General features: G+C 39.0%; 18 protein-coding genes, 1 long non-coding RNA gene and 6 pseudogenes across 36 annotated transcripts; 12 read left to right on the top strand and 13 right to left on the bottom strand.

Annotated features, from left to right (window-relative positions):
* The first annotated feature begins 13594 nt into the window (after nucleotides 1-13594).
* Nucleotides 13595-18247, top strand: LOC145656916 (uncharacterized). 4 transcript variants are annotated; one of them, XM_081709893.1, is made up of 8 exons: nucleotides 13596-13721; nucleotides 13898-14254; nucleotides 14381-14419; nucleotides 14534-14572; nucleotides 14781-14894; nucleotides 15053-15084; nucleotides 15402-15488; nucleotides 15653-18247. In XM_081709893.1, the coding sequence occupies exons 1-8, from the start codon at nucleotides 13679-13681 to the stop codon at nucleotides 15656-15658; spliced, it is 717 nt and encodes a 238-aa protein (XP_081566019.1). In that variant the 5' UTR covers nucleotides 13596-13678; the 3' UTR covers nucleotides 15659-18247. The 4 variants fall into 4 exon arrangements, 2 of the variants coding, with proteins under 2 accessions (XP_081566019.1, XP_081566016.1); XM_081709890.1 differs by having other exon boundaries at nucleotides 15402-18247; XR_014122505.1 differs by having other exon boundaries at nucleotides 13595-14254; nucleotides 14367-14419; nucleotides 15402-18247.
* Nucleotides 18248-35830: 17583 nt separating this feature from the next.
* Nucleotides 35831-269973, top strand: LOC145656918 (uncharacterized). 3 transcript variants are annotated; one of them, XR_014122515.1, is made up of 7 exons: nucleotides 35831-35927; nucleotides 36037-36182; nucleotides 36316-36354; nucleotides 36538-36569; nucleotides 36755-36868; nucleotides 37009-37040; nucleotides 37364-37810. XR_014122515.1 is itself a non-coding variant. In XM_081709958.1 (7 exons), exons 2-7 carry the CDS (start codon nucleotides 36050-36052, stop codon nucleotides 269355-269357), a joined length of 471 nt encoding a protein of 156 aa, XP_081566084.1. In that variant the 5' UTR covers nucleotides 35831-35927; nucleotides 36037-36049; the 3' UTR covers nucleotides 269358-269973. The 3 variants fall into 3 exon arrangements, 2 of the variants coding, with proteins under 2 accessions (XP_081566084.1, XP_081566081.1); XM_081709958.1 differs by lacking the exons at nucleotides 37009-37040; nucleotides 37364-37810 and adding exons at nucleotides 268896-268927; nucleotides 269241-269973 and having other exon boundaries at nucleotides 36538-36573; XM_081709955.1 differs by having other exon boundaries at nucleotides 36538-36573.
* LOC145656920 (uncharacterized) lies at nucleotides 44486-47268 on the top strand. The gene is made up of 5 exons (XM_081709964.1): nucleotides 44486-44999; nucleotides 45130-45165; nucleotides 45402-45512; nucleotides 45700-45731; nucleotides 46249-47268. Exons 1-5 carry the CDS (start codon nucleotides 44867-44869, stop codon nucleotides 46357-46359), a joined length of 423 nt encoding a protein of 140 aa, XP_081566090.1. The 5' UTR covers nucleotides 44486-44866; the 3' UTR covers nucleotides 46360-47268.
* LOC118241294 (toll-like receptor 13) lies at nucleotides 49629-54607 on the top strand (annotated as a pseudogene).
* On the bottom strand, nucleotides 73300-75877 carry LOC113569474 (uncharacterized). The gene is made up of 8 exons (XM_081709917.1): nucleotides 75822-75877; nucleotides 75308-75670; nucleotides 75136-75174; nucleotides 74917-74952; nucleotides 74622-74735; nucleotides 74450-74481; nucleotides 74037-74123; nucleotides 73300-73872 (listed from the first exon to the last, which is right to left on the bottom strand). The coding sequence occupies exons 1-8, from the start codon at nucleotides 75862-75864 to the stop codon at nucleotides 73867-73869; spliced, it is 720 nt and encodes a 239-aa protein (XP_081566043.1). The 5' UTR covers nucleotides 75865-75877; the 3' UTR covers nucleotides 73300-73866.
* Nucleotides 82047-84445, top strand: LOC113569387 (uncharacterized; annotated as a pseudogene).
* On the top strand, nucleotides 87754-88877 carry LOC113591079 (toll-like receptor 13; annotated as a pseudogene).
* On the bottom strand, nucleotides 98677-100695 carry LOC118241380 (uncharacterized). The gene is made up of 6 exons (XM_035526264.2): nucleotides 100645-100695; nucleotides 100107-100463; nucleotides 99944-99979; nucleotides 99642-99740; nucleotides 99456-99487; nucleotides 98677-99120 (listed from the first exon to the last, which is right to left on the bottom strand). Exons 1-6 carry the CDS (start codon nucleotides 100685-100687, stop codon nucleotides 99007-99009), a joined length of 681 nt encoding a protein of 226 aa, XP_035382157.2. The 5' UTR covers nucleotides 100688-100695; the 3' UTR covers nucleotides 98677-99006.
* On the bottom strand, nucleotides 106354-108328 carry LOC118241379 (uncharacterized). The gene is made up of 4 exons (XM_081696502.1): nucleotides 108286-108328; nucleotides 107275-107385; nucleotides 107160-107191; nucleotides 106354-106932 (listed from the first exon to the last, which is right to left on the bottom strand). The coding sequence occupies exons 1-4, from the start codon at nucleotides 108326-108328 to the stop codon at nucleotides 106807-106809; spliced, it is 312 nt and encodes a 103-aa protein (XP_081552628.1). The 3' UTR covers nucleotides 106354-106806.
* LOC145651154 (uncharacterized) lies at nucleotides 125714-264978 on the top strand (annotated as a pseudogene).
* LOC118241409 (uncharacterized) lies at nucleotides 134799-136923 on the bottom strand. Its single transcript, XM_081722929.1, has 6 exons — nucleotides 136881-136923; nucleotides 136351-136707; nucleotides 136165-136203; nucleotides 135868-135981; nucleotides 135553-135584; nucleotides 134799-135168 (listed from the first exon to the last, which is right to left on the bottom strand). Exons 1-6 carry the CDS (start codon nucleotides 136921-136923, stop codon nucleotides 135085-135087), a joined length of 669 nt encoding a protein of 222 aa, XP_081579055.1. The 3' UTR covers nucleotides 134799-135084.
* Nucleotides 137808-140955, top strand: LOC145651161 (uncharacterized; annotated as a pseudogene).
* On the top strand, nucleotides 155221-157591 carry LOC113569285 (uncharacterized). The gene is made up of 6 exons (XM_081709932.1): nucleotides 155221-155268; nucleotides 155442-155798; nucleotides 155948-155986; nucleotides 156175-156288; nucleotides 156573-156607; nucleotides 156823-157591. Exons 1-6 carry the CDS (start codon nucleotides 155226-155228, stop codon nucleotides 156931-156933), a joined length of 699 nt encoding a protein of 232 aa, XP_081566058.1. The 5' UTR covers nucleotides 155221-155225; the 3' UTR covers nucleotides 156934-157591.
* LOC145643330 (uncharacterized) lies at nucleotides 200140-231258 on the bottom strand. 4 transcript variants are annotated; one of them, XR_014122527.1, is made up of 6 exons: nucleotides 230941-231237; nucleotides 224739-224875; nucleotides 210449-210828; nucleotides 204007-204775; nucleotides 201228-201278; nucleotides 200140-201148 (listed from the first exon to the last, which is right to left on the bottom strand). It is a non-coding gene; the product is annotated as an uncharacterized LOC145643330 (long non-coding RNA). The 4 variants fall into 4 exon arrangements; XR_014122525.1 differs by lacking the exons at nucleotides 200140-201148; nucleotides 201228-201278 and having other exon boundaries at nucleotides 204132-204775; nucleotides 224739-224910; nucleotides 230941-231258; XR_014122524.1 differs by lacking the exons at nucleotides 200140-201148; nucleotides 201228-201278 and having other exon boundaries at nucleotides 204132-204775; nucleotides 230941-231256.
* Nucleotides 221849-230572, top strand: LOC113569108 (BOLA class I histocompatibility antigen, alpha chain BL3-7-like). Its single transcript, XM_035526276.2, has 11 exons — nucleotides 221849-222307; nucleotides 223433-223708; nucleotides 224345-224641; nucleotides 224800-224913; nucleotides 226631-226705; nucleotides 226965-228603; nucleotides 228733-228768; nucleotides 229065-229081; nucleotides 229387-229418; nucleotides 230002-230109; nucleotides 230348-230572. The coding sequence occupies exons 1-5, from the start codon at nucleotides 222016-222018 to the stop codon at nucleotides 226654-226656; spliced, it is 1005 nt and encodes a 334-aa protein (XP_035382169.2). The 5' UTR covers nucleotides 221849-222015; the 3' UTR covers nucleotides 226657-226705; nucleotides 226965-228603; nucleotides 228733-228768; nucleotides 229065-229081; nucleotides 229387-229418; nucleotides 230002-230109; nucleotides 230348-230572.
* LOC113568703 (uncharacterized) lies at nucleotides 245052-248413 on the top strand. Of its 3 annotated transcripts, XM_081709882.1 has the most exons (8): nucleotides 245052-245177; nucleotides 245354-245710; nucleotides 245837-245875; nucleotides 245990-246028; nucleotides 246237-246350; nucleotides 246508-246539; nucleotides 246857-246943; nucleotides 247108-248413. In XM_081709882.1, the coding sequence occupies exons 1-8, from the start codon at nucleotides 245135-245137 to the stop codon at nucleotides 247111-247113; spliced, it is 717 nt and encodes a 238-aa protein (XP_081566008.1). In that variant the 5' UTR covers nucleotides 245052-245134; the 3' UTR covers nucleotides 247114-248413. The 3 variants fall into 3 exon arrangements, 2 of the variants coding, with proteins under 2 accessions (XP_081566008.1, XP_035382150.2); XR_014122502.1 differs by having other exon boundaries at nucleotides 245823-245875; nucleotides 246857-248410; XM_035526257.2 differs by having other exon boundaries at nucleotides 246857-248409.
* Nucleotides 269974-286539: 16566 nt separating the features above from the next.
* LOC113568648 (toll-like receptor 13) lies at nucleotides 286540-287287 on the top strand (annotated as a pseudogene).
* Nucleotides 287288-303897: 16610 nt separating this feature from the next.
* On the bottom strand, nucleotides 303898-306093 carry LOC118241403 (uncharacterized). 4 transcript variants are annotated; one of them, XR_004776057.2, is made up of 7 exons: nucleotides 306037-306093; nucleotides 305526-305882; nucleotides 305354-305392; nucleotides 305127-305162; nucleotides 304834-304927; nucleotides 304656-304687; nucleotides 303898-304320 (listed from the first exon to the last, which is right to left on the bottom strand). XR_004776057.2 is itself a non-coding variant. In XM_081722780.1 (6 exons), exons 1-6 carry the CDS (start codon nucleotides 306077-306079, stop codon nucleotides 304824-304826), a joined length of 444 nt encoding a protein of 147 aa, XP_081578906.1. In that variant the 5' UTR covers nucleotides 306080-306087; the 3' UTR covers nucleotides 303898-304823. The 4 variants fall into 4 exon arrangements, 1 of the variants encoding a protein (XP_081578906.1); XR_014125875.1 differs by having other exon boundaries at nucleotides 305131-305162; XM_081722780.1 differs by having other exon boundaries at nucleotides 303898-304927; nucleotides 305526-305671; nucleotides 305807-305882; nucleotides 306037-306087.
* A 33652-nt stretch (nucleotides 306094-339745) lies between these two features.
* LOC118241381 (uncharacterized) lies at nucleotides 339746-342369 on the bottom strand. Of its 2 annotated transcripts, none has more exons than XM_081722726.1 (6): nucleotides 342140-342369; nucleotides 341652-342002; nucleotides 341509-341544; nucleotides 341255-341281; nucleotides 340964-340986; nucleotides 339746-340553 (listed from the first exon to the last, which is right to left on the bottom strand). In XM_081722726.1, exons 1-6 carry the CDS (start codon nucleotides 342225-342227, stop codon nucleotides 340440-340442), a joined length of 639 nt encoding a protein of 212 aa, XP_081578852.1. In that variant the 5' UTR covers nucleotides 342228-342369; the 3' UTR covers nucleotides 339746-340439. The 2 variants fall into 2 exon arrangements, with proteins under 2 accessions (XP_081578852.1, XP_035382158.2); XM_035526265.2 differs by having other exon boundaries at nucleotides 341255-341347; nucleotides 342140-342366.
* A 29311-nt stretch (nucleotides 342370-371680) lies between these two features.
* LOC145656913 (uncharacterized) lies at nucleotides 371681-374193 on the bottom strand. 3 transcript variants are annotated; one of them, XR_014122494.1, is made up of 5 exons: nucleotides 372804-372859; nucleotides 372633-372734; nucleotides 372344-372361; nucleotides 372220-372253; nucleotides 371681-372057 (listed from the first exon to the last, which is right to left on the bottom strand). XR_014122494.1 is itself a non-coding variant. In XM_081709839.1 (5 exons), exons 1-5 carry the CDS (start codon nucleotides 373188-373190, stop codon nucleotides 372024-372026), a joined length of 414 nt encoding a protein of 137 aa, XP_081565965.1. In that variant the 5' UTR covers nucleotides 373191-373392; the 3' UTR covers nucleotides 371681-372023. The 3 variants fall into 3 exon arrangements, 2 of the variants coding, with proteins under 2 accessions (XP_081565965.1, XP_081565972.1); XM_081709839.1 differs by lacking the exon at nucleotides 372804-372859 and adding an exon at nucleotides 372965-373392; XM_081709846.1 differs by lacking the exons at nucleotides 372220-372253; nucleotides 372804-372859 and adding an exon at nucleotides 372965-374193.
* Nucleotides 374194-387961: 13768 nt separating this feature from the next.
* On the bottom strand, nucleotides 387962-404371 carry LOC113592079 (class I histocompatibility antigen, F10 alpha chain-like). 2 transcript variants are annotated; one of them, XM_035526210.2, is made up of 11 exons: nucleotides 402610-404371; nucleotides 401387-401659; nucleotides 400218-400493; nucleotides 398418-398480; nucleotides 394718-394996; nucleotides 389750-390025; nucleotides 389181-389459; nucleotides 388960-389070; nucleotides 388701-388718; nucleotides 388537-388602; nucleotides 387962-388400 (listed from the first exon to the last, which is right to left on the bottom strand). In XM_035526210.2, exons 1-10 carry the CDS (start codon nucleotides 402683-402685, stop codon nucleotides 388544-388546), a joined length of 1710 nt encoding a protein of 569 aa, XP_035382103.2. In that variant the 5' UTR covers nucleotides 402686-404371; the 3' UTR covers nucleotides 387962-388400; nucleotides 388537-388543. The 2 variants fall into 2 exon arrangements, with proteins under 2 accessions (XP_035382103.2, XP_035382104.2); XM_035526211.2 differs by having other exon boundaries at nucleotides 388960-389061.
* Nucleotides 404372-406125: 1754 nt separating this feature from the next.
* On the bottom strand, nucleotides 406126-411056 carry LOC145656912 (uncharacterized). The gene is made up of 6 exons (XM_081709831.1): nucleotides 409391-411056; nucleotides 408698-409036; nucleotides 408430-408471; nucleotides 407656-407778; nucleotides 407382-407413; nucleotides 406126-406995 (listed from the first exon to the last, which is right to left on the bottom strand). The coding sequence occupies exons 1-6, from the start codon at nucleotides 409431-409433 to the stop codon at nucleotides 406885-406887; spliced, it is 690 nt and encodes a 229-aa protein (XP_081565957.1). The 5' UTR covers nucleotides 409434-411056; the 3' UTR covers nucleotides 406126-406884.
* A 2631-nt stretch (nucleotides 411057-413687) lies between these two features.
* Nucleotides 413688-427511, bottom strand: LOC113591578 (major histocompatibility complex class I-related protein 1-like). Its single transcript, XM_035526245.2, is given in 7 exon segments — nucleotides 413688-414925; nucleotides 415147-415245; nucleotides 415332-415376; nucleotides 415379-415621; nucleotides 423939-424214; nucleotides 425496-425756; nucleotides 426211-427511. Coding segments are annotated over 6 exon segments (987 nt in total). The 5' UTR covers nucleotides 426278-427511; the 3' UTR covers nucleotides 413688-414925; nucleotides 415147-415150.
* A 4346-nt stretch (nucleotides 427512-431857) lies between these two features.
* On the bottom strand, nucleotides 431858-445677 carry LOC118241373 (BOLA class I histocompatibility antigen, alpha chain BL3-7-like). Its single transcript, XM_081698923.1, has 8 exons — nucleotides 445040-445677; nucleotides 442014-442076; nucleotides 436369-436629; nucleotides 432759-433034; nucleotides 432326-432604; nucleotides 432138-432233; nucleotides 432005-432022; nucleotides 431858-431916 (listed from the first exon to the last, which is right to left on the bottom strand). The coding sequence occupies exons 1-8, from the start codon at nucleotides 445107-445109 to the stop codon at nucleotides 431858-431860; spliced, it is 1122 nt and encodes a 373-aa protein (XP_081555049.1). The 5' UTR covers nucleotides 445110-445677.
* A 20359-nt stretch (nucleotides 445678-466036) lies between these two features.
* Nucleotides 466037-482187, bottom strand: LOC145656825 (class I histocompatibility antigen, Non-RT1.A alpha-1 chain-like). Its single transcript, XM_081709807.1, has 8 exons — nucleotides 482007-482187; nucleotides 480755-481015; nucleotides 467382-467654; nucleotides 466864-467136; nucleotides 466657-466755; nucleotides 466426-466443; nucleotides 466262-466327; nucleotides 466037-466123 (listed from the first exon to the last, which is right to left on the bottom strand). Exons 1-7 carry the CDS (start codon nucleotides 482077-482079, stop codon nucleotides 466269-466271), a joined length of 1056 nt encoding a protein of 351 aa, XP_081565933.1. The 5' UTR covers nucleotides 482080-482187; the 3' UTR covers nucleotides 466037-466123; nucleotides 466262-466268.
* Nucleotides 482188-495000: the final 12813 nt, after the last annotated feature.

Genomic DNA, 495000 nt, shown 5'->3' with positions numbered 1-495000 from the left:
GCTCATATTTTGTAACATTCAGTGACACCAGGGTGTTGAGTTAATTAAATTTAGATTGTTTAAATTGATAATTAGTAACGTCATAAATTTGGACCTCTGTCTGAACATCCTGTTTCCCTGGAAACCTTGTGTACTTCACTACAATTGTGAATATTTGTACACCTTTTACTGCAGTACACTGCAGTTACTCACCTGCACTGTTGCTCACCTGGAGTATGTTTATATATAAACATACTGTCACTGTATGGTCCACTTCCCACTGATCACGTAGTATGGCCCGCCACGTGCAGTGCGAGTTCACTGTTAGTTGTGACTTGTGTCTTGTTTGTAACCTTGCCCGCCTTTTAGCACACACCTGCACCCCATTCTTCGTTTGTTCGTGTGTGTGTGTGTGTGTGTGTGTGTGTGTGTGTGTGTGTGTGTGTGTGTGGTTCACGGTCATGTTAGTATGCATTTACTGGTTGGAATCATTCATGTTTCTGCCTGTGTCTATGTTCACTGGACTGTAAAATGTGAGTGCATTAATGTTTATTACTTCTCGTTCATGTTTGTGTCTGTCTGCGTTGAGAGAGGTCTATCCATCCTGCTCCTTGTCCTGTGGTACTCGGGCCATCAAACATACATTGAAACATTTTTACTGAAAACTTATCAAGTTATCCTGACATTACATAAAAAAAACAAAATAAGGCAATATTTACACCAACTTTGTACTGTGAACACCTGCCCACATACCTGTTTGAGGCAGTTTTACTCCAAGTGTCAATCCCAGATCACTTCTGTTGTAATAGATTCAGTTCTATATCTCTTATAGTAATAATAGGACAGAATATGAAAGCTAACTCTAACCCTAAAGTTGTTGAACAAAATTATAATATTTTACTTAATTATATCATCTTCATATTTTCAAATATGATTAACAACGAGTTTTGGCGACATGCATTGGTGTGGCTTTAGTACATCATGGTCTTTGTGGTCTCCAAAAAAAAGATTGTGACCCATTTTCACTCATTCCTTGCTGCATGATAAACACACACCATTTTCACCACACACACTAACCACACCTCTTTCTATAGCCAGTCACAGAAATAAACTGTGCAGGTTTACTGTTCAAGCTTTATTTCAGACACTGCAGTACACTTGTTGTATATAATCTGCACCATTTGCTTTGTTTCATGCATTAATTTATCTGGACCCATATATTTGTAAAGCTGCTTTGTAATCATTTGTATTGTAAAAGGTGCTACATGAATCATTTTGCTACATGAATCAATACAGCTAGATAAACTACATTAGCATACCTACAGCATTTTGTTACAACTTGAGTGCTAGAAAATAATTATAGAATAGCTATTAAACTGTGTTACTTTCCAGCAGTACTAAAATTTTACAGAACATATGTAATTTTACTAAGTCTCATTCTAACTTCCACTCTTACCCCGGTGACTGATCTCTTTATAAACCAGGTTGGTGGTTGATATTCAGTTGTGACCTATGACAAAGGTTCCTTAGCTTGTGACTAAACTAAGAACAGAACAGGTGTTCTCACATCTCTGTGGTAAAAAACCTCAGAGTTCATCTCACACTACTGAAAAAAGACAAATACAATTGTTATAAATGACAGTGTGTTTATCTGAAAGGTTTACAGATATTTCAGGTTTTTGCTGATGTAAAGGCTGAAAACTGACAAGTGTACCCAGGTATAGAGCTTGGAAAAACAAAAACATTTTTTAAATATCTTAGTTGCGTAAGTATGGACACATATTATAATCTGTATGGCTGTTTCATATACCATTCTGGACCATGTACAAAGTAAATTAGTCTTCATTTACCATCAACTAGAGTAATTCAGCTGTTCATGTATAATGTACTGAAGGGTTCTGCAAAGTGTAAGTTTAACTGTCACCCATAAGTACTTAATGATAGATCTATGTGGTCTTAGTACTGAAATGTACAGACAATAAGTGGAATAGTAAATAATTTTAAGATCATTTGTGTTATTTGCAGTATGTGATGGGTGCAGTAATTACTAACAAGAGTGGTCACAAATCCAAGGAGCTGTAGAGAATCATGTTTATTCAGGAACATGATGATGATCTAAAAATGATGACAGACTGATAAGGAAGCAGCAGAAACAAACTTAAATGAACTGTAATAATTAATAGGAGTTCCTATTAGCTAAAACATTTCATGCTGTCTACTCAACATTAATCTGATTACATCTTTTAAATTGACTTTACTGAGAAAATTCAATTCAGTACAAACACGTCATCAAAAAATCCTCACAAACAATATCCACCGGAGGACCCAGACTACCTTCACTCTATACATTAACAATTAACGATACAATTTACATCTGTAAATTAGGTATACATCATCCATTTATATATCCAAAAGAGTCCAGAGAAATTTATTTTTTCCTCTCATATCAATCGTCTTCAACCTTAATAGCTCATACACAATCTGTTTAAACACTGTTTCTGCAGGTATTATACATTAATCTGATTACCATTCACCACCATACTCCCTTTTCTCCATCCAACATTTCCTTTTCCTTCAGGTTTGGCTCTGTAAGATGACTGTCAACTTGACCCTTGCCAGTCACCGTTAGAGCTGTTAATACTACCACAGTCTGATCCTCTGCAGGTGAAATAGTTAAGGTCTTGTATATAGTAAACAAAAACGTAATGCAGAAATATTCAAATCCAGTCTTGGCACTCCATCTAGTGGTGACTATGTGCTACAACATCTGATTCAGCACCTCGGCTATGTATGCATTCCTTCATGAGCAGAATGAGGTGTGTTAGAAAGTACTGGATAAAGGAGGGACTCTCTCTGTTTCTGTGTGTGTGTGTATGTGTGTGTGTGTGTGTGTGTGTGTGTGTGTGTGTGTGTGTGTGTGTGTGTGTGTGTGTGTGTTTGTGTGTGTGTGTTTGTGTGTATGTGTGTGTGTGTGTGTGTGTGTGTGTGTGTGTGTGTTTGTGTGTGTGTGTGTGTGTGTGTGTATATATGGCAGCAACACTGCTCTCATCCTGGGATCATGAGCTTCAGGGCAGAGATTTGGAAAGCCGAAAATGCATGACTGCTCCCCGGTAAGCCAACCCCACAGGTGACCTTGTTAATACGGTGGATGATGGTGTATGGACCCACGTACCCGTACAGCAGACCTGTGTGCCTGGCTGTCTTTAATCACCACACACATGGTCTCCTGCCTCGTGTGGTGGGAGTCGCTCCTTAGCACTGGTCCACTTTGCGCTTGTAGGCGATACATTTGAAGAAACTACATTAATGATTAATGTTAATGATAAGTATTGCCCTCTGGTCTGGGTAAGCTCAAGGCATCTCATGAACACATTTGACTGAGTTAAAGCCAGTATAGTGATTTTATCATCCAGCAGATGTCTTAGGAGAGATGTAAAGTATTTTTGCATCAGATGTATTACTTATCTAAATCTCATTATGGACTGCAACGTGTTCAGCACTGGGATGTGATCCAAACTCCATCATGCACTGAGGCGTGTTCAGCCTGGTTATGCCAATCCTGAGGGTCCACAGAAGAGATGAGGCACTGGCCTTCATCAACAGCAAGGGGATCAGAACACACACATGGATGACACTCACACACTACTCACGTGTTTGTTGAAATGTTTATCGTTATGTTTCAGTAACAGAGAACTTGTAAACCAAGCATTATTTTCATACACACAAAAAAAAAACACATGAAAAGTGTCTATTGTTTGTACTGGGAGAGACCAGATTCACTTGCAATGCTTCAGAATCCCTGTCAATATTTTAGCAATTTTTTAAACATCCAGTCATGCTATATTTTTATAGCAAACCATGTGATGGAAACAGGTGTGAGGGTATATGGGCGTGTCTGTCTGTGTGCAAGTAGTTCGCCTGCACATAAACAGCAAACAGTGGGTTTGTTATATCATAGCATCATCCTAGCCTGAGGTAAAACCACCTTCCTGTCTGCTGTTACACTAGCAGCCGTTCTCTCTGCTCTTATTGCACTGCACTAGGAATAGTTTCCAACCTCTGCATGGATCCTCTGTTTTATTTCACATATCCTACATCAACAACTACTGCGTGCTGTTCTCTCTAGATACCCCCTGCTTTTTTCCAACCCATTTTCTGTTGACTGATCACAGACATTCATTTGAGGAGCTCTGTTAAAACAAGCCTTCACATGACCTGAGAGTGTCTTCTGGTGAAATAGGGCCTGTCTTTGGCATAAACCTTTTAAAAAAAATCTCTTCTCTTATTGTTTTGGGTTTCATAAGGAACTCTTTAGAATGTGAAAGTATTTAGTTCTCACAAAACTTGTTTATTTGCATATGTTCATTGATTCATTGTGTGCATTTATTTATTTGCAATTAATTACCACAGTGTTAGTTAGAAACAATAACCATCAACTATCAGCCCCTATTACATGATAACTCCCACTGTCATAGGGAGAAAGCTACCATGTTTTCTCTGCGACTCACAATGCAGCTATAAAAACATATGAATAATGCTAGCACCTCTTACACTCTAACCACATTATGCTTATACCACCAGCACTTAATAATGTTGGTGGTACTAACTGTACAACTGTTCTGTTCCTGGATAAAGAAGAACTTTTTACATAAAAAAGGTAAAATGTTCCTGCATGAGGATGAACTTAAATTCCACTTTTTGAATTTTTTGGATTAGTTTTAGTTTTACTTATATTCTCCCTTTTTCAATACATCACCTTATGCTGTCATGTTCTGTGCTTACAGTAGCAGTTTACTGTGGAATTCAAAGTGGTGCAATTCTGTGCGCAGTAAGGCAGTTGAAGCGATGTGCATCTTGTTAATGCAAATTTGTGGACTGTAGTGAGAGTGCATGGATTCATCTGCAAGATTTTTCTAATGAATCAAAATCACAAATATTCCATTAATTAATTACCATATTAAGATTAAACACATAACTGTAATTTAGCTGTGGTCTTGTATACGTTTTTGTCCAAAGCACTGTGTGATGGAACCAGATCTGTAGGCATGTGTGCATGTGCAGTTTGTCTTTGCACAAAGTAGTGATGTGGCTTATTCTGCTAGTGGCAGAATTCTCTACACAATAAGTGAATTTAAGTGATGTGTGTCCTGTGAATGCAAGTTTGTGGACTATAGTGAGAATGTACAGATTCATCTGCAATGTTTTTGTAATTAATCAGAATCACAAATATTCCATTAACTAAATACCATTTTAATATCATAGAACTATACTTTTAGCTCTGCACTTTTAGGCATTTTCATCCACAGCATGGTGTGATGGAAACATCTGTAGCTGTGTGTGCATGTTGGTGTCTGATCTGTGACTGATCTGTGTTACTGATCTCATTCAACTGTGACCTCTGGCAACATTGTCTCAGCTTGCAGCTGAACTAAGAACAGAATTGAACAGAAGTTCCCACATCTCTGTGGTTAAAATATCCCTGAGTGCATCTCGCACTACTGAAAAAAATGTCATATACCAGTATATAAATAACACAGTGTATAGATCTGAAAGGCAGAAAATAGAGACCAAATATGTCAGGCCTTTGTAACTGAATATATATTGGACAAAGACAAGTGTACAATTTTTGAACAAATGTAATACCAAAGCTGCTTAAATATAGAGACATTTCATAATAATCTCTATGACTGTGTTTCATATAAAATTCCAGATCATGTACAAAGTGAAGTTGCCTTCATCTTACATCAACTACAGTAATTCAGCTGTTCATGTATGATGTGCTGAAGGGTTCTGCAAAGTGCAGGTACAACCATGATCAACAATGACTTAATGATGCATCTATGCATTCTAGTACTGAAATGGACAGACCAGAAGTGGAATAGCACATCATTTTTGCAGGAATTACTTATGTAATGGATTTCATGCATAAAATAATAAAACTATTTAGATATTCACTGACATCTTCATCTTTAAGAACTGGGAAATATATGGAATCACTGGAACACTGCAAAGATAATGAAATACTGAACAACTCACACAACAAACAGTAGACCAAGAAGATATGAATAGGTAACAGTGCTCAGAATTACAGACAGGAACATGATGTGTGCGTGTCGTGCAACGAAGGATGGGTTTTCCTTGCAAAGTTGGACTCTTCCCAAGGTTTCTTCTTTATACGATCCTACATAATTTTTATGGCAGTCACTTTTTAAACATCTAGACCTAAACGACTTTGGCCCTTTAGAGCTTCAACTGGGTTGGGTCTAAAGCTGCTTTAAGACAACGTCTGTTGTAAAAGCACTGCAGAAACCTAAGTGAACTAAAGTTGATTGAACATTACACTGATCTTTGGGGTAGTGTGATATATACTGTATGTGATGAGTGTGGTCCCAAATCCAAAAAGCTGGAGATTCATATTCATAAGCAAAGGATGATCTTCTAAAAATGAGTACTGGCTGAAGCAGCAACAGTAAACATAAAGGAACTGTAAGAATTAATATGAATTTCTGGCTAAAACATTTCATGTAAACTTCTCACCATTAACCATGGATTACCATTCATCACAACAATCAATTGTCAGAGTTCAACCTATCCTTTTCCTTCAGATTTGTCTCATTGATCTGACTACCAACCTGACCCTCTCCAGCTGGGGTTAGAGCTGTGAGTATTACTACAGCCTGACCCTCTGCAGATGGAATAGTTAAGGTTTTGTAAACAAAGACTTAATGCAGAAATATTCAAATACAGCCTTGGCACGCCATCTAGTGGTGACCCTGAATGTGATATTTACCATATGTGTATGTTACTACAGCCTGACCATCTGCAGGTTTTGTAAACAAAGATGTTATGCAGAAATATACAAATTCAGCCTTGGTGAAATATACACTCTCAAATGTATTTAAAAAACACATTTTGTATGTATATGTGAATTTTATTTTCTTGCTCAGGAATCTGAATGTTTTTAGACTCATAAGTGTCTTATATTATTAGCAGAAAATGTTATGGTCTTGTGCACAGTAAGCAGTAATGCAGAAATAAACAAATGCTGCTTTGGTGTGCCATCTAGAGGTGAACATGTGCTACAACATCTGATTCATCACCTCAGCTATGTATGCAGTCCTTCATAAGCAGAATGAGGTGTTAGAAAGCACTGTGAGGGGCACTTCAGGCTCCGCCACCAAAATTTAACCCTAACAATGCTGGAGTTGACCGGAATGCAGTCTCCTAGTTTATGGCTACTAACCTGTAGTGCTTCACTATCTAATTCATGTGTAATGGCGCTTATATTTCTACAGAAATATTGTGTTATACTTAGAGAGAGAGAGAGAGAGAGAGAGAGAGAGAGAGAGAGAGAGAGAGAAATAGATGTATTGTGATTTATTGTGATGACACACATATATACAATCACACCCAGGAAATATAAGGCTTCTTTCTAAATGCACAGTACAGCATCAACTTCATTGCTTCTCTATCAGGCAATTACATAATAAAAACTGGCTGATGGTCCTTTGGTAGTTGGTAAGTCCTTAGAACTGAGAAATATCCTCAGAACTGAGAAAGTTCAGTAATGTTAGTGTTAATGCTGGAGTTAACCAGCATGTATCCTCCTAGTTTATGGCCCTAACCTGTAGTGCTTCACTGCTTAACTGATTGGATAATAGCACACATGATAAATATGTTTCAGGAAAACAAGAGACTGTATAAAACCTTTCTATTTTGAGAGAGAAATTGCTAATCATTGTATTTCGTATCCTGGTGCTTCTGTGGAGAATGGGAGATGCAGTGTGGTGATGAACTCACATCACCCTTGAACTCACTGGGGGATTGGACTTGGACAGACATTTGTAAAGCTGCTTTGTGAAAACATATGTTGTAAAAAGCACTATTGTGAACAGGAGGTCAGATTAATGTTAGTGTTACTGTGCTGGATTGGTAACATGGAGAGTGGTGGTTCTTGGGCTATGTTTTGTTTTTTGTTTTTTTTTTGTAGTTGGGGAAGTTCCCCAAATAGTTCTCCAGGTCTTGTTAGTGTTAAGTCCTAATTGAGCCTGCTGTTTGGCTTTTGTTCCATTGTTTTTTCCAGCTTCCCACCCAGACAGCAAATGAGTGATGGCCCAGTTATGACCCACATTTACTACTTTAATCTGGCTTACATGCTGATGTGGAATGATGGCAATGATTTTGTCTGGTTGTGGGAATCTAGTCACAACTTAATCCAAATCATATTGTAAATCAAGTTAAACGTCATTTCATCTCACTATGGACTGTACAGTGACTTTGACTGCAATAACAAACTATCTACTGGATATTTCAAAAAACAGCTCTGCAACAGCACACAGAACCTTGCTAGAAGCACTCATTAATTGCGTAGTCTTTTTGAGTCTTTATGTTTTTGCTAGTAAATATTATAGATGCTTTAGAACAATGCACAAGTTTTTAGCAGGTTTAAAGGTTAAATACCATTTTAATATCATAGAACTGTAATTTTACCTATGCATATTTATAAGTATGCTTAGAAATTCATATAAATTGACGGAAAACCCTGATGTCGCTCCAGAAATTCCACAAAGTTGCAAAGTGACGTCACTGGTGGACAATAGTGAACAACCGTGAACAACGTCTGCATCAAACACCATTATGACTGACGTGGACTGAAGAACCAGCACTGCAAAATTCACAGATTGCGAAGATATTTTTGAATTTGATGAAGATGATGAATCTGCAGTGACAATATGTCATAACAGCGAAATTCAACCATTTAGATTTGAGACAGACAGAAAAAGCTGCACCAGAGAGCAACAAACAACCTGAACCAGCAATCAGAATTGGGAATTCCGACTGGTAAGTGTTTGGAAAGTGTGCTGGATCATTATGGGAAATAACATTAGAAACGTCTCACTGAGCTATTAATGACAATAGCTAGCTAGCTAAACACAAATGTTATCGTTATTGTAAAAGCGATCTACATCGAATTCACAATCATAAGATTTTTTTTTATTAAATTCAATAAATCATTACAGTTTAAAATACATTATCAATAATAAAATACAACATACATAAAATTCAACAATTAAGAAGTTAGGACATTAAAATACCACGACCCCCCGTGTACCAATTACACGGGGGGCATATACATAAAAGTCCGTATAAAAAGTCCGTGGTAAAATGTCCATAAAAGATCGCTCCTCGGCCCGGCTGCGCCTGGGCAACCGAGTAAAACAACTAAAACTGTTAAAACGGCCGCTCAATAAAAGACAGAAATAAGAACAGACCTAAGAACTAAACCACCATGGTAGAAATAAAACAATGTCCAAGTTAAAACGTATGCCTAATGTTAGTTAAAACAGGGTAAAAACACACAACAATAAGAACCCAAACTAAAACAATAAGTGCTAAAACAATGTTAATTTTGTTAGTAAAGTGCTTTTTTTAAGAAAAACCAAACAAAAACACACACTTATTAGTTAAAACAGACATACAATTCTATCCAAAACAAAGTTTTAGTCTATCTAATCTACCATGGTGGTTAAGACAATAAAACATGGTGGTCCGTTGGGACCACCGGATGGAGCAGAGTCTCAGCTAAATCTAAAAACCCCTTGGAAACTAAAACCCTATGTAGACGCCGGGGGGCCTACAGCTCGAAGAGACCCTTCCACCTCTCCTTCGCCGCGTGGTAGCCCCACCGGATGACGTCATGCTCCATCCTAAATCTCAAATCACCACGTACTTTTCGTATCAACCCCCAGGTATCCAGGCGCGTCCCTTTTCGGATGAGGCTGGTCCTCGCATTCCAAAGATGTTTTTTGGTAATGCTTACCAGCTCCCACATCCGGGGCGCGAAGGATGGCCTGGTATCCTGGGGCCACCCCCATGTGACCTTATTATAGGTCAGTTGAAACTGCGGGTCTAATGTCCTGCACAGGTCGGCTACTTTAGATACTCTATAAATCTCTAATTCAACTACATGGAGTAGTTTTAGTCTAGTATAGCACCAAGCTTAGCAAGTCACTCATGTAGATACTAACCTAGCTAACGCTAACTAGCTAGCAAAGCTGGATAATGTTAGCTAAAGTCAACCAAAATGGGTGAAGTAATTGCACTTATCCAGTTTACTTCCATGCACACAAAGGCTCCTCACCACCTGTTTAGTTTCTTTACATGCACATTTTGTTGGAAAAGCATCAGTCTTAAGATCAAGTCGTCGTGTGACGTGTCAAATGTAACATTTGTCTGCAATTTCGTCCTTTTTCTTTGATTACTTCAAACACCATTTATCCAAAGACATGGATATTTGTATATGAATAAACTTTAGCCTTCTAAAAGCTTTTTAAAATCCTGCCCTCCAGAAAGAAAGGCACAGTTGGGTTGGTGAAAATAATTTTTGCTGTCCCTTCACCAAGGCTACATGTCTTTGGTGGTTCTGCTCCGTCTGAGTGCAGCACCAGGAACAACTGAAAAAACATGTAAATCTCACTCACTACCTGAATGAACTTGTATCCTGTTCTGAACTTTCATACCCTTGTAGATCACACGGTGCTGGTTATTGGTTCATTCTGGACAAGTTTCAAGATGGCATCTATGTACCACTAGGGGACAGTCATACGCTACCTATCAGGAATATGTCTTCATTTTCCGGTGACATCACTCAGACATATTTTGTTCTACAGGCAAAACTACAAACACCTGAAACTGCTGTGCATCTTTTTCAGTAGATACATGTGCTTCACTTGGGTTGTAACATTTTTACAGTTTCATTTTAAACTTTTTGAAAAACATTTTACATTAGAAACTTAAATGAAGATCACATTTTAAGCATAAGAAATATCATGAGTATGATGTTTAACACTTTACAGATGGAAGATTCACATTCTGCATGTACAAAACATACACATATCTGATAATCAGGCACTATAGGACTACTCTCATCCATTTATGTATGTCACGGAGTTGTTCACTGTCCATTGACAAATTTGTTTCCCTCTGTATTTTTAACCACAATGTTTGACATTTTAGATTTCTGTTTTTCATTTGGTACTGTCCCAAAGCCACATCATCCCCACAACTGGTGCTTTTTTGTTTAGATTATTTTCTCACACCTGTTATTGGGCTGATCAGGTGTCAAATACACATCCGCTTGTCTTATTTTCTTTCCAATCTTGCTGACTGTATTGCCTGTACTGTGCATTTTTTAAGCTGTGGTCAGACTTTTTGATCCACACATTTTATGAAGATGTCTTCCAAACTGGAGTGTGCACTGTAGCTAACCTGAGCACTACCAGATTAATTGAATTGATTTCCATGTCAGAGATGTTCACTGCCTTTTTCTTCCCTCTGCATTTTTTACCATAATATTTAATGATATTTGAAGGTTGTATTTTTATTTATGTTAATGTCACAAACTCACACTGCTCCCTCTACCCACTGCTGGCCCTTCTCTTGTTGAAACTATTTTGTCCCACCTGTTATTCTTTATAGGGCTCACGGTTACACATCAGCTTGTCTTGTTTTGTCTTGGCTTTGTGAGCACTCTTACTGGTTGTACTGGTAGTACTATGTACTTTTTTATATACAGACAGATCTATGCATTCTTTGAAGCTGCATTACATTTTTGTTTCTTTCTGTTTGCTGATAGTTACAACCCTGGAGTGTAAACCTGCTCGCACAGTCGGCCACTGAACTGAGCTGCCTAATGCAGGATGTTATAGGACAGCTGAGTGAACATTTCAAATGTTGCCTAACAGACACTCTGACTGGGCTAGCTTCACCCTAAACCATCCTTCAATCCAAATAGAGCACAGCTAGCTACACTGTCAGAGACCCCTGACCACATACAGATGTGGCATTGAAATTCTCATATTCTACTAACAAACCAGCTTTTCAATTGTTAAACAAATTATTGAAGATGTGTATATTCTGTTTTTTTATAATGTAAAATTTAAAGTTTTGTTATAGCACTCAGGTTTAATTTAGCACTTGTCTTTTAGGTATCTTTTGTCCAGAGCACTGTGTGATGGAAACAGATGTGTGTAAATGTGTGTGCATTTCTGTGCACTGACAGTTTGCTTTTGCATGAACACAAAGGTGGTTAACCACATCAAAGGTTTTGGACTGCTCACTTAAGAGCTATTTTCTATGCTCATACTGCACACCAGGGTCTGGGTGCTTTCCTTCCTCATTGTGGACCCTCGATTCTTCTGTCAACGCTTTGCATTAAAACTTTGATCACTGTTCTCATTAGATACCCTTGTCACTCCAATGACCAGTTTATTGTTGACTAATTACAGAAGTTCACCTGAGGAAACAGAGAGAAGGTGGAGGGTCAAAGTTGTCCCAGTAGTGATTGGACTACTTGGAGCTGTGACCCTTAAGCTGAAAAAATGGCTCCAGTAAATCCCATGAATTTCAATGCTACCTCAGTCCAAAGAGAGTAATCCTAGCAATACCAAAAAAACCCCCAAACCCCCAAAAACACTATATAGCAGCACTTATGACTAAGGTACCAGGCCCAAGAACTGGTCAGGACCTGAGCCTAACATGATATATGTCTACTAGCTTCTGGCTAAAAAAACAGCAAAATTATCCAGCTGTTAGCTGTAGGCTCCATGGTTGGCTAACATACTAGGACACTGGTGGACATGAATGAATGAATGAATGAATGAATGAAACAAGGATCGAACACTGGTCAGCTATACAGAAATTACCTGCCTATACACAGAAGCCAGGATCAGTAATACATTTACAGCATTTAACAGATGCTCTTATCCAAAATGACTTGCAGAAGTGCTTTGTCATCTACTCTAGCCAGTACAGTAGGTTAGAGTCCAAGATACTACTGAACTAGGATACTGTTGAAATAAAGGGATCAATACAAATGCCTAGAAGTGCAAAATACATAAGCTCCATCTCAGACAACAAGCAGTACAATAAACAGTAAGTAATTGTTAGTCAACATAGGAGCAGTCAACATCAATGCAATAAACCATACCCTACAATAAGTTCTAGAGTTTTAGTTAGTCAACATAGGAGCAGAGTCAGTGGTCATTTAAATATTAATATGGATTAATGTGGATCCTCTCCATGTTACCTGATAGGACCGTCCCTTCAGATAGGACTGAAAACATTTCCATGCTGAGCCAGTCACACCAAGGCAGGAGAGAACAGAGATCTTCTTGGTGGCTAATACTAGCCACCAAGAAGATCAAAGCACACAATACTGACAGATATAGCCATTATGGTAACTTTCAGCCATATTTGACTATTTTCCTTGTGTTAGAGTTAAACTGACACCTTTGGTTTGTTTTCTATTGTTTTGTATTTGGTCTGATTTACACTGCATACATTTAAGCATAGCTGACGGGGTTTGCCGAAGAGTGAGAGGGGACAGAGCTGGAAGCACAGGCCTACTAGCAAAAATCTGATATTCATTGGTAAGAAACATGGTGTCTGTCAATGATTCAGGCAGACATCTGTACGAGTATAAACCAACACAAACAGTGAAGTTGTAATAAAAAAAATACAAAGAATGACAATTATTTAATTTCTTCTTTATTATCTACTATTACTATTATCTGCTTATTTATATATGAACTACATTTTATATACACACAATTATTTTCATGTATAAGCCACACCTCCAACAATAAAAAGCATAGTGTCATTCAAGAGACACATTTCCTCTTCAGGTCTGATAACAGGGATGGTTTGTATATTGTTCCTGATTCTCCGGTTCCATGGCATTTGTAAGTAATACTAATCTAATTTACATTATTAGATAGAGCAAATAAACTGTTGTTTTAGAGAAGTCATGAAGATGAAGATGGATAGGTGTCCAGGATTAAAGATGAATATACTTTTATACTGTCCTCCTCAGACAGTTTGTGTTTATTTATATTTTTTGTTGTTTTCTGGACTACAGATTTGCTTCCAGTAACTCTGGGCTCTCCAGACACTTTAATATTGGTGGCAGAACCTGGTGATGATGTCACCATTTGGTACCAGTATAACCGGACAGAACCAGCTCGCATATATTGGTTCATGCACACAGATCATTCTGTTCCACATCATGTTGCATGCCAGTTGTATTTAAAATATTCTGCATCAAGCCCTTGTTCTTTTTTTAATCAAAGTAAGCAAATGGTGATGTCCGTAAAATCCCAGTACTCCTCTCTTACAATATCTGCAGTGAAACACACTGATTCAGGACTGTATTACTGTGGCATTTGGCAGAGTACTGATATTTACTTCAGTAACGCAACATATTTACAAGTAACAGGTAACATTTTTGCAAAACAGTCACATTACATCACTCATTAACATTTATATGGTATGTTTGATAATTTTTAATCACGTTTTATTAAATTCCTGTGACTGTATTCATCAATAAGATTTTTTTTTTAAGAGAGAAACCAAACACTTTTCAAGACCACCTCTGATCAAGGTTTGTTATCTCAAATTCTTCAGCTAAGAAGATTAAGATTAATATTAAGATTTATATTAAATTCATGCAACTGAATTAATAATTGAACAAATGTTTTTGTTGTTGTTTTTCCAGAGCGAAATGAAACACCTTCCAAAGGCAGTTCAGAAATAGGTTTATCTCATATTCTTCTGCTGATCAGTTCCTGTTTTGCTTATTATACTGTTCTAATTAGATTTGAACCATCCTCTCTTCATTTCAGTGTTTATGTTCTGTTTAAAATATGATTGGGAATAGTCAACTGCAAGACATAGATGAATTTCAGTGCAAAGTTGCATGCACACATTTAAAAATAACTCCTTTCTTTTAATCTCTTCTCCAGCTCACTGCTCTTCAGATGTCTTCTTCATGCTGACAGTGGTGTTCGGTGGTGTGATTGTGATTCTCATCAGTGTTCTTCTAATCATGCTGAAGAGGATAAAACAACACAATGATGGTATTGCTGATACTGCTGTTTAAAACTGATCCATTAAGATTTTAGACATGTTCAAAAATACAACTTTTCAGAAAAAAAAAACAAAACTTCATCAGTATGTTATATTGTTAATGTTATATTAATAATAGAGCTAATTTATTTTTGACTGATTCTTACAGAAACTGACTATAAAGTACAACAAGAGAAAGAGGTAATTATGAAAATACATGATGTTTGAAACCCACATATATATGGAAAGAAATAAAAAGAAAGAACATTTTTATTTATTTGAAGATTTACTTATTAACTGAAAGCAGTTTAACTAATTGTGATCAAATTAGAAAGGTTTTGGAACAGCAGCAATTTCACAAATACAGAATCATAAAATATAAAAAGAATCAGATCTTAAAATAAATTTCAGGATTACAGTAATACAATTTGGATATGAGTATTGATTAAAGAAATCCACCACTGACAAAGTAAAAAAAAAAAAAAAATCATCTAGTGTAATATTTTCTGTCATTGCAGGTGCAGGATTCTAAATATGCTGCTGTACAATTTTCTGATAAGAAAATCAAGAAAGCGGGAAGACACACTGAAGTGGTGGACACTAAGGTTGTATATTCTTCAGTAAGACACTAGCAGTGTACTATGATAGAACAAAGTTATACATGATTCCTTCATTGTTTGGAACAGCTTTACATAGTTAATTATTTTAACCAACAACAGCCATAAGAGGCTGTGACCTCTGCCATATTTGTCATACCTGTACTCTTTAGTTTTGACAGACACAGAGAAAAGTGTCCGTGTCATCCAACACAAAAGCAACAGAGACTATTTGAAGATCTGTAACTGCATTTGAGCAGTTAATGTGATGTATCAGAAACTGGATTAATTTGGGAGGTTGTGACCAGTGCAAGAATGGAGAGTATGTTGCTTATATTCATGGGAATTCGCTGTTCATAGTGTAGAATAGATTTTTTGTTTTTTGCATGTATTGTAGGACAGCATGTGTTCACTCTATAACTAAATATAACCCTTAAAGCAGAGGGGTATTGAAATGATACATACTAAAAATGTGTGTGTGTGTTCCTGTAAATTTTTATGTGAGCTAAATTACTAACACATGATGTTGTGATGGTGACTGTTACGCATATAATTGTGTTCCAAACAGAGAAGGCCCAGTTTGCTTTGCTGTGATGTAAATTTAATGAAATAAGTGTTTGGAATCATCAGTTCTTTTAAATTAAAGTGTATTCTCTCCAGACTGGTCTTTTGGATTAATCTTCTTTTTAAAAAAGTCATATGGAAAGGCTTTATATTATGTGAAAACACCATGAGTTACTTTGTTCATATCTATTGACTCATCACACTTGCTGAAGTGTTAGATGTTAGAACAAATTTCTGTGTTCACATTAACAGAAAGTTTTGAAACTAAGCTACCATAATTTCCATTCACAATGTAAAAATTCTGGAATTTTATAATAAATTTATAATTATTCAAAAAAATTAATGAGTCACCTTTGTTAAAAAAAGTTTTTTTGTTTTGGTTTTCACTATTCATGATTTGCGCCTGCGCCTTGTTTAGTGTTCATTAGTTCAAGTATTTAAACCCTGTCTGGTTCCCTTGGAGTTGGCTGTTCATTATTTGAATGGTTGTATTTGTGTTTGGATGTTTAATGTTTGGATGTGTTAGAAAGCCCGTCTGTTTTTCAAAGCCTGCATTTGTTTGACAATGTTTTATCTTAACGCTTTGTTTTTCATTACCTCCATGTGTTATTTCCTACTTTCTGTTGTAGCCTGCTTCCCGTTTGCCTTCGTGTACTTGTGTTTTTGGTTCATCATGTATCCCCATAATCTATGTATTGGCTCTATGACCCTGGACTACTCTAACGGCTATGACTTTGGATTTGCCCTTAATAAATCTCGCTCTTATCCGCACATGCATCTGCCTCCTTACCTCTCAATGTTACAGTAGTGACTTAATAACTTCTAAACATATCCTTACATTAATAAAACTGTTTAAAAACTTGCATTGCTTAGTGTATCTGGTGGAGGAGACAGTAGTGGTTGTTCTAAGAGTGATTGTTCTAAAGCCATTTTGAGGCTGTTTGAGGCAGAATAAATACAGACTGAATCAAACAGACAAACGAAGGCTTGGTCTTCCACAAAAAAGATGAACAACAAGAATGATCAGGTGATTTTTTTTTACTCAGTCATCTTCATATTTGATTTTTCATATATTTTCATATCAACATATTTCAGTTACTTTTAATGCAAAATCATATTCGAAACAAAGAGTGTTGGCAACCTGTGTGTGTGGCTTCAGTACATCATGGTGTTTGTGGTATCCTATGAGACTATGAACTCCAGCCATTTTCACACACTGCTGCATGACAAACACCCAAACACCAATTTCACTACTTACACTCTTCACTTCTCTTTCCATAATCACATAAATAAATTTTGCAGGTTTACTGTTTAATACAGATTTTCTGAGAGCCATTTTTGCAGATATTGTAATAAATTTGTTGTAACTAATATTTACTGATTTCTTTGTTTTGTATATTAATTGATTGCATTAGATTCTGCTATTAATGAAACGAGAACACCACAGAAACCGTTAATCAGCCTTACATATACAGGAATGACATTTGCTATCATTCTCTCTCATGAATATGTAGGTATAGAGTCACTGTTTGTTTTAGTTCCATGAACAATTGAGAATTTATTCAGATAAAAAGTGAAACAATAAATGTATTAAATGTACTTGAAAGTACATAAAAAATAAAAATGAAAGAATGGATGTGCAAGTAATTGTGACTTTCCACTACTATTAATTTTCAAAACATTTATGTAAATTATGTACGCTACAAACTCTCATTATAACTTTCATTCTTAGCCCTGCACTGAACTGTGTATTAACCAGGTTGGTGGTTGATATTCAAATCTCACCTCTGGCAACATTTTTTTCAGCTTGTGGCTAAACTAAGAACAGAATGGAAGCTCTCACATCTCTGAATGCATTTCCACAGCTACAAGGAACACAGTACGATAAAACAAACATAAAAGATAATGTCTCACAGTGAACTAGTAACTACTTTCACTTTCACTTTTCTGCTGTGTGTGCTCATCTAATTGTTTGCTGCTGCAGTGTTCACTTGCTAGTAGAGACAGACAAGGATAGTAGCAAAAAATCCTTACATATGAAAATCATTTACTGGCTTTAACATCAGCCTTAGAATCTCAAAGTTCAAAGTCAGCTTTATTGTCATTCAGACTATACAACAAGTAGTTGTTAAGCAAGTAGCAGTAATGCACAGCTGAACAAGATTGCGTTTCTCCAAACTCCAATGCGCAAATATACACTATATATAAAGGTAAGTGCACGAGACAAGACACAGTATAAATACACAAATATATTTAAAAAAATAAATAAATAAATAAATATATATATATATATATATATAAATAAATAAAATAAATGTGGTGTGTATTGTTAAAGGGAGTTCAGTAGTCTAATGGCCTGTGGGAAGAAGCTCTGGCAGTCTTGCACCGCATGCAGCGGTAATGTTTACCAGCAGGCAGAAGGCGGAGCTGATGTCAATGAAAAGCATCTGCACATAACTGTCCTTATTCTCCAAATGGGTCCGGTTTCGGTGAAGCGCTGCTGATATGGCATCATCAGTGGTGCAGTTAGGGCGGTATGCAAACTGGAGCGGGTCAAGCGTTGCAGAAAGTCTTGACATTATGTGGTCTTTCACCAGTCTTTCGAAGGAGTCTTTCGAAGCACTTCATCATGATGGGAGCGAGTGCTACAGGGCGGTAGTCATTGAGCATTAATGCTGGTGGCACAATAGTAGTTGCCTTGAAGTACTGAGGAACAATGGCTTGGCTCAGGGAGGTGTTATAGATGTCTGTGAGGATGTTCACCAGTTGGTCAGCACACTCCTTGAACACATACCCTAGTATGTCGTCAGGACCTGAATGAGGTGTGTTAGAAAGCAGTGGATAGAGTATGAGTAGAGGGCCACCAGAGGGAGATACCGGGTTGTTCTGGGATAATCGAGGCAATTTTCCATTCTTGTCCTCCTGCCTACTCAGACATTCCTGGTTGCTCAGTCATTTTCCAGCTGACAGACCAGGATTTCAGATATAGATGTTATTTTTCAGGCCGAAAGTGTGGACTAGATCCAGTATAGCCATAATATTGCAACGACATAATGCCCAAGGGTGAGGATGGATAAAAGTGTGGAGCTGAACAGTGTAAACTCCTTTCATTCACATGAAGAGGTTACTGAAGATACCAATATGAAAATAAAAACACTACCACCTTGCGAGTTTTTTTATCCATCTGAGGGGCTCTACAGTACCATTTATGACTAATACAATTTTAGATTTTCAAGACAAAAGAGTGGAGTAAATCCAATATATCCATAACAATAAAATGGCACAATGCCTCTGAGATAGAGGATGGATGGAGTCTGAGACCAGGATGAATGCTTTTCTTGATGATGCTTATAAATGATGCATTACTCCTGTATGACTAGGAAGAGGTACTTACAATAATGTGACACTCACACATTACCTATGAAACCCAATTCTGAAAAAAATTGTCAGTTTGTATCAGAAGTCAGTAAATCCATTTATGTTACAGTTTGTCTTTCATTTTCAATTTTTCATTTTGAGAGTTTTTTCATTTGCATACATTATTGAAGTATACACTTTCACAGGAGACTCCAGTAAATAATGATTAACCAGAGCAGCAAGGGGGACTGGGGCTTCAGAGCCATTTGTAAAGAGCTGGTAGCTAATGCAACCCAAGTTACTTTTACAACAGTAATGTCTCTGGAGAATGTGGCTGGTCTTCCCAGAGCTGGAGATGGAAGTGAAACACCTCATAGGGCCTTAAGGCTCCTGGGACTTTGATGATCCACACAGAAACTTGGGACCAGCTCAGTGGCTCAGTGTCAGAGTTCCATGACTGATGGAGTTTAAGAGGTCCAGAGCCACAAAGGAAGGCTGTGGTCTCTTCCACCAATGTACTATGATGCTGGACATGACTTCTGTAGGGGAAGTTTCTTGATCTCACTTTAAAGACTGTCCTCACTTACTCATAGATAGACATCAAACTGGGAAGGCCTGGTAGAGCCCAGGAAAACACAACAGTCAGTGTGGAATAAACTTCATTTACTGAATGTTGGCAGAGCATCCAGATAGAATGCAATACTTCTCCTGGTGCAGTCTGACATTTATTAAATTGTAATGCTCACAACTGAGTATAAAGCAGTGTAGTTTAATATGTTTGTATGCAGCTAGATTAAGATTTAGGCCATCTTGAATGCCTTTATTTGGTCATACATTCATATACACATGTGTACTGTACAATGTTATGTTTCACTTGGCATATCCCAGTTTCTTTGAGCTGGTGTCAGAGCACGTGCCTGCCATTGTACAGCACACCTGGAGCTGAAAGTGTTAAAAGATTTGCTCAAGAGCCCAACAATGGTGGCATGGCAGAGCTGAGATTCAAACCCACAACCTTTCTATTGGTGGACCAAAATACTATCCACCACACTATCACTGACCTAACATCATACTATGATGATATAATGTGATGTGCACTGATATGGTCTGTAAACAAACAAGAGAAATAATAGTAAACTACTACATTCTAAATATACTCTTAATAAACTACTGCATTTAGTACAAACTAACTAGCTCAGTGGATTACAGCAGCATGAGCATGTAAAGTAATCTGAAACTTTGAGGTGTCACGATCGGCCTGTCCCCTACCAGGAGGGACATGCCCCCTCCAGACCAGGACCGTACCTCTGGCCTCCCCCGCTCATCTGACAGTAGACACCTGCTGCTTATTAACACCTCACACCATTTATACTTCTACAGGATCAGCGGGACAGCACTGCAGATTAGTGGACAGGCCCACAAGCGTCTGTTGTTGCAACCTAGGAGATTACCAAGACTCGTCATTGCTTTATATCAAGAACATGGAAAATAAAGAACATATTTGTTCGACTTTGCCTCTCGCTTCCTCTGTGCCCTCAACATCACAAGAGCGTTTACAGAGTTATCAATTAGATGCTAGTAGCATAGTAGCATCTAACAAACACATAATTACCAAAGGATCACTTCAGTCTGTATAAAAATCTGGATTATCACTCACATCATAGCACTTAAGACATAAAAAACCCAATTAATTCACATGAGGTCAGACCACTGAATGTGACCTAAAAGACACTCTCATATTGAGCTGACAGAGAGAGAGTGACTAACCCATCCTTCCCACCCAATGAAAGCACAGTCAGTCATGATCTTGGGGACTCCTGGCTATGTTCCAGTGATAGAACCCAGATCACCACGTGTTAAAATAGCTGGTTGAAGGATGCTGTAGCATGGATGTTCATGTTTATTTTAAGTTTTCTGGCTTAGTGTTTGTAGAGGCATACTGTACTTTGGGGGTTACTATGGTAATCAAAGTGGCAGAATTCTGTGCACAGTAAGGCATTTGAAACAATGTGAAACTTTTAAATCCATGTTCATGGACTGAAGTGAGAGAATATGGATTCATCTGTAATGCTTTTGTAATGAATCAGAAGCCCAAATATTCCACATATTAATTACCATAGTCATATCAAACAGAACTGAAATTTAGCTGTGGTCTTTTATGCATTTTTGTCCAAGGCACTGTGTGATGGAAACAGATCAGTAGGCATGTGTGCATGTCTGTCTGTGCACCAACAGTTTGTTTTTGCATGAACAGCAAACAAACACTTTTAACCACATAAAAGGCTGTGGCTGTGTACCTAGCAGTCATTCTAGCCATTCTGCTCTTATACGCACTGTGTTCTGAATATTTTCCAACCTCAGTGTGGACCTGTTTATTCCTCACACTTTGCATCAAAAACTCTCTATTTCTGTTCTCACTAGATACTCCTTTTACTTCCACAAGCAAGTGTTTACTGATCACGAAAGTTCACTTGAGGAGATCTGTTAAAACAGGCCTTCACAATACCTACAGTGTCTGCTGACAAAATGGGGCCCGTTTTTGGCTGTAGAAACCTGTTTTATATCAAGTGTGAATGGTCCTTTGTTGGAGCACTAAAGCCACATTAAAATTACAAGGAGGCACATTTGTGTTTCCTTAATTGTGCATACATACATATGATTACTGTCAGGGCATGTAGAGGAAAAACTCTTTCCTGATCACTTTTCCTCTTTTAATTATCAGCCAACCACACTTCTCTAGTCCAAGTGACTTTCCAGTGTCCTTTCTGTAAATCAGGAGGAATTCAGTATATGTCCCTTTCCATAGTGAAGTGAACCTTGGTGTTATTCATGTACTGGAGATGGCTGATTGTAGCTCTGCTCCTGAATCTGTATCCATATCCATTCTTACTGGTGATCTTGTTAAGTGATATTCAGGCCTATGCAGAACAGCAGTGGGGACAGTGCATATATCACACTTTATGATGTATCTCCTTGGTATACACCACACTTTTTGGTGCATCTCCTTGGTATATACACCACATTATGGTCACCTGGGCACTTGTCTTTGAGTTTGTTTCTGATGTTTTCCCCCAGTGTTCAGCTAATTTCTGGATTTGGTCTCTATGGTCTTATTGACTCTGGAATGACAGGGATTCGAGTGTCCGTGCATGTGGCATTGAAACTGACAGTGGTGAAGGGGTCACTTGGTGCTCTAACATTAAAACAAGATGTGAGAGGCTGAAAATAACTTACTTCAATCCTAAATATGGGTACTGTAGGCATATTGTAGTCAATAAAGAGTTATTGTATTACCCAATCAATCAGAATCAAGCTGCTTGTTCTTATATTGATGCACAGCACAGTAGTATTAGAGACTCATTACAGGCTGCAGCACTGAACCGATTAGGGTAGTTGGGGTGCTGGAACTAAATGGTCTGAAACCTTCACTAAAGAGCTCTAATGGAAACCCTTTTGTCTTGTGAACGTCCCACCCACTCCAACATCACACACCGCTGAGCTGTGATGGGAGAGTTGTGAGAAAGCTACTAACCGCAGCAAAAACCTGAGCTTGGTTAGAGAACTAAATTTAGCATGACCACCATGGCAACATGGAAACAAACAAACAAAGACAGACCAGGACATCATCAACATATGTGCTATGTGGAACATGCCATTGGTGGACAAACCTGGGAGATGCTGGTGGCTCAGCTTCTAACAGCAAATGTCCATTTAACATCACAAAACAACTGCAGGCTGTTTTATCAAACAGCGCCACACAATCCTGCCAGTACAGGGGTATAAAACATCTCACACTGATGCACACAACACCCCACACTCCTGCCTGTATGGGGGTATAACAGCTCACAGTGACACAGACAAGACCCACACACCTGCCTTTACGGGGGTATAACAGCTCACACTGATACACACAACACCCACACTCCTGTGGGTTCTACATGTAACTGTATGAATCAATAAACAATGTTTCAAACCCAGCCTTGCCACACCATCTAGTGGTGATCATGTGCTAAAACATCTGATTCAGCCCATCAGCTATGTATGCTGTCCTTCATGAGCAGAATGAGGTGTGATAGAAAGCACGGTGTAGAGAAGGGGCACTCCAGGCTCCACCCCAAAGGTTTAACCCTAAAAATGCTGGAGTTGACCAGCATGCAGTCTCCTAGTTTATGTCTACCTACTATTAACCTGTAGTGCTTCACTGCCTAACTGATCTGTAATGTCACTTTGGATTATATTAATAATATATTCATACAGAAATTATAAACAATATCATATTATATTTAGAGAGATATATATTTTGATTTATTGTGGTGACACCATATATACAGTCACACCCAGGAAATATAAGGCTTCTGTCTAAATGCACAATACAGCAGCAAGTTCAAAGCTTCTCTGTCAGGCACGTACATAATAAAGGTTGGCTGATGGTCCTCTGATGGTTGGCAAGTCCTGAGAACCGAGAAACGTCCTCAGAACTCAGATATTTCAGTAATACAAGTGTTAACAGTGCTGGCATTAACCAGCATGCAGCCTCTTGGTTTATGGCTACTAATGCTTCACTGCCTAACTGATTGGTTAATGGCACACATGATAAAAATGTGTCAGAAAAACAAGAGACTGTATAAAACCTTGCTATTTTCTGAGAGAAATTGCTAACTGAATAATTGTGTCATATCCTGATGATTCTGTGGAGGATGGGAGATGCACAGTGCTGATGAATTCATGACATCATTCAGGTCTCCTGTAGATCTTCTTATTGTATTATTTTATAGATGCATTTCTGGCAACTGTGAATAGGTGGTGAGCTCAGATTTAGTGTTACTGTGCTGGCTTGGTAAACCCAAGAGTGGTGGTTCAAAGCCCACCTTGGGTTACATAGTATTATAGTTGGGTAAGTTCACCAAATAGTTCCCCAGGCCCTGTTAATTTTAACTCTTAGTTGGGCCTTTTTTCCATTGTTTTTTTTCTAGCCTCCTACCCAGATAGCAAATGAGTGACGGCCTGTATTTGACCCACATTTACTACTTTCATCTGGCCTACATGCCAATGTGGACTGATGGCACCAAGTCACAACTTAATCCAAACTAAACTGTAAGGATAAATGGCATTTGACTATAAAAACAGCTCTACAACAGCACACAGAACCTTGCTAGAAGCACTCATTAGCTTGTTAGTCCTTTTGAGTCTTTATGTTATGCTAGTAAATATTATAGATGCTTTAAAATAATGCATAGGTTTTTAGCGGGTGTAAAGGTTCAGTATACATACTGCACACATCTTTGCATATTTATAAATATGTTTAGAAAGTGGAAGGTTTTTTTTTAATTTTACAACTTACATAAGATGGTGCCTGCTCCATCTGTCGTTAACCCCGTGATTCCCGTTTATTGACGTAGTCATGTGTTCTCTGTTGTCCCTCCCCCTGCTACGCCCACCAACCCTGCCATTCCTCAGCCTCAGTCCATCCACCTGTGTCCAGGTAGTCTCTCCCTCATCTCTCTTGTGCCCAGGTAGTCTCTCCCTCGCTCCTGTTCATGTTCAACATTTTTATTTTTGGTTTCATTAAATGTCTTTTTGTTTCTGGACTCACACCTGCATCCTGCCCATTTATTGTCCCCACATGCCACGCACTGATACAGATGATAAGCATTTGTATAATGATCTATAAACATGGGCCACATAGACTTTACCTAGTTTGTATGTAAATAAATACATTTATACTGTGTTCCATTATCTATTGACTATATTAGCTGAAAGTTGTTTCTGCAAGAATGTTTTTACTATGCTAATCAATAAACAATGACAACTTTGAAAATTATTTTAAGACCTTTAAGTCCTCCTTAAATGCTTTTCTCTAGAAACTTTACTCCACTTACTGAGGGGAAGAACATCTCCAAAACCTAAAAATACAAGATTGAGGAAGCATATTTTGCAAACATTTCTGCACATTTCTTAGCCTTGGTTTCAGTCTGAGTTGACCCAGAAACTTTGGATATATTTACATTTACGGCATTTAGCAGACACTCTTATCCAGAGCGACTTACAAAAGTGCTTTGTCATTTACTCATAGAATATGCTAGTACAGTACAGTAGGTTAAAGTCCAACTGTCAGGAATGGCTGCCGTCCTGGCATCCCTGTTTCCGTGGTTTCCCGGTTGTGTCTTTTAGTACTTATTGTAGGGAAAACAAAGTACTAAATTAGTCAGTCAATATGGGAGCAGTGTCAGTTGTCCTTTAAATATTCTGCAAATAGATGGGTCTTCAGTCTACGTTTGAAGACTGCAAGGGACTCAGCTGTACGGACAGCAAGTGGGAGTTTGTTCCACCATCTTGGAGTCAGGACAGAAAACAGTCTCGATGCTTGTCGTCCATGAGTCCAGAAGCAAGGTATTTCAAGCCGAGCCGTACCTGAGGTTCGAAGTACTCAAGGTACAGATCGGGCTTTGACCATTGACCGCATGTATGAAGGGGCTGGATATACTTGCATGAATAGAATAAAGAATTTGGGCTGTGTTATTTTTGCAATGGTAAGGTCTTAATAAGGAAGTGAATCTGGAGTGATGTTGATAATAAAAAAGTGGAGTGATGTTTCCAGTAGACACAAACCATTACACAATGTCTGTTTTTGTTTGTCAAAAAGAGGCATTCAGGTTGTGCAGTAAAGGCTTTGAAGCAGATGTTGTAAAACATTCCATTCAAGCTTACCACATAAGCACAGATATCACGATCTGTGTGGTATACAGTATTATGATCTGTATGGTATATAGTGGGGCGGGGGGGGGGGGGTATACAGTATTATGATCTGTATGGTATACAGCATTATAGATAAATCAGTGCCATTACCAGGCTGGTGTCTCTTTCACAGTAACCCAAGATGAGGAGAGGCCAAAAAACAGATTAATGTTCAGGACATAATTTTGACAGCTCCAAATTCAAAATAAGTATAAACTATGTAAATATTAGAAAAAAAGAAAAAAAAAAGTTAAATAAGCTTTAAAAAAAAAAAAAGATTGGAATACTCCCTAAGAACTAATGATTTTCATACACTGGCTACATGGAGGGGTTCACACTTTGTCCAAAAGAACATGCATAACTATAGTGAGATTTCAAAAATGACAATTAAAGGCTAATGGTGGACAACAGTGAACAATGCCTACATCAAACACCATTATGACTGACGTGGACTGTGAATTTTCCAGTGCTGGTTCTTCAGATTCCAAAGATATTTTTGAATTTGTTGAAGATGACAGTCGGGGTTGACTGTATGTCATAACAACGAAATTCAACCATTTAGATTTGAGACAGATAGAAAAAGCTGCACCAGAGAGCAACAAACAACCTGAACCAGTAGTCAGAATTAGGAATTCCCACTGGTAAAAACAGGTAAAAAAAACTTTGATGTTACACTTAAAACTTATCCTAAAAGTAAAACGTATTACAAAAAGTAATCTTGTTTATTAACAATCATTTATAGCATGGGCATTTGATCTATCTACTGGTTATATTTCTCATTTTACTAGCTTGGTATGTATCTAGCTAACTAACTATGTAATAGTGCTCTCTTTTTTTCTAATAACCAATGTCTTAGCTAAGCTAGAGAATACATTTGCAATATTAGTCTAATGTGTGTTTTTGGTACATTAGTCATGTGCCTTGGTTATATGAATCTAGCCTTAAAATGTATGCATTATTACCTTATTTTCCACATGGCTGACTTGAATTTGTAGTGCTAATTTGTACACTGAAAAAATAAAACTGAATTAAACTGACAATGTGTTAAACCATACAAGTGTTTGGAAAGATGCTGGATCATTATGGGAAATGTAGCTAGTTAGTTAGCTAAATAACATTAGAAACGTCGCACTGAGCTATAAATGACAATAACTAGCTAGCTAAACACCAATGTTCCGTTATCGTTATTGTTGTAAAAGCGATCTAGGTTGAATTCGTAATCATAAGATACTCTATAAATCTCTAATTCAACTACGTGGAGTAGTTTTAGTGTACTATAGCACCAATCTTAGCAAGTCACTCATGTAGCTACAAACCTAGCTAACGCTAACTAGCCAGCAAGGCTACCTAATGTTAGCTAATGTCAACCAAAATGGGTGAAGTAATTGCACTTACCCTGTTTACTTCCATACACACAAAGGCTCCTGAACATCTGTTCAGTTTCTTTACATGCACATTTTGTTGGAAAAGCAGCAGTCTTAAGATCAAGTCGTCGTGTGACGTGTCAAATGTGACATTTGTCTGTAATTTCATCCTTTTTCTTTGATTACTTCAAACACCATTTATCCAAAGACACGGATATTTGTATATGAATAAACTTTAGCTTTCTAAAATCTTTTTAAAATACTGCGCTCCAGAAAGGTTGGTGAAAATTATTTTTGCTGTCCTCTCATCAAGGATACATGTCTTTAATGGTTTTGCTTGATCCGAGTGCAGCCTCAGGAACAACTGACATAACATGTACACGTCACGGGACGCCCCCCAAATCACGTGGTACGGCCTGCCGTGTGCAGGGGGTTTACTCTTGTTTTTGGCACCTGTACGGGGTTAATTGTTAGTGTTTGTTAGTCTATTTAAAGCCCTGTCGGTGCGCCCCTCACTGTTGGTCATTGTATGTTTGTCTACCAAAGCTTATGTTAGTATCCATGTTTGTCTAGCCTGTGTACATGTTACAGTCGTTGTTTGTCAGGGTTTAGTGTGTTTATGTTTTCTGTTAATGTCATGTGTGAATGCCACCATTACTGTCTGTGTTGTATATAAATAAATGTCACCGTCACCGTCGAGGGAGTCTGAGCGTCCTGTTCCACGCCCAATGGCACTCGGGCTAGTGCTACAGTACATCTCACTCAGTGCCTGAGTGAACTTTCATACCCATGTAGATCACATGTTGCTGGTTATTGGTTAGTACTTTGAATGCTGAAAGTTAAAGCAGGGGAAGAACATTTTCATACAACTCTCTGCGCTTTGGAATAAGCTTCCAGACATCAGGACTCCGACACAGTCTTTGTTCATAAGTCCAGGTTGAAAACCTATTTGTTTACTCAAGCTTTTGGAAATTTGTTTTCAGGTTAGATTATTGGTGCAGCTCTTGGTATCTTGGTTAGTCATTTCATTAATCTTATAAGCTACTATTGTTCATTTAAAAAATCAGCTTTATTTGTAATGTGTTTGCTATCCTGTGTTGGCCAAAGGAAGATGGGTTCACATTCTGAGCCTTGTAAAAGCACCACACAAATCAACTTTAATTTGAAATTTGACATGAGGCTCAAGTTTACCCAAGGTGTTGCGAGAACCTTAGTTGTCTTCACAGAATTGAGTCCTGCTTTCCACATTGGATTGGAGAGCTGCTCTCAGTTTCCGCTAGAAGGACTGGATGCAATGCTGTGATTTGGGCCAGCTGAGATAGGTGTGTTTCTTGATTAGACCTCTCATCCTGTAGTATGGAGACAACGGATGTGTGGGAATATCCTCCAGGAACACCAGGATGAGGACATCATTTTTCTCATCAAAGAGTCAAAACTTGCCACCTGGATCTCTCTAGAGCACCACTCACTCTCCAGGTGGTGATGACTGATCACACAGATGGTCTTTTGGCTGCTGTAGATACCATCCACAATGTTATCTATGATGGGTTTTCTTGGCTGGAAGTCCCTGTGGTACAGACACAACCTCCAGCCCTGCTCTCCCTTTAGCTGGGGTAACCGCTCTCTCATAACCGCACGAGTTTATATCAAGATCAGTCGCTCGACTTCCTTTGAGATTTGATGGGTAGCTGCACGTGAACTGATCAGCATTTAAAACTTGTGTTTCATTTTTGGTGTTTGCCCAGTCAACCAGGTGTTGTCACATTCACATGAAAAATCATTTACTTGTAAATCCAAATTGGATACATTTGAGAGTGACGTAATTATAGTCTTATTAATCACACTTAATCTCCTAATCACCAAAGTTTGTAATTTGCTTTTGTGTAACGTGTCGCCTGAATGAGAAAATCCAGTGTTTGTATCCTTACTTGAATCATCATGAGACTGCTGAGTTTCTTAACTGGCATAAATACAGTGATTTTAAATGATTTTTGCTGAGGTCCAGTCACCACAATTATTGTTATATAAGGTGTCAGGATGTATACAGTTAATACTGAGATTTCCAGTAAAGAGTATCTTTAAGCATCTCCTCTGGGTCACCTCTGTATGTCTCAGGGGTAGCAATGAGGCATTTCAATCCTTCCGGAACAGTTGAGGTAGCGGGAAGGGTGGCTCGTTGTTCCGGTCTCGTGGCCAGGCGATTAATGTGCTGGCCGAGGTTCAGAACCAGCGAACGTATTTCCCCAATCTCCTGCTGCTGCTGTTGCTGCTCCATAGCCACCATCTGGACAGAAAACAGGTGAGTCCAATCAGGGCTACTTGCCTCGCTTCTCAGTGGCTGCACATTCTGTGATGTCGGCGGTTCGGTGGAAGTGAGAGGCATGGTTGTGAGAAAGTGCTCTTTATTTTCCATTGGGTTCTCAATGATGGAAGCACTTAACAAAATACAGAAGTTATAGTCTTCTCAAAGTAACGCAGTCACTTGCCTTGACATGTCGATGAACCACTAATGTACAACCCCGTCTCCTGGGATCTGTGGGTTTAAATATGGCAGAAAGTAAGTAAGGAACAGGTGAAGGTAATCAGTAATCAGGACACTGTGAACGGGGCAGGTAAGAGGTGTGATCCTTAGCAGGAGTGGGTGTGTCCTTCCTGCTATCCGGCTGACCAAGCATGACAGTCTAGGTTATATGCATTTAGGTTTATGTGCATTTAGGTTTAAATGTATGTATTATTATTACGTTATTTTCTGCATGGCTAACTTCAGTGAATTGTTGTGCTAACTTCGTTAATTGAAATAAACTGACAGTGTTAACCACTGAAATCTTAGGAAAGATGCTGAATCATTATGGGAAATATAGCTAGTTAGCTAAATAATGAACATTAGAAACTTTACACTGAGCTGTTAATGACCTAGGTAAACACAAATGTTCAGTTATCATTATTGTTGTACAAGCAATCTATAAGATATAAGATACTCTATAAATCTCTGTAATTCAACTATGTGGAGTAGTTTTAGTCTAATATGGCACCAAGCTTAGCAAGTCACTCAGTTAGCTACTAACCTAGCTAACGTTAACTGTTAAATGTTAAATGTTAAACTGTTAAATGTTAACTGTTAAATGTTAAATGTTAGCTAATGTCAATTAAAATGGATGAAGTAATTTAACTTATCCAGGTTACTTCCATGCACACAGAGGCTCTTGAACACCTGTTTAGTTCTTTACATGATCATATTGTTGGAAAAGCAGCAGTCTTAAGATCAAGTTGTTGTGTGACATCCCAGAGGTGTGGTAAAGCAGTACAGATAACGGAGTAAGCAAATGGTAGTTTCCAACGGGCCCTTTTAAAGCTGACAAATGTCCTTTTTAAAAATATTTTGAGATCTCTGTGCCACCTGTGCACAGGGATCCTGCTGTACATTTAATTATTTCGGCCAAAGACAACACATCTTTATGCATCACCTACAGTTCAACTTCTGGAGTTGTTGTCCACCATCTACCTCACACGTATGAAGCTTATGACAGATTCCGACGACAGTGGGCGAGGCAAAACAAATATTAAGCCGTTTTCCTTGAGTGTGTAAAACAAATGTTCTAACTAACAGTAATCACAAGTTAAAAAATCAGCTTTAACGTCATTTATATGTTTGACACTTTCATATTAGCCGGTCCTTAGCCTTTAAAGGAATACTTCAGTGAATATAATACACTTTTCATCCTATCCTAAATGTGGCGTGTAACATTTGTTTGTAATTTTGTCCTTTTTCTTTGATTTGTTCAAACACCATTTGTCCAAAGACATATTTTTATATGAAAAAAACTTTAACCTTCTAAAAGCTTTTAAAAATAAAGGCACAGTTGGTGAAAATTATCTTTTGCTATCCACTCATTGTAACGCGAGGTGGACAGGATGCCGCAGGGCGAGGGGCATGATGCACAGACTCCAACGTCTGGGACGTACATTTATTAACATTTAACATAGAACACGAACGGCACCCACAAGAATCAAACAAAATTAATACAAACAAGAAACGGTTAACACTAAGTACAGAAGATAAACACGTATATATCTAACAACAACAAATATAACGTTTAACATCACCATTGACAATAACACCACTCTAACGCGTTATCTCAACAATGACCAACGACGCTTCATACCCTGACATGGGTTTAAATACACATAGACATAACAAGGTGCAGGTGTCTGCAGGCGTGGCCACAAACGAAGGCCCTCCCACTGCACGTAGCTGGCCAAACCACGTGCCTCGCGGGAGGCGAGCGTTCTGTGACACTCATCAAGGCTACATGCTTTGTTCTGAGTGCAGCACCAGGAACAAGTGAGAAAACATGTAAAGCTGACTCAGTACCTGCCTGAACTTATATCCTGTTCTGAACTTTCATACCCACGTAGATCACATGGTGCTGGTTATTGGTTAGTACCTTGAATGCTGAAAGTTAAAGCAGGGGAAGAACATTTTCAGACAAATCTCTGCAGCTTTGGAAAAAGCTTCCAGACATTGTTCAGGACTTAGACACAGTCTTTGTTCATAAGTCCAGGTTGAAAACATATATTGTTTACACAAGCGTTTGGAAATTTGTTTTTAAGGTTAGATTGGTGTAGATCTTGGGGTTCATGGGAACAGAGGTAAGGTGCACGTCTGCCAAATGCTAAAAATGTCAAATATAGAAACTGGAGGTTCTGGTTATTGTATTTCACAGGTGTGGGCACTACACATTATCTACTGACAAGATAACAAGTTAGAGAGCTGGTCAATTATGGTCAAGTTTCAAGAAGGCATCTCTTTACCACTAGGGGGCAGACATACGTCACTAATCAGGAATATGTCTTCATTCTCCAGTGACATCACTGAGACATATTTGTTTTACAGACACAAAACTAAAAACACCTACAACTGCTGTGCATCTTGTTCAGTAGTTACATGTACTTCACTTAGGTTATAACATTTTTATTTTTAAAGTTTCATTTTTACCTTTAAAAAAAAAACCGATATTGTTATTTATTTATTTTGTTTCACATATTTTAACATTTATTGAACTCATTTCCATGTCAGAGTTGTTCACTGCATAATATTTTATTATGTTTGAAGTTTTTTATTTTTTATTTATGTTCATGTTACAAACTTTTTTATTTACAAACACACTGCTCCCTCTACCCACTGCTGGCACTGTTCTCCCACCTGTTATTCTTTATAGGGCTCATGGTTACATGTCGGCTTGTCTTGTTTTGTCTTGTCTTTGTGAGCACTCTCACTGGTTGTACTGGTTGTACTCTCTACCTTTTTATATACAGTCAGACTTTTTGATCTTTGCATTCTTTGAAGCTGCATTACATTTTTTGTTTCTTTCTGTTTGCTGATAGTTACCAACCTGGAGTGTAAACCAGCTCATGCAGTCGGTCACAGCACTGACCTGCCTCATGCAGGATGTTGTAGGACAGTTGAGTGAATGTGTTAAATGTGGCTTAACAGACACTCTCACTTGGCTAGCTTCACCCTAAACCTTCCTTCATCGCAAAGAGAGCACAGCGCTACAACGTCAGAGACCCCTGGACACATAGAGATGTGGCATTGAAATTCAAACTCATATTCTACTAACATAACCCAGCTCTCCACTTGTTCAAACATGGTTGAAGATTTCTGTGTTCTATTTTTGTAAAGGCTGTAAATTTTCTATGCTTATGTTTAGTTATAGTTCTCTGGTTTAATTTTTAGAGGGTGTAGTGGTGTAGTGCTTTACTGTAGTAGACGAATTCTCAGCACAATAAGAGACTTTGGGAATGGCAATTTATAGACTGCAGCAACGGTATGGGTTCACTTGTAGTGGATCATAAACCCAAATATTACATTAATTTCCAGTTTTTTAAATGTCTGTTTAACATCGCTTACTTTAGCTTAATTTAGCTGATCTTTTGTGTATCTTATGTCTAGAGCACTGTGTGATGGAAACAGTTCTGTGTGGATGTGTGTGCACATCTGTGCACTGACAGTTTGCTTTTGCATGAACACAAAGGCCTTTAACCACATCAAAGATTTTGGACTGCTCACTTAAGAGCTATTTTTTTCTATTCATACTGCACACCAAGGTCTGGGTGCTTTCCATCCTCAGTGTGGACCCTGTCTTTGCGCTTTGCATTAGAACCTTGAGCACTGTTCTCAGTAGATACCCTTGTCACTCCAATGACTGGTTTATTGTTGACTGATTACAGAAGTTCACCTGAGGAACCAGAGAGAAGGTGGAGGGTTAATGTTGTTCCAGTGGTGATTGGACTACTTGGGGCTGTGACCCTTAAGCTGGAGAAGTGGCTCTAACAAACCCTAGGAATTACAAAACTGATCTCAGTCCAAAGAGAGCACTCCTAGGAACATCTAAGGCTCCAAAAAATTAGTGTCAGGGTGGGGACATGAAACATGAAAATCTATGAATACATCCAAGTCATTTACCCCAAGGATGAATAAATGTTTCAGACAGATGGAGGACACGGTCACCATGGAAGCAGAGAAGGTGTCATGACAGGATAAAGTCCTCCATGGAATGTATCAGTGATAGAAGGTTGAGATGGCTGACATAAGATAATCCTACCAATGGCTGGAGAAGGCAGGACTGAACACAGGGGCACTAATTATGGCAGCACAAGTACAAGCACTCAATATCATCGGTGGAATCAGTGGAAACTGGGGTGCATCACACTGGACAAGCAAACTGTACCACGGAGCCACTTAGACGGTCCAGTACCATATACACTCAGAGACACAACCAAGCAGTGGGGATAATACAGGAGAACATCTTACAAGGAGCCACAGAGAATTGTGAAAAAAACTAAACCAATCTTTTGTGAGACCTACAGAGTCAGACAAATTGTAGTGAACTAAGCAGATATTGTGCCAACAGATGAATACTAAAATGTTTATTTATTTATATACATATTGAGGTCAGGACTCTGTGCAGGCCAATCAAGTTCTTCCACACCAATTTCACTCATCCATGTCTTTGTAGACCTTGCTTTGGGCACTGGTACGCAGTCATGTTGGAACAGGAAGAGGCCATCCCCAAACTGTTCCCACAAAGTTGGAAGCATGAAATTGTCCAAAATCTCTTGGTATGCTGAACCATTAGCAGTTCCTTTCACTGGAACTAAGGGGCTGAGCCCAACTCCTGAAAAACAACCCCACACCATAATCCCCCCTCCACCAAACCTTCCACTTGGCACAGTACAGTCAGACAAGTACCATTCTCCTGGCAACCGTCAAACCCAGATTCATCCATGAGATTGGCAGACAGAGATTGGCAGGAGATTGTCACTCCAGAGAACACGTCTTCACTGCTCTAGAATCCAGTGGCGGAGTGCTCTACACCACTGCATCCGATGCTTTGCATTGCGCTTGGTGATGTGGTAGACCCTGCTGTTCTTTTTCGTGGCCTACTACTTCATGGCTGAGTTGCTGTCATTTCCAATCACTTCCACTTTGTTATAATACCACTGACAGTTGACTGTGAAATATTTAGTAGAGAGGAAATATCACGACAGGACTTATTCCAGAGCTGGCATTCTATCACGGTACCACACTGAAATTCACTGAGTTCCTGAGAGTCACCCATTCCTTCACAAATGTTTGTAGAAGCAATAATTCCAAAACTAAGCTTTGGTGAGACTTAAGAGACAGACTTAAGACAAAGTCATAGTGAACTAAACACATAAACAATAGATAACTACCAGAAAAACAGCAGTGGTGGTAAGTATGACAGTCCAAAATGGTAGTAATATTATAAATGATGAAAGATGATACATTGGATAAATACTAGAGTCAGAAAGAGAAAAAAAAATATAGAATGTGGAAAGTTAAAACCAAGGTTGTCCAAGTCTTGACAGGAGCACTTGGGGACATTGATTAATGATGACATTTATTTATTTTTGTCTTTATTATCTATTGTCAATGTCTATTATGATCTGTTTATTTATTTGTTATTAATTACATTTTTTTATATTTACGCTATAATGATGATTCATTTTCATGTATTGTATAAGCCACACCTCCTACAATATAAAGCACAGTTTTATTCACGTCACATTTCCTCTTCGTGTCTACTCTGATAACAGTGATGGCTTGTATTTCGGTTCTGATTCTCTTTTTTCATTTTTCACGGGTAAGTAATATTAATTTCATTTACATTAAATAGACAGAGCAAACTTTATTGTTTTGAAGAAGTCATAAAGATTATACTTTTTCAGATGAATGTTTTTATACTGCCTGCCTCAGACAGTTCATGTTTTTTTTCTATTTTTGTTGATTTATGAGTTACAGATTTGATTGCAGTGACTCTGGGCTCTCCAGACACTTTAATATTGGTGGCAGAACCTGGTGATGATGTCACCATTTGGAACCAGTATAACCAGATAGAACCAGGTCACATATATTGGTTCAAGCACACAAATCATTCTGTTCCACATCGTGTTGCGTGCCAGTTGTATTTAAAATATTCTCCATCTCGCCCCTGTTCTCTTGTTAATCAAAGTAAACACAATGTGATGACTGTAAACTCCCAGAACACCTCTCTGACAATAACTGGAGTGAATTACACTGATTCAGGACTGTATTACTGTGGCATTCCACGAAGCACTCAAATTTCCTTCAGCAATGCTACATATTTACAAGTGATAGGTAACATTTTGTGATGAATCTCATTATATTACTCATTCACAAATATTTATGTTGTTTTAAAGATGTTTCTGTATTATGATGTTCTTTATTGAATCATGTGACTGTCATAGTCACTTAAAACATTTTGTTTCAGAGCGAAATGAAACACATTTCAAAAGAACATTTGAAGAAGGTATGTTATATCTTGTTATATTCTTTAGCTGATCAGGTAACTTTCTGTGCAAAAGAATCACATTACATTACATATTTGATATTCAATAGTTATGCAGTATAGACAAGTAAAATTATGGTTAATATTAAATTCATGAAATTTAATAAATCATTAAACTGTTTTTTTGTTGTTGTTGCTTTCTAGAGAAAAGTGAAACACCATCCAAAACCAGTTCTGTAGGTTTGTGATCTCATATTCATTCATATTCATATATTGAACCATCCTCTCTTAATTTCGTGGTTTATATTCTGCTGTTTAAAATTTGATTGTAAATAATTAACTGAAAGACATAGATGAAATTCAGTGCAAAGTCACATGTACAGATTTAAGAATAACTCCTTTCTTTACATCTCTTCTCCAGCTCACTGCTTTTCCAAAGTCTACTTCATGCTGACAGTAGTGTTCGGTGGTGTGATTGTGATTCTCATCAGTGTTCTTCTAGTCATGTTGAAGAAGAGAAAACAACACCAAGACGGTACAGCTGATACTGCTGTTTAAAACTGATCCATTAAGATTTTACGCATGTTCAAAAATACAACTCAGAACAAAAACTAAAAAACTATGTTATATTGTTAATGTTATATTAATAATAGAGCTTTTGACTGATTCTTACAGAAACTGACGATAAAGTACAACAAAAGAAAGAGGTAAATATGAAAATACATGATATTTGAAACCCACATATATATGGAAAGAAAGAAAAAGAAAGAACACCTTTATTTAGGAGAAGATTTACTTAACATGTTATTAAATTTCTCCCAAAACAGTCTAACTAATTGTGATCAAATTAGAAAGGTTTTGGAACAGTAGAACTTTTACAAATGAGGAATCATAAAATATATAAAGAATCAGATCTTAAAATAAATTTCATGACTATAATAATACAGTGAATTTGGATATTAGTATTGATTAAAGGAATACACCATTGATAAAAGAATTTATCATCTAGTTGTAATTTTTTGTACTATAGCAGGAGCAAGATTCTAAATATACTGATCTACAGTTTTCTGATAAGAAAATCAAGAAATCAGGGAGACACACTGAAGTGATGGACACTAAGGATGTATATTCTTCAGTAAGAAACTAGCAGTGTACTGTGATAGAACAAAGTTATACATCATTCCTTCATTGTTTGGAACATCTTTACATAGTTAATTATTTTAACCAACAACAGCCATAAGAGGCTGTGATCTCTGCCATATTTTTCATATCTGTACTCTCTAGTTTTCACAAACACAACCAGAGAAAAGTGTCCGTGTGATCGAACACAAAAGCATCAGATACTATTTGAAGATCTGTAATTGCATTTGAGCAGTTAACGTGATGTACTACAAACTGGATTAATTTGGGAGGTTGATGTGACCAATGCAAGAATGGAGAGTATGTTACTTATATTCATGGTAATTTGCTGTTCATAGTGTAGAAAAATAAAAATTAAATAAAAAAATTATATATATATATATATATATATATATATATATATATATATATATATATATATATATATATATATATATTGCATGTATTGTAGGACAACATGTGTTCACTGTATAACTAAATAAAATGCTTAAAGCATAGGGGTAAATGATACATATTAAAATGTGTGTGTGTGTGTGTGTGTGTGTGTGTGTGTGTGTGTGTGCGTTTGCACGCATGTTTTTACGTGAGCTAAATTACTAACACATGACAAATGACAACAGACAAATGGAAGGCTTGGTCTTCTACAAAAAAGAGGAACAAGATTGTTTTACTCAGTCATCTTCATATTTCATTTTTCATATCAACATATTTCAGTCCATGACTTTTGATGTAACATCATATTTGAAACAAAGAGTGTTGGCAACGTGTGTGTGTGTGTGTGTGTGTGGCTTCAGTACATCATGGTCTTTGTGGTCTCCTATGAGACTATGACCTCCAGCCATTTTCACACACTGCTTGCTGCATGACAAACACCCAAACACCAGGTTCACTTCTTACACTCTTCACTTCTCTTTCCACATAAATAAATCTCGTAAATAAACTTTACAGGTTTACTGTTTAATACAGATTTTCTGAGAGAGCCATTTTTGCAGATATTGTAATACATTTGTTGTAAATTATATTTACTGTTTTCTTTGTTTTGCACATTAATTTATTGCATTAGATTCTGCTATTAATGAAATGAGAATGCCACAGAAATCGTTATTCAGCGTTACATCTACAGGAATGACATTTGCTATCATTCTCTCATGCATATGTAGGTCTAGAGTCACTGGTTTAGTTCCATTATGAACATTATGAGAATTTATTCAGATAAAAAGTGAAACAATAAATGTATTAAATTTATCTAAATAAAAATGAAAGAATGGATGTGCAAGTAATTGTCACTTTCATTTTCAAAACATTTATGTGTAACGTGTGTGGCCCAAATGGAACAACGAGTGGGAGGCAAGCGATCCATGACATTATGTAAATTATGTACACTACTAACTCTCATTATAACTTCCTTTCTTACCCCTGCACTGATCTGTGTATAAACCAGGTTGGTGGTTAATATTCAAATGTGACCTCTGGCAACATTTTTTCAGCTTGCGACTGAACTAAGAACAGAATGGAAGCTTTCACATCTCTGTGGTTAAAATACACCAGAGCTCATTTTGCACAACTGAAGAAAAGACAAAAACAAATGTGTAAATGACACAGTGTGACCACTGGCAACATTTTCTCAGCATGCAGCTGAAGAACAGAAGGGAAGCTTTCATATCTCTGTGGTCAACAAACTTCAGCATGCATCTCATACTGCTGAAAAAAAAATGTCATATACAAGTATATAAATAACACAGTGTATAGATCTGAAAGATTTGACAGGCATTTCAGGTTTTAGCAGATGTAAAGGCAGAAAACAGAGACCAAATATGTCAGGCCTTTTATAAGGTTTTGTAACTGACAATATATATTAGACAAACAGAAGTGTACAATGTTTGAAGAAAAATTGTGTTTACATGATAATGTGTTTATAACTGAAAGGTTGGACAGACATGTCAGGTTTGACATGTTAGACAGACATGTCAGCTTATGTAAAGGCGGACAACAGATGAACCATCACAGGCCTTTTCCCCTTTAAAAACAGGCGAACTGGCACTATATTTGTTAACAAATCACAGTTTACTGTCTACCACAGAAACTGAATTTTAGCTAATGCTCTCTGAATGCATTTGCACAGCTACAAGGCACACAGTACAATAAAACAGACATAAAAGATAATGTCTCATAATGAACTGGTAACTACTTTCACTTCCCTGATGTGTGTACAAGCTCATCAAATTGTTTGTTGCTGCATTGTTTACTTGCTAGTGGTGACAGACAAGTTTAGTAGCAAAAAATCATTATATCTGAAAATATTTTACAGGTTTTAACATCAGCCTTAAAATCTCACATTTGTTGGTGAAATATAACAATATATGTGTTACAAAAACATATTTTGTATGTATATGTGGATTTTGTTTTCTTGCTCAGGATCTGAATGTTTTTAGACTCATAAGTGTCTTGTTTTATTAGCAGGACATGTTACCTTCAACAGAAGTAATGCAGAAATAAACAAATGCTGCTTTGGCCCGCCATCTGTGCAACAACACCTGATTCAGCACTTCATTTTTGTATTAAGTCCTTCTGAGCTGAATGAGGTGTGTTAGTAAGCACTGGGTAGAGGACCAGCAGAGGGCCACCGGAGGGATAATCGAAGAATTTCCATTCTTGTCCTCCTGCCTACTTAAGAGCAGTTCAAACACTCCTGGTTGCTTGTTCTTTTTCCAGCTGACTAGCAGGTATTTCAGGTATAGATGTTATTTTTCAGGCCGAAAGTGTGGACTATATCCAGTATAGCTATAACATTGCAGCAACATAATGCCTAAGGGTGAGGATGGATAGAGTCCAGGAGCTGAACAGTTCAACTCCTTTCATTCACATGAAGAGAATACTGAAGCTATCAATATGAAAATAAATACACAACCACCTTGCGAGGTTTTTTTTATCCATCTGAGGGGCACTTCAGTACCTTGTATAACCAGTCAGATTTTAAAATTCCAGGACAAAACAGTGAAGTAAATCCCAAATATCCAGAACTGTAAAATGACACGATGCGTCTGACAGTGAGGATGGATGGAGTCTGAGACCAGGGTGAATGTTTTTCTTGATGATGCATTACTACTGCATGACTAGGAAGAGGTACTTACAAAAATGTGACACTCACACTTTACCCATGAAACCAATTAATGAAAGAAAACTGTCAGTTTGAATCAGTAAATCAATTTATGTTAGTGTGTCTTGTATTTTTCATTCATTTTTAATTTGCATATATCATTTTAGTATGAACCTCCACAGAAGACTCCAGCAAATAATGATTATTCATAGCAGTGAGGAGGACTGGGGCTTCAGAGCCATTAGTAAAGAGCCGGTAGCTATAGCAACCGAAGTTACTTCTGCAACAGTAACATCTCTGACACTAACAGAACTCTTCAAATAAATCACCCCTGGAAGTGATCCATGTTGCTTCCTGTTTGGAGAATGTGGCTGGTCTTCCCAGAGCTGGAGATGGAAGTGAAACACCTCATAGGGCCATAAGGCTCCTGGGACTTCGATGATCCACACAGAAACCTGGGACCAGCTCAGTGGCTCAGTGGCTCAGTGTCAGAGTTCCATGACTGATGGAGTTTAAGACTTCCAGAGCCACAGAGGAAGGCCGAGGTCTCGTCCACCAATGTACTGACGCTGGCCATGACTTCTGTAAGGGAAGTTTCTTGATCTCACTTTAAAGACTGTTCCCACTTAATCATAGATAGACATCAAACTGGGAAGGCCTGCCCAGGAAAACACAACAGTCAGTGTGTAATAAACTTCATTTACTGAATGATTACAGAGCATCAAGACAGAATGCAATACTTCTCCTGGTGCAGTCTGACATTTGTTAAATTGCAATGCTCACAACTGAGTAAAATGCAGTGTAGTTTAATATGCTTGTATGCTGCTAGATTAAGATTTAGGCCAGATTGAATGCTTTTATTTGGTTATAAATATACTGTATTTGTACATGTGTACTGTACAGTGTTATGTTTCTCTTTGCATATCTTAGCTTCTTTGAGCTCATGTCAGAGAACATGCCTGCCATTGTACAGCATACCTGGAGCTGAGAGGGTTAAAATATTTGCTCAAGAGCCCAACAGTGGCAGCATAGCAGAGCTGAGATTCAAAGCCACAACTTCGCTAACAAACACTCAATGTTAAACCCTGTGCAGGTGCGTGCCATCACGGGGGTGTGGCTACAAACAAGAGTGAAGCACACGGCAGGCCGTACCACATGACTCATGGGTGGGGGGTGCGTCCTGTTACAATATGCATTCATCTGTAATGCTTTTGTATTGGATCAGAATCCCAAATATTCCATTTATTAATTACCATGTTAATATCAAACAGAACTGCAATTTAGCTGTGGTCTTTTATGTATTTTTGTCCACGGCACTGTGTGATGGAAACAGATCTGTAGGCATGTGTGCATGTCTGTCTGTGCATGTCTTTGCATGAACAGCAAACAAACAAACACTTTTAAGCACATCAAAGGCTGTGGCTGTGTACATAGCAGTCATTCTAGCCATTCTGCTCTTTTACACACTGTGGTCTAAATATTTTCCAACCTCAACATGGACCCCCAGTTTATTCCTCACACTTTGCATCAAAACCACTCAATTTTTGTTCTCACTAGATACTCCTTTTACTTCCACAAGCAAATGTTTACTGATCACAAAGTTCACTTGAGGAGATCTGTTAAAACAGGCCTACACAACACCTTCAGAGTGTATGCTGGTAAAATAAGGCCTGTTTATACATATAGAAACCTGTTTTATATCAGGTGACAGAATGGTCCTTTGTTGGAACACTAAAGCCACATTAAAATTACAAGGAGGCACAAATCTGATTTGTGTTTCCTTAATTGTGCATATATACATATGATTACTGTCAGGGCATGTAGAGGAAAAACTCTTTCCTGATCACTTTTCCTCTTTTAATTATCAGCCAACCACACTTCTCTAGTCCAAGTGACTTTCCAGTGTCCTTTCTGTAAATCAGGAGGAATTCAGTATATGTCCCTTTTCATAGTGAAGTGAACCTTGGTGTTATTCATGTACTGGAGATGGCTGATTGTAGCTCTACTCCTGAATCTGTATCCATATCCATTCTTATTGGCATTGAAACTGACAGTGGTGAAAGGTGCACTTGGTGCTCTAACATAAAAAAAAAAAAAAGTTATGAGAGGCTGCAAATAACTTACTTTAATCCTAAATATGGGTACTGTAGGCATATTGTAGTCGACAAAGAGTTATTGTATTAACCAATCAGAATCAAGCTGCTTGGTCTTATATTGATGCACAGCACAGTAGTATTGGAGACTCATTACAGGCTGCAGCACTGAACCGATTAGGGTAGTTGGGGTGCTGGAACTAAATGGTCTGAAACCTTCACTAAAAAGCTCTAATGGAAACCCTTTTGTCTTGTGAACATCCCACCCACTCCAGCATCACACACCCCTGAGCTGTGATGAGAGTGAGGTGAGAAAGCTACTAACCACAGCAAAAACTTGAGCTTGGTTAGAGAACTAAATTTAGCAAGACCACCATGGCAACATAGAAAAAAACAAACAGACAGACCAGGACATCATCATCAACATATGTGTTATGTGGAATACGCCTTTGTTGGACAAACCTGGGAGATGCTGGTGGCGTTAAATGTCCATTTAACATCACAAAACAACTGCAGGCAGTTTCAGCGCACAACACCTCATAATCCTGCCTGTGGGGGTATAACAGCTCAAATTGATAGACACAACACCCCACAGACCTGCCTGTATGGGGGTATAACAGCTAACACTGATACGCATGACACTTCACAACCCTGCCTGTGGGGTATAACAGCTCACACTGATACACACAGCACCCCACACTCCTGCCTGTATGGGGTATAACAGCTCACACTGATACACACAACACCCACACTCCAGCTCCCTGAAACATCTTATTCCTGTAATACAAGAAACCTCATAAAACTGAGTACAAGGACTCCACTGCTAGCAGCACACAGTATCAAATAATGCTACAGCAAATGTTAGCTAGACAATGTCTACAGACCACCCTATTTCAGTGAAAATAACAAGTCAGTCACTTACAGTGAGAGACTTTGGCACATTTGTAATGTGCAGAGCCCAAATACCAAGCCCCGTGAATTAAGTTAATATTGTGTATTTATCTTTATCTAAACTGAAGGACACATGTTAACATGAACTCACACTTAAATTTAAACATTCCACTACATTTCAACTCATTCACTGGTCCATGTTAGAAATGTGTTTCCTGTTTGGTGACTGGATCAAAGCAGTTTATTATCTATATTTTTAATTTCCCTCTGGGATTAATAAAGTTCCTATCTATCTATCTATCTATCTATCTATCTATCTATCTATCTATCTATCTATCTATCTATCTATCTATCTATCTATCTATCTATCTATCTATCTATCTATCTTGATATGAGTATTGGTATGATATCAGTAAATACTAAAAGATTTTGTACTCGTACTCACACCTGGACTGAGAAGAATGGCATTCATGCACCACTAGACATGACCATACACACTAACTGTGAACATGCTTCACTGGCTCATCAACTCCTTTTCATTCCTCTGACTGATCCCCTCATCCCATTAATACCATTCTGACTGCTCTAGTAGTGTTTGTCTTTACTACATCTATAATGATGCTGGCTGACAGCAGTGACACTGAAGACCTGTGACCACATGACACAATATGGCAAGAGACTTTATTTACAGGAACGTACGTAATACTGTATGAATGTATGACGTTATCCCTTTTTTGTGTATTATCTATTTATTTATGTGTTGCAAAATACATATATTATTTTCCACTGAAATTATTGCAGTTTATGAATTTTTATTTAATGCATAAGCCACACCTCCAACTATATAACGCAGAGTTTGATATGACAAGTCACATTTCCTCTTCATGTCTGATAGCAGGAATGGTTTGTATATTACTTCTGTTTCTCCTGTTCCATGGCATTGGTAAGTAATACTAATCTCATTTACATTATAAAACAGAGAGAGTAAAACATTGTTTTGAAGAAGTCATCAAGATAAAGATGATTTTTCAGGTGTTCATGGTTATCCTCAAACAGGTTGTGTTTATTTTTCATTTTTTGAATTGCAGATTTGCTCCCAGTGACTCTGGGCTCTCCAGTCACTCTAGTATTGGTGGCAGAACCTGGTGATGATGTCACCATTTGGTACCAGAGTGAACAAACAACATCAACTTATGTATACGGGTTTAAGCACACAGATAGTTCTGTGCCAGTTTACATTTCTTGCCAATATTACAAAATATTTTCTCCAAGCAGCCTCTGCTATTTTGTCAATCAAAGTAAACGAATTGTGATGACTGTAAACTCCCAGAACATCTCTCTGACAATAAAAGCAGTTAATCACACTGATTCAGGACTTTATTACTGTGGCACTCAGCCAACAGACTTAATTTCCTTCAGCAATGCAACATATTTACAAGTGACAGGTAACTTTCTGTGCAGTCACATTACATTACTCATTAACAAACATTTATATAGCATGATTGATTAAAAATGGGTATGCTTCATGACCTGTTCTATATGTAACTGTATTAATCAATAAACAATGTTTTTCAGAGCGAAATGAAACACTTTTCAACAGCAGTTCTGAAGGTTTGTATTCTCATTTTCTTCTGCTGATCATTTTCTGTTTTTTGTTTAAGTAATTGGATATGGACTATGCTCTCTTCATTTTGCTGTTTGCATTCTGGTTTTTAAAACATAAATGTGAATCAGCTGCAAGAATGAGATCAACCACATTGGGCTGTCAAATGTACAGATTTCAAAAGAACTCTTTACTCTTAACATTCTAAATGAATAATTCTTAACATTCTTTTAATCTTCTTCAGCTCACTGCTCTTCAGATGTAGTCATGCTGACGGTGGTGTTCAGTGCTGTGATTGTGATTCTCATCGGTGTTCTTCTAGTCTTGCTGAAGAGGATAAAACAGCACAGAGACGGTACTGCTGATACTGCTGTTTAAAGATCATCCATTAACCTCTTCTGTATATATATGACACCCACACACACACACACTTCGTATTTATGCTCATATTTCTATCATATATGATATCATGTATATAATATTTACACTCAGTTCTACATCCACAGCTAAATTCCTTTGACTATTTTGTCTGTTTTCTACAGTAATTGGCTCTAAAGTTAAACAACACAAAGAGGTAATTCTGAACATACATGGAAAATCAATGAAATCCACACAAATTTACAATAGAGTTGATGAAATATGGCTTTGTGTTAACTCGGTAAGATGTGTAAACTCTAGGGAAATTCCAGTGTGCTTTAGTTTACAATTATCATGAAGGAATTATATAGGATTACATAGATCAAATAGACAAACAAGATTAAATTCTACTCAAGTAAATATTCAAAACAAATAAATACACAACAAGAAGCATTGTAGCATATTGTGGGTCAGAATAGAAAGTGTCTCCACTGTTTGTAAACTAAAAGATCTTCAGCCACTGGATTATTTTGCATTTGAAAGGAAAAGATTTTGGTGTGATATTCTTAAATTTACAGAACTAGCTACACAATTAAACAGTTAAGGAAATAATATAATATAACATAATATATAATTATTTTCAATTTTAAAAACATTACACAGTGTTAATTAATTCCTCTGTTACTTGTTTTAATGTGACTAATATTTTTTTATTACATCTTGACTTTTAATAGGAGCAGGATCCTAACTCAGTGAACTACGCAACTGTACAGTTCTCTGACAGGGTAGTGGGATATGGCGAAATGGTGGATCCTCAGGTTGTGTATTCTACAGTAAGACCTTAACAGTGTATTGGAGCAGAACAAGGTTATACACTGTTCCTACACTGTTTGCAGCAGCTTTATATACATTATTAACACAGTAGTTCATGAATAGTAATCACACATCATGTTACTTTGTACATATAGTAAACAGTGTAGTTTTGCATGTAGTAAACAGTGTCAGTGTCATCAAATGCAAAAACATTAGAGGCTGTTTTGAAGATCTTTAAACACTGTTGTAACTGAGCACTGAGTGTGATGTGTCACAAACTGGATTAACCCAGGGGGATTTGATGTGACCAATACAAGGGTGGAAGGTGAGCTATTATATTCACACTGATTCACATTTTATACCTGTAGTTTACTGATCTAGAATTTAATTTTTTGCATGTATTTTGGGCCAGCTTGTGTTCAGTCTGTAAACAAAACCCTTTAAACAGAGAGGTGTTCAGATTATCCACAGACCCAGTTGTCATACCAAAAGGTTAATTTATTGTTATGGTTAAACACTTCAGCAATGGAGCTAAAGACTTAAAATCTGCACATCCTTTTGTATTTTTAAAATGGACTATTTAGTCCTTTAAATATGAGTAGTTGCTTATTTGTTTACTTTTATGTTTTGGTTTTATTTGTATTTGTCTGTGTTTGTGTAGAAAAGCATTTTGTTACAAAAAAAGGAAGTACAACAAAAGTGCAAATGTATATGGTATCTCACAAATGTGGGTACACCAACAGTACAATTATAAATACACTTTCTTTTATGTGTATCTGTTTTAGCTATATTATTGGCTTGATTTGTGTGTTGGCTCATATGTATAAAATGTGTTCCAAAGAGAAAATGCTTTGTCTTGTTTTGATTTGATGTTTGAAAAGATGAAATATGTGACTGGATTCTTTACTCCATTTTTATTAAAGTGTATTCTCTGTGCTCTGTTTTTGCTGCAATGTTCTGTTGTAATAAATCACATGAAAGGTCTTTACATCATGTGAAAATATCAAGTTTTGTATGACTTAAGTATGATCATACATGTAGATGAATTTATTGATAATTTCGATTAAAAGAAAGTGAACAAACTAAGCTCTGATAACCTGTAATCACACTGCAATGACAATGGGATTTTGCTTTTATTAAGATCAGATTTTGTAACATGATAAATTAGTTGCCTCTGTTAAAATTATATTTTTAGTTTAATTGAAATTGCACCTTGACTTATTCAGTTCATTATTTGATCCTCATATTAATACAATTAATTGTTTAAAAAATGCAAAGAATGGAGAAGTGAATCTGTCTCTGGCATAACTACCACATAGAACAAATAGATGAAAGCTTTGTCCTTTAACAAGAAGATCGATTTGTGCAAACGGTGAGATAACTGAAGATAACGGGCCTAGGGCCTGGAATATTTTTGTAGTGTGAAATATTTTGCTAGTTATACCATCTTCATATTGCATTAGATGTGAGAACTAGTGTAAATGTCAATTTTACAAGAAAGTTCAGGAACCAAACTCTCATTGGTGAACTTCCATTCACAGTTCAGTGACACCGGGATGGTGACTTTGTAACGGGGGTGGGATGATGTGCGAACACACTTGCGAGGTGCTTGCGCCTTGGATCGTATGCGGAACGGAACTAACGAGAGATCCCATATTGAGAGTGACAAATAGAATTAAATAAATAAACAAATAAAGAAATAAATAGATAAATAAGAGGTTTAATAACAAACAGACAATCACAGAAAAAAAAAACAGAACAGACAGGTTAACATAAGAAAACAGACTAACAATGTGAGTACGGGAACAGGAAAAAGGGGGGTGTACACTTAAGGAAGACTAAACGATGAGCATAAAGACTCAGAGAAGCGGGAATAGCGTAGAATTGGGCTACGTAAGATAAACAAACAATATTCACGACGAAGATACACGTAACAGAACTAAACAAAAAAAGCAACAGGTAGCAAGGGAAACTAAACAAAGAGTGCAAGGAGAAAACATGAGAACGCGGGGCGAGGAATGAGTAGCGAGATAAAACAGGAGATAACGAAACACAAATGAGCGAAGACAAATGAGAGCTAACAACACATAGGAGCGAGGACAAACGGGATCTTTCAGATCACTTTCAGATCTGCAGTCACTTGTAGATGTAGTTTTACTTGGACCCCCATGGGTCATTATTCAGATAAAATGAAAACAATAGATGTATTTAATTAGATAAAAGTGAAAGTATAGATGTATGTATCACAAAGTCATAATAACAGTTATTTATTTTCTTTTAATATCAATTGACAGCATGTGTTATGTCTAATTTGCTCCACATTGGTAAATTAATTGCTAAACTCACAATGAGATTAAACCCAGAGATTAAACCCAGATTAACTTAATTTAAAAATTAAAGCAACCCTACCCCTTTTAACTAAAATTATAATGTAAGCATTAGTACAGCTAGATAATCTAGATTATTATACCTTCATTTTGCTACAACATGAAGTGCTGCAAAACAATTACAGAACATGACAATGCTATTAAACTGTTATTTTCCATCATTAATATAATTTTCAAAACATTTATGCAATTTCGCAATTGTACTAACTCTCTAACTTCCATTGTTAGCCCTAGACTGATCTGTATATAAAATAGGTTATTGGTGTCATGACACGTCCACCTCCTCTTGACTCCTCCCCATGTCAATGTGATGTCCTGTTTGTGTTTGCCTGTGTGTGCGCGTGTGTGGCTATGCCTCTCCTTGTTATTCTAGTATGTGTTATACCTGCCTCTCTTCATTAGCATGTATATTTAAGCGCATGAATGCAAGTCAGTCTACCAATGTGTTTGACCCCATGTATGCTGTGTATCAGCTGCTTCATTGTGTGTTAAGACTGCCTGTTACATTATAAATAGTGTTAGTGCTTAATGTTCTTCATGTCTGGTTTCGTTTTGTTCTGTGTGATAATAAACGTCTGTGGTGTGTGAACCATGGCTCTTCTTCACATCCTGCCTTGCCTCCCATTTCACAGAAACACCGCCGATGAAGGATGCCTCGAGCCAAGGGGAAGAAGATGGGGAAGAAGCAGTGTAGCTGCCCCAACCCAACCCATATAGGGGAATCCTCCATATCTGTGGGAACACACTGCCATCACAGTCGGGGAGAGTGTCCTTGGAGGATTTTGGGGGGCCCTGATAGTGGTCCAGGGTAAGTCTCTGCAGAGTCCTACCTGCCTTCGCTGGACTACCAAGACCTGTATGACCATGAATACCGGTATCCAGGGTCAGACTCTGTGGGGACCTACTTGCCCCCCATGGACCACCAGGATGGTTATGAGGATTACAGCAAGGAGTATGACGACGTCAGCCTCAAGTCAGACACGGAATCTGACTGCTCCGGGGATCTGTTGATGGAGGTGGAAGTGGCCCTCCATGAGGATTCCAATGCGGGTTCACAGGAGGATTCAGCAGAGTCCTAAAAGCACACCGCTCTAGAGCCTGCAAGCCTCCCTGTATCACCTTTAAAGAGGCACCATCATCAAAGGACACTCCCTCACCTGAGGCACACAGCTCTCGAGCCTGTATGCCTCCTTATGTGCCTAGAAAAGGAGAAAAACAAGCACCTCCAATGCCCGCTCCACAGACAGGCAGTTTACCTGTCCTCCGGCTCATCAACGCAAAAGGAGACACCATCATTGCCTAAGCCAGCAGCAAGTTCCACCCCTTGGACTTGCCAGAACTCGCCACAACTGGCAAAAGGGTGACTGGTCGGCTCTCCGGTCAACCTACCTGGACTCTTTTCTAATCCTTTTTTTGTGGTTCTGTTGCACATTACTGTGCAGCTCCCTTTGTCTCCCTTACTGTCTGTTCCTGTTCACATCAGTGTGCCTATCGCTGTGTCTGGTGTTGTCTTGGTCGCTGTTGTCCTCCCCTTTGTTCTGTCCTCTCTGGCCCCTGTCAGGTCACTCAGTCCTCTGGCCTCGCCATTTGAAGTTGGCCTGGGGGCTGTGGCCCAATAGGCTGGCACGCTGGGAGTTGCACTATGTGGGGGGTCCTGTCACAGCACGGCCCCCTCCTCCTGACTCCTCCCCATGTCAATGTGATGTCCTGTTGGTGTTTGCCGATGTGTGTGTGTGTGTGTGTGTGTGTGTGTGTGTGTGTGTGTGTGTGTGTGTATCTACCTGGCTATGCCTCTCCTTATTAGTCTATTATGTCTTACACCTGTCTCTCATCATTAGCGTGTATATGTAAGTGCGTGTATGTAAATCAGTCTTCAGCGGTGTTTGAGTCCATGCATGCTGTGTATCAGCTGCTTCATTGTGTTAAAACTGCAGCTTATGTTGTAAGTAGCTCAGTGGTTAATGTTCTTGACTTGTAAGGGCAAAGCTACTGGTTCAAGCCACCACACTGTTGCCGCTGTTGGGGCCCTGAACAAGGTCCTTAACCTTTAATTGCTCAAGTTGTACTCAGTCATAATTGTAAGTTACTTTGGATAAAAGTGTCAAGTAAGTAGTGTTAGTGCTTAATTTTCGTGTTTGGTTTCGATTTGTTCTGTGGGTTAATAAACGTCTGTGTCGTGTGAACCACGGCTCTTCTTTGCATCTTGCCTCACCTCCCACATCACAGGTGGTTGATATTCAACTGCGACCTCTGGTGAATTTCTCTCAGCTTGCAGCTGAACTAAGAACAGAATAGAAGCTCTCATCTTTGTGGTTAAAATACATCTCACACTACTGAAAGAAATGTCCAGTATAAATGACAGTGTATTTAACTGAAAGGTTTTAAAAATGTTTCAGGTTTTAGCTGATGTAAAGGCATAAAACACAGATCAAATATGTCAGGTCTTTACCACTTAATAATATAGTGTACTGACAATATATGTTAAAGACAGGTGTACAGGTTTTGGAAAAATAATAAAAACTTCATTTTTAATACCGTTGCTTATGTATAGACACATTTCATAATGATTGTATGACTGTGTTTCATATGTAAAATGTAAATTTTCCTTCATCTTACATTAAGTAATTAATCTGTTCCTGTATAATGTACTGAAGTGATCTGCAAAGCGTAAGTATCCACCAGCAATTGCAATAGATCTACGCAGTCTTTAGGAATGAAATGTACAGACCAGGAGTGGAACAGTAAATCATTTTACAACATATATACAGTCACACCCAGGAAATATAAGGCTTCTTTCTAAATGCACAATATAGTACTTTAATGCTTCTCTGTCAGGCATTTACAACATAAAATATGGCTGATGGTCCACTGATGGTTGGTAGGTGCTGAGAACCAAGAAATATCCTCTGACGAAAAAATGTCCTCAGAACTGAGAAATTTCAGGAATGCTAGTGTTGTCAATGCTGGAGTTAACCAGCATGCAGCCTCTTGGTTTATGGCTACTAACCTGTAGTGCTTACAGCCTAACTGAATGGTTAATGGCACACATTAACCAATACAAGATACTGTATAAAACCTTTCTATTTTGTGAAAGGAATTGCTAACTAAATCATTGTGTTTCATATCCTGGTGCTTATTTAGAGGATGGGAGATCTCTTTTTTTTATAGATACATTTCTGGCTATTGTGAACAGGTGGTCAAATCAGTTTTAGTGTTACTGTGCTGGCTTGGTATCCCTGAGAGTGGTGGTTTAAAGCCCACCTTGAGCTACATAGTTTTCTAGTTGGGGAAGTTCACAAAATAGTTCCCCAGGTCCTGCTAGTGTTAACTCCTAGTTGGGCTTGTTAGTGTTAACTCCTATTTAGTTAAACCTGCTTTTTGGCATTTGTTTCATTGTTTTTTCCAGCTTCCTACCCAGATGGCAAAAATCCAGCCACAACTTAACCCAAATTAAACTATAACTCAGGATAAATGTCATTTCATCTCACTATGGACTGCACATTGTATTCGACTGTAATAACAAACTATCTATTTGACATGAAAAAGAAAAAAAACAGCTCTGCGACAATACACAGAATTTACTAGAAGCACTCTAGGTTCAATATGCATACAGCATACATCTATGCATATTTATAAATATGCTTAGAAATTCATAGAAATTGACAGAAAACCCTGATGTTGCTCTGTGAGGGAAAATGCTTAATGCTTGCTTAAAGGAGGACTAAGGAATATGTGACCTTTATGTTACCTTTGCCCTCATCTTGACCAGTCCGCAAGAAATGCGAATAGAGAAGTGATGGAGTATGACAGTTATCGCTTAACTGTTGCTGGGCAGGGGAGCAGCAATAGGGAGTAACAATTTGTTTTTAGCAGGAAAGAATGTTCAAGGACGGTTGAGAGGCCTGGCACCTGGTGTCATGAGATTAGCTCATGAGAGAACAATGGGGAATGATGCAAACACACAAAATCACTTAGATGGATAATATTTAGTTTGTTGTGTGGTAACTCCAAATCTTCTAGATTAGGGAGAGCCTTCATGAAATAGCCTTTTAAAGTAAACAGTCTACCTGAGCCAAGAAGGAGTCTCTTCAAATTATATAAACTGAAAAGTGTATCGTTCCAGGGTGGTCAAAGGATTTCTGTAAATCTGAAGTTTCTTTAATTGTGTTAAACTGGTGAAGTCTGAGCATGTTAATGTAGTTATGGAATTGTAGGTAAGGTCTAGAACCTCCAAGGTGGACAGATTTCTGATGTCAGCAGGAACGTTATTCAGTTTGTTATAGGACACATCCAAGCTTTGGAGGTTACTCATTGATTTAAATGTCAGTTTTGTTATGTTTGTTATGTTAGAGATATTGTTTCTAGACACATCCAGTACAGTAGTTAACCCCATAACACGCCACGCCCCCTAGCGGGCCCTCGGCGGGCCCAAACTTGCATACTCAAATAGATTACTTGATTAAATCGATCATTCTTAAAGTACAGTACATTTATCAACATAACATTTCTTAGGACTAATACAAGTACCTGCTTACCGATTTTCAGCCGTCTACATGTATCCTTTCGCCAGAAATTGTACGCTGAAGTCATCGTGTTTTTCGGGTAAAATTTCCACAAAAACGTGCCTGTCCTTTTAAGTTGCCTTTTAAAACATTCTTCCGGTATAAGATAAGTTCAGATTTTGTCATAGAAAATTCAATTACCATCAAAACAACTGCATGACATATTTAAATAGTATAGGGAGTGTTAGCAAAGTTCTCTAACTGCGTGCCACTTCTGTGCGTAAAAGCGACGTTCTTGTTCCGATTCCGTGCCTTCGTAAAATACCCAAACTACGCAAGCCTTTGGTTAACTGAAAAAGCAAGCTACTGACGTAAAACTGTTGCTGAATAGAGCATTAGACCCCCTTTTCTTCTTTATATTGATTTTTATTGGCTGTTGCAGCGCCATTGTTTTGGAGTGGACAACAATTCACACCTATGTGTGAAAGGAGAAGGGGAGGGAGGGTGACTAACATTTACTTCCAGGTGTTTCCAAGAGTGTCCAGGGCAAGATGCTTGATTGGCAGTAGTTTCATCAAATAGAGGAGGCTTAGATGAAAACTTAGCCCACTTGCCTTGTTTCGTCATCCCTTTAATGTTTAATAAGACTATAAATGTGGATTTACAAGTAAATGATTTTTCATGTGAATGTGACAACACCTGGTTTATTAACTGGGCAAACACCAAAAATGAAACACAAGTTTTAAATGCTGATCAGTTCACGTGCAGCTACCCATCAAATCTCAAAGGAAGTCGAGCGATTGATCTTGATATAAACTCATGCACTGTTTATGTGGGATTTATATGTTTTGTCTCCACCACATTTTTACTCCTTCTGACCCTACTCAGTTCATTCATCTATCACTTCTTGAAATGGCAGGTTGTTATGCTTACTATCATTTGCTTTCATTTGTGTATGAAAAAAAGGCAACAGAGAAAGCAAACGCTCCAGGGCTTACAGTATGATGCTTTTATTTCCTACAACACCCATGATGAACTGTGGGTTATGAGAGAGCAGTTACCCCAGCTAGAGGGAGAGCAGGGCTGGAGGTTGTGTCTGTACCATAGGGACTTCCAGCCAAGAAAACCCATCATAGATAACATTGTGGATGGTATCTACAGCAGCCACAAGACCATCTGGGTGATCACCACCTGGAGAGTGAGTGGTGCTCTAGAGAGATCCAGGTGGCAAGTTTTGACTCTTTGATGAGAAAAATGACATCCTAATCTTGATGTTCCTGGAGGATATTCCAACACATCCGTTGTCTCCATTCCACAGGATGAGAGATCTAATCAAGAAACACACCTATCTCAGCTGGCCCAAATCACAGCATTGCATCCAGTCCTTCTAGCAGAAATTGAGAACCGCTCTCCAATCCAATGTGGAAAGCAGGACTCAATTCTGTGAAGACAACTAAGGTTCTCGCAACATCTTGGGTAAACTGGAGCCTCATGTCAAATGTCAAATTAAAATTGATTTGTGTGGTGCTTTTACAAGTTTCAGAATGTGAACCCATCTTCCTCTGGCCAGCACTGGATAGCAAACACATTACAAATAAAGCTGATTTTTCAAGTTAACTATTTACTTTAAATGAACAATAGTAGCTTATAAGATTAACGAAATGACTAACCAAGATACCAAGATCTGCTCCAATAATCTAACTTGAAAACAAATTTCCGAAAGCTTGAGTAAACAAATAAGTTTATAACAAATAACAAATGAGTCCTGATGTCTGTAAGCTTATTCCAAAGCTGCAGAGTTGTATGAAAATGTTCTTCCCCTGCTTTAACTTTCAGCATTCAAAGTACTAACCAATAACCAGCAACATGTGATCTACATGGGTATGAAAGTTCACAACAATATACAGGTTTAGTCAGGTACTGAGTGAGATGTACTGTAGCACTAGCCCGAGTGCCATTGGGCGTGGAACAGGACGCTCAGACTCCCTCGACGGTGACGGTGACATTTATTTATATACAACACAGACAGTAATGGTGGCATTCACACATGACATTAACAGAAAACATAAACACACTAAACCCTGACAAACAACGACTGTAACATGTACACAGGCTAGACAAACATGGATACTAACATAAGCTTTGGTAGACAAACATACAATGACCAACAGTGAGGGGCGCACCGACAGGGCTTTAAATAGACTAACAAACACTAACAATTAACCCCGTACAGGTGCCAAAAACAAGAGTAAACCCCCTGCACACGGCAGGCCGTACCACGTGATTTGGGGGGCGTCTCGTGACGTGTACATGTTATGTCAGTTGTGCCTGGGGCTGCACTCGGATCAAGCAAAACCATTAAAGACATGTATCCTTGATGAGAGGACAGCAAAAATAATTTTCACCAACCTTTCTGGAGCGCGGTATTTTAAAAAGCTTTTAGAAGGCTAAAGTTTATTCATATACAAACATCCATGTCTTTGGATAAATGGTGTTTGAAGTAATCAAAGAAAATGATTTCCAAACACTTGTGTGGTTTAACACATTGTCAGTTTAATTCAGTTTTATTTTTTCAGTGTACAAATTAGCACTACAAATTCACTGAAGTCAGCAATGTGGAAAATAAGGTAATAATGCATACATTTTAAGGCTAGATTCATATAACCAAGGCACATGACTAATGTACCAAAAACACACATTAGACTAATATTGCAAATGTGTTCTCTAGCTTAGCTAAGACATTGGTTATTAGAAAAAAGAGAGCACTATTACATAGTTAGTTAGCTAGATACATACCAAGCTAGTAAAATGAGAAATATAACCAGTAGATAGATCAAATGCCCATGCTATAAATGATTGTTAATAAACAAGATTACGTTTCGTAATAGGTTTTACTTTTAGGATAAGTTTTAAGTGTAACATCAAAGGTTTTTTTTACCTGTTTTTACCAGTGGGAATTCCTAATTCTGACTACTGGTTCAGGTTGTTTGTTGCTCTCTGGTGCAGCCTTTTCTATCTGTCTCAAATCTAAATGGTTGAATTTCGTTGTTATGACATACAGTCACCCCAACTGTCATCTTCAACAAATTCAAAAATATCTTTGGAATCTGAAGAACCAGCACTGGAAAATTCACAGTCCACGTCAGTCATAATGGTGTTTGATGTAGGCATTGTTCACTGTTGTCCACCATTAGCCTTTAATTGTCATTTTTGAAATCTCACTATAGTTATGCATGTTCTTTTGGACAAAGTGTGAACCCCTCCATGTAGCCAGCGTATGAAAATCATTAGTTCTTAGGGAGTATTCCAATCTTTTTTTTTTTTTTAAAGCTTATTTAACTTTTTTTTTTTCTTCTAATATTTACATAGTTTATATTTATTTTGAATTTGGAGCTGTCAAAATTATGTCCTGAACATTAATCTGTTTTTTGGCCTCTCCTCATCTTGGGTTACTGTGAAGGAGTAACAGACACCAGCCTGGTAATGGCACCAATTTATCTATAATGCTGTATCATAATACTGTAAACCCCCCATCCCCCACCCCCACCCCCACCCACTATATACGATACAGATCATAATACTGTATACCACACAGCTCGTGATATCTGTGTGGTAAGCTTGAATGGAATGTTTTACAACATCTGCTTCAAAGCCTTTACTGCACAACCTGATTACCTCTTTTTGACAAACAAAAACAGACATTGTGTAATGGTTTGTGTCTACTGGAAACATCATTCCACTTTTTTATTATCAACATCACTCCAGATTCACTTCCTTATTAAGACCTTACCATTGCAAAAATAACACAGCCCAACTTCTTTATTCTATTCATGCAAGTATATCCAGCCCCTTCATACATGAGGTCAACGGTCAAAGCCCGATCTGTACCTTGAGTACTTCGAACCTCAGGTACGGCTCGGCTTGAAATACCTTGCTTCTGGACTCATGGACGACAAGCATCGAGACTGTTTTCTGTCCTGACTCCAAGATGGTGGAACAAACTCCCACTTGCTGTCCGTACAGCAGAGTCCCTTGCAGTCTTCAAACACAGACTGAAGACCCATCTATTTGCAGAATATTTAAAGGACAACTGACACTGCTCCCATATTGACTGACTAATTTAGTACTTTGTTTTCCCTACAATAAGCACTAAAAGACACAACCGGGAAACCACGGAAACAGGGATGCCAGGACGGCAGCCATTCCTGACAGTTGGACTTTAACCTACTGTACTGTACTAGGATATTCTATGAGTAAATGACAAAGCACTTTTGTAAGTCGCTCTGGATAAGAGCGTCTGCTAAATGCCGTAAATGTAAATATATCCAAAGTTTCTGGGTCAACTCAGACTGAAACCAAGGCTAAGAAATGTGCAGAAATATTTGCAAAATATGCTTCCTCAAGCTTGTATTTTTAGGTTTTGGAGATGTTCTTCCCCTCAGTAAGTGGAGTAAAGTTTCTAGAGAAAAGCATTTAAGGAGGACTTAAAGGTCTTAAAATAATTTTCAAAGTTGTCATTGTTTTTACTATGCTAATCGATAAACATTCTTGCAGAAACAACTTTCAGCTAATATAGTCAATAGGTAATGGAACACATTATAAATGTATTTATTTACATACAAACTAGGTAAAGTCTATGTGGCCCATGTTTATAGATCATTATACAAATGCTTATCATCTGTATCAGTGCGTGGCATGTGGGGGCAATAAATGGGCAGGATGCAGGTGTGAGTCCAGAAACAAAAAGACATTTAATGAAACCAAAAATAAAACTGTTGAACATGAACAGGAGCGAGGGAGAGACTACCTGGGCACAAGAGAGATGAGGGAGAGACTACCTGGACACAGGTGGATGGACTGAGGCTGAGGAATGGCAGGGGGAGGGACAACAGGGAACACATGACTACATCAACAAACGGGAATCACGGGGTTAACGACAGATGGAGCAGGCACCATCTTATGTAAGTTGTAAAATAAAATAAAAAATCCCACTTTCTAAACATATTTATAAATATGCAAAGATGTGTGCAGTACGTATACTGAACCTTTACACCCGCTAAAAACCTATGCATTATTCTAAAGCATCTATAATATTTACTAGCAAAACATAAAGACTCAAAAAGACTAACAAGCTAATGAGTGCTTCTAGCAAGGTTATGTGTGCTGTTGTAGAGCTGTTTTTACAGTCAAATGCCATTTATCCTGACATTTATCCTTACAGTTTAGTTTGGATTCATTTGTGACTTGGTGCCATCAGTCCACATTGGCATGTAGGCCAGATGAAAGTAGTAAATTTGGGTCAAATCTAGGCCGTCACTCATTTGCTATCTGGGTAGGAGGCTGGAAAAAAAACAATGGAAAAAAGGCCCAACTAAGAGTTAAAATTAACAGGACCTGGGGAACTATTTGGTGAATTTCCCCAACTAGAATACTATGTAACGCAAGGTGGGCTTTGAACCACCACTCTTGGGTTTACCAAGCCAGCACAGTAACACTAAATCTGAGCTCACCACCTATTCACAGTTGCCAGAAATGCATCTATAAAATAATACAATAAGAAGATCTACAGGAGACCTGAATGATATCATGAGTTCATCAGCACACTGCATCTCCCATCCTCCACAGAATCACCAGGATATGACACAATTATTCAGTTAGCAATTTCTCTCAGAAAATAGCAAGGTTTTATACAGTCTCTTGTTTTTCTGACATTTTTATCATGTGTGCCATTAACCAATCAGTTAGGCAGTGAAGCATTAGTAACCATAAACCGGGAGGCTGCATGCTGGTTAATGCCAGCACTGTTAACACTTGTATTACTGAAATATCTGAGTTCTGAGGACGTTTCTCGGTTCTCAGGACTTGCCAACCATCAGAGGACCATCAGCCAACCTTTACTATGCACATGCCTGACAGAGAAGCTTTGAACTTGCTGCTGTATTGTGCATTTAGACAGAAGCCTTATATTTCCTGGGTGTGACTGTATATATGGTGTCACCACAATAAATCAAAATATATCTCTCTCTAAATATAATATGATATTGTTTATAATTTCTGTATGAATATATTATTAATATAATCCAAAGTGACATTATAGATCAGTTAAGCAGTGAAGCACTACAGGTTAATAGTAGGTAGACATAAACTAGGAGACTGCATGCTGGTCAACTCCAGCATTTTTAGGGTTAAACCTTGGGGGTGGAGCCTGGAGTGCCCCTTCTCTACCCCTTGCTTTCTATCACACCTCATTCTGCTCATGAAGAACAGCATACATAGCTGATGGGCTGAATTAGATGTTGTAGCACATGATCACCACTAGATGGTGTGGCAAGGCTAGGTTTGAATATTTCTGCATTACATGAGACGGAGCCTCTTTAAAGGTGATACAGGGAGGCTTGCAGGCACTAGAGAGGTGTGTTTTGGGTGGCGCCTTAAGTGCAGGAGCATGTTGCTTTCAGAGTCCACCGACCCCTCCTCTGAACCCGAATTGGGGTCCTAATCTTTGGGGCGTCCTCCATTGATGTATCCCTGAAATGGACAAGTTTCGTGAGGCTGACGTCGTTATACTCTTCAACCTTGCCGTAATCCTCATATCCATCCTGGTAGTCCATGGGGGGCAAGTAGGACCCCGCAGAGTCCGACCCTGCATACTGGTAGTCATAGTCATACCGGTTCCAGGAGTCCAGTGAAGGCAGGTAGGACTCTGCAGAGAATGACCCTGGACCACTATCAGGGCCCCTCAAAATCCTCCAGGGACACTCTCCCCCGTTGTGATGGCAGGGAGTGTTCCCACGAGGATGGAGGATTCTTCTGCATGGATTGGGTTTGGGTGGCTATGCTGCTTCTTCCTCTTGGCTCGAGGCATCCTTCAGCGGTCGATGTTTCTGTTATGTGGGCAGTGAGGCAGGATGCAAAGACAAGCCATGGTTCACACGACACATACGTTTATTAACACACGGAACAAAACAAAACCAAACATGAAGAACATTAAGCACTAACACTATTTACAAAGTAACAGGCAGTCTTAACACACAATGAAGCAGTTGATACAGAGCATAAATGAAGACTGACTTGCATACAAGCACTTAAATATACATGCTAATGATGAGAGATAGGTGTAACACATAATAGAATAAACAAGGTGAGGCCTGACCAGGTAGATACATACGCGCACACACCAATGGGACGTCACATTGACATGGGGAAGAGTCAGGAGGAAGGGGCCATGCTGTAACACCACCAACCTACTTTATGCATAGATCAGTCCATGGCTAAGAATGGAAGTTCGAGAGAGTGTTAATAAAATTGTAAAATTACATAAATGTTTTTAAAATTATAGTAGTGATGGAAAGTAACACAATTTAATAGCTTTGTCATGTTCTGTAATTGTTTTGTTTTGCAGCATTTCAGGTTGTAGCAAAATCCTTTAGGTATGCTAATGTAGATTATCTAGCTGTGACAAGTGTGAAGAGTCATTTTTATTAAAATAAATATATTTGTTTGTTTTTTATATTCATAAGGTAAATTATCAAGTGAAATGATATGGTCTTATTTAAGTCACCATCCTGGTCTGACTGAACTGTGAACTGAAGTTCACTAATGACAGTTTGGTTCCTGAACTTTCTTGTAAGATGGACATTTAAACTAGTTCTCACACCTAATGCAATATGAAGATGGTATAACTAGGAAATATTTCACACTACAAACATATTCCAGACTCTAGGCACAGCATCTTCAGTTATCTCAGTGTTGGCACTAATCCCTCTTGTTAAAGGACAAAGCTTCCATCTGTCTGTTCTTTCCAGTATTTATTATGCTACATATTGATTCAGTATTACCTTCTCCACTCTGTGCATTTTTTTAAACAATTAATTGTATTAATATGAGCACAACTAATGAACTGAATAAATCAAGGTACATGTTTAAGTAATTTCAAGTAACAGAAAAATATAATTTTAACACAGGCAACTAACTTGTCATGTTACTAAATTTTAGTTTAATAAACACAAAATCCCAGTATTATTGCAGTGTGAATACAGGTTACAGGTTTGTTGACTTTCTTTTAATGTGGATGATGAAATTATCTGTAATTTTTCCACATGTATGACCATACTTAAGTCATACATCACTTGGTAGTTTCACATTATATAAAGACTTTTCATGTGATTTATTACAACAGAACATTGCAGCAAAAAAGTACAGAGAACACACTTTAATAAAAATGGAGTAAAGAATCCAGTCACATATTTCATCTTTTCAAACATCAAATCAATTCAAAACAAATCAAACCAGGCCTTTTCTCTTTGGAACACATATGTCAGCCAACACACAAAATCAAGTCAATAAAACAGCAAAACATACACATACAAAAGAAAGTGTATGTACCCATATTTGAGAGACACATTTTTGTACTTTTCTTGGACTTCCCTTGTACTTCCTTTTTTTGTAAAAGAATGCTTTGACTGACTGACTGACTAACAGTCTGACTGTCTGTCAGAGAGAGAGAGAGAAAGAAAGAAAGAAAGAAAGAAAGAAAGAAAGAGAGAGAAATACACATAAAAGTACCCAAAAAAGCAAGTGCTCATATTTAAAGGACTAAATGGTCCATGTCAAAAATACAAAAGGATGTGCATCTAGTTGGATTTTACGTCTTTACATCTAGTGCTGAAATGCTTAACAGTAACAATAAATTAACCTGTTGCTATGACAACTGGGACTATAGATAATGTGAACACTTCTTTGTTTAAATGGTTTTATTTACAGACTGAAATACATGGGGGGGGGGGGGGGAGATAGATCAGTAAACTGCAGGTTTGAAAAATGAATTAGTGTTAATAAAATGACTCCCCTTCCACTCTTGCACTGGTCACATGAAACTCCCCTGGGTTAATCCAGTTTGTGACGCATAACACTCACTGATCAGTTACAACAGTGTTTACAGACCTTCAGAACAGCCTCTAATACTTTTGCATTTGATGACATTGACACTGTTTACTATGTACAAAATAAACTACATGATTTGTGATTAATATTCATGTAATTCATGCAACCACAACTAATGTGGGAGTCATGAACTACTGTGTTACGAATTTAGAATAATAATGAATATAAAGCTGCTCCAAACAGCCTTATATACATTATTATTCTAAAGGAACTGTGCGTAACCTTGTTCTGTTACAATAAACTGTTAGGATCTTACTGTAGAAAATACAACATGTGTATTCACCACTTCACCATGTCCTGCAACACTCTTAGATTTGTGATCAGAAAACTGTAGAGCAGCATAGTTCACTGCATTAGGATCCTGCTCCTGTATAAAGTCAAGATGTAATAAGAAATATTAGTCACACTAAAACAAGTAACAGAGGAATTAATTAACACAGAAACTGATCAAGAAAATGAGAATACAAACCTTCAGAACTGCTGAAGAGTTGAAGAGTGTTTCATTTCGCTCTGAAAAACATTATTTATTGATTAATACAGTTACATGCAGAACATGTCATGAAGCATACCCATTTTTAATCAATCATGCTATATAAATGTTTGTTAATGAGTAATGTAATGTGACTGCACAGAAAGTTACCTGTCACTTGTAAATATGTTGCATTGCTGAAGGAAATTAAGTCTCTTGGCTGAGTGCCACAGTAATAAAGTCCTGAATCAGTGTGATTAACTGCTTTTATTGTCAGAGAGATGTTCTGGGAGTTTACAGTCATCACAATTTGTTTACTTTGACAAAATAGCAGAGGCTGGGTGGAGAAAATATTTTGTAATATTGGCATGAAATGTAAACTGGCACAGAACTGTCTGTGTGCTTAAACCAGTATACGTAAGTTAATGTTGTTTGTTCACTCTGGTACCAAATGGTAACATCATCACCAGGTTCTGCCACCAATATTACAGTGTCTGAAGAGCCCAGAGTCACTGGGAGCAAATCTGCAATACAGAAAACAACAAAAAACATAAATCAACCCAAACTATCTTGAGTGGGACAATACTCTGAACATCAAGTTATTTCTTATCATTTAAAATTTTGTCTTTGTCATCTTCTCTATTTAATAATGTAAATGAGATTAGTATTACTTACCAACGCCATGGAACAGGAGAAACAGAAGCAATATACAAACCATCCCTGCTGTCAGACATGAAGAGGAAATGTGACTGGTCATATCAAACTCTGCTTTATATAGTTGGATGTGTGGCTTATGCATTAAATAAAAATTCATAAACTACAATAATTTCAGTGGAAAATAATATATGTATTTTGCAACACATGAATAAATAGATAATACACAAAAAAAGGGATCACGTCATACATTCATACAGTATTACATACGTTCCTGTAAATAAAGTCCCTTGCCATATTGTGTCATGTGGTCACAGGTCTTCAGTGTCACTGCTGTCAGCCAGCATCATTATAGATGTGGTAAAGACAAACACTACTAGAGCTTGTCTTCATGACCTTTAATACAAGTACAGGTTGAATCTAAAAGTCCCATGGGATTGGTACACCGCTCAAATGCAACAAAACATACAAAACATTTGTAACATGAATGCAAAACATTCTTTGATGTGTAGAACTGACTTACAGCCTAGAACCCTGCATAAGATTATTGTATTTGTATTGTCAGTGATGATTTCAGAGTCAGAGGATCAGTCACAGTGATAGTAATGGGATGAGGGGATCAGTCACAGTGATAGTAATGGGATGAGGGGATCAGTCACAGTGATAGTAATGGGATGAGGGGATCACTCACAATGGTAATAATGAGATGAGGGGATCAGTCAGAGGAATGAAAAGGAGTTGATGAGCCAGTGAAGCATCTTCACAGTTAGTCTGTATGGTCATGTCTAGTGGTACATGAATTTCATTCTTCTCAGTCCAGGTGTGAATATGAGTACAAAATCTTTTAGTATTTACTGATATCATACCAATACTCATATCAATAAATATAGATAGATAGATAGATAGATAGATAGATAGATAGATAGATAGATAGATAGATAGATAGATAGATAGATAGATAGATAGATAGATAGATAGATAGATAACTTTATTAATCCCAGAGGGAAATTAAAAATATAGATAAAAAATCTGCTTTGGTCCTGTCACCAAACAGGAAACACATTTCTAACATGGACCAGTGAATGAGTTGAAATGTAGTGGAATGTTTAAATTTAAGTGTGAGTTCATGTTAACATGTGTCCTTCAGTTTAGATAAAGATAAATACACAATATTAACTTAATTCACGGGGCTTGGTATTTGGGCTCTGCACATTACAAATGTGCCAAAGTCTCTCACTGTAAGTGACTGACTTGTTATTTTCACTGAAATAGGGTGGTCTGTAGACATTGTTTAGCTAACATTTGCTGTAGCATTATTTGCTGCTGTATGCTGCTATCAGTGGAGTCCTTGTGCTCAGTATAAGGACAGTATAAGGTTTCTTGTATTCCAGGAAGAAGGTTTCTCATGGTGCTGTTGCCTCTGATCACATTACCAACATCTTCTCCTGTGTACTATAGATGGCCTAGGTACCCTGTACTGGTGTGAGCTGTTAAACATACACACAGGAGTGTGGGTGTTGTGTGTATCAGTGTGAGCTGTTATACCCCTGTAAAGGCAGGTGTGTGGGGTCTTGTATGTGTCACTGTGAGCTGTTATACCCCCATACAGGTAGGAGTGTGGGGTGTTGTGTGTATCAGTGTGAAATGTTATACCCCTGTACAGGCAGGATTGTGTGGCGCTGTTTGATGAAACAGCCTGCAGTTGTTTTGTGATGTTAAATGGACATTTGCTGTTAGAAGCTGAGCCACCAGCATCTCCCAGGTTTGTCCACCAATGGCATGTTCCACATAACACATATGTTGATGATGTCCTGGTCTGTCTGTTTGTTTGTTTGTTTCTATGTTGCCATGGTGGTCATGCTAAATTTAGTTGTTTAACCAAGCTCAGGTTTTTGCTGTGGTTAGTAGCTTTCTCACCACACTCCCATCACAGCTCAGGGGTGTGTTATGTTGGAGTGGGTGGGACGTTCACAAGACAAAAGGTTTTCCATTAGAGCTCTTTAGTGAAGGTTTCAGGCCATTTAGTTCCAGCACCCCAACTACCCTAATCGGTTCAGTGCTGCAGCCTGTAATGATTCTCTAATACTACTGTGCTGTGCATCAATATAAGAACAAGCAGCTTGATTCTGATTGGGTAATACAATAACTCTTTATCGACTACAATATGCCTACAGTACCCATATTTAGGATTGAAGTAAGTTATTTTCAGCCTCTCACATCTTGTTTTAATGTTAGAGCACCAAGTGCCCCTTGCACCACTGTCAGTTTCAATGCCACATGCATGGAAACTCGAATCCCTGTCATTCTAGAGACAATAAGACCATAGAGACCAACTCCAGAAATCAGCTGAACACTGGGGCAAAACATCAGAAACAAACAAGTGCCCAGGTGACCATAAAGTGTGGTATATACCAAGGAGATGCATCAAAAAGTGTGGTGAATATACCAAGGAGATGCTTCATAAAGTGTGGTGTATATACCAAGGAGATGCACCAAAACGTGTGGTGTATATACCAAAGAGATGCATCATAAAGTGTGGTGTATATACCAAGGAGATACATGATATAGTGTGATATATGCACTGTCCCCACTGCTGTTCTGCATAGGCCTGAATTCCACTTAACAAGATCACCAGTAAGACTGGATATGGACACAGATTCAGGAGTAGAGCTACAATCAGCCACCTCCAGTACATGAATAACACCAAGGTTCACTTCACTATGGAAAGGGACATATGCTGAATCGTTATTCCTCCTGATGTACAGAAAGGACACTGGAAAGTCATTTGGACTAGAGAAAGTGTGGTTGGCTGATAATTAAAAGAGGAAAAGTGATCAGGAAAGAGTTTTTCCTCTACATGCCATGACAGTAATCATATGTATATATGCACAATTAAGGAAACACAAATCAGATTTGTGCCTTCTTGTAATTTTAATGTGGCTTTAGTGTTCCAACAAAGGACCATTCTGTCACCTGATATAAAACAGGTTTCTATATGTATAAACAGGCCTTATTTTACCAGCATACACTCTGAAGGTGTTGTGTAGGCCTGTTTTAACAGATCTCCTCAAGTGAACTTTGTGATCAGTAAACATTTGCTTGTGGAAGTGAAAGGAGTATCTAGTGAGAACAGAAATCGAGTGGTTTTGATGCAAAGTGTGAGGAATAAACTGGGGGTCCATGTTGAGGTTGGAAAATATTTAGACCACAGTGTGTAAAAGAGCAGAATGGCTAGAATGACTGCTATGTACACAGCCACAGCCTTTGATGTGCTTAAAAGTGTTTGTTTGTTTGCTGTTCATGCAAAGACATGCACAGACAGACATGCACACATGCCTACAGATCTGTTTCCATCACACAGTGCCGTGAACAAAAATACATAAAAGACCACAGCTAAATTGCAGTTCTGTTTGATATTAACATGGTAATTAATAAATGGAATATTTGGGATTCTGATCCAATACAAAAGCATTACAGATGAATGCATATTGTAATGGGATGCACCCCCCACCCACAAGTCACGTGGTACGGCCTGCCGTGTGCGGCAGAGTACAAACTCTTGTTTGTAGCCACACCCCCGTGATGGCACGCACCTGCACAGGGTTTAACATTGAGTGTTTGTTAGTCTATTTAAACCACTGTCAGTGCGTGCCTTAGTGTTGGTCATTGTTTGTTAGAGTCTGAGTAGTATGTTAGTATTCATGTTTGTGTAGCCATTATTATTATTTGTATAATCTATGTCAATGTTACAGTCTTTATCATTAGTGTTGGTGTTTATGTTTACTGTTAATGTCATGTGTGAGTGCCACTATTGTCCTATACGTTTAATGTCATTAAATGTTGCACATAGTCAAGGGAGTCTGCGCGTCCTGTTCCGCGCCCTGCGGCACTCGGGCCATCACACATATTCTCTCAATACAGTCCATAAACATGGATTCACAAGTTGTACATCATTTAATCAGCCTTACTTTACACAGAATTCTGCCACTTTGATTACCATAGTAACCCCCAAACTACTGTAAGCATCTCCAAACACTAAGCCAGACAGCAATACACAAACATGTACGTCCATGCTACAGCATCCATCCACCAGCTATTTAACATGTGGTGATCTGGGTTCTATCACTGGAACATAGCCAGGAGTCCCCAAGATCATGACTGACTGTGCTTTCATTGGGTGGGAAGGATGGGTTAGTCATGCTCTCTCTAAGTTTCAGTTTACTTTACATGTTCATGCTGCTGTAATCCACTGAGCTAGTTAATTTGTAGTAAATGCAGTATCTTATTAAGAGTATATTTAGAATGTAGTAGTTTACTATTATTCTTCTTGTGTGTTTATAGACCATATCAGCACACATCACATTATATCATCATAGTATTTTGTTAGGTCAGTGATACTGTGGTGCATATGATTTTGGACCGCCAATCGCAAGGTTGTGGGTTTGAATCTCAGCTCTGCCATGCTGCCACTGTTGGGCTTTTGAGCAAATATTTTAACCCTCTCAGCTCCAGGTGTGCTGTACAATGCCAGGCATATTCTCTGACACCAGCTCAAAGAAGCTAAGATATGCAAAGAGAAACATAACATTGTACAGTACACATGTACAAATACAGTATATATATTTATAACCAAATAAAGGCATTCAATCTGGCCTAAATCCTAATCTAGCAGCATACAAGCATATTAAACTACACTGCATTATACTCAGTTGTGAGCATTACAATTTAACAAATGTCAGACTGCACCAGGAGAAGTATTGCATTCTGTCTGGATGCTCTGTAATCATTCAGTAAATGAAGTTTATTCCACACTGACTGTTGTGTTTTCCTGGGCAGGCCTTCCCAGTTTGATGTCTATCTATGATTAAGTGGGAACAGTCTTTAAAGTGAGATCAAGAAACTTCCCCTACAGAAGTCATGTCCAGCATCATAGTACTTTGGTGGAAGGGACCTTGGCCTTCCTCTGTGGCTCTGGCGGTCTTAAACTCCATCAGTCATGGAACTCTGACACTGAGCCACTGAGCTGGTCCCAGGTTTCTGTGTGGATCATCGAAGTCCCAGGAGCCTTATGGCCCTTTGAGGTGTTTCATTTCCATCTCCAGCTCTGGGAAGACCAGCCACATTCTCCAAACAGGAAGCAACATGGATCACTTCCAGGGGTGATTTATTTGAAGAGTTCTGTTAGTGTCAGACATGTTACTGTTGCAGAAGTAATTTCGGTTGCTATAGCTACCGGCTCTTTACTAATGGCTCTGAAGCCCCAGGCCTCCTCACTGCTATGAATAATCATTATTTGCTGGAGTCTTCTGTGAAAGTTCATACTAAAATGATATATGCAAATTAAAAATAAATGAAAAATGAAAGGCACACTAACATAAATGGATTTACTGATTCAAACTGACAATTTTCTTTCATTAATTGGTTTCATGGGTAAAGTGTGAGTGTCATTTTTTAAGTACCTCTTCCTAGTCATGCAGTGGTAATGCATCATCAAGAAAAACATTCACCCTGGTCTCAGACTCCATCCATCCTCACTGTCAGATGCATTGTGTCATTTTACAGTTCTGGATATTTTGGATTTACTTCACTGTTTTGTCCTGAAAATTTTAAATCTGACTGGTTATACAAGGTACTGAAGTGCCCCTCAGGTGGATAAAAAAAATCTCACAAGGTGGTTGTGTATTTATTTTCATATTGGTAGCTCCATTATTCTTTCCATGTGAATGAAAGGAGTTGAACTGTTCAGCTCCAGGACTCTATCTATCCTCACCCTTAGGCATTATGTTGCTGCAGTGTTATAGCTATACGGGGTATAGTCCACACTTTTGGCCTGAAAAATAACCTGAAAAACCTGTCAGTCAGCTGGAAAAAGAACGAGCAACCAGGAGTGTTTGAACTGCTCTTAAGTAGGCAGGAGGACAAGAATGGAAATTCACATCATTTATCCCTCTGGTGGCCCTCTGCTGGTCCTCTACCCAGTGCTTACTAATACACCTCATTCAGCGCAGAAGGACTTAATACAAAGCTGAGGCGCTGAATCAGGTGTTGTGGCACAGGGTCTTCACTAGATGGCGGGCCAAAGCAGCATTTGTTTATTTCTGCAATACTTCTGTTGAAGGTAACATGTCCTGCTAATAAAACAAGACACTTATGAGTCTAAAAACATTCAGATCCTGAGCAAGAAAACAAAATCCACATATACATACAAAATATGTTTTTGTAACACATATGTTGTTATATTTCACCAACAAATGTGAGATTTTAAGGCTGATGTTAAAACCTGTAAAATATTTTTAGATATAATGATTTTTTGCTACTAAATGTGTTTGTGTTTGTACACACAGCAGGGAGGTGAAAGTAATTACTAGTTCATTATGAGACATTATATTTTATGTCTGTTTTATTGTACTGTGTGCCTTGTAGCTGTGTAAATGCATTCAGAGAGCATTAGCTAAAATTCAGTTTCTGTGGTAGACAGTAAACTGTGATTTGTTAACAAATATAGTGCCAGTTCGCCTGTTTTTAAAGGGGAAAAGGCCTGTGATGGTTCATCTGTTGTCTACCTATTCATAAGCTGACATGTCTGTCCAGCTTCAAGCGGTCCACCATCGTCCCTGTCCCGAAGAAACCTCGACCCTCCGACCTCAATGACTACCGCCCTGTCGCCCTCACATCAGTCGTGATGAAGTGCTTTGAAAAGCTAGTCAGAGACTTCATCACATCTTCACTGCCAGCCTCCACGGACCCACTGCAGTTTGCATACCGCCACAACCGCTCCACTGACGATGCGATTGCACATCTGCTCCACACTACACTGACTCACCTGGACGAAGGGAGGGGAAATTATGTTAAAATGCTATTTGTCGACTACAGTTCAGCATTTAACACTATCATTCCCTCCCTACTCACTACTAAGTTGGGAGATCTAGGACTGCATACATCCCTGTGCGACTGGATCTCCAACTTCCTAACAGACAGACCACAATCAGTACGGGTGGGCAACTGCGCCTCATCCACCCTCACCCTCAGCACTGGAGCTCCTCAGGGTTGTGTCCTAAGCCCCCTGCTCTACTCACTGTACACCTACGACTGCACAGCCACTTCCAGCTCTAACATCATTGTCAAGTTTGCTGACGACACCGTTGTCGTGGGTCTAATCTCGGACAACGACGAGAGGGCCTACCTGGAGGAGATTAAACACCTGGAAAACTGGTGCCAGGAAAATAATTTCCTTCTAAACGTCAGTAAGACAAAGGAGCTGATCGTGGATTGCAGCAAGAAGCAGGAGCGGCACTACCAACCTGTGAGGATCAGTGGAACCACGGTGGAGAGAGTAGATAGTTTCAGGTACCTTGGTGTTCACATCTCGCAGGACCTGTCCTGGTCCTGCCATACCAGCTCCCTGGCAAAGAAGGCTCGTCAGCGTCTTTACCACCTCAGACGCCTAAGGGACTTCAGACTGCCCTCCAAGGTACTGCGGAACTTCTACACCTGCACTATCGAGAGCATCCTCACGGGGAACATCACAGTCTGGTTTGGAAATAGCACCAAGCAGGACAGACAAGCACTCCAAAGGGTAGTGCGTTCAGCAGAGCGCATCACTCACTCAGAACTTCCTGACCTGCAGACCACCTACTACAAGCGGTGCCAAACCAAGGCCAGGAAAATTGTGAAGGACCCCACCCATCCCAACAATAGACTCTTCTCTCTGTTGAGGTCAGGGAGGCGCTTCCGCTCCCTGAAGGCCAAGACAGAGAGGCTGAAGAGGAGCTTCTTCCCACAGGCCATTCGGGCCCTGAATCAGGGAAACTGATAAACTGTGGGGACCACCACCACCACCACGTAACATGACTGTATATCTGTACATCTGTATATATAGATTTAGATTTATACTCAATTAACCTGTTACAACAACTGTAGATATGGTATTATACAAAATGGATCTGTACATTCTGTAGATTGTGTACATATATACTCAACCATATACATTGTACATTGTGTATATAATCATAATATACATATATTGTACATACATTGTTAATATATTTTTGTACATACATAGAATATATATATTTATCTGTATATATATATATTTTTTTCTCTATGCACCCCTGGTTCTCTTCCTCAGTTTGGACAGAGCACTCTCCACCATTTCACTGCGTGTTGTACTGTGTATGACTATGTATGTGACGAATAAACCGAACTTGAAAAAGCATGTTAAACCTGACATGTCTGTCCAACCTTTCAGTTATAAACACACTATCATTTAAACACAATTTTACTTTCAAAAATTGTACACTTCTGTTTGTCTAATATATATTGTCAGTTACAAAAGCTTATAAAAGGCCTGACATAGTTGGTCTCTGTTTTCTGCCTTTACATCTGCTAAAACCTGAAATGCCTGTCAAATCTTTCAGATCTATACACTGTGTTATTTATATACTTGTATATGACATTTTCTTTCAGTAGTGTGAGATGCATGCTGAAGTTTGTTGACCACAGAGATATGAAAGCTTCCCTTCTGTTCTTCAGCTGCATGCTGAGAAAATGTTGCCAGAGGTCACACTGTGTCATTTACACACTTGTTTTTGTCTTTTCTTCAGTTGTGCAAAATGAGCTCTGGCGTATTTTAACCACAGAGATGTGAGAGCTTCCATTCTGTTCTTAGTTCAGTCGCAAGCTGAAAAAATGTTGCCAGAGGCCACATTTGAATATTAACCACCAACATGGTTTATACACAGATCAGTGCAGGGGTAAGAAAGGAAGTTATAATGAGAGTTAGTAGTGTACATAATTTACATAATGTCATGGATCGCTTGCCTCCCACTCGTTGTTCCACTTGGGCCACACACGTTACACATAAATGTTTTGAAAATGAAAGTGACAATTACTTGCACATCCATTCTTTCATTTTTATTTAGATAAATTTAATACATTTATTGTTTCACTTTTTATCTGAATAAATTCTCATAATGTTCATAATGGAACTAAACCAGTGACTCTAGACCTACATATGCATGAGAGAATGATAGCAAATGTCATTCCTGTAGATGTAACGCTGAATAACGATTTCTGTGGCATTCTCATTTCATTAATAGCAGAATCTAATGCAATAAATTAATGTGCAAAACAAAGAAATCAGTAAATATAATTTACAACAAATGTATTACAATATCTGCAAAAATGGCTCTCTCAGAAAATCTGTATTAAACAGTAAACCTGTAAAGTTTATTTACGAGATTTATTTATGTGGAAAGACAAGTGAAGAGTGTAAGTAGTGAAACTGGTGTTTGGGTGTTTGTCATGCAGCAAGCAGTGTGTGAAAATGGCTGGAGGTCATAGTCTCATAGGAGACCACAAAGACCATGATGTACTGAAGCCACACACACACACACACACACACACACACACGTTGCCAACACTCTTTGTTTCAAATATGATGTTACATCAAAAGTAATGGACTGAAATATGTTGATATGAAAAATGAAATATGAAGATGACTGAGTAAAAAAATCTTGTTCCTCTTTTTTGTAGAAGACCAAGCCTTCCATTTGTCTGTTTGATTACGTCTGTATTTATTCTGCCTCAAACATCAACAAAAGGGCTTTAGAACAATCACTACTGTCTCCTCCACCAGATACACTGAGCATTGCACGTTTTTAAACAGTTAATTTTATTAATGTAAGGACATGTTTAGAAGTTAAGTCACTACATGTTGCAAGTAACATTCAATTTTGAATTTTTTTTTTTTTTTTACAAAGGTGAATAATTAATTTTTTTGAATAATCACAGATTTATGATAAAATTCCAGATTATTTACATTGTGAATAGAAATTAACTTACGGTAGCTTGGTTTCAAAATGTTCTGTTAATGTGAACACAGAAATCAGATCTAACCTCTTAACACTTCAGCAAGTGTGATGAGTCAGTAGATATGAAGTAACTCATGGTGGTTTCACATAATATAAATCCTTTTCATATGATTTACTTAAAAAGAAGATTGAACCAAAAGACCAGTCTGAAGAATATACTTTAATTAAAACAATTGATGATTCCAAATACTTATTTCATTAAATTTACATCACAACAAATCGAACTGAGCATTTTCTGTTTGGAACACATTTATATGCGTATCAGTCACCATCACAACATCATGTGTTAGTAATTTAGCTTACATAAAAACATGCGTGCAAACACACACACACACACACACACACACACACACACACACACACACACAAACATTTTTAGTATGTATCATTTACCCCTATGCTTTAAGCATTTTATTTAGTTATAGAGTGAACACATGTTGTCCTACAATACATGCAATATATATATATATATATATATATATATATATATATAATTTTTTTTATTAAATTTTTATTTTTCTACACTATGAACAGCAAATTACCATGAATATAAGTAACATACTCTCCATTCTTGCACTGGTCACATCAACCTCCCAAATTAATCCAGTTTGTGGTACATCACGTTAACTGCTCAAATGCAATTACAGATCTTCAAATAGTATCTGATGCTTTTGTGTTCGATGACACGGACACTTTTCTCTGGTCGTGTTTGTCAAAACTAGAGAGTACAGATATGAAAAATATGGCAGAGATCACAGCCTCTTATGGCTGTTGTTGGTTAAAATAATTAACTATGTAAAGCTGTTCCAAACAATGAAGGAATGATGTATAACTTTGTTCTATAACAGTACACTGCTAGTTTCTTACTGAAGAATATACAACCTTAGTGTCCACCACTTCAGTGTGTCTCCCTGATTTCTTGGTTTTCTTATCAGAAAACTGTAGATCAGCATATTTAGAATCTTGCTCCTGTAATAGTACAAAAAATTACAACTAGATGATAAATTATTTTATCAATGGTGTATTCCTTTAGTCAATACTAATATCCAAATTCCCTGTATTATTATAGTCATGAAATTTATTTTAAGATCTGATTCTTTATATATTTTATGATTCCTCATTTGTAAAAGTTCTACTGTTCCAAAACCTTTCTAATTTGATCACAATTAGTTAGACTGCTTTTGGAGAAATTTAATAACATGTTAAGTAAATATTCTCCTAAATAAAGGTGTTCTTTCTTTTTCTTTCTTTCCATATATATGTGGGTTTCAAATATCATGTATTTTCATATTTACCTCTTTCTTTTGTTGTACTTTATCGTCAGTTTCTGTAAGAATCAGTCAAAAGCTCTATTATTAATATAACATTAACAATATAACATAGTTTTTTAGTTTTTGTTCTGAGTTGTATTTTTGAACATGCGTAAAATCTTAATGGATCAGTTTTAAACAGCAGTATCAGCTGTACCGTCTTGGTGTTGTTTTCTCTTCTTCAACATGACTAGAAGAACACTGATGAGAATCACAATCACACCACCGAACACTACTATCAGCATGAAGTAGACTTCGGAAAAGCAGTGAGCTGGAGAAGAGATGTAAAGAAAGGAGTTATTTTTAAATCTGTACATGTGACTTTGCACTGAATTTCATCTATGTCTTTCAGTTAATTATTTACAATCAAATTTTAAACAGCAGAATATAAACCACGAAATTAAGAGAGGATGGTTCAATATATGAATATGAATGAATATGAGATCACAAACCTACAGAACTGGTTTTGGATGGTGTTTCACTTTTCTCTAGAAAGCAACAACAACAAAAAAACAGTTTAATGATTTATTAAATTTCATGAATTTAATATTAACCATAATTTTACTTCTCTATAGTGCATAACTATTGAATATCAAATATGTAATGTAATGTGATTCTTTTGCACAGAAAGTTACCTGATCAGCTAAAGAATATAACAAGATATAACATACCTTCTTCAAATGTTCTTTTGAAATGTGTTTCATTTCGCTCTGAAACAAAATGTTTTAAGTGACTATGACAGTCACATGATTCAATAAAGAACATCATAATACAGAAACATCTTTAAAACAACATAAATATTTGTGAATGAGTAATATAATGAGATTCATCACAAAATGTTACCTATCACTTGTAAATATGTAGCATTGCTGAAGGAAATTTGAGTGCTTCGTGGAATGCCACAGTAATACAGTCCTGAATCAGTGTAATTCACTCCAGTTATTGTCAGAGAGGTGTTCTGGGAGTTTACAGTCATCACAATATGTTTACTTTGATTAACAAGAGAACAGGGGTGAGATGGAGAATATTTTAAATACAACTGGCACGCAACACGATGTGGAACAGAATGATTTGTGTGCTTGAACCAATATATGTGACCTGGTTCTATCTGGTCATACTGGTTCCAAATGGTGACATCATCACCAGGTTCTGCCACCAATATTAAAGTGTCTGGAGAGCCCAGAGTCACTGCAATCAAATCTGTAACTCATAAATCAACAAAAATAGAAAAAAACATGAACTGTCTGAGGCGGGCAGTATAAAAACATTCATCTGAAAAAGTATAATCTTTATGACTTCTTCAAAACAATAAAGTTTGTTCTGTCTATTTAATGTAAATGAAATTAATATTACTTACCCATGCCATGAAAAAAGAGAATCAGAACCGAAATACAAGCCATCACTGTTATCAGAGTAGACACGAAGAGGAAATGTGACGTGAATAAAACTGTGCTTTATATTGTAGGAGGTGTGGCTTATACAATACATGAAAATGAATCATCATTATAGTGTAAATATAAAAAATGTAATTAATAACAAATAAATAAACAGATCATAATAGACATTGACAATAGATAATAAAGACAAAAATAAATAAATGTCATCATTAATCAATGTCCCCAAGTGCTCCTGTCAATACTTGGACAACCTTGGTTTTAACTTTCCACATTCTATATATATTTTTTCTCTTTCTGACTCTAGTATTTATCGAATGTATCATCTTTCGTCATTTATAATATTACTACCATTTTGGACTGTCATACTTACCACTACTGCTGTTTTTCTGGTAGTTATCTATTGTTTATGTGTTTAGTTCACTATGACTTTGTCTTAAGTCTGTCTCTTAAGTCTCACCAAAGCTTACTTTTGGAATTATTGCTTCTACAAACATTTGTGAAGGAATGGGTGACTCTCAGGAACTCAGTGAATTTCAGTGTGGTACCGTGATAGAATGCCAGCTCTGGAATAAGTCCAGTCGTGATATTTCCTCTCTACTAAATATTTCACAGTCAACTGTCAGTGGTATTATAACAAAGTGGAAGTGATTGGAAATGACAGCAACTCAGCCATGAAGTAGTAGGCCACGAAAAAGAACAGCAGGGTCTACCACATCACCAAGCGCAATGCAAAGCATCGGATGCAGTGGTGTAGAGCACTCCGCCACTGGATTCTAGAGCAGTGAAGACGTGTTCTCTGGAGTGACAATCTCCTGCCAATCTCTGTCTGCCATTCTCATGGATGAATCTGGGTTTGACGGTTGCCAGGAGAATGGTACTTGTCTGACTGTACTGTGCCAAGTGGAAGGTTTGGTGGAGGGGGGATTATGGTGTGGGGTTGTTTTTCAGGAGTTGGGCTCAGCCCCTTAGTTCCAGTGAAAGGAACTGCTAATGGTTCAGCATACCAAGAGATTTTGGACAATTTCATGCTTCCAACTTTGTGGGAACAGTTTGGGGATGGCCTCTTCCTGTTCCAACATGACTGCGTACCAGTGCCCAAAGCAAGGTCTACAAAGACATGGATGAGTGAAATTGGTGTGGAAGAACTTGATTGGCCTGCACAGAGTCCTGACCTCAATATATATATAAATAAATAAACATTTTAGCATTCATCTGTTGGCACAATATCTGCTTAGTTCACTACAATTTGTCTGACTCTGTAGGTCTCACAAAAGATTGGTTTAGTTTTTTTCACAATTCTCTGTGGCTCCTTGTAAGATGTTCTCCTGTATTATCCCCACTGCTTGGTTGTGTCTCTGAGTGTATATGGTACTGGACCGTCTAAGTAGCTCCGTGGTACAGTTTGCTTGTCCAGTGTGATGCACCCCAGTTTCCACCGATTCCACCGATGATACTGAGTGCTTGTACTTGTGCTGCCATAATTAGTGCCCCTGTGTTCAGTCCTGGCTTCTCCAGCCATTGGTAGGATTATCTTATGTCAGCCATCTCAACCTTCTATCACTGATACATTCCATGGAGGACTTTATCCTGCCATGACACCTTCTCTGCTTCCATGGTGACCGTGTCCTCCATCTGTCTGAAACATTTATTCATCCTTGGGGTAAATGGCTTGGATGTATTCATAGATTTTCATGTGTCATGTCCCCACCCTGACACTAATTTTTTGGAGCCTTAGATGTTCCTGGGAGTGCTCTCTTTGGACTGAGATCAGTTTTGTAATTCCTAGGGTTTGTTAGAGCCACTTCTCCAGCTTAAGGGTCACAGCCCCAAGTACTCCAATCACCACTGGAACAACATTAACCCTCCACCTTCTCTCTGGTTCCTCAGGTGAACTTCTGTAATCAGTCAACAATAAACCAGTCATTGGAGTGACAAGGGTATCTACTGAGAACAGTGCTCAAGGTTCTAATGCAAAGCGCAAAGACAGGGTCCACACTGAGGATGGAAAGCACCCAGACCTTGGTGTGCAGTATGAATAGAAAAAAATAGCTCTTAAGTGAGCAGTCCAAAACCTTTGATGTGGTTAAAGGCCTTTGTGTTCATGCAAAAGCAAACTGTCAGTGCACACATGTGCACACACATCCACACAGAACAGTTTCCATCACACAGTGCTCTAGACATAAGATACACAAAAGATGAGCTAAATTAAGCTAAAGTAAACGATGTTAAACAGACATTTAAAAAACTGGAAATTAATGTAATATTTGGGTTTATGATCCACTACAAGTGAACCCATACCATTGCGGCAGTCTATAAATTGCCATTCCCAAAGTCTCTTATTGTGCTGAGAATTCGTCTACTACAGTAAAGCACTACACCACTACACCCTCTAAAAATTAAACCAGAGAACTATAACTAAACATAAGCATAGAAAATTTACAGCCTTTACAAAAATAGAACACATAAATCTTCAACCATGTTTGAACAAGTGGAGAGCTGGGTTATGTTAGTAGAATATGAGTTTGAATTTCAATGCCACATCTCTATGTGTTCAGGGGTCTCTGACGTTGTAGTGCTGTGCTCTCTTTGCGATGAAGGAAGGTTTAGGGTGAAGCTAGCCAAGTGAGAGTGTCTGTTAGGCCACATTTAACACATTCACTCAGCTGTCCTACAACATCCTGCATGAGGCAGGTCAGTGCTGTGGCCGACTGCATGAGCTAATTTACACTCCAGGGTGGTAGCTATCAGCAAAGAAAGAAACAAAAAATGTAATGCAGCTTCAAAGAATGCAAAGATCAAAAAGTCTGACTGTATATAAAAAGGTAGAGAGTACAACCAGTACAACCAGTGAGAGTGCTCACAAAGACAAGACAAAACAAGACAAGCCGACATGTAACCATGAGCCCTATAAAGAATAACAGGTGGGAGAACAGTGCCAGCAGAGGGTAGAGGGAGCAGTGTGAGTTTGTAATATGAACATAAATAAAAACTTCAAACATAATAAAATATTATGCAGTGAACATCTCTGACATGGAAATGAATTCAATAAATGTTAAAATATGTAAAAAAAAAAAAAATATATATATATATATTTTTTTTAAGGTAAAAATGAAAATTTAAAAATAAAAATGTTATAACCTAAGTGAAGTACATGTAACTACTGAACAAGATGCACAGCAGTTTTAGGTGTTTGTAGTTTTGTGTCTGTAAAACAAAATATGTCTCAGTGATGTCACTGGAGAATGAAGACATATTCCTGATTAGTGACATATGTCTGCCCCCTAGTGGTAAAGAGATGCCTTCTTGAAACTTGACCATAATTGATTAGATTTCTTAATTAACGTGTTATCTTGTCCAAAGATAAAATGTCATGCCCACACCTGTAAACTACCATACCCCAGTTTTTAAAGTTTACATTTTTAGCATTTGGCAGATGCTTATTGGTGGAAAGCATAGAGAGAGTCCTTCAGGAGGCTTCTTTAACTATTTTCCCTTCTCTTGTGGGAGGGTAAGAACCCCTGTCCACTGCCTACACATGTATTTTTGAAATGGTCATCTGAAATGGTATTTTTGATTGTGGTCATCACCATATGGGAATACATGATGAAAATGTGAATGAAAGAAACCAGGAGAAAAAAATACCCTACATCCATTTGTTCATGTTCTGTAGTTGAATGGCAAGAATATGTTCTTGAGATTTAGGAGCATTGAGACGTCTCTGACATCTGGGTGTTTGTGATGTGGTTAATTTGTGTCTATGTGGTGTGACTTTGAGATAGCAGAGGAGTTTGAAGTGGAATAATTGAAAATAAGTAGTTTTCTTTTGGTAATATTTAAATTTTGACAGTAGATATTCTAACAATGAGGCAGAGTGGAGGATTAAACCAGCCTTGAAGGTTGGAATTAATAGTTGTGAGTAATGAATTGAAATTGAATTTGGGCAGCTCTGATGGCTAGGTGGTGACCTTGATGTCCAATATGTGATGTACAGAGAGCTTAGGGGTATGTGGAAGGATTGGGCAGTAGTGTCAGATAAGTTCAGCAATGTCTGATCAGTTCAGCGGTATTCAGATTTTGTAGAAATGTAGAAATGACAAGAACATTATACAGGAACAGTAATACATCATCTGCATGGCTGGGGTCTTGATAATGTAACGGTGAGCGGTAAGGAGGTCAACGCATGTGCGGAGAAGAACGAGATTTATTATAGGCAAATCCAAAATCAGAGTCATTGTAGCACTCTAGGGTCATAGAACCAACATGGAGAGCATGTTGATACATGAGCAAAACAACAACACACGAAGGCAAACAGGGGAATCAGGCTATAACAAAGACTAGGGAAAACCTGGGGCTAAGAAACACCAAGGTTAGGATCCACAGAGTACAAACTTACAGGCATACGGAGACATTTTTTCAAAAACATTCATTAAACACATAAAGGCACATATTCAAATAAACACAACCATTAAAAAAAACATGAAATGTACAGCAAATACACAGGGTTCAAGACAGGCTTTAAATACATAAACTTAACAAGACTAGAAATGAGGGACAGGTGTGGAAAACCAAACAAAGGTGGAGAAAATACACAAGACAGGGAAAACTTGGAATACAGAAGCTGGGAGGGACTAATCGTGATAAGTGATAAGTGATAATAAGTGATAGTGGACAGTTACTTGAGGGTAGGGTAGGATCAGCTGTGAAATCAAAGTCCTTCTGAATGTTTAGGAGTGATATATACATTATATATAGGTCAAAAAGATTCAGAGTATATATTTCATCTTCTTGACATACCGTTTGTCACAGTGCACCCTCCACTCAGCCTCCACTGCCGCCCCCTGCCACACACACTGTGCCCTCCTTGTTCCCAATCACCTGTTTATTGATTACCTCTACCTGTCCCTAATTTCATTATTTGTCTCTCTTTCTTATTTAAGTCCACAGGAACACTCTTCCAGTGCTGCACATTATTCCTCACTACTGTGTTCAGAAGACGCCCCGAGTATTACTGCTGCTCTGCTGGGTCTTAACTACCCCCAGTTTTACTCTTTGTTACCTTTTTCATCTGGTTGTTTTGTTCACTGTGCTCCTTTGTTTTCTGACCAGCGGAGAATAAATGTATACTCCTCTCTCACTCCCTCTGTTCACCCCTTCACACCTTTCAGGGTAACTTCATTTGCTGTGCAAAAATATACTACACAGCTTCACTTCTGAAAGATGCTCCGCTGTCTACAATCTGCAAGCATGAGCAAAGTTCCTCAGAATAACTGTCAGAATAAAGAATGTACAAATGTCAAGTTAAGTCAAATATATTTATATCGTGCTGTGACTTTTACAACAGCTGATGTCACCAAACAAATTTATAGATGTCCATGTCCAAGCCTCCAGTGGGCAAACCAAAAGGTGAGAGCTTGAAAGAAAAACTCCCAGAGAGCATGAGAAAGCAACCTTGAGAAGAACCAAGACTCAAAAGAGGAACCCGTCCTCTAAGGTTAACACTGGACATCACAAGAGCAAAATAAACAATAAAATCAAAAGATGCTTCCCTGAACCAAAGTCATCGGGAGTAGACGTACCTCAGCAGGAAGAGAGGACGCATAATTAGGCAAACGTGTTTTTAACACATTTTTTCAGACAATTCAAATTTTAAAATAATCACTCTTAGGTCTTAAGTGGGTAAGTAGATTGTAAAATTTTAAACTTGAAGACCATTTTATTTATTAGAAGGTAAATATTAATCAACTGGGCTGTTTTTTTTTTTGTTTTGTTTTTTTTTGCAAATGGAAAAGGGAATTTGCTTGTAGAAATGATTTGTTATATAATGAAATGTACAAATAGTTGTATGCCTTCAGTATTTGAAGAGTTTTGAAATATGAACACAGTAGTGAAATAGGCTTTTTCATGCTTATTTCTTAGGACTGCTAAGAATCACTGATGAGCTCTGCTGAACAGTATTGCTTGTGACACAACAGTCTTTGATAACAAAAAGGAGTTTCAAGGAGTATCAAGCAGTATCAAGATTTTCATTAAATTTATGGACATGATGAATTTAAAAAAATACTAGACATATTTTATTGGAATCTACAGTCTTCTTTTGTGTGTTGTCCAGCTGTGCATTTGTCAGTCTGATAAATGGATATTTCCTGAAAGACTGCACTATCAAAGGCTCTTTAAGATCTCAAACTATGAGGGTGCTCTGTTACAAAAGAGGGCTGTGCGCTGTTCCTGAATGCATACCACATGTAGCAAGTGCTGGACATTTCTTACAATCAATCATAAAGAAGAATGACTTTGTACACCTTTTTTACCTTCAAAACTTAAACGTTTCTAACAATTGAATCAAGGAAGTGGAAGACGGAGCTTTCAGAGATTCCACTGCCTTGCAAGAGTTAAATCTCACGCATAACAAACTCACGTTGATCACAGGAGGATTCTTCCAGAATCGGTTTAATCTCACTGTGCTTCGAATGGATGGAAACCTCATTACAAATATTAATCCATTTGCTTTCTCCCTCTTATCAGTCTGGTAATGTTGAATGTGTCAGGAAAATATCTTTGTGACATATACAAAATACAGCCTGTTTTCCAAATGCCCCACATCCAGAAACTGCACACTGGAAAAAATAGATTTTCTTCTTTTCAAACAATACATGTATCAAATACATCCACACAACTGAAAGTCCTGGATCTGTCCCATAATCCATTGCAGTTGTTCAAGATCACAGCTGATATTTTTCCTCACCTTGAAACATTAGACCTAGCTTTCACAAATTACTTAAGAAACATCAACAGACTTAATTTAAGTGGATCACCAATAGCAGCAGAGGAGTTGAAAATGTTGCTGCAAACCTAAGTCTACTCTGGTTAAACTTAATATTTACTACCTAGGGGATCAGACAGTGAAAACCCTGATTAAAACTATCTGCCTGATCAGCTCACTTAGAATGCTTCATTTGCAGTTAAACAATATCAGTTCAACATCAGAGAATGAACTAAATGACTACACAAGTCTGACAGTACTGGATGAAACAATATATCTAACATAACAAAACTGACATTTAAATCAATGAGTAACCTCCAAAGCTTGGATATGTCCCATAACAAACTGAATAACGTTCCTGCTGACATCAGAAATCTGTCCACCTTGGAGGTTCTAGACCTTACCAACAATTTCATAACTACTTTAACATGCTCAGACTTCACCAATTTAACACAATTAAAGAAACTTCAGATTTACAGAAATCCTTTGATCACCCTGGAACGATACACTTTTCAGAGTTTATATAATTTGAAGAGGCTCCTTCTTGGCTCAGGTAGACTGTTTACTTTAAAAGGCTATTTCATGAAGGCTCTCCCTAATCTAGAAGATTTGGAGTTACCACCCAACAAACTAAATATTATCCAGCCAAGTGACTTTGTGTGTTTGCATTTGTGGAGGAAAAATCAGTTGGATTTGAGTCAGCTGTGCAGATGAGTGAGTTTTATTGGTTCTGCCCCTTATGCATCGACGGAGAGAAGCCTCCAACTTCTCTCTCACATGAGTTCATATACCCCCACCATTCCCCGTTGTTCTCTCATGAGCTAATCTCGTGACTCCAGGTGCCAGGCTTCTCAACCATCCTTGAACATTCTTTTCTGCTAAAAACAAGTTGTTACTCCCTGCTGCTGCACCCCTGCCCAGCAACAGTTAAGCGATAACTGTCATACTCCATCACTTCTCTATTCGCATTTCTTGCAGACTGGTCAAGATGAGGGCAAAGGTCACATAAAGGTCACATATTCCTTACTTCCTCCTTTCAGCAAGCACTAAGCATTTTCCCTCACATTTCCCCCTTTGATAATATCATACATTATCACTATCTAACATGTTTTTGCAAATACACTTATTCAACTCATTTGAGGCTAGTCCTCAAACGGGTAACGTGCATAATAATAAAGTTCATGAATGCATTTCTAAACATCAGGATCCATCATCCAGTCGGGAAGAGGGTTTAAGTCTGGTTCCTCATCAGGGTCGAAGTCATCCTGAAGCTGCAGGGCATCTACCTTCCCAATATTGTAGGGAAATGATCACAGTTGTGGAGCGACTAATCGAGCTACAATCCTGGAACAACAGTACAACACACATGGAGCAAAACACAAAAGCAATAACATCACACAGATAATGGGGATGAAAATTTGAAGTAACAGCTGGTCTCATGGGCCCCACTGCTGCTGAGGTTGAGATAACCAAGATTCTACTTCTGGAGGAGGAGGTAGACCATCTCTCATGGCCATAGTTAAATCGGTTAAGTTATGATGACCATCTGGAATGTAAAAACAACAGTCAGTGCCCAACACTTTGCACACTTCCCCTTCCTTTGCTAAAATCGTATCGAGAACAAGCCTGTGTTGAAGGACAGCGGTGCGAATGGGGGACAACTCCTTGTCTTTTGTTCCTAAAGCCACTTCAATTGCGTTTGATAAAGGTCGTGTCTGCCATGCCAGCCCATTTAATTTTTGCAAGGTAGCAGCAGTGCTGCTGCCAGGTAGTAGGGCCCAACCCATTGTTGCCCCCGGGGTCATCCAGGGGTCCCACAGATGATACCCATGCCACCAGTGAGGCATGGTCACTTCTCGTTTTCTCCTGCTTGAGCTTTTGTCCTGAATTGTCTCTGATGGAATAAGGACTCTGATGGAGGGGGGGGGGGGGTGGGGGGTGCAGTACTAGAGTAAAGAAGCAACACCCATCTGGTGGGATGATATGATAGGCATGCCGTTCGCATGCCCAAGAGCAGCCCCGGGCAGAGTTGAAATGTTATCTGAAGTGCGTTGTGTGTCATTGTATGTTATCCTGGTGAGGTAGTTGCTAACCCCCACCCTCGTCCCACCTACTCTACAGAAGCAGGTTTCACCCCTTTTCTGTGGTATTTCAACCCTGATTGTGGGGGGTTTGTACAGCCCTGTTCTTGCTTTGATAGGTGTACCTGCTTGGAGTGGTGCCATTTCGTACTAATGCTCTGGCATGAAGTCGTCTCATGCCTTGTGGAAGGGAACTCTTTCCCAGAGCACCATTTACCATGGGATCCCATTTCAATGGTTTACTTGCTCATTTGAATGCCATGTGGTGACATATCCAGCAGGGACCACTGGTATTCAACTGACTATGATGCAGGAGTGCCAATGCACAGGCTACGTTTCCGTCACATGTGGCTAGCACGTGCTGGGCTAGTCCTGGAGTTTGGGGATGTTCGCCATTGAGGTCAGACTCCTCTGCCCCTAGGTTATCCCCATAAATCCGGTTCTATTTCCTCAGTCATAGACAGTCGCAGACTCTCCTGTGGTGGAGGAAAACTGATCAGTATGGTGAACCTTTTAACCCATCTGTCTGCCCCTGCCGTTTCTACACCACACCAGTACATGTCCGCATCCGAGGGGAGGACCGGTTCAAAGGTGTAGGTCGTGGGTCTGTATCCCCCTGGTCTCCACGGTGCCTTGGTTGCCTTGCACCGAGGTTCCCAACAGGTGGTGGTTACTGCCTCTTTAGCATAACCGTTACCGGTGCTACCATCACAACATCTTTTCAATCACATGGGTCTCTGCACAAATAATTTGGCTCCACGTTTTCTAAGGGAGTGGCACAAGTGATGACCCCTTTGGTGACATTAATGAGGATATATTGGGAGGTGGATATTCCCAATATCTCTGTGTCCAAATTTGCCAGTTTCAATAACAAGAGGAGCAGCATCCTGTTGAGGGGTGAGGGTTAACCACTCTTGATTCCCTCAGGACGAGAGGGCAGCACGTGGCCTTTTCCTCCCTGCTCCCCCCTTAGGTTGGTTACCTTATCACACCTCAGGATCAGGAGCTCTTTTGCAATGCGATGTGTGCATCCAAGTCTTCCTTCCTTGGACCTTGACAGAGGTGAGAGTAGTCAGGAGAACCTGTGCTGGTCCCAGCCACCGTGGTTTGTTTCACTGGCTTCTTCTAAGGTCCTTAATCACCACCCAGTCCCCGGGCTTCAGGTCATGGAGTGGTCTGTCTGCTTCTGTGGGAAGATTCGCCTTCAGCTGGAGCCGACCTGAGAAAGAGATGCATGCAGTCTAATAAAGTAAGAAAGCATGATGTCAGATATGGGGCCTTCCAGCTGGTTAATTGGTCCCATTCCTCTGAATCCTGCATTTGCTGGGCGTCCAAACAGCATCTCATACGGGCTAAGATCGTGTTTTGCCTTTGATACCATCCTCATGCTCATGAGCACCAGTGGGAGGGCCTTAGTCCATGCCAGGCCCATCTCCTGACATGTTTTTGCCAATTTGGATTTGAGTGTGCCATTTTCCCTTTCCACTGCTCCACCACTAGCGGGGTGGTAGGCACAGTGCTGGCGCATGTCTATGCCTTGGTATTTTCTTACCATGTCTAATGCCTGATTTAAGAATGGGGTACCGTTATCACTGGATATTCTTTTGGGAATTCCCCACCTGGGAATAATTTCAGTCAACAAAGCTTTTGCCACCACCTCAGCACCCTGCTCCCCCATAGGAAACACTTCCACCCATTTAGAAATGATAAACACAATAACAAGGCAGTATTTTTTTCCCTTCCCTCAGTGTTAATTCTATGAAGTCCATTTGTAGGTGTTGGAATGGTTCTTGTAGTGGAGGGGGTGCTGCCTGAGGCACTGATTTTCTTCGTCCTGCATTGTTCTGTGCACATATAATGCAGCGGCTACAAAAATGTTTAGAGTAAGCTGTAAACCCCTTTGTATACCAATGTTTCATGATTTGTTGTGTCATCCCCCCTTTGCTTATGTGCAAACGCCCGTGAACAATGGTAGCCATATAAGGAAACATGTAGCGTGGTAGGCAAGGTTTGCCTTCGGGTCCACACCATATTTTATCACTGAGAGTGCATCCAGCCCTTTTCCAAGTGGCCTTTTCTTCTGATGAGGCACTCTGCTGCATTTGGGATATTTGGAGAGTGGGAGTAATGGGAACTGACACAGCTTGCAGTGTCACTGGAAGCCTGGCAGCTCTTTTTGCTGCCAAGTCAGCATGGTGATTCCCTTTTGACACTTCGTCTGTGCCTTTAATATGGGCTGTGCACTTACACACAGCTATAGCAGTTGGTAAGGTGATCGCATCTAGCAGGGCCGCAACAAGGCAATGGTGCTGAATATGTTGCCCTGAACTAGTGAGCATTGGAATACTGAATACTAATTGGAATACTATGCATTGGAATACTGAAAAAGGAGTTAGCTAGGTCCACGACGGTGAACCATTTACTATCGTCTGGCATAGATGAGATGATTTTGTGTGGGTTTGGGACACTTGGGGCTCTTTATCTAACTGCTGTATTGGAGGTCCTATACAAACCTCCATTCGTTACGACCTGGTTTTTTAACACGGAAAATTGGTGTTCATACAGGTGAATCCGGGCATGGCACTATCACTCCTGCATCCAGGAGGTCTTTGAACACTGGTTTAATGCCTTCTATGGCTTCTGGTTTCAGGGCATACTGACGTTGCTTGGGCCTTGGGTGTGATTTTTACTGGTGCTACCCCTTTAATCAACCCAACATCATTCCTCCCTCATGCCCACAACACATTGGGAACCTACTGCTGCTCTACACATTCACTCCAATGTTTGCTTTTGCAAGATAACCAAATAGAAAATATAAAGTCAGGAGCATTTAAAAGTTTACAGAATCTGATTCACCTGGACCTGCAATCAAACAAGATCACTCATACTTCAATAAGATCATCAGTCTTCTCAGGTCTCAAAAATCTGAAGACACTGATCTTAAACAACAATTACATAGCATATGCAAAACAGAACAGACTCAGGCAACCACCATTTAAATATATGGAGTCCTTATATGCTTTAAAGATTTTTAGCCAGGGTAATGGAGGAATGAGAAATCTTCCTTTAAACTTTCTGGAAGGACTGAAATCATTAAAGATAATTTTTGCTGGAAATCTAAGCATTAACACTATATATCCTGACACTTTTATTTATACACCATACTTGTGGCGACTGGACCTCAGCAAAAAATGACTTAAAATCACTGTCTCCAGAAATATTTATACCAGTTAAGAAACTCAGCAGTCTCATGATGATTCAAGTAAAGATACAAACACTGGATTTTCTCATTTAAGCAAGACTTAGCAAATTACAAAGCTTGATGGTTAGAAGAAATTCAATAAATTTGATTAATGAGACTATAATTAAATCACTCTCAAATTTATCCATTTTGCATTTGCAAGTAAATGATTTTTCATGTGAATGTGACAATGCCTGGTTTATTAATTGGGCAATCACCAACAATGAAACACAAGTTTTAAATGCTGATCAAATGGATCTTGATATAAACTTGTGCACTGTTGATGTGGGATTTTTATGTTTTGGTTCCACTGCATTTGCAGTGCTTCTGACCCTGCTCAGTTCATTCCTCTATCACTTCTTGAAATGGCAGGTTGTTTATGGCTACTATCTTTAACTTTCATTTGTTTATGACAAAAGGCAACAGAGAACGCAAAAGCTCCAGGGCTTACAGTATGATGCTTTTATTTCCTACAACACCCATGATGAATTGTGGGTTATGAGAGAGCTGTTACCTCAGCTAGAAGGAGAGCAGGGCTGGAGGTTGTCTCTGCACCACGGGGACTTCCAACCAGGAAAACCCATCATAGATAACATTGTGGATGGCATCTATGGCAGCCACAAGACCATCTGTGTGATCACAGCCACAAGACCATCTGTGTGACTACCTGGAGAGTGAGTGATGTTCCAGAGAGATCCAGGTGGCAAGTTTCAGACTCTTTGATGAGAAAAATAATGTCCTCACCCTGGTGTTCCTGGGGAATATTCCAACATATCAGTTGTCTCCATACAACAGGATGAGAAGACTAATCAAGAAACACACCTATCTCAGCTGGCCCAAATCACAGCAGGGCACCCAGGCCTTCTGGCAGAAACTGAGAGCAGCTCTCCAATCCAATGTGGAAAGCAGGACTCAATTCTGTGAAGACAGCTAAGGTTTTGACAACATCTTGGGTAAACTGGAGCCTCATGTCAAATTTCAAAATCTTAATTAAAACTGGCTCAGAATGTGAAACGTCTTCCTCTGGTCAACACTGGACAGTAAATACATTACAAATAAAGCTGATTTTTCATTTTAACAATTTGCTTTAAATGAACAATAGTACCTTATAAGATTAATGAAATAACTAACCAAGATATCAAGATCTCCAACTTACCCATGAACCCCAAGATCTGCACCATTATTCTAACCTGAGAACAAATTTCCAACAGCTTGAGTAAACAAATAGATTTTCAACCTGGACATATGAACAAAGACTGTGTCTGAGTTCTGAACAATGTCTGGAATCTTATTGCAAAGCTGCAGAGATTTGTGTGAAAATGTTCTTCCCCTGCTTTAACTTTCAGCATTCAAGGTACTAACCAATAACCAGCACCATATGATCTACAAGGGTGTGATGGTTCAGAACAGGAAATAAGTTCACTCAGGTACTGATTGAGTTTTACATGTTTTCTCAGTTGTTCCTGGTGCTGCACTCAGATCAAGCAGAACCACTAAAGACATGTAGGCTTGATGAGAGGATAGCAAAAGATAATTTTTACCAACAGTGTCTTTCATTATGGGATCCTCATCTTGGGATACTGTGAAGGAGTAACAAAAACATCAACCTGGTTAATGGCAGAAATTTATCAATATACCACACACACCCTAATACTGTATATCACACACCTCTTACTGTATACCATACACCTCTTAATACTGTATACCAGACAGCTCATAATACAGATCATAACACTGTATAATATACATCTCATAATACTGTATACCACACAGTTCATAATACTGTATACCACAGAGCTCATAATACTGAATACCCTACACCTCATAATAATGTATACCACACAGCTCATATTACTATATACCCTACACCTCATAATAATGTATACCACACAGCTCATAATACTGTATATCCTACACCTCATAATAATGTATACCACACAGTTCATAATACTGTATACCACACAGTTCATAATACTGTATACCCTACACCTCATAATAATGTATACCACACAGTTCATAATACTGTATACCACACAGTTCATAATAATGTATACCACACAGCTCATAATACTATATACCCTACACCTCATAATAATGTATACCACACAGTTCATAATACTGTATACCCTACACCTCATAATAATGTATACCACACAGTTCATAATACTGTATACCACACAGTTCATAATACTGCATACCACACAGTTCATAATACTGTATACCCTACACCTCATAATAATGTATACCACACAGTTCATAATACTGTATACCATACAGTTCATAATACTGTATACCATGCACCTCATAATACTGTATACCATAATACTCTATAACACACAGCTCATGATATCTATGCTCATGTGATAAGCTTGAATGGAATATTTTACAGCATTTGCTTCAAGGCCTTTACTGCATAACCTGAGTGCCTCTTTTTGACATAAACAAAAAATATATAACTTGTACTTTTTAAACAGACATTGTTTAATGGTCTGTGTCTACTGTAAACATCACCCCGCATTTTTATTATTGACATCACTCCAGACTCACTTCCTTTTTAAGACCTTTCCAGTGCACAGCCCAACTTCTTTATTCTGTTTCTGCAAATATATGCAAAGTTTCTGGGTCAACTCAGAGTGAAACCAAGGCTAAAAGATGTGCAGACATGTTTGTAAAATTTACCTCCACAATGTTGTATTTTTAGATGTTGGACATTTTCTTTCCCTCAATAAGTGGAGTAAAGCATTTAACATCCTAAAACTAACAATGTTATCATTGTTTATTGATTAGCATAGTAAGAAAATTCTTGAAGAAACAACTTTCAGGTAATATATTCAAATAATATATAACGGACCACCATTATAAATTGCTCAGTGATGTTTATTTAGACAGCAAGTGGCATGTGGGAGCAATAAAGGGGCAGGGTGCAGGCGTGAGTCCAGAAACAAAAATACGTTTAATGAAACTGAAAATAATAACGATGAACATGAACAGCTGCTTGAAGACAACAATCAATATGGAAGACAGGCAACGGGAGGAACATATATATGGAGGAATCATGGAAGGGATCGAGGCACAGGAGAAATGAAGGAGAGACTACCTGGTCACAGGTGTGATGAGGAAGAGACTACCTGGACACAGGAAGATAGACGGAGGCTGAGGAGTGACGGGAGTGTTCAGCGGAGCAGGGGGAGTGACAACAGAAGACATGACAAATACAAAAAACTTAAATAATGGGGTTAGCAATACAGATGGCAGAGGCACCGGTACACATCATATGTAAGTGGTAAAATAAAAGAATTAAAAAACCCACTTTCTAAGCATATTTATAAATGTGCATAGATGTATGCTGTATGTATACTGAAACTTTCCGTCTGCTAAAAACTTGTGCATTATTCTAAAACATCTATAATATGTATTGGCAAAAGTATAAAGACTCAAAAAGACTAAAACATTTATGAATACATCTAACAAGCTACCGTGTGATGTCACGAACAATTTGTCAAATGGTTTGTCATCACAGACAAATACATTGTGGAGTCCATAGTGAGATGAAATAACATGTATCCTGTGTTATAGTTTAATTTGGATTAAGTTGTGGCTGAATTTCAGCACCCGGATTCAGACAAAATTGTTGCCATCATTCCACATTGGCATGTTGACTAGATGAAAGTAGTACGTGTGGGTCAAAAAACGGGCCATCACTCATTTGTTATCTGGGTAGGAAACTGGAAAAAACAGCTGAACAAAAGTCAAAACTCACAAGGCCAAATTGGACTTAACACTAACAGGCCCAGGAGAGCTATTTGGTAAACTTGCACAACTAGAAAACCATGTAGAGCAAGGCAGGCTTTGAACCACCACTCTCAGGGTTACTAAGCCAAGTGCTTTCTATCACACCTCATTCTGCCTATGAGGTACTGCATATATAGTTGAGGTGCTGAATCAGATGTTGCAGCAAAGGTCACTACTAGATGGTGTGCCAAGTCTGTATTTGAATATTTCTGCATTAAATCTTTGTTTACTATATACAAAACCTTAACTATCTCACCTGTAGAGAGTATACACACAGGTCTAACCCCAGCTGCAGAGGGTCAGACTGTGGTAATTCTAACAGCTCTAACTCCAGCTGGAGAGGGTCAGGCTGCCAGTTAACTTACAGAGACAAACTTCAAAAGAAATGTGAAGCACTGAAAATGTAGTGTGGTGGTGAATGGTAATCATATTAATGGTGGAAATATGTTTCAGTGCGGTACTTCTTTTAATTCTTACAGTTCCTTTAAGTTTGTTTCTGCTGTTTCAGTCAGTTATCAGTTATTGAGGAGGCTAGTTTGTACTAAATGCAGTGGTTTATTCAGAGTATATTTAGAATGTAGTAGTTAACCATTATTTATCTTGTTTGTTTATGGACCATATCAGCGTACGTCACTGTGATGTCGATGGCACAGAAGGAGCGAGAGGCGAGGTTTCAGTGAAGTAGTCTTTATTGTGGATGTCAATAAAAAAGCAAGAAGGAAAAAAGGAAAAATAGATGCAAACAGAAGTCAGCATTTCTGTGGCACTCGGTAGTCGCTCTATAGTCCGCTAATGCGCAGCACCGACTTCAGGTATCTGTGGGCTTAAATAAAAGTGGAAAACAAGGAACAGCGCAATGGGTTAATAATCAGGTGGTTGTGAGCGGATCAGGTGTGTAGTGAGGTCCTGAGCAGGAGTGGGCGTGTCCCTCTTGCTGCATACGACCGGCCTACCGTGACAGTGACATAATGTCATCTTAGGGGTGCATTAGGACCTTGAGGGGTGTGGTGGATAGGATTTTAGACCACCATCAGAATGTTGTGGGTTTGAATCCTGGCTCTGCCATGCAGCCCCTTTTGGGATCCTGAGCAAGGCCCTTAACCCTCTCAGCTCCAGGTGTGCTGTACAATGGCAGGTACGTCCTCTGACACAAGCTAAAAGAAGCTAAGATATGCAAAGAGAAAAATAACACTGAACAGTACACATGTGTATATGTATTTATGATAACAAATGCATTCAATCTGGCCTAAATCTCAATCTAGCAGTGTACAAACATATTAAACTACACTACTATATACTCAGTTGTGAGCATTACAATTTAAGAAATGTCAGACCGCACCAGGAGAAGCGTTGCATTCTGTCTGGATGCTCTGCCATCAATCAGTAAATGAAGTTTAATTCCACACTGACTGCTGCGTTTTCCTGGGCTCTAAGAGGCCTTCCCAGTTTGATGCCTATCTAAGAGTAAGTTAGGACAGTATTTAAAGGGATATCAAGAAACTTCTCCTATAGAGGTTATGTCCAGCATCATAGTACATTGGTGGAAGAGACATCGGCCTTCCACTGTGGCTCTGGAGGACTTAAAATCCATCAGTCATGGAACTCCTACATGAGCTGGTCCCAGGTTTCTGGGTAGAGCATTAAAGTCCCAGTGGCTTCGCTGCCCTTTGAGTTGTTTTGCTTCCATCTCCAGCTCTGGGAAGACCAGCCACATTCTCCAAACAGGAAGCAACATGGATCACTTCCAGAGGTGATTTATTTGAAGAGTTCTGTTAGTGTCTCGCAAGGTGGTTGTGTATTTATTTTCATATTGGTAGCTTCAGGATTCTCTTCATGTGAATGAAAGGAGTTGAACTGTTCAGCTCCAGGACTCTATCCATCCTCACCCTTAGGCATTATGTTGCTGCAATGTTATAGATATACTGGATATAGTCCACACTTTCGGCCTGAAAAATAACATCTATACCTGAAATACCTGCCAGTCAGCTGGAAAAAGAACAAGCAACCAGGAGTGTTTGAACTGCTCTTAAATAGGCAGGAGGACAAAAATGGAAATTCACATCATTTATCCCTCTGGTGGCCCTCTGCTGGTCCTCTCCCTAGTGCTTACTAACACACCTCATTCAGCTCAGAAGGACTTAATATAAAACTGAGGTGCTGAATCAGGTGTTGTGTCACAGGCTTTCCACTAGATGGCGGGCCAATGCAGCATTTGTTTATTTCTGCATTACTTCTGTTGAAGGTAACATTTCCTGCTAATAAAACAAAACACTTATGAGTCTAAAAACATTCAGATCCTGTCAAAGAAAACAAAATCCACATATACATACAAAATGTGTTTTTGTAACACATATATTGTTATATTTCACCAACAAATGTGACATTTTAAGGCTGATGTTAAAACCTGTAAAATATTTTCAAATATAATGATTTTTTGCTACTAAACTTGTTTGTACACACAGCAGGGAAGTGAAAGTAGTTACTAGTTCATTGTGAGACATTATCTTTTATGTTTGTTTGTCTTTTATGTTTGTTTCATTGTACTGTGCATTCAGAGAGCATTAGCACACTATCATTAACATCATTGTCAAGTTTGCTGACGACACCGTTGTCGTGGGTCTGATCTCGGACAACGACGAGAGGGCCTACCTGGAGGAGATTAAACACCTGGAAAACTGGTGCCAGGAAAATAATTTCCTTCTAAACGTCAGTAAGACAAAGGAGCTGATCGTGGATTGCAGCAAGAAGCAGGAGCGGCACTAGTAGATAGTTTCAGGTACCTTGGTGTTCACATCTCGCAGGACCTGTCCTGGTCCTGCCATACCAGCTCCCTGGCAAAGAAGGCTCGTCAGCGTCTTTACCACCTCAGACGCCTAAGGGACTTCAGACTGCCCTCCAAGGTACTGCGGAACTTCTACACCTGCACTATCGAGAGCATCCTCACGGGGAATATCACAGTCTGGTTTGGAAATAGCACCAAGCAGGACAGACAAGCACTCCAAAGGGTAGTGCGTTCAGCAGAGCGCATCACTCACTCGGAACTTCCTGACCTGCAGACCACCTACTACAAGCGGTGCCAAACCAAGGCCAGGAAAATTGTGAAGGACCCCACCCATCCCAACAATAGACTCTTCTCTCTGTTGAGGTCAGGGAGGCGCTTCCGCTCCCTGAAGGCCAAGACAGAGAGGCTGAAGAGGAGCTTCTTCCCACAGGCCATTCGGGCCCTGAATCAGGGAAACTGATAAACTGTGGGGACCACCACCACCACCACGTAACATGACTGTATATCTGTACATCTGTATATATAGATTTAGATTTATACTCAATTAACCTGTTACAACAACTGTAGATATGGTATTATACAAAATGGATCTGTACATTCTGTAGATTGTGTACATATATACTCAACCATATACATTGTACATTGTGTATATAATCATAATATACATATATTGTACATACATTGTTAATATATTTTTGTACATACATAGAATATATATATTTATCTGTATATATATATATTTTTTTCTCTATGCACCCCTGGTTCTCTTCCTCAGTTTGGACAGAGCACTCTCCACCATTTCACTGCGTGTTGTACTGTGTATGACTATGTATGTGACGAATAAACCGAACTTGAAAAAGCATGTTAAACCTGACATGTCCGTCCAACCTTTCAGTTATAAACACACTATCATTTAAACACAATTTTACTTTCAAAAATTGTACACTTCTGTTTGTCTAATATATATTGTCAGTTACAAAATCTTATAAAAGGCCTGACATAGTTGGTCTCTGTTTTCTGCCTTTACATCTGCTAAAACCTGAAATGCCTGTCAAATCTTTCAGATCTATACACTGTGTTATTTATATACTTGTATATGACATTTTCTTTCAGTAGTGTGAGATGCATGCTGAAGTTTGTTGACCACAGAGATATGAAAGCTTCCCTTCTGTTCTTCAGCTGCATGCTGAGAAGGTCACACTGTGTCATTTACACACTTATTTTTGTCTTTTCTTCAGTTGTGCAAAATGAGCTCTGGTGTATTTTAACCACAGAGTTCAGTCGCAAGCTGAAAAAATGTTGCCAGAGGCCACATTTGAATATTAACCACCAACCTGGTTTATACACAGATCAGTGCAGGGGTAAGAAAGGAAGTTATAATGAGAGTTAGTAGTGTACATAATTTACATAATGTCATGGATTGCTCGCCTCCCACTCATTGTTCCACTTGGGCCACACACGTTACACATAAATGTTTTGAACATGAAAGTGACAATTACTTGTACATCCATTCTTTCATTTTTATTTAGATACATTTAATACATTTATTGTTTCACTTTTTATCTGAATAAATTCTCATAATGTTCATAATGGAACTAAACTAGTGACTCTAGACCCACATATTCATGAGAGAAAATGATAGCAAATGTCATTCCTGTAGATGTAACACTGATAAACGATTTCTGTGGCATTATCGTTTCATTAATAGCAGAATGTAATGCAATAAATTAATGTACAAAACAAATCAGGGTTGTGTCCTAAGCCCCCTGCTCTACTCACTGTACACCTACGACTGCACAGCCACTTCCAGCTCCACCATCATTTTCACGACACCGTTGTCATGGGCCTGATCTCGGACAACGATGAGAGGGCCTACCTGGAGGAGATTAAACACCTGGAAAACTGGTGCCAGGAAAATAATCTCCTCCTAATCTTCAGCAAGACAAAGGAGCTGATCGTGGATTGCAGCAAGAAGAAGAAGAAGCGGCACTACCAACCTGTGAGGATCAGTGGAACCACGGTGGAGAGAGTAGATAGTTTCAAGTACCTTGGTGTTCATATCTCGCAGGGCCTGTCCTGGTCCCGCCATACCAACTCCCTGGCAAAGAAGGCTCGTCAGTGTCTTTACCACCTCAGACGCATAAGGGACTTCAGACTGCCCTCCAAGGTACTGCGGAACTTCTACACCTGCACTATCGAGAGCATCCTCACGGGGAATATCACAGTCTGGTTTGGAAATAGCACCAAGCAGGACAGACAAGCACTCCAAAGGGTAGTGCGTTCAGCAGAGCGCATCACTCACTCGGAACTTCCTGACCTGCAGACCACCTACTACAAGCGGTGCCAAACCAAGGCCAGAAGGATTGTAAAGGACCCCACCCTTCCCAACAATAGGCTCTTCTCTCTGTTGAGGTCAGGGAAGCGCTTTCGCTCCCTGAAGACCAAGACAGAGAGACTGAAGAGGAGCTTCTTCCCACAGGCCATTCGGGCCCTGAATCAGGGAAACTGATAAACTGTGGGGACCACCACCACCATGTAACATAACTGTGATATGTTCAATTACCAGCATGTAACATATAACTGTAAATATGTCAATTGCAAGATGGGACTGTACATTCTGTATATTGTGTACATATATAAATATCCATATATACATTGTACATTGTGTATATAAACACAATATACATATATTGTACATACACTTAATATATTTTTGTATATACATATAGAATATATATTTCACTATACACATCTGTTTTTCTTTTTCCTCAGTTTGGACAGAGCACTCAACCATTTCACTGCGAGTTATACTGTGTATGACTATGTATGTGACAAATAAACCAAATTTGAGCTTGAACTCGAACTTGAAATCAGTAAATATCATTTACAACAAATGTATTAAAATAACTGCAGAAAATGGCTCTCTCAGTAAATGTGCATTAAACAGTAAACCTGTAAAGTTGACATATGTGATTATGGAAAGGGAAGTGAAGAGTGTAAGTAGGAAAATTGGTGTTTGGGTGTTTGTCATGCAGCAAGCAGTGTGTGAAAATAGCTGGAGGTCATAGTCTCATAGGAGACCACAAAGACCATGATGTACTGAAGTCACCCACACATGTTGCCAACACTCTTTGTTTCAAATATGATGTTATATCAAAAGTAATGGACTGAAATATGTTGATATGAAAAATGAAATATGAAGATGACTGAGTAAAAAAATCACCTGATAATTCTTGTTGTTCCTCTTTTTTGTAGAAGACCAAGCTTTCCATTTGTCTGTTTGATTACGTCTGTATTTATTCTGCCTCAAACAGCAACAAAAGGGCTTTAGAACAATCACTTTTAGAACAATCACTACTGTCTCCTCCACCAGATATACTGAGCAATGCAATTTTTTAAAGTTAATTTTATTAATGTAAGGACATGTTTAGAAGTTAAGTCACTACATGTTTCAAGTAACATTCAATTTTGAATTTTTTTTTTTTACAAAGGTGAATAAATACTTTTTTTGAATAATCACAGATTTATGATTAAATTCCAGATTATTTACATTGTGAAGAGAAATTAACTTACGGTATCTTGGCTTCAAAATTTTCTGTTAATATGAACACAGAAATCAGATCTAACTTCTTAACACTTCAGCAAGTGTGATGAGTCAGTAGATATGAAGTAACTCATGTTGTTTTCACATAATATAAAGCCTTTTCATATGATTTACTTAAAAAGAAGATTGAACCAAAAGATCAGTCTGAAGAATACACTTTAATTAAAAAGAATTGATGATTCCAAATACTTATTTCATTAAATTTACATCACAACAAATCCAACTGGGCCTTTTCTGTTTGGAACACATTTATATGCGTATGAGTCACCATAACAACATCATATGTCAGTAATTTAGCTCACATAAAAACATGCATGTAGACACACACGCACATTTTTAGTATGTATAATTTACCCCCCTGCTTTAAGGGTTTTATTTAGTTATAGAGTGAACACATGCTGTCCTATAATACATGCAAAAAAATAAATTAATTAAAAATAAATAAATAAATAAAAAAAGTATATATATATATATATATATATATATATATATATATATATATATATATATATATATATATATATATATATATATATACACACACACACTATTATTCTACACTATGAACAGCAAATTACCATGAATATAAGTAACAAACTCTCCATTCTTGCACTGGTCACATTAACCTTCCGAATGAATCCAGTTTGTGATACATCACATTAACTGCTCAAATGCAGACCTTCAAATAGTCTCTGATGCTTTTGTGTTTGATGACACGAACGCTTTTCTCTGGTTGTGTTTGTCAAAACTAGAGATTACAGATATTAAAAATATGGCAGAGATCATTGCCACTTATGGCTATTGTTGGTTTAAATAATTAACTATGTAAAGCTGTTCTAAACAATGAAGGAATGATGTATAACTTTGTTCTATCACAGTACACTGCTAGTGTCTTACTGAAGAATATACAACCTTAGTGTCCACCACTTCAGTGTGTCTCCCTGATTTCTTGATTTTCTTATCAGAAAACTGTAGAGCAGCATATTTAGAATCTTGCTCCTGCAATAGTACAAAAAACTACAACTAGATGATCAATTCTTTTATCAATGGTGTATTCCTTTAGTCAATACTAATATCCAAATTCACTGTATTATTATAGTCATGAAATTTATTTTAAGATCCGATTCTTTATATATTTTATGATTCCTTATTTGTAAAAGAGCTACTGTTCCAAAGAGCTACTGTTCCATCTAATTTGATCACAATTAGTTGGACTGCTCTTGGAGAAATTTAATAACATGTTAAGTAAATCTTGTCCTAAATAAAGGTGTTCTTTATTTTTCTTTCTTTCCATATATATGTGGGTTTCAAACATCATGTATTTTCATAATTACCTCTTTCTCTTGTTGTACTTTGCAGTCAGTTTCTGTAAGAATCAATCAAAAGAACTTTACTCTATTATTAATATAACATTAACAATATAACATACTGATGAAGTTTTTAGTTTTTGTTCTGAGCTGTATTTTTGAACATGCCTAAAATCATAATGGATCAGTTTTAAACAGCAGTATCAGCAATACCGTCTTGGTATCGTTCTCTCCTCTTCAACATGACTAGAAGAACACTGATGAGAATCACAATCACACCACCAAACACCACCGTCAGCATGAAGTAGACATCTGAAAGGCAGTGAATTGGAGAAGAGATTTAAAGAAAGAAGTTATTTTTAAATCTGTATATGTGACACACAATGCAGTTGAGCTCATTCTTACAGGTCATCCACAGCAGAATAAAACCAAAATGAGAGGATGGTCTGATGCCAATTATTGCTGCATAATAAGCAAAAATAGAATCTTATCAGCAGTAGAATAAGATAGCATACCTTCTTCAGTGCTCTTGAATAGTCTTTCATTTTGCTCTGAAAAAAAATTGTTTACTGATTAAATTTAATAAAGAACATCATAATACAATCGTTTTAATCAATCATGCCATATAAGTGTTCGTTAATGAATAATGTAATGTGATTCTTTTACACTGAAAATCACCTGTCACATGTAAATATGTTGCGTTGCTGAAGGAAATGAGGTTGCTCCACTGAATGCCACAGTAATACAGTCCTGAATCAGTGTAATTAACTGCAGTTATTGTAAGAGACGTGTTCTGGGAGTTTACAGACATCCCCATTTGGTTACTTTGTTTAAAAAAAGAACAAGGCATTGATGTGGAAGATTTTGTATACAACTGGCATGCAACACGATGTGGCACAGAACTGTCTGTGTGCTTAAACCAATATACGTAAGTTGCTCTGGTTTGTTCACACTGGTACCAAATTGTGACATCATCACCAGGTTCTGCCACCAATATTAAAGTGTTTGAAGAGCCGACAGTCACTGGGAGCAAAACTGTAATCCAAAAAATACAAAATGAAAATAAGCACAAAAGATCTTATGGGAACAGTATATAAAACACTCAGTTTTAACTTTAAACACTCTATTGTAATTTAAATTGTTTGCTTTGTCATCTTCAAAACAACAAATATTAATCTCTCTTTTTAATAATTTAAATTAGATTAGTTTTGCTTACCAATGCCATTGAACAGGAGAATCAGACCTGATATACAAATCATTCCTGCTATCAGACATGAAGAGGAAATGTAACTCTTGTATCAAACTGTGCTTTATATAGTTGGAGGTGTGGCTTATGCATTAAATGAAAATTCATAAACTGAAATAATTTCAGTGCAAAATCTGTGTATGTATTCTGCAACACATAAATAAATAGATAATACAGGAAAAATGGAAGTCAGCATACATTCATACAGTATTACATAAGTTCCTGTATATAAACTCCCTTGCCATCTTGCATCATGTGGTCACAGGTCTTCAGTGTCACTGCTGTCAGCCAGCATCATTAAACGTGGTAAAGACAAACACTACTAAAGCTTCTCTTTCTGACCTTTTCTACTAGTCGTTGACAAACAAATACAGGTTGAATCTGAAGGTCACATGGGATTAGCATATGGCTCACACTCCGATAAAAACATTTGTAACATGAATGCACAACATTCTTTGATGTGTAGAACTGACTAGCAACCTAGACCCTAAATAAGACAATACCAATGGTGACCTCAGTCCAGAAGGACACCAGCCTATTGTTTAGGATAGAGGTCCTTCATAAACTGTGTAAGCAAAGTTCTTCTGAAGCCCCACATGCGCAGTTTTTGCCTCCACAAGCCCTACCAGAAATCAGATGCATGTCACATTTAGGCGGAAAATCTGACTTGAGTCTCTTCAATCTTGTAATATTAATGTAACCTTAGTGTTTCAACAAAGGAGCTTTCTGTTAAAAACTGATGGCTAAAAACTGACCCTATTTTACCAACAGACACTCTGCATGTAATCTGAAGGCTTGTTTTAACAGATCTCCTAAAGTGAACTTTTGTGATCAGTAAATACTTGCTTGTGGAAGTGAAAGCCATATCTAGTGAGAACAGTGATCGAGAGGGTTTGATGCAAAGTGTGTGCAAAAAAACAGGGGGGTCCATGCTGAGGTTGGAAAATATTCAGACCACAGTGTGTAAAAGAGCCGAATGGCTAGAATGGCTAAGGACACAGTCACAGCCTTTGATGAGGTTTAAAGTGTTTGTGTGCTGTTCATCTAAAGATAAACTGTCTGTGCACAGATAAACAGATATGCTCACATGCACACAGATCTGTTTTAATAACACAGTTCTCTGGGTACAAATGCATAAAACACTACAGCTAAAATTACATTTTTGTGTTTGATCTTAAAATGGTAATTATTTAATGGAATTTTTGGCATTCTGATTCATCAAAATAACATATACAGATGAATCCATACAATCTCACTACAGACCATAAACTAATGTTCACAAGATGAACATAATTTCAACTGATTTAAGTTTGAAGACAATAGTAAACCACTGCATCACTACTACAAGCACAGCAGAAGTCACCATTTCCAAACACTAAGCCAGAGAGCAATAATCAAATAACATTCATGCTATGGAGTAATTTTAAGTGAACTATAAAATGTCTTGTACTGGTTAAATGAGTGTTCATAGATCAGTAAATGGAATCATATCACTAGAAAATCAGTAGAGCAACTGATAAAGCTAAGGAATGCTAAGGAATGAGACTTTCAAGCTGTTCGTGTTGTTTGGTGGTCACTTAAGTAACATCACAGAAGTAGATGAAGCCTTTGACAGGAAAAAGCTGAAGTATACAGACTTGGTGGCTGAGGTGACAGAACACATGTTGCAGGTGCTTATAAGATCAGTAGAGAGAGGTGTCAAAGTATTTGTAGGAATGTCTGTCACATCAATGATTGTGCAGTTCAGCCTTAGAGGCTGTAAATTAAGAGAAGCTGTGAAGGAGTTATCATAAGTAGCTGAAAGGGCTAGTCAGTGGTGGTGGATAAGAAAAGGCCAGACTTGTTGGGATAATGCACCACAAAGGTGGAGTGGTTAAGGTTGTTGTGTCATTGGGTAAAGTGGTAGATCCAAATGGAACCAGTGGCATGGAACAGGCACTGATGGTGCCAGCTTTAGTCACTACGGAGGCCAGGATGGATTTGTGTTGGAGAATGTTTGCTGATTTAATAGACAAAATACATATGGAACTGGCAGCACTGAGCATGCATTTACAATGCCAGTGGGGTTGGGTATGGCCTTAGTCACTGGGAAGGCCATCATGGATTTTATGTTTTTGTTTTCTAGTGGAAGGGTGTTCAAGAGGCATGGCTTGAATTAAAGTGAGCTTGAAGGGGAGTGGGGCTGGGACACGAGACCTCACTGTTGAGCCTTCTGGGGGTGTTGTGGGCTTAATTCAATGAAACAGAGATGAAGGGAGGTGCCTACATGATGAGCCCTGAGAAAAGCTCACGATGTTGTGGTTGCTGGAGTGAAAAGAATAAGCACATTCCTACACGAAGCTCTAATGGACCTCTAATGGCATGAGATATTTACGTCTTATGCTGTGTATATATACAAGTTTCTGTGTTAGACAGTAAACTGTCACTTTTCTTTGAAATAATGAAAATATTAATGTTTTGTAAATGTCAAATTTGGAGATCTGCTCTTTATAAGCCTCGTACTACACCAAATATTAAACAGCCTAATATTATGCATGTGAGTTTACAGTATGGAGGAAATAAAGGTAAAACCCAATATCTGAAAATGGCATATGGGGATGAATGGTAATCAGATTAATGGTTGGAGGACAACATGAAATGTTCTGAAAATGGCATATAGTGATGAATGGTAATCAGATTAATGGTCTGAGGACAACATGAAATGTTCTGAAAATTGCATATAGTGATGAATGGTAATCAGATTAATGGTGGGAGGACAACATGAAATGTTCTGAAAATGGCATATAGTGATGAATGGTAATCAGATTAATAGTGGGAGGACAAAATGAAATGTTCTGAAAATGCAGAGCATATCCAGATACTTCATTCTTACAGTTCCTTTAATTTTAGTGTTGGTGATTCTGTTGCTTCCTTATCACAGAGTCGTCATTTTTAGAAGATAATCCTGATTTGTTTATGAATAAAGAAGACCCTCCCAAGATCTTGCAGATTTCTCCTTTATAACATACAAATGAATTCAGCCCTTTATCTTCCAGGAAACTACCCAGGTGCTTATGCTGTCTATTGTCATCTAAAAAGCTAAGACTACTGCAATTCTTGCAGGTCTTCCTCTAAGAGAAATCAGACCTCTACAACATGTCCAGAATGCAGCAGCACAACTGGTCTTCAATCTTCTGATCTTCAGTCATGTCACTCCACTGCTGTGCTCCATTGATTGGCTTCCAGTAGCTGCACGCATCAGATTTAAAACCTTGATGCTTGCCTACAAAGCCAAGAATGGACCAGCCTCTCCATACATAATGTCAATAGTCAAAGCCTGATCCGTACCTCCAGTACTTTGAACCTCAAGTACAGCTCAGCTTGAAATACCATGCTTCAAGTCTCATGACTGTTCTCTGTCCTGGCTCCTAAATAGTGGAACAAACTTCCTCTTGGTGTCTGGACAGCAGAATCCCTTGCAGTCTTCAAATACAGACCCATCTATGTGTAGAATATTTAAATGACCACTGACCCGACGTTGACTAACTGAAAATAATACTTATTGTAGGGTATTGTTTATGTTGACCGCTCCTTTGTTGACTAACAAACTAGTGCTTGTTTATTGCACATATTGTTATCTGAGATAGAGCTTATGTATTTTGCACTTCTAGGCATCAGCATTGATCCCTGTATTTCAACAGAATTCTAGTTCAATGGTATCTTGAACTCTAACCTACTGTACTGGCTAGGATTCATTCTATGAGTAAATGACAAAGCAATTTGTAAGTCACTTTGGATAAGAGTGTTTGCCAAATGCCATATATATAAATGTAAATGTAAATTTCTGACCACACCTGTTTATAATTTTTGTAATCAAATACTGTAAATACCAAACTCCAACCAAAAGATCAGTTTAATTTTCAAATTATTCAATTGAGTTTATACAGTACTTTTACACCAGATATTATCTTCAAGCAGCTTTACATAAATCCAGGTTTAAACCTCTAAAGAGATAAAAGCATATGGTGTAAGGAAAAAACCTTGGGAACATTTACTCCTTAAAACAGAAACCCATCCTTCTTTGATTGACACTGAATATCAACCTTTTGTGTAGACTTGCTATAATGTTCCTGTCTGTAATTCTTATCAGTGTTATCTGTTTTTTCTCTTCCTGGTTTTTTGTTTGCTGTGTGAGTTCTTCAGTGTTACATTATCTTTGCAGTTTTCCAGTGATTACATGTTTTCAGATGTCAGTAAAGATCTAAACATTTTATATATGAGGATATATGTAATGACATAAAATTATTTACTATTCTGCTCCTGGTCTGTATATTTCAGTACTAAGAATGCATAGATCTCTCATCACTTACTTGTGGATCACAGGTACTCCCAAATCCTTCATCACATCTTGCAGGAACAGCTAAATTACTGTAGTTGATGTTAAATGAAGGCAAATTCACTTTGTACATTATCTGGAATGTTGTAAGATACAGTAATACAGATAATTATGAAATGATTCCTTAACCAACTGATGTATTAAAATTGTTTTTAATTATTTTTCCAAAAATTGCACACTTGTTTTTGACTAACATATACTGTATTGTCACTTACAAGATTGTAAAAAGGTCTGACATAGTTGGACTTTGTTTCCAACCTTTACATTAGCTGAAAACTGAATCGTCTGTCCAACCTTTCAGTTCAATACACTGCATGATTTACAGACTTGTATTGGGCATGTTTTTTCAGTAGTATGAAATGTGCACTGAAGCATGTTGACCACAAAAATGTGAGAACTTCTGTTCTATTTTTAGTTCACCCGCAAGTGGAAAAAATATTGCCAGAGGTCACATTTCAATATCACACACCAACCAGATAGAGAGAGAGAGAGAGAGAGAGAGAGAGAGAGAGAGAGAGAGAGAGAGAGAGATCAGACCATGGGTAAGAATTGAAGTTATAATAAGTAATTGTATCGTTTCGAAATTTAATTACTTAACATTCAAAACATTGCTTGTGTTTTGAAAATTATAGTATTTGTGGAAAGTAATACAGTTTATTAGCATTTTTAAAATATTTTGTAATTGTTTTATTGCACTTTTTGTTGCAGCATAGTACTTCAGGTATGGCAATCTAGTTTATCTAGCTGTATTAATGCCTATAGTGTAAGTTTAGTTAACAGGGACTTGGTTAGAAGGTAACTAACAGTAGCTTGGTTGGTTTATGAACCTTGTGAAGTGGACATTTAAAGTAGTTCTCACATCTAATGATTCAGCAATATGAAGATGATGTAACCAAGCATAATATTTCATGTAAGACTCTAGTCACACTATCTTCAGTTATCTCAGTGTTTACATTAATCCCTCTTGTTGTTAAAGGACAAAGCTTTCATCTTTCTCTTCTATTAACTATTTAGTCTGCCATAAATAGATGAGGATTTATTTGCTGTTGCTTATTTCACCTGCATTTCAAGTCAAGATAGAAGTTTTCAAGTACTTTCAGTTAAAATAAAAATATTTTAAGAGAGGCGAATAACTTATACTGTTACATTGTCCGAGCTTAATAAACAAAAAACCCTGGTGCCATTGCAGTGTGAATAGAGGTAGTCAATGGTAGTCAATAATTATGACTATATTTAAGTCATACATATCGCTTGGTATGTACAAGGGATATAAAGGGTTTTCATATCATTTATTACAACAGAAGATTGCCTCAAAAGACCAGAGTATACTTCAATAAAAAAAGAATCAAATCACACATTTAATCTTTTCAAATATCAAATCAAAACAAGTGAAGCCTTGTGTTTGGAACACATTTATATACACATCAGTCAACACTATAAATTATATCATCTCAATAATAAACATAACACGCATATACAGTACACACACACACACACACACACACACACACACACACAAGAAAGTATGTTTTTATACTTGCACACACAAATAAAAACAAAAATAAAAAAGAGCAACTATGTATATTTAATATGTACAAAGTATAACTACATGATGTTTGATTACTATTAAATATAAAACTGAGGTTGAAGGTGAGGTCAATTAATGTGTTACCTCTTATGGATTTAATCTCCTAGAATCATGAAGTAAATCTAAACAGTGAAGGCATGATGTACAACTTTGTTCTGTGTACAATACTTTACTGGTGTCGTACTGAAGAATATACAACCCGAGGATCCACCACTTCACCATGTCCTGCTACACTCTGGGTTTTGTGATCAGAGAACTGTAGAGCAGCGTAGTTCACTGATTTAGGATCCTGCTCCTGTATGAAGTCAAGATGTAATAAAAATATTAGTTACACTAAAACCTGTAAAAGAATTAATTAGCACTGTGTACTTAATATGAAAATACATTTAGTTATTTAATAATATAAATAACTATAGGAACTGTGTTATTTTAATATTAAAACACTAGAGCTAAAATCATATATTTGCTTAATTATTTGATTGTGTGTAGCTGTTTCTATAAATTTAAGAATAATAGAATTACCTCTTTGTCTTGTTTTACTTTAGAGCCAGCCACTGTAGGAAACAGACAAAATAACTCAGTTAGCTGTATTATATATACAGTTCAGTCATCTATATATATGAATGAATGAATGAACCTCTGATTTGTTTTTTCTTCTTCAGCATGATTAGAACAACACTGATAAGAACCACAATCACAGCAGCAAACACCACCATCAGCATGAAGAAGACATCTGAAACGTAGGGAGCTGAAGAAGAGATTTAAAGAATCTGTACATGTGACAATACAATGCAGTTGATCTAAATCTTGCAGTTGAGTCACATTTCCATTTTAAACAGTAGAATGAAAACAGCAAACTGAAGAGAGGATGATCTACATGGTCTGCAGTATAATAAGAAAAACAGGATCTGATCAGCAGAAGAATAAGAGATATCTTCAGGACTACTCATGGAAGGCATTTCATTTTGCTTTGAAAAAAAATATAGTCACTTGAATATAATAAAGAACATGTCATAATACCATCAAATAAAATAAAAGAAATAAAATAAAATAATCAAATCATCTAGTTTTTGTAACGTGAGTAATGTAACATGATTCTTTTGCACTGAAAATCACCTGTCACTTGTAAATACGTTGCGCTGCTGAACGAAATGTCAATGTTCTGCTGAATGCCACAGTAATATAGTCCTGAATCAATGTGATTCACTGCAGTTATTGTCAGAGAGATGTTCTGGGAGTTTACAGTCATCACGATTCGTTTACTTTGATTAACAAAGGTGCTTGATTCAGAACAGGGTCTTAATTCAGAATATTTAATATACAAATGGCATGCAACACAACCTGGCACAGAATGATTTGTGTGCTTGAACCAGTATATGTAAGTTAGTTCCATCAGGTTATGCTGGCACCATAGTGTGACATCATCACCAGATTCTGCCACCAATTTTAAAGTGTCTACATAGCCCAGAGTCACTGGGAGCAAACCTGTAATCAAGAAAGCAGCACAAAATGAAAAACACAAACTGTCTGAGGATGACATTCAGTTTTTACCCTGGACACCTGAAAAATCATCTTCATCTAGATGACTTCTTCAAAACAATTTTTACTCCCTATATTTAGTAATGTAAATGAGATTAATATTACATACCAGCGCCATGGCAAAGGAGAATCAGAACCAATATACACACCATGCCTGTTATCAGGCATGAAGAGGAAATGTGACTTTCTTTATATTGTTGGAGGTGTGGCTTATACAATATATAAAAACTGTCATAACTTTTGTGTATTTATAAAATATTTAATTCATAGCAAATATATAAATAATAAAGAGGAAATAAAAATAATTGTTGTCATTGTTCCTATGTTTTTCTTTATTACAACTTCACTACTTGTGTTGGTTTGTACTGGTACTGGTGTCTGCCTGAGTCATTGACATTGGTTTCTAACCAATGAATATCAGATTTTTGCTAGTAGGCCTGTGCTTTCAGCTCTATTTCCTTTTCACTCTTCAACAAACAGCCTTCCTTTCAGCTATGCTTAAATGTGTGCAACATGAATCAGACCAAACTGAAAACAAACCAAAGGTGTCAGTTTAATGCTAACACAAGGCAAATAGTCAAATATGGACGAAAGCTACCATAATGTACGCATCTGTCAGTATCTGGAGCTTTGATCTTCTTGGTCGCTAGTATTACTGATCCTGGCTTCTGTGTTGTGTATAGGCAGTTAATTTGTCTATAACTGACTGGTGAATGGTTCATTCATTCAAGTCCAAAACTGTCATATGCTCTGTTAGCCAAACATAGAGTCTGTAGCTTTTTTTGTGTGGATATGTTTTAGTCAGAGGCCAGTAGACATGGATCATGTTAGGACTAAGTCCTGACCAGTTCTTGGGCCTAGTAACTTAAGTATCATTGTTGCTATATATTGTGTTGGGAGTTTGTGATGTTTTTGCTGTTGCTAGGATTGATCTCTTTGGACTGAGGTCATTGCTGTAGTTCCTGGTTTTAGCCATTTTTTATCTTGAGGGTCACAGCTCCAAGTAGTCCTATCACCACTGGGACAACCTTAACCCTCCACCTTCTTTCTGTTTCCTTAACTGTCCACATTTTCTCTGAACTTCTGTGATCAGTCAGTAATAAACAGGTCATTGGGTTGACGAGGGTATCTAGTAAGAACAGTGATCAAGGTTTTAATGCAGTGCATGGACAGAAAAACCAAGGGTCCACACTGAGGATGGAAAACACCTAGACCCTGTTGTGCAATATGAGCAGAGAAAATAGCTCATAAGTGAGCAGTACAAAACCTTTGATGTGGTTAAAGACCTTTGTGTGCTATTCATGCAAAAGCAAACTGTCAGTGCACAGACCTGCACACACATTCACACACATGCACACATATGCCTACAAAACCTTTTCCATCACACTGTGCTCTGGACAAATGATACTTAAAAGACAAGAGCTAAAATTACAGTTCTGTAAGTGATGTTAAACTGCCATTCCAAAAAGTAGAAATGAATGTAATTTCCAGGGCATTGTGAAAAAGTCATAATTTGGGATTATGATCCACAACAAATGAACCAATACTCTCACTGCAGTCTATAAACTGCCATTCCCAACATCACATATCATATCAGGTCCTTTATTGTGCTGAGAATTCAGCTACCACAGTAAAGCACTACACCACTATACCCTCTAAAAATTAAACCAGAGTACTATAACAAAATACAGTTTACAAATTTTACAGGCATTACAAAAAAAAGCACACACACATTTTCAATGATTTGTTTAACCAGCGACTGCGTGAGCTGGATTACACTCCAGGGTGGTAGCTATCAGTAAACAGAAAGAAACAAAAAACGTATTGCAGCTTCAAAGAATGTACACATCAAAAGGTCTGACTGTATATAAAAAAGTAGACAGTACAACCAGTGAGAGTGCTCACAAAGACAAGACAAAACAAGACAAGTTGATGTGTAACCGTGAGCCCTATAATGAATAACAGTTGGGAGAAAATAGTTTCAACAAGAGGAGGGCCAGCTGTGGGTTGAGGGAGCAGTGTGAGTTTGTGACATTAACATAAATAAAAAAATAAAAACTTCAAACATCATTAAATATTATGGTAAAAAATGCAGAGGGAAAAAATACAGTGAAGATCTCTGACATGGAAATGAATGCAACTAATCCTGTAGTGCTCAGGTTAGCTACAGTGCACACTCCAGGCTACAGTGCACACTCTGTGTTGGTAGCCATCTTACAATAGAAATTAAAAATGTAATAAAATGTAAAACATCTTCATAAAATGTGTGGATCAAAAATCCTGACCGTAGGTTCAAAAAATGCACAGTACAGCCAGTATAACCGGCAAGACTGGAAAGAAAACAAGACAAACGAATGTATATGTTACACACCTGATCAGCCCAATAGCAGGTGTGAGAAAATAATCTAAACAAAACAACAACAGTTGGGGGGATTATGTGGCTTTGGGACAGTTACATAAATGAAAAATAGAAACATAAAATGTCAAAAATTGTGGTCCACAATACAGAGGGGAAAAAAAATCTGGGCAGTGAACAGAAATGGACTAGACTAGTCCTACAGTGCCTGATTATCAGGTTTATACATGCAGGAGGAGTATCTTCTATGTAAAAATGTTAACACTTCTCTGTACATTGTTAAACATCCTACTCATGAGATTTCTTACACTTAATATTTAATCTGCATTTAAGTTTCTAATGTTAAATTATGTTAAAAAAGTGTTAATTAAATTTTAAAAATAAAAATGTCACAACCTAAATGAAGTACATGTAACTACTGAAAAAGATGCACAGCAGTTTCAGGTGTTTGTAGTTTTGCCTGTAAAACAAAATATGTGTCAGTGATGTCACTGGAGAATGAAGACATATTCCTAATAGGTGATGCATGTCTGCTCCATAGTGGTAAAGAGATAGCATCTTGAAACTCGACCAGAATTGACCAGATTTCTTACTGTGAAGTACAATAACCAGAACCTCCAGTTTCTATATTTTACATTTTTAGCATTTGGCAGACCTTACATCTGTGCCCATGAACTCCAAGATCTGCACCATTAATCCAACCTTAAAAACAAATTTCCAAAAGCGTGAGTGTGGAGGAAAAATCAATAGGACTCGAGCCAGATGTGCAGATGAGTGAGCTTTATTGGTTCTGTCCCTTATGCATTGCGGGAGAGAAACCTCAAACTTCTCTCTCACATGAGTTCATATACCCCCACCATTCCCCGTTGTTCTCTCATGAGCTCATAATCTCATGACTCCAGGTGCCAGGCCTCTCAACAGTCCTTGAACATTCTTTCCTGGTAAAATCAAGTTGTTACTCCCTGCTGCTGCACCCCTGCCCAGCAACAGTTAAGCGATAACTGTAATACTCCATCACTTCTCTATTCGCCTTTCTTGCAGACTGGTCAAGATGAGGGCAAAGGTCACATAAAGGTCACATATTCCTTACTTCCTCCTTTAAGCAAGCATTAAGCATTTTCCCCTCACATTTCCCCCCTTTGATAATATCACACATTATCACTACCTAACATGATTTCGCAAATAAGCTTATTCAACTCATTTGAGGTTAGTCCTCAAAGGGGTAATGTGCATAATAAAGTTCATGAATGCCTTTCTAAACATCAGGATCCATCATCCAGTCGGGAAGAGGGTTTAAGTCTGGTTCCTCGTCAGGGTCTAAGTCTTCCTGCAGCTCCAGGGCATCTACCTTCCCGTTATTGTAGGTGTTGTGGAAATTTACTTTGCTTCATTTTGTGGAAATTTACTTTGCTTTATTTTACTTTGCATAATGTTTCTATAGTCACAGCATAACAGTCTGCAGATAGGCGTGTGAGTCAGAGACACCAGCTGCTCACATACTTTTCTAACCATAGAGATAGAAGAAGCCTTCAGTGCTCAGGCTAGCCAAAACATGAATTAGCAGATACTCTGTAGGAGTCATTTTTCTTTTTTTCTCTTTCTTCTGTTCTGTGTATAAGGGGAGGGGGACTGTACTGCAGGTCAGTTCTCTTACTCTGTTATACAGGGGACAGAACTCAATAAACTTTTACTTTTTACTACTCAATGCATAAAGCTGTCTGTGTCTGATGTGCTCTCATTTTTCCACCACAATTTGGTGTAGTTGGCACGATGAGCAGCTCCACCGCTGAAGGGGGAAAATCAACACATCATTGAGGACGCTCCTTGGCAAGGCTGAGCTGGGAGGGAACACCCATTCGGGGAAATTTACCGCCAGAGTGGAGGTATCTTCCCTCATCTTGCGGTGCCTGCCTCATCTTTAAAAAGAACCATGAGTGGGAGAGAGCAACTAATTGTGTAAGTACACAGACATTTATTTCCCTCTGTGCGGCTGTTTTGGAGTTCTCCTCTAGCATAAGAATATTTCAGAAGTACTTGAAATAGATTTGTTACGACGGTGCAAAGTAAAGTGAAACAGTAGCCTGCTGACAGTGAGGCACCTATTGCTCAGACATGAGATAGGGTACCCAAATCGGTCCAGCCCTGGGAGGAGAATCAGTCCAAGCACAAACGGCGCATAAGATACATTAACGGGACTACAGCAGCGCATGCATTAAGAGAGTAATAAAATGGGATCCCAAAATGCTAAATTAATGCAATGTGACCCATCCCAGTGGAACAAGCCCTTACATAATGACATGCGAAGGGACTATGCCGAGAGTGCCCTAAAGTGATTCCAAGAACCACCATCAAGAAGTTTCCCAACCAGAAGCCCTGGGTGGACAAAACCATCCGCGAGGCTCTGAACTCTCTCACTGCTGCCTACAACGCGGGGATCATCAGCGGGAACATGGATGAGTACAAGTCTGCAGCAAACGGAGTGCGCAGAGTGGTGAGGGAGGCAAAGCAGCGCTATGGGAGGAAACTAGAGACACAGTTCCAGCAGAGCGACTCTAGATCCCTGTGGCAGGGACTACGGACGATCACGGACTACAGGAGCCCACCCTCCGGACTGATGAGTGCGGATGAGTCTCTGGCAAACGAGCTGAATACATTCTTCGCTCGCTTCGAGGCTACATCTAGCAGCGCTAATGCTAACAGCGCTAATGCTAGCAGCGCCAATGCTAACAGTGCTAGTGCTAATGGTAATGGTACTATCAGTGCAGCCAAAGGTGCATGCGCAGAGCCCACCATAGAACAGTGCCCTCTCATCATCACAGAGGGTGACGTGAGGAGAGTGTTTAAAAGGATGAATACCAGGAAGGCGGTGGGACCAGACCGTATCTGCGGGAGAGTCCTCAAAGCCTGTGCAGATCAGCTAGCCACGGTATTCACTGACATCTTCAATCTCTCCCTGACGCTTGGTATCGTCCCGTCCAGCTTCAAGCGATCCACCATCGTCCCCGTCGAAGAAACCTCGACCCTCTGGCCTCAATGACTACCGCCCTGTTGCCCTCACATCAGTCATGATGAAGTGCTTTGAAAAGCTAGTCAGAGACTTCATCACATCTTCACTGCCAGCCTCCATGGATCCACTGCAGTTTGCATACCGCCACAACCGCTCCACTGATGATGCAATTACACATCTGCTCCACACCACAATGACCCACCTGGACAAAGGGAGGGGTAATTATGTTAAAATGCTGTTTGTCGACTACACTTCAGCATTTAACACTATCATCCCCTCCCTACTCACTACTAAGTTGGAGGATGTAGGACTGCATACATCCCTGTTTGACTGGATCTCCAACTTCCTAACAGACCTACCACAACCAGTACGGGTGGGCAACTGTGCCTCATCCACCCTCACCCTCAGCACTGGAGCTCCTCAGGGTTGTGTCCTAAGCACCCTGCTCTACTCACTGTACACCTACAACTGCACAGCCACTTCCAGCTCCACCATCATTGTCAAGTTTGCTGACGACACCGTCGTCATGGGCTTGATCTCGGACAATGATGAGAGGGCCTACCTGGAGGAGATTAAACACCTGGAAAACTGGTGCCAGGAAAATAATCTCCTCCTAAATGTCAGTAAGACAAAGGAGCTGATCGTGGATTGCAGCAAGAAGCAGGAGCAGCACTACCAACCTTTGAGGATCAGTGGAACCACGGTGGAGAGAGTAGATAGTTTCAAGTACCTTGGTGTTCATATCTCGCAGGGCCTGTCCTGGTCCCGCCATACCAACTCCCTGGCAAAGAAGGCTCGTCAGTGTCTTTACCACCTCAGACGCATAAGGGACTTCAGACTGCCCTCCAAGGTACTGCGGAACTTCTACACCTGCACTATTGAGAGCATCCTCATGGGGAACATCACAGTCTGGTTTAGGAATAGCTCCAAGCAGGACAGACAAGCACTCCAAAGGGTAGTGCGTTCAGCTGAGCACATCACTCACACGGAACTTCCTGACCTGCAGACCATCTACTACAAGCGGTGCCAGACCAAGGCCAGGAGAATTGTGAAGGACCCCACCCTTCCCAACAATAGACTCTTCTCTCTGTTGAGGTCAGGGAAGCACTTTCGCTCCCTGAAGACCAAGACAGAGAGACTGAAGAGGAGCTTCTTCCCACAGGCCATTCGGGCCCTGAATCAGGGAAACTGATAAACTGTGGGGACCACCACCACCATGTAACATAACTGTAATATGTTCAATTACCAGCATGTAACATATAACTGTAAATATGTCAATTGCAAGATGGGACTGTACATTCTGTACATTGTGTACATATATAAATATCAATATATACATTGTACATTGTGTATATAAACATAATATACATATATTGTACATACACTTAATATATTTTTGTATATATATATAGAATATATATTTCACTATGCGCCTCTGTTTTTCTTTTTCCTCAGTTTGGACAGAGCACTCAACCATTTCACTGCGAGTTATATTGTGTATGACTATGTATGTGACAAATAAACCAGACTTGAACTTGAACTTGAACTTGAAATCAGTAAATATCATTTACAACAAATGTATTAAAATAACTGCAGAAAATGGCTCTCTCAATAAATCTGCATTAAACAGTAACCTGTAAAATTTACATATGTGATTATGGAAAGAGAAGTGAAGAGTGTAAGTAGGAAAATTGGTGTTTGGGTGTTTGTCATGCAGCAAGCAGTGTGTGAAAATGGCTGGAGGTCATAGTCTCATAGGAGATCACAAAGACCATGACGTATTGAAGCCACCCACACACGTTGCCAACACTCTTTGTTTCAAATATTCAAATATGATAATTCTTGTTCCTCTTTTTTGTAGAAGACCAAGCCTTCCATTTGTCTGATGATTACGTCTGTATTTATTCTGCCTCAAACAGCAACAAAAGGGCTTTAGAGCAATCACTTTTAGAACAATCACTACTGTCTCCTCCATCAGATATACTGAGCAATGCAAGTTTTTAAACAGTTAATTTTATTAATGTAAGGACATGTTTAGAGGTTAAGTCACTACATGTTTCAAGTAGCATTCAATTTTGAATTTTTTTTTTTTTTACAAAGATGAATAATTTTTTTTCCCCAGATTATTTACATTATGAAATTAACCTACGGTAGCTTGCTTTCAAAATTTTCTGTAAATGTGAACACAGAAATCAGATCTAACCTCTTAACACTTCAGCAAGTGTGATGAGTCAGTAGATATGATGTAACTCATGGTGTTTTCACATAATATAAACCCTTTTCATATGATTTACTTAAAACGATTGACCCAAAAGACCAGTCTGAAGAATACACTTTAATTAAAACAATTGATGATTCCAAATGCTGATTTCATTAAATTTACATCACAACAAATCAAACTGGGCCTTTTCTGTTTGGAACACATTTATATGCGTATCAGTCACCATCACAACATCATATGTTAGTAATTTAGCTCACGTAAAAACATACGTGTAGACACACACACACACACACACACACACACACACACACACACACACACACACACACACACACACACACACACACACACATTTTTAGTATGTATCATTAACCCGGCTAAAAAAAATGGTTTTATTTAGTTATAGAGTGAAAACATGCTGTACATGCAAAAAATAAAAAATAAAAAATAAATAAAAAAATAAATAAATAAATATATATATATATATATATATATATATATATATATATATATATATATATATATATATATATATATATACACACACTATTATTTTACCATGAATATAAGTAACAAACTCCATTCTTGCACTGGTCACATCAACCTTCCAAATTAATCCAGTTTGTGATACATCACATTAACTGCTCAAATGCAATTACAGATCTTCAAATAGTCTCTGATGCTTTTCTGTTCGATGACACAGACACTTGTGTTTGTCAAAACTAGAGAGTACAGATATGAAAAATATGGCAGGGATCACAGCCTCTTATGGCTGTTGTTGGTTTAAATAATTAACTATGTAAAGCTGTTCAAAACAGTGAAGGAATGATGTATAACTTTGTTCTATCACAGTGCACTGCTAGTGTCTTACTGAAGAATACACAACCTTAGTGTCCACCACTTCAGTGTGTCTCCCTAATTTCTTGATTTTCTTATCAGAAAACTGTAGAGCAGCATATTTGAAATCTTGCTCCTGCAATAGTACAAAAAACTACAACTAGATGATAAATTCTTTTATCAATGGTGTATTCCTTTAATCAATACTAATATCCAAATTCACTGTATTATTATAGTCATGAAATTTATTTTAAGATCTGATTCTTTATATATTTTATGATTCCTTATTTGTAAAAGAGCTACTGTTCCAAAACCTTTCTAATTTGATTACAATTAGTTAGACTGCTTTTGGAGAAATTTATGAACATATTAAATAAATCTTCTCCTAAATAAAGGTGTTCTTTCTTTCCAGATATATGTGGGTTTCAAACATCATGTATTTTCATAATTACCTCTTTCTCTTGTTGTACTTTAAAGTCAGTTTCTGTAAGAATCAGTCAAAATAAATTATCTCTATTATTAATATAACATTAACAATATAACATAGTTTTTTAGTTTTTGTTCTGATTTGTATTTTTGAACATGCCTAAAATCTTAATGGTTCAGTTTTAAACAGTATCAGCAATACCGTTTTGGTGTTGTTTTCTCCTCTTCAACATGACTAGAAGAACACTGATGAGAATCACAATCACACCACCGAACACCACTCTCAGCATGAAGTAGACTTCAAAAAAGCAGTGAGCTGGAGAAGAGATGTAAAGAAAGGAGTTATTTTTAAATCTGTACATGTGACTTTGCACTGAATTTCATCTACGTCTTTCAGTTAATTATTTACAATCAAATTTTAAACAGCAGAATATAAACACTGAAATTAAGAGAGGATCATTCAATATATGATTATGAATGTATATGAGATCACAAACCTACAGAACTGGCCTTGGATGGTGTTTCACTTTTCTCTAGAAAGCAACAACAACAAAAAACAGTTTAATGATTTATTAAATTTCATGAATTTAATATTAACCATAATTTTACTTCTCTATAGTGCATAACTATTGATTATCAAATATGTCATATAAATATTGTAATGTAATATGATTCTTTTGCACAGAAAGTTACCTGATCAGCTAAAGAATATAACAAGATATAACAAACCTTCTTTAAATTTTCTTTTGAAATGTGTTTCATTTTGCTCTGAAACAAAATTGTTTTATTGACTAAGACAGTCACATGATTCAATAAAGGACATCATAATACAGAAACATCTTTAAAACAACATAAATATTTGTTAATGAGTAATGTAATGAGAGTCATCACAAAATGTTACCTATCACTTGTAAATATGTAGCATTGCTGAAGGAAATGTGAGTGCTTCGCGGAATGCCACAGTAATACAGTCCTGAATCAGTGTAATTCACTCCAGTTATTGTCAGAGAGGTGTTCTGGGAGTTTACAGTCATCACAATATGTTTACTTTGATTAACAAGAGAACAGGGGCGAGATGAAGAATATTGTAAATACAACTGGCACGCAACATGATGTGGAACAGAATGATTTGTTTGCTTAAACCAGTATATGAAAGCTGCTTCCATCAGGTTATGCTGGTACCAAATGGTGACATCATCACCAGGTTCTGCCACCAATATTAAAGTGTCTGGAGAGTCCAGAGTCAATGCAATCAAATCTGTAACACATAAATCAACAAAAATAGAAAAAAAACATGAACTGTATGAGGGGGGCAGTATAAAAACATTCATCTGAATAAGTATAATCTTTATGACTTCTTCAAAACAATAAAGTTGGTTCTCTCTATTTAATGTAAATGAAATTAATATTACTTACCTGTGCCATGAAAAAAGAGAATCAGAACTGAAATACAAGCCATCACTGTTATCAGAGTAGACACGAAGAGGAAATGTGACGTGAATAAAACTTTATGCTTTTATAGTTTTATTTATATTATAATAAAACTTGTGCTTTATATTGTAGGAGGTGTGGCTTATACAATACATGAAAATGAATCATCATTTTTGTGTAAATATAAAATATGTAATTAATAACAAATAAATAAACAGATCATAATAGACATTGACAATAGATAATAAAGACGAAAATAAATACATTTCATCATTAATTAATGTCCCCAAGTGCTCCTGTCAAGACTTGGACAACCTTGGTTTTAACTTTCCACATTCTATATATTTTTTTTCTTTCTGACTCTAGTATTTCTCCAATGTATCATCTTCCTTCATTTATAATATTACTACCATTTTGGACTGTCATACTTACCACCACTGCTGTTTTTCTGGTAGTTATCTATTGTTTATGTGTTTAATTCACTATGACTTTGTCTTAAGTCTGTCTCTTAAGTCTCACCAAAGCTTAGTTTTGGAATTATTGCTTCTACAAACATTTGTGAAGGAACGGGTGACTCTCAGGAACTCAGTGAATTTCAGTGTGGTACCGTGATAGAATGCCAGCTCTGCAATAAGTCCAGTCGTGATATTTCCTCTCTACTAAATATTTCACAGTCAACTGTCAGTGGTATTATAACAAAGTGGAAGTGATTGGAAGTGACAGCAACTCAGCCATGAAGTAGTAGGCCACGAAAAAGGACAGCAGGGTCTATCACATCACCAAACGCAATGCAAAGCATCGGATGCGGTGGTGTAGAGCACGCCGCCACTGGATTCTAGAGCAGTGAAGACGTGTTCTCTGGAGTGACAATCTCCTGCCAATCTCTGTCTGCCATTCTCATGGATGAATCTGGGTTTGACGGTTGCCAGGAGAATGGTACTTGTCTGACTGTACTGTGCCAAGTGGAAGGTTTGGTGGAGGGGGGATTATGGTGTGGGGTTGTTTTTCAGGAGTTGGGCTCAGCCCCTTAGTTCCAGTGAAAGGAACTGCTAATGGTTCAGCATACCAAGAGATTTTGGACAATTTTATGCTTCCAACTTTGTGGGAACAGTTTGGGGATGGCCTCTTCCTGTTCCAACATGACTGCGTACCAGTGCCCAAAGCAAGGTCTACAAAGACATGGATGAGCAAAATTGGTGTGGAAGAACTTGATGGGCCTGCACAGAGTGCTGACCTCAATATATATATAAATAAATAAACATTTTAGTATTCATCTTTTGGCACAATATCTGCTTAGTTCACTACAATTTGTCTGACTCTGTAGGTCTCACAAAAGATTGGTTTAGTTTTTTTCACAATTCTCTGTGGCTCCTTGTAAGATGTTCTCCTGTATTATCCCCGCTGCTTGGTTGTGTCTCTGTGTTCAGTCCTGCCTTCTCCAGCCATTGGTAGGATTATCTTATGTCAGCCATCTCAACCTTCTATCACTGATACATTCTATGGAGGAATTTATCCTGTCATGACACCTTCTCTGCTTCTATGGTGACCGTGTCCTCCATCTGTCTAAAACAATTATTCATCCTTGGGGTAAATGGCTTGCATGTATTCTTAGATTTGCATGTGTCATGTCCCCACCCTGACACTAATTTTGGGAGCCTTAGATGTTCCTAGGAGTGCTCTCTTTGGACTGAGATCAGTTTTGTAATTCCTAGGGTTTGTTAGAGCCACTTCTCCAGCTTAAGGGTCACCGCCCCAAGTAGTCCAATCACCACTGGAACAACATTAACCCTCCACCTTCTCTCTGGTTCTTCAGGTGAACTTCTGTAATCAGTCAACAATAAACCAGTGACAAGGGTATCTACTGAGAACAGTGCTCAAGGTTCTAATGCAAAGTGCAAAGACAGGGTCCACATTGAGGATGGAAAGCACCCAGACCTTGGTGTGCAGTATGAATAGAAAAAAATAGCTCTTAAGTGAGCAGTCCAAAACCTTTGATGTGGTTAAAGGGCTTTGTGTTCATGCAAAAGCAAACTGTCAGTGCACAAATGTGCACACACATGCACACAGAACTGTTTCCATCACACAGTGCTCTAGACATAAGATACACAAAAGATGAGCTAAATTGAGCTAAATTAAGCTAAAGTAAGCGATGTTAAACAGACATTTAAAAAATTGGAAATTAATGTAATATTTGGGTTTATGATCCACTACAAGTGAACCCATACCGTTGCTGCAGTCTATAAATTGCCATTCCTAAAGTCTCTTATTGTGTTGAGAATTCGGCTACCACATTAAAGCACTACACCACTACACCCTCTAAAAATTAAACCAGAGAACTATAATTAAACATAACACAGAAAATTTACAGCCTTTACAAAAATAGAACACACACAAATCTTCAAGCATATATTTGAACAAGTGGAGAACTGGGTTATGTTAGTAGAATATGAATTTGAATTTCAATGTCACATCTGTATGTGTTCAGGGGTCTCTGACGTTGTAGCTGGCTGTGCTCTCTTTGCCTTGAAGGTGAAGGGTGAAGCTAGCCAAGTGAGAGTGTCTGTTAGGCCACATTTGACACATTTACTCAGTTGTCCTACAACATCCTGCATGAGGCAGGTCAGTGCTGTGGCCGACTGCGTGAGCTAATTTACACTCCAGGGTGGTAGCTATCAGCAAACAGAAAGAAACAAAAAATGTAATGCAGCTTCAAAGAATGCAAAGGTCAAAAAGTCTGACTGTATATAAAAAGGTAGAAAGTATAACCAGTGAGAGTGCTCACAAAGCCAAGACAAAACAAGACAAGCCGACATGTAACCATGAGCCCTATAAAGAAGAACAGGTGGGAGAACAGTGCCAGCAGTGGGTAGAGGGAGCAGTGTGTTTGTAACATGAACATAAATAAAAACTTCAAACATAAAATATTATGCAGTGAACATCTCTGACATGGAAATGAATTCAATTAATGTTAAAATATGTAAAAAAAATTTTGAAAAATATTTGTCTGACAATGTTCTTCCCCTGCTTTAACTTTCAGCATTCAAGGTACTAACCAATAACCAACACCATGTGATCTACGTGGGTATGAAAGTTCAGAACAGGATATAAGTTCAGGCAGGTATTGAGTCAGCTTTACATGTTTTCTCACTTGTTCCTGGTGCTGCACTCAGAACAAAGCATGTAGCCTTGATGAGTGTCACAGAACGCTCGCCTCCCACGAGGCACGTGGTTTGGTTAGCTACGTGCAGTGGTAAGGACCTTCGTTTGTGGCCACGCCTGGAGACACCTGCACCTTGTTATGTCTATGTGTATTTAAACGCATGTCAGGGTGTGCAGCGTCGTTGCTCATTGTTGACGTAACGTGTTAATGTGGTGTTATTGTCAATGGTGATGTTAAACATTATATTTGTTATTGTTATATATATATACGTGTATATACGTGTTTATCGATATGTACGTGTTTATCTTTTGTACTTAGCGTTAACCGTTTCCCATTTCTTTTTTGTATTAATTTTGTGTGATTCTTGTGGGTGCCATTCGTGTTCTATGTTAAATGTTAATAAATGTACGTCCCAGAAGTTGGAGTTTGTGTGTCCTGCCCCTCGCCCTGCGGCACTCGGTCCACCCCGCATTACAATGAGAGGATAGCAAAAGATCATTTTCACCAACTGTACCTTTATTTTTAAAAGCTTTTAGAAGGTTAAAGTTTTTTCATATAAAAATATCCATGTCTCATCTGTGCCCAGCGCAACGGGCCCTTGAGGTTTTTTGACGTCACGCTCTCCTCTACAGGAGTGTATCGGCAAGTGCTGGAGCGGAGGGTGGAATTACAGCGCCACCCTGTGGGCCAACATTTTGCGGTTGAACCTCTGTGGGATGGTGACAGGAGACTGATCACCACCCACATGTTCAACCCGCATGTGCCCACAGATCAGATCCGCAGGTTCCTCCTGCAGTACGGCGAGGTGCATCCGGGGGAGCGTTTTGTCCGGGATGAGCTGGGAGTATAGAATGGGCGCCGCCAGTTTATGGTGACTTTGAAAGAGGACGGTGAGGGGGGGACGGTGTACCCCCCGGCCCTATTCGTCCTTGCCAATAACCGGGGGTACTTATTTTACAGAGACCAGCCGACCTTCTGCCGGAGCTGCCGGGGCCACGGCCATAGGATGGAGGACTGCCCGGAGCCGCAGTGTTTGAACTGTTTGGACCCTGGGCATATGGCCCGAGACTGCAGGGGCCCCCGGCGATGTAGGGCCTGCAGGGGAGAAGGGCATCTGGTCCGTTCCTGCCCCAACAAGTTCAGGACTTATGCTGCGGCTGTGGTGGGGAGCAGGAGGGGCGAGCTTGTGGCCTGTCCCAAGGGCGCTGGAGAAAGGGGGAGAGTTGCGAGGGGTCACGGTGAAAGAGGGCCAAGGTGCGGGGCTTGTAGGGGCGACGGCCTCCGTGCACCATACGCCTCCCCCCCAGAGAAGTGAAGCTCCTAGTTCCGGGCAGTCCCAGCATGTAGAGGTGGCCCCGGCTGGAGCATCCACGAACTTTAGGAAGCGGGCGAGGGCCGGCTTAAGTACCCCTGGAAGTGTTGGACCAGCGGCCAAGGAGAGGAGGGCCAGTCCAACCAAGGAGGCGGAACCCAGTGCCCCCCTGGCCTCGAGTACCCCCAGGAAGGAGGTTACGCCCAGCATTTTGTGCATGGGCACGATAAGCGAGACTACTGAGTCCGAAATTGAGAGGTCCACTGAGGAGGAAGAGGACGACACAGAGGACGAAGTGAACATTGGACTACGGGGTCTTGTAAACCTGGGGGATGAATTGGCTGGGGGGCTATTATCTTAGAATTTTAGTGGTTTTTAGTTTAATGTTTTTTAAATAAACGTTTTAAACCCGTGAAGCAGGAAAGGCCGAGAAGTGATTTTTATTTTCTTGATTGATGATGATGATTTGCTATTTTAACGGTTTTAGATTGTATGGTATGATGTGTTTATTCATTGATGGTGTTTTATTGTAAATGTTGATTGTGAATAAACAGAAAAAAAAATCTTATAAATGTGAATTCGACGTAGATTTCTTGTACAACAATAATGATAACTGAACATTTGTGTTTACCTAGGTCATTAACAGCTCAGTGTAAAGTTTCTAATGTTCATTATTTAGCTAACTAGCTATATTTCCCATAATGATTCAGCATCTTTCCAAAGACTTCAGTGGTTAATACTGTCAGTTTATTTCAATTAACGAACTTAGCACTATAATTCACTGAAGTTAGCCAAGCAGAAAATAAGGTAATAATAATACATACATTTAAACCTAAATGCACATAAACCTAAATGCATATAACCTAGACTGTCACGCTTGGTCAGCCGGATAGCAGGAAAGACACGTCCACTCCTGCTAAGGATCACACCTCTTACCTGCCCCGTTCACAGTGTCCTGATTACTGATTACCTTCACGTGTTCCTTACTTATTTTCTGCCATATTTAAACCCACAGATCCCAGGAGATGGGGCTGTACATCAGTGGTCCATTGACATGTCAAGGCAAGTGACTGCGTTACTTTGAGAAGACTATAACTTCTGTATTTTGTTAAGTGCTTCCATCATTGAGAACCCAATGGAAAATAAAGAGCACTTTCTCACAACCATGCCTCTCACTTCCACCGAACCGCCGACGTCACAGAATGTGCAGCCACTGGGAAGCATGGCGAGTAGCCCTGATTGGACTCACCTGTTTTCTGTCCAGATGGTGGCTATGGAGCAGCAGCAGCAGCAACAGCAGCAGCAGGAGATTGGGGAAATACCTTCGCTGGTTCTGAACCTCGGCCAGCATGTTAATCGCCTGGCCATGAGACCGGAACAACGAGCCACCCTTCCCGCTACCTCAACTGTTCCGGAAGGGATGAAATGCCTCATTGCTACCCCTGAGATGTACAGAAGAGACCCAGAGGAGATGCAGCTAGGTGTGTCAGGGATGCAAGGCAAGCCAAAGAACCAAAGGAGAAGCTATAATTCGGTGAATCCTCCCCTGACTCTTTCTATGTGTAAAATGCCAGTTAGGGTCATACATGAGGATCACTGGCTCTCTGTATCAGCACTAGTTGTTTCAGGGGCAGTGGGCAACATAATGGACTGGCGCTTCACAAGGAGGTTAAGGAGGTTAAGAGCCATCTCCCTCCCCATTCCGTTAAGTGTGTGGGCGCTCGACGGAGGACCCGTGGGGTCGGGTTTCATAACTCATGTTACTCCCTCTCCCTCATGTTACTCCCTCCCTCGAGATTTAAATACCAGTTGAGAAAAACATGAGGGTTGACACACTCTCCTAACATCATGCAGAAGCCCAATCCACCCACCTGTTTCCTGGCCACACTGAGATGGGACCTACTCTGGGAAATCGAGGCAGCGAATCCACACCAGCACTGCCGACCTAACCATCTCTTTGTACCACTCTTTCGCCGGCGAGCCCTGATCATGTGGGCGCACACCTCTGTGGGGACAGGCCACCCAGGTGCAACCCGTATGGCACAGCTACTAAGTACTCGCTATTGCTGGCCTGCCCTGAACAAAGAGATTGTCAGGTATTTGGTATCTGGTGTGGAGTATGCCCGCAGAAAAACTCGCACACTGCCTGCAGGTAAGCTGCTTCCACTATTCATACCTCTCCGACCCTGGTCTCACTTGGCTATAGATTTCGTCACTGATCTAACTGTTTCTGGGGGCAACAAAGTGATCTTAGTCATTGTGGACCAGTTTTTGAAAATGGTGTGAGTCCATCCACTTAAAGGTCTACTTACCACTTGGGAGATGGTGAAGCTTCTCTTCCACCTGGTCTTCGGACAATTTGAGCTGCCAGAGGACATAGTCTCAAATAGGGGGCCACAATTTACATCCAGAGTGTGGAAGGAATTGCTTGGAAAACTGAACATTATGGTCAGTCTGACATCTGGCTAACATCCTCAAGCCAACGGTCAGGTAGAGAGGGCTAAGCAAGAACTGGGCAAATGTCTGCAGTTATACAGTCAAAAACATGCCGAGACCTGGAGTGCCTACCTCCCCTGGGAAGAGTATGCCCAGAACTCTCTGCATCATGAAGCGACTGGGTTAACGCCCTTTGAATGTGTACTAGGTTTTCAACCCCCACTGTATCCGTGGAATCCAATCACGTCAGCGGTGAAGACGTGGTGTTGGCGCAGTGAGCAGGTGTAGAGGAGGCATACCAGAAATTGCTCAAAGCCATCACAAACTACAAGAGGAAGGAAAATAGGAGCCATGGGGAGTTTGCCCACTACGAACCTGGATAGAAAGACGCAGTTGCAGTGCCTCGTGGACTGGGAGTGGTACGGGCCAGAGGAGCAGTGCTGGATACCGGCCTCCCAAGTGTTGGACCTAGACCTTACTGCCTCCTACCACAGGTTGCATGCTCAGAGACCTGCTCCGCGTCAGCCGGACTGGCCACACGCCAGGAGGCTGGCGGGGTCTCCGGGGGTGGGGGGTTCTGTCACAGTTGGTCGGCCGGCTAGCAGGACACGCCCACTCCTGCTAAGGATCATACCTCTTGCCTGCCCCTTTCACAGTCTCCTGATTACTGATTACCTTCACCTGTTCCTTACTTACATCCTGCCATATTTAAACCCACAGATCCCAGGAGATGGGGCAGTTGTTAAGTGCTTCCATCATCGAGAACCTGATGGAAAATAAATAGCAATTTCTCACAACCCTGCCTCTCGCTTCCACTCAATTGCATACATCACATAGAGACATCACATCACCCACCCACCTGTCCTTTAGCAACACACACACACACACCTACCTGTCCTTTAGCAACACACACACACCCCTGTCCTAGATGAAGATAGATGAAGATTCCTCAAGATGAGGAGACATGTACGCTTTGGGTAGGTATAACATTCGGTGTCTCTTACTTAGATGATATTTACTGTGTTGGTCATCAACTTATTGGTTCGCAGCTTCACTCTGTGTGCACGCACGTACACACAAAGTCCAGCTCGTTGTTTTCAGTACAGCTGCCTTACTCACTCCTGGGCTAAAGGTGAGGAGGATGTAACTGAGATTAGCACTTATCCTAATAACATCTTAATCAACATAGACATAACATCTCAAAATACAGACACACCATATACCAAATTACATACTAGCACCTCACCCTCCTCTGTTGTGCACTGCAGAGTGCAGGTTACACAACCCCAACTGAGTATTTAATAAAACCTTACCTTCGCCTAGTGTGTACTGTAGAGTGCTGGTTACACTGCATCAACAGCACCGTGTCACCTGGGGTCAGTCAGTCTGGTAGCATTGTCTGCAGCATTGTCTCACCTAGGGTCAGGCAGAGTCTGGTAGCACTACATCTATAGCACTGTCTCACCTGGGGTCAGGCAGAGTCTAAGTGTATCAGTGTGCGATATACACTGAGTGGTACACACTGCAAAGTAACACACAGGAGCTAGAGGGGGTGGGGTTAGATATGGGCAGGGCTAAAGGTGAGCAGGATATAACTAGGACACAGACATAACAGCTCAAAATACAGAAACACCATATACCCAATTATATACTAGCACCTGACTCTCCTCTGGTGTCTACTGTAGCGTGCAGGTTACACAACCCCAGCTGAGTGTTTAATAAAACCTCTCTGTCCTCTGGTGTTTACTGTACAGTTGTGGCCAAAAGTTGAGACTAGCACAAAGGTCTGTCAATCTTGCTCAAAGCCAAATGACATGAAGCAGGCCTGTTTCCATAATACATGTCTGATTTAGTTAATATTGGAGAATGCTTTACATGAGCAGGCAAAGCGTAGCTACTTATCGAGCAAAACACTTTGAAATGAATGCAGCATTACAGCATTGGGAAAAGCAACCACAACAACTGACCATAATCAAGACCACAAGGGGAACTCTTGAAAATATAACCTGGACAATAAGGGTTCATTCATATCACGTCCTCTGTTGTCTGCTGTACTTCCTGTCTGGAGCTGCTGATTTTTTCCCCTCAGAGGAACAATCACCAGCCCTGCTGCCACAAGCCCCGCCCACATCAGAGCCAGGAGCACCGTCAACACCGTCACAGTGGAGCTCTGATCTGGGCACGGCTGGACTTCTGCAACAAACACACTTGTCAGTAAATATAAACCATGATTTAAACATGCAGAATTATAATCATATGTGTATGTACCAGAGTTAACACTGAACTATCATAATATGAACCACTAAACATACACATTTGATTATAACCATGTAACAGAGTGACAAAGATCACAACAGCATCACTCTGCAAGATCTCAACATTATGCATACCTACTTGTTTCAGCAGTTACCATAGTATCCACTTCTACAGATTTGTGTCTGTATGCTCTGGTGAGCTCAGCATCTCCAACCTCCATATTATGAAGCAACTATTAGTAACTATGGAGAACAGTTTAGAAGTCAAACTAAAACAAATCTGGATCTTGTAGAGAGATATTGTTGTGACTGTAGAATAGAAATATACTCAGAGTTCAAAGTGAATGAACCAGTGGAGAGAATGAGCTACACAAGGGCTAGGGGGTGTACATAACAAGCACCACCACCCTGACCACCACATTCCCCTGATGACCCACCTGTGCTCAGTCATAACTATGATCACTGCTGAAGCAGTCTGTCATAATAACACCCAGCATAATTACTGCACCATAACTGACTACATTTACATATTAACACAGCACTATCACTACACTCTCACTGACTACAGGAACATATTAACACACAGTATAATTAGGTAATAACATTTGCATGCACACAACAGCAGGACTAAGGCCTCAGTATGAGAACCAGGACACTTACAACAGCTGTTGTAAAGACCAGTCTGTTCATATTTACATATTACAGTCTGACAAACAGCCCATTCATGATGCAAGAAAGCACAGTCTGACTTTGCAACGACAGACATCCCCTTCGTAACACAAACTTTGAAAAGTTGATGCTGTACTGTGCATTTAGAAAGAAGTCTTATATTTCCTGGATGTGATTGTATATATGTGTGTCATCACAATAAATCACAATACATCTCACTCTCTCTCTAAATATAACACAATATTGTTGTTAGTATAATTTCTGTATAAATATATTGTTAATATAATCCTAAGTGCCATTACACATGAATTAGATAGTGAAGCACTACAGGTTAGTAGAAACCTCATTCTGCTTATAAAGGACTGCATACATAGCTGAGGTGCTGAATCAGATGTTGTAGCACATGGTCACCACGAGATGGCAAACCAAAGCAACATTTGTTTATTTCTGCATTACTTCTGTTTACTATGTACAAGACCCTCACATTTCCTGCTAATAATATAAGACACTTATGAGTCTAAAAACATTCAGAGATTTCCTGAGCAAGAAAATAAAATCCACATATACATACAAAATGTGTTTTTTAAATAAATTTGAAAGTGTATATTTCACCAAGGTTGGATTTGTATATTCCTGCATAACATCTTTGCAGTAGTATTAATATACACATACAGTAAATATCACACTCAGGGTCACCACTAGATGGCGGGCCACGGCTGTATATGAATATTTCTGCATTAAGCCCGACAAACTATTCCATTTGCAGAGGGTCAGGCTGTAGTAATACTCACAGCTCTAACCCCAGCTGGAGAGGGCCAGGTTGTAGTGACACTCACAGCTCTAACCCCAGCTGGAGAGGGTCAGGCTGCAGTAACACTCGCAGCTCTAACCCCAGCTGGAGAGTGTCAGGTTGGTAGTCAGATCAGTGAGACAAACCTGAAGGAAAAGGAAATGTTGAACTCTGAAAATTGATTGTTGTGATGAATGGTAATCTGTGGTTAATGGTGAGAAGTTTAACATGAAATGTTTTAGCCAGGAACTCCTATTAATTCTTACAGTTCCTTTATGTTTATTGTTGCTGCTTCAGCCATTACTCATTTTTAGAAGATCATCCTGATCTGCTTATAAATAAAGAAGATTCTCTACAGCTCCTTGGATTTGTGACCATACCTTTTAGTAAATACTGCTCTCATCACATCCTGTAAACACCACAAATAATTATAAAATGATTACTGTTCCACTCTTTTTCTGTACATTTCAGTACTAGGCCATATAGATCTAACGTTTATTGTGGATCATGGCTCTACCTGCTCCTCAAAGAACCCCTCAGCATATCACACAGGAACAGCTGTAGTCTTTAGAAGATCATTCTGATTTGTTTATGAATATGAGTCTCAGTACTAGAATGCACAGATGCATCATTAAGTGATTGTTGATCATGGTTGTACCTGCACTTTGCAGAACTCTTCAGCACATCATACAGGAGCAGCTGAATTACTGTAGTTGATGTTAGATGAAGGCAACTTCACTTTGTACATGATCTGTAATTTTATATGAAACACAGTCATAGAGATTATGAAATGTCTCTATATTTAAGCAGTTTTAGTATTACATTTTTTTTTTTACTATTTTTCTTTCAAAAATTGTACACTTGTCTTTGTCTAATATATATTGTCACTTGCAAAACCATATAAAAGGCCTGACATATTTGGTCTCTGTTTTCTCCCTTTCCAATAGCTAAAACCTGAAACGTCTTTCAAATCTTTCCGATCAATACACTGTGTTATTTATATACGTGTATATGACATTTTTTTTCAGCAGTGTGAGCTGTGATCTGGTGTATTTTAACCACAGAGATGTGAGAACTTTGTTCTGTTTTTAGTTCAGCCGCAAGCTGAGAAAATGTTGCCAGAGGTCACAGTTGAATATTACCCAGCAATCTGGTTTTTACACAGCTCACTCCCGTGCTAAGAATGGAAGTTAGAGTGAAAGTTAGTAAAATTGCCAAATTACATAAATGTTTGAAAATTATAGTGGTGGTGGAAAGTAAAAGTTTAATTGCTTTGTTATTTTACAATGTATTTTACAATTGCGAAATCTTTCTTTATTGTCTTCAAGTGTATTCTCTATTTAATAATGTAAATGAAATTAGTATTACTTACCAATGCCATGAAATAGGAGAATCAGAACTGACATACAAACCATCACTGGTCTCAAAAAAGAAGAGGAAAGGCTTTGCAGAGAAACAGGATGGTCAGGACAGAGGTCCTTAATCAGCTGTGCAAGCAAGTGATTGAGATCAAGAGATTGTGACGCACAGTGTGTTGAAAAGAACTGGGGGTCCACAAAGAGGTTGGAAAATATTCAGACTACAGTGTGTAATACAGCAGAATGGCTAGAATGACTGCTAAGGACAGACGCAGCCTTCAATGTGGTTGACACATTTTGTTCGCTGTGTGTGCAAATGCAAACTGACATGCACACACATCTACAGATCTGTTTCCATCACACAATGCTATGGATAAAAATGCCTAAAAGTGCAGAGCTAAAATTACAGTTCTGTGATATTAAAATGATATTCATGGAATATTTGGGATTCTGATTCATTACAAAAACATTGCAGATGAATCTGTACACTCTCACTATTGTCCATAAACTTGCATTCAAGGACAAACATAATTTCAACTCACTTATTGTGTGCAGAATTATACCTCTTTAAATAGCACAAAAAGCCACATAACTACTATAAGCATAGATCATGCCAGCTGCCCTAAACACTATCCAGACAGTAATAACATGAACATTCGTGCTACATCATACTTCCACCAACTATTTAACATATGGTGAGCTGTGCTTTCATTGGGTGAAAAGGAATGCTTAGACGGTCTTCCTTTGTCAACATGTAGATGTCTACATTTTAGCACTAATATAAATAAAGCAGCAATGCTACAGTTATTTTCTCTTTTCTTCTTTCATGGTTCATTCCCTGCTCAGGTGATATATTTTGTTCCACAGGTTGAGTGACTACCAGTTCACAGTGGCCAGATATGCAGCTATGAATGAACACAATACACCTCCCTCTACAACTTGGTTTACTATAGACTAAAACATCTTTAGAGAAATCCAGGACTTAACCTGGCGCCAAAGACATTTTCACCAGGATGTTACAAATGCAACTGCAACAAGGAAATAATCTCTGGAATGGAAGAAACCTTCTTCCTTTGGCTGATACTGGATAGCAGTGTAAGCCTGTTGTGAAGACCTGCCATAAATCTTCTGACTAATTCTGAGCACTGCTACCTGCACATTGTCTTTAGAGTCTATCGTTTGCTGAGTTGTTTGGGTTTGTATTATCTTTGCATTGAGCTCCTGTTTTCATATTCCCCCAATTTGCTGAAGATGTTCAGAAACAATTAAAATATTTGTAGGTCTTTACTTCTGAATTCTATATGTAATCACTGTAAATTGATGTTCTATTCTATTGATGTTTTTTGCCTTTACATCAGCTAAATCCTGACACGTCTGTCCAACCTTTCAGTTAAATACACTGTGTATTTGTCATTTACCCACTTGTATCTGTCTTTTTTTCACAGTAGAGTGAGATGCACGCTGAAGCTTGTTGACCACAGAGAGGTGAGAACGTCTGTTCTGTCCTCAGCTGCAAGCTGAGAAAATTGTCAGCAGTCACATTTGAATCTCAACCACTAATTATACACAGATCAGTCTAGGGGTAAGAAGGGAAATTAAAATGAGAGTTAATAGCATGCATAATCACATAAATGCTTTGAAAATTATAGTAATAGTGGAAAGCAACAAAATTCAGTAATTTGTTTAACATTCTGAATTTCTTTTGCTATTTAGGTTTTAAAAAATGCTTTAGTTACAATAATCTAGTTTATCTAAAAGTATTAATGCATACATTGTATTCATATTAGTGTAACGAGCCAGACGCTTGTGGATTGTGAAGATGAACTTTATTAAGGTTCCACTAGATGATCAAAGGTAAACTCAGAGTAATAATAGACAGAGAAACAAAAGGGGTAATCCAAATCTTAGAGAGGTCCGAGTCCATGTCAAAAGCCAGAGGAGTAATCCAAAAAACGAGAAGATATCTTTAAAAAGGGGTCAGGCAAAAATCAGAAATGATAAAGACAAAGCACAGGTATGGTACACAGGAAAACGAATCAAACAAACACTCGCTTGGGAAATCCTAGAGGCAATACTTTGCAGTGATTGTGCATTAGGTCTTATATACCTAAACTCTCTGAACACACAGGTGAGTTTAATATTCTGGTGATGATGATCTGAATGAATGTCTCTGATTGGCTGAGTTGTTGGCTGGGTGCTGAACAGGCTGCTGGATAGTGTAATCTGGTTGGGAGTCAGGCGGTATGACAATTAGAAAAGGGATTCCATTGGATTATCTGCGTTTAGTTTGTGATTGTGAGCCTGGTTGCTCAAGTAAACAAATTTGGAATGAAAAGGCCAATATATTGTAAATTAAACACTGGCTGCATATTGTTAATAGATAGTATAAAAAATTATTATTATTCTATCGTAATTGTACACCCATTCTTACATTTTTATTTAAGTGCATTTAATACATCCATTGTTGCACTTTTATTTGAATAAATCTTCACAAAGTTCATGATGGAACTGTCATGCTGACCTCCAACTATAAACTCAGAACTCTATTTTTCATCAGCCCTGGTCCTGACAAGTGCAGAACACTCCATCTGACTCCACCAATAGTCTGCTTCAATCATCATCCTTAGACTGCTGATTACCATTAGCTGTTATCAAGTCTTATTTATGTATTTATGCACCTTCTCAACCAAACGTTCTTTACAAAGTGTTGCCATGGTTCATCCCTCTGTATGTGGAGCGCTTTTCCTATGTCTGTCTTGTATATTGCTTTTGACCCCTTTCTGTTTATCCTGCAGTTTTTGTATTTACGGCATTGCACTTCCGCTGCTGGTGTTTTTCCGGTTGTGACTTATGTCTGTTTTTTGACCATGTTTTTGGATTGTCCTATAGTCAGTAAAGCCACATCTATTCGCATACACAAGAGTCTGGTTGATTCTGACTCATTATATTAATTCATTCAAACCATGACTCTAGACCAGGGGTGTCCAAGTCTGGGGCTCCAGGACGGATTGGACACACCTGCTCTAGACCTAGTTGTTTATGAGAATGATGGAAAATATAATTCCTGTAGATGTAACATTGGATAACAATTTTGTAATTTTCTGTAAACCTGCATTAATCAGTAAACCTGTAAAGTTTAAAGTTGTGTGATTATGGAAGGAGACCTGAAGAGTGTATTTCATGAAATTTGGATTTGTGTGTGTATCATGCAAGACAAAAATGTGTAAAAATAGCCGAAGGTCCTGTTGGCGGAGACCACAAAGACCATGATGTACTGAAGCCACACCCATGCATGTAGGCAACACTCTTTGTTTGAGCTATAATTTTATATCAAATCTAACCCAGACTGATGTATGTTGATGATATTTAAAAGTTTATGAAAAATGAAATATAAAGATATATCAGTAAAATCTTAGATTGACACTCTAGATTATCTCTAAACTTTCTTCTTTTGTCTCTTGTGGAAGGATGAAGCTTTTATTTGTCTGTTCAATTAAGTCTGTAATTATTCTGACTATTTATTATTTATATTATTTTAGAACAAAATGTTTTTGGCTCCTCCTCCATCTTTATTATGGTTATATTAAAAGTTAATTATTTTAATGTCAGGACAGCATGCTTAGAACATTAATTACTTTCTGTTTAAATGAAATTATTATTTTAACAAAGGTGACTAACATTGTTAAATAATATCAGATTTATTATAAAATTCCAGAATATTTACATTGTGAATAGAAAGTAATTTACTGAATCTTGGTTTCACAGCGTTCTTTAAATATGGACACAGAATTTAATGCTTCATCAAGTGTGATAAGTCAGTAGATATAAGCAGAGTAATGCAGGATATTTTCACATAATATAAAGCCGTATCAAATGATTTATTAAAAAAAAGATTGAACCAAAAGACGAGTCTGAAGACAATGCACTTTAATAAAAAAGAACTGAAGATTGAAACAGCAAGTCACAACAATTCAAACTGCATTTGAACACATTTATTCGCATATCAGTCACCACCACCAACAAACTATATCATGTCAATAATATAATAATATACGTCAATAATATAAAATGAGTCAAATGGTAAAAAAAGGAAATTCACATAGCTGGATTTTAAGGTGCCAAGTATTTAATAGTAGCAATAAAAATATTTTGGTATGATTACACTGAGGTCATTAAGATGCCACAGTATGGTGTCATACTGTGGTACCCAAACTATTTAAGAAACATTAATATTACTGTTATAATTTTCTGTAATCAGTCAAGACTAACTGAACATTAAGTCTTAAAAGGGATAGTCCAAATACACTTCTGCTAAAGGGTTTTAATTGTTTACAGATTGAACACATGCTAGCCCACAATACTTGCAAAATACATATGCTATTCTTCACTGTGTGTAGGGAATCACCTTGAATAATAGTAAATTACTTTCTATTCTTGCAAAGGTCACATCAAACTCCCTGATTACGCTGGGTTAATCCAGGTTGCGATACATCACCTTAACTGCTTAGTCACAATTTCTGACAGTACTTACAGACCTACTGTCCACTGTTTGTGTATGTCAAAACTAGAAAGTGCATATATAAAATACATGGTGGTGATAAGAAGCACTTTGTTCTGTCACTACTAGTGTCTAACTGAAGAATACACAACCTAAGGATCCACTTCAGAGTGTCTTCCTGCTTTCTTGATTTTCTTATCCGAAAACTTTAGAGCAGCGTAGCTAGAATTCTTTTCCTGCAATGGTACAAAACAAAACTATACTGGATGACATCATCTGTTGGATTTTTTACTTTAATGTCAGATTTCTTTAAATAACACTAATAACAAAATTAACTTTATTATTTTAATCCTGAAATTAATTTTAAGATGCGATTCTTTTTATGTTTAATATGATTCCTTTTTCTTTGTGTGGCTGTTCTGTAAATTTGCTGGAACATCTTTTTGCTTACACAATGGACACCAAACCCTTCTAAAGGTGTTCTTTTTTTTTTCTTTCTTATTTTGCAAAAAATATTATACAAAGATATTAAATTAATTGATAAGAATTTGTTGTATACAAAGATTTTAAATATATTCTATATGTGGTTCAAGCATTTATCATGTTTTTTTCATAATTACCTTATTCTTTTGTTCAACTTTACAGTCAGTTTCTGTAGGACTCAATAAAAAAAAATCAGCTGTGCATTAAGGAGTAAACATACATCTCAGACTCTTTTTACATTGCAATATAATCTAGTATATTGTGAGATATTAAGTATATTACTGCAATATATAGAATACTTGATTTTAATACTTGATTTGCCTTTATTTAAAAGAATACTTTCTATATATTTTATGTAATGGTAACTTTTGTACTTTTCTTCTAAGCTGTATTTTTCTTAAAATTACCTAAAATGTTAATAAATTAGTTTTAAACAGCAGTATTAGCAGTACCATCACTGTGTTGTTTTTTCTTCTTCAGCATGAAAAGAAGAACACTGATGAGAACAAGAATCACTCCAGTAAACACTGCCGTCAGCATGAAGAAGACATCTGAAGACCAGAGAGCTGAAGAAGAGATTCAAAGAAAGATTTATTTTTTAATCTGTACATGTGACTTTGCAATGCAATTCTTCTACTGCTTCACAGTTCTTCAAATTCTTAAAAGCGATATTTTTAAACAGCAGAATATAAACTGCAAAATGCCATATACAAAGCAAAACAAGAACTGAAGAACATGAGATAAAAAACCTTCTTCTGAACTGCCCTTGGAAGGTGTTTCAATTCGCGCTGGAAAAAAGAACAACAAAAAAGATTTACATCAGTTTAACATTAACCTTAATGTTATTAATATCTGGTACTTAACCATTGTTAAACATACCATATAAATATTTGTCAGTAATTACTGTAATGTAATTCATTTGCACAGATTGTTACCTCTGACTTGTAAATATGTTGCATTACTGAAGGAAATCTGACTACCCCGCCGAATGCCGCAATAATACAATCCTGAATCAGTGGGATTCACTGCAGTTATTGTCAGAGAGGTGTACTGGGAGTTTACGGACATCACAGTACGTTTACTTTGATTGACAAAAGAACAGTGGCTTGATGCAGAATTGTTTCTGAAATATTGACATGAAATGTAAACTGGCACAGAACTGTCTGTGTGTTTGAACCAAGATATGTAAGTTGGTGTTGTCTGTTCATGCTGGTACCAAAGAGTGACATCATCACCAGGTTCTGCCACCAATATTAAAGTAGCTGGAGAGCCCAGAGCCACTGGGAGCAAACCTGCAATCCAGAAAACACCACAAAATTAACACAAATTGTAAGAGAGGGACAGTATTAAAAACTTTCATCTTTAACCCTGGACACCTGTTAAAACCCATTTAATCTTTATGACTTCCTCAAAACAGTAAAGTTTATTCTCTCCATTTAATATAAATGAGATTAATATGACTTACCAATGCCATGGAACAGCGAAATCAGAACTGATATACAAACCATCCCTGCAATGACATGAAGAGGAAATGTGACTTTCATATCAAACTGCACTTTATATAGTTGTAGGTGTGGCTTATGCAATACATGAAATTTAGTAAACTGTCATCATTTTAGAGCCAATATAAAATATGTAATTCACAACACATAAACAAATAATAAAGAGGAAACAAGGAAAATCAAAATGCATGCAGTGTTGCTTGTTTCTGTAAATAAACTCAAGTAATCTTGTATCATGAAGGCACAGGCCTTCCATGTCACTGCACAAGCATTAACAGATAACTTGTAGAACAGATAAACACAAATAGAGCTTCTCTTACTAAACTTTAGTAACAGGGGGATTTACTCTAAAAAGTCATATGGACATAGGAATGTCACCATATTGCTAAGTTGGAAAAATTATCTTAGGGCCTCAAGTACCCAGTATTCCTCCATCTTCCCATCTTCCTTCATTCATAATATAACTACCATTTTGGATTGTCATACTTACTACCTCTGTTGTTTTCTGGTAGTTATCTACTGTCACTATATTCATTGTCTGAATGGGAAAGTTAGTTTTTTAGTTAGTATTTTCTACTATTCTCCATGGCTCCTCCACATGAAATATTTTTAAAAAATGTTATCCCTACCACTTGGTTGTGTCACTGAGTGTATGCTGCTCCCACCAGCATCTTGCATACTGCTCCTAGATGCCGGATTGTCATGTCCAGATACACCCCATCTTCCATTGACTTGGTATTGTGTGCTTGGTCTTGTGTTGCCATGATTAGTGCCTTTGTGCTCAGGCCTGTCTTTTCCACTGATATGTTTTATCCCTCTTTACACTTGTATTAGCTAGCCACCGAGCCCATAGCTAAACACTCATTTGTTTGTACTGGTTTTTAGCCAGTATGGATCGTATCTGGTCCAGGTGCCTGGGAATTGGAGAGTGTGAAGTATTTTTACCCTTACTAGGATTGCTCTCTTCTGGACTGAGGTCAGCATTGTCATTCCTGGAATTTTCTGGAACCAGCTTCAGTGTCCCAGCGCCAAGTAACAGCACCGGGGGAACCTGGGTGGTCACCTTCCACACTCTATTTTCTATTGGTGCATTACTCTGTTCAGTCAACAATAAACAGGTTGTTGGAAAGGGGGAGTAAATGAGTATCTTGTAAGACTGGTGTTCAGCAATTCGTGGACAGAAAAAGCGAGAGTCCACACTGAGGATGGAAAACACCCAGACCCTGGTGTGCAGTATGAGCAGAGAAAATAGCTCATAAGTGAGCAGTACAAAACCTTTGATGTGGTTAAATACCTCTGTGCAAACTGTAAGTACACAGACATGCATACATGCCTACAAAACTGTTTCCAGCACACAGTGGACAAGAGATGCCTGAGAGACTGAAGTTAAAAGTTCTCTATTCAATGCTAAACTTGCATTCTGAAAACTTTATATAAACGTAATATTTGGGATTGTGGTCCATAAGAAGTGCAAATTAATCCATACTCTTGCACTACAGTCCAGAACCTGCCATTCACCACATCACACATCATTTTAACTCTCTTATTGTGCTCTGCTTCACAGTAGCTTTGACAGTAAAGCACTACACCACCCCAGTAAGCACAGAACATGCTGACATTGTGTTTAAATATTGAATCGGACTTATTGGTTATTTAAAACATAAATAAAAAATGCAACCATAAAATGTCTAATATTGTGGTAAATAAAGAGGAAAACAAATGTCAGTGGACAGTGAACAACTCTGTGACATAAATGGATGAGACAAGTCCTACAGTGCCTGATTATCAGATATGAGTGTTTATACATGCAGGATGTGTATCTTCTATCTGTAAAGTGTTAAACATCCTACTCATGAGATTACTTATGCTTAAAAGTTAATTTTCATTTATGTTTCTAGCATTAAATTTTTTTTTTTTTTTTTTAAGGTAAAAATAAAAAATGTAAAGTAAAATGTTACAACCTAAGTGAAGTGCTTGTAAATACTAATTAAGTTGCTCAACAGTTTTAGGTCTTTGTAGTTTTGTGTCTGTAGAACAAAATATGTCTCATTGATGTCACTGGAGAATGAAAACATTCCTGATAGGTGGCATATGTCTGCCCCCTAGTGGTAAAGAGATGCCATCTTGAAACTTCTTCAGAATTGAGCAGATTTCTTACTTAAAGTGTTGTCTTGTCAGTAGATAAAGTGTTGTGCCCACACCTGTAAACTACTGTATTCCTGTATTTTTAAAGTTTACATTTTCAGCATTTGGCAGATGCTCTTATCTGTGGCAAGCAGAAAGAAAGTCCTTCAGGAGGCTTCTTGAACCATTATCCCCCCTCTTGTGGGAGGGTGAGAACCCCTGTGCACTGCCTGCACTTGTTTTCTCCTCTTTCACCAGATGTATTTTTGAAGTGGTCATCTGAAGTTGTATTTTTGATTGTGGTCATTACCGTATGGGAATACATGATGAAAATGTGAATGAAAAAAAGCCAGGAGAAAACAATACCCTACATCCATTTGATCATGTTCTGTAGTTGAATGGCAAGAATATGTTCTTGAGAGTTAGGAGCTTTGAGACCTCTGCGTTCTGGGTGTTTGAGATGTGGTTAATTTGTGTCTATATGGTGTATCTTTTGCCTTAAGTAGTTGAAGAGTTTTGAAATATGATCACAGTATTGAAATAGACTTTTTCATGCTTATTTCTTAGGACTGCTAAGAAACACTGATGAGCTCTGCTGAACAGTATTGTTTGTGACACAATAGTCTTTGATCACAAAAAGGACTTTCAAGGAATATCAAAAGTAACATCAAAAGTGTATCAAGGATTTTTTAATTATATTTATGGGCATGCAGAAATTTTAAAATACTAGATGTGTTTTATCTACAGTCTTCTTTTTTGTGTTGTCCAGCTGTGCATTTGCCATTCTGATAAATGGATATTTCCTGAAAAACTGCACTATCAAAGGTTCTTTAAGATCTCAAACAATGAAGGTGCTCAAACAAAGAGTGTACTATACCTGAATACATACAACATATAGCACAAGTGCTGGACATGTCTTACAATCAAATATCAGTCATAAAAAAGAATGACTTTGTACACCTTTTTAACCTTCAAAACTTAAACGTTTCTAACAATCAGATCAAAGAAGTGGATGATGGAGCTTTCAGAGATTTGACTACCTTGCAGGAGTTAAATCTCGCGTGTAACAAACTCAATTCGGTCACAAAAGGATTCTTCTGGAATCTTTTTAATCTCACTGTGCTTTGAATGGATGGAAACCTCATTACAAATATTAATCCATCTGCTTTTCTCCCTCTTGTCAGTCTGGTAATGTTGAATGTGTCAGGAAATTATCTTTATGACATATACAAAATACAGCCTGTGTTTCAAATGTCCCACCTCCAGAAACTGCACACTGGAAAAAAAGGATTTTCATCTTTTCAAACAACACATGTATCAAATACATCCACACAATGGAAAGCCCTGGATCTGTCCCATAATCCATTGCAGTTGTTCAAGATCACAGCTGATATTTTTCCTCACCTTGAAACAGTAGACCTAGCTTTCATTAATGTCAGCATAAAGTGGGATGTGCTGGAGAGAAATTACTTAAGACACGTCAACAGACTCAACTTATGTGGATCACCAATGGCATCAGAGGATGTTGCTGCAAACCTTTAACTCTACTCTGGTTAAACTTAATATTTACTACCTAGGAGAGCAGACAGTGAAAACCCTGTTTAAACCTGTCTGCCTCCTCAGCTCACTTAGAACTGATAAATAATATCAGTTCAATATCAGAGAATGAACTAAATGACTGCACAGGTCCGACAGTACTGGATGTGTCTAGAAGCAATATCTCTAATATAACAAAACTGACATTTAAATCAATGTGTAACCTCCAAAGGTTGGATATGTCCCAAAACAAACTGAATAACGTTCCTAGACCTTACCTACAATTCCATAACTACATTAACATGCTCAGATGTCACCAATTTAACACAATTAAAGAAACTTCAGATTTACAGAAGTTCTTTGACCACCCTGGAATGATGCACTTTATATAATTTGAAGAGGCTCCTTCTTGGCTTGGGTATACTGTTTACTTTAAAAGGCTATTTCATGAAGGGTTGTCATTGCTAGATCTTCCTAAATTCAAGACTGTTTACTCAAAACACACTAAATAGAAATAAAGATACAGACTCTGGAATTAATTGACGAGACTAGCCGGTCCCGTCTTTATTCTGTGCTCAATGTTACAAACGAGTCTTAGGTGGACACACCTTTTATACATTTTCTTCAAACACCCTTACATAACCATTTTTATTTTTTCATAAAAACTTGTCCAGGTTCCACTATTGTTCTCCAAACCATACATTATTCAATGTATGCAAATTGATATTCAATACTTATACCAACCAGTTCCTGGTACCATTAGGTTCATCCTGAACTACTATATTTTCTTAAAAAGTGATACTATTCTATATCACTGGTTGCCCATATTGATTTCTTCAAAGTTCAAAGGTTCAAAGTTCAAAGAGGCTTTATTATCATTTTAGGTATATACAAGTACACAGCAAAAACGAGACAATGTTCCTCCATGACAATGGTGCAACACAAAACAATAAGTGCAACAGACAACACGCCACACGAGTGCAAACAATCCAATACAGTGCAAAATGTCATAAACAATAAATAAATACAGGACAGGACCAATACAAAGATATAAAATGATGAGACAGTGTAATTTTTTAGCCCAGTACACAGTACTGGGAATATGTAAAGTAAGTTGTGCATAGGAGTCAGTGACATGCTATACTGAACATAGCAGTCACTGGTAGCAGCCAGAACAGTTCAGAGTACAGTGCTGGTTTAGTACAGTACTCTAGCAGCAAGTAGGATAATGTGCAAGACTGCAACAGGAGTGCATATTTTATTTGTGTGAAGTTTGACTTCAGCACTAGTCTGAAACAAAAACAATGTGTGAGTGTGTGTATGGATATGTATATATGTATGTGTGTGTGTGTGTGTGTGTGTGTGTGTGTGTGTGTATGACTGTGTATAAGAATGTGTGTATGTGTGTGTGTGTAAAAGTGTCCATTTTTGGAATCTGAATTGGGATTGGAGTTAGCCAGAGTTCAGTTCTTCCGGTGATGTCCATATTGTTGCTAGCCCGGGATGTCCCATCCTTGAACCCAGGCACCCTCCTCGACTGTGGCCCCTAGAGGCCTGTCAAATAAGCCTCCTGAGGATTGACGCTTAAGCCTATAGAGGACTTTCCTGCATGAAACCATTTTATTGTGGACCATCCCTATTTTTCTGCGTGCAATATCATTTTATTATGTCAGGGTGTCCCTAATCTAGAAGATTTTGAGTTATCACACAGCAAGCTAAATGTTATCCATCCAAGTGATTTTGTGTGTTTGCATTCACTCCAACATTTGCTTTTACAAGGCAACCAAATACAAAGTATAAAGCCAGGAGCATTTAAAGGTTTCAGAATCTGATTCACCTGGACCTTCAAACAAACAAGATCACTTATACTTCAATAAGATCATTAGTCTTCTCAGGTCTCCCCAGTCTGAAGACGCTGATCTTAAACAACAATTACATATCATATTCAAATCAAAACAGACTCAGGCAACCACAAATTAAATATATGGAGTCTTTATATGCTTTAGTCATTTTTTGTCAGGGTAATGAAGGACAGACATTTTCCTTCAAATGTTCTGGAAGGACTGAAATTGTTAAAGATACTCTTCACTGAAAATCTCAGTATTAACTCTATACATCCTCACACCTTTACTTATACAACAAACTTGTGGTGACTGGACCTCAGCAAAAATCATTTAAAGCCACTGTCTCCAGAAGTATTTATACTAGTTAAGAAACTCAGCAGTCTCATGATGATTCAAGTAAGGCTACAAACACTGGATTTTCTCATTCAGGCAAAACTTTATACAAAAGCAAATTACAAAGTTTGGTGATTAGAAGATTAAGTGTGATTAATAAGACTATAATTAATAACATTTGTCACATTGATAAGGTTTAGCTTTTAAAACTGTATGTAAAATATGTTTGCTGTAAACCGCTGTCAGCTGTGTGAGCTCTTTAGTCCTTTGCCCAGACCAAATCTGACAAATCCAGATACACAGTGTGGTACTGGATCATCATGCCAAGTGACATGTACTTTGACCAGAAGGGGGCATAAGTATGACAATAACTGTTTCAGGCTCATCTACACTGCCGAGTCCTCTCTAAGAAAACAGTGGTGTTAAGTACATTGGTCTCAGTCAGCACATGAAGTTTGCTGGATATAACGCAGACATAATGCAGTACACAACAGCAAACATTCATAGACTCCTAGGCTGGCCTTCAAATGCAAACTGAACACTTATCTATTTTTGTAATATTTAGAATGATCATTGGTCCTACACCTGTTGGGAAACTGAAATTCTAACATGTCTAGCTTGATATTGTTTGTTATTGCACATATCATTGTCTGTTATAGAGCTAATATGTGTTTTGCACTTCATGGTATCAACACTGATCCCTGTATTTCAACAGTATTCTAGTTCATTGGTATCTTGAATGCTAACCTACTGGCTTGGATATATTCTATGAATAAATGACAAAGCACTTTTGTAAGTCATTAAGAGCACCTGCCAAATGTTGTAAATGTAAATCTTCACCACACTTGATATACATACCTCACCTGGTCATCTGTCTAATTCTGTGTTAAACAGATTCACATATTCACATCATACAGAGTTGTTGTCATCACAGCTCCAAATGCAAATGTGCAAAAGACCTGTCTAAAAGTTATTAATATAAAAGACAAGTCTTGGCGTTGCAGATGTAAAAGACCCATCTATGAGTTACTAATGTAAAAGACCTGTCTAAGAGTTTCTAACATACACATACTTAATGATGCTAAAGCTCATGTACTCCTAGTCCACTTTTCCTTTTTCATAGATCAGCAAATCCATCAGGTAGTAGTTTATATTCTACAGTTCTTAAAACAATTCTCTATCTATCATTTTTAGCCTTTAAACCTATTTCAGCATCCTTCAGTACATGTAAGTGATGATACAATAAACTAATGGACTATTTTGTTGTATTGTTCATTTTCCTTTATCATCAATCTCTGCATTTTTAACTGTGTTAAATGTTTTACAGCATCTGCTGAAGGATCATTGTTCACCATCAGAATCTCTGTGCTGATTTCAAAAGGTTTTTTTCATTTCTTCTTCTTTTGTAATGTGTTATGTATATAGTTATTTCTAAACTGACATACCTGTCAAGCTCTGTCTACAAAAGCCTGATCCAATAAAAAAAACTTTAGGTCACATAGAAATAATTTCTTTGTATTTTTCTTTTTTATACACAGCAAGAGAGTTAATGATGGAAGAATTCAGAGGAGACATCTGCTGATATTATAACAGTCTTCATCGAACTTGAGACATTAAGTCTGTCAGGTGCCCCCCTCATCTGTATCGCTACTTAGCCATGCGTTCTAGATGTCCCTACCTACCATGTGTGTTTGTTGTTGTACTTCCTTGCTCTGTCCCCTATTCATGTCACACCCCTTTCTGAGTAACTCCACCTTGTTAGTCTCACCTTGCATCACCTGTGCCTACTTCTTCTGATTCCCTTACATATTTAGTCCTCTGAAAGAGAGGTTGAAAACATATGTCATTGTGCCCAGAGACCAAACTCTTAAATGTGAAGGGTTATGTGTTTATACATGCTCTGACTTATATAGACTCATGATACAATTAAAGCTGTTTAGTTAGATATTTTGTTACCAAAATTTAAGCCGGTCTTAATTGGAACATGCTGTGGAAAATGCTATAAGCCTACAGAGTAATTTTCATGATATACTAGAAGAAATGTGTATAAAGTGTGAAGGTTATGTTAAAACAGAAGTGATTCAGATGGCTGCTAGGTTTGAGCGACGTTGTCGCTGACCTATCCATGATTAGGAAGCGGGACTAGACCGGGGCGTTTGGGAAAGTTTTTGGCTGGAATGCATGAGAGAGAGCAGCCATTTTCCCCTGAAGTTTCGGTTGTTGGAGACTTACTATACGTTGTATATAGGCTCAAACTGTAACTTTTCCCTATTTTTTTCTTTCAAGTCTAACGGTGTTTTTTAATGTGAAAGTATTCTCCATGCTGTAGGTATTGTTTGTTTGTTTCGGTTCTGTGACGAGAGTTGTTTTTTTTGCGCCACTAGTGGTGACGTTAATAGGTAACTATGGTTCAATCAATCCTACTTGTTGACTCGGTTTTCGTTGTTTATTTGCTTCTGTTTTGCGATTGCTTTCCTTTGTGCAGGTATATATGCATTTTTTTTAAAAATGTGTCGTTTGGGGTATTTACTAACCTGTCAATCATTCGGGTCATTAATCACAAGGCGGTTTAAATGGATTTATTACTATCAACGTAGTAGTAGACACATTTTTGGAGGCACTGTGCTAACTTGCATTGGTCTAACATGAAATTTCTGAGGTGCTCCCCTAAATTATTTCATTAGGGAGCATTTAGGGAGGGGTTACATAAGTATGTAAAGAATACACATTAAACAGCAGTAAGCAGTAAAGTAAATATCAATATTTATTGGTGTTTCTAAGCAGATTAATCAAAGCCTTCAACCAGAGGGATGGGAGTTTGAGGGTGCAGCATGGTATTTCTCACTTTGTTTGCCCAGCTGATGAAGGACCTTGTGAGCATTAAAACCACTGACAGTCAATTCTATTCAGTTCACCTATCTCATGACAATGGCACATGTCAAAGGGTGGGATGTATTTTCATTAAGGGAATTTGATGTACTGAAAGCATGAAAAACTAGGCAAGCGGAAGATCTGCAAAACAGATCTGACCCGTTCATGCATGGGCTCCACAAGACCTCAGAAGGTGATGTGTGGTATCTGGCACCAAGATGGTAGCAGCAAATCCTTTAGATCCTGTGAGGTGGGGCCTCCATGAATCAGACTTCTTTTTTTCCCAGCATATCCCACAAATGCTCAAACAGATTGAGATCTGAGGAATTTGGAGACCAAGTCAACACTTTACAACTCTTGTTCGTCAAACATGTTTCCTTCTTAAAATTGGCCACTTTTGGTAGGTACTAACCATGTCATACTGGGTAAAACCCACAAGACCTGCCATTTGAGATGTTTTCACCCATACATCTAGTCAACAATTTGGCCATATGAGTTACTCTGACTTGCTTGCTGTACCAAGCTTTAATTGAAAATGTGAAGATGGACCCGGGGATGGCTGAATAGATCAGAACGAGAAGTTGATACTTGATGTATTTTTTAAGCTGCCTAAGTCATTATTGAGCTTTTGCAATGTGTTCAGTGTTAATTTTTCCACTTCAGTTTATTGCTAATGAATGATTAGAGAAAGTTAAAGGTGATGGTGTTGGGGTTCCTGTTTATCTTATGGGTATTTTGAGATTTGGTATTCATTGGAATTCAAAAATGTCTTTCTGAGTTTTAGCTCTATTAAACATTCTTTGATATGTTCATAGGAACAGTTTTAGATGGCTAGTGTGGTGTCATTTATACATTATGGCTACAGCATGATCAGTCATACTTTAAATCATGCATTTCCTGATTGAGGAACACACATTAGCCTCCACCACACATCGCATCACCTAGAATCCCTGAACACTTATACATGTATTCAGTTCAGGCTTTAGTTCTCCATCAACCCACTCAGACCCTTCTCCATTCTCTTGGACGTGAAGATTAACCCAGCCATATGCCATTGAATTTGAGCTTCCTGTGAACCAGGCCACAGAGGGGGAAGGTAAATAACCTAATCTCATATCCTGGTACTCCCAGTACAAGCGTTTCTCAGGGCTGTGTTATACACCAAGTGACAACTTGGTCTACCTGAATGCAATATTGGTTTTCATCATTGTTGAAAATGAGGCAAATGGTGTAGGTGTAAGCTGAGAAGAGCTGGGGGAGGAACACAGATCTGAGGATCTGCTGTACTGGCAAGGGAGATACAAGATGTAACAGTCAGCAGTAAGAAGGCAGACGCATGTGCGGAGTAGAGAGAGATTTATTAGGGGCAAATCCAGATTCAGAGTCATTATGAAGGTCCAGGGTCATTGAGCCAATATGGAGAGTCTGAGGATACATGATAAACAAGCAAATACAAGCACACGAAGGCAAAATGGGGAAAGCAAGCTATAACAGAGGCTAAGAAACATAAAAGCTAGGATAAACATGCAGATTAGGAGGCATGGAGTACAAACTTGCAGGCATACAGATACGAATGTACATTTTCTTTCTCCCTGTTTTGCTCTTTACTTTTGTATAAGATAAAAAATTCACATTTTATTTTGTAATGAAATTATGGCAGTTTTACAAATTTTCATTTAATGCATAAGCCACACCTCCAACTATAAAGAACAGTTTGATTCAAGAGTCACACTTCCTCTTCATGTCTGAGCAGGGATGGTTTGTATATCGGTTCTGATTCTTCTGTTCCATGGCATTGATATTAATACTAATCTAACTTACATTATTAGAGAGTAAACTTTCTTGCTTTAAAGATGAAGATAACATTTAAAATTACAAGATGACTTTGTGTTCAGAGTAAAAACTGTTTTTTACTGTCCCCCTCAGAAAGGTGTTTGTTTTCATTGTGTGTTGTATTTTGGATTGCAGATTTGATCCCAGTGACTCTGGGCTCTCCAGTCACTTTAATATTGGTGCAAGAACCTGGTGATGTCACACAGAACCAGCTTGCATACATTGTGTTCATGCAGACAGCTCTGTGCCAGACCAACTTCAATGCCAGCTTAGCAAAAATATTTAACAAGTCCCTGTAATTTCGTTAAACAGAGTAACAGATGACGCAATGCAACACGTTTACAAGTGAGAGGTGAGTTTTCTAATCATATATTATACATAAGCAAGCATATAGCATGTTTGATTAAAAATGTTATGATATTTTATTTTAAATTCATGTAACATTATTTTTTCCAGAGCGTTTTAAAGAGCAGTTCTGAAGGTTTGTTATATTCTTCAGCTGATCATTTAGTTTGATTTTATTCTGCTGCTTAAAACATAAATGTTATTTAACTACAATAATTAGATCAACTGCATTGTTTTGTCACATGTACAGATTTTAAAAACTCCTTTCTTTAATGTCTTCTTCAGTTCACTGCTCTTAAGAGTTTTCTTCATGCTGATGGTGGTGTGATTGTATCAGTTTTGATGGGGGATGTATCCTAGCCTCTGAGAGGTGAGGTATGATGAGGAAGGGGCTGGTGGAGTTGGGGTGGGGTACCTCACATCTGTTTATCAGAACGTGTATTCCAGCGTGGGTAGGGGGAAGGACTTGGGTGGAGGTGTGACTTCCTTAGAGAATCAGCCAATGGGAGGGGAGTGTGAGAGTCAGTGATTGAAAGACACACAGCTGAGACCCTTACGCATGTTTGAGTATCAGTACGTGACCGGCAGTGTAGCAGAGCAGACGTTGAAGACTGGGTGGTACGTATTCAATTGAGGCTCAAAACCTTTATTTACTTTAATCACTTGATTATTTCTCAATTAAAGGAATTTTAAAAGTCAATAAAACTATTTTGAGGACCCTCATTGTGTTTTATTTAAATTTCATATGTAAGTGTTGTCATCATATATCATGTAATAAATATTAATATATAATAAATGTGTGGGGTTATGTCGAGGCGGGGTTCACCTTTCACCTCTGACAGCTGTCAATCACTTTTGATGGGTACTGTATACTATCTCTCTCTGCCCTTTCATTGCTAACCTGGGTCACAAGTGAGATTGAACCAAGATGAACCCAATTTCACAATTAAATCACCCCTTTTAACTAAAATTACAATTAATACAGCTAGATTAGCATATCTAAACCATCTTGTTACAACAAGTGCTACAAAACAATTACAAAATATTTAAAAAGCTACTAAACTTACTTTCCACCAATACTGTAATTTTCAAAACATGTAACTTAGCAATTTTACTAATACTCATTCATAATTTCTATTCTTACCTGTGGACTGGTACGTGTATAAACCAGGTTAGTGGTTAATGTGACATCTGGCAACATTCTAATCTTGTGGCTGAATGAAGAATACAACAGAAGTTTTCACATCTCAAGCTTCAGTGTACATCTCGCACCTATGAAAATAAATTCAAGTGTGTGAATGACTGTATTCAGTTTAAAGGTTGCACAGATGTTTCATGTTTTAGCTGATGTAAAGACTGAAAACGGAGACCAATTACGTCAGGTCTTTTTCATCCTTATTAGGATCTTATAAATGATCATATATATCAGTCAAAGACAAGTGTACAGTTTTTGGAAAAAAATCAAAAGCATTTTCTAATACCTTAGTTGCTTATGTATAGAAATGTTTCATAATAATCTGCATGAGTGTTTTATATCATGTATAATGTAAATTTGCCTTTATCTAACAACTACAGTAATTCAGTGTTCCCGTATAATGTGCTGAAGAGTTTAGAAAAGTGCAAGTATAACCATGATCCACAAGCACTTAATGATAATTCTATGTGGTCTTAGTAGCTGAGTAACATGGTTTACTTTCCTTTAAAGAACGGAATGCTTTCTTATGTCTCCTGCTTTTTCTAATACTACAGGTTAGTTCACTGTAAACCCTCAGTTCAAGTGAGTGGATAGTATGTCTAGGAATATAAGGAATACTCACTGGTAGCATGAAGCAGAATGAATTATCGAGTTCATTAAAAAAACAAAAAAACAAAATAAAACGGAATTGTCGAACGGCAGAATATTTCATTATATAGTCTAACTTGCTGTGAAGAGTTTTCTCGCAGTATAAATTGTTTGGTAAGGGTCTGTGCAGATTTTGGAGTGACTGGGTGGGCTGTGTTCCGCCAGGGAGAGTTCGCGGATGCAACAGTCGCATAAGTAGTTCGTTTTCACGCGAAATCTAATGTTTCCCTCCATGTTAATGGTAGGTTCCATGTTTGTCATCACAGATAGACGGACAGAAGAGAATTATTCTGTGAAACGAAAATAAAACGGGTATTACATAATAGTAGGCTAATGGTTATGTACCTAACGTTGCATAGTTATACATTTGAGAATATTAGTATATCGATGTCGTACATGTAAATTTAAACACAGGAAATGCGTGTGGAAATATAGTTTTCCTAGGACATGATAGGAGTTAATAAAGCAGTGAATGTATTATGTAAATGCCACTAATGTGTCTGCTGAAATATGTTGAAGTTATAAGTTGTTTTGAATGAAAAGAGCATAAAGGAAGGAGAAAAAAATACATCAGTGAGATGTTTAATAAAGACAAAGAACAGCCTGCTCTGAGGAAACCCATTTATGTCTCTTGTCTGTTTATCCTAATTCTACAGCTACAGGTCCATAATAGACTTGGTGACAAGGTATTAGCCCTTTTGCCTATGTTGGGATCTTCCTTAAGTACACACTTTGCAGGTCCCTATGTGATAGAAAAGATTGTCCCCTACCAGTTATGTTTTGGCTACCCCGATTGTAGACGAAAGATATGTGTCATATCAATTTGCTAAAACCCTATGTGGATCAAGGTGGTTTCCTTGTCATCATCAATCCCTCGTACCCTGGCTATGGTTACGATTGCTGCTGAGTATTCCCCTGAGCAAGACGGGTTACACCTGGCTCGCAACTGTCTACTGTGTGCACGTCTACCCAACTCAAAAGCCATACGATATCTCCCAGAGAAGCTGTCAGACTTGTCACCTCAGCTAGGGATGACTTCCCTGCTCTGATTGAGAAATACACATCACTATTTTCTGAAACTCCTTCGTGTACTCCTGTTGTTCAGCATGATATAGATGTAGGCTCACACCCTCCGATTAAACAACATCCCTATCGAGTAAACCCCCGTAAATGTGCTTTGTTGGAACAGAAAACAACATCTGCTTGATAATGGTTTAGCCATCCATAGTAACCCCCTATCCTCTGGTTCCGAAATCTGATGGAACCTTTCACTTTTGCACAGATTATCGTAAAGTAAATGATATTACAGTGCAGGATTCATTCCCCTTGCCTCGTATGGAGGACTGTGTTGATAGAATAGGATCTGCTAATTTCGTGCGTAAGCTTGACCTCCTAAAGGGTTATCGGCAGGTGCCACTTACTCCTCGTGCCTCAGACATTTCAGCTTTTGCCACCTCTGATAAATTCCTGCAGTACATGGTTATGTCTTTTGGTCTCAAAAATGCACCTTCAACCTTTCAGCCACTTATGAATATTGTGTTAGGTGATGTCCCGAATTGTGAAGCCTACCTGGATGATGTAGTTGTTTATACTCGTACATGGGAACAACACCTGCCAACATTAGAAATGATTTTTGGAAAGTTGCAGGATGCTTCGCTTGTTTTGAATCTAAACAAATGTGATTTTGGTAAGGGCAAGATAGCATACTTGGGCAAACTAGTTGGCCATGGGATGCTTTGTCCTTTGGATGCCAAAGTCCAGGCCATTCTGTCCTTTCCTGTCCCAGGCAATAAACAGAGTCTCAGACGTTTTCTGGGTATGGCTGGTTTTTACAGATGTTTCTGTAGACATTTTTTCTTTAATTGTGATCCCCTTAACAAACTTACTCCGTGAGAAAGTTCCCTTTGAATGGTCTCCCATGTGCCAGGATGCTTTTGATGCTATTAAAGCATTGTTATGCCATGCACCTGTTCTGGCTCTGCCTGACTTCTCATGGAGGTTGATGCTAGTGGTGTAGGCACTGGTGCTGTCCTCATACAGCAGGATACCCAAGGCTTAGAACACCCTGTTTGTTATTTCTCAAATAAATGTGTAAAACATCAATTAGCATACAGCACCATAGAAAAAGAGGCACTTGCTCTTTTGTTAGCGCTGCAGCATTTTGAAGTTTATATTGGAGGCCAGTTATGGTATATACTGACCATAATCCCTTAAACTTTCTTAGCCGTATGGCAAACACCAACCAGCATCTTATGCGCTGGTCTCTCATTGTTGAGGGGTTCAACTTGAATATCCTACACAAAAAGGCAAGTGAGAATGTTTTGGCAGATGCCCTGTCCCGGGCTTAGAGTTAATTGATAGTTGATGGTATTGATAACCTAGACCTCCTGGGGAGAAGTCCACGCTTAAGGTGGGTGGGTGGGTGGGGGGGGGGGTTATGTCTGCCTGTATGTCGGTATTCTGTGTTCCAGGTTTTGCCTCTGCCTCTCCGGTATCCCCCATCCTGATCCAGGTTTTCCGGTGAGCAGAGGACAGTATAAATTGAAAACGAAGAGACAAAGGGCTTGGCTTAGGGCTCATTGGAAACGAGTTTGGTGTTGTTGGTTTGGACTTGTTAATATATTTTGAGCTTGTGTTTGCTAGACTTTAAGTGTATGACTTTGGATTTGCCCCTTGATTTACGATTTGTTTTGTCCCTTGTTGGATTGCTGGATAATATGTTTCTTGTATGTATATTGTCCTGTATATAGTTACACACTGATGGTAGGGAGTGGCTGCCATTTTGTTTGGGTTTATCTTTGTTTCTAACAGTGTAGTCAGTGTAGTCATTGTAAGTTTCTTTTTGTTAGCTTAGTCAGTCATCGTTTTGTTTCTAGTGTGGTTTTGTTTGTTGTGTTGGCCTTGGTCACTCCTGACAGGATTGCACCAGTTTCTTGTAAATACACTACATCTTTGCTGTCAACTTTTGTCTGGTTAGTCATTCCATTACTAATTTCTACTGTTGTAATACTCAAAACCCTATGTTACGACTCCCAGCCAAGACAGGGTCATAACATAGATTTTGAGTATTGTTTTTTCCTGGTTTCTTTCATTCACGTTTTCATCGTGCGTTCCCATATGGTGATGACCACAATCAAAAATACAACTTCAGATGACCACTTCAAAAATACATCTGGTGAAAGAGGAGAAAACAAGTGCAGGCAGTGCACAGGGGTTCTCACCCTCCCACAAGAGGGGGGATAATGGTTCAAGAAGCCTCCTGAAGGACTTTCTTTCTGCTTGCCACAGATAAGAGCATCTGCCAAATGCTGAAAATGTAAACTTTAAAAATACAGGAATACAGTAGTTTACAGGTGTGGGCACAACACTTTATCTACTGACAAGACAACACTTTAAGTAAGAAATCTGCTCAATTCTGAAGAAGTTTCAAGGTGGCATCTCTTTACCACTAGGGGGCAGACATATGTCACCTATCAGAAATGTTTTCATTCTCCAGAGACATCAATGAGACATATTTTGTTCTACAGACACAAAACTACAAAGACCTAAAACTGTTGAGCATCTTAATTAATATTTACAAGCACTTCACTTAGGTTGTAACATTTTTACTTTACATTTTTTATTTTTACCTTAAAAAAAAAACAAATTTAATGCTAGAAACATAAATGAAGATTAACTTTTAAGCATAAGTAATCTCATGAGTAGGATGTTTAACGCTTTACAGATAGAAGATACACATCCTGCATGTATAAACACTCATATCTGATAATCAGGCACTGTAGGACTTGTCTCATCCATATATGTCACAGAGTTGTTCACTGTCCATTGACATTTGTTTCCCTCTTTATTTACCACAATGTTAGACATTTTATGGTTGCATTTTCTATTTATGTTTTAAATAACCAATAAGTCCAATTTAATATTTAAACACAATGTCAGCATGTTCTGTGCTTACTGGGGTGGTGTAGTGCTTTACTGTCAAAACTACTGTGAAGCAGAGCACAATAAGAGAGTTAAAATGATGTGTGATGTGGTGAATGGCAGGTTCTGGACTGTAGTGCAAGGTTATGGATTAATTTGCACTTCTTATGGACCACAATCCTAAATATTACATTTATATAAACTTATCAGAATGCAAGTTTAGCATTGAATAGAGAACTTTTAACTTCAGTCTTTCAGGCATCTCTTGTCCACTGTGTGCTGGAAACAGTTTTGTAGGCATGTATGCATGTCTGTGCACTGACAGTTTGCACAGAGGTATTTAACCACATCAAAGGTTTTGTACTGCTCACTTATGAGCTATTTTCTCTGCTCATACTGCGCACCAGGGTCTGGGTGTTTTCCATCCTCAGTGTGGACTCTCAGTTTTTCTGTCCACGCATTGCTGAACACCATTCTTACAAGATACTCATTTACTCCCCCTTTCCAACCACCTGTTTATTGTTGACTGAACAGAGTAATGCACCAATAGAAAATAGAGTGTGGAAGGTGACTACCCAGGTTCCCCCGGTGCTGTTACTTGGGGCTGAGACACTGAAGCTGGTTCCAGAAAATTCCAGGAATGACAATGCTGACCTCAGTCCAGAAGAGAGCAATCCTAGGAAGGGTAAAAATACTTCACACTCTCCAATTCCCAGGCACCTGGACCAGATACGATCCATACTGGCTAAAAACCTGTACAAACAAATGAGTGTTTAGCTATGGGCTCAGTGGCTAGCTAATACAAGTGTAAAGAGGGATAAAACATGTCAGTGGAAAAGACAGGCCTGAGCACAAAGGCACTAATCATGGCAACACAAGACCAAGCACACAATACCAAGTCAATGGAAGATGGGGTGTATCTGGACATGACAATCCGGCATCTAGGAGCAGTATGCAAGATGATGGTGGGAGCAGCATACACTCAAAGACACAACAAAGATGATGGTGGGAACAGCATATACTCAGTGACACAACCAAGTGGTAGGGATAACATTTTAAAAAAAGATTACATGTGGAGGAGCCATGGAGAATAGTAGAAAATACCAAAAACTAACTTTCACATTCAAACAATGAATATAGTGACAGTAGATAACTACCAGAAAACAACAGAGATAGTAAGTATGACAATCCAAAATGGTAGTTATATTATGAATGAAGGAAGATGGGAAGATGGAGGAATACTGGGTACTTGAGGCCCTAAGCTCATTTTTCCAACTTAGCAATATGGTGACATTCCTATGTCCATATGGCTTTTTAGAGTAAATCCCCCTGTTAGTAAAGTTTAGTAAGAGAAGCTCTATTTGTGTTTATCTGTTCTACAAGTTATCTGTTAATGCGTGTGCAGTGACATGGAAGGCCTGTACCTTCATGATACAAGATTACTCGAGTTTATTTACAGAAACAAGCAATACGGCATGCATTTTGATTTTCCTTGTTTCCTCTTTATTATTTATTTATGTGTTGTGAATTACATATTTTATATTGGCTCTAAAATGATGACAGTTCACTAAGTTTCATGTATTGCATAAGCCACACCTACAACTATATAAAGTGCAGTTTGATTTGAAAGTCACATTTCCTTTTCATGTCATTGCAGGATGGTTTGTATATCGGTTCTGATTTCCCTGTTCCATGGCATTGGTAAGTCATATAATCTCATTTACATTAAATGGAGAGAATAAACTTTACTGTTTTGAAGAAGACATAAAGATTAAGATGGGTTTTAACAGGTGTCCAGGGTTAAAGCTGAAAGTTTTTAATACTGTCCTTCTCTTACAATTTGTGTTCATTTTGTGGTATTTTCTGGATTGCAGGTTTGCTCCCAGTGGCTCTGGGCTCTCCAGATACTTTAATATTGGTGGCAGAACCTGGTGATGATGTCACTCTTTGGTACCAGCATGAACAGACAACACCATTTTACATATCTTGGTTCAAACACACAGACAGTTCTGTGCCAGTTTACATTTCATACCAATATTACAAAATACTTTCTCCACCCAGCCTCTGCTATTTTGTCAATCAAAGTAAAATAATTGTGATGACTGTAAACTCCCAGAACATCTCTCTGACAATAAAAGCAGTTAATCACACTGATTCAGGATTGTATTATTGCGGCATACAGTGGGATAGTCAGATTTCCTTCAGCAATGCAACATATTTACAAGTCAGAGGTAACATTCTGTGCAAAAACATTGCATTACATTAATTATTGACAAATATTTATATCTTATGCTTAACAATGGTTAAGCACCATATATATTAGTAAAATTTTGGTTAATGTTAAACACATGTAAATTGTTTTTGTTGTTCTTTTTTGAAGAGCGAAATGAAACACCTTCCAAGGGCAGTTCAGAAGAAGGTTTGTTATCTCATGTTCTTCTCCTTATCAGTTTTTGCTTTGCTTTATATATTGCATTTTGCTGTTTATATTCTGCTGTTTAAAATATCACTATTATGAACGTAAAGAACTCTGAAGAAGTAGAAGAATTGCACTGCAAAGTCACATGTACAGATTTAAAAATAAATCTTTTTTGATGCCTTCTTCAGCTCTTTGCTATCTTCTTCATGTCTTCTTCATGCTGATGGTGGTGTTTGCTGGTGTGATTCTGGTTCTCATCAGTGTTCTAGTCATACTGAAGAAGAAAAAACAACACAGTGATGGTACTGCTAATACTGCTGTTTAAAGCTAATTTATTAACATTTTAGGTAATTTTAGGAAAAATACACCTTAGAATAAAAGTACAAGAGTTACCATTACATAAAATATATAGAAAGTATTCTATTAAATCAAGGCAAATCAAGTATTAAAATCAAGTATTCTATATATTGCAGTAATATACTTACTATCTAGCAATATACTAGATTATATTGCAATTTAAAAAGAGTCTGAGATGTATGTTTACTCCTTAATGCACATCTGATTTGTTTTTAATTGATTCCTACAGAAACTGACTGTAAAGTTGAACAAATGAGGAACGAGGTAATTATGAAAAAAACATGATAAATGCTTGAACCACATATAATTTAACTATAGAATATATTTAAAATCTGTGTATACGATAAATTATTATCAATCAATTGAATATCTTTGTATACCTTTTTTTTTTTTTGCAAAAAAAGAGAAAAAAGAGGGTTTGGTGTCCATTTTGTAAGCAAAAAGATGCTCCAGTATAGTTTTGTTTTGTACCATTGCAGGAAGAGAAATCTAACTACACTGCTCTAAAGTTTTCGGATAAGAAAATCAAGAAAGCAGGAAGACACACTGAAGTGAATCCTCAGGTTGTGTATTCTTCAGTTAGACACTAGCAGTGACAGAACAAAGTGCTTGTTATCACCACCATGTATTTTATATATGCACTTTCTAGTTTTGACATACACAAACAGTGGACAGTAGGTCTGTAAGCACTGTCAGAAATTGTGACTGAGCAGTTAAGGTGATGTATCGCAATCTGGATTAACCCAGCGTAATCAGGGAGTTTGATGTGACCTTTGCAAGAATAGAAAGTAATTTACTGTTATTCAAGGTGGTTCCCCACACATAGTCTAGAATAGAATATATATTTTGCATGTATTGTGGGCCAGCATTTGTTCAATCTGTAAACAAATAAAACCATTTAGCAGAAGGGTATTCAGACTATCCCTTTTAAGACTTAATGTTCAGTTAGTCTTGACTGATTACAGAAAATTCTAACAATAATATTAATGTTTCTTAAATAGTTTGGGTACCACAGTATAACATCATACTGTGGCACCTTAATGACCTCAGTGTAATCATACCAAAAGATCATTTTATTGCTACTGTTAAACATTCAGCACCTTAAAATCCAGCTATGTGAATTTCCTTTTTTTACCATTTGACTCATTTTATATTATTGACGTGTTCAAATGCAGCTTGAATTGTTGTGACTTGCTGTTTGAGAGATGAAGCAAGTGTTCTTTTTTATTAAAGTGCATTGTCTTCAGACTGGTCTTTTGGTTCATTCTGCTTTTTAATAAATCATATGAAACAGCTTTATATTATGTGAACACACCATGCATTACCCTGCTTATATCTACTGACTTATCACACTTGATGAAGCATTAAATTCTGTGTCCATATTTAAAGAACGCTGTGAAACCAAGATACAGTAAATCAATTTCTATTCACAATGTAAATAATCTGGAATTTTATAATAAATCTGAGAATATTTAACAATGTTAGTCACCTTTGTTAAAATAATAATTTCATTTAAACCGAAAGTATTTAATGTTCTAAGCATGTTGTCCTGACATTAAAATAATTAACTTTTAATTTAACCATAATAAAGATGGAGGAGGAGCCAAAAACGTTTTGTTCTAAAATAATAGAAAGAATAAATAGGCAGAATAAATACAGACTTAATTGAACAGACAAATGAAAGCTTCATCCTTCCCCAACAAGAGACAAAAGAAGAAAGTTTAGAGATAATCTAGAGTGTCAATTTAAGATTTTACTAATATATCTTTATATTTCAGATTTGATATAAAAGATTTGATATAAAATTATAGCTCAAACAAAGAGTGTTGCCTACATGCATGGACGTGGCTTCAGTACATCATGGTCTTTGTGGTCTCCACCAAGACCTTCAGCCATTTTTACATTTTATAATTTGTCACCTTTGTTAAAATCATCTAGTTATTTAAGATGAAAGTAATTAATATTACTTAAAAGATGAAATAAATAATCTAATCAGTTTTAAATATGTTGTGCTGACTTTTGAAAAATTAGCTCTTTTAAACAAATTGTATTGCTCATTGTAGCTGGTGGAGTAGGCAGGAGTGATTGTTCCAAAACTATAAAGTCCCATGTGTTTGAGGCAGAATAAATACATACTTAATCAAACAGACAAATGAAAATGCTTTGTCTGAAGAAAGGTTAGAGATAAGGTTAGAGATAACCAGAGATATTGTGTCTAGGGTGTTTCAGGTGATTATTTTACTCATATATCATAAACATATTTCAGCCTATGTTACTTTTCACATAGAATCATACTTAAAACAAAGACTACTGCCCACATGTGTGTGTGTGTGTGTGTGTGTGTGTGTGTGTGTGTGTGTGTGTGTGTGTGTGTGTGTGTGTGTGTGCCAGTATGTTATGGTCTTTGTGGTCTTCACCAACAAGACTGTGACCCATTTTTACACATGCCCTGATGCATGATAAACACCCAAACAACAATTTAACTACACTCGTAGCTTCTCATATTCACATAAATAAACTTTACAGGTTTACTGTTTAATGCAGATTTACTGATAAAGCTTTTTTTCAGATACTGCCATACATGTTGTTGTATATGATATCCAGCAATTTCTTTGTTCGAAACATTAATTAATTACATGAGATTTTGGTATTCATGTAAATAAGAACTTGATGGAAATTGTTAATCAGTGTTACATATCCAGGAAGGACATTTGCTATCAGTCACTGTAAGGAACAAGTAGGTCTAGAGTCACTGTTTGGTTTAGTTCCATTATGAACATTATGACAATTTCTTCAGATAAAATTGAAACAATAAATGTATGAAATGTACTTAAATGAAAATGAAAGAATGGATGTATAAGTAAAGCTTAATAACAGTTATTTTCTGTTACATCTAGACAACATGTGGCATGTGTCTAACTAACTCTCATTCACACTTCTATTGTTAGCCCTGCATTGATCTGTGTATAAACCACGTTGGTGGTTAATATTTATCTGTGACCTCTGGCAACATTTTTTTTTAGCTTGTGGCTGAACTAAGAACAGAATGGAAGCTCTCACATCTCTGTGGTTAAAATACACCAAAGCTCATTTTGCACAACTGAAAAAAAGACAAAAATAAGTGTGTAAATGACACAGTGTGACCTCTGGCAACATTTTGTCAGCATGCAGCTGAAGAACAAAATGGAAGCTTTCATATCTCTGTGGTCAACAATCTTCAGCATGCATCTCACACTACTGAAAAAATGTCATATACAAGTACATAAATAACACAGTGTATAGATCTAAAAGATTTGACAGGAATTTCAGTTTTTAGCAGATGTAAAGGCAGAAAACAGAGACCAAATATGTCAGGCCTTTTATAAGGTTTTGTAACTGAGAATATATATTAGACAAAGACAAGTGTATAATTTCTGAAAGAAAAATTTAATACCATAGCTGCTTAAATATAGAGACATTTCATAATAATCTCTATGACTGTATTTCATACAAAATTCCAGAGCATGTACAAAGTGAAGCTGCCTTCATCTAACATCTAACTACAGTAATTCAGCTGTGCCTGTATGAGGTACTGAAGGGTATAAGAAAGTGCAGGTATAACCATGATCCACAAGCACTTAATAAGAGATCGACGCATTCTAGTCCTGAAACACTCAGACCAGGAGTGGAATAGTACATCATTTTGCAGGGACAACATCTAGAATTCATATGTGAAGACCTAAAATTATTTTAACTGTCCCTGAACATCTTCAGTAAACTGGGGGAATATGGAAACAGGAGCACCATGCAAAGATAATATAACCCTGAACAACTTACATAGCAAACAACAAACCAGGACAACAATGATCAGGTAACAATGCTCAGAATTGCTGGCAGTGACGTGATTGCAGGTCTTCACAACAGACTGTACTGTTATGCGGTATCAGTAAAAGTTGGTAAGTTTCTTCTTTAGGCCTTCCCAGAAATTATTTCCTTGCTGCACCTTTGTAACATCCAGGTGAAAACTCCTTTGGTTCATTAAAGTTTTTAGTTTTGGATTTCTGTAAAATTTGTTTTGAGTCTATTGAGACTGAAGAGCTGTAGAGACATCTCCTGATGTCTGTGGGATCTCCTGGAAATATTTCCTGCTGCAGGATTTACTTGTTTGTGGTGACAGACCAGTTTAGTAACAAACAATCATTACATATGAAAAACCTTTTATAGGTTTTTATATTCAACCTTAAAATCTCAAATTTACTGATGAAATGTAAACTCTTAAACTCTTATCAGAAAACCACATTCTTTATATGAACTGTGTGCTACTGTTTTTTTTCTCTTGCTCATGAATCTAAAAGATTTGAGGGTTTTAGACGCAGCAGTGTGGCACGCCATCTAGTGTCGACCCTGTGCTACAACATCTGATTCAGCACCTCAGCTATTTATGCAGTCCATCATGAGCAGAATAAGGTGTGTTAGAAAGCACTGGGTAGACAAGGGGCACTCCAGGCTCTGCCCCCCAGGTTTAACCCTATCAATGCTGCAGTTGACCAGCATGCAGTCTGATGGTTTATGACTACTAACCTGTAGTGCTTCACTGCTTAATAGATCTGTTAATGGCACTTAGGATGAAAACAATTAAGAAAGTCTTCAACGTGTATAAAACCATTTCTTTCTTTGTTATTGAATCACTGTTTCCTGCACTGGTCCTTCAGTGGAGGATGGGAGGTGCAGTGTGGTGATTAACACACCTTCTCATTCAAAAAACCCTGTTTTTCTTTTTCCTCAGTTTAGACAGAGCACTCTCAACCATTTCACTGTGAGTTATACTGTGTATGACTATGTATGTGACAAATAAACCAAACTTGAAACTTGAAACTTGAGGTCTCCTGTAGATCTTCACCACCTTGTGTTCTTTCATAGCTGCAGGTGGTCAGCCTATAGAACAAAGAATACCATCTGAACAAAACATTAACCAGGAAAGAAGAAAAGCATTTCTGTTCCAGCATTCTGGTGAAAGGCAGTGCTAGTGTTTCAGGTGGAGAAACCTCTAAAACACCTTTCTCATTAGACACCCTCTTTACTTCCAGAACAACCTGTTTACTGTTCATAAACGTTAATTTGAGATCTGTAAAACAAGCCTGCAGAGTGTCTGCTAGTAAATTGTGTCATGATATTATCTGTAGAAACGTGTTTTAGGTAAAGTGTGAATGCTTCCTTTTTGCGACACTAAGGCAATGTTCACATTTTAAGGTTGAAGAGGCACACATATGGTTTATTACCTAAATGTGACATGCCTTTTTTCAGGGCTTATGAGGTCTAGAAAAATCTAGAGCAACAAAAATACATTGCTTGCCCAGCTGATGAAAGACTTCTGCACATGGCCTGCTTCTCTGGAAAACCTCACCACAATTTGGAATATCTCTACATATCTTATTACAGTACACTGCAGTTACTCACCAGAAATCTTCTTCACATATGTATGTCTCAGTGCATCGCTGGCCACCAGCAGTATACTGTTAGTAGCCGGGAGGTCTGCAGATCCAGGGAGGTGTGTACCATGCGCCGTGCGGTATCACAGAGGTACATATAGCCGATCCGGAGGACGCTGAGGGTGAGGGTTCGCCATGGCAACGTCACAATCGAGCTCCTATGAAGAAAAAGGGTGAGAGGGTGCTGTGCTCCCTTGAGTTGGTGCATCCATTCCTCCAGGCCCATCTTCATGGCTAGCAGCTCCCAGTTGCCATGGTTGCACTGCGTGGGGGAGAAGGCGTCCACCAGCATCAGTTTAGGCTTCTCCCTTCTGTCCGCTGGGACAATACGGCCCCCGCCCCCACATCCCTACGGTGAAGGGCTCAGTGGGCTCGGGCTGCAGCAGGGATTCCCAGCTTCCTGGCAAAGCTCCAGTCCACGCAATTTCTCACCACTCTTGACAAGCACGGTAAGCACAGTAGCTGAGCAATGCACAGCAGTGTGTGTGTGTGTGTACCCGTGGGCCTTAAATAAGAAGAGAAGGGAAAGAGGAAAACAAAGCTCAAGTGCGAGTAGTAAATATTGGCCAGTGATTGGCCAGGTGTGTGTGTGTGTGTGTGTGTGTGTGTGTGTGTGTGTGTGTGTGTGTGTGTGTGTGTGTGTGTGAGAGAGACAGTGGTTGTGTCCATTGAGAAGGGTGCCTGATGCACCGTGACAGAAAACACCCTTTTTAAACACTAAAAGCAAGTGGTTAGACAGGCAACATCAGTAAATTTCAAGAAGCATTTGAAGATAGACATTCACCAACTTTGATTTCCTGATTACAATTTTTGTATTTATTTCCTATACAGCCTATACGTTATATAACATCAAAATGCTTATTGTGATGTCCTGGTATTTTGGGCTGATGCTTATAAGAAGGTTCTATGTGTATATGAAACATTTGTAAGGATGCTTACACTTAGGTATTTTAACTTAATGTATTGGTAAATACTTATAACTTAATGCATAGGGATGTATAGTTACTACGACGTCTGGGTACACATGCGTAGAGAACTAAACTTTGATTTTGATTTTGCTACCATGCAAACAGTGATATATGATCAGTGACTGCTGTAAGAGTAGGCAGACTGGATTCTCTGTGTTCTATCACATACCTCATCACTGATTGCAGCTCTACATGTGACTTACTTGTCATCACAGCGAGACATCACTACGCCTGATCATCAGTATTAGTTACTAGTGAAGTTTCAATTTACATCTTACATTTGCAAAATAAACAAACACAATATTTTGCATTAAACATGAATGTTCAAGCATTCATCCCATAATTTCTCAATGAAAAGCCCTTTCAAAGAAATGGAGTATGATTGTTGAACATCTTTTAAAATCAAAGTATAGTTATAACAACAACCTCTATTCCAAATGTAAAGCGATGTTCTTCTTCAGAAACACTCTTAAAGTAAACTCAGGGTTGATCATCATTCATGTCTGGGTGAAGTGCAGAAATGAAAAGGCTGTTATACACTACAATTTGTGGAGTAATTATTCTATAATGTAAACACCATTAACTGTAAATATTCAGTTATTATTAGTGACAAACTGCAAAGAATTATCTCCCAAACATTTTTCACAGTACAGTTCAGTATTCTTTAAAATAAAGTCATTTATGTACTGTAATCAGGAATGATCAGTGTGGAAGACACTTCAAACACACACACACACACACACACACACACACACACACACACACACACACACGCACACAGACACACACACACACACACACACACACACACACACTCACACACACACATAGGAAGAAAAACTATTTACATCTTTATTTACTTTTGAGCATTTCACTATTGAAGTAGAAGAAATATAAAAGTTCCTGTACAAGCCATTCCATTTCTGTGAAGGTCTGATCTGGTGTTAAAGGACACAATACAAAAAGGGATTTAATCACTTAAATTCATTTTCTCTCATCATTACTGCCTGTTTGTCTGTGTGGCTTTAGCTTCTACAGTGGAATCAGGTTCACTGTGGTGACTTAGTACACTTTTAGATTAATCTCCATTTAAACCTCATTAAACCAAACTTGAGATGCTGAAATCACAACTTTATAAAAATGAAATTACAGGTTATGAATCTAAGGATTTATGATGTTAATTGTTAATATTAAAAAATTCATGATCCTTGCATAAAATTACTACTCCGTGTGTGTGCGTGCGTGCATGCGTGTGTGTGTGTGTAGGTGTATCCATTTTTATGGGCACTTCCTGGTTTGAATATTTTCCAACCACACATCTGACCCCCTTGTTTGGTCAAAACCACATGGACAGTGTTTTACCACCTCTGTTCAGGTCCCACTCCATCCACCCCGAGGAGTAATAAAAGGAAGAAGCTAGAGAGAGGAAGGCAGTGATGTTTGTTTGAGATGTTTGATATAGTGTATGGCCTTTTACTTCCCATGATGACTTTGCTCTCTAACAGTTAGTTTTGCCGTTGCGTATTTGTATATATTCCACTTTGTTCCTTTTGTTGTGTATTACTGGTAAATAGGGAGTGACTGCCATTTTGTTTTGTGTAGGTTTGATCTGTGTTTTCCACTTTGGGAGTAAGTGTAGTTGTGTGTGTATTTTCTATAGTCTGTGTAGGTTTAGTGAGTGTCTTTTGTTTCTAGTGTGGATTTGTTTGTTATTTTGGCCTGGGTCACTCCTGACATTATAGTCCAGACCCACACTGTCTCTTCTATATACTGATGTGTATTTTTGTGAGATTTGGATATCTGAATGAAGTTTTTACAGACAAAGGTAAACAATTTGTGGAACAATCTTTTGAGTCATTCCTGGAACTGCATGGGATCAAGTACATGCTTCACCTTACTATCCAAAGAGTAATGGTAAAATAGAGAGATTTCACAGATATCTCAAGAAGGCCTTCAGAGCAGCTGAATGTGAAGGAAAGCAGTAGAGAGAGGAACTACTGAAGATCCTCATGGCATATCACTCTACACCACTTTGAGCATCAGGCGAGATGCCGGCTTACCTTATCTTTGGAGGTGATAGTTGTATAAAAGTACCAAACGTGCAGGAGGAGAACAGACCACCAGACATGAGGGAGAACAGCATATTAAGACATCGAGTCATCACAGAAAGTACAAAGAAAAAGAAACAGTATGTAAACAAAAGAACATGCATAACTGTGCAAAAGAACAGGTTTTAAAACTGGACACATTATATATGTTGCAAACATGGTCAGTGGAAAGTTGGAACCTATCTACAAGGACAGACATTATCTAGCGCTTAGACCAACCTCAGAGACCTCTTTTGAAGTTGTGAACACAGAAGATGGAACACTGGCTGTTCGTAATGTTAAACACCTTAGACACACTCCACTAACAACAGAATTGCAGGTACCAAAATATGATGCTGTAGAGGAGTCACTACCAGAAGCAATTCATAAGTCTGGAATGTTCTTTGATGAAGATGATTCGGCACCCTCTCCAACATCTGAACAGACTCAGGTTATAACCAGAAGTGGTAGAGTGATAAAGAAACCAGTTTGTTTCATAGACATGTCACTGAAATAATAAGTACTTATGGAGTAAGGACTAATGAAGTAGATGCTATGTTGTTTCAGTTTAGTTAATAATTGGGGATATAGATGCAAAGACAGAAGATGGGTTCCCAGATTAAAGTTTATGTGGAGAATGATTTTTATGTGATTAAAATTACCCAGCTCATGTTTATGAGTTGTATTGCTAAACAAGGAAGGGACGTCGTATAGTTATGTTATAGCGAGACAGGAATGAGAGCGGTATTAGGAGAGAATAAATCAAGAATAAATCAAGTAAATGAAACTGGATGAACCGTAAATTAATCTGGATGATCTAACACAACATGCACTTTATGTGGAAAAACAAATTTGTGTCACTTTTAAGTGCATTATTGATGTTACTCTTAAGCTTTTGTGATTATTATTTGTCTTGTTTTTCACTGTAGGCTTTAAATATTTAAAAGTAAAAACTGCATTTCTTCTGAGAACCTCAAGGATCTTTTCACATAGGAAGAAGTTTATGATTATATTTGCTAGATTATGTAAACCACTAATACAGGCTTGGAATTCAAGACATGAAAAAATAATCTCAATTTAAATTACAATCAGAATATTTTGCAGAAAGATCACAATTAAATAATTTCCCCAAATTGTGCAGCACTACTCCACAAACGCATCTGCCAAAGTACCCACCTTCTTTCCATTTAAATATACTACAGCCTCCTGAAGGTCACAGTTCTTAAAGTTCTCTGTAATATCAGCTCCTTCAAAAGAAAATTGCTGGCTGTACACCATTTCTCAACGTTTTCTCCCTAGCGAACTCTGTAAATGTCTGTTTTAGTTTTTATTTCTAAGCGTCTTTAGTTCTGCTTGTATGCTTCTAGCACAAACTCATAAGCAAGGAGAACCATGGCCTTCACAACATCATATTTTCTAAAGTAAGAGATGAACACGCTTCTTGGGCTTTCCCCGACTATTTGTGTGTGTGTAAAACAATGACCAAAGATCCTTGCACACTTTAATGTGATACGCTCAAAAACGGAAGTAGGCTATGCTTCATCGTCGTTCTACCTGAATGCAGGCACAAGTGCAATCTGCCACATAGCATCAAAACTGCTACTCGTGGGAGCGGGTTGAGATCGAGGATGACCAGCGAGAGCGTGGCACAGGCACCGGGACACCTTCCTGTGCTAGGCTAGCAGGCGTCGGCGAGGTGAGCTTCTCCCCTACACGCAACAACTCCACAGCATGTCCCTGTCTCTTAATATACAGCTCCAGTTCTTTCATTATAACCGCCAGCATGGGATTGGCCACATGGGACTGAGCCACTATGGGATCCATGCGCAACACAACTGCAGAGTCCTCGGCATGAGCAGAGGCGGGCTCATCGAACACCCCCTGAGGACTGCCGGCGAATTTCGCAAGTCGTGATTGAATACCCCTGATCCATACAACACGGAAGCTAACGGGCAATGAAACGGAACCCATGTGCACACAACAACACTGAACGTTCATGGAACAGTACAGTTGTGGTAGAGCTTGGCTAATGTGCCCACTTCGTCACTCAAGTTTCAAGTTCAAGTCATACATAGTCATACACAGTATAACTAGCAGTGAAATGGTTGAGAGTGCTCTGTCCAAACTGAGGAAAAAGAAAAACAGGGGTGCATAGAGAAATATATATTCTATCTATATACAAAAACATGTTAATGTATGCACAATATGTATATTATGTTTATATACACAATGGACAATGTATATATGGATATGTATATATGTATGTACACAATGTACAGAATGTACAGTTCCATCTTGTAATTGACATATTTACAGTTATATGTTACATGGTGGTAATTGAACATATTTACAGTTATGTTACATGGTGGTGGTAGTCCCCACAGTTTATCAGTTTCCCTGATTCAGGGCCCGAATGGCCTGTGGCAAGAAGCTACACTTCAGTCTCTCTGTCTTGGTCTTCAGGAAGCGAAAGTGCTTCCCTGACCTCAACAGAGAGAAGAGCCTATTGTTGGGATGGGTGGAGTCCTTCACAATCCTCCTGGCCTTGGTCTGGCACCGCTTGTAGTAGATGGTCTGCAGGTCAGGAAGTTCCGAGTGAGTGATGCGCTCTGCTGAACGCACTACCCTTTGGAGTGCTTGTCTGTCCTGCTTGGTGCTATTTCCAAACCAGACTGTGATGTTCCCCGTGAGGATGCTCTCGATAGTGCAGGTGTAGAAGTTCCGCAGTACCTTGGAGGGCAGTCTGAAGTCCCTTAGGCGTCTGAGGTGGTAAAGACGCTGACGAGCCTTCTTTGCCAGGGAGCTGGTATGGCGGGACCAGGACAGGTCCTGCGAGATGTGAACACCAAGGTACCTGAAACTATCTACTCTCTCCACCGTGGTTCCACTGATCGTCACAGGTTGGTAGTGCCGCTCCTGCTTCTTGCTGCAATCCACGATCAGCTCCTTTGTCTTACTGACGTTTAGGAGGAGATTATTTTCCTGGCACCAGTTTTCCAGGTGTTTAATCTCCTCCAGGTAGGCCCTCTCGTCGTTGTCCGAGATCAGACCCACGACAACGGTGTCATCAGCAAACTTGACAATGGTGTTAGAGCTGGAAGTGGCTGTGCAGTCGTAGGTGTACAGTGAGTAGAGCAGGGGGCTTAGGACACAACCCTGAGGAGCTCCAGTGCTGAGGGTGAGGGTGGATGAGGCGCAGTTGCCCACCCGTACTGATTGTGGTCTGTCTGTTAGGAAGTTGGAGATCCAGTCGCACAGGGATGTATGCAGTCCTAGATCTCCCAACTTAGTAGTGAGTAGGGAGGGAATGATAGTGTTAAATGCTGAACTGTAGTCGACAAATAGCATTTTAACATAATTTCCCCTCCCTTCGTCCAGGTGAGTCAGTGTAGTGTGGAGCAGATGTGCAATCGCATCGTCAGTGGAGCGGTTGTGGCGGTATGCAAACTGCAGTGGGTCCGTGGAGGCTGGCAGTGAAGATGTGATGAAGTCTCTAACTAGCTTTTCAAAGTACTTCATCACGACTGATGTGAGGGCGACAGGGCGGTAGTCATTGAGGTCGGAGGGTCGAGGTTTCTTCGGGACGGGGACGATGGTGGACCGCTTGAAGCTGGACGGGACAATACCGAGCGTCAGGGAGAGATTGAAGATGTCGGTGAATACCGGGGCTAGCTGATCTGCGCAGGCTTTGAGGACCCTCCCGCAGATACCGTCTGGTCCCATCGCCTTCCTGGTATTCACCCTTTTAAACACTCTCCTCACGTCACTCTCCGTGATGATGAGAGGGCGCTGTTCTATGGTGGGCCCCGCGCATGTGCCATTGGCTGCGCCAATATCACATATAAGAAGAATCACATATAAGAAGGTGTTGGCGGTGGGCTCAGAGATAACAGTACCATACAGTACCATAACAGTACCATAACAGTATCACTTCTTCCTGTATCACTTCTTCCTGTATCACTTCTTCCAGTATCACTTCTTCCTGCAATACAACCTTAAGTAGCAGCTCCCTGCCTGTGTGTATCCTTTCTTTCATTGTTTTCTCCTTTTTCTACTTTTTACTTTGTGTATATTTTGGATTTATGGATATGGATCACATTGTGAGTGAAAATGGAAGGTTTTTCTCCTCTACTTGTGACCAGAAAGGCACTGAATTATTTTTAATTGTTTTGGTGAACTTTGTTTTTATATTTACAGAAGCAGCAACATATAATCCAAAACATAAGGAATGACAAAAATCATATAAATCAGATCAAAATTAATATCAAGATTAAAATAATCCAGTTCCTGTAGTTATTCATATTATTAAATAATACAATTATTTTCATATTTCACAGTATTAATTGATTCCTCTCATTTGTTTGACTAATATTTCTTATTATATTTATACAGGAGCAGGATCCTAACTCAGTGAACTACGCTGCTCTACATTCTGAACAGAAAACCCAGATGGTAGCAGGACATGGGGAAGCTGTGAATACACATGTTATATTTTCTTCAGTAAACTAGCAAAGTAACAGAACAATGTTATACAAAATTCATACATAATTCCTTCATTGTTTGGACGAGCTTTACATACTTTATTATTGTAGATGATTAGAGTCATAGGCAGTAACACAGTAGTTCATGACTCCACCTTTGACCTCAGTCAGATATTTAATAGTCATACAGCATTAGCTCACCTACTGATCTACTGACTTATCACACAGTGTCATCAATTACAAAAACATTAGAGGCTGTTTTGAAGATCTGTATACACTGTTATGACTGATAATTGAGTGTGGTGCATTACAAACTGAACTAATCCAGGGGAGTTTGATGTGACTAGTGCAAGTTTTAAAGTAGTTTGGGTAAAATGGTATGACCCCAGTGTTGTCATACCAACAGATCAATTTAGAGTTACTGTTCAACACCAGCTCTGTGGCTAAATAATTAAAATCCAGCTATGTACACATACATTTCTATTCTTAAAAAAGATATGAGTAGATCCTCTTTTTTAACATTTTTATCTTTGTTTATTCATTTATTTGTGTGTGTGTGTGTGTGTGTGTGTGTGTGTGTGTGTGTGTGTGTGTTTGCGTGCGTGTGTGTGTGGGTGTGCGCGCGCGTGCACGTGTGTGTGTCTGTTTGTTTTAGCTGTTGGTATGAAATAAATTTATGTTGGCTGATTTGTATATAAATGTGTTCTAAGCAGAAAAAGAATGATTTGATGTTTGTTTGTTTTTTGCAGTCTTATTGCAAGTGTCACTCCCATATAACTTTTGTGGTAATGGATTCAATTATAGTATATATATATTCTATAAATCCTAGTAGAACAGAATATGAAGGGTAACCCTAGAGTTGTTTATCAAAATTAATATATTTTCATATATGATTAATGTATATGACTGTCTGTATTTAGTTTTATCGTACTATTCATAAAAAAATCATAGTTGAAACAAAGACTGCTGCCTACATGTGTGTGTGAGGCTTCAGTACATCATGTTTTTTGTGGTCTCCACCAACAAGACTGACCCATTTTTCACACATGCCTTGTGGCTTGATAAACACACACCATTTTCAGCACACACATTTGTCGCTTCTCTTTCTATGACCAGTTGCAGAAATAAACTGTGCAGGTTTACGGTTGAATGCAGGCTTCTGTTTGAGCTTTATTTTAGATACTGCAGTACATTTGTTGCACATAATCTCCACCAACCGCTTTGTTTTTTTTTTTTTTAACGCATTAATTTACTACCTGAGGTGTTGTGTATAAATAAGAAAAGCACAGAAACTTATCATCCAGTCACTCTCAGGCACACTTAAACACAGAGGTCTAGACTCGCTGGTAGATGTAGTTCTACTATGACCCTTAAACTTTATTAAGATAAATGTGAAAGAATGGCTATATATACACCACAAAGTCAAAATAACAGTTATTTGTCTTCTAATACCTATTGACAGCAAGCATTATGTGTAATTTACACTATATTGGGTATTGGGCCTTTTGTTGCTAATGTGGTTACTTTGAACTCTGATAAGAGTGAGGAGCTACTGCTTGGACACAAGACTGCAAATTATATGATATTCGAATACAGTTTCATGGCTTTTCAGTAGCACCTAAAATGGATGTAAAAAGCCCCAGTGTTGTTATTAATTCTGATCTCTTATTTGACATTCACATATTTAATGTTACCAAAACTGTCATTTCCATTTATGTAACATTGCTAAACTGAGATATACACTTTCCTTATCAGATTGTATACTCATTGTGTAATATAACCTGCCTCACCTACTTTGTTCCCTAAATGCAGGTTTTCTCTTAGTTCCTAGAATTAGTGTAACTGTTTCTGGCCCGAGTGCCACGGGGCAGGACGCACAGACCTCTTCGTGCAGAACATTTATTGACATCAAACATTTATTAACATCACGTGAGACAGAGGTGGCACTCAACACTTACAATAAACATGACTATACATTTAACATTAAAAGATGTATACACATTTAACGAAAACAGCACAAACCAATGGTACGGCTACATCTAGTAGATCTAGTTAAACACACACGTAGCGACAATGACAAACAATGGGAGCACACACGGACATGGGGTTTAAATAGACACAAGACATTAACATTAAATCCACGGCATGTGTGTGCAATCCCGGGGGAGGGGGTGGGGTGTTAACACAGTACACGTGGATCCCCCTGCACGTGACGGGCTGTACCATGTGACTTATGGGGGAGGAGCAGTCCGTGACACAAGGCTTTGATGACTAGTTTTTTTAATTAGTTCTCATAATACTATAACTATTATGAGAACTAATAGTTATAGCCTGCAGTTTAAGTGGTTAAAGGACTCTCTCAACTGAAGATCATCATGTGGGAACAATGAATGGATGCTGGAAACATTAACTTAGCATGAAGTCATTTGTCCAATTCTTACCAGTGGCCATTTGTAACATAAGCTGTTTTATGCTGTTCATGCTTATCCACAGATGACCAAGTACTTTCTTAAGGGTTATGGTCAGTGAGTCAATCACAGGCAATATTTAGGAATATTGTTTATGTGCCTGTATTTGTTTTTCTCCTACTGATGCAAATACATCTGGATCCCATTTGCTTGTGAGTTTAAATGAAATCAGTTCACAATAAACGGTGCTACGCTGACAGTAGGGGACAGTAACAGCTCTTACATTTCTGTTCTGTGTCTTCTCTACTAAATGCGATAGAACACTACTGTATTACATTAACAATTTATGTCACTGAGGAGGAGCACGTGTGCATGTGCACTGGATGGTGTTGATGCCTGTTTAGATTTGTTCTCCTTTCACTACTGTAGGTGTTTATACATCATCACAGAAATGTCCTGGGATATAAATAATGATTTTAAATAAAGTTGTTACACTGAGGTTATTTTTGGGTCTTCCTCATACTGACAAACCTTCACACTGAAGGACAGTTATATACCCATCACATCATTCATAATGCCTAATCTCACAGAAAGTTTTAGTATTGCCTGAACTTAATGCTCCTCTGAGCAGTAATTCAGTTAAACTTGAAATGATTTCTACATATACATTTATTTGTAAAGACTCAAATAAAATAATTTAGAGACTTACTTGACACCTCTAAAGCTAATTATTTTTATTTTTTTATCTGTCATGACATTACAAAAATGCTTTTGTGTCTGACCATGTCAGGGTAAGGTTTGACTAACACACTGACTTGAATATTATTTTCTGAAGAGGAGGCGGAGGAGATTAACAAAAAAACGCAAACATTTTATAACTAAATTATCTCTAATTAAATGTATATCTTTGGGAACATCGATGTATTAGTATAAAGGGCCAGTGGCCAAAATGTTAACTAATATGTATAATGTGTACAGGCAATGACCTGTACATGATTAGTCTGGAGTGTAGATACCAGTGATTACTACCGTTTTTTCTGTTTCCATAGCACACAGCTCAATGACGTTTGAAAGGACTGATGTGTGGACCTGTTTATGTCATAAACCTATTTAACGCAGTTACTATTTATGTTCACATATGGCATAAATAAAATATAGTTAAATCAACATACAAAGGCACAAAATGATGCATATCTTTATCTCAGTGATGTCTGAAGATGAGAGATCAAAATATAGATTAATAAATGTCCCAATAGCTCAAATTTAAGATCTCATCAAATTATTTTCTTGTCTGGAAAGTTTCCTGGTTAATGCAAGACAGGAGGTCTATGTATTAATTACAAATATTTCAAATTATTTTCTTCTTCGTTTGTATTTGTGAACACCAGAACTACATCCCCCGCCATAACTGAAGTGTACCTCACACATTCAAGACTGTTTCTGTGTACCTCACCCATTCAGGACTGTATCAGTGTACCCCACACATTCAAGACTGTATCAATGTACCTCACACATTCAGGACTGTATTAGTGCCACTTTATGCAACCCAACCACGCAACCTTTAGCAGTGCAACATGTTCACCAGTCCATGTTCCATGACCTGCAGCTATTTTCAGATCCCCTACCACATCAAATCCACAGTTATTGTTTGTAGCCAGTGGCAAACACTCAAGGACATCCACTAAACAAAGTTTACACTCAAACTTCACAAATGTATTTAGATTTATTTTTATTTATTTCTATTGTTATTAGTTTTGCAGTTTTGACACTCTAATCATGAAATTCAAGGTTCAAGATTTTATTAATCAAACACACAGTTGTACAGTGTAAAACATGCAGTGAAACACTGAGTGGTTAACAACAGACTGTGCAGTAAGCAAGAATACTAACGAGAAAATACTAACTGGAAAAGTGTATTTCCTGAGGAAAATGCAGAGTGATTTTGCTGCCTAAGCGATTCCCAGGTAGTGGCTATGGTATCCCAAATGCTATCCCTAACCAGTAGTTATGTTGCCTCTTACTGTTGCAAAGGGGTTACTAGGGAATCCCAGGTAGTTGCTAGAGTGTTCCAGATGGTTGCTATGGTCATGCTGGTAATATGTTTGTGGAGAGACCAGAGATTTCTTGGGTGATATGCATAGTGAGGGTATCTGAAGCTGGTCACCCTCTCCTCTATCCACTCATTTGCAGCACTTACAAAACAAGATGAGAAAATAGATTTTTTTTAATGCTAAAATATAAATATCATATGTGCTTTAATGGGAATAAGTCAACTGGGCTTGAGTACAGAGTCTTAGACAGAATAGAGAGTAGATGTTCTTCTGGAGATGGAAAAATAGGACAAACCTGTTGAATTTTGGATTAATTCCATCCACATTCAGGTTTAGTGCTGCATGTCTGCATTCATGCAGAAATTCTGTAATTAAATAATATTTAATGTGTAAGGTGCAAGAGTGTGTGTACACGCATGCCTGAATATATTCATATGTGGGCATGTGTATACCTGTATGTGTTCATATGAGTGTGTGCATGTGTATACCTGTATGTGTTCATATGAGTGTGTGTATGTGTATATTTGAATGTATTTGTATAAGTGTGTGCATGTGAGTGCCTGCATGTATTCATATGAGTGTTTGCATGTGTATACCTGCATGTACTCATATGAGTGTTTGCATGTGAGTGCCTGTATGTGTTCATATGAGTGTTTGCATGTGTATACCTGCATGTATTCATGTGAGTGTTTGCATGTGTATACCTGTATGTATTCATATGAGTGTGTGCATGTGTATACCTGTATGTATTCATATGAGTGTGTACATGTGTATATCTGAATGTATTTGTATAAGGGTGTGCATGTGAGTGCCTGTATGTATTCATATGAGTGTTTGCATGTGTATATCTGAATGTATTTATATGAGGGTGAGTGTGTTTGCAACTATCTATGCATGCCTTTGCCGACTCAGGTTTTTTTTTCTGACCACAAGACTACCAACACTCCTCGCTGCAGTAAAACCACACAAACCCTGTTTTCAACAGTCCAAATTGTTTTTCTACCTTTGCTTAAGGTGATCTTTGTAGTTCTGATATGACTAAATGATATGGCTGGTTTTTGGTTTCTGTGTTCATTCACCAGTAAATGCTTTATTTTGAAGTAGTCTACACATTTTGTATGATAGATGTGGTCTGAGTTTTGTCTGTTTTCTCTTCCACTATGGAGCCCCCATATGAAAAACTAAAGTATCTGGGGAGTAATTCTTTAACAAAAAAACTTTTGCCTGACAGCCATCAGCAACATGACAGATCTCATATGTAAGTAGCATTTCAAGACCAGGAAGGCAGTCATTCATATATGGTCTAAAAGAAGTATCCTTCATAATAAAAGTCACTGAATCATAGTTTAGTTTCTAGTATAAACTGTGGCATCTTTATGTTTCATGCATCATTTCATGTGATCCTGCCTAATAAAGAACACAAAGCTTTTCCTTAGATACTGAAAAAGGTAGATCTTAGATTTAAATGCACATATGAATCATGCATTTTAGTTATTTATTTCCACATGTGGCTTCCATTATATGAAATGCAAATAAATAGAAATAGATAAAAACAGGGTAGACCAAATAAGAACATAAAATTAATTCAAGGAATCATAAACATGTAGTTATCAAAGTCACTGGCAATGTTAGTTTGGTAGGTCAGTGAACTTTTAAGCACTCAAAAGGTTTTGGATGTGTTCATAATCAATGCAAAGAAAACTATATATTTGCAGTCCTAGCTTGTTTTTTGTACAGTTGCAATAAAAAGTTATAGTAGCCCTCCGACCAGGGCATCTTTCTTTCCAACATCTCCCATATTCTATGCTCAGTCCTTCATCAAGCGTATCTATATATTCAAATCCTCCCATTCATCTAGAATTCCCTACTTTTGGAGAAATTAGGAATTCAGTTGGGGTTTTGCATTTTATAGATTATGAAGAATTTTATTTGAGACCCATGATAGACCATGATCTTAGGGCTTCCCTAAATGCTTTTTAAACAGGACCCGTAAGAGCGTCCCATTGGATAATTACTGGATGTGTGATTATGTTTCAACTGGTAACCCTAACTGATGCAGTGAGTACCTTCTCACTTGTTAAACAACCATGTCGAAAGACACATCCTGTGGGCATGGAAAAGATGTTAATCTGTTTCAGAAGGGTCAAATTATTGGCATGCATCAAGCAGAGAAAACATATAAGGAGATTGCTGAAACTACTAAAATCAGGTTAAGAACTGTCCAATGCATTATTAAAAACTGGAAGGACAGTGGGGAAACATCATCTTCGAGGAAGGAATGTGGTTGGAAAAAAATCTTGAATGATCATGATCACTGATCACTTAAACATGTAGTGAAATCAAATTGTAGAAAAACAACAGTAGAACTCAGGGATATGTTTAATAATGAAAGTAAGAGCATTTCCACATGCACAATGCAAAGGGAACTCAAGAGATTGGGACTAAACAGCTGTGTAGCCTAAAGAAAACCACTTGTCAGTGAGTTCAACTGGCAAAAATGGCTTCAATTTGCTAGGAAGCATAAAGATTGGACTCTGGAGCAATGGAAGAAGGTCATGTGGTCTGATGAGTCCAGATTTACCTTGTTCCAGAGTAATGGGTGCATCAGGGTAAGAAGCGAGGTGGCTGAAGTGATGCACCCATCATGCCTAGTGCCTACCGTACAAGCCTGTGGGGGGGCAGTGCTATGATCTGGGGTTGCTGCAGTTGGTCAGATCTAGGTTCAGCAATGTTACGTGCCCAAAGAATGAGGTTAGCTGACAACCTGAATATACTGAAACAACCAGGTTATTCCATCAATGGATTTTTTATTCCCTGTTAGCACTGGCATATTCCAAGATGACAACGCTAGGATTCATCGGGCTCAAATTGTGAAAGAGTGGTTCAGGGAGCATCCGACATCTTTTTCAGACATGGATTGGCCACCACAGAGTCCAGACCTGAACCCCATTGAGAATCTTTGGGATGTGCTGGAGAAGACTTTGTGCAGTGGTCCAAATCTCCTATCATCAGTACAAGATCTTTGGGAAAAATTATGCAACGCTGGACAGAAATAAATGTGACATTGCAGAAGCTTGTGGAAATTATGCTACAGCAAATGCGTGCTGTAATCCAAGCTAAAGGTAGTCCGAAGAAATATTAGAGTGTGTGACCTTTTCTTTTTGGCCAGGCAGTGTATATATATATATATATATATATATATATATATATATATATATATATATATATATATATATATATATATATATATATATATATATTTTACACCAACTTTTTACTGCAAACTACATGCCTGTTTGAGGCAGTCTTACTGCAAGTGTCACTCCCATATCACTTCTGCTGTAATGGATTCAATTATATTATATATGTTCTATAAATCTGTTAGTATAACAGAATAATGATAGAACAGGATATGAAAGGTAACCCTATTTTCATATATGACCACATTCAGTTTTACCATACTATACATAAATCATACCTCAAACAAAGACTGCTGCCCACGTGTCTGTGTGTGTGTGTGTGTGTGTGTGTGTGTGTGTGTGTGTGTGTGTGTGTGTGTGTGTGCCTTCAGTACATCATGGACTTTGTGGTCTCCACCAACAAGACTGTGAGCCATTTTTACACATGACTTGCTGCATGATAAACACACACCATTTTCACCACACACACACACACACACACACACACCACACACTTCTCTATAACAAGTCACAGAAATAAACTGTGCAGGTTTACTGTTGAATGCAGGTTTCCTGTTTAAGCTTTATTTTAGGTACTGCAGTACATTTGTTGCACATAATCTCCACCAACTGCTTTGTTTTTATGCATTAATTTAGTACTTGAGATGTTACATGTGTAAATAAGAAAAGCACAGAAACTTGTAATCCAGTCACTTTTAGGCACACTCATAACCACAAAGGTCTAGAGTTACTGGTATATGTAGTTGTACTAGGACCCTTGAGGAACTTTATTAAGATAAAACTGAAAGAATCGATGTATTTAATTAGATAAATGTGAAAAAAATGTATATATGTACCACAAAGTCACAATAACAGCTGTTTGTCTTTTAATATCTATTGACAGCATGCATTATGTTTAATTTACACTGTATTGGGTCTTTTGTTGCTAATGTGTTTACTTTGAACTTGTCACACAAGCCCTCACAAGTCACATGGTACGGCCTGCCGCATGCAGGTGGTTTCACCTTATTTGCCACCGTGCCCTATGTGATTGTACGCACCTGCACAGGGTTTAATGTGTTGTGTCTTTTGTCTATTTAAATCTCCGATAGTGTGTGTATTGTGTTGGTCATTGTTAGTCTGTGGTTGTACGTTAATACCTGTATGTAGTCCTTTTTAAAACATTATTGTAGTCTGTGTTTAGTTAAATGTATACGTTATGTCTGTCATTAATGTTGTGTGTGAGTGCCACCATTATTCGTATGTGATGTCAATAAATGTATCACTTTATAGAGGGAGTCTGTGTGGCCTGCTCCATGCCTTTCGGCACTCGGGCCAGCAGATTCATTACAAAACTCTGATAAGAGCGAGGTGTTACTGCTTGAACACAAACTGCAAATTATGTGATATTATAATACATTTTGATGGCTTTTCAGTAGCACCTAAACTGAATGTAAAAAGCCTCGGTGTTGTTATTGGCTCTGATCTCTTATTTGAAATTCACATATTTAATGTTACCAAAACTGTCATTTCCATGTATATAATATTGCTAAACTGAGATACATACTTTCCTCTTCAGATTGTATACTCATTGTATACAGTAACCTGCCTCACCTACTTTGTTCTCTAAATGCAGGGTTTCTCTTAGTTCCTAGAATTAATAAGATTACACCTGTAAGTAGAACCTGCCCATATAAAACTCTTATGGTTCAGCTTTTCAATGTTATGTTCAGTTATGAATCAGCATTTCATCTTTACTTTGGCACTCAGACACGTTTTCAATTTATAAATCCATTCTAAAGACTTACTTACTTACTCAAGCTTTGGGGTGATTTCTGTGGTTTAGCTGATGTAAAGGCAGAAAACAGAGACCAACTATGTCAGGTATTTCCCCTTAATGAAATCTTGTTACTGACAATATATATTAGTCAAAGAAAAGTGTGCAATTTTTAGATTTTTAATGCCTTAGTTGCTTAAGTAAGGTTGCTTAAGTAAGTATTACCACAGATTGACCCTCTGCAGCTGGGGTTACAGCTGTTAGTCTTACCACAGTCTGAGTCTGACCCTCTGCAGCTGACAAAAATGTAATGCAGAAATCCTCACATTTCTGCCTTGGCATGCCATCTAGTGGTGATCATGTGCTACAACATCTGATTAAGCCCCTCAGCTATGAACACAGTCCTTCGTGAGCAGAATGAGGTGTGTTAGGAAGCAGTGGGTAGAGGATATATATATATATATATATATATATATATATATATATATATATATATATATATATATATATATATATATAAAATCAATCTCTACATATTTGACTCATTATATATGAATTTCTTCCACATCCCCCCCCCCTTTTATCATTTTAAGATAAAAAAACATCTAACAGAAAAAAAAGACAGGACGTTCACATCAATGATAAGAATTCAGTCTGATTCAACTTCATGTCATAAACAGTACATTGAAGAAGGCTAAGTCTATTTATGTGAGGGACAGGGCCTCTGTGTAATGGCAAGCTATCAAGACTGAAATACACTACATTCTCGCATTTGCAAATAGAATTTGTCTGTTTTACAGAGTAATTGGAAGTTTTTTCATCAGGGATGTCAGCAAGGGGTGGATTGTAGTCTTCCGTTGGAAGGGGTGGCCAGTCTGGAATGTCCTCTGGATCGATCTTGATTAGCTAGTAGCCATCTCCCACCATACCCTTTATTGATTTGGTGATACCCTGCCTAATCAGCAAAAAGATGCAGGGTAAACATAATAGGAGCAATGTGACAACCAACACTACAGGCAATAGCATGGTGACTGACCAAGATCCCAATTCCTCAAAGATGCTGTGAAGCCAGGCAAAGCCTGTTTCTCCAGTGTCTCTGGGTGTTTGAATCTTCTGTTTCATATGATCCATAATGGAAGTAACACAAAGTCTCAAGAAGTCTGCAAACACCGCCCTTCTCAGCAAGGAGAATGTCTAATGCATTCCCTGCCCTCTAAATTAATTCCCTGCCCAAACATCACAATAAAACTGGGCCTTCTGCCACTCCTGAAATACAATGTGTTTGGCAGCATGGGGCTTAGGGTCAGGAGTTAGAATGACTGAGTTATTAGAAGCTGCCAGGGAGCCACAGATGTTTGTACCAGTGTATCAGTGGAAATGTATCTCCACCTGGATAACACACCTGACAACAATGCCTGTGACCAAACATTTGGTACAATGGTTTTGCAGGAGGCCAAGATCTAGGCATAACCTGTTTAGGGTAAAACCTTGCCCTTCTTGACATTTATTGGTGCTCAGAGTGTGGGTATACCCAATATACCCACTCTTTCCACCTTACTGGGGCTTAGTGGTACCCGAGGCTAATTGTTAACAGGTACACCTTATCTATTGGTCTGACTGACACAGTTCTTCTGATTTTGGTTGTTCGGTTGGTTCAGGGACTCTCCTACAGTGATTGCCGTGGACCCACGTGGTTCTTTCCACTGTCTTCACTGCTGTGTGTGTAGTAAGTAGAACTTAGAGGGGTCTGGTCCACCTATGTTTGTTTTGTCTCATTTTTCAGAAGTCCTTGATCACCGCCCAGTCTCTGGGTTTCATTTGATGTAAGGGTCCTGCTGCTGGCATTGGTAAAGCTGCTTTCACCTGCTTGTGAACAGATTCCAGAGCACAGGACAGGGTTGCACAATAATTCAACATTGCATCATCACATATTGATATGTCAGACATGGAGGGTTTCACAGGGCCTATGCCGGTGTTAGGTGGCCATCCGAACAAAATTTCAAATGGGCTTAGCCGTGTTTTGGTCTGATCTGTAATCTCATTTGCATGAGCACAACGGGGAGGACCTTAGTCCATCCTAACCCCGTTTCTGCGCATGCCTTGCTCAGTTTATTCTTCAAGGTGGCATTTTCCCTCTCTAGTCCTCCTGCACTAACTGGGTGGTAAGCGCAGTGTTGTTTCAGATCTATTCCCAGGAGGTTTCACACCGTTTTCAATGCTTTGCGTAAAAGGGTGTACCACTGTCGCTAGATATCTTATGAGGTATACCCCATCTGTCACGATCAGTCCCTCCTAGCTTCTGTGTTCCGTGTTTTCCCTGTCTTGTGTTTTTTAGTTCCGTTCCATAGTTTCATTTTCTCCTCCCCTCATTTGATTTTCAACACCTGTCCCTTGTTTAGTTCATGCATTTAAACCCTGTCTTGAGCCCTGTGTTTTGGCTGTACATTACATGTTTATTGACTCAGTAATATACAGTAATACACAGTCAATAACACCCTGGGGTAAAAGGAAAAAAATATCCTGCTCCTTGAGGTGTATATCCCTTGTGTGAAAGTGGAGGGAGAAGATGCAAACCAAGTAAAGTCCCACGACTTGATGCTTCTGTGTGTTCAAAAAAACCCTCTCTCTTCTGGTTCCCGGGATTCCCTTTCATTTGCGAACGTCCTTCCCATTGGGCAATTAGTCCCAACTATAGTCATCTGCTCCATGAGAGATGAGCCCTAAACTCATATACAACACCCCCTTTTACGGGGTATGCGCTCAACCCTTTGTTGATTTGGCAGTAGATGGTGCGCCCTCTGGTGGACAGGGCCCTCATTGTCGCTGGGGTGCAGGAACGGTGCCTCCCCTCAGCAGCTGGGACCTTCTTCGTGGACAGGGTGGTTGCATTGCTAGTCTAAGACAGTGGAGCCCTCTCTTTCATTGAACACACATATCCTTGGCGCCTCTCGCATCAACAGGGCTCCCTTACATGGTAGAGTGACCGTCGACCATAGAATCCCCTTACTAGCTGATCTGGTGCATTCTATCCCCAGGTCTCAAGTCATCTGGGACAGCTGTTGGAGGCTCTATGGGTGGCTCCTCTCATAACAACCCCCAGGTGGTGTGGCTACTTATAGACATTGTACACCACCAGAGGGAGATGTGGAACAAACATGCAAGTGACAACCAACACAAAAACATAAACACAAGTCCACATGCAAAACTGAATTATGATTATATTTTATAATTATTTTTTGGCTAGATATTCCATGCTTTAAGACTCCAACAAACTATATATATATATATATATATATATATATATATATATATATATATATATATATATATATATATATATATATATTCCCAATCTCTCTACTATTACAGTTCAAGTACCTCAACAGTTGGACATGTTGTTTAACTGACAACAACCTTATACATGACTGAGAGTGCAGTAAAATGGAGGTCCTGCAGAGTAGCTGCTGAGCATGATTACAAGATACTAAAAGTATTTCTGAGTCTATTATATAGATCTACCTCTGAGAGAGAGAGAGAGAGAGAGAGAGAGAGAGAGAGAGCGCACTATCATTTGGCTGTACGTCAATTATTTTATAAGGGTGTTACCCAATAATATTTAAATATTTAACCTCACCAATATGATCTATCTTTTTGTGTGTGTTTTATTTGTTTGTGTGTGTGTGTGTGTGTGTGTGTGTGTGTGTGTGTGTGACTGCTTTAATTGCGTGTAAATATTGTGTTACTGTGTCAAACACAGACAGAACTCGGTCTGAAGTGTCTCTACTCAGTAGAATCATCTTCATGTCCTCAACTGACCCTCCACACCTCATCATTCTGTTTCACTTGCATCACCAGAAAATACAAATGACTCTTAAAATCTCTATATTCCGGAAGGTACTAAATTTACTGTAGTGGTCTACAGTAGATAATATCAGATAATCCCCAAATGGTAGTTTGTTTCAATATCTATAGAATATTTTTGAATGACTAAAGCACTTAGCATCAACTCTAAAAATATTCAATATTCATAGAGACAGATTAAAATGTCCAGTTCAAATAACCCAGACCTTCCCCCATAACTCTAATCTTCCACATCAACTTTAACTCATGATTCTGTGCATGAATTAGACATCAACATAATTTCTGAATTTACTTGTTATGTATGTATATTTGTGTATCATCCTGTACTTCCATACACAAAGAGGGACCATTATGTGGTGGGACAGCACTCACACACTGAATAAGTGCTTTAAAATTTGTGCACTTATCTGTTAATTTTATTGCTTTTTCATGTATATATTTATGGCATTTAGCTGATGTGTTTATTCAAAGCGACTTACAATTACAACTGAGTACAACTTAAGCAATGGAGGATTAAGAGCGTTGCTTCAGGGCCCAACACTGACAGCATTTGAACTAGCAACCTTCCAATTACAAGTGAAGTAAGTTAACCACTGAGGCAGTCATCAAATTCATAAATTTACCTTCTGTATACATATAAACTACATACGACCCCGTCTAAGATGTGAGACTGTAACAAATCAAAATAAGTACAAACGGCTAATGTAATGGAAAACAAACAGAAGCACAAATGGAAGGTTTTTTCAGTGTATTTTACAGAGGTTATGGTTCATAAACAAACAAACAAACAAACAAACAAACAAACAATCAATCAATCATACTGGTGCAAATATCTTCAGGAGTGACCCAAGCCAAAATAACAAACATATCCCACACTTAATTAAATAAAACTACACACTAACTAATCCTACAACACAAGAAACACACAACAAAATTTCCTAACTCCCTAACACAAAAAGAGAGGAAACCCACATCCAACAAAGATGGCAGTCACTCCCTACCACCAGTGTCCAACACCAAAATACCAAACAAACAATATTTACACAATATATATTTACACAATATATATATATATATATATATATATATATATATATATATATATATATATATATATATACACACAGCTACTGAAGCAGGAGGGGCAAAGTCAAAGACGAAGTCCAAAAATGGGGAAAAACAAGGTCATACACAAAATATCATACAAATTTTTAATCACAGCAAAGCAACTAACACACAGTCTCCTTTTTCTCTCTCTTTCTCTCACTTCTGGGAGGGGACTTTAAATAGCCGACACAGTTGGCTGGGAAACCTGCACACAAACCACAAAACAAGCCCAAACCATCAACATCTGGAAAGAGCATCTACCACTACATTTTCTGAACCCTTTTTATGTTTGATGTCAATATTAAACCCTTGGATGATGAGAGACCAACGTATTAAGCGTTGATTGGCATTAGGCATATTCTGCAAGAACAGGAGCGGATTGTGATCAGTGTATACAGTGATGGGGTCTGGACTACCACCAAGGTACACCTCAAAATGTTGTAATGCTAGGAGGAGCACAGGGGCCTCCTTCTCAGTAGTGCCAGCTGATGTTTCACAAATTTTCTAGAAAAATAACAAATAGGGTAATCTAGACCTTGTGTGTCCTCTTGTAGGAGGACAGCACCGGCTCCACTACCACTGGCATCTACCTCAAGTGTAAAAGAACGAATAAAATCATGGGTTGCTAGAACAGGAGCGCTGCACAACAAAGCTTTCACTGAGACACTCTGGAGAGGAATGGTAGATGTTCTGTTAGTGTAACTGCACCTGCTGTTCAGACACATTGCATTCCCCCTCATCACTGTAAACCTGCTGTTCAGACACACTACATGCTCCCTCATCACTGTAAACGTGCTGTTCAGACTTTCATACTTATATTTTTATCATGATAAAAAAATAACCAGCACAATGGAACGGTTAGTAACCCATAGAGGAATACATAAGAAAATTAAAATGTTCCCATGGTGACAACGGGTATGCACATAAGCTTTGTGGTATTGTGGAATGGTAATACAAATACCACAGTAATGGTATGTGTACAGACTTCGAGATATGTTAATCTAAAACATTCATAGCTTCTGTATTAGAGGGGTTTTATCTTACTCTTGAGTTTTTTCTGTGTATGATGAAGTAGTGCATAAAGACTGTTGTGATTGGCTGAAAGGCCTGTCCATCATTGTAGAAACAATCATTTCTTGCATTATTTGTTTCAAGGCAGGAAGCTGACATTAAGATGGACATTCAGTCATTTATTTATCAGAAAAGAGAGTGATTACATTTTGAAATTAATAATGTCAAAAATTATGACTAAACAGTTTGCACTGATCAGAGTGGATGTCCATACTGTCCATACTTAGCATTACATGTTAATTCGCTGAAGGATATGTTGACTATGGCTGTCTAGTATTGTGTTCTATCCTCAATTGAGTGTGTTGTGGTTGTTATCTGCATACATATTGGGACCTCTGTGTGTTCTTAATTTCCTTCTCATTCTCTCTTTGTTTCTCTCCAGCCCCTCCTGAGGTGTCTGTGTTCCAGAAGGACTCCTCTTCTCCAGTGGTGTGTCATGCTACAGGTTTCTTCCCCAGAGGAGTGATAATCTCCTGGCAGAAGAATGGAGAGGATCTGCATGAGATCGTGGAGCTCAGAGAAACGTTACCCAACCAGCATGGAACCTTCCAGACGAGAAACATTCTGACAGTCTTACCTGAGGAGCTGGACAAGAATGACTACACCTGTGTAGTTCATCACAGTGGACTGGAGAAGGACTTGGTGCTGAGAGTGACTGATCACAGAGTCCTGAACACAGGTAGGAGAAATCTGATTGCAGATGGGCAAAGACTAAAACTTAACACTTAAAGTCTGTGTAGATAAGCTGCAGATAGTGGGGATCTACAGTGACGTGTGTCACGGTACGGCCCCTCCTCTCAAGTGTCTCCTCATGTGTGTTCATCCATGTGGCCACGCCCACCATGTGTCACACCTGTTGGTGATTGCTTGTCATTTACGTGTGTATATAAACCCCTATGGTTCTGTTGTCTGTTGTTGGTGTTTGATGTTAGGTTAGCATCACTGCGACATCCTACTTGTTTTTGTGAATAAACATATGTGTTTGTTTAACGTGCCTCGTCCCTGCATCCTGCTTAGCATCCACTCATTACAACATGAATCAGTGGTGTGTCAAGTGGAGGTTCAGATAGTGTCATCATTGTTACTGTTCCACTCCTCATCCTCTTTGGCTGTGTTGCATATTTCAGGTGGAGTTTTGGTTGGTGTCATTGCTGGTGTAGTGGCTACTCTCCTGGTGGTCCTTATTGGCTGTGTTGAATTCTTCATCTGGAGGAAGAAGAAGAATGAGAAGCCATCTGGTAAGGGAGGAAGGATGCAAATATAATGTTAAAGAAGCAATTTATGTATTGAGCATAGCGGGTTTTATAAATACTTAATTTCCACAACAAAACTGATACTTGACACTAATCTGACATCAAGGATTATGTGATTCTGGTCAAATTTTCCTTTGACCTCTAAACATCCTAGACCGATCATCACTCCGACATGCTTACCCTCATACTGTTATCAGTGCTATTCTGCTTTAAAGAGATGTAAACATTCACATATACAGGTTTTCACATCATAGAGCCCAAGGCAACATATGCCTTTGGAAGATCTTTTAATTTTTTTTTTTTAATCTGAACTACTACATCTGTGATGCAGTGGTTCATATCGTCTACACAGTTCTCACAATAATTCCATACCCATCATATTTTTTTAGGCTTTAATCCTGATTCAGGAAATCTAGTGCATGATTTAGTTGTATTGTTCACTTCAACATTTCTGAGTGTTTAACTTTAAATGTTTTACAGCCTCTGTTGGAGAATCATCTTCGACCAGCTCCTCCGAGTCGTTGCAGAGTTCAAACAGTAAGTTTTTTTTTTCTTTTTTTGCACTGTTACAAGAGTCATTTCTATGCAGAAGATCACAAGATTGGAAACTTTATTGAATGTATTTACCTTGTTTGCTAGGTTTGAACTTAAGTTGAAATAGTTTATACTCTTGAGATATTTTCTTCCTTTCTTCATTTTATTTATGCCACCAAAATAAGTAAATCTGTTCATTCTTTAAATTCCTAGCCATTCCAATGTCAGCTTGGTTAGTTCATCACCTCTCATGACCCTAGACCTGGACCAGTTACTATCAAAGATGTTACAATATCTTAATTACATTTGTCACATTGATAAGGTTTAGCTTTTAAAACTGTATGTAAAATATGTTTGCTGTAAACCGCTGTCAGCTGTGTGAGCGCTTTAATCCTTTGCCCAGACCAAATCTGATAAATTCAGATACACAGTGTGGTGCTGGATCATCATGCCAAGTGACATGTGCTTTGGCCAGTAGGGGGCAGCAGTATGACAATAACTGTTTCAGGCTCATCTACACTGCCGAGTCCTCTCTAAGAAAACAGTGGTGTTAAGTACATTGGTCTCAATCAGCACATGAAGTTTGCTGGATATAATGCAAACATAATGCAGTACACAACAGCAAACATTCATAGACTCCTAGGCTGGCCTTCAAATGCAAACTGAACACTTATCTATTTTTGTAATATTTAGAATGATCATTGGTCCTGCACCTGTTGGGAAACCAAAAGTCTAACATGTCTAGCTTGATATTGTTTGTTATTGCACATATCATTGTCTGTTATAGAGCTAATATGTGTTTTGCACTTCATGGCATCAACACTGATCCCTGTATTTCAACAGTATTCTAGTTCATTGGTATCTTGAATGTTAACCTTGGATATATTCTATGAATAAATGACACAGCACTTTTGTAAGTCATTAAGAGCATCTGCCAAATGTTGTAAATGTAAATCTTCACCACACTTGATATACATACATCACCTGGTCATCTGTCTAATTCTGTGTTAAACAGATTCACATATTCACATCATACAGAGTTGTTGTCGTCACAGCTCCAAATGCAAATGTGCAAAAGACCTGTCTAAAATTATTAATGTAAAAGACAAGTCTTGGCGTTGATGATGTAAAAGACCCATCTATGAGTTACTAATGTAAAAGACCTGTCTAAGAGTTTCTAACATACACATACTTAATGATGCTAAAGCTCATGTACTCCTAGTCCACTTTTCCTTTTTCATAGCAGCAAATCCATCAGGTAGTAGTTTATATTCTACAGTTCTTAAAACAATTCTCTATCTATCATTTTTAGCCTTTAAACCTGTTTCAGCATCCTTCAGTACATGTAAGTGATGATACAATAAACTAATGGACTATTTTGTTGTATTCATTTTCCTTTATCATCAATCTCTGCATTTTTAACTGTGTTAAATGTTTTACAGGATCTGCTGAAGGATCATTGTTCACCATCAGAATCTCTGTGCTGATTTCAAAAGGTTTTTTTCATTTCTTCTTCTTTTGTAATGTGTTATGTATATAGTTATTTCTAAACTGACATATCTGTCAAGCTCTGTCTACATAAGCCTGATCCAATAAAAAAACTTTAGGTCCCATAGAAATAATTTCTTTGTATTTTTCTTTTTTATACACAGCAAGAGAGTTAATGATGGAAGAATTCAGAGGAGACATCTGCTGATATTATAACAGTCTTCATCGAACTTGAGACATTAAGTCTGTTAGGTGCCCCCCTCATCTGTATCGCTACCTAGCCATGTGTTCTAGATGTCCCTACCTACCATGTGTGTTTGTTGTTGTACTTCCTCGCTCTGCCCCCTATTCATGCCACACCCCTTTCTGAGTAACTCCACCTTGTTAGTCTCACCTTGCATCACCTGTGCCTCGTTTACTTTCTCTGATTCCCTCACATATTTAGTCCTCTGAAAGAGCGGTTGAAAATGTATGTCATTGTGCCCAGAGACCAAACTCTTAAATGTGAAGGGTTATGTGTTTATACATGCTCTGACTTATATAAAGTCATGATAAAATTAAAGCTGTGTAGTTAGATATTTTGTTACCAAAATTTAAGCCGGTCTTAATTGGAACATGCTGTGGAAAATGCTATAAGCCTACAGAGTAATTTTCATGATATACTAGAAGAAATGTGTATAAAGTGTGAAGGTTATGTTAAAACAGAAGTGATTCAGATGGCTGCTAGGTTTGAGCGACGTTGTCGCTGACCTATCCATGATTAGGAAGCGGGACTAGACCGGAGCGTTTGGGAAAGTTTTTGGCTGGAATGCATGAGAGAGAGCAGCCATTTTCCCCTGAAGTTTCGGTTGTTGGAGACTTACTATACGTTGTATATAGGCTCAAACTGTAACTTTTCCCTATTTTTTTCTTTCAAGTCTAACGGTGTTTTTTAATGTGAAAGTATTCTCCATGCTGTAGGCATTGTTTGTTTGTTTCGGTTCTGTGACGAGAGTTGTTGTTTTTTTTTGCGCCACTAGTGGTGACGTTAATAGGTAACTATGGTTCAATCAATCCTACTTGTTGACTCGGTTTTCGTTGTTTATTTGCTTCTGTTTTGCGATTGCTTTCCTTTGTGCAGGTATATATGCATTTTTTAAAAAATGTGTCGTTTGGGGTATTTACTAACCTGTCAATCATTCGGGTCATTAATCACAAGGCGGTTTAAATGGATTTATTACTATCAACGTAGTAGTAGACACATTTTTGGAGGCACTGTGCTAACTTGCATTGGTCTAACATGAAATTTCTGAGGTGCTCCCCTAAATTATTTCATTAGGGAGCATTTAGGGAGGGGTTACATAAGTATGTAAAGAATACACATTACCAGCAGTAAAGTAAATATCAATATTTATTGGTGTTTCTAAGCAGATTAATCAAAGCCTTCAACCAGAGGGATGGGAGTTTGAGGGTGCAGCATGGTATTTCTCACTTTGTTTGCCCAGCTGATGAAGGACCTTGTGAGCATTAAAACCACTGACAGTCAATTCTATTCAGTTCACCTATCTCATGACAATGGCACATGTCAAAGGGTGGGATATATTTTCATTAAGGGAATTTGATGTACTGAAAGCATGAAAAACTGGCCAAACCGAAGATCTGCAAAACAGATCTGACCCGTTCATGCATGGGCTCCACAAGACCTCAGAAGGTGATGTGTGGTATCTGGCACCAAGATGATGGCAGCAGATCCTTTAGATCCTGTGAGGTGGGGCCTCCATAAATCAGACTTCTTTTTTTCCAAGCATATCCCACAAATGCTCAAACAGATTGAGATCTGAGGAATTTGGAGACCAAGTCAACACTTTATAACTCTTGTTTGTCAAATATGTTTCCTTCTTAAAATTGGCCACTTTTGGTAGGTACTAACCATGGCATACTGGGTAAAACCCACAAGACCTGCTGTTTGAGATGCTTTCATCCAAACATCTAGTCAACAATTTGGCCATATGAGTTACTCTGACTTGCTTGCTGTACCAAGCTTTAATTGAAAATGTGAAGATGGACTCGGGGATGGCTGAATAGATCAGAATGAGAAGTTGATACTTGATGTATTTTTTAAGCTGCCTAAGTCATTATTGACCTTTTGCAATGTGTTCAGTGTTAATTTTTCCACTTCAGTTTATCGCTAATGAATGATTAGAGAAAGTTAAAGGTTTTGGTGTTGGGGTTCCTGTTTATCTTATGGGTATTTTGAGATTTGGTATTCATTGGAATTCAAAAATGTCTTTCTGAGTTTTGGCTCTATTAAACATTCTTTGATATGTTCGTAGGAACAGTTTTAGATGGCTAGTGTGGTGTCATTTATACATTATGGCTACAGCGTGATCAATCATACTTTAAATCATGCACTTCCTGATTGAGGAACACACATTATCCTCCACCACACATCGCATCACCTAGAATCCCTGAACACTTATACATGTATTCAGTTCAGGCTTTAGTTCTCCATCAACCCACTCAGACCCTTCTCCATTCTCTTGGACGTGAAGATTAACCCAGCCATATGCCATTGAATTTGAGCTTCCTGTGAACCAGGCCACAGAGGGGGAAGGTAAATAACCTAATCTCATATCCTGGTACTCCCAGTACAAGCGTTTCTCAGGGCTGTGTTATACACCAAGTGACAACTTGGTCTACCTGAATGCAATATTGGTTTTTATCATTGTTGAAAATGAGGCAAATGGTGTAGGTGTAAGCTGAGAAGAGCTGGGGGAGGAACACAGATCTGAGGATCTGCTGTACTGGCAAGGGAGATACAAGATGTAACAGTCAGCAGTAAGGAGGCAGACGCATGTGCGGAGTAGAGAGAGATTTATTAGGGGCAAATCCAGATTCAGAGTCATTATGAAGGTCCAGGGTCATTGAGCCAATATGGAGAGTCTGAGGATACATGATTAACAAGCAAATACAAGCACACGAAGGCAAAATGGGGAAAGCAGGCTATAACAGAGGCTAAGAAACATAAAAGCTAGGATAAACATGCAGATTAGGAGGCATGGAGTACAAACTTGCGGGCATACAGATACCAATGTATGTTTTCTTTCTCCCTGTTTTGCTCTTTACTTGTGTATAAGATAGAAAATTCACCTTTTATTTTGTAATGAAATTATGGCAGTTTTACAAATTTTCATTTAATGCATAAGCCACACCTCCAACTATATAAAGAACAGTTTGATTCAAGAGCCACACTTCCTCTTCATGTCTGAGCAGGGTTGGTTTGTATGTCGGTTCTGATTCTTCTGTTCCATGGCATTGATATTAATACTAATCTAATTTACATTATTAGAGAGTAAACTTTCTTGCTTTGAAGATGAAGATAACATTTAAAATTACAAGATGACTTTGTGTTCAGAGTAAAAACTGTTTTTTACTGTCCCCCTCAGAAAGGTGTTTGTTTTCATTGTGTGTTGTATTTTGGATTGCAGATTTGATCCCAGTGACTCTGGGCTCTCCAGTCACTTTAATATTGGTGGAAGAACCTGGTGATGTCACACAGAACCAGCTTGCATACATTGGGTTCACGCAGACAGCTCTGTGCCAGACCAACTTCAATGCCAGCTTAGCAAAAATATTTAACAAGTCCCTGTAATTTCGTTAAACAGAGTAACAGATGATGCAATGCAACACGTTTACAAGTGAGAGGTGAGTTTTCTAATCATATATTATACATGAGCAAGCATATAGCATGTTTGATTAAAAATGTTATGATATTTTATTTTAAATTCATGTAACATTATTTTTTCCAGAGCGTTTTAAAGAGCAGTTCTGAAGGTTTGTTATATTCTTCAGCTGATCATTTAGTTTGATTTTATTCTGCTGCTTAAAACATAAATGTTATTTAACTACAATAATTAGATCAACTGCATTGTTTTGTCACATGTACAGATTTAAAAAACTCCTTTCTTTAATGTCTTCTTCAGTTCACTGCTCTTAAAGAGTTTTCTTCATGCTGTGGTGGTGTGATTGTATCAGTTTTGATGGGGGATGTATCCTAGCCTCTGAGAGGTGAGGTATGATGAGGAAGGGGCTGGTGGAGTTGGGGTGGGGTACCTCACATCTGTTTATCAGAACGTGTATTCCAGCGTGGGTAGGGGGAAGGACTTGGGTGGAGTTGTGACTTCCTTAGAGAATCAGCCAATGGGAGGGGAGTGTGAGAGTCAGTGATTGAAAGACACACAGCTGAGACCCTTACGCATGTTTGAGTATCAGTACGTGACCGGCAGTGTAGCAGAGCAGACGTTGAAGACTGGGTGGTACGTATTCAATTGAGGCTCAAAACCTTTATTTACTTTAATCACTTGATTATTTCTCAATTAAAGGAATTTTAAAAGTCAATAAAACTATTTTGAGGACCCTCATTGTGTTTTATTTAAATTTCATATGTAAGTGTTGTCATCATATATCATGTAATAAATATTAATATATAATAAATGTGTGGGGTTATGTCGAGGCGGGGTTCACCTTTCACCTCTGACAGCTGTCAATCACTTTTGATGGGTACTGTATACTATCTCTCTCTGCCCTTTCATTGCTAACCTGGGTCACAACTGAGATTGAACCAAGATGAACCCAATTTCACAATTAAATCACCCCTTTTAACTAAAATTACAATGAATACAGCTAGATTAGCATATCTAAACCATCTTGTTACAACAAGTGCTACAAAACAATTACAAAATATTTAAAAAGCTACTAAACTTACTTTCCACCAATACTGTAATTTTCAAAACATGTAACTTAGCAATTTTACTAATACTCATTCATAATTTCTATTCTTACCTATGGACTGGTACATGTATAAACCAGGTTAGTGGTTAATGTGACATCTGGCAACATTCTCATCTTGTGGCTGAATGAAGAATACAACAGAAGTTTTCACATCTCAAGCTTCAGTGTACAACTCGCACCTATGAAAATAAATTCAAGTGTGTGAATGACTTTATTCAGTTTAAAGGTTGCACAGATGTTTCATGTTTTAGCTGATGTAAAGACTGAAAACGGAGACCAATTATGTCAGGTCTTTTTCATCCTTATTAGGATCTTATAAATGATCATATATATCAGTCAAAGACAAGTGTACAATTTTTGGAAAAAAATCAAAAGCATTTTCTAATACCTTAGTTGCTTACGTATAGAAATGTTTCATAATAATCTGCATGAGTGTTTTATATCATGTGTAATGTAAATTTGCCTTTATCTAACAACTACAGTAATTCAGTGTTCCCGTATAATGTGCTGAAGAGTTTAGAAAAGTGCAAGTATAACCATGATCCACAAGCACCTAATGATAATTCTATGTGGTCTTAGCACATACTATGCATACAAGGATTTAAATCATAATTTTATGACAATTTGTGCTACAGTATGTGATGAGTGCAATAAATAACATTTGGTCACAAATCCAAACAGCTGTAGAGAAACCTTTTTATTCATAAACATGATGATCTTCTAAAAATGATAACGTGCTGACAAGAAAGCAACAGAAACTTAAAGGAACTGTAAGAATTAAAAGTTACTCATTAAAACATTTCATGTGTTTCCACCATTAAGGTGATTACCATTCATCACCATACTCCATTTTCAGTGCAGAATTATTCAAATCCAGTCTTGGCACTCCTTCTAGTGGTGACATTGTGCTACAACATCTGATTCAGCTCCTCAGCTATGTATGCAGTTCTTCATGAGCAGAATGAGGTGTGTTAGAAAGCACTGGGTAGAGGAGGGGCACTTCAGGCTCCGCCCCCAAGGTTTAACCCTAGCAGTGCTAGAGTTGACCAGCATGCATTCTGATGGTTTATAACTACTAATCTGTAGTGATTCACTGCCTAATTCATCAGTTAATGGCCCACATGATAAATATGTTTCAGGAAAACAAGAGACTGTATAAAACCTTTCTATTTTGTGAGAGAAATTGCTAACTGAATCGTTGTGTTTCATATCCGGGTGCTTCAGTGGAGGATGGGAGGTGCAGTGTGGTGATGAACTCATGTCACCATTCAGGTCTCCTGTAGATCTTCTCATTTTCTTCTTTCATAGATACATTTCTGGCTACTGTGAACAGGTGTTCAGATTTAGTGTTATTGTGCTTGCTTGGTAACCCTTTTGGTCCAATTAATTGTCATTATCAAAAACAAAACAAAAAAACAAAAAACGAGACAGCAAAGAGAAGGATCCCATGAACATCTCTTTATGTCAAACGAGGAAGCCTTTTGCACCACTAGAGGGTGCTGTGACGGCAGACACGGGAAAGTAGCTGAGTAACATGGTTTACTTTCCTTTAAAGAACGGAATGCTCGGAGGAAACTATGTTTTCTTGTCTCCTGCTTTTTCTAATACTACAGGTTAGTTCACTGTAAACCCTCAGTTCAAGTGAGTGGATAGTATGTCTAGGAATATAAGGAATACTCACTGGTAGCATGAAGCAGAATGAATTATCGAGTTCATTAAAAAAAAAACAAAAAAAAAAAACGGAATTGTCGAACGGCAGAATATTTCATTTTATAGTCTAACTTGCTGTGAAGAGTTTTCTCGCAGTATAAATTGTTTGGTAAGGGTCTGTGCAGATTTTGGAGTGACTGGGTGGGCTGTGTTCCGCCAGGGAGAGTTCGCGGATGCAACAGTCGCATAAGTAGTTCGTTTTCACGCGAAATATAATGTTTCCCTCCATGTTAATGGTAGGTTCCATGTTGGTCATCACAGATAGACGGACAGAAGAGAATTATTCTGTGAAACGAAAATAAAACGGGTATTACATAATAGTAGGCTAATGGTTATGTACCTAACGTTGCATAGTTATACATTTGAGAATATTAGTATATCGATGTCGTACATGTAAATTTAAACACAGGAAATGCGTGTGGAAATATAGTTTTCCTAGGACATGATAGGAGTTAATAAAGCAGTGAATGTATTATGTAAATGCCACTAATATGTCTGCTGAAATATGTTGAAGTTATAAGTTGTTTTGAATGAAAAGAGCATAAAGGAAGGAGAAAAAAATACATCAGTGAGATGTTTAATAAAGACAAAGAACAGCCTGCTCTGAGGAAACCCATTTATGTCTCTTGTCTGTTTATCCTAATTCTACAGCTACAGGTCCATAATAGACTTTTATGGTGCATAATACCTGAGACCTGTAACCACACACATCCTTGCTTGAAGCACTCATTTTTGTCTTTTTGAGTCTTTATAATGTTTTTGTTTGTAAATATTATAAACTCCTTAGAATTATGCGCAAGTTTGTAGCAGGTGTAAAGTTTTCAGTATACATACGGCGTACATCTAAGCGTCTAAACAATCACATGTTTAGAAAGTGTTCAACAACTTCCATAAGATGTGTAACGGTGCCTCTCTCGTCTATGTCCCTCCCCCATGTTATTCCTGTTTGTTGTCGTAGTCAGGTGTTCTCTGTTGTCCCTCCCCCTGCTCCGCCCACAACTCCTGTCACTCCCCAGGCTGAGTCCGTCCACCTTTGTCCAGATAGTCTCTCCCTCATCTCTACTGTGTTTCATTCTCTTCCATGATTTCTCCATGTATGTGTTCCTCCCGTTTCCTGACTTCCATGTTGATTATTATCTTCATGTGATTGATCGTGCGCTACGTTTTTACTTTCAGTTTCATTAAACGTCTTTGTGTTTTTGGACTCTCTCCCTTTATTGCTCCCACATGCCGCTCGTCATTACAGATAAGCATAATGATCTACATAATGATACACATAAGTATAATGATCTATAAACTTGGGCCACATAGAAAGACTTGTCTCTAAATAAAAATCACTAAGCAATTTGTGTTCCATCATATATAAATTGAATATATTAACTGAAAGTTGTTTCTGTAAGAATGTTCTTACTCTGCTAATCAATAATCAATGGTAACATTGAAAATTCTTTTAAGACCCTTAAGTCCTTTTAAATCTGTTAAATGCTTTTCTCTGAAAACTGTATTGCATTTGAATACAGGAAGAAAAAAAATGGAACTACAAGATTGAGGAGCTGTTTAAAAATTACAATTTACATTTTTCTTGGCTATGTCAAAAAGAGATTTTTGAAGCAGATGTAAAACATTCCATTCAAGATCCTATGGGAGTTTAAATTGGTTGGTCATTAATAAATATTAATTTAGGTAATTCAAGTTCTTTTAGGTTTAATGTTTTAGTTTAGTTTTAATGGGGTATAAATATGAGGTGATATGTAAGATTGTACACTTTATCATCCATCAGCATGATACTCCTGACATTCACTGACCTTGAACAGAGCATATATATCACATGAGCAGTAGGGTATACAGTATTCTGAGGTATGTGGTATACAGTATTATGAGATGTGTGGTATACAGTATTATGAGGTGTGTGGTATATAGTATTATGAGCTGTGTGGTATACAGTATTATGATCTGTGTGATATACAGTATTATGAGGTATTAATACGGTATTATGAGGTATTAATACAGTATATAGTATTATGAGGTATACAATATTATGAGCTGTGTGGTATACAGTATTATGAGCTCGGTATTTAAACTACAAGACTGAGGAACTATATTTCACAAACACTTCTGCTCATTTCTTAGCTGGCTTTCAGTCAGAAACTTTGCATATATTTGTAGAAACAGAATAGAAAAGTGCTCCTCATGTTCCTCCTCACATAAAGGAGCAGATACCTGTCCTTCCCTTCTACAGCCCTGTACAGCTCTCCTCATGTAATGGCCCATGTCCCGGTATCTCCTTCATGCTTGTATGCTTTTGAGGACTGTGCTGGGAGACAGCAAACCTTCTTGCAAAGGGATGTATGGATGTGACATCCTGGAGGAGATGGACTACCTGTGCAACATGGATGGGCTGCAGGTACCAGCTCTTGTTACCAGTGTAATGTTCAGAGCAGGAGTTTCAGAGCAGTGCATAAATTCATAGCAGGTTTACAGAAGTCTGAATGTATGTGGCTCAAAGCAGTGTGTGAGTTTAGAGCAGAAGGTTCATAGCAGGAGTAGGAGGTTCATTACCACTAACTAATTTGCAATTTCCTCAACCATGGCCATTGATGAGCACTTTCATCCATCTCTGATAACTCCTTTAAAGATACTCTTAGTGAACTGATTCTAAAACCAAACTCTACAAGCAGTGAAGAAGCTGAATTGGCTACAGATCCACTAGTCCCCGTCTCTGCTGGCCTAACGTGCCTGACAACCACAGTCCCTTACCTCAGCTTCCAAATCTACATATTTCAGGTTCTTGCTTTCCTCAGTTACTCATTAATACATAAATATATGAAAATAAACTCCAGAATAAACAAATACATCTAAAAATAAAGGCCACTTTTTTCCCTTTCTTTTATGTTTCTGGCAGATCACATTAACAATAATGAAGAAAGTTACACAGCAGCAATAACAGCTTTAATACTTTTGCATCTGAACATCTTTAATATTTTTAGGCAGTGGTGTTGCGTTGGTTCAGCTTTCGTGTACAAAAGCAAATACTTTATTGGATTCTAGTTCTTTTTCCATAAATTAATTTACATATATTGGAATGATTAAAAACACTGTTAATAATTATTTCAGCAATATTTATACATAGTAAACGTATGTCAGTGTGTTAGCTATAGTATATCGGTGCTTTAGTTGAATTGGTCCAACCAAATCTGTCTGACATTGTTCAGTTTTGTTTTTTCTAACATAATTTCTGTGGGGAAACAATTTTTTTCCCATAAAAAAAAAAAAGATCACCAGGAATTCATGAGTCAATAATAAAGATAATTTTACAGATAATTAACAAGATTCCAAGGTAACTGTCAGGTTCACCCTCCCTGGTGTCACGGTACCCATGGCATTGCCATTATGCTTATTTACATCCAGTTTTGTTTCCTCATGTTTCATTGTTTTGGTTTCATTCTGTTCCACCCCCTTGTTAGTATTTATGTCTGTTATTGTACTCACCTGTATTTATTAGTCCTTGTTAGCCTTGTAAACCTTATGTGTTCACTGTGTCTTTGAGAAGCCTTGTCATCATTTGTTAAATTTCTGAGCAGTTTGTTTTCATGTCTGTTTCTTTGGATTACTGGATTTCTGCATGCAATTTTGGATCACCTTCTTTGCCTGTTCCCTGTCTGTTCAGTTTCCTTTGCTGACTGCTTTTCAGGATTTATGACCTTTGTTTCTTATTTGGATTAAGACTCTTGACTAACCATGTTGTCTATTAAACTGCGTTCACTATACTGTATTCAACCCTGTTTCTGTTAATGCTTGGAACATACAGTCACACACTTCTAAAAGCTTTATCTCTTTTGAAGAAAATGTCCCTAAATTAGCAATGTTGTGTGTAAGTAAATCATTAATTTACACATAATCTACAGAGTTTCCAAAACACAGTAAGATAATTCAAGCCATGGACCTTAGTTAACCATCTAACACATAATCAAACATACCATATTGACCCTCGTTCAGACAGTGATATCTTTGGTGTGAAATTATCATATAAAGTTACAGTGAGGTATCATCAGGTGTATAAAGTACACCTGTTCAACTCACTAAAAAAATATATCCAATCAGCTAATTACAAGGCAGCAACTCAATGCATTTAAACAGGTGGACATTGTCAATGCAACCTGCTGAATTACAAATCGAACATCACAATGAGGAAGAACGGTGATTTAAGTGACTGAACATGGCATGATTGTTGGTGCTAAATGGGCTTGTCTGAGTATTATGAAAACTACTGTTCTACTAGGATTTTCATGCACAACCATTTCTAATGTTTACAAAGAATGGCCCTGAGAATACCCAATTCTTCGGGCAAAAATGCCTTAGTTATTTCAGTGGTCAGTGGAGAATGGCCAGACTTTTTCAAACTGATAAAAAGGCAAAAGTAACTCAAATAAATACATGAATATGGTAGCACACATGGAGCCTTTGCTCTGGTGGATTGTTGTGGTCTTCGTGTTCATACTTGTGTTTGTCAACTAGCAAATATACATACACCTGGAAAAATCTTTTAAAAAATCTTTTAAAATAACTTTTTAACAGACTGCTCACAAACAGTTAAGGTGGGAGCTTACATCTCTTCCTCATTTACTATTAACACAGGAGCCCCTCAGGGGTGTGTTCTGAGTCCTCTTTTGTTTTGCCTATACACGCATGAATGCGGACCCACCTTTAACACAAATACCATAATTAAATTTGTAGATGATTCCACAGTGATTGTCTCGATACACAACAGAGATGTACAAATTTGCAGGTTGCTGAACTTTACCATTACTCTTATGCACAGGTATCATCATGGATGAACCAGAATTGTCGTGGATGAACCAGATATATTGAGAGATAGTTTTTTGTGTTTTTTATGTTTCACAAAGCTCATGCAAAAAGTCTGGATATCTTGCAATCTCATTGCTTCCAATTCATGATGAACATTAAGGTCATTTATGATAGGGCACCCAAATAACAAAGGCCCTGATGTCCCTAAACAAAAACCCACCCTAGTGATGTCACGATACGGCCCCGCCCCCTCCTCAAACATCTTCATGTGTGTGTGTTTATCTGTGTTGCCACGCCCTCTCGTGTTAATCTTGAGTGTATATATGTCTCCTATGTTGTAGTATGTGTTGTTGGTGTTTGAAATGTGTTAGTGAGGTGTGCTTTGGTAGATGTGTCACCTGTGTGTGGAATAAAACGTATGTTGGAACGTGCTCCTTCTCCGCATCCTGTTTGCCTCATAACGTCACAGAAACACCAACCGAAGAAGGATGCCTGGGAAGGGCAAGAAAAAGGGGAAGAAGGGGAGAACACAAACACTATAAACCTTCACAATGTTCAGTAACTATCACACGATACTTTATTTCTTCAGGGTGCAGTCGGGTCTTGGACAGCAGCTGCTTAAAAATGGTAGAACAGAATAAGAAAGATTGCATAATGCTGGATGCTGTCATGACTGAGGTAAGATTTTTTTATTTTTTATGTTTGTCTTTGATTTACATGTATAGACCTTTGAGACTTTTGGGGTTTATATATATATATATATATATATATATATATATATATATATATATATATATATATAAACCCAAAATGGTCAGGAACATAGTAAACACAAATATGAGGGTGAAGTGGAGCAGGATTTCAAATGACACTGATATTTTGTGTTTATGTATGTAAACACGTATGTAAAACATATTTTGTTTTACAAGGCCCTCAAAATGGCTTAATTTAAAGTGATATTGGTTTTATGTAAGAAATATTTTATAACAAAAATTACTAACTGAAAAAGCTGTTTACATAAATATTTGTCCCTGCTGTGGAAGCACTATGTTTAAACATATGAAAGATATTGCGTTTATCAGCATACTGTTGCCTTACAATCGGCCTCTACTGATTCCTAAAAAAAATACCACTGAGTGAACTATGAAACTGAAGGAAATCTGTGAAAATTAAGACCAAAGAGCATTCTTGTGATGAGTGTTCTTTTGATGAGTCTTCTTCTGATAAGTGTTCTTGTGATGAGTGTTCTTGTGATGCTGCTACATCCACACAGGCAAAAGTAAAATCTGTGAGGTAAAAATCAGACTAAGGGGTAGACAAGCAAGAGAACAAACACAGGTAATCCATGAGGACCAACTAACAGTAAAGAGAGCACATAGAGCATGAGTCAAAAAACATGAGAGCACAACATGGCTTAAACAACAGCTTAGAAATGCATACTATACAGACCTACAAAAGGCATTTTACCAAAGGCAAAACACTGGGTTTAAATAGACTAAAGACCTCAGCCAGGTCCTTGTGCAGTGCAAGGAAGGGATGCCCAAGGGAGATTTAACTTGATGGGTTGTGCTGGAGAGATGAACAAATAAAAGAATAAGTGTTCTATGTGGGCATTGGCTGTCTCTAGCCAGATGCGAGGAGTGTTGTATGATAAACCATGTGCCCACAGGACCTCCATCCAGTGCACACACGTGTAGGTGGGACAGCACTGGAATGGGCCAGATCCGTAGATTCTGGGCAAGACCCTGGTCCATTAGGTTGTTGGCTGCTCTGGAGTCAATTAGCGCTGAAACAAGAGAAGATCGACCTCTGGGCATAACCCTCACTGGCATGTGAAATATCAAGGCGAGGGGAGTGTCACTTACCTGGTCGCATCCTCTGTCCTCTGCTTTGCACTGGACTCCAGCCTCGCCCACCTGCATGGCATTTTCAAGAACTATAGTTATAGCCACCTTAAATGTTCTATAGCCCACACAATAAACATGCATTATTAATTTAAATCATCAATAGTTCTCATTAATTCTGTGTTACACAACCATGCTATTGTGTCTCCAAATTCATAATATACTGAGATAAAAGGTGGACTACTAGGCTGAGCTCCCTATTCATATATTTCCAGTATTGCCCTTGTCTTGCACCCTAGGTCCAGGAAAAGCAGGACTGAATCTCACTGTGTACTGCACATTGTGTATGGAAATGATGACAAAGATGTAGGCCCTACTACTTGAAGGCTTTTCTATATGGCGAAAAATAATAACATATCCAATGTAAAATGTATTAAATATGCTTCTGGCCATTATGTGTTGAGACAAGGGCCACAAATAATCCACAGGTTGAAGGTTCCCTACCCAACTTTTATGAGATGATGTATGAGATGACATTTCATATAACAATTCATAGGTTTCTGTCTATATGATTATGGCTATACTTTATTAGTCTCTTACAGCAACAACAACAACAATAGAGAGATGGCAAGACTTGGCACTGGGTTCAAATAGACAGTGACACTGAAGGGGTGCTGTGCTCCCTGAGCCAGTACCTCCACTCCTCAAAGGCTTCATGACCAGCAGCTCCCAGTCTCCTACCCCGTAGTTCCCTTCAGATGGGGACTGCTTGCTGTCAGTCATAGGAGTGTGAACAGACCAAAATGGGGTCAATGTAGGTGACCACAGATCTATCCAGGAAACTCCCTTAAGACCTCATTTATGAATGCCTGAAACATGGAAGGTCCCAAATGGAAGAACCAGGTGCTCATAGTGTCCTTATTCCAATTGTCACTTTCCTTCATTCATAAAAGATTGCAGGTTACCTTACTATAATTAATTAGATATGATTATAATATTATTATAATTATACAACAATAAAAACAATAAATAATAATAATAATAATAACAATAATAATAATTTAATCCCATGAGTGAGTGAATTCCCAGCTCCCTGGGTAGATTTGCTCTCCCCCAATGTTCAGTTCAAGGCTACGTCCTCGGCTAGTTGTCAGAACTTTCCTATAATACCAAAACATTTCCACTGTAAGTCAAGAGAGGAAGTTCTTAGCTATCAACCTTGCAAGTTTGGGTAGATTGTAATGTACCATATTATCATTAATGATGACTTGATCTTGAATCTCTGAAGATCGAATAGCTCCAGCTCTCGTCTCCTACGCAAGTTCTCATTGGTTCTGCTCTGTGTCACGTTACATATTACTTCCTCGTTTGTACGTCGATTTTTGCAAGTCATGTTTGTAGCATCGGAATATTTTAATCCAAGAGTAAATTAATTTATACATTTTTGGTTTAATCAAAGTTTCTTTCAAAACTTTGTGACGTCTGCTTTTCTATGGATCACATTAACACGATTATGAAAGCCCTGCTACTCCTCGTGTTTAACATTTATTCGGTATTGGCAGGTATGTAACTGGTTTCTACTTAGGCGTTGGTTCTCTTTAGGCGTAATCAGGCCTTTGTTAAAATGTTTAGAAAATACACTTAGTATACAGTAGTTTAAACAAATATGTACTGAATTTGACATCAAGGCAATATTTAGGCATTTCACAAAAATTATATATTAAATTAAATCATACAATTTATGCGAATTATTAAATGTGGACTGAAGTTTCCGTCTTCACGGCGTCTGATCTGTTTTAAAACAGGAACCTGCTACTAAACGTGGCAAACATGCAAACTCTGTCCAACTTGCGGTGTGGTAATTGTAACATAATTACTGTAGTTATATATTCAACTGCATATCTTGGGTTAGTCCTTTTCCTTGAAATTTATTTTCTTTGGTGTTTGTGATCTAAAAGCCTGCACACATTTACTATGTTGATAATGTGTAACAAAATTATTTTAATTCATTTTGAGCACTAATGCTACCTAATGCTTCATAGATCTGTCTTATTCAGCCTTCTTTCTTTTTTTTTTGTATTTTCCAATTTTGGTGTCTATCAAATCAAGCATGTTTGTGCACTTCTTAGTGAGATATCATTAATATTCTGTGGGTAGATGTAGCTACCAAATTAATATTATGTGGAGCAAAAGTACCAGGAATCTTAGCTCAGCACATCATTTAACATAATTGACTTTAACGTAATTGTGATGTGATGTACATTTGTACATGGTCCATAGCAGTTACTGTATGATCCCTATATAATTTGTGTGTAGGTTATGTCACAGTTCCATTGCAGAATGTGCATCATACATATATAAACATTCTAGCACACTGGCATTAATAATAATAAATTAATGTTTTAATGTTTCATGTTTTAATAAAAAATAATGGCTGTATTTTTCCTCTTTACAGACAATTGCACTCTACATCATGTCTGCAATGCAGTTACTCTGGGAACAGATTTCCTAGAGGGCACTGCTGTTATTCAGGTGGATAGTCAATGGATAATGAACATTACAGCTAATGATCCACTACTGGACTACAGCAACATGACACAGATTCAGCAGAGAATTCAGGAGATCTTCAAAGACAGTGAGGCTACTGGAATGGGACACTTTAATCAGACTGAAGGTGAGGATGAAAACATCCATAAACAGCAGCAAAGTGACACTTAGCAACATTTATTATTACAGTCTAATATTGAGTATTGTCGTATTCGTTGATGCAGGAAAGAAGAGACCGGAAACAGTGCGTTACCTTGTAGCCTTTGATTAATGCAGAGCTCTGGAGATGTCCCTTCACAGCGCAGTGCGAGTGAGATCCAAAACATAACTTCGCGACACACATACTTATAGTTTCTCTCATCCTGTGCCACTTAGTACTTTTCCATTTCAGCCCTCGCCTCCATCTAACTGTCACGTACACATGTCTTCTTGCACAATCGCACATATGCACATCCAAGGCGTTTCCTGTGATTCAGTAATCATGTCTGCGCATACAGCAATTATTTTGTTAATTCAAGCATTAATCCTATTCCATTTTATAGATTATTCTCTATTTATATAATCTTACCATTCACTCAGTTTATGCAATCCCACAATTCCCCCTTTTGATCTCTTCAAAGAGATCACCAATCACAGTCCTTTGTTCCGGAATCTCCTGTCTTCTTACTTTGGGGTGTAAGGATGGACTACCTTGACCCTTTTGTTCCCGGAGATTATTCTGCCTCCTCTGTGTGGGAGTGAGCACCTGATCCGCCTGGTTCAGGTGAGCTGAATGATGCTTCAGTGAGATCCCTCGCTGTCTCCTGCAGACTCCTCTGTGGTGGCTCTGCGGTGGCGCACTGGTTCAGATGGAACCATGTCTCCCCTTTTCCCTTCAGGCGTACGCTGTGGCTGGTTCTCTCTGTCACCTGAAATGGACTTGTCCACCTCGGCTCAGTCCACTTTCTTTAGATGACTCTCAACAGCACCCACTCGGTAACAGGTATCGTCTGGGTTTGTCTGCTCCCCGTCCGGTCTCCCACCTGCGTAGAGAAAGCTGAAATGATACAGCAGTCGCTGGGGTCCTGGAAATCCTCGACCTGTCTGCAATTCAAAAGGGATAAGACCAGTTTTTGCGTTCAATGAACATCTAATGTACATTAATGCCAGAGGTAAGGCATCAATTTTGGCCAATTTGTTCTTCACATTTAGATTCATCCTTTCCACCTTACCTTGAGACTGAGGATGATACATTGTCCCAAATGAATGTTTCAGACCCAGCATTTGCTCTGCCTCCTGCAAATCATGCACTTTAAAATGAGTTCCATTATCTGATCTCATGGAAACCCATGGAGAGGGATGTACTGGTTCACCAGGAACTTCACCCATGCTTCCCATTTTGTTGGCCATGCTTCCGGCCACCCTGTGTAGCTGTCTACATACATCAATACGTACCTGTACCCTCGTGCTGAATCCACCATGTCTGTGTAGCCCATTACTATCTCTTCCGCTGGTGTTAATGCCAACGGATACGTACCAGTTACAGGCTTAATTGTGGGTCTGGGATTGTACTGTTGGCATACTCTACATGCCACCCAATGTGCTACCATATCCTTCAGGTACAGATGCCACCAGTTTTCCAGGTTCCTCAGCATTTGGCAAATACTTACGTGACCCATCCCATGAGCTTCTTCTAGTACCTGGGATCTGAGCCCTGGTGGAAGGGCTGGTTTTCCCCCTGGGCCCTGCCACACTCCATCCTCTACTCTTGCTCCCTTTTGATGCCACATTGTTTTTTCCTCTGGACCTGCCTGCTCCTGCACTTCCCTGAGTCTTTTGCCATTCAGGAGGGGCTCCATCTCTGCTTCTGCACATATCATGTTGTGTTCTGCTTTGTACTCTGTTACCTTCTTTGCAGCCTCATCTGCAGCTCAATTTTCTTTAGCTATCACCGTGTCTCCATCATCATGTCCCCTGCACTTTATGATAGCTACCCTTTCTGGTCCCTGTGAGGCCTTTGCCAGCTCCCTCATTTCTGCCTCATGTTTAATTGATTTGCTCCCGCTGTCCTAGACCCTGCTCTCATCCATTGTCCCAGCTCCACATGTGCTGCCCCTACCGTGTAAGTGGAGTCAGTATAAATATTCACTTCCTTGCCCTTAGCTAATTTCAAAGCCTCCACTACTGCTATTACCTCCGCTTGCTGTGCTGATTGTAAGCCCATCAGCCTTTCTGATTTTATCATCCAGAATTCATCCACTTCTCCCTGTGTTTCTGCCACCACTGCGTATCCTGCCTTTATGTTCCCGTCTGTTCCTCTATATCCACACCCATCAGTGAACAGGTTCCATGCTCCTGGAACTGGTTCTCCTTCTAGGTCTGGTCTCACCTTCTACTGCTTTCTCTCTTCCTGTTTGCACTGATGAGGCTCTCCTCCTCCCATTGTGTCTGCCATGTTGATTCCTTCATGTGTGTACGTGATGTGTGGTGCTTCCAAAATTTTGCTGATCCTCTGTTGCCTCAGCGCTGTCAGGGTGAATGCTTGTGAATTCACGTATGCTATTACACTGTGTGTGGTTAGTACCGTGATTGGATGTCCCATTAGCAGATGCGCTATTTTTTGGATCACTTTAGCCACTCCTGCCACGTGTTGAGTGCATGTTGGGAGTCTTTTTTCCATGTTGTCTAGCTGTATGCTTACATGCATGAGCACTTGTCTCTCTCCCCCTTTTTTCTGAAACAGCACCCCGTTTACTGTGCCTGCTGTTTCAGAAACATCCAAAAACAATGGTCACGTGTAGTCAGGAGAAGCGAGATCTACGGCTTGAGCTAACAACTGTTTGAGCCTGATAAAAGCAGTTTCTCTGTCTTCTGTCCATTCCAGTGTGGCATTGAGATTCCTCATACCCTGCACCTTCACCATGTCCCATAAGGCCTGGGTGTGGCCCACGTAGTCGGGGATGTAGTGTCTGCTATACCCTGTCAGTCCTAAGAAGGAGAGCATGTCCTTCACTCTCTCTGGCCTAGGATGATGTAGTATGTTCACCCTATGTGAAGGGGATAGCCCGGTGGCGTTCTGGGAGACTGCTTGACCGAGAAACAACCTGCTTCTGAGCTACCTGCAATTTCTTCTTGCATACCACAAAGCCCTGTCACCACAAATGCATCAGCACGTTCTCGGTGGCCTGAAGGCAGGATTCCACGTAGTTTCCTGCCAACAAGAGATCATCCACCTATTCAATAAGGGTCACATCGGGTGGTATTTTACAATCCTCCAGGGCATTCCAGAGGACCTGATTAAAAATGCCAGGCGACAAAGCAAAGCCTTGTGGCAACCTAGTATATCTTAATTGTTGACCCCTATACGTGAATGAGCTAATGTCCCGACACGATTCATCTAACGGGACGCAAAACAGAGTGACTTGTAGGGGGTCTGGGGGCGGCACGTACGGTTCTAGCAGAGTGATCCATGGTTTCCAGGCAAGGTAGGCAGACAGGAGTCCACCATGGGCAGTGGTCTCAGGTTGCAGGAGGCCCCAGTATATGTCAGCCCAATCTCTCATGACTGGGGTCATCAGACACTGGCCTGTGAGCCCTCCACCATCGAAGCAGTGGATTGTTGTTCCATTGGGGAAGTTTACTGGTAGTCCTTCAGAAGAACACAGCACTGTAGCACCGCTCTTAATCAATAGATCACGTCCCAGTAAGTTCATTGGTGTAGACAGGGCACATAGAAATGAATGTGAGAAAACTTGCCCCCCTACTTCCACTCTTAAGGGCAAAGTCAGAGGCAGACACTGAGGTTTCCCTGAGAACCCTATGACGTTGATATAGTCCTTCCCCAGTTTACCAGGGAAACAGAGACCTTGTAGAGCAGATTGTGTAGCTCCAGTGTCCACAAGAAATTGCAGTTCATGGTTCTCAACCATGATGGACAGCATAGGGTCTGCCAGGTTCATGCTGTCCGGGTCGTTTCCGGGGGTTTGTCAGTATGTCTCTCCCTGGCTGGGGTCCCACTCGGCCATGGGATACATTCCACCAGGTGCGACTCTTGGATTTGCTGCATAGTGGCCTCTTCCACGGCCCTGGCCTCTCCTTTGGGTTTGATTCTGGGGACACTCCCTCACCCAATGATCCGCCTGCCCACATACGAAACATCTCTCTGTGTATCCATATCCCCCGCTCAGTCCCCTCGGGCCCCCTGGCCTTCCCCGTCGGCCATGCCCAGCAGGACCTCCACGTTGCCCACTACCTCTAAATCTACCCCGATTACCCATTGAGTTTCCTCATAACTGCTTGGCAGATATTGTCGTTCTGGCTCCTGAGGTGCCCCGGCGACCATGACTACTTTCTTTTTCTCAGTGGCCTTGTTCCTGGCCTCGCCTACCTGTAATTTTAGTAGTTGGGTCTGTAATTCTAAGATATTTTTTTCCTTCCTTTTTCTTGTGCTAATGAGAGATGATTCATAAGGTGCTTATTCCATGTGTTAGAGTCGCTCCCTGGCAGGTCTGGGTTTAATTTCATGGCGTCTCCCCCCAGTACTGCATTTCTAAACCATTCCTGGTGTAAGCCCTGTCTGCCTGGGTGATGCCCCGTATATTTAATCCAGTTGTCAGTACATTTAGCTATGTAGTCACGAGGGTTTTGACCACTTTCCCATTTGAGCTTGGGTGTGGCTGCCCCACTAGGGAGTGGATACCTATCACTTAGTGTGTTACCAACCCCACTAGACACCTGCGTAAACCTTGTGGAATCAGCCAGTCTACTGGTTCCTACATTTTCCTCAACATCTCTAAGTTCCGATGGGGTGAAGCATCTCACTGCTACTGCTCTAAAATCCCCTAATGCTAAATTTGTCCTGCAGTTAAGCAATCCAGTTTAGCTAACCAAAACCCTCCTCCTAACTTATCCACCAGCGACTGCAAGTCACCCAAAGTGAAGGGCTTATATCTTCTGTCCCCATCCCCCAAAGTAATTAACGGCATATTCTGTACCGTGTCTTCTAGCTCTGCTTTGGGAATACTGCGGCCGCGCAGTTCCAGGGTGCCCCGTACGCCTGTTCCCCTTTTCACTACTTGCTCTACCCTCTTTAAAGTTTCTTCCCCGAGGTCCTGGTCGGCTTCCTGTCCGTCTGAATCCTCATGCTCACTTTCTGTTTCCCAAGTCTCTTCTAGCTCACATACCACTTTTCCTTTTTTTTACATTTTTTTCTCGACTTTCTTGGGTTCCTTTTTCTGTCCTCTGCATTTTAGTTCTCCCTTTCTTACTTCTTTTATCTCAATCTCTCTGTGTTCTCTGTTGCGAAATGGCCGATAGTCTGCAACTTCCTTCTTCTCATGTTTTTTCTTCTCTCCCCTGCTCCGCCGCGGGGACGACATTGAAGTGCATTCATGATAGTCTGTAATAGATTCGATGTCTCCCTCTTCCTCATCATTCTCGCTATCCTTTTCTTCCTCCTCTATCTCGACACGTCCAGCCGTTACCCGTAAAACTGGATATATACCTGCTGGTGGTGCGGGGCCACTCGGTCCCTGACTTTTTCTGATTGTTGTTTCCTCCACCGGTGCACTAGGCTTCGTTTCTACTGATGTCCTTGGTTCCTCACACAGAAAGGGTGATGCCGTCTGCATCTCCTTACTTCCAGTTTTTTCTTTGTTCCGTTGCGCCGCACTCTGCCACCGTCACCTCTCCTCCTCACGCTGTTCCATTATCCTCTTCCACTTCCCTTTTTTTAATCTCCCTGCTTTTTCTCCTTCGTTCTCTGCCTTTTCCTTGTTTCTCACGTTCATCGGTTTTACCTCTGATCCAACCCCCCAGACTTACTTTGTCTCCTGATCTGCCTCCATTTTCCTTTACTAATTCTATTAACCTCTGTTTGAGTTCCTTCTCTCTTCTCTTATGATCTTTTTGTTTTGTTACTAAGCTTGCTGCTGCTATTACATTGTTAACTTGCATTTCCAAACTTACCCAATCTCCGGGTCCCCATCCATCATCATTCGTTTCCCTATCGAATTCACCATTCATAGTGACTACGTATTTGATCTACTCTAAACTTGTTTTTAAATTATTCCTCAATAAATATCTTAAAATTACTTACCACTCCTCTCCTCTGACTCCTTCTCCTTGCTCTTGCGTCACTACTTCTCTCTCTAACCTGAGTGTTTTGTTAGCACCGTTAGGTTTCCGCACTCAGGTGAGGCTTTTCGTGACCACCATAAGTTCAACTTCTCTTGTAGAATTCGGGGCTCTCGTACTCCCTGGGCCTCTAACCCTGTTCTGCAAATTCGCAGTTATTTGGTGATTTGGGATGTCTGTCTTTCCCAGTCCTCCAACCCTGTTTTGTAAATTCACATACTTCCTTAAGAATTTGTGGCCCTTTCACCACGGGACTCTAACCCACTTCAAGAATTTGTGGCTCTTTCACCACAGGACTCTAACCGAGTACTCTTTTACCAAGAAGAAAAGCGATACAAATACCGATAGGGATTCGGGGGTCCTGAATTCCCCGGGCCTCTAACCCAGCTGTCGCGCCGGACCTAACGCCTCGTCAGACAATAGTGGTGTTGCCAAAACAAGGACGAGCACTATTCTTTCATATTTTTATTTCCTTATTTCCATACACTGTTCTGTCTAATTTTCAGATCTTACATATGGACAGAATCGTCACTAATTTAGAATATTCAATGTACAGAATTTGATAATAGGTTTCTGCTTACCTTATTGTTGTTCGGCCGAAGTAACAATTGAGTCCACTGCATGATCAGCTGCCCGAATGATTCTTTCCTTTCATCACGTCGGGGTCACCAAATTGTCATATTCGTTGATGCAGGAAAGAAGAGACAGGAAACAGTGCATTACCTTGTAGCCTTTTATTGATGCAAAGCTCTGGAGATGTCACTTCACAGCGCAGTGCGAGTGAGAGCCAAAACATAACTTCGCGACACACATACTTATAGTTTCTCTCGCCCAGCACCACTTCTGCTTAGTGCTTTTCCATTTCAGCCTTCGCCTCTGTCTAACTGTCACGTACACATGTCTTCTTGCACAATCCCACATATGCACATCCAAGGCGTTTCCTGTTGTTCAGCAATCATTTCTGCACATACAGCAATTATTTTGTTAATTCAAGCATTAATCCTATTCCATTTTATAGATTATTCTTTTTATTTAATCTTACCATTCACTCAGTTTATGCAATCCCACAGTATCCATGGAAACCAGCAGTCAGACGGTAACAGTATGATGTATTCTGTACCTCTACAATGTACAGCTTCCCCTTGTATTGTTACTTTGCTACAGTGACATAGCAACAGCAGTCAGAGAAAATGTATATACATGACTACAATCTGTGTCGCAATAATCACTTACCTCCTATGTAAAACCACATGAAGAAAGTTCCCAAACTGTTGTATTTATTGTTTTCCCACATTAGACAGACACCTTTCTCTGGAGCTAATTACAAAAGTGCATATTTACAGTTACACCATTTTTTATTAGTATATCAGTCCACCCAAAAGTGGGTGCTGTCAAGGTATAAAGAATTGTGCATCTAAAAAATTACTATTATTAGTTAAACAAAGTACATATTATATAATAGTTTAAAGTCAAGGACATAGAGAGAAAGAAACACGATCATCTTGTAGTTGTTCTGTGATATTCTTGGGGTAAGGTTTAATTTTAGAGTGAAGAAAGAAAATTGTAATAGCATACTATAACAATAATATTAATCTATTCATTTAGTGATAATAAAAATAATCCCCAATTGAATAAAAACAGGTAAGTATATGTAATATTAATGGAGTGTGTGGAACTGTAGAATCTATGGGTGATGTACTTAAAACAGTGTGTGGAAATGTAGAGTCTACTGGTGATGTAGTTGATGTAGTTAAAGGAGTGTGTAGAACTATAGAGTCTATTGGTAATGGGAACTGACTGTGTAGAACAGTAGAGTCTAGTGGTGATGTTAATTTGAATGCTAAACTTGAAAATGCATTCAACAGTAAATCCAGTTATAAGAGTAGCTAAAGAGTAGAGGAGAACAGACCTGAAGAGAAAAGCAGAATCTTAAATTGTTTAAAAGAAGGTGTGTGTGTGTGTGTGTGTGTGTTCTCTGAATGTCCCTTTCCAACCATATAAACAGGTGTTGATAGTCCAGCTCCCCATAAAACAAGTCAACAAGAAACAGGGGTAAACTAAATAAAAATGTAACAATTATACAGTTTTAAAATATAGATGAGCCCCACATACAGCAACTTTTTGAAAACACTAAAACAGTTATGATGTAGTGTCTATAAATATTAGGTGCACTTCTAAATATGCAATGGCATTTTCAAGAAAACTTGCAAAACTGTCTGCTTTCACACACAAAAATAAACCCAGTGGTGTCATGTGTGTGACTCTGTAGGTGTTCACACAATGCAGCTGATGTACAGCTGGGAGCTGGATGACAATGGAACCAAGAAAGGATACATGCAGTATGGATATGATGGAAAAGTCTACATCAGTCTGGATGTGAACACCCACACCTGGAGTTCAGCTAATGCTATAACCAAATACAAGTGGGATTCTGATGTTGCTAATAGTGTGGACCAGAAGAACTACCCATTCCCCGTCATCACTATAAACTTGCTGTTCAGAGACACTGCATTCCCCCTTATCACTGTAAACCTGCTGTTCAGACACACTGTATTCCCCCTCATCACTGTAAACCTGCTGCTCAAACACTCTGCAGTCCCCCTCATCACTGTAAATCTGCTGTTCAGAGACACTGCATTCCCCCTCATCAGTGTAAATTTGCTGTTCAGAGACACAGCATTCCCCAACATCACTGTAAACCTGCTGCTCAGACACACTGCATTCCCCCTCATCACTGTAAACTTGCAGTTCAGACATTCTGCATTCCCCCTCATCAGAGTAAACTTGCTGTTCAGAGACACTGCATTCCCCTTCATCACTGTAAAGTTACTGTTCAGATACACTGTATTGCCCCTCATCACTGTAAACCTGCTGCTGAGACACACTGCACTCCCCGTCATCACTGTAAACCTGTTGTTCAGAGACACTGCATTCCCCCTCATCACTGTAAGCCTACTCATCAGAAATACTGCATTCCCCCTCATCACTGTAAATCTGGTTCTCAGACACACTGCATTCCAATTCATAACTGTAAACCTGTTGTTCAGACACACTGCACTCCCCCTCATCACTGTAAACCTGATGTTCAGACACATTGCATTCCCCTTCATAACTGTAAACTTGCTTTTCAGACACACTGCACTCCCTCTCATCACTGTAAACCTGCTGTTCAGACATTCTGCATTCCCTCTCATCAGTGTAAACTTGCTGTTCAGAGACACTGCATTCCCCCTCATCACTTTAAGTCTGCTCCTCAGAAACACTGCACTCCCCGTCATCACTGTAAACCTGTTGTTCAGATACACTGAATTCCCCCTCATCACTATAAACCTGCTGTTCAGACACATTGCATTCCCCCTCATCACTGTAAACCTGCTGTTCAGATACACTGCATTCCCCCTCATCACTGTAAACCTACTGTTCAGATACACTGCACTCCCCTTCATCACTGTAAACCTGCTGTTCAGACATTCTGCATTCCCCCTCATCAGTGTAAACTTGCTGTTCAGACAAACTGCACTCCCCATCATCACTGTAAACATGCTGTTCAGACACATTGCATTCCCCCACATCACTGTAAATCTGGTGCTCAGACACACTGCATTCCACTTCATAACTGTAAACCTGCTCCTCAGAAACACTGCATTCCCCCTCATCACTGTAAACCTGTTGTTCAGACACATTGCATTCCCCTTCATAACTGTAAACCTGCTTTTCAGACACACTACACTCCCTCTCATCACTGTAAACCTGCTGTTCAGACATTCTGCATTCCCTCTCATCAGTGTAAACTTGCTGTTCAGAGACACTGCATTCCCCCTCATCACTTTAAGTCTGCTCCTCAGAAACACTGCACTCCCCGTCATCACTGTAAACCTGTTGTTCAGATACACTGAATTCCCCCTCATCACTATAAACCTGCTGTTCAGACACATTGCATTCCCCCTCATCACTGTAAACCTGCTGTTCAGATACACTGCATTCCCCCTCATCACTGTAAACCTACTGTTCAGATACACTGCACTCCCCTTCATCACTGTAAACCTGCTGTTCAGACATTCTGCATTCCCCCTCATCAGTGTAAACTTGCTGTTCAGACACACTGCACTCCCCATCATCACTGTAAACATGCTGTTCAGACACATTGCATTCCCCCACATCACTGTAAACCTGCTGTTCAGATACACTGAATTCCCCCTCATCACTGTAAACCTGCTGTTCAGACACACTGAATTCCCCCTCATCACTGTAAACCTGCTGTTCAGAAACACTGAATTCCCCCTCATCACTGTAAACCCGCTGTTCAGATACACAGCATTCCCCCTCATCAGTTTAAACTTGCTGTTCAGAGACACTGCACTCCCCGTCATCACTGTAAACCTGTTGTTCAGAGACACTGCATTCCCCCTCATCACTGTAAGCCTACTCATCAGAAATACTGCATTCCCCCTCATCACTGTAAATCTGGTTCTCAGACACACTGCATTCCAATTCATAACTGTAAACCTGTTGTTCAGACACACTGCACTCCCCCTCATCACTGTAAACCTGATGTTCAGACACATTGCATTCCCCCTCATCACTAGAAACCTGCTGTTCAGACTCACTGCATTCCCCCTCATCACTGTAAATCTGGTGCTCAGACACACTGCATTCCACTTCATAACTGTAAACCTGCTCCTCAGAAACACTGCATTCCCCCTCATCACTGTAAACCTGTTGTTCAGACACATTGCATTCCCCTTCATAACTGTAAACTTGCTTTTCAGACATACTGCACTCCCTCTCATCACTGTAAACCTGCTGTTCAGACATTCTGCATTCCCTCTCATCAGTGTAAACTTGCAGTTCAGAGACACTGCATTCCCCCTCATCACTTTAAGTCTGCTCCTCAGAAACACTGCACTCCCCGTCATCACTGTAAACCTGTTGTTCAGATACACTGAATTCCCCCTCATCACTATAAACCTGCTGTTCAGACACATTGCATTCCCCCTCATCACTGTAAACCTGCTGTTCAGATACACTGCATTCCCCCTCATCACTGTAAACCTACTGTTCAGATACACTGCACTCCCCTTCATCACTGTAAACCTGCTGTTCAGACATTCTGCATTCCCCCTCATCAGTGTAAACTTGCTGTTCAGACAAACTGCACTCCCCATCATCACTGTAAACATGCTGTTCAGACACATTGCATTCCCCCACATCACTGTAAATCTGGTGCTCAGACACACTGCATTCCACTTCATAACTGTAAACCTGCTCCTCAGAAACACTGCATTCCCCCTCATCACTGTAAACCTGTTGTTCAGACACATTGCATTCCCCTTCATAACTGTAAACTTGCTTTTCAGACATACTGCACTCCCTCTCATCACTGTAAACCTGCTGTTCAGACATTCTGCATTCCCTCTCATCAGTGTAAACTTGCAGTTCAGAGACACTGCATTCCCCCTCATCACTTTAAGTCTGCTCCTCAGAAACACTGCACTCCCCGTCATCACTGTAAACCTGTTGTTCAGATACACTGAATTCCCCCTCATCACTATAAACCTGCTGTTCAGACACATTGCATTCCCCCTCATCACTGTAAACCTGCTGTTCAGATACACTGCATTCCCCCTCATCACTGTAAACCTACTGTTCAGATACACTGCACTCCCCTTCATCACTGTAAACCTGCTGTTCAGACATTCTGCATTCCCCCTCATCAGTGTAAACTTGCTGTTCAGACAAACTGCACTCCCCATCATCACTGTAAACATGCTGTTCAGACACATTGCATTCCCCCACATCACTGTAAATCTGGTGCTCAGACACACTGCATTCCACTTCATAACTGTAAACCTGCTCCTCAGAAACACTGCATTCCCCCTCATCACTGTAAACCTGTTGTTCAGACACATTGCATTCCCCTTCATAACTGTAAACTTGCTTTTCAGACACACTGCACTCCCTCTCATCACTGTAAACCTGCTGTTCAGACATTCTGCATTCCCTCTCATCAGTGTAAACTTGCTGTTCAGAGACACTGCATTCCCCCTCATCACTTTAAGTCTGCTCCTCAGAAACACTGCACTCCCCGTCATCACTGTAAACCTGTTGTTCAGATACACTGAATTCCCCCTCATCACTATAAACCTGCTGTTCAGACACATTGCATTCCCCCTCATCACTGTAAACCTGCTGTTCAGATACACTGCATTCCCCCTCATCACTGTAAACCTACTGTTCAGATACACTGCACTCCCCTTCATCACTGTAAACCTGCTGTTCAGACATTCTGCATTCCCCCTCATCAGTGTAAACTTGCTGTTCAGACAAACTGCACTCCCCATCATCACTGTAAACATGCTGTTCAGACACATTGCATTCCCCCACATCACTGTAAATCTGGTGCTCAGACACACTGCATTCCACTTCATAACTGTAAACCTGCTCCTCAGAAACACTGCATTCCCCCTCATCACTGTAAACCTGTTGTTCAGACACATTGCATTCCCCTTCATAACTGTAAACCTGCTTTTCAGACACACTACACTCCCTCTCATCACTGTAAACCTGCTGTTCAGACATTCTGCATTCCCTCTCATCAGTGTAAACTTGCTGTTCAGAGACACTGCATTCCCCCTCATCACTTTAAGTCTGCTCCTCAGAAACACTGCACTCCCCGTCATCACTGTAAACCTGTTGTTCAGATACACTGAATTCCCCCTCATCACTATAAACCTGCTGTTCAGACACATTGCATTCCCCCTCATCACTGTAAACCTGCTGTTCAGATACACTGCATTCCCCCTCATCACTGTAAACCTACTGTTCAGATACACTGCACTCCCCTTCATCACTGTAAACCTGCTGTTCAGACATTCTGCATTCCCCCTCATCAGTGTAAACTTGCTGTTCAGACACACTGCACTCCCCATCATCACTGTAAACATGCTGTTCAGACACATTGCATTCCCCCACATCACTGTAAACCTGCTGTTCAGATACACTGAATTCCCCCTCATCACTGTAAACCTGCTGTTCAGACACACTGAATTCCCCCTCATCACTGTAAACCTGCTGTTCAGAAACACTGAATTCCCCCTCATCACTGTAACCCGCTGTTCAGATACACAGCATTCCCCCTCATCAGTTTAAACTTGCTGTTCAGAGACACTGCACTCCCCGTCATCACTGTAAACCTGTTGTTCAGAGACACTGCATTCCCCCTCATCACTGTAAGCCTACTCATCAGAAATACTGCATTCCCCCTCATCACTGTAAATCTGGTTCTCAGACACACTGCATTCCAATTCATAACTGTAAACCTGTTGTTCAGACACACTGCACTCCCCCTCATCACTGTAAACCTGATGTTCAGACACATTGCATTCCCCCTCATCACTGTAAACCTGCTGTTCAGATACACTGCATTCCCCCTCATCACTAGAAACCTGCTGTTCAGACTCACTGCATTCCCCCTCATCACTGTAAATCTGGTGCTCAGACACACTGCATTCCACTTCATAACTGTAAACCTGCTCCTCAGAAACACTGCATTCCCCCTCATCACTGTAAACCTGTTGTTCAGACACATTGCATTCCCCTTCATAACTGTAAACTTGCTTTTCAGACACACTGCACTCCCTCTCATCACTGTAAACCTGCTGTTCAGACATTCTGCATTCCCTCTCATCAGTGTAAACTTGCAGTTCAGAGACACTGCATTCCCCCTCATCACTTTAAGTCTGCTCCTCAGAAACACTGCACTCCCCGTCATCACTGTAAACCTGTTGTTCAGATACACTGAATTCCCCCTCATCACTATAAACCTGCTGTTCAGACACATTGCATTCCCCCTCATCACTGTAAACCTGCTGTTCAGATACACTGCATTCCCCCTCATCACTGTAAACCTACTGTTCAGATACACTGCACTCCCCTTCATCACTGTAAACCTGCTGTTCAGACATTCTGCATTCCCCCTCATCAGTGTAAACTTGCTGTTCAGACACACTGCACTCCCCATCATCACTGTAAACATGCTGTTCAGACACATTGCATTCCCCCACATCACTGTAAACCTGCTGTTCAGACACACTGAATTCCCCCTCATCACTGTAAACCTGCTGTTCAGAAACACAGCATTCCCCCTCATCAGTTTAAACTTGCTGTTCAGAGACACTGCATTCCCCCTCATCACTGTAAACCTGCTGTTCAGACACACTGCGTTCCACCTCATCACTGTAAACCTGCTGATCAGACACACTGCTTTCCCCCTCATCACTGTAAACCAGCTGTTCAGATACACTGAATTCCCCCTCATCACTATAAACCTGCTGTTCAGACACATTGCATTCCCCCTCATCACTGTAAACCTACTGTTCAGATACACTGCACTCCCCTTCATCACTGTAAACCTGCTGTTCAGACATTCTGCATTCCCCCTCATCAGTGTAAACTTGCTGTTCAGACACACTGCACTCCCCATCATCACTGTAAACATGCTGTTCAGACACATTGCATTCCCCCACATCACTGTAAACCTGCTGTTCAGATACACTGAATTCCCCCTCATCACTGTAAACCTGCTGTTCAGACACACTTCATTCCCCCTCATCACTGTAATTCTGGTGCTCAGATACACTGCATTCCTCCTCATCACTGTAATTCTGGTGCTCATACACACAGCACTTCCCCTCATCACTGTAAACCTGCTGTTCAGATACACTGCATTCCCCCTCATCACTGTAAACCTGTAAATGAGCTTTTTCATCACTTACGGATGATGGTACACTTGGCGCATTTGTTGCTGCCACTTCTCGCCATATCTTTTACGTTTTGTTGTTTTAATTTCTTTCACGCATCATAATTTTGATTACATTTTTGGTTTATGTTCTTTGTTTATCTCAACCTTTCCTGCCTTCCTGCTGAGAGCTCTCTCCCCACTAATCTTCACTTTGACTACTTCTTTATTGGGTAAGTTTTTAATCACTTTAAATAAAGTTGTTGGCTGCCAGCACTTGGAAATGTTTGGTGGGTATGTGTGTCCTTGCTGTTCTTAGGCTGGCTGTTGATTGGTATAGTAGGATGACTAACATAACATGGTAAATAGGTCCAAGTCGCAGCATCCATGGCTCTACTGATGCAGACTGAAACATAATAACATATCCAATGTAAAATGTATTAAATATGCTTTTGGCTAGTATGTGTTGAGACAAGGGCCACAAATAATCCACAGGTTGAAGGTTCCCTACCCAACTTTTATGAGATGATGTACTGAGACTTCTCAAAGCTTGTTAAGGGCCATGCGAACAACTTTGGTGCCCTCTGTTGGTCCATCCTGAACAATATTATTCTTTTGGCCAATTTGCGAATGCAAAAATCAATCAACCATCACTACTGATCTTAGCTATCATAGGTTTGTTATCTGGACACATTCATGCAGTGCCCAACAATGGTGATGGGCATATTCAGCTAACAGTAATGTTTTTATATTTCGTTTTGTTAGAAATCCCACGTGAAGTCTCGGTAACGTGTCAATCCTCGGAGCGATGCATGTGAACATATAGAGAGTAGCAGCTTTTATTTATATAAAATGTATTTAAATAAAAATATAATTGATAAAGAAAAGTCCTAATTTGAAATAAAAAAATAAAAAATACATTAACACTAATAAAGGAGGCCCCCAGAGTGTGTGTGGGTGTGTGTGGGGGGGTAATTAATAAAACTATTAAATACATAACGAAAAAAAAAGTAATGAGAGGAGAATAGACTGGAGAGAAGAGGAGAGGAAGAAAGCTACAGATAGTAGAGAACAGATTAGTGGAAAACAGAGAAGAGCAGAATGATACAAGAATAATATATAACATTTAATAATTCAGATATATAACAATAACAGATGTAACATTTCATATAACAATTCATAGGTTTCTGTCTATATGATTATGGCTATACTTTATTAGTCTCTTACAGCAACAACAACAACAATAGAGAGATGGCAAGACTTGGCACTGGGTTCAAATAGACAGTGACACTGAAGGGGTGCTGTGCTCCCTGAGCCAGTACCTCCACTCCTCAAAGGCTTCATGACCAGCAGCTCTCAGTCTCCTACCCCGTAGTTCCCTTCAGATGGGGACTGCTTGCTGTCAGTCATAGGAGTGTGAACAGACCAAAATGGGGTCAATGTAGGTGACCACAGATCTATCCAGGAAACTCCCTTAAGACCTCATTTATGAATGCCTGAAACATGGAAGGTCCCAAATGGAAGAACCAGGTGCTCATAGTGTCCTTATTCCAATTGTCACTTTCCTTCATTCAAGAAAGATTGTAGTTTACCTTACTATAATTAATTAGATATGATTATAATATTATTATAATTATACAACAATAAATAATAATAATAATAATAATAATAATAATAATAATAATAATAATAATAATAATCCCATGAGTGAGTGAATTCCCAGCTCCCTGGGTAGATTTGCTCTCCCCCAATGTTCAGTTCAAGGCTACGTCCTCGGCTAGTTGTCAGAAGTTTCCTATAATACCAAAACATTTCCACTGCAAGTCAAGAGAGGAAGTTCTTAGCTATCAACCTTGCAAGTTTGGGTAGACTGTAATGTATGGTATTATCATTAATGATGACTTGACTTTGAATTGCTGAAGAGCAGATAGCTCTACCTCTCGTCTCCTATGCAATTTCTTCCTGCTCTGTGTAAAGTTACATGAAGATCACTTCCTCGTTAGGACTTCGATGATGCAAGACAAGATTATAGTTTTAATCCAAGAGTAAAGTAATTGATCAATTTTTGGATTAATCAAAGTGTCTTTTACAAAGTCTGCTTTTCTATGGATCACATTAACATGATTATGAAAGCCCTGCTGCTCCTTGTGTTTAACATTTATTCTCGTATTGGCAGGTATGTATCTGGCTTCTACTTAGGCGTTGGTTCTCTTTAGGCGTAATCAGGCCTTTTGTTTAGAAAATGCATTTAGTATACAGTACTTTAAACAAATATGTACTGAAGTTTGACATCAAGACAAGAAATAACTTAACATAAAATGATTTATGTTAAATGAAATTACACAATTTATGTGAATTAATGAACATGAACTGAAGTTTCCGTCTTCACAGCGTCTGACCTGTTCTAAAATAGACACCTGCTACTAATACCTAATTTTACTTTAATATGGAGGATTTAATCAGAGTTAGCCTCCCACTGTCCAACTTGCGGTGTGTTAATTATAACATAAATAATGTAGTTATATATTCAACTGTATATCTTGGGTTAGTCCTTTTCCTTGAAATGTATTTTCTTTGGTGTTTGTGATCCGAAAGGCTGCACACATTTAATATGTTGATAATGCGTAACTCAAAATTTATTTTGTGATTTTTGAGCGCTACATAATGCATCATAGATCTGATTTATTCAGTCTTATTTCTTTATTTTTTTGTATTTTCCAATTTTGGTGTTTTTATCAAATCAACCAGGAGGCAGGTGCACTTTTTGACGACATGTCATTAATATTCTGTGGGTGGATGTAGCTACCAATGTAATATTATGTGGGGAAAAAGTACCAGGAAGCATATCAGTAACTGTTCATGTCAAACAACTCTGTGGGCAGTACAGACCAGGTTGTTCTGTAAAATCGAGAATCGCTGGTAACTCAATGGAGGGTTTGGTCAAACATGCATCTGATTTGGATATCGCCTGAAATACAACAAGTGGACTTTCTTCACAAAGAAATAAGTAACCAGCATTACCTAGTGAGATGTGTGGAATTAATAAAACAGAAAATCTGTTCCTATAATCTTAAGGAATTGTCTTAAAAACTGTTAAGAGCTCGTCTTGTGCGCTCATGTCTTCAAAGAGTATTACGATAAAATCCACAGCTGTGTCATATCAACCATATCAGTCAATTCATCAAAGTGTAGTGAGAATCAGAAATCAGAGTTACAATGTAAAGTGTTGCTTGTACAGTCTGTTAATTATAAAGGATGGAAGAAACTGGCCTTTTCATTTTCTTTTGTAAATAACCTTTATTGACAAGTTCAGAAGAAGTCTGATTCTTTCTAGAAGTACTTGAGTTGATAAGGTTTTGGACCTGTAACATTTGTGTCTGAGGTTACTGTTTTAATGTTTTAATAAAAATAATGGTGTGGTTTTTTCCCTTTACAGTCAGTCACTCTCCACGTTACTTCTACACTGCAGTCACTCCAGGAATACATTTCCCAGAGTTCACTGCTGTTGGTCTGGTGGATGGACAACAGTTTATGTACTATGACAGTAACATCAAGAAGAGGATTCCTAAGACAGCATGGATAAAGAAGGTTGATGATGATGATCCAGACTACTGGAACAGAAACACAGAGATTCAGCAGAGAACTCAGGAGATCTTCAAAGACAATGTAGCTACTCTAATGCAGCGCTTTAATCAGACTGAAGGTGAGGATGAACATACTCAGAAACAGCAGCAGAGTGACACTTAACAACATTTGTTGTTAGAGTCTAATAGGTCTAACAGTATCCATGGAAACAAGCAGTCAGGCAGTAACTGTATTATGTATTCTGTACCTCTTACAATCTACAGTGTGCAGCTTCCTCATGTGTCGTTACTTTGTTAAACAGTCATATAGAAAACCAGGCAGAGAAAATGTACATACATGCCTGTAAACTGTGTTGCTACAATCACTCTTAACTTCTGTGTAAAACCACATAAAGAAAGTTTCCGGTCTTTTATATTTATTCTTCTCGCACATTAGACAGACACCTTTCTCTGGAGCTGATTACAAAAGTGGACATTTACAGTTACACGTTATATTAGAATGGCCTGGAGCCCTAAAATAATATAAATAATTGTGCATTCAAATACTATTAACGTTCCTATTATTAAAAATCGTGGCTGATTATTAAATTACAATTTTGTTTTTGTGTAAGATATAATTTTACAGTCAAGAAAGATAATTGTAATATAAAATATAAAAGTAATATGAAGCTAGTCAGCTAGTTTGCTAATAATAAAAATAATCTATGACTGAATAAAATACAAAAACTTAAAGTATATTTTACTGTTAATGGAATGTGTAGAACTGTAGGGTCTATTGGTGATGGAGTTCATTGAATGCTAAACTTGAAAATGTATTCAAGAGTAAATCCAGTTATAAGAGTAGCTGGAGTGAAAAGGCAAAACTAAACCAGTGACTGTAATGTAAAGGATCAACTCAGGTTAGATCTGTAGAAACAGACCTGAGTAAAGAAAAACATCTCAAATTGTTAACAGAAGGCTTGTTTGTGTGTGTTCTCTGAAATGTCCCTTTCCAACCCTTTCAACAGGTGTTGATATTCCAGCTTCCCACAAAGCAGATTTGTTTTGTCAGTTTTTAAATATAAATATATGTGGGACTCACATACAGGAATTATTTATAGGCACTAAAACAATTATGATGTATGATATGTAATATTAATTTAGCACACATCTAAATGTACAATAGCCTCTTCAAGAAAACATGCAAAACTGTGTCTGCTTTCACAAAACATAAACCCAACGGTGACATGTTTGTGTCTCTACAGGGGTTCACACAGTGCAGCTGATGTACGGCTGTGAGCTGGACGATGATGGAACCAAGAGAGGATCCATGCAGTACAGCTATGATGGAGAAGACTTCATCAGTCTGGATCTGAACACACACACCTGGACTGTAGCTAATGATAAAGCTAAAATTACCAAACACATGTGGGATTCTGATGTTGGTTATAGTGTGTGGCAAAATAACTACTTGGAGAACACCTGTATTGAGTGGTTACAGAAGTATGTGGCTTATGGCAGAGACACTCTGCAGAGGAAAGGTAGAGTGTGTGATCTGCTCTGTTAATGTAACTGCACCTGCTGTTCAGACACACTGCATTCCCCCTCATCACTGTAAACCTGCTGCTGAGACAACAGCATTCTCCCTCATCACTGTAAACCTGCTGCTCAAACACACTGCTTTACCCCTCATCACTGTAAATCAGCTGCTCAGACACACTGTATTCCCACTCATTACTGTAAATCTCTTCAGACACACTGCATTCAGATTTACTCTCTTATTACTCAGCAATATGTGAATATCTGTTCACCACAAACACACATCTCTCACTGTTCTTCATTAGAACATACTCTGATAATGTAAAAATTAATATTAAACATATTCAAATATTCAAGATAACTGTCATCTTTGTACTGTGACCAAAGATGTGTACCAAGAGAAGTGTTGATACTATATTATAGGTAGTAATAGTATAATATGGGATAATAAATATTTACATTTTAATGTAGTCAGTCTTTATCAGTGGTCCATGTCAGCACTGTCAGTAACATATTTAAAAATGGAAAATATTCCCTATTCAAACTAAATATTACAAATGGGACATTGTATTGTTTAATTAATAATCACTTCCCTGTCCCTCTACCTTTCTCTTTCTCTCTCTCTCTCTCTTCTCCAGTTCCTCCTGAGATGGCCCTGATTCAGAAGGACTCCTCTTCTCCAGTGTTATGTCATGCTACAGGTTTTTTCCCCAGTGAGATTTTAATCTCCTGGCAGAAGGATGGAGAGGACATGCATGAGAATGTGGAGCTCAGACAAACGTTACCCAACCAGGATGGAACCTTTCAGAAGGGAAGCATTCTGACAGCCTCACCTGAGGAACTGGACAAGAATGACTACACCTGTGTAGTTCATCACAGTGGACGGGAGAAGGACTTAGTGCTGAGAATGGCTGATCACAGATTCCAGAAGACAGGTAAGAGGAATCTGATTCCAGAAAAGACTGAAACTTAACACTGAATGTCATTATATTTAAGCTGCAAATAGTAGAGGTCTACAGTGATGTTACATACTGGTCACTTGGCGTCATCGTTGTATTCTCCTGATCCTTACTGGCTGTGCTGCTTGTTTCAGGTGGAGGTTCATTTAGTGTCATCACTGGTGTAGCTGTGGTTGTTCTCCTCCTGGTCCTCATTGTCTGTGTTGGATTCTGCGTTAGCAGGAGGAAGAACAATGTGAAGACATCTGGTAAGGGAAGAAGGCAGCAAATGTGAGAACAATAGGACACATTTAACAAAACGTGTATGGATTCCAGATTATAGAAGAAAATATACACAAATGTGAAATCAGTGTGATTGTGCCGGCCAGTGTTACTTTTAGCCCAGAATTTTATCTTTGTTTTTAAATAAATTTTAATGAAAAGCTGTGATGAATGCAGAGAGAGTGAGATGTACATACATGATTGTAGTGTCTTTATTTTCAAATCAGGGACAGATGAATGAAATCAATAATCAAGGGATTGGGAATGGTGAAAGTGTGTGTGTGTGTGTGTGTGTGTGTGTAGTGGGCATGTCCCACTACTGATGTGTGCCCTGTGTCTGGGCTCTTCATTGTTTATTTCATTGTGTGTGTTTATGTGGTAGGTTCACTGTAGTTGATTGGTTTAATGTCTGAATGTTTTTGAAAGCCTGTCTTTGTATCCTCATAGGTTTGTACTTCATGTATCCTAGCCTTTGTGTTTCTTAGCCCCCCTGAGTTTTTCCTAGTCTTTGTTATATCCTGCTTCCCCTGTTTGCCTCCGTGTGCTTTTGCTTTGTGTTTCCTAAATTTCGTTTATCTTAGCCCTTGTTTTTGTTTGATCATGCATCCCCATAATCTCTATGTTGGCTCTGTGACCCTGGACCATTATACCGACTCTGATTTTGGATTTGCCCTTAATAATCTCGCTCTTCTCCGCCTCCTTACCATTATATATATTTTAAGAATGCAGTGAAAAAATAAAAGCACAAATTTAATACCTAAAAGGATACAGTCTTCTCAATCACTGAGAGGATATCATTATTTGTAGCAAAAAACAATCATCTCTCAATCCTTGAGGGGATGACAGTCTTTTCTCAATCCATGAGAAGATAATACAGCCTTCTTCTATTCCATTAGAGGATCTCCACTATATCACTTATCCTGATTCTGTCCAAACTAATAGCACCCAACGATATTCGTTGGTTTAGAATCACAGCATTACTCACCAACGAGGTGACACAACACCAAATTGTTAGAAATTTGGCAATTAAGAGTCAGGAGCCTGTATTGATCCTGAGAGTGTTGATGTTTAATTGTGTGTGTAGAGACACTTTGGATGAGTTTTTTCTAGTATAGGTCTTGTTATAAAAGGTGCTAGTATAACAACGGGCTGTCAGTCTGACAACACAAAAATGAGGTCAAACTTAATAAATGGGACAAAAGGAGGAGACGGAGGAGATGGAGAGAGAAAATAGAGAGAGAAAAAGGTGGATGAGGCCTGAGGGTCGTCAGCTCCTGACCTTGATACCTCACAGGCAGACACAATGGCACAGCAGTTACAGAGACATATTGCAGGTTTGCCACATTTAAAGTATCTGTGATGTTCTCCCTGTTTTTTCTGTTTCTGATAAGCACTGGAATGTGAGAGAATACAGGCATGCTGGATCCAAGCTTGACTTGGATGATCGTTTGTTTGTCAAGTATGTAATTCTATCCTGTGTGTGCGTGTGCGCGCGCGTGCACGTGTGTGTGTGTGTGTGTGTGTGTGCGTGCACGTTTGTACGCATGTGCATGTGTGTGGGTATGTAAGAGAGAGAGTTTGTGGGTATATGTATCAGCTTGTGTGTGCACATTGTAGTCTGATTATTTTCCAACCGCAAGTCTGACCCTTTATTTCACCCTCTTCTTGTGTCAAAACCACACATGCAGTGTTTTATCGCTTCAGTTCAGGGCCCACAGGCAGAGATGTGATCAGCAGCCCTGATTAATGTGATGACAGCAGTTCACTCAGGGACATCTGGTAAATAAGACTAAAATACTGGTTATACTGCAGAACCATTTTTTAAAAAAAAATACTGGAATTGTTAAAGAAAAATCAAACCAAATTATAATTGTAACATTTTCATAATCGTAACATTGTTAAGAACATTTTCTTTAACTCAGCAAGGATCATACGAATCTAGTGCATGCCTGTATTATATGCCGATGCATACGTATCTGGTGTTTGTGGATGTGCATGTGTTTGTACGTGTGTGTGTGTGTGACATACTGTTCTGAAGGTTTTTCAACCACATGACTGACCTGCACTTTTTGCTACCTGCTGCATGAAAACCACATGAACCAAACACAAACTATACAGCCAGAACTGGTTCTACCCAACGGAAAACATCATCTGACCACCAATCTTTGTTTGTTTAATACAGTGACTGTTTTCACCATCCAGTCCACTTAGCTCTCCAAAGTAATCAGTTAATTATTAATTATTAATCTTTGCAGAGCATTATATAGCTTTGTTGATTAAAAAAATTAAGAAGTAAATGAAATATTCATTAATTTGTTTTGGTGTGCAACTGCACACGTGCCATTATATAAATATTACATTACAGTCAGAATGTAAAAATGTATGACAGCTATAACAGCTTGATAGCTAATGTAACTTCAATAACCATTCAAGTGAAACAATTTTCAGTTTCTAATGATGGCAGGCATATGTATCTTCTTGAATCTTCAGCTGAAAATGAGAAAATGCTTTTAAATTTGTGAAAAGTTACTGTTACTGTTTACTGTAAGTAAAGTAACTTATCTCTTGAATGCTAGCAACCACATAAATTGGATCTGATATTACAGCAGTTAGACGTTCAAAATAATAAGTCAGTTATCTTGATGGCTAAAGAGGTAGCATATATCTAAAAAATATGCATATTTTTAGAGCCACACTCTTTTTAGGACTAACTGACCCCTAATTCAAATTTGGGGGCATTCCTTGATGTATTAGCATAAAGGGCCAGTGGCTAAAATGTTAACTGAAGAGAGAACTAAAAGAATGATGACAAGCATAATGATCCCGGTTGGCATCAGTGACTCTGAAGAACTGTGTCCACATGATACAACATGGCAAGAGAATTTATATGCAGCTTCTTACATAATACTGTATAAACATATGTTGTCTTTCTCCCTGTTTGCCTTTTATTTATTTATTTATGTGCTGGAAAATTCACATTTTATTTTGCAATTACATCATGGCAGTTTGCAAATTTTTGGTTAGCACATAAGCCACACCTCCAGTTGTATAAAGCAAGAGTCACATTTCCTCATTCTGTCTAGTTTGACAGCAGGGATGGTTTGTATATCGCTTTTGATTCTTCTGTTCCATGGCATTGGTAGGTAATACTAATTTAATTTATATTATTAAATACAGAGAGTAAACTTGAAGAAGATGACAAAGATGAAGATGACTTTTGCAATTGTAAAATAACAGTGTCCAGGGTCAAAGCTGAATGTTTCATATACTGTCCTCCTCAGACAGTTTGTGTTTATTTTGTGTTGTTTTCTGGATTACAGATTTGCTCCCAGTAACTCTGGGATCTCCAGACACTTTAATATTGGTGGCAGAACCTGGTGATGATGTCACACTATGGTACCAGTATAACCTGATGAAACCAGCTTACATACATTGGTTCAAGCACACAGATCATTCTGTGCCAGATCAACTTCACTGCCAATTCTATAAAAAATATTATGCAACAAGCCCCTGTGATTTTATTAAACAGAGTAATCAAATTGTGATGTCTGTAAACTCCCAGAACACGTCTCTGACAATAACTGCAGTGAATTACACTGACTCAGGATTGTATTACTGTGGCATTTGGCATAGCAACAATATTTCCTTCAGCAATGCTACATATTTACAAGTGACAGGTAAGTTTTCTGTACAGAGGAATTACATTACCCATACCAAACATTTATATGGGATGATTGATTAAAATTATTATGTATTACGTCATGTTCTATATTAAATTCATGTAACTGTAAAAAAATGTTTTTCAGTGCAAAATGAAACCCCTTTCAAGAACAGTTCTGTAGGTGCGTTATCTCATATTCTACAGCTGATCAGTTTCTGTTTTGCTTACTATACTGCTGTAAATGAGATTAGGCCATCCTCTCATTTTGTTGATTTTATTCTGCTGTTTAAAACATAAATGTAAATCAGCTCCAGTATTTAGATCAGCTGCACTGGACAGTTACATGTACAGATTTAAAAATAATTATTTTCTTTTAATGCCTTATTCAGCTCACTGCTCTTCAGATATAGTCATGCTGACAACAGTGTTTGGTGCTGTGATTGTGATTTTCATCAATATTTTTGTCCTACTGAACAGGAGAAAGCAACACAGAGGTACTGCTAATACTGCTAATACTGATGATACTACTGCTTAAAACTGACTCATTAATTTCTTGTGGACTCAATAATAAATAAACTGAAGATGTATTATAATGTGTCCCTATACAAATGTCTATGTATGCAAATACGTGTGTGTGTGTTTGTTTGTGTGTGTTTATATATATATATATATATATATATATATATATATATATATATATATATATATATATATATATATATATATATATATATACACACACATATATATACACATATACAGATATATGTTTTTTTGTTTTTTTACCTGTTTCCTACAGAAACTGGCTCTAAAGTTAAACAAGACAAAGAGGTGATTCTTAAATACATAAAAAATAATTTTAAAATAATTATAAATCTACAATAAATTGTATGTGTATTTAATATAGCTTTCGATTGACTTGGTAAAATGTGCATAAACTGGAAATTCTGAAGTACTTTAGTTTACAATTTGCATTTAGCTTTTACTTTGGAAATCAAACACATAAACCAGATTAAACGCTTTTCACTTACATATTCTTAAAGTGAAATGTAATTTATCTTTCATGTTTATCTATTATGTATTCATAAATTCTCAAGAAGCATTGTAACACATTGCAGATCGAAATGGAAGGTGTTCCTCAGGTTCCAACTGGATTGTTATAAATTTGAAAGTGATAGGTTTTGGTGAACGTTGCTCTTAAATCTACAGCAACACATAATCCAAAAATTAAGGATTGATATACATCTTAAAAGCAACTCCAAATTACTTTCAAGATTAAAATAATCCAGTGCGTATAGATATACATTATTAAATACCTAAATCTATTTGCATATTCATTACATAGTGTTAATTAAATTTCTCTTACTTGTTTTAGTGTGACTAATATTTCTTATTAAATCTTGACTTTATACAGGAGCAGGATCCTAACTCAGTGAGCTACGCTGCTCTACATTCTGATCAGAAAACCCAGAGGGTAGTAGGACATGGTGAAGTGGTGGATACACATGTTGTATTTTCTTCAGTAAGACACTAGCAAAGTATTTTAACAGAACACAATTGTACATCATTCCTTCACTGTTTGGAGCATCTTAAAAAAATAATCGAATTGATTAGAAGCTTTGTAATTAATTAGTCAAAATTAATCCCATTTTAATCACATTTCAATATTTAACATGAGAAATATTAATTTAAAGTTTGGATGATGAATGAATCAATGAACATAAGCTTAAACTTCAAAATCTTGTTTATTTTCCCACCAGTCTACTACACAGACCAATAGATGAGTGCAGAAAACACAGAGCAAACAGTTTTCAGAATACTGAAAATTCTGACCAAAAATGCCAAAGTACTGATTGACTTCAACTGCTCCCATTATAAATAAAATAGATAAAATATTGTCTACCATCATCTAAAATGGTATTAAAAACATCCTCTGATTGACTTCAGTTCTTATTCTTCCAATATCCTGAGCAAAACTCCCAAAATTAAACAACATAGAGCATGTCAATCTGATCAACATTTAGTTAAGTCAGTAACACAAACCCATTGGCCTTATGATAACATCTACTGCTTCCTCAGCCAGTTACTGAGACAAACTAGCCTTTTCAGAGGTCAATGCTGCCCTCTTCTTCTGAACTATGTTACCAGCAAGTGAGAAACGTATCTCACAAGGAACGGACGTGGCAGGACAGTCCACAGCAATCCATCTCACCAGTGAATTTTTGTCTGACGTGGACTTTGACATTTTGTTTCTGAATGTGAACCTCGACATGTGGTCGAGTGTTGACTGGCGACACTGTTTGCTCGTCCTAGGAATACTAACACATTTAGCAGCTAAGTTAACATTACTGACCTGCGCGCTAGCCCCAACATGTTTTGCGTTGAGGTGATAACGAAGTGTGGAAGTGCTCCTGTGATAAACAAACTCCTTCCTGCATAAAGTGCAAATAACAACATTTTTGTTTGTACTTCCATCTGGAAGTTTCTTGTATTTAAATTTCCCATCCACCAGCGTAGCCTCTTCCGTCATCTCCATCATGCTCATCACATTGTGCGTCAATATAATCTGTATGCCTAGAACTCGTGCACTAAGAAACGTTCCACGGTGCAAAAGTGTGATTGATTAAAATGCGTTAAATGTTTTATTTCGTTATTTTCCCTGTAATTAATTAATCGAAATTAACGCGTTAAAGTCCCACCCCTAATATATATATATATATATATATATATATATATATATATATTATTCTAAGTGATTAAAGCCATGAGAGGTAACACAGTAGTTCATGACCTCACCTTTGACCTCAGTCATATATGTAATAGTATATTTAATAGTAATCGTGCATAATGTAGTTTCACATATAGCAATCAGTGTAGTTTTACATACAGTAAGCAGTGTCAATGTCATCAAATACAAAAACATTAGAGTTTTGAAGCTCTGTAAACACTGTTGTGACTGACCAGAGAGTGTGATGAGTCATAGACTGAATTAATCCAGGAGAGTTTGGAAGTTTCATGTGACTAATGTAAGTTTTTAATAGTTTGGGTAATGCATTATGTCACCAGGGTATGAGCCCATAAGTATGTTGTATTGACAACAGATCATTCTAGTGCTACTGTTCAACAATTCAGCACAGGAGTAAAGACTTAAAGTCCAGCAATGTGCACATGCTTTTGTATTTATACTTTATACTTGTATTTTATATATGAGTAGTTGCTCAATTGTATTTTATTTTTTTATTGTTGTTTATGTGTTTGTCTTTGTAAAAGTGCTTTTGTTGCAAAAAAGGAAGTAGAAGAGAAGTAAAAGATTGTATGGAAGAATGTATGTTTTGTGTGTGTGTGTGTGTGTGTGTGTGTGTGTGTGTGTGTGTGTGTGTGTGTGTGTTTTAGCTATATTATTGACAGAATTTTTTGTGTTTTGGCTGATGTGTATATAAATGTGTTCTAATCAGAAAAAGTGTGGTTTGACTTGTTTGATTTGATATTTGAAAAGATGCAATATGTGACTTAAATGGAAAGAAAAATGGATTGTCTTTTGCTGCAGTGTTCATTTGTAATAAATTATGCGAAAAGTCTTTATATGAAGTGAAAATGTCGAGTTATATATGACTTAACTATGGTCATATTTATTGACTAGCATTGCATTTGTGGAAGAATTATAGATTTTTCAATATCCACATTAAAATAAAGTGAACAAACCAAGCTACCATTACTTAATTCACAGTGCAATGATACTGGGTGAGCTTATTAAGCTCATATTTTGTAACATTCAGTGACACCAGGGTGTTGAGTTAATTAAATTTAGATTATTTAAATTGATAATTAGTAACGTCATAAATTTGGACCTCTGTCTGAACATCCTGTTTCCCTGGAAACCTTGTGTACTTCACTACAATTGTGAATATTTGTACACCTTTTACTGCAGTACACTGCAGTTACTCACCTGCACTGTTGCTCACCTGGAGTATGTTTATATATAAACATACTGTCACTGTATGGTCCACTTCCCACTGATCACGTAGTATGGCCCGCCACGTGCAGTGCGAGTTCAGTTAGTTGTGACTTGTGTCTTGTTTGTAACCTCGCCCGCCTTTTAGCACACACCTGCACCCCATTCTTCGTTTGTTCGTGTGTGTGTGTGTGTGTGTGTGTGGTTCACGGTCATGTTAGTATGCATTTACTGGTTGGAATCATTCATGTTTCTGCCTGTGTCTATGTTCACTGGACTGTAAAATGTGAGTGCATTAATGTTTATTACTTCTCGTTCATGTTTGTGTCTGTCTGCGTTGAGAGAGGTCTATCCATCCTGCTCCTTGTCCTGTGGTACTCGGGCCATCAAACATACATTGAAACATTTTTACTGAAAACTTATCAAGTTATCCTGACATTACATAAAAAAAACAAAATAAGGCAATATTTACACCAACTTTGTACTGTGAACACCTGCCCACATACCTGTTTGAGGCAATTTTACTCCAAGTGTCAATCCCAGATCATTTCTGTTGTAATAGATTCAGTTCTATATCTCTTATAGTAATAATAGGACAGAATATGAAAGCTAACTCTAACCCTAAAGTTGTTGAACAAAATTATAATATTTTACTTAATTATATCATCTTCATATTTTCAAATATGATTAACAACGAGTTTTGGCTACATGCATTGGTGTGGCTTTAGTACATCATGGTCTTTGTGGTCTCCAAAAAAAAGATTGTGACCCATTTTCACTCATTCCTTGCTGCATGATAAACACACACCATTTTCACCACACACACTAACCACACCTCTTTCTATAGCCAGTCACAGAAATAAACTGTGCAGGTTTACTGTTCAAGCTTTATTTCAGACACTGCAGTACACTTGTTGTATATAATCTGCACCATTTGCTTTGTTTCATGCATTAATTTATCTGGACCCATATATTTGTAAAGCTGCTTTGTAATCATTTGTATTGTAAAAGGTGCTACATGAATCATTTTGCTACATGAATCAATACAGCTAGATAAACTACATTAGCATACCTACAGCATTTTGTTACAACTTGAGTGCTAGAAAATAATTATAGAATAGCTATTAAACTGTGTTACTTTCCAGCAGCACTAAAATTTTACAGAACATATGTAATTTTACTAAGTCTCATTCTAACTTCCACTCTTACCCCGGTGACTGATCTCTTTATAAACCAGGTTGGTGGTTGATATTCAGTTGTGACCTATGACAAAGGTTCCTTAGCTTGTGACTAAACTAAGAACAGAACAGGTGTTCTCACATCTCTGTGGTAAAAAACCTCAGAGTTCATCTCACACTACTGAAAAAAGACAAATACAATTGTTATAAATGACAGTGTGTTTATCTGAAAGGTTTACAGATATTTCAGGTTTTTGCTGATGTAAAGGCTGAAAACTGACAAGTGTACCCAGGTATAGAGCTTGGAAAAACAAAAACATTTTTTAAATATCTTAGTTGCGTAAGTATGGACACATATTATAATCTGTATGGCTGTTTCATATACCATTCTGGACCATGTACAAAGTAAATTAGTCTTCATTTACCATCAACTAGAGTAATTCAGCTGTTCATGTATAATGTACTGAAGGGTTCTGCAAAGTGTAAGTTTAACTGTCACCCATAAGTACTTAATGATAGATCTATGTGGTCTTAGTACTGAAATGTACAGACAATAAGTGGAATAGTAAATAATTTTAAGATCATTTGTGTTATTTGCAGTATGTGATGGGTGCAGTAATTACTAACAAGAGTGGTCACAAATCCAAGGAGCTGTAGAGAATCATGTTTATTCAGGAACATGATGATGATCTAAAAATGATGACAGACTGATAAGGAAGCAGCAGAAACAAACTTAAATGAACTGTAATAATTAATAGGAGTTCCTATTAGCTAAAACATTTCATGCTGTCTACTCAACATTAATCTGATTACATCTTTTAAATTGACTTTACTGAGAAAATTCAATTCAGTACAAACACGTCATCAAAAAATCCTCACAAACAATATCCACCGGAGGACCCAGACTACCTTCACTCTATACATTAACAATTAACGATACAATTTACATCTGTAAATTAGGTATACATCATCCATTTATATATCCAAAAGAGTCCAGAGAAATTTATTTTTTCCTCTCATATCAATCGTCTTCAACCTTAATAGCTCATACACAATCTGTTTAAACACTGTTTCTGCAGGTATTATACATTAATCTGATTACCATTCACCACCATACTCCCTTTTCTCCATCCAACATTTCCTTTTCCTTCAGGTTTGGCTCTGTAAGATGACTGTCAACTTGACCCTTGCCAGTCACCGTTAGAGCTGTTAATACTACCACAGTCTGATCCTCTGCAGGTGAAATAGTTAAGGTCTTGTATATAGTAAACAAAAACGTAATGCAGAAATATTCAAATCCAGTCTTGGCACTCCATCTAGTGGTGACTATGTGCTACAACATCTGATTCAGCACCTCGGCTATGTATGCATTCCTTCATGAGCAGAATGAGGTGTGTTAGAAAGTACTGGATAAAGGAGGGACTCTCTCTGTTTCTGTGTGTGTGTGTGTATGTGTGTGTGTGTGTGTGTGTGTGTGTATGTGTGTGTGTGTGTGTGTGTGTGTGTGTGTGTGTGTGTTTGTGTGTGTGTGTATATGTGTGTGTGTGTTTGTGTGTATGTGTGTGTGTTTGTGTGTGTGTGTATGTGTGTGTGTGTTTGTGTGTATGTGTGTGTGTGTGTGTGTGTGTGTGTGTGTGTGTGTGTGTGTGTGTGTGTGTGTGTGTGTGTGTGTGTTTGTGTGTGTGTGTGTGTGTGTGTGTGTATATATGGCAGCAACACTGCTCTCATCCTGGGATCATGAGCTTCAGGGCAGAGATTTGGAAAGCCGAAAATGCATGACTGCTCCCCGGTAAGCCAACCCCACAGGTGACCTCGTTAATACGGTGGATGATGGTGTATGGACCCACGTACCCGTACAGCAGACCTGTGTGCCTGGCTGTCTTTAATCACCACACACATGGTCTCCTGCCTCGTGTGGTGGGAGTCGCTCCTTAGCACTGGTCCACTTTGCGCTTGTAGGCGATACATTTGAAGAAACTACATTAATGATTAATGTTAATGATAAGTATTGCCCTCTGGTCTGGGTAAGCTCAAGGCATCTCATGAACACATTTGACTGAGTTAAAGCCAGTATAGTGATTTTATCATCCAGCAGATGTCTTAGGAGAGATGTAAAGTATTTTTGCATCAGATGTATTACTTATCTAAATCTCATTATGGACTGCAACGTGTTCAGCACTGGGATGTGATCCAAACTCCATCATGCACTGAGGCGTGTTCAGCCTGGTTATGCCAATCCTGAGGGTCCACAGAAGAGATGAGGCACTGACCTTCATCAACAGCAAGGGGATCAGAACACACACATGGATGACACTCACACACTACTCACGTGTTTGTTGAAATGTTTATCGTTATGTTTCAGTAACAGAGAACTTGTAAACCAAGCATTATTTTCATACACACAAAAAAAAAACACATGAAAAGTGTCTATTGTTTGTACTGGGAGAGACCAGATTCACTTGCAATGCTTCAGAATCCCTGTCAATATTTTAGCAATTTTTTAAACATCCAGTCATGCTATATTTTTATAGCAAACCATGTGATGGAAACAGGTGTGAGGGTATATGGGCGTGTCTGTCTGTGTGCAAGTAGTTCGCCTGCACATAAACAGCAAACAGTGGGTTTGTTATATCATAGCATCATCCTAGCCTGAGATAGAACCACCTTCCTGTCTGCTGTTACACTAGCAGCCGTTCTCTCTGCTCTTATTGCACTGCACTAGGAATAGTTTCCAACCTCTGCATGGATCCTCTGTTTTATTTCACATATCCTACATCAACAACTACTGCGTGCTGTTCTCTCTAGATACCCCCTGCTTTTTTCCAACCCATTTTCTGTTGACTGATCACCGACATTCATTTGAGGAGCTCTGTTAAAACAAGCCTTCACATGACCTGAGAGTGTCTTCTGGTGAAATAGGGCCTGTCTTTGGCATAAACCTTTTTAAAAAAATCTCTTCTCTTATTGTTTTGGGTTTCATAAGGAACTCTTTAGAATGTGAAAGTATTTAGTTCTCACAAAACTTGTTTATTTGCATATGTTCATTGATTCATTGTGTGCATTTATTTATTTGCAATTAATTACCACAGTGTTAGTTAGAAACAATAACCATCAACTATCAGCCCCTATTACATGATAACTCCCACTGTCATAGGGAGAAAGCTACCATGTTTTCTCTGCGACTCACAATGCAGCTATAAAAACATATGAATAATGCTAGCACCTCTTACACTCTAACCACATTATGCTTATACCACCAGCACTTAATAATGTTGGTGGTACTAACTGTACAACTGTTCTGTTCCTGGATAAAGAAGAACTTTTTACATAAAAAAGGTAAAATGTTCCTGCATGAGGATGAACTTAAATTCCACTTTTTGAATTTTTTGGATTAGTTTTAGTTTTACTTATATTCTCCCTTTTTCAATACATCACCTTATGCTGTCATGTTCTGTGCTTACAGTAGCAGTTTACTGTGGAATTCAAAGTGGTGCAATTCTGTGCGCAGTAAGGCAGTTGAAGCGATGTGCATCTTGTTAATGCAAATTTGTGGACTGTAGTGAGAGTGCATGGATTCATCTGCAAGATTTTTCTAATGAATCAAAATCACAAATATTCCATTAATTAATTACCATATTAAGATTAAACACATAACTGTAATTTAGCTGTGGTCTTGTATACGTTTTTGTCCAAAGCACTGTGTGATGGAACCAGATCTGTAGGCATGTGTGCATGTCCAGTTTGTCTTTGCACGAAGTAGTGATGTGGCTTATTCTGCTAGTGGCAGAATTCTCTACACAATAAGTGAATTTAAGTGATGTGTGTCCTGTGAATGCAAGTTTGTGGACTATAGTGAGAATGTACAGATTCATCTGCAATGTTTTTGTAATTAATCAGAATCACAAATATTCCATTAACTAAATACCATTTGAATATCATAGAACTATACTTTTAGCTCTGCACTTTTAGGCATTTTCATCCACAGCATGGTGTGATGGAAACATCTGTAGCTGTGTGTGCATGTTGGTGTCTGATCTGTGACTGATCTGTGTTACTGATCTCATTCAACTGTGACCTCTGGCAACATTTTCTCAGCTTGCAGCTGAACTAAGAACAGAATTGAACAGAAGTTCCCACATCTCTGTGGTTAAAATATCCCTGAGTGCATCTCGCACTACTGAAAAAAATGTCATATACCAGTATATAAATAACACAGTGTATAGATCTGAAAGGCAGAAAATAGAGACCAAATATGTCAGGCCTTTGTAACTGAATATATATTGGACAAAGACAAGTGTACAATTTTTGAACAAATGTAATACCAAAGCTGCTTAAATATAGAGACATTTCATAATAATCTCTATGACTGTGTTTCATATAAAATTCCAGATCATGTACAAAGTGAAGTTGCCTTCATCTTACATCAACTACAGTAATTCAGCTGTTCATGTATGATGTGCTGAAGGGTTCTGCAAAGTGCAGGTACAACCATGATCAACAATGACTTAATGATGCATCTATGCATTCTAGTACTGAAATGGACAGACCAGAAGTGGAATAGCACATCATTTTTGCAGGAATTATTTATGTAATGGATTTCATGCATAAAATAATAAAACTATTTAGATATTCACTGACATCTTCATCTTTAAGAACTGGGAAATATATGGAATCACTGGAACACTGCAAAGATAATGAAATACTGAACAACTCACACAACAAACAGTAGACCAAGAAGATATGAATAGGTAACAGTGCTCAGAATTACAGACAGGAACATGATGTGTGCGTGTCGTGCAACGAAGGATGGGTTTTCCTTGCAAAGTTGGACTCTACCCAAGGTTTCTTCTTTATACGATCCTACATAATTTTTATGGCAGTCACTTTTTAAACATCTAGACCTAAACGACTTTGGCCCTTTAGAGCTTCAACTGGGTTGGGTCTAAAGCTGCTTTAAGACAACGTCTGTTGTAAAAGCACTGCAGAAACCTAAGTGAACTAAAGTTGATTGAACATTACACTGATCTTTGTGGTAGTGTGATATATACTGTATGTGATGAGTGTGGTCACAAATCCAAAAAGCTGGAGATTCATATTCATAAGCAAAGGATGATCTTCTAAAAATGAGTACTGGCTGAAGCAGCAACAGTAAACATAAAGGAACTGTAAGAATTAATATGAATTTCTGGCTAAAACATTTCATGTAAACTTCTCACCATTAACCACGGATTACCATTCATCACAACAATCAATTGTCAGAGTTCAACCTATCCTTTTCCTTCAGATTTGTCTCATTGATCTGACTACCAACCTGACCCTCTCCAGCTGGGGTTAGAGCTGTGAGTATTACTACAGCCTGACCCTCTGCAGATGGAATAGTTAAGGTTTTGTAAACAAAGACTTAATGCAGAAATATTCAAATACAGCCTTGGCACGCCATCTAGTGGTGACCCTGAATGTGATATTTACCATATGTGTATGTTACTACAGCCTGACCATCTGCAGGTTTTGTAAACAAAGATGTTATGCAGAAATATACAAATTCAGCCTTGGTGAAATATACACTCTCAAATGTATTTAAAAAACACATTTTGTATGTATATGTGAATTTTATTTTCTTGCTCAGGAATCTGAATGTTTTTAGACTCATAAGTGTCTTATATTATTAGCAGAAAATGTTATGGTCTTGTGCACAGTAAGCAGTAATGCAGAAATAAACAAATGCTGCTTTGGTGTGCCATCTAGAGGTGAACATGTGCTACAACATCTGATTCATCACCTCAGCTATGTATGCAGTCCTTCATAAGCAGAATGAGGTGTTAGAAAGCACTGTGAGGGGCACTTCAGGCTCCGCCACCAAAATTTAACCCTAACAATGCTGGAGTTGACCGGAATGCAGTCTCCTAGTTTATGGCTACTAACCTGTAGTGCTTCACTATCTAATTCATGTGTAATGGCGCTTATATTTCTACAGAAATATTGTGTTATACTTAGAGAGAGAGAGAGAGAGAGAGAGAGAGAGAGAGAGAGAGAGAGAAATAGATGTATTGTGATTTATTGTGATGACACACATATATACAATCACACCCAGGAAATATAAGGCTTCTTTCTAAATGCACAGTACAGCATCAACTTCAATGCTTCTCTATCAGGCAATTACATAATAAAAACTGGCTGATGGTCCTTTGGTAGTTTGTAAGTCCTTAGAACTGAGAAATGTCCTCAGAACTGAGAAAGTTCAGTAATGTTAGTGTTAATGCTGGAGTTAACCAGCATGTATCCTCCTAGTTTATGGCCCTAACCTGTAGTGCTTCACTGCTTAACTGATTGGATAATAGCACACATGATAAATATGTTTCAGGAAAACAAGAGACTGTATAAAACCTTTCTATTTTGAGAGAGAAATTGCTAATCATTGTATTTCGTATCCTGGTGCTTCTGTGGAGAATGGGAGATGCAGTGTGGTGATGAACTCACATCACCCTTGAACTCACTGGGGGATTGGACTTGGACAGACATTTGTAAAGCTGCTTTGTGAAAACATATGTTGTAAAAAGCACTATTGTGAACAGGAGGTCAGATTAATGTTAGTGTTACTGTGCTGGATTGGTAACATGGAGAGTGGTGGTTCTTGGGCTATGTTTTGTTTTTTGGTTTTTTTTTTGTAGTTGGGGAAGTTCCCCAAATAGTTCTCCAGGTCTTGTTAGTGTTAAGTCCTAATTGAGCCTGCTGTTTGGCTTTTGTTCCATTGTTTTTTCCAGCTTCCCACCCAGACAGCAAATGAGTGATGGCCCAGTTATGACCCACATTTACTACTTTAATCTGGCTTACATGCTGATGTGGAATGATGGCAATGATTTTGTCTGGTTGTGGGAATCTAGTCACAACTTAATCCAAATCATATTGTAAATCAAGTTAAACGTCATTTCATCTCACTATGGACTGTACAGTGACTTTGACTGCAATAACAAACTATCTACTGGATATTTCAAAAAACAGCTCTGCAACAGCACACAGAACCTTGCTAGAAGCACTCATTAATTGCGTAGTCTTTTTGAGTCTTTATGTTTTTGCTAGTAAATATTATAGATGCTTTAGAACAATGCACAAGTTTTTAGCAGGTTTAAAGGTTAAATACCATTTTAATATCATAGAACTGTAATTTTACCTATGCATATTTATAAGTATGCTTAGAAATTCATATAAATTGACGGAAAACCCTGATGTCGCTCCAGAAATTCCACAAAGTTGCAAAGTGACGTCACTGGTGGACAATAGTGAACAACGTCTACATCAAACACCATTATGACTGACGTGGACTGAAGAACCAGCACTGCAAAATTCACAGATTGCGAAGATATTTTTGAATTTGATGAAGATGATGAATCTGCAGTGACAATATGTCATAACAGCGAAATTCAACCATTTAGATTTGAGACAGACAGAAAAAGCTGCACCAGAGAGCAACAAACAACCTGAACCAGCAATCAGAATTGGGAATTCCGACTGGTAAGTGTTTGGAAAGTGTGCTGGATCATTATGGGAAATAACATTAGAAACGTCTCACTGAGCTATTAATGACAATAGCTAGCTAGCTAAACACAAATGTTATCGTTATTGTAAAAGCGATCTACATCGAATTCACAATCATAAGATACTCTATAAATCTCTAATTCAACTACATGGAGTAGTTTTAGTCTAGTATAGCACCAAGCTTAGCAAGTCACTCATGTAGATACTAACCTAGCTAACGCTAACTAGCTAGCAAAGCTGGATAATGTTAGCTAAAGTCAACCAAAATGGGTGAAGTAATTGCACTTATCCAGTTTACTTCCATGCACACAAAGGCTCCTCACCACCTGTTTAGTTTCTTTACATGCACATTTTGTTGGAAAAGCAGCAGTCTTAAGATCAAGTCGTCGTGTGACGTGTCAAATGTAACATTTGTCTGCAATTTCGTCCTTTTTCTTTGATTACTTCAAACACCATTTATCCAAAGACATGGACATTTGTATATGAATAAACTTTAGCCTTCTAAAAGCTTTTTAAAATCCTGCCCTCCAGAAAGAAAGGCACAGTTGGGTTGGTGAAAATAATTTTTGCTGTCCCCTCACCAAGGCTACATGTCTTTGGTGGTTCTGCTCGGTCTGAGTGCAGCACCAGGAACAACTGAAAAAACATGTAAATCTCACTCACTACCTGAATGAACTTGTATCCTGTTCTGAACTTTCATACCCTTGTAGATCACACGGTGCTGGTTATTGGTTCATTCTGGACAAGTTTCAAGATGGCATCTATGTACCACTAGGGGACAGTCATACGCTACCTATCAGGAATATGTCTTCATTTTCCGGTGACATCACTCAGACATATTTTGTTCTACAGGCAAAACTACAAACACCTGAAACTGCTGTGCATCTTTTTCAGTAGATACATGTGCTTCACTTGGGTTGTAACATTTTTACAATTTCATTTTAAACTTTTTGAAAAACATTTTACATTAGAAACTTAAATGAAGATCACATTTTAAGCATAAGAAATATCATGAGTATGATGTTTAACACTTTACAGATGGAAGATTCACATTCTGCATGTATAAACATACACATATCTGATAATCAGGCACTATAGGACTACTCTCATCTATTTATGTATGTCATGGAGTTGTTCACTGTCCATTGACAAATTTGTTTCCCTCTGTATTTTTAACCACAATGTTTGACATTTTAGATTTCTGTTTTTCATTTGGTACTGTCCCAAAGCCACATCATCCCCACAACTGGTGCTTTTTTGTTTAGATTATTTTCTCACACCTGTTATTGGGCTGATCAGGTGTCAAATACACATCCGCTTGTCTTATTTTCTTTCCAATCTTGCTGACTGTATTGCCTGTACTGTGCATTTTTTAAGCTGTGGTCAGACTTTTTGATCCACACATTTTATGAAGATGTCTTCCAAACTGGAGTGTGCACTGTAGCTAACCCGAGCACTACCAGATTAATTGAATTGATTTCCATGTCAGAGATGTTCACTGCCTTTTTCTTCCCTCTGCATTTTTTACCATAATATTTAATGATATTTGAAGGTTGTATTTTTATTTATGTTAATGTCACAAACTCACACTGCTCCCTCTACCCACTGCTGGCCCTTCTCTTGTTGAAACTATTTTCTCCCACCTGTTATTCTTTATAGGGCTCACGGTTACACATCAGCTTGTCTTGTTTTGTCTTGGCTTTGTGAGCACTCTTACTGGTTGTACTGGTAGTACTATGTACTTTTTTATATACAGACAGATCTATGCATTCTTTGAAGCTGCATTACATTTTTGTTTCTTTCTGTTTGCTGATAGTTACAACCCTGGAGTGTAAACCTGCTCGCACAGTCGGCCACTGAACTGAGCTGCCTAATGCAGGATGTTATAGGACAGCTGAGTGAACATTTCAAATGTTGCCTAACAGACACTCTGACTGGGCTAGCTTCACCCTAAACCATCCTTCAATCCAAATAGAGCACAGCTAGCTACACTGTCAGAGACCCCTGACCACATACAGATGTGGCATTGAAATTCTCATATTCTACTAACAAACCAGCTTTTCAATTGTTAAACAAATTATTGAAGATGTGTATATTCTGTTTTTTTATAATGTAAAATTTAAAGTTTTGTTATAGCACTCAGGTTTAATTTAGCACTTGTCTTTTAGGTATCTTTTGTCCAGAGCACTGTGTGATGGAAACAGATGTGTGTAAATGTGTGTGCATTTCTGTGCACTGACAGTTTGCTTTTGCATGAACACAAAGGTGGTTAACCACATCAAAGTTTTTGGACTGCTCACTTAAGAGCTATTTTCTATGCTCATACTGCACACCAGGGTCTGGGTGCTTTCCTTCCTCATTGTGGACCCTCGATTCTTCTGTCAACGCTTTGCATTAAAACTTTGATCACTGTTCTCATTAGATACCCTTGTCACTCCAATGACCAGTTTATTGTTGACTAATTACAGAAGTTCACCTGAGGAAACAGAGAGAAGGTGGAGGGTCAAAGTTGTCCCAGTAGTGATTGGACTACTTGGAGCTGTGACCCTTAAGCTGAAAAAATGGCTCCAGTAAATCCCATGAATTTCAATGCTACCTCAGTCCAAAGAGAGTAATCCTAGCAATACCAAAAAAACCCACAAACCCCCAAAAACACTATATAGCAGCACTTATGACTAAGGTACCAGGCCCAAGAACTGGTCAGGACCTGAGCCTAACATGATATATGTCTACTAGCTTCTGGCTAAAAAAACAGCAAAATTATCCAGCTGCTAGCTGTAGGCTCCATGGTTGGCTAACATACTAGGACACTGGTGGACATGAATGAATGAATGAATGAATGAATGAATGAAACAAGGATCGAGCACTGGTCAGCTATACAGAAATTACCTGCCTATACACAGAAGCCAGGATCAGTAATACATTTACAGCATTTAACAGATGCTCTTATCCAAAATGACTTGCAGAAGTGCTTTGTCATCTACTCTAGCCAGTACAGTAGATTAGAGTCCAAGATACTACTGAACTAGGATACTGTTGAAATAAAGGGATCAATACAAATGCCTAGAAGTGCAAAATACATAAGCTCCATCTCAGACAACAAGCAGTACAATAAACAGTAAGTAATTGTTAGTCAACATAGGAGCAGTCAACATCAATGCAATAAACCATACCCTACAATAAGTTCTAGAGTTTTAGTTAGTCAACATAGGAGCAGAGTCAGTGGTCATTTAAATATTAATATGGATTAATGTGGATCCTCTCCATGTTACCTGATAGGACCGTCCCTTCAGATAGGACTGAAAACATTTCCATGCTGAGCCAGTCACACCAAGGCAGGAGAGAACAGAGATCTTGGTGGCTAATACTAGCCACCAAGAAGATCAAAGCACACAATACTGACAGATATAGCCATTATGGTAACTTTCAGCCATATTTGACTATTTTCCTTGTGTTAGAGTTAAACTGACACCTTTGGTTTGTTTTCTATTGTTTTGTATTTGGTCTGATTTACACTGCATACATTTAAGCATAGCTGACGGGGTTTGCCGAAGAGTGAGAGGGGACAGAGCTGGAAGCACAGGCCTACTAGCAAAAATCTGATATTCATTGGTAAGAAACATGGTGTCTGTCAATGATTCAGGCAGACATCTGTACGAGTATAAACCAACACAAACAGTGAAGTTGTAATAAAAAAAATACAAAGAATGACAATTATTTAATTTCTTCTTTATTATCTACTATTACTATTATCTGCTTATTTATATATGAACTACATTTTATATACACACAACAATTATTTTCATGTATAAGCCACACCTCCAACAATAAAAAGCATAGTGTCATTCAAGAGACACATTTCCTCTTCAGGTCTGATAACAGGGATGGTTTGTATATTGTTCCTGATTCTCCGGTTCCATGGCATTTGTAAGTAATACTAATCTAATTTACATTATTAGATAGAGCAAATAAACTGTTGTTTTAGAGAAGTCATGAAGATAAAGATGGATAGGTGTCCAGGATTAAAGATGAATGTACTTTTATACTGTCCTCCTCAGACAGTTTGTGTTTATTTATATTTTTTGTTGTTTTCTGGACTACAGATTTGCTTCCAGTAACTCTGGGCTCTCCAGACACTTTAATATTGGTGGCAGAACCTGGTGATGATGTCACCATTTGGTACCAGTATAACCGGATAGAACCAGCTCGCATATATTGGTTCATGCACACAGATCATTCTGTTCCACATCATGTTGCATGCCAGTTGTATTTAAAATATTCTGCATCAAGCCCTTGTTCTTTTTTTAATCAAAGTAAGCAAATGGTGATGTCCGTAAAATCCCAGTACTCCTCTCTTACAATATCTGCAGTGAAACACACTGATTCAGGACTGTATTACTGTGGCATTTGGCAGAGTACTGATATTTACTTCAGTAACGCAACATATTTACAAGTAACAGGTAACATTTTTGCAAAACAGTCACATTACATCACTCATTAACATTTATATGGTATGTTTGATAATTTTTAATCACGTTTTATTAAATTCCTGTGACTGTATTCATCAATAAGATTTTTTTTTTAAGAGAGAAACCAAACACTTTTCAAGACCACCTCTGATCAAGGTTTGTTATCTCAAATTCTTCAGCTAAGAAGATTAAGATTAATATTAAGATTTATATTAAATTCATGCAACTGAATTAATAATTGAACAAATGTTTTTGTTGTTGTTTTTCCAGAGCGAAATGAAACACCTTCCAAAGGCAGTTCAGAAATAGGTTTATCTCATATTCTTCTGCTGATCAGTTCCTGTTTTGCTTATTATACTGTTATAATTAGATTTGAACCATCCTCTCTTCATTTCAGTGTTTATGTTCTGTTTAAAATATGATTAGGAATAGTCAACTGCAAGACATAGATGAATTTCAGTGCAAAGTTGCATGCACACATTTAAAAATAACTCCTTTCTTTTAATCTCTTCTCCAGCTCACTGCTCTTCAGATGTCTTCTTCATGCTGACAGTGGTGTTCGGTGGTGTGATTGTGATTCTCATCAGTGTTCTTCTAATCATGCTGAAGAGGATAAAACAACACAATGATGGTATTGCTGATACTGCTGTTTAAAACTGATCCATTAAGATTTTAGACATGTTCAAAAATACAACTTTTCAGAAAAGGAAAAAAAACTTCATCAGTATGTTATATTGTTAATGTTATATTAATAATAGAGCTAATTTATTTTTGACTGATTCTTACAGAAACTGACTATAAAGTACAACAAGAGAAAGAGGTAATTATGAAAATACATGATGTTTGAAACCCACATATATATGGAAAGAAATAAAAAGAAAGAACATTTTTATTTATTTGAAGATTTACTTATTAACTGAAAGCAGTTTAACTAATTGTGATCAAATTAGAAAGGTTTTGGAACAGCAGAAATTTCACAAATACAGAATCATAAAATATAAAAAGAATCAGATCTTAAAATACATTTCAGGATTACAGTAATACAATTTGGATATGAGTATTGATTAAAGAAATCCACCACTGACAAAGTAAAAAAAAAAAAATTATCATCTAGTGTAATATTTTCTGTCATTGCAGGTGCAGGATTCTAAATATGCTGCTGTACAATTTTCTGATAAGAAAATCAAGAAAGCGGGAAGACACACTGAAGTGGTGGACACTAAGGTTGTATATTCTTCAGTAAGACACTAGCAGTGTACTATGATAGAACAAAGTTATACATGATTCCTTCATTGTTTGGAACAGCTTTACATAGTTAATTATTTTAACCAACAACAGCCATAAGAGGCTGTGACCTCTGCCATATTTTTCATACCTGTACTCTTTAGTTTTGACAGACACAGAGAAAAGTGTCCGTGTCATCCAACACAAAAGCAACAGAGACTATTTGAAGATCTGTAACTGCATTTGAGCAGTTAATGTGATGTATCAGAAACTGGATTAATTTGGGAGGTTGTGACCAGTGCAAGAATGGAGAGTATGTTGCTTATATTCATGGGAATTCGCTGTTCATAGTGTAGAATAGATTTTTTGTTTTTTGCATGTATTGTAGGACAGCATGTGTTCACTCTATAACTAAATATAACCCTTAAAGCAGAGGGGTATTGAAATGATACATACTAAAAATGTGTGTGTGTGTGTGTGTGTGTGTTCCCGTAAATTTTTATGTGAGCTAAATTACTAACACATGATGTTGTGATGGTGACTGTTACGCATATAATTGTGTTCCAAACAGAGAAGGCCCAGTTTGCTTTGCTGTGATGTAAATTTAATGAAATAAGTGTTTGGAATCATCAGTTCTTTTAAATTAAAGTGTATTCTCTCCAGACTGGTCTTTTGGATTAATCTTCTTTTTAAAAAAGTCATATGGAAAGGCTTTATATTATCTGAAAACACCATGAGTTACTTTGTTCATATCTATTGACTCATCACACTTGCTGAAGTGTTAGATGTTAGAACAAATTTCTGTGTTCACATTAACAGAAAGTTTTGAAACTAAGCTACCGTAATTTCCATTCACAATGTAAAAATTCTGGAATTTTATAATACATTTATAATTATTCAAAAAAATTAATGAGTCACCTTTGTTAAAAAAAGTGGGTTTTTTTGTTTTTTTTCAAAACCTGTTTTGGTTTTCACTATTCATGATTTGCGCCTGCGCCTTGTTTAGTGTTCATTAGTTCAAGTATTTAAACCCTGTCTGGTTCCCTTGGAGTTGGCTGTTCATTATTTGAATGGTTGTATTTATGTGTTTGGATGTTTAATGTTTGGATGTGTTAGAAAGCCCGTCTGTTTTTCAAAGCCTGCGTTTGTTTGACAATGTTTTATCTTAACACTTTGTTTTTCATTACCTCCATGTGTTATTTCCTACTTTCTGTTGTAGCCTGCTTCCCCTGTTTGCCTTCGTGTACTTGTGTTTTTGGTTCATCATGTATCCCCATAATCTATGTATTGGCTCTATGACCCTGGACTACTCTAACGACTATGACTTTGGATTTGCCCTTAATAAATCTCGCTCTTATCCGCACATGCATCTGCCTCCTTACCTCTCAATGTTACAGTAGTGACTTAATAACTTCTAAACATATCCTTACATTAATAAAACTGTTTAAAAACTTGCATTGCTTAGTGTATCTGGTGGAGGAGACAGTAGTGGTTGTTCTAAGAGTGATTGTTCTAAAGCCATTTTGAGGCTGTTTGAGGCAGAATAAATACAGACTGAATCAAACAGACAAATGAAGGCTTGGTCTTCCACAAAAAAGATGAACAACAAGAATGATCAGGTGATTTTTTTTTACTCAGTCATCTTCATATTTGATTTTTCATATATTTTCATATCAACATATTTCAGTTACTTTTAATGCAAAATCATATTCGAAACAAAGAGTGTTGGCAACCTGTGTGTGTGGCTTCAGTACATCATGATGTTTGTGGTCTCCTATGAGACTATGAACTCCAGCCATTTTCACACACTGCTGCATGACAAACACCAAAACACCAATTTCACTACTTACACTCTTCACTTCTCTTTCCATAATCACATAAATACATTTTGCAGGTTTACTGTTTAATACAGATTTTCTGAGAGAGCCATTTTTGCAGATATTGTAATAAATTTGTTGTAACTAATATTTACTGATTTCTTTGTTTTGTATATTAATTGATTGCATTAGATTCTGCTATTAATGAAACGAGAACACCACAGAAACCGTTAATCAGCCTTACATATACAGGAATGACATTTGCTATCATTCTCTCTCATGAATATGTAGGTATAGAGTCACTGTTTGTTTTAGTTCCATGAACAATTGAGAATTTATTCAGATAAAAAGTGAAACAATAAATGTATTGAATGTACTTGAAAGTACATAAAAAATAAAAATGAAAGAATGGATGTGCAAGTAATTGTGACTTTCCACTACTATTAATTTTCAAAACATTTATGTAAATTATGTACGCTACAAACTCTCATTATAACTTTCATTCTTAGCCCTGCACTGAACTGTGTATTAACCAGGTTGGTGGTTGATATTCAAATCTCACCTCTGGCAACATTTTTTTCAGCTTGTGGCTAAACTAAGAACAGAATGGAAGCTCTCACATCTCTGAATGCATTTCCACAGCTACAAGGAACACAGTACGATAAAACAAACATAAAAGATAATGTCTCACAGTGAACTAGTAACTACTTTCACTTTCACTTTTCTGCTGTGTGTGCTCATCTAATTGTTTGCTGCTGCAGTGTTCACTTGCTAGTAGAGACAGACAAGGATAGTAGCAAAAAATCCTTACATATGAAAATCATTTACTGGCTTTAACATCAGCCTTAGAATCTCAAAGTTCAAAGTCAGCTTTATTGTCATTCAGACTATACAACAAGTAGTTGTTAAACAAGTAGCAGTAATGCACAGCTGAACAAGATTGCGTTTCTCCAAACTCCAATGCGCAAATATACACTATATATAAAGGTAAGTGCACGAGACAAGACACAGTATAAATACACAAGAAGTATATTAAAAAAAATTTTTTTTTTATATATATATATATATATATATAAAATAAATGTGGTGTGTATTGTTAAAGGGAGTTCAGTAGTCTAATGGCCTGTGGGAAGAAGCTCTTGTTAAGTCTGGCAGTCTTGCACCGCATGCAGCGGTAATGTTTACCAGCAGGCAGAAGGCGGAGCTGATGTCAATGAAAAGCATCTGCACATAACTGTCCTTATTCTCCAAATGGGTCCGGTTTCGGTGAAGCGCTGCTGATATGGCATCATCAGTGGTGCAGTTAGGGCGGTATGCAAACTGGAGCGGGTCAAGCGTTGCAGAAAGTCTTGACATTATGTGGTCTTTCACCAGTCTTTCGAAGGAGTCTTTCGAAGCACTTCATCATGATGGGAGCGAGTGCTACAGGGCGGTAGTCATTGAGCATTAATGCTGGTGGCACAATAGTAGTTGCCTTGAAGTACTGAGGAACAATGGCTTGGCTCAGGGAGGTGTTATAGATGTCTGTGAGGATGTTCACCAGTTGGTCAGCACACTCCTTGAACACATACCCTAGTATGTCGTCAGGACCTGAATGAGGTGTGTTAGAAAGCAGTGGATAGAGTATGAGTAGAGGGCCACCAGAGGGAGATACCGGGTTGTTCTGGGATAATCGAGGCAATTTTCCATTCTTGTCCTCCTGCCTACTCAGACATTCCTGGTTGCTCAGTCATTTTCCAGCTGACAGACCAGGATTTCAGATATAGATGTTATTTTTCAGGCCGAAAGTGTGGACTAGATCCAGTATAGCCATAATATTGCAACGACATAATGCCCAAGGGTGAGGATGGATAAAAGTGTGGAGCTGAACAGTGTAAACTCCTTTCATTCACATGAAGAGGTTACTGAAGATACCAATATGAAAATAAAAACACTACCACCTTGCGAGTTTTTTTATCCATCTGAGGGGCTCTACAGTACCATTTATGACTAATACAATTTTAGATTTTCAAGACAAAAGAGTGGAGTAAATCCAATATATCCATAACAATAAAATGGCACAATGCCTCTGAGATAGAGGATGGATGGAGTCTGAGACCAGGATGAATGCTTTTCTTGATGATGCTTATAAATGATGCATTACTCCTGTATGACTAGGAAGAGGTACTTACAATAATGTGACACTCACACATTACCTATGAAACCCAATTCTGAAAAAAATTGTCAGTTTGTATCAGAAGTCAGTAAATCCATTTATGTTACAGTTTGTCTTTCATTTTCAATTTTTCATTTTGAGAGTTTTTTCATTTGCATACATTATTGAAGTATACACTTTCACAGGAGACTCCAGTAAATAATGATTAACCAGAGCAGCAAGGGGGACTGGGGCTTCAGAGCCATTTGTAAAGAGCTGGTAGCTAATGCAACCCAAGTTACTTTTACAACAGTAATGTCTCTGGAGAATGTGGCTGGTCTTCCCAGAGCTGGAGATGGAAGTGAAACACCTCATAGGGCCTTAAGGCTCCTGGGACTTTGATGATCCACACAGAAACTTGGGACCAGCTCAGTGGCTCAGTGTCAGAGTTCCATGACTGATGGAGTTTAAGAGGTCCAGAGCCACAAAGGAAGGCTGTGGTCTCTTCCACCAATGTACTATGATGCTGGACATGACTTCTGTAGGGGAAGTTTCTTGATCTCACTTTAAAGACTGTCCTCACTTACTCATAGATAGACATCAAACTGGGAAGGCCTGGTAGAGCCCAGGAAAACACAACAGTCAGTGTGGAATAAACTTCATTTACTGAATGTTGGCAGAGCATCCAGATAGAATGCAATACTTCTCCTGGTGCAGTCTGACATTTATTAAATTGTAATGCTCACAACTGAGTATAAAGCAGTGTAGTTTAATATGTTTGTATGCAGCTAGATTAAGATTTAGGCCATCTTGAATGCCTTTATTTGGTCATACATTCATATACACATGTGTACTGTACAATGTTATGTTTCACTTGGCATATCCCAGTTTCTTTGAGCTGGTGTCAGAGCACGTGCCTGCCATTGTACAGCACACCTGGAGCTGAAAGTGTTAAAAGATTTGCTCAAGAGCCCAACAATGGTGGCATGGCAGAGCTGAGATTCAAACCCACAACCTTTCTATTGGTGGACCAAAATACTATCCACCACGCTATCACTGACCTAACATCATACTATGATGATATAATGTGATGTGCACTGATATGGTCTGTAAACAAACAAGAGAAATAATAGTAAACTACTACATTCTAAATATACTCTTAATAAACTACTGCATTTAGTACAAACTAACTAGCTCAGTGGATTACAGCAGCATGAGCATGTAAAGTAATCTGAAACTTTGAGGTGTCACGATCGGCCTGTCCCCTACCAGGAGGGATACGCCCCCTCCAGACCAGTACCGTACCACTGCTCTCCCCCGCTCGCAATTACCTGTCTTCTGATGGGAGACGCTTGCTGCTTATTAACACCTCACACCATTTATACTCCTACAGGTTCAGAGGGAGACCCTCCCCCACCTCTGGAGATGGCGGAGGGCCCAGTATATAGACTGTGGGTTCTTCTGGACTGCCGTACGAGAGGGAGGGGCATCCAGTACCTGGTGAATTGGGAGGGGTATGGCCCGGAGGAACGCAGTTGGGTCCTGGCTTCCAAAGTTCCCAAGCCCGACCTCATTGCTTCATTTCATAGGCTGCATCTGCTGAAACCTGCCCCGAGTCGGCGGGGCCGGCCACGTTTCAGGAGCCGGGCGGGGTCTTTCAGGGGGCATTCTGTCACGGTCGGCCAGTCCCCTACCGGGAGGGACATGCCCCCTCCAGACCAGGACCGTACCTCTGGCCTCCCCCGCTCATCTGACAGTAGACACCTGCTGCTTATTAACACCTCACACCATTTATACTTCTACAGGATCAGCGGGACAGCACTGCAGATTAGTGGACAGGCCCACAAGCGTCTGTTGTTGCAACCTAGGAGATTACCAAGACTCGTCATTGCTTTATATCAAGAACATGGAAAATAAAGAACATATTTGTTCGACTTTGCCTCTCGCTTCCTCTGTGCCCTCAACATCACAAGAGCGTTTACAGAGTTATCAATTAGATGCTAGTAGCATAGTAGCATCTAACAAACACATAATTACCAAAGGATCACTTCAGTCTGTATAAAAATCTGGATTATCACTCACATCATAGCACTTAAGACATAAAAAACCCAATTAATTCACATGAGGTCAGACCACTGAATGTGACCTAAAAGACACTCTCATATTGAGCTGACAGAGAGAGAGTGACTAACCCATCCTTCCCACCCAATGAAAGCACAGTCAGTCATGATCTTGGGGACTCCTGGCTATGTTCCAGTGATAGAACCCAGATCACCACGTGTTAAAATAGCTGGTTGAAGGATGCTGTAGCATGGATGTTCATGTTTATTTTAAGTTTTCTGGCTTAGAGTTTGTAGAGGCATACTGTACTTTGGGGGTTACTATGGTAATCAAAGTGGCAGAATTCTGTGCACAGTAAGGCATTTGAAACAATGTGAAACTTTTAAATCCATGTTCATGGACTGAAGTGAGAGAATATGGATTCATCTGTAATGCTTTTGTAATGAATCAGAAGCCCAAATATTCCACATATTAATTACCATAGTCATATCAAACAGAACTGAAATTTAGCTGTGGTCTTTTATGCATTTTTGTCCAAGGCACTGTGTGATGGAAACAGATCAGTAGGCATGTGTGCATGTCTGTCTGTGCACCAACAGTTTGTTTTTGCATGAACAGCAAACAAACACTTTTAACCACATAAAAGGCTGTGGCTGTGTACCTAGCAGTCATTCTAGCCATTCTGCTCTTATACGCACTGTGTTCTGAATATTTTCCAACCTCAGTGTGGACCTGTTTATTCCTCACACTTTGCATCAAAAACTCTCTATTTCTGTTTTCACTAGATACTCCTTTTACTTCCACAAGCAAGTGTTTACTGATCACGAAAGTTCACTTGAGGAGATCTGTTAAAACAGGCCTTCACAATACCTACAGTGTCTGCTGACAAAATGGGGCCCGTTTTTGGCTGTAGAAACCTGTTTTATATCAAGTGTGAATGGTCCTTTGTTGGAGCACTAAAGCCACATTAAAATTACAAGGAGGCACATTTGTGTTTCCTTAATTGTGCATACATACATATGATTACTGTCAGGGCATGTAGAGGAAAAACTCTTTCCTGATCACTTTTCCTCTTTTAATTATCAGCCAACCACACTTCTCTAGTCCAAGTGACTTTCCAGTGTCCTTTCTGTAAATCAGGAGGAATTCAGTATATGTCCCTTTCCATAGTGAAGTGAACCTTGGTGTTATTCATGTACTGGAGATGGCTGATTGTAGCTCTGCTCCTGAATCTGTATCCATATCCATTCTTACTGGTGATCTTGTTAAGTGATATTCAGGCCTATGCAGAACAGCAGTGGGGACAGTGCATATATCACACTTTATGATGTATCTCCTTGGTATACACCACACTTTTTGGTGCATCTCCTTGGTATATACACCACATTATGGTCACCTGGGCACTTGTCTTTGAGTTTGTTTCTGATGTTTTCCCCCAGTGTTCAGCTAATTTCTGGATTTGGTCTCTATGGTCTTATTGACTCTGGAATGACAGGGATTCGAGTGTCTGTGCATGTGGCATTGAAACTGACAGTGGTGAAGGGGGCACTTGGTGCTCTAACATTAAAACAAGATGTGAGAGGCTGAAAATAACTTACTTCAATCCTAAATATGGGTACTGTAGGCATATTGTAGTCAATAAAGAGTTATTGTATTACCCAATCAATCAGAATCAAGCTGCTTGTTCTTATATTGATGCACAGCACAGTAGTATTAGAGACTCATTACAGGCTGCAGCACTGAACCGATTAGGGTAGTTGGGGTGCTGGAACTAAATGGTCTGAAACCTTCACTAAAGAGCTCTAATGGAAACCCTTTTGTCTTGTGAACGTCCCACCCACTCCAACATCACACACCGCTGAGCTGTTATGGGAGAGTTGTGAGAAAGCTACTAACCGCAGCAAAAACCTGAGCTTGGTTAGAGAACTAAATTTAGCATGACCACCATGGCAACATGGAAACAAACAAACAAAGACAGACCAGGACATCATCAACATATGTGCTATGTGGAACATGCCATTGGTGGACAAACCTGGGAGATGCTGGTGCCTCAGCTTCTAACAGCAAATGTCCATTTAACATCACAAAACAACTGCAGGCTGTTTTATCAAACAGCGCCACACAATCCTGCCAGTACAGGGGTATAACATCTCACACTGATGCACACAACACCCCACACTCCTGCCTGTATGGGGGTATAACAGCTCACAGTGACACAGACAAGACCCACACACCTGCCTTTACGGGGGTATAACAGCTCACACTGATACACACAACACCCACACTCCTGTGGGTTCTACATGTAACTGTATGAATCAATAAACAATGTTTCAAACCCAGCCTTGCCACACCATCTAGTGGTGATCATGTGCTAAAACATCTGATTCAGCCCATCAGCTATGTATGCTGTCCTTCATGAGCAGAATGAGGTGTGATAGAAAGCACGGTGTAGAGAAGGGGCACTCCAGGCTCCACCCCAAAGGTTTAACCCTAAAAATGCTGGAGTTGACCAGCATGCAGTCTCCTAGTTTATGTCTACCTACTATTAACCTGTAGTGCTTCACTGCCTAACTGATCTGTAATGTCACTTTGGATTATATTAATAATATATTCATACAGAAATTATAAACAATATCATATTATATTTAGAGAGAGATATATTTTGATTTATTGTGGTGACACCATATATACAGTCACACCCAGGAAATATAAGGCTTCTGTCTAAATGCACAATACAGCAGCAAGTTCAAAGCTTCTCTGTCAGGCACGTACATAATAAAGGTTGGCTGATGGTCCTCTGATGGTTGGCAAGTCCTGAGAACCGAGAAACGTCCTCAGAACTCAGATATTTCAGTAATACAAGTGTTAACAGTGCTGGCATTAACCAGCATGCAGCCTCTTGGTTTATGGCTACTAATGCTTCACTGCCTAACTGATTGGTTAATGGCACACATGATAAAAATGTGTCAGAAAAACAAGAGACTGTATAAAACCTTGCTATTTTCTGAGAGAAATTGCTAACTGAATAATTGTGTCATATCCTGATGATTCTGTGGAGGATGGGAGATGCACAGTGCTGATGAATTCATGACATCATTCAGGTCTCCTGTAGATCTTCTTATTGTATTATTTTATAGATGCATTTCTGGCAACTGTGAATAGGTGGTGAGCTCAGATTTAGTGTTACTGTGCTGGCTTGGTAAACCCAAGAGTGGTGGTTCAAAGCCCACCTTGGGTTACATAGTATTATAGTTGGGTAAGTTCACCAAATAGTTCCCCAGGTCCTGTTAATTTTAACTCTTAGTTGGGCCTTTTTTCCATTGTTTTTTTTCTAGCCTCCTACCCAGATAGCAAATGAGTGACGGCCTGTATTTGACCCACATTTACTACTTTCATCTGGCCTACATGCCAATGTGGACTGATGGCACCAAGTCACAACTTAATCCAAACTAAACTGTAAGGATAAATGGCATTTGACTATAAAAACAGCTCTACAACAGCACACAGAACCTTGCTAGAAGCACTCATTAGCTTGTTAGTCCTTTTGAGTCTTTATGTTATGCTAGTAAATATTATAGATGCTTTAAAATAATGCATAGGTTTTTAGCGGGTGTAAAGGTTCAGTATACATACTGCACACATCTTTGCATATTTATAAATATGTTTAGAAAGTGGAAGGTTTTTTTTTAATTTTACAACTTACATAAGATGGTGCCTGCTCCATCTGTCGTTAACCCCGTGATTCCCGTTTATTGACGTAGTCATGTGTTCTCTGTTGTCCCTCCCCCTGCTACGCCCACCAACCCTGCCATTCCTCAGCCTCAGTCCATCCACCTGTGTCCAGGTAGTCTCTCCCTCATCTCTCTTGTGCCCAGGTAGTCTCTCCCTCGCTCCTGTTCATGTTCAACATTTTTATTTTTGGTTTCATTAAATGTCTTTTTGTTTCTGGACTCACACCTGCATCCTGCCCATTTATTGTCCCCACATGCCACGCACTGATACAGATGATAAGCATTTGTATAATGATCTATAAACATGGGCCACATAGACTTTACCTAGTTTGTATGTAAATAAATACATTTATACTGTGTTCCATTATCTATTGACTATATTAGCTGAAAGTTGTTTCTGCAAGAATGTTTTTACTATGCTAATCAATAAACAATGACAACTTTGAAAATTATTTTAAGACCTTTAAGTCCTCCTTAAATGCTTTTCTCTAGAAACTTTACTCCACTTACTGAGGGGAAGAACATCTCCAAAACCTAAAAATACAAGATTGAGGAAGCATATTTTGCAAACATTTCTGCACATTTCTTAGCCTTGGTTTCAGTCTGAGTTGACCCAGAAACTTTGGATATATTTACATTTACGGCATTTAGCAGACACTCTTATCCAGAGCGACTTACAAAAGTGCTTTGTCATTTACTCATAGAATATGCTAGTACAGTACAGTAGGTTAAAGTCCAACTGTCAGGAATGGCTGCCGTCCTGGCATCCCTGTTTCCGTGGTTTCCCGGTTGTGTCTTTTAGTACTTATTGTAGGGAAAACAAAGTACTAAATTAGTCAGTCAATATGGGAGCAGTGTCAGTTGTCCTTTAAATATTCTGCAAATAGATGGGTCTTCAGTCTACGTTTGAAGACTGCAAGGGACTCAGCTGTACGGACAGCAAGTGGGAGTTTGTTCCACCATCTTGGAGTCAGGACAGAAAACAGTCTCGATGCTTGTCGTCCATGAGTCCAGAAGCAAGGTATTTCAAGCCGAGCCGTACCTGAGGTTCGAAGTACTCAAGGTACAGATCGGGCTTTGACCATTGACCGCATGTATGAAGGGGCTGGATATACTTGCATGAATAGAATAAAGAATTTGGGCTGTGTTATTTTTGCAATGGTAAGGTCTTAATAAGGAAGTGAATCTGGAGTGATGTTGATAATAAAAAAGTGGAGTGATGTTTCCAGTAGACACAAACCATTACACAATGTCTGTTTTTGTTTGTCAAAAAGAGGCATTCAGGTTGTGCAGTAAAGGCTTTGAAGCAGATGTTGTAAAACATTCCATTCAAGCTTACCACATAAGCACAGATATCACGATCTGTGTGGTATACAGTGTTATGATCTGTATGGTATATAGTGGGGCGGGGGGGGGGGGGGGGGGTATACAGTATTATGATCTGTATGGTATACAGCATTATAGATAAATCAGTGCCATTACCAGGCTGGTGTCTCTTTCACAGTAACCCAAGATGAGGAGAGGCCAAAAAACAGATTAATGTTCAGGACATAATTTTGACAGCTCCAAATTCAAAATAAGTATAAACTATGTAAATATTAGAAAAAAAGAAAAAAAAAAGTTAAATAAGCTTTAAAAAAAAAAAAGATTGGAATACTCCCTAAGAACTAATGATTTTCATACACTGGCTACATGGAGGGGTTCACACTTTGTCCAAAAGAACATGCATAACTATAGTGAGATTTCAAAAATGACAATTAAAGGCTAATGGTGGACAATAGTGAACAATGCCTACATCAAACACCATTATGACTGACGTGGACTGTGAATTTTCCAGTGCTGGTTCTTCAGATTCCAAAGATATTTTTGAATTTGTTGAAGATGACAGTCGGGGTGACTGTATGTCATAACAACGAAATTCAACCATTTAGATTTGAGACAGATAGAAAAAGCTGCACCAGAGAGCAACAAACAACCTGAACCAGTAGTCAGAATTAGGAATTCCCACTGGTAAAAACAGGTAAAAAAAACTTTGATGTTACACTTAAAACTTATCCTAAAAGTAAAACGTATTACAAAAAGTAATCTTGTTTATTAACAATCATTTATAGCATGGGCATTTGATCTATCTACTGGTTATATTTCTCATTTTACTAGCTTGGTATGTATCTAGCTAACTAACTATGTAATAGTGCTCTCTTTTTTCTAATAACCAATGTCTTAGCTAAGCTAGAGAATACATTTGCAATATTAGTCTAATGTGTGTTTTTGGTACATTAGTCATGTGCCTTGGTTATATGAATCTAGCCTTAAAATGTATGCATTATTACCTTATTTTCCACATGGCTGACTTGAATTTGTAGTGCTAATTTGTACACTGAAAAAATAAAACTGAATTAAACTGACAATGTGTTAAACCATACAAGTGTTTGGAAAGATGCTGGATCATTATGGGAAATGTAGCTAGTTAGTTAGCTAAATAACATTAGAAACGTCGCACTGAGCTATAAATGACAATAACTAGCTAGCTAAACACCAATGTTCCGTTATCGTTATTGTTGTAAAAGCGATCTAGGTTGAATTCGTAATCATAAGATACTCTATAAATCTCTAATTCAACTACGTGGAGTAGTTTTAGTGTACTATAGCACCAATCTTAGCAAGTCACTCATGTAGCTACAAACCTAGCTAACGCTAACTAGCCAGCAAGGCTACCTAATGTTAGCTAATGTCAACCAAAATGGGTGAAGTAATTGCACTTACCCTGTTTACTTCCATACACACAAAGGCTCCTGAACATCTGTTCAGTTTCTTTACATGCACATTTTGTTGGAAAAGCAGCAGTCTTAAGATCAAGTCGTCGTGTGACGTGTCAAATGTGACATTTGTCTGTAATTTCATCCTTTTTCTTTGATTACTTCAAACACCATTTATCCAAAGACACGGATATTTGTATATGAATAAACTTTAGCTTTCTAAAATCTTTTTAAAATACTGCGCTCCAGAAAGGTTGGTGAAAATTATTTTTGCTGTCCTCTCATCAAGGATACATGTCTTTAATGGTTTTGCTTGATCCGAGTGCAGCCTCAGGAACAACTGACATAACATGTACACGTCACGGGACGCCCCCCAAATCACGTGGTACGGCCTGCCGTGTGCAGGGGGTTTACTCTTGTTTTTGGCACCTGTACGGGGTTAATTGTTAGTGTTTGTTAGTCTATTTAAAGCCCTGTCGGTGCGCCCCTCACTGTTGGTCATTGTATGTTTGTCTACCAAAGCTTATGTTAGTATCCATGTTTGTCTAGCCTGTGTACATGTTACAGTCGTTGTTTGTCAGGGTTTAGTGTGTTTATGTTTTCTGTTAATGTCATGTGTGAATGCCACCATTACTGTCTGTGTTGTATATAAATAAATGTCACCGTCACCGTCGAGGGAGTCTGAGCGTCCTGTTCCACGCCCAATGGCACTCGGGCTAGTGCTACAGTACATCTCACTCAGTGCCTGAGTGAACTTTCATACCCATGTAGATCACATGTTGCTGGTTATTGGTTAGTACTTTGAATGCTGAAAGTTAAAGCAGGGGAAGAACATTTTCATACAACTCTCTGCGCTTTGGAATAAGCTTCCAGACATCAGGACTCCGACACAGTCTTTGTTCATAAGTCCAGGTTGAAAACCTATTTGTTTACTCAAGCTTTTGGAAATTTGTTTTCAGGTTAGATTATTGGTGCAGCTCTTGGTATCTTGGTTAGTCATTTCATTAATCTTATAAGCTACTATTGTTCATTTAAAAAATCAGCTTTATTTGTAATGTGTTTGCTATCCTGTGTTGGCCAAAGGAAGATGGGTTCACATTCTGAGCCTTGTAAAAGCACCACACAAATCAACTTTAATTTGAAATTTGACATGAGGCTCAAGTTTACCCAAGGTGTTGCGAGAACCTTAGTTGTCTTCACAGAATTGAGTCCTGCTTTCCACATTGGATTGGAGAGCTGCTCTCAGTTTCCGCTAGAAGGACTGGATGCAATGCTGTGATTTGGGCCAGCTGAGATAGGTGTGTTTCTTGATTAGACCTCTCATCCTGTAGTATGGAGACAACGGATGTGTGGGAATATCCTCCAGGAACACCAGGATGAGGACGTCATTTTTCTCATCAAAGAGTCAAAACTTGCCACCTGGATCTCTCTAGAGCACCACTCACTCTCCAGGTGGTGATGACTGATCACACAGATGGTCTTTTGGCTGCTGTAGATACCATCCACAATGTTATCTATGATGGGTTTTCTTGGCTGGAAGTCCCTGTGGTACAGACACAACCTCCAGCCCTGCTCTCCCTTTAGCTGGGGTAACCGCTCTCTCATAACCGCACGAGTTTATATCAAGATCAGTCGCTCGACTTCCTTTGAGATTTGATGGGTAGCTGCACGTGAACTGATCAGCATTTAAAACTTGTGTTTCATTTTTGGTGTTTGCCCAGTCAACCAGGTGTTGTCACATTCACATGAAAAATCATTTACTTGTAAATCCAAATTGGATACATTTGAGAGTGACGTAATTATAGTCTTATTAATCACACTTAATCTCCTAATCACCAAAGTTTGTAATTTGCTTTTGTGTAACGTGTCGCCTGAATGAGAAAATCCAGTGTTTGTATCCTTACTTGAATCATCATGAGACTGCTGAGTTTCTTAACTGGCATAAATACAGTGATTTTAAATGATTTTTGCTGAGGTCCAGTCACCACAATTATTGTTATATAAGGTGTCAGGATGTATACAGTTAATACTGAGATTTCCAGTAAAGAGTATCTTTAAGCATCTCCTCTGGGTCACCTCTGTATGTCTCAGGGGTAGCAATGAGGCATTTCAATCCTTCCGGAACAGTTGAGGTAGCGGGAAGGGTGGCTCGTTGTTCCGGTCTCGTGGCCAGGCGATTAACGTGCTGGCTGAGGTTCAGAACCAGCGAACGTATTTCCCCAATCTCCTGCTGCTACTCCACAGCCACCATCTGGTTAGCAAACAGGTGAGTCCAATCAGGGCTACTTGCCTCGCTTCTCAGTGGCTGCACATTCTGTGACGTCGGCGGTTCGGTGGAAGTGAGAGGCATGGTTGTGAGAAAGTGCTCTTTATTTTCCATTGGGTTCTTGATGATGGAAACACTTAACAAAATACAGAAGTTATAGTCTTCTCAAAGTAACGCAGTCACTTGCCTTGACATGTCAATGGACCACTGATGTACAGCCCCGTCTCCTGGGATCTGTGGGTTTAAATATGGCAGAAAGTAAGTAAGGAACAGGTGAAGGTAATCAGTAATCAGGACACTGTGAACGGGGCAGGTAAGAGGTGTGATCCTTAGCAGGAGTGGGTGTGTCCTTCCTGCTATCCGGCTGACCAAGCATGACAGTCTAGGTTATATGCATTTAGGTTTATGTGCATTTAGGTTTAAATGTATGTATTATTATTACGTTATTTTCTGCATGGCTAACTTCAGTGAATTGTTGTGCTAACTTCGTTAATTGAAATAAACTGACAGTGTTAACCACTGAAATCTTAGGAAAGATGCTGAATCATTATGGGAAATATAGCTAGTTAGCTAAATAATGAACATTAGAAACTTTACACTGAGCTGTTAATGACCTAGGTAAACACAAATGTTCAGTTATCATTATTGTTGTACAAGCAATCTATAAGATATAAGATACTCTATAAATCTCTGTAATTCAACTATGTGGAGTAGTTTTAGTCTAATATGGCACCAAGCTTTGCAAGTCACTCAGTTAGCTACTAACCTAGCTAACGTTAACTGTTAAATGTTAAATGTTAAACTGTTAAATGTTAACTGTTAAATGTTAAATGTTAGCTAATGTCAATTAAAATGGATGAAGTAATTTAACTTATCCAGTTTACTTCCATGCACACAGAGGCTCTTGAACACCTGTTTAGTTCTTTACATGATTATATTGTTGGAAAAGCAGCAGTCTTAAGATCAAGTTGTTGTGTGACATCCCAGAGGTGTGGTAAAGCAGTACAGATAACGGAGTAAGCAAATGGTAGTTTCCAACGGGCCCTTTTAAAGCTGACAAATGTCCTTTTTAAAAATATTTTGAGATCTCTGTGCCACCTGTGCACGGGGGTCCTGCTGTACATTTAATTATTTCGGCCAAAGACAACACATCTTTATGCATCACCATACAGTTATGCATATAGTTCAACTTCTGGCGTTGTTGTCCACCATCTACGTCACACGTATGAAGTTTATGACAGATTCCGACGACAGTGGGCGAGGCAAAACAAATATTTAAGCCGTTTTCCTTGAGTGTGTAAAACAAATGTTCTAACTAACAGTAATCACAAGTTAAAAAATCAGCTTTAACGTCATTTATGTGTTTGACACTTTCATATTAGCCGGTCCTTAGCCTTTAAAGGAATACTTCAGTGAATATAATACACTTTTCATCTTATCCTAAATGTGGCGTGTAACATTTGTTTGTAATTTTGTCCTTTTTCTTTGATTTGTTCAAACACCATTTGTCCAAAGACATATTTTTATATGAAAAAAACTTTAACCTTCTAAAAGCTTTTAAAAATAAAGGCACAGTTGGTGAAAATTATCTTTTGCTATCCACTCATTGTAACGCGAGGTGGACAGAATGCCGCAGGGCGAGGGGCATGATGTACAGACTCCAACGTCTGGGACGTACATTTATTAACATTTAACATAGAACACGAACGGCACCCACAAGAATCAAACAAAATTAATACAAACAAGAAACGGTTAACTCTAAGTACAGAAGATAAACACGTATATATCTAACAACAACAAATATAACGTTTAACATCACCATTGACAATAACACCACGCTAACGCGTTATCTCAACAATGACCAACGACGCTTCATACCCTGACATGGGTTTAAATACACATAGACATAACAAGGTGCAGGTGTCTGCAGGCGTGGCCACAAACGAAGGCCCTCCCACTGCACGTAGCTGGCCAAACCACGTGCCTCGCGGGAGGCGAGCGTTCTGTGACACTCATCAAGGCTACATGCTTTGTTCTGAGTGCAGCACCAGGAACAAGTGAGAAAACATGTAAAGCTGACTGAGTACCTGCCTGAACTTCTATTCTGTTCTGAACTTTCATACCCACGTAGATCACATGGTGCTGGTTATTGGTTAGTACCTTGAATGCTGAAAGTTAAAGCAGGGGAAGAACATTTTCCGACAAATCTCTGCAGCTTTGGAAAAAGCTTCCAGACATTGTTCAGGACTTAGACACAGTCTTTGTTCATAAGTCCAGGTTGAAAACATATATTGTTTACACAAGCGTTTGGAAATTTGTTTTTAAGGTTAGATTGGTGTAGTTCTTGGGGTTCATGGGAACAGAGGTAAGGTGCACGTCTGCCAAATGCTAAAAATGTCAAATATAGAAACTGGAGGTTCTGGTTATTGTATTTCACAGGTGTGGGCACTACACATTATCTACTGACAAGATAACAAGTTAGAGAGCTGGTCAATTATGGTCAAGTTTCAAGAAGGCATCTCTTTACCACTAGGGGGCAGACATACGTCACTAATCAGGAATATGTCTTGATTCTCCAGTGACATCACTGAGACATATTTGTTTTACAGACACAAAACTAAAAACACCTAAAACTGCTGTGCATCTTGTTCAGTAGTTACATGTACTTCACTTAGGTTATAACATTTTTATTTTTAAAGTTTCATTTTTACCTTTAAAAAAAAGCTATATTGTTATTTATTTATTTTTGTTTTACATATTTTAACATTTATTGAACTCATTTCCATGTCAGAGTTGTTCACTGCATAATATTTTATTATGTTTGAAGTTTTTTATTTTTTATTTATGTTCATGTTACAAACTGCTCCCTCTACCCACTGCTGGCACTGTTTTCCCACCTGTTATTCTTTATAGGGCTCATGGTTACATGTCTTGTTTTGTCTTGTCTTTGTGAGCACTCTCACTGGTTGTACTGGTTGTACTGGTTGTACTCTCTACCTTTTTATATACAGTCAGACTTTTTGATCTTTGCATTCTTTGAAGCTGCATTACATTTTTTGTTTCTTTCTGTTTGCTGATAGTTACCAACCTGGAGTGTAAACCAGCTCATGCAGTCGGTCACAGCACTGACCTACCTCATGCAGGATGTTGTAGGACAGCTGAGTGAATGTGTTAAATGTGGCTTAACAGACACTCTCACTTGGCTAGCTTCACCCTAAACCTTCCTTCATCGCAAAGAGAGCACAGCGCTACAACGTCAGAGACCCCTGAACACATAGAGATGTGGCATTGAAATTCAAACTCATATTCTACTAACATAACCCAGCTCTCCACTTGTTCAAACATGGTTGAAGATTTCTGTCTTCTATTTTTGTAAAGGCTGTAAATTTTCTATGCTTATGTTTAGTTATAGTTCTCTGGTTTAATTTTTAGAGGGTGTAGTGGTGTAGTGCTTTACTGTAGTAGACAAATTCTCAGCACAATAAGAGACTTTGGGAATGGCAATTTATAGACTGCAGCAACGGTATGGGTTCACTTGTAGTGGATCATAAACCCAAATATTACATTAATTTCCAGTTTTTTAAATGTCTGTTTAACATCGCTTACTTTAGCTTAATTTAGCTCATCTTTTGTGTATCTTATGTCTAGAGCACTGTGTGATGGAAACAGTTCTGTGTGGATGTGTGTGCACATCTGTGCACTGACAGTTTGCTTTTGCATGAACACAAAGGCCTTTAACCACATCAAAGGTTTTGGACTGCTCACTTAAGAGCTATTTTTTTCTATTCATACTGCACACCAAGGTCTGGGTGCTTTCCATCCTCAGTGTGGACCCTGTCTTTGCGCTTTGCATTAGAACCTTGAGCACTGTTCTCAGTAGATACCCTTGTCACTCCAGTGACTGGTTTATTGTTGACTGATTACAGAAGTTCACCTGAGGAACCAGAGAGAAGGTGGAGGGTTAATGTTGTTCCAGTGGTGATTGGACTACTTGGGGCTGTGACCCTTAAGCTGGAGAAGTGGCTCTAACAAACCCTAGGAATTACAAAACTGATCTCAGTCCAAAGAGAGCACTCCTAGGAACATCGAAGGCTCCAAAAAATTAGTGTCAGGGTGGGGACATGACACATGAAAATCTATGAATACATCCAAGCCATTTACCCCAAGGATGAATAAATGTTTCAGACAGATGGAGGACACGGTCACCATGGAAGCAGAGAAGGTGTCATGACAGGATAAAGTCCTCCATGGAATGTATCAGTGATAGAAGGTTGAGATGGCTGACATAAGATAATCCTACCAATGGCTGGAGAAGGCAGGACTGAACACAGGGGCACTAATTATGGCAGCACAAGTACAAGCACTCAATATCATCGGTGGAATCAGTGGAAACTGGGGTGCATCACACTGGACAAGCAAACTGTACCACGGAGCCACTTAGACGGTCCAGTACCATATACACTCAGAGACACAACCAAGCAGTGGGGATAATACAGGAGAACATCTTACAAGGAGCCACAGAGAATTGTGAAAAAAACTAAACCAATATTTTGTGAGACCTACAGAGTGAGACAAATTGTAGTGAACTAAGCAGATATTGTGCCAACAGATGAATAGTAAAATGTTTATTTATTTATATACATATTGAGGTCAGGACTCTGTGCAGGCCAATCAAGTTCTTCCACACCAATTTCACTCATCCATGTCTTTGTAGACCTTGCTTTGGGCACTGGTACGCAGTCATGTTGGAACAGGAAGAGGCCATCCTCAAACTGTTCCCACAAAGTTGGAAGCATGAAATTGTCCAAAATCTCTTGGTATGCTGAACCATTAGCAGTTCCTTTCACTGGAACTAAGGGGCTGAGCCCAACTCCTGAAAAACAACCCCACACCATAATCCCCCCTCCACCAAACCTTCCACTTAGCACAGTACAGTCAGACAAGTACCATTCTCCTGGCAACCGTCAAACCCAGATTCATCCATGAGATTGGCAGACAGAGATTGGCAGGAGATTGTCACTCCAGAGAACACGTCTTCACTGCTCTAGAATCCAGTGGCGGAGTGCTCTACACCACTGCATCCGATGCTTTGCATTGCGCTTGGTGATGTGGTAGACCCTGCTGTTCTTTTTCGTGGCCTACTACTTCATGGCTGAGTTGCTGTCATTTCCAATCACTTCCACTTTGTTATAATACCACTGACAGTTGACTGTGAAATATTTAGTAGAGAGGAAATATCACGACTGGACTTATTCCAGAGCTGGCATTCTATCACGGTACCACACTGAAATTCACTGAGTTCCCGAGAGTCACCCATTCCTTCACAAATGTTTGTAGAAGCAATAATTCCAAAACTAAGCTTTGGTGAGACTTAAGAGACAGACTTAAGACAAAGTCATAGTGAACTAAGCACATAAACAATAGATAACTACCAGAAAAACAGCAGTGCTGGTAAGTATGACAGTCCAAAATGGTAGTAATATTATAAATGATGAAAGATGATACATTGGATAAATACTAGAGTCAGAAAGAGAAAAAAAAAATATAGAATGTGGAAAGTTAAAACCAAGGTTGTCCAAGTCTTGACAGGAGCACTTGGGGACATTGATTAATGATGACATTTATTTATTTTTGTCTTTATTATCTATTGTCAATGTCTATTATGATCTGTTTATTTATTTGTTATTAATTACATTTTTTTATATTTCCGCTATAATGATGATTCATTTTCATGTATTGTATAAGCCACACCTCCTACAATATAAAGCACAGTTTTATTCACGTCACATTTCCTCTTCGTGTCTACTCTGATAACAGTGATGGCTTGTATTTCGGTTCTGATTCTCTTTTTTCATGGCACGGGTAAGTAATATTAATTTCATTTACATTAAATAGACAGAGCAAACTTTATTGTTTTGAAGAAGTCATAAAGATTATACTTTTTCAGATGAATGTTTTTATACTGCCTGCCTCAGACAGTTCATGTTTTTTTTTCTATTTTTGTTTATTTATGAGTTACAGATTTGATTGCAGTGACTCTGGGCTCTCCAGACACTTTAATATTGGTGGCAGAACCTGGTGATGATGTCACCATTTGGAACCAGTATAACCAGATAGAACCAGGTCACATATATTGGTTCAAGCACACAAATCATTCTGTTCCACATCGTGTTGCGTGCCAGTTGTATTTAAAATATTCTCCATCTCGCCCCTGTTCTCTTGTTAATCAAAGTAAACATAATGTGATGACTGTAAACTCCCAGAACACCTCTCTGACAATAACTGGAGTGAATTACACTGATTCAGGACTGTATTACTGTGGCATTCCACGAAGCACTCAAATTTCCTTCAGCAATGCTACATATTTACAAGTGATAGGTAACATTTTGTGATGAATCTCATTATATTACTCATTCACAAATATTTATGTTGTTTTAAAGATGTTTCTGTATTATGATGTTCTTTATTGAATCATGTGACTGTCATAGTCACTTAAAACATTTTGTTTCAGAGCGAAATGAAACACATTTCAAAAGAACATTTGAAGAAGGTATGTTATATCTTGTTATATTCTTTAGCTGATCAGGTAACTTTCTGTGCAAAAGAATCACATTACATTACATATTTGATATTCAATAGTTATGCACTATAGAGAAGTAAAATTATGTTTAATATTAAATTCATGAAATTTAATAAATCATTAAACTGTTTTTTTGTTGTTGCTTTCTAGAGAAAAGTGAAACACCATCCATGTGATCTCATATTCATTCATATTCATATATTGAACCATCCTCTCTTAATTTCGTGGTTTATATTCTGCTGTTTAAAATTTGATTGTAAATAATTAACTGAAAGACATAGATGAAATTCAGTGCAAAGTCACATGTACAGATTTAAAAATAACTCCTTTCTTTACATCTCTTCTCCAGCTCACTGCTTTTCCAAAGTCTACTTCATGCTGACAGTAGTGTTCGGTGGTGTGATTGTGATTCTCATCAGTGTTCTTCTAGTCATGTTGAAGAGGAGAAAACAACACCAAAACGGTATTGCTGATACTGTTTAAAACTGAACCATTAAGATTTTAGGCATGTTCAAAAATACAAATCAGAACAAAAACTAAAAAACTATGTTATATTGTTAATGTTATATTAATAATAGAGATAATTTATTTTGACTGATTCTTACAGAAACTGACTTTAAAGTACAACAAGAGAAAGAGGTAATTATGAAAATACATGATGTTTGAAACCCACATATATCTGGAAAGAAAGAACACCTTTATTTAGGAGAAGATTTACTTAACATGTTCTTAAATTTCTCCAAAAGCAGTCTAACTAATTGTGATCAAATTAGAAAGGTTTTGGAACAGTAGCTCTTTTACAAATAAGGAATCATAAAATATATAAAGAATCAGATCTTAAAATAAATTTCATGACTATAATAATACAGTGAATTTGGATATTAGTATTGATTAAAGGAATACACCATTGATAAAAGAATTTATCATCTAGTTGTAATTTTTTGTACTATAGCAGGAGCAAGATTCTAAATATGCTGATCTACAGTTTTCTGATAAGAAAATCAAGAAATCAGGGAGACACACTGAAGTGGTGGACACTAAGGTTGTATATTCTTCAGTAAGAAACTAGCAGTGTACTGTGATAGAACAAAGTTATACATCATTCCTTCATTGTTTGGAACAGCTTTACATAGTTAATTATTTTAACCAACAACAGCCATAAGAGGCTGTGATCTCTGCCATATTTTTCATATCTGTACTCTCTAGTTTTGACAAACACAACCAGAGAAAAGTGTCCGTGTCATCGAACACAAAAGCATCAGATACTATTTGAAGATCTGTAATTGCATTTGAGCAGTTAACGTGATGTACTACAAACTGGATTAATTTGGGAGGTTGATGTGACCAGTGCAAGAATGGAGAGTATGTTACTTATATTCATGGTAATTTGCTGTTCATAGTGTAGAAAAATAAAAATTAAATAAAAAATTTATATATATATATATATATATATTGCATGTATTGTAGGACAACATGTGTTCACTGTATAACTAAATAAAATGCTTAAAGCATAGGGGTAAATGATACATATTAAAAATGTGTGTGTGTGTGTGTGTGTGTGTGTGTGTGTGTGTGTGTGTGTTTGCACGCATGTTTTTACGTGAGCTAAATTACTAACACATGATGTTGTGATGGTGACTGATACGCATATAAATGTGTTCCAAACAGAAAAGGCTCAGTTTGATTTGTTGTGATGTAAATTTAATGAAATAAGTATTTGGAATCATCAATTGTTTTAATTAAAGTATATTCTTCAGACTGGTCTTTTGGTTCAATCTTCTTTTTAAGTAAATCATATGAAAAGGATTTATATTATGTGAAACCACCATGAGTTACTTCATATCTACTGACTCATCACACTTGCTGAAGTGTTAAGAGGTTAGATCTGATTTCTGTGTTCACATTAACAGAAAATTTTGAAACCAAGCTACCGTAAATTAATTTCTATTCACAATGTAAATAATCTGGAATTTTATCATAAATCTGTGATTATTCAAAAAAATTAATTATTCACCTTTGTAAAAAAAAAAAAAATTAAAAATTGAATGTTACTTGAAACATGTAGTGACTTAACTTCTAAACATGTCCTTACATTAATAAAATTAACTGTTTAAAAACGTGCAATGCTCAGTGTATCTGGTCGAGGAGACAGAAGTGATTGTTCTAAAGCCCTTTTGTTGATGTTTGAGGCAGAATAAATACAGACGTAATCAAACAGACAAATGGAAGGCTTGGTCTTCTACAAAAAAGAGGAACAAGATTTTTTTACTCAGTCATCTTCATATTTCATTTTTCATATCAACATATTTCAGTCCATTACTTTTGATGTAACATCATATTTGAAACAAAGAGTGTTGGCAACGTGTGTGTGTGTGTGTGTGGCTTCAGTACATCATGGTCTTTGTGGTCTCCTATGAGACTATGACCTCCAGCCATTTTCACACACTGCTTGCTGCATGACAAACACCCAAACACCAGTTTCACTACTTACACTCTTCACTTCTCTTTCCACATAAATAAATCTCGTAAATAAACTTTACAGGTTTACTGTTTAATACAGATTTTCTGAGAGAGCCATTTTTGCAGATATTGTAATACATTTGTTGTAAATTATATTTACTGTTTTCTTTGTTTTGCACATTAATTTATTGCATTAGAATCTGCTATTAATGAAATGAGAATGCCACAGAAATCGTTATTCAGCGTTACATCTACAGGAATGACATTTGCTATCATTCTCTCATGCATATGTAGGTCTAGAGTCACTGGTTTAGTTCCATTATGAACATTATGAGAATTTATTCAGATAAAAAGTGAAACAATAAATGTATTAAATTTATCTAAATAAAAATGAAAGAATGAATGTGCAAGTAATTGTCACTTTCATTTTCAAAACATTTATGTTTAACGTGTGTGGCCCAAGTGGAACAACGAGTGGGAGGCAAGTGATCCATGACATTATGTAAATTATGTACACTACTAACTCTCATTATAACTTCCTTTCTTACCCCTGCACTGATCTGTGTATAAACCAGGTTGGTGGTTGTTATTCAAATGTGACCTCTGGCAACATTTTTTTCAGCTTGCGACTGAACTAAGAACAGAATGGAAGCTCTCACATCTCTGTGGTTAAAATACACCAGAGCTCATTTTGCACAACTGAAGAAAAGACAAAAACAAGTGTGTAAATGACACAGTGTGACCACTGGCAACATTTTCTCAGCATGCAGCTAAAGAACAGAAGGGAAGCTTTCATATCTCTGTGGTCAACAAACTTCAGCATGCATCTCATACTACTGAAAAAAATGTCATATACAAGTATATAAATAACACAGTGTATAGATCTGAAAGATTTGACAGGCATTTCAGGTTTTAGCAGATGTAAAGGCAGAAAACAGAGACCAAATATGTCAGGCCTTTTATAAGGTTTTGTAACTGACAATATATATTAGACAAACAGAAGTGTACAATGTTTGAAGAAACACTGTGTTTACATGATAATGTGTTTATAACTGAAAGGTTGGACAGACATGTCAGGTTTGACATGTTAGACAGACATGTCAGCTTATGTAAAGGCGGACAACAGATGAACCATCACAGGCCTTTTCCCCTTTAAAAACAGGCGAATTGGCACTATATTTGTTAACAAATCACAGTTTACTGTCTACCACAGAAACTGAATTTTAGCTAATGCTCTCTGAATGCATTTGCACAGCTACAAGGCACACAGTACAATAAAACAGACATAAAAGATAATGTCTCATAATGAACTGGTAACTACTTTCACTTCCCTGCTGTGTGTACAAGCTCATCAAATTGTTTGCTGCTGCATTGTTTACTTGCTAGTGGTGACAGACAAGTTTAGTAGTAAAAAATCATTATATCTGAAAATATTTTACAGGTTTTAACATCAGCCTTAAAATCTCACATTTGTTGGTGAAATATAACAATACATGTGTTACAAAAACATATTTTGTATGTATATGTGGATTTTGTTTTCTTGCTCAGGATCTGAATGTTTTTAGACTCATAAGTGTCTTGTTTTATTAGCAGGACATGTTACCTTCAACAGAAGTAATGCAGAAATAAACAAATGCTGCTTTGGCCCGCCATCTGTGCAACAACACCTGATTTAGCACCTCATTTTTGTATTAAGTCCTTCTGAGCTGAATGAGGTGTGTTAGTAAGCACTGGGTAGAGGACCAGCAGAGGGCCACCGGAGGGATAATCGAAGAATTTCCATTCTTGTCCTCCTGCCTACTTAAGAGCAGTTCAAACACTCCTGGTTGCTTGTTCTTTTTCCAGCTGACTAGCAGGTATTTCAGGTATAGATGTTATTTTTCAGGCCGAAAGTGTGGACTATATCCAGTATAGCTATAACATTGCAGCAACATAATGCCTAAGGGTGAGGATGGATAGAGTCCAGGAGCTGAAAAGTTCAACTCCTTTCATTCACATGAAGAGAATACTGAAGCTATCAATATGAAAATAAATACACAACCACCTTGCGAGGTTTTTTTTATCCATCTGAGGGGCACTTCAGTACCTTGTATAACCAGTCAGATTTTAAAATTTCAGGACAAAACAGTGAAGTAAATCCCAAATATCCAGAACTGTAAAATGACACGATGCGTCTGACAGTGAGGATGGATGGAGTCTGAGACCAGGGTGAATGTTTTTCTTGATGATGCATTACCACTGCATGACTAGGAAGAGGTACTTACAAAAATGTGACACTCACACTTTACCCATGAAACCAATTAATGAAAGAAAACTGTCAGTTTGAATCAGTAAATCCATTTATGTTAGTGTGTCTTTCATTTTTCATTCATTTTTAATTTGCATATATCATTTTAGTATGAACCTTCACAGAAGACTCCAGCAAATAATGATTATTCATAGCAGTGAGGAGGACTGGGGCTTCAGAGCCATTTGTAAAGAGCCGGTAGCTATAGCAACCGAAGTTACTTCTGCAACAGTAACATCTCTGACACTAACAGAACTCTTCAAATAAATCACCCCTGGAAGTGATCCATGTTGCTTCCTGTTTGGAGAATGTGGCTGGTCTTCCCAGAGCTGGAGATGGAAGTGAAACACCTCATAGGGCCATAAGGCTCCTGGGACTTCGATGATCCACACAGAAACCTGGGACCAGCTCAGTGGCTCAGTGGCTCAGTGTCAGAGTTCCATGACTGATGGCGTTTAAGACTTCCAGAGCCACAGAGGAAGGCCGAGGTCTCGTCCACCAATGTACTGACGCTGGCCATGACTTCTGTAAGGGAAGTTTCTTGATCTCACTTTAAAGACTTAAGTTCCCACTTAATCATAGACAGACATCAAACTGGGAAGGCCTGCCCAGGAAAACACAACAGTCAGTGTGGAATAAACTTAATTTACTGAATGATTACAGAGCATCCAGACAGAATGCAATACTTCTCCTGGTGCAGTCTGACATTTGTTAAATTGCAATGCTCACAACTGAGTAAAATGCAGTGTAGTTTAATATGCTTGTATGCTGCTAGATTAAGATTTAGGCCAGATTGAATGCTTTTATTTGGTTATAAATATACTGTATTTGTACATGTGTACTGTACAGTGTTATGTTTCTCTTTGCATATCTTAGCTTCTTTGAGCTCATGTCAGAGAACATGCCTGCCATTGTACAGCATACCTGGAGCTGAGAGGGTTAAAATATTTGCTCAAGAGCCCAATAGTGGCAGCATAGCAGAGCTGAGATTCAAAGCCACAACTTCGCTAACAAACACTCAATGTTAAACCCTGTGCAGGTGCGTGCCATCACGGGGGTGTGGCTACAAACAAGAGTGAAGCACACGGCAGGCCGTACCACATGACTCATGGGTGGGGGGTGCGTCCTGTTACAATATGCATTCATCTGTAATGCTTTTGTATTGGATCAGAATCCCAAATATTCCATTTATTAATTACCATGTTAATATCAAACAGAACTGCAATTTAGCTGTGGTCTTTTATGTATTTTTGTCCACGGCACTGTGTGATGGAAACAGATCTGTAGGCATGTGTGCATGTCTGTCTGTGCATGTCTTTGCATGAACAGCAAACAAACACTTTTAAGCACATCAAAGGCTGTGGCTGTGTACATAGCAGTCATTCTAGCCATTCTGCTCTTTTACACACTGTGGTCTAAATATTTTCCAACCTCAACATGGACCCCCAGTTTATTCCTCACACTTTGCATCAAAACCACTCAATTTTTGTTCTCACTAGATACTCCTTTCACTTCCACAAGCAAATGTTTACTGATCACAAAGTTCACTTGAAGAGATCTGTTAAAACAGGCCTACACAACACCTTCAGAGTGTAAGCTGGTAAAATAAGGCCTGTTTATACATATAGAAACCTGTTTTATATCAGGTGACAGAATGGTCCTTTGTTGGAACACTAAAGCCACATTAAAATTACAAGGAGGCACAAATCTGATTTGTGTTTCCTTAATTGTGCATATATACATATGATTACTGTCAGGGCATGTAGAGGAAAAACTCTTTCCTGATCACTTTTCCTCTTTTAATTATCAGCCAACCACACTTCTCTAGTCCAAGTGACTTTCCAGTGTCCTTTCTGTAAATTAGGAGGAATTCAGTATATGTCCCTTTTCATAGTGAAGTGAACCTTGGTGTTATTCATGTACTGGAGATGGCTGATTGTAGCTCTACTCCTGAATCTGTATCCATATCCATTCTTACTGGTGATCTTGTTAAGTGAAATTCAGGCCTATGCAGAACAGCAATGGGGACAGTGCATATATCACACTTTATGATGTATCTCCTTGGTATACACCACACTTTATGATGCATCTCCTTGGTATACACCACACTTGATGGTGCATCTCCATGGTATACACCACACTTTATGGTCTGATGTTTCTGATGTTTTCCCACAGTATTCAGCTGATTTCTGGATTTGGTCTCTATGGTCTTATTGACCCTAGAATGACAGGGATTCGAGTTTCCATGCATGTGGCATTGAAACTGACAGTGGTGAAAGGTGCACTTGGTGCTCTAACATTAAAAAAAAAAAAGTTATGAGAGGCTGCAAATAACTTACTTTAATCCTTAATATGGGTACTGTAGGCATATTGTAGTCGACAAAGAGTTATTGTATTAACCAATCAGAATCAAGCTGCTTGGTCTTATATTGGTGCACAGCACAGTAGTATTGGAGACTCATTACAGGCTGCAGCACTGAACCGATTAGGGTAGTTGGGGTGCTGGAACTAAATGGTCTGAAACCTTCACTAAAGAGCTCTAATGGAAACCCTTTTGTCTTGTGAACATCCCACCCACTCCAGCATCACACACCCCTGAGCTGTGATGAGAGTGAGGTGAGAAAGCTACTAACCACAGCAAAAACCTGAGCTTGGTTAGAGAACTAAATTTAGCAAGACCACCATGGCAACATAAAAAAAACAAACAGACAGACCAGGACATCATCATCAACATATGTGTTATGTGGAACACGCCTTTGTTGGACAAACCTGGGAGATGCTGGTGGCGTTAAATGTCCATTTATCACAAAACAACTGCAGGCAGTTTCAGTGCACAACACCTCATAATCCTGCCTGTGGGGGTATAACAGCTCACATTGATACACACAACACCCCACAGACCTGCCTGTATGGGGTATAACAGCTCACACTGATACACACAACACCCCACACTCCTGCCTGTATGGGGTATAACAGCTCACACTGATACACACAACACCCCACACTCCAGCTCCCTGAAACATCTTATTCCTGTAATACAAGAAACCTCATAAAACTGAGTACAAGGACTCCACTGCTAGCAGCACACAGTATCAAATAATGCTACAGCAAATGTTAGCTAAACAATGTCTACAGACCACCCTATTTCAGTGAAAATAACAGGTCAGTCACTTACAGTGAGATACTTTGGCACATTTGTAATGTGCAGAGCCCAAATACCAAGCCCAGTGAATTAAGTTAATATTGTGTATTTATCTTTATCTAAACTGAAGGACACATGTTAATGTGAACACACACTTAAACATTCCATTACATTTCAACTCATTCACTGGTCCATGTTAGAAATGTGTTTCCTGTTTGGTGACTGGATCAAAGCAGTTTATTATCTATATTTTTAATTTCCCTCTATATTTTTAATTTCCCTCTATATTTTTAATTTCCCTCTGGGATTAATAAAGTTCTTATCTATCTATCTATCTATCTATCTATCTATCTATCTATCTATCTATCTATCTATCTATCTATCTATCTATCTATCTGTCTATCTATCTATCTATCTATCTATCTATCTATCTATCTATCTATCTATCTATCTATCTTGATATGAGTATTGGTATGATATCAGTAAATACTAAAATATTTTGTATTCGTACTCACACCTGGACTGAGAAGAATGGCATTCATGCACCACTAGACATGACCATACAGACTAACTGTGAACATGCTTCACTGGCTCATCAACTCCTTTTCATTATTCCTCTGACTGATCCCCTCATCCCATTAATACCATTCTGACTGCTCTAGTAGTGTTTGTCTTTACTACATCTATAATGATGCTGGCTGACAGCAGTGACACTGAAGACCTGTGACCACATGACACAATATGGCAAGAGACTTTATTTACAGGAACGTACGTAATACTGTATGAATGTATGACGTTATCCCTTTTTTGTGTATTATCTATTTATTTATGTGTTGCAAAATACATATATTATTTTCCACTGAAATTATTGCAGTTTATGAATTTTTATTTAATGCATAAGCCACACCTCCAACTATATAACGCAGAGTTTGATATGACAAGTCACATTTCCTCTTCATGTCTGATAGCAGGAATGGTTTGTATATTACTTCTGTTTCTCCTGTTCCATGGCATTGGTAAGTAATACTAATCTCATTTACATTATAAAACAGAGAGAGTAAAACATTGTTTTGAAGAAGTCATCAAGATAAAGATGATTTTTCAGGTGTTCATGGTTATCCTCAAACAGGTTGTGTTTATTTTTCATTTTTTGAATTACAGATTTGCTCCCAGTGACTCCAGTCACTCTAGTATTGGTGGCAGAACCTGGTGATGATGTCACCATTTGGTACCAGAGTGAACAAACAACATCAACTTATGTATACTGGTTTAAGCACACAGATAGTTCTGTGCCAGTTTACATTTCTTGCCAATATTACAAAATATTTTCTCCAAGCAGCCTCTGCTATTTTGTCAATCAAAGTAAACGAATTGTGATGACTGTAAACTCCCAGAATATCTCTCTGACAATAAAAGCAGTTAATCACACTGATTCAGGACTTTATTACTGTGGCACTCAGCCAAGAGACTTAATTTCCTTCAGCAATGCAACATATTTACAAGTGACAGGTAACTTTCTGTGCAGTCACATTACATTACTCATTAACAAACATTTATATAGCATGATTGATTAAAAATGGGTATGCTTCATGACCTGTTCTACATGTAACTGTATTAATCAATAAACAATGTTTTTCAGAGCGAAATGAAACACTTTTCAACAGCAGTTCTGAAGGTTTGTATTCTCATTTTCTTCTGCTGATCATTTTCTGTTTTTTGTTTAAGTAATTGGATATGGACCATGCTCTCTTCATTTTGCTGTTTGCATTCTGGTTTTTAAAACATAAATGTGAATCAGCTGCAAGAATTAGATCAACCACATTGGGCTGTCAAATGTACAGATTTCAAAAGAACTCTTTACTCTTAACATTCTAAATGAATAATTCTTAACATTCTTTTAATCTTCGTCAGCTCACTGCTCTTCAGATGTAATCATGCTGACGGTGGTGTTCAGTGCTGTGATTGTGATTCTCATCGGTATTCTTCTAGTCTTGCTGAAGAGGATAAAACAGCACAGAGATGGTACTGCTGATACTGCTGTTTAAAGATCATCCATTAACCTCTTCTGTATATATATGACACCCACACACACACACACACACTTCGTATTTATGCTCATATTTCTATCATATATGATATCATGTATATAATATTTACACTCAGTTCTACATCCACAGCTAAATTCCTTTGACTATTTTGTCTGTTTTCTACAGTAATTGGCTCTAAAGTTAAACAACACAAAGAGGTAATTCTGAACATACATGGAACATCACTGAAATCCACACAAATTTACAATAGAGTTGATGAAATATGGCTTTGTGTTAACTCGGTAAGATGTGTAAACTCTAGGGAAATTCCAGTGTGCTTTAGTTTACAATTATCATGAAGGAATTATATAGGATTACATAGATCAAATAGACAAACAAGATTAAATTCTACTCAAGTAAATATTCAAAACAAATAAATACACAACAAGAAGCATTGTAGCATATTGTGGGTCAGAATAGAAAGTGTCTCCACTGTTTGTAAACTAAAAGATCTTCAGCCACTGGATTATTTTGCATTTGAAAGGAAAATATTTTGGTGTGATATTCTTAAATTTACAGAACTAGCTACACAATTAAACAGTTAAGGAAATAATATAATATAACATAATATATCATTATTTTCCATTTTAAAAACATTACACAGTGTTAATTAATTCCTCTGTTACTTGTTTTAATGTGACTAATATTTTTTTATTACATCTTGACTTTTAACAGGAGCAGGATCCTAACTCAGTGAACTACGCAACTGTACAGTTCTCTGACAGGGTAGTGGGATATGGTGAAATGGTGGATCCTCAGGTTGTGTATTCTACAGTAAGACCTTAACAGTGTATTGGAGCAGAACAAGGTTATACACTGTTCCTACACTGTTTGCAGCAGCTTTATATACATTATTAACACAGTAGTTCATGAATAGTAATCACACATCATGTTACTTTGTACATATAGTAAACAGTGTAGTTTTGCAAGTAGTAAACAATGTCAGTGTCATCAAATGCAAAAACATTAGAGGCTGTTTTGAAGATCTTTAAACACTGTTGTAACTGAGCACTGAGTGTGATGTGTCACAAACTGGATTAACCCAGGGGGATTTGATGTGACCAATACAAGGGTGGAAGGTGAGTTATTATATTCACACTGATTCACATTTTATACCTGTAGTTTACTGATCTAGAATTTAATTTTTTGCATGTATTTTGGGCCAGCTTGTGTTCAGTCTGTAAACAAAACCCTTTAAACAGAGAGGTGTTCAGATTATCCACAGACCCAGTTGTCATACCAAAAGGTTAATTTATTGTTATTGGTAAACACTTCAGCAATGGAGCTAAAGACTTAAAATCTGCACATCCTTTTGTATTTTTAAAATGGACTATTTAGTCCTTTAAATATGAGTAGTTGCTTATTTGTTTACTTTTATGTTTTGGTTTTATTTGTATTTGTCTGTGTTTGTGTAGAAAAGCATTTTGTTACAAAAAAAGGAAGTACAACAAAAGTGCAAATGTATATGGTATCTCACAAATGTGGGTACACCAACAGTACAATTATAAATACACTTTCTTTTATGTGTATCTGTTTTAGCTATATTATTGGCTTGATTTGTGTGTTGGCTCATATGTATAAAATGTGTTCCAAAGAGAAAATGCTTTGTCTTGTTTTGATTTGATGTTTGAAAAGATGAAATATGTGACTGGATTCTTTACTCCATTTTTATTAAAGTGTATTCTCTGTGCTCTGTTTTTGCTGCAATGTTCTGTTGTAATAAATCACATGAAAGGTCTTTACATCATGTGAAAATATCAAGTTTTGTATGACTTAAGTATGATCATACATGTGGATGAATTTATTGATAATTTCGATAACCACATTAAAAGAAAGTGAACAAACCAAGCTCTGATAACCTGTAATCACACTGCAATGACAATGGGATTTTGCTTTTATTAAGATCAGATTTTGTAACATGATAAATTAGTTGCCTCTGTTAAAATTATATTTTTAGTTTAGATTTTTATAAATTTTAGTTTATATTTTTAGTTTAGTTTTGAAATTGCACCTTGACTTATTCAGTTCATTATTTGATCCTCATATTAATACAATTAATTGTTTAAAAAATGCAAAGAATTGAGAAGTGACTCTGTCTCTGGCATAACTACCACATAGAACAAATAGATGAAAGCTTTGTCCTTTAACAAGAAGATCGATTTGTGCAAACGGTGAGATAACTGAAGATAACGGGCCTAGGGCCTGGAGTATTTTTGTAGTGTGAAATATTTTGCTAGTTATACCATCTTCATATTGCATTAGATGTGAGAACTAGTGTAAATGTCCATTTTACAAGAAAGTTCAGGAACCAAACTCTCATTAGTGAACTTCAATTCACAGTTCAGTGACACCGGGATGGTGACTTTGTAACGGGGGTGGGATGATGTGCGAACACACTTGCGAGGTGCTTGCGCCTTGGATCGTATGCGGAACGGAACTAACGAGAGATCCCATATTGAGAGTGACAAATAGAATTAAATAAATAAACAAATAAAGAAATAAATAGATAAATAAGAGGTTTAATAACAAACAGACAATCACAGAAAAAAAAACAGAACAGACAGGTTAACATAAGAAAACAGACTAACAATGTGAGTACGGGAACAGGAAAAAGGGGGGTGTACACTTAGGGAAGACTAAACGATGAGCATAAAGACTCAGAGAAGCGGGAATAGCGTAGAATTGGGCTACGTAAGATAAACAAACAATATTCACGACGAAGATACACGTAACAGAACTAAACAAAAGCAACAGGTAGCAAGGGAAACTAAACAAAGAGTGCAAGGAGAAAACATGAGAACGCGGGGCGAGGAGTGAGTAGCGAGATAAAACAGGAGATAACGAAACACAAATGAGCGAAGACAAATGAGAGCCAACTAAACACATAGGAGCGAGGACAAACGGGATCTTTCAGATCACTTTCAGATCTGCAGTCACTTGTAGATGTAGTTTTACTTGGACCCCCATGGGTCATTATTCAGATAAAATGAAAACAATAGATGTATTTAATTAGATAAAAGTGAAAGTATAGATGTATGTATCACAAAGTCATAATAACAGTTATTTATTTTCTTTTAATATCAATTGACAGCATGTGTTATGTCTAATTTGCTCCACATTGGTAAATTAATTGCTAAACTCACAGTGAGATTAAACCCAGATTAACTTAATTTAAAAATTAAAGCAACCCTACCCCTTTTAACTAAAATTATAATGTAAGCATTAGTACAGCTAGATAATCTAGATTATTATACCTTCATTTTGCTACAACATGAAGTGCTGCAAAACAATTACAGAACATGACAATGCTATTAAACTGTTCCATCATTAATATAATTTTCAAAACATTTATGCAATTTCGCAATTGTACTAACTCTCTAACTTCCATTGTTAGCCCTAGACTGATCTGTATATAAAATAGGTTATTGGTGTCATGACACGTCCCCCTCCTCTTGACTCCTCCCCATGTCAGTGTGATGTCCTGTTTGTGTTTGCCTGTGTGTGCGCGTGTGTGGCTATGCCTCTCCTTGTTATTCTAGTATGTGTTATACCTGCCTCTCTTCATTAGCATGTATATTTAAGCGCATGAATGCAAGTCACTCTATGTGTTTGACCCAATGTATTCTGTGTATCAGATGCTTCATTGTGTGTTAAGACTGCCTGTTACATTATAAATAGTGTTAGTGCTTAATGTTCTTCATGTCTGGTTTCGTTTTGTTCTGTGTGATAATAAACGTCTGTGGTGTGTGAACCATGGCTCTTCTTCACATCCTGCCTTGCCTCCCATGTCACAGAAACACCGCCGATGAAGGATGCCTCGAGCCAAGGGGAAGAAGATGGGGAAGAAGCAGTGTAGCTGCCCCAACCCAACCCATATAGGGGAATCCTCCATATCGGTGGGAACACACTGCCATCACAGTTGGGGAGAGTGTCCTTGGAGGATTTTGGGGGGCCCTGATAGTGGTCCAGGGTAAGTCTCTGCAGAGTCCTACCTGCCTTTGCTGGACTACCAAGACCTGTATGACCATGAATACCGGTATCCAGGGTCAGACTCTGTGGGGACCTACTTGCCCCCCATGGACCACCAGGTTGGTTATGAGGATTACAGCAAGGAGTATGACGACGTCAGCCTCAAGTCAGACACGGAATCTGACTGCTCCGGGGATCTGTTGATGGAGGTGGAAGTGGCCCTCCATGAGGATTCCAATGCGGGTTCACAGGAGGAGTCAGCAGAGTCCTAAAAGCACACCGCTCTAGAGCCTGCAAGCCTCCCTGTATCACCTTTAAAGAGGCACCATCATCAAAGGACACTCCCTCACCTGAGGCACACAGCTCTCGAGCCTGTATGCCTCCTTATGTGCCTAGAAAAGGAGAAAAACAAGCACCTCCAATGCCCGCTCCACAGACAGGCAGTTTACCTGTCCTCCGGCTCATCAACGCAAAAGCAGACACCATCATTGCCTAAGCCAGCAGCAAGTTCCACCCCTTGGACTTGCCAGAACCCGCCACAACTGGCAAAAGGGTGACTGGTCGGCTCTTCGGTCAACCTCCCTGGACTCTTTTGTAATCCTTTTTTTGTGGTTCTGTTGCACATTACTGTGCAGCTCCCTTTGTCTCCCTTACTGTCTGTTCCTGTTCACATCAGTGTGCCTATCGCTGTGTCTGTTGTTGTCTTGGTCGCTGTTGTCCTCCCCTTTGTTCTGTCCTCTCTGGCCCCTGTCAAGTCACTCAGTCCTCTGGCCTCGCCATTTGAAGTTGGCCTGGGGGCTGTGGCCCAATAGGCTGGCACGCTGGGAGTTGCACTATGTGGGGGGTCCTGTCACAGCACGGCCCCCTCCTCCTGACTCCTCCCCATGTCAATGTGATGTCCTGTTGGTGTTTGCCGATGTGTGTGTGTGTGTGTGTGTGTATCTACCTGGCTATGCCTCTCCTTATTAGTCTATTATGTCTTACACCTGTCTCTCATCATTAGCGTGTATATGTAAGTGCGTGTATGTAAATCAGTCTTCAGCGGTGTTTGAGTCCATGCATGCTGTGTATCAGCTGCTTCATTGTGTTAAAACTGCAGCTTATGTTGTAAGTAGCTCAGTGGTTAATGTTCTTGACTTGTAAGGGCAAAGCTACTGGTTCAAACCACCACACTGTTGCCGCTGTTGGGGCCCTGAACAAGGTCCTTAACCTTTAATTGCTCAAGTTGTATTCAGTCATAATTGTAAGTTACTTTGGATAAAAGTGTCAAGTAAGTAGTGTTAGTGCTTAATTTTCTTCGTGTTTGGTTTCGATTTGTTCTGGGGGTTAATAAACGTCTGTGTCGTGTGAACCACGGCTCTTCTTTGCATCTTGCCTCGCCTCCCACATCACAGGTGGTTGATATTCAACTGCGACCTCTGGTGAATTTCTCTCAGCTTGCAGCTGAACCAAGAACAGAATAGAAGCTCTCATCTTTGTGGTTAAAATACATCTCACACTACTGAAAGAAATGTCCAGTATAAATGACAGTGTATTTAACTGAAAGGTTTTATAAATGTTTCAGGTTTTAGCTGATGTAAAGGCATAAAACACAGATCAAATATGTCAGGTCTTTACCACTTAATAATATAGTGTACTGACAATATATGTTAAAGACAGGTGTACAGGTTTTGGAAAAATAATAAAAACTTCATTTTTAATACCGTTGCTTATGTATAGACACATTTCATAATGATTGTATGACTGTGTTTCATATGTAAAATGTAAATTTTCCTTCATCTTACATTAAGTAATTAATCTGTTCCTGTATGATGTACTGAAGTGATCTGCAAAGCGTAAGTATCCACCAGCAATTGCAATAGATCTACGCAGTCTTTAGGAATGAAATGTACAGACCAGGAGTGGAACAGTAAATCATTTTACAACATATATACAGTCACACCCAGGAAATATAAGGCTTCTTTCTAAATGCACAATATAGTACTTTAATGCTTCTCTGTCAGGCATTTACAACATAAAATTTGGCTGATGGTCCACTGATGGTTGGCAGGTGCTGAGAACCAAGAAATATCCTCTGACGAAAAAAAATGTCCTCAGAACTGAGAAATTTCAGTAATGCTAGTGTTGACAATGCTGGAGTTAACCAGCATGCAGCCTCTTGGTTTATGGCTAATAACCTGTAGTGCTTCACAGCCTAACTGAATGGTTAATGGCACACATTAACCAATACAAGATACTGTATAAAACCTTTCTATTTTGTGAAAGAAATTGCTAACTAAATCATTGTGTTTCATATCCTGGTGCTTATTTAGAGGATGGGAGATCTCTTTTTTTAATAGATACATTTCTGGCTATTGTGAACAGGTGGTCAAATCAGTTTTAGTGTTACTGTGCTGGCTTGGTATCCCTGAGAGTGGTGGTTTAAAGCCCACCTTGAGCTACATAGTTTTCTAGTTGGGGAAGTTCACAAAATAGTTCCCCAGGTCCTGCTAGTGTTAACTCCTAGTTGGGCTTGTTAGTGTTAACTCCTATTTAGTTAAGCCTGCTTTTTGGCATTTGTTTCATTGTTTTTTCCAGCTTCCTACCCAGATGGCAAAAATCCAGCCACAACTTAACCCAAATTAAACTATAACTCAGGATAAATGTCATTTCATCTCACTATGGACTGCACATTGTATTCGACTGTAATAACAAACTATCTATTTGACATGAAAAAGAAAAAAACAGCTCTGCGACAATACACAGAATTTACTAGAAGCACTCTAGGTTCAGTATGCATACAGCATACATCTATGCATATTTATAAATATGCTTAGAAATTCATAGAAATTGACAGAAAACCCTGATGTTGCTCTGTGAGGGAAAATGCTTAATGCTTGCTTAACGGAGGACTAAGGAATATGTGACCTTTATGTTACCTTTGCCCTCATCTTGACCAGTCCGCAAGAAATGCGAATAGAGAAGTGATGGAGTATGACAGTTATCGCTTAACTGTTGCTGGGCAGGGGAGCAGCAATAGGGAGTAACAATTTGTTTTTAGCAGGAAAGAATGTTCAAGGACGGTTGAGAGGCCTGGCACCTGGTGTCACGAGATTAGCTCATGAGAGAACAATGGGGAATGATGCAAACACACAAAATCACTTAGATGGATAATATTTAGTTTGTTGTGTGGTAACTCCAAATCTTCTAGATTAGGGAGAGCCTTCATGAAATAGCCTTTTAAAGTAAACAGTCTACCTGAGCCAAGAAGGAGCCTCTTCAAATTATATAAACTGAAAAGTGTATCGTTCCAGGGTGGTCAAAGGATTTCTGTAAATCTGAAGTTTCTTTAATTGTGTTAAACTGGTGAAGTCTGAGCATGTTAATGTAGTTATGGAATTGTAGGTAAGGTCTAGAACCTCCAAGGTGGACAGATTTCTGATGTCAGCAGGAACGTTATTCAGTTTGTTATAGGACACATCCAAGCTTTGGAGGTTACTCATTGATTTAAATGTCAGTTTTGTTATGTTTGTTATGTTAGAGATATTGTTTCTAGACACATCCAGTACAGTAGTTAACCCCATAACACGCCACGCCCCCTAGCGGGCCCTCGGCGGGCCCAAACTTGCATACTCAAATAGATTACTTGATTAAATCGATCATTCTTAAAGTACAGTACATTTATCAACATAACATTTCTTAGGACTAATACAAGTACCTGCTTACCGATTTTCAGCCGTCTACATGTATCCTTTCGCCAGAAATTGTACGCTGAAGTCATCGTGTTTTTCGGGTAAAATTTCCACAAAAACGTGCCTGTCCTTTTAAGTTGCCTTTTAAAACATTCTTCCGGTATAAGATAAGTTCAGATTTTGTCATAGAAAATTCAATTACCATCAAAACAACTGCATGACATATTTAAATAGTATAGGGAGTGTTAGCAAAGTTCTCTAACTGCGTGCCACTTCTGTGCGTAAAAGCGACGTTCTTGTTCCGATTCCGTGCCTTCGTAAAATACCCAAACTACGCAAGCCTTTGGTTAACTGAAAAAGCACGCTACTGACGTAAAACTGTTGCTGAATAGAGCATTAGACCCCCTTTTCTTCTTTATATTGATTTTTATTGGCTGTTGCAGCGCCATTGTTTTGGAGTGGACAACAATTCACACCTATGTGTGAAAGGAGAAGGGGAGGGAGGGTGACTAACATTTACTTCCAGGTGTTTCCAAGAGTGTCCAGGGCAAGATGCTTGATTGGCAGTAGTTTCATCAAATAGAGGAGGCTTAGATGAAAACTTAGCCCACTTGCCTTGTTTCGTCATCCCTTTAATGTTTAATAAGACTATAAATGTGGATTTACAAGTAAATGATTTTTCATGTGAATGTGACAACACCTGGTTTATTAACTGGGCAAACACCAAAAATGAAACACAAGTTTTAAATGCTGATCAGTTCACGTGCAGCTACCCATCAAATCTCAAAGGAAGTCGAGCGATTGATCTTGATATAAACTCATGCACTGTTTATGTGGGATTTATATGTTTTGTCTCCACCACATTTTTACTCCTTCTGACCCTACTCAGTTCATTCATCTATCACTTCTTGAAATGGCAGGTTGTTATGCTTACTATCATTTGCTTTCATTTGTGTATGAAAAAAAGGCAACAGAGAAAGCAAACGCTCCAGGGCTTACAGTATGATGCTTTTATTTCCTACAACACCCATGATGAACTGTGGGTTATGAGAGAGCAGTTACCCCAGCTAGAGGGAGAGCAGGGCTGGAGGTTGTGTCTGTACCATAGGGACTTCCAGCCAAGAAAACCCATCATAGATAACATTGTGGATGGTATCTACAGCAGCCAAAAGACCATCTGTGTGATCACCACCTGGAGAGTGAGTGGTGCTCCAGAGAGATCCAGGTGGCAAGTTTCGACTCTTTGATGAGAAAAATGACGTCCTCATCCTGGAGGATATTCCCACACATCCGTTGTCTCAATACTACAGGATGAGAGGTCTAATCAAGAAACACACCTATCTCAGCTGGCCCAAATCACAGCATTGCATCCAGTCCTTCTAGCAGAAACTGAGAGCAGCTCTCCAATCCAATGTGGAAAGCAGGACTCAATTCTGTGAAGACAACTAAGGTTCTCGCAACATCTTGGGTAAACTGGAGCCTCATGTCAAATTTCAAATTAAAGTTGATTTGTGTGGTGCTTTTACAAGGCTCAGAATGTGAACCCATCTTCCTCTGGCCAACACAGGATAGCAAACACATTACAAATAAAGCTGATTTTTTAAATGAACAATAGTAGCTTATAAGATTAATGAAATGACTAACCAAGATACCAAGAGCTGCACCAATAATCTAACCTGAAAACAAATTTCCAAAAGCTTGAGTAAACAAATAGGTTTTCAACCTGGACTTATGAACAAAGACGGTGTCGGAGTCCTGATGTCTGGAAGCTTATTCCAAAGCTGCAGAGAGTTGTATGAAAATGTTCTTCCCCTGCTTTAACTTTCAGCATTCAAAGTACTAACCAATAACCAGCAACATGTGATCTACATGGGTATGAAAGTTCAGAACAATATACAAGTTCACTCAGGCACTGAGTGAGATGTACTGTAGCACTAGCCTGAGTGCCATTGGGCGTGGAACAGGACACTCAGACTCCCTCGACGGTGACATTTATTTACATACAATACAGACAGTAATGGTGGCACTCACACATGACATTAACAGAAAACATAAACACACTAAACCCTAACAAACAACGACTGTAACATGTACACAGGCTATACAAACATGGATACTAACATAAGCTTTGGTAGACAAACATACAATGACCAACAGTGAGGGGCGCGCCGACAAGGGTTTAAATAGACTAACAAACACTAACAATTAACCCCATACAGGTGCCAAAATCAAGAGTGAACCCCCTGCACACGGCAGGCCGTACCACGTGATTTGGGGGGCGTCTCGTGACGTGTACATGTTATGTCAGTTGTTCCTGAGGCTGCACTCGGATCAAGCAAAACCATTAAAGACATGTATCCTTGATGAGAGGACAGCAAAAATAATTTTCACCAACCTTTCTGGAGCGCGGTATTTTAAAAAGCTTTTAGAAGGCTAAAGTTTATTCATATACAAATATCCATGTCTTTGGATAAATGGTGTTTGAAGTAATCAAAGAAAATGATGAAATTACAGACAAATGTCACATTTGACACGTCACACGACGACTTGATCTTAAGACTGCTGCTTTTCCAACAAAATGTGCATGTAAAGAAACTGAACAGATGTTCAGGAGTCTTTGTGTGTATGGAAGTAAACAGGGTAAGTGCAATTACTTCACCCATTTTGGTTGACATTAGCTAACATGAGGTAGCCTTGCTGGCTAGTTAGCGTTAGCTAGGTTTGTAGCTACATGAGTGACTTGCTAAGCTTGGTGCTATACTACACTAAAACTACTCCACGTAGTTGAATTAGAGATTTATAGAGTATCTTATGATTGCGAATTCAACCTAGATCGCTTTTACAATAATAACGATAACGGAACATTTGTGTTTAGCTAGCTAGTTATTGTCATTAATACCTAAGTGTGACGTTTCTAATGTTATTTAGCTAACTAACTAGCTACATTTCCCATAATGATCCAGCATCTTTCCAAACACTTGTGTGGTTTAACACATTGTCAGTTTAATTCAGTTTTATTTTTTCAGTGTACAAATTAGCACTACAAATTCACTGAAGTCAGCAATGTGGAAAATAAGGTAATAATGCATACATTTTAAGGCTAGATTCATATAACCAAGACACATGACTAATGTACCAAAAACACACATTAGACTAATATTGCAAATGTATTCTCTAGCTTAGCTAAGACATTGGTTATTAGAAAAAAGAGAGCACCATTACATAGTTAGTTAGCTAGATACATACCAAGCTAGTAAAATGAGAAATATAACCAGTAGATAGATCAAATGCCCATGCTATAAATGATTGTTAATAAACAAGATTACGTTTCGTAATAGGTTTTACTTTTAGGATAAGTTTTAAGTGTAACATCAAAGTTTTTTTTACCTGTTTTTACCAGTGGGAATTCCTAATTCTGACTACTGGTTCAAGTTGTTTGTTGCTCTCTGGTGCAGCTTTTTCTATCTGTCTCAAATCTAAATGGTTGAATTTCGTTGTTATGACATACAGTCACCCCGACTGTCATCTTCAACAAATTCAAAAATATCTTTGGAATCTGAAGAACCAGCACTGGAAAATTCGCAGTCCACGTCAGTCATAATGGTGTTTGATGTAGGCATTGTTCACTATTGTCCACCATTAGCCTTTAATTGTCATTTTTGAAATATAGTTATGCATGTTCTTTTGGACAAAGTGTGAACCCCTCCATGTAGCTAGCGTATGAAAATCATTAGTTCTTAGGGAGTATTCCAATCTTTTTTTTTTTTTTTTTTTTAAAGCTTATTTAACTTTTTTTTTTTTTTTTCTAATATTTACATACTTATTTTGAATTTGGAGCTGTCAAAAATATATCTCTCTCTAAATATAATATGATATTGTTTATAATTTCTGTATGAATATATTATTAATATAATCCAAAGTGACATTATAGATCAGTTAGGCAGTGAAGCACTACAGGTTAATAGTAGGTAGACATAAACTAGGAGACCGCATGCTGGTCAACTCCAACATTTTTAGGGTTAAACATTGGGGGTGGAGCCTGGAGTGCCCCTTCTCTACCCAGTGCTTCCTATCACACCTCATTCTGCTCATGAAGGACAGCATGCATAGCTGATGGGCTGAATCAAATGTAGCACATTATCACCACTAGATGGTGTGGCAAGGCTGGGTTTGAATATTTCTGCATTACATGAGACAGAGCCTCTTTAAAGGTGATACAGGGAGGCTTGCAGGCACTAGAGATGTGTGTTTTGGGTGGCACATTAAGTGCAGGAGCATGTTGCTTTCAGAGTCCACCAACCCCTCCTCTGAACCCGAATTGGGGTCCTAATTGAGGGCCTCCTCCATTGATGGATCCCTGAAATGGACAAGTTTCGTGAGGCTGACGTCGTTATACTCTTCAACCTTGCCGTAATCCTCATAGCCATCCTGGTAGTCCATGGGGTTCAAGTAGGACCCCGCAGAGTCCGACCCTGCATACTGGTAGTCATAGTCATACCGGTTCCAGGAGTCCAGCGAAGGCAGGTAGGACTCTGCAGAGAATGTGCCTGGACCACTATCAGGGCCCCCTCAAAATCCTCCAGGGACACTCTCCCCCACTGTGATGGCAGGGAGTGTTCCCACGAGGATGGAGGATTCTTCTGCATGGGTTGGGTTTGGGTGGCTATGCTGCTTCTTCCTCTTGGCATCCTTCAGCGGTCGATGTTTCTGTTATGTGGGCGCCGAGGCAGGATGCAAAGACAAGCCATGGTTCACACGACACATACGTTTATTAACACACGGAACAAAACAAAACCAAACATGAAGAACATTAAGCACTAATACTATTTACAAAGTAACAGGCAGTCTTAACACACAATGAAGCAGTTGATACACAGCATATATGAAGACTGACTTGCATACAAGCACTTAAATATACATGCTAATGATGAGAGATAGGTGTAACACATAATAGAATAACAAGGTGAGGCGTAACCAGGTAGATACATACGCGCACACACAGGCACACACCAATAGGACATTACATTGACATGGGGAAGAGTCAGGAGGAAGGGGCCATGCTGTAACACCATCAACCTACTTTATGCATAGATCAGTCCATGGCTAAGAATGGAAATTCGAGAGAGTGGTAATAAAATTGTAAAATTACATAAATGTTTTTAAAATTATAGTAGTGATGGAAAGTAACACAATTTAATAGCTTTGTCATGTTCTGTAATTGTTTTGTTTTGCAGCATTTCAGGTTGTAGCAAAATCCTTTAGGTATGCTAATGTGGATTATCTAGCTGTGACAAGTGTGAAGAGTCATTTTTATTAAAATAAATATATTTATGTTTGTTTTTTATATTCATAAGGTAAATTATCAAGTGAAATGATATGGTCTTATTTAAGTCCCCATCCTGGTCTCACTGAACTGCGAACTGAAGTTCACTAATGACAGTTTGGTTCCTGAACTTTCTTGTAAGATGGACATTTAAACTAGTTCTCGCACCTAATGCAATATGAAGATGGTATAAGTAGGAAATATTTCACACTACAAAAATATTCCAGACTCTAGGCACAGCATCTTCAGTTATCTCAGTGTTGGCACTAATCCCTCTTGTTAAAGGACAAAGCTTCCATCTGTCTGTTCTTTCCAGTATTTATTATGCTACATATTGATTCAGTGTTACCTTCTCCACTCTGTGCATTTTTTAAAACAATTAATTATATTATGAGGACAACTAATGAACTGAATAAATCAAGGTACACGTTTAAGTAATTTCAAGTAACAGAAAAATATAATTTTAATACAGGCAACTAACTTGTCATGTTACTAAATTTTAGTTTAATAAACACAAAATCCCAGTATTATTGCAGTGTGAATACAGGTTAACTAACAGAGCTTGGTTTGTTGACTTTCTTTTAATGTGGATGATGAAATTATCTGTAATTTTTCCATATGTATGAGCATACTTAAGTCATACATAACTTGGTAGTTTCACATTATATAAAGACTTTTCATGTGATTTATTACAACAGAACATTGCAGCAAAAAAGTACAGAGAACACACTTTAATAAAAATGGAGTAAAGAATCCAGTCACATATTTCATCTTTTCAAACATCAAATCAATTCAAAACAAATCAAACCAAGCCTTTTCTCTTTGGAACACATATGTCAGCCAACACACAAAATCAAGTAAAAAAAACAGCAAAACATACACATACAAAAGAAAGTGTATGTACCCATATTTGAGAAACACATTTTTGTACTTTTCTTGGACTTCTCTTGTACTTCCTTTTTTTGTAACAAAATGCTTTGACTGTCTGTCTGTCTGTCAGAGAGAGAGAGAGAGAAATACACATTAAAGTAACCAAAAAAGCAACTACTCATATTTAAAGGACTAAATGGTCCATGTCAAAAATACAAAAGGATGTGCATCTAGTTGGATTTTACGTCTTTACATCTAGTGCTGAAATGCTTAACAGTAACAATAAATTAACCTGTTGCTATGACAACTGGGACTATAGATAATGTGAACACTTCTTTGTTTAAATGGTTTTATTTACAGACTGAAATACATGGGGGGGGGGGGGGAAGGTAGATCAGTAAACTGCAGGTTTGAAAAATGAATTAGTGTTAATAAAATGACTCCCCTTCCACTCTTGCACTGGTCACATGAAACTCCCCTGGGAGTTTGTGACGCATAACACTCACTGATCAGTTACAACAGTGTTTACAGACCTTCAGAACAGCCTCTAATACTTTTGCATTTGATGACATTGACACTGTTTACTATGTACAAAATAAACTACATGATTTGTGATTAATATTCATGTAATTCATGCAACCACAACTAATGTGGGAGTCATGAACTACTGTGTTACGAATTTAGAATGATAATGAATATAAAGCTGCTCCAAACAGCCTTATATACATCATTATTCTAAAGGAACTGTGCGTAACCTTGTTCTGTTACAATAAACTGTTAGGATCTTACTGTAGAAAATACAACATGTGTATTCACCACTTCACCATGTCCTGCAACACTCTTAGATTTGTGATCAGAAAACTGTAGAGCAGCATAGTTCACTGCATTAGGATCCTGCTCCTGTATAAAGTCAAGATGTAATAAGAAATATTAGTCACACTAAAACAAGTAACAGAGGAATGAATTAACACAGAAACTGATCAAGAAAATGAGAATACAAACCTTCAGAACTGCTGAAGAGTTGAAGAGTGTTTCATTTCGCTCTGAAAAACATTTATTGATTAATACAGTTACATGTAGAACATGTCATGAAGCATACCCATTTTTAATCAATCATGCTATATAAATGTTTGTTAATGAGTAATGTAATGTGACTGCACAGAAAGTTACCTGTCACTTGTAAATATGTTGCATTGCTAAAGGAAATTAAGTCTCTTGGCTGAGTGCCACAGTAATAAAGTCCTGAATCAGTGTGATTAACTGCTTTTATTGTCAGAGAGATGTTCTGGGAGTTTACAGTCATCACAATTCGTTTACTTTGACAAAATAGCAGAGGCTGAGTGGAGAAAATATTTTGTAATATTGGCATGAAATGTAAACTGGCACAGAACTGTCTGTGTGCTTAAACCAGTATACGTAAGTTAATGTTGTTTGTTCACTCTGGTACCAAATGGTGACATCATCACCAGGTTCTGCCACCAATATTACAGTGTCTGAAGAGCCCAGAGTCACTGGGAGCAAATCTGCAATACAGAAAACAACAAAAAACATAAATCAACCCAAACTATCTTGAGTGGGACAATACTCTGAACATCAAGTTATTTCTTATCATTTAAAATTTTGTCTTTGTCATCTTCTCTATTTAATAATGTAAATGAGATTAGTATTACTTACCAACGCCATGGAACAGGAGAAACAGAAGCAATATACAAACCATCCCTGCTGTCAGACATGAAGAGGAAATGTGACTGGTCATATCAAACTCTGCTTTATATAGTTGGATGTGTGGCTTATGCATTAAATAAAAATTCATAAACTACAATAATTTCAGTGGAAAATAATATATGTATTTTGCAACACATGAATAAATAGATAATACACAAAAAAAGGGATCACGTTATACATTCATACAGTATTACATACGTTCCTGTAAATAAAGTCCCTTGCCATATTGTGTCATGTGGTCACAGGTCTTCAGTGTCACTGCTGTCAGCCAGCATCATTATAGATGTGGTAAAGACAAACACTACTAGAGCTTGTCTTCATGACCTTTAATACAAGTACAGGTTGAATCTAAAAGTCCCATGGGATTGGTACACCGCTCATATGCAACAAAACATACAAAACATTTGTAACATGAATGCAAAACATTCTTTGATGTGTAGAACTGACTTACAGCCTAGAACCCTGCATAAGATTATTGTATTTGTATTGTCAGTGATAATTTCAGAGTCAGAGGATCAGTCACAGTGATAGTAATGGGATGAGGGGATCACTCACAATGGTATTAATGGGATGTGGGGATCAGTCAGAGGAATGAAAAGGAGTTGATGAGCCAGTGAAGCATGTTCACAGTTAGTCTGTATGGTCATGTCTAGTGGTGCATGAATACCATTCTTCTCAGTCCAGGTGTGAGTACGAGTACAAAATCTTTTAGTATTTACTGATATCATACCAATACTCATATCTAGATAGATAGATAGATAGATAGATAGATAACTTTATTAATCCCAGAGGGAAATTAAAAATATAGATAAAAAATCTGCTGTGCTCCAGTCACCAAACAGGAAACACATTTCTAACATGGACCAGTGAATGAGTTGAAATGTAATGGAATGTTTAAGTGTGTGTTCACATTAACATGTGTCCTTCAGTTTAGATAAAGATAAATACACAATATTAACTTAATTCACTGGGCTTGGTATTTGGGCTCTGCACATTACAAATGTGCCAAAGTCTCTAACTGTAAGTGACTGACTTGTTATTTTCACTGAAATAGGGTGGTCTGTAGACATTGTTTAGCTAACATTTGCTGTAGCATTATTTGCTGCTGTATGCTGCTATCAGTGGAGTCCTTGTGCTCAGTACAAGGACAGTATGAGGTTTCTTCTATTCCAGGAAGAAGGTTTCTCATGGTGCTGTTGTCTCTGATCACATTACAGACACCTTCTGCTGTGTACTATAGATGGCCTAGGTACCCTGTACTGGTGTGAGCTGTTAAACATACACACAGGAGTGTGGGTGTTGTGTGTATCAGTGTGAGCTGTTATACCCCCGTAAAGGCAGGTGTGTGGGGTCTTGTCTGTGTCACTGTGAGATGTTATACCCCCATACAGGCAGGAGTGTGGGGTGTTGTGTGTATCAGTGTGAGATGTTATACCCCTGTACAGGCAGGATTGGGTGGCGCTGTTTGATGAAACAGCCTGCAGTTGTTTTGTGATGTTAAATGGACATTTGCTGTTAGAAGCTGAGGTACCAGCATCTCCCAGGTTTGTCCACCAATGGCGTGTTCCACATAACACATATGTTGATGATGTCCTGGTCTGTCTGTTTGTTTGTTTGTTTCTATGTTGCCATGGTGGTCATGCTAAATTTAGTTGTCTAACCAAGCTCAGGTTTTTGCTGTGGTTAGTAGCTTTCTCACCACACTCCCATCACAGCTCAGGGGTGTGTGATGTTGGAGTGGGTGGGACGTTCACAAGACAAAAGGGTTTCCATTAGAGCTCTTTAGTAAAGGTTTCAGACCATTTAGTTCCAGCACCCCAACTACCCTAATCGGTTCAGTGTTGCAGCCTGTCACTAATACTACTGTGCTGTGCATCAATATAAGAACAAGCAGCTTGATTCTGATTGGGTAATACAATAACTCTTTATCGACTACAATATGCCTACAGTACCCATATTTAGGATTGAAGTAAGTTATTTTCAGCCTCTCACATCTTGTTTTAATGTTAGAGCACCAAGTGCCCCTTTCAGCACTGTTAGTTTCAATGCCACATACATGGAAACTCGAATCCCTGTCATTCTAGAGACAATAAGACCATAGAGAACTCCAGAAATCAGCTGAACACTGGGGGAAAACATCAGAAACAAACAAGTGCCCAGGTGACCATAAAGTGTGGTATATACCAAGGAGATTCATCAAAAAGTGTGGTGAATATACCAAGGAGATGCTTCATAAAGTGTGGTGTATATACCAAGGAGATGCACCAAAAAGTGTGGTGTATATACCAAGGAGATACATCATAAAGTGTGATATATGCACTGTCCCCACTGCTGTTCTGCATAGGCCTGAATTCCACTTAACAAGATGACCAGTACGACTGGATATGGATACAGATTCAGGAGCAGAGCTACAATCAGCCACCTCCAGTACATGAATAACACCAAGGTTCACTTCACTATGAAAAGGGACATATACTGAATTCCTCCTGATTTACAGAAAGGACACTGGAAAGTCACTTGGACTAGAGAAGTGTGGTTGGCTGATAATTAAAAGAGGAAAAGTGATCAGGAAAGAGTTTTTCCTCTACATGCCCTGACAGTAATCATATGTATATATGCACAATTAAGGAAACACAAATCAGATTTGTGCCTCCTTGTAATTTTAATGTGGCTTTAGTGTTCCAACAAAGGACCATTCTGTCACCTGATATAAAACAGGTTTCTATATGTATAAACAGGCCTTATTTTACCAGCATACACTCTGAAGGTGTTGTGTAGGCCTGTTTTAACAGATCTCCTCAAGTGAACTTTGTGATCAGTAAACATTTGCTTGTGGAAGTGAAAGTATCTAGTGAGAACAAAAATTGAGTGGTTTTGATGCAAAGTGTGAGGAATAAACTGGGGGTCCATGTTGAGGTTGGAAAATATTTAGACCACAGTGTGTAAAAGAGCAGAATGGCTAGAATGACTGCTATGTACACAGCCACAGCCTTTGATGTGCTTAAAAGTGTTTGTTTGTTTGCTGTTCATGCAAAGACATGCACAGACAGACATGCACACATGCCTACAGATCTGTTTCCATCACACAGTGCCGTGAACAAAAATACATAAAAGACCACAGCTAAATTGCAGTTCTGTTTGATATTAACATGGTAATTAATAAATGGAATATTTGGGATTCTGATCCAATACAAAAGCATTACAGATGAATGCATATTGTAACTGGACGCACCCCCCACCCACGAGTCACGTGGTACAGCCTGCTGTGTGCGGCGGGGGGGGGTTCACTCTTGTTTGTAGCCACACCCCCGTGATGGCACGCACCTGCACAGGGTTTAACATTGAGTGTTTGTTAGTCTATTTAAACGCCTGTCAGTGCGTGCCTTAGTGTTGTTCATTGTTTGTTAGAGTCTGAGTAGTATGTTAGTATTCATGCTTGTGTAGCCATTATTATTATTTGTATAATCTATGTCAATGTTACAGTCTTTATCATTAGCGTTGGTGTTTATGTTTACTGTTAATGTCATGTGTGAGTGCCACTATTGTCCTATATGTTTAATGTCATTAAATGTTGCACATAGTCAAGGGAGTCTGTGCGTCCTGTTCCGCGCCCTGCGGCACTCGGGCCATCACACATATTCTCTCAATACAGTCCATAAACGTGGATTCACAAGTTGTACATCATTTAATCAGCCTTACTTTACACAGAATTCTGCCACTTTGATTACCATAGTAACCCCCAAAGTACTGTAAGCATCTCCAAACACTAAGCCAGACAGCAATACACAAACATGTACGTCCATGCTACAGCATCCATCCACCAGCTATTTAACATGTGGTGATCTGGGTTCTATCACTGGAACATAGCCAGGAGTCCCCAAGATCATGACTGACTGTGCTTTCATTGGGTGGGAAGGATGGGTTAGTCATGCTCTCTCTAAGTTTCAGTTTACTTTACATGTTCATGCTGCTGTAATCCACTGAGCTAGTTAGTTTGTACTAAATGCAGTAGCTTATTAAGAGTATATTTAGAATGTAGTAGTTTACTATTATTTTTCTTGTGTGTTTATAGACCATATCAGCGCACATCACATTATATCATCATAGTATTTTGTTAGGTCAGTGATACTGTGGTGGATATGATTTTGGACCGCCAATCGCAAGGTTGTGGGTTTGAATCTCAGCTCTGCCATGCTGCCACTGTTGGGCTCTTGAGCAAATATTTTAACCCTCTCAGCTCCAGGTGTGCTGTACAATGGCAGGCATGTTCTCTGACACCAGCTCAAAGAAGCTAAGATATGCAAAGAGAAACATAACATTGTACAGTACACATGTACAAATACAGTATATATATTTATAACCAAATAATGGCATTCAATCTGGCCTAAATCCTAATCTAGCAGCATACAAGCATATTAAACTACACTGCATTATACTCAGTTGTGAGCATTACAATTTAACAAATGTCAGACTGCACCAGGAGAAGTATTGCATTCTGTCTGGATGCTCTGTAATCATTCAGTAAATGAAGTTTATTCCACACTGACTGTTGTGTTTTCCTGGGCAGGCCTTCCCAGTTTGATGTCTATCTATGATTAAGTGGGGACAGTCTTTAAAGTGATATCAAGAAACTTCCCTTACAGAAGTCATGGCCAGCATCATAGTACATTGGTGGACGAGACCTCGGCCTTCCTCTGTGGCTCTGGAGGTCTTAAACTCCATCAGTCATGGAACTCTGACACTGAGCCACTGAGCTGGTCCAAAGTTTCTGTGTGGATCATCGAAGTCCTAGGAGCCTTATGGCCCTATGAGGTGTTTCACTTCCATCTCCAGCTCTGGGAAGACCAGCCACATTCTCCAAACAGGAAGCAACATGGATCACTTCCAGGGGTGATTTATTTGAAGAGTTCTGTTAGTGTCAGAAATGTTACTGTTGCAGAAGTAACTTCGGTTGCTATAGCTACCGGCTCTTTACTAATGGCTCTGAAGCCCCATTCCTCCTCACTGCTATGAATAATCATTATTTGCTGGAGTCTTCTGTGGAGGTTCATACTAAAATGATATATGCAAATTAAAAATGAATGAAAAATGAAAGACACACTAACATAAATGGATTTACTGATTCAAACTGACAGTTTTCTTTCATTAATTGGTTTCATGGGTAAAGTGTGAATGTCACATTTTTTTAAGTACCTCTTCCTAGTCATGCAGTGGTAATGCATCATCAAGAAAAGCATTCGCCCTGGTCTCAGGCTCCATCCATCCTCACTGTCAGACGCATTGTGTCATTTTACAGTTCTGGATATTTTGGATTTATTTCACTGTTTTGTCCTGAAAATTTTAAATCTGACTGGTTATACAAGGTACTGAAGTGCCCCTCAGATGGATAAAAAAAACCTCGCAAGGTGGTTTTGTATTTATTTTCATATTGGTAGCTTCAGTATTCTCTTCATGTGAATGAAAGGAGTTGAACTGTTCAGCTCCAGGACTCTATCCATCCTCACCCTTAGGCATTATGTTGCTGCAATGTTATAGCTATAGTCCACACTTTTGGCCTGAAAAATAACATCTATACCTGAAATACCTGCCAGTCAGATGGAAAAAGAACAAGCAACCAGGAGTGTTTGAACTGCTCTTAAGTAGGCAGGAGGACAAAAATGGAAATTCACATCATTTATCCCTCTGGTGGCCCTCTGCTGGTCCTCTCCCTAGTGCTTACTAACAACACACCTCATTCAGCTCAGAAGGACTTAATACAAAGCTGAGGTGCTGAATCAGGTGTTGTGGCACAGGCTTTCCACTAGATGGCGTGCCAAAGCAGCATTTGTTTATTTCTGCATTACTTCTGTTGAAGGTAACATTTCCTGCTAATAAAACAAAACGCTTATGAGTCTAAAAACATTCAGATCCTGGCAAAGAAAACAAAATCCACATATACATACAAAATGTGTTTTTGTAACACATATGTTGTTATATTTCACCAACAAATGTGACATTTTAAGGCTGATGTTAAAACCTGAAAAATATTTTCAAATATAATGATTTTTTGCTACTAAACTTGTTTGTACACACAGCAGGGAAGTGAAAGTAGTTACTAGTTCATTGTGAGACATTATCTTTTATGTTTGTTTCATTGTACTGTGTGCCTTGTAGCTGTGCAAATGCATTCAGAGAGCATTAGCTAAAATTCAGTTTCTGTGGTAGATAGTAAACTGTGATTTGTTAACAAATAGTGCCAGTTCACCTGTTTTTAAAGGGGAAAAGGCCTGTGATGGTTCAGCTGTTGTCTGCCTTTACATAAGCTGACATGTCTGTCCAGCATGTCAAACCTGAAATCTCTGTCCAACCTTTCAGTTATAAACACACTATCATTTAAACACAATTTTTCTTTCAAAAATTGTACACTTCTGTTTGTCTAATATATTTTGTCAGTTACAAAAGCTTATAAAAGGCCTGACATAGTTGATCTTTGTTTTCTGCCTTTACATCTGCTAAAACCTGAAATGCCTGTCAAATCTTTCAGATCTATACACTGTGTTATTTATATACTTGTATATGACATTTTTTTAGTAGTGTGAAATGCATGCTGAAGTTTGTTGACCACAGAAATATGAAAGCTTCCCTTCTGTTCTTCAGCTGCATGCTGAGAAAATGTTGCCAGTGGTCACACTGTGTCATTTACACACTTGTTTTTGTCTTTTCTTCAGTTGTGCAAAATGAGCTCTGGTGTATTTTAACCACAGAGATGTGAGAGCTTCCATTCTGTTCTTAGTTCAGTCGCAAGCTGAAAAAATGTTGGCAGAGGCCACATTTGAATATTAACCACCAACCTGGTTTATACACAGATCAGTGCAGGGGTAAGAAAGGAAGTTATAATGAGAGTTAGTAGTGTACATAATTTACATAATGTCATGGATCGCTCGCCTCCCACTCGTTGTTCCACTTGGGCCACACACGTTACACATAAATGTTTTTAAAATGGAAGTGACAATTACTTGCACATCCATTCTTTCATTTTTATTTAGATACATTTAATACATTTATTGTTTCACTTTTTATCTGAATAAATTCTCATAATGTTCATAATGGAACTAAACCAGTGACTCTAGACCTACATATTCATAAGAGAAAATGATAGCAAATGTCATTCCTGTATATGTAACACTGATAAACGATTTCTGTGGCATTCTCGTTTCATTAATAGCAGAATGTAATGCAATAACTTAATGTACAAAACAAATCAGGGTTGTGTCCTAAGCCCCCTGCTCTACTCACTGTACACCTACGACTTCACAGCCACTTCCAGCTCCACCATCATTGTCAAGTTTGCTGACGACACCGTTGTCATGGGCCTGATCTCGGACAACGATGAGAGGGCCTACCTGGAGGAGATTAAACACCTGGAAAACTGGTGCCAGGAAAATAATCTCCTCCTAAACATCAGCAAGACAAAGGAGCTGATCGTGGATTGCAGCAAGAAGCAGAAGAAGCGGCACTACCAACCTGTGAGGATCAGTGGAACCACGGTGAGAGAGAGAGTAGATAGTTTCAAGTACCTTGGTGTTCATATCTCGCAGGGCCTGTCCTGGTCCCGCCATACCAACTCCCTGGCAAAGAAGGCTCGTCAGCGTCTTTACCACCTCAGACGCCTAAGAAACTTCAGACTGCCCTCCAAGGTACGGCGGAACTTCTACACCTGCACTATTGAGAGCATCCTCACGGGGAACATCACAGTCTGGTTTGGGAACAGCACCAAGCAGGACAGACAAGCACTCCAAAGGGTAGTGCGTTCAGCTGAGCGTGTCACTCGTATGGAACTTCCTGACCTGCAGACCATCTACGACAAGTGGTGCCAGACCAAGGCCAGGAGGATTGTGAAGGACCCCACCCATCCCAACAATAGGCTCTTCTCTCTGTTGAGGTCAGGGAAGCGCTTTCGCTCCCTGAAGACCAAGACAGAGAGACTGAAGAGGAGCTTCTTCCCACAGGCCATTCGGGCCCTGAATCAGGGAAACTGATAAACTGTGGGGACCACCACCACCATGTAACATAACTGTAATATGTTCAATTACCACCATGTAACATATAACTGTAAATATGATGTCAATTGCAAGATGGGACTGTACATTCTGTACATTGTGTACATATATAAATATCCATTGTTGTGGAATTTTGAACAAACAGCAAGTCAGACATGATTAAGAGAGTAATTTAATAAGAAAAAGAATAAAATAAATGTTTGGCTCTCCTCAGGTAGGGAGCCCCGAGTATACAAAACCGTGGCTAGTTATACTACTCCTGTGCTGTCTTTAACCAATCATCTTTTCTTAAGCATCTCTTCTTTCCTTTGTTGCTGTGGCTATAAGCCAATCAGCTCTCGGCTTGGTTTTTTCCACAAACCAACCCAAACTGACTCCAAACAGTGTGGGTTGTGTGTCAAGTTGACCTTGATGTTAACAGTTCCTGATACATGTTCAACTTAATCAGCAACAGGTGGATACAAATGTGCAGACAACATTATTCATTTGGCAACAGAAGGATCAGCATGATTATATATGAATCACATAATACATAGTTTCGTAACATTTTCCATCACACCATATATACATTGTACATTGTGTATATAAACATAATACACATATATTGTACATACACTTAATATATTTTTGTATATACATATAGAATATATATTTCACTATGCACCTCTGTTTTTCTTTTTCCTCAGTTTGGACAGAGCTCTCAACCATTTCACTGCGAGTTATACTGTGTATGACTATGTATGTGACAAATAAACCAAACTTGAACTTGAACTTGAAATCAGTAAATATCATTTACAACAAATGTATTAAAATATCTGCAGAAAATGGCTCTCTCAGTAAATCTGCATTAAACAGTAAACCTGTAAAGTTGACATATGTGATTATGGAAAGGGAAGTGAAGAGTGTAAGTAGGAAAATTGGTGTTTGGGTGTTTGTCATGCAGCAAGCAGTGTGTGAAAATGGCTGGAGGTCATAGTCTCATAGGAGACCACAAAGACCATGATGTACTGAAGCCACCCACACACACATTGCCAACACTCTTTGTTTCAAATATGATGTTACATCAAAAGTAATGGACTGAAATATGTTGATATGAAAAATGAAATATGAAGATGACTGAGTAAAAAAATCACCTGATAATTCTTGTTGTTCCTCTTTTTTGTAGAAGACCAAGCTTTCCATTTGTCTGTTTGATTACGTCTGTACTTATTCTGCCTCAAACAGCAACAAAAGGGCTTTAGAGCAATCACTTTTAGAACAATCACTACTGTCTCCTCCACCAGCAATGGAAGTTTTAAAAGTTAATTTTATTAATATAAGGACATGTTTAGAAGTTAAGTCACTACATGTTTCAAGTAACATTCAATTTTGAATTTTTTTTTTTTTACAAAGGTGAATAATTTTTTTTTTTCCAGATTATTTACATTATGAAATTAACCTACGGTAGCTTGGTTTCAAAATTTTCTGTTAATGTGAACACAGAAATCAGATCTAACCTCTTAACACTTCAGCAAGTGTGATGAGTCAGTAGTTATGAAGTAACTCATGGTGTTTTCACATAATATAAACCCTTTTCATATGATTTACTTAAAACGATTGACCCAAAAGACCAGTCTGAAGAATACACTTTAATTAAAATAATTGATGATTCCAAATACTGATTTCATTAAATTTACATCACAAGAAATCAAACTGGGCCTTTTCTGTTTGGAACACATTTATATGCGTATGAGTCACCATCACAACATCATATGTTAGTAATTTAGCTCACGTAAAAACATGCGTGTAGACACACACACACACACACATGCACACACACACACACACACACACACACACACACACACACACACACACACATTTTTAGTATGTATCATTAACCCGGCTAAAAAAAATGGTTTTATTTAGTTATAGAGTAAACACATGCTGTACATGCAAAAAAAAAAAAAAAAAAAAAAAAAAAAAAAAAAAATATATATATATATATATATATATATATATATATATATATATATATATATATATACACACTATTATTTTACCATGAATATAAGTAACAAACTCTCCATTCTTGCACTGGTCACATCAACCTTCCAAATTAATCCAGTTTGTGATACATCACATTAACTGCTCAAATGCAATTACAGATCTTCAAATAGTCTCTGATGCTTTTGTGTTTGATGACATGGACACTTGTGTTTGTCAAAACTACAGAGTACAGATATGAAAAATATGGCAGGGATCACAGCCTTTTATGGCTGTTGTTGGTTTAAATAATTAACTATGTAAAGCTGTTCAAAACAGTAAAGGAATGATGTATAACTTTATTCTATCACAGTACAATGCTAGTGTCTTACTGAAGAATACACAACCTCAGTGTCCATCACTTCAGTGTGTCTCCCTGATTTCTTGATTTTCTTATCAGAAAAATGTAAAGCAGCATATTTGGAATCTTGCTCCTGCAATAGTACAAAAAACTACCACTAGATGATAAATTCTTTTATCAATGGTGTATTCCTTTAATCAATACTAATATCCAAATTCACTGTATTGTTATAGTCATGAAATTTATTTTAAGATCTGATTCTTTATATATTTTATGATTCCTTATTTGTAAAATAGCTACTGTTCCAAAGAGCTACTGTTCCATCTAATTTGATCACAATTAGTTGGACTGCTTTTGGAGAAATTTAATAACATGTTAAGTAAATCTTGTCCTAAATAAAGGTGTTCTTTATTTTTCTTTCTTTCCATATATATGTGGGTTTCAAACATCATGTATTTTCATAATTACCTCTTTCTCTTGTTGTACTTTAAAGTCAGTTTCTATAAGAATCAGTCAAAATAAATGATCTCTATTATTAATGTAACATTAACAATATAAAATAGTTTTTTAGTTTTTGTTCTGAGTTGTATTTTTGAACATGCGTAAATCTTAATGGTTCAATTTTAAACAGCAGTATCAGCTGTACCGTCTTGGTGTTGTTTTCTCCTCTTCAACATGACTAGAAGAACACTGATGAGAATCACAATCACACCACCGAACACCACTCAGCATGAAGTAGACTTCGGAAAAGCAGTGAGGTGGAGAAGAGATTTAAAGAAAGGAGTTATTTTTAAATCTGTACATGTGACTTTGCACTGAATTTCATCTACGTCTTTCAGTTAATTATTTACAATCAAATTTTAAACAGCAGAATATAAACACCAAAATTAAGAGAGGATCATTGAATATATGATTATGAATGTATATGAGATCACAAACCTACAGAACTGGTCTTGGATGGTGTTTCACTTTTCTCTAGAAAGCAACAACAACAAAAAACAGTTTAATGATTTATTAAATTTCATGAATTTAATATTAACCATAATTTTACTTCTCTATAGTGCATTGCTATTGATTATCAAATATGTCATATACATATTGTAATGTGATTCTTTTGCACAGAAAGTTACCTGATCAGCTAAAGAATATAACAAGATATAACAAACCTTCTTTAAATTTTCTTTTGAAATGTGTTTCATTTCGCTCTGAAACAAAATTGTTTTATTGACTAAGACAGTCACATGATTCAATAAAGGACATCATAATACAGAAACATCTTTAAAACAACATAAATATTTGTTAATGAGTAATGTAATGAGATTCATCACAAAATGTTACCTATCACTTGTAAATAAGTAGCATTGCTGAAGGAAATGTGAGTGCTTCGCGGAATGCCACAGTAATACAGTCCTGAATCAGTGTAATTCACTCCAGTTATTGTCAGAGAGGTGTTCTGGGAGTTTACAGTCATCACAATATGTTTACTTTGATTAACAAGAGAACAGGGGCGAGATGAAAAATATTGTAAATACAACTGGCACGCAGCATGATGTGGAACAGAATGATTTGTGTGCTTAAACCAATATATGAAAGCTGCTTTCATCAGGTTATGCTGGTACCAAATGGTGACATCATCACCAGGTTCTGCCACCAATATTAAAGTGTCTGGAGAGTCCAGAGTCAATGCAATCAAATCTGTAACCCATAAATCAACAAAAATAGAAAAAAAAACATGAACTGTCTGAGGGGGGCAGTGAAAAAACATTGAATAAGTATAATCTTTATGACTTCTTCAAAACAATAAAGTTGGTTCTCTCTATTTAATGTAAATGAAATTAATATTACTTACCCATGCCATGAAAAAAGAGAATCAGAAATGAAATACAAGCCATCACTGTTATCAGAGTAGACACAAAAAGGAAATGTGACGTGAATAAAACTGTGCTTTATATTGTAGGAGGTGTGGCTTATACAATACATGAAAATGAATCATCATTTTTGTGTAAATATAAAATATGTAATTAATAACAAATAAATAAACAATTCATAATAGACATTGACAATAGATAATAAAGACAAAAATAAATAAATGTCATCATTAATCAATGTCCCCAAGTGCTCCTGTCAAGACTTGGACAACCTTGGTTTTAACTTTCCACATTCTATATATTTTTTTTCTTTCTGACTCTAGTATTTCTCCAATGTATCATCTTCCTTCATTTATAATATTACTACCATTTTGGACTATCATACTTACCACCACTGCTGTTTTTCTGGTAGTTATCTATTGTTTATGTGTTTAATTCACTATGACTTTGTCTTAAGTCTGTCTCTTAAGTCACACCAAAGCTTACTTTTGGAATTATTGCTTCTACAAACATTTGTGAAGGAACGGGTGACTCTCAGGAACTCAGTGAATTTCAATGTGGTACCGTGATAGAATGCCAGCTCTGCAATAAGTCCACTCGTGATATTTCCTCTCTACTAAATATTTCACAGTCAACTGTCAGTGGTATTATAACAAAGTGGAAGTGATTGGAAATGACAGCAACTCAGCCATGAAGTAGTAGGCCACGAAAAAGGACAGCAGGGTCTATCACATCACCAAACGCAATGCAAAGCATCGGATGCGGTGGTGTAGAGCACGCTGCCACTGGATTCTAGAGCAGTGAAGACGTGTTCTCTGGAGTGGCAATCTCCTGCCAATCTCTGTCTGCCAATCTCATGGATGAATCTGGGTTTGACGGTTGCCAGGAGAATGGTACTTGTCTGACTGTACTGTGCCAAGTGGAAGGTTTGGTGGAGGGGGGATTATGGTGTGGGGTTGTTTTTCAGGAGTTGGGCTCAGCCCCTTAGTTCCAGTGAAAGGAACTGCTAATGGTTCAGCATACCAAGAGATTTTGGACAGTTTTATGCTTCCAACTTTGTGGGAACAGTTTGGGGATGGCCTCTTCCTGTTCCAACATGACTGCGTACCAGTGCCCAAAGCAAGGTCTACAAAGACATGGATGAGCGAAATTGGTGTGGAAGAACTTGATTGGCCTGCACAGAGTGCTGACCTCAATATATATATAAATAAATAAACATTTTAGTATTCATCTTTTGGCACAATATCTGCTTAGTTCACTACAATTTGTCTGACTCTGTAGGTCTCACAAAAGATTGGTTTAGTTTTTTTCACAATTCTCTGTGGCTCCTTGTAAGATGTTCTCCTGTATTATCCCCGCTGCTTGGTTGTGTCTCTGTGTTCAGTCCTGCCTTCTCCAGCCATTGGTAGGATTATCTTATGTCAGCCATCTCAACCTTCTATCACTGATACATTCCATGGAGGAATTTATCCTGTCATGACACCTTCTCTGCTTCTATGGTGACCGTGTCCTCCATCTGTCTAAAACAATTCTTCATCCTTGGGGTAAATGGCTTAGATGTATTCTTAGATTTTCATGTGTCATGTCCCCACCCTGACACTAATTTTGGGAGCCTTAGATGTTCCTAGGAGTGCTCTGTTTGGACTGAGATCAGTTTTGTAATTCCTAGGGTTTGTTAGAGCCACTTCGCCATCTTAAGGGTCACAGCCCTAAGTAGTCCAATCACCACTGGAACAACATTAACCCTCCACCTTCTCTCTGGTTCCTCAGGTGAACTTCTGTAATCAGTCAACAATAAACCAGTCATTGGAGTGACAAGGGTATCTACTGAGAACAGTGCTCAAAGTTCTAATGCAAAGCGCAAAGACAGGGTCCACATTGAGAATGGAAAGCACCCAGACCTTGGTGTGCAGTATGAATAGAAAATAGCTCTTAAGTGAGCAGTCCAAAACCTTTGATGTGGTTAAAGGGCTTTGTGTTCATGCAAAAGCAAACTGTCAGTGCAGAGATGTGCACACACATGCACACAGAACTGTTTCCATCACACAGTGCTCTAGACATAAGATACACAAAAGATGAGCTAAATTAAGCTAAAGTAAGCGATGTTAAACAGACATTTAAAAAATTGGAAATTAATGTAATATTTGGGTTTATGATCCACTACAAGTGAACCCACACCGTTGCTGCAGTCTATAAATTGCCATTCCTAAAGTCTCTTATTGTGTTGAGAATTCGGCTACCACAGTAAAGCACTACGCCACTACACCCTCTAAAAATTAAACCAGAGAACTATAATTAAACATAACACAGAAAATGTACAGCCTTTACAAAAATAGAACACACACAAATCTTCAAGCATATATTTGAACAAGTGGAGAACTGGGTTATGTTAGTAGAATATGAATTTGAATTTCAATGCCACATCTGTATGTGTTCAGGGGTCTCTGACGTTGTAGCTGGCTGTGCTCTCTTTGCATTGAAGGTGAAGGGTGAAGCTAGCCAAGTGAGAGTGTCTGTTAGGCCACATTTGACACATTCACTCAGTTGTCCTACAACATCCTGCACGAGGCAGGTCAGTGCTGTGGCCGACTGCGTGAGCTAATTTACACTCCAGGGTGGTAGCTATCAGCAAACAGAAAGAAACAAAAAATGTAATGCAGCTTCAAAGAATGCAAAGGTCAAAAAGTCTGACTGTATATAAAAAGGTAGAGAGTACAACCAGTACAACCAGTGAGAGTGCTCACAAAGACAAGACAAAACAAGACATGTAACCATGAGCCCTATAAAGAATAACAGGTGGGAGAACAGTGCCAGCAGTGGGTAGAGGGAGCAGTGTGAGTTTGTAACATGAACATAAATAAAAACTTCAAACATAATAAAATATTATGCAGTGAACATCTCTGACATGGAAATGAATTCAATTAATGTTAAAATATGTTAAAAAAAAATTGAAAAATATTTGTCTGACAATGTTCTTCCCCTGCTTTAACTTTCAGCATTCAAGGTACTAACCAATAACCAGCACCATGTGATCTACGTGGGTATGAAAGTTCAGAACAGGATATAAGTTCAGGCAGGTACTGAGTCAGCTTTACATGTTTTCTCACTTGTTCCTGGTGCTGCACTCAGAACAAAGCATGTAGCCTTGATGAGTGTCACGGAACGCTCGCCTCCCGCGAGGCACGTGGTTTGGTTAGCTACGTGCAGTGGGAGGGCCATCGTTTGTGGCCACGCCTGGAGACACCTGCACCTTGTTATGTCTATGTGTATTTAAACGCATGTCAGGGTGTGCAGCGTCGTTGCTCATTGTTGACGTAACGTGTTAATGTGGTGTTATTGTCAATGGTGATGTTAAACATTATATTTGTTATTGTTATATATATATACGTGTATATACGTGTTTATCGATATGTACGTGTTTATCTTTTGTACTTAGCGTTAACCGTTTCCCATTTCTTGTTTGTATTAATTTTGTGTGATTCTTGTGGGTGCCGTTCGTGTTCTATGTTAAATGTTAATAAATGTACGTCCCAGAAGTTGGAGTTTGTGTGTCCTGCCCCTCGCCCTGCGGCACTCGGTCCACCCCGCATTACAATGAGAGGATAGCAAAAGATCATTTTCACCAACTGTACCTTTATTTTTAAAAGCTTTTAGAAGGTTAAAGTTTTTTCATATAAAAATATCCATGTCTCATCTGTGCCCAGCGCAACGGGCCCTTGAGGTTTTTTGACGTCACGCTCTCCTCTACAGGAGTGTATCGGCAAGTGCTGGAGCGGAGGGTGGAATTACAGCGCCACCCTGTGGGCCAACATTTTGCGGTTGAACCTCTGTGGGATGGTGAAAGGAGACTGATCACCACCCACATGTTCAACCCGCATGTGCCCACAGATCAGATCCGCAGGTTCCTCCAGCAGTACGGCGAAGTGCATCCGGGGGAGCGTTTTGTCCGGGATGAGCTGGGAGTATAGAATGGGCGCCGCCAGTTTATGGTGACTTTGAAAGAGGACGGTGAGGGAGGGGACGGTGTATCCCCCGGCCCTATTCGTCCTTGCCAATAACCGGGGGTACTTATTTTACAGAGACCAGCCGACCTTCTGCCGGAGCTGCCGGGGCCACGGCCATAGGATGGAGGACTGCCCGGAGCCGCAGTGTTTGAACTGTTTGGACCCTGGGCATATGGCCCGAGACTGCAGGGCCCCCCGGCGATGTAGGGCCTGCAGGGGAGAAGGGCATCTGGCCCGTTCCTGCCCCAACAAGTTGAGGACCTATGCTGCGGCTGTGGTGGGGAGCAGGAGGGGCGAGCCTGTGGCCTGTCCCGAGGGTGCTGGAGAAAGGGGGAGAGTTGCGAGGGGTCACGGTGAAAGAGGACCAAGGTGCGGGGCTTGTACGGGTGACGGCCTCCGTGCACCATACGCCTCCCCCCCAGAGAAGTGAAGCTCCTAGTTACGGGCAGTCCCAGCATGTAGAGGTGGCCCTGGCTGGAGCATCCACGAACTTTAGGAAGCGGGCGAGGGCCGGCTTAAGTACCGCTGGAAGTGTTGGACCAGCGGCCAAGGAGAGGAGGGCCAGTCCAACCAAGGAGGCGGCGCCCAGTGCCCCCCTGGCCTCGAGTACCCTCAGGAAGGAGGTTACGCCCAGCATTTTGTGCATGGGCACGATAAGCGAGACCACCGAGTCCGAAACTGAGGGGTCCACTGAGGAGGAAGAGGACGACACAGAGGACGAAGTGAACATTGGACTACGGGGTCTTGTAAACCTGGGGGATGAATTGGCTGGGGGGCTATTATCTTAGAATTTTAGTGGTTTTTAGTTTAATGTTTTTTAAATCACGTTTTAAACCCGTGAAGCAGGAAAGGCCGAGAAGTGATTTTTATTTTCTTGATTGATGATGATGATTTGCTATTTTAACGGTTGTTTTAGATTGTATGGTATGATGTGTTTATTCATTGATGGTGTTTTATTGTAAATGTTGATTGTGAATAAACAGAAAAAAAAAATCTTATAAATGTGAATTCGACGTAGATTTCTTGTACAACAATAATGATAACTGAACATTTGTGTTTACCTAGGTCATTAACAGCTCAGTGTAAAGTTTCTAATGTTCATTATTTAGCTAACTAGCTATATTTCCCATAATGATTCAGCATCTTTCCAAAGACTTCAGTGGTTAATACTGTCAGTTTATTTCAATTAACGAACTTAGCACTATAATTCACTGAAGTTAGCCAAGCAGAAAATAAGGTAATAATAATACATACATTTAAACCTAAATGCACATAAACCTAAATGCATATAACCTAGACTGTCACGCTTGGTCAGCCGGATAGCAGGAAGGACACGTCCACTCCTGCTAAGGATCACACCTCTTACCTGCCCCGTTCACAGTGTCCTGATTACTGATTACCTTCACGTGTTCCTTACTTATTTTCTGCCATATTTAAACCCACAGATCCCAGGAGACGGGGCTGTACATCAGTGGTCCATTGACATGTCAAGGCAAGTGACTGCGTTACTTTGAGAAGACTATAACTTCTGTATTTTGTTAAGTGCTTCCATCATTGAGAACCCAATGGAAAATAAAGAGCACTTTCTCACAACCATGCCTCTCACTTCCACCGAACCGCCGACGTCACAGAATGTGCAGCCACTGGGAAGCATGGCGAGTAGCCCTGATTGGACTCACCTGTTTTCTGTCCAGATGGTGGCTATGGAGCAGCAGCAGCAGCAACAGCAGCAGCAGGAGATTGGGGAAATACGTTCGCTGGTTCTGAACCTCGGCCAGCATGTTAATCGCCTGGCCACGAGACCGGAACAACGAGCCACCCTTCCCGCTACCTCAACTGTTCCGGAAGGGATGAAATGCTTCATTGCTACCCCTGAGATGTACAGAACAGACCCAGAGGAGATGCAGCTAGGTGTGTCAGGGATGCAAGGCAAGCCAAAGAACCAAAGGAGAAGCTATAATTCGGTGAATCATCCCCTGACTCTTTCTATGTGTAAACTGCCAGTTAGGGTCATACATGAGGATCACTGGCTCTCTGTATCAGCGCTAGTTGTTTCAAGGGCAGTGGGCAACATAATGGACTGGGGCTTCACAAGGAGGTTAAGGATAAGAGTCATCTCCCTCCCCATTCCGTTAAGTGTGTGGGCGCTCGACGGAGGACCCGTGGGGTCGGGTTTCATAACTCATGTTACTCCCTCTCCCTCATGTTACTCCCTCCCTCGAGATTTAAATACCAGTTGAGAAAAACATGAAGGTTGACACACTCTCCTAACATCATGCAGAAGCCCAATCCACCCACCTGTTTCCTGGCCACACTGAGATGGGACCTACTCTGGGAAATCGAGGCAGCGAATCCACACCAGCACTGCCGACCTAACCATCTCTTTGTACCACTCTTTCGCCGGCGAGCCCTGATCATGTGGGCGCACACCTCTGTGGGGACAGGCCACCCAGGTGCAACCCGTATGGCACAGCTACTAAGTACTCGCTATTGCTGGCCTGCCCTGAACAAAGAGATTGTCAGGTATTTGGTATCTGGTGTGGAGTATGCCCGCAGAAAAACTCGCACACTGCCTGCAGGTAAGCTGCTTCCACTATTCATACCTCTCCGACCCTGGTCTCACTTGGCTATAGATTTCGTCACTGATCTAACTGTTTCTGGGGGCAACAAAGTGATCTTAGTCATTGTGGACCAGTTTTCGAAAATGGTGTGAGTCCATCCACTTAAAGGTCTACTTACCACTTGGGAGATGGTGAAGCTTCTCTTCCACCTGGTCTTCGGACAATTTGAGCTGCCAGAGGACATAGTCTCAAATAGGGGGCCACAATTTACATCCAGAGTGTGGAAGGAATTGCTTGGAAAACTGAACATTATGGTCAGTCTGACATCTGGCTAACATCCTCAAGCCAACGGTCAGGTAGAGAGGGCTAAGCAAGAACTGGGCAAATGTCTGCAGTTATACAGTCAAAAACATGCCGAGACCTGGAGTGCCTACCTCCCCTGGGAAGAGTATGCCCAGAACTCTCTGCATCATGAAGCGACTGGGTTAACACCCTTTGAATGTGTACTAGGTTTTCAACCCCCACTGTATCCGTGGAATCCAATCACGTCAGCGGTGAAGACGTGGTGTTGGCGCAGTGAGCAGGTGTAGAGGAGGCATACCAGAAATTGCTCAAAGCCATCACAAACTACAAGAGGAAGGAAAATAGGAGCCATGGGGAGTTTGCCCACTACGAACCTGGATAGAAAGACGCAGTTGCAGTGCCTCGTGGACTGGGAGTGGTACGGGCCAGAGGAGCAGTGCTGGATACCGGCCTCCCAAGTGTTGGACCTAGACCTTACTGCCTCCTACCACAGGTTGCATCCTCAGAGGCCTGCTCCGCGTCAGCCGGACTGGCCACACGCCAGGAGGCTGGCGGGGTCTCCGGGGTGGGGGGTTCTGTCACAGTTGGTCGGCCGGCTAGCAGGACACGCCCACTCCTGCTAAGGATCATACCTCTTGCCTGCCCCTTTCACAGTCTCCTGATTACTGATTACCTTCACCTGTTCCTTACTTACATCCTGCCATATTTAAACCCACAGATCCCAGGAGATGGGGCTGTTGTTAAGTGCTTCCATCATTGAGAACCCGATGGAAAATAAATAGCAATTTCTCACAACCCCGCCTCTCGCTTCCACTCAATTGCATACATCACATAGAGACATCACATCACCCACCCACCTGTCCTTTAGCAACACACACACACACACACACCTACCTGTCCTTTAGCAACACACACACACACCCCTGTCCTAGATGAAGATAGATGAAGATTCCTCAAGATGAGGAGACATGTACGCTTTGGGTAGGTATAACATTCGGTGTCTCTTACTGAGATGATATTTACTGTGTTGGTCATCAACTTATTGGTTCGCAGCTTTACTCTGTGTGCACGCGCGTACACACAAAGTCCAGCTCACTGTTTTCAGTACAGCTGCCTTACTCACTCCTGGGCTAAAGGTGAGGAGGATGTAACTGACATTAGCACTTATCCTAATAACATCTTAATCAACATAGACATAACATCTCAAAATACAGACACACCATATACCAAATTACATACTAGCACCTCACCCTCCTCTGTTGTGCACTGCAGAGTGCAGGTTACACAACCCCAACTGAGTATTTAATAAAACCTCACCTTCGCCTAGTGTGTACTGTAGAGTGCTGGTTACACTGCATCAACAGCACCGTGTCACCTGGGGTCAGTCAGTCTGGTAGCACTAAGTCTGCAGCATTGTCTCACCTAGGGTCAGGCAGAGTCTGGTAGCACTACATCTACAGCACTGTCTCACCTGGGGTCAGGCAGAGTCTAAGTGTATCAGTGTGCGATATACACTGAGTGGTACACACTGCAAAGTAACACACAGGAGCTAGAGGGGGTGGGGTTACATATGGGCAGGGCTAAAGGTGAGCAGGATATAACTAGGACACAGACATAACAGCTCAAAATACAGAAACACCATATACCCAATTATATACTAGCACCTGACTCTCCTCTGGTGTCTACTGTAGCGTGCAGGTTACACAACCCCAGCTGAGTGTTTAATGAAACCTCTCCGTCCTCTGGTGTTTACTGTACAGTTGTGGCCAAAAGTTGAGACTAGCACAAAGGTCTGTCAATCTTGCTCAAAGCCAAATGACATGAAGCAGGCCTGTTTCCATAATACATGTCTGATTTAGTTAATATTGGAGAATGCTTTAGATGAGCAGGCAAAGCGTAGCTACTTATCGAGCAAAACACTTTGAAATGAATGCAGCATTACAGCATTGGGAAAACCAACCACAACAACTGACCATAATCAAGACCACAAGGGGAACTCTTGAAAATATAACCTGGACAATAAGGGTTCATTCATATCACGTCCTCTGTTGTCTGCTGTACTTCCTGTCTGGAGCTGCTGATTTTTTCCCCTCAGAGGAACAATCACCAGCCCTGCTGCCACAAGCCCCGCCCACATCAGAGCCAGGAGCACCGTCAACACCGTCACAGTGGAGCTCTGATCTGGGCACGGCTGGACTTCTGCAACAAACACACTTGTCAGTAAATATAAACCATGATTTAAACATGCAGAATTATAATCATATGTGTATGTACCAGAGTTAACACTGAACTATCATAATATGAACCACTAAACATACACATTTGATTATAACCATGTAACAGAGTGACAAAGATCACAACAGCATCACTCTGCAAGATCTCAACATTATGCATACCTACTTGTTTCAGCAGTTACCATAGTATCCACTTCTACAGATTTGTGTCTGTATGCTCTGGTGAGCTCAGCATCTCCAACCTCCATATCATGAAGCAACTATTAGTAACTATGGAGAACAGTTTAGAAGTCAAACTAAAACAAATCTGGATCTTGTAGAGAGATATTGTTCTGACTGTAGAATAGAAATATACTCAGAGTTCAAAGTGAATGAACCAGTGGAGAGAATGAGCTACACAAGGGCTGGGGGGTGTACATAACAACCACCACCACCCTGACCACCACATTCCCCTGATGACCCACCTGTGCTCAGTCATAACTATGATCACTGCTGAAGCAGTCTGTCATAATAACACCCAGCATAATTACTGCACCATTACTGACTACATTTACATATTAACACAGCACTATCACTACACTCTCACTGACTACAGGAACATATTAACACACAGTATAATTAGGTAATAACATTTGCATGCACACAACAGCAGGACTAAGGCCTCAGTATGAGAACCAGGACACTTACAACAGCTGTTGTAAAGACCAGTCTGTTCATATTTACATATTACAGTCTGACAAACAGCCCATTCATGATGCAAGAAATCACAGTCTGACTTTGCAACGACAGACATCCCCTTCGTAACACAAACTTTGAAAAGTTGATGCTGTACTGTGCATTTAGAAAGAAGTCTTATATTTCCTGGATGTGATTGTATATATGTGTGTCATCACAATAAATCACAATACATCTCACTCTCTCTCTAAATATAACACAATATTGTTGTTAGTATAATTTCTGTATAAATATATTGTTAATATAATCCTAAGTGCCATTACACATGAATTAGATAGTGAAGCACTACAGGTTAGTAGAAACCTCATTCTGCTTATAAAGGACTGCATACATAGCTGAGGTGCTGAATCAGATGTTGTAGCACATGGTCACCACGAGATGGCAAACCAAAGCAGCATTTGTTTATTTCTGCATTACTTCTGTTTACTATGTACAAGACCCTCACATTTCCTGCTAATAATATAAGACACTTATGAGTCTAAAAACATTCAGAGATTTCCTGAGCAAGAAAATAAAATCCACATATACATACAAAATGTGTTTTTTAAATAAATTTGAAAGTGTATATTTCACCAAGGTTGGATTTGTATATTCCTGCATAACATCTTTGCAGTAGTATTAATATACACATACAGTAAATATCACACTCAGGGTCACCACTAGATGGCGGGCCACGGCTGTATATGAATATTTCTGCATTAAGCCCGACAAACTATTCCATCTGCAGAGGGTCAGGCTGTAGTAATACTCACAGCTCTAACCCCAGCTGGAGAGGGTCAGGCTGTAGTAATACTCGCAGCTCTAACCCCAGCTGGAGAGGGTCAGGCTGCAGTAACACTCGCAGCTCTAACCCCAGCTGGAGAGGGCCAGGTTGTAGTGACACTCACAGCTCTAACCCCAGCTGGAGAGGGTCAGGCTGCAGTAACACTCGCAGCTCTAACCCCAGCTGGAGAGTGTCAGGTTGGTAGTCAGATCAGTGAGACAAACCTGAAGGAAAAGGAAATGTTGAACTCTGAAAATTGATTGTTGTGATGAATGGTAATCAGTGGTTAATGGTGAGAAGTTTAACATGAAATGTTTTAGCCAGGAACTCCTATTAATTCTTACAGTTCCTTTATGTTTATTGTTGCTGCTTCAGCCATTACTCATTTTTAGAAGATCATCCTGATCTGCTTATAAATAAAGAAGATTCTCTACAGCTCCTTGGATTTGTGACCATACCTTTTAGTAAATACTGCTCTCATCACATCCTGTAAACACCACAAATAATTATAAAATGATTACTGTTCCACTCTTTTTCTGTACATTTCAGTACTAGGCCATATAGATCTAACGTTTATTGTGGATCATGGCTCTACCTGCTCCTCAAAGAACCCCTCAGCATATCACACAGGAACAGCTGTAGTCTTTAGAAGATCATTCTGATTTGTTTATGAATATGAGTCTCAGTACTAGAATGCACAGATGCATCATTAAGTGATTGTTGATCATGGTTGTACCTGCACTTTGCAGAACTCTTCAGCACATCATACAGGAGCAGCTGAATTACTGTAGTTGATGTTAGATGAAGGCAACTTCACTTTGTACATGATCTGTAATTTTATATGAAACACAGTCATAGAGATTATGAAATGTCTCTATATTTAAGCAGTTTTAGTATTACATTTTTTTTTTTACTATTTTTCTTTCAAAAATTGTACACTTGTCTTTGTCTAATATATATTGTCACTTGCAAAACCATATAAAAGGCCTGACATATTTGGTCTCTGTTTTCTCCCTTTCCAATAGCTAAAACCTGAAACGTCTTTCAAATCTTTCCGATCAATACACTGTGTTATTTATATACGTGTATATGACATTTTTTTTCAGCAGTGTGAGCTGTGATCTGGTGTATTTTAACCACAGAGATGTGAGAACTTTGTTCTGTTTTTAGTTCAGCCGCAAGCTGAGAAAATGTTGCCAGAGGTCACAGTTGAATATTACCCAGCAATCTGGTTTTTACACAGCTCACTCCCGTGCTAAGAATGGAAGTTAGAGTGAAAGTTAGTAAAATTGCCAAATTACATAAATGTTTGAAAATTATAGTGGTGGTGGAAAGTAAAAGTTTAATTGCTTTGTTATTTTACAATGTATTTTACAATTGCGAAATCTTTCTTTATTGTCTTCAAGTGTATTCTCTATTTAATAATGTAAATGAAATTAGTATTACTTACCAATGCCATGAAATAGGAGAATCAGAACTGACATACAAACCATCACTGCTCCCAAAAAAGAAGAGGAAATGCTTTGCAGCGAAACAGGATGGTCAGGACAGAGGTCCTTAATCAGCTGTGCAAGCAAGTGATTGAGATCAAGAGATTGTGACGCACAGTGTGTTGAAAAGAACTGGGGGTCCACAAAGAGGTTGGAAAATATTCAGACTACAGTGTGTAATACAGCAGAATGGCTAGAATGACTGCTAGGGACACAGACACAGCCTTCAATGTGGTTAACACATTTTGTTCGCTGTGTGTGCAAATGCAAACTGACATGCACACACATCTACAGATCTGTTTCCATCACACAATGCTATGGATAAAAATGCATAAAAGCACAGAGCTAAAATTACAGTTCTGTGATATTAAAATGATGTTCATGGAATATTTGGGATTCTGATTCATTACAAAAACATTGCAGATGAATCTGTACACTTTCACTATTGTCCATAAACTTGCATTCAAGGACAAACATAATTTCAACTCACTTATTGTGTGCAGAATTATGCCTCTTTAAATAGCACAAAAAGCCACATAACTACTATAAGCATAGATCCTGCCAGCTTCCCTAAACACTATCCAGATAGTAATAACATGAACATTCGTGCTACATCATACTTCCACCAACTATTTAACATATGGTGAGCTGTGCTTTCATTGGGTGAAAAGGAATGCTTAGACGGTCTTCCTTTGTCAACATGTAGATGTCTACATTTTAGCACTAATATAAATAAAGCAGCAATGCTGCAGTTATTTTCTCTTTTCTTCTTTCATGGTTCATTCCCTGCTCAGGTGATATATTTTGTTCCACAGGTTGAGTGACTACCAGTTCACAGTGGCCAGATATGCAGCTATGAATGAACACAATACACCCCCCTCTACAACTTGGTTTACTATAGACTAAAACATCTTTAGAGAAATCCAGGACTTAACCTGGCGCCAAAGACATTTTCACCAGGATGTTACAAATGCAACTGCAACAAGGAAATAATCTCTGGAATGGAAGAAACCTTCTTCCTTTGGCTGATACTGGATAGCAGTGTAAGCCTGTTGTGAAGACCTGCCATAAATCTTCTGACTAATTCTGAGCACTGCTACCTGCACATTGTCTTTAGAGTCTATCGTTTGCTGAGTTGTTTGGGTTTGTATTATCTTTGCATTGAGCTCCTGTTTTCATATTCCCCCAATTTGCTGAAGATGTTCAGAAACAATTAAAATATTTGTAGGTCTTTACTTCTGAATTCTATATGTAATCACTGTAAATTGATGTTCTATTCTATTGATGTTTTTTGCCTTTACATCAGCTAAATCCTGACACGTCTGTCCAACCTTTCAGTTAAATACACTGTGTATTTGTCATTTACCCACTTGTATCTGTCTTTTTTTCACAGTAGAGTGAGATGCACGCTGAAGCTTGTTGACCACAGAGAGGTGAGAACGTCTGTTCTGTCCTCAGCTGCAAGCTGAGAAAATTGTCAGCAGTCACATTTGAATCTCAACCACTAATTATACACAGATCAGTCTAGGGGTAAGAAGGGAAATTAAAATGAGAGTTAATAGCATGCATAATCACATAAATGCTTTGAAAATTATAGTAATAGTGGAAAGCAACAAAATTCAGTAATTTGTTTCACATTCTGAATTTCTTTTGCTATTTAGGTTTTAAAAAATGCTTTAGTTACAATAATCTAGTTTATCTAAAAGTATTAATGCATACATTGTATTCATATTAGTGTAACGAGCCAGACGCTTGCGGATTGTGAAGATGAACTTTATTAAGGTTCCACTAGATGATCAAAGGTAAACTCAGAGTAATAATAGACAGAGAAACAAAAGGGGTAATCCAAATCTTAGAGAGGTCCGAGTCCATGTCAAAAGCCAGAGGAGTAATCCAAAAAACGAGAAGATATCTTTAAAAAGGGGTCAGGCAAAAATCAGAAATGATAAAGACAAAGCACAGGTATGGTACACAGGAAAACGAATCAAACAAACACTCGCTTGGGAAATCCTAGAGGCAATACTTTGCAGTGATTGTGTGTTAGGTCTTATATACTTAAACTCTCTGCACACACAGGTGAGTTTAATATTCTGGTGATGATGATCTGAATGAATGTCTCTGATTGGCTGAGTTGTTGGCTGGGTGCTGAACAGGCTGCTGGATAGTGTAATCTGGTTGGGAGTCAGGCGGTATGACAATTAGAAAAGGGATTACATTGGATTATCTGCGTTTAGTTTCTGATTGTGAGCCTGGTTGCTCAAGTAAACAAATTTGGAATGAAAAGGCCAATATAGTGTAAATTAAACACTGGCTGCATATTGTCAATAGATAGTATAAAAAATTATTATTATTCTATCGTAATTGTACACCCATTCTTACATTTTTATTTAAGTGCATTTAATACATCCATTGTTGCACTTTTATTTGAATAAATCTTCACAAAGTTCATGATGGAACTGTCATGCTGACCTCCAACTATAAACTCAGAACTCTATTTTTCATCAGCCCTGGTCCTGACAAGTGCAGAACACTCCATCTGACTCCACCAATAGTCTGCTTCAATCATCATCCTTAGACTGCTGATTACCATTAGCTGTTATCAAGTCTTATTTATGTATTTATGCACCTTCTCAACCAAACGTTCTTTACAAAGTGTTGCCATGGTTCATCCCTCTGTATGTGGAGCGCTTTTCCTATGTCTGTCTTGTATATTGCTTTTGACCCCTTTCTGTTTATCCTGCAGTTTTTGTGTTTACGGAATTGCACTTCTGCTGCTGGTGTTTTTCCGGTTGTGACTTATGTCTGTTTTTTGACCATGTTTTTGGATTGTCCTATAGTGAGTAAAGCCACATCTATTCGCATACACAAGAGTCTGGTTGATTCTGACTCGTTATATGAATTCATTCAAACCATGACTCTAGACCAGGGGTGTCCAAGTCTGGGGCTCCAGGACGGATTGGACACACCTGCTCTAGACCTAGTTGTTTATGAGAATGATGGAAAATATAATTCCTGTAGATGTAACATTGGATAACAATTTTGTAATTTTCTGTAAACCTGCATTAATCAGTAAACCTGTAAAGTTTAAAGTTGTGTGATTATGGAAGGAGACCTGAAGAGTGTATTTCATGAAATTTGGATTTGTGTGTGTATCATGCAAGACAAAAATGTGTAAAAATAGCTGAAGGTCCTGTTGGCGGAGACCACAAAGACCATGATGTACTGAAGCCACACCCATGCATGTAGGCAACACTCTTTGTTTGAGCTATAATTTTATATCAAATCTAACCCAGACTGATGTATGTTGATGATATTTAAAAGTTTATGAAAAATGAAATATAAAGATATATCAGTAAAATCTTAGATTGACACTCTAGATTATCTCTAAACTTTCTTCTTTTGTCTCTTGTGGAAGGATGAAGCTTTTATTTGTCTGTTCAATTAAGTCTGTAATTATTCTGCCTATTTATTATTTATATTATTTTAGAACAAAACGTTTTTAGCTCCTCCTCCATCTTTATTATGGTTATATTAAAAGTTAATTATTTTAATGTCAGGACAGCATGCTTAGAACATTAATTACTTTCTGTTTAAATGGCATTATTATTTTAACAAAGGTGACTAACATTGTTAAATAATATCAGATTTATTATAAAATTCCAGAATATTTACATTGTGAATAGAAAGTAATTTACTGAATCTTGGTTTCACAGCGTTCTTTAAATATGGACACAGAATTTAATGCTTCATCAAGTGTGATAAGTCAGTAGATATAAGCAGAGTAATGCAGGATATTTTCACATAATATAAAGCCGTATCAAATGATTTATTAAAAAAAAGATTGAACCAAAAGACGAGTCTGAAGACAATGCACTTTAATAAAAAAGAACTGAAGATTGAAACAGCAAGTCACAACAATTCAAACTGCATTTGAACACATTTATTCGCATATCAGTCACCACCACCAACAAACTATATCATGTCAATAATATAATAATATACGTCAATAATATAAAATGAGTCAAATGGTAAAAAAAGGAAATTCACATAGCTGGATTTTAAGGTGCCAAGTATTTAATAGTAGCAATAAAAATATTTTGGTATGATTACACTGAGGTCATTAAGATGCCACAGTATGGTGTCATACTGTGGTACCCAAACTATTTAAGAAACATTAATATTACTGTTATAATTTTCTGTAATCAGTCAAGACTAACTGAACATTAAGTCTTAAAAGGGATAGTCCAAATACACTTCTGCTAAAGGGTTTTAATTGTTTACAGATTGAACACATGCCAGCCCACAATACTTGCAAAATACATATGCTATTCTTCACTGTGTGTAGGGAATCACCTTGAATAATAGTAAATTACTTTCTATTCTTGCAAAGGTCACATCAAACTCCCTGATTACGCTGGGTTAATCCAGGTTGCGATACATCACCTTAACTGCTCAGTCACAATTTCTGACAGTGCTTACAGACCTACTGTCCACTGTTTGTGTATGTCAAAACTAGAAAGTGCATATATAAAATACATGGTGGTGATAAGAAGCACTTTGTTCTGTCACTGCTAGTGTCTAACTGAAGAATACACAACCTGAGTATTCACTTCAGTGTGTCTTCCTGCTTTCTTGATTTTCTTATCTGAAAACCTTAGAGCAGCGTAGCTAGAATTATTTTCCTGTAATGGTACAAAACAAAACTATACTGGATGACATATTCTGTTGGATTTTTTACTTTAATGTCAGATTTCTTTAAATAACACTAATAACAAAATTAACTTTATTATTTTAATCCTGAAATTAATTTTAAGATGCGATTCTTTTTATGTTTAATATGATTCCTTTTTCTTTGTGTGGCTGTTCTGTAAATTTGCTGGAACATCTTTTTGCTTACACAATGGACACCAAACCCTTCTAAAGGTGTTCTTTTTTTTTCTTTCTTATTTTGCAAAAAATGTTATACAAAGATATTAAATTAATTGATAAGAATTTGTTGTATACAAAGATTTTAAATATATTCTATATGTGGTTCAAGCATTTATCATGTTTTTTTCATAATTACCTTATTCTTTTGTTCAACTTTACAGTCAGTTTCTGTAGGACTCAATAAAAAAAAAATCAGCTGTGCATTAAGGAGTAAACATACATCTCAGACTCTTTTTACATTGCAATATAATCTAGTATATTGCGAGATATTAAGTATATTACTGCAATATATAGAATACTTGATTTTAATACTTGATTTGCCTTTATTTAAAAGAATACTTTCTATATATTTTATGTAATGGTAACTTTTGTACTTTTCTTCTAAGCTGTATTTTTCTTAAAATTACCTAAAATGTTAATAAATTAGTTTTAAACAGCAGTATTAGCAGTACCATCACTGTGTTGTTTTTTCTTCTGCAGCATGAAAAGAAGAACACTGATGAGAACAAGAATCACTCCAGTAAACACTGCCATCAGCATGAAGAAGACATCTGAAGACCAGAGAGCTGAAGAAGAGATTCAAAGAAAGATTTATTTTTTAATCTGTACATGTGACTTTGCAATGCAATTCTTCTACTGCTTCACAGTTCTTCAAATTCTTAATAGCGATATTTTTAAACAGCAGAATATAAACTGCAAAATGCCATATACAAAGCAAAACAAGAACTGAAGAACATGAGATAAAAAACCTTCTTCTGAACTGCCCTTGGAAGGTGTTTCAATTCGTGCTGGAAAAAAGAACAACAAAAAAGATTTACATCAGTTTAACATTAACCTTAATTTTATTAATATATGGTGCTTAACCATTGTTAAACATACCATATAAATATTTGTCAGTAATTACTGTAATGTAATTCATTTGCACAGATTGTTACCTCTGACTTGTAAATATGTTGCATTACTGAAGGAAATCAGACTACCCCGCCGAATGCCGCAATAATACAATCCTGAATCAGTGGGATTCACTGCAGTTATTGTCAGAGAGGTGTACTGGGAGTTTACCGACATCACAGTACGTTTACTTTGATTGACAAAAGAACAGTGGCTTGATGCAGAATTGTTTCTGAAATATTGACATGAAATGTAAACTGGCACAGAACTGTCTGTGTGTTTGAACCAAGATATGTAAGTTGGTGTTGTCTGTTCATGCTGGTACCAAAGAGTGACATCATCACCAGGTTCTGCCACCAATATTAAAGTATCTGGAGAGCCCAGAGCCACTGGAAGCCACCCTGCAATCCAGAAAACACCACAAAATGAACACAAATTTTAAGAGGACAGTATTAAAAACTTTCAGCTTGAACCCTGGACACCTGTTAAAACCCATTTAATCTTTATGACTTCTTCAAAACAGTAAAGTTTATTCTCTCCATTTAATGTAAATGAGATTAATATGACTTACCAATGCCATGGAACAGGGAAATCAGAACCGATATACAAACCATCCCTGCGATGACATGAAGAGGTGTGGCTTATGCAATACATGAAATTTAGAGCCAATATAAAATATGTAATTCACAACACATAAACAAATAATAAAGAGGAAACAAGGAAAATCAAAATGCATGCAGTGTTGCTTGTTTCTGTAAATGAACTCAAGTAATCTTGTATCATGAAGGCACAGGCCTTCCATGTCACTGCACAAGCATTAACAGATAACTTGTAGAACAGATAAACACAAATAGAGCTTCTCTTACTAAACTTTAGTAACAGGGGGATTTACTCTAAAAAGTCATATGGACATAGGAATGTCACCATATTGCTAAGTTGGAAAAATTATCTTAGGGCCTCAAGTACCCAGTATTCCTCCATCTTCCCATCTTCCTTCATTCATAATATAACTACCATTTTGGATTGTCATACTTACTACCTCTGTTGTTTTCTGGTAGTTATCTACTGTCACTATATTCATTGTCTGAATGGGAAAGTTAGTTTTTTAGTTAGTATTTTCTACTATTCTCCATGGCTCCTCCACATGAAATATTTTTAAAAAATGTTATCCCTACCACTTGGTTGTGTCACTGAGTATATGCTGTTCCCACCATCATCTTTGTTGTGTCTCTGAGTGTATGCTGCTCCCACCAGCATCTTGCATACTGCTCCTAGATGCCGGATTGTCATGTCCAGATACACCCCATCTTCCATTGACTTGGTATTGTGTGCTTGGTCTTGTGTTGCCATGATTAGTGCCTTTGTGCTCAGGCCTGTCTTTTCCACTGATATGTTTTATCCCTCTTTACACTTGTATTAGCTAGCCACCGAGCCCATAGCTAAACACTCATTTGTTTGTACTGGTTTTTAGCCAGTATGGATCGTATCTGGTCCAGGTGCCTGGGAATTGGAGAGTGTGAAGTATTTTTACCCTTACTAGGATTGCTCTCTTCTGGACTGAGGTCAGCATTGTCATTCCTGGAATTTTCTGGAACCAGCTTCAGTGTCCCAGCCCCAAGTAACAGCACCGGGGGAACCTGGGTGGTCACCTTCCACACTCTATTTTCTATTGGTGCATTACTCTGTTCAGTCAACAATAAACAGGTTGTTGGAAAGGGGGAGTAAATGAGTATCTTGTAAGAATGGTGTTCAGCAATTCGTGGACAGAAAAAGCGAGAGTCCACACTGAGGATGGAAAACACCCAGACCCTGGTGTGCAGTATGAGCAGAGAAAATAGCTCATAAGTGAGCAGTACAAAACCTTTGATGTGGTTAAATACCTCTGTGCAAACTGTAAGTACACAGACATGCATACATGCCTACAAAACTGTTTCCAGCACACAGTGGACAAGAGATGCCTGAGAGACTGAAGTTAAAAGTTCTCTATTCAATGCTAAACTTGCATTCTGAAAACTTTATATAAATGTAATATTTGGGATTGTGGTCCATAAGAAGTGCAAATTAAGCCATACTCTTGCACTACAGTCCAGAACCTGGCATTCACCACATCACACATCATTTTAACTCTCTTATTGTGCTCTGCTTCACAGTAGCTTTGACAGTAAAGCACTACACCACCCCAGTAAGCACAGAACATGCTGACATTGTGTTTAAATATTGAATCGGACTTATTGGTTATTTAAAACATAAATAGAAAATGCAACCATAAAATGTCTAACATTGTGGTAAATAAAGAGAGGGAAACAAATGTCAGTGGACAGTGAACAACTCTGTGACATAAATGGATGAGACAAGTCCTACAGTGCCTGATTATCAGATATGAGTGTTTATACATGCAGGATGTGTATCTTCTATCTGTAAAGCGTTAAACATCCTACTCATGAGATTACTTATGCTTAAAAGTTAATTTTCATTTATGTTTTTAGCATTAAATTTGTTTTTTGTTTTTTTAAGGTAAAAATAAAAAATGTAAAGTAAAATGTTACAACCTAAGTGAAGTGCTTGTAAATACTAATTAAGTTGCTCAACAGTTTTAGGTCTTTGTAGTTTTGTGTCTGTAGAACAAAATATGTCTCATTGATGTCACTGGAGAATGAAGACATTCCTGATAGGTGGCATATGTCTGCCCCCTAGTGGTAAAGAGATGCCACCTTGAAACTTCTTCAGAATTGAGCAGATTTCTTACTTAAAGTGTTGTCTTGTCAGTAGATAAAGTGTTGTGCCCACACCTGTAAACTACTGTATTCCTGTATTTTTAAAGTTTACATTTTCAGCATTTGGCAGATGCTCTTACCTGTGGCAAGCAGAAAGAAAGTCCTTCAGGAGGCTTCTTGAACCATTATCCCCCCTCTTGTGGGAGGGTGAGAACCCCTGTGCACTGCCTGCACTTGTTTTCTCCTCTTTCACCATGTGTATTTTTGAAGTGGTCATCTGCAGCGGTATTTTTGATTGTGGTCATCACCATATGGGAATGCATGATGAAAATGTGAATGAAAGAAACCAGGAGAAAACAATACTCAAAATCCATGTTACGACCCTGTCTTGGCTGGGAGACGTAACATAGGGTTTTGAGTATTACAACAGTAGAAATGAGTAATGGAATGTCTAACCAGACAAAAGTTGACAGCAAAGATGTTGTGTATTTACAAGAATCCTGCAATCCTGTCAGGAGTGACCAAGGCCAACACAACAAACAAAACCACACTAGAAACAAAACAATGACTGACTAAGCTAACAAAAAGAAACTTACAATGACTACACTGACTACACTGTTAGAAACAACGATAAACCCAAACAAAATGGCAGCCACTCCCTACCACCAGTGTGTAACTATATACAGGACAATATACATACAAGAAACATATTATCCAGCAATCCAACAAGGGGCAAAACAAACCGTAAATCATATGTACACATAAAGTCTAGCAAACACAAGCTCAAAATATAGCAACAAGTCCAAACCAACAACACCAAACTCTTCTCCAATGAGCCCTAAGCCAAGCCCTTTGTCTCTTCATTTTCAATTTATATTGTCCTCTGCTCACCGGAAAACCTGGATCAGGATGGGGGATACTGGAGAGGCAGAGGCAAAACCTGGAACACAGAATGCCAACATGCAGGCAGACATCCCCCCCCCCTCCCCCCCCACCGTAAGCGTGGACTTCTCCCCAGGAGGTCTAGGTTATCAATACCATCAACCATCAATTAACTCTAAGCCCGGGACAGGGCATCTGCCACCACATTCTCACTTGCCTTTTTGTGTAGGATATTCAAGTTGAACCCCTCAACAATGAGAGACCAGCGCATAAGATGCTGGTTGGTGTTTGCCATACGGCTAAGAAAGTTTAAGGGATTATGGTCAGTATATACCATAACTGGCTGAGAACTGCCTCCAATATAAACTTCAAAATGTTGCAGCGCTAACAAAAGAGCAAGTGCCTCTTTTTCTATGGTGCTGTATGCTAATTGATGTTTTACACATTTATTTGAGAAATAACAAACAGGGTGTTCTAAGCCTTGGGTATCCTGCTGTATGAGGACAGAACCAGTGCCTACACCACTAGCATCAACCTCCATGAGAAGTCAGGCACAGCCAGAACAGGTGCATGGCATAATAATGCTTTAATAGCATCAAAAGCATCCTGGCACATGGGAGACCATTCAAAGGGAACTTTCTCACGGAGTAAGTTTGTTAAGGGGATCACAATTAAAGAAAAAATGTCTACAGAAACATCTGTAAAAACCAGCCATACCCAGAAAACGTCTGAGACTCTGTTTATTGCCTGGGACAGGAAAGGACAGAATGGCCTGGACTTTGGCATCCAAAGGACAAAGCATCCCATGGCCAACTAGTTTGCCCAAGTATGCTATCTTGCCCTTACCAAAATCACATTTGTTTAGATTCAAAACAAGCGAAGCATCCTGCAACTTTCCAAAAATCATTTCTAATGTTGGCAGGTGTTGTTCCCATGTACGAGTATAAACAACTACATCATCCAGGTAGGCTTCACAATTCGGGACATCACCTAACACAATATTCATAAGTGGCTGAAAGGTTGAAGGTGCATTTTTGAGACCAAAAGACATAACCATGTACTGCAGGAATTTATCAGAGGTGGCAAAAGCTGAAATGTCCGAGGCACGAGGAGTAAGTGGCACCTGCCAATAACCCTTTAGGAGGTCAAGCTTACGCACGAAATTAGCAGATCCTATTCTATCAACACAGTCCTCCATACGAGGCAAGGGGAATGAATCCTGCACTGTAATATCATTTACTTTACGATAATCTGTGCAAAAGTGAAAGGTTCCGTCAGATTTCGGAACCAGAGGATAGGGGGAACACCAAGGGCTGTTACTATGGATGGCTAAACCATTATCAAGCAGATATGTTGTTTTCTGTTCCAACAAAGCACATTTACGGGGGTTTACTCGATAGGGATGTTGTTTAATCGGAGGGTGTGAGCCTACATCTATATCATGCTGAACAACAGGAGTACACGAAGCGGTTTCAGAAAATAGTGATGTGTATTTCTCAATCAGAGCAGGGAGGTCATCCCTAGCTGAGGTGACAAGTCTGACAGCTTCTCTGGGAGACATCGTAGGGCTTTTGAGTTGGGTAGACGTGCACACAGTAGACAGATGCGAGCCAGGTGTAACCCGTCTTGCTCAGGGGAATACTTGGCAGCAATCGTAACCATAGCCAGGGTACGAGGGATTGATGATGACAAGGAAACCACCTCGATCCACATAGGGCTTTAGCAAATTGATATGACACATATCTTTCGTCTACGATCGGGGTAGCCAAAACATAACTGGTAGGGGACAATCTTTTCTCTATCACATAGGGACCTGCAAAGTGTGTACTTAAGGAAGATCCCAACATAGGCAAAAGGGCTAATACCTTGTCACCAACCTCAAACGAATGACCAACAGCTTTTCAGTCATAAATTGCCTTCATAGCCGCCTCAGAGTAATTAAGATTGCGTTTGGCTAGTTGTCCAACAAAGTGCAATCGATTATGTAATTTTGCAGCGAAATTACAAAGAGGGACACTATTTCGGGGACTGGATGACAACCATTGGTCATATAAAACCTTCACTGGACCACACACTGTGCATCCAAATAGTAATGCATTACGGCTGAACCCCAAAGACTCTTGAACTGTGTCACGGATAGCAAAAAGGAGCAGAAGAACACCTTCATCCCAATCATTATCATACTCAGCATAGTAAGACCTCAGCATATTTTTAAAAGTCTGATGGAACCTTTCCAATGCACGCTGAGACTCGGGGTGATATGCACTAGAGAAGTGGTGTTGGATATTTAACTCACGTGTTACTTGGGCGAAGAGGTTTGAGGTGAAATTAGTCCCTCTGTCAGATTGGATACATTTAGCTAGGCCAAAGGTAGTACAGAACTTAATCAATGCTTTAATCACAACTTTAGATTTAAGTGAATGAAGGGGGATCGCTTCTGGGTACCTAGTGGTGGTGCACATTAAAGTCAGCAAGTAACGATGTCCTGCTCGTGTCTTTGGCAGGGGACCAACACAATCTGTGAGAACTCATTCAAAGGTTTCACCCACCACAGGAATTGGAACCAAAGGTGCAGGGGGAATAACCTGGTTTGGTTTCCCAACAAGTTGGCATGTATGACAAGACCGACAGTAGTTTACTACGTCTTTTCGGATTGACGGCCAAAAGAAATGTCTCAAAATCTGCTGTGTAGATCACCCAGATGACCTGACAATAGGTGATCATGTGCTAAAAACAAGATATGGTCACGGTATTTAGCTGATACCACTATTTGTGTCACTGTGTTCCACTCTTGACTAAGGTCAGTCAAAGACCATTTTCACATTAACACTTCATTTTCAATATAATACTCATAGGTATATCATGGAGCGTTTTCTCCTTGTTTATCTGCAAGGGTGAAGCAAGGTAAAAGGCTGCTGTCTGCTCTCTAAACCACAGCCAGCTCCTTTTGTGACATGAGATCTGGCATCTCAGGATCAGGAACAATGGGCACAACCTTTTCTTTAGGTGCTGCAAACACAGGTGCATCATCACCTACTGGCACATCATACATAAATGTTCCTTTCAGGGGAACTGCATCACCGAGTTTCACAGGTCAAAACACAAGCAGGAAATGTGCCTAATGCCTCTTGTGCAGACTCACTAACCTCCACAGGATTCTCTATTACCTTGTGCACAGGGAACACCATAACACCAGCTATGTCATTACCTAAAATGAATGATACACCATGAACGGGCAGTTCAGGTTGTACCGCCACGTTAGCTGGCTCTGAATTCACACTTGAGCATTGGTACAGATTATGTACAGGGAGCCTCATAATACTTAGTCCTACACCCTGCACCAACACATCGTTACCACTGTATGTGTCTGATGACAATGGCAACACACTTCCCAATATCAGGGATACAGCAGCACAGGTATCCCTTAATCCCGTGATTGGCCGTTGTCCCTCATCATCATCAGTGAGAGAGACAGAACCTTGGAAAATATAGGGTTGAAAAGCAGGTTCTACACATTCAATTGTATCTGAGGGTAGAACACTCATTGCATTAATTTTTTTAGCTGCTCTTGCTGATCCCTCTCGTACTAAGCAGGACTCTAAGACTTCCTTGATTTCCTGTTTTGTGGCTGAACAGGTCACCACAACATCAAAGAAATCTGCTAGTAGTAACAGGTCTGCCTTTCTACACAGGTCAAATTGCTCTAGGGTAGGACAAAGAGTAAAGCCAGACAAATCAAAACTTGCCATCCTAACACAAATGCTCCCAACACACAATGACAAAACCCAAACTACACACAACACACACCCCACCCACAAGAGAATACTACCAACCAGCACAGAAAAAAACAACACCAAATGCACAAACGGGGCAAAGAAAAAAAAGAACAAAGGACGAGCTCCCAATTATGTTATTTTTTTCTTGAACCATTATCCCCCCTTTTTTGGGAGGGTGAGAACCTCTGTCCACTGCCTGCACTTGTTTTCTCCTCTTTCACCAGATGTATTTTTGAAGTGGTCATCTGAAGTTGTATTTTTGATTGTGGTCATTACCATATGGGAATACATGATGAAAATGTGAATGAAAAAAACCAGGAGAAAACAATACCCTACATCCATTTGATCATGTTCTGTAGTTGAATGGCAAGAATATGTTCTTGAGAGTTAGGAGCTTTGAGACCTCTGCGTTCTGGGTGTTTGAGATGTGGTTAATTTGTGTCTATGTGGTGTATCTTTTGCCTTAAGCAGTTGAAGAGTTTTGAAATATGATCACAGTAGTGAAATAGACTTTTTCATGCTTATTTCTTAGGACTGCTAAGAAACACTGATGAGCTCTGATGAACATTATTGCTTGTGACACAACATCACAAAAAGGACTTTCAAAGAGTATCAAAAGTAACATCAAAAGTGTATCAAGGATTTTTTTTACTATATTTATAGACATGCCGAAATTTAAAAATTCTAGATGTGTTTTATTGGAATCTACAGTCTTCTTTTGTGTGTTGTCCAGCTGTGCATTTGTCATTCTGATAAATGGATATTTCCTGAAAAACAGCACTATCAAAGGCTCTTTAAGATCTCAAACAATGAAGGTGCTCTGTTACAAAAGAGTGTGCTATACCTGAATACATACGACATATAGCAAGAGTGCTGGACATTTCTTACAATCAAATATCAGTCATAAAAAAAGAGAATGACTTTGTACACCTTTTTAACCTTCAAAACTTAAACGTTTCTAACAATCGGATCAAAGAAGTGGATGATGGAGCTTTCAGAGATTTAACTACCTTGCAGGAGTTAAATCTCGCGCGTAACAAACTCAATTCGGTCACAAGAGGATTCTTCTGGAATCTTTTTAATTTCTCTGTGCTTCGAATGGATGGAAACCTCATTACAAATATTAATCCATCTGCTTTTCTCCCTCTTATCAGTCTGGTAATGTTGAATGTGTCAGGAAATTATCTTTATGACATATACAAAATACAGCCTGTGTTTCAAATGTCCCACATCCAGAAACTGCACACTGGAAAAAATGGATTTTCTTCTTTTCAAACAACACATGTATCAAATACATTCACACAATGGAAAGCCCTGGATCTGTCCCATAATCCAGTGCAGTTGTTCAAGATCACAGCTGATATTTTTCCTCACCTTGAAACAGTAGACCTAGCTTTCATTAATGTCAGCATAAAGTGGGATGTGCTGGACAGAAATTACTTAAGATACGTCAGCAGACTCAACTTATGTGGTTCACCAATGGCATCAGAGGATGTTGCTGCAAACCTTTAACTCTATTCTGGTTAAACTTAATATTTACTACCTAGGGGAGCAGACAGTGAAAACCCTGTTTAAACCTGTCTGCCTGATCAGCTCACTTAGAACTGATAAATAATATCAGTTCAATATCAGAGAATGAACTAAATGACTGCACAGGTCCGACAGTACTGGATGTGTCTAGAAGCAATATCTCTAACATAACACTGACATATAAATCAATGTGTAACCTCCAAAGGTTGGATATGTCCCAAAACAAATTGAATAACATTCCTGCTGCCATCAGAAATCTGTCCACCTTGGAGATTCTAGACCTTACCTACAATTCCATAACTATATTAACATGTTCAGAGATCACCAATTTAACACAATTAAAGAAACTTCAGATTTACAGAAGGTCTTTGACCACCCTGGAATGATGCACTTTATATAATTTGAAGAGGCTCCTTCTCAGCTTGGTTATACTGTTTACTTTAAAAGGCTGTTTCATGAAGGGTTGTCATTGCTAGATCTTCCTAAATTCAAGACCATTTACTCAATACACACTAAATAGAAATAAAGATACAGACTCTGGAATTAATTGACGAGAATAGCCGGTCCCGTCTTTATTCTGTGCTCAATGTTACAAATGAGGCATTATCCAGAGAATGTCTAACAGTCTTAGGTGAAAACACGTTTTATACATTTTCTTCAAAGACCCTTACATAACCATTCTTATTTTTTTCATAAAAACTTGTCCAGGTTCCACTATTGTTCTCCAAACCATACATTTTTCAATGTATGCAAATTGATATTCAATACTTATACCAACCAGTTCCTGGTACCATTAGGTTCATCCTAAACTACTATATATTTTTTTTAAAGTGATCCTATTCTACATTACTGGTTGCACATATTGATACTTCAAAGTTCAAAGAGGCTTTATCATCATTTTAGCTATATACAAGTACACAGCAAAAACAAGACAATGTTCCTCCATGACCATGGTGCAACAGGCAACACGAGCACTTGAGCTAAAATAAATACATCAACATTCACTACTGTCTACTCCACCAGACACATCGAGCAATGCAATTTGTTTTAAACAGTTTAATTTTGTTAATGTCAGAACAACTTGTAAAGCACTGAGTAATTAAGACACTACAAATGTAAAGTAACATGAATTACTTTTTACAATTATATTCTAATTTATTCTAATCTATAATGATACAGCAGGTGTGATAGTCACTAAATATGATCATAGATAAGTTATAGATAACTAATGGTGTTTTCATATGATATAGTTTCACATAGTTTATTACAAAAAAAAAAAGTTTAAAATGCAGTAAAAGATCAAAGTAAATAAAATACACTAATGAAGGAGTAAAGATTCCAACCACTACTCATCTCTTCAAACAGCAAATCACAATTTAAACTAGACCTCTGCTGTTTGGAACACATCCATATACATTTCTGCTATTACAACAGATATCATGTGAACAATGTAGCTAAATCACAAGTATTCACACACCCAAAACAAAAACAAACAAAACCCCCCATAAAACCTGTAAATATTTAAATATTTATTAGTCTGTCTGGGCAAATAAAAATACTTCCTGACAATACTTAAACTGTCCTCACTGACACTGTCCTCTTAATGTGTTTGTCAAAACTAGTAAGTACAGATATGAAACCACTTATGGCTGTTGCTTAAAATAATTAACTATGTAAAGCTGTTCCAAACAATGAAGGAATGATGTATAACTTTGTTCTATCACAGTACACTGCTAGTGTCTTACTGAAGAATACACAACCTGAGGATCCACCACTTCAGTGCGTCTTCCTGCTTTCTTGATTTTCTTATCAGAGAATTGTAGATCAGCATAATTAGAATCCTGCTCCTGCAATGATACAAAAAACCATACAGAATAATAATTGGCATATTTCCTCGATCAATATAAATATCCTCATTCATTATTTGATTTATTTAGTATTACAATTTTGAAATTTTAAGTTTCTTTATACATTTTATGATTCCTTATTCTTTTAATAATGTGTTGCTTTTTCTGTAAATTTAAATCTATACAATTGATTTAATCTTACAGTTGATTAACAGCACAATAAAACAAAATGTTACAAAAGGAAGAGAAATCTAAGTGTTGCAGTTTAATAAGCAAACGAATAACTGATCTGATGAAGAATATGAGATAACAAACCTTGAGTGCTGTTTTTGGAAAGTGTTTCATCTTGCTCTGAAATTGATTTATTATTGATAAATAAAGTTACATGAATTCAATATAGAACATGTCATATTCCATATGAATTTTTAAGCAAACATTCTTTTGCACAGAAAACCCACCTCTCACTTGTAAATGTATTGCATTTCTGAAGGAAATTCTGTTGCTCTGCCAAACGCCACAGTAATACAGTCCTGAATCAGTGTGATTCACTGCAGCTATTGTTAGAGACGTGTTCTGAGAGTTTACAGACATCACCACTTGATCACTCTGATTAACAGAATTACAGGAGCTTGTTGAAGAATATTTTTGATAAAATTGGCAGTCAAGTTGGTCTGGCACAGAACGGTTGGTGTGCTTGAACCAGTATATGTAAGCTGGTTCCATCTGGTTATGCTGGCACCAAATGGTGACATTAGCACCAGGTTCCAATATTAAAGTCTCTGGAAAGCCCAGAGTCACTTGGAGAAAATCTGCAATCCAGAAAACACCACAAAATAACAGTGTATGAAGGGGACAGTATAAAAAATCTGTTTTTATTCTGAAGAAAGTTTACTCTTCAAAACAAGTTTAATAATGTAAATGAGATTAGTATTACTTAATTACTCAATGGGCATTGTGTGTTTCATTGACTGGAGGTCCTGGAACTTTCTCTCCTTGATTGGCAGAGCACATGGAAACATTCTAATCCATGCTATTGGCTCATTTGGTACCTGTATCCTCTGTGGCAGTTCTTCCCACACTTCTTCTGAGAAGGACAGCTTGAAATGGACCTTGCCTTCACTGCTAAACTGAAGAGCCTGCAAATCATGCACAGTTGGATCTCCAGTTTGTTTGCCTGGTCTGATGCTAATAAAGTAAGATATATTCAGTTTCAGGAACTCGTCATGTCTGCATGTCTGAGCATTTTCACATGGTATGGCAATGGCCTGATTCTTGCAGTCTGGAGTATGATGAGATAATCTCTTGGGGTGAAGATATCAGTAACTAGTTTGTGTTCAATGGTACTATGCACGCTGTCACACTCCATTTGTGTGTTCCTTGCAACAAGGTATTTCTGTGTTATTACAACCCCATATTTCCTTGCAAACTCACAGAATGCATTGGCTACACATATGTTGCAGTTCTGATAACCGCAACCAACACTACACACTATGATCTCTTTCAGTTCCGGATGGTCTTTAATCACACGTTCAAAATGGCAATATTGAAAGTGTGCAAACACTTCACTACTGAGGTCACCGTCTGTTTCATCCCAAATGTAGCAGTACCCTTGCTTTGACTTCAAGTTGAAGAGTGTAAAGTTATGGACCTGCAGTTTTGTTTTGTAATACAGGCTGCTGGCTTGGGTCTTTGGACACAGTAGCACAGCTTGCAGGGCCATTGTCAAAACTGACTTCTCATTATTTGCAGAATCTTTGTCACAGGATTTCTCTTGCCTTACTTCATCTTTCTGGGTGACATGGGCATTATAGTCAGCCTTACTGATATTCACATGCTTGAATGAAACACAAATATCACACTGATCTTTTCGTGGAATGAATACAGAATAATTTTCTTCATGGAACACATCTGTGAAATATTGTATTGCAACGGCTCTCACTCCAGCAGTTGCAGCTGTCTGTTGATATTCCCAGTGCAGTTGAGAGATGGCTGTGCCTGTGTGAAGGAACTTCTTGTGTTTGTAGGTCTCTGTGCTTCTGCAGTAGTGTGAATCAACAGTTAGCAGGTCCCTCAACCAGTCCTTAAGGAAATCCTTGACATCAGTTTCAAGCTTTGCGTGCTTGCCTCACTCAGGTCCAGAGTTAGATGGTGCTGCTGCTGCTTGTTCGTCATATACGATGGGGTCTTTGTTCAGCCAGTGTGTAGTGGTTTGTTCAAGGAGACCAAGTGTAGAGGAAAACAATGCCTTATACACTTTAATACACCTTCCATCTTGGATCTTTAGTTGGTAGGACAAGGAAGAACTGCTTCTGGATCCCTCAGAAACTTTCTTTTGCTTTTTGTTAACCTTTGTGACCATTGTTGTAACATATAATCGACGTTCTTCCCAGGTGTTCATTGTCTAAAACCTCTGAAATGTGTGCTGCTGCTGCTCTTCTGTAATGGCTTGGCAGTCTCGAGTTGAGACTCGCTGACAGAATTTTGAGGTGCAGGTAGGACCCAAAGTCTCTGCACTTTGTTCTTTGCCACCTTTGCTCTTGTAAGACATTCCTTCAAAGTGTTTCTTCTTGGATTCATTTTGCTTCCATGTTCCCAGACTCAGAAATATTATTACTATGCATGAAATACAGAAAAGGATGTGTTAACAGAAAGCCTATCACTTGTCACAGCCACAGATTCTGGAGACTTTCTATTCTTTGCTAAATGCTAGCTTCATGGATTTAGCTAGTTTACTAACTAAAATGCTGGCTAAAGAGATTGAATAAAAAGATATATAACTATGCAATATTTATATTGTGAGGAGGTGATTTAGGCAAAAAAAAAAAATTTATTTTGGTCAAAAAATGACTTAGCCCATTATTTTAGGAAGGTGATGATATTGATGTTTTTCCTTGCTTGGCTAAGTGTATGTAGCCATTTTCTATTTATTTTATATGATAATCACGGTCACACACTGGATAAAAATAGTTGTCAAGAAGTGTATGCTAGGCTAACAATAAAGTCAGAACAAAGGTAATAATTTGTCATAAAATGCCAGCTTTCAGTCAATTGCCCCTAGGAAAATGTCACATATTTCAAATTAAGTGACTAAAAAAAGAAAATACAATCTTCATTTTGGCTTTGCTACTTCTATAAAAGGCAGAGTACCTCAGTTATTCATTTGGTGATTTGATGGCTATTTTATTTTTTCAATACTGGGGCCTTTGAGCATTAGGAATCTTATAGAATTCTCACAGAGAAGATAAAAGGTCCTAAAGTCCTTATATAAATGTCCTTAATTCACAAATGTGACTGAAAAATGTATAAAACATTTACATATATGTCCAGCTGTGTGTCTAATGATATATGTATCCCTTTGTTTCTCTTTATTCATGTCGCAGGTACCCTTTATTCAGGCAAGTTGGGTGCGAAAACACAGCACCCTGACTTCGTTCCAATGCTGCTTCATCTTCCCTTAAAATCTTGGCTTCTGATTTTCGTCATTATAATTTAGTGTAGATATAGACTACAGAGACACGATGATGGACAATTTGAGGTGCAGTTCTGCAGTATTTACCCACCCACTGCTAATTAACGTAAATGAAAATGAAAACGCAAAGTGTGGAAGAAAAAGCAAAGCAATAGCAGATGGAGCCAGTGTTCATTTTCTCTTTTATTTTGACACTTTAAGGACATGCATGATGAAAACTGACATGTTAGCTATCATTTGCTATCAGTGTAACTGCTTTTTGCTTTCATTTTGAAATCTTGCCTGTTCTAGATGTGCTGCTTGACTCTGGAACTCTCTTCCCCTTCTGGTCCAATGGTCTGCAACTCTTCCTATATTCAAATCTAACTATATATTTTTACCTTTGCCTATAATGCTTCTTAAACACCACTTTCATCAGTTCTTGCCCATATCTTTCCTGTAACTGCAATTTGTAAATGTTATGTATACTGGATATGTTGTCATATATCTATCAATGTCTTTTTTTGTACTGACTATTTCAAGCATCTTTGGGTCTTTGAAAAGCACTGCCTTAAATATAAATACAATGTATTATTATTATTATTATTATTATTATTATTATTATTATTATTATTATTATTATTATTATTATTATTATTATTATTATTAACACTAGTCTGCACTGTCAGTCTGTCATGTCTGCACTGTCAGTCTGTCACACATAATACTAGTTTCCTGGCCAACAGGTTTGTGGTTCATACCTCCCTCTGGATGCACTTTGGTTTCCCTTTATTTTTTTTAAAGTGGTCTGTGCCTTTGTCACTTCAAACACATACCAGGAAAAATGTCTGAACCCTACCCAGTGCTTTCCTTTCTCACATATCTGATTCTGCTTTTGAAGGACTGCATACATAGATGGTGTGCTAAAACAAATGATGTAGCACAGGGTAACCACTAGATGGAGCCACAAATCTAGATTTTTCTGTTCCTGCATTACATCGACGTTTACTATGTTCATGACCTCAACTCATCCTGCTAATGAAATGTTGAAAATTGAGAATGGAAGTGAATGGTAGTCATAATAATTTTTGCTGAGAAACCCGTCCTCTTTTAGCTGACCCTAGATAGCAGGGCAAACATCTGTTATGAACTCTTGGCATAATATTACTGTGTGTAATACTGACCACTATTCATTTTCTTCATGGTCTGTGGGAGTTGTTTGGGGTTCTTTGATCATGATGTAGCAAAGTCACACACACAGGTGGGCAACAGTCTTTCTTTGAAATATGATTAATATCAAGAGTAATATAGAATGAAACATGTTGATTATATATGAAGATATGTTTAAAATGAAATTTGAAAAAGATATAATATTTTTTTAAAATTCCTGACATATCCTAGATTTCTGGTTATTGGTAATCCTTCTTGTTGTTCCTCTTATTGGGAAAGGACACAGCCTTTCAAATAAGTCTATATTTATTTTACTTCAAATAGATGGAGCACTTGAGCTAAAATAAATACATCAACATTCACTACTGTCTACTCCACCAGACACATCGAGCAATGCAATTTGTTTTAAACAGTTTAATTTTGTTAATGTCAGAACAACTTGTAAAGTACTGAGTAATTAAGACACTACAAATGTAAAGTAACATGAATTACTTTTTACAATTATATTCTAATTTATTCTAATCTATAATGATACAGCAGGTGTGATGATAGTCACTAAATATGATCATAGATAAGTTATAGATAACTAATGGTGTTTTCATATGATATAGTTTCACATAGTTTATTACAAAAAAAAAAAAGTTTAAAATGCAGTACAAGATCAAAGTAAATAAAATACACTCTAATGAAGGAGTAAAGATTCCAACCACTTCTCTCATCTCCTCAAACAGCAAATCACAATTTAAACTAGACCTCTGCTGTTTGGAACACATCCATATATATTTCTGCTATTACAACATATGATATCATGTGAACAATATAGCTAAATCACAAGCATTCACACAACCAAAACAAAAACAAAACAAAAAAACCCCATAAAACCTGTAAATATTTAAATATTTATTAGTCTGTCTGGGCAAATAAAAATACTTCCTGACAATACTTAAACTGTCCTCACTGACACTGTCCTCTTAATGTGTTTGTCAAAACTAGTAAGTACAAATATGAAACCATTTATGGCTGTTGTTGCTTAAAATAATTAAGTATGTAAAGCTGTTCCAAACAATGAAGGAATGATGTATAACTTTGTTCTATCACAGTATACTGCTAGTGTCTTACTGAAGAATACACAACCTGAGGATCCACCACTTCAGTGCGTCTTCCTGCTTTCTTGATTTTCTTATCAGAGAATTGTAGATCAGCATAATTAGAATCCTGCTCCTGCAATGATACAAAAAACCATACAGAATAATAATTGGCATATTTCCTCGATCGATATAAATATACTCATTCATTATTTGATTTATTTAGTATTACAATTTTGAAATTTTAAGTTTCTTTATATATTTTATGCTTCCTTATTCTTTTAATAATGTGTTGCTTTTTCTGTAAATTTAAATACAACATACAACAAAATTTGTTTCATTTTGTAGTGATGTATTTACATTTAAATTTAAAATTAAGATTTCTTAAGAATCTTATTTTAAGTAAAGACTGAATGCAACATGTAAACTTTGCTATTTCCCTTATTTTATTGTAATTTTTTTGACAATTTATTGACAGAATGCAAAGCTACATTGCATACACTTTACTGTATATTTATATTTAATGTTTTAATGCCTCAAAATTACCTTTTCCACAATAGAGACAGTGTCTGTAGGAAACAGTCAAAAGAACTTGGTTAGGTATGCATCTCACACTAATATATATATATATATATATAAATATAATTGCAATATAATCTAGTAATAAGTAAATAAAATATATAAAAAATCTAAATAAATAACATTCGTTTTATTTTCATAACAATAAGAATATAGAAAATTTACATATTGACACTGTTATGTCTATCAGTTTCCTTCTTAGAAGTTATTTTTGTTAAAAGGTTAATGGATCATCTTTAACAGCAGTATTATTGATACCTCTGTGTTTTCTCCTCTTCAGCATAACTAGAAGAACACTGACGAGAATCACAATCACACCAACAAACACCACCGTCAGCATGAAGAAGACATCTGAAGAGCATTGAGATATTTAAATCTATACAATTGATTTAATCTTACAGTTGATTAACAGCACAATAAAACAAAATGTTACAAAAGGAAGAGAAATCTAAGTGTTGCAGTTTAATAAGCAAAAGAATAACTGATCTGATGAAGAATATGAGATAACAAACCTTGAGTGCTGTTTTTGGAAAGTGTTTCATCTTGCTCTGAAATTGATTTATTATTGATAAATAAAGTTACATGAATTCAATATAGAACATGTCATATTCCATATGAATTTTTAAGCAAACATTCTTTTGCACAGAAAACCCACCTCTCACTTGTAAATGTATTGCATTTCTGAAGGAAATTCTGTTGCTCTGCCAAACGCCACAGTAATACAGTCCTGAATCAGTGTGATTCACTGCAGCTATTGTTAGAGACGTGTTCTGAGAGTTTACAGACATCACCACTTGATCACTCTGATTAACAGAATTACAGGAGCTTGTTGAAGAATATTTTTGATAAAATTGGCAGTCAAGTTGGTCTGGCACAGAACGGTTGGTGTGCTTGAACCAGTATATGTAAGCTGGTTCCATCTGGTTATGCTGGCACCAAATGGTGACATTAGCACCAGGTTCCAATATTAAAGTCTCTGGAAAGCCCAGAGTCACTTGGAGAAAATCTGCAATCCAGAAAACACCACAAAATAACACAAACTGTATGAAGGGGACAGTATAAAAAAAATATCAGTTTTTATTCTGAAGAAAGTTTACTCTTCAAAACAAGTTTAATAATGTAAATGAGATTAGTATTACTTACCAATGCCATGGAACAGGAGAATCAGGACCGATATACAAATCATCCCTGCTATCAAACTAGACACACTGAGGAAATGTGACTCTTGCATGACATGGTTGGAGGTGTGGCTTATGTATTAAATGAAAATTTGTAAAGTGCCATAATTTCCAGAATATAAATACATAGGTAAAACAGGAAAAAAAGACAACAGGAAGCAAACAGGAAGAAAGACAACATACATTCATACAGTATTACACAGGTTCTTGTATATAAACAAACTAGCCATCTTGCCTCATATAGTACAGCAGATCCTCAAGTCTGTGTTTCTCCCCAGCTCATCTCACTTAACACCCACTTTACATTCAAGGACAGTTCTGTGACAGTAATTAAATACACAGATGATACAACCATTTGCCTCATTTTGATAATTCTTACACACCATTTGATGAAAACCAGTACTGCCTTCAGGTAGACCAAGCTGTTAGAACACAGTACTGAGGAGCTCGTATACTGGGGGTAACAGGGTGTAAGATTAGGTTAAGGTCTTGTTGCCAGATACCACAGAACACGTTCAGAGGTCTTGTGGAGTACATGGGTCAGAGCTGTTGATGAGAGTAGAGAATAAAGGATTGTTGGAATGCTACTATGCAAGCAACCCCAGTATGAGAGGCTATATGCAGAAGATGTAGGAACTATGGATACTTAGAAATACAACATCTAGATTTAGACGGAAGCAACTAGTAAATCCCTACTGTGAGCATTATTGAAATGATTGGCTACAAGATTAAAATCATCAGGGATGTTTATATAAAGGCCAAACTGAGGGAAATCATCCAGCTATCAGAAATGCACAAAGGCATAAGGCATCTAAAGGTATCTGAGAAGTACAACAAGCTGTCCATATGTGAGGCCTTGGAGATGGCCAAGCAAAGATTATACACACAAGAACTAGAAGCCATGAGAATAAACATGATGCTCTCCCATGAGTTGTCCCAAAGTGTACTGTATTACAGGGTAACAGCATCAGAACAGACCCACCAAAGCTGAAGACTGAACAATACTGGAAAGGCATATGGGAGAAAGAGGCATCACACAACAAGGTTAGAGAACCTGAGAGCTGACCACAGCAACCTCCCTAGACAGGATCCAGTAGCCATCGCACTTGCAGATATCCAAGAAAGGGTCATGGAGCAACCATCAGCCTCCTGTACATGTATGATATCAAGCTGTATGTGAAAAGTGAACAAGACATCAACTCCCTAATGCATCTCACCAAGATATACAACAACGACATTGGAATGTCATTCAGATTGGATAAATGTGGTCATTACAAGGAGAGGGAAGGTTGCTAGAACAGAGGGGATCATACCAGAAGGTAACATAACAGATGTTGTGGGCAGCTACAAGAACCTTGGAATCCCACAAATGGGAATCATGAAGAGGCCACAAGGAAAGCAACTACAGCCAAATACCTACAAAGAGTCAGACAAGTCCTGCCAGTCTACAGATGCCCCATTGGTATAATAAGATGGCCTAAGGAGGAGATAGAAGCCACTTGACTTTAAGACAAGAACACTCCTCACAATGCACTTAGGGTTTCATCCCAAATCTGGCACTCAGCACTCTGAGACTGTACATTAAGTGGAAGGAAGCAGGGGAAGGGGAGGTCTAGTGTTAGAGCCTTTATTCAGGTTGAAACAACCAAGAACCAGGAGTACACCAGGATGATGGCCCCAAGTGATGAGGTGCTTAGTGAGTACATCAGACAGCAGAAACCTGAAGAGGATGGAAATGAGGAGAAGCAGGTACCATCATGGGAGGATAAACTACTGCATGGTAAGTACCATCCCGCAAATAGTAAAAGTGGCTTGTCACGGACCGCACCTCCCCCCCCCCAGCATTGCACACACCTGTACAGGGTTTAATGTTAAGTGTCAATGTGTCTATTTAAACCCCTATCCATGTGTGCTAACTTTGTTTGTCATTGTCGCTACATGTGTGTTAATTTTGATTGTTGCAGCCGTAATGTTGGTTTGTGTAGCATTGTTTTAATGTATATGTGTTCTTCGTTTAATGTTAATTGTAGAGTCATGTTTAGCATCAGTGTAATGTGTGAGTGCCACCTATGTCGCATGTTTAATGTCAATAAATGTCCTTCACTGTCGAAGAAGTCTGTGCGTCCTGCCCCGCGCCCTGCGGCACTTGGCCCAGCTTCGTTACATGGCTGATATGGTGAAATACTACCAATGGGATCCTGATACACAAAACAAGATGGTAATGAGTAACCAACCAGATGTAGTAGCAGTGGATAAACAGCAGTAAAGAACCATAGTGATAGATCCCGAGTGATAGTAACTTAAGGAACAAGAAACACAAAAAGCTTGAGAAATACCAACAGCTGAAAGAAGAACTAGAAAAGATGTGGAGGGTGAAGGCAACTGTGGTTCCCGTGGTAATCTGCACAGTAGGGGATGTGACCCCCAAACTGGGAGAAAAGTTATAGGAGAAAAGTTGTACACCAGTTTTGTTGTACCTGTGGAATGACAACATAATACATAAAACATAATATTATATTGTACATTGTAGCATGCTGGCCCGAGTGCCGCAGGCCATGGAACAGGATGCACGGACTCTCTTGGCATGGATGAACATTTAATTAAAACAAACGACAACGGCACTCACATGTATTACAAGCGATGAACATGAACACAACACGGTTAACATTAAACACAATAAACATGGATACATTTAATAATGATGTGAAGCACATTTAACATTAACACGCTACATTAACATCTACAAGTACAATGACCAATACCCTGCACACAAGGACAAGGGGTTATATACATAAAGGCAAGACAAGGTGCAGGTGTGTGCAGGTGTGGCCACAAACAAAAGATCCTCCCACTGCACGTGGTGGGCCAAACCACGTGACTCGTGGGAGGCGAACGTTCCGTGAGTTCTATTCACACATTTGAACCTTTAACGTTTTAATCATGATTTCTATGTTTTTCTATGTTTGATACTTATCTTTAAAATGTTACTTAATTATTAATTATATATAATCTATGAGCAATAATTATTTAGGAATCCAGGAGTAAATCATATTGTCTATTCTTTAAAGGTGAATTATTTTGTATATATTTATTTTACATTATTGTGTGTTTGCTATCTCAACAAACTACAAAACTAAAAGTAGAGGATGGTGACCGTCTACATCCTCTGAGTGATTTTTTTCTCTCAGCTGATGTTTCCTGTCCCTCACTCAACAGGAAGTGATGTGTCATATATTCAACAAAATATGTTGCAAACTGTTTCTCAGCTCAAAATGCTCATTATTAAGATAATTCTTAAGTTTATTCTTTAGTAAAAATGGAAAACTAAAATTCTATTTTTTTGTGCTAATAGATAATAAGTAGGGTTTTAAATCATGCAGTAAACAAATCATATTGTACTTGATGACAATTGAAAGGGTTCTGTTTGGACATACCATTTATTTTTAACTGGACACTTTCAATACTAAACCTCAACATATTAAACAATAAAACTGCAAACTCAGCACATTCTTATATCTTTATATATGGGGAGACATAAGTGTTGGCACTCACAAGTCCATGCCATTCATATGAAAGAAATATGCTTTCCACAGATATATGAGCCTTCCCATCATCAAAAATCAATGAACAAACTGAGCCCCTGGTCTGTCTATGGCCTCCCACAGCTGTTTCTGCATCAAAGTACAGGTATAGTCCATGTCCAACATGGCCTCTGACTGGAAGCCCTGTACTTCAACCGCAGTCAACAAGAATGGAGGGAATATAGAATGAGTAAAAGCCAGATGTGCATCATGGGTTCATTAGGATGTGAAGATGTTTCTTCCAAGCTGCACTGAATCCAAGTCAGTTATGGTTTTTTTATTTCTCAGCCATCCACCACTTTCTTGTTGGTCCTGTTTAAACAGCATTTCGGGAAGCCATAAGGTCAAGGTCTGTCAGGGGTCTCAAGTGATGCAAATCCCAAGCGGTATCCCTCATGTCTCCAAAAGTGGGGATTCTAGATGAATGGGACAATTTGAATATATTTATGTGCTGATGATTGAGCATGACCTTCAACTGTACACAGGAGATGTTGGAAAGATAGATGCTGTCATTCCTAAATTTCAGGTTACTGGCTTTTAAGTTGTAAATTCTAAGTTGTAAATAATAATTGAAGAGAAGTAGCTGGTCTCATCCTTTATTGAAAGTTAAGAATAACATGCACTCTATGGAGAATGTCTGAGAGGTACACAGGAGTATAATTTTTATAAACTTTTTCAAGGGCAATTATATTATCGCTTGGTCTTTTATACATATTGTTCTTTGAGGTTTCCACCATGATATCAAAATTACATTAATTACCATTAATCACATTGATATTCAATATTTATACCAGCTGGAGTTTGGTACCATTATATCCCAATAAGAGACTTTTTTAAAATGGCTTCATCTTGCATCATCTTGCACCTGCAAGATAAGGTTGTTTTTCTGCACCATCCTGTGCCTGGTGGGGGGATGATGCATCTTACACAAAGGTCTGCAGAGGCTTACCCAGAATCCTTTGCAAAAGCCTGCAGAGGCCTTTACAGAGGCCCCTGGTCTGTACACAGATCATTTCATAAGGATACAGAATCTCTCTAATCCTTTATGTTTTATGTTACCAATATTTCTAATTCAGTGTTTAAACCTCTTTTTCTCTTCTCTTTACGTCAGTGGTCAGAAGGGTATTAAACGTTTTACTTCCACTGAACAAAAAAATAAGCTGGGGCTACAAAAATATAATTTTCTTTGTGGTCTTCAATCTTCCAAAGTTCACACATGTTGCTCCGTTGCTGTGCTCCCTTCATTGGCTCCCTGTAGCTGCACACATCAGATTTAAAACCTTGATGCTTGGCTACAAAGCCAAAAATGGGCCAGCCCCTTTTTTTCATACATGAGGTCAATGGTCAAAGCCTTCAAGTACTTCGAACCTCAAGTACGGCTCGTCTTGAAATACTGTGCTTCAGGCCTCATGGAAGACAAGCATCGAGACTATTTTCTGTCCTGGCTCCAAGATGGTGGAATGAACTCCCACTTGCTGTCCAGACAGCAGAGTCCCTTGCAGTCTTCAAACACAGACTGAAGACCCATCTATTTGCATCCTCAAATGGAATTGTTAACTGTATAAAATAAACTATCCATTTATTTTCTGAGTACAACACCATGACCGGCCTCAGTGAGGTCAATGCAATACACTGTGGGACACTGTAGTTTGTTTTATCTACACCAACAAGCAATTTTGAATTTCATGCTTCACCATATCTACCCATATTTAAAGCCAGTGCCCATTCTCCAACATACTCCCCTTTTTGTACAAACCTAATCACTTTATTAGAAATAGCATTCTGTAATTCTTTAACCTCTGAACATTTACTATCAAACACAATAACATTCTAATTACTTGATTGTGTCTACACATGTAACAATGATCTATGATCTCCATGTGTAACTATGTTCTACTTTTTCAGGGTCTGAGGACAAGCTTTGTGTGCTTTATAAGGCAGGATCACATAAAATGATGTATGATACATAAAGATGTCACAGTTAATGCCAGAAACTAAATTACAACTCGGTGACTTTCACTATGAAGGATAAATCTTCCTGCCTGCCTTCTTGGTGTTAAATTGCCACTGACATGTAAGAACTGCTATATTGCCAATGACAGTCCAGCAAAAGTAGGCTTTACTAGTTTTTTTTGTTAGAGAGAAACAAGTTAATCTCCAGGTACTTTAGTTCCTTAAATGGGTGCTCCATGGTGGGGATTTCGACAAAATAGACAAAACATGTCAGATTAATCATACAAACCTGTCTACTCTCCTGTCCTGGCAGGTTAATAAAAAGGAACTCATTGAACCACATTGTAACCCTCAGTTTATACCTATAGCCTCAATGCTGCCTTTATAATGAAGCATTTCCTGGTGAATTTAGACAGTAACAAGAATCTAGCCATTGTTTAGTCATATCACAACTACAAAGATCACCTTAAGCAACAATGGAAAAACAAGATTGACTTTGTTGAAAACAGGGTTCATGTGGTTTTACTGCAGTAAAAGGTGTTGGTAGTCAGTCTTGTGGTTAAAAAAAAACAGGGTCAGCAAAGGCGTTCACAGATAGTTGCAAACACGCTCATATGAATACATTTAGGCATGCACAGACACACACTCTTGCACCTTACACATTTAATATGACTTCAGTCATTGCTGAATTTCTGCATGAATGCTTATCTGTGACACTAAACCTGAGTTTGGATGGAATTAATCCTATTAATTAGTCCTATTTTTCCCTCTATAAAAGATCGTCTACTCTCCACTTTGTCTAAGACTGTACTCAGGCCAAGCTGACTTGGTCACATATGCTATTTAAATTTTAGCACAGAAGAACCTATAACATGATCTTGTTTTATATAAGTGCTGCAAAATGAGTGGATAGAGGAGAGGGTGACCAGCTTTAGATACCCTCAGTGTGCATATCACGCAAGAAATCTCCGGTCTCTCCACAAACATATTACCAGCATGACCATAGCAACCACCCAGAACACTCCAGCAACCATCTGTGTTTTCATAGTAACCCCTTTGCAACAGCAATATACAATATAAGAATTAGTTAGCAACAACCTGCAACCTCCATAGCAACTACTTAACCACCACCTGGCAACCACCTGGGATACCATAACAAGTGTTTAGCAGCCACCATGTAACAGCATAGTAGCTACAAAAAGCAGAGAAATCACATAGAATACCATAACAACCACTAGCATTGTTATAGCAACTACTTGGGATACCATAGCCACTACCTGGGAATCACTTAGGCTGCAAAATCACTCTGCATTTTCCTCAGGAAATGCATTTTTCCAGTTACTTTCCATTATCTTTAGTATTCTTGCTTACCGCACAGTCTAATGTCAACCACTCAGCGTTTCACTGCATGTTTTACACTGTATAGCTGTTATTTCACAAATAAAACCTTGAACCTCGAATGTCATGTTCAGAGTGTTCTGAGATAGCAAAACTAATAACACTAAAAATAAATATAAATAAATAAAATAGGAGTGTGAACTTCTTTTAACGGCTGTCCTTGAGTGAAGGGCTATCATTACGCAACACTACACAAGGATGTGTTTGTCACTGGCTGCAGACAATAACTGTGGTTTTGATGTGGCAGGGGGTCTGAAAATAGTTTTAGGTCATGGAACATGGACTGGTGAACATGTTGCACTGCTAAAGGTCGTGTGGTTAGGCTGCACAAAGCTGCATTAATACAGGCCTGAATGTGTGAGGTACGCTGCAGTTATGGTGGGGGAAATAGTTCTGGTGTTCACAGATATAAATGAAGAAGAAAATAATTTCAAGTGTTTGAAGTGCTGAAATATTTGTAATTTATACAAAGACCTGCTCTTTTGCATAAACAGAAACTTTTCCAGACAAGGAAAGAGTTGTATGAGATCTTAAATTTGATATTCGATAGATCCCTCATCTTCAGACATCAATAAGATAAAGATATGCATAATTTTTTTGCCTTTGTATGTTGTATGTTGATTTGATAATCTATATTTTATTTATATCATAAGAAAACAGAAATAATAACTTTGTTAAATAGATTTATGATATAAACAGGTGCACACATCAGTCCTGTCAAACATCATTGAGCTGTGTGCTATGGGAACAGAAAAACAGTAGTAATTACTGGTATCTACACTCCAGACTACACATGTACAGGTCATGGCCTGTACACGTTATACATGTTTGAAGACTCTTTCTGACCCTGCTAAAAACCAAGTAAGTTGCCTCATTAGTCACTGGCCCTTTATGCTAATACATCAATGTACCCAAAGATATCAGCTGAATTAGAGATCATTTAGAGTAAATAACAGAGCTCATTTGCCATTTGCGCTGGATAAGGGCATCTGCCAAATGCCGTAAATGTAAATGTAGTTGTAAAATATTTGTGCTTCTGAAAATTAGCATATTTTTGAAAAATATGTTACCTCTTTAGCCATCAAGCTTGTTATTGAATTATATTATTATATTATGTAATTAATAATTATTTTATAATTATTATAACTGACTTATTATTTTGACCAGTGGGGGTCTAATTGCATTAATATCAGAACCGATTTGTCATTTTTGTTTTCCTGTTATTTGACTTTTTCATTAAAATCTCTTTTTTTGCATCCAATCATGTTTTGCTCTCTGTCTGCAACATACCACACAATTCAGGCGATAGCTAGCATGCTAAGCTATGTTACTGATAGTAACATTTAACAGTAACTTTTCATAATTTTAAGAAAAGCATTTTCTCATTTTCAGATGAAGGTACAATATGCCTGCCATCATCAGAAACTGAAGTTTGACATTATCAGAAAATTGTTTCACTTGAACTGTTATTGATGTTGCACTGGCTCTCAACGGGGTACAGAAAAACTTGTATGTCCTCGTAAGAGTACAGAATGTAATCCAGCAGAATGGTTTAATACTAGATTGTGACTGTGATGTAATGTTTATAAAATGGCACCCATGCAGTTGTTAGTGGACCAAAGCCAATTAATGAATGCTCCATTTATTTCTTGATTTTTTTAAATCAACAAAACTACAAAAAGGTTCCATGAAGATTTACAGAATAATAAACTGGTTACTGGTTTTGGAGAGCAAAGTTGGGGGGCGGGATTCTACTGGGTATTATCACTGCTGACTGTACAACTTATCTTTGATTCATGTGGTTTTCATGCAGCAGGTAGTAAAAAGCTGCAGGTCATTCGTGGTTGGAAAACATTCAGGACAGTATGTGCCTGCACACAGACACACACACACACACACACACACACACACACACACACACACACACACACACAAACACACGCACAAACACATCAACATGTACAAACGCATACACAAACATGGGTATGATGAATATGTACAGGTGCATAAAAGAGGTATACACCAGATGGGTATGTACAGGTGTATAATGTGAATATACTTTTGGTTGATTTCACCTGTTCCACTATGGAGTTTTTTAAATAAAGGTTTTGCAATATGAGCTGTATTCTAGTCTTATTTTATCAGATGTGCCTGAGTGGACTGCTGAGATCACTCAACGTTAATCAGGGCTGCTGATCACGTCTGGCTGTGGGACCTGAACTGAAGTGGTAAAACACGTCCATATGGTTTTGACAGAAGGAGATGGTGAAATAAAGGGTCAGACCTGCGGTTGGAAAATAATCAGACTACAGTGTGTACATACAAATGCCAACTGGCACACACACAAAGCCCTGAATGGGCACAGTGCTGGATGCGGTAGTAGTCTCTCTCTCTCTCTCTCTCTCTCTCTCTCTCTCTCTCACACACACACACACACACACACACACACACGATTATATGATTGAGAAACAAATTACTGATAAAATATGATCATTTGAATGAAGTACGTGCACATGCATTCCGATAATAATAATCCTACTAGTACAGCCAAGATAATAGTACAAGATATATCATCACCTACCAAACGATCATCAAAGTCAGAGGAGTCTGCAGACAGAATGTATTAGGAATACATGAAGACTTGTCTAATCACAGCAGACTTCAGATCCTTTGTTCCTCATTGGAGAATCTTTGAAACATACCTCTCTGCTGATTTGGTAGAACTGATCAGATTCGTGGAATGCCAATGAAACCAAAGATTACAACCAACAGCTTCTGGTTCAAAGATTAAAAAGAGTTATGTTTTCTGAGGGAGTGTGTGTACACAGTATCTAGTGAGTTTGTCAAATTAATATATAGCTTTATTTAAAATCATTATTTACATCCCTGGTTATTTCAGTGATGATGTGTTCATCTACACTTATTGAAAGAAAGATCCAAAAAGGCACCAACACCATCCAGAGCGCACACACACACACACACACACACACACACACACACACGCACACACAGACATACACACACACACACGCGTGCACACACGCGCACACACACACACACAGACACACACACACAGACATACACACACACACAGACATACACACACACAGACACACACACACACACACACACACACACACACACACACATGCATGCACTCCTCCTCAGTGATATAAAACATTATTGTAATACAGCAGTGTTCCACCCCATTTACTAGAGAAGACACAGAACAGTAATGTAAGCGCTATTACTGCCCCCTAATGGCAGAGTAGCACCATTTCATGCGACCTGATTTCATATAAACTCCCTAGCAAATGTGATCCAAATGTATTTGCATCACAGGAGAAAAAACAAATACAGGCAAATTAAATCAAAGTTAAATCAAAAGTCTAGTACATGGTACAACTAGCAGTGAAATGCTTTGACAATGGCCTCCTCACAGGGTAATGTAGAGATCTATCTAAAGATATAAAGATAGATAATATAACTAAGAGGAAAATATGGACTGTAGTTACAATATATACAATGTATATACACTAATAATAATCAATATAGGGGTATGGAGATTGGTGGTAGTGAGCATTGTATGGTTGAGTGTAAAGTGCAATGTATACTTGAGAGTATAGTTGAAAGCATAGTTGAGCAAATTGAGTGGAGGCCAAAGTTTAAAGTGCAAGGTGCAGAATGTGTAAAGTGAATATGCAGCATACTACTGAGCAATTGAAAAGGAGGTAATGAATAAGTGGAGAGTAATAATTAGCAATTAATAATTAATTAGCAGTAATTATGAATGACTAAATAACTAACAGTAATGAACAGATAGTGACAATCACATATAAATAATGTTTAAATTAGTAACAGTGATTAATTTATGGTGAAGAAATCCTGTATATGAAAAGTGTGTGTGTGATCAGTGTATGTAAGCAATACACCAAAATATTGCCTGTGATTGATTCACTGACCATAACCTTTAAGAAATTACTTGGTAATATGTGGATAAGCATGAACACTTCATCAATTCAGCAATTCTCCTAAATCAGATTTCTTTAGAGAATCACAAAGCCTAGAGGACTATTCAAGTTAAAACAGCATATGTTGCAAATGATCACTAGTAAGAACCAGACAAATGACTTTATGCTAATTTAATGTCTCCTGCATCCATTCATTGTTCACACATTATCATCTTCAGTGGAGAGAGCCCTTTATACATTTAAACTGCAGGCTTATTTAGTTATTAATCTTTAGACATAAACTACGCAGTACCTATACTAAACACACTGTGTAAGATGCGTTTTTACAATGAGAAGAAAGAGAATCTGGACCTACCAGAAGGTCTTTGCAGCGTAAGGGGTTATAGCATATAAATGGTGACATAAATACAAATGAATAACCAATAAAATAACAATAACACAGTGAAGAGGACCAGCTACACCTTCCGGAGCTGTTGGAGGCAGAATCTCCATCAGAGCCTAAAAACATGAAACACCCACAAAACAGTTCAGTACTCAGTGATCACATTGATAATGACCAGAAGAGGGTTTCTCAAAATTAAGTACTTTGTAATCTCATACCTAAGTACATTCTTGAATTTACAGGCATATCTCAAAACTCTTCATAAATAACCTTTAGCTGTTCACTATCATATCTTCCATGCCACCCTTTTCCCTGGATCGCTACAATTTCCAGCATTCCGACTACTACCCAGAGGAACACTCAAGCAGTCATCACCAATTCAGAAGATCCTCAGAACCAGATTAACTCCAACTGTATCTTATTGCCTCTTCTTATTTAAACCTGCCAGTTTTCTTTACACATTTGAAGTACTACCACTGAATTCCATAGTGCAAACTGACTGTTCTTTCCTATTGTCTATATTTAATGCAGAGTCTCTTCTGTTTACCTTTTTTGCCTTACTCCTTTTGGATTTTTCTGCCTGGAGGTACAATTTACTGGCTTTTCACCTGGACTGTTCTTCTACTCTGTTTTTGATGCTGTCTAGTTCTGGTAATCTCAAATCTGTGTCTGAAACCTTACAATATCAATTCACTATTCCTCGTTCTGCTACACCCTAGACTGGGTCATAACACATAAGCAATTACAAAATCCTCAAAATCAGTTTAAATAAAAGATGACATCTGTAAATTCGGTAAATTCATCAGTAACATTTGCACTGTACTTCAAAGGCAAGTAGGTAGTTACTAGTAATATTATTGGCACCCCTTTCAGAACTGCACAGATACTTTGTAAGAATGCAAAATCAGCAAATAATGACTTGAACTGGAGCAAATAATTAAATAATCAGCTGTACCTCCACCTTTCTGACTGATGTGAGAGACATTTTTGAGGTTAAAGTTTGGTTGTGCCTAATCAACACCATTGTGGTAGTAAATTATTTTAACCATGTTTCACTTAAAAGCATAAAATCAATTTAATAATTTATTGCTTGAGACGTATTTGTTGGTGATCTAATATTGAGAAGAACCCACTTACTCTTTGGCTCTGGATCAGTCTGATACTGCTGATGAACAGCTATAAGAGCAGGTTGGTGTACAGTGGGGCTTAAATAAGTTCTGTTCATTGTTTCCACTCAGAATAGGAATGTGATGAACACAGCTTGCTGTGTTCATGAATGTTACTGCTACTACAGTGGAGGTCCTGCAGATGCCAGTATGTGCATATTGTTGCTTTGACATCATCAGCTGTGTTAACTGAGCCTGCTGCATTGTGATATTCCTAAGAAGATGTAGGACGTGGATGGTGCAGTCTATGTAGTAATGGGTTAAGTGCTCTGTCAGAGGGATGGTACGGTAACCTGCATGCTTTGCTTAAGCTGTGGCTGAGTTTGCATACTAGAGCATGGACACACTTACAGTATCTGATATTTGACTGATTTGACATGCAGTCTTTAGCACAGTTGGCGGTGTACTGACAAGGCTGTAGTTGTACCCTCACTTGGCAAACTGTGCCAAGCTGCAAAGTCAGTTGTTATAATACGCCATTTCATTTCACCCGACAAAGATTCACGACACATCCAATGTCACCAAACAACATTTTATTGCATTAAAATACATTTTATATATACAGTGTTCATTATTTCTCTTCTCATCAGATCCATAATACAGAATATTAAAGCTTTAAAGATTGTAAAGCTATAATAGTTTAGAAAAAACACCTATAAGGCACTTTTGCTTTTTTTCCGATTTTAGCTCAATTTTAGAGATAAAATCAAACTTATTCACCCATAAAAAAAAATATATATATATACATATATATATCTGTTTGCATCATAGGCATCATTACTTTCCCCACAGCCCAGTCTGATCATGCTGCTACTCCAACAGTCTTCTTACAGCTGAATCACTGAATCACTTCTGTTCTAACAAAATCTTCAAACTTTATACAAGTCTCTTCTAGTAAATCGTGAAAATGACTCTGATCTGTAGCATGACTAAATATGAGCTGCAGGTGAGGCAAGGAGAGACTAAGAAGAAACAGGTGGATGTCCTCAGAAAGGGGAGTGGCATGAGCAGGGGGCGGAGCCAGGAAGTTCATGGCTGAGTAATGACATGGATGAGGGTGGCACTTGACCCACTTAATATCCAGTTTGATGAAGATTTGAATTTGAATCTACAGTTGTGTCTTCTGAATTCTTCCATCATGAACTCTTCCTTTCTGTGTATAAAAAAAGAAATACAAAGAAATTGTTTCTTTGACCTAAGGTTTATTGTTGGATTGGGTTTATGTGGACAGAGTTTGATAAATGTCAGATTTAGAAACGAAAAGCCCTTACATTTTGAAATCAGTGGGGCGTTGCTGCTGATGGACTCATTTGAGCTGGTGGACGATGTTCCATCAGAAGCTGTAAAACACACAGATATTAATGATGAAGGAAACTGAACAATACAACCAAATAATCCATTAGATTTCACTGTATCATCACTTACATGTACTGAAGGTTCTTGGACCACAATTTAAGCCTAAAAAAAGATAAGGAATTATTTTAAGAACTGTGTAGAACATAAACTACTACATGATGGACGTATCTATTAAAAGCAAAAAGGAAGAGTGGATTAGGAGTGCATGAGATTTAGCTGCATTAAGAATGTGAACATTAGTAACTCTTAGACAGGACTTTTACATTAATAACTCTTTGACAGGACTTTTACATTAATAACTCTTAGACAGGACTTTTACATTAGTAACTCTTAGACAGGACTTTTACATTAGTAACTCTTAGATAGGACTTTTACATTAGTAACTCTTAGATGGGTCTTTTACATTACTAAGTCTTAGACAGGACTTTTACATTACTAAGTCTTAGACAGGACTTTTACATTAGTAACTCTTAGACAGGACCTTTACATTAATAACTCTTAGACAGGACCTTTACATTAGTAACTCTTAGACAGGACTTTTACATTAGTAACTCTTAGACAGGACTTTTACATTAGTAACTCTTAGACAGGACTTTACTTTTACATTAATAACTCTTAGACAGGACTTTTACATTAATAACTCTTTGACAGGACTTTTACATTAGTAACTCTTAGACAGGACTTTTACATTAGTAACTCTTAGGTCATTTGCACATTAGCCACAGAGCTGTGATGAGAATAACTGTGTATGATGTGAATGGGTGAATCTGTTTAAGACAAAACGAGACAGGTGACAAGGTGAGGTATGTATGTCATGTGTGGTGAAGATTTGCCCAGATGTCCATGTGTGTCTGTGCTGTTGTGTACAAGTCATGTTTGTGTTAAATCGCCTCCTATTGAGGAGTCCACCAAACTTCATGTGCTGACTCAGATCGATGTACTTAACACCACTGTTCTCTATAGAGAGTGTAGATGAGCCTGAAACAGTTATTGTCATACTAATGCCTTCTGTTGGCCAAAGTACATGTCACTTGGCATGATGACCCAGCACCACACTGTGTATCTGGATTTGACAGATTTGGTCTGGGCAAAGGCCTAAAGAGCTCACACAGCTCTTTTACAGCAACACAAATATTTTATATACAGTTTTAAAATCTACTGCGGTTTTTAAAATCTGCTGTGGTGTGAAAAAGTGTTTGCCCCCTTCCTGATATCTCTTTTTTTTTTTGCATGTTTGTCACACTTAAATGTTTCATCAAACAAATCTAAATATTAGACAAAGATAACACAAGTAAACACAAAATGCAGTTTTTAAATTAAGGTTTTTATTACTAAGGGGAAAAAAATCCAAACCTACATGTCCCTGTGTGAAAAAGTGATCCCCCCCCCCCCCCCAAGTTAAAACATAAACAACTGTGGTTTAGCACATCTTTGAAAAGCTGAGTTCAATTTCTCTAGCCACACCCAGGCCTGATTACTGCCACACCTGTTCTCAATCAATAAATCACTTAAATAGGACGTGCCTGACAAAGTGAAGTAGACCAAATAGACCAAAAGATCCTCAAAAGCTAGACAGCATGCAAAAAAAAAAAAATAAAAAAAAAAAATAAAAAAAAATAAAATATATATATATATATATATATATATATATATATATATATATATATATATATATATATATATATATATATATATATATATATTTATTTATTTATTTATTTATTTATTTTTCAGGAACAAAGTAATTGAGACCTATCAGTCTGGAAAAGGTTATAAAGCCATTTCTAAAGCTTTGGGACTCTAGCGAACCACAGTGAGAGCCATTATCCACAAATTGTGAAAACATGGAACAGTGGTGAACCTTCCTGGGGTAGAAAGTGACCTCATCCATGTAAGTTTTTTTTTTCCCCCTTAATAATAAAAACTGCATTTTGTGTTTACTTGTTATCTTTGTCTAATATTTAAATTTATTTGATTATCTGAAACATTTAAGTGTGACAAACATGCAAAAAAAAATAAGATATCAGGAAGGAGGCAAACCATTTTTTTTTCACACCACTGTAAATCTTATCAATATATTAAGATATTGTAACATCTTTGATAGTAACTAGACCAGGTCTAGGATCAACAGAGGAGATGAACTAACCAGGCTGACATCAGAATGAACAGATTTACTTATTTTAGTGGCATAAACAAAAGGAAGAAGAAAATAAATACTTACCGTTTGAACTCTGCAATGACTCTGAGGATCTGGTGGATGATTCCCCATCAGAGGCTGTAAAACACATCAGAGATTAATGATGAAATGAACTGAACAATACAACTAAATAATACAATAGCGTTCGCTGCATCACTTAAGTGCACTGGGTTTTTCTGAAACAGGATTAAAGCCTAAAACACATGATGGGTATGGAATTATTGTGAGAACTGTGTAGACTATATGAACTACTGCATGGCAGATATAATAGATGTAGTGGTTCAGATTTAAAAATGTAAAAAATAAAAAAATTAAAATAAAAATGTAAAAAACACTTTTAAATTCAGTCTAGGATGTTCAGAGGTCAAAGGAAAATTTGACCAGAATCACATAATCCTTGATATCAGATTAGTGTCAAATATCAGTTTTGTTGTGGAAAGTAAGTATTTATAAAACCCGCTATGCTCAATACATAAGTTGCTTCTTTAACATTATATTTGCATCCTTCCTCCCTTACCAAATGGCTTCTCATTCTTCTTCCAGATCAAGAATCCAATACAGCCAATGAGGACCAGGAGAGTAGCCATTACACCAGCAATGACAACAACCAAAACTCCACCTGAAACATGCAGCACAGCCAATGAGGATGAGGAGAGGAACAGTAACAATGATGACACTATCTGAGCCTCAACCTGCCACACCACTGTTTCACGTCGCTGTAGATCCCCACTATCTGCAGCTTATCTACAGAGACTTTGTGTTAAGTTTGTCTTTGCCCATTTGGAATCAGGTTTCTCTTACCTGTGTTCAGGACTCTGCGATCAGCCACTCTCAGCACTTTCTCCCGTCCACTGTGATGAACTACACATGTGTAGTCATTCTTATGAAGCTCCTCAGGTGAGACTGTCAGAATGCTTCTCTTCTGGAAGGTTCCATCCTGGTTTGGTAACGTCTCTGTGAGCTCCACGTTCTCATACAGCTCCTCTCCATTCTTCTGCCAGGAGATCATCACTCCTCTGGGGAAGAAACCTGTAGCATGACACACCACTGTAGAAGAGGAGTCCTTCTGGAACAGGTTCACCACAGGAGGGTCTGAAGAGATACAGAATGTGAACGAGAGAAATTAAGAGCACTTAGAGGTTCCAATATGTATGCAGATAACACTCACAACAGTCAAGTGATGACAGAACACAATACTAGACAGACGTAGTCAACATATCCTTCAGCAATCTAACATGTAATGCTTAGTGCCGGACACTATGGCCGTCTGCTTTGATAAGTGCAGACTGTTTACAGTCATTGTTTTGACTTTATTGTTTCAAAATGTAATAATCATACACAGAAAACTCAAGCATGAAACAAAACTCTAATACAGAAGCTGAGAAAGTTTAATCCAAAAACAATCTGGACATCTTTACACATACCATTACTGTATTTTTATTCCCATAGCAATACCATAAAGCTTATGTCCATTCTTGCTGTCACCACAGGATTTTTTATTTTGTTCCCATACCAGCAGATTTCCACAGTAATGTGTTTTACCACTACCCCATTCCTGTGTAGCTCTCTATGTGAGACCCAGTGTTCCTAGCTGTACTCCTCTATGGGTTACTAACTGTTCCTTTGTGCTGGTTATTTCTTTATCCTGATAAAAAATATAAGCATGCAGTGTGTCTGAACAACAGGTTTACAGTGATGAGGGGGAATGCAGTATGTCTGAAAAGCAGGTGCAGTTACATTAACATACTCTACCTTTCCTCTCCAGAGTGTCTCTGCCATAAGACACATATTTCTGTAACCACTCGATACAGGTGTTCTGCAGGTAGTCCTTTATGCTCACACTGTTCCCAATATGAGAATCCCACTTGTGTTTGGTAATTTTAGCTTTATCATTAGCTGCAGTCCAGGTGAGGGTGTTCAGATCCAGACTGACGAAGTCTTCCCCATCATAGCCGTACTGTTCGTATCCTCTTTTGGTTCCATCATCATCCAGCTCACAACCATACCGCCACTGCACTGTATGAACCCCTGCAGAGACACAATCATGACACCATTGGGTTTATTTCTTTTTTTGTTGTTGTTGCTGTTGTATTTTTTATGAAACAGGAGACAGACATTGAGAGAAGTGAGCAAAGATCATAACTGTTTTAGTGTCTAAAAAGTTGTTGTTTGTGAGGTCATCTATATTTATTAATTTGTCATATATATTAATTTGTAATTATTAATTTGACATTTAGATTACTAGAGGTTTTGTTGTTTATTGACTTGTTTAGTGGGAAGTTGGACTATCAACAGCTATTTAAATGGTTCAGAGAACACACACAAACAAGCCTTCTGTTAAACATGTAAGATGAGTCGATCTTTTACTTTGTGGACAATACACGATACAATGAAATCACTTGCATTACTATAAAAATATTACATAATATCAATAAGCATATAATGATAACATTGATAGAATTGTGTGTCTGAAAACTATTATTTTAAGGCCCCGCGCTACTTAACAGCACAATAGCGAGTACAATATTATAAACTATACAATAGATAAATACCACTGCACAAACTAATAGAAGAGCTCCAGAGAAACATGTCTGTCTCTTGTGGGAGAAGAATAAACACAAAAGGTATTTGGTGTTACATGAGTAAGAGTGAGTATGGCAGCACAGATTACAGCCATGTATGTACATTTTCTCTTCCTTTATGTTGCTGACTGTGTTGCCAAGTAACAACGCATGAGGAAGCTGTACAGTGTAGACTGACAGAGGTACAGAATACATCATACTGTTACTGTCTGACAGCTGGTTTCCATGGATACTCATTAATACACTGTAATAATGAACGTTGTTAAAGGTCACTGTGCTGCTGTTTCTGGGTGCTTTTCCTCACCTTTAGTCTGATTAAAGCGTTCCATTCCAGTAGCCACATCGACCTTGAGGGTCTCCTGAGAATCCTGCTGAATCTGTGTCTCTCTGTTCCAGTAGTCTGGATCATCATCATCAACCTTCTTTATCCACTCTGTTTTAGGAATACTCTGCCTGATGTTACTGTCATAGTACACAAACTGCTGTCCATCCACCAGACCAACAGCAGTGAACTCTGGGAAATTTATTCCTGAAGTGACTGCAGTATAGAAGTACTGCAGAGAGTGACTGACTATAGAGAAAAAAATATTACTTTTTATTAAAACATGAAAACAGTAATCACATACACAAAGGGTGCAAGTCCAAAATCTTATAGCTCAAGAGAACAGACTTAGACACCTGTAAGATCACATGCTTTTATGGAGTTGCATTATTTAGCCAAGTTGCATTGTTTGGCTTGTTTCAATCACAGTTTCATTGCATTGTGCAAACAAAGCAAAACATGTCCATGTGCATATTCACTGACTTTGCATTGCTGGACCTATTACCTCATATGTTCTTGCCATTTTATCCAGAATTAGATCTGGATATATCAGAATATTTGAGGAATAGATGCAGATATATTAAAAGTACATTAGAATTAGATGTGGATATATGAGAATATTTGAGAAATAGATCCAGATATATTAAAAGTACATTAGAATTAGATGTGGATAAATTTCTCCAGAATTAGATCTGGATATATCTGAATATTTGAGAAATAGATGCAGATATATTAAGAGTAAATTAGAATTAAAATATGGATACATTTCTCCAGAATTAGATCTAGATATATCAGAATATTTGAGAAATAGACGTGGGATGTTGTCTGGTCCAGCAGCTTTCCGTGGGTTAATTCCACGCAGAGTACGCCTCACATCAGCCGCTGTTAGGCACAGCACCTGGTCATTTTGCGGAGGGATGGACTTTTCTGCTGCAACGTTGTTCTGCGCTTCAAACTGTGCATAGAAGTCATTCAGTGCATCTGGGAGGATGGTATCACTGTCACAGGAAGGTGATGTTTTCCTGTAGTTAGTAATGGCCTGAATGCCCTCCCACATGCGCTGTGTGTCACCAGTGTCTTTGAAGTGTCCATGGATCCTCTGTGCATGTGCACGCTTTGCTTCCCTGATCGCATGTCACAATTTGGCTCTTGTTTTCCTGAGAGCCCCTCTGTCACCTGTTCTGAAGGCTGAGTCATGGGTCCTCAGTAGCATGCACACCTCAGCAGTCATCCATGGCTTCTGGTTGGGGCGTGTGGTGATGGTCTTAGAGACAGTAACATCATCAATGCACTTGCTGATGTAGCCAGTCACTGATCCTGTATACTCTTCCAGGTTAACAGTGCCACCGTCAGTAGCAGCCTCCTTGAACGTGATCCAAGTCGTCTGCTCAAAACAGTCCTGAAGAGCAGAGATGGCTCCTGCTGGCCAGACTCTCACCTGCTTCAGAAGCGGTTTCGAGCGTCTGACAATCGGGCTATAGATAGATCCGGATATATCCGAATATTTGAGAAATAGATGCAGATATATTAAGAGTACATTAGAATTACATGTCGATACATTTCTCCAGAATTAGATCTGGATATATCAGAATATTTGAGAAATAGATGCAGATATATTAAGAGTACATTAGAATTAAGATGTGGATACATTTCTCCAGAATTAGTTCAAGTTCAAAGTTCAAAGAGGTTTTATTGTCATTTCAGGTATATACAAGTACACAACAAAAACGAGACAATGTTCCTCCAGGACCATGGTGCAACACAAAACAGACAGCAGACAACATGCTACACAACGTGCAACAGACAACATGCTACACAACAGACAACACGTACGTACGTATGTATGTGTGTGACTGTGTATAAGCATGTATAAAAGTGCCCATTTTGGAATCTGAATTGGAATTGGAGTTAGCCAGAGTTCAGGAGTCTAATGGCTTCTGGGAAGAAGCTGTTGCACAGTCTGGAGGTGCGGGACTGGATGCTGCGGTACCTTCTTCCAGATGGCAAAAGGGTGAAGAGTTCATGTGAGGGGTGTGTGGGGTCTTTCACAATGTTGGTGGCTTTCCGGATGCAGCGTGTTATGTAGATGTTCGTGATGGAGGGAAGAGAGACCCCAATGATCCTCTCAGCTGTTCTCACTATTCTTTGTAGGGTCTTGCGGTCAAAGGCGGTGCAGTTCCCAAACCAGGTAATGATGCAGCTGCTCAGAATGCTCTCTATAGTACCTCTGTAGAAGGTAGTGAGGATGGGTGATGGGAGATGGGCTTCCCTCAGCTTCCGAAGGAAGTAAAGACGTTGCTGGGCTCTCTTGGTGATGGAACTGGTGTTCAGGGTCCAGGTGAGGTTCTCCGCTATGTGAACACCAAGGAACTTGATGCTCTTGACGATCTCCACTGAGGAGCCGTTGATGGCAAGCGGGGAGTGATCTCGCCTTGCTCTCCTGAAGTCAACAACCATTTATTTTGTCTTGTCAAAATTCAAATACAGGTTGTTGACCTTACACCAGCTCACCAGTTCTTACACCTCCTCTCTGTATGCTGACTCGTTGTCTTTGTTGATGAGACCCACCACGGTCGTGTCATCAGCGAACTTGATGATGTGATTCGAACTGTGCATCGCTGCACAGTCATGAGTCAGCAGTGTGAACAGCAGAGGGCTGAGTACGCTGCCCTGGGGAGCGCCAGTACTCAGTGTGGTGGTGTTGGAAGTGCTGCTTCCAATCCGGACAAACTGAGGTCTACCAGTCAAGAAATCCAGGATCCAGTTGCAGAGGGAGGTGTTCAAGCCCAGTAAGCTCAACTTTCCAATCAGATGCTGAGGAACAATGGTGTTGAATGCTGAACTGAAGTCTATGAACAGCATTCTTATGTAGGTGCCCTTTTTTTCCAGATGTGTGAGTGCCAGATGAAGTGTGGTAGAGTTGGCATCATCTGTAGAGCGGTCGGGGCGGTACACGAACTGCAGGGGGTCCAGAGAAGGGGGACGCTGGGTCTTGATGTGTCTCATGACGAGTCTCTCGAAGCACTTCATGATGATGGATGTGAGTGCGATGGGACGGTAGTCGTTGAGACATGACACCGTGGGCTTCTTAGGCACGGGGACGATGGTGGTGGTCTTGAAGCATGTTGGGACCACGGTGCAGCTCAGAGAGATATTGAAGATGTCTGTCAGGACATCTGCAAGCTGGTCAGCACATTCTCTGAGCACACAACCCGGGATGTTGTCTGGTCCAGCAGCTTTCCTTGGGTTAACTCCACGCAGAGTACGCCTCACATCAGCCACCGTCAGGCACAGCACCTGGTCATTTTGCAGAGGGATGGACTTTTCTGCTGCAACGTTGTTCTGTGCTTCAAACCGTGCATAGAAGTCATTCAGTGTATCTGGGAGGATGGCATCACTGTCACAGGAAGGTGATGTTTTCCTGTAGTTAGTAATGGCATGAATGCCCTCCCACATGCGCCGTGTATCACCAGTGTCTTTGAAGTGTCCATTGATCCTCCGTGCGTGTGCACGCTTTGCTTCCCTGATCGCATGTCACAGTTTGGCTCTTGTTTTCCTGAGAGCCTCTCTGTCACCTGTTCTGAAGGCTGAGTCACGGGTCCTCAGCAGCATGCGCACCTCAGCAGTCATCCATGTATTCTGGTTGGGGCGTGTGGTGATGGTCTTCGAGACAGTAACATCATCAATGCACTTGCTGATGTAGCCAGTCACTGATGCTGTATACTCTTCCAGGTTAACAGTGCCACCATCAGTAGCAGCCTCCTTGAACGTGATCCAAGTCGTCTGCTCAAAACAGTCCTGAAGAGCAGAGATGGTTCCTGCTGGCCAGGTTCCCACCTGCTTCAGAAGCGGTTTCGAGCGTCTGACAATCGGTCTATAGATAGATCCGGATATATCAGATCTGGATATATCAGAATATTTGAGAAATAGATGCAGATATATTAAGAGTACATTAGAATTAAGATGTGGATACATTTCTCCAGAATGAGATCTGGATATATCAGAATATTTGAGAAACAGATGTAGATATATTAAGAGTACATTAGAATAGATGTGGATACATTTCTCCAGAATTAGATGGGGGTGATATAGCCTCAAAAGGGGGATTATTATTTCACCATGACCCAACAGCCTTGGAGAATGAAATTCTCAGACTGAAAAGTGACATTCAATTAAAAGCCATGAAATAACCAAAGAATGTTTAGTTTTGGCAGCTTCTACAGAATCCCTGTCACAGCTTAAGATCCCCCTACTTGCCTGCCTGCTTTGGATCAACTTGGATGAGTCTGTTTTCTCACATGAAAATACCCAAGTCAAAGTGTAGAACAACTACAACAGAAGAGCATGTTGTGACCTGCCTGACACTCACATACAGCCGTTAAGAGTCTTGACTATGAAAAGCTAGTAGCTGCTTCTCTGTGTCAACGCCCTCATTAAGGTAGAACATTGTACAGTTAACATGTTGACTGTAACATGAGGGTTTTTACTGATACTATTTGGGTAAATTGCAGTCGACTGGCAGTGAAAAAGTAGATCATGCATTAAAAAAGGTTGAGCTCCCCATTTTAATGCATTCAGTTTATGATTTAATAATCCGACAGCATTAGGCAGGCCTACCCAAACATTTGACCACATGCACTTGGTAGGCTGAAGGTGGCTTCTTATTCAAGCATCCGTTCTACCTTAAATCATGCTGCAGTTATTTTAAAGCGCCTGTAGATGGCGCACTTTAACAAGCTGACAAACGCATATCTGCGCTGAATGCTGTAGTGTCTCTAAATACAGGGTGTGTCCAGGTTGCATATATTGGATAGGTTGGATATATTTCTGAATGCCTATAACATCCTTTAGAACTCAAGATTATCTAAAGAACCACAAATAAATAGAATAACTGTAAATGTTTAATCTTCGCTTATTTGCAATGGCCATACCCAGCAATCATTCATTCTGTAATTACACTGGTCAACACCGAAAAATAACTGTTTAATTTTGCATTTGTTTTTTTGTGTGTGTGTGTGTGTGTGTGTGTGTATATATATATTTATGTATGTATTTTTACATTTGTACACATTTTAAGTGTAATAACAGACTTTTTCATGAATATGTAATATATAATTAATATAAAATATGTTATTAGTGTAATTAAAAAAAAACACGTTATAGAAAAACTAAAAGGTTTTGACCTCAAAACATCAAACCCTTTTGTACAAGAGGTTGATAGAAACACTGACGAGCAAAACATGATTTCCCATAACATCACAATCGGTGCGTCTGAAAAATCTGACATTACTAAACCTTGAATATTTTGTGTATTCTACAATTCTATGTGTGGTGCAGAGTACAGACATAAATATGTAAGTTTCATATCGGTTTGTAACATCTGCCAGTGCGGGAGAATGTTTTATGCCCGATAAACATTCTGCAGCGGTAGAAAATGTGACGTAGCCTACAATCACACTGGTTAAGGATTGTATAGATGTATATCATGTCAGTTACATTTAAATGGTCTTAGTTTTCTGGTACTTTTGTCTCACAGAATATTAATGAAATCTCACCAAGACGTGGACCTATAAAGTCCTATTTGATTATTGAATAAAGACACCAAAATAGGAAAATCCCAAAAAGATGACTCATTAAGTTAGATCTAAGTAGTCCTCAAAATTGACTGAAAATAATTTTAAGCGTTTCAGATGAGCAACGTTCGTAAATGTTCGGATCACAAACACTAAAGAAAACACATTTCAAGGGAAAATGACTAGACCAGGATATACAGGATATACAGTATACAATAATTACGTAATAATTTATGGCGAGCTAGACAGAAGGGAAGCTAACAATCAGAAACAGACTTTATTCGCCAAGTATGTTCACACATACAATGAATTTGATCTTGGTTACTGTGCCTTACTGATTAATCTCCGATTAATTCCTCCATATTTACAGCAACATTAGGGAGCTAGCTATTACTGGTAGCTGCTTGTTCAGATATAATCAGAAGACTGTGAAGACAGAGAACTTCAATAATTCACTGTCTGGCTTAGTTAACTTCGAACCTACCCGTCAATGCCTGATGAAGACTCAGCACGAGGAAAAGCAGAGCTTTCGCGATCACATTACTGCTATCCATCAAAAAGCCGCTTACAGCCACAAAGTCGTGAAAGCAAAAAAAAATTATAATAATAATAGAATCCAAGACAATTGTAGAAACCCTAAGACGTTCACATTTCGTGACGTTCTGTGAATACCACTTCCTGATCGTTATAACGTCCACATAACTAGAGTAGAATTCTGTCCAATGAGAATTCAGGATTCATGATGAATCACAGGTCGCTAAGATGAACTTGCAAGTACAGGTTGATTTTGAAAAGTTAATGGTAGAGAAAGGCTTTTAGACGATGTCATACCTATGACAAAGATATATTTTACTGCACTCTCAGTCATGTATAAGGTTTTTGTCAGTTAAGCATCATGTTCAGTTTTGCATGTGGACTTGTGTTTATGTTTTTGTGTTATTTGTCACTTGTTTGTTTGGCCATGCCTACCTCAGGTGATGTACATTGTCTATCGGTAGCCACACCACCTGGGGGTTGTTAAATCATCATGTTGTTCCTTATTTAAGACCATTTTGCAAGACCATTAATGTTGGCTCTTTTTTTTTTTTTTTTTTTTTTTTTTTTTTTTTGTAGTTAATGCACTTATATTTGGTTTCATTTTTGTTATTGTCATTAAAGGCTTCAGTTGGAGACTTGCATTTGCTAACATGGTGCTGTAAACTGACTTGCGTGTGATACAGTAGGTTCAGCAGGAGTTCAGTTCTAGAAATCTACCACTTACAGAGTTTACCTCCAACCCAGATTAAACACATCTGGTCCATTGACCAAGGTCTTTTATAAAGTTCTTCAGTACCATCTGAATATTAGAGCCAAGTGTGTTTGATTGGGATAGGAACTAAGTTCTGTAGGGTGGTGGATCTCCAGGACCCAGAGAGTGTCTTGCTGCAGACTGCTTGGATTATACACTGAACAGGAACTCTCATCATTGAGGTTTCAATCAGCTATCAACCACCTCTCAAAAGTATTTTTTCTTCAGTGTCTGAAACCAAGCCAACAACTATGTCAGTTCAAGTCAGCTGAACTGGTAAATAAAGGCAAAATTTTATATTGTAGCAAGAGGTTGGTTGTCCTCCATAATGGCCATTATTAGATGTCCTCACTTAGTGTGACATGACACAGAATAATACAACGCATCATCAGTTGCTAGGTAAAAATTCAGATAGAATGTTGATTTCAGAATTGAAAGCAGAGCCACTGATAGGAAGCCCAGTGTTATTGCAATGACCCCTATTTCTGCCATATCTGCCAGAATCCAGTATTGAGCTGTACAAACATTTTATTGTAGTGCACAATTAAATGCTGGGGAAGGCAATATATAATAAATAAATAAATAACAATCATTCATATTCTGTTCACTTGAATATAAGAAATAAGAGTCATGAGTCAACCCACAGCCTCATATCTATAGCACTTTAAACTATAGACTTCATAGACTAAATTATTATGTGGTGGTTTGGGATAGTATAAAACTTAATGACAAGAGTACAGGAAAGTTGCCCTTGCATAGACAAAGCTTTTCATAATCAGTAGCCAAACTGTAATCGCCACATCTGTAGCTGAAATTTCTTCAAACAAATGGCTTCAAATTCAGAAAGCACAAACTGGATATTTTCTAGTTCATTTTCCAATGATGAAGAAAGTTAAACACCAATGAGAGGCAGATTGCTTTACTGTAGATGTCGATTACAGCTGCTGTAGTACTATGGTGATGACCTGCTGTTATCTGCTTCTACATGAAAAGGAACTGCCTTCTGGCAAGTAGTGACTGATAGAGAGAGCTGTGTCTCTTTGCTGGGGACAAAAGTGAAAAAAATATCTGTGTCCCAAACTGTGCACTGTTCACTATGTAGTGCACTACTTTGGGGTTACACACCCCTTGTAGTGTTGTGCAAAAACATAGTGCAGGATCCAGCACACTATAACAATCCCAAAATTCACTGCAATAGTGTACAAATCAAGTACCCTAGCAAGCAAGGAATATCAATAATGCACCATGTTGTTTGTAATCACATATGTTGAGTTTATAGTTAACTAGATTTCACAGCTTTCATGTCTAATAATTTTGTATTAAAATGTTTCCTACTGGCTAGTTAGAAAGCTAGCTACTGAGCCGTTTAATTGTTTGGAGTACCTCAGGGACCAATGAACGTGTGGGGAGCTTAACCCATATGCCTGAAATGTTGTAAAACTTGTTCCAATACCCTGCAGTATAACGTTCAGATTGTTTATGCGATGTAGTCTGCTGCCACACAAGAATGAGCTAGCATGCATTATGTAGTGTTTAAAATTGTTCACCACCTCAACAAATTCTGTTCCCCTTAATAGTGCTCCATGTAGTGATCTAGATGTTCATATGTAGGGTATAATACTCATTGTAGTTTGTACATAGATAATGTTATAATGCCACTGCAGGGTTTTCCTGATCATTAAAAAAGATCAATGTTCTCTGTAACAGAATTATATCATACAGACCTGGAGGTAAAATGTCACTCTGTCATACTGTTATAACATCACTACAGATCTGGTGCTAAAGGGTCACTCTGTCATACTGTTATAACATCACTACTGGACCTACCTTTCCTATTTCCAGAACTTTGAGTGGTTTTCACCTCCTGATTTTCACATACACTGAAGCAAGAGACAGGAGGCATGTGTTTCTTCACCCTGCCTCATTCAGAGATTTAGGCAAGAATGGGTTGCCATCAGTCAAGATTTTGCCCAGAAGCTGATATCCAGCATGCCAAGGCGAATTGCAGAAGTCTTAAAAATGAAAGGTCAACACTAAATATTAAGTCTTTTCTTAAACTGGATGTATTTGTCAATTTGAAAAAAAAAAATAAAAAATATGAAATGCTTATAACTGTACTTCACTCAACATCTGACAAAATGATTTAAAAAAGCTGAGGCAGAAAAATGTGAAAAACCTATATATATATATATATATATATATATACACACACATATATATATATACATATATATATATATATATATATATACACACACATATATATATACATATATATATATATATATATATATACACACACATATATATATATATATATATATATATATATATATATATACACACACATATATATATATACATACATATATATATATATATACACACACATATATATATACATATATATATATATATATATATACACACACATATATATATATATATATATATATATATATATATATATATATATATATATATATATATATATATATATATATACATACACATACATGCACACACACACACACACACACACACATATTAATAGTTGTTGTCAGAAGTTTACACTCATCATGGACATGAATCCCATGGCAATATAGGACTTTCAGTGATTACTTTGAACTGTTTGTTTTAATATTCTATTAAAATATGTATGAGTGTAAAACATACATATTTAACAGAAAAAAAACAAGAATCTGGTGCATTGATTCTAAATGTTACTTATACATGAAAAAGTACAGTGCCCCCTAAAAAAACATCGTGAAAGTGTGAAGTTGTTTTATATAGTGTGGTTTTGGTCCAGTGACTCAAATATGTTGAGATTTTCCCTTGCAGCTTTTATCTGAATACATCAGTGATGTCTGATGAACTGTGCTGAATAAATCAGTGGTGTCTGATGAACTGTGGGTCTGTTCATTAGAACTGATGAGAATTACAATAACTGGTGCAGACTGTGTTTCTCCTCAGTCTCCATGGTAACCCAGTATACCCAAATGGTTTGAAGGCCAAACTGAAACTGATCAAATTAAAGTGTGACTGTAAAGTGGTTTCAGGATGGCTGTAGAAAGCTCTGCTGAACTTTATTGAATTAAAATCACTGTCCCAAGATAACTACAGAAGACTGAACAACATAAAAGCTGAACTTCGTAAAATAAAATCACTGTCCTGAGATAGTTACAGAAGACTTATAGATAGATAGAGAGATAGATAGACTTATTTAAATTGTGTTCTATGTGATTCATTATTCTGAACAATGAAAACCACAGAAATGCTATTTTAAAAGTGTAACAGTACGCTCCTCTTACCACTTATCACGTGGTACAGTCCACCATTTGTTTGTGGAGTCGTCATTGTTCACTGTTCTCTTTGTGACTGCTCCTTGCTGGTTATCATGCCCCCTTATTATCACACACCTGCACCTTGTTGTTCATGGTGTTATGTATGGATTTAAACCCCTGTGTGTGTATGTTTGGTGGTTGGTCATTGGTTTTGTTCTGGTTCATGTTAGTGTTAGCATCAGTGTTCGTGTGCTTGTTCATGTTTGGACCTTGCTCTCGTGCTTATGTTCTTCTGCTTGTTTATATCACACGGCATGCTGTTTGTTTAATGTGAGTGCTATAACCTGTATTGTTTCATTATGTGTACTAAATGTCTGTCTTCGTCGAGAAATGTCTGTGCATCCTGCTCCTTGCATTGCAGCACTCTGGCCATCACATAAAGATCTGACATAATACCATCACAAAGAGTCTCCCTATTTAATACATTTTCTCTCTACATAGCAAGATAAAACAGTACTGAGCGTGATATATTCCAGCAGTCACGAGAAACAATCAAAATGACAAAGCCATCAGAATTCAAACACAAACCTAATAAAACAATTAATCCCTTTATAAACAGCTTCAGAAACAAAAGCTTTAAAAGCTTAAGTTCAGTTTAAACACAGAACTATACAACCAAGTTTCTGCTAATGTGTGACAGGTGTGATGGAGACTGGAGAACTACAGAGCTAAAGGAAAGGAAATATCTGCAGATGTATTTTTTTGATTAATTGCTTCAGAGCCATCTCACCATCCTCTATATTGTTCCACCATCTCTCTGTTCCTCTGTCCTAAAACAACAAACAGCATGATGGAATCTTAGATTAGACAGTTGTTTTAGATAGACAGAGCTGGTGGCTATGCTGGTGGGTACATAGACAGCATGTTGGATATGACACAATCACAGAGCAAAGAAAGACTATCCACTTAGAGTAAAGGTGTTTGGACTTTACTTGGAGCTGGTGGATGACCCTTCTCCATCAGAGGCTGTAAAATACATGTAGCTCATTCAAATGTTAAACACTCAGATTCATGATCATGATGAATACAATACAGGTATCATAAAAGCTCACTTACCTGCAACAGGCTTGAACTCTAAAAGACAAATAATGTATATGACATTAATATACAAACAACGTATAGTATATAATTTACCTGCAATTATAAAATCAAAGGTAAACCTGAGAGAATTAAATTGACCCTAGCATCCAAAGACATTTGACATCTGATTAGTAACTAATGTATGTTTTAACGTATTTATTTTAGGTAAGAAAAATATGTAGAATACTCCTTAAATCCACTCTGGAATCCACTCGTGTATGAAGCTGTTCAGTAGGACTTCCTCCTTGTTTCCCTTATCCCTTACCATTCTTCCTCTTCCTCCAGATGAAGAAAGCAGCACAGCCAATGAGGACCAGGAGAAGAACAGCTATGACCGCACCAGCGATCACACCAACTGGCCCTCCACCTGAAATGTGAGGTGGTTACACCACTATAAATACTCCAATTGTTGCATCAGCCGAAGATTTCAACATACTGTAAATATTTAGTAACGTCTTTCTGAGCTCCATGTACTCATGCAGGTCCTCTCTATTATTCTGCCAGGAGCGCGTCACTCCTCTGGGGAAGAAACCTGAATCCTAGCCCACACCCGTTGCTGGCGTCGATGGCATGGCAGTTGGCAGTGGTATTCTGTACCTCTGTTCTGCTGTGTATGATGATGAACAGTAATATCCTTAGCATCAGTTTGATTGAAATGTTTCATTAGAGTAGCCATGTTGCTGTCATAGTACACAAACTGTTCTTCATCCACCAGACCACAGAATTGTATGCTGGGAGGTTTTCTAACCGTTTCACTCCAGTGTGGAAATACTTCAGAGAATGAGAGCCTGTCAGAAAAACATGAGTAGTGTGTGAGCTTCATTATAATTCAACAAACTTTTTTTATTCTCCACGGCCTACTGGAGCTCTAAAGCCTGCTCTAGGCAAACAACATCCAATAAACTTATATAGACATCCAATAAACTTTAAACCATTTAGTCCATTAAACAAAGCTAACACATATCCTTGATATTCTTTCACTTGTTACTGGATTCACGCCATCGACACTGAAGGTTTTTGTGCGCGTCTACATCATAAATTACGGTAGCCCGTTTTTGGTGGAATGGTGGAAAGCTTCTCGCACTTTTAGTGCACAGATTGAAAACCTAAAAGAAATGTGCTCTACAGCGTAATTAAACGCATCTTACTAATGCACCAAAAAGAAAATATAAATATGTGATAAAACATACATACAAAAGTCTAAAATTTGTTGGAAATTCAAACCTTCCCTGTTAAAATATATATTTTTTTTCCTTTCTGTTAAATCCACTATAAAGATCACTTTCTTAGTTATATTTCCTTAGCTAGGATTTGATACAATTCCTTTATGTTTTTACTGTGGAAATGGGGAGAAATTATGTAGCAAAACTGTGCATATCGCCAATTGGTTCACTGCAGTATATTGTAAAAATTTCATAAAAAACACTAATGAAATTATCATTGGAGAACAATTTCCACCATAGTTCAAGTTCAAGTTCAAGTTTGGTTTATTTGTCACATACATAGTCATACATAGTATAACTCGCAGTGAAATGGTTGAGAGTGCTCTGTCCAAACTGAGGAAAAAGAAAACAGGGGTGCGTAGAGAAATATATATTCTATATATGTACTATATATGCCATGTACTATATATGCCATATCCATATGACCTCTGTTTTTACTGTAAAAATAACATTTTATGTTATTGTTTTCAATTGTGAGACCATTGTATCTCTGAAAAAAACAAAACAAAACAAAAAACAACACATGCATTCAATAAGGCTTGGGTTTACATAAGTGAATTCTATATGACTGTATACTCTACTTTTTGTAGTACTTACAGTAGGATGGAGTACTCCCTATCAAAAGCATTTTGAAATTATTATTCTAATAATAAAAAAAGAAATGTGTAAATATTGTTTTATTTGTGTCATTACAGTATTATCTTAATGATGGATGGGGGTTCATGATAGAGACAGAGCAGAACCAGGCTGAGGACGGCTGGAGATGTTTATTTATATTGTACACTACGCTGCAGGTCCAGCTCAGTTCCACCTCCTATGACGGAGCTGACTTTCCTGCCAAGACTGTTCAGTCTGTTAGCATCCCTCACTTTCAGACCACACCCCCACCACACCACAACAAAGAACATGTCACTGTATTCCACTGTCTGATAGAACATGTCACTGTATTCCACTGTCTGATAGAACATGTCACTGTATTCCACTGTCTGATAGAACATCTGCAGAATCTCTTTGCAGAGATGATGACACAAGACAGGAAAACCATGGAGACATTGATGCTAGGAGGGGCCAACTGTGATCGTCTGTCTGTCTGTCTGTCTGTCTGTCTGTCTGTCTGGCTCCTATTTCCTGTTAATGCAGCCTACCACCTGAAAGACATGTTAAGCCTCAAAACAAAACAAATATATATTTTCCCATGCAAATATATAAGGTTGTATTAAACGAAATAAATACTTAACATTAAATATGCGGCTAGCAATTTTATCATGTGAATAAAAACAATTTCAACAAAAAGCATGTCATTCTCATCAAGGAACTCTTAATGAAAAAGTCTCCCTTTCTATCTGTATATCTGCTAATGGTATAACATGTAACATTATTCTTTAATCACAGTGAGTGATTTACATGTAACTGTAAATATTCAATTGTAAGCTGGAACTGTACATACATATCCATATATACATTGTGTATATAAACATACTATACATATATTGTACATACATTGTTTATATATACACACACACACACACACACACACACACACACACACACACACATATATATATATATATATATATATATATATATATATATATATATATATATATATATATATATATATATATATATATATAATTTCCCTATACACCCCTGTTTTTTTTCTCCTCAGTTTGGACAGAGCACTCTCAAACCATTTCACTGCGAGTTATAGTGTATGACTATGTATGTGACAAATAAATCAAACTTGAAACTTGAATAAAAGATAGTGAGTGAGTGAACCAAACAGGTTTAACAGAAACTAGTGTGATTAGCCCAAATCAGAAACACTAATGTAATAACATACATTCTTGAGTTTTCTTACTCAAAGCAGACAGTTTTACCTATGCATGACCTATGTATAGGCTTAAATTCAATCAATTTTAACATTCAAAAAGGGAGTAGAACCACCCCGACACAGCCCTGACCACTCTGTCACAATAAAACGTGATAGGGTGATATCTGATGGGGTGCTTAATTTCATCCTTAAATGGTTGAAGGTCTCCATGAGATCAAGCTCCTGACCTATCATACATTCCTTCAAATTGAAAAAATAATTTTCTTTGCATTACCAGTGTAAGAATTTCAATAAAAATGTTACAGGCGGCTCGCAGCACCAACCTTCAACCACCAGAGGGAGCACATATGCGGATTAGCCTCGTTATCAACCACAGGAAGTCACACCCCCATATAACAGCTTTGAGAGAAGAAAGGAGAAGATCATTCTCCTCCTGTTGCAGGCAGTGTTCTGTGTTTGTGGTTCCCATCTTTTAGTTGTTTGTCTTTTTTTCTTGTCCTGATGTATTTTGTGAGAGACAAAGTACTTTGTGATTCAATCACATATACCTCTTCTGTGGTATAGAGTTAGAGTGGTTAGAGTTAAGGTCCAGCACTCAAGCAAACCCTGGTTCTAAGTCGAATAGGCTTGACTTTTTTTTTTTTTTGCTTGGAGTTCACAACAGAAAAGAGAGTTAATTTAAAGTTCACAAAAGTCAGAGTTCACAACTTTGCTGCAGAGAGACTGATTTGCATTCAATTAAATTTTGCTCACTAGATGGCAAAATTGTAGAACCTCATGATGAAGCGGCACTAGCAACCAAATGAGTATGACCTGATGTCTGCTAGCATTTCTATGAGCGTTGAGTGGTCCCTAGTTTGTTATAGCTGTCTGGCCGTTTGTCTGGCTACTTGACTCTGGACTGTCCTCCTGTTTATGATTATGGATTTGGCCTTAATAAATGCCACTTGCACACACATTTATGTCCTTGTTTGCCTCCTTCATTGCTACATTATGAATATACTTTGGATGGATTCCACCATGTTTTTTTGTTTGTTTGCTTGTGTTTTTCTCAGTAATGGTTTTACAGTATACCCAGTATTCTAGTCTTGTTTACCAAATGTCCCTGAGTGTCATGATGTCCTCATTCCACATTAATCAGGGCTGGTTTTGCATGTCTGACCTGAGGTGGTAACATTCATGTGGATTGAAATGCCAGCTGTCTGCAACCACAGGGAGGTCACAAGCTGGAAATTAATCAGTGCTCGTTAGCCTGATCTCCCACAGGTGGCCTCACCCCTATAGAACTGTTTCACAAAGGACACTTTTTTTTATTCTTGGAATGTCAAACAAAGACACTTTTGGAATGTCTTGATCTGATGCTCGGAATGTAGACCAACGACCCAAAAACCCCCCAAACAAGCTCAGTTTCAAAGACCAAGGCCCAGTCCCAAATGGTGCACTTGCACTCCTGCATCCACAAATGGACGTGCATGCAAGGACTGTGAGGTTCAGGCTGGGTCCCATTTCCCATTTTGATTATGAAAGAGGTGCCGTCTATGTGCCTTTAACACAGTCATCAGTGAGGCCTATTGGGTAATAGGCCATTTCTGAGACACAGCCTATTACCCAAACATTCCATGAGATACAAGCAAGGATCAACTAGAGGGGATGGTTAAATTAATTTCACTACTAAATTATTTAGTTGATAAATATAATTTAAAATATTATCTTTAGATTATGATTTCATGTTACTGTAAGGTATAATATAGATACACGGTTTGTAAATTCTGAGTCTGTCCCACATGCATACTTCTAAACCAAGCACTCCTGATGACCATTGTTGACATTAACAAGGGCTTACAGTGCCATTTGTGATTGTGCTTAAAATAGTAATGATGCGTCTAAGAGGAACTGTGTGGTGAATGGTGATTATATATCAACTGATGATTATATACTGAATGGGGATTAGTTCTGGGGTTTAGTGATATCTTTTGGTATTTGGGATGTTTATTTATACACTTCAGGCATGATATTGTGGGTTGATGCAAACAGCAAACATTTTTTTTTAAAACGCTACCATGACTGGCCTTTTTGATTCAATGGCTTTTAAAATATTTTAAAGGTTCATATGTACTGTTCATGAAACCAGTTTAGGCACAATATCATATTGGCTGCTTTGACCATTCACTATTAGTACCTAAACTAAAAATACTTGATTTGGGTACACAAGATAGGCTTTGTCATTTTATTATATATATATATATATATATATATATATATATAGAGAGAGAGAGAGAGAGAGAGAGAGAGAGAGAGAGAGAGAGAGTTCAGGAATTAATACATTAAAAATGTAAACTAATGCAAAATCTTTTATATTTTCCAAGAGCTTAATTATTTGCTTATACATTTATATAGATAATAAAATAACATTCCCTTAGTTACCTCTTTTGTGTGTAGGATTTCAGAGTTGCCATCTGTTGGAATAAATGGCAATGGTAGTTAATTTTACTATACAAATGAAACATATAAATGTAATTTTACAAGTATTTTATCATATATATTATTTCAACAGTATATATTATTTTATATAATAATGCCAGCTAGTTTGTCTCCATAATAAAAAGCAGGAAAACTAAATGTAAAACAAAAATGAATATATATATATATATATATATATATATATATATATATATATATATATATATATATATATAAAGAATTTTAAATTTGGCAATATGTGTAAGCCATGTTATGTTAATACTTTACCCTTTGTGTCTTTTCTGTTCTTCTGTTTGTTGATGAGAAAGGAACTGAAGAGAATCACAATCACTGCACCAAAAATCACAGTGAGAGTGAATAAACCCCTATAGAAACTGCCATCTTAGAGAAATAGAGAGCATTTTTAAATTCAAGTCATATTATCATATTACATTTACATTTTTGTCATTTGCAGACACTCTTATCGAGAGCAATTTACAAAAGTGCTTTTTCAACTACTCAGTTCAAGATACTGTTAAAATACTAGAAACATAATACTGTTGAAATACAGGAATCAGTGCTGATACCTAGAAGAAGTGCAAAATAACCATAGTCTCTATATCAGACAGTGATAAATGTGATTACAAACAATACTAAATAACTAGTTTCAGCTACTCAACATAGGTGCAGGATCAGGTCATTTAACTATTCCTCAAATAGATGGGTCTTCAGTCTGCATTTGAAGACTGCAAGGGACTCTGCTCTCCTGACAGCCAGTGACATTTCATTCCACCATCTGAGAGACAGGACAGAGAACAGTGTCAATGCTTGTCTTCCATGTAACTTGAAGCATGGTGTTTCAAGCCGAGCCGAACTTGAGATTCAAAGTACTCGAAGTACAGATCAGGCTTTGACCATTGTAGTCAGCAAGTTTTACTAAGAACTTTAACTGATACACAGAAAACAACAAGGATATACAATGGGAAACCTACAATGTGATAATTGAGTGTAACCCAAGAACAGAACAAGCAAGCAAGCTAGGAAAAGAGAAATGGCAAACCTTTAGTTATGTCAGGGCTCTTGAAAGGTGTTTCCTTTCTGTCTAAAAAATAAATCAATATTTTTGCAATCTGAGTAATAATCTTCAGTGCTACTTGCATAAATGTTCATTAAATATTTAATAATGGGATGTGTGTATAATAAACATTAATCCATGTTTATGAGTGTTTATTTACAATGGTTTGACCAGTGTGTTATTGAAAAACAATAACAATGTTCTTGGCTAACTCAGGTGGTTCACTAAAAGCAATACATTAGTAAAGGAATATCCTCAGATTAGATTATTACCTTTGACATGTAAATATGTTGTGTTGCTAAAGGTTATCTTATCATTTAGCAGCAAACTGCAGTAATACAGTCCTGAATCTGTGGGATCCACTGCAGTGATGGTGAGAGAGGCATTCTTGTCATTCACAGACATCACAGTTCGATTGTTTGGAGTAAAGAAGTAACAGTTTTTTGATTTGTGATTTTTACATGCAACACATTGTGGTACAGAGTTACTCGTCTGTTTGACCCAGAATATGGAACCAGAGCCATGCAGGCTGTGTTGGCACCACATAGTGACATCAACACCAGGTTCTGCCATCTGAGTGTTTTGAGAGCACAGCAACACTGGGAACAAACCTGCAACCCACAATGACAGTAGATCAAACACTGCAGATCAAACACTGCTGAAACATGATTATTATTGGAACACTCGTTATCATTTGTGCAGTTTGCATCTGACAATAATCTTACAGAGTTTAGTGCTACAAAACATTATACCTAAAATCTAAACTTTATCTAAGACTGACCAACTATTTAATATTTTAGCATAACATACAAAAAAGCGAAATCTTAAATTAGAATGATTAGAAATCTTCCATGTATGCGCAACGTTGAGCAGTAAGGAGGCGGACGCATGTGCGGAGAGGAGCGAGATTTATTATGGGCAAATCCAAAATCAGAGTCGTTTAGGCAGTTCAGGATCATAGAGCTAACACGGAGAGTACAAGTATACATGACTTAACAAAACAAAAACACACACAGAAAGGCAAATGGGGAAGCAGGCTATAAATAAGGCTAGGAAACACAAAGGCTAAGATAAACACAAAGGCACGGAGTACAAAGAAATAACCATAATGAAACACATACACAAATTCAATAATTCAAACACAGTCAAACATCCAAACAATGAACAGCCAGGACCAACGCACACAACAGGGTTTAAATACATGAACTAGAAACGAGCGACATGTGTAAGCAATCAATCATACAAACAATGTGAGGACAAAACGAAACTATGGAACGGAACTAAAAACACAAGACAGGGAAAACATGGAACACGGAAGATGGAGGTGTGTGTGTGAGTCTACACAAAATTAGACTCCGCCAGCTCCCAGGTCACTGGTGTTTGTGCAAACACATCTAGTGTCCTCTTGTCTTATGCACAAATCTGCAATCCATAAAAAGGAACCGACATGATGGATTCAGGTGGTGCTCTGGTAATAACCACACTGTACCATTATCCCACCTCCCTGTGTAAAACCATTCTGTATAGTGTAGAAATAATGATGGAGAAATATGAAATAATGCATCTTCAACAACAACAACAAAAAAGAATTCAGATAAATGTACATGACTATATAAAATTATATATGACTTACATATGACATGCACCACAGATCTCAGGATACTCATGACACAAACACTCAAATCTCTCAAATTATTGTCATTTATTCCAAGAATTTAGTTAATATAAAGAATAAAAAATAAAATGCTTCAAAATATCTTAAAATAATGTTTGTGTAGCTCATTCAGTGGCACTATGTGAAGAAAAGTGTTGTCCTCATTTAATGTCTGGAGTTATTTTGTTTTTTGGGGACTAGTTTGAGCTGACAACCTACTCTGTTTTGAAGATTTTCTGAAACCAGTCAAAATAAAGCTAATACATCATTTAATGCTAATTGTAGCCATTATGTTAGTGTGTTACAGTCCTGCCGGTTATTAGATTGTTCATTGTGTTCTGATTTGGCTCCATTTGTTCCTGTTACTGCATTCTCTTTTATCGTCCTGTATCAGATGTTTCCCTAAGCCTTCACACTGTTTCTGAACAGCTATTTAAAGTAATCAGCAGGAACTTGTTCAGACAGACTGTTTGACTGCTTGAATGTGCTTAAGAGAGCGAGAGACCGTCAAAACAAACAAGATGCATCATAACAGCTGTTATACTGAAGGGCTGCATTTAGTTATATATCCAATCCAAAAACAATGACATAAAATATCAGCAAAATGCTGCCATTTGCTAACTATATTTCTGAAGCCCACTCTTGCGTTCAGTGTCCTTTCACTGGCGACATGCGCCAGAGTTTAAAGAAATGATCACTGATCATCTGATCAGGGATCATTAGATGAAAAGTACACCAGCGTACAGCAACTACCGAGCATGCGCATAACAACAGTACGGTGTAAACGCAGTTTTGTAAGGAGAGGCTAGCGAGGAAAAATGTTGGAAATTAAGTTAAAATACTACAGACAAAGTTTATTATTTTATTCGCTTAAAGTATGTTCAAATGCTCCATAGACCAGGCTACGAGCCCGTGAAATACCCCGCTGAAAGAAAGTCCTTCCAAATGTTGTGCAGTGTGTAAACTTACCTAGTGATGCCATTTGGAAACGCACTACAACAAAAACTATGAATATTACTTTTCTGTGAGTCATCTTATTGATGTGTTGTGGTGTTTTCCTAAATCGAGCCCACACCGGGAATCGTTTCCAAATAGTCGGTCTTTGCAATGTAGTGGTGCAGGCCGAATTTGTAGACCAGTCCATCGGTGGTCGACCGGCGGCGACCACAGCGTTGAAGAACATAGTCAACCAAGCTGCCGCCTTGGTGCGTAGATCCTTGAGCTTCCAAATGTCCGCTGGCAAGTCATCCGTCCTGGGGTCTTCTAGTTCTTCATACTTCCAATAGCCGTGGTGACCTCCTCAGTTACAATCTGAGGCACTGGTCCGGAGCTGGATGTGAGAATTCGATGTTTGAGATCTTGTCAAAATGTTGGCACCACCTGCTCAAGATTTACTCAAGATTTTGCCGCCGACCGCTCTTATCCTTCGCACACATATAGTGCTCGATGTCACACACCGCCCTCATATGTGCTTTTGCTAGATGCTAAATGTTCTTTTCACCTTCCTGTGTGTCCAGCTGCTCGCAGAGGTCTCGATAATGTTCGGCTAAAGCCACCGCTCTCTTGGCTTCCCGCTTGGTGTCAGTGTAACCCTGCCAATTTTCAATGGTCTTGTTGGCAAACCAAGCCGTGAAGGCCTCCTTCTTTTCCCGCACCCTCTGCTGCACTTCCTCAGCCCAGAGCCATGTCTGCCTATTAAGGCACCGACGGCCAGGTTTCCTGGTACCGAGGGTCATCCTTGCAGCAGTGGTGACGGAGTCATGGAACGCGTTCCACCCAGCATCGATCGTTGTTGCGTCGACATTGGGGAAGGAAAAGCTGTTGATCACTGCTGCTTCATGTTCATGCAACTTGCACTATTTGATTATCTCCAGCCCTCGCACGTGGCCGTCCTGGCGTTGCATAGTGATCTTCATATCGATGACTAGCAGCTTATGCGGTGCGGCTAGGCAGTCGGATGGAATGACCTTTGCATCAGTGATGCTAGCAGTTTAGCACTAAGTTGATCTGACTACGGTTGTAAGTGACCAAATGGCTCGTGCTTTTTGAAGAATGTGTTGCAAACGACAACATCACTGGCTTCCACAAAGTCTGGGATCCGGTGGCCGTCGTCATTTCGTGTACCATACCCAAAGCCGCCGCGACAATCATACCTAGCCTTTGCCCTCCAATGTGGCCGTTCATGTTACCACAGAGCGTGAGCAGATCTTTTGCGGAGCACGATGCAATGCGATCGTGTAGATCCTGCCAGAACATCTCCTTCTCCTCCTCTGCGCATCCCGTCTGCGCAGCATACATGGAGAAGACCTCAAATCGACAGATTTCGATGTCAATGACAGCACACATGAGGTGGTCAGAGTGGCGATTTACTTCGGTCTAGTCAACTACAAATATGCAACTAATCTGCTGCATAATGTAGATTTTAACAATAACCATAATTTAATTGTGACTCTGTTTATAGTACAATGGCCACAATCTAAACTTAATTATTTAAACAAACTAACAAATTAATTAATTGATTAAGTGTTCTTAAGAGTTCACAGATACTGAAAATAAAAAAAATAACTTGTACAGTAATTAATTTCTCCATCTGAGCAGTGCTGGACTGGTCTTATGTTGTGTGTCTTTGTAACTCACAGACACATGCAGAAACTCTGTGTGTGCCTTTAACTTCACATTGTACCTCTGCTTTCTGTGTTCTGCATTCCTGTTACTGTATTCTCATTTATCGTCCTGTACAAGATGTTTCCCTAAGCCTTCTCCCTGTATTCTAAACAGGACCTTGTTCAGTCAGACTCTGAAAGCTGTTTGTTTTTAAAGGTTCTAGTGAAAGCTAAAGGCCTGACCTTTGCATAACAAAGATGTGATGAAGATGATGTCTTATAAAGCCCATTTTTAGAAATAACTAATAAAGGTCATCATAATAACTGTGCTTTCACAAAATTATTGTCAGTTTCAGTAAACAACAGCAGAAATATGACATGACACTGAGTCGCAGTAAACAAGAGGCTTGTCAGCACATTAGTGCTGCTCATCATCATCACTATATTTATATAGCATCTTTTCCATGCTCAAGGACACTTTACAATCATGGGACAGAGAAACACTAAACATGAAGTACACAATTAACAGGATGAAACATAAATATCAGATGTAGATATTATCTTCAGTCATAAGAGGAACAGGAACTATGAAAACAAATGTGTCTTTAACAAATTTCAATGAACACATAGAAAATACCTTTGGATCATGTGGGAGCTACAACACTAAATGACTGACTCTCCATAGAAGTTAATTCAAACCTTGGGACATGACAGAGGCCTAAATGGACATATCATGATGTACTAGACAGTTAATAAGAACAGAGGAGCTCAGTCAGGTAATCAGGAGCCAGACCATGAAGAGTCCTGTATGTAATAAAGAACATCTTACTGAACTATGTAGGGTTAGAGTTACTGAGTGGAACTGATATAAGGAAACCTGCACAGAAACCTTTAGGCCTGTGGAATTACATTGTAAAAATCTGAGATAGTTTAGACCTAAAAGAACATTTCTCTTGGGTGCATATGTGCAGAAGACCAGGCACCTCAGAAACTCCCAGAATGACCATCACATTCACTTCTGTTTGTCTGCTCCCACAGACCAAAGGCATGTTGGTCTCTTATTTTCCAGTTAGACAGGGAGTGCAATGTGCAAAATCATTAAAACATCCCCCTTTTTGTTCAGGAGAGTGTGGCTCCTAAATCCCCAATCAGCTAGTGTTAAACATTCAAATATAAAATAAAAATATCTTGTACTAAAGAAGATTGTTTTTCTATATTGTCCTGAGCCTTTTGGAGAGATAATATATCTTAGACTGTGGTCCATCAAAGCCTACCCAGGATCCTTTGCTGAAGCCTGCAGAGGCCTCTACAAATGCCTCTGCCCTATATGCAAATCATTCTGAAATGACACAATCTATACTCCCTTATGTTTTATGTTATTAATATGTCTAATGCAATGTTAAATCCCTTTTCACTGTAAACACTCTTTTTATTACCTCAGGGGTATCAGAAATGTGAAGCTTAACACAATGTAGTTTGCAACACCATGGTGCATCTCTGTAACAGCACACATTTTACAATGAGGGATTTACTTTCTCTTTCTGTTCTTTGTGCTTCAGTGTAGCAGAGAAAGTAGAAAGCCCCTGGACTTTCACAAGGGGAAATCCAGCATAATTAATGAGTGTATGTGTAAAAAATAGGAGACTTAACCATATTTACATATGAAGCCAGGGCTGTGTTTCCTGAATGTATTATGCAAAAATCTTTGTTAAAACGTTAGAGCAAGTATCACACTGAACACTCTCTCTCATTTAAGACTACGCTGCGTTTGGAAAACAAGGCCCTGATTGTGATCTAATCTGAAGAATTTGAAAACACTTCTGTTCAAAGAATCTTGAAAGTTAATCAAGCAGAACCAATTATTTACACTCTTCCCAGCATAGAATGACTTAGCCGAACTCCTACTGGCTACTTCTATTCCAAAATCCTACTGATCATAAAATGATATACTTCTTGAAATATGATATTAAAGAGTATTATGAATGAATATTATGAACACAACAGGCGTTTTATGGGTGTTATGAATTCTAACCTGCCCACTAGGTTTGCCACACCCAGACCACACAGATCACCTTCCCCTGAGTATTAATGGGCGACACCTGTTTATTTCCACCTTATAAAGACTCCCAGACCTCTTTGCAAAGTATTGCCATCCAAGTATGCACACCAAGTGGTTTCTTCTCCTATTTATTTTTTCTGGCTACCAGCCCTTCAGATCCCTCTGTTTCCTCCCCAGACTACACCTCTCGCCTAACTCTTTGGTTCCCTCTGGACTCAGCATACTGGTTCTGACCTTGGATTTGACTGACTACTCTCTGTCTCAGTCATAGGTAGTAGTAGTAGTAACATACTCAGAGTAATATCCCCAATTCTGTCAGCTGACTCAAGCATCCCTGACAATAACATGAAACACAAATAAAGCAGATCCAAGACCAAGATAGGTAGGTGGTTACCCATGAGACACTGTTTGCCCATATGAGACACTGCCTAACCCATATGAGACACTGTTTACCCATATGAGGCACTGCCTACCCATACACAGAATTTAATTATGCAGTTACTTCTGTAATTAACTGCTACACTTACCCTCTTCTCTGATGTTGTACGAGTGTTGGTATATGCTGTGTACAGGCTGGGTCTGAGTCCACAACTACCTTCTGCAGGAGAAGGACACTGTCTACCTCTGTAATACAGAGGTACCCCTACCACTGATGTCATGATGTTACTGAGCCTCAACCCATCTCAGCTGCCATGGCTACTCCCACGACTCCCTGATGTCCCCTGCTGTAGCCCACCACACGTCCACCTCAGCCAATTACTTCTCCGGTCCCCCCAATGGACGTTCTCTTGCGGGATGGGTTTCGGACACATGCACAGCATTGGGACAAGTCTAGGACCTCTAGGACTAGACATTAATTGCTTATGTTTTCATTTTATTATTATTTAATGTTTCTCTCAAAATTCTCAGTTTTTTCATGCTCTAGGGAGTTTTTCCTTGCCACTGTCGCCCTTGGCTTGCTCACTGAGGTCTTGGACTTGGTCATTTTTAAAAACCATTTTTTTGACATTTGTTATAAAAAGCACTACATAAATAAATTTGATTTGATTTTGATTTAATACAGCAGTACTGAAGTGACCAGGGGAAATATGAACTCTGCTAAGCAGAGATGCAGATTTGCTGTCACTTGAATTTAATACTAATTTCACGGACCACTCCTCCTCCGTAAGTCACACGGTATGGCCCGCCACGTGCAGGGGGATCCACATATGTACAGTGTTTATTTGTTTTTTAACCACGCCCCCCGGGATTGCCCACACATGTATAGGGTGTGTTGTTAAGTGTCATTGTGTCTATTTAAACCCCTATCCGTGTGTGCTCCCTTTTGTTGGTCATTGTCGCTATGTGTGTTTAACTAGATCTTTGTAGCTATAACGTTGGTTTGTGTAGTTTTCGTTAAATGTGTATACGTCTTCTTTTAATGTTAAATGTATAATCATGTTTATTGTAAATGTTGTATCTGAGTGCCACCTCTAAATGTTCTGCACAAAGGAAGAATGCGGTGTGTCCTGCCCCGCACCCTGCGGCACTCGGGCCACGAGCGTTACAACTAGCCTTGTTTCTTTCTCTCTTTGAAACATGAACATTACACTTCAGATCTTGTAGATGAAAAATGATATAGCTTCGGTTGATAGTAAAAATGTATATTTATTTCTAAAATTTCTTTATTGTTGAGCCCACTGCATTTACCCTAATGAAACAGCTGTACATAAAAATTTGGAGAATTAATGCGAAATTTGGGTCAAACTAATTTTATGCATCTAACAGATTCTTTTAATTCCTTTTCATTTAAATAAGATGGAAACATAATCAGTGCAAAGTCATTTATCTACATTTCCAATCTCAAGTGTTACTAATCATGGATCTTAAACTACATGGAAGTGTTAAGCAGCTCTTCTTTACATTAATTGATTTAGGTTTGTAAAATCTGTTAGTGAAATTTGAATGACCCAATTTCAATTCAAAAGTGGTACATTACCATCAAAAGACAAAAAATGCATTAAGAAACTAAATGTTATTAATAAATGAAAACAGAATCCAGTATGTCATACATAGCCATCCTGAAACAAAAAAAAAAGTTTTATATCATGTGGTTTTTGTTCAGCTCAATAAATCAGTGATGTGTGATGAACTGTGCTGAATAAATCGGTGGTGTCTGATGAACTTTGCTGAATAAACCAGTGATGTCTGATGAACTGTGCTGAATAAATCAGTGGTGTCTGATGAACTGTGCTGAATAAATCAGTGGTGTCTGATGAACTGTGCTGAATAAATCAGTGGTGTCTGATGAACTGTGCTGAATAAATCAGTGGTGTCTGATGAACTGTGCTGAATAAATCGGTGGTGTCTGATGAACTGTGCTGAATAAACCAGTGATGTCTGATGAACTGTGCTGAATAAATCAGTGGTGTCTGATGAACTGTGCTGAATAAATCAGTGGTGTCTGATGAACTGTGCTGAATAAATCGCTGATGTCTGGGAATGGGAATGGCCATGAATTAAAATGACTGCATACTGTGTTTCTCTTCATTCTCCATGGTAACCCAATGGGCCCAAATGGTTTGAAGCCCAAACTGAAGCTGATCAAAATTAAAGTGTGACTCTGAGTTTCAGGATGGCAGTTCAAAGCTCTGTTGAACATCATAAAATAAAATCACTGTCCTGAGATAGTTAAAGAAGACTTACAAATAGATAGAGAAGATTTATTTAAATTGTGTTCTATATGTTTCATTATTTTGAACTATGGGAAAAAAAGAGTCTCCTCATTAAGTGTCTCTACATAGCAAAATAACACAGTCCTGAGCATGAAACATTACAGCAGTCATAAGAAACAATCAAAATGACAAAGCTATCAGAATTCAAATACAGAGCCTACTAATCTCATTAATCCCTTTATACACATATAATCACTGTAAAAAACAGTTCCAAAATCAAAGCTTTAAGCACAGCACTATTAAACTCAAGTTTCCCCTAATATGACAGGTGTGATGAATGCTGGAGAACTACAGAGCTAATGGAAAGGAAATATCTGCAGACGTGTAATTTAATTGCTGTTTGACTGATCCCTTCAGGCCTGTCTCATGCTTCTCCTCTGTATTCTTCCACCGTCTTTCCCTTCATCATTCCTAAATACATACAAGCACACCATGATGTAATGGTAGATTAGACACAGTTATCTTACACAGACAGAGCTGGTGGCTAAACTGCTGACTACACAGACATCTTGTGGGATCTGACACCTCACTCTCCTCAGAGACTTACTCTCCTCTCAGCATTTAGGTGGTTGGCCTTCATATGAGCTGATGAACAATGATTCTCCATCAGAGGCTGTAAAACACAATAACACATTAATGTAGCACATTAATATTAAAATGTTAAACACTGAGATTCATGATACAATACAGATGTCATAAAAGCTCACTTACCTGCAAAAGGCTTGAAATCTGAAAGACAAATAATGAATATGAAATTAATATACATACAATGTACAGTATATGGTCTACTTGATAATTTATATTTGCAGTTAAATTATGTTAAAAGTGAATTAACATATCAAAGGTAAACTTGAGTGTACTAAACTGACCAAACCATCCAAAGACACTTAGTATCAGATTAGTAATCAATAAACCAATCCCCACTGAAGCTGTTCATTTGGACTTCCCATTTGTCTCCTGCATCCCTTACCATTCTTCTTCTTCTTCCTCCAGATGAGGAAAGCAGCACAGCCAACGAGGACCAGGAGAAGAACAGCCAGAATTGCACCAACGTTGACTCCAATCGACACTCCTGAAAAGCCTTGGTGTTACAGCACAGTTAATCCTCCTAACTTTCCTAACTTTTTCATCATCAAAATATTTCTTCATAAACAGGCACTGCTTTGGCCTTCTGGAAAATTAAAATCATACCTGGCTGAAATGCAAGCACAAGATCCTTCTCCAGTCCACTGTGATGAACCACACAGGAGTACTTATTCTTGTTCAGATCCTCAGGTGAGACTGTCAGAATGCTTCTCTTCTGGTAGGTTCCATCCTGGTTGGGTAATGTCTCTGTGAGCTCCACGTTCTCACGCAGGTCTTCTCCATTCTTCTGCCAGAAGATCGCTACTCCTTTTGGAAAGAAACCTGTCGCATGACACACCACTGGAGAAAAGGAGTCCTTCTGGAACAGGGTCACCTCAGGAGGGTCTGAGAGTGAGAGACAGGGAGAGAAATCGAAAGGTAAAGATTATTAATATTGGAGTGAGAATTATAATGTGTAGTTAGAAATATTTTGACAGTGAGTTGTGGAATGTTTTCCTTATTTTCCTATTACTGACTGTGCTGATAAGCAGTATGCAGTGTGTCTGAGCAGCAGGTTTACAGTGATGAGGGGGAACGCAGTGTGTTTGAACAGCAGGTTTACAGTGATGAGGGGGAATGCAGTGTGTCTGAGCAGCAGGTGCAGTTACACTAACAGAGCAGATCACACACTCTACCTTTCCTCTCCAGAGTGTCTCTGCTATAAGACACATATTTCTGTAACCACTCGATACAGGTGTTCTCCAGGTAGCCCTTCCATTGGTGAGCATTGGTGCCAGTGGCTTCCCACTTGTTTTTGGTAATAACAGCTTTATCATTAGCTGCAGTCCAGGTGAGGGTGTTCAGATCCAGACTGATGAAGTCTTCTCCATCATAGCCTTCCTGCCTGTATCCTGTAGTGGTTCCATCATCATGCAGCTCACAGCCATACATCGCCTGCACTGTGTGAACCCCTGCAGATACACAAACATGATCACATTGCCTGCTGTCATAAAGCAACATCAGCTCTCTTCATGGGGTCACTAATGCCAAGAGTCTTTTACACACACTCCATTCAAGACAAGTTACATTTTACTCTCAAAAATAAGATATTTAGATTTCTCATTTTCCTTTGTGTGATTTTGTTTTTATTATATTATTATTGGTGTCATATTAATAGTGAATAGTGCATATCACATTTGTTTTAACACAGTATTATTTATGTTGAAGTTCAGATTACTGATGATGTCACAGAACACTCGCTTCCCGCGAGGCACGTGGTTTGGCCAGCCACGTGCAGTGGGAGGACTTTTATTTTGTGGCGACGCCTGCACACACCTGCACTTTGTTTTGTCTGTGTGTATTTAAACTCACGTCAGGGTGTGCAGCGTTGTTGGTCCTTGTCGATGTAACATGTTAATGTTCTTTCGTCCTTGTGAAAGCGTATGCATCATGTTTGTTGTTTGTCACTCGTTTCATGTTCATGTTATCGTTTGTAATACGTGTGAGTGCCGTTGTCATTTATGTAAAAATGTTCGTCCCTGTTGAGGAAGTCTGCGCGTCCTGCTCGATGCCCTGCGGCACTCGGGCCGACACGCGTTACAGATGATCAGTGTTTTAAAATCTTAGTGCATTTCCTGTATCTGTTTCCCCTTGTGATGAATTTAGCTTTTAGCAGTATTTTTCCACCACATTATCATCATTGAGGCTAATTACTTTTGAGTGGTTTGTTAAGGGAGGATCTGGATTATCGTCCCCTATTAACAAAGACTAGAATCTTCTCCTCAACACACTCAACCTAAGCTTGTTACAATAATTCATGACAAAAATTATTTTATTTAGTTTGGGCCTTTTTAATTCCGTTTGTTTGTTCATTTATGTATTTCAAAGGAATCACAAGTTGATCTACTGATCTCTGTTTTGTAGGTTTCAGGTATTTTTTTGCTGACAGTTTTTTTTTTCCTGTGCCATCTAAATCAACCTCCATTGCTGCTATCATTTCTAGTATATGTCAATAATCGTATAGACATCTACACACTACTTTAACGACATCACCAACAGGACTCAGCGATAGAGACACAGCTGATTTGTATCTGAAACAAAGGCAGGAAAATTCACCGTAATTGAAATGGAGTCTCATTACATTAGAAGTAAACGTATCACTATACAGTATTTTATATTAAATATGGTAATACAGAATCACAAGACTAGCCTCTTCCTCACTTTACCTGCTCACTTGCAATTATATAAACCTATAAGGTATAGCATACCTATAAGTACTTATAATGCAGGTTATCACTACACCTCTAAGGTGGGCTGTGAGTTACACATATAAGGTGGGTGTAACGGCCCGAGTGCCGCAGGACGTGGAGCAGGACTCACAGACTCCCTCGACTTTGTGAAACATTTAATGACATTGAATGTATAAAACACTCACACATAACATTAACAGTGAACATGAATACACTTGATGCCAACGACGATGACTGTAACATTAACATAGGCTACACAAACAATAACAGCGGCTAAACAAACATTGATACTGACATTCTAGGCAGACTCTAACAATGACCAACAACTAAGCTCACACTAGCAGGGGTTTATATACAAATGGACACAGAACACTAAACCCTGTGCAGGTATGTGCTCCCTGGTTGTCCTGTTTGTACTTCACCTGCATTGTCTTTTGTTTTTGTAAACCTGTTCTTGATTTGCTTATCTTGTTTGTTGTCATGTGTTCCTGTTGTGTTCCGGACTCTGAGTACCTGTATACTCTGATTAAAATTTGTGCAGCTCAGCAAGTGTGTTCTGCCTCACTCTGTCTAATGTTACACACAGCTCTCTTGCTACTGCAGTGGCTTCTGATCTGTGATTGGATCTCTGATTAATTACACTGCAGTAACAGGGTCCAGGTGTCATGTTGGTTTCTGTTCTTGTCTAAAGCGTCTTTCTACCATCTTTACTGCCACTGATGAAAGTCTGGTGACTGAAACATCTACTATGTTTTTATCCTCACTGTGTGCACTTTACACTTTAACACAGTGTTTGGTCTATTAGACCAATTTTGATGTCTCAGCTTTGAAAAAAGTGAGTGTCCTTGTTTGGCACTTTGTCTCTTGGTGTGTGAGTCATTCTGCTTTCATCAGTTGGAGTGTGGGTGGGGTTAAACCACACACTGCTGATGACTCATGACCTCGCCCACCTCTGTGGTCCACCTGAGGAAGCACCAATGAGCAGCTCGACCGCCAGCCCAACAGATGAGGGATGAGAGGCTGGAGACAGATGCTCTCACTCCTGCTCTCTCACTGACCTTCCACATTCCCCAGAATAACAAAGCTCACTCGCCTGGCTGTGACATCATACCCACACAGCTCCTCCCCTTCAGCACTATCGCCCCCTGGAGGACACCAGCACTGCTGCCCCACACACACAGCCCTCTGCCCCTCCCCCACACTGACGCTCACTGTAAACCCAGCACTGCTCTGGGGCCTGGACTCTCTCTCTAGGTCTGTGTGTGTGTGTGTTCATGCTGCGTCATCAGTGCCGATCACGTCTCACAGCTCATCAGTATCAGGCACGTGGACTTAAACTGGATCCCACACACATCGGCACTGTTCTGCAGTAGTGGGGAGTCATGAGTGTGTGACTGAGCTCCACCACGTACTGATGACGTCTGTGTTTCCATCCTCTCCCTGTACAGCTCCATACCTGTGAGCACACAGAGTGTAGCAGTTCCCCTCCTGACTCACTCACACAACCATCATCATTTCACCCCCCACTCTCTACACTACTGCTGTTTAACAGCACACACACGCCAGTCTGGGTTCACTTCAACACATTCATTTAAACACTTATTTGTGTGTGCTTGTGTGTATGGTGTTGGTGTGGAGCATCTCCTTGTTTCGTGTCTTTTGTGACGGGCTCAGCACTTATTGAAGTGAGTTAAATTAGGACACGTGTCTGTAGCGGTAATCAACATCTGGAGAAGGTTTGGTGGTGCTCTCAATCAGTTCATCTACATCTCACCTACAGGAATTCACAAACTCAGCTAAGTATCTTCTCATATTATCTCAATCTTTTATCTCATACATCCACAAATCAAGCATCTGAAATGTGTTTTACAATTCTTGTCCACATATCCCACAGATCTCCTCGACGCTATCATAGATGTTGCAATCTCAGCAACCTCACTTACTCACAACACTCGGCACCATCACATATTGTGGTAGCAGGAGGGCTCTAGAACTGCCAATCTGCTGTCCAGAAGGCCGACTTCATCTCAGCATTAGCATCCCTCCACTTCCTACACTTCCTGGCTCTAACAGAAACATGGATCACCCCTAAGCACTCGGCGACTCCGGCTGCCCTGTCCTCTGCCTTTTCATTCACTCATTCTCCGAGGGGTCTCAGCAGGGGTGGTGGCACAGGTTTACTAATGTCTCGAGAGTGGCATTTCACTCCACTTTCCTTCTCTACTCTTTTCATCTCCTCTTTTCAATTTCATGCCATTACAGGGTCTTTCCCCACCAAACCTCTTATTATTGTCATCTTCTGCCCTCCAGGTTCCCTAGATCACTTCATTGATGAGCTCAACATCCTCCTGAGTCAATTCCCCATTGAGGAAATCCACTCATTCTCCTTGGTGACTTCAACCTTCCATCAGACAAGCTGCATTCCTCCTGCATCCTTCCGCTGTTGACAGCATTTGACCTCTGCTCTAGACCTGCAAAGTCCTCCCCACCTGCCCCCTGGCTAACAGAAACACTTTGCTGCCACAGGAGAGAACTGAGGACTGCAGAGAGGCAGTGGAGTAAATCTCATGTAGATTCAGACCTCAGCTCATACAAGTCTCTCCTTTCCAAGTTCTCACTAGAAGTAACATCTGCAAAGTCATCCTACTACAGAGAGAAAGTTGAATCATTAACATCTGATCCACACAAGCTCTTCTCTGATCCACACAAGCTCATCTCTCCTTAATCCTCCCCCTCCTTCCTCATCTCTTACTCCAGAGGATTTTATCACCTTCTTTGAGGAGAAGATTGCCACAATCCACCAGTCCTTTTTCTCTGTTCCCACTTCTCCAACTGATGTGCATTCCTGAATTCTTTTTCTCCTCTCTGCTCAGATGAAATTCTTCAACTCCTGACTTCCAGCAATTCAGCTACATGTCTGCTGGATCCAATTCCTTCCGCTCTGTTCCAGACAATCGCAAGAGATCTGCTTCCTTTCATCTATGAAAACTCACAGCACCTGCCCCAGTCTCCATCACCAGCCGATTAACTCTACTTAACCATTTCTATTTTCCTTTAACCGCTGCATTGCAGCCTGTTACTTTGTATCATTTGAATCATGGAGAATAAAGACTCCTTTGCTTTAACCTCCTGCTCCTGCCAGCTCCACAAAATAATATATAATTAAAGTAAAATTTGTAAAATCACCTCTTCACAGTATGAGCAATGACAAAGAACATTTAAAAAGATTTTGATTTCAGGCCGACTTTTTTCAAGTTTTCAGTGTATATATATATATATAGGAATAGATTTCTCTTTCACAGTGAATGTACTAAAACTGGTTCATCTCTTGGTGCTTTTAATCCATAATAATTCATTTTACTAGTTCTGACTGTGCTGGTGTTTGGTGATAAATGTTCAGAGTGTTCTTCTTACCTTCGGTCTGATTGAAGCGTGACATTGCTGTAGCAATATTGGCTTTGAATATCTCTTGGGTGGCCTGGTTTGTCTGGGTTTCTGCGTCCCAACAGTCTTCGTCTTCATTGTTTTTTATCCATTCTGTTTTTGGGATCATCTTCTTAATCTTGCTGTCGTAGTAAACAAATGGCTCTCCATCCAACAGGCCAACTTCAATGTACTCTGGGGAGTTTATTCCAGGTGTGACTGCAGTGATGATGTACTGTAGGGAGTGGGTGGCTGAGAGCGTGGCTGTAGCTGAAAAGGTTTAAACAATCATGTCAATTATTTTGAAAAAAATATTTAAAATATAATTGGAATTTCTATTGTTGTGTGAATTTTAAGAAAAGGGCAGACAAAACACTAAACATTAAAAATCACATGAAAAGCTACATTTTTTGTTCATTTCAAATTCTTATTCTGTTGTATAAATAATGCTGAATCTGTCAATTAAATGATAAACCTCAACATGTAGGCATTTTTACCTGTTTAGTGACAGCTATACCTACCATCTGAATTTGTTAGTCTTAATTAGTCACCTTATGGAAAACCTTTAGTTTATCATTTATCATAAAAGAGAATTTAAGAGAAACATTCATTTTACCCTAAAAGACAATATGGGGCAGTTTTACAAAGATGGCGTAAATTACATATTAAATCTTGTTACTTGAGACTGCTGACTGCTGAAAATGGGCTCTGCATACTGAGACTTCTTTATGAACAATGTCACTACTTTATCTGAACTACAGAAGGCCATGTAATGAACAAGAGGGAGTCTACAATATCACATTTTAACTCTGCAGTTTAATGTATGATATGGAAAAAGAAAGTGTGTCTGTTTTTGCAGACTGCAAAGATAGATTAAATTCATCCATTATATGTGCACTAACAACCTTATTTATGAATAATTTTCATATATCAGGATAAAATAAGTGACAAGATATAATGGTTAATATTAGATTGTTCTACCTGCCTAGCCTTGTAACAAAAAACAATACATTTTAGAGGGGAAAAGTCATTGTGTTTGATCGAGGATTGTGGAAAAACAGGAATTCTGTTTTTTAAATAGTCTTCACAAATTTAGGTGTTTGAGTATAACTTATTGTTTCAAGTGTACAGTGGAAATAGCTAAAATATTTGCTAGATCTATTATATGTTCATTGTGGTGGAGAATGACAATTCTACATCCCAGATGGACTCTATTTAACGACCCTCACAACACCCATCAGGGGTGTCCTCATTATCAGAACCTTACAATAATGAGCCAGCAAGTCTGAGTTTTACCCCAATAACAACTTAAAAGTTTCAAGTACAGGATGGTTTATGACCCTGCAAGGTCACATGGCCCCAAACTTTATGGCCTCCTGGCCTCTACTGATGACCCTAGGAGCCGTAATGTCGTGAACTGGAATCTGTGGATATATTCTGCATTCTAAATTGTTCGGATTTGTAATGTTTATCAAAACTCTATGTTCCTGAATAGCTATTGGATTATATCCTTCTCTAAATGACAACTATTCATGTGCTTTCAAATTAAACCAAAATTGCCTCTTTTTAATGCATGGATTATTTTATTACCAAATTGACTGTTTTGAGCCATGGACCCACAGTGCCACCCATTGATTGTAAAAAGATTCACATGTGCAAATAACACACCCTTAACTGCATTGAAATATAGCTCCTCACAAATAATAATTCAGAATTGTGTTTAATCACAAGCAAGATCTTGTCTAGATGCCTATCCATAGTCTAGTCTAGATGCCTATCCACCAGGTTATAGATTATGCATACTAACATGTTTTGAAGTTGTCATTTAAGTAGTTGTTACCCTCTCAGACTAGTTAAAGTAAAACTGAGAAATTATGCCCATATAGCCTTAGGTGTCAGTTTATTACAGAAGTGTATAACCATTATACATTCATTTTATTTGTAGCCTTTCAAGCTGTGTGGATGAAAAAACAAAAACCCCTTTTCCTGGGTTTTCTTGGAAGGAGAAGTACAAGTATTGGAGGAAAACCTAGGAAATTAAAAGTCTACAACCTTTTGCAAATAGAAAAATAATACTTGTGTTTTATTTGTCTGTTGTCCTTCCATCTTAACATCAGTTCATTCATTGATGGAATTAATTCTAGTTCTATGTAGCCAGCATAAAAAGTAACTTTCTAAAAGGGCTTGTAAAATAGATTTGTCATTCAGAAGCACAATTTCCCATAGCCTTCCAGTGACAAGTGTAGGTATAGTTACTGATGCACATGCACAAGTGGATTAGACTTTGATAATAATATTTTAATTAAAACTAGGAATGTCCCGATCAGATCTCATAGATCGGTACCATTGGACAATTGGACAAAGAACCTAAGCCTGCTCCTTGTTTTACATCGGCGATCATACGGGAGCTGTAAATGGAGAACATAACTTGGCTAAAATTTCTGGAGTGTGGAAATATTTTAAATTCGAGAAGGAAACCAGTCCAACAACTATGTGTAATGCCTGCAATGCAAGCATTTCGCAAGGGTTAGGGTTAGGGTTAGGGTGGTAGTAACAGAGCTATGTTTAATACTACCAATTTGATACCCACCTAAAAAATAAACACTTAGCAGAATACACTGAGTTTACTCAGGTTACCCAGGCAAAGGCTGCACTGAAACAACACACACTAGAGGAAACTTTTAAATGAAGAGGGAAATGAGATCCTAGAACAACGTGAGACAGCACATCATGTGAGCACATCATCAGCAGTTGTTCAGGTACAGAATGACCTCGCAGAGCAAACCATCCCAAGGTCAGACAATCCACTACAATATTGGAAGGCACATGCTACACAGTTTCCCTTACTGGCTAGTAGTTTCTCTGTGCCCCCTGCACGTTACATTATTATCAGTTGAGTAGCATTTTGAGTGTTTAGCTGCATACTGTCACACTCCGTTTGGCACCCTGCCAGACCAACACACACACTCCCACTAATCACTTTCCACAACCACTTCCTGGTCCCAATCACCCATTTACTGACCACTGATTATTCACACCTGTTCCTCATTTCCCCTCGCCCATTCATTCCCACAGGTATCCTCCACTGACAATAAAGCATCGCTCTGTCACTGACTGTATGAGGCTTTAAGAGTTTGTTGTAACTTCTTGAATTTTCTCTTTCTGTTAATAATCATTGCTGCCAACCTGCACTGGTACCTCACTCCTGTTTCTACAATGTCACACATAAATTTTTCGACCTCAGTATGTTCTTAACTTTGATGCATGGGTGCAGTTCTGAACTAGTGTTGACGTTAAGAACTACATATTCATACATTTGTCTAAAATTCTGTTATACTGTATCTCTTGCTCAAGATCAACTGAAACGTAAAATATATATATATTTGCAACACTGTGAATTATACTTTTATCCTACTATATCGTATGAGTGAACATACTATTACAGTCTAATAGTTATGAACAACCCAAATATAAAAAATCATCAAAATTATGAAAAATGACATTTTAGACAGTTTTGTTGGAAAGTAGACTACTGTTGGGGCACAAGGGACAGGGATAAAGTACACAGCTATGGGGTGGGGATGGCGTTAGAGATGTTGGGGATGGGTTGGGTGAGGAGAGGGACCAGTTCTATCACCAGGACAATACAAGACACCATGAGACACATGAATGAGATGAGACGCATTCCTACCAGATTGTGTAGAGCTACTTCTTTTATCTGCGTTTCTTTTAGAACGTTGGGCGGTACCAGAGCCTGTAAAGATAAAAGACTATAAGTGCACAAACTGACCATATGTGGTTACGGTTATACTTATAGAGAATGATGTCTAATGCACAGGAGTTCAAGAGTGAAGCAGTTACAACTCTTGTCTGAGGGATCAGAAAAAATGATATCAGAATGAATCAATGAATATAATTTTCCATTAAAGTTTATACAGATCTACACAGTTTATGGAGATGGAAATCTGTCTCCACCCCACCCATCCCATACACCCCCAACACCATCCCCATCACACCCATCTCCCAACATCCCTAAAACCATCTCCAACATCATCCATCACTGACAGTAAGTTCACATGGTCTCAAACAGGTTTTGTGGGTGGTAAGCATGTGCAGACCCACCTGGTGGTAAAGAATCACTCTGTCATACTGTTATAACATCACTACAAACCTGGTGGTAAAGAATCGCTCTATCATACTGTTATAACATCACTACAGACCTGGTGGTAAAGAATCACTCTGTCATACTGTTATAACATCACTACAAACCTGGTGGTAAAGAGTCAATTTTGAAGCTACTTATTTAGTTTTTCATCTGAAAGGCTAATTTATAGGACAACAGAATGTCTCTCGACAGAATCTGAAAGACAGTTATAATCCTGCTTCACCATGAGTGTCAGAACAGAAAGTATGGAAACTTGAGTCTTGCAGCTTGCACTGTTAGTACAGATATTAAGTGATTCCCTAGATAGCTAACTGTTACAATGCCTCTTTTAATAAATGTACAACTTGTGAGATAGAGATGATATTCTATTAGCTAATTTACTAATGATCATCGCTGTAATGTAAAAAAGGAACACGATAACAGCAAAAACAAGATGCTGCAGCCATTCCATGGTATCATCCAATCAGAATGGGTGAGGAAAAAGTGCAAGCGACTGCACCTTTTTGGGGAAGGTAGACAACATGGTTGGAACTTTCATTGACAGTTTGTAATATCTGGTAGTTAATGCCACTGCCAAAGCCTGCTGGAGCATGCCCCCGAGGACTCAGGGTTTGGTGTCCAGAACCACCTCCAGTGACATGGCTAGTAGACCCCAGTGCTCTGCAATCCAGGGGCCAACTGGTCCACACCGTTAGGTCCACACCTGGCCAGTTGGTCTGAAGGTCCACCTGAGGTGCCTTCATTTCAAGGAAATTGCTTCATTTGACAAATATAAATGATTTTGCTGCAAATGGCCCAAGTGAACAATTTAATTTTAACATACTGAGAAAGGGTTTATCAGTGGTGAACCCACCTAGAAGTGGAAATTTTATGATCTGAATGACTGAGCCCCTTTGTTGAAATGTGGATGGGTGAGGACTCTTAGCATATCCATTAGAAGCATGTACAAAGTGGTTTGGAGTGAAGACAATAAACACATTTTTACATATGAAGAATGATTGTTCTTATGGAATAAAGTGTCAGATGTCATACGGATAGGGCTTGTATAAAAATATCGGTGCAGTGGATAAAGCGAAGGTTAAACTAGGCTTGTCTAGTAGTTTTAACATTGCAAGCCATACTGCAACTGCAGTGTAATTTAGCCATATCAGGCAACACTTTAATAGTAAAGGGCAATATTGCACATTATAAAAGCCATTCCCTAAGACAGACAGATAATGTTACTAGTCACTCAACATGCCCAAAGAGGCTTGTTTTGGCAGAATATTCCTAATGAAGAAAAGGAATTTCACACATGATAAATAATGTCTATTCAATCCACTCTACCTTTGCTCTTCAATGAAGTGTTGCAAAAGGCTATGTACTTTTTCAGGTAGTCAATACAGGTGTTCTCCAGATAGTCCTTTTGGGACTCAGCCAAAGATCTGTCAGCTCCCATCTTCTGCTTGGTAATATGAGCTACACTGTTAGCTGCAGTCCAGGTGAGAGTGTTCAGATCCAGAGTGAGGAATTTTTTTCCATCATAGACATAATAGTTATATCCTCTAATAGGTCCATCATCATGCAGGTCACAGCCGTATGTCCACTGCCATGTGTGGTTTCCTGGGAATACAAGTTCAGCCACATCATGGCAAGGTAGTTTTTATGAAAATACTGAAAAAGCATGAGTGAAGACTGCAAGTATTTCATGTATTTACCATTGGAATTACTTAAATATTTATATAAACCACAGATTGTAGCCTGTCTGTGTGTGAGTGTGCTAGAAAGGAATCTCAGACAAATACAAATGTTGACAGACAGTACAGCACAGCTAATGGAGCAGTACAGCACAGGAAATACAGCACTACAGCACAGGAAATACAGCAGCACAGCACAGGTAATACAGCAGCACAGCACAGCACAGCACAGCTGATACGGCACAGGAAATACAGCACTACAGCACAGGAAATACAGCAGCACAGCACAGGAAATACAGCAGCACATCACAGCTAATACAGCACAGGAAATACAGAACTACAGCACAGGAAATACAGCAGTACAACACAGGAAATACAGCAGCACAGAACAGAACAGCTGATACGGCACTACAGCACAGGAAATACAGCAGCACAGCACAGCTAATACAGCACTACAGCACAGGAAATATAGCAGTACTGCACAGGAAATAGAGCAATACAGCAAAGCTAATACAGCTCAGGCTGCTCAGGCTACCTGTAACTTATCATATTTGCAACATTCAAGCCTTAAGGCCCAAGCCCAGGGCCCCAACCCCTGGGTTGTGACCAAACTGTCATCCTAATCAACTACTGCCCACCAAGTTGATTTATGTGTATATTATTTCATGTTACTGCACTCATGTTTGTAAGCTAGATATGAAGACTTCTTTTTGGTGCTAATTTGGACTTTTTTGATAAATATAAACAACTGGCTATGCTATTCTATTTGGTGTGGTGTCATAAATTGCAAAGTAAAGGTATTGTGTGTAATTTCCTTACCATCGGTTTGATTGAAGCGTTTCATTAGAGTAGCTATGTTCTCTCTGAACCATTCGTCATGACTCTTCAGTTTTTCTGTTTCTCTGTTCCAGTAGTCTGGCTCTTCAGCATCAATCTTCTTTGTCCACTCTGCCTTTGGGATCATCTTCCTGATGTTACTGTCATAGTACACAAACTCTTCTCCATCCAAGAGACCAACAGCAGTGTACTGTAGGTTTTTTTCATGTTTTACTCCAGTGTGCAAGTACTTCAAAGAATGAGAGCCTGTCGAGCCTGTCAAAACAGCATGAGGAGAGTATAAGCTTAATTATATTTAGCAAACCTTTTTAAAGTCTACTGCCTATTGGCGCGCCAAAGCCTGATGTGTTCAAACAGCGCTGCGGTAAATAATCTGATTGTTCTGATAGTGAGACTCCGCTATTAAAACTGTCCTATTTTTCATTTTCTGTTTAAGTAAATATTGTATAGTGATCCTATAAATGTTAAATAATTTAGTGCATGAAACAAACCTAACGCATATTCTTGATATTTCACTTAACGTTACTGCCTTGCTGGGTGAGAACCAACAACGGAAACAAAACGTCATCAGTCACTAATAAAAATCACGATGGCAATGTATAAAGTGAAACTGAGTGGCGCTGTTTTCTACATTTAGAAATTTACACAAGCAAACTTTTAAAATACTTGGGTTTTTAGTAACTAGTGAAAATATAACATTTTAAATGTACGAAACAACTGTACTTATACGTTCTGGCCTATATGTTCTGGAAGGACACATAACTTGGTAAAAGCAAACTATCAGATCAGGAAATGAACTTAATAAAAACACTGACGGTATATACAGTCTCCTTAACATTTACACTATACGTTGAGCCTCTGCAACGATAAAAAACAAACAAACACTTAGCCTGTAATGTGATGACAACCTACTAGTTAAGAAAACATTTACACCTGAATACAGTTTTTTCCCACCTTTTAACAAATTCGTGTCATCGGTATACCTTTATGGTCTTACAACATGGCCATCAAGATTAAAATAACTATTATTCTGTAAGCAAAATCATCCATATTCTGTATGTTATTATTTCGAACTGGCAAGGATAATATTTCAATGATTTGATGATGTGTTGCAATAATTTTGTACATCGAATTCCGCAAAATGCGGAAGAATATAACCGTTAACATTTGTTAGAAAGTCAAACGATAATAATCTCTGAACTTACATCCAGACAAGTGAACACTAACGGCGAGAATGAACAGGGTTTGCGTTATTGTTCCTTTGCGATACATCTTTTCCATTAAGACATTATTTCACCTTTCATTTCAACACGATTAATCTTAAATACACATCTGCCGCTAGAGAAAGTTCACTAGACTAGATTGTGAGTTTCAGTGCCAAAAATAGAAATTTTCCCACCTCATTTGTTTATTTGCATCTGTTAACGTGAGAATAATAAACAAACAACTCAAAATTTACAAATAAATATTTCTGACATTAAAAAATAAATAACTGAATAAAGATCAGTGACTAATATAGCCACCCTTTTTTTCAATAACAGTCATAAACTTTCGACTCAAGGAGTCTGTCAGTTTCTTAATCTGTTGATGACTTTTTGTGCATCAGCAACCACAGCCTCCCAGACACCATAGAGCTGTACTGTATTCCTTTACTGTATAGCTCCCATTTAAGAAGGGCCCACAAGTTCTCAATAGGGTTTAGGTCAGGTGAGGAGGGAGCCATGTCATTATTATTTCATCTTTAAGGCCTTTACTGGCTAGCCACACATTGGAGTACTTCAAAGCCTGCGATAGAGCATTGTCCTGCATAAAAATCATGGTCTTCTTGAAAGATGCAGACTTTTTCCTGTACTACTGCTTGAAGAAAGTGTCTTCAGCCTGCAGGCAGAAGGTTTGAGAGTTGATTTTGAGTCCATCTTCAACCCAAAAAGGTCCAATTAGCTCATCTTTAATAATTCGAGGCCATAGCAGTACCCCACCTCCACCTTGCTAGTGTCTGAGTCTCTGTGCCCGTTACTGATCCAGACACGGGCCCATCCATCTGGTCCGTCAAGAGTCGTTCTCGTCTCATCAGTAGATAAAATCTTTGAAAAATCTGTCTTCAGATATTTCTTGTCCCAGTCTTGAGGTACACCTATGTCATGATGTTACTGAGCCTCAACCCATCTCAGCTGCCATGGCTACTCCCACCACCCCGATGTTCACTGCTGTAGTCCACCACACCTCCACCCAGCCAACTACTTCTCTGTTGCCCTTGATGGACGTTCTCTGGATGGGTTTTGGACACATGCACAGCATCGGGAAAAAGCTAGGACCTCTAGAAAAACAGACTAGACATTAATTTAAAAAAAAAAATTATTATTTATTTATTTTTCTTTTAAAATTGTTATTGTTGTGGTGACCATTGTCAGCCAGAGGAGGATGGAGGCCCCCATTTGAGTCTTGGTTCCTCTGAATGTTTCTTCCTCATGTTCTAGGGAGTTTTTCCTTGCCAGTGTGTCTTGCTCAATGGGGGCTTGGACTTGCACATTTGTAAAGCTGCTTTGTGACAACATCTGCTGTAATTCTTTTGACAAGCAGTGTATTCCTGCAATCAAAGAAAAGACAGGAGTCTTCATTATAGGAATTTGGACATAAAATATGTTATTTATTCTTCTTATTTATTTAATCCTTGCCTGTTAAGGCCAAAACTTGTCACAACTATTGTGATTCATTATACACTATCGTCTCTTAGTGAATTTGATTTTAAAAAAGAGCAAAACGTTAAGAAAAAAAGGTTCTTGAACAGTGTAAATGATAAATTTTTTAATGGTTAATATTTTATCTAAAATTTTAGTTAAAATGCATCAATGTACACAAATACTATAGGTAAAACAAGCTGTAATAATCCTCAAGGAAAGGCTAAGATCTAGATAAAAGATTTAGAGTGCAATGTATTATATAATATTTAGATTTTATGAACTTCTAAACCACAGTACCTGGACACTCATCCAGACCTAGCTGCAGAATGCAGAAAATTATGCCCAGTTAACTGCTGAGGTGGGTAAGACAGTAGACCCAGACAAGTTGAAAACCACACTACTATCTGAAAAAAACCCCTCTTCGAATAAAATCTTGTAGATTGATTCATCAAGCAATCGAGTAAAGCTTGTCCCTTGTGCACAGTATCACACAGCAACCTCGTGCTTACAGCACGTGCGCTGACAGTGCAGTTTTCAGTGAGTTTTAATTTTCATGAGCGAGTATGTGGCGCTATCTAGTGACCGTTAAGAAAAACCGGTCCATAAAAGCACAGATTCACATTGGCGTTTTCTATGATTGTTTTTAATCGTGATGCCTTACACACTGTATCTCTTCTACTGAAAAGAAGAAAAGGAAAAATGGCTATAAAATATGGTTTATGAATTTTACATCATTGAATTCTGTATGATTATAGACAGTACTTTTTGTAGTACGTACAGTAGATTATAGCAGTCCATATCGAAAACATTCTGGGAATTATTCATATGTTAATTAAAGAATAATTTTAAAAATGGGAAAATCTTGTTTCATTTGTGACATTACTTGAATGGTGTCATTTTACTGCCAGAAACCGAGTGCGATTGCGAGAGAAGTTTAAAAACATTCAAGCAGTACTCACGGATTTCCTTTGCTGGTATGCAAAAAAACAAAAACAAAAAAACAAAAACAAAACTACATCCTGCTCTCGCACCTGCTCCTCTTTCCTTTTGTGGAGCTGGTGAACATCTTTATGCTCTTACACTCGGCCGCCATAAACCTTCAACCAATTATAAAGAAATAGTGGATTTTGACCAATTCAGTTATTCCTGCTGCTCCTCTGCATTTTCATTGATTGGGAAAGGCACGATGAAAATTATGCCCACCGTTATATTCCACTGTGTAGACATAGACAGAGAATAACATTGTCCAGGACAGGCCAGCAGAGGGAGCCAAAGGTGTTCTCATTCCGTTTAGGATTGCGACGCTCCAGATCCAATTTATATTGTAGATTTTATTAAGATGAAGAACCAGAGCAGTTGTAGAGAACCTTCGACCTATAGATCAACTGTAGCACTCCAGCAAAACTTAGCGACTAGCTGGATGTTTAATATATTTTACATGTATGTATTCTCTTTATTCAGTATATATAAAGGTCATATATAAAAGTTAAATCAAGTATATATTTATTGTCGTCACAGACATATCCAGTGTGCAGTACCCAGCAGGATGAAATAACATTTTCCTGGACTGTAAGGTGCAAGATACATGCACACACGCATGGCATACACAGTGCTGACATGAAGAGTACAGTGAGAAGGGGATGTCACAAAAAGATGGTGAAAATAAGTTAAACATGTAAATGGACCCTTTCTTTGCTATCAAAGTGTTATATGCCTTAATCAATTAATTTTGTTCTTAATCTGTACTCTATTAAGAACTATTCATTAAAACAACACATTGAAGTAACAATTTGTGTTTTTTATAAGTATGTACCTTTTAATGCACATGACACATGACAAAGATCTTGAGACAATGTGACAGAAAACATAATGTATAGTTATGGACTTCTTCAATATTGTCTATGTTGACTATTTGGTTTCTACCATTGCACAGAATACTGGCACTCATTTTTATTCATCTAAATACAAACATGGGAACAGGGAAAAGGGGTAAAAATGTCTCTTACTTTCTCTTTCTCTCTCTCTCTCTCTCTCTCTCTCTTTTTCTCTTTCTCTCTCTCTCTCTCTCTCTCTCTCTCTTTTTCTCACTTTCAAGAAATTCTGTAGGTTTCATTATTAATTATCTTATATGGTTGCAAAGTGCTTACTGTCAATTTCTGTTGAAAAATATCTTTAGTAATTTTCATTAAACCTTTCCTTCCTGTCTGTCACAATAAAGTTATGAGGAGTGTGTGCACAGAAATATTTTTGGTGACCAGCAGGTGAACAACGCAACACGAGGCACAGACATTTTCATTAATATTCACTCAAATATTTGGTTTTGTGTTGATATGTGTTGATATACATGATCTGCATATAACATGTCTGATATTAATCTTTGTATTTCAAATGCAGTAATGTTAGAAATCTGGAATTAGCCTGATAATGGAGATTACTTAGCAAAATAAATAGTACATTTTTATGGTTAAATTAAATTTATGATTTCACATATTTGGGCAGTTCTTCTATTTTTTTTAAAACTGATATGATTCAAAATTGTATTATTTGTGGTGATTACAACTGGATTCCTTGGACAAATATTATTATTATTATTATTAAATGTCATTATTACCTATAATTCTGTTGAATTTCAATGAGCCAGACAATGAATAAGATTCCAAATCCTAGAGATGCCAGTGTTGATTAACAGATCTGTTATTCTCATGATGATTTAAAATCTTTCACTGCTTACAAACATGTTTCAAAAGATTTGAAGTCTTCATTCAAAGAGATTATGTATTCATGCTCGAGGAACATACTTTACTTCTGTTGAATGGAAGAATACAAAACGTGGTTCCACAACTTCAGCGTGTCTGTGTGTTCTGTGGCTTTTCTTATTGGAGAATAGTTGACTATATCTGCATCGTGATCCTGTAGAAACACAGAACAATAAAGCTGAACCTTATAAAACTGATATTTCACAGATTACTGTAATAATACAATCAAATGGACCACTTGTTTTCATTTATATGAATGGAAGATTCAAATATTCACACTACTTTATAAAAACATATTACTTTTCTTAGCCTCTGATAAAATAAATAAAATAATGAGAGCCTGTTTTTAAAAATGCAAATATATAAACTGGAAAATATAAAGTAGAGTTCTTCAAAAATATCCAATTTTGGGTTTTAATGTTCCTTTTAAATGTTTAATGGAAATGTAAACTAATGCACATTCATTTATATTTACTAAGTTTAACAAATGTTTACATATACGTTCATAGTGATTTTAAAATTAACATTCCCTTCGTTTACCTCTTTTGTGCATAGGATATCAGAGTTGCCATCTGTTGGAATAAATGACAATTATAATCCATTTTACTATTAAAATGAAAAATACAAAAATTATCATATAGATTATTTCACCAGTATATATGATTTTAAAGAGCAATATAATGACAGCTGTTTTTTTTTTCTTTCTCCATAACAAAAGTAGGTAAAGCTAAATTTATAAATATATATATATATATAAAGTCCATATATAAGTCAACAGGATGAGAACATGATGATTATGGAGGAGACACTTTACCTTTTGTGTCTTTTCTGTTCTTCTGTTTGGCAAAGACAATGATGAGAAGGGAACTGAGGAGAATCACAATCGCTGCACCAGTGGCCACGGTGAGAGTGAATAAACCCCTATAGAAACTGTCATCTTAGAGAAAATGAGAACATTTTCACATTCAAGTCATATTACATTTAAATGTTTGGCATTTAGCAGACACTCTTATCCAGAGTGACTTACAAAAGTGCTTTGTCAATCACTCATGGAATGTATCCTAGCCTGTACAGTAGGTTACAGTCCAAGATACTGTTGAACTAGAATGCTGTTGAAATACAGGGATCAATACTGATACCTGGAAGTGCAAAATAAGCATCTATATCAAACATAATACCAAACAATAAGTACTAGAGTTTCTGTTACTCAACATAGGTGCAGGATCAATGGTAATTTAAGTATTCTACCAATAGATTAGTGTTCAGTCTGCATTTGAAGACTGCAAGGGACTATCTGGGAGCCAGGACAGAGAATAGTCTCCATGCATGTCTTCCATGAGACCTGAAGCCCGGTGTTTCTAGCTGATCTGAACTTGAGGTCCGAAGTACTCGAGGCATGAATTGGGCTTTGACCCCTGTAGTCAACAAGTTTTACTAAGAAATTTAGCTGATACACAGAAAACACCAAGGATATACAATGGGAAATATATTTTATCAACCTGCAATGTGAGAATTGACTGTAAACCCAACTGTCTACTAAACCAAGAACAGGAGAAGCAAGCAAGCTAGGAAAAGAGAAATGGCAAACCTTTAGCTATGTCAGGGCTCTCGGAAGGTGTTTTATTTCTGTCTAAAACAGAAATATATTTGCAAGATAAATAATAATCTTCAGTGCTACTTGCATAAATGTTCATTAAATATTTAATAATGGGGTGTGTGTATAATATACATTAATCCATGATTAAGTGTGTTAATTTGCAATGGTTTGACCAGTGTGTTATTGAAAAACAATATCAGTGTTCTTGGCTCTAAAGGCAATGCATTAGTAAAGGAATATCCTCAGATTAGATTATTACCTTTGACATGTAAATATGTTGTGTTGCTAAAGGTTATCTTATCATTTAGCAGCAAACTGCAGTAATACAGTCCTGAATCTGTGGGATCCACTGCAGTGATGGTGAGAGAGGCATTCTTGTCATTCACAGACATCACAGTTCGATTGTTTGGAGTAAAGAAGTAACAGTTTTTTGATTTGTGATTTTTACATGCAACACATTGTGGTACAGAGTTACTCGTCTGTTTGACCCAGAATATGGAACCAGAGCCATGCAGGCTGTGTTGGCACCACATAGTGACATCAACACCAGGTTCTGCCATCTGAGTGTTTTGAGAGCACAGCAACACTGGGAACAAACCTGCAACCCACAATGACAGTAGATCAAACACTGCAGATCAAACACTGCTGAAACAAACACTGCAGATCAAACACTGCTGAAACATGATTATTATTGGACCACTCGTTATCATTTGTGCAGTTTGCATCTGACAATAATCTTAGCGAGCTTAGTGCTACGAGACATTATACTTAAAATCTAAACTTTATGTAAGACTGGCCAACTGTTTAATATTTTAGCATAACAGACAGAAAAGCGAAATTTTAAATTAGAATTATTAGAAATCTTCCATGTATGAAACAATTAAGCAAAGCTTATAATACAGTTCATGGTTTTTCTTTCAGTTTAATAATGTCCTGAATTAATACTACTTACCTACACCACAGAGCATCAGAGACAGAATTGAAGTGAAATCCATTGTTGTATCTTAACAGACCCCAGACAACTAGGAAATCTGTGTCAGATTATGGTCTGCTGATGTATATAGAGGAGGTGTGGCTTTCACCACAGACAAACTAATATGTGAACGGGATGTAAAATGAACACAGTTATATATCTATAATGCACTAAATTCAATTCTGTTTTGAATAGTAGGAATCATTAGTATAACAAAAAACAAAACAGGAAAAAAAACTATAAAAACTTATTGCAGTGGTTGAAAAATGTATGTACCATATCTATAAATTACACACTGCACAGGAAAACAACCTTTTGCAATTGTTTTAATTAATTTTTACAATCTTGATATTAGAAAGTTTACACTCTCCTGTTAATTACATTCTAGTAATTTAATTTCTGTTTAAGTTCTGATTTGTTCTGATAACTATAGACATGTTTTAGTGTATTTTATTTAGTTTCCTGAAACATTGTAATTATGTGATAATTGAATGTATAGAGGCCTATTGAAATAAACTGGTACATCACACTTAACACGTTATAGCTCCATGGACATGGAATTTGTGAACACTACTCCCTTGAATTACTTCCTTGAATGTGCTCACTCAAAATGTTTATACAGGCATCAATGAGCACACTTTAGGAAATGTGTTAGCGTTAGCCCTTCAGGCCACCGGAGGTCTGCCTTACAGGAATTCTAGTGTTGTCTCCATGGTTACATTCTACTCACCTGATTTCCTTTATCCGTCTCCAAAACGACCACTTACGCTACTCTGTGTGAAGTATTGTCAGCTCTGTAGTCAGCGTTACCAAGCTGTTTCTTGCTCTGTTGTCTCGTGTACTGAACCTAACCCGTGTTTTTCCATCTCTGATCCCTGCTTAGCCCTTTGTACTGGTGCTGGTTTTCTGTCTGTCTTCTCTGGTGTTTGATCCTGCTCTGTATTTTAGATTACTCTTGACCTTGTCTTTTTGAACTGCCTTTTGCTATTCAGTTTTAGCTGAATATGGATCGTTATTGTTTTCTGGGGTCTCATCTGTTACAGTTTGTATACATACATATAAACATGATGTTTTGTAATATGCAGTGAGTTAAATGTACTGAAGACACATACACACACACGCATACCTGATGTTCTTCAAACGTTACATAATTAATTATTACATAATTATTTCCAGATATCTCTTAATATTTTAAATGACAAGATATTTGTATGCATGTATGATTTTACATCATTGTGTGTTTGCTATTATAAATAGGACACCAATAATGTGGAACTAATGTGGAAGGTGACCCTCTGCGCCCTCTGAGCTCACTCACAGGAAGTGATGTCACACTCATTTACACCACTAGCCTTCAGCTAGTCTCATTTTTAAGATGTGTTGTAATCTGTTTGAAAATGAAATGAGTGAAAATGGTTCTTTTCTCCTGGTGTTACCTTCACTGTTCAGAAAAAGCCCTCCTGTTTCTCACAAAGAAGTAAGAATTGAACACGCAAATGACCTTCTTGTACACAAAGCTAATAAGCAACTTCAGTTTTTGTCCATTCCTTTGCTTTTTTAGAGGATGATTCTCATTAACTGAAACAAATCAGAACATAATTTTGTCATTTTTCTGATGATCCAGCTGGACTTGTCCACAACAACCAAGAACAGCAAAATAAAACCAGTTCTAAACTTCTTCTAATGTAAGAGACATCTCGTCCCAGTTTGCAAAAATATATTCATACAAAAAGGAAGTTGGCAAATGGTGTGTGTAGTTATTTGAACTTTTTTATGAAGCCAACATCAGTTTGCTTATTCTGCAGTGAGTAAAGATAAAGTTATGTCCTTATGACAGTAACTGATCATCCAGCCATGGTTTAGTCATATCATGAGATTGATCTCATGTGAGTGAGTGAGAGTGAACTTGGTAAAAACAGGGTTTGTGTGGTTGTACTGCAGTGAGGATGTTGGTGGACAGTCTTGTGGTTGGAAAAAATTAGCCAGCAATGGCATGCCTGCACAGACAGATGCAAACACACTTGTATGAATGTACACTCATACACACTCATATGTATGCACTTAGGCAAATAGATACACACTCACATTCATATGAACACATACTGGCATACACACTCAGGTGATGAACAAATGTATGGAAAGACACAAACTTACATACACTCATATGAATACACACAGGCATATACATACACTCACACCACTCATATGAACACACTTAGGCGTACACACACACACACACACCTTGTATTTAGAATATGATTTCATTCATGTCATTGCATTTCTGCATTTTGATTAATAGCATGAAACCCTGAAAAGACGTTGTTTTAGTTATTTTATAATTACGTGTGGAAAGAGAAGTGAAAACACACACACACGCGCACGCACACGCACACACACACAAACACACACGCACACATCAGAGACAATCACACAATTACAACTCCCAGATTAGTAAATTCCTCCATGATAATGGGTTACAGAAGTTCTTTTTTGTTTGCATGAAGATAGAACAAAAGGAACACCAAAAAAACCTGTGACATCAACATGAGGATTTACTATCAGACATTGAGCCCACAGGATTTCCCAAGAAAGAAACACTGCCTTCACATCCTCCAGCTCCTTCTATCCTCACTAACTTCTATATGGGGACTGTCCTGACCAGATCTGTCACAGTCTGGTATGGGAACTGAATTGTCTCAGACTGCAAGTCCCTAGAGAGGATTGTGAGAGCAGCTGAAAACATTATCGGGGTCTCCACCCACCATCACCACCTCCTACCACAAGCTCTGTATCCGTTTGGCGTTCTGCATTGTTAATGATTCCTCCCACCCCTCTCACAGTCTCTCCACCCTCCTGCCATCTGGCAGAAGGTACAAGAGATCCATGCCACCACTGTCTGACTCCACAACAGTTTTTTTTTTTCCCAGAGGCGGTCAGACTAGTGAACACTCTGCTTTTGATATTGTACTGTACAGTTTTTCCGTGACAGACCTCCTGAAATGACACACAAGCAGTGACCAAACCTTAACCTTTCATCTCTTCAGTCTGTATTTACTCTCTCTGGTGAGTGGGCAGTCTAAATGGCCTTTTTCTTCTATGAAAATTAACTAACCAAAGAATAAATAACTATGCGTTGGTTTGGAGAGCAACATGAACAGCATGACTGGTGAAAGCAGAGTCTGTTAGCAGCTACATTGCAAAATAATAGTGTTGTGATGCTGATATCGTTAATATAGAGGGTGTTTTCCACAGGGCAGAACCACTACAGGCTACAAATACTGTGTTTGGTTCATGTGGTTTTGACACATGGGCATTAAAAGTTCAATTGCTGCAGTTCAATTGTGTGGCTGGAAAACATTCAAATACACGCATGCACATATATGCATACTTCAAACACATGCACAAACAGGCATACATCAAACACATGCCAAACACACGCACACATACTTAAAATTCAGGCATGAATTCTGCTGTTTATATTACTCCTTCTCTCTGCCTTAAATGTCAAAGTTCAAAACAATTTGTTTCAACAACATATACTTACCAGAGAACTTTTTAAAAAGAAACAATTACCAGGTGCACACACACTAGAGGTACACTTACTTTATAGATACACACCTTATTAGATGCATTTTGTAAGTGAATAATCAGACTGTCTCCTCTCTGTTGCCAAGATATTTGTAGGTTTCCTGATTTAAAAGTATGTAGATGAGAGACATCATCAGCTGGTTGTGCACAGAGTGCTGAGACATAGTCAGTGAGGGCATCAGGGTGGCAGGATACAGCTACACAGCAGGTAGGCCCAAAAACTCTGAGAATACAGATGAGAGTGTGATGGGCTTTGGGATCATTTTACCAAGTCCAACATACTTTACTTTGCAGTATAAATGTCATAGTGTTTACCAGATGTCCTTGAGTGAACTTCTGTTACCATTCAACATTAAACCAGGCTACTGTTCACATCTCTGCCTGTGGGACCTGAACTGAGGTGGCAAAACATGTCAGTGTGGTTTTGACACTAGTCGGTGAAAATAACAGAGGGTCAGAGCTGCGGTTGGAAAATAATCAGACCATGATGTACACATACAAACCGATACACTTACACACACACACACACACACACACAGTGGTGCTTCTACCATATGTGAACATAAAGTGAAGTCTGAAAGTATTTAGTTTGGTGTTTAAAGTGAAAAGTGATCAGATGAATGGGTTTGCTGAGATAATCCCAGTTTTAACACAAATGTTCTTCTGTCTAGATGATTTTTACAATGAAAAAATGTTGGTTTCAACATCTTAAATCCAGTCATGAATGTAATTCAAGTTTCAACATTCAGTTACTCTGATTAACTGTCATTACCAAAACCATCAGTGAGATTGTGGGTAGGAAACAGCAATTTTAATAAGATATAAAAATATTTAACCTGCCCTTCTGTATCTCTACTGGATCTCTAATGAACAGAAAGTAGCTGTCAAACATGTCTAATGTAGAGTCTAAATTACCAAGACAGGTCAAGCTATCAGTTTCCATAAGCAGATGAAGAGTTGTAAGGTTTTCCATGAGCTTGCAGTCTGAAATCACGAGATGAGAACATGAGAATGAACCCAAGCAGGTGCACACAGAGATGGAATTAATACTAACAGGGAGGTTATAAATTTATTAATAATCAATGTTTACATCCCACAACATTTCAGTGATAATGTATAAACACCTGCAGTATTCTGGCAAATAGTGATAGGACAGATTGACACACACACACACACACACACACACACACACACACACACACACACACACACACACCTCCTCAGTAACAACATGCTTTAATGTAATACAGCAGTGTTCCATCCCATTTACTGTGGTTTGAACAGAGAGAACAGTAATATAAGAGCTCTTACTGCCCACTACTGGCACACCAGGACCTTTTCATGCCACCAAAAGCAAATGGAATCCAAATATTTCTGGATACCAACATAAGAAAAGATATATACAGTCATATAAGCAATATGCCTGAATACTGATGGAGACTGACTCACTGACCGTAACCTTTAAGAATACTACTTGGTAAAAGGATGAACATTTCAACAAAATACAGCAATTCAACAAAAGTATAATTCAGAACATTTTGCTCAACGAATATTACAAAGCATACATTTCCATCCACATTGCTTATGTAGCCAACAGGGGATTAAAGCCAATAGCCACCAATCAGAACCAAGTGAATGACATCATGGTAAATTAATGTGTCCAGCGTCCATTCACTGTTCCCACAGCTGAGACGGTCCTATAACCATTACACTGCAGGCTTTAGGCATAAACTACTCAGTACCTACACTGAACCCACTGTGGAAGATGTGTAGTTACAAGGAGAAGAATGAGAGTGGATCTACCAGAGGCTTTCTGCAGTGTAATGGGTAATAGCATATAAATGGTGACAAATACAAATAAATAACAATAACCCAGTTAAGAGCTACACCTTCAGGAGCTGGTGGAGGCAGAATGTCCATCAGACCCTAAAAAATGAAACATCCACAAAACAGTTCAGTACTCAAGATAGATAATGACCAGAATGAGAATACCATTAAATCATTGCTGTTTAGTACATAGTTAATAGTTCACAGTCATCCTGATGACAAACCCCCACTTACATTCACTGGGAATATCTGAAACAGACTGGAAAGCTGTAAAACAAATAACAATCATTTGGATAAACAAACAGTTCTTCCTCACTCACCAGGCTATACCATCATCTTCCTCCACATGAGAAGTCCAGCACCAAAACCAGAGAGAATGAGGAGAACAGCCAAGACACCAATGATGACTAGAGAGGAACCTTCTCGAACAACAGAACACAACGCAGTCAGACCTTCATTAGACACTAACACACATCATTTTCAATAGAGATTTGTTTTCTTGCACCTGGAAGCAGGACTCTGTGATCAGCCACTCTCAGCACTAACTCAGTCCACTGTGATGAACTACACAGGTGTAGTCATTCTTGTCCAGCTCCTCAGGTGAGACTGTCAGAATGCTTCTCTTCTGGAAGGTTCCATCCTGGTTGGGTAATGTCTCTCTGAGCTCCATGTTCTCATGCAGGTCCTCTCCATTCTTCTGCCAGGAGATCATCACTTCTTTGGGGAAGAAACCTGTAGCATGACACACCACTGGAGAAGTGGAGTCCTTCTGGAACAGGATCACCTCAGGAGGAACTACAGGGAGGAGGGATGGGTGGTGTAGGAGACAAAAAAGGAGCTGAAAATCTATCAAAACAAACAATGTAATTAAAAATTCCCAACTTTCCTTAACCTGTCCCTTCTGTTCCCACCGTCTGCCTCACCTATATCTGGTTTTCCTTCCTCAGGGCACAGGGGCACGATTCTCAGAATAAGTGACACGGAGTCAGAGATGCTGAGAAGCACACATGCTTTATTCAGGCTTACATGAGTATATAAAGATGGCAAAGAATATGAGTGGAAAGTATGTAAATCATTTAGCAGGTTCAAGATGTTCAGACATTGCAGGATGTACAGTATCTAAAGAAAGACATCAACTGCCCGAAGATACTACAAACCTTAGTTGACATTTCACATACATAAAAATAAATATGAAGTATGTTCAGCAGACAGATCTGCTGTACAAATGAGTGTAAAGGATGAATCTATTTACAGGAAAATAATTTTTCTTGTAGAAAATTCTAACTATCAGGATACAGTCTGTTATTGCTCTACTTTTCTGATTATTCATACATTATAGGTATATGAATATAGAGAAGTTATGATGAACTCTTATATATACTGTATAAATGATGGTACATGATGATCAACATGGAGAAAAATCAAGTTACCACAAAAAAGAAAGAATGAAGGAAAATAGTGTGTAGTGAAGAAGGACTTCAAATTATTCTCCTGATTAAATTTTGAGCAGGTCAGGTTGGGCTTTCTCTCACCCAGGGGCCACGGACAGAAACCAGGACCCCTCTGGCACCTTGATGCTGCGCAACAAACCCAAAACGCTGATATCCGAGCTGATCTCTTACCTCGCTCACTAGGCTTTTTGACCCTTCCCCCTTCTTAGGTGTCATAAAACCCACAGACTAGAATGCAGGAAGCTCTTAACAGCCTGGTTATACTTCAAGGAATTGTGACCATAAATCCCATCAGACTCAAACCCTTAACAGGATAACAAACTATTCTCATCCCACAGGTTCACAAAGTAACAACTTGCTATTTAACCTACTATGATGTTAAACAGTAATCAGCCCGTAACGTATGGCTATTTTAAGATAATCTTCAAATTGTGCCGTTTTCTTAAATTATTTGAAAAGTGTTCATTACTCCATTATCTCATTGCTTTTTTCATTACTTGTTCCTTATGAAATTGCATTATTCATCCTAATCAGTTCAGTTGTATGTTGTTTACCTCATGTTGTCAACAAATTGTTAACCACTCCTAATTGTGTTTATAAGAAATCTTATATGAGCTAGTTAGACAAAATATATTAAAGTCAGTAGTATTCAACTTCTAGAAAGTAGAAATTAATTAGGTCGATTATCCAATTACTTCATCCATTTTAGGGTTTGATGCTTCATTCACTAATTTTAATTTATTCAAGTTCTTGAGCTAGAAATGCAAGTTCAAGTTTGGTTTATTTGTCACATACATAGTCAACTCACAGTGAAATGGTTTGAGAGTGCTCTGTCCAAACTGAGGAAAAAATCAGGGGTGCATAGAGAAATATATATCTATATATATACAAAATATATTAACAATGTATGTACAATATATGTATATTATGTATATTATGTTTATATATATTATATATATTAGGGGCGGGACTTTAACGCGTTAATTTCGATTAATTAATTACAGGGAAAATAACGCAATAAAAAATTTAACGCATTTTAATCACACTTTTGCACCGTGGAACGTTTCTCAGTGCACGCGTTCCAGGCATACAGATTATATTGACGCACAGTGTGATGAGCATGATGGAGATGACGGAAAAGGCTACGCTGGTGGATGGGAAATTTAAATACAAGAAACTTCCAGATGGAAGTACAAACAAAAATGTTGTTATTTGCACTTTATGCACGAAGGAGTTTGCTGATCACAGGAGCACTTCCACCCTTCATTACCACCTCAACGCAAATAATGTTGGGGCTAGCGCGCAGGTCAAAAATGTTAACTTAGCTGCTAAATGTGATAGTATTCCTAGTACGAGCAAACAGTGTCGCCAGTCAACACTCGACCACATGTCGGGGTTCACATTCAGAAACAAAATGACCAATTCACTGGCGAGGGGATTGCTGTGGACTGTAGACCGCTCTCTGTGGTCGAAGATAAAGGGTTACAAGAGACGCTGCAAATTGCGTCAGCTGATGCAAGTTACGAACTGCCGTCCAGAAAGACAATGTCGAAAAAAATCCAGCAGCTGTATGATGAGCAAAGGGAAGTAAAACAGGTTATTGTGAAGATTAATTAATTCGATTAATTAATTACAAAGCTTCTAATTAATTAGATTAATTTTTTTAATCGAGTCCCACCCCTAATATATATATATATATATATATATATATATATATATATATATATATATATATATATATATATATACATACACACACAATGTACAGTTCCATCTTACAATTGAACATATTTACACTTACATGTTACATGGTGGTGGTGGTCCCCACAGTTTATCAGTTTCCCTGATTCAGGGCCCGAATGGCCTGTGGGAAGAAGCTCCTCTTCAGTCTCTCTGTCTTGGTCTTCAGGGAGCAAAAGCGCTTCTCTAACCTCAACAGAGAGAAGAGCCTATTGATGGGATGGGTGGGGTCCTTCACAATCCTCCTGGCCTTGGTCTGGCACTGTTTGTAATAGATGGTCTGCAGGTCACGAAGTTCCGTATGACTGATGCGCTCTGCTGAACGCACCACCCTTTGGAGTGCTCGTCTGTCTTGCTTGGTGCTGTTCCCAAACCAGACTGTGATGTTCCCCGTGAGGATGCTTTCGATAGTGCAGGTGTAGAAGTTCCGCAGTACCTTGGAGGGCAGTCTGAAGTCTCTTAGGCGTCTGAGGTGGTAAAGACGCTGACGAGCCTTCTTTGCCAGGGAGTTGGTATGGCGGGACCAGGACAGGTCCTGCGAGATGTGAACACCGAGGTACCTGAAACTATCTACTCTCCACCGTGGGTCCACTGATCCTCACAGGTCGGTAGTGCCACTCCTGCTTCTTTCTGCAATCCACGATCAGCTCCTTTGTCTTACTGACGTTTAGGAGGAGATTATTTTCCTGGCACCAGTTTTCCAGGTGTTTAATCTCCTCCAGGTAGGCCCTCTCATTGTTGTCCGAGATCAGTCCCATGACGATGGTGTCATCAGCAAACTTGACAGTGATGGTGGAGCTGGAAGTGGCTGTGCAGTCGTAGGTGTACAGTGAGTAGAGCAGGGGGCTTAGGACACAACTCTGAGGAGCTCCAGTGCTGAGGATGAGGGTGGATGAGGCACAGTTGCCCACCCGTACTAATTGTGGTCTGTCTGTTAGGAAGTTGGAGATCCAGTCACACAGGGATGTATGCAGTCCTACATCCTCCAACTTAGTAATGAGTAGGGAGGGGATGTTAGTGTTAAATGCTGAACTGTAGTCGACAAACAGCATTTTAACATAATTACCCTCCCTTTGTCCAGGTGGGTCAGTGTGGTGTGGAGCAGATGTGCAATTGCATCATCAGTGGAGCGGTTGTGGCGGTATGCAAACTGCAGTGGGTCCATGGAGGCTGGCAGTGAAGATGTGATGAAATCTCTGACTAACTTTTCAAAGCACTTCATCACGACTGATGTGAGGGCAACAGGGCGGTAGTCATTGAGGCCAGAGGGTCGAGGTTTCTTCGGGACAGGGACGATGGTGGATCGCTTGAAGCTGGACGGGACGATACCGAGCGTTAGGGAGAGATCGAAGATGTCGGTGAATACCAGTGCTAGCTGGTCTGCGCAGACTTTGAGGACTCTCCCGCAGATACCGTCTGGTCCTGCTGCCTTCCTGGTATTCACCCTTTTAAACACTCTCCTCACGTCACTCTCCGTGAGGATGAGACGGCGCTGCTCTATGGTGGGCTCTGCGCATGCGCCGTTGGCTGCGCCGATAGTACCATTAGCACTAGCGCTGTTAGCATTAGCGCTGCTAGCATTAGCGCTGCTAGCATTAGCGCTAGTAGAATGTGTTCAGCTCGTTCGCCAGAGACTCATCCGCACTTATCAGTCCGGAGGGTGTGCTCCTGTAGTCTGTGATCGTCTCTAGTCCCTGCCACAGGGATCTAGAGCCACTCTGCTGGAACCAGTTTCCCCCCGTAGCGCCGCTTCGCATCCCTCACCGCCCTGCACACTCCGTATGCCGCAGACTTGTACTCGTCCATGTTCCCGCTGATGATCCCCATGTTGTAGGCAGCAGTACGAGAGTTCAAAGCCTCGCGGATGGTTTTGTCCACCCAGGGCTTCTGGTTGGGAAACGTCTTGATGGTGGTTCTTGGAATTTTGTCGTCCACCAGTTTCCCAATAAACCCCACTACTGCCTCCGTAAACTCGCTGACATCATCAGTGCTGCGCCGGAACATGTCCCAGTCTGCGTCATCCAGAGCATCCTACAGAGCGGCCACCAATTGGTCTGTCCAGCGTGCTACCTCTCTCTGAACCGGAGCTTCCCGTTTCAGCCTTTGTTTATATTTTGGTAGGAGGAAGATGGCGGCGTGGTCCGACTTACCAAACGGTGGATGAGCTAGTGCCTTGTAGCTGTCCTTGTAAGGGGTGTAGCAGTGGTTGACTGTCCTATTTCCCCTGGTGGGGAAGGTTACGTGCTGGTAAAGGTTGGGCACTGCACGCTTGAGGTTAGCGCTGTTGAAATCCCCAACCACGATAAGTGCAGCATCCCGGTATTGTGCCTGAAACTGTGTGAAACTGTGAGCCTCATGAAGTTCACAAAGTGCAGTGTCCATGTTGGCCTGAGGTGGGATGTACACGGTGTTGAAATGAACTTCCGAGAAAGGTAGATAGGACGAAAGTTGAGAGCGAGCAGCTCCAGGTTGGGTGAGCAGGAGCGGGCGGGAGTAAAAACATTGGCATTGTTGCTCCAGTTGTTGTTTACCATCACATACACTCCACCTCCTCTCGACTTTCCCGAATCTGCCGTCCTGTCCACATGGTGAACCGAGAAGAACTCGGCGGGCTGGATGGTGTGGTTTGGTACCGCTGGGTTCAGCCACCACTTGGTGAAACAGAGGAGGTTGCAGTCCCGAATGTCCCTCTGCAACTTTATCCTGGCCCGGAGGTCGTCGAGCTTGTTGTCTAGAGACTGGACATTGGCTAGCAGAATGCTAGGTATGGAAGCCCGAGCCCTCAGCCTGTTCCTGACTCCGGCTCACTTCCCTCAAGGCCTTTTCCTCACGTCGCGTCCTTTGTTCTCCCTCAGGATCTCCATCAGCCATCTTGGGTCCGGGGGTTAGAGACGGCTTGAGGTGAGTGCTATGTAGATTAAGAGAAATAAGAGCATCTCTGCTGTATGAGATACGCGTCATGGTGTAGAGAGAAGGGCTGCGGAGAAATCAGGGGTAGCGGGAAGGGCGAAAACAGTGAAGAAGCTAGCAAAAAGTGCCAGGTGTGGCCGGAGCAGTCGTAACTGCAGCCGACCTCACCGGCGCCATCTTGTAAATTGTTAGTAATTGTATGATTTTGTTTGTTTAATTGAGTCATAGTGCATCAGGAATTTATTTATTTTTTCCTCCATGATGAAAAGAAAGGTTATTGAATATCCATGAACCAAGGCATGTCCTGTCCCCAACATATACCTGGAAGGCTCAACCCCCTACTCAGTCTGGTACAAGGTGTGAAAGAGGGAAAGACCCACAGGGAGGGGGGTCATCCCCCCACAGGACTTCTGTGAGGGGAAGTCGACTCAAATTTGTCTTTTGAATTAAAGGAAAATATAAACTATATATACACACCACTTTGGCTCCATTGATAGGAGGGAGAGTGACTTCCTTCCACAGCTTCCTGTAGTCCATGATCATCTCCTTCATTTTACCGGCATTGAGATGTTGTCGTAGCACTGACCTTGTCTCTGTAGGCTGATTCGTCTCTATCTGTGATCAGGCCTAGGATGGTCATGTCCTCAGCAAACCTGAAGATGTTTCATGTGTGCTTTGCTATACAGTCATGTGTAAACAGGGAGTACACAACCCTGGGGAGACCCTGTGCTCAGAGTCAGTGTGGAAGAAGAGCAGTTTCCTACTTTCACCACCTGGGGTCTGCTTGACAGGAAGTCCAGTATCCAATTGCGGAGATGGGCATTCAGACCCAAGTCTCTCAGTTTTGGGATGAGTTTAGTGGGGATGATTGTCTTGAATGCTGAGCTGTAGTATATGAACAGCATTTTCCTATATGTGCTTTTCCTGTCCAGGTGAGTAATTGCAGTATGTATTGTCAGTGCAATAGTGTCATCTGGAGATCTGTCTGAGCCATATACAAATTGGTGGGAGTCCAAGGTGTCTGGAAGTGTGAAACAGATGTGAGCTTTGACCAGCTGTTCAAAGCACTTCATGGCTGTTGAGGTCAGTGCAACAGGACGGTAATCATTTAGGCAGGTGTCAGGTGTTTTTTTTGGTTACTGGAACAATAGTGGCTCTCTTAAAGCATGTGGGGATCGCTGAGAGTCTTAGGGTTAGCTGCCTTAATAAAGGATTTGACCACCTCAGAAACATGAATGGTTATAGTGCAGCTCTCCTCATCTACTGGGAGTTTTGCAGGAGGAGGGGTGTTTGCCTCAAATTAATCATGAGTATTTAGCTCCTCTGCAAGTGAGGAAGACACCCTCCTGTCACAATTCCAACTTCCTTTGTAGTCAGTGATTGTGCAAAGTCCATTCCACATATGTCTGAGATTGGAGTCAAGATAGTTGGCCTTCACTTCGTCTCTGTAGTCCCTTTTGAAATGATGTTCCTTTGAAAGTCATACCTGGCCTTCCTGTAGGCCATCACCAGACTTGTAGGCAGCGGCTCTGGCTCTTAGTTTGGCCTGAATCCTCAGCATTGATCCAATGTTTCTGATTGGGAAAGGATGTGACATTGATTTTAGGGACAATGTCATCAGTGCATTTACTGAAGTGGCCAGTGACAGAGTCCGTGTTTTCACTGATCTCGGTGCCAGCTGCATCATGAAATATCAGTCTGAGGTTTCACAGCAGTCTTGAAGTGTGAAGACGGCCTCCTCACTCCATTCAGATGTCTTTCTGTGGGCAGGAGAAAAATGGAGGTGGGATCAGATTTTCTGTGGGGAGGGGTTTATAGCTGTCCTTGACTGCAGTGTAGCAGTGATCAAGCGTTTGCTCTCCTCTAGTGGGAATTTGAATGTGCTGGTAGTATTTTGGCAGAACCCTTTTCAGGTTTGCCCTGTGAAAAAAAAACATCCTCAACCACAATAAAAAGAGCCTCTGGGTGGGTGTCCTCAAGTCGCTTGATGGTCGCCTACAAAACAATTAGTGCACGTGGTTTATCTGCCTGTAGTGGAATGCAGACCATAGTGAAGATGACTGAGCTGAATTCTCTTGGCAGAATAAAAGTCTAACCTTGACTGTTAGGAGTTTGATGTTCAGGGAAAAGTTGCAGGCTAAAATCACTACTTCAGTGCCCAACAAGAGTTCACTGTAACACATACCCCAGCCGCCTTTGGTCTTACCGAAGACCATTGTTTTATCTTGACGGTAGATGGAGAAGCCAGCAGGAGTGATGTCTTCATCTGGTATCACCACTGACAGCCACATCTCTATGAGCACTATTATGCAGCAGCTATCGATTTTGTGCTGGAACTTGATCCAAGCAATCAGTTCCTTAATTTTGTTCTCCAGCAATTGAACATTTGTGGGCAGAAGACTAGGAAGTGGGGGGTTGAAGCACCTTTTCCTTGTCCAGCAAAAAGATAAGTAATAAGACGACAAAACAGAAATCCACAGAGTCTGCAGAGTCCAGAGCTATTCAGCAATGCACTGGAACTGTTTAATATCATTTTTAGTCTTGGCTCATGCAAATAGTGATGTGGACACTGTCAACATCCAATAGGTGAATAGGTGAGTTCTCTCCAGGACCAAACACGAAGCAACAAATCAGGTACAGGAACATCTCTGGTGGGTAGATGAGACATGGAGAAGACTCCAGGGAGGGTAGATGAGACATGAGACATGGAGGAGACTCCAGGGAGGCCACAGTTCTTGTCTTTTTCTTTTAGGCTGTTTTATCAGAACAAAACACTGCACGCACAAGAGCAACTTTAGCCAAAAGCTGCTTCTGTTTCTGCTTCATTGTTCAACAGTTTCTTTTTTTGGTGTATTCTCCTGTTCACTTTAAACCACGATACACTGCCTCATCTAGACATTTTGTGCCTCTGTTCTGTTCTCAACTCATCCCACTTACCATTAGCTTACACACACACAGACACACACACAGACACACACACAGACACACACACAGACACACACACACTCTACCTTTTCTCTCCAGGGTGGCTCTGCCATATCCTATGTACTTCTTTATCCACTCGATACAGGTGATGTCCAGGTACCTCTTCCAGAAATTTGCCAGTAGTGGTGTTACCTCCCACTTCTGCTTGGTAATAATGGCTTTAGCATTGGCTGCGGTCCAGGTGATGGTATTCAGATCCAGACTGATGAAGTCTTCTCCATCATAGCCATGCCGTAGATAGCCTCGTTTGGTGCCATCATCATCCAATTCACAGCCAATCACGGACTGGAATGTGTGGACTCCTGTTTAAAACACATAGTTTACCAATTCTCTGTATACCTCTATGGGTGTCCACTTTAGTACATTGTCTCCACCAGCTCCTTGTTTCTAACTACTCATCTAAAAATTACAAACTGCCTGTACAGAGTAGTCTGTCCCCTTGTTACAGTCAGGAAATGGGGATGAATCTTTGGGGATTTTCAGTGTATTGTACTACATTTGAAAGGTTTATTACAACTGCGAGAATAAAGTCAAAGGGAATGCTTAAAGTGAGTGAACTACTGCAGTTTGCAAAACTGCATGTGTGTGTGTGTGTGTGTGTGTGTGTGTGTGTGTGTGTGTGTGTGTGTGTGTCTACACAAAATTAGACTCCGCCAGCTCCCAGGTCACTGGTGTTTGTGCAAACACATCTAGTGTCCCCTTGTCTTATGCACAAATCTGCAATCCATAAAAAGGAACCGACATGATGGATTCAGGCGGTGCTCTGGTAATAACCACACTGTACCATTATCCCACCTCCCTGTGTAAAACCAGTCTGTATAGTGTAGAAATAATGATGAGCAAATATGAAATAATGCATCTCCCAGCAACAACAAAAAAGAATTCAGATAAATGTACATGACTATATAAAATTATATATGACTTACACATGACATGCACCACAGATCTCAGGATGCTCATGATGCAAACACTCAAATCTCTTATATTATTGTCATTTATTCCAAGAATTTAGTTAATGTAAAGAATAGAAAATAAAATGTTTCAAAATATCTTAAAATAATGGTTGTTTAGCTCATTCACAGTGGTGCTACATGAATAAAAGTGTTGTCCTCATTTACGTAAACTTCTGGAGTTAGTTTATTTTTTGGGGACTAGTTTGAGCTGCTACAACCTACTGTTTTGAAGATTTTCTGAAACCAGTCAAAATAAAGCTAATACATCATTTATTGCTAATTGTAACCATTATGTTAGTGTGTTACAGTCCTGCTGTTTATTAGAATGCTCATTGTGTTCTGATTCGGCTACATTTGTTCCTGTTACTGCTTTCTCTTTTATCGTTCTGTATCAGATGTTTCCCTAAGCCTTCACACTGTTTCTGAACAGCTCTTTAAAGTAATCAGCAGGACCTTGTTCAGACAGACTGTTTGAATTTAAAGGTTCTGGTGAAAGCTAAAGATCTTACCTTTGCATAACAAAGATGACTTCTTATGAAGCCCATTTTTAAAAATTACTAATAATGATCATCAAAATAACCGTGCTTTCACAAAATGAGTTTCAGATTCAGTGGTATGCATTACTCTCACCTGTAGTCTGGTTATAGCGGCGCATTAGAACAGCCGCACTGGTCCTGAAGATCTCCTGAAAATCCCTCTGAATCTGGGTCTCTCTGCTCCAGTAGTCTGTACCCTCGTTCTCCTCTATCCACTCTGCCTTAGGAACCATCTGTCTGATGTTACTGTCATAGTACACAAACGGCTCTCCATCCATCAAACCCACAAGCGTGTACTCAGGGAAACTGATCCCTGGTGTGACTCCAATGGAGATGTGCTTAAGAGAGTGAGAGACTGTCAGAACAAACAAGATGCATTATAACAGCTGTTATACTGAAGGGCTGCATTCAGTTATATATCCAATCCAACAACAATGATATAAAATACCAGCAAAATGCTGCCATTTACTAACTAGATTTCTGAAGCCCACTTCTGCATTCAGTGTCCTCTCACTGGCGACATGCGCCAGAGTTTAAATAAATGCTCCCTGATCATCTGATCAGGGATCATTAGATGAAAAGGCCACTACCGAGCATGCGCTTAACAACAGTACGGAGTAAACGGAGGCAGTTTTGTGAGGAGAGGATAGTGAGGCAAACGTCCGAAATTCCTTATTGTTAAAATACTACAGACAAAGTTTATTATTTTATTCTCTTAAAGTATGTTCAAATGCTCCATAGACCGGCCTACGAGCCCGTGAAATCCCCCGCTGAAAGAAAGTTCATCCAAATGTGGTGTGTAAAGTTACCTAGTGATGCCATCTGGAAACGCACTACAACAAAAACTATGAATATTACAACTTTGCTGTGAGTCATCTCCTTATTGATGTGTTGTGATATTTTCCGAATATTGTAGATTCATTGTAGCAACGCCAGTCAAGCCATCACGACGACTGTATTAATCTATAACTACTCGACGTAGAGAAAAACCGCTTATAAGAGCTGCTGCAGCTAACAGCGCTACTTTCACTTTTTTTTTTTGTCAGTTCATAGAGAATAGAGGCGACAACAAAAGGTGAGTTAGCGCCCTCTACTGTCTTGGAAGGAGAAGTGGTTTTACTGTAGGTAGCCTGATTCAATATATACGAGACTTATTTGTGTCTCAGTAAACAGCAGTAATATGACATGACTCTGAGTCTCAGTAAACAAGAGGCATGTCAGCACATTAGTGCTGTTTCATCATCATCATCACTTTATTTATTATATAGCATCTTTTCCATGCTCAAGGACACTTTACAATCATGGGACAGAGAAACACTAAACATGAAGTACACAATTATTAGGTTAAAACATTAAAATCATATGTGGGTATTATCTTCAGTCACAAGAGAATTAGTGATATCACTATGAAAACAAATGTGCCTTTAACAGAGATTTCAGTGAAGACACAAAGACCTGTACATGTAGGAGCTACAACACTAAATGATTGACCTTCTATAGACGTTCATTCACTCCTTGGGACATGACAGAGGCCTAAATGAACAGATCATGATGTACTAGACGGGTCGTAGGAACAGAGGAGCTCAGTTAGGTAATCAGGAGCCAGACCATGATGATCCCTGTATGTAATAAAGAACACCTTACTGAACACAGTGTGTAGAGGTAACCAGTGAAGAGCCCTGGATGTATTAATGAACACCTTACTGAACACAGTTTGTAGAGGTAACCAGTGAAGAGCTCTGTATGTAATAAAGAACACCTTACTGAACATGGTGTGTAAGAGGTAACCAGTGAAGAGCCCTGTATGTGATAAAGAACACATTAGTCAACACGGTATGTAGAGCTAACCAGTGAAGAGCTCTTTATATAATAAAGAACACCTTAGTGAACATGGTATGTAGAGTTAACCAGTGAAGACTCTGAAGAGCAGGAGTGACAGCATCAGTTTTTTTAGTGTAGTTTCAGATCCTAGAAGCTGTACTGTGTACATAACTGAACAAATCATAGTGTTGCACAGGGTTAGAGCCTAGAACATAATTTGGGAAATTGGTTGAATCTTTATACACTGTAACCAGGGAGTCCAAGATGATGAAATTTTGAGATTAAAAACTCAGAACTCACATGAAAATGAAAACAATGCAAACGGTGCTATCAGCGCAGCCAACGGCGCATGCGCAGAGCCCACCACAGGCCAGCGCTCTCTCATCATCACGGAGAGTGACGAGAGGAGAGTGTTCAAATGATTGAAGACCAGATGGCATCTGCAGTAGAGTCCTCAAAGCCTGCGCAGACCAGCTAGCCCCAGTATTCACCGACATCTTCAACCTCTCCCTGATGCTCGGTATCGTCCAATCTGGCTTCGAACGATCCACCATCGTCCTTGTCCTGAAGAAACCTCGACCTTCCAGCCTCAACGACTACCGCCCTGTTGCCCTCACATCGGTCGTGATTAAGTGCTTTGAAAAGCTGGTCAGAGACTTCATCACCTCTTCACTGCCAGCCTCCATGAACCCACTGCAGTTTGCATACCGCCACAACCGCTCCACTGATGATGCAATTGCACATCTGCTTCACACCACACTGACCCACCTGGACAAAGGGAGGGTAATTATGTTAAAATGCTGTTTGTCGACTACAGTTCAGCATTTAACACTAACATCCCCTCCCTAATCACTACTAAGTTGGAGGATCTAGGACTGCAACCATCCCTGTGTGACTGGATCTACAACTTCCTAACAGACAAACCATAATCAGTATGGGTGGGCAACTGTGTCTCATCCACCTTTACCCTCAGCACTGGAGCTCCTCAGGGTTGTGTCCTAAGCTCTCTGATCTACTCACTGTACACCTACGACTGCGTGGACACTTCCAGCTCTACCATCATTGTCGAGTTCGCTGATGATACCATTGTCATGGGCCTGATCTCGGACAATGAGGAGAGGTTCTACCTGGAGAAGATTAAACTCCTGGAGAACTGGTGCCAGGAAAATAATCTCCTCCTAAATGTCAGCAAGACAAAGGAGCTGATTGTGGACTGCAGCAAGAAGCAGGATTGGCACTACCAATCTGTGCGGCTCAACGGAACCACAGTGGAGAGAGTAGACAGTTTCAGGTACCTTGGAGTTCACATCTCTCAGGACCTGTCCTGGTCCCGCCACACCAACTCCCTGGCAAAGAATGCTCGTCAGTGTCTTTACCACCTCAGACGCCTAAGAGACTTCAGACTGCCCTCCAAAGTACTGCGGAACTTCTACACCTGCACTATCGAGAGCATCCTCATGGGGAACATCACAGCCTGGTTTGGGAACAATACCAAGCAGGACAGACAAGCACTCCAGAGGGTGGTGCGTTCAACAGACCAAGGCCAGGAGGATTGTGAAGGACCCCACCCATCCCAACAATAGGCTCTTCTCTGTGCTGAGGCCAGGTAAGCGCTTTCGCTCCTTGAAGACCAACACAGAGAGACTGAAGAGGAGCTTCTTCCCGCAGGCCATTCAAGCCCCGTATCAGGGCAGCTAATGAACTGTGGGGACCACTCCATGTACTGTGTATGATGTCAAAAATGACATCATAAAAAGACTGTAATAACTGTAAATTGTAAAAAAAGCTGGAAATTGTACTTTGTACATTGTGTATATATACATATTATGCATATACTGTAGTTCCTGGATGGAGCAGCTACAAAAGTATTTCACTGCGAGTTATACCATGTATGACTATGTATGTGACAAATAAACTTTGAAAACTTTGAAACTTTGAAATAAACTTTGAAACTTTGAAATAAACTTTGAAACTTTGAAATAAACTTTGAAACTTTGAAACTTGAAACTTTGAAACTGAAAATATTTAAACAGCAATTAAACTGTTGGTAAGTAATTCATTATTCTCCCACAAGATGGTGCTAGAATTTCTTCTTCTAGAGCAGGAATATTTTACTATTGTGTCTCAATGAGGTTCTAGCTAGACAAACAAAAGGGGTAGGTTGGTTCAAAAAGATTGACAACCCCTGGCTTAATTTACAGTAAACTCACAGGTGTTCTGAGTATACAGGCTAAGAAAGACTGATGTAGGGTTAGGGTTAGTGAGCGGAACTGGTGTAGGGTTAGGGTTACTGAGTGGAACTGGTGTAGGGTTATGATTAGTGGGTGGAACTGGTGTAGGGTTAGGGTTAGTGGAAAGAACAAATTTGGGGCTATTTTTAAGGTTACTGAGTGTAACTGATGTAAGGAAACCTGCACAGAAACCTTTAGGCCTGTGGATTTACATTGTAAAAATCTGAGGTAGTTTAGACCTAAAAGAACATTTCTCTTGGGTGCATATGTGCAGAAGACCAGGCTCCTCAGAAACTCCCAGAATGACCATCACATTCACTTCTGTTTGTCTGCTCCTACAGACCAGAGGCATGTTGGCCTCTCATTTTCTAGTTAGACAGGCAGAGCAAAGTGCAAAATCATTAAAACATCCTCCTCCTTGTTCAGGAGGGTGTGGTTCCAAAACCCCAATCAGCTAGTGTTAAAGTTAAACATTCAAATATAAAATAAAGATACGGACTTCAAAATTAGTAGAATAGAAAAGTTGGTCCTGTTCTTTATTGCAGGTTAATATTGTCAAGCATTACTGAGGCACCCGCCAGAGAATGTCTAACAATCAAACAAAGAACCCACATTTTTACACATTTTCAGAAGTGATTATGTATTCACCCCATCTTCTTTTACACACTAGTGTTTGCATTCACCACTATTATATCCAAACCATACATTAGTCAATATATGCAAACTGATATTCAACACACACACCAGTTGGAACCCTTTACCACTACATTCCAAGAGGAGACTTCTTTTAACCTTAAGATTGTCTTTCTATACTGTCCTGAGCCTGGTGAACAGATAATATATCTTACACTGAGGTCCACTGAAGTCAATTTAACTGATGAGAAGCTCCAGTTCTGTATATGGGAATGACCATGAATTACAATGACTGGTGCAGACCGTGTTTATCCTCCATGGTTTCCATGGTAACGCTACATGCCCAAATGGTTTGAACCGAAAACTGAAACTAATCAAATTAGAGTGAGACTCAGAGTTTCAGGATGGTTGTAGAAAGCTCTACTGAAATTACTGTCCCAAGACAGTTACAGATGATTTAAATGTAGATAATAGAAGACTTATTTAAATTTTATTCTGCATGTTTAATAATTTCAAGATGTAACGCGAGGTGGCCCAAGTGCCGCAGGGCGAGGGGCAGGACGCACAGAGTCCAGCGACTGGGACGTATATTTATTCAAACACAAAGACAATGGCACTCACACGTGTTACAAACAGAGGACATGAACATGAAACGATTAACAGTAAATGAACACAATAAATACATCTAACATCTAACAATGATGAGTATAACATTTAACATTATTACTAACAACAAGACACCACATTCACACGTTACGTCAACAATGACCAACGACGCTGCATTCCCTGACGTAGATTTAAATACACATAGACATGTAACTGTAAACATGTTCAATTGCAAGATGGAACTGTACATTGTGTACATACATATATACATATCCATATATACATTGTACACTGTGTATATAAACATAATATACATATATTGTACATACATTGTTAATATATTATATATATATATATATATATATATATATATATATAGAGAGAGAGAGAGAGAGAGAGAGAGAGAGAGAGAGAGAGATAGATAGATATAGATAGATAGATATATATTTCTCTATGCACCCTTGTTTTTTTTTTCCTCAGTTTGGACAGAGCACTCTCAAACCATTTCACTACGAGTTATACTGTGTATGACTATGTATGTGACAAATAAACCAAATTTGAAACTTGAAACTTGACAAACGAGGTGCAGGTGTGTGCAGGCATGGCCACAAACGAGGGTCCTCCTACTGCACATGGCTGGCCAAACCACGTGCCTCGCGGGAGGCAAGCGTTCCGTGACACAAGATATGGAAACCATAATCTATTTAAAATGCCTGCCATTGTACCATCACTAAGAGTTTCCCTATTAATATTTTTTTTCTTTCTCCATAGTAGGATAATACAGTCCTGAGCATGGAACATAAAACATTACAACCAAAGTCATCATAATTCAAATACAAATAAATACATATATACCATTTCAGAAATAAAATCTGATCAGAAATATTAAACCCATGTTTTCTCTCATGTGATGATGATTGGACAACTATAGTGCTAAAGGAAAGGAAATATCTACAGACGTGTGTGTAATGTAAGTGCTGTTTGACTGATCTCTTCAGATCATCCCCTACTCTGCATTCTTCTACCATCACTCTCTTCCACTGTCCAAAACACACACACAGCAAGATATGATGGTAGATTAGACACTTTAGACTTTGGTTATGCTGTATAGAAACAGAGTGCTGGATATGACACATCAGTGTAAACAGAGACTCACTCTCTCCTCTCAGCATTTAGATGGTTGGCCTTCATCTGAGCTGGTGGACGATGATTTTCCATCAGAGGCTGTAAAGCATGGAACACATTCAACAAATGTTCAAGACTCAGATTCATAATCATACAGATACAATACAGATATAAAACACTCACATACCTGCAACAGGCTTGAAGTCTGAAAGACAAATAATGATCGTGAAATTAATATCCAAGGACATTTGGTATCAGATTAGTAACCAATGTACCAATCCCCACTGAAGCTGTTTTTTTGGACTTCCTGTATCTCTTACCATTCTTCTTCTTCCTCCATATGAAGAATGCAGCACAGCCACTGAGCAGGAGAAGAACAGCCAGAATTGCACCAACGATGACTCCAACTAACACTCCTGAAAAGTCATGGTGTTATACCTCTGTAAATCCTCCAACTGTTTTCATCATAAACATGCACTGCTTTTGCTATCTGGAAATTCAGTCATACCTGGCTGAAATGGAAGCCCAAAATGTGTCTCCAGTCCACTGTGCTGAACTACACAGGTGTACTTATTATTGTTCAGATCCTCAGGTGAGACTGTCAGAATGCTTCTCTTCTGGAAGGTTCCATCCTGGTTGGGTAACGTCTCTCTGAGCTCCATGTTCTCATGCAGGTCTTCTCCATTCTTCTTCCAAGAGATCATCAGTTCTCTGGGGAAGAAACCTGTAGCATGACACACCACTGGAGAAGAGGAGTCCTTCTGAAACAGGGTCACCTCAGGAGGGTCTGGAAAGGGAGAGAGAGAATGCAGTGTGTCTGAGTAGCAGATTTACAGCGATGAGGAGGAATGCAGTGTGTCTGAACAGTAGGTGAACAGTGATGAGGGGGAATGCAGTGTGTCTGAGCACTAGGTGCAGTTACACTAACAAACACATTCTACCTTTCCTCTCCAGAGTGGCTTTTCCATAAGACACATACTTCTGTAACCACTCGATACAGGTGTTCTCCAGGTAGCCCTTCCATTGGTGAGCATTGGCGCCAGTGACTTCCCACTTGTTTTTGGTAATAACAGCTTGAGGCTTAGGTGCAGTCCAGGTGAGGGTGTTCAGGTCCAGACTGAGGAAGTCTTCTCCATCATAGCCATCCTGTATGTATCCTCTCTTGGTTCCATCATCATGCAGCTCACAGCCGTACATCAGCTGTACTGTGTGAATCCCTGCAGATACACAAACATGATGACATCACACTGACTGCTTTCATAAAGTAACATCAGCTCTCTTCATGGGGTCACTAATGCCAAGAGTCTTTTACACACTCCATTCAAGAAAAGTTACATTTTACTATTGTATTGTTTTCTCAAAAATTAGATATTTAGATTTATCTCCTTATCTTCCTTTGTGTGATTTAGCTTTTATTATATTATTATTGGTGTCATATTATCCAGTTTTGGAGATCTACTCCCCTACAGAGTTTAGCTCAACTCCTAATCTAGCACACCAGGCTCTAATATTATGATGCTATTGAAGGACTGATTAACTGGATCAGGTGTGTTAGATTAGGTCTAAAACTAAACTCTGCAGGACAGTAGATCACAAGGTCCAGACATGGGCACCCTTTCCTACAATAATTTACAAGTAAATAAACAAACACATAAATATATAGACAAATAAATAAAATAGTGAATGAAAGAAACAGAATAGTGCATATCACATTTGGTTTAACACAATATTATTTGTTATGTTGAAGTTTAGATTACTGATGATGTGATGGCGGCGGGTAAATGGAAGTGAGAGGCGAGTCAGCGGAAAGGTAATCTTTATTCTCCATCGGAAATCCATGATGGGAACACGGAATCTCAAAGAGTAGAGGAGCTAGTCCTCCTCTAGATAAACACTTATGCATGGTTTGTCTTGATGTGCAGCTCCGTCTCCTCAGATCTGAGGGTAGAAATAGAGCAGGGAGTGAATGGGAAATAGGTGAGAGCAATTAGTAATCAGGGGACTGTGAACGGGGCAGGTGCGATTAGTAGTCCCTAGCAGGGGTGGGTGTGTCTCCCCTGCTAACTGGCTGACCAACCGTGACAGATGAACAGTGTTTCAAATGCATTTCCTGTATATGTTTACCCTTGTGATGACGGGGCTGGCAACATAGTCTGATGCAGGTGTGAATGTTCTTTATTTATTTGTATGTCCAATGTTGGGGGAAAACAGGCCAGAGTACAACCACAAAACAAATGTAAAACTGACTGTAACGGGCCAGGCCAAAAATCAGATGCTTGCGGATAAAGAAAAACAGGGTTTTTATTGTAGTTCCACGCAGTGACAGAAAAAGGTTGCAACAAAATGGACCAGGTAGAGAGAGTAGCACAAATAGGCATGAAACAGTCCGTATCAAAACCAGAAAGACAATCCAAAAATCTGTGTGGAATTTCAGTGCTCTATATGACATCCCCCACAGAGACAGCACAAGAGGCCAGATAATCCTACACTGCCACATGGGATAGTGTCCACTGCCACAGGGGGGTGGGCTGAACATGTCCCCTTCAAAGTCTTTGGGGGGTAAAATGTCCTCCCCAATTATTCCTGCTCACAGGATCTTGTGATTTCATTTTAATGGTGTGATATGTCTTCCCCTGGCTGTTGGATGTGGCCGAAAACATTATTTATTTTAAAATCTTGTTACTTTTTTAACAATTATGTGTGGGTACTGTGGCAGGTGCTGGGTGCCCCTCCTCTAATCACGGACAGTTACTACAGACTCGTGGAGTAGCCACAGAATAAACGCTCGGTTCTCACCAGCAGGGGAGACAGCACGCTGTAGCCTGAGTTGATCAGTGTGTGTACTTGTGCACTCTGAGAGGACTTTGTGTCAATAATGAAAAGGTAGTTGAGGGCACTATGACCATTCAAGTCCACAGACTAATAAACAGACATTAAGTCCACTGACAGATCTGAACTGATATCTGGGGCTGCTTTTGTCACATGCTGACCTTTGCCCTCTCTAACTGACACCTAGGTAACGGAGTAGTAACTGGAACACACATGGCAAACCAACACACGGAAACTGTCATGCACAAACTGTTCTCTTGCGATAAAACACCAGTGCAGCGAGTGTTCTATGGGTGGCAAAAACTGGTCTTTTCTACTGGCGGCTGAGATCTTATTTACATATCCCATCTTAAGGCTTTCTTAACAGTGTTTCCTGTGTTTAATAAAGAGCTTTAACTGTCCATTAAGCACTTCCTGCTTTTCCTGCCTGATTCTATAATATTTTGCCCCACATATTAACATTATGAGTTTGTTCTTTGATTTTTCCAGAATTACACTTGATTGTATTCACAACTTATATTTCATTCCATGTCCAGCCAACATGCTTCTTAGCTAGACCAACAGGTTGTATTTATAGCAGCTACATATCTTTTGTTTTACTGCTAATGCCACAGGTATTTAATATAAAAACGGTTAATGTAAAAATATGCAAGTAAAATATGAATCAATAAATCTTTAAATTTATTAAAAATATTCTAAAAAATTTTTTGAACAAAAGTTTGAATGTTTATAGTAATGTAAGGGTTGGCACCAGGCCGAGGCCCCCTCCGGCCACCAGAGGGAGGCCTCGAGTCAACCCTACCACTAATCAAGCTTAACACCCAACAGCTGGGCTAGACCTTATATAAGCCCAGTGACCCAGTCATTCAGTGCTAGGTCTTTGCTAAAGTTTTGAGTCAAGCTCCTAGCCAGTAACTTCAGGTATTGAGGTCTCTGAGCCCTCGTGCTACACCTCACTTCTTGTCTGCGAAGGTGTTCGTGTTTTTACACGTTCCCTCCCATCTCCAGTTTTCCCTCTCGAGTTTGTCTCTCTCCCGAGGCTTCCCTTAGCCATTCAAGTTCCTCCCTGTTTTCTGGTTTTGTTTGGGAAGTTTTAGTTTGGTTTTCTCCAGTGCATCGGGGTTGCCGTTTCTTCTTGTGATGTCCCTTGTTCTCCCTTTTTCCACGCTTAGATTGGTGTTTAGTTTTTTTCTTTTGTTTTACCTGGTCCAAGATCTAACTGTTCTGCACACAGGCCCACCACTGTTAGAGTGTGGTTGCTCACGCAGTAGGCTGTTGGTATCATTACCTAGCTGACCTGGGTTCAAGCCCACTTTACAAGTAATCTGTATTTAACCAAACAAATGGTTATTAAAACCTCCTTTATATTTAAAAGTATTTCCCTTGTCGTGATACGTTAAGGGTGAGTATGCAACGCTTAAATACAGTATGTCATATGTTGTAGTATAATGGCAGCATGTGAGGAACCAACACAGTTTGGTAAAGGAATCACAAGGCACCTGGTGTATCTGTCATTCTGTTCATGTGTTACGCTTCTCACTATTACAGGAGTAATTACTTGAGTATTACACTTTACTACACCCTACATTAGTAGTGAATGTTACACTCCTCACTATTACATGAGTAATGAATGTTATGCTCCTCACTATTACATGCCATTAATCTACTGAGTCATTAATGTATTACATTAGTCATTAATGTACTGAGTGTGTTTATTCTCACCTTTAGTGTGATTAAAGCGCTCCATTAATGTACCAATATCGACCTTGAAGTTCTCCTCATGACCCTGCACAGTCTGTGTAGCCAAGTCCCAGTAGTCTGCACCCACACTCTTCTTCATCCACTGCGTTGTTGGGATCCTCTTCCTCATTATACTGTCATAGTACACAAACTGTTCTCCATCCACCAGACCAACAGCAGTGAACTCTGGGAAACTGATTCCTGGTGTGACTGCAGTATAAAAGTACTGCAGAGAATGGCAACCTGTAAAAGTTTAAAGAATCATGTAAATTTGAATTTTTTGTCTGAACTTTAAGAAAAGGGTGAGCCCTTAAAAAAACCAAAACATCAAAATTACATTAAACCGACATTTTAGTTATTTTCAAATTCTTCTGTTTTACAAACGGTGCTTAACCTGGCAAGCACATGATAAACCTCCAACATGCAGGCACTTAATCTGATTTACTAACAGATTTACCTGCCTGCTGAATTAATTAATGTTAATGAGCTATAATGTTATTACACTGCAATATTTAATGTAAAGAACCTTCTAAAAGAGCTTTGAAGAGCCTTGTCACTCTGTAGCACAATTCTCCATATCCTTACTATGAAATTCTGTAGGTCTAGTTACTGATTCACCTTCACCATGGAGTTGGATGATGATAAACAACATTTTTGTCACAGTGCGCCAGGCACCCTGTCCGATACACACACACATTTCACACCTGCCCCGCTCTGACTCACCTGTTTACTAACTATGTGCAAATGTGTGCAATTTGCCTGCCTTTTCCTTATTTAAAGGCCACAGGTTCATTCAGTGCTGTGCATTGCTTGACTACCCAAGGACTGCTGCTGCTCTGCTGTGTCAGCGTCTCGATTCTTACCTCCAGCAATTATTGATTATTGCCGTATTTAGACATCTCATTACTGTGCTCTATTTTGTTTTGCCTACATCACACTTTTAATTAAAACACTAACATTTCAAATAGGAACACACATATTAAGAGTGCAATAAAACTTGTATGCTGCAATTAAGGTTTATATATTTATGCTACTCTGCTAATACAGAGCAAGACTCAAATGGTTACTTTATTTGTAATGCAAAATAGAAGGTGAAATATAAGGTGTAAAGTAGGTTACATAGACTAGAGAACTGCACAGGGATGGGGATGGTGGTAGGCTAACACCGCAAATCTCCATTGGTGTGGGCACAAAGTTTTAAATATTTAAGCTGTAATGATGGGGATCAGGACAAGCTTTACAGTATTCCCAAATGAATTGTAATAAAATGTCTGTTAACATAGCAGTAATGTTGTGAGTGTGGATATACATATAGCTTAATCCAAAACATTCTCAGTTTCTGTACTAAGGAGCTTTGACTCAGTTTTTCATATGCATTACATTTCAGTTTTTGCAAAGGACAGATTGTCTGTGAGAGGCTAAGTTTTAAGTTTGGTTTATTCGTCACATACATAGTCATACACAGTAGAACTCGCAGTGAAATGGTGGAGAGTGCTCTGTCCAAACTGAGGAAAAGAAAACAGGGGTGCATAGAGAAATATAGATATTCTCTATATGTGAAATATATATATTCTATGCATGTACAAAATATATTAACAATGTATGTACAATATATGTATAGTATGATTATATACACAATGTACATGGTTGTGTATATATGTACACAATCTACAGAATGTACAGATCCATTTCATATAATAACATCTACAGTTGTGTAACAAAGTAATTGAATATATATATACATATATACATACACACACACACACACACACACACACACACAGATATACAGTTATGTTACATGGTGGTGGTCCCCACAGTTTATCAGTTTCCCTGATTCAGGGCCCGAATGGCCTGTGGGAAGAAGCTCCTCTTCAGTCTCTCTGCGAAAGCGCCTCCCTGACCTCAACAGAGAGAAGAGCCTATTGTTGGGATGGGTGGGGTCCTTCACAATCCTCCTGGCCTTGGTCTGGCACCACTTGTAGTAGATGGTCTGCAGGTCAGGAAGTTCCAATGTGAGTGATGCGCTCTGCTGAACGCACTACCCTTTGGAGTGCTTGTCTGTCCTGCTTGGTGCTGTTCCCAAACCAGACTGTGATGTTCCCCGTGAGGATGCTCTTGATACTGCGGAACTTCTACACCTGCACTACGTTGGAGGGCAGTCTGAAGTCTCTCAGGCGTCTGAGGTGGTAAAGACGCTGACGAGCCTTCTTTGCCAGGGAGTTGGTATGGCGGGACCAGGACACGTCCTGCGAGATGTGAACACCAAGGTACCTGAAACTATCTACTCTCTCCACCGTGGTTCCACTGATCCTCACAGGTCGGTAGTGCCGCTCCTGCTTCTTGCTGCAATCCACGATCAGCTCCTTTGTCTTACTGACGTTTAGGAGATTATTTTCCTGGCACCAGTTTTCCAGGTGTTTAATCTCCTCCAGGTAGGCCCTCTCATCGTTGTCCGAGATCAGACCCATGACAACGGTGTCGTCAGCAAACTTGACAATGATGGTGGAGCTGGAAGGAGCTGTGCAGTCGTAGGTGTACAGTGAGTAGAGCAGGGGGCTTAGGACACAACCCTGAGGAGCTCCAGTGCTGAGTGTGAGGGTGGATGAGGCGCAGTTGCCCACCCGTACTGATTATGGTCTGTCTGTTAGGAAGTTGTAGATCCAGTCGCACAGGGATGTATGCAGTCCTAGATCCCCCAACTTAGTAGTGAGTAGGGAGGGGATGATGGTGTTAAATGCTGAACTGTAGTCAACAAACAGCATTTTAACATAATTTCCCCTCCCTTCGTCCAGGTGAGTCAGTGTAGTGTGGAGCAGATGTGCAATTGCATCGTCAGTGGAGCGGTTGTGGCGGTATGCAAACTGCAGTGGGTCCATGGAGGCTGGCAGTGAAGATGTGATGAAATCTCTGACTAGCTTTTCAAAGCACTTCATCACGACTGATGTGAGGGCGACAGGGCGGTAGTCATTGAGGTCGGAGGGTCGAGGTTTCTTCAGGACGGGGATGATGGTGGATCGATTGAAGCTGGACGGGACGATACCGAGCGTCAGGGAGAGATTGAAGATGTCGGTGAATACCGGGGCTAGCTGATCTGCGCAGGCTTTGAGGACCCTCCCGCAGATACCGTCTGGTCCCATCGCCTTCCTGGTATTCACCCTTTTAAACACTCTCCTCACGTCACTCTCCGTGATTATGAGAGGGCGCTGTTCTATGGTGGGCCCCGCGCATGTGCCATTGGCTGCGCCGATAGTACCATTTGCACTAGCGCTGTTAGCACTAGCGCTGTTAGCATTATCGCTGCTAGATGTAGCCTCGAAGCGAGCAAAGAATGTATTCAGCTCGTTCGCCAGAGACTCAGCCGCACTCTTCAGTCCGGGGGGTGGGCTCCTGCAGTCCGTGATCGTCCATAGTCCCTGCCACAGGGATCTAGAGCCACTCTGCTGGAACTGTGTCTCTAGTTTCTTCCCTCACCGCCCTGCGCACTCCGTATGCTGCAGACTTGTACTCGTCCATGTTCCCGCTGATGATCCCCGCATTGTAGGCAGCAGTGCGAGAGTTCAGAGCCTCGCGGATGGTTCTGTCCACCCAGGCCTTCTGGTTGGAAAACTTCTTGATGGTAATTCTTGGGATCGTGTCGTCCACCAGTTTCCCAATAAACCCTACTACTGCCTCCGTAAACTCGCTGACATCATCAGTGCTGCGCCGGAACATGTAGACTGGGACGTCATCCAGAGCGTCCTGCAGAGCGGCCACCGATTGGTCTGTCCAGCGCGCGACCTCCCTCTGAACCGGAGCTTCCCGTTTCGGCCGTTGTTTATATTTTGGTAGGAGGAAGATGGCGGCGTGGTCCGACTTACCAAACGGTGGATGAGCTAGTGCCTTGTAGCTGTCCTTGTATGGGGTGTAGCAGTGATCTAGTGTCCTATTTCCCCTGGTGGGGAAGGTTACATGCTGGTAAAGGTTGGGCACCGCACGCTTGAGGTTAGCGCTGTTGAAATCCCCAACCACAATAAGTGCAGCGTCCCGGTGCTGTGCCTGAAACTGTGCGAGAGCCTCATGAAGTTCACACAGTGCAGTGTCCATGTTAGCCTGAGGTGGGATGTACACGGTGTTGATGATGACCGAAGTAAACTCCCGGGGAAGGTAGAAAGGACGAAGCTTGAGGGCGAGCAGCTCCAGGTTGGGTGAGCAGGAGCGGGTGAGAGTAACAACATTGGCATTGTTGCACCAGCTGTTGTTTACCATCACACACACTCCGCCGCCTCTCGACTTCCCCGAATCTGCCGTCCTGTCCATGCGGTGAACCGAGAAGAACTCGGCCGGCTGGATAGCGTGGTTTGGTACCGCTGGGTTCAGCCACGACTCGGTGAAGCAGAGGAGATTGCAATCCCGAATGTCCCTCTGGAACTTTATCCTGGCCCGGAGGTCATCAAGCTTGTTATCCAGAGACTGGACGTTGGCTAGCAGGATGCTAGGTAAGGGAGCTCGGTGTGCCCGAGCCCTCAGCCTGTTCCTGACGCCGGCTCGCTTCCCTCGAGGCCTTTTCCTCGCGCCGCGTCTTCTGTTTTCCCTCAGGATCTCCGTCGGCCATCTTGAGTCCGGGGTTACAGACCGCTTGAGGTGAGTGCTATGTAGATTAAGAGAAATAAGGGCGTCTCTGCTGTACGAGATACGCGCCCTGGTGTGTAGAGACGGGCTGCGGAGAAATCAGGGGTAGTGGGAAGAGCGAAAAAAGTGCCAGGTGTGGACGGAGCAGTCGTGACGGCAGCCGACCTCACCGGCGCCATCTAGCACCAGCTAGTGCTGTGTTCCATTATCAGCTAAATGGTATCTTGAGTGTTTAACTACATATTGTCACACTCCTTTTGGCACCCAGCCAGCACAACATACACACTCCCATTAATGATTTTCCACAACTACTTTCTGATCCCAATCGCACATTTATTGAGCACTGATTACTCACACCTGTTCCTCATTTCCCGTCACCTATTCATTCCCACAGGTACTGTGCACCTGCACTTCAAATTAGCCTCCACTGAGGCTAAAGCATCGCTCTGTCACTGACTGCATAAGTCTTTAAGAGTTAGTTGAAACTTCATTTTTCTTTCTGTTAATAATCTTTCCTGCCAACCTGCACTCATACCTCACTCCTGTTTCTTCAATATCATGTTCTGAATTTAGATGCATGGGTGCAGCTTTGATGTTAAGAACCACATAGTCCTCTATTTGGCTGAAATTCTGTTATACAGTATCTCTTGCTCAAGACCAAGTGAAACAAATATTTAAATGTTTACAATACTGTGAATTATACTTATATCCCACTATATAATACGAGTGAACATGTTATTATAGTTCTAATGGTTATAAACAACTCAAATGTAAAAAAATAATTGATATGATGAAAAATGACCCCTTAGACAGTTTTGTTGAACAGTAACCTACTTTTGGGGCACAGGAGAACAGGGTGGGGGGGGGGGGGAGGATTAAGTACACAGGTATGAGGTGGGGATGGTGTTAGAGATTTTGGTGGATGTGTGAGATGGAGATGGTGTTAGAGATGTTAGGCAATGTGTGGGATGAGGATGGTGTGAGGGTTGTCAAGAGATGGGTGGGTGCCTATTTACCAGATTGTGTACATTTACTTCTTTTATCTGTGCTTCTTCTAAGATGCATGGAAACAGAACAGCCTGTAAAGACAAAAGACTATAAGTGCACAAACTGACCATATACGTTTAGGGTTGTACTTACAGGGAATGATGTCTAATGTGTATGAGTTCCAGAGTGGAGCAGTTACAATTCTTGGTTGAGAGAGAACACAGAAAAAAAAACAACAGAATGAACAAAATGTTGTTTGATCTCCCATTAAAGTTTAAATAGATCCACAGAGCCACAGATGAAATTTTGTTCCCACCCCACCCATCCTCCAACACCTGCAACACCCCCAACACCATTCCCACTCATCCCCAAAACCCCCAACACCATCCCCACCTATCCCCAAACACCCCAATACCATCCACACTCATCCCCAACACCCCAATACCATCCCCACTCATCCGCCACATTCCCAACACCATTCCTGACATCCCCAGCAAGATTCCCATCCCACCCATTCCTGACAGTAGATTTACTAGGTATCAACCCGGTTTTACAGGGGGTTACAATGTGCTGACACACCTACTGTTATAACATCACTACAGACCTGGAGGTAATGGGTCACTCTGGCATTCTGTTATAACATCACTACAGACCTGCTGGTAAAGAGTCACTCTGGCGTACTGTTATAACATCACTACAGACCTGGAGGTTAAGAGTCACTCTGGCATACTGTTATAACATCTACAGACCTGGAGGTAAAGGGTCACTCTGGCATTCTGTTATAACATCACTACAGACCTGCTGGTAAAGAGTCACTCTGGCATACTGTTATAACATCACTACAGACCTGGAGGTTAAGAATCACTCTGGCATATTGTTATAACATCTACAGACCTGGAGGTAAAGGGTTATAACATCAATATGATGATAAAGACCTGGTGGTAAAAAGTCACACCTTGATATTACTTATTTAGTTATTCACTTGGAAGGCTAATTTATAGGACAACAAAATAAATGTCTCTTGACAGAATCTGAAAGACAGTTATAATCCTGTTTCACAAGGAGTGTCAGAACAAAAACTATGGAAACCTGAGTCTTGCATCTTACACTGTTTGTACAGATATTGAGTGATTCCCTAGTTAGCTAACTGTTACAATGACTCTTTTACTAAAAACATGACAGGGAGGAGGAATTTGGTAGTTCTATTAGCTAACATAATAATTATCATAGCTGGAATGTAAAAAAAGAAAACCAGCAACAACAGTAAAAACAAGATGCTGTAGTCATGCCCATGATGTCATCCAATCAGGATGAGTGACAAAAAGTGCAAACAATGGCACCTTTTCAGATTTGGGAAGGTAAGCAACATGGTTGGAACTTTCATCGGCAGACATCAATAAAATAACTTATTAAATACGAAGACTGATTATTCTTATGGAACAAAGTGTTGTCAGATGTCGTACGGTTGAAGCTTGTATAAAAATATTTGTGCACTAAATCAAACTAGACTTATCTAGTACTCTTGTTTTATGCTAGCATATTATCTGATAGTACCTTACTACTAAGTCAGGAGAGCCTACAGCATTGGCTGACAGTAGTCAGCTTAGACCTGATCATCTTCTGCATGTCCACAGCAGGACTGCACAACATGTCCACATTACATTCTTTCTCATATGCTGTAGATGTTGTGTCTGGGCCATGATATTTACATTTTATTTCATCCATCTCCAGTTGTGACAGGAGGCGTCGTTTAAAAACGTCCGAGTGCTGCATAACCATTTGCTTGTCTGTGAGTGTGGATGAAGGTGTTTCTCCTCATCAGCAGCTTCCTTGTTCACTTCATATAATCTATTTCCTTTGGCTTGCTGCTGCAGTAGCATTCCATTAGATCCATGTTGCCCAACCTGGTTCATCTCTGGTTTGTTTCAGTAACAAAATAGACATTTGCCATCGCAATGCTCTAAATTCCTACAGTAAAAATGTCTGAAAGACACACGTTGAGTATTTGAGAATGTGTTCTTCAAGAATATAGAGGTGGGATCTGATAACAATTTGATCTGTAGATTTTATAGGACTTAAAAAATGATATATAATGAACCAAATATACATTTTACATGAATTGCCATCCCATTACTCTAAATTCCTAAAGTAAAAATCTCCAAAAGTAGTATCATGGGTACAGGAGGAAGTGTTTTTCAAGAATATTGTGTAGTTATTTGATAACAGTTTGATTTGTTTGTTTGATAACATTTCAAAAAGTTTCATTTAGTGATCTGATTAGACATTTTACGTGAGTTTCTACAGTAAAGGTTTTTGAAAGTCATACCATGGGTGCATGAGAAAGTGTATAATCAAGAATATAGTGGAGTGATCTGATAACAATTTTATACATCTTAAAATATGATATACAAAATAGTCCAAATAGACATTTAGCAGGATTTTATCATCCCAATACAAATTCCTACAATAAAAATACTTTAGTGTCATGCTGTGAATATGTTGGAAAGTTTTTTCCAACAAGATAGTGAAGTGAATTGGTAATTTGATTTGTGTTTTTATGGAATTTTAAAAATATACTATACTGAACTGATTTGCAAAGTATTGCTATATAATTTGTCTACCGTCTCACAGTTAAAAAACATTAGGAAATCTTAATCACATATAGCTAAGTAATCTTTATGTAGCGGATTTAAATGAAAATAAGTAGATTTTTGACTTTCCTACAAATGTATTTTGCGCGTTAGGCCTCAGTAAGATGTTTATTAATTAATCTGTTGAACACATTTCATTTACAGTCTCAATAAATGCGCGAGAGGTATACCCCTACATCATTTCACAAACGGGTTACCGTAATGCACGATGCAGGCGCGCACAGAGCTTTTGTTTTAAGCGCGGAAAGCGTGGCCGCGGTATTATTCCGAACCGGGCAAGCGTAATATTTCTATGAGTTGGTGATGGGTTACAATATTTTTGATCCAATCAACGACAAAAACACAGCAGAATACAACCATGATCATTTTTTACAATGTAAAAATATAATAATCACTGAACTTACATCCAGATGCCCAGTGAATGCTAACGGCGAGAGTAAGTAGGGCTCTCTTTAACGTTATTTTCTGGTCCATCCTCTCAGTTAAGACATGATTTCGCCTTTAATTTAAAGTTTAACTCAAGTCACGGAGCAGACACGATGGCCCAAGAGCGAGAGTGTGGTAGTAGGAGGTGTAGCAAGAGTCCAAGTGGGATTAAGTTCAAATACACAACACCTAGCCGTGGAGAACGATAGAACACGTTAAGCAGCTTCAGAGACAAAACCAACCAAGCAAGGCAGCAAAAACAAAACAGGACGTCTTGTACACGGTACAGAAAGAAAGTGAAAGTTATTGTAATCGAAGTGAACTTACGTTTGAACATCAGGAGTCTTTGCGGAAATTTTCTTCAAATATCAATGTCACAGTAACGCTCAGAAAATGTTGCAGTTGAACCCACGTAAAACTTGTAACAGGTGCCAATTTTTTATAACGTAATAAAAAATTAAAAGTATAAACGCACATTACAATCATAAAGAATTACAATTTTACAATGTAGTGAAGTAAAATCTTGAAGAACACTGAAATATAGAACCATGAAAGTTAAAAGTGTTACACGTGCACACAGTGATTGTTAGCACTATAGCCACAAGAACTGATTCTGGTCCCTTTATTGTTTAATTTGCATATGCTTGTCCTAACTTGTGTATTTAATCAGTAAATATAATTTTAGCTTTCACTGGTATGCAGATGAGACACAGCTATAACTGTCCCTAGCACCTGACACTTACAAGTCTATCTGCTCCTTGACAGATAACACAACCAGTGGGTTCCTGCACTCAAAGGAAGAGAGGACAGGGGTCATTATTATAGGAACTGGGACACAGAAATGTTCTGCCAGTAAAGCTTGCCAAAACTATTAAGATGATTCATTATGCACTATTCTCTATTAGCACATTTAGAATAAAGGGCAAAACGTTTTTGGATGGTGTGAATGGTTAATTAGCACCAATATATTTATTCAAAATATTAATTAAAAAACATCAGTATATATAAATACTACAGTAACATAAGCTCTAATAATAACTAAGGAAACTAAAGGTGGCTAAGATGCTGATAAAGAATTTAAACTCAGGTCAGAGTGTAGTTACAAGCAAATATTTATATATTATGAATTTATGAATCATAGTGTCTGAGCACTCATTCAGAACAAGGTTCAGAATAGTTCAGAATAGTGTAGAATATTAGGCCCAGTAAAAACTGTTGAATCAGTTAAGCGCACTGTTCTTAGCAGTAAAACAACAATACCATCTGAAAAGAAAAAAATATATAAAAGCACTTCAGATAAAGTCTTGTAGACTGAATCATCAATCAATCAACCTTGTACCTTGTGAACAGTGTCTCACAGCAAGCTTGTGACATTGTGTTTTAATTTTCATGCGTGAACATTTGGTGGCCTCTAGTGCCCTTTGGGAAACAGGTCCATAAAAGCACTGGATTGTCTTGGCATTTTCTGTTATTGTTTTAAATTGTGAGGTCATTGTATCTGTGAAAAAAAAACTGAAAAAAGAAAAACACATTCAGTAAGGTTTAGGTCTGTTTAGGACTGTAAACTGCATTTATTTTAGTTCTTACAGTAGACTGGTATACTCCACATCAAAAGCCTTTTGAAATTATTATTCTAATAATAAAAAAGAAATGTGTAAATATTGTTTCATTTCTGTCATTACAGTATTATCTTACTCATGGATGGGGGTTCAGGATGGCGAGATTATAGAACCAACCAGGCTGGGGACGAAGAGCATTTATTTATATTGTACACTACATTGTAGGCCCAGAGCAGTTCCACCTCCTATGATAGAGCTGACTTTCTTGACAAGCCTGTTCAGTCTGTTAGGATCCCTCACATTCAGACCACACCCCACCACACCACAACAAAGAACATGTCAATGTTATACCACTGTCTGATAGAACATGACACTGTATACCACTGTCTGATAGAGCATGTCACTGTATACAACTGTCTGATAGAACATGTCACTGTATACCACTGTCTGTTAGAACATGTCAATGTTATACCACTGTCTAATAGAGCATGTCACTGTATACCACTGTCTAATAGAGCATGTCACTGTATACCACTGTCTGATAGAGCATGACACTGTATACCACTGTCTGATAGTACATGTCAATATTATACCACTGTCTGATAGAACATGACACTGTATACCACTGTCTGATAGAAAATGTCAATGTTATACCACTGTCTGATAGAACATGACACTGTATACCACTGTCTGATAGAACACCACTGTATACCACTGTCTGATAGAGCATGTCAATGTTATACCACTGTCTGATAGAACATGTCAATGTTATACCACTGTCTGATAGAGCATGTCAATGTTATACAACTGTCTGATAGAACATCACTGTACACCACTTTCTGATAGAACAATTCACTGTATACCACTGTCTGGTATAGAGTATATGAGTAAATTCTATAAATCCCTCTGGATTACCATGTGACTGGGAGAATCACTTCCATAAATCCCTCTGAATTACCATGTGACAGGGTGTCACAGACTATGGTGCTTGAATGACGTAGCATAGATTCCTTCAATTTGAAATATAATTTTATTTGCATTACCAGTGTAACAATTTCAAGAAAAATGTAACGGGTGGCTCGCAGCACCAACCTTCCGCCACCAGAGGGAGCCCACATGCCGTTTAGCCTTGTTATCCTGATCACCCACAGGAGGTCACACTCCTATATAACAGCTTTGTACAGGCCACTCTGTTTGTGAAGCTTTGAGAGAAGAAAGGAGAAGATCATTCTCTTCCTGTTGCAGGCAGTGTTCTGTTTGTGTTATCTTTTAGTTGTTTGTCTTTTGTTCTTGTCCTGATGGATTTTGTGAGAGAGAAAAAGTACTTTGTGATATTTTGTGGTATAGAGTGGTTAGAGTTAAGGCCCAACACTCAAGCAAACCCTGGTTCTATCCAAGTTGAATGGGCTTGACTTGTTTTCGTTTTTGCTTGGAGGAGGCTAGGAGTTCACAACAGAAAAGAGAGTTTCACGAAAGACAGAGTTCACAACTTGGATGCAGAAAGACTAGGTGGCAAAATTGTACAACCATGTGATAAGGTTATATGCAAGCTACAGTTAGCCTGTCATTGCGGCACTAGCGACCGGAGGGCACATCTTGAAAATATGCACTCAAATGAGTACGGCCTGATGTCTGCTAGCATTTTAATGCTAGATAGCATCTGATGAGCGTTAGCTGAGTTAAACAATAACATAACAGAGGAAATGTGTGTCACAATTTCCCTTTTCTGGAGCTATGTGTTCCCTAGTTCCACATTTTTGTTTTATTTTCCCCAGTCCTTGATTTGTTATAACTGTTTCTATATTCCCCTTGTTAACTGTGTGTGTATATACCCCGTGTTTTCTGTCAGCTTTGTTGGTCATTGTTTTATGTCCCAGTGTTGTGTGTTAAGTGTCATGTCTGGCTATTTGACCCTGGTCTGTTCTGCTGTACATTATTATGGATTTGGCCTTAATAAATGTCACTGACCCTCACACTTGCATGCTTCTTTGCCTCATTGGGTTGATTCCACTATGATTTTTTTTGTTTGTTTGTGGGGGTTTTTTTAAATAAAGGCTTTACAGTATAACCAGTATTCTAGTCTTATTTATCAGATGTCCCTGAGTGAACTGTTGTCATCACTCCACGTTACTCGAACTTAAGTGGTAAAATACGGGTGGCTTGCAACGCCAACTGTCTGCCACTAGAGGGAGGTCATGAGCTGGGAATTAATCAGTGCTCGTAAGCCTGATCTCCCTCAGGTGGCCTCACCCCTATAGAACTGCTTCCCAAAGCACACGCTTTTGCTTCTTGGAACGTCAACCAAAGATATTTTCGGAATTTCTTCATCTGATTGCTTTTTACAATCCACTCAAATGCCAATTGATAAAACCATGAGTGTTCCATATTTTTCATGTTTAATTCAGAAATAAATCAATTTACAGAAGAAAAATACATTTAAAAAAAAAAGTTTCAAAATGTCAACAGTCAGCATAACAGATGAATGACTGTATTCTGTCACATGCCATATTTCATAGAAATTGAGTACATTTACTCACATATAATAAAAGCCTAATATAATTTCTCATAGCACATACCTTTCAAACACTACAGTGAGTTTGTGTTTTGAAAGCTGTAAGCTTGTTATATTTGTTAATTTGTTAATTGTTAATTTACTCAATTCGAAATACAATATACTCAACTTGAAAAGTTGCCAAACTTTAGAACATAGTCGTACAGTCTCGCCTCTCATTATGAAAACAATGTTATATTTTAGAGACCCTATTTTAAGACTCACCTAATTCAGTTTACATGTTGATTTTATAGGACTATTATGATCCAAACATGTCCACATGAATATCCTACCTCAAGGATTTACAGCTCAATAAACAAATTTCAAATTTTACTTTGGCATTACATATTTGTAATTTCTAAAGAGCAATACGCCTTTACCTCCTCCATGACATTCTATTTTAGTTTGTGTTGTTTACCAAAGCACAACCAACACATAAACGTCCACATTACCATTCAGTAATGAATATTATGTTACATCAACATGCTAAGCTACTGTTAGTCTGGTAGAATAATATATAACATGGGTATGCACCTCTTCTCTATGTGTCCCTGATGTGTGGGTTTTATGGGTAATGTAGTTCACCAGGTCATGCTGTTGGTCCTGCAACAGTACAGAGGATGATGGTCAGAAGTGATAAAACAATACCACCCGCCTTCTCCAAAGGCTTTATAACATATCTGAAGCTTGATGTTGCATTTAAATCCTAACATGACTGGACCTTTTAATGAGATTGCTTTTATAATATTTTTAAGGTTTATATCACAGACGGTATATACAGCCTATGCTTCCTATGTACTTTTCATGAAACCAGCTTACACATTAGATCATACTGGTTGCTTTTTCGTTTTTTTCATTCCCTGCCGGAACCTAGACTAAAAATGCTCATGAATAATTTAGGTTTTCTGTCCACACATGAAAGGTATATATTAAGGTATATATTAACTAATGCACAATAATTAAAATTAAATAAAATTAACATTCCCATACTTACCTGTTTTGTGCGTAGAATATCAAGGTTACCATCTGTTGTAATAGGTGACAATGAAAAATCATTTTACTATAAAAATGAAACATAAAAATGTAGTTTTCCAGGTATTTTATCATATATATTATTTCAAAAATATATATTATTTGGAAGGGCAATATAATGACAGTTGCTTTCTACCCATAACAAAACACAGGCAGAATTAAATTTAAAATAAAAATAAATAATTTATTTTTCAATAAGCAAATTCCACCTGGATTAAATTTCTTTCCAGACAAATTTTATTACTTCACTACACTTTATTGAGAAAAAAACTTTGTGTACAGTTTACGACTATCATCATACTGCACTTGTTTCAGCCACACTTTAGCTCTTCATCATTGGTCAGTTCCTGCCCACGGAACCAATGTTGTCAGGATATCTTAAGTGGTGGACCACTTTCAACCCAGAACTTATATGAACACATTGAAAAATTTCAGGAGCACTGCTGTGTCTGACATACCAGCACACCCTACCATGACTCTACCATGTTAGTGTCACTACTGTGTCTGATACACTCATACCAGCACACCCTACCATGACTCTACCATGTTAGTGTCACTACTGTGTCTGATACACTCATACCAACACACCCTACCATGACTCTACCATGTTAGTGTCACTACTGTGTCTGATACACTCATACCAGCACACCCTACCATGACTCTACCATGTTAGTGTCACTACTGTGTCTGATACACTCATACCAACACACCCTACCATGACTCTACCATGTTAGTGTCACTACTGTGTCTGATACACTCATACCAGCACACCCTACCATGACTCTACCATGTTAGTGTCACTACTGTGTCTGATACACTCATACCAGCACACCCTACCATGACTCTACCATGTTAGTGTCACTACTGTGTCTGATACACTCATACCAGCACACCCTACCATGAATCTACCATGTTAGTGTCACTACTGTGTCTGATACACTCATACCAGCACACCCTACCATGACTCTACCATGTTAGTGTCACTACTGTGTCTGATACACTCATACCAGCACACCCTACCATGACTCTACCATGTTAGTGTCACTACTGTGTCTGATACACTCATACCAGCACACCCTACCATGACTCTACCATGTTAGTGTCACTACTGTGTCTGATACACTCATACCAGCACACCCTACCATGACTCTACCATGACAGTGTCAATGCTGTGTCTGATACACTCATACCAGCACACCCTACCATGACTCTACCATGTTAGTGTCACTACTGTGTCTGATACACTCATACCAGCACACCCTACCATGAATCTACCATGTTAGTGTCACTACTGTGTCTGATACACTCATACCAGCACACCCTACCATGACTCTACCATGTTAGTGTCACTACTGTGCGTGATACACTCATACCAGCACACCCTACCATGAATCTACCATGTTAGTGTCACTACTGTGTCTGATACACTCATACCAGCACACCCTACCATGACTCTACCATGTTAGTGTCACTACTGTGTCTGATACACTCATACCAGCACACCCTACCATGACTCTACCATGTTAGTGTCACTACTGTGTCTGATACACTCATACCAGCACACCCTACCATGACTCTACCATGTTAGTGTCACTACTGTGTCTGATACACTCATACCAGCACACCCTACCATGACTCTACCATGTTAGTGTCACTACTGTGTCTGATACACTCATACCAGCACACCCTACCATGACTCTACCATGACAGTGTCAATGCTGTGTCTGATACACTCATACCAGCACACCCTACCATGACTCTACCATGTTAGTGTCACTACTGTGTCTGATACACTCATACCAGCACACCCTACCATGAATCTACCATGTTAGTGTCACTACTGTGTCTGATACACTCATACCAGCACACCCTACCATGACTCTACCATGTTAGTGTCACTACTGTGCGTGATACACTCATACCAGCACACCCTACCATGAATCTACCATGTTAGTGTCACTACTGTGTCTGATACACTCATACCAGCACACCCTACCATGACTCTACCATGTTAGTGTCACTACTGTGTCTGATACACTCATACCAGCACACCCTACCATGACTCTACCATGACAGTGTCAATGCTGTGTCTGACACACTCATACCAGCACACCCTACCATGAATCTACCATGTTAGTGTCACTACTGTGTCTGATACACTCATACCAGCACACCCTACCATGACTCTACCATGTTAGTGTCACTACTGTGCGTGATACACTCATACCAGCACACCCTACCATGAATCTACCATGTTAGTGTCACTACTGTGTCTGATACACTCATACCAGCACACCCTACCATGACTCTACCATGTTAGTGTCACTACTGTGTCTGATACACTCATACCAGCACACCCTACCATGACTCTACCATGACAGTGTCAATGCTGTGTCTGACACACTCATACCAGCACACCCTACCATGACTCTACCATGTTAGTGTCACTACTGTGTCTGATACACTCATACCAGCACACCCTACCATGACTCTACCATGTTAGTGTCACTACTGTGCGTGATACACTCATACCAACACACCCTACCATGCATGTTAGTGTAAATAATAATTTAAAGAATTCAAAAAGAAATAACGTGTAGGCCTTGTTATGTCTAAATTAGCTGAGCTTTATAAGGCAATACTTTACCCTTTGTGTCTTTTCTGTTCTTCTGTTTGTTATAGATGATAAGAAGGGAACTGAGGAGAAACACTGTCGCTGCACCAAACGCCACAGTGAGAGTGAATAAACCCACACAGTCACCTTTGAAAAAATGAGAACATTATTACATTTAAGTCAGCTAGTTTTGCCCATTAAGTTCAATTGATACACAGATATACACAGAAAACAACAAGGATATACAATGGGAAATGCACATCAATCCTACAATCTGGTGACTGAGTGTAAAACCAACTGTCTACTAATCCAACAAGCATGCAGGACAGGACAAGCATGCAAACTAGGAAAAGAGAAATGGCAAACCTTCTTTAGTTATGTTGATGCTCTCAGGTGTTTCATTTCTGTCTACAAAATGAATCAATATTTTTACAGGCTGAATAATCTAATATGGTAAAATGCAATGTTCGTCTTTGCTATTTGCATAAGTATCCCTTAAATATTTAAAACCCAATGGAATGTGCGTTTCAAACATGTTTAGGTCTGTTATTTTGCAGTGGTTTGACCAGTGTGTTATTTAAAAACAATGGCAATGTTCCTGGTTAACTCAGGTGATTCAATAAATGCAGTACATGAGTAATGAAATATCCTCAGATTAGATTATTACCTTTGACATGTAAATATGTTGTGTTGCTAAAGGTTATCTTATCATTTAGCAGCAAACTGCAGTAATACAGTCCTGAATCTGTGGGATCCACTGCAGTGATGGTGAGAGAGGCATACTTGTCATTCACAGACATCACAGTTCGATTGCTTGGAGTGAAGAAGTAACAGTTTTTAGATTTGTGATTTTTACATGCAACACTTTGTGGTACAGAGTTACTCGTCTGTTTGATCCAGAATATGGAACCAGAGCCATGCAGGCTGTGTTGGCACCACATAGTGACATCAACACCAGGTTCTGCTATCTGAGTGTTCTGAGAGCACAGAGACACTGGGAACAAACCTGCAACCCACAATGACAGTAGATCAAACACTGCAGATCAAATACTGCAGAACAAACACTGCTGATCAGACACTGCTGATCACACAGATAGTCACACACTGCAGATCAAACCCTTTTGATCAAACATTACTGATCAAGCACTGCTGAAACACAATTATCATTAAACCACTCTTTAACAAACCACTCTTTATCATTTGTACAGTTTGTGTCTGCCATAAAGTTTCATACAACTTTCATCTAAAAATCAATATTGGTTAACAATAATCTTACTAAGAGAGTTCAGTGATATAAAACATTATACTTAAAATCTCAGCTTTATATAAGACTGGCCAGTTATGTAATATTTTAACCTAACTATCATACAGAAATCTTAGAAAAATAGAATTATTAGAAATCTCACATATGAAATGATCAAGTAATGCTTATAATACAGTTCAGGGTTTTTCTTACAGTTGAATAATATCCTGAATGAACACTACTTACCTACACCACAGAGCAGCAGAGTCAGAATTGAACAGAAATCCATTGTTGTATCTTATCAGAGCCCAGACAAAGAGGAAATCTGTGTTAGATTAAGGTCTGCTGATCTATATGGAGGAGGTGTGGCTTTCACCACAGACTAATCTGTGATCGGTATATAAAATGAACACAATTATATATATCTGTGACACACTTAATTCAGTTCTATTTTACATAGTAGAAAAAAAATGCTAGTATAGCAAAAAAACAAGACAGAAAAAATAGCATAACAAAAACTCATTGCAGTGGTAGACAAATTGATATACCATATCTATAAATTGCATAATACACAGGAAAACAACCTTTTGTAATTACAATTTCTTATTAAAATTATAATTAGTTAATTAATATTTTTACAGTCTCGGTATTAGACAGTGTACACTATCCTGGGAAATACATTCTGGTAATTGTAATTTTCATTTAGGTTCTGATATTTTCTGATAACTAAAGACATCATGGGTGGGTTGAGTGGTAGAAACATTGACGTATCACAACTATAAATTACATACTACATGGGAAGACAAGGTTTTGTAATTCCAATTTCTTATTAAAGTTTTAATTAAATTTTAAAAAAATCTTGAGATTAGAAAGTTTACACTTTCCTGGTAATACAATTCTGGTACTATAATTACCATTTAAGTTCTGATTTGTTCTTATAAGTAAAGACATCTTGGTTTCATATATTTTATTTATTCAATTTTCCTGAAACTTTATAATCATGTGATAATTGAATGTATAGAGGCCTACTGAGATGTGCTGATACATTCCACTTAACATGTTATAGACATGGCTACTGTTGAGGATACAGAGGATGTTTCCTCAATACTGCTTTAAAGTGACAGTTCTAGTTGGTAGATGAACCGGTAAAAGGTTCTGTGAGAACCTCACACTTGGTCTTCTGCCACTTCCCTTGTTAGCAGGCTGGAGAGCTGCTGTATTGGTGAGCCATACATGTGGTTTTAAAGGGTTGTGCAGTGAATACATCTGAGGTGTATTCTCTTAACCTTGTGTTAAAAGCTAATAGAACATTACAATTTGACTGATGGGTTGGAGTCTCCTGGTGTTGTTTTGCTGTACATACAACCTCCATTTTCCCCATTCATTCTTCATCATTTTGTGCTTTAACTACAGCTTGTACAAGGACACTTTCCTGTCTTTTCCTTTTTTATTTCTTAGAAACTCTTTTATTAATTTGTTTGGGTTGTAAAGGGTTCTTGTTTGGTGTTACTTGTGAATGTATGTGAATTTGTGAGCACTACGCAGATTGATTACTTTCTTTAATGTGCCCACTATAAATGTTTTTGTTTTTGAACTGCCATTTGCTATAAAATTTTACCTGAATATGGATGCTTCTCATTTGTTATGAAAGTCTCATTTGTTACAGAATGTATATATGCATATTAACATGATGTTGCATAATATACAAGGAGTTACATATACTGAAGGTTTCCATACATACAAACACGCATGCTTGATGCTGTTCTTTACATGTTACATAATTAATAATTATATAATTATTTCCAGATATCTTTTTATATTTATTGTCAAGTTATTTGTATGCATGTATTATTTTATATCATTATGTGTTTACTATGTAAATCTAAACAAAGGACACCACTAATGTGTAACTAATATGGAAGTTGACCTTCTGCACTCTGAGTGATTCTCCCTCTGAGCTAATGTCTCCTGTCCCTCGCTCAACAGGCAGTGATGTCATACTCATTTACACCACTAGCCTTCTGCTAGTCTTATTTTTTAAAATGTGTTGTAATCGGAAAATGAAATAAGTGAATTTTTTTTTTCCTGGTGTTACCTTTACTGTTCAGAAAAAGCCCTCCTGTTTCTCACAATGTAAGAATTGAAAACTCAAATGACCTTCTTGCACACAAAGCTAATAAGCAACTTTACTTTTTGTCCATTCTACTGCTTTTACAGAGACTGATTCTTAGTAACTGAACCACATCAGAACATAATTTTGTCATTTTTCTGATGATTCAGTTAGACTTGTCCATGACACCCAAGAACGGCAAAAGAAAACCAGAGACATCCAATCCCATTTTGCAAAAAAAGAAAAATAAAATATAAATGGAACGTGCGTAGTTATTTGAAAGAGAGTATTTTTCCTCAGTGACATGAATAATACAGCACTATGATGCTTTAACTACTTACACTTATTGGAATTAGCTGCTACAAAACTCCCTTGTTTACTGACATCCTAATAGTCAGCCTATCAGTGTCTTAAACAGGGTGCTGCCTCAAAACATGAAAAGGAACCTGGTTATGATATGATGTGGTGTTTTAACATAATGTAAGAAATATTCCAAATGCTCTCATCTATTAGTTTATTTCTGCCAGACTGCTCAGAAAAACAACCTAGAAACGATGTTTTCACTCACTGGGTCCCACCAGTGAGAGGAGTTTAACTAGCCACATGGAAATCTAACTAATATTACCTAGTCCATCTCTCTATCATTGTGACAGCTGTGGAAACGAGAGATAGTCCAGCTAAAGTTATGTCCTCTGAAGACTGATGTCCTTAAGCAATGATGAAAAAAGTAGTAGACTGAACTTGCTACAAACAGGTTTGTGTGGTTTTACTGCAGTGAGGATATTGGTGGACAGTCTTGTGGTTGGAAAAGATAACCAGCAATGGCATGCATGCACAAACAGATGAAAACACACTCATATGGACACATGTAAACACTCACACTCGTTCAAGCACATGTAAACATACACGCACACACATACACAGACACACACACACACACACACACACACACACACACACACACACACACACACACACACACTTCAGTGAACCCATTCAGACATACACACACACACAAATACAGGCATACTCTCACACACACACACACACACACACACACACACACACACACACACACACACAAATCAGAGACAGTAGCACAATGACAGCTCCATGATTAGTCATTTATTCCTCCATGATAATGGGCTACTGAAGTGCTTGTTTGTGCATTTAGAAGATATGACAGGTTGAAATCTAATAGAAACAATGACATCTTCATCATCATCATCATCATCATCATCATCAAGATTTATTATCAGACGTGGAGCCCACAGGACACATACGCACATACACGCGCACACACACGTGCACACACGCACATACATACGCACGCATAAATACACAGACGCATGCACGCACATACGCAAGCACACACATACACATCACATACACACATATGCACACACACACAGAGGCACGTGCATATACATACACGTGCGCACATGCACATAAACGAAAACACGCACATAAACACACACACACACATATGCACGCACACACATATGTGCACACAGATACACACACACAGGCGCATACACAAACACATGCACACGCTCACGCCTACACACGCACATGCACATAAACGAAAACATGTACAAACGTGCACACACAAACACACACACACAGATGCATGCACACACACACACACACACACAAACATACACATATACACACATACACACGCACACACATATACGCACATTAACACACATGCACATACACACAAGCACGCACACACACACAAGCATACACACACATACATGCACACACGCATGTGCACATGTGCACATACATACGCACACACACGCACACACATACATACACACGCACACGCACATATGCACACACACATACATACACACACGCAAACACATACATGCACACATGCACGCACACACAAATACGTGCAAACACACGCACATACGCGCACACACATACACATACACGCACGCACATACACACATGCACACATATATACACACACACGCACATACGCGTACACACACATATGTGCACACACACAAACACACATACACACATAGATACAAGCGCACGCACATATGCACGCACGCACATACGCATACGTGCACGCACACACACAAAATATACACACACATATACACAGACACACACATATACAAACACACACACACACACGCAAAAATGCACGTATACACATATGCACATACACGTGCACACATGTGCACACGCACATACGTACACACACATACATACACACATACATGCACAGGTACACACACGCACACACACATAAACGAACACACGCACATACGAGTACACGCATATACACATAGGCACACACACATACACACATACACACACATATGTACGCACACACACGCACGCACGTATGCACACACATACACGCACACACACACGCACACACACACATATGCACAAACATATGCACATACACACACATACACATATACACACAAATATACACACACATATACGCAGGCACACACACACACAAATATGCACGCACACACATACGCATGTACACGCGCACACACGTGCACACGCACATACATACGCACACATACACAGATGCACACATACATACACACGCACGCATACTCATACACGCACACACAGGCACATACGCACACAGGTACACATACGCACAAAAACATAAACGAACACAAATGCACATACGCGCACACACACATACACATAGGCACACACACATACACACACATATGTACGCACACACACGCACGCACGTATGCACACACATACATGCACACACATATACACACATACGCACATGAGCACGCACACACACGCACACACACATGCACATATGCATGCACATATGCATGCACACATACACACGCACACACACACATACGCTGACACACATATATGCACGCACACATACATACATACATGCATGCACACACACATATGCACACACGCACACACACACACACATGCACACATGTGCACACACGCACACACACATACGCACATACACATGCATACGCACACATACACATGCATACGCACACATACACATGCATATGCACACACACTCACACACAGACACATGCACACACATATGCACACGTACATATGCACGCACGCACATATGCACGCACACACACAAATACGTGCACGCACGTAAACAAACACGCACAAATACATACACACACATATGCATGCACACATATGCAGATACTTGCACGCGTGCACACGAAAACACAGGCACACATACATACACACACACACACACATATATATACACAGGCACACACACACACACACAGGCACACACACACACACAAATATGCATAAATACATACATACATGCACACACACATATGCACAAACACACACAAACACACATGCACACACGCACAGAAACATACACACACATACATACACACACACCCACACATGCATACATACACACACGCATGCATACACACACACGCACATACCCACACATACACATAAGCGCACACATACACGCACACACATGCACGGACACAGACATACGTGCACACACATGCACGCACACATACATACATACATACATGCACACACATACATACGCACACATACACATGCATATGCACAAACGCATATGCACACATACGAACACGTGCACAAACACGCATACGCACACACACACACACAGATACGAACACACACTTACAGGCACACACCTACGCACACACATATACACGTACACACACACACATACACATACACACACACACACACACACACACACACACACACACATCCGCACACACATACGTGCACACACACACACGCATACATACATGCGCGCGCACACATATACACGTACATGTATGCGCACGCGAGCACGCACGCGCGCACACACACACACACGCACTCCTCCTCAGTAACAACATTCTTTAATCTAATACAGCAGTGTTCCATCCCGTTTACTGTAGTTTACTGTGGTTTGAACAGAGAGAACAGTAATATAAGAGCTCTTACTGCCCCCTACTGGTAAACCAGGACCTTTTCATGCCAGCAAAAGCAAATGAAATAAATAACAAATAAAATAACAATAACAATAACCCAGTGAAGAGGACCAGCTACACCTTCAGGAGCTGGTGGAGGCAGAATGTCCACCAGACCCTAAAAGCATGAAACATGACTATGTGGAAATGTTCAAGTAGTGGTGTGCTGCAATATATTAATATTAATACTAATAGTAATATGTGCAACAGATTAACTGCTTCACATGCTGTTTAAGAGCCTGATAGCCAGAGACAATAAACTGTTCATCAGCTGGTTTGTTCTGGCCTGTATGCTGCAGAATCAGTATGGTGAGCAGGCCGTGTGCTGGATAGTTACTGTCCAGCCGGATCTTTTAGATTTTCCTTAACTGGCAGTTTTAAGATCTTTTTTGAATTATTTGTATTTGTTCACTTTAACGCTACGTATCTGAAATTGTACACATAGCACAATGATCATTCAGGATTCAAATTGAAGCAGACACTTGGGAGAAGACATCCATTCACATCCAGGCTTATTTGTCCATCATTTAGGTTCCATTTGAGCTCATTTAAAACTGAAGAAAATGTCAAAAAAACATAAAACGCCTTTGATTTTTTTGGTGTATAATGTGTCTTTTAATGCTGGAGATTGATTTTCACTCATACTCTGCATTCTCTGATTCACCAAGGTCTTGTGTAATAAATTGTGTAATAAAACAGTTTTGAGCATATACATGAAATGACCAAATATCTACATAATATTTTTCACTAGGTGTCCTACACTTCTCCAAAGGGTCCAAAAACCTCGCCAATGCAAACAAAGTCATTAATCACTATATATCAACTTTGCATGTTTCTTTTTGCCAAAACATAAGTTACTTTAGTAAGTTACTTTAGTAAGTTCCACAACAATATTGGCTTCATAGCATCATTTTTGGCATCATTATGGGAAATACTGTACTAGCTACTACTACTATACTAGCTAATACTATAAATGCTGGGGGAAATACTGTAAATGCTGTAATACTTAAAAGAAATAGTATACTTTATCATTTATTACGATTGTAGCAGGATTATGAATTTCCAGCAGTGAATGGAAACATCCAGTGATTTGATATGCAAACATCGAAGCTATTCTATGCTAGCAGCTAAGCTAATCGATGCTAGAAGTCAAGCTAGTCCATGCTAGCAGCAATCAAACAATTCCACATAAACTTCAGCTAAAATAAGCCTTTTCCTTTCCATGATGTCCAAACATATTGGCAAAATCATCAAATCAATTATATGGTTTCGCCAAACCGATGCGCTATGCTATCTGCTAACAACACTGAAGCACTGACAGTATACGGTGCGCATACCTTTAAACATTAAAGGGATGACTAAACAAGGCAAGTGAGGGGTCTATGTTTTCATCTAAGCCTCCTCTATTTGATGAAACTGCTGCCAATCAAGCAGCTTGCCCTGGAAACTCTTGGAAACACCTGGAACTAAATGTTAGTCACCCTCCCGCCCCTTCTCTTTTCACACATAGGTGTGAATTGTTGTCACTCCAAAACAGCGCTGTAGCGCTGCAACAGCCAATAAAAATCAATATCAAGTAGAAAAGGGGGGTCTAATGCTCTATTCAAGAACAGTTTTACGTCAGTAGTGTGCTTTTTCAGTTAACCAAAGGCTTGCGTAGTTTCAAACTTCCTGAGCCTTCGTAGGAAGAAGCAGTGCTGGTGGGCTGATGTCAACGCTGTGTTGGTGTGGAGGGACCAGGTGAGAAACTTTCCACTTTGGCTCCATTGATAGGAGGGGGAGTGACCTCCTTCCACAGCTTCCTGTAGTCCACAATCATCTTTGTTTTACCGGCGTTGAGATGATGTCGTAGTACCACTTAAACCACTGACCTCGTCTCTGTAGGCTGACTCGTCTCCATCTGTGATCAGGTCTAGGATGGTCGTGTCCTTAGCAGACTTGAAGATGTTTCATATGTGTTTTGCTATACAGTCATGTGTAAACAGGGAGTACAGAAGGGGGCTGAGCATACAACGGACATTGTCAACATCCAATAGGGGAACAGGTGAGATCTCGCCAAGACCAAACAGGAAGCAAACAAAGCAGGTACAGGATCATCTCTGGTGGGTAGAAGAACAAATTACTGTACGCACAAGGGCAACTGTGGCCTTCTGTTTTTGCTTCATTGTTCAACAGTTTCCCTTCTGGTAAATTTCCAACAGGATCATAATGGAAAATAATCTCAAAAGGAATCTTGATTCAGTCTGTAACTGGAGTTTACAGTGGGCAGGGAATGTTGGGAAATGGAATCCCCAAATCCAAAGTAGATGCGACATTTTTCAAATCACTAAAAAGGTTTAATATAAAACATCTCTCTGTAGCATAATTTACTGTAATAATAATGAACAGAACTAAATATTTATTAATGCTAATGAAATTGGGTTCACTTAAGTTCACTTGTGTTCATTAACTATACTGGTAAATCAGCATCTGTTAATACTTAGCTAGAAGTGGTGTGTGCCTGACATCCTTACCTGGTGTATTCTCCTGTTCACTTTAAATCACTTAAGACAGTGGTAGCTCAGTGGTTAAGGTACTTGACTAATAATCAGAAGCTTGCTGAAGGTTGCAGAAGGCCACTGCCAACTTGTGACTGCTGGGATCCTGAGCAAGACCCTTAACCCTCAAATTGTACTCAATCATAATTGTAAGTTGCTTTGGATAAAAGCAAGCCATCACATGGACTGTATTGATCTATAACTACTAGATGTCCAGAAAAACCGCTTATTAGAGCTGCTGCAGCTAATAGCGCTACTTTCACTACAACAAAAGGAGAATTACCGCCCTCTGCTGTCTGGGAAGGAGAAATGGTTTTACTGTAGGTAGCCTGATTCAATATATACTAGATATATTTTTGCTTAGCGTTCTAGATCAAAAAGCAGAATTGAATGATAAATGAAATAAAATGTAAAAAAGGAACCACAAATTATTCTGGGTCTAATCAACTACAAATATGCTAAAATAATACCAGCTAATCTTCTGTATGATGTATATTTGAACAATAACCAGAATTTATTTGTGATTCCCTTTAGTTTACAAAACCATGGCCACAATCTATACTTAATTAATGAATTAAACTAACAAAGTTATTAATTGATTTGAAGTGTTCTGAGATTCAATTGATTTGAAGTGTTTTCTTTACCCATATGAGACACTTTGCCCATATGAGACACTGTTTACTCAAATGAAACATTGTTTACCCATATGAGAAACTCTTTAACCATATGAGACACTGTTCACCCATATGAGGCACTGTTTACCCATGAGACACTGTTTACCCATATGAGACACTGGTCACCCATATGAGATGCTGTTCACCCATATGAGATGCTGTTCACCCATGTGACACTGTTCACCCATGAGACGCTGTTCACCCATGAGCCACTGTTTACCCATGAGACACTGTTTACCCATATGAGACACTGTTTACTCAAATGAAACATTGTTTACCCATATGAGAAACTCTTTACCCATATGACACAGTTTACCCATATGAGACACTGCCTACACATACACAGATTTTAATTTTGCAGTTTGTCCTGCACTACTGCTACGATTAACTGCTACACTCACCCTTCTGCCCCCAGACATGAGTTGTACTACATGCTGTGGTGTTACTATTTGCTGTGAAGCTTCTACGTGCTGTCTTACATTTGGGTCACTGTTTACCTGTCGGTGACCACAAAGGTAACACTACACACAAACACCTACACACAACTTCCTCCGGTCATTAAACACAGAGCCTCTGAATGTCATGTATGTGAGGATGGTGCTATAACCACACCCTGCAGTAGGACTCTGCACCTCTGTAATACAGCAGTAGTGACGTGTCTGGGGGAAATATGAACTCTGCTGGGCAGATGCAGACAGGATTTGATAACTGTCACTGATATAATTCTAGCTTTGTTTCTTTAACTCTTTTAAACATACACATTACACTTCAGATCTTGTAGATGAAAATTATATAGCTTCTGTTGATAATAAAAAAGTCTATTTTATTTTTAAATTTTCTTTATTGTTAATCCCACAGCATTTACCATAATGAAACAGCTTTTCAAAAATCAAAAATTCCAAAAAAGATTTACACAAAATGCAAAATTTGGGTCAAACAAATTTTATGTATCTAACAGATTCTCTTGATTCTGTTTCATGAACATCACATGAAAACAATCATAATCAGTGCAAAGTGATTTATCTACATTTCCAATCTCAAGTGCTAATAATCAGTCATATAAAACTAGATGGAAGTGTAAAACAGCTCTTCATTACATTACTTGATTTAGGTTTGTAAAATCTGTTAGTGAAATTTGAATGACCCGATTTCAATTCAAAAGCTGTACATTACATCAAAAATGCCTTAAGAAACCAAATGTTATTAATAAATGAAAACAGAGTCCAGTGTGTCATACAAAACCATCCTGAAACACAGAAGCTGTTTTATATGTGGTTTTGGTCCAGTGTCTCCACCATGTTGAGATTTTTCCATTTGCATTTAGCTAAATAAATCAGTGCTGTCTGATGAACTATGAGTTCTGTATATAGGAATGACCATACAGTGACTGGTGCATACTGTGTTTCTCTTCAGTCTCCATGGTAACCCAATGGGCCTAAATGGTTTGAAGCCCAAACTGAAACTGATCAAATTAAAGTGAGACTCTGAGTTTCAGGATGGCTGTTGAAAGCTCTGCTGAATTTCATAAAATAAAATCACTGTCCCAAGATAGTTACAGAAGACTTAAAGATAGATATAGAATATTTATTGAAACTTTGTTCAATATGTTTAATTATTTTGAACTATGGAAACATAAAATCCTATTTAAAAAGGCATGATTCCATTACTAAGAGTCTCCCCATTAATAGTCTCTACATATATATATATATATATATATATATATATATATATATATATATATATATATATATATATATATATATACACACACAGTTAGGTTACATGGTGGTGGAGGTCCCCACAGTTTATCAGTTTCCCTGCCCGAATGGCCTGTGGGAAGAAGCTCCTCTTCAGTCTCTCTGTCTTGGTCTTCAGGGAGTGAAAGCGCTTCTCTGACCTCAACAGAGAGAAGAGCCTATTGATGGGATGGGTGGGGTCCTTCACAATCCTCCTGGCCTTGGTCTGGCACCGCTTGTAATAGATGGTCTGCAGGTCACGAAGTTCCGTATGAGTGATGCGCTCTGCTGAACGCACCACCCTTTGGAGTGCTCGTCTGTCTTGCTTGGTGCTGTTCCCAAACCAGACTGTGATGTTCCCCGTGAGGATGCTCTCGATAGTGCAGGTGTAGAAGTTCCGCAGTACCTTGGAGGGCAGTCTGAAGTCTCTTAGGCATCTGAGGTGGTAAAGACGCTGACGAGCCTTCTTTGCCAGGGAGTTGGTATGGCGGGACCAGGACAGGTCCTGCGAGATGTGAACACCGAGGTACCTGAAACTATCTACTCTCTCCACCGTGGTTCCACTGATCCTCACAGGTTGGTAGTGCCGCTCCTGCTTCTTGCTGCAATCCACGATCAGCTCCTTTGTCTTACTGACGTTTAGGAGGAGATTATTTTCCTGGCACCAGTTTTCCAGGTGTTTAATCTCCTCCAGGTAGCCCCTCTCATCATTGTCCGAGATCAGGCCCATGACAACGGTGTCGTCAGCAAACTTGACAATGATGGTGGAGCTGGAAGTGCCTGTGCAGTTCCAAAATCAAAGGTTTAAGCACAACACTATTAAACCCAAGTTTCCCCTAATATGACAGGTGTGATGAATGCTGGAGAACTACAGAGCTAATGGAAAGGAAATATCTGCAGATGTGTAATTTAATTGGCTGATCCCTTCAGGCCTGTCTCATGCTTCTCCTCTGTATTCTTCCACCGTCTTTCCCTTCAACATTCCTAAATACATACAAGCACACCATGATGTAATGGTAGATTAGACACAGTTATCTTACACAGACAGAGCTGGTGGCTAAACTGCTGACTACACAGACATCTTGTGGGATCTGACACCTCACAGTTTAAACAGAGACTTACTCTCCTCTCAGCATATAGCTGGTTGGCCTTCATGTGAGCTGGTGGACGATGAATCTCCATCAGAGCCTGTAAAACACAATAACACATTAATGTAGCACATTAATATTAAAATGTTAAACACTGAGATTCATGATACAATACAGATATCATAAAAGCTCACTTACCTGCAACAGGCTTGAAGTCTAAAGGACAAATAACAAATATGAAATTAATATACAAACTATGTACAGTATATGGTCTACTTATGTTAGTGAATTAACATATCAAAGGTAAACTTGAGTGTACTAAACTGACCGAACCAGCCAGAGACACTTAGTATCAGATTAGTAATCAATAAACCAATCCCCACTGAAGCTGTTCATTTGGACTTCCCATTTGTCTCCTGTATCCCTTACCATTGTTCTTCTTCCTCCAGATAAAGAAAGCAGCACAGCCAATGAGGACCAGGAGAAGGACAGCCAGAATTGCACCAACGATGACACCAATCGACACTCCTGAATAGCCATAGTGTTACACCACAGTTAATCCTCCAACTGTTGCGTCATCAAACATTTAATCATAAACATGCACTGCTTTTGCGCTCTGGAAATTTAAAATCATACCTGACTGAAATGGAAGCTCTTTCTCCAGTCCACCATGCTGTACCACACAGGAGTATTTATTCTTGTTCAGATCCTCAGGTGATACTGTCAGAACGTTTCTCTTCTGGAAGGTTCCATCCTGGTTGGGTAACGTCTCTGTGAGCTTCACGTTCTCACGCAGGTCCTCTCCGTTCTTCTTCCAGGAGATCATCACTCGTCTGGGGAAGAAACCTGTAGCATGACACACCACTGGAGAAGAGGAGTTCTTCTGGAACAGGGTCACCTCAGGACGGTCTGAGAGATACAGAGAGAGAGAGCAATTAGGGGAAAGTGAGAGGTAAAGATTATTCATATTGGATTGAGAACACTGTGAGCACACTGATGATATAGAATGTGTAGCTATAAATCTAAACAGCAGATTAACAGTGATGAGGGGGAATGCAGTGTGTCTGAGCAGCAGGTTTATAGTGATGAGGAGGAATACAGTGTGTCTGAACAGCAGGTGCAGTTTCACTAACAGAGCAGATCACACACTCTACCTTTCCTCTCCAGAGTGTCTCTGCCATAAGCCACATACTTCTGTAACCACTCGATACAGGTGTTCTCCAGGTAGGCCTTATCCTGGAAAGCCCATTGAGTAGACTCCCATTTGTTTTTGGTAATAACAGCTTTAGCATTAGCTACAGTCCAGGTGAGGGTGTTCAGATCCAGACTGATGAAGTCTTCTCCATCATAGCCGTACTGGTCATATCCTCTCTTGGTTCCATCATCATGTAGCTCACAACCGTACATGTTCTGCCAAGTGTGAACCCCTGCAGAGACACACATAGTGACAATAGAATCTATAGATAAGCGGAAGGATTAAGTTTTGGGGAAGTTATCAAGAACTTTTAAAACTGATTACAGCAGTTCTAAACAGACTTGCTGAAGTCATGCAATTATATTTCTGAATCCAACTATAAGAACACAGCAGGCATTACAACTCAGAACTGGTCATATATCAGTATAGTCGATACACTGATAACCCCAGCTACCTTTACATAAGGTGGGCTATTAGGAAATGCCAGTAGACTTGTTTATGCAATCTGTCTAGTCCAAATAGCAAATAAACAAACTAGGTGTCTGCATAAGATGGATAAGGAGCCTAAATCTGTTCATTTTAACATCTATACACTGAGAGCACTTTGTGCTGTCGATAAGAAGGCGGCAGAGGGTTGCCAAAAAGGAATCCTTCATATTTTATTTTACAGGGATAATCACCTTGACTACAGCCAGAGAATGTGAGCGGTGTGGAGTGAAAGCAGAATGGGAACAGAGTGACACAGTTTGACTCAGAGTGAGGCGCCAAAACATGGAGCGCTGGTGGTTTTCTCTCGCTCCAACATCACTTTAGTATCTCTACAGCGCAACACAACATTGTGCCATATTTAAATCACACCGTACGTGCTTACAAGCTTGGTGTACTCTGGGTGTTTTCACATAGATCATGAAAATGGTCAAAAATAGAATTCCCTAACTAAAAATCCTAACAGTGAACACAAGTGTGGTGATGTCATCACTACCATGAAGGGTTCACTGTGGAATCTAAAAAGATGACTGTGTTAAAATCCAATCAAAGTTTACCATCTACAGTGACATGTCCAAGTTCAAGTTCAAAGTTCAAGTTCATAGAGGTTTTATTGTCATTTCAGCTATATACAAGTACACAACAAAAACGAGACAATGTTCCTCCAGGACCATAGTGCAACACAAAACAACAGTGCAACAGACAACATGCTACACAAGTGCAAACAGTCCAATATAGTGCATGTCATTAAATAAACAATAATAAATACAGGACAGGACAAATACAAAATGTCCTTGCACAATGCACAGTTGTATAAACAGTATTATTGGGTTTTTTGTTGTTGTTGTTAAAATAATTTTGGCTTTCTTTCAGTTCAATAGTTCTAAAGTGATGTTTTTATCTCATATTTTGTTGAACTAAGAACTCATATTTTTTAATACATATTAAAAAAATAAGTATTTTTCTGGCTTGAGTGGGGAGCCCAGAATGAGAAAAACACAATGGAGCGGAGGGACCGCAGCACGCTCTGAGCGAAGAGTGGGAATATGTAAAGTTGGAGCAAGGTTGGAGCGGCGTGATTACAGAAGCGTTTAGCGAGCAGTGGAATTTTCTGCCACTCCATTCCACTCACATACTCTGACGACATCACACCCACATGCAGTGGACTCTTGGTATCTCTCACTGCAAGAGCTGCTGGCTAAATGTGTCGCAGTGAAGGGGAGACCAAGTGTGAGAACTGCTCCTGCTCCTAGTGTGCCCTCTGCTGGGTCTGACAGGTACTGCATGTGTGAGGACTGCTCTGCTCCTAGTGTGTCCAGTCCAGGTGCAGTCAGGGCGTGGAAGCCCAGGGGAGCAGCAGGAGGAGAGAGCAGGACACATACTTGGTCTCCTCTTCACTACTGGCCCAAACCTTCTCCATTTGAACAATGTGAGTCCGACTGAGGAGCAGTGGGGCCCTTGGAACTCTTTCTAAAGGACTTTCTACACTGGCAGTCATCAACAGCTTCTCTCTGGAGGTCTTCAGGAGGTTTTATGCATCACTACAGTGTTTACCAAAGTAACTGATATCAAGACTGCAGGTTTACACTAAGCATAAAACTGTAGTGTTTTATGATTGTAGGTCCTCAGTTACATGACTGTGAAGGCCCTCAATACTGTTGTACTGTACTGACAGGTGATCATCAGTGAGACTATCTGTGTCTCAATCTCAATCTGGGACAGTATAACTCTACACGTGACGGGACGTTTCTATGAGAGGGACAGTACGCTCTACACGTCACGGGACGTTTCTATGAGGGGGACAGGATGCTCTACACGTGACGGGACGTTTCTATGAAGGGGACAGTACGCTCTACACGTGACGGGACGTTTCTATGAGGGGGACAGTACGCTCTACACGTGACGGGACGTTTCTATGAGGGGGACAGTACGCTCTACACGTGACGGGACGTTTCTATGAGGGGGACAGTACACTCTACATGTGACAGGACGATTCTATGAGAGGGGACAGGATGCTCTACATGTGACAGGGCGATTCTATGAGAGGGGACAGGATGCTCTACATGTGAGAGGGCGTTTCTATGAGAGGGGACAGGACGCTCTACATGTGACAGGACGATTCTATGAGTTCCTCTGTTACTCAGTATATTATTAAGTTCCCCTGTTCCCTGGTTGTCCTGTTTGTACTCCACCTGTGTTCTCAGTTGTTTCTGTAAACCTGTTCTTGGTTTGTTTGTTGTCATGTGTTCCCGTTATGTCCCAGACTCTGAGTACCTGTACACTCTCATTAAAAGTCACGCACCTCATCAATGATGCACACAGCTCTCTCTCTACTGCAGTGGCTTCTGCTCTGTGATTGGATGGCTCTGATTAATTACACTGCAGTGATTGGATCCAGGTGTCATTTTGGTTTGTATTCTTGTCTAAAGCTTCTTTCTGCCATGTCTTTACTGGCAATGATGAAAGTTGTGTATTTATCCTCACTGTGTGCACTTTACGCTGTGTTTGGTATACAATTAGACTAGTTTTCATGCCTCAGCTTTGAAAAAAGTGACTTTTTGTATCCTTGTTTGGCACTTTGTCTCTTGGTGTGTGAGTCATTCAGTTTTCATCAATTGGAGTGTGGGCGGGGCTAAACCACACACTGCTGATGACTCATGACCTCGCCCACCTCTGTGGTCCACCTGAGGAAGCACCAATGAGCAGCTCGACCGCCAGCCCAACAGACGAGGGATGAGAGGCTGGAGACAGATGCTCTCACTCCTGCTCTCTCACTGACCTTCCACATTCCCCAGAATAACAAAGCTCACTCGCCTGGCTGTGACATCATACCCACACAGCTCCTCCCCTTCAGCACTATCGCCCCCTGGAGGACACCAGCACTGCTGCCCCACACATACAGCCCTCCGCCCCTCCCCCACACTGACGCTCACTGTAAACCCAGCACTGCTCTGGGGCCTGGACTCTCTCTCTGGGTCTGTGTGTGTGTGTGTTCATGCTGCGTCACCAGTGCCGATCACGTCTCACAGCTCATCAGTATCAGGCACGTGGACTTAAACTGGATCCCACACACATCAGCACTGTTCTGCAGTAGTGGGGAGTCATGAGTGTGTGACTGAGCTCCACCACGTACTGATGACGTCTGTGTTTCCATCCTCTCCCTGTACAGCTCCATACCTGTGAGCACACAGAGTGTAGCAGTTCCCCTCCTGACTCACTCACACAACCATCATCATTTCACCCCCCACTCTCTACACTACTGCTGTTTAACAGCACACACACGCCAGTCTGGGTTCACTTACACACACACAGAAGACACGAGACAAGGAGATGCTCCACACCAACACCACACACACAAGCACACACAAATAAATGTTTAAATTAATGTGTTGGTGTGTGTGTGTGTGTGTGTGTGTGTGTGTATGTGTATGTGTGTACAGCCTGACCTGCAGGACCCCGGCTGACCTTCTCTGTGGTTGCACAGGGTGGTGCATACACCCTCCATGTGACGTTGGGTGGAGGTGGGTCGAGCTGGATGTGCGGGTGGAGATGAGTGTAGCGGATGTGTAGCTGGAGGTGAGTGTAACTGGATGTGTGGGTGGAGGTGAGTGTAACTGGATGTGTGGGTGGAGTTGAGTGGAGCTGGATGAGTGAGTGGAGGTGAGTGTAGCTGGATGTGTTTGTTAATGTATTTAAGTAGAGAAACTGCACGGCTGTTTAGCTCATATTTGTCAGTGGATTTTTTTGTTTGTTTATTCTTCAGTCTCTCTACACTAACTGTCTTTGTGTATTAATCTGGGTTGTCATGGTAACTGGAGAAGGGTCCATTAAGGGAACACCCACTCATTAGTGTCTTTATGATGACTGATGGTTCCTCTGTGTTGGTGTCTTCTTCTAAACAGACTCCTGTTAGCTTTACAGTGGAGTTCTGGTTCTTGGTCATGTTGCTTCTCTGTGTTTGGTGCAGTGGTTTCTCTGCCTGTTAAGGTTTGCTGCTGGTGTTCAGTGACATCCTGTACCAGTGTGCATGAAGGAAGTTTCTTTTAAAGTGGTCTTGTTGTAAGAGTTCAGTAGCTGATCTCTGTGTATTAGGTCACCAGTGCACAGTGCTGCTGTGATGTGTGCAGTGACTGAGTAATTAGAGGCTTGTTTTTAATCACACTGAGTTCTTCACTTTTGTTTTTGTATGTGATGTAGGCTAATGATCCTCTGTGGTTTGGTGTTTAGGTAACTGGAGAATTCTACGTAGTGGTCACTGTGGTCTGGCGTGTGCTGTGGTTATAGGGCTGGACGCTGAGGTAGTCTGTGCACACTGATGACTACGCTTAATCTTCATCATGCTGTTGTGTCTATGGTCATTTCCGCAGTGTTTGGCAGGGAGGTGATCTGTTAACGTCATGAGCTGACAGTGCTAGACTGCACATGTGCTTCATTCCTGGATCAGTCAGGTAGACTAGTGTGGCTCCTTTTCTCTTCTGTTTTTAATTTGACATTTGAGTTTGTGTTCCTTTTCTTTAAAAAGCATCACTGTAGTTGGTAGTTTTCCCCTTTTGTTTTTGTTAAGTGTAATTTAGTCGTTGTTTATGTAAATGATCATAAACTGTTTTTTATTTTTCTCAGACCAGCTGATGCTGAGTTGCTTCTGTTTTGCCTTTAAATAATTTTTTTACTGCTGTGTTCAGGTTCCTTCTGCACTTTGTACTATGTTTGTCTTTTTTTGGCAGTGTGTGTGTGTGTGTGTGTGTGTGTGCATGTGTGTGTGTGTCTCTGTCTGCCTGTGTGTGTGTGTGTGCGTGTGTGTGTGCGCGTGTGTCTGTGTGTGTGTGTGCATGTGTCTGTGTGTGTGTGTGCGTGTGTCTGTGTGTGTGTGCGTGTGTGTCTGTGTGTGTGTGTCTGTCTGTGTGTGTGTGTGTGTGTGTCTGTGTGTCTGTGTGTGCGTATGCATGTGAAGTATAAGCACATCCGTGGTGCGGGGCAGGCATGTCCCTTTGTACTGGGGACCAGAGGACTATCATTGTCATTACTGAGCTCCACTGAGGTCTCATTTTTGTTGTAATGAAACCTTGTTTGAATTATTTTGAAGTTAAGATCACTGATGTTATTTGGTAGGTAACTGATTCTTTGACCGATAGTTGCTCTTTTAAAATAATCTGCATCAGGCTGGTGTTTATATTTGGATGATGTCTCACACTGATATGTGATGAAGTTTTTCTTGTGTGCTGGAAGAACACCATTAATGTTCAGGTGATGCTGTCTGTGCTACAGCAGGGCAGCTAACATGTCTGAGCGAGTGAGCGTGACAAATCACACAGTCACACCTACAGGGAGCAGAGCAGGAAATGTCAGTACTGTGAATTTAATGAGCCGTGTGAAGACCACCAGCCTGATACACACAGACTATCCCACAGCATCACACACACAATAAAAGCCTGCAGCTGCACTGCTGGAGGACCTGCTCCCCCAGACGCTCACACAAGTCCACAAAAACAGCCCTAAAGCTACAGCTGTTCCAGCAGTGGTGATGGCATTTATCACTCTGGAAGATCAGGCGTTCTCTGGTGTGGAGGACGTTGGGTTTCGATGGCTGCTCCAACATCTTGGGTCACGTTAAAGCCAGATGTCTTTATTTTTCTGATGTCGACTTACTGGAGCTACACAACATGGTAGTGACTCATATTCACAAGCTCACTGACCCTAATGTGACATCCAATTTCCTCACCACAGACACTGGGACATTCCTCTATCCTCACCACAGACACTGGGACATTCCTGTATCCTCACCACAGACACTGGGACATTCCAGTATCCTCACCACAGACACTGGGACATTCCAATATCCTCACCACAGACACTGGGACATCTGCTGTGAATCCTGGGAAGATTCTCAGGTTAACCACACAGTGGACAAACAACAGTTCTGAACTATAGAAGACAGTTCTGCAGGCCCTGGAACATTCTGGATCACACACGAGCTCTGTGCCTTCTGTGGCTTTTGAAACAATATTTGAAACATAGAAAGTTTCTAAAAACACTCCTATTGTACTGAGCAACAGTGAACGTAACACTGTTCACGCTCTAGTAGAACGCAGGGTCCCATTTTGCTGTGTATGGCCCTCAAGTTACAGCTCGCCCTGAATGGTGGAGTGTTCTCCGTCACACTTCCCCTATGCTAGCATCGCTGTTCCCCTAGTAACCAGTCTCGTGTCCTTATTTTGGTTCGGTTCCTGTTAGTTTCCCTCGTTTCTAGTCGCCGCCCCTTATTTGTTTCACCTGTTCCTCATTTCTCCCTCGGTAGTGTGTGTTCTTAAGCCCTGTGTTTCTATCCCTTCATTGCTGGTCATTGTTTCTACACTCCTATCAGTCTGTTTTCTGCTCTCTCACGGTTCGCCTGTTTCTACACGTCTGTTCTGGTTTTCCCATATATCACCCATGGCTGTCTGTCTGTGTGTTTCCCTCTCGTATATCGTCTGGTTGGGTGAGTCATCGTTCCCGTTCCCTAGTGTGTGTGTGTCTTTTCCCTGGTCTCTCATGTTTAGTGTAACTCCTGTTAGTAACCTCTCTGTTTTCAGTATTGTATTCTTTCCCGTTTCCTCGTGTGTAGCTTAATTCCTCTGTAGTTTACTGGATTTAGTCCTGATCTCTGGTTTGTTCTTAGCCTGTGTTCACATTAGTTTTATTAAACCTGCTCTTAGTTTATATTGTTTTCCTGATCTTCTCTGTTGTCATGTTTCCCACAGCAGTGTTACATCCTCACAGCAGCGTTACACACCCACAGCAGCATTACACCCCCACAGCAGCGTTACGCCCCCACAGCAGCGTTACGCCCCCACAGCAGCGTTACGCCCCCACAGCAGCGTTACGCCCCCACAGCAGCGTTACACCCCCACAGCAGCGTTATGCCCTAACAGCCGTGTTACGTCCCCACAGCAGTGTTACACACCCACAGCAGCATTACACAGCAGTGTTACACACACACAGCAGTGTTACACACCCGCAGCAGTGTTACACAGCAGTGTTACACACCCACAGCAGAGTCTCGGCTGTAACTGTAACTGGCAGAAGGACAGTTGGCCATTCCAAACACTCACATTTAGCTCTCGCCTCAAAAACAACCAAACAGAGCTGAGTGTGCAGTCACTGGACGTTTCTGTGATAGGGGAAGGGACGCTCTACACATGACAGGACGTTTCTATGAGAGGGCACAGTATGCTCTACACCTTGACAGGACGTTTCTATGAGAGGGGACAGGATACTCTACACGTGACAGGACGTTTCTATGAGAGGGGACAGGATACTCTACACGTGACAGGACGTTTCTATGAGAGGGGACAGGACGCTCTAGATGTGGCAGGACTTTTCTGTGAGGGGGACAGGACGTTTCTATAAGAGGGGGCAGGACGCTCTACATGCAGAACGTTGCTAGAACAGAAGAGAGCAGTGGGTGTTTATGGTACTGAGTTACCTGCTACACTGATGAGTTTAATCACAAACATGAGCTCAGTCCTTGAGCTTTTCAAACAGTTCACAAGAGAAATGCTGAGAATCACAAGAAATCAAAAGGTGATTCCTTCAGTTAACGCAGTAAAAAGACTGCTGCCTATGTGCTCGCTCGGAGTTTGGAGTTAAAACGAGCAGAAGCGCAGTGAGAGACTTTAAAGCTCACCAAACAAATGACACAGGGGCTATCACACATCTAATCTGTGAGGCATGGCTGGATGCCTAAAGTTTTCTAAGGATCCGCATGAATTATTCACAGTGACCAAAGCAGAAACTGATCAGAGCGACCAGCAGTGTGATCGATGAACAGAAGAACAGAATCACATGTGACGAGGCAAAGACGCGTCTGGACATTAAAACCCAAAACATTCCTCTTGTGCTGAAATAAGAGTTTGGCTCTTCCACCTGAACGTTGGACAGTGAGACAGGGAAAAACATTTCTGAAGGTGGACTGCGATTTCTTCATCACTGTAGCCTTAGTTTTAAATTAAATTTAGATTTGTATAATTAATACATATTACATATTAATACATATTTTTACTTAACTTGTTTATAAAGCTCTGACCAGTCAATATGGACCAGTTAGACACATGTATCATTTTTTTAGGAGAGACCTTTTAATTTTGATGTTTTCATGCAGTTGGTTGAAAACAAAAGAAAAAAAAGTTCTGCAAATGAATGTTAGATTTGTCTATAATGTTAGTTATCAACTACATTTTATAAATGTGTACATCGGCCTCTGCATATATGTGCGTGTAGAATATCAGATATCAGCACTGGCCCAGAAGTCCCATGTTGTTGTATCCATAATTAGATTATCAGAGACAACTATAAGGTGGGTTATCATACTCCTATAAGGTGAGTTATCACACTACTATAAGGTGGGTTATCACATTACTATAAGGTGGGCTATCAGACACTCCTATAAGGTGGGTTATCACACTCCTATAAGGTGGGTTATCAGACACTCCTATAAGGTGGGTTATCAGATACACTTATAGAGTTTCCATGTTTTGTGCTACTTGTGCAGTAGTTTATAAATCAGCATAAACAGCTGGAGAACTCTAGAACATCTCACTGGTAAGTGAAGAGCACCGTTTATAAACATTTACTATGTTATGTAAACATGAGTTTACAAACAGTATAAAACATACAACATGTTTACAAACAACGATGAAGACCAGTAACAAGGTTCCTAGAGTAACATCAGCTAGAAATGACTGATGAGCGGAGAGCAGACCAATGAGGAGACATGAGCGTTTATCTGTGTGTGTGCCTGAGTGACGAGGAGACATGAGCGTTCATCAGTGTGCATGCTTGAGAGACGAGTAGACGTGAGCGTTTATCAGTGTGTGCCAGAGAGACGAGGAGACGTGAGCGTTTATCAGTGTGCGTGCCTGAGGAGACGTGAGCGTTTATCAGTGTGTGCCAGAGAGACGAGGAGACGTGAGCATTTATCAGTGTGTGTGCCTGAGTGACGAGGAGACGTGAGCGTTTATCAGTGTGTGCCAAAGAGACGAGGAGACGTGAGCGTTTATCCGTGTGTGTGTCAGATGAGGAAATGTGAGCGTTTATCAGTGTGTGTGTGCCAGACGAGGAGACGTAAGCATTTATCAGTGTGTGTGCCTGAGAGACGAGGAGACGTGAATGTTTATTAGCGTGTGCGCCAAACAGACAATACGACATGAGCGTTCATCAGTGTGCATGTGTCAGATGAGGAAATGTGAGCGTTTATCAGTGTGCGCACCACACAGATGTGGAGACATGAGCGTTTATCAGTGTGTAACAGAGAGAAGAGGAGACGTGCGCGTTTATCAGTGTGTGTGCCTGAGAGACGAGGAGACTAGAGGAGACTAGAGGAGACTAGTGGAGACTAGAGGAGTGAGTGATTCAGTGCAGTCTGTCCTGCTCCATAGACAATTACGTAAAGAAGCTTCAGAGAATTTGAGAAGGTGTCATGTGAACACCCCTTAACCTGTTTATCAGTGTGTACCTGTGCACTCTGAGCACAGTCATTAATGAAAAGGTCATTAAGGTCACTGTGACCATTCAAGTCCATAGAACGCTAATCAGACATTAAGTCCACTGACAGACCTGAACTGATGTCTGCTGCTGCTTTAGTTGGAGTGGAGAGTGGGAGGAGCCTATGATCTGACTATGTGTCAATCACTGATATCACCACATCAGATCAAAAGGAACTGCTTGGATTCCAAATAACACACTAACAACAGCTTGCGATTGATGGGCTGAGGTCTAATCACACATCTCTTCACTGTAGCCGTTTCCACCACAGTGTCTGATCTAAACTGTATGAGGCTTTATGCTGCAGTCAGACGTCTGACTCTGTGATGCTACAGACACACTGGATATGAAGGTCTCAGCCTGAACCTTCTTCCACAAAGATGTGGGACGTCAAAGCCGGTTCTCCATCTCTGTAGCTGTGCTCGCTCTCGCTCTCTCTCTCTCTCTCTCTCTCTCTCTCCTTCCAGACGCCCACTACTGGTCATTACTGTCAATACAGCACCAGTGCGGGACCTTCACCGTTAGCCTGCATTAGCAGGACATTACATGTCGTAAGCTCACAGCACGAGCGGGGAATTCCCCCAACCGCAGACACGCGATCCGACAGGGGAGACGCGGATGAATAAGTGTGTAAATAAGAAGAACGCAGGCTGGCGGTGTGTTGGCACTGTGAGACGGACAGCTGTGACGCTGAGTCAGGGCGCCCGGCGTCAGTGCAGCTGTTTTCAGAGACCAGGGTGTGGCATGGTAGGAGGTCTCTGTCACAGAACGTCCCATCGAGCGTGTTTGCGTGCGGGTGAGTGGAGAGGGGCCAGAGAAGAGGACTGAGCCACAAGACAGCACGCTCTTCCTCTTCCTCTTCCTCAGCGGTGTCAGGTACACAGGAGCATCTGCCTCGTTTAGGTGAGGTGTGTGTGTGTGTGTGTGTGTGTGTGTGTGACAAAGTTTATTCTAAAGGGGCACTGCTATACAGTCTAATTTTGAGTTTGGCAGGTTTAACTATCACACAGCTACAGTGGATAACCCTGACCAAAGAGCTACAGGAGTATATGTGCGTAGTTGGGGGATGAGGACATGTCCCCTTCAAAGTTTGGAGGACGATAAAATGTCCGCCCAAACTTCTTGCTCACAGCATCCTTGTGATTTAGATTTTAAACAGTGTGATGTGATTTCTCCTGGCTCTTAGATTTGGCCAGAATTATTATTTATTTAAAAGTCTTGTTATTTTTATAAAATGATGGTTGTGTACTGTGGAGGGAGGTACCGGGAGCCCATCCACTAATCACAGAGTTACTACAGATTCATGGAGGAGCATAAACGCTCAGCTCTCAGATAAAAAGATGGTGTCTAGTGGGATTAGTGCGCTGTGGAAATAAAGCACTTTGACTCACAGTAGTGTGTACTGGTGTGTGTCTCTGAGTTTGGTGTTTCTGGCACATCGTTAAGTCCTCGCGCATGTCTGACATGTGGAATGCAGTCTGTGTTCCTTTAGCACACCAGCTCCACTTTCAAACATTTAAAACTGAGGTAGACTAAATGTGCCTTCTGCAATAACGTGAGACACTGACAGACCTGACGTCTGAGATTGTTTTTGTCCCAGAGGAAGCACATGTTGACCTTTGTCCTCCCTAACTGACACCTAGGTAACGGAGTAGGAACTGGAACGCACATGGCAAACCAACACACAGAAACTGCCCAGCACAAACTGTCCTCCTATAATAAAACACCAGTGTTAATAAAAGCAGCTGGTGTTCTGTGGCTGGCTCACCGGCCAATTAGATTAGCTGCTGAGCCATCTCATTTGCATATCCCATATTAAGGCTGGCATAACTGTGTTTCCTTTATTTAATAAAGAGCTTTAAATGAACATTAAGCCCCTCCAGCTTTGTCTGTCTGATGCTGTAATACTTTTACATATTAACACTACAACAGTCCTTTGAGTTTCCCATAATTAGATTTGACTGTATTAACAACTTATACTTCACTCAGTATTAGCCATGTCCAGCCAACATACTTCTTAACTACACCAACAGGTTATACGTTACTGAAATAACTATGTAATATATGTAAAGTTAATTAATATTGTCTGAATTGTTTGTTAATAGCTGATTCACTAATGTTATCAGTCACTCTCTCAGTATAGTGTTTACTGTAAAAAAGGTCTAGTAATTAGCCAAGCAATCAGGCATGAAAAGAGAATTTCAGAAAACACAACAGTAGGCAAGTCTGAAGGAATCCTCACTAATCAGTTTAGCAATTTGAACATGAAAATTAAACATTCTGGTTTCACATGAGATTAGACTGCGCATACATACATGTTGTGTAATTTGCTCATTGTCATTTATGTAAACGATCATAAACTGGAATATATAATGGCTTTCTTTTCTCTATGTCTTGCCCTGCCTGCTTGGTGCTGTGATGCCACACCTCTCTCTACCTCATTAGACCCATACCAGTACCTCATTAGATCAACAACAGTACCTCATTAGGCCAATACAAGTACCTCATTAGATCAATACCAGTACCTCATTAGACCCATACCAGTACCTCATTAGACCCATACCAGTACCTCATTAGGCCAATACAAGTACCTCATTAGATCAATACCAGTACCTCATTAGACCCATACCATTATCTAATTAGACCAATACCAGTACCTCATTAGACCCATACCAGTACCTCATTAGACCCATACCAGTACCTCATTAGACCCATACCAGTACTTCATTAGATCAATACCAGTACCTCATTAGGCCAATACCTTTTCTTAGTCTAATACCAAAAATGTAAAATATTTTGTGTGAGAGATTGCTATTTATACTGTGTGTTGCAGACTGTGTGCAGGTTTACACATAAAATGCAGAATCGATATTATCCACCAGGTGGCAGCATTTCAGTCTAGCGCTTCACTGTCTGGCTTTTCCCACTCTATGATCAGCACTTCAGCACTAGCTGAGTTTTTATATTTGGAAAGCTGTAATAACTAAAACAAATTTAGGTTTGCTTTAGTTAATCTTTTCTAAATTATGTTACTGTTTTTCACTTATATTGCATAAAACCAAACTACCTGAAATACACAAGTGATACACTGCTAATGCCACAGGTATTTAATACACAAAAGGTTAATGTAAAAATATGTAAGCATCTATTCAAAATATTTGATGTTTTTGGAACACATCTAAACATTTATAATAATCCGCATTTAACCATACAAATGGATATTAAAGACTTTTTATAATTAAACACTCCTCGCCGTTACACAAGTAATGAATGTTAGGACCTGCTGTGTGGAGTTTAGTCATTCATGTACTGAGTGTTTATTCTCACCGTTAGTCTGATTGAAGCGTTCCATTAATGTACCAATGTTGACTTTGGCGGTCTCCTGAGAACCCTGTGCAGTCTGAGTCTGTCTGCTCCAGTAGTCTGCACCCACACTCTTCTCCATCCACTCTGCCTTTGGAATCACTTCCTTGATGTTTTTGTCATAGTACACAAACTGCTCTCCATCCACCAGACCCACAATAGTGAACTCTGGGAAATTGATTCCCGGTGTGACTGCAGTGTAGAAGTACTGCAGAGAGTGAGAACCTGAAAGATAAACAGACATTTATTTAAATTATTTTCTTGGATGCTGTTTGTTAATGTCATTACAAAGTGCTTTAAAGCATTATTTAAACAACAAACGATAAAAAACGAGTTAGTTCATAATGATTTAAACCTAGCCAAAATTATTTTAATTAAACATGAAAACATCACCACCTCAAAAGTTTTAGCTCAAACCGATCAATTCCTTTAGTTTTTGCCATTTCTAATTGCACAGCATTAATAATTCCCTGCTCTGCATTAGCTATTCCTCGGAGAGCATCACCAAGCAGAACCAGCGTCCCACGGTTAAAAACGCAACCAATCTGACAAAGATTTCATGAAGGACACACGGAACACACTATACTGGAAGAAGAGGTTTCATGAGACTACTTACTGACCAAATACCGAAAACCGATTACAAAGATAAATCAGCATAGTTGCATTTAGGAATGTATTCTTTAATTCCTGTAAGATGCCCGGGAAAACCTTTACGCGGGGTTTTCTCTGTTTAAAACCTTAAAACTTGTTTTCTCGAGTTACTCCTCCAGCTTTATAAAACAACCGACGACTATTAGACTTCCAGTCTATTATCGATAATACGTACAAATGGGCCTAGATCACTTAATTTTAAGTGATAATGTGGCATTCCCGTAGTGTAAAACTTTATGATGTAGATTCCCAGACCCAGATCAGGCCTATCCGTACACGAATAAAAGTCTCCAATGCTGCTTCACCAGGGACATCGCAATTTAGGTTTAATTAGACAAATTACTTAACAAATTAATTAACAACGCTCATGGTTCGATCCTCATGAAGCATATATACTGTCTATCATACTAATCAGACTATAGGTAACCTAAAAAATTCTGGATAAAAATGTCTATATGTGACTATATGTTTGGAGATACCGTGCAAGACATCTGCTGAACATGTTAATAAAACCGACTGCGATGTTAACAGGGTACACAGTTCTAAGTATTAATTTCGATCTTACCTGCCAGATGAACATTAAACGCAAGGAAAATGAGGGCTTTCATGATCACGCCCCCGTCCATCTTTGCGTACATTTCAAGGCCAAACGATTTGCAGTTTTAGCCTGTTAATAAAAGGTTTCAGTATATGAGAAGATCTATCCGCGCTCCTCGTCTGTCCGGGCAGTAATACTTGCTTGTCACCGTGAGGAAAGTTCATATGGAAAAATTCTGTCCAATGAGAATCAGGATTCAGGCGCAGAGTCATGAGTCACTAAGGAGAAAAGAAGAGAGGCGGTTGAATTCGAAAGCGCCCGTTTTTTTTCCCCACGATGAAGGTGCTTTAGTAGCAGCAGGATTTTTTGTGTTTTTGTAAAGGGTTAGGCTTCATCAGTTTGTGTAGTTTAATGTTATTATATATATTATTATATAATTATATAATTATTATATAATTATATAATTATTATATATTTTATAATAATGTTATTATTTATATATACTACTGTATTAGGAATGACTGTATTAAATATGTACAAAGGCTCACGATAACATAACGATAAATAACGATAACATAACGATAAATAACAACTTAAATTGGATTGCAAATGTAAGCTTTCACAAGGCATTTGATGTTTTTGATATTTTGTAAACATATCTTCACAGTGGGGAACTAGTTTCTCTATTCAAACAAAATCCTGGCATTGTTTTTGTTTTTTGTTTGTTTGTTTGTTTGTTTGTTTGTGCAACCTGTTCATAGAATTAGTAGAAATGTTGGTAGAAATGGTCATCTCTGATAATGTTTTCTTCTTGATGTTCACTAGATTTATTCCCACCCAGGACGACCCATGAACAGAGCAATTGCATCTACACATCACGCATACACCATAGAACCATTTACAATCCATCATCTCTGCTACACCACACACCATGATCCAATCCATCTAACAAGCTGCATGATTTACACCAAAAACATATTACATTGATAAATAGTGTAACTGCTATATGTTAACACATGCTGACATTGTGTAACACATGCTGACATTGGTGGACTCTTGATGGGACCAGGTTAAAGGCTGACATGCATTGTTTGGCATAAATGTTAATTGTGTTTGTTCAATCATGTGTAAGCCTTGATTCATCAAAACACTCACAGTACACTCAACTGGATGAATGTGGTACATTCATCTGAGATTTGTCAGGACAGTGATACCATGTTGCCAAAACCCGTTGGTGTAAAATGAAGTGTGGATTTTAATTCTCTGGATATCAAGTGTTACTTGTTTCATTTTGTTGTTGTTCTTGTTGTTTTGTTTTGTTTTTACAGTTTTTGATCTTTCCAAGCACTTTGGTGCACAGTGAAGTTCTGCCAGAACACATTCTTTCAAATAATATGTGCAATACAAAAAATGTAATTTGTTAGAGAGATCGTGTGCATATCGTTCCTCTGTGTGTGTATTAATGTCAGTATCACAACCACATAACAGGACAACACAAGCACTAGCCACAGTAAAGGGCCCTTTTAATATTTAGATTTTACCGAAAGCCTTGATTACCTGTTGTAATTAAATAATTGTGAAGAATTCTGTCACAAAGGTAGAGAACCTAATTTGCATAGCCAGAAAAACCAGTAACCACTAAGTGAACTTAATAAAATCAAATGTGACTTCCTATGATAGGCATATAATCATATTAATGGACTTTTGTTCTAATTTGATAGGCAGCATGTCATTGTAACTAAGGCTGAAGGCAGCCACCCTACCCATGACTCAAACTGAGGGCTGACAGATGGTAAATATAAGCTCTGACCACCGGATCAAACAGGCAGCTCTCTGGCAAAAGCAGCCAGAGCAATACATAATAATGTAATATTACATAATATATATAATCAATTTTATTTATAGGCGCCTTTCAGGATACTCAATGACACTTTACAATACAAGACCAAATGAAAACATGATAAGAATTATTAGAATAGCAGGCTAAAATCACCAGAATAATAAAATGACAACACAGTGGATAAACGAAAATAAAATGAGAGATTAAGACATGGTAAAAGTTACAGTGTTGAGTGACAGGACAAAACACAATTATGATAACAAAGCAATGAGGCAATAAGAAGAAAAAAGAATAACAGATCAGGAAAGTCAGAATGAAAGAGAAGGTTTTCAATGCTTTTGGCAGGTGGAAAGTGATCGGCAGAGACGGGGGTGCAAGGGAACGAAATTCCATGGCCTATTTACCTAAGAGTACCCATTTAAACGTCCTAAGTGGCGGTCCTAAGAGGCGGTCCTAAGAGTACCCATTTAAACGTCCTAAGTGGCGTTCCTAAGAGTACCCATTTAAACTTCCTAAGTGGCAGTCCTAAGAGTACCCATTTAAACTTCCTAAGTGGCGGTCCTAAGAGTACCCATTTAAACTTCCTAAGTGGCGTTCCAAAGAGTACCCATTTAAACTTCCTAAGTGGCGTTCCTAAGAGTACCCATTTAAACTTCCTAAGTGGCGTCCCTAAGAGTACCCATTTAAACTTCCTAAGTGACGGTCCCTAAGATTACCCATTTAAACTTCCTAAGTGGCGTTCCTAAGAGTACCCATTTAAACTTCCTAAGTGGCATTCCTAAGAGTACCCATTTAAACTTCCTAAGTGACAGTCATGTTTTGCTATATTGCTGAATGCATTCTAAATTATCTGCAAATCAGCTCCTCAGTTCAACAGGAATCACCAAATTAAAGTGTTTGCTTCTTCCTGTTCTTTTGGTTGTTGTTTTGCTAGGCTTCCTCCTTCATATTCACATAGGAAAGAGAGCCTACAGGATGTTAAAGACCTTTACAAGCAAATGGAAATGGAGCAACATTTAAAAGTGTCAAGAACTAAGTAAATGAAGTTAGACTAGTATAGAGTGGAGCAGATGGTGGTTTGCTACAGAGGAATAATGAAAGCAGTCAATGACGACTCCACACGCACGAGAGAAAGTGGGACAAGTGGGAAGGGGAGTGAACCGTTACAAGAAGGTCCCACACTGGGATGACAGAATCATCTACACTGTACAAATGTCTCATAAAATGTGATTCTCTTAATTCACAATAATAAACACACACATTTTATAATTGGTTTAAACAATGACCATTGCTGGAGAATAGTTTGAATGCCCTTATATTTATAAGTGAAAATAATAAGCCTTAATTAGCAATAACCTCAACTATGTGCTTTCATTAGACGCTAATTTGGCCTTTTCTATATGTCCCTTTCACACACTTACATCTTGTTTCTCTACTGTATGTGAGATGTGATTCTTATAAAGCTTTTACAGACCTTTTGCATAATAGCTTGCATTTAGACTTTTTAACATTTAACATTTAAACTGGAACAACTGGCTCTAGTTATCCTCATCTGAAGAGGTCATTATACTAGAGGCTCATGTAGTTCTTCCATCAATCTTATTGATTGATTGATCCATGTGTTCAGTAAACTCATGATTGGATTAACTGTGTAGGCTACATAGGTTGCAACCTAGTGCCTCATAGTCACAGGGGACCTCGCACCAATGGGTTAAATAAGTTTAATGTTTACCATGCTTGCTTTTTAGTCAGTTACTTTATATCCATTTACTGTATGCACACGATCCCGCAAGATAGAGAGTGCACTAAGACACTGTTTGTTTACTATTAGATTCTATTTTTGTTTAGCAATTCATCAATTCATTTTTTGATCAATGTAAAAAAAAAATGTATTACATCATGGCAATTCTTATGAAATTTGTAGTCCTGTACAAAATGTGTGTCTATACGTTTTGCTTTCTTGTTGCAGCACAGTTAGCACAGACATACTATTTTATTGCTTTGTATTGGCTTATTCCTTATGCCGTTAATGGTTTAATATTGCATATGTAAGATTTTCATCTTAATGAGCCTCAGACTTTTCACAAAAGGGCATATTCCAGCCCTGAGTACACTGTAAAATGCCCCGAGTACAGTGTAAAATGTGTTAAATAAAGTATTTTTATTTATTTTATAACTCCGATGAACAGCTGAACAAAATTGGGGATCCCTTCATGCAGAATCCAAAGCTTTCTAAAGGCTTCATCGTATTCTCACAACTTCTACTTCACAGTAGAAGTTTAATGCAGGCCCACATGATGGCCGTGCACTTTTTAAAAACTTGGCTATGCAGGATAATACACAGCATCACCAGTTGCTTGGCAGAAATGCAGTAAGCAGGCTGCTCTCTAAAGTGAAAGTAGAAGAGTTATGAGAAAAGGCCAGTGTTACTGGAAAGTTTATCTGAGGTTTTCTCAAGAGGGAACGTCTGAGTTGAAGTTATGTGATTTGTCAGGAATCCTGTGTGAAAATGATCTGATCATCACCGCATGCAGTTCCTGGTCACTAAAGTCTCCCACAACTGCATCACTCCAGCGATAAGATGAATAGACTCTTCAGCATGTTTAGTGCTGCATTTAGTTAATTGTTGGAAAAGCAAAGTTTCAGAACTACCCCCAATTTACATCACCTCATATACGCAAAAGCTAATGGCTTTACACATTTTCAAATTGTAGTGTCTTGATATAGAATCAAATTGTAGAGGTTATGAATGATTAATTGATAGAGCTTTGCATGCCAGAGCTAGTACTAATCAAACTGTACATTTACATTTTAAAGGCTATGACCACCTTTATGAAAACATGTCTCTATATGACTTTACAGAGAGTAGCTTGAATATATGTTTGCTTTTTCTGTTCAGTCTCCCTGTTCAGAAATTAGCCCTCAGGTGATGTTTCTGTGTCCTTAAAATGCTTCTTCATAATTTCTGTTCATCTTTTTTATGAAATAATATGTTCACAATGTAAAACTTCACAATGTAAAAATTCTCTGTCTCTTTCTTTTATATATATATATATATATATATGTATCTTATATATATATATATATATATATATATATATATATATATATATATATATATATATATATATATATATATATATATATATATGTATGTATGTAATATGTGTTTAGTTTTATGTGGGCAAGTGATGCCAAACTTGTTTACATGCCGCTACTGTTTGGTGAAGTCCCTGGAATTCCAGATAGGACGCAGAAACACTTTTGGTATGTTATAAAAATGCAGAACAGGATCCCCCTACAGGAACCCTTATTTACTACAGTTACAGTCATCTAAAAATCCTCTCCAGCTGCTGAGGCGTGTGTTATCGGAAACTGGAATTATATTTGCAAAGCCAGACTCAGTGAAGTTTCTACAATATTATAAGTTAACATTTTGTCAGAAAACAACCATGTTTGATAACTGATTAATTGTAATGATTTTTGATAACTATATCAGGAAATTATGTCTGAAATTATGTCTGAATGTAAACAACTTGGTTACACGTAGAAAACAATTTATTATTATGTAGATGTCAACATTCTTAAATCTTTTAAAATGAAATTACGAAAGTATTCCAGTGTAAAATAAATGTATTGTGAAAATTTGCATCTTTTAATCATTCATAAGCCAAATATGAGTGACGCAGGGCAAGGATGCTGAAACGTCTCTCGACATGACATTTATTCGAAAAGACGAAACACGAAGAAACAGCAATCGTGACCGCACTCGCATGAAACAAACCAGCGTGATGTAAACGATAAAAAATGAACACGAGCATACATGGGAACATTTACACGAACATGGACTGTGAACAATGAACGTCCACACCAAAGCTGACATGAACAATAAGCGTTACAAAACACAGGGGCTTAAATGCAGACAGAGGATATAAAGCCACAGGTTTCAGTGTAGTGCACTACTAACGTGCGATAGGGAACATTCTCATATTACACTGCACATAGCAATAATAACAACTATGTGCTGCAGTTTTAACTAGTTATCTATAAGGAGGGGTGATTGAGGTGAGTAATAGTTCTTGTCCACTGTGCAGAGACTGTGTATGAAGGAAAACAGCACAGGACATCAGTGATATTCTAGTCCCATGTTATGGCCGCAAAGGGAGGAGTTGTTTGTTGGTTGAATCATCCGAAAGCTTCTGAAGGTGGCTTGACTCCTAGTTGGACCCCGAAGTGGGTACACACTGTTTTCAGTGTTCAGGATGAACAGGAAATTAGAGAGGATGGTCCCCTGAGGGGCCCCTGTGCTGTGCATCACTGTCTCTTACAGGCTGCTCTCTAGTCTCATGTACTGTGGTATGAGTTCCCTAGTGGAGCATCCAGCATCCATGAGTTTGTCTCCCAGCAATAAAGGCTGCATGGTACTGGAGAAGGCAAAGAACATGACTCTGACAGTGCCCCTAGTCTTGTCAAGAAGAAGGTGGTAGGACCAGCCTCTCCAAGGTCTTCATCATGTGTGATGTTAATGCCACGAGCCTGGAATATAACATGGTGTTTAGATGCATGTTTTTAAAAGAATGAATTAATAAATATATGAACAAACAAATAAATTGTGAAAGCCCGAGAGACACAGGGCAAGGAGCTGGATGCAAAAGCCTCTCTCGACACAGTCATTTATTAGCACGGCGAAACACGAAGTGTAACTGTAACGAGTGGAGGCTAAGCAGGATGCGGGGATGAGGCAGGTTAAACAAACACATACGTTTATTCACATGGAAACAAGCACTACATAGTAATGAAACTAACATAATATCAAACACCGACAACAGACAACAGAACCATAAGGGTTTATATACACACGTAAATGACAGGCAGTTACAAACAGGTGTGACACACGGGGGGTGTGGCCACACAGACAAACACACACACACACACACACACACACACACACACACACAAACACAGGGAGACACGTGGGAGGAGGTGCCGTACCATGACAGAGCGCCTCCTCAAGGGCGCGACTGCCGGCGCGTCAGCCTATCGGGCTGTGGCCCTGAAGCCGATGCCAAACGGCGAAGCCGGAGGTCCGAGCGACCCCACGCGGGCCGGGCCGAGCAGGACAGAGGGAGGAAGGACAGTGACCAGCACAACAACAGACACAGGAACGGACACGCTGGCAGCCACAGGCACAGACACAAAGGGGGACAGAGCGACTGGGACGGGTACAAAACTACACAAAGGAGCCCTGGCCTGTCCCCCAGTCGTAGGGGGGCTTGAGTCCTACCCGCCTGTGGGGGGGTCGCCCCTCACCGATTTGGGGGCAGTGACTTCTGTGCACCCATTTCAGGAGGCACACCAGTAACTTTGCCAGTCTCTGGGGTGGGCACTGGTGACGCCTCCCCTTTGGCCTTTCTACGAGGCTTAGGTACCGGCGCACGAGTTCCTGCGTTGTATGTTGTACGCTGTATGCCCTGGTAGAGGGAGTCTCCTCCTCGGATGAGGTCGCCTCTAGGAGTTTTGCGTGTGCTTAGGTGAAACCTCCTGGGCGGAGCTTTGGACGGTGTCGTACGTGGCGGATACTCGTCGATCCCGGAGACAACAGAGTGAACATCACTGTCCGCGAGAGAATCTCCATGGAGGACCTCCTTCACCTCCATCGGTGGATCCTCCCCATAATCGGACCCCAAGTCCGACCGCAGACTGACGACGCTGTATTCCCCTCTCTCTCAGTGTAGCCCTCAGGATGGTCCATGTAGGGGTTGTAGGACCCAGCAGAGTCCACGTCCGAGTGCCGGTTATCGTAGTCCGGCTATCGTAGTCCCGGACCTTACACAGGGCCCCCCAAAATCCTCCATTGGGACCCATGGAGCGAGGCCAGGATGAGCGAAGGTCTCTCCACAGGACGGGAAGAGTCCACGGAGTCCGACTCCGAGGACTGGAAATCATTATACAGGTCCTGGTAGCCAGACATGGTTTCGCACGACTCCCCCGCTTCCGCACCTGAACCACTCTCACCTGGACCACTCTCACCTGGACCACTCTCACATGGGCCACTCTCACCTGGGCCACTCTCACCTGAACCACACTTACCTGGACCGGTCTCACCTGGACCACTCTCACCTGGGCCACACTCACCTGGACCACACTCACCTGGACCACTCTCACCTGGGCCATTCTCACCTGGACCACACTTACCTGGACCACTCTCACCTGGACCACTTTTACCTGGACCACTCTCACCTGGACCACTCTCACATGGGCCACACTCAAATGGACCACTCTCACCTGGACCACTCTCACCTGGACCACTCTCACATGGGCCACTCTCACCTGGGCCACACTCACCTGGACCACACTCACCTGGACCACTCTCACCTGGACCACTCTCACCTGGACCACTCTCACATGGGCCACTCTCACCTGGGCCACACTCACCTGGACCACTCTCACCTGGGCCACACTCACCTGGGCCACACTCACCTGGACCGGTCTCACCTGGACCACTCTCACCTGGACCGGTCTCACCTGGACCACTCTCACCTGGGCCACACTCACCTGGACCACATTCACCTGGACCACTCTCACCTGGACCACTCTCACCTGGACCACACTTACCTGGACCACTCTCACCTGGACCACTTTCACCTGGACCACTCTCACATGGGCCACTCTCACCTGGGCCACTCTCACCTGGACCACTCTCACCTGGGCCATTCTTACCTGGACCACTCTCACCTGGGCCATTCTTACCTGGACCACACTTACCTGGACCACTCTCACCTGGACCACTTTCACCTGGACCACTCTCACCTGGACCAATCTCCCCTAATGTGGGAGTCACGAGGGTGCCCGAGAACACAGGGGGCATATACATACGTAAATGACAGGCAATTACAAACAGGTGTGACATATAGGGGGCGTGGCCACACGGACGAACACACACACACAAACACGGGGAGACACTTGGGAAGAGGGGCCGACTGTGACTGTAACAATACACTTTATCAGCACTCACACACAACAGTCCAGTGCAGCGTGACATAAACAACAAACAATGAACAAGTCACACATACGTCCACGCACACATACACGCACACATGCGAACACGTGGGTGCACACGCACACAGAGCACACATACACACACACACACACACAAATACACACACATACACACATACGCACGCACATATGCACAAACATACGTGCACACACACACACAGGTACACACACATACGCACGCGCATATGTACACTCATACGTGCACACACACACACACAAAAATACACACACACATACACAGGCACACACACATACACATATACACATATACGCAGGCACACACACACACACGCAAATATGCTCGCGCACACATACACGCGCACACACATGCACATACATATACAGACGCACACATACATACACACACACACACGCACATATGCACGCACACACATACATATACCTGCACACACACACACACACACACACATACGCGGACACACACACACTACGTGCACACACATACGCGCACACGTGTACACACGCCCACACGCACATACACACATATGCACGCACATACGTGCACACACACACACACACACGCACACACATACGCACACACATACGCACACACATATGCACATACAAGCACACACACACATACACGTACACACACGCACGAAGGTACACACATAGGCACACACATATGCACACATGCACATATGCACGCACACACATATATGCACATACACACACGCACATACCCGCACATACAGACATATGCACACGCACACACGAATACGCACACATACACACATGCACACACACATATACACAAACATATACACACACACGAGCACAAATATGCATGCACACACGCAAATGTGCACACACATACGCACACATGCAGGCACACACACACACACACACGCTCAGACATATGCACATACACGCACACACATACGCACATACACATACGCACATACACACATATGCGAACACGCGCGCGTGCGCACACGCACACAGAGCACACACACATACACATTCACACACATACGTACACGTACGCACACACACACACACACACACACAAATATACAATCACACGCAAATATGCACGCACACACACACACACACACACACACACAAATATACAATCACACGCAAATATGCACGCGCACACACACACACATACAAATATACACATACACATATACAATCACACGCAAATATGCACGCACACACATACGCACACATACATACACACATGCACGCACATATGCACGCACACACATACGCGCACACACACACAAGAACGCGCACACGTACACACGCACAAAAGAACACACGCACATACACATAGGTACACACACACACATACACACATATGCACGCACACACACACGCACATACACGTGCACACACACGTGCACACACGCACATACATACGCACACATACATACACAGATGCACACATACATACACACACACGCACACACATATACACGCACACACATACACATATGCACACATACACAAACACGCACATACGTGCACACACACATACACACTTACACACACGCGCACACACACACACGTACACACACATATGCACGCACACACACGCACGCACACATATGCACACACATATGTGCACACAGACATACACACACACGCAGGCACACACACATACACACACACATACGCACATACAAATACACAAGCACGCACACACACAAGCACACATATACATATACACACATACACAAACGCACGTAGCTACACACATACATACGCACACATACACAAGTACACACACGCACGTAGCTACACACATACATACATACGCACACAGACACATATGCACGCACACACATATATGCACATAAACACACATATGCGCAAGCGCACACGCACACACACACACATACACGCGCACACACACAAACACACACATATACACACACACATGCACACACGCGCAAATATGCACGCATACACGCAAATGTGCACATAAATACACACATACACGCACACACACACACGTGCACACACATACGCTCACACATACGCACATACACGCACACACACATGTGCACACGTGCACATACATACACACACGCACATATGCACACACACATAGATACACACATGCACATACACATACGCGCACACACACACACATATACACACAAATATATACACACACATACACACATACACATATACACATACACATACACATACAGACAGATACGCAGGCACACACACACACGCAAATATGCAAGCACACACATATGCACATACACGCGCACACACACACACACATACGCGCACACAAATGCACTTACGTGCACACGTGTACACACGCGCGCACAAACAAACACACATGCACATACGCAGGCACACACACACACATACACACACGCATGCACAAGCACACATATGCACACATACATACATGCACACACATATGCATATACAAGCACACACGCACGCATGCACGCACACACATACGCACACACACGTACACATACACACGTACACACACGCACATAGGTATACACATACGCACATTCATACACACACACACATATTCACGCACAGACAAATACGCACATACACACACGCACATACACACATACGCACAAGCACACACACACACGCATACACGCGTACACACACACGCACACACACAAATATGCATGCACACACGTAAATGTGCACACAAATACACATACACGCACACATGCACGCACAGACACACACACATGCGAGCACACACACATATGCTCGTACGTACACACACATACACACCTACACACACATGCACGCATGCACACACACACACACACACACACACACATACGCGCACGCACACACACTACGCGCACACACATACGCGCACACGTGTACACACGCCCACACGCACATACACACATATGCACGCACATACGTGCACGCACACACACACACACACACACACATGCACACACATACGCACACACATACGCACACACATACAAGCACACACACACATACACGTACACACACGCACGAAGGTACACACATAGGCACACACATATGCACACATGCACATATGCACATACACACACGCACATACCCGCACATACAGACATATGCACACGCACACACGAATACGCGCACATATACACAAGCGCACACGCACACACATGCACACACACATATACACAAACATATACACACACATGTGCACAAATATGCATGCACACACGCAAATGTGCACACAAATACGCACACATGCAGGCACACACACACACACACGCTCACACATATGCACATACACGCACACACATACGCACATACACATACGCACATACACACACATGCGAATACGCGCGCGTGCGCACACACACACAGAGCACACACACATACACATTCACACACATGTACACACACATACGCAAGCACATATGCACACACACACATACGCGCACACACACACAAGCACGCGCACACATGTACACACGCACAAACGAACACACGCACATACACATAGGTACACACACACACATACACACATATGCACGCACACACACACGCACATAAACGTGCACTCACACGTGCACACACGCACATACGTACGCACACATACAAACACAGATGCACACATAAATACATACACACGCACGCACATATACACGCACACACATACACATATGCACACATACACAAACACGCACATACGTGCACACACACACATACACGCTTACACACACGCGTGCACACACACACATACACACACATATGCACGCACACACACGCACGCACACATATGCACACACATACGCACATACAAATACACACGCACGCACGCACACATACACACATATACATATACACACATACACAAACGCACGTAGCTACACACATACATATGCACACATACACAAGTACACACACGCACGTAGCTACACACATACATACATACGCACACACACACATATGCAGGCACACACATATATGCACATACACACACATATGCGCAAGCGCACACGCACACACACACACATACACGCACACACACAAACACACACATATACACACACACATGCACACACGCGCAAATATGCACGCATACACGCAAATGTGCACATAAATACACACATACACGCACACACACACACGTGCACACACATA

Source organism: Electrophorus electricus, chromosome 1 (assembly GCF_041902795.1).
Source record: "Electrophorus electricus isolate QZ-2024a chromosome 1, ASM4190279v1, whole genome shotgun sequence".
In the NCBI taxonomy this organism is placed as follows: Eukaryota; Metazoa; Chordata; class Actinopteri; order Gymnotiformes; family Gymnotidae; genus Electrophorus; species Electrophorus electricus.
Note: the sequence above shows the minus strand (reverse complement) of the source record. Positions and strands in the feature narration are given on the sequence as shown.

Bases quoted from the DNA above. Each gene is read 5' to 3' on its own strand.
- LOC145656916 (XM_081709890.1), top strand. From the start codon at position 13,679: ATGGTTTGTATATTGTTCCTGATTCTCCGGTTCCATGGCATTT. The intron at 13,722-13,897 runs GTAAGTAATACT...TCTGGACTACAG, and splicing joins TCTCCGGTTCCATGGCATTT to ATTTGCTTCCAGTAACTCTG. The intron at 14,255-14,380 runs GTAACATTTTTG...TTTTTTTTTAAG, and splicing joins AACATATTTACAAGTAACAG to AGAGAAACCAAACACTTTTC.
- LOC145656918 (XM_081709958.1), top strand. From the start codon at position 36,050: ATGACTGTAAACTCCCAGAACACCTCTCTGACAATAACTGGAGTGAAT. The intron at 36,355-36,537 runs GTATGTTATATC...GTTGCTTTCTAG, and splicing joins CAAAAGAACATTTGAAGAAG to AGAAAAGTGAAACACCATCC. The intron at 36,574-36,754 runs GTTTGTGATCTC...TCTCTTCTCCAG, and splicing joins ATCCAAAACCAGTTCTGTAG to CTCACTGCTTTTCCAAAGTC.
- LOC145656920 (XM_081709964.1), top strand. From the start codon at position 44,867: ATGACTGTAAACTCCCAGAACATCTCTCTGACAATAAAAGCAGTTAAT. The intron at 45,513-45,699 runs GTACTGCTGATA...TGTTTTCTACAG, and splicing joins GATAAAACAGCACAGAGACG to TAATTGGCTCTAAAGTTAAA. The intron at 45,732-46,248 runs GTAATTCTGAAC...GACTTTTAATAG, and splicing joins AAGTTAAACAACACAAAGAG to GAGCAGGATCCTAACTCAGT.
- LOC113569474 (XM_081709917.1), bottom strand. From the start codon at position 75,864: ATGGCTTGTATTTCGGTTCTGATTCTCTTTTTTCATGGCATGG. The intron at 75,671-75,821 runs GTAAGTAATATT...TTGATTTATGAG, and splicing joins TCTCTTTTTTCATGGCATGG to TTACAGATTTGATTGCAGTG. The intron at 74,953-75,135 runs GTATGTTATATC...GTTGCTTTCTAG, and splicing joins CAAAAGAACATTTGAAGAAG to AGAAAAGTGAAACACCATCC.
- LOC118241380 (XM_035526264.2), bottom strand. From the start codon at position 100,687: ATGATTTGTATATCAGGTCTGATTCTCCTGTTCAATGGCATTG. The intron at 99,980-100,106 runs GTGATTTTCAGT...ATTTTTTTTCAG, and splicing joins AACATATTTACATGTGACAG to AGCAAAATGAAAGACTATTC. The intron at 99,741-99,943 runs GTATGCTATCTT...ACTGCCTTTCAG, and splicing joins ATTCAAGAGCACTGAAGAAG to ATGTCTACTTCATGCTGACG.
- LOC118241379 (XM_081696502.1), bottom strand. From the start codon at position 108,328: ATGGTGTGTATATTGGTTCTGATTCTCCTTTGCCATGGCGCTG. The intron at 107,386-108,285 runs GTATGTAATATT...TCTCTTCTTCAG, and splicing joins TCTCCTTTGCCATGGCGCTG to CTCCCTACGTTTCAGATGTC. The intron at 106,933-107,159 runs GTAATTCTATTA...GACTTCATACAG, and splicing joins AAGTAAAACAAGACAAAGAG to GAGCAGGATCCTAAATCAGT.
- LOC118241409 (XM_081722929.1), bottom strand. From the start codon at position 136,923: ATGGTTTGTATATCAGTTCTGATTTCGCTGTTCCATGGCATTG. The intron at 136,708-136,880 runs GTAAGTCATATT...TCTGGATTGCAG, and splicing joins TTCGCTGTTCCATGGCATTG to GTTTGCTCCCAGTGGCTCTG. The intron at 136,204-136,350 runs GTAACAATCTGT...TCTTTTTTCCAG, and splicing joins AACATATTTACAAGTCAGAG to CGCGAATTGAAACACCTTCC.
- LOC113569285 (XM_081709932.1), top strand. From the start codon at position 155,226: ATGGTTTGTATATCGGTTCTGATTTCCCTGTTCCATGGCATTG. The intron at 155,987-156,174 runs GTTTGTTATCTC...TGCCTTCTTCAG, and splicing joins CAAGGGCAGTTCAGAAGAAG to CTCTTTGCTATCTTCTTCAT. The intron at 156,289-156,572 runs GTACTGCTAATA...TGATTCCTACAG, and splicing joins GAAAAAACAACACAGTGATG to AAACTGACTGTAAAGTTGAA.
- LOC113569108 (XM_035526276.2), top strand. From the start codon at position 222,016: ATGGTGTGGTTTTTTCCCTTTACAGTCAGTCACTCTCCACGTTACTTC. The intron at 222,308-223,432 runs GTGAGGATGAAC...GTGTCTCTACAG, and splicing joins GCGCTTTAATCAGACTGAAG to GGGTTCACACAGTGCAGCTG. The intron at 224,914-226,630 runs GTAAGGGAAGAA...TTATCGCTTCAG, and splicing joins GAACAATGTGAAGACATCTG to TTCAGGGCCCACAGGCAGAG.
- LOC113568703 (XM_035526257.2), top strand. From the start codon at position 245,135: ATGGTTTGTATATTGTTCCTGATTCTCCGGTTCCATGGCATTT. The intron at 245,178-245,353 runs GTAAGTAATACT...TCTGGACTACAG, and splicing joins TCTCCGGTTCCATGGCATTT to ATTTGCTTCCAGTAACTCTG. The intron at 245,876-245,989 runs GTTTGTTATCTC...TTGTTTTTCCAG, and splicing joins CAAGACCACCTCTGATCAAG to AGCGAAATGAAACACCTTCC.
- LOC118241403 (XM_081722780.1), bottom strand. From the start codon at position 306,079: ATGGCTTGTATTTCATTTCTGATTCTCTTTTTTCATGGCATGG. The intron at 305,393-305,525 runs GTAACATTTTGT...ATTTTGTTTCAG, and splicing joins TACTTATTTACAAGTGATAG to AGCGAAATGAAACACATTTC. The intron at 304,928-305,126 runs GTTTGTGATCTC...GCTTTTCCGAAG, and splicing joins ATCCAAGACCAGTTCTGTAG to TCTACTTCATGCTGAGTGGT.
- LOC118241381 (XM_035526265.2), bottom strand. From the start codon at position 342,227: ATGCAAGAGTCACATTTCCTCAGTGTGTCTAGTTTGATAGCAGGGATG. The intron at 342,003-342,139 runs GTAAGTAATACT...TCTGGATTGCAG, and splicing joins TCTCCTGTTCCATGGCATTG to ATTTTCTCCAAGTGACTCTG. The intron at 341,348-341,508 runs GTTTGTTATCTC...AATGCTCTTCAG, and splicing joins TTCCAAAAACAGCACTCAAG to ATGTCTTCTTCATGCTGACG.
- LOC145656913 (XM_081709839.1), bottom strand. From the start codon at position 373,190: ATGAAGCTCACACACTACTCATGTTTTTCTGACAGGCTCTCATTCTCT. The intron at 372,735-372,964 runs GTACAGAATACC...CTCACATTTCAG, and splicing joins TCATACACAGCAGAACAGAG to GTGGAGGGCCAGTTGGTGTG. The intron at 372,058-372,219 runs GTAAAGTCCAAA...TTGTTGTTTTAG, and splicing joins GGGTCATCCACCAGCTCCAA to GACAGAGGAACAGAGAGATG.
- LOC113592079 (XM_035526210.2), bottom strand. From the start codon at position 402,685: ATGGAAAAGATGTATCGCAAAGGAACAATAACGCAAACCCTGTTCATT. The intron at 401,660-402,609 runs GTAAGTTCAGAG...CTGTTTTGACAG, and splicing joins TAGTGTTCACTTGTCTGGAT to GCTCGACAGGCTCTCATTCT. The intron at 390,026-394,717 runs GTAAGAAGAACA...GTGTATCTGCAG, and splicing joins ACGCTTCAATCAGACCGAAG to GGGTTCACACAGTGCAGGCG.
- LOC145656912 (XM_081709831.1), bottom strand. From the start codon at position 409,433: ATGGATTTCACTTCAATTCTGTCTCTGATGCTCTGTGGTGTAG. The intron at 408,472-408,697 runs GTAATAATCTAA...TTTCTGTTTTAG, and splicing joins AACATATTTACATGTCAAAG to ACAGAAATAAAACACCTTCC. The intron at 406,996-407,381 runs GTAAACGAAGGG...GTGTTTCTACAG, and splicing joins ATATCCTATGCACAAAAGAG to GATCACGATGCAGATATAGT.
- LOC118241373 (XM_081698923.1), bottom strand. From the start codon at position 445,109: ATGGACCAGAAAATAACGTTAAAGAGAGCCCTACTTACTCTCGCCGTT. The intron at 442,077-445,039 runs GTAAGTTCAGTG...TTGTCTTTACAG, and splicing joins CATTCACTGGGCATCTGGAT to GCTGTTCTGTTTCCATGCAT. The intron at 432,234-432,325 runs GTATGACTGAAT...ATGACTTTTCAG, and splicing joins TGGGCTTCCATTTCAGCCAG to GAGTGTTAGTTGGAGTCATC.
- LOC145656825 (XM_081709807.1), bottom strand. From the start codon at position 482,079: ATGTACGCAAAGATGGACGGGGGCGTGATCATGAAAGCCCTCATTTTC. The intron at 467,655-480,754 runs GTGAGAATAAAC...GTGTCTCTGCAG, and splicing joins ACGCTTCAATCAGACTAACG to GGGTTCACACTTGGCAGAAC. The intron at 466,756-466,863 runs GTATGATTTTAA...ATGGCTATTCAG, and splicing joins AGAGCTTCCATTTCAGTCAG to GAGTGTCGATTGGTGTCATC.